Source organism: Condylostylus longicornis, unplaced genomic scaffold (genome assembly GCF_029603195.1).
Source record: "Condylostylus longicornis isolate FDR11 unplaced genomic scaffold, ASM2960319v2 ptg000043l, whole genome shotgun sequence".
In the NCBI taxonomy this organism is placed as follows: Eukaryota; Metazoa; Arthropoda; class Insecta; order Diptera; family Dolichopodidae; genus Condylostylus; species Condylostylus longicornis.
Window position 1 is genome coordinate 1 of NW_026578012.1, and position 510,000 is coordinate 510,000.

Here is a 510,000-nt window from a genome sequence, read left to right on the forward strand (position 1 = left end):
GACAAGGTAGTGGTCGTGCAAAATTTTAAAAAATTTTCAATTTTTTGACAAGGTAGGGGGTCGTGCAAAATTTTTAAAAAATTTTCAATTTTTTGACAAGGTAGGGGGTCGTGCAAAATTTTAAAAAATTTCGATTTTTTGACCAGGTAGGGGGGTCGTGCAAAATTTTAAAAAATTTTCGATTTTTTGACAAGGTAGGGGGTCGTGCAAAATTTTAAAAAATTTCGATTTTTTTGACAAGGTAGGGGGTCGTGCAAAATTTTAAAAAATTTTCGATTTTTTAACAAGGTAGGGGGTCGTGCAAAATTTTAAAAAATTTTCAATTTTTTGACAAGGTAGGGGGTCGTGCAAAATTTTAAAAAATTTCGATTTTTTTGACAAGGTAGGGGGTCGTGCAAAATTTTAAAAAATTTTCGATTTTTTAACAAGGTAGTCGGTCGTGCAAAATTTTAAAAAATTTTCAATTTTTTGACAAGGTAGGGGGTCGTGCAAAATTTTAAAAAATTTTCGATTTTTTGACAAGGTAGGGGGTCGTGCAAAATTTTAAAAAATTTTCGATTTTTTGACAAGGTAGGAGGTCGTGCAAAATTTTAAAAAATTTCGATTTTTTGACAAGGTAGGGGGTCGTGCAAAATTTTAAAAAATTTTCGATTTTTTGACAAGGTAGGGGGTCGTGCAAAATTTTAAAAAATTTCGATTTTTTGACAAGGTAGGGGGTCGTGCAAAATTTTAAAAAATTTCGATTTTTTGACAAGGTAGGGGGTCGTGCAAAATTTTAAAAAATTTTCAATTTTTTGACAAGGTAGGGGGTAAAATTTTTTAAAATTTTGCACGACCCCCTACCTTGTCAAAAAATCGAAAATTTTTTAAAATTTTGCACGACCCCTACCTTGTCAAAAAATCGAAAATTTTTTAAAATTTTGCACGACCTTGTCAAAAAATCGAAAATTTTTTAAAATTTTGCACGACCCCCTACCTTGTCAAAAAATCGAAAATTTGCAAAATTTTAAAAAATTTTCGATTTTTTGACAAGGTAGGGGGTCGTGCAAAATTTTAAAAAATTTTCAATTTTTTGACAAGGTAGGGGGTCGTGCAAAATTTTAAAAAATTTTCGATTTTTTGACAAGGTAGGGGGTCGTGCAAAATTTTAAAAAATTTTAAATTTTTTGACAAGGTAGGGGGTCGTGCAAAATTTTAAAAAATTTCGATTTTTTGACAAGGTAGAGGGTCGTGCAAAATTTTAAAAAATTTTCGATTTTTTGACAAGGTAGGCGTCGTGCAAAATTTTAAGAAATTTCGATTTTTTTGACAAGGTAGGGGGGTCGTGCAAAATTTTAAAAAATTTTCGATTTTTTGACAAGGTAGGGGGTCGTGCAAAATTTTAAAAAATTTCGATTTTTTGACAAGGTAGGGGGTCGTGCAAAATTTTAAAAAATTTTCGATTTTTTGACAAGGTAGGGGTCGTGCAAAATTTTAAAAAATTTTCGATTTTTTGACAAGGTAGGGGGTCGTGCAAAATTTTAAAAAATTTTCAATTTTTTGACAAGGTAGGGGGTCGTGCAAAATTTTAAAAAATTTTCAATTTTTTGACAAGGTAGGGGGTCGTGCAAAATTTTAAAAAATTTGCGATTTTTTGACAAGGTAGGGGGTCGTGCAAAATTTTAAAAAATTTTCGATTTTTTGACAAGGTAGGGGTCGTGCAAAATTTTAAAAAATTTCGATTTTTTGACAAGGTAGGGGGTCGTGCAAAATTTTAAAAAAATTTCGATTTTTGACAAGGTAGGGGTCGTGCAAAATTTTAAAAAATTTCGATTTTTTGACAAGGTAGGGGGTCGTGCAAAATTTTAAAAAATTTTCGATTTTTTGACAAGGTAGGGGGTCGTGCAAAATTTTAAAAAATTTTCGATTTTTTGACAAGGAGGGGGGTCGTGCATTTTAAAAAATTTTCGATTTTTTGACAAGGTAGGGGGTCGTGCAAAATTTTAAAAAATTTCGATTTTTTGACAAGGTAGGGGTCGTGCAAAATTTTAAAAAATTTTCAATTTTTTGATAAGGTAGGGGGTCGTGCAAAATTTTAAAAAATTTTTGATTTTTTGACAAGGTAGGAGGTCGTGCAAAATTTTAAAAAATTTTCGATTTTTTGACAAGGTGCAAAATTTTAAAAAATTTTCGATTTTTTGACAAGGTAGGAGGTCGTGCAAAATTTTAAAAAATTTTCGATTTTTTGACAAGGTAGGGGTCGTGCAAAATTTTAAAAAATTTCGATTTTTTGACAAGGTAGGGGTCGTGCAAAATTTTAAAAAATTTTCGATTTTTTGACAAGGTAGGGGGTCGTGCAAAATTTTAAAAAATTTTCGATTTTTTGACAAGGTAGGAGGTCGTGCAAAATTTTAAAAAATTTTCGATTTTTTGACAAGGTAGGGGTCGTGCAAAATTTTAAAAAATTTCGATTTTTTGACAAGGTAGGGGGTCGTGCAAAATTTTAAAAAATTTCGATTTTTTGACAAGGTAGGGGTCGTGCAAAATTTTAAAAAATTTTCAATTTTTTGATAAGGTAGGGGGTCGTGCAAAATTTTAAAAAATTTTCGATTTTTTGACAAGGTAGGGGGTCGTGCAAAATTTTAAAAAATTTTCGATTTTTTGACAAGGTAGGAGGTCGCGCAAAATTTTAAAAAATTTTCGATTTTTTGACAAGGTGCAAAATTTTAAAAAATTTTCGATTTTTTGACAAGGTAGGAGGTCGTGCAAAATTTTAAAAAATTTTCGATTTTTTGACAAGGTAGGGGTCGTGCAAAATTTTAAAAAATTTCGATTTTTTGACAAGGTAGAGGTCGTGCAAAATTTTAAAAAATTTTCGATTTTTTGACAAGGTAGGGGGTCGTGCAAAATTTTAAAAAATTTTCGATTTTTTGACAAGGTAGGGGGTCGTGCAAAATTTTAAAAAATTTTCGATTTTTTGACAAGGTAGGGGGTCGTGCAAAATTTTAAAAAATTTCGATTTTTTGATAAGGTAGGGGGTCGTGAAAAATTTTAAAAAATTTTCGATTTTTTGACAAGGTAGGGGGTCGTGCAAAATTTTAAAAAATTTTCGATTTTTTGACAAGGTGGGGGGTCGTGCAAAATTTTAAAAAATTTTCGATTTTTTGACGAGCTAGGGGGTCGTGCAAAATTTTAAAAAATTTCGATTTTTTGACAAGGTAGGGGGTCGTGCAAAATTTTAAAAAATTTGCGATTTTTTGACAAGGTAGGGGGTCGTGCAAAATTTTAAAAAATTTTCGATTTTTTGACAAGGTAGGGGGTCGTGCAAAATTTTAAAAAATTTTCGATTTTTTGACAAGGTCGTGCAAAATTTTAAAAAATTTTCGATTTTTTGACAAGGTAGGAGGTCGTGCAAAATTTTAAAAAATTTTCGATTTTTTGACAAGGTCGTGCAAAATTTTAAAAAATTTTCGATTTTTTGACAAGGTAGGGGTCGTGCAAAATTTTAAAAAATTTCGATTTTTTGACAAGGTAGGGGGTCGTGCAAAATTTTAAAAAATTTTCGATTTTTTGACAAGGTAGGGGGTCGTGCAAAATTTTAAAAAATTTCGATTTTTTGACAAGGTAGGGGGTCGTGCAAAATTTTAAAAAATTTTCGATTTTTTAACAAGGTAGGGGGTCGTGCAAAATTTTAAAAAATTTTCGATTTTTTGACAAGGTAGGGGGTCGTGCAAAATTTTAAAAAAATTCGATTTTTTGACAAGGTAGGGGGTCGTGCAAAATTTTAAAAAATTTTCGATTTTTTGACAAGGTAGGGGGTCGTGCAAAATTTTAAAAAATTTTCGATTTTTTGACAAGGTGGGGGGTCGTGCAAAATTTTAAAAAATTTTCGATTTTTTGACAAGGTAGGGGGTCGTGCAAAATTTTAAAAAATTTTCGATTTTTTGACAAGGTAGGGGGTCGTGCAAAATTTTAAAAAATTTTCAATTTTTTGACAAGGTAGGGGGTCGTGCAAAATTTTAAAAAATTTTCAATTTTTTGACAAGGTAGGGGGTCGTGCAAAATTTTAAAAAATTTCGATTTTTTGACAAGGTAGGGGGTCGTGCAAAATTTTAAAAAATTTTCGATTTTTTGACAAGGTAGGGGGTCGTGCAAAATTTTAAAAAATTTTCGATTTTTTGACAAGGTAGGGGGTCGTGCAAAATTTTAAAAAAGTTTCGATTTTTTGACAAGGTAGGGGTCGTGCAAAATTTTAAAAAATTTCGATTTTTTGACAAGGTCGTGCAAAATTTTAAAAAATTTTCAATTTTTTGACAAGGTCGTACAAAATTTTAAAAAATTTTCAATTTTTTGACAAGGTAGGGGGTCGTGCAAAATTTTAAAAAATTTTCGATTTTTTGAAAAGGTCGTGCAAAATTTTAAAAAATTTTCGATTTTTTGACAAGGTAGGGGTCGTGCAAAATTTTAAAAAATTTCGATTTTTTGACAAGGTAGGGGGTCGTGCAAAATTTTAAAAAATTTTCGATTTTTTGACAAGGTAGGGGGTCGTGCAAAATTTTAAAAAATTTCGATTTTTTGACAAGGTAGGGGGTCGTGCAAAATTTTAAAAAATTTTCGATTTTTTGACAAGGTAGGGGGTCGTGCAAAATTTTAAAAAATTTTCGATTTTTTGACAAGGTAGGGGGTCGTGCAAAATTTTAAAAAATTTTCGATTTTTTGACAAGGTACGGTGTCGTGCAAAATTTTAAAAAATTTCGATTTTTTGACAAGGTAGGGGGTCGTGCAAAATTTTAAAAAATTTTCGATTTTTTGACAAGGTAGGGGGTCGTGCAAAATTTTAAAAAATTTTCGATTTTTTGACAAGGTAGGGGGTCGTGCAAAATTTTAAAAAATTTTCGATTTTTTGACAAGGTAGGGGGTCGTGCAAAATTTTAAAAAAATTTCGATTTTTTGACAAGGTAGGGGTCGTGCAAAATTTTAAAAAATTTCGATTTTTTGACAAGGAAGGGGGTCGTGCAAAATTTTAAAAAATTTCGATTTTTTGGCAAGGTAGGGGGTCGTGCAAAATTTTAAAAAATTTTCGATTTTTTGACAAGGTAGGGGGTCGTGCAAAATTTTAAAAAATTTTCGATTTTTTGACAAGGTAGGGGGTCGTGCAAAATTTTAAAAAATTTCGATTTTTTGACAAGGTAGGGGGTCGTGCAAAATTTTAAAAAATTTTCGATTTTTTGACAAGGTAGGGGTCGTGCAAAATTTTAAAAAATTTCGATTTTTTAACAAGGTAGGGGTCGTGCAAAATTTTAAAAAAGTTTCGATTTTTTGACGAGGTACTGGTCGTGCAAAATTTTAAAAAATTTCGATTTTTTGACAAGGTAGGGGGTCGTGCAAAATTTTAAAAAAATTTCGATTTTTTGACAAGGTAGGGGCCGTGCAAAATTTTAAAAAATTTCGATTTTTTGACAAGGTAGGGGGTCGTGCAAAATTTTAAAAAATTTTCGATTTTTTGACAAGGTAGGGGGTCGTGCAAAATTTTAAAAAATTTTCGATTTTTTGACAAGGTAGGGGGTCGTGCAAAATTTTAAAAAATTTTCGATTTTTTGACAAGGTAGGGGGTCGTGCAAAATTTTAAAAAATTTTTGATTTTTTGACAAGGTAGGGGGTCGTGCAAAATTTTAAAAAATTTTCGATTTTTTGACAAGGTAGGGGGTCGTGCAAAATTTTAAAAAATTTTCGATTTTTTGACAAGGTAGGGGTCGTGCAAAATTTCAAAAAATTTCGATTTTTTGACAAGGTAGGGGGTCGTGCAAAATTTTAAAAAATTTTCGATTTTTTGACAAGGTAGGGGGTCGTGCAAAATTTTAAAAAATTTTCGATTTTTTGACAAAGTAGGGGGTCGTGCAAAATTTTAAAAAATTTCGATTTTTTGACAAGGTAGGGGGCGTGCAAAATTTTAAAAAATTTTCGATTTTTTGACAAGGTCGTGCAAAATTTTAAAAAATTTTCGATTTTTTGACAAGGTAAGGGGTCGTGCAAAATTTTAAAAAATTTTCGATTTTTTGACAAGGTCGTGCAAAATTTTAAAAAATTTTCGATTTTTTGACAAGGTAGGGGGTCGTGCAAAATTTTAAAAAATTTCGATTTTTTGACAAGGTAGGGGGTCGTGCAAAATTTTAAAAAATTTTCGATTTTTTGACAAGGTAGGGGTCGTGCAAAATTTTAAAAAATTTCGATTTTTTAACAAGGTAGGGGGCGTGCAAAATTTTAAAAAATTTTCGATTTTTTGACAAGGTCGTGCAAAATTTTAAAAAATTTTTGATTTTTTGACAAGGTAGGGGGTCGTGCAAAATTTTAAAAAATTTTCGATTTTTTGACAAGGTAGGGGGTCGTGCAAAATTTTAAAAAATTTTCGATTTTTTGACAAGGTAGGGGTCGTGCAAAATTTCAAAAAATTTCGATTTTTTGACAAGGTAGGGGGTCGTGCAAAATTTTAAAAAATTTTCGATTTTTTGACAAGGTAGGGGGTCGTGCAAAATTTTAAAAAATTTTCGATTTTTTGACAAAGTAGGGGGTCGTGCAAAATTTTAAAAAATTTCGATTTTTTGACAAGGTAGGGGGTCGTGCAAAATTTTAAAAAATTTTCGATTTTTTGACAAGGTAGGGGTCGTGCAAAATTTCAAAAATTTTCGATTTTTTGACAAGGTAGGGGTCGTGCAAAATTTTAAAAAATTTCGATTTTTTGACAAGGTCGTGCAAAATTTTAAAAAATTCTCGATTTTTTGACAAGGTAGGGTGTCGTGCAAAATTTTAAAAAATTTTCGATTTTTTGACAAGGTCGTGCAAAATTTTAAAAAATTTTCGATTTTTTGACAAGGTAGGGGGTCGTGCAAAATTTTAAAAAATTTTCGATTTTTTGACAAGGTAGGGGGTCGTGCAAAATTTTAAAAAATTTTCGATTTTTTGACAAGGTAGGGCTCGTGCAAAATTTTAAAAAATTTCGATTTTTTGACAAGGTAGGGGGTCGTGCAAAATTTTAAAAAATTTTCGATTTTTTGACAAGGTCGTGCAAAATTTTAAAAAATTTTCGATTTTTTGACAAGGTCGTGCAAAATTTTAAAAAATTTTCGATTTTTTGACAAGGTAGGGGGTCGTGCAAAGTTTCAAAAAATTTCGATTTTTTGACAAGGTAGGGGGTCGTGCAAAATTTTAAAAAATTTTCGATTTTTTGACAAGGTAGGGGGTCGTGCAAAATTTTAAAAAATTTTCGATTTTTTGACAAAGTAGGGGGTCGTGCAAAATTTAAAAAAATTTCGATTTTTTGACAAGGTAGGGGGTCGTGCAATATTTTAAAAAATTTTCGATTTTTTGACAAGGTCGTGCAAAATTTTAAAAAATTATCGATTTTTTGACAAGGTAGGGGGTCGTGCAAAATTTTAAAAAATTTTCGATTTTTTGACAAGGTCGTGCAAAATTTAAAAAAATTCTCGATTTTTTGACAAGGTAGGGGGTCGTGCAAAATTTTAAAAAATTTTCGATTTTTTGACAAGGTAGGGGGTCGTGCAAAATTTTAAAAAATTTTCAATTTTTTGACAAGGTAGGGGGTCGTGCAAAATTTTAAAAAATTTTCAATTTTTTGACAAGGTAGGGGGTCGTGCAAAATTTTAAAAAAATTTCGATTTTTTGACAAGGTAGGGGTCGTGCAAAATTTTAAAAAATTTTCGATTTTTTGACAAGGTAGGGGGTCGTGCAAAATTTTAAAAAATTTTCGATTTTTTGACAAGGTAGGGGGTCGTGCAAAATTTTAAAAAATTTTCGATTTTTTGACAAGGTAGGGGGTCGTGCAAAATTTTAAAAAATTTTCGATTTTTTGACAAGGTAGGGGGTCGTGCAAAATTTTAAAAAATTTTTGATTTTTTGACAAGGTAGGGGGTCGTGCAAAATTTTAAAAAATTTTCGATTTTTTGACAAGGTAGGGGGTCGTGCAAAATTTTAAAAAATTTTCGATTTTTTGACAAGGTAGGGGGTCGTGCAAAATTTCAAAAAATTTCGATTTTTTGACAAGGTAGGGGGTCGTGCAAAATTTTAAAAAATTTTCGATTTTTTGACAAGGTAGGGGGTCGTGCAAAATTTTAAAAAATTTTCGATTTTTTGACAAGGTCGTGCAAAATTTTAAAAAATTTTCGATTTTTTGACAAGGTAGGGGGTCGTGCAAAATTTTAAAAAATTTTCGATTTTTTGACAAGGTCGTGCAAAATTTTAAAAAATTTCGATTTTTTGACAAGGTAGGGGGTCGTGCAAAATTTTAAAAAATTTTCGATTTTTTGACAAGGTAGGGGGTCGTGCAAAATTTTAAAAAATTTCGATTTTTTGACAAGGTAGGGGGTCGTGCAAAATTTTAAAAAATTTTCGATTTTTTGACAAAAATTTTAAAAAATTTTCGATTTTTTGACAAGGTAGGGGGTCGTGCAAAATTTTAAAAAATTTTCGATTTTTTGACAAGGTAGGGGTCGTGCAAAATTTTAAAAAATTTCGATTTTTTGACAAGGTAGGGGGTCGTGCAAAATTTTAAAAAATTTTCGATTTTTTGACAAGGTGGGGGGTCGTGCAAAATTTTAAAAAATTTTCGATTTTTTGACAAGGTAGGGGGTCGTGCAAAATTTTAAAAAATTTTCGATTTTTTGACAAGGTAGGGGGTCGTGCAAAATTTTAAAAAATTTCGATTTTTTGACAAGGTAGGGGGTCGTGCAAAATTTTAAAAAATTTTCGATTTTTTGACAAGGTAGGGGGTCGTGCAAAATTTTAAAAAATTTTCGATTTTTTGACAAGGTAGGGGGTCGTGCAAAATTTTAAAAAATTTTCGATTTTTTGACAAGGTAGGGGGTCGTGCAAAATTTTAAAAAATTTCGATTTTTTGACAAGGTAGGAGTCGTGCAAAATTTTAAAAAATTTCGATTTTTTGACAAGGTAGGGGGTCGTGCAAAATTTTAAAAAATTTTCGATTTTTTGACAAGGTAGGGGGTCGTGCAAAATTTTAAAAAATTTTCGATTTTTTGACAAGGTAGGGGGTCGTGCAAAATTTTAAAAAATTTTCGATTTTTTGACAAGGTAGGGGGTCGTGCAAAATTTTAAAAAATTTTCGATTTTTTGACAAGGTAGGGGGTCGTGCAAAATTTTAAAAAATTTCGATTTTTTGACAAGGTAGGAGGTCGTGCAAAATTTTAAAAAATTTTCGATTTTTTGACAAGGTAGGGGTCGTGCAAAATTTTAAAAAATTTTCAATTTTTTGACAAGGTAGGGGGTCGTGCAAAATTTTAAAAAATTTTCGATTTTTTGACAAGGTAGGGGGTCGTGCAAAATTTTAAAAAATTTTCGATTTTTTGACAAGGTAGGGGGTCGTGCAAAATTTTAAAAAATTTTCGATTTTTTGACAAGGTAGGGGGTCGTGGAAAATTTTAAAAAATTTCGATTTTTTGACAAGGTAGGGGGTCGTGCAAAATTGATTTTTTGACAAGGTAGGGGGTCGTTGAAAATTTTAAAAAATTTTCGATTTTTTGACAAGGTATGGGGTCGTGCAAAATTTTAAAAAATTTTCGATTTTTTTCGAAGGTAGGGGGTCGTGCAAAACTTTAAAAAATTTTCGAAAAATTTTGAATTTTTCGCCAAGTCGGGGGTCATGCAAAATTTTAAAAAATTTTATAATATAACTATAATTTGTTTCAAATACTAAATATTCACAATTATGTTGTCATATACATAAGGGTTAAACATCCATACGAGTTCTTACAAATAAAAATTGTGTTTAAAAAAAAAAACAACAAAAACAAAAATGTTCTAGATTTTATTTCCTAAATAAATGCTTTTTTTTGTTATTTCTTGTTTAAAGATTTGAATTTTATAGAAGAACGAATATCTAGATTTGTTTTACTTAATTGAGCTAAAGATATCCTTTTTTTTTATTATTTTTGTTTGATTTGTTTTCTTCTCACTCACCATCCTTAATATTCAAATTTCTTTGATAATTTTTTTGAAACAATCAAAAGCTAAAGAAAATGGGATGAAAATAAATTCAATTCTGAGTAAAATATTTTTTTTTTGTTGAAAAGAAAATGAATTTAAATGGAAAACACACTAATATTTTGAAGATAAAGGATTTAATCCAGTTTTCTTATAAAACAGATTATTTATTAATTAAATTTCTAAGAATTTTATTTTTAATAATGTATTGTGGATTCTAAATCTCTTAAGTGCTTGCGTGTATGTTTTATAAAAAAAAGTGAAAAAAGTTATGGTTCTCCTTTTTTTCTATTTTATGAAAAATCTTAACGCTTTCAAGAATTTTTTGTTTACAAAAATAAAAAAAAAGACATAAATTTTTGACCAAAATTAAGTTTAACAGTGGAGGCACACTTTGCAAAGAATGAAAAGTTTAAATTTGGTTGGATGTTTTCGAATTAATAGAAATTTTCTTTTTCACCTTATTTTTTTGTTGGAAATCTCGTTAATATTAAATGAAATTATAAGTCATACTTCAATTAGAATATTTAAGTAATTAAAATTAATTAATAATAATATTAAAATTGCAAAATCAACAGAAAATCATAAGGAGTAGCTGCTGTGCATATATTGAATGAAAACTAATTTTGAATATTTACGATTACGGTTTGAGTTCGAGTCCTTGAACTAAATTAGGCTAATACGAACATATTGTTTACTCTACATATATTAGAATTGAATTATGCGATTAAATTCATAACAGTTTCTGTTCAATTTTATTCCCGTTTTACATAGTTTACTCAAAATCGTTTTTCGAGGGTTTAAAATTAGTTTTTAATAAAAAATACCAGGGGCATTTCAAAATGTAAAAAATTCAATTATGAATTTTACTAATACAACATCATAGTTGCCGAATTAATAAGAATGTGCTTATTACACTACTAATTTATCTTAATAGAAATTTCTTCATGCAACTGCAGAACAGAATTCAGTTTTTAAACAAGTTTTCTTAACTCGTATTCTTTGACATTCGAATAAATTTTTAATGCTTGAAACATAGCTGTTTTAAAACTTACTAAATTTGCAAAAACTTTTTCAGAAATAGCAAAGATAAGTAAAAAATAAGTAGTTGTTAGCTGAAGAATACAAAAACAGGCAAATTAGGCATTCTTTTTGCGACACTGTATTAATTTTTTTCGCCATACGATATATTTTGTAAACCATACGATAATCAATAGTGGCAGTTGGTTCGTCACCTATGTTAACTCAGTTTTTATAATATATGCAGAAGGCAACAACACTTACCAAGAGAACTAGCAATATCAGACATAAACCCAAAAAAACTCATCTGCAAAAATTTTATATCGTAAAATTGATTAAGTCGAATTTGTTATTTAAAATTCCATAGACAGATTGAACGACGTTTTAATCTCTCTCTAATATGGAAAAATGCTATTATATTGAAAACATTCACATTTCAATCACAAGACCTCCCTTATTTTATGCAATGCGGTTGGTAAAAATATTCTAATATTTACATATAATATTTAAGCTTTTAGGCGTATATATATGTACATAGCGTATGTGTACATTATTATTAACTCACATGTGTACAAAAATGATATTAAAAAATTTTTTTCAAAAGAAAAAAATTACCAAAAACAAAAATGGTATTTGAAAACTTTAAGACCACCTGTTATTTAATTATTCTCTATACATTTATATAGTGTGTTTATAAGTAAGTGTTCTTCCTCACTATACTCGGTTCGTTCCTGTTATAAGATATACATAAGATATAACATATTCATGCACGTGGATATTTATGGAATATGCTATGTACAAACGTGTGTGAAAATAATTTTTCAACCATAAAAACAGATTTATTTTTAAAAAGATTAAAAAAAAAAATTTAATTTTCTTGGAAAATTTTATAAATTTTTTTTTTTTCATTTTGGGTTTAATATTGTGTTTTTTTTTTCATTTCATTGCGTATAGAATACTTTAGTATAGAATGTACAGTTTTATAGTTATGTGCATTGTATGTGCATACGTATGTAAGAACGTATGTGATTATACTGTTAAAATCGGTGTTCGTTTATGAAATATTCTCTTTGCATAACTATTAAATTATAATTATTTTATAAAGTGTTGCAATTATCACATTTTCTGTTAAAATTCACAAATTCAAAGCCAATTTATATTGCTTTTTTTTAATGTAACAGATAATATAACAGATAACAAGTCATTGTTTTTAAGAATGATATAAAATAAGATTAAATTTTTGAAAGAAACTGTTATATGCTGTATATTCTTTTATACAAAACTTCGTGGAATTATCTGACTCGATTAGAGAATTTGAATACTGAAAATTAAAAATTTTAAAACTTGTTAAATGAAAATTATGTGGTTACAGCATTATTTTCATCTCTTATTTGGGAATTATTAGAAAATTTAAGTGAAATACCGTTTAATATTTTGTCTGTCATAATAAATTTTCACAATATCTTTATTTACATATAATCGAATGATATTTTTATGTAGAAGATGATTTATCCACACTATCTATAACCTTAAAATGTTAAACGGAAGAGAAGTGGAGTCAATAAAATAATTTTCCAATATAAGCAATTCAGTTAATTATAATTAATAGTTAGGTATTTATAATTATAAACGGTGCTATTGGAAAAAGTTTAAGAATATTTTTATGTTTAATTCTATGATGCAAGTTAGCTGGTAATTCGAGCAATACTTCCAGAAAATTGCAATTGAATGGATATCCGTATAATACATAGGCATGTATGTATATAGTATATACATATATACATATTCTTGTAATGAGTGTATTTCCAGGAAGATATTCCTAGGTGTGTGTATAATGGTTTTGTTTTATACAAATGAAATATTGTAGTTTTATCTCTATTTAAGAACTTTCCAGTTTTATCTGTAAATATGATAAATCAAGAATTCAATTTAAAAATTCATTTTCATCTCTTATATAGGCTGATTTAAAATTTATTATTTTTTGCATTTCGTCAAATAAGCGTCAAACTGTTGTTGCAGGGCCTTGAAATTTTATATAACAATATAGAATAAATTTTTCAGCAACAAGTTCACATTATATGCAGTTATTATTTACGATGAATTCTTTTATAAATATTTTATTATTCGTTTGACAAAATCAATTAATTTTTTTTAATATTCGAACCCCAACAAAAAATGATTAAATGCCAGATTTTGGCTATATTCCATATAAGTCTGATATATGCATACAATATATGAATTCTGTAGCGGCATTCATAAAATATTATCCATATAGATTTATGTATGTGAAAAATAATAATTTTCAATTATAAAAATTTTCATTATACACAGTGTGGCACCGATTTGTAGCCTGAACTGCCAGCTGTCTCAGACTTCGCTTGTGCAATTAAAAAATAAAAATTTTATGTGCCACTTTTTTTATAAGTATGTTATTGATAACCATTTCATAAATTTTTAATAGAAATAATTTAGGACACTTAAATTTAAGGAATTGAATTTTTAGCAAAAAATTAGTTTTGGATTATTCCGCATTAAATTCGGAATTCCGGTATAATGTCTCAATTATTGCAAAAGAAAAAAAAAAATTCAAAAGATAGAATTAATTTTTAAAATATTTTAAATTAAATAAAACCTTATTTCTATTTAAAAATTTTGGTAAAACTATATATAAATTCAATGTGAACACTTAAATGTTGTAATACTTATATAAAAATATTTTTATTTAATTCCGAATTTTTAAATATCTTCTTAACATACACAAAATATCCAATATCAGTATCATTCAAAATTTGCCAGATTTTTCTTCAAAATTTTCCAATGGTACAAAAAACTCTATAGGCTAATTTTTGGAGCAATACCTAACAGATTATTGTATACATTTTCCAAAATTTGTTAGAATTTTCGAACAATTTGTTAGGGAAAAAAAAACAATGGATATGGAAATCCGAATAATCGGAAATTCGATTTATTTGAATTTCGGAATTTCAAATTTCATAAAAACGAATGAGTTTTGAAATTCTCGAATTCCGAAATACCAATTTGGATTCCGTACTTTTAATAAATGAATTTCATATAACACAGCTATAACATTCAGCTAGAAAACGTTGTTCTACGTAAATTTTTAATGTGGTACCTTATTAAAGAATAAACACTATTTACATACAAATATGGAACTGCTAATTAATAGGATGTTTTTTGCACTTGAAAATGTTTTTTATTCTTTTACAAGAATTTTATTAGACTGAAACCTTTAATCCGGTACTGATTCTTATTTTTTTAAAGGACGTCGGTTTTAAATATTTTCCAAGGGATTCAAACAATGTACTTGTAAAAAAACGAAAGCAAAGAATGCACTATCTATATGTATGGTATGCGTATAAAGAGGAAATTGTCTTAAAAATTCTATGTATATGTATTTCTTCAATATAAAAGATATTATATTACCTATTGTATATAGACATCGTCTTATTATTATCTTGATTTCGTATAAAATTTTATTGTTATACAACCGCAATTGTATTAAAGATAAATAAAAAAAAAAGAAAGGAAGCCATTAAGATTTAAGTGAATTCTCAACAAAAAAAAAAAAACCTTATGTATCTATGTACATATGTACGTGTAATTTTTATTATAAACGCATGTTGTAAATAGAAAAATCAATTCCGAAAAAAAGAAAAAGATTTGAGTAAATGAGATATAAAAAAAACTTTTCCTGTAATAGGAAAATATATTTGTCACATAAACCATATACAGTACGTGTTAAATAAATATTGCATATCTTTCAAAATATACAATCGGTCTCAAACCTATATAGATACAATTATAATGTATGTATATTTAATTTTATTGAATAACAAGTTATACATTATACAATATTACATAATAGGTGCTTATTATTATAGAGGCACTTATGTAAAGTAAAGTAATATGCAATATTCTGTTTTAGTGTGCGATAGAAGTTAGAAAAAAAAAAAATACGATATTGAATTTTTATATTAAATTTTAAAGTTCCCTTCTTAAAATTTCATAAATTTATACAAGGTTCTGATAAAAGAATTATTAAAATTTTTAATTTTTAAAGTTAAGTTAAATTCAAAATTATAGTTTGTTTGGTTACTTTCAAGAGTGCAGAAGCATCTTATCCATTATAATACAATTGCAACTGAATCAAGAAGCAAATGGGTTAGCCAAGGTTATAAGTAACTATATACATACATACATGTTTTACAAGTCCAAACAAGTACTCATAAAAAATTTCTAGAAAAAAAAATTCAAAATTTTATTTCTATACAATGCAATCATAAGATCAAAGCACTTAACTATAACATATTCGAATTTTTCAAAAGTTACTGTCATTGTCATAATATCAACTAGTAGATGAATTTTTGAGTGCAATAAAACTTTTAATATTACATAAATTTTTTATTGGAAGAACACATACGTATACAAAAATACATAACATGCGCTCCCAATCATGTCTGATGGCGCACCAATTTTTGGTTTGGAAAATTTTTAAAAATTGTTAATTTGATATTCGAAAATTTTTTTTTTTTTTAATAACGAAAGTTTGCTCCATGGATCGGAGAAGAGAGCTGATCTCGTTGAGTCGTACAGACTTGAGATTGATGTTTGGTGTTCTCACTTGACGTTGTCTCACCATGGTTCATCTGAAAAGTATGATTTTATTATGCGAGTGCAAGGCATTGGCCCGGCTATTCTTTCGAAGGACTTACGGCTCCAGGTAAACGTAATAATAAGAATCGCCAGGGGTATAGAAATAGTGCTCATGTAACTGGATAGCGAATTACAAAAAATCCCTTAGATCGAGATGAGAAGAACCACGGTGTCCGGTCCCCCTTCTTATTTTCAATTATTTTCAAATTCTTAATATGAATTTCGAATATAGATATTTGCTTATAATGTTATAACCATTGAAATGGGAACTAATATTTTCGTATACACCAAAATTTTTCAAAAGTTGGAAATTTCACTTGTTCTGATTTCACTTTTGATTTTTAATATTTGCTATTATAACATCTTGTTTAATAACTTTGTACGCTGACAAGATTTCTGTATAATTTTAGGGTTCAGTTTGCATGACATCGATTTGAATAATATAACATGAATAAATGCTCTTGATCTTTTTTCTATATAAATTGAATTTATTAATAGGCTTATTGCAATCTTAAATCATTGCCCCGTTAAAATCATAAAATTTGCAAATATGCAGCCCCTCATCCTCCACAACAACCAAATTCAATAAGTTTAGCGTTTTAATGACGTAGTCTTGTAGATGAACAAATTGATTTTCGTCAAAAATATGGTTCGGTACATTTCTTTTTTCTTATGAAAGAATGTGACCAAGTGATCCGTTTAATTTTCCAAACGCAATGTAATGTAGTCATTTTAAATGTAATGAATTGCGAGCCAAATTTTAACGTTTTCTTGTGTATAAAAGGAATATTTAGCGGGCGACCCAGTTGTAGTTGCTACCCTCAAAAATTTTCGATATTAACATAGCAAGTTTTATAAATTTTGATTGAGAATTTCTCAAATTCTCTTTTTTTTCTCTTGTTTTTTTAAATTTATGTACATATATAAAAAATTTGTTTCGAAACAAAAAAATTTTAATACTTTTAAAAGAAAAGAAAACTTACTTAAAATTATGAATATAAAGTAAAAAAAAAAAAAAACAGAAAAAAAATAAAGTGTGTGTACTTTTAAAATCAAGTCAAAACTTTCTGAAATTCTGGTTGCATATTGTGTGTTCTTCTACTATAGCTTCAAAGTTTCCAAAGACTTATGCAATTTAAGAAAAAATAAATTACAAGAGCAAAATATGGAATTTTTTTTTTCATTTCTTTAAAGTTAGTTAAAGTTAATTTTCAAACAAAAATTGCATAAGAAGTAATTTTTGTTTTTTTTTTAAATTTGTCATTTTACATAAATTTAAAATTGAGAGATTGAAATTTTTACTATATAAGATTACTATGGCACTTAACAACTTAGATACTACTATTATCCTTTTTATATTATTTGAAAATAGCAAAATTTTTTTTTGTATTTAAAAAACATGAAGGAAAAAAACAACGTCATTATTGAAGAAAAGAATTTTATTGCCATCAATAATATGAAATTGTTAAGCAATAACAACCCTTTTTACCGACCGTATTGTGTAAACAATAGGTAGGTTATGTGATGGCAACAAATTTTGCATATCGAGTTTTCGGTGGGAACGTACTTCTCCATAGTAGGGAAGTGTAAATAAACTATTTTTAGCAACCTGTCGGTCTGTCGGTCTGTCGGTCTGTCGGTCTGTCGGTCTGTCGGTCTGTCGGTCTGTCGGTCTGTGTGTGCACGCGTGTATCTCAAGTTCGGCTGAACCGATTTTGATGAAATTTTATATGTAAGTTTATTTCCACCATGGCACGGATCGATCAACTTTTGGTATATATCAGGCCTCGGGAACTGCACTTTTTAGCGGGCCTGTTTTACATTTTTCAGCATATTGAAGAACATATTCAACCGATTTACTTGAAATTTCATATATAAGTTTTGCTCTACCGGCGATAAAACCTCCTAACTTTTGGAAGAAATCAGGCGTCAGCAACTGGACGTTTACTACGGGCCAAATATACATTTTTGTGTATATAAAGAGAAATAATCAACCGATTTCATTGAAATTTAATATTTGAATTCCTTGTATTAAAACAATGAACATGTAAATTTTTTGGAAAGATCAGGGCTCGAAAACTGATCTGCGGGCCGATTTTACATTTTTCACCATATCTACGGAACGAATTGATGGAATTTCTTGAAATTTGATATTTGAGTTCTGATTGTTACCGAAACTAAATGGCGAGCATTTCAGGGAATTCGGGTAGCACAAAGCGAAACTCTACTAAGAGCCAAATTTACATTTTTCTAGGTATGCTAACCATAAGCTTACTAATGTCCTAAAAATTGGAAAGAAGTATTTAAAAGCCATTTTTATAATATTCTGTAACACTTTCACTTAACTAGACAATACACATTGCGGTCGGTTATGTGCTGACCACATCAGATTTTTTTTTATTATTATTAAATTTATTGTACATGATCCCCTTTATAAAAGATTTACAGATTATTTATTGCTATGCTTAAAATGTTCTATAAGGATATACGCGAACACACTCACATTACTTAAAGATTAATTTGAACATTATTTGTATATAATTTTTGATATTAGATTAGGAAAACGTTTCTATTAAACTTATTATATACGAGGTGTGACTACTTATAATAGGAAATAAATAAAGTGTTGTGCAGACAAGTCTTCGGTCAAATTGTAATGCTTCGAATTTTTGATAATTTAATTAAGGTAATGGAAGATTGTCAAAATTTAAAGCCTGCCTGCATATGGCTACAAAATCACTTTTCAGGAAATAAAAGGTAAAATGTAATTTCTGCACCTAAATGGAAGTCGAATGTGGCCTCTATAAAAACAAATGCATGTTTTCCATGCGATTAACTTTTGGTATGCCACGACAGCAATGCGAAATTTTTGACCATTCCATGTTTGATGCCAACCCCAATCAAGTATAGAATTTTTATAAGCATAAACAGCTTTACAGAAGAATAAGAAATTTGTTAAATTTTGGCGACTTATATTTCTAATTCTCCTCTTTTAATTGCATCGTCTCTGATGTCCGTAAACAAATTGTTGTTTAGCCATAACAGCATATTGCTTATTTATTTTAACCTAAACGTGTAATAATAACTAAATTTCCTATATTTAAAATGAGTAGTTATAGAAGTCACACCTCGTATTTAATTGTATCCGCTAAATAATTTTTTGTCAATCATGCATAAATTTTTCATGGAAAATTCACCAAATTTTCACTTGATTTAATTTATGATTCGATCATCAATAAACGAATTAAAGGAAAATGTTTGTATTTAAAAAATAAAAAATTTAAGTATACGAGATCGGAATGAGTGGTTTGTTGTTGATATTTCAATGTTGACCAGGAACCTGAAATTTAAAGTAGATATTATTGGAAAATGAAAATTTTTTGAACGGTAAGCTGGCTTTATTATTTCCTGCAGCTTCTAAAGAACTCATTCCCGCTGTATATTTTTGTATAGTTCAAATTTTCTCTAATTTCCAATTCATTGTCGTTCAGAATTCTCATAATTGGGCTTAATTGTTGTACAAGAACAACAGAATTTTTAATTTTCAAATTATTCATTAAATCTAATTAAATATAAGTTATAAGATTTTTTAAAGAAAAACTAAAAAATGTCCTTCAAGTCTGTTAATATCAATGTACTAATATTTTTTTGGATATACATTGATAATTTAACCCCCAAGTTCCATTCTTTTTTTTTATATACTTAAATTTAATTACAAAATATCCACCTTAAATATTTTATAATTAAAATTTATTTTATTTATATGTAGCAAATATTGTCAAGGCCAATTTGCTCATTTTGTATAGGTGCATTACTTTGTGTACTATGAAAACTATAAAAACAATTTTCATTGCCATATCGTATATAAAAAATATTGTCTATAATTGATTTATGTGATTGGTCGTCACTTAAAGACTTTTTTTATTGACCTAAATTTTTATCTTAGAAAAATATATGCACGTTAATTTGTTACTTCATTTATACAATTAGAAAATCATCCTAAATTAACCTTGGTGTCTGAAACTATTTTTTATATAAGAATTAATTTAAAGAATTAGTGTTTCTTATATAATTCCATATACAATACACAAGCAAATAATCTATAGAGTTTTACCAAAAATTAGGGTAAAGGTATTTTTTCAAAGTTGCAAACCTTTACAGATCGGTATTGGAAATTATTACCGCACTGGAATGGGAAGGCATAATAACTCGGTAGATTTATAAAAAAATCCGCCAAATGCGGTCATATCCGCATCTAATTGAAAATATCTTCGAAATCTATGCAATTTTTGTTCGTCAAGATCTCAGGTTTTTTAAATAAACTAGACTAATATAGTTGTGCCACAATAAAGTTTTTATAGTTAAGGTAAAGTTGACGTAAAATAGGCGAGTATTCAAATTAAGAAAGACTATACACTCAAAGAAAGACTCAAGTTAGCTTTCTTAATTGTGTTTTTTATATTTGCTTAATTGTATACAGTTTTGTAGTAGAGTGACCATTTCATTCACATCGAACCGTAACTTTACAATTGAAGTTTTCTTAAAATTTGCAGTTGATTTGCGTAATATCGCACAAATTCAATTTTGCTGTAAAATATTAAAACATTTAACGTCTGATTTAATGTACACTCGAATAAGTATTTTAACAGTTGTACATTGAACTGCTGGATAGTTTCTGTTAATTTTCAATATTTTCCACTTTTACTTAACAAAATAATAGACGAGTCAAGTGCCAACACATTCTAAAAGCAAACTATTGTCTTACAATTAGAATTTTTAGACTTGTGGTAAGTTTTTTTTTTTAGCAAAATTCATTGAAAACTTTATAACCATTCCAATTACATTACTTTTGTTATTTTTTTTTGATTTGCACATTATTTAGAAAAAATGAACAATGGTTTTCAATTTTCTTTACGATAATTGACAACATATTTACCTATACTTCCATATAAATCTATTTTTATTGTTCTATTCTAATAATTGTACATGTATGTGTGCTTGTATAAATGTACAATTCAATATTGGTTAGCCAATTGTATAAATAAAGAGTGTATTTTTATTGTAAGGAAAATGCAATTACTTGAAAACTGTCCGCCTTTCAATTTTCATTTTTTTTTTGAAAATAAAAAAAAAAAATTTTTTTTTAATTCATTTAATTTTCTCATTTTTCCTTTTTTACTAACACTTGAGATGACCTTGAAATCCAATATATTATATAGTACCTATATTGTGTCTATCCAACAAGTTGTATGTGCTTTCTATTATTTTTCATCAATTGACTTTTAACATGTTGATCTAATTGAAATAAATCGAAGATTGGAAAGTTGCACATGTCTATATTATGGTACATATGGGATATTGTATTGCATATGGATTCTACAAACAACATTTAAGAAATTTTTTCATATTAAAACTTTGAATCAGGAGCAGGTAACCTTTTCTTTTTGGTGGAGAATTCAAATCAAATGATATTTATAGCGTTTACATTAAGAAGATCAGCTTGGTTAATATGTTAATATTAGAGAACTGTTAAGTTTTTAAATTTGTATAGCCTGGTCTATTGTAAAAAAATTTAATTTAAACATTATTTTCGCAATCAATGACTGTCCGGATGTTCAAGTTGCGCGAGTAGAAATATCTGAATATTCAATAGTCAACCTGTTTTTGCTAAATTTAAATTTCCATTCCCAAAATACTTGCTCATATGCGTATATTGTGACCGAAATATAGAGAAAATAGCACAGCCACAGAGAAGAGCTTCTTAATTGGGAATGTTGTTGATTTTAATGTAGTGAGAAAGTGATAAATTTTTGTTTTTGATAAAATTTTCAAGCAACCTTTTTCAAAGTATTAGTGTAAAATGTTAAAATTTGTCTCAAATTACTTATTTTTTTTTTTTGCAAATTTTCTGTGTCAGGCCTATACCTATATCTCCAAAAACAAATCTAAGTGGAATATAAGCGGTGACTATGTGAGTATGCTCGAGATCGCAACCATATTAGTCTAGTATAGTATCAATTGGCAATTGAATTAAAGTGGCTAATTGAACTAAAGTACTGATGAGCCGCGGGTCATAGATCCCTTGTATATTTTTATATTAATAACATTAAATAAATTCTTCATATATAGTTTTTCAACTTCTATATATTTTACAAGTTTTCTGTAATTGGAAGGAATTCAAGTAACATGTACTGAAGTGGACTAAAACTATATAAGATATAGGTATAGTTAATTCCTTTCTATTTATATATTTTTCGTATTTATAATAATGTATACAAGTACCAATGTTCATGTAAGGCAAACGATAAAAAATTCTCTTTTAATATTCATATAGAGAAAAATTCTTCCGATTAAATGAACACATGAGTGCCTAACCTACCTACCTAACTATATTGTATATTCGAATATAATTGGATATATGTTTTTGCATATCTTTAGGATCAAAGTTAAATAACTTATTAGTAGAATTTCTAAGTCAAATATGATTTACTTTTAATTATATTATTATTAATAATTATTATGAAAAATCTTTTGAACTTACCATAAAAGTAATTTTATGAAAATTATTTATTTTATGTTTAATAAAGCTTAAATTGATAATTGAAATACTTATATAGGGATTGTTAGACTATTAAATTTTTTCATCTTATAACTTTCATGTCGGAGATTTTTTTTTAATGCTAATATCTTGTAGGATTAAGTAAGATTGAAACAGGTAAGATTATTAGAAATTTTTTGCAAAGTACATCTAAATATGGATACCATATTATACTTGTATATGTTTTATAAATTAGTTATATGGAGAACCCTTCTAAAATAATTTCTTTTTGATGTTACGTGAAAACTAAGTATATTAAAAAAATTCTAAATGTAAAAGAAAAATACCTTTGAATAACAAAAGGATGAAGATAAATTTATTATTTTAAAATCATTCACTAAGATATTTCGAAGAGATTTAATTATTTATATAAAAATATGTATTGGGTTCTGTGATATCTGTGGAAAATTTTGCAAGGAATTATAAATTTTATATGAAGCGCATGGATTCATATTCCAGATATCAGAACCTCAAAGTTTTTTTCGTGGTCTGAGTCAAAAACTAAATAAAATTCTTATATAAAGGAATTCGAGAGAGATGTGAGGGTTAGAGCCGGATTCGGAGTTGTTTTCGGAATCAAAAATTTAAAACAGAATCAGATTCGGAGTTGTAGTCGGATTTGTAATTTTAGTCGGATTGGGAGCTTAAATCGTAGTTGTATTCGGAGTTATAGTCGGGGTAGGAGTCGGATTCGGAGTTAGAGAACGAGCAGGAGTTAGTGTCGGAGTTCAAATTTGGTTTCGATTATATGTTATATAGTAAATTTATTAATAGTAGTTAAAGTACATCCTCGCGGTGACAAAAACATCATATAACAATATGATCCTAGTTTTGTTTATTAATTTGGACTTGCAACTCACATAAAACCTTTTCATATAAACTCATATGATAATATAAAAACTTCAAGGTCATATTTAATCATATATCTTTTCTAATTAAAGGTACAAAATTCTTTAAATTTTCTAGGGTAAAACCCTTAAGTTTTTAAAAGTCCTTGACTGAGACTTAATTTAACATTTAGGATTAAAATATACAACATAATAAATAGATTTTTTTTTGTATAGAACTGCTTTGTTACATAAAGAACATAATTTAAAGTGCCTTTTTAAAATTATTTAACTAAGTACAGACACACATATACAAATATAGATACACATAAAACGAATATAGTGATGTGAGCATTACTATAAAAAAGCAAAGTTGCAGAAAAAAAATTCGAAATCGTCAAGAAAATAAAATTATAATAAATCATCAAGATGCTAGAAATTCAAAACACGAGAACAAAAACCATGAATAAATGACATAGAAGCAAGTTACAGAATGTTAAGCTTTTATTGAAATACACACACTTAATAAAGTTTTGACGGATTGCCTCAATAAAATTTAACACAATTTTTTTAAATTTTCAAAACCATTTAAAATTCTGTTAAAATTATTTTGTGATAAAAGAAAATTTAATTGAAAAATTTTTCAATGATTCATAAAATTTTACTTAATTAATTTAAAACTGGAAAGATGTGGAGCAAGAAGGATTTCACGTTCTCACTCACTCAATACCAACAAAAATTCTAAATACTTGATTGTTCACACAAGTTTTAGTTTTAAGGAAATATTTTGGGGGACAAAAGTTGGCATGGGTCCTAGTCATTCTCACATTTTCCTAACATGTGAAGCTGAAAATGCTAGGAAATGCCCTCTGCAAACATCAGCTCTCAATCCGACTCTCACCTCCTAGAAGGTAGGTAACATAGTTATCTGCCGGGTGTCTCCTGGGCAACTTACTTAGTAAGGCTGACGAGAGCGGGTGAAAGCGAGTACTCGGCGCTTAATCCGGGTTTCGTTGGTTAGGAAGCGTGCGGGAGGAAAATCCAGAAGCGTTTGAGCTAGAATAGGCGGCTCCCTGGTCTGCGTCTGATCCCTGTATAAGGAAATATTTATTTTATTTTATTCATATACCTTTTCCCTCTATTTTTGAAGGTTTTCCAAAAACCCCAAATTCGGGAAAATATTATTATTTGCATTTATTTGCTTTTTAAGAACCACAAATAGCTTTAATTTTTATTTCTAAATTAGAACAAGAAACAAATATAAGAAAATATTTATTTTAATTCAAAGGTTAAGATTTTCTATTAGAAATTGTGATTAATTAAAAACGGTTGGATTCAATTGTATTACTAAGAATATGGTAAAAATAAAAAAAGACTTTAATAAATTTGTATGGCAAAATTTTTTGGGAGTCTGCTCAATGTTATCACGTGGGTCATTCAACTAAAATTGTTTGGTGATCTTTGTATCTTCGCTCGAATATAAGCTTCAATATAAAGACTCAATACCGAAACATGCCTCATAAAATAAACATTAAGCATAAAATGAAAAAAATGTCCTTTAAAATATCCTTGCCATATTTGAATTTTCAGAAAATGCTTTCAAAACTTTTCAAATAATTTTATACAAGTTTTTCATGTTCCATCTCGATTCAAATGGTCAAAGTGTTTGGGGTTGCAGGTAAGTCTAAGTATAAATCAACAAAATATTGTATTAACGGTTGAACGCAAAAAAAATTAACAGTATAAACGGGATACGTTCCGGTGGCGACAAAAAAATAAACATAACCATTTACTCTCGTTTTTCAATTTCCAGTTCATAGTTTTTATAGATTTTTTAGATTTATTTTTTTTTTTTTTCAACTGAGAGAGCTTTTAGCTTATTTTTTTATTGTAAAAAATTTTTATCCTTTTCATTTGCAAAAATTTAACTACAAAATATAAAAAGCTCAAAATATTTTAATAAAGAGTAACAGAATGAACGAAAAAGGATAATAGAGTAAATATATAGAGAAAATAATAGATGGTAGAAAAAATGTAAGCAACGGGAGCTTTTAAATATCCTTTAACTACATATAGTCAGAAAATAAACAACTTCCCTATACCAAGAATTCATTTTAAATGAATTCTCTTATCTACTTTAGTATTAAGAGGCATTTTTGAAGGTTCTGTTAAAAAGGCGGTTATTTTTTGTTTTTTTTTATTTTTTTGTTTTTTTTTGATTTTAATGTTTTGTTGTTTTATTTTTTATAAAATATTTTCAAGGTTATTTTAGTTAAACATAACCTATATTGAGTCAAAAAAAACAAAAAGTAGAAAAGACCATAAAAAAAAATAATAATAAAAAACGGTAAGCAAACATAGAATCTATAAAATCCTTTTTTTTTTTTTGTATGTTTTCCTCTTCTTCTACTGTTTTGTTATTTATTTTTATTTTTGTTATTTTTTTTTTTTTCAAAAATGTTATGTAAACATTTATGCTAGTAGGTCCTTTTTCTATTTTTGTTACTCTCCATATATGTGCATATATACATATATTTTAACAATTTTAACCATTATTTGGAGACTTGTATAATATATGTGGGTATGTATGTATGTATATATTTATACATTACGAAAAGAAAAAGTAAAAATTCTTTAAGGATAATAGCAATAATAGTTATAAGAATATTTTCCGTAACAGAATATAATTGTTAATTTATAATACATAATGTGTATATACATACATACATACATATGTATGTATATTTATGTAAATATATATAATGGACTCATGAACATTATAATGTTCTATATATTATGTAAATGTTTTATTTTTAAAAAAATAAAATTTTCATCTTTAAATTTTAATATGTATGTATACAAATAATTGTAAATATATATGAAGACCTACATATTACGAGTATGTATATAAATGAGTTCAGTACTTAATTAAATACTCTAAGTTATGTATACATACTCGTATATATATATTTATTTACATAATATTAAAATTTATATATGAAGAGGAGAGGAAAATTAGAGGAATATATTAAAAAGTGGGTTATTTGATTCTAGTGCACGTGTATATAACAATGATGATGATTGATGATGCTGATCATGATTAAGAAATGGTGATGGTGATGAAGAAGAAAAGAATTCTAAATTGTAAATTAAAAAGAAAATTTATTTTATTATTGTTTTTTTTTTTCATTATTTTTCTTTTATAATTCCATTATTCTTCTATATACGATTACCTTTTGTTTTGAGTGCCGCCGTCTTTAAGAAAATAATACAAGAAATATTTGCATATTTAAAAATATTATATAATAAGAAAAACAAAAACAAAGAATAAATGGAAAACAATAGAGAAGAAGCTAAATATGGCATATTTTTTGAGAGAGAAAATAATGAGATTTTTATGACATTTAAAACAATCATCACCTACTTATTTCAATTTTTAAAAAATATGTGTATGTAAAATATGAAAGCGATCTTATAATTGAGTTTTTTTTTTGTGGCAAAGGTAGAAATTGAGGTAAAAGAGGTTTATTTTTTTTTTTTTATAAATTTTTATAGTAATGAATGTTTTAGATATTTGATTAATTTAAATTTATGTAGTGCTGAAGAAAAATTTAAAAAATTGTAACAAAAAAATCGCAATGAAATCCATTGTACCCTTGAACACTAATTAAGGGTTAAAAACTGATCTTATTTTACGTATATAACTATGTAATTACATGCATGTGTGTATCGAATTATATAATTTTTTACTCTTAAGAGAAAAAATTAACAATTGAGAAATTAGAAAATTAATTATGGAGATTCTGCAGTGCTTGTATACGAATGTGGTTAATATGACAGTTGTACATCATATACCATTAAATTATCATTTCTGTGAAAATTGAATGTTTTAATACTTGAGTAAATTTGGTCCGACCATAATTTTAGAATAAGTAAACAATTAGAAATTAATAAGATTGTGAACACTTCTAGACTAAAATTTAAGTATAAAACTAGTTTGAGTGATATGATTAGCTTAATTCTTTCCTTAAACGAAACAGAATCATAAGTATAATTTCAATTTTCAATACAATCAATGACATTTCATTGTAAGAGTGACCCAAACTACATCTCCATTTAAAATGAATTGGAATTTTAGTATTTCTCGAAATATAATCAATTTAAAGCACTTTTGTGTTCCAATAGCTTGGTTTCATCAAATCCAAATTAACTTTAGAGTTTCAGCGATAATTTCAAATAATTTTAATCTAAAAAAAGGCTTCTGGGCGCTATTATACGAATAATTGTAGATAAAGGTATATTAAAATCAAATAAAATTTAATTTTCTGCAACAAATTTTGTAATAAATTCATTAAGATGGAATTGTAATGCAATTTTATATTTTATAAAATTTTAAAATTTCTTATATTATAATTTATGTAAAGTTATAAAGAAATAATAATTTAATAAAATAATATTTACTTTTATTTTCCTGAAAAGAAATTATTTTAATAATTTATCATAAATATTTTTAATGGACACACTATACAAATAATTTGAGCGTCATTTGAGCATCATAAAACAAAATGTCACTATATTTTTTTATAAGTAAATTCTTGATCTAATTTTGGATTTTAAATAAAATTTATTGCTATAGTTTCTTTGTTCATTTACAATTGTAGCCAACTAATTTACACTAAAAGACTTTGAATTATTGGCAATAAATTTTTATTACCTTATTATATAAATATTACCGTAAATAAAAAATCGCTCTCATATTACTTAATATGATAGCGATTTACGTAGTCTACACTCTACGTCACAATTTTACTATTATTATAAGCCTATATGTATGCAATATTCAAACTAATTTAGGTAAATAACACATAATAAAATTAATAATACGAAATATTAAAATAATGAACAATTTACACCCACCTTAATAGCAGTTAAAAACTCAATTTAAAAAAAAGAACTGTTCATACTCATATTGTCCATATAAGTAGATAAATCTCAATCTTATTGTCTTATATTTAATATCTATAACTAATATATTTTAGTAAGTTTCATCATCTTTAGAAACGTGACGTTACGTAACAAAGACGTTTTCACTCAGTGTTGAATTTTCAGTAGAATTTTTTTCAAGTTCATCTATTCGCTTGTTTATTTGTTTGCTAGGTTCTCCAAATTTTTAAGCGTCGCTTGAATAACTAATGGAAATTCTTTCATACAAGTGCAAAACTGATGGATGACGTAATCAAATAAAATTTTTCCACCTTGAACTGGACTCGTACCAACGTCCTACCGCTTTCTAGGCGGATGCTATACCAACTGAGATGCAAGAGAACCATTTGTTTGTAATTTCTTCGTACCTCGGTAGTTCTCTTGGTAGAGCCTCCGACTAGAAAGCGGTTTTTGAGACTTTGAGGAGATTGGTAATTAGTAATATCGTTGCTTGAATTTTATTCACTTAGTACATGACGAGATTTCGGCAAAATATATTATTCAAATTGAACCCAGAAAAGTTAACCATTAAATCCATTTACACAAAAAAATTTGCCATTGTCGATTTTTTGGGTAGTGTTGTCATAAAATTCCTAAAAGCATTTGTGTTGGTATCATTTGCTGCTTTTAAATAATTTAAAGAAGTTACTTTCCTCTTTATTATTCTGTGATGAACACTATTATGCCACTTTCTTAGTTTAAAACAAAAAATATATGTGTGCCAATAAAATGACTACATTAATGTATTACGTACATGAATATTCAAGGTTATTATATTTTTATATTAAAATGATATGGTTTTTATCATTTACTTAATATATACATGCATACACAATTATTATATAGTTTCTATATAACATTTTAAGAATTATAATAGTAATGATGATAAAACAAAAATTGTCAGAATAATAGGAGTAATAAACTGGGAAAAAAATGCTTCAACCTTGTATTGTATTGTGAACGAACACCATTGAATTCATATATAAATTATAATACGAACAATTTTACGACATAATATTGTGGTTTTATAAATTATTGTAAAATATAGTATATGAAAACTTGAACAAATGTACATTTTATAACACTTACAACAATATTATTAAATAGGTTTTTAATAGTCCACTATATAGAAATTGGTATCTTTTGTTCTATATATTGTTCTCGGTTGTATATTATACAGCACGTACACTAATTGTAGAATATATGGAAGAAGATTATAAAATTGTAATTTAAAGATCATGTTGTGCAAGCTGTTCGAATTATTTTGTACAATCAAAGGACTGGATTTATTTTAAATATAAAAATATTTAAAAAGAGATTGTAAGAGATTAATTTGGTTTAATTTAATATTATAAAAAGTATTGTAATATAACCGTACTAAATCTTATATACAGATAAGGTCAAATTTAATTTATAAGCCTCTCTCGGAACCCCGAACTATATATAAAACCGAATACACAAATAAAACTTGTAAAATTTCTTCAGTATCTTCCTTTACTATAACCCATACTCCTATTGTCTACAGTTTATCTTTCATGTACTTCTTAAAGCATTTTCGGGTTCTGGGTCCTTGGAAAATGAATTGTTAAAAAAACAGCTGAACAAATATTTTAGAATTTTTTCAAAAAATTTTCACCAGACTCCATATGGTTTTCATATTATTTTCTGGGAAAAGGATGTGGCCTGTGGGTATGTAATTAATAAGAAAATAGTTGGGACCTTTAGTTTTTATTCTAAAAATTCATATTTTATTTTTCTTAAATTTTTTAATTTTATCAAAAATATTTTAGAAATGCAATTTTTAATTCACTTAAATTTAAAAAATTCATTATATAAAATGTCCTTGAAACACCTTATTATTCCACAATAATTTTTCACTACCACTTCAATTTTATATTCAACAGAATATTTTTTTTATATTGCAAAATTCTGTAATCTCAATGTCAAGGAAGGTTTACACATAAAAAGAGTACAAAAATTTTTTTTTAAATAGTTTTTGTTTTTATAACGATTGAAAAACAAAAAGAAAAATTCACTTTTCATTATGCATCTAAGGATATTTTCATTATTAAATTCTTTATGCAAATATGAAAATCTGCTCTTTATACATTTTCACATATTGTGTTATACATATAACATTATGCGAATACATGGTTACCTTATTAATGCGAAATTTTGTTTTAACAACTTTTTTAATTTCAAAAAAAAAAATTCAAAAGAATTTCAAAGCACATACAAGTATAGTGGATTAATTGAGAAGAAAAAAAAAATTTAAATTTATTTTCAAAAAAAAAAATTATTTTAAAGAAATTTTTCATCTTTAATTAGAAGTTCATTATATAAACAAAAATTTCAAAATAATAATTTTTATAAGTATGTAGTAGGGTTTCGAATATATTCGAGGGTATGGTGCAAAAAATCTAATTTTGAAATTTAGAATATGATTTCACCGAAATTGTGTTTTTTAGCTTATAAAGTTCGAGGTGTAACTATTGCAACTCTCTCCCAACTTCACCAGTAAGCGTATTACGCTTGATAACATAATTAACACTATAAGTAAGAGAGTTTAAAACAGTATGAAGGTACAAAAGAGAATATGAAAGTGTGAGGGAGAAATATAAGGTGATTACGAAAGAAAAACCGAAAGGTAATTAAATTTTACTACAATCTCGTCGGTTAAAGGTTAATAAAATAAATATTGAATTCATATGATGACAATATTTAAATAGGAACAATTCAGTCCAATGTTAAGTCGTAAATTAAATTTCATTAAATACCAATACTTTATAATGCATACATATGAAAATTTAAAAATTTGGAATTGAACTTGGATCCGATAAAACGAAATATGAATTAATTTAAGAGCTTATGTACGCTCTTTAGAAATAATAAAATTGAAACAAGCCCAAATTATTTTAAATAAGCTGCTTAAATTTTTAAGTACTACAAATAGCCTTTCCAAAGCTGGAAATATACCCAAATTTAATTTTACTAGATTTCATTGTGTATATACATATACAATTATTTCAGAATAATAAATAAAAGAATTTATTTTTTTTTCAAATGAAATAGAAAAATTAAAAGCTTTTTTTCACAAACATATGATTTCATTCAGTAAAAAAATTTTTCTTTTTTTTGCCTATGCGCAGAGCAATTCAATAGCATCCTTATTTCCTTTCTCCCCGCCATATATACTATATATATTTTCAAAAATTTTATATTTATTAATTTTATGAAATTATAAAAGTAATGATTGTGAATTTCTTTATTAAATAAATTATTTTGAATATACTCGTATATATTTATTATTTCTGCAAAATATTCACAATAATTCAAAAATCTCATTAAATTTTTATAACAATTTTTTTCTTCTCTCTTTAATTTAAAAAAAAAAAACATTGTTTTACATGCCCTTACGTAATGTATTAATTATTTTAACTCAATTTATATAGACACTATATTGTGTTTACTATTAAAACAAAAAATTCATTCAAAATAAATTAGAGATGATGAACATTTTTCAGAGTTCATTTTCTCTTGAAAATTCATTATTTTTATGTTCATTTTAATCTGTATACATAAATACAGAATATTTTCTACAGTTTTTCATCTCAAGAGATAAAAAATGAACACATTAAATTTTGTAAGTGTATGCTGAGTAATATATATATATATATATGTACATATATACAAACTTTATTTAAAGCTTTTATTAAAATATAAAAAAAAAACATTTAATTTACTATACACATTCATGCAAAATACAAATTAACAAATACATTTGCACATTTATATAAAATTTCATATTAAAATATTTACCGCTATTTATATTAGATTAAAAGAAAAGTACCGTTACTATAAAATTTATTTAATAGTATATGTAGTAATAACAAAAATAACAGAATAATATTGATAACCGGAAAAAAAAGTTATAGCTGAATTAAATAAAAAAAAATTTAAATTTTAATTACAGAATTTATTAAATTACAAAAACAACAAATTATTAATTTATTTAAATTAATTTTTTAAAATTATAAAATTTTAATTTTCTAGTAGATTTTAAATGAATTTATTTGTAAATATTACGTAATAATATGAAAACATGTAAAGTAAAAACATATACAATAACAAGTAATTTATTTCGTAATACAAGCATATATTTAGGCGCCTTTAATTTTAAATTTACTTTTGAATATAAATTTAGGAGTCATTTTATTTTTATTTTTTTTTATTTTTTATATTAAAATTTATTTGGAATTTTTATTTTTTTTTAATTTCATATGAAATTGGAAAAAAAATTATTATTATTAATATTCAAAATTCTTATAAAAATTTCAAAACATTTACTCCTGTGTTTATGCAATTATTTATGTGTATTCATTGAATGTATGAATGTATGTATATGTGTATGTATTAGAATTAAAGTTTTCTTTTTTATCCGTTATTATACACTTGGAATTTTTTTTTTTTTCTTTTCTGTCTGTTTCTTTTTCTATGTATTATGATTATGAATTTGAGAAAACTTTCACATTCATTTCTGTATGAAATATTTTCTTTTTTTTTTGTTGTTGTTGTTGTTGTTATATTCATATTATAAAAAAAAAAATAAGCAATCAACAGAAAAGAAAAAAGTTTTATTTCAAATGAACAGATCCCGTTATTTGAAAATCTTGAATATATTAATTTTTTTTTTTTTTATGTTTTGCGAAAATATTTTTTAGTCTTTCGACGGTCGCCTCTGAGATAAGTTCGGCGGGAAAAAATTATTACATGCTGTTTGTAATTATATATCATACATATATATATACATATATTATATTAAATATATTTAATATTATTAATTATATTTATATATATTTGTATATATGTGCATAATATATTATAACATTTCTTATAATTGGAATATGAAAAATACAAAATTTAAAATTAAAAATAATTAAAAAATTTAATTTATTAAATTAAATGCAAATATTTAAAATTAATAATTAAATTTATCAGAAAAAAAAATTCTCGAATGATTTTTGGAAAAAAAAAATATTTAAAACAAAAAAAATTATATTTTTTTGGTTTCCCGTTTTTCTTTTACCGTTATTATAAAATTATATTTTTTTTGTTTTTTCGAAAAAAAAAAATTATAAATATTTTTTTTTGTCTTTTTATATTATTAGTGCCGTTATATAAATTATATATCTATACATAATATACTTTTTTTTTTTTTGAAAAAATTTTAAAAATAAAAAAAAAAAATTTTATTTCAATTTTAAAACTAAAACTAAAACCTTGTAAAAATTCATAACACTTTTAAATTCAAAAATATTTTTGTGAAGAAATGATGAGAAAAACAAAATGAATGCAAAAAATATAAAAATTAAAATAAAAAATAATATTTGTACTAGTAAAAAAAAAAATTATATAAAAATTAATTTTGTAAGTTAAATAAAAAATTAAATAAAAATATTCAAAAATATTATATAAAAATATATAAAAATATATAAGATTATAATTTATTCTAATAAAATTTAATTTATTATTAATGTATAAAGAAAATTGAAATTGAAGAAAAATATTTTCAAATAATAAAAAATCTAATAGTAATCATATTTAAATAATATTTGTGAAATATTGAAAATATTGAATTGTGGAAAAATATCAAAAAATTGTTATATAAAAATAATTCTAACAACATGAATAAAAAATAAAGAAAACAATATCGAAAATATTTAAATAATTATTAAATATTGAAAAAATTTTTGAAAAAGAGAAAAAATAATTAAAATATTAGAAAACAAACAGAGAAAATAATTAAATAAACTGCAAGAAAAGAGAATTTTTGTTTGTTTCAGCCTGAAAGTATGTAAAATGAAGTCATAAAAAACATAAGAAGTTGATTTTTTTAAGCCTAAATTTATGCAATTTCAAATTTTTTGTTTATTTTCTTAAATGTAGAGTTTATATTTAAAGGTGATTGCTGGAAAAAATTAAAAAAAGAAGAATAAAAAATATAGCAAAAAAATTTTAAATGATTTTCTTATTATTCTGTTTGTCTTAATTAAATTTTTTTAATTGACGAAGGAGATTTCATACATTTAAGAAAAAGAAAAAAAAAAACAAAAATTATAACAGAATCAAATTTTGTTTTTTTTTTTTTTTTTAATTAATATTAATAGTATAAAAATTAAAAAAATAAAATTGTTACTATTTTTAATTTTTAAGTGCACATTATGTGAAAAAAGAGTGGTTAGAAAATTATTAATAACAGGAAGAAGAAAAGCAAAGAATTTTTTTAAGAAAGAAAAAAGGAAAAATATATTAAGTATAAAAGGTGTGTGATTGTATTTGTGTATTTTCTAAAATAATATTAGTATATTGAAAAGAAACAAAAAGAAAAAAAAAAATTATTATATCATTATAAATATTGTATATAAATAGGTACCTCGTATATACATACACACGCATTAAATATATATGTAAACCTGTATATAAATACTTGTATAATGTATATATCAAGTTTATATGCGTATATTATGCGTGTGTATACTTAAAATTTGTTGTATGTAATAAATTAAGCTACTTAACCTATCTATATATATATATATATATTATATATAGATTTCAATTTCAATAAGTATGTGTGTCAGTATATTTTTGTTATAAACAAAATGAAAATATCTAAAAAATTTTATCTTAATATTTTTTTCGCTTTTAACATTACATATTATATACGTCATATTCCTTCTGTATATATGTATGAAAGTAAATACATACATACATATTACTTATATTGTATATTATTGTTGTTTATTTTCCCTGTTATTGCCATCTCTATTTCCTTTCAATTTATGTTGGTTTATTATGAATTTCCGTTATTATTATATTATAATATGTATATATAAATTGAAATGAAACTGTTATAAGAATTATTTCAGTTGTAAGCATATATACATATATATATATACATATATGTTAGTTTACTGTTAAAGCATAAAAATTAAGTAGATGTATGATAGAAAAGAATAATAAAAATGAAAAACAAAAAAAAAATAATAATAGGAGAAGAATAAAAGTCAAAATTGAATGAAAATAGAAAACAAAAAATTGTGTAACTGTAAAAATTCTATTTCTTTTTCTCTTATAATCTTATTTCTCTATATACTTATATGTATTATGTATGTGTATTGGATATAGGCTTGAAATCTTAGAAAAATTTTCAGTTTCAGTTTTTTTTATTCAAGATTTTGTCACTCTCTGTATAAACTTTGTATAGCTGACGCTTATCATCAATATTATAGCTTTGTGTTTAGAGAGAATTAATTTTTGTTTTTTTTTTTTTTTATTTTTTATATTTTTCTTTCTTAATTTTGTTTTGTTTTTTAAATCGTGTAATATTTTTCTTGTTATCCTATTGTATCGTTTCGGTTTTATTGAAATTTTGTCTACATTTTGCCTATTTTATCATTTTATTTTCTGTTATTTTTGCAAAAAATTTTATTTTTTTTTGTGTACGGGAAGTAAAAACAGAAAGAAAAAATCTTTTATGTAATCACTTAAATAAAGTGCAAAAAAAAAAAAACGAAAGAAAAAAGAAAAATTAAAAAGTAAAATTAAAGGAAAAGAACGAGAAAAAAAAAATTGAAAATCAAGTGTGAGAAAAAGTTACGAAAAAAATATGAGAAAAAAAAATTGTTAAATAACGGGAACATGAAATCAAGGATTAAACAGGGGTTATTGTTGTTTTTATTTATTTTTTCTTCTATTGTTGTTGTTGTTATTTTTTTTTTCAAAGTGATTGTGATTTTTTATTGCAGTTTATTCTGTTCTTATTGCAAAGACAAAAATTTTAAATTGTAATTGAATTATTACAATAATTTGCAATTTATTTATTAAGAAAATTTATGAAATTGTGTGCATTGGAAAATAAAAGAAAATTGAGAATTAATTAAAATTTTAAGTTTCTTCCTCTTATACAGCCTATTAAAATGATTTTTTTCTTTTAAATATTCAGAATTTTGATTCGATACTTAGTTACTGTAGTTTTAAAGAAAAATTTATTGGAATACTGATATGTCCTACTTATTGCTGAAAATACCTAAAAATTTTGTTACGAAAAAATTAAGCTCATAACGTAAATTTTATATTATAGAAAAAGTTCTGAACAGCTCTACAGATTTTATGGTGAATCCGGTTAAAAAATGGCCCTACAAAGTTTTCGGTCTCGAAAAGGATCTAAAACACGATTATTCGGCAAGGTCAAGCGACTTTTTTTAGAAAATATGTTGAAAAGCAATATCCAGTTTTATTGCAGAACTTATTACAGATTTGGTTTAAAGATATCGATGAATTATAGTCATTGGTGCACATGGTAGAAAAAAATTTCATAATTCTATAAATGCATTCTGTAAGGTCATAGGTATCAAAAAAACAAAATTAAGAAACGGAAAAAAGATTTTTAATTAAATTAAATTTTTTCATTTTTTGCAAAAATAATGTTATACATAGAAGAAAACTCTTTTCAAAAATATAAAATTCTTTAAATTTAATTTAATACTTTAAATATGTGCCAAATTATAAAAATAATAAATTCAATTGGTTTAGGTGCATAGTCTCTTTTAATTTAAAAATTTTTGGAGGTTAATAAAAATTTACATTTTTTAATATCCATAGGCGACATGAAATTGTAATAAATTCTTATAGAAAGAGGGAATAAAAAAGAAAGCTGTTTATTTCGAAATATTTCTTCGTTTAAGATTTTAAAGTTAAATTTTGAGTAAAGAATTATAAATTTCTTAAATTTAATCGATTCAGATTTAGTAATTCAGATTTCTTTTTTCAATCTCTTTAATTTAATATAGAATAATAAAAATGTTTCACTTATTTCGTTAAAATTAAAAAAATCTTGTTATTTCATTATAAATTTTTAGGTGCCTCTTAGGTGCTCTCCTAAGAAATTTTTCAAACTATTTTAATTATAGACTTAGAAATCTAAGAGTATTTGTTTGTGCACCGTTTAGGTTGAAGATGGCTGATGGAATAGTCGTCTTTAATAATTGACTTGGAAGAAGTGCGAAAATTTTAAACATTTTTGTGTTTTTCAAATAGATTTGGGAAAATTTTTTAAAATTTTAATAATAATTATTCTGCTCTAAATTTAAGAAGAAAACAATAAAATATTTAATATAAAAAACAAACACATATTCAATTCATTTAACATGAGCCTTTTCAATAATAAGCCTACATTTTTGAATGAGTGTATTTTTTAAGATTTTGTGTAAGAGCTTACGTTTATCCAATATAAGCAAGGTCCATTAAAAATATTTTAATTTACAAAAATCCTTATTTTTTTTTTTTTTCAATTTTTTTTTAAGATAAAAATATATTATGTAATAATTATTTTGAAGGATTTCATTTAAGCTCAATAGAAAATGCACCTTGAATATGAATCAGATGTACGTACGTATACAAAATATTTTAATAAAATGGGTTGTTCAAGTTAAATTGCCTTTCATATATTGTCAATAATGGAATACAAAAGTCAAGGGACTTTTTTTACTCTCGAGACTATCGAACAAGAAGAATAAAACAATTGTATGAAAGTATATAAATTCATTAGAGATTGATTAACTCATTTAAGTATTATTGGATTATTCAAGGATTTTCTCACTCCGTAAACAACGATAAGAATTTTTTATAAGAAAAATGGAAATTATACAATATAAAAGGATATATATAAATAATTACATTATAAAAGGATATATATAAATATGTAAATTTTCTGTTCTATAATACAAAAAAAATAAATTTATGAAATTTAAAATGATACAAAATGGCTCAAATGAAACAAAAGTTGGCTCTAACTTTCGATGTTAGTGTGTTCTAATAAATTGACCTAAGAATACAATTTTCCAAAAAATCAGGGAATATTTTAAATAACTTTTCCTTTTTATAGTTTGTATGCTCAATATTATATAGAGTTACGAAACTTTAATATAGGAGAATCTTGCAATGCTCATAGTACTAAGTGTCAGCTCAACAATACTGCTACAATGAATCAGCTCAATTCACTGTTTGCTCAGAAAAAATTAGTCAATCTAATACTCATCAGGAAATCAAGTGATCTGCCGTAGTGTTAATTGTTAAAAGCACTGAGTTTAATATCTAACTGCTTTAAGCTCAATGCAGTGCAATAGCAGAATATGCTCCACTATCTCACCTTCAACATTGCCAAATCTACACAAAATCGTTCAATAGTCAGTTGCAGTTTCGTAATTTGCTCAAGCAGTCATGAATTGCGAAGTGATCCAGAAATGAATAGTATTTTTCATTTCACTCCCAAATTGAGTCTCCTACTGCTACAATTGAGACGATTCAATTGAGTCTCCTACTGCTACATAGCTTGTTCAGCTTTTTTTAGCGATTAATGGTAATTCAAATCTATTTAATTTATTTTATTTTGAAATTTTAAGCCGTTCAATACACATTAAAAAGAAATGAGGACCATTCAAGATTTTTCTGTTTTTATAGTATAATGTGTATGAAAATCATATCGGTTTTGTAGAATATCCAGTACGAAAATTATCTTACAAGTGCCGGACGTTTTCAGAAATAAACTCATGAAATAAATATTAATACTATAAACTGAATCATCTTTTATATTTTATTTATAAATTAAATAAAATAATTATATACAATGCGGAATATTAAACGGCGTTTTCTCTCTTTTGTGATTTTCCGCATTTTCCACACTTTCCGAACTTTTCTTTTTATTTGTTTTCATATACAAAAATAATGAAAAATTATGAAAAAAAAAAATTTTAAAGGAAATGAATGATATAATTAAAAAAGATAAAGAAATAAATGCAAAAAAAAAAAACGTAAAATAAAATTAGATTTAATTAGTGATATACTTGCACACAGAAACGTACCTACATACACACGTGGAATTTTTTAATTTTATATACAAATTAAATGATAAACATTATGTGTATATTTTCGACTATGTATATAAAATGTACCCACAAATATAATAATTGCTGAAACAGAAATTAAATAATTACTTAAGGTAACCATACCATAATAACAATATTATAAACACATACAATTACATAAAATGCTGTGTGTATGTTTAATTGTTACAGAAATATTTATAAAAATATATTCCATATATTGTTTGTAAATTTAATTTGAATGTGAAAACAAAAATGTAACTGGGGTTGATAATTTATCGTAAGTCATTTTGTAGTCATCCATCAGAAAATTAAAAATTTTCATTCAATGATTAAAATATGACAAAAAAGGGTATTCATTTCTTGAATAATATGAGCTCTACAGTAGGGTTTTTTAAACTTCAGAGTAGCTCCTATCAGAAACATTGAATTTTGAACATAAAATTTTATTCTATGAAAACAAAAAATTGAAATTTTTTTCCTATAGTTAAAGGAATAAATGGTAAGGGAAGAAATCACATTAAAATTTAATAAGGATTAATATTTTCATTTATTTGAAAATAATATTAATTTTTATTAATATTTATTTTGAATCGGTTTGCTTTATCCTTGTATTCGAAAATATTTGAATAAAATTTAAATTCTATTTTTTTAATTAATTCTTTAAAAATCTCATTTTGTTTATTATTTTTTATGTTTGTTTCTTTGTTTGTTTTTTTTTTTTTGCGTTAAATAATTTTTAATTTTCACCACACATTTATGTTTTTTTTTTTATTATTTACATAAATTTAGTTTTAATTTTATATATAGAGAATCTGCGAGAATTTACGTAATACCCACATTTTAGAATAAATTAATTCGCATTAAAGGAAAACAGAAATATATATATATAGCTATATAAAATATATTTTTGGATATACAGGGTTAACCTGTAGATTGTAGATTCTAGATTTTTAAGGAAACCGAGAGAGGCAGGACTTATTGTAGCCCCTCCATTCTCCCACCTATAATATCCCCATTCCCAGCATAAAGATAGAGATATTATCTGTCAACGCCGAACAGCCAGTACCGGGCAGTCGCAAAAAATGTGCACAGTGGTTTCATCACCGTTCCCACAAAACCTGAGGAGAGTGAACCTGTAACGTAGTAAAATCTCTCGAGGAAGAAAGGTGGGTCAATTTCAATAAAAAAAAATCGTTACTTGAATGTGCTGCTCAATTTTTATTTTTCATAAGTTTAAAGATTTTTAAGTTGGTCTCTTAACAATTTTTTTTTGTCCGATGACCCGTTTCCGAAATAAATTTAAGCTGTAAACTCTATGTTTTCCAGAAAGAATCGTTGCTTTACTCTAGATAAAAATTCCATAAACTAAGTGTAATCTTTAATAACGTTTTTGCCGAAACCAAAAGTTTCGATTTTCAGTTAGGTTTTTGGTGGTTAAATATTCATTTGCAGTACCTCCCAGGAACGAGTTTTTTTTCATAAAATTATGCCACTCTTCTACCGCCGAAGCATTATGCCACGTTACAGGTTCACCCTGTTTATAAAATTTAAATGAAAATTATGAATTTTATTAAGCGATTTATTAATATATTGAGTTTAATAATTTAATGATATGTTAATATTTGCAAATATTTTTAATTTACTTACATATTATATACATATAATAAATGTATTGAAAAATTCTGTGGTTGTAAGTTAAAATCATTTAAAAATTAAATTTGTAATATATAAACGAGTTATGCATATTGACAGTACTTGTCTAACTCTTTAATTTTAACTTGAATTTTCGAAAATTTTCTATTTTAGAAAAAAAAAAAATTACATATTTATTGTGTTGGATTAATTCCTTTGCAGCCTTGATCTGAACTATTTATTTTTTGGTTTAAGGATTTGATATTTGGTACATAATTTATTTAAATTAAAATTTGTACGTCCGCCATTCACAGCATTTTTAAAATCTTACAATTGTTTTAAATTAAAATTTTTTTCTACAACTGAAATTTTATGTAAATCCTGTAAATATTATGCATTTTAATATTACATATGCCATTTTTACAAAAAAAATCAGATTGTTTTTTTGTATGTAATTTGTTTTTCCATTAATAATTAGCATAACACCTGGAAAATATTGTATGAATAACTTATAGAAATATATAACAATGCAGATTGGCATAGATATAAAAGTTGTTGTAATTAAATTATTGAATAATCAGCGATCTGCAAGAAATACAATAAAATTTCCACGAAATTGCAGTAGCAAATCTGTAATGAGAAAGAAATGTTTACAAATACTATTTTTCCATTAATATTTCGTATATATAACTCAAAGAACTTATAATTTAAATTTATATTAGTTCTTGACATCTCAAATTTTTTTAATAAAATGCAGGGCTCTCTTCAATATACATATATTATGTGTAGATGTTATGTTAGTAAAATTACAGACTAATTATTTAAAAATTAAATATCGATTAAATAGTCCTTGAAGTATTTACGTTGAGGCTAATTCTCATTAATCCAATTGGATTTGAATGAAAGTATATAATGCTAAAATATATGGAAATTTGCATCGAATTTTAAATACTAAATTGAAAAATATTTTTTATTGAGCGCAATGCACTATTGAAATTAAATAATTTAATGAGTTTATTGAAAATGCTTATGTTAATTTTCAAATTAAAAATATATGTAATTAATTGACGTGGGACTAGCATTTTAATTGGTGGTGGCTATGCGAACTTTGAATTTATTTTGAACTCCTGCAAAAAATTTTAACCTATATCATCTCTTTTTATTTGTTCTCATATATATTCCAATTTATTCTTGTTAAAAATTGGCTCAGTTCAATATTTGAGTCTCTAATGAGTAGTTAGCACTTTATCCTAATTTATGCTAACTATTCTGTTTTCGAATTAAACACAAATATTTCTTGAATTCTTTCTTTTGAAAATATATAATTTTGATTCCTTCCAGTTGGAATTTTATATAGTCTTATTTTGATTTTTGTACAAGTCCCGATTCTGGAATTAATTTTAATTTAAATTTAATTAATTCCAGAATTCAAACATTTATATAGTAATACCAATGTAATTCGCAACCTAATTATCAATTGGTTGAGTTCTTTACTCAATATAATTATTAAAATTTACAATTCCAAATAATAATTAAAAACCAAAAAATTTAAAATTAGGTTAAAACTAAACTTTAATTTACGAAAAAAAGAAAAAATAATTAAAATCTATTTAATTAACTAATAATTTTTTCTTCCTATAGTTAAACTAATTGAAATTTTCTAACAAAACCAGAAATAATTATTCTAATTTAAATGTAAATTATGTTTTATTAGAAAATTATAATGTGTTTACTCTACATACATACATACATATAATGTATGCATTCCATGTTCTATATTTTCATTTTGGGATTTAATTGAAAAGGTATATATATGTATATATTATTAAAGTGAAAAAATGTAAAACAAAACGAGATTATTTTGAAAAATTTTTTCTCCCCATTTGGGTTTTATTCACAGTTGACTGCACCCCTATACAATTAAAACTTTCACATTTTTATAAAATTTTAAATAAAAAGTTTAAATTTATTATTTTTAGTATAGGTTTATTGTAAATGATAAAAAATACTTTATTTTGTGGAATAAAGTGTTTGGGTATTGTGCAGCTCCTAAAAATATTGTTAATTTGGTAGAAGTATGACAACAACTTAATGAAAATAATTATGGATTTAAAATATTTTAAATTAAAATAAAATAAGGTTTTCAGTGAAAACTTTTAGGAATATCGCAATTAATTGTACAAAATCTTATCACCTTAAGGTTACTTTTGATTAGAATTGAAACAGAACATTGAATTTGAAAAATTTTCTTATTCCTGTTCTACTACTTTATTTAGAAATAAATCATGAAATTCTTTTATGACTAAACAATCACTATGACGACTTGGACGTTGAAATAAAGTGTGTATTCCAGTTTTGTTGAGGTTTTGAACTACAATAGCTTCATCAGTTTATTATGTTATATCGTGATCACGAGGCCATCTTTGAGCCTACGACTACAGATGCGTCATTTAAGCCACCCGGTTTTCTTGAAGAATCTATTTAAATCCTCGATTCTAATTTTTAATATCTCATTCAGTCGCGCCACACAAGCTATGCCCCACGAGACAAGTCTGGCCAGCTCAGAACCGAACACTCGCAAAGATGGTAAAAAATGGTCTCTTTCTTGTCCATTTCCCGGCAGCTGCGACACGTTTTGTTGAAGGTATGATATGAAACCCCAGTCTTGCCATATGTTCCCTGACAGTTATTTTCCCTAGAATAAAAATCTCAATTATGTCTAAAACATTATCTCTTGTTCTTATAATAAAATTATATTAAACTAGAAATTCAGAATGGCAAAAATATTCTGAAAAAAATATTTGAAATTTTTTTTCAGTATGCATTGTACATACATATGTATATGTACATATATGTATTATAAATTGTTGAAAATATTTTTATTTTAATGATTCAAGTCACCAGAACCATATTGTTAATAATATTAGACGCTATTTATACAGAATGTAATAGTGAAAAAAAGTAAGCGTAAACACAAATTTACATCCTGGTGGCACGTGTTTAATATCCGTTCACAGATCAATAAAATTTTTATATAATATATACTTATATATACATACATATATAAATACAATAATAAATTTAAATAAAATTTAATATTATGACTAAAAGTTTATTTTCAAATGCAATAATAATATCGTAAATTCATTCCATATTTTTATACCCGTACGAACGTATGTTCGAAGGGTATACTAAATTTGCCTTACCGTTTGTAACGCTAAGAAATAACGGTGTTAGATATAGACTCAAGTGTATGTTTTTGATCAGCGTCAAATTCTGAGTTGATTTAGCTTTGTCTGTCCGTCCGTCCGTCCGTCCGTCCGTCCGTCCGTCCGAACGATAACTCAAAAACTAATTGAGCTAAGTTCACCAAATTTTCACAAATGATTTATTGTAGTAAGTGCCAGAACCCTATTTAAATTGGACATGATCGGGATACCGGTTCGGGTAGCTGCCATACAACTTCAAAATTTATTTGGCTATATCTCAGAAACTATAAAAGTTATGATATTGAAATTTCACACAAACGAATATATTAGTAGGGCCCATATGCCCCATAAAAGTCGTTGAAATTACTTGGCTCCTTCTGGTACCTGCCATACAACTTCAAAAGTTATTTGGCTATATCTCAGAAACCATAAAAGCTGTGATATTGAGATTTCACACAAGTGAATATATTAGTAGGGCCGATGTGTCTGGTAAAAGTCGTTGAAATTACTTGGCTCCTTCTGGTACCTGCCATACAACTTCAAAAGTTATTTGACTATATTTCAGAAACTATTAAAGCTATGGTATTGAAATTTCACACAAACGAATATATTAGTAGGGCTAATTTGTCTCATAAAAGTCGTTGAAATTACTTGGTTCCTTCTGGTACCTGCCATACAACTTCAAAAGTTATTTGACTATATCTCAGAAACTATAAAAGCTGTGATATTGAGATTTCACACAAGTGAGTATATTAGTGGGGCCGATGTGCTTGATAAAATTCGTTAAAATTGCTTGGCTCTTTCTGGTAGCTGCCATACAACTTCAATAGCAGTTTGCCACACACAGTATTTTGAAATTTTGCACAGCAGTGAAATTTTGCATAAATTAATATGGTAATACGGCAACTTAAAGTCATAGTCTGCCCCATAATTAGTTATGGCACATTAGTTATTCGCACATAGGATAACAAATTCGTACGGGTATCACAGAGTTGACAAGGTCAACTCTATTTTTTTTCTCGTTTTTTTTTGTTTTTTTTTTAAAGGAGGGAAGGTGAGGGAGGAGGGAAATATTATGACTATTTATAGGTTTAAATATATGCAAAATTGAAGAAATATGAAGAAAAATTCCAATAAATTATGAAAAATAATGTTTATTGCAAAAAAAAAAAAAATTTTTTTTTGGGTGAAGAAAATTAAAAAAAAAAAATATACCACAAAAATATTGATTATTCGTTTCGATTCGCTTCATAAAATTCGATAAAGTTTGAAAGGAAAAAATTTAAATATTTTTCAATATTTTCTTTTTTTTTCTGTTTTCTTCAATCGATACAAAGTTTATTAAACTCCTTATATATACCAACACACCATGTACACTGTATAGAGTAGCGATTATTTAAAAATAATATTAAAATGAATTGTAAATTATTCAAATGTAAAATAGTCATTATATGAGTATAATAAAAATTGAATATTAAAAAATTGTAAAAAAAAAATTTCTTTGCTTTACAATATTTATTTATTGTTACTACTACATTATTTACTTATTGTTGGATTGTTTAAATATAAAGTGTGTACTCTTTCAGAAATTGTATTTATTGAAAATTTGAAATTTTCCCGATATTATCCAATATTTTATATTGATTTTAGTTTTTATACAAAGTTATTCGTATTATCGGACCAGGAATTCATACTAACTAAAAGCGTACCCAACACTTTTCCACTGGTGTACCAAGAATTTTTCCATTAGTTCCGATATTGTATGATAATTTTACCTTTTGAAATACGCACCTTGTTACAAAAACGTGTTAATTAATGTGAAATAATTATCGTAAATTGAATTTAAATAAAAATTTCTTGATTTAAACGAAAAAAATGATTGATTTAAATGAAAGTCGGGTCTTGAAATTGGAACCATATTTTTTTTAGGAATTAATTATGAAGAAGAAATTTGGAAAGTTAAATTTGGAATTAATTTTAGAAATTTTTTTTAGGATTTTTAATTCACAAAAATGTAAAATGGTTCACGATTTATTCGGATCAATTACGTCTTATATCGTAAAACACGATTTATCGTCTTTTACGATAAAATTTAAAAAATCTTATCGTAATAATGTAAGTTTGAGCATATTTATCAATATTATATCTAAGCAATTGATGAAGTAATATGGGAACTTTTTGTAGTTGTATAAAATTATCGCAATATTAAGTCCAATATCAGAATGATGATACGAATTACGCACAATTTAAAGACCCTTTAGAAAAAGTTTAATTCTAAGATGTTTAAATTTGTAAGATGTTCGAATTTCTAAGATGCCTGAATATTACTTTTAAATTTTTAAGAATTTTTATTTTTAATTTATTTAAATTTTTGTGCTAAATAAATTGAGACGCCAAAACTGAATTTGAGAACAAATCGAGACGAAAAAGTAATAAATCTATTTTATGATTATATTTGTAATCATAAATAAAACCAAAACGGAAATGAAATCAATAAAAAAAGAATATTGATGTTAACAATTTTTTTTTTTTATGATTTAGTCAAAATAATTTATTTAGTATTTAGTTAAATTTAAAATGTTAATAGCACTTATTTATAATATTCAAAAAAATAAAATTTTAAATGTTTAGGTAGCCACCACATTTTTGAAAGACCCATTGAACATAAAAATTTTTCAATTACTCAACAAAATGACTGACTATTATGTTATAACTTGGTCAAGAACAACTTACTGATAATTCGATTTATTACCGAAAATTGTATTTCTTTTTTTGTTTTTGATTAAATTTGGGGCAATGAGTATGAGACATTAAATTAAATGTAATAAATGAGGCAATATATATTTTTTTGGGTTATAAAATTTCAAAGGAACACTATTTTTAACGAGATGTTGGTCATTTAGGTGAATCAATTTGTGAACTTTCAATGCGGCTACCCCCCTATTGAGACAATTATGGTATGAAAATTTATGCAAATGAAGTATAATTTGTTTAAAATAGATCTGAAGTTAGATCTAACTGATCTTTACTTACGAAATACTTAGTTACTCGTAACTTAACTTTATAGTAATACTCGTAATTACAAATAGAATTAACACATTTCTCCATTCAGTCTCAGTTAAGTCTCAGTTCAATTTTCTTGGAGACTGACGTAATAATTTTTTTATGTAGACAAAATCTTTATATTTTGTTTTCACTTTTCAAGACTTGAATATTGTGTATTTAGCTCTGATATTGTGAAATTTTGTGACAATCATCAAAAATTTGTTTGATGGTTATGCTGTCACTACATTCACAAGCGAATGCAGAAATTTTATTTTAAAAAGAAATTTATATACAATATTGGAATTTCCTCTTCTTAGCCTTGTTTATTTAACTAATTGTTTTCTCGATAAATAATTTCATTCAGTTAGATTTGATTTAATATTTCTTAGTTTGCTATTTCGTATATTCAGCCATTCTTCGTTCCAGGAATTTTTAATTGCTTTGTTTATTAATTGCCTGTATGTCATTTGAGTAAACGGATATGTGAGTCCTATCTATTGGTTTTGTTAAATCATCTACTTCATCATGTTCATGAATACCAATGTGATTTTGGATCTAAATGAAAAGTAAATTTCTGTTTTAAATTCAAATATAATATATTTTTCAAACTAAATTTTAATATTATTTAAAGTTTGCATTTAAACAGGAAAAATCTCATTACAAAAAGTCAACAAATCGAGAATATTTACGCAATATATTATTTTTTTATATTCTATATATTTTAAGTCCTAAGGTTTATTATTAACATTTTATTGAAATTCTATTTAAAATAAAATATTAAAAAAATAATAATAATACAATATACAGTTACCATGATAAGTGCAGTTACAATTGTTTTTCATACCCGTATGAACGTATTTTCGAAGGGTATTATAAATTTGCCTTAACCTTTTTTAACACAAACAGATAATGGTATGGGGTATAAACTTAAATGTATTTTTTTTGGATCAGCGTTCAATTCTGAGTTTATGTATTAACAATGTACGTCCATCTGTTCGTTCGTCTCAACGATAACTCAAAAAGTAATTCTCTTAACAAATTTTCACAAATGATTTATACAGTAGTAATTTCCTGAACCCTATTTAAATTGAATGTGATCGAGGCTGTTGGTTGGGTATCTGCACTACACCTTCAAAAGTTATTTGGATCGATCTCAGAAATTATGACAGAAGTATATAATTTATTAGAGCTTTTATGTTATCAATTGTAACAATACACCTTCGAATGTGAAACAGTGTGGCAATAAACATGCAGCACCTAAAATTAGTCATTCGTACTGGTGTCATAGAGTTGATACGGTCAACTCTACCTATTCTTGTTTTATATAAGAATTTATTTTATGAGTTTTCTATATACAAAAATTCCAAAGGATTCATGAAAAACAATATTATCCAATATTTTTATTATTGTTTATTTTTTTGGTTTTTTTGTTTTTTCAAAAATTACACTTTAAAAATTGTGAACAGAATAAGGATATTGAAAATGAAATATAAAATAATAGTAAAAAAAAATTCTTTTATATTTTTTTCAATTATAACACATAATAAAATATCAATAAATTCCTTGTATACACACACAAACATCTATAAATAGTTTAATAAATAATTTTAAAAAAGTTTTTTTATTTTTTTTTATTTTTTTTTTGTATTACATAAGTTTGAAAATTTGTTATGGTTCATAAAATGAATACAATATTGCTGTTTTATTTACTTGTATTTTGTAACTGGTAATGGGGTAAAAATGAAAATAAAATATTTTATTCATCTATATTTGTAGCTATAAGTATAGTGTTTGTTAAAAAGGATAATAAAGTTCAGGAATTGTAAACTATGTAATTACGAGTATATTCCACATATATATATTTATATATATATATATATAGTTGTAAATTTTATTATTATACTGTTGCAATATTTACCGACGTCAACAAAAAATTGTAATACTGACCCAATTAGAATAAAAATATATATATATATATATATATATTTTTGTATAAAATTTTATTGGAAAATTTTTTTTTTGATGAAAACTTTATTTTTTAGGCTAATTACTTTTTGTAAATAAAACTTATTTTATAATATTGGAATTGAATAGTCTTCTATGTAATATATGTATATACACATATATCATTACATTTAATAATATATTATACAAAAATTTTTAATATTGTGTGTGCAATTATAAAAATATTCTCTATTTTTGAGCTCATAAATTACAAAATGATTGAGTTGAATATAAAAATTATTACAAAAGAAGAAAATTTTGAGCATAAATAATTTGACATTTGAGTTATGAATGAGAGAGAATCGAATAATTATTATAAATGCTCAAATTTTATAAATTTATCTTAAATTTTATTATTTCATACAATATTGAATAATGATATCTAAACAGAAAGTGTCAAATATAAAAAAAATTTACGAACCGAAATTCCTAATTTAAAAACTACTTCTATAACGCTTATATGAAATTAAAAAATTGCGATATTTTGACAGGAATTGCAGATTACTAGTAGAAATTTTTTAAAAAATTCTCTTAAATGCCAGTATCGCAGTATGCTGGAAAGCTCTTGAAATTTGGCTCGTTGTACTTTAAGGTATACCTTTCTGATTTACCCTGTACGCAATTCTCATTTAAAATTACAAAAAATTCCATATGAAAAATACAATGTTTGAACAGGAGAGTACTTGAGAAAATTTGATTCTTTTTACAATACCTACCATATTGCGTTCGGCAAAAGAAAATAAAATTGATGTTTCGATAAAGTTTTTTTTTTTTATTTTTTTTCTTTTAATTTATTGACAACTTTCTTACAAAATTTTTCGTGAATATTTTCACGAATTTTATATACAGTAAAACACGGTTAAGTGGATCACGCTTAAGTGGATTTCACGCTTAATTGCATCAAATTTTCGTGGCTTGTACTTTTTTCGATTTTTTCATGATTTCGATTTCAAGTGCACAACACGCTTATCTGCACATATATTTTTTCCCTCATGTAATACTTAATATGTAAATTTATTCGGTTAACTGCACATCCCTGTTTTTATTTAGCATAAATGTCAAAAATGAAAAACTACACTCTCAACTACAAAATAAGAAAAGCAACACTATGTAGCTACACAAAATATTTTAGTTTCTGTCATTGTCAAATTTTGAGTGTTGAAAAATTAAAGTTATAATATTATAGTCGAATTCGTATAAGTGGAAAACACGCTTTAGTGGACAAAATTTTCTTGGCTGATCGATTTCCACTTAACCGTGTTTTACTGTACTATAGTTTCAGAAAACTTTGTCATTTCAAAAAATTTTAAAGTTTTGTAAAGAAAATATTAAAATTCAAAGAGGAACATAAAAAATAAAATTAAAAAATTTTCTCCAACTAGCTTTATATAACATTAAAAAAAGAAAAAAATTACTCTACTTTATTTAAATTTTTATAATAAAATTTTGATAATTTTAAAAACTTGGAAAGTTTTCACCAAAATTTGGTTGTGAAATAGTTAAATATTGTGTCTGTCTGATATTTTGATAACAAAGTGAAGTTTTTATAATTTAAAAAAAAAAATTAATTTTTAATTTTTATTTCAAAATATTAAAGTGTCATAGAAATGTTTAACTTTAATGCCTTGCATTTGAGAGCTAATTTAATGAATTTGACCTAAATTATCTAAGAAGCGTGAATTCTAATAAAAATACCGCTCATACATTAACTGTTTTATTGTCAATATCCTCAGTGTGCACTTGCAGAGCTTTATGCGTTTGCATTTTCCTGTTTGTTGTGTAAAGATCTTGAAACTAATTTCTTATACAAATCACAATTGCTCAATAAAAATTTTCAGATCTCTAATTAAGGTTCATAAATTTAATTCATTTGTAAAAATTGAGAACGGACACTTTTGATTTAGATCCTATATTCCGGTACGATATGGTTATATATTGAATCTATTATCTTCCCACAACATTCTTACAGGTCTATTATATTGTTTAAAAAAATCAACTTAAACTATAGAAGTTTTAATTATTGTATTTTATTAATTTAATAAAATAAATAAAATTTTTAATATGTGTTTAAAATTTAAATCGAAACTTATTCTTTCCTCTTTTTATATTATTTAAAATTTCACATTCCCCGCAAATTAATGGGATTTTCGGAAAATACTAGTATCAACCTATATAAATGTTCTAATTTACAATGTATCTACCTACACATACATAGATTTTCCTTTTATGCTTTATATAAAAAGTCATACCTGAAGCTCTTTCACTTGTTCAGTTAAAATTTCTAATCCTGGTAAACAAAATATTTAAAACATAAATAACTCAACCCTAAGATAATTTTGTTCTGGAAATTTGTACCAAATGTGAGTATACATTATTATGAAGCACGTGCAACAATGTGTACCATAAATGATTTGAAAAAAATTATTTCCAAAAAAATGGGTGTGTAAGTTATGACTTTAATATTTTACTATATTAAAATATCTAATCTAATATTAAATATCTATGTATATTTAATTTTTCTAATTTCTTCAATTCGAACTGAAATCGGGACAGATTTAGAAACATTATTTTTAACAGTAAGTCCTGTCAAAATATAATAACTTTTTGAATTAATTTTTCCTTAATTTTTCGAAAATTTCATTTGTTTGTGCTTACTTAATACAAAAAATACACCTGATTCCTACTATTTCAGTCTGTATACAAGATAGAATCTAAAATGTAAAGCAAAAAATAAATGAAAACCATAAAATAAAATAATTAAGGTTAAAGAAATACCATATCGTTGCTACAATAATCATTTACGGAAAGTTATTTAAGAAAATAAGAATTCGGCAGAAACATCCAAAAACATCCAAAAGAAATTTCCGACTTTCATACAGTTTTTGATAGTTTGATAGTTAAAATGTCAAATATGAAATTACCAAATTCTTGCTCATGTTGTTCTTGCTTTTGTTTGTATTAAACCTTTGATCAGGCACTCCCTGTACCACTGGGTTACGCTGAATTTATACGTATTTGTATATAGAAGAAAAAAGAATAATGAAACCATTTTGTATGCTCACTTTTTTCATTTTTGTGGCTTCTATCTTTCTCTAACTCTTCTCTCTTAATTTTTGCTATTGTTTGTTTTTTTTTTAACTCGCATTCATTTGAACTATTCTAAACCGGCATTGTCACATGAAACACACACACACGAAATAAAAGGTATTTGAAAATTTTATTTTATATGAAGGTATTCATAAATTTTAGTATTTATACGATTAAAATATAAAGTATGCAAAAAATAATAGAAAAAGAAAAAGAAAATAGAATAAAAAAACCGTTATAGTTTTATTATTGTACCGTTATTTTAATATTATGCACATATGACTTACTTTATTATTTGTATGCTTGTACGATTAAATTATTATTATGCTCTGTGTGCGTGTGTGTGTGTGTGTGCTATAACAATATCAGTGAGTGTATTAAAAGATTTTCTCTCCTTTAAAATTTTTTATAAAATTTATATTGTAGAATTCTATGTTTTTTTTTTTTTTTTTTAAAAAAAAGACTTTTAAAAGAACAATATACTTGAAAAGTACCAGCATTAAAAACCACTTTAATTCCAATTCAGAAGTGAATTCTTTATTTTTACTCTTAAAACAACAATATCCAAAATACAATATAGAAAGAAAATATATATATACTCGTATTAAGAGAATATAGGAGGTATAAATTTTTCAAAAAAATGAAAAATATAGAGTATAAAAGTTCAAAAGGACATTGTAATGTGAATTGCATACAAAATTTTCTTGCTATAAAAAATTTTTATCGTAATTTTAACGTCGTCATTACTTTAAACTCAATATGAGTCAAAATGAGTGAATTTTTTTAAATTACTTACATAGTTACAAGATTTTTTTTTATTATAAAAACAAATAAGAGTTTCTTGAACCATTATGAATATTAAATTGTTGAATATTGTGTTTAATATTGAGGAATTTATGAGATTGTAGCACAAAAATGATAACCACAAAATTGGTGATTAAATTGTCGACAGGATGATGAGTAAAAAATTTTCCTTTTGCGATTTTTATTATTAAGGTAATAAGACTGAAAAAAAATGTCAAAGAATTTTTTGTTAAATTATTGTGGAAACTTTTTCAAAAATTCCAAAATAATTTTCAATTGAAATTTCACAAATCTGGTATGTCTGGGAAAGGTTTTATAATTGTTACATAAACAAGTTTTCCATAAGATTTAAATATTTTGAACTCCAATCAATCTGATCGATGTTATGTTACTGTCCAATAGACAATAGTAACAAATTTTAAGAATTTTAGGCATATTCGGTTTAAAATTTTGTTAAATAAGTGCTTCTGCGTATTCAATCTCATATGACCGTTTCCTATTTACTTCACTTTAGTTTTATAATAAGAAAATTTTGATTTTAATTCTTCCCTTAAGGAGAGGATCGTGATAAACCGTGAAAATATTTTGAATTAATAAAAAAAACAAAAAATAAGGAAAAATATGATTGTAATATTCTTCATAAATTAAAAAAAAAAAATAGCTAGACAGACACGTTATCATAAACATACCGAGAAATTAATGAATTATTTTTGAATTATGATTTATGTATTATATAACAATTTGCCGAAAATTACATATTTTATTAAAGGAATATAGGAATAAAAGTAATAAAATTAAAAAAAAAATAAAAGAAAGAGAAATGTTAACAATAGAAATGTTATAGGATAACTATCTCATACTCAATTTGTACGTTATTAAGTTCATATTGTATATGAGCAAAAGGATCATCTTTTGGGGATATGTTTCTAATATTTAAACAAGAAAAGAAGCAAAAAAAAAAAATGTAAAATCTATGTAGTACAGTATATAATGTAAGTATTTATATTTTACGATAATATAGAGAAAAGAATAAACACATAATATAAAATGTTAAAAAATAAGAATGAGTAGATGGGGGAAAAAAAGGCATAATATGTCAAAAACATGAAAATTATATGGTAAAATTTCCTTCCATTAATCATTAATAAAAATGTCATCTTTCAAAAATACATATATTTATATATATATACTTATACCTTAAGTTTCTATACTCATATGCCTGTGCCTATACCTTTTAATTCATGCTCGTATTTTACTAAGAAGAGAAGAAGAAAAATTAAAAAATTGAGCAGTAAGAGCAATAAAAATCTCAAAAATGATGATAGCATTTTAATAGACTTTCTTATACTCTTCTTAGGGTTTTGAAACTTTTCTCTTTATACTTTTCTCTCTCTTTTTCTATATTATATTGATAATTTATTATTTAATAAGAACTAAGAATCCTATATGTGAGATCGTTATATAATTTTACAGGGTCTGTAATTAAAATAAAAATCAATATAGTTGTGTTATAAAATTAAGCAAGTAGAAACTAGTGACAGAGATTCACCACCTTGAAAATACATCATATTTTTAATACAGTACATAAAGTTTTTCACATGCTTTTTTAATCGTAAAACAAATTACATATTTCCATAGATCTTTGCTAACATTTCACTGTCTTCACTTAGTTACAAATATAGTTGTGTAATTTAACTCTTAAATTAGTCTTTTTAGCTTAACATCCATGCTAGAATAGCCGTTTTCTGATCACTTATTATGAAAATGTCATATAGCGGATAAATTCAATTTTTCATTACACAAGTGACACCTAGAAGAAAACATTCGGGGCTCACTAAAGCGTATTGAGCATATTCTGGCTCAAGATATAATTTTGAGTTTGTTAGAGCATTTGACTGTTGTTGAGGGGTTCGTTTGAGACTTTCTATATAGTACAGATATATATTCTTATATGTATCTGTAATTTTTGGAATTGATACCGCCTGCATGACTCCGCCTAAAGATTTTAAAAAATTTTATTAAATATAGTGAAACGCCATATTGTTGAGAGGTCCTAAGGTAAATTCTTGAGTTAAAATAAAATCTACTCTTCTTAAAGTTTCCGCCTAATATCACTTTATAAGCAAATAATTTTAATGAGACTTCTGTTTTTGATTGTTAGCATTTTAAGTTTTAAAGGACAGTGTCAGTTTTTCAATTTGCTTCTACACAAACAATTTATTCTTGTAAGAATTTTTCAAATTTTCGTTTTAGGAATTTTATTAAATTTATAAAATTCTTATTATTTAAAGTTGTTTTATTGCTTTAAATTACAAAACATGTTATATAAGTTCCATGATGGTATGAAATATACCGTTTGATAATATTTCTAAAAATAATTTTTTATACTCATTTTAGTGTTATCAATCAATTTTTATAATTTAACAGTTTCGGATCATTTTTCCGTGATTAGATTAATGAGTAGATTTTATAAATCCGTATAAAATACAAATATTTATAATAAGTAGAGAAAAAAAAAGTCAAAATTTTTTCTAATATATTACTCTTCTTTGTAATTTCATACATTATAAATAGTCTTTTTTCGGTATTTATGGATTTAAATGGTCATTGAAGTTATTTGAAGTATATATATGGTGTATTGATGAATTGCTTGAGATCAAATAAAGTATAGGCACGCATAAGATTGAAAATAGAAAAGCAGAAATAATCATAAATAAATATTTATCATGTTCATATGCTCCTATAGTAGTTTATATAGTATAGTTGCTAAAATAATAACGAGAGTATGTTATGTAATATTATGGGTTTTTTTCAAGGAGTTCTTAAAAGTAAAAAAAAAAAATTGTTAATCACACCTAAAGAATAACACTGACGTGAAATATAGCAAAAAATTGTAAGACGAACGGGTATTTGAAATAGTATTGTGATTTTAATTGTTTCTTATATGATATTAGAAAGACTTTTTTTGGGCAAAATAATTAACACGTTGTGATCGCAAAGCTTAGGAGTAGGTACGCAATTTTTGTTATAGTTTTTTTTTCGAACAAGCATTCTTACTAGATTTTTTCGGGCAAAAGTAAGCCTGAAAGGTAAAATTAAATAGATTTTTGAAAGTAGGTACATACGTCATTATCTTTTAAACAAATTTGACCCTTAAGGTTAAACTGAAAGTCAATTGTAAAATTGAAAAGTGCTCCATATGAATTAAAAATATCTTTGCCGTTGCGAAGTTGTTCTTGAGAACAGGTTTTTTAACAGTATTTTTTGTACAATAACAATTGTTCTTTATTAAAAATACCGAAATTTAGTTTTCGGAAAAAGTATTTTTCCCTACATACAGTGAAAATATTACAGTGAAAACTGTTATGTAACTCTGTATTTGTATAATTCTTTTATCACAGTCTTATTACTAATACAATAGAAGAAAAACACTATAGGGCTTTAATTAGTCTTATTAGTAATCACATCGTAGACTTTGCTCTCTTTCGTTGATCGAAAGTCCTTATTTTCCAAACATTCCGGTTTTTTCTCCCTCAATGTTACTAATTTTCTAAAAATCATGGAAATATTACAAATGTATTAGAAAAAAATTTGATATTTGATAATTCTGTAATTTAAATTTTAGTATAAAAGCATTATTGTGACAGTATTATGCTATGGGTGCGATATTTTTAAATATAAGCAAAACTAATGGCAAAAAATAAAATAAAATGTACACATAATATGTATAGTATGTAGTTATTTATACATTATGTAATATCAAAAAATTTTTAACATGATGATTGGTCCTTTATTTTTATTTTTTTTTTAGCTCCTAAAAATAAAATAAATTGCTTGTTCATTTTAAGAGAATAAAAAGATAAAAAAATAAAAAATAGAAAAGAATAAAAATTAAATCAGGACTTCACTTTAAATGGCATGAAAAATGTTTTTTTTTTTTTTTTTAGAAATTATGAAAATTTTAATATCGTATTGCAAATATGCTATTTATTAAAGAAATACGAAATATGCTTTAGAAGCAAAGGAAATTTAATTTGTTTTTTTTTTTATTAAAGTTAAATTTTAACGGGAAGATCGACAAAGAATTTATGAATTTATTGAAATAAAATTTTATAAATTTTAAATAAATTTAAAATAAGAAGCTAGTGTACAAACCTTAAATTACGAAATTTCGATAGATTTTATAATATTGTAAATTTTAACATATAAAAGACGTTTAAGATTTTTTTAGCGTTAATTAAAATTAATTGAATATTTGAACTAAATAAGTGAATTTCTTTAAAGAAATAAATTAGATGACCTGAGAATCGTAGATATTTCTATGAGAAATTGAGAATTACTAGATTTCTCATTTTGCGATCATTTCCGAAATTATAATGAAGCATTGGCTAATTTTTTGTTTGGAAGCGTTTAGGTTGGGCTGTAAGCAATTTACGGGATGAAGTATGAATATGAATTTCTATATAAATATTTATACGAATTGCTGACTAGGACATGTTTTTAATAAAAAATAAGTGATTCCGTTCTATTCTTCAATTAGTTACCGACACTTTGTAAAATTTCCAAAAACAAAAATGGAAATCTTTTTTTTTTCATTATGTTACAGCAATTTTTTAATATGAAAATTACCGAAGCAAAAGTTAGTGTCTGCAGTAAGCTCTTTTTAAAATTCAATGTGAGTGCATGTTGCCTGGAAGGTTTAGCCAGTTTATTTCTTTGGCTAATCTACGAATAATTGCTTTTTTTACTGTAAAATCTTAGTCATTTAAGTGAGTTCATATGCAATCAAAATGAATTTCAATTAGGACGAAAAAATAAATTTTTTAAAAATTTTTTTTCAAAATTTTCTAAAACATTTTTACAAAAATAATTTTATAATAAATTTTTTTATGTAAGTAAATAAGTAAATATTTTTCTTTTATACTCTTAACATTTAAATTTTATTGTATAAGGATTTTCAAGAAAATATAGGGAAGATTTTTGTTTTTTCTTCTTTTTTTTTGGCAATTCATCCTTTGCATATCTATTTTTCTGGTTTATTTATCATCTCATTCCAAAATTTTACATAAAATATAAAAGTAAGAAAGTTAGCTTTAAATTTGTTTACATTTGATTTTATTTTTCTAGTCAAAAATTGCTTTTAATCTTTCCTAAAATTAAATTTAACATTTTGTATTTTTTGATTTTCTTTTTTATTTTAATGTTATATGAAAAGTTATTTTTAATTCAATGTTTCATACACATACATATATACATAGGTATATTTTAATGTTGCTGATTCACATTTTAATTTTTATGACTAAATTTTCATGTCCTTTTTGTTTTGAGCAAAAAAAAAAAAAATCTGATGTGGTCAGCACATAACCGACCGCATTGTGTATTGTCTAGTTAAATGAAAGTGTTACAGAATATTATAAAAATGTCTGTTAAATACTTCTTTCCAATTTTTAGGACATTAGTAAGCTTATAGTTAACATACTTAGAAAAATGTAAATTTGGCTCTTAGTAGAGTTTCGCTTTGTGCTACCCGAATTCCCTGAAATGCTCGCCAGTTAGTTTCGGTAACAACCAGAACTCAAATATCAAATTTCAAGAAATTACATCAATTTGTTCTGTGGATATGGTGAAAAATGTAAAATCGGCCCGCAAATCAGTTTTCGAGCCCTGATCTTTCCAAAAAAAGTTATATGTTAATTGCTTTAATATGAGGAATTCATATATGAAATTTCAATGAAATCGGTTGATTATTTCTCTTTATATATACAAAAGTGTATGTTTGGCCCGTAGTAAACGTCTAGTTGCCGATGCCTGATCTTTCCTAAAAATTTATATGTTCATTGTTTTAATACGAGGAGTTCATATATTAAATTTCAATGAAATCGGTTGATTATTTCTCTTTATATACACAAAAATGTATATTTGGCCCGTAGTAAACGTCTAGTTGCCGATGCCTGATTTCTTCCAAAACATACGAATTTTTGCGGACGGTCGAGCTGAGCTTATATATAAAATTTCAAGTAAATCGGTTGAATATTTTCTTCAAAATGTTCAAAAATGTAAAACAGGCCCGCTAAAAAGTGCAGTTCCCGAGGCCTGATATATACCAAAAGTTGATCGATCCGTGCCATGGTGGAAACAAACTTACATATAAAATTTCATCAAAATCGGTTCAGCCGAACTTGAGATACACGCGTGCACACACAGACCGACAGACCGACAGACCGACAGACCGACAGACCGACAGACGGACAGACCGACAGACCGACAGACCGACAGACCGACAGACCGACAGGTTGCTAAAAATAGTTTATTTACACTTCCCTACTATGGAGAAGTACGTTCCCACCGAAAACTTGATATGCAAAATTTGTTGCCATCACATAACCTACCTATTGTTTACACAATACGGTCGGTAAAAATTGGGGTATAAAATCTGTAAGTAAATATAGAGGCCAAATAAATATTTTTAATATGAATTTTTTTTTTTTTATAAATTTATTGATAAATCCGAACATTAAAATTTTTAATGTAATTTTAATTTGAAATATTTTAAATTAGGATTTTAAAAATTAATTGGAAAATTAAGCTACATGATTTTTGTTTGGGCTACATGATGTAAAATTTGTATTTATTGCTGTGAGATTGTATTTGCTTTAAATAAATGTGCAACAATTGTAAATTTATTATTCAAGAGGATTTTGTGTATTTGTCTAAGAAAGATTTTTTATTTGTTTAGTCAAAATTTAGTCAAAAATCAGTAAAAATTTGTTGATTTAATGATATAATAAATTTATTTATTAATTTTAAAGCACATTACTTTGATTATTTTTGTCCTTCTGTTTCCCGAAACCTAAATTTGTATGTATCTCTTTCTCCTACAAGTTATAGCTCTTCAAATACCAGATTGGAAATGCGTAAATATTAAATTGTTAATTAAACATTTTAAATTAATTGTTATATTTCAGAAAACAAGAGAATAATTAAAATTATTTTGAATTATTAATTAAGAAAATGTCCGTCTGTCCCAGTTAACAACTCAAAAATTTTTACTAATTATTTATAATAGCTATAGTACGAACCCTATTTAATTTGAGTACTATTAAAGCAACGATTCGAGAAGCTACCATATATGTAACTTAAGAAATAATTTAACCTTACCACACCTTAAAAACCGTGAAGTATAAAGTTTGTCAAATTAAAGTCAAATTTTGCATAAACGAGTTTCCTAACAAGGCTAATAATTTTATAAAATTTGGTTGCTACTGTATAGGTGAGTTCTTACAATATCTATCATAAAACTTCGAAAATAATGTGATTATATATTGGAAAGTTTAAAGTCATACAATATTAAAATTTTACATTTGTAAATTGTTGAAGTATAATAAGCCGATATCCTGATAAAATTTGAGATCACGCATCGAGCTTTAATAATAATTTGGCAATATTTCGCAAAATATAAAATTTAGAGTGATCAAAATTTTGCGTGTATAAGTATTTATAGCAGCCCAAATATTTTAATAAGACTTGTTCTTAGTAACTGCACTAGCGGTGTACAAGAATATTAACGAAGGTAAAAACTAAGTAAGAAAATATTCAACGGAATTAACAGAGCTCCAACTCTAAGCTTTCTAGTTTCTTTTAACTCTACGCTGTGAATACTAAAATAGTAGTGTAAATAAGCTAATAAATTTCAGAAATAATCAGAAATCACAATTCAAACAGATGATGAAAAAAATCATAGAAAGAGGGGGAGGAAAAATGCGCGTGTTAGAATTTTGTCAGAGAAAAGCAGACACTCTTTTTTGTTTTCTTAAAAAAAATTTGTTCTTTTAATTAATTTTTAATATAAAAATGTGAAAAATTTTTTTAATTATAACATGAGTTTGTTATTTTTAATAAAAATTTTCTTCTCTACATTATTTTTCGAATTCTCGTCCTTCATTTTATTAAAAATTTTCGTTTTCTGAAATTGTAAAAGAAAGGACATTTTTTTTTACTTTGTCTTCATTTGTATTACTTGTAGAATATTTAATAACTTTACTTGAATTTATAGGGGGAAACAAAAAGAAAGAAAAACAAAAAAATAAAAAATATTGATAAGCAGTAATTGGATTTGTTGTTTTTCTTGTAATGTAATAAAAATTTATTACACTTTTTTCTCCATTTTCTTATTATTATTATTTTTTTGGAGATAAAGGGAAAAAAATTTCCTTAAAGGCAAAAATGTCTATATCAATATTTTTTCTTTCTTTCGTTTTAGTTGTTATCGTTATTTTTTATATTTTATTTATTTAAATATTGCCATTGGGTATTTTGTTGTGGTGTTCACATTAAATACAAATAAAAATTTAAGTTTTTAATAAATTTTAAGTTATAAGAGGACCTGTATAGCTGTAATACATATAAGAGATGAGAGAAAAAAAAAATTTCAATGGTTTTATAAAAGTATAAAAAATTTTGGACAAAAAATTTTATAAAATATTGAAGTCATGTTCATTAACACCTACATATACATAGATTTTATGAAAATTTATAATTATTAATAAATCTTTAATGAAATGTACAAAACATTGTTTGTAAAGTAGCACTTTTTCCTTCAACAAGTCCAAGTACAATCTAGCTTTTAAAATTCTAGTTAAAGCAATTTAGCTTTTACGTCATTTAAATTACTTTCATTCATATTTCAAGGATTGCATACATTTAGGATGAGGCAAAAAAAATCGAAAAAGGCGTTAACATAATGGAATGTCACTTACCGTTAATTTCCTGTATTATTAGAAATTTGGAAAAGTTCGCAGTTTCGGATATTTAAGGTGCAAAAAATTTAAATTTTACGAATTTCTAGAGGTAATTATTCGTAAGGGGCTGCAGGTGAGAAAAAATTTTCTTTTAACGAAATAAACTTTTTATTAGTATCGAAAAGATGCTAAAATTTCAGACTCATTCAACTTGCAGTCTCGAAGAAAAAAGATATTAAAAGTTTGAAAAAAACTGATTTTACTTTTCTGAGTTTGTAGATTTTAAAAAATATTTGTAGTTTTGCTATAATAATTGCTTAAGAAATAAAATTTTTACGACTTTGAGAAACGATAATTTTTAGACGGGAGAGATAGGTAAATTTTATTTCTTTTGAAATTAGTTTCTAGTGAAGATCTATTTCAAAAGGTCTAGAAGTTTTGTAAAAGGATCTACGAACAGACGAACTGATGGACAGAGTCGAAGTAAAAAAGACATTTTTTCAAATTTTTTTTTGAAAAAATGCGTAAAAAACGATCAATACTATTTTATTTTATCGTCTATCCAAAAATAGAATCCATTTAAGTTAATATAAAATTCAATATAAAATTCTTTTTAATTTATAAAAGTCTAACTTTTTCAACACTTCATCAAACTTTCATAAAAAAAAAAAATATTTTATTTTAATCAATTTGCACAAATTTAATATTTCAATTTTTCAGTTTGAGAGAATGATTGTGTACACTTATTACCTTCATGCTCTTGCGGTCCTATGAATTTAAAATATAATTTAGGTTGGAATGCAATATTTGGTTTGGTAAGATTTTCTGTCTGTACCTTAACTATTTGATTGATGGTAAATTTTATAATTGATGGTGAATTTATTATGAATTACGTAGGTTTAATAAAAATTTATTGTCGTAAATTTTAATCTTTATAAAGTTTGAAATTTAAGTGATTTTTAAAATAATGTACGTATGTAGGTACATAAATGTTAGGTACACATAACATTTATGTTATTAATTTTAAATTATGTCAAATAATTTATGATTTTAAAATTCAAGTTAATTTCAAGGTCTTTTTATTAATTTTATTAAGTTGCTTTTAAAAATAATGTAAATTATATAAAATAAATTTTGGTTTTTAAATTAAATCTTTAAAAAAAAATTATAATTAGTATATTAAATGCTTGATATTCAACTTGGGTTATTATGTGGTTGCTTTTGATTAGAAAATTATATAAAAATTGTCATATTTGGAAAAATAAAATCACGAACAACCATTATAGGGGTTAAAATATTGGAATTCCCATGTTCTAAGATAAAGCACTTGAAAAGAGTTCAGAGATGTTAATTTATGTGCTGTTTTAAGGTGGTTGGAAAACAGAGGTACTTGTTTAAACTATAGACAACTCGGGATTTTTTTTGTAATAGGAAGCTCAAAATCTAAATTTTTTATCCATTTCCACGAAATCTATAAAGTAGTGAAAATTGAATTTTTTTTTAATTGAAAAATTTTTGAATTCTGCATTGAGTTTTTGTAAAGAAAATTGAGTTTAAATTTTCAAATACAATTTTATTTAAATATTAATATTTAAATTTTTAATAGTTAAATTTCTTTCTCTTCATCTTTCATTATTATTTGTTTTATTAAATGCAAGATCTACAATAGTTATGACCTTTATTTTCAATATTTATGTAACATGAAAATGTATTTACTCTTAAATTTGCTTTGCGAAACTCAATTGTGGTGTGATCAATATATCCGGGCAACCGACAAAAAATGTCATTGCCGGTTCTGCCATATTTAGCTTAATTTACACTAATATCTATTTAAACATTATGATGAATAAGTAGCATAGTCAAGAAAAAAATATTAAGCAGCGCTTTTGCGTCAAAAAGCTAAATTAGAAATAAATAACGCTGTAAAAATGTAGAGAGTAAACGCTTTAACATTAAAAGAGTAATTGCAATTCGAGAGAATCCAGAAGTCAGGATCTGAATATTGTGAAATTCTGAATATTTTATGATTTCTTTGGGATTTCACCTGAAAATCATTATTGGTTGCATATAATATTAGGCGTGCCGTTTTACTTACCATATCGTAATTTTGTTACCATATCGTAAATTTTGTATTTTAGTTATTTTGAATTTTAAGTTTTATTAACTTTAACTTTTCAATTTTATATTTTCTCCAGCTACTATGATTTAAAATTAATTTTATTTTCATTTTTGAAGTAATTTCCATATGTAAAAATTCAATATTTAGATTTTGAAATCCATTAAAAATTACCATTATTGGAATTTTTGACCATAATGAATAAATACACAAATGAAAACACAAAATAAGAAAATAACATATAAATTTTATTATTGGTAAATCGAATAGGGTGTTTGTTTTTAACACAAAATTGTAACGATACATTGATTCTGGCTCTGGATCCTTTTGTTTCTTTTCCATTACAGGAATGTCAATATTTAACTAAAATTCTGATTGTAACACAAAAATCAAAAAATCGAAATTTTATAGAAAGAAAAAGCAACGAAACGAAAACGTTGTGTAACGAAAAAAAATGAAATTTTTTTTTTGTATTGTACATAGAAACACACCCATTTGAAGAATAAAGATATAAGATACTTTCAAAATAGATGATAAAAAAAGTTTAAAGAAAAGAAAAACTGAAAAAGAAAAAATAATTTTTCTTCTTCTTACATTTTTGTTAACATTACATAATCAGTTTGAAAGGATCATAAATCAACCGCATATATGTACATTAGGCATAGAAAAAACAAGTTTTATTATGAGGGCAACATATACATATATGTATTAAGGTATATATGTACATATGAATGCCCTCAAACTGAATGCTCGAAAACAAAAAGTATGACTTACACTAGAAAATACTTTATAAAGGATCAAATGGGTGGATTTTTTTTTTATATTATGTTGTATGCTTTTTTTTTAGAAAAATTGGTATGACTCATAGAATCGAATCATAGAATTGAATGGTGTTATACTGACATATGTCAGTTAATATGTTACTGTTCATATAATAACAATGGTTTGAAATCATTTAAACCGATTGATTTTCGCTATTATGATGCAAAATTTCAGATATTATAACTGTAATTGGAATTGGAACTCTTGAAGCAAGAAAGCAAAATGAGATCTGTTAAATATTTTAATAATTACTATATCATAAGAATAAATGCTACTGCGGCGAAAATGTTACGTTCTGTATCAGTCTTTGTGTTTTGGCTCAAGAATGAGGCTTTCTAGAAATGTGAATGTGTCGTGAGTTTATTTCTTACCTTTACTCCTATTTATGATTTTTGTCATGAATGTAATACATACGATTTTCCCTCTTATTATTTCACTCTCACCAAATTTCATATTTTTCTTTTTCTCACCCTGTTAAATCTGTCAAATAAATATCTTCATTTTTGTCAAATAAATTTCATAATTTACTAGTATAATTTACTATCTGCTTAGGAGTGGGGTTGTTTATTTGGGAAATTATGTTTGTATTGCAAAAATTCCCAATGGCTTGTGACCAATAACATATATCATTTATCCTTTCGCGTCATTGTCTCGTAAATACGAATATAAATTATGAATTTTTAAAGTTTTTGACTTCTTTCAAAGACGTCAAAGAATAAATTTTCCTATTTTAAAGCGTATCATATGCAAAACAAAAAAAAAATTAATGCGGGGACATTTTTATTTCTCCAATGCACTTACATACATGTTACATTGTATACAAACATATTTGAAATTTTTTATTGTTCTCTTTATTTGTATGTATGATGATATTGTATTTTGAACTTTACAGACAATTGTTGTTGTTGTATGAATTAATGCCCAATAATTCTTTTGTATTTTAATCCTCCTTCCTCTAAGAGCAATTTTATTTTTTATTACTTATAAGTATTTTTTTATGAATTATAAAACTAAATATAGAAATAAATTCGAATAAAAAAAAAGCCTATATAAAAAAAAAAACACAAATAGAGAATGAGATGCTAAAAAAATTTTTTCGTTTTTTTTTTTTTTACAAATGAAATGACAAGAAAACATTTACGTCTTACATAAAGATTTGCAAATATAAATGAAATTGAGGCGAAGCAGATTACAAAGTATGAAAATTGCTTAATCGGAAAAGTCATATAATCTACATTCTCTCTTTACTACTCTCTTCTTTTGTTCTTTCTTTAAATGTCTCCCCCACCATTTGTTTCCCCCTCCCCCCTCCCCCCCCCCCCCCCCCCAATTAATTTTTTTCTTTCGTAAATTGGAAATGGAAGTGAAAAAAAAATCCAAGAAAATAACAAAAAAGTCTTAGAAAAGAAACTAATGAGAAAAGTTTTTTTTTTTTCGAAAACTTTTATTTGTAACTTGGAAAGAAAAAAAAACGAAAAGGACATTTTTTCAAATTTTATTATTATTCCTTTTTTCTTCGAAACTGAATGTAAAAATGTTAATTTCTGATTTAGAAACGTAAAAAAATTAAGAAAAAGAAAAATGTGAATATCTTAAGCTTTATATGAAAAAAAAAAAGTAAAGAAGATTTTCTATATATTTTTGTGTGTATGCGTGCGTATAGAAGAATCTGATATAAATGAAAGATTTCAAATTAATTCTAAGAAAAATGTCCCAAAGTTTTCGATACCATTGATGGGTTTTTGAATACTATGACGTCATACGTATACCAGAAAGGAACAGATAAAAGAAAGGGAATTTTAGTTTTTCTTTAAGGAATGGTGTCCATGAAAAATATGCAAGTGTAACATTCATTAAATTAATGAATTGCTATTAAAATTAATTAGTAAAATATTTTTCATATTATGCTCTAAAAATTAAAGAAAATTTTGATGGGTTTGCATAACCGACATCTGACCATTGGTGCAGTGGTTATGGCACCGGCCCTTTAACTGAAGGGTCTCGGGTTCAAACCCCGGTCAGGTCACTATAAAAATTATATTCAATATTATATAACTTAATATGCAATACTAATAAATATTATACAAGTAATTTTCAAATATTCATAATATTCGATACTAAAGACTAAGAAAAATAAACAGTAAATATTAATAACCTCAAATAATTAATATAAATAAAACTACGGCAGGCTAGTCACCTACCTAGTTAAACTCTATGTTGCTATGAAACTAGTGCATGAGAAATCATGCACTAGCCCTATGCTCCTTCTAGGAGTGTAGAAGGAAAAAAAAAATGCATAACCGACACCAAAGACTTCGATTTATTCAATCTCTTGAATTCATACCAAAAAAAAAAAAATTAAATTTTGTTCTTAGTAGAGTTTTAGTCTATCGGAGTCAGTTATCTCGAAGGGCATGTTAGTTCCATTGTCAAATTTTAACAAGTTTCGCGTGTTGTTGTTAATTTTTCTAGTTTTGCGTTTTGTTTAATCATACCAGTTTGATGTTGTTTGATCATACAAATTTATTTTTCTTCAATGACATCATTTTATTTGTTTGATCATACTGTAAAATTTATTTTGTTCGTTTATATTTAAAATTGACTTGAATTTTTAACACAGTTGGATGAAATTTACGATTGTCTTTTTAGAAAATTACCTTTGTATGGAAGCAACCATTTGTATTGTGTGATCTTGTATGGTAGTCAATCTAGCAAATTTCATGATTTTGTGCCTTTTTTTATTGCATGATTCTCAAAATTTTGATGATGAAAAAGAGAAGGATGAGTATATAAAAAGAGAAAATATTTTTACCGCAATATCGTAAAAATTATATTTACGGTATTAAATTAATTTAATTTTTGTTTTAATATCTTTAATTTATTTAGGAAAATAAAATCAATATTTTATAATAAATTTGTAAAAATATAATCGATTTTTTTTTTAAAATATGCACTAAATAAAAATTTAAAATATGCCAAAAAAAATTTTTTTTTTTTACCTTCAACTTTTGTAAATTTTCTTTTTTACTCTTTTAACTTTTAATTTTATTTACCTTGAAATTATTCCAATTTTTTTTTAATGTTGATTTTGTGTATAAAAAATTCAAAAATTATAGATTCTGTCAGATTTTTATTCAACTACTTTTTTTGGAGTAAAATTTCGAATCGGAGTGGAAGAGAACTACTTGTACATGCATATATGCAATTGGGGTGTAAAATTAGTCTGCTTCAACATACCAAAATGTTTTTGGTTGAATAATATTTTGATGTTAAATTGTGTATTGCATATAGTAAATCAAACACTTATGCATGGCATGCTTGCGAAAATCTATAGAATTCATAATTTACAGTAGCACAGAATTCCTTTGGAATCAGAAAAAGCTCTGCATATCATTCTTCTATTACTGTTTAGCTAATTTTTTCCCAATATTTATTGGAGAATTTCATTAGATCAGTTTATAATGCAATTGTAAGAAATCCAAATTTTTGATAACCTGTATGCTTTAAGTAACCTGAATAACATAAAATAAATTATTTCAAATTTTATACCATGTTTTTAAAAATTATTTATTTGAACCGAAATCGTTGAATGGCACTTGATATAATTATTTTTGCTTTTAATACTTTTACATTTATTTTAACATTTATTTATTTTAAGGAATTTTTTAAATTTTAGATGTTTTCCTTGATGTTTGTGTTTAACATTCTTATTCAACATCCTTATTTCTTATGTACATATGTCCTTGTAAATTAAAAATATTTTTTGTACAATATTTTTTTATTTCTCTAAAATAACATGAATTACCTCTGACAAAAAAAAATATATTTAAAATTATTTGGAATATTGTGTTTCCTATGTTAAATAAGAGAAAAAAAGCTTTTTATTTCGTTTGTATAGAGAATTTGTAATTGTAGTGACAATATAATCTACTCCTATATCAATTGTAACTTAATATGTATCAAAATCTTCTGTACTTCAAAAGCAATTGTATATAATACCATTGTAGATTGTAGTATCATTGCAGAATATTCGAAAGGATCATTATGTAGGTAAAATATTCAAAATTCTAATACTCAAAGGAGTTTTTCCTTTTTTAAACACACAAAATATAAAATAACATTTATTTCTGTAAAATATTTTGTTTTTAAAATGTTTTAAAAAAATTAATACCAAATAATTCCAATAAAAATGTAATTTAATTTTTTTATTCTTTAAAAATTTCATTTAGTCTATGTGTTTTAAAATAATACAGAAAACAGTTGAATTAATTTTATTTTTTGGTTGTTGATTTTATTTAAATAAAATAATTTGAGAAATAAAAATACAAGAAAATAAATTGGAATTTACAACATTATTGTAGGGATCTAGGGCGATAAAGCAAAATAATTTAATTTTGCTGGTTACATTAAAATTCCTATTCTACTTTTTGCAAGATCCTACATTTATTTGACTTATATGCTAAGAAAATTTCATTATCTGACGAATTAATCTTGAAATTAATTGCTTTATATGCATCGAAAGCTTTTATAATACGTTCATACCTCATATATCGTACTGGATTTTAATTACAATATGTTCCTACCTCCAAAAATAGTTGAAACAATCAAGCAAACACCAAGGATATTTACTCGTGCATGGCTTAATTGCTTTAAGGGCTAAAATTTTCGAGTGTTACATAATTATATTTAAAATAATTTATTGTATGCAAAATTTTTTAATAAAGCAAAAATTTTAGTTAAATTTTGCTTTTCAACACTTTTTTTTCCAATTTTGTTTGGAATGTGCTACAAAAATTATAATTTGGTTGAATGTACTTGAATTATGCGGGTATGCAGTGAATGAATTGATATATGCGGTGTCGCGTTTTCGAAGGTAGTACTAAACAAAATGTAAAATGTGTTTCTCAGGGTTTAGTTTTTCTAAATTAAAGGACAGCGGAGCGCTTAAATACGATTATAATGTTCAGAAAGCGCAATAAATTTAAGTAGAGCTAAGATGACTAAATTTTGAATTTTAAATTTTTCAGAAAATTTTTGTACCTTAATTGGTTTTGAGAGATGCGTCATTTGTCTTCTTAATTTTTTCATTTTTAATAAAAATGACCAACAAATTTTGAAAAATTTTCTACGTCCATTGCAGGAAAAATATACATTTTTAATATGCAATTTTTTTATTTTTATTTTTTTAAATTTGTATTCAAGGTTAGCCCTATATTTTATACATACTATGGGTCATTTTTACATTTAAGCATTTTTATTGCCAATTTCGTTCTCTTAAAAATTTGTTTGCATCATAATTTGTGGTTTATCTGGGTAAGTGAATAGGTTTTTGAAGGTTGAAAATTTTGTAATGTTTTTTTGGGAAAAAACAAAAATTGAGATGAAAAATCAAATAAAAAAAAATAAAATGTTATAAAATCTGGTTTTTATTGATTTTTTTATGTGAAATTTTATGAAAACTATAAGATTTTTATTTTTTTTGATTGTATTGAAAAATATTAAAAATAGAAAAATTATAATTTTTTTTAATGTTTACTTATTGGCGCCGCTATCGAAAATTAAAGTAAGAAAACGACCTTGAAGAATTTTTTTGTAACAACTACACCTTCCATATAAATTGGCAAAAACAAAAATCATTTTGTGGTTAGAAAAAAAAAATTTTTGAAAATATTTGGGAAGGTAAAAGTGGAAACGGTTGTAATAAAATTTTTATTTGAACTCTTTGACAAAGTTACAGGTACGGAGTACAGGGTTGTTTGCATAAGGTGATAAATAATTTCAGGGGTGATTCAGGGGTGGGGGGAGAGGGGTTGAATATATACTCGTATTAGAGCTATTGCGCATATATACTCGTCCTAGAGTTATTGTCTTTTGAAAAAAAAAGTAGCAGGTATAACTTTGAAACTCCACGCGACATAGAGTTGTAGTCAGGTAATGAATTGAAATAATTGTCATATTCACTGAATTTCTTCTCCCGAATATTCTCTGAGATATAAAATTCGTTTCTCCCATCTATGTGCTTAATATGAAATTTATATTGAAATATATTATTCAAGTCTAAAGTAAATCTAACACCAGTCAGAGTATAAAATTTCAATTCTAAATTTATTCTAGTTAATTAAAATATATTATATTAATTATTGGGTTTCGTTGAGCCTATATTCCGCTATATAAGTTTTCATAGCCATTAAAAATTTATTGGCTTATTATTAAATATTCAATATCTAATTTTTTCAACATTTTATGACAGTTTATATAAACCACTTTATCACAATCACCGCAATCACTTTATTTGAATTTTGTTGTTTGTTCACTTTATTGTTAATACAATTATAATATTATTATTACTTACACTTCGGTATTATGTTCATAATTAAATTTATTTGACTAATTGAATAAAAATTGTTTAAATCTAATTTGACATGGTCAATAAATTAAAAAGTAAAGCTTTATTTTATTCCAATACATTGCCCTTTTTCACTTTTCAATTACACATACTTATATTTTTTGTACATTAATTGTAAAGCAAAATTCACTCATTTATTATTTATGAATATTTATTTGTACAAAAACGCACTTACACAAGTTTGTATTTATTATTTTTGTTTTCATTTACCTGCAATGAATCAATCAATCAAGTGGTTGGTTGTTCTTTCATTATAATATTTTTTTACAGACAAGACAGTGAAGACTATTGAATATGATGCCGATACAAAAACAATTTTTTTTACTCTCTTAATTTTTTTTTTGTCTCTTAAATGATTAACGAGTTTTGTCACTGTTGTAATGTCAATAAAATTTATTGTGATATTTTTATTGAATCTTCATTAATACTATATATGTATAAAGAGAAAAAATATTACAAAATGGCGTCAAAGAGATTTTTATAAATACTCGTACTTATGTAATTAAAACAGAAACACGAAGGATTTCTGTTTAAACTCTGAAAAGTACTTTAGGATATTTTTCGTAGTGACTAGAATTTTTTTATGAGTGGTTTAAATTTTTTTAAGTGATTTTTTGAGAAATAATCATACAATTAACCGGTTTTTAATAGAATTTTTAATTAGACTTATTTTTTCTTTAATGCGGGTGTTAAAAATCATCAAATGACAAAGATAGGCAGATCCAAATTGTCATCAGGCCTATCAATAGAAGTGAACTTTAACCCAACATAAAACGCCCCTAATAAACTACCAAAACTAGTCAAACTGACTAACCGTTAGTTTTACTACATCGTATTTTTGTCTCTACATTCCGTGAAGGAAAGCTGTGACTGTACTTTAGGTTAAATTGAGAGGTCTTGTTCGCTTCAGTCTTTTTATTCGAACCCCTCTACCCTATAAGTGGAGAGGCCTCGACATTTACCTCCTATTCCAAACGAACTTTATGCTTTTATGGCACTGTTTCTGATTTATTTACTTACCTGGGGGACATTCAGATATAAATGTGACTATTGCGCACATACCAGGCAGCACTCACCACCATATCATGAAAGACTTTGTTCTGGAAAGTTTGTATTTGTTTAAAGTGTGTTTGCTTGGTACAACCCCATGGTTGCAAGCCATACGTCCATATAGGTTTTTCTATTTGATTATATATGAACACTTTGTATGTTGCCAATCTAGACCTACGATTTAGAAGCTAATAATTTTCCCTATAATTTTACTTTATGGAAAATTCTTAATGTAATATGAAAAATGTTATAGTTTTTATGTTCGAGTTCTTAAACTGAAAGTAATCTTATTGTTTTAAATAAATTTAATTGAATCCAGTTAGTTTTGTGAAGTATTATCATATTTTCCAAAAAAATTCATCGAAAATTTTTAAAGAAAATTAAATGGTACACTTTGGACTATTGAAAAAAATTTTTGATACGTGTTGGACCGATACAAAAAATTTTAATTTTTATTGGAATTGTAGGAAAAACCTTCTTTTGAATATCTAAGATAATAATAACTTTTTGGAAAATTGTAAACAAGTTTATAATACTTAATTTCCTTAATCACTGTTAATCTCAAGTAATTTTTACTTATATAATATAGGACTTGTCTAATTAAATAATTAGTAAACTTTAAAGAATCCTCCAACTTAGTCATTGTAAATTGTATATTAATAAATAAAGTGCCTACTTTATTTTGCTATTTTTATTTATAAGGATAATTAATTGTGTATAACAGGTACATCATAAGTACCACTCAAATATGAGACTGGGTAACATTAATTTGATATTTCTTGGAATTTATTTTTTTCCCCATTGTTTTTGTAGGATGGGGCATGGGGATTTCTTTTCCGTCTAATTAAATATCTATTATATTTTCATATGAATTTCAAATGACCGAAATAAAACATAAACAAGGTATGGAACAATTATGGGATGTAGAGTGAAAATAATATTTTTTTTTTTTCAAATTTTTTCATCAACATGATGATGATTATCATTAACATCATGTAAAAATCATTATCAATATCATTTATATAGGGTCATAATATTAAATTTTATGAAAAAAAAATATTTTATAAGCCTTATGGATTTAATTCATTATTTATGAAGACGTCCTTTTGCATAATTTTTTGTTTTTTAATAGAATAATATGTTTTTAATAATTTATATTGCTTGTATGTTATGATTTATAAATAAAATTGAAAAAGAAATAAAAATTATTCGAATATAAAAAATAAAAATCTTTGTGAATTTCAAATGATGGTTAAAGCAATTGTTTTTTTCTTATTTTAAAAAAAAATGTCGAAATAAAAAAAATATGAAGGACCAAAATTAAAATGCTTTCTTTTTATAGAAAGATCCTTTTTGTGTTGTTTTTACAATTTTCACATTGAAATTCAAAAGTTTCAATTTATTTTTTACTCCTCTTTTTTTTTGTAATTTTTCATATTTAATATTCCAAAACATTAACCAAATATCATTCCACTCAAAGCAGCTCAAATGAAATCCCAATGGTCAAAGCGAAAATGAAAAAATTAAAATTTTATTTTCACACTTGAGCTCAAATTCTTTTTTAACATTTTCTTATCCTGTTTGTTACTTTTTAATATTATACAAAGTAACGGTATATTGTGCAGTAATCTTTTGTATACGATAAAAAATTTGGTCTTGTATTTTTGCTAAATAAAATTACGATTATAATAAAAACTATAATGAAAAAAAAATGAAACCATTCCAAAAATGGGAAAAAAAGAAAAAGTATTCAACCATTCCGACAATGTTTTTTTATCAACTTATGTGCTTAAAAAATCAGTAGGGGCGGGATTCTGTGAAAATACGAGATATATTTGTAGGATAAATAACAAGAGTTAGATTACAGCGGGAGTCGATCTCAATTGAATTGGGAGTTTTATGATTTTTAAAGTATATAGAAGACGTTTGCTTTACTTCCTCTCAGTTTTAAGTCCGATTTATCGAAGTCTGGGTAAGTGGGATAGAATAATGCCGAATTTAAAATGTAATTTTTGAAAAAAATTTTTGAATTTCAATAGCTATAGATCGGCTTTCAAACTACGCTTATTTCGTTCTTGCTATTAGCTTGCGTTGATAATACCACAAATCATTCACCTAAGAATAAGTTAAAAAATTTAATTTCCTCCATATTCAAACATAAAATTTGTTAATCTTAAGATTTTGGAATTTATTAATAAAAAAAACCTTTAAAACTATAATTCAAATGACTCACAAGTTCTTATTCTCACATAATTCTTTTAATTGAATTATTTAAGGACACTTTGTACAACATTTGATTTTATTTCATTCGCATACACAAAATGTTATTCTGAAATATAACAAAAAAAAAAAAAAAAATATGAATGAATGAGAATATAGGCAACAAAATGAGAGGAAAAAAGAAAGGGAAAAAGACACAACAGATATTTATGGTCATTTGAATTTCGTGTTATGTCCGCTGTTAAATAAAATCATCAAAAGGCTCCTTGATGTCCTTATGGCCCCCGATTAAGATTTTCTTTAGATTTTCAAAATAAAAAAAGAAAAATTTTCACAAATATTTTGTGTATATTTATTCAAATGAATAAAATAATCAGTGTTGACATTGTCAAGTAATATTTTAATTAAAACAAAAATACGTGATGCCGTTATGAATGAAAAATTCGGATTTTTTAATTCGATTGTGGAAAAAATTATTTATTTTTAAAAAAACTTGTTCTATAGGACCAGAAAAAAACAAAATTTAAGTAATCAATCGGATTCTTATCAGAATTCTCAGTTGTCATAGAATAAACTGAAAGATGAAGTTGCCATAAATTTCCTTACATTAAATTTCTTTTTTTTTGAAGTAACTTACAATATTTTTCTATTGCTATATTAAACTTGAATGTAATTTCCTATATTTGCTCTATACTACAATCCTTTATTAACCATTTACAAAAATAAAGTCAGTAAATTCCAATTTTACTCTAACATCATACTTAGACACCAACGCACAACATATTGTTTTAATATTGCGACAATAATAAAAAAATTTGATGTGGTCATCACATTTTCGACCGCATCGTTTTGATTTTTTTTTGGATAAAATTTTCACATTCGAATGGGATGTCTTTTTCCATCCTTTCATTGAAAACTATAATTTTTCATAATTTCTAAGATTGTTTTTTTAGAAATGATAGCAAATGTACAAGAGTGATCATTGGTAAAAGCGAAATTGATGGTCAATTGGATACCAAAAGAGAAAAATTGAGATAACCAAAACTGAAATAAAGGACCGTACCAACTGTTTGATATCTTGCTATAATTAGTATTATTTCGAACTTTTCCAACACAGAACTCAGTATTTTCATTGAAAATTTGATTTTTATGATATTTGCTGTGAAAAGTATACCTACCTCCATTATTGTAAATAAGAGCTTCGGTAAGTACGAGTAGAAATTGAATTAATAATTTTTGAAAATTACATTTGGTACTCATCTTTTTCCAAATACAATTAAGCAAACGAAGTTAAGAAAAGGATAATAATGACTGTGAAAGACAGACTAGAATGGAAATGACATGAAACAAAAACATTTTTCTTTCTCCATGGTTTATTTTAAATGTTTTCATGGTAAATAATTCTTTTTTTTTTTGGCCCTTTCCGGACTTTAACACAAATTAGCTTGAATATAAGTGTATAGATAATTCAGAAATATATTACACACAACAATGAACTTGTGATGAAATTTTCTATTAATGTTGGATACGATGTGATTTGCAACTGTTCGTTTGTTTGTTTAAAAATCGGATGTCATTTTATATTTACGTTTCCCCTGTTATTTATTTAAATAATAATATGTCCTTTCTTTACAATGTTCTAGAATCCGTACTGGAAAAATTTCTCTACAATGTACATAGAAAAGTATATGGTTGGTTTTGTATTTTATGGGCACCTAAAGAACTGAGATTTTGATGAAAAGTTATTCATGTTGTCAAAAGTTTTGTACAATTTTTCTTTTCTTTTCATAGGAGATTTTTTTTAAGATTATATTTTTCATCATGTCTTTTTTAAAATAGGGAAAAAAAATCTTGCTCGGATCTTCTTATATATGAATGTCACCCAAAAAGAAGAAACGCAAAAAATAATAAAACTAAGGAAAAGGACTCTATCCTGAAAGGAATGAGAACAAAATAATTTTATTAGAAAATAAGATAAAGTAAAGAAAAACCAAAAAAAAAACAAAAAAAAATGTACAGGAATAGAAAATTTCCTCTCCTTTCCCAAACAAAAACAAAAACCCAAAAAAAAACATAATCTAAAATGGCACAATTTAATAAAATATGAACATCGCTAAGATGGAGAAGAACAAGAACAACAAAAATGGCAAAAAGAGAAAAAAAAAATGGAATTTATAGCTGGGAGGAAAATTATTAATGCTGCCCCATTTAAGATAGTTTTGACAACAATTTAAGAAAACTCGGAAATTGATGACAACTTATTTAATATGGAGGAATTTGTTTTTTTGTTTCTCATGTAAACGAAAGAGCAAATATAAATGATGTCGTTATAACAAGTAACCTTAAGGTACAAATGTCTGATTTGGGTTTCGAATTTCATGAAATAAGTAAGAGTTGCCTACAAGTTGTCAGTTTCGATTTCCAAAACCATTCGATATGATGATTAAGAGCGGGGCTCCTCATGTAAATATTTAACCTGTAAGAAAATTATGTGCCACTCCAACTGCATTGTTGCCACAATTTCAAAATTAAAACCTAATTTATCAAAGTTCATTATTAACCAAAAGGTTTTGTGGAAATTTTTATAATCTTTACCACTTTAAAAATTTAATCACATAAATATATTTACGTATATGTATGAAATTCGTATCCTCTAGCATTGTCTGACAAATTTATTATGCCCTCCTCTACTTTGTTCATTGTGAATTGGAATAAAAAAAACAACAAAAAAATTTATTTCATTTTATATAGTAAGATCTTAAAATAAAATGCTGTTCTGCAATTTAGTTTATGTACTATATAGGATCTACATACATTGTAGCGAGACATGATGGTCTTCTTAAAATTAAGAAAATAATAACAAAGGTATAAAGTATGCGACACTAATAAAAAAATCTGATGTGGTCAGCACATAACCGACCGCATTGTGTATTTCTAGTTGAATGAAAGTGTTACAGAATATTATAAAAATGTCTGTTAAATACTTCTTTCCAATTTTTTGGACATTAGTAAGCTTATAGTTAACATACTTGGAAAAATGTAAATTTGGCTCTTAGTAGAGTTTCGCTTTGTGCTACCCGAATTCCCTGAAATGCTCGCCAGTTAGTTTCGGTAACAACCAGAACTCAAATATCAAATTTCAAGAAATTCCATCAATTTGTTCTGTGGATATGGTGAAAAATGTAAAATCGGCCCGCAAATCCGTTCTCGAGCCCTGATCTTTCCAAAAAAGTTATATGTTGATTGCTTTAATATGAGGAATTCATATATTAAATTTCAATGAAATCGGTTGATTATTTCTCTTTATATACACAAAAATGTATATTTGGCCCGTAGTAAACGCCCAGTTGCTGATGCCTGATTTCTTCCAAAAGTTAGGAATTTTTGCGTATGATCGAGCAAAGCTTATATATGAAATTTCAAGTAAATCGGTTGAATACTTTCTTCAAAATGGTGAAAAATGTAAAATCGGCCCGCAAATCCGTTTTCGAGCCCTGATCTTTCCAAAAAATTTATATGTTCATTGTTTTAATACGAGGAGTTCATATATTAAATTTCAATGAAATCGGTTGATTATTTCTCTTTATATACACAAAAATGTATATTTGGCCCGTAGTAAACGTCTAGTTGCCGATACCTGATTTCTTCCAAAACACACGAATTTTTGCGGACGGTCGAGCTGAGCTTATATATAAAATTTCAAGTAAATCGGTTGAATATTTTCTTCAAAATGTTCAAAAATGTAAAACAGGCCCGCTAAAAAGTGCAGTTCCCGAGGCCTGATATATACCAAAAGTTGATCGATCCGTGCCATGGTGGAAACAAACTTACATATAAAATTTCATCAAAATCGGTTCAGCCGAACTTGAGATACACGTGTGCACACACAGACCGACAGACCGACAGACCGACAGACCGACAGACGGACAGACCGACAGACCGACAGACCGACAGACCGACAGACCGACAGGTTACTAAAAATAGTTTATTTACACTTCCCTACTATGGAGAAGTACGTTCCCACCGAAAACTCGATATGCAAAATTTGTTGCCATCACATAACCTACCTATTGTTTACACAATACGGTCGGTAAAAAGGAATGTAAAAACGAAAAATTATTATAGAAGTAGAAGAAAGTAAAATTTATGAATGGTATAGGGTTTTTTATTTACAGGTCAGGATAGTATTCCATTAATATTCATATTATATGCTGTAAGCATAATATAGACATAAAAAATAAGTTTATTGTCAGTATACTTGTATAAAGACTTAAAGATTTTTAAAAAATTTTTCTTGCAAAAATCTTGTTTATTTAAATTTATATGAAGGTTTATATAAATGCAATGTTACAAGATGGGCGAGTGTGTGTTTTAACATTTTAAATTTAGATAAGTTTGAGTTTATATAAGTGAGCTGCGCCAAAAGTAATAGCATTTATTGAAAGACGTGAAAAGTTAAAAGATGTAATTGGTAAACTGAAAAGGCCAGGCTGTATATTCTATCATAATAAACCAGTTGCAACACAAAACAGAACTTAGTTACAGTTTTTAAATAAAATTTCAATTGTTTCCTTTTTAACTAAGAAATGGTTTTGACCTTTTGAATTTAGGAAACACGGTTTTACAAAAAAAAACTTTCAAAATGAAGTACTGTAGTTAAATTTCCTAAAATCCTCCGCGGCAGCTATCTTGAGATATACAATAAATTAGGCGGGCGCAACTTTCCTGAATGTCAGGCTATGGGGCATAAAATGAAACATAATAAAATAAATTAAACAGACAAGGTCTTTTTTGGGAATAAGGAAAGAAATAAGAGAACGCTGGTCGGAGCACTGGAGAAATCTTTTGGAACTGAGGCAGACCAAGGAGCTTCTAAGAAAGTGGGGACACTCAGTACGCTTTTTGGGGGAGTGTGATTCTCTCGCTCATAACAGAGCTGTGGGGCATTGCCACTGGTTATACAAAACTACAAAATCTACATTGTTTCAATAAGCATGACCATATATGTCCGTGAGACTAGTTATCTCATGTTTAAAGTTCTCTCAATTGAAAATTCATTTTTTTTTTCAAATTCTCTTGGGAGCAACCTGATTGCAACCTTTTCGAGATTTATCATACTCTCTTTGTTGCTATCGGTTCAAATACGAGTATATTTTGGATTAAAATAAAATTTAAAACGTATTGACATTTGTGTTAAGATTTGCTAGGTTAATTTTATGCTTAGCTGACAACACAGTACGATTTTGGTTCCTTGAAGTTTTTTAAATTTCAAAACCATTTATGTTCCAGAAACATTTTTGTTTTATCATAGAATTGGCCAATCTTTTTTAATTGAATTTAAAAACAGAAAATTCATTTTATTCAATTTAATTTCAATTTTAAATAAAAGATTGTTGAATTGAAGGTAGACTTTTAACATGCAAACACTATAATAAAAAATTTTTATTTGTAGCATGTTCCAATTTTTAAGGCTAGAAAATTTAATGCATACAAAAAACTTTGTACTTGTATTATGAATTGGTGAATCAAACATAAAATAAAGTTTGTACTAGATTTTTCTAGTTCAAAAATCATTGACACACATGAACTAAATAAGAATTTTAAACAAAAGATATAGGCACTTTTCAATATTTTAAAATATCGATTTAACCTATATTGTGTGTACGTGTATATTATGTTTATTTACCTATGTGTGTGTACAAGCAAACAATAACTATTTGAAACTAAATGTACTAAATTCAACACATCCAACACATAGGCTATAACATTATATTTTTGTAGTTTGGGTATAACAATACCACAGTATATACTCATAAAAACCAATTGGGTATTGTTTTGTTTAAAATTTTTTGGGAAAATGGATAAAGTTTAAGAAATTATTATTCAAAAAATCTTTTCTATTCATAAAAATATAATAATTTACAAAAACGTATAGGTAATAAAGTTTATACTGTATAATGCCTTTGCTTATTGTATAATAAATTATGGTTAATAAAATATGGAAAATTTTCAGATTTACATTTATACATAATGCCGAAAACTTTATTAAATTTTTTATTTGTGTAGTGATTTAAAGATTTAAATTATATGTATACATACGCAATATCGTAGAAATTCTATATTTCATTTTATATAGGCATAAAAGAGTTAAAAAAAATAATGATGATGTAACAATTCCTATGTGCTTTCACGAGTTTGTTTAATTTACCAATAGAAAACCAACCTAATAATTTGCACAGTCTTTAGAACACAGCCAGCAGTTATTACACAGTGTTCTAATAGTTCACACAGCACACCAATAATTCATACAGTGGCTCATTCTACTTGACAATTTAAGGTCTTATATTGCCTATCACAGGGTAAAGTCAAAGAATATTTTCTTGTAGAGCTTATAGTTTCAAAGAACTGACGGAATTTTTTATTAATTTTCAGGAGGAGAAGAAAAAATTACAAAGTTTTGGTTGCATCGATTCGATTTTCGATTTTTCAAATCTCGATTTTTTTTAATTTTTTGAGCGCGTAATTCTTGGATTCCTCTGATTTTCTGCCAAAAATTTATTCTTAACACTATATTAATTATCAAGCTTTATACATAAATTAATAAAACCTTAAAATCGTGCAAATTAAATTGAATATTATACCTTTAAAATATTAAAATATTTAAAAATTGGATTGCAGTTACGATTATATCATTTGTTGCCATTACATGTCTTAAAGTACACGAATTGTATCTGAATTGTATTTACAATGTTACAGCAGACTATAGATTGTTTGGTTAAATTTAAAGGTCCTTAAATGTAATTTTTAAAAAATACAAAAATTTTTAAAATCTTGGAACCACATTTAACTTAAAATCCGAGAAAGTTAAAAAATTTACACATGCTATATGCAATATTTTATCTAATTAAGAAAAATTTATTTTTTATTATAATAGTTTTCGTGAATAGTTTTACGGAATATCTCGCACAAACAGTATACTTATTCATTACATAGATTACACTCGTACGTATGTGTGTTCAAAGGGTATATTAAATTTGATTTACCATTTGTAACTCTAAGATATAATGGTTAAAGATACAGACATAGGAGTATGTTTTTGATCAACGTCGAATTCTGAGTCGATTTAACTTAAGACCTAATTAGGCGATAACTTAAGACCTAAGAAGCTAAGTTCAACAATTTTTCGCAAATAATTTATAGTAGTAAATTCCGGAATCCTATTAAAATTATATATGATCGAAGGATTAATTCGGGTAGATATCATACAACTTCTAAATTTATTTGGCTATATCTTAAATATTATAGAAGTTAGGATACTGAAGTTTCCCACACACGAATATATTATTGTGTTTGATTAAAGTCGTTGAAATTGCTGTTGGTTTCTTTTGGTAGCTGCTACACATCTTGAAAAGTTATTTGGTCATATCTCAGAAATGGCCAAATCGCATATAGCTTTGAAAATTTGAACAAACAAATATATTTTTAACAAAAATCGTTTAAATTTTTCAATTGCTAGTAGTAGCGAGTGACTCTTTTAGATTTAATGTGTTTAAATGGTAACTACATGTAATATGTACAAAATAGCACAATAGACATGTAAAAACCAAGAGTTTCTATGAAACTGTATGTCAATTATCTCCGACATTTACAGTCATTTATTCGTACAGGTATCATAGAGTTGACACAGTCAACGATATCTATTCTTGGTTTTTTTTTTTAACTCCTTCACTCTTTAAAATTTCACATCCTTTATTCATTGCTTTTCTGTTTTGTTAGCTTCCTCTGATGTGTTCTTAATTTAATAAGATTCAAAGTTTAACCATTATAGCACGATAACCATTTCTAAAATTCGTTAGATTTAATATTCTTTTTCTTTTTTTTTTTCTATTCTATATATTTTGTGTATATCCTTTTAATGGTTTTATTTATTGTATAATACAAGTTGTATAACAACGTAGTGTACACGGTTGTATGTATCAAGAATGAATTCAATGTTTCAATCTTTAGAAAAAGATTATGGAGGAGCAATAACAATGTAACATGCATAAAATATGAAAATTTACCAAATAGCTATTTTAGCTTTTTAGTATGAGGGAAATTTTTGTGATACGATAAAGTTTTATCTGTACTCTAAAACAAAAAAGAAGGAAAAACAAAGTATTAGAAACAAAATTTACTTGTGTTTAAGAGGTGAAAAAATGCAACCAAAAAAAATGGTGGATTTTGAAAACGCGATTTTTTATTTTCCGAAATTTTTCTCAGGTATACATAAAATGTGTGTACTTGTACACTGGTATATGCGAGTTGCAAAAACTCTAAAAGTATCCTTTATTTTTTTGTTTTATTTTAAGGCTATAAATTAGAAATAAAAACAAAAATAAAAAGGAAAATTATAACAAAATTTTTGTTATTTTTTTTCTATTTTTTTTCAGGAATAGAAAACTGTTTTTGTTTCTGCCGATTATGTTGCAAAATTTTGTGTTTTCCTTGTGGTATTTTTAAGAAGTTTTTGTTTGTTTGTTTGGTTTTTTCTTCTTGTTTTCTTTAATGTTAGATGAAAATTCACAACATACAACGAGATTTTAAGAAAAAGAGAAGAAAAAGAGATTTTTTTGATTCCCTCAACTTTTCTCTTATATTTTTGTTATTTTAACATCTAACATTATATGAGTATGTAAAGACAAGTTGTAGTTGATGAGGACCCTATTGTGTGTATACTTTAGGCTTATTTTCTTTAATATTTTCATGTAAAGAAAAAAAAAAACCTCAAAAACCACTGTAAATGTTTTTAAAGTTCAGTACTTTGGTTACTTTTTTTCCTACTTTTTGTTTTGTTCCTTTGAATAATAATGATAGCTCAGGTGATGGTTATGTTTTACCCTACAAACTCATATAATCTTTATACGTATTATTGATTTTCATTGAAAGTTTTCTAACTTATGCGGTCCTTAAATATAAATGTATTCAAAAATACAAAATATAAATAAGGTAAAACAGATTTTGTAGGGAGTAAAATAAGGAAGACTTGAAGACTCAACACTATAAAATTAAGAAAAAACAGAAAAATTACACAAAATAAAAATACTCTAAAGATCCGTTTTAATAAAAAGGTGAGATAATGTATCAAAGTCATGAAGGATAATGTGTACCAAAAAAAATTCTTAAGAATGAATTTTATAGGCTGCTATTTTTTTTGTTTGTCTATTTTTTTTTTTTTTTTTCACCTTTTATAGAAAATTATAGTGAAAACATTTTTAAAAGGACGTTCTTTGCTTTGTTTTGCTCCTTAGTTTTTTACAAATGAAAAATCATTTTTTACTTCTTTTTTCTTGTTTTTTGAGAAAAGGATAAACTCAAGGTTTTTATGACAAGATTCTGTTGTGTTTGTTTCTCTGTTTGGGCGCTAATCTTAATTACAGTGGAAATGAGAGAATAAATGTATGAATGTTTTAAATATCATAAGAATTTTATGAATTAAATTAAATTGAATGGAAAAGAATTAAATGTATATGATTGAATTGTAAAAAAAATTGTGATTTTAAAGGGTTTAGTTAGGAAAAACGGAAATCATAATATATTATGGAAAATTTAACAAACTGATTGAATAGAAAATTGTATATTGGGGAGAGCGGAAAGAATTGAAAGTGTACAATTATACTAACGATTATTACGGTATGAGTGCAAAAAATTTACCAAACAAGTTGTATGAGTAAGAATATATAGAGGATTTGTTAAAAAAATAATTAATCAGCTGGATTTACATTCTCTCGAATTTTAAAGTCATGTGATTTCAAAATCTGGAAATGTGGTAGCTAACTAATTACTTTCAGTCATGCGACTATACATGGAAAGACTTGTACTTAAAATTTTAAAGAATTTTAAAGACTATCAGCTGTGAACATTGCCTTTATATAAAAATTTTGTCTAATTGTGAGGATGTCTATACAACGATATATAACAGTCCACTTAAGCACAATACACTCTATATATTGCAAAAATTAACTGCCTTTATTATCGAATTAAACTTATTCAAAATTGTTTTTGTGAGTGTATGTTATTTATCTTTCAATTAAATTTTTCAAAGTCTTAGAACTTTATGATATGCAATGAACGAAATTCCAATAAATTCCAATTCTAAGATTTTTGAAGAACTTTTCTTTCATATAATCCTCTCCTTTTTGTTCTTTCTATAGGACTACGTCCTGTTTTAGTTTCATATGATGAGTTTACTTATTCGTTGCATACACTGAGCGTTGCATACACTGAGAAAATTTCATCACGCATAATTAACAATATTTTTAATTCTAATTATAAGAATTTAATAAAATTCAAGAATAACACAATAATACTTTAAAATATAAATTAGTATTTTGTATAATAAATCGAAAACCTGTTTGGTATTTAAAATAATTTGTTTTAAACATATTTTCAAAATTGACTAAATAAATTTCTTTAAATATTTTGTAATTTGTCTTCGAAAAATGTAAAATTCAGCATATTTTCATGATATTTTTAATTTTATGGAAATTCTAAAATAAATGAAGTAATAAATTTGAGAAATGTTAAAGAATTTAAAAACCCCAGGTGATAATAAATTTTCCCTTTGGTATACGTATTTTTTATAAGTATAATAATATGTTAGCAATATACATTTAAATTTGAATAGGTATATATACATAGTAATATGAAAATGAAAACGATTAAGTGCATAAAATGGATTAATGAAAATTATTTTCAAAGTCATTTTTCTACATTCACACATAGACGTATTAACTTTTATATAAACTTGGGGATCTCAATTGTTATAAAAAATTAATAGCTGTGTGTATAGAAAATATAAAAGATATAAACAAGTGATTATGACTGTAACTCAAAACAGCAATTATTATTTTCTAGAAGATTATTTAGAATAAGATTCAAATGGTGAACAAAAAAAAATTTATTATATATGTGTATAACAGAGATAATATAATTTTTTATGATTAATTGTATACACGAAAATTACAATTTTGAATGAATGCATTTTATGTTCTCGCATATACTTATACAATAAATTCATAAAATTGGCCTTGAATTGATTGAGTTGTCATTGAATAAGAGAAACCAATATTTAACATTAACCTCAAATGGGCCTCTTGTGCTTGTGATTTAATTTAGTTTGTAAAATATCCCATCTCGTTCTGTTTATTTAAGAAATTGTCAATAAATTTTATGTCAAACGCTGGTCAAATCTTGATCTTTTCATGCATTATCTTGTTATCTATATCACTTGTGTTATTTTCCTAAAATTGCATTTTGTCTGTGCTATATTCAGCTTTTCGTGACTACTCATGATCACTTTCCTTTTCAACAGTATATCGATCAAAACTTTTATATGCTAATTTGTGATAAGGACCTTAAAACTTTTGTCATATTTTCAACCAAATTGTGATCGTTGGATTGCTACCAATTCGGCAACTTTATTATTTGTAGCCATTTTTCTATTTCAATCAAAATTATTTTTATTTTCAGAATGTATTTGTACTTGTATTTTAACACTGATTTAATTCTAAATCAAGGCAAATTGAAATGAGAGAAAAATTGTTTCAGCTTTTGGACTGTAAGACGTCTATTTTCAATGTGTTCTCTCTCATGTTATAATTCAACTCTCTATAGTCAATTTAATTTTATTTTTCAAATATTTAAGGCTGGAAAATTTTAGTACCGACAACAATATATTTTTGTACTTAAGTGTTTTGACATTTCAATAATGCTTTCAATTTTTAAATTTGAACTTTGGTTTAAACAAAAAAATTTTTGAAGGAATTTTTTTCCTCTCGAAACATAAAATTTTTAATTTTCACCTGATACATAGAGTTTTGTATTTGTTTGAATGCTGAATATAACTGAGAATAATGTTCTTTTCAATTTTTTACAAAGAAAATAACAAAATAAAAAAACTGTGGTAAGAAAAACTGACAATGGCAAAACAAATTTTTCAAATGTATGCGTTTGTTATGAAAGAGAAATGAAAAATAAGCAAATGAAAACTTTACAATAGAAAAATTTTTGGCTATTACTCAATATTTTATTCCAAAACACAACACACACATACTTAAATTTGAAGATAACTAAATACAATAGAAAAAAAAAATATTTTAACCCTGTCGTAAAACAAAAAAAAAAACAAGAGAAAAAAAATTGCTGTTTTTGTTTTTCTTATTAATTTTTTCTATTTCTCTTTTGCCACTCCCTCCCCCCCCCCCCGCTCAGGGTTCTCTTTTTTTATTTACCTATATAATAAAATTCATTTATTTCTTGCTCTCTCTCTCTCTGTCTCTCTCTCTTTATAATCTTTTCAAATTCCCGAAAAAAAACCCTAATTCCATTTGTATCCTTGCGATTTTAATTTTTTTCTCTGTGTTTTTTATTTATTGTTATTGTTGTTATTGTATTTTGTTTTTCTCTCTTTTTCAAATACACAAATTGAATGAAGGCACAAAATTTAATATGTTGTTGTTTCCGCCCGCCTATGCTTCACCTTTTTACTTTTTGCTTCTGTTTTTTGTTGTTGTTTTTGTTTTGTATATTTTAGATGGGTTTAATTAGAGCTTTAAATTTTCCTGTTGTCTTCACTTTTTATAATAATACGCTGTGGCTGTTTTTTTTCTTTTATTTTGTTATTAAAAAAACACCCATGAGGTTTTAACATTGTTATTACCTTTTTACTTGTTTATATTTTTTGAATTTGTTGTTTTTTTTTTGTTTTTTTAATTTTTTGGGAGTACTGAATATTTATTAGGAAGGTAGACAAGGACTGACATTAGAAAATCGTTTTTACCAGGATAAAAAAAAAAATTTTTTTTTGTTTTTAATACGAAGCAAAACACCAAATATGAAAAGCCATTGGATCAGCAAAGTAGAATGGCTTTTTAAATAAATTTCCCCCAAAAAAAAAAGGTAAAGAGAAATAAAAAGAAAAAAAATTTTTGTTTTTTATTTTGCTTTTTGCTAGTTGAACTGTTTGACCACAATTTAGTGGTCTGTCGGTGACAATGAAAACATAAAAATTAGAGAAAAATATAAAAAAAAAAACTTGAAAATTTTGAAAAAGGATTTTTGAATCAAAATGTTAAAATAATAAAGTTTCTATGTTATGTACAAGTACGTATATAAATTAGTAGGTTCTTATCGAGAGCTCAACAGATTTTTGATTAATAAAACTGTGGTCCAAAAAAAAAAATAAAACGTGCAATAAAAGTAAAAGTGAGTTTTATTTTTCTGTTTAACAAAACCACGACATGATTTTGAAAATTGGCATGATTGCAAATAATTTTTGCTGATAATTTCAAAGATTTTGAAAACTTTTTACCTTCGGGCAGTAAAATTTTAATTGTTTTAAATAAAAAACGATTGTTCAATATTAATTACAGATGCTGAAGCGTCTTTGGTATTATTGGATTCAATGACGCTGTGCAATTGCTGCTTCTATTGTGCTCCAGTAGTTTTAAATTTTTGTAGAAGAAATCTTATTATATTTTCGTTCTATTCATAAGAAATCAATGGCAGTGTCTGAAAACCTACTTATACCTAAAATATTGTGCAAAATCACGTAAAGTTTTCAATATAACAGTTCTATGTATAACAAAGAATACAATGAAAATGATAATTTATATAAGTTGTAAAAAATTTATAAAGTATACAATAAGAAGGTTCTATTGTTTAAATTTCGGATATTGACTATTGACTTTACCATAAAATTTTTTACTTGATAATTTTTATGATTTGTTTGTGAAAAAGCACACATATAAATCAACTTAAAAATTATGCTAAAGTAATAATAAAAGAGTTTTTATTATAGCTTTTTGTTTTGTTTTTTTTTTTATTATTTAAGGATACATTTATAACATAACAATAATAAAGATAAAAAATTATAAAATAAAGTCATAAAACCAGAAAAAAGAAAAAAAAAAGAAATAATAAATTCGAAAAAATAGCGACAATGAAAGCGAATTTTATTTTTTTTTTTGCTTTTTAATATTTTCAAAGATTAATTGGTTGAGAAGTATATTAAAGCCTAAATTTATGCAATAATATTTTCATACATAAAGTGACTGAATAATATATTCATAAAATTTGAGAACTAATGAAAAAAAGAAAAGAGAGAGAGAGAGAGAGAGTTACTACACATGGATTTATACTGCTCTTTTCTGGTCTGATGAAAAAGAGGGAAAAAAACAAGAATTTAGAATTCTGTGGTTTTAGTGAAAAACTTGATAAATAGAAAAATTGTATTTTAAATAAATAAGATTAAATTTTTCGAAAATTTTCATATTTTCATGCACAAATTGTACAGTTAAAACTTACATATTACCTAAGCAAATGGTGATAAAATATTATGGGAAGAACCTTGAAGTGAATGCTAATATTAGATGAAATTTAAACCTGCAAAAATTGGCTTTAACACGTGTTGCTTGTAGCCACAGAATTGTCTTGCAGATAGTGATAAATTAAAACATTTTGTAATTTAAAAACCTTTTTTATTTTCGCATTTTAAATTTGAATACGTTTTGCGCTTTTCGTGTTTATATTTTTCATTTTCCATGCATGGTTCATTTTCTGTGCTTGGTTAACAGACCCTATATAGAACACGCAAATAAGAACATATAAGAAAAGGCCTAAAATTGATATTTTCCAAAATTTTATGGAACACGAAATAAAGAATTAGAAATAGAATGACAGAATATAGCATTCAAATAAATATAGCGGACATGAAGTTATTAGAAAGGTAATCAGTTAGTCTGTTAATTAAGTATGCAATACAATCGAGGTTTTATGGCCAAAATGAAAATTGTATTTATAATGATCTTACTATGGGGGTATTTCAACCTATTTGGCAATTTTTTGAAATGTTTTTAAAAATTTTTTTAAAATTTTTAAATTAATTTCAGTAACGTCATATTTAATTATCATAGAACTTGTTAATCATAGAATAAATTAATTATAAAAAAATTTTAAATATCGTCCTTTTAATCTTCAAGTTTTCTCATTACAAAGTATTGGAACCCCATCATGTTTAATTATTATAAATGTAGAATATTAAAACAGAAAAATTTTATTACTGTAGAAAAAAAAATAATTATAAATTTTATTGATGGGGACTTTGAAAATAAGATTTAGTTTTGTGTTATTATGAAAAATTCATCAACCAAAATTTAATTGAGTATTGCAATGATTAAGTATTTAATTTATATTAATGAAATTTAGAAACGAATTTAATCAGAAATCATTTAAAAAAAAAAATCAATTTAAAAAACACCCACACATAGCTGGGCTTACTAAACAAATTTTTGCAATCAATCGCAAATTAATTGAATTTTTCTTCATTAGTTTAAAAATGTATTAAAATTTATTAAATAATTTTTTTACTTAATATCGAAAATTTGGAATTTGAAATAAAATCATAAAGTGAAAAATTCGACTTAAGCAATTCTTACTTGTAACTATAGGCTTTATAAAAGAAGAATTTTAGGGGGGATATGAGAGGGGATAATATTATAAGTCCTTATTATCGATTTTAATTCATCAATTTATCGACTTCATAATTTTATGTCGAATAGAAAAGAAAAATCGGTATTATATGAAATAGTTTCGAAATGTTACCATTATGAAATTCTGAAATATTTAGCCAATATTTAAAAAAATTAACCTTTGTCAACAATAAATTGGAGCCGAATAAAAGTTTCGTTTTAAGTAATAAAGCAAGTAATAAAGCTAAAATTGTACTGATGCATAACTTTAGAATTGGAATTTAATTTCAAAATAATTAGACATTTTAATAAAGAGAAAAAATTTAAAAAATTTGTAAAACATATGTACATTGTAAAGCAATGCATATTGTCTATAGTTTAATGAAAATTTTACTGAATATTATGAAAATGCCTTTTATAGAATTCTTTCCAATTTTAATAATTCTTTCCAATTTTAGTTAATACTAGGATCAAGAAACATGTAAATTTAGCTCTTAGTAGAGTTTCCTTTTGTATGTCCGAATTCTCTGAACAATTCGTAGTGCAATCAGAACGCTAGTATTAAATTCCATCAATTTGTATCAGATATGGTGAAAAATGTAAAATTGATCCTCACTTCAATATCCGGGCTCTGATCATTCTAGAATAGAGAAGTAGGCACCCATCGAAAATTCGATATCCAAAATTTTGTGCCATCACATAACCTCCCTTATTGTATGCAATATGTTCGGTAAAACACCATCTAAAAATCGATTAGAATTTCAAATTTATTGAAGGCATTTTGGGTTCTCATTTTAAAAAACTATTTTTATTAAAATGAGTACAATTCATTATATAATTGACGTAAGGTACTGCGACTACATGACCACTAATCCTACTCCTAATTTACTCTACAATTTCTACATTTTAATATTATATATTTATGTATATGTGTAATAAATTATACTATATAAAATTTAAATGCTATTTCATATGAAATTTCTTTATCAAGGGATTTGAATTAAAAAAAACGAAAAATATTTACTAAATAAAATTCATAAAATAGGCGTTTCATAAATGTGTTTATTAAAAAAAAAAATTTTTTTTTTTTTACATTATTAAATTGTTGGTGTAGAATTTCAAAAGAAGCGTAACCGCAAAAAAGAAAAGAAAAATATTACACATATATCGGCATAAAAAGTATAAGGATTATAAGTGTATCCTTTATTTTTTTTTTTGTTTTTCTCTTATTTTTATTATGATTATTATTTTTGTGCGGTGTGAAATAGGTAGCTAATCTTGATTATATCTCATATTTCATGGAATAAATTTAAAATGAAAAAAAAGGAAGAAAAATGCTAAAAAAAAAAACATAAAGATAAAAATATGTAGGCATTTATAAATTTCTAACGCTCGTTTAATTCTACAGAGATCCTTGTTTTGTTTTTTTTTTTTATAAACTTTGGTAGGTTTTACTTCAGTACGTTTCAATTTCAGAAATTATGTGTTTTCGTTTTTTCTCGTGCTTTAAATGTAACGTGTAATAAAGACTTTTCTGGTCTGGTTATTTTTATTTTTAAAAGTATACAAAGCGAGAACAGTGGAGAGAGAAGAAGTTTGATTGGGAAATGAAATAATCTTTAGATCTAATTTTTTTTTTTAATATCTTGTAATTCTATTTTCATAGAATAAACATAAATCACTAGAAATCTCTCTCGTTTTCTTGTTTTTCTTCTACTAAAATGGATTTTAAAGGTCTTATCAAAATGAAATGAACCATTCAAGGTTAAAAAAAAAAAACATGAAAAATGTAAATTGAAGGTTAATTTCACTTTAGTATATTAAAAAAAAAATTATATATATATACATGTAATAAGGTTGTTTAAACCAGTTTAGACGTGAGATAATTTTAATATTAAATTACAATATAAAAAAGTTGAAAAAAAAAATTATCTTTGAAAAAATGAGAGAAATAAAGATTTAAAAACAAAATATAAATAAATTTGCATATATTTAGGGGCAATATAATTTTACCTTGTAATAGTATTATGATTTTGTCTTCTAATGCTTCTTGTGGAACTATAATTAAGCCGTATATAGTTTTCTAATGAATGTTTTCTAATGAATAATCTATAATGTTCAATAATATTGAATTGGTTATAAAGTTAGAAATGGCAGTTTATCAGAAGCGTTTTTAAGTATTTCTTTTTTTTATTCGTAATATGTTAATTTTTTAGATAGATAATTGTTTATTATTTTCAAATCCAAGAAAATCACATCCGTTTCTGAATTTTTAGAAACCATTATATTAAGTCTAAGTGGCACATGGGACTGTTACATGACATTACAAGAGAGAGTCATTTATTTTAGTTTTGTTAGTCAGCCCATTAAGTAGACTGTTGAGTAACCTGCCTTATCAATTTTGCAATAAATAGGCTTGAAAATATTTGAAAATAATGATTTCATTGAAATTGAGGCGTAGTAAAATTATGAAATTTTAAATTAATTCGTCATTATTTTTTCAAATTAATTCAAGATTTCAAGAATGCTTTTAGTTAGAATTACGTATATGGATTGAATGGATTTTATGATAATTGCATTGTAATTTATTTTTGATAATCTAATATTTGTTAATGAGGAATAATTAGATAATGTAAAAAAAGATTTTAGAAATCAAAATTATTTGAAATTATTTGATTTTGCCGAAAAGCAACCAATATACGCTGAATCAATACCATTGCTTAATCCTAAAACAAATTCTATATTGCTTATTGTATAATTTATTTAAAATATATATATATATATATTAAGGTTCTTATTTAAGCTATCAAAGTTTGGATATTACATTTAACTTTAAATTGATTGGAAAATTTAAGTAATTGTAAAATGACAAACTTTTTGAATAAATTACTTGTGTTGTACTCAAATAAAATTATTCTTACATATTATTGAAACTTCCCATATTAGGCATTATAAATGTAGACATTTTCAAACTCTCAATTAATTTTTTGTTAATTTTCATTTCAGTTTTTAATAAAAAATCTCAATATCTTTTATTTAACACAAACAATTCAATTTTAATTTATTATAAGTATATAAAATTTTAAATAAAATTTATTTATTGTGATTTATTCAAATAAATTAAAATTAAAAGAAATAAATTTTAACATTCCATTGTATTAGGAAGACATATTTCCGACCTTCGTTGTAGTCGGAAATATAAACTCAATATTATATGCATAAATGCTACTATTTTTGCCTAGGAACAAATAAGGATAATAGAAAATTCAAATATGTTAACATACTATGTAACATTATTCTCAGCACTATAAAATTTATTTATTTTATTTGCAAATTTTATTATAATTTGTTGTTGCTGTTTTTGTATATATTTTAATTGTATCATTTAAATTTTATACATACATAAATAATTTGAATGTTTTTCAAAAATATATTGTACCCCTAAAAGTATGCTAACGAAATTTTTAATTAATTTTGAAAGATTAATTTTATGTAATATTAGATCTGAATTATGGAGTGATTTTTAATTAGATTAAACCTTAAATCGGCAGAGAGTGTCTTCAATCAATTTCAAAATTGGGAATCATAGATTATATTTTCAATATACAATTTATGTAGGGTTAGTGTTGCTTTAAAATCAACTAATAGAAGCAGATATTCGGTGTTCGGTCAAAAGCTGTGCAAAAGCTGACGTACGTATATTAAGTGTATTTGAATTTCAATTAAAATGTGATTGTATGCGGTCTTGTGAGACCTTTATTATATTGCTAATGATGATTGATGAAATTTTAATTAGCGATTGTTGGTTTTTGGAATAAATAACTTGAAGAAGTCTCTTTTCGTATGACAGAATATCCTTTTTAAATCTTTAAGAAAATTTCATCGTTTTAGAAAACATTCGCAAAATGTTTGTTCTTCTTCAATATTGAGCCCAGCTCTTCAATTATTAAATTCAATCAAATTAAGATCTTAAAGTAAAACTAAAATTCTTCTTGACAAATCCAGCAGTACTCCACTAAAAATTTTTGATTGAAATCAAAATTTTTCTTATAAATATAATAGCATACTTTTAGGGATGCTATAAGCCTAAAATGTTTTAATATAATGGTTTCTAATTATTTAATATGTTGTGTTTTAAATTTAAAATAAAAATAATTGAGTTTCATAAATTTAAATATTAATTATAATTTTATCTTTGCCTTAAGGTGTTTTCATATTGCGGTTTTGAATATTTTTTATCTTCTTGTTTACGAAAGAAAAGAATGCATATCATATGTTGTGAAACTTTTCCAGATTGTTTTAGATTTACATTAAAAGTTTTATTTTATTTCGTTTTAAAATTAATTCAAATTAATTCACATATGCCTCTTGCGTACTCCAAATTTTTTTTTGTATATAAGATAAAAATGTTTATTTTGCTTTTTAAATATAAGTTTGGAAATGAATATTTCAATGGGATGAAAAAGAAAAACAAAGTTGAAAATTTGCAAAATTTAAAAAAAAAAAAAAAGGAATACTTTTAGGCGTTGTTTTTTTTTGCAATGTGTAAATATTTATTTTGTGATTTTTTTTTACGTAATGTTAGAATATTTACCTAGTATATTTACAATTAATTATCCTTTAATGTTAAACATTTTTGGATGCGGTTTTTCTTCTTCTATTGAAAAAAAAAAAAAGAGTTTTTTTTCCCAAAAGTAATCTTACATTTGTGGTTTAGTCTAAAACATACAAAGGGAATTGAAGTTAACACATGCGTTTGTTTTTTCTTCAGTAAAGATAATCAAAAGAAGAAAGGTCGTTTTCATTTTAAAATGCTCGGTGTTTTATTAGAAGTTCTGTATCCTTTATTCGTCTTAGAGACAAAAGTTGTAGAATAATGATCGTTGCAAAATCCTAACTTCTGCATGAGATAGTTGAATTTGCCTTACGCTTAGATGGGGCAATAATGAAAGACTAACCAACAGAATCTTAGTGAAAAAAAGCTACGTGATACTCCTGAACTATTTTGCTTAGAAAATTAATTGAATGAATATGTTTTTTACACATGAATCCAGTCGTATAAATCCAACGAATTCTTAAGTCTTAACATTTCATTTTATGTTTTATAAATAATATTAACGAGGAAGTCATTTATTTGTTACTTTGGCAATTATTCATAACTTGGCTTTTAAATCAAAATATTTAATAAAAGAGAATCAAGATAATTAAAGATGTTGATAATCTGTTCATCATTATGTCTGATTTGAAAATTTAATTTGATTAATATGACATTAAAAACACTACATATTTAACTACACAGTATATGTGGGATTGTTAAGAATGAATAAATTAAAAGCAATGATTTCTTATCAATCAGTTGAAGTTTTTTTTTTTCTCCTTTCTTGCCTCTTCCAAATCATTTCTTATTAAAATTAGAATCGAATAAAATAATGAGTGCATATTTAATTGAGTAGGTGCCTTTATCATGCACATATGCGTATGTCTTTAAGTAAGTGCTTAGTTTTACAGTATCTTTATAATTAATTTTTACCTTGCTTACGTAATCAGGAAAAGAGAAGAAGATCTCAATGTATTCCTAATAATTATCACTTTTATTATCAATAAACTTGCAGCATTGCATTTATTTTGCTGCTCTGTTCTTATGAATTCTAATTTTCTCTTTTCATTTGTAGTTTCTCTTTGCATATATTTTTTCTCATTTTGATTTTCTTCTTCTTTTCTTTAAGTTTAATCAAGCTTAATTATGAATCTATATTAAGAAAAACAAATAAGAAGCTTTAAGTAAACAGTAAAAAAGAAGAGAGAGAACGGAAAGAGAAAAGAGAGTATGATTTTTGATACATATGACTTTTTTTGAATAGAAGGAGTACAAGAGAAGAGCATAAAATTTTCTGTTCGCTTGTTTTTCTTTATTCTACATTCAGTTTAATTTTAATTTTAATCATCTGTTGTTTATAAAAGAGGTCGTCGCTTCGGTATATAATTTGCATCACAATTTCTTTTACTTATACTTACATTCTTACTGTTATAACGTTGTCGAAATCACCTCGTATAAATGCCATCGTCTTTTTTTTTTTTTTTTGAAATTTGAAACTATTAAAAAAATAAAATGGAAGAATAAGAAAAAATAAAAAATAAAATAAGAAAGTAAATTAACTTAAATGGAAGCTAATGTAAACTCATTAGATACGGAAAAAAAAGGAATAAAGTAAAAAGGAATGACATAATGACACAAAGAGAGAAGGAAAAAAAAATTATCATAACAAGAACAACAACAACAACAAGAATAATAAAGAAATATGGCTCCTACATTTCAACGTCAACTTTTTGTTTTGTTTGTGTTCATACTTTTTTGTTTTTTTGTTATTTTTTTCGTATTATTAGCAAAAGTTATTGTTTTCTGTTTTAGATTATTCTCGTAATCCCCATTATTCTAGTTAAAGGTACATATAGAATATATATATGTAAATAATATTGTTGACGTTAAGGTATTAAAGTTGTTTTGTGATTACGACAATAGAAAAATGTTGAATTCCATTTAAATTAAAAAAAAAAAAAATTGGGAAATGAGAAAATGAATGAGAAATGTGGGGAACTGTTGTTAAAATATAAGTAGTGAGAAGAATTTGAATTGACTTATTTTTAAAAATGTAGTTAATTTTCATAAAATAGGCGTTTTAATTAGAAATTTAAAAAAAAAATTAATTAAAATAGTTTTAAGGCTGTTTGGGAATAAAATTTTTTCAAGATTATTAACATAAATAGTTAAGAACTAGTAAAATCTTAGTGCAAGCTATAGAAAATTATCAAGTTGGATTATAACGTAAAATACAATTTATTTGAATTCTATAATAAAGAATGTTAGTTATATTTTATTTTCATTATATTAGAAGAAACAAAAATGATTTTCCAAATTTATAGAAAGTCAAAATTTGTAAGAGTAAATTAAGTTTACTCTCTTAAAAAAGCAAGTTGAAGATAGCTTACAAACATAGGTTGTCAGAGTAAGATACATACAAAATTTTGTTAACAATAATTTAGGGCAATAGATTTCTTAAGGTTACTTTCCTGATACTGCTCTGTACATAAGAAATAATGTGACTATCTTTGGGAAGCCTATATATACATTATAAGCCCATTTATCGTATACAAAACACGCGTGGCGCAATCTGGGCTTTCCTCAAGAAAAGTAGAATCCTTGCTAAACTAATACAAATTATAATGATGCTTGATCAGGAAAACAGGAGGATTCAGACAAGGATGTCCACTGCTTCTGTTGTTGTTCATCACGGTGTTAGATAAATGTATAAGAGAAACAGTGTCATTGCGCAGTGAAATTACCTGGCAACTTGCACATAAATTGCAAAGCTTGGAATATGCCGACTACGTTAGATTACTAGCTCACTTGACAGCAGATATGCACTTCGTCATAAATAAATTGGCTGAAAATTTGAAAATACTTAAATTTTTCACATTATACAAAATTCACAGCTATAGTAATTTTTATATAACTGAATTCGGTATGGTGTCATAAATTATTTTCTTATTTTTTTTTTAAATTTTATTATACTCCGAGGATTTCGTATATAATAATATACTCTAACCTTAATACAATTACTTACATGTTGGTATACGCTGTACCGGTCAGGAAAATATAAACTTTACTGTCTTATCATTGTGTATTCGTTGTTGTATTTTTCTTATGGTATTGGAGCATGTCACTACTTTAAAAAATAAATTTTTCTTAGTGACATGCTTAAATTTTCTAAATATTCATTTGTAATACTTGCGAACATTTACTTTTTAAAATTAAAATTTCCTTAGATTTACTTTATCAATTATTTCTAAAAATCTGGTTAAAGTTGAAAATTCAAATTTACGCATTTTATGTGCCCTCAATTTGAATATCTGCGTATATAAGAATTATAAAATTAAAAAAAAAAGTCCTTACTATATAATAATTATCTTTATAAAATCGTTATTCCATAAAAAAATATTAAAAATCTAAAAATAATATAAAAGGATAATTTTCTCTCCTTTGAATACAGAATAAAAAAATTAAAAAAAATCTGTTATACACCATAGGTATATGTGAATATTATTTCTTTATCTCTTTTACCACCTCTCTAAATAAATGCATTTCCGGTGTGTTTTTTTTCTCCATTTTTAATATTTATTTCACCATATTATTTATAATAGGGAATTTTTTCTCCTTTCATATATTTTTAAGCAACACATGGGGTGTGTTCTCAACCTATAATATTTAATACACTTAAGTATATTTTTTATGTACCTAAGAATATAATTGTATAAGAAAACATCAAAAGATAATTTAAATTTTCTTATGCTAAAATTAAAGAAAAAAAATTGTGTTATATAAAATATAAGTGGATAATTTTAATATTTTTAGAAAATATGAAAATGGAAAATGGAAAATGGAGAATATTTTTTAATTCAAATAGTTTAAATGTAAAGAAATTTATTATGCATCAAATAAAATTTATATTTCTTATTTTTAAAAGTTCTTTTGATTATGTTGAAAATATTAAAGAAACTATTATATTTTTTTTTATTTCAGCCTTAATTTATGCAATTAAATAGATAATAAATTCATAATTCAAATTAAATAGCAAAAAAAATTTAAATTAAATGTAGGTAAACATTTTGCTATAAAATTTGGAGTGTGTTTTTATGAAATTTTAAAAAAGTTTTTTTTAATTTTAATTTTAATTGAATCTGAAATTAAAATCTTATTGTAGCGCTGTTTTCATTTACTCAGGAAGCTTATATAATGAAATAGTTTGTGTAGATCAATGATTGTCATAAGAAGTTCAGTTCTCAATGAATTCTTTTCAGTATGTCTCTTTTGCTCGGCGGAATTGTTAGTCAGAAATGTTGGTTACAACCTTTCTGGACACTCTAGATGACAAATTGATTTTTATATGGAATATATACTTTTATTCAACATAAAATTCAGCTTTGATTTAGAAGTTTTCACTTGCCCGTTCGTCTTTCTTTTAATTTTTAAATAATTGCACATTAAATAATTTGAGCAACACATGGGTTGTAATGTTTATGAATATGTCAAGGACGACTGTTATTTTATTTAAATCAATTTAAAAAATAGGTTAATTACCATTAAACTGTTAAGAGCTGATTTTGAATATTTAAAAAACTGGGTTTTATAATGGTATTTTCAAGGTGTACGGTATAATGCAGTCGGCTCTATTGGTCCAATGGAAAAATCTACTAGTTTGTTGATGTTTTATGGCAGCTATTTCGTATTGTTGTCCTGATAAAATCTTCTGCTGTTTTGGTAGGTTTCTGATTTCTAGAACTGATGATTTATGTGAATACCGTTAAAAGCAAAGAATAGAGTAATAATTGAATGATTCCATTGAGAAACAATTCATATTTTTTATGTATTCAGAAAATTTTTTCACGTACTTTTAATGAGACAACACATTTATCACAATTGTCTTAAATTTACTTTATGGTTTAATAGAAAATTTAAATATTATTTAAACATCTTATAAAACTTACATAACCCTTAACATAAAGAATAGAGAAATACCAAATTTACGGATTTTTCTTTTGAGATTTTTCGTACAATAATATGAAAATTCTCCTATTATTCCATACTTTACAACGCGAAATGCTTATTTAACCTTTCACAAATTAAGTTGGTGTAGGTGTTTTAAAAAACATTCTATAATATTCTTTACATTTTCCAAAAATTCAAGTAAATTTAAAAGGTTTTTAAAGTAGAAAATAAATATTAAAAATATTTTGTAGGCATAAGAATATTTCGTATGTTATGCTTATTTTTCAACAACTTTAATTGTTTATATACTGAAAATGTGCTAAAATGTCAAAGAGTATTTTATTTCTATTAAATTCACGTATTATATATATTAAAAACAATGTACATATTTTATATATATTTTTTTTCTAAAATAACCATATAGCTAGCTAATAACATAAAATACAAAATAAAATCCTTATAAATTACAAAACAAATAACATAAAATACATAAAATTTAAAATCAGTAAATATTTTACAAAGAAAAAAAGGATATGCATGTGTTACAATAATATATTACATATATTTACATTATACATATGTATTTGCATATTTTTAGGCATTTAAACTTTAAAATAAGTTTCTGTTTATGGTTGAAATCCGAAATATTTATTGTGATGGCAATATGAATTTATACTTTTGGAATATTTTAAATTCTTTTCTTCTTATTTTATGATTTTTTTTTGTTTTTCACTAAATTGATGTACTTTTTATACAGTACACTGTCATGGGAATTTACAATATAATGTTATATTAATGCATATATTTTGAACACACACATTCATAGATAAATTTGAAAATAAAGAGAAGAATACAAAAGTCTGTAGGTATGTGTTTTAAGCCTTTTATATTTATTTTTTTTGTATTGCCTTTGAGAAAATAATTGAGATGAAGAAAAGGAAATTTTTAAAAAAATGAAAATAATAGCATTTAGTGAATCCTTTTTCTTTTGCATATATGGTTTTCTTTTTCCTCTTCAATTCTTAAGAATGGAAAAATACCATTAAAATAAAACAAAAAAGAAAAAGAGTAGATCTTTTCTTGAATATTCACAATAAACAGAAGAAAATTTAAGAAAAAAAAAAAATATAACATTGGAAGAAGAAATGTAAAAAAAAAGGTGAAAAATTTATGTTGGGAATAAAAATGAAAAATTTTTTGTAAGAAAATGAGCAAAGTAAAAATCGTTCTAAAAAGTAAACAATTTGCAACAAAATAAGATGGAAAAGCAAAAACAAAAATCAAATGAATTTTCTTCAGAAAAAGAAGGAAAAAATTGTAAAGTGCTCCTTTTTTTTTAAAAGAGCGAATCCTTTTTTCTCTTTCTACTTTTGGTTTTTGTCTGTGACTACAAATTTTTTCAGTTAGTCCATTCTAAAGTAATAAAAATGTAAAATTAATATTTCATTTTTTGTTCATTTTTTTACTTATATTGTAAAATTTTTTATATTAATTTGTCTATCTATAGCCCTTTATTATGTTGGTAACAATTGAAGTGCACAAAAGAAATTATTGTTGGTGAAAATGAATGGTGTATGAGTTTAAATATAACCATTCCTAAATTAGTAATTTCGTTGGAATTGTAAAACCATTTGTGATCAAAAGTCTCTTAAACCATGATATTTTTAATTAGAACCGAGGGAGATTTTAAACACAACGAGAAAGCCGGCTAAGTACTAGAATAGAGAAATATAGAAAAACAGAAACCATACAGAAAATTTCGATGTGTTTCTGTTAAATTATGAAATTTTACATAAAATTTGGAATTTAGACGTCTTAATACAATTGAAATTGCAATAATAGCATAATTTAATAAAAGAATTATGGTTTACTATGCTTATTTTTAATAAGAATTAGATTTTTAAATTTAAATTTCAATATGATTAATATCGATTTATTCTATATAATAAAAGTACTAAACATTACGATACTATTAAGGATTTTTAAACTTAATTGATAATACGGGATATTCTCTTAATTGAAACGACTAAAAATTATTATACTGTTCTGAAATTTTGAAAAATTTATAAGCATATGATAATTTTCCAGAAATTCCATGTAGTGCCACTACACCGTACTTTTGTATTATTAAAATCACTTAAACTCGTTAAAATTATTTCATATTGAAATTTTATTACTTTCCTTGGGCTGAACCTAAATGAATAACACTTTAATCTAAATACTACACCAATATTGTCTCACCAATAAAATAATATTTCATATAATAATAAAATTTAGGTACCTCTCAATTACAGGTTCAACTAGCTATGTAACGTATACTTATATCGTAAAAATTTTGATGAAGATTTTAATGAATTGTTAATAAAATTTCCAAAAATTTTAATAAATTGAAAGCAAAAAAAAAATTTCATCAAAAACTCTTATTACATAAGAAAATAAAAATAAAAAAAATGAAGTCAACCAATATAATAAAATTATAATTTTTATGAAAATATTAAAAAATTGCATACCGGTAGGCGTCACTTATTTTAAATATTATTTAAGAAAAAGAAAAGTATGGTACTTTTATTGTAATAGCTGTTGTAAATGAAAAAACCAAAAAAAAAAAGAAGAAAAATATCAATAATTTTATTTACTCTTTATACTTTGAGAGTATGTTTACTTTTTTATGTGAAAAAAAAAGAAACAAGCCCTGAGGATTTTTTTTATTTTTATTATCATTTTTTTTTTGATAAAAAAGAGAAATAAGAGAAATAAGAAATATTAAATAAAGAGAAAACTGTAGCTGTAATAAAATAATGGTGGGGAAAAAAAGAAGAAACCTTTATGACGATATTTTACCTTTTCTCATAATACGAAATGTTAAGAAGAGCACAAGAGTACGAGGAGTACAAAAGGAGATAAAATAAGAAAATAAAAATTTAAGACATACTTAAGCATACAAAGATGAGATTATTAAAGGGAGAAAATAAGAAAATAAAATGTTTTTAATGTTTCAAGTTTTATTTTTTTTTCTTTTCTCTCTTTCATTTTTATTATATTTTGTTTCTCTTGTTTTTGTGTATAATTTGTGTATAAAAATAACAAAGTAATTTTTTTTTTTGTAAAAGAAATTTTTTTTTTTTTAATGGGAAAACATCAGGAAAGGAATCGGAGTATCATTTTCCAAATTATCGTATAATAATTATGTAATTTGGAATTTAATTTTTTTGTTTTTTTGCATATTGCCTTTATTCAGTAATTTATTTGAATGGAAATTATTGATTTTCGAAAAAAAAAAAAATAATAAATTGTAATATGAAAATCTTTGTAGATTTCGAACAAACCCTAAATTTGTTTGAAAATGAAGAAAGTAAATCAAGAATTTCTTTAGGGTTATTTACATCTCTGATATAAAATTCAAATTATTTCTGTATAAAAGAAAATATGGAAGATATTTTTAAAAGACTGAGATTCTACTTTGTTTAGTAAAATACTGTAAGAAGATGTTAAACGTTTCTGCGATATTTTTGTTGAATATATTAAAATTATTTAAAAAATTTTATTGTTAGAGCCTCGTCGTCTATCTCGTTATTTTATTCGGCAAGTGAGATGAAAGTGAGTAATAACTATACTATATTTGTGTATAATGTAATTTTCGAGTGAGAAGAATTCTTCCATATTGTGTATCACGTTTGTTTGTTTTTTAAAATCTATTCAAAATTTATTTGCTATATTTTTGAAAGTGAAAAGTTCAGTCAATTCTAATGGTCCTTTTCAGAAAAATGAAAAGGACCATTAGAAAAACGTAGAATTCTGATTTGAATGTGAATAAAAAGTGAGTAAAACAAAAGAGATACACGATTATGTTGTCAATTATAATAAATTTCGAATTCATTAAGCGCATTGCATTAAACTAAAAAAAAAATTTTCACATAAATGACAATGATAGCTCACGTAATTATTCAATTTAAAATTAAATATTTTGAAAATTTTAAATTTATTAAAATTATTTAATTTAAATTCTCTTAATTTATATTATGCAATTCATATGAAATTCTCTTAATTTTATTAATGCTGTCTGCATCCCAATTATGCTCTTATACCTATATATAAAAAATTTATTCTAAAAAATTTACTAAAATGTTAAGTGTTTAATTATCAAGCATACATAAAAAGTTTCGAAAAAAAAAAAATATTCGAAAAGTTTCGAAAAAAAAAAAAAAACTTTTATTTCTAATTTCAAAATGAAAACTAAAAAGTGTGCATCATAAAGAATGGTAAAGAATTTTTTTTCCTAAAAAAATAACCATTTTTTTTCATTCTGAAATTTGTTTTAATTCCTAAAAACAATTTGAAATGCGAATTAAAAAGAAAAAAAAGTTTTTATTTTAAGCTGCAGGTCATCAAAAGTTTTTATTTTTAAGTGCACAAGTTCCCAATTTGCTCTTTTTTTTTCTGTTTTTTCTTTTAATTAATAATGCAGTTTTCAGTTTTCAGTTTTCGATGACCATTTTCTGTATACATGCAATGATGATGATGATGACGATGATGATGATAAAAATAAAAATACATAAAGGTGTTGAAATTTAAATCTGAAATGAAAAATCATAAAAGACCGAAAAACAAAAACCAAAATAATTTGTAAAATTCAATTAAGGTTACATTGCATACAAATTGTATAGAGCACACCACCACCGTCATGCAATGGTTGACTCGTTCAAAGACCTTTCGGAAACAAATTTTTTTTTTTTTGTTAACAATAATTATTCAAAAAATATCGCGTGCCAGTAATAAAAAAACAAAAGAAATTTGATACATTTGGTAGAAAATCCTTTTATGACAAATGCTTTTAAAATTATGGTATCATCGTTTAAAGTGTCTATATGCCCTATACAATTTTATTAATTATTCGATTTTCATATTTTTGTCATATATAATTGAGAATAAGAAATATAATTAAATGGAAAAATGTTAAGAATGAAAGGATAAAAAAAAGCAATTAATTTGAACAATTTAATTTTCGTAAAAATGAAAATGAAAAATTTCGGCACAAATAATTTAATTTATATTCTTGTTTGAAATCTCTTTTAAATGCTATTATAATAATTGTGATGACAGTAATTTACTGGCTTAAATATAGTTAATAGAGCTGCTTATTTTTTATTGACTTCGAATAGCAAACTAAAATTGAAAGTTATTACGTGATTGAATTTAAAAGTTAAAGTTGCTTCTCTGCCAGGAGAATGGGCCGCCCTGCGAATGGTCTTTGCAAGATTTGCTGTAGCATAGGAGATGCTTGTTCTTCTATGCTTGTTTCCTGCTCTGACAAGAATAAACGGAGATGGCTTAGTTTATTTCTGTTTTAACGCACTACGATTCTGGCGAGTGTAAATGTCGCGGATCTCAACCGATTTTTAAAAAGCTCGCGCTGATTCTTGGGAAGACGCTATCACAACGGGCCTATCTGGCCTATGTGTTCCTTACGATGGCTGCCTTAATCTAACCTTAACTTAACTTATGTTGACTCTCTCATCATTTTTCTCAACTTAAATTTGTTCTACTTCAGTTGTTTTCATTTCAAGATCATTTCACTAAAATCAATGCTATCTAAATGCATCCTCCAAAAATAATTATTGGTTTCAATTAGTTCGAGAACAAATGTTAAGTAATCTTTACTAAATTTTAAATTTAGCGAATTTTTTTCCATCACTATTAAAGATTTTCGGTTTACTGTCGGTTTAACTGCATTGTATACTTAGTTTAAATCAATTTGTTACGGCTTATGTGTTACGTATTTACTGCGTGGGACACTTCAAATAACAAACAAGTCATTGTATACAATTGAAAAATTAAAACTATTATAAATTTTCAAGGTCGTCAAAGTCATTGTCACAAAGTTACACCATTATTTTATTTAATAAAATATTCGAATTATTTCTAGAATTTGTACATTAGGCGTTTTATAATTCGCTGAGTGAAAAAACCGTAAACCTCTTAAAAACAATTTGAATTACTGATTACAAAAAAAATTTGCTTTATTTAAATTTATTCTCTATATAAGTTTTTTTTTCATTATTTTGCCTACACGAGTGTTCCTTAATAATATTAAATTATTTTTCCTTATTATTTTTCATTTCAGGTGAAAAGAAATTTTCCACATGAAGATTATTAATATTTTGCATGTACATGTGTATGTATAAACATTTGGTAATAAAGTGCAATATTGTAGTAGGAATTGTTTTGGGTAGTTGGCGAAAATTGGTATATGGCTCATAAATATTACCACATCAGTATGTAAGTAAAGTAAAATGCAATTAATAATGGGGATCATTGTTATGAATATAGAAGCGAATTAATATGGAAAACTAGGAAAAATTTGTTGTGCCATGTGTAAAAAGTTTTTAGTTCTTAAAACTTGCAATGCAACTTATTTATATATAGAAAAGAGTTCTAAGAAATTAAGCAAGTTTAATTTGAATTTCATTTTAATATGAAAAGTATTAATGTTTTCGGAAGTTCGTTATGCATAATTTCAACATTAAATAGTGTAGCTGAAATTTTTGAATTAAGTTAAAAATAAATTGTATAGGAATAATTTAATTAAAATATTACTTTTAAATAGACGGGATTCCGTGATTAGATTAAAAATTATTCTGAATTCTTACCTTCAATTCAAAAAATTCCAAATTTCAAATTTTCCAATTTTAATTTTACTTGTACTTCTGGTCAAAATAAAAAGTTGGTAAATTCAACACCTTAACACGATTATAAATAGGGCGAATACTAAATTAGGCTTCGTTATGAGATGGGCAAAGGAGTTTGTTAACCCCTACGCTGAGAAGCTTAATTATTTATAATATGTTAGGCTCGTTTTAGAGTACGCGGATCAGGTTTGGGTGCCTATTGATTTTTCTAAAATCGATTCCGTTCAAAAAAAGATTTCTTCGTTTCGCATTATGCGGTATAAATTGGTTCGATTCTCTCAGGTTGGCGCCGAGAGAATTCAACTAATCGTTGCTCTCTCGTAGAATAATCGCTGATGTGGTTTTTATTCATCAACTTAATTTAGGAAATGTTGTTTCGCCGTTTTTGTTGGAGCAAGTGTCTTTTAGGCAGAATTCAAACAATTTGAGGTTGATGGAGCTTTTCAATGTTCGTCATCACATCACAGATTATGGGAGGAATGAGCCGATGACTAGAATATTGCATGCCGCTAATTCTAACTCTGGTTATTTTGATCTTGTAATTGGAAATTGTGCGTTGAGGTTTATATTATCTAGGAATTTGTGTTCAACTGTGGGTTAGATATCAGTAGTATTGTGATTGAACTCTTTTTTATTTGTAGTTTTACGGGACTTAATCCAAAACAGTTTTTTTGTGTCTCTCATACTAATGAATTCTAACCCTTACTAACACTCTACCATTTCTCTTCAATTTCGATTCTCATGAAATGCATACGATTTTACTAGGCAATCTGATAGCTGCATTTTTGTGCTTCTAAATGATAATTGTTTTAGATCTTTCGTGCAATATTAATTTGCAATACAATTGATGCTTGGCCTAAGCAGTCTATCTGATCAAAGATATTTAAAATTCTAGAAAATATAATGTGCTTTAATATCAAAAGCTCTTTAAGTTTTACATAAAATAAACTAGTTCGAAATCAAAACTAGGTTAGCAGAATGATGATAAAAAAATTAATTAATTGACATCTTAATTTAAAAACACTCTGTAATGTTAATGTACTTGAAAATATTTTTAAAATTAATGATTTTCACGGAAAAAAATAAAACGCAAAATATCTGTGTTATATGCAAATGTATATGTATGTTAATATGTCTAATATAGTTTATTCGTATGTTATGAACAATGAATGAATATATACACATGTAATCAGTGCCATAGGCATTTTGACACAAATATAATATATAACAGAAATGTGAAACAAATATAAGGTTAAGTATGTTAGCGGTATAAAGAGCATTATTTTCTCAATTCTGAAATTAGAAAATTATTGTGCCTTAAGCACATATAAACACACAAATATATTATTTCAAATTGTAAATGTATAAAATAAGACGATATAAAGCAAGTATTCACAATAAAGAGTAATTAAAATCGGGTAGGTACATAAAACAAATTATTATGCACGGTGCGGTACATATTGTGTTCAAATAAGTGACACTGAAAGAAATTTTTTTGAAATGTTTCGTATATAAATTATTACTCGTATTATGAAGGTGGTGAAAAACTAAAAATTATTGCTATCGGATGTATTAGAATCGATTGATAGTATTAATTTAGTATTACCATAGAATTTGAAAAAATTCTATTGCTTTTAAATCGCAATGTATAGCTACTGTGTCACTATTAATTTCAGTAAGTAATTAGTTTACTGGTATGACAATAATTTAATTGGTTTACTGGTATGAATAGAAATTTTTCAATTATAAGAAATTATTTTAGAAATAAACGCGGTTCCGAATCAGCATTTCAGAATATTTAAGTAGTCTAGCTTCACATTAATTATATGGAAAACTATTTTAAGAAAATCATGTAGTGTTACCATGTTTCACTCAACAAAATTATAAAGTTATATAACTAGCTATGTATTAATTCTGCTTTTTATTTCATGTCACATTCACTCATATTCTAATATTTAAAAAACCTATCTACATACATATATACATAGAAGTGTACATGAATTTAAAAAAATTTTGTTATTTTTATACTTTAGTAAAATTTATACCAGAAATATCCTTGAAACTTTCATATATACATGATGTATGGACATAAATTTTGTTTTTATTTAATTTATTAAATTTTTAATTTGATTCCGGATGAGTTTTATAAAATTTCCCAAGATTGCATAATTGAATTTTAAAAATAGAATCACGAATGTAATTTAATGTCATATGCATAGATATACTTGCTATGCATTACGTATAATGTACACTTTTAAAAAATAAAATAAATTGCAATATTTTTAATTTAATTTTATATACTTACTTAAATAGGGAATACATTAAGGATTGTTGCTGCTACAAAAACCAGATATGAAATAGAAAAAATTGTTGATTTATTTTAAATATTTAAGTTATTTTAAATTTCAGGCACACATGAACATTTGCAACTAATACAAGTATATTCTAGATTTCATGAAGATTTTCGTCTTGAAATTTAACATTTTCTAGCTTGTTTAGAAATTTTGTTGTATAGTACTTTTAATAAAATCATATTTATGTCATTTTATTGCCGAAGTTTTTATCATTATCTGAACTGAACATTATATAGATTCACTCATCACATTTACGCCATTCATACTCTACTCACTGTTTGTAGGTTAATATTTTGTGTACCTACTACGAGTACATTTCATATTTAAAGCCATTAATACTCATATGAATGTCTTTACAGACACATAAATCTAAATCGGAATATGATTTTTGATGTAAGCTTCGAAATTTTAATAAATATTTATGATGCAACAATTTTGATTTCACGCATAGATATGAGGTTTTAAGATATTTGTGTTATATAAGCGCATCTACAGTTTGTAAATTTAAAAACTTACACGATGAAAAACTTAAATTAAAACTTTATTAAAAATTCTTGTGAAAACTTGAGGGAAAATAAAACTCAAATTGACAATGGGAAATATACTGCAAATTTTTTGTTGCACTTTTGGAAAATTTACGAACTTTTCGAAAAAAAAAAAAAAACAAAAAATTTGTGCATCGCGTGCTATTCTGGGAGATTTTCGGTTTGCCAGGAGTGGAATCGAATGGTTTTATTTTATACTGTTATGCTGTATACATAAATAAACTTTAAATAACAGAGGTGTGAGAAATTTTTGTTTGCTTTTTGTATTGCTATTGTTGTTTCTCAGTTTTAAATTAGAAAAATATTGTAAAGGTGATTTGTTTTTTATTTTTTCAAAAATCTTACACCATCGCACAGGAATTGAATGAAAAAAGAGTAAACAAAAATAGTAAATCATGCATTGTATATGAGTGTATAACACAACACATATGACATAACATTAGCAATAAGCAAAAGAGTGTTTGAGCAGAAAGAATATTGTTGAGTCAGTAGAGAGTGTTTGGTGTGATTGAATCGTTCGAATTTATGATTTCTTTTAACACCATAACAGCAAAAATTATGACGAAAGTGGTGAGTGAAAAAGAAAAACTTTTTTTGTTGTTAAGAATTATGATTGGAATTTTTATAGTTGATCTTCTTTTCTCTTCTTATTTTATGAGCATACTTGAGTGAGAAACGAATTTTTTTCGCACTTGGGAATTTTTATTCTTTTATTTTGGTTTTTTCTTCCTCGAGAATAAGTTTGTTTTCTGTTTCTTAGTTTTATTTTATCTGAGGTTTTCTTTGATAAATGTTATGGTTTATTTTTTTTTGTTGGTTTTTTTTTTGCTTTGCACATTTAATGCTCTCTTATTTTGTTTTGAAGATATTAGGAACGTCAGTACGTGACAATTTTTATATTTATGTTTATGCTCTACGTTTTATGTATATGTGTAGGTTTTTCTCTTTTCATATATATTGTATTTTTTGGTATTTTCATAAACATACATGGAAATATCTAACTTTCGTTTCAACGACAATTAATAATAATTTCATTATTCTCTAATTAATTGCTCTCTATAAATAAAGAGTAAAAATTTTTAAGCTATTAAACACTTCTCTTCAATCAAATTTCCTTCAAAAATCAACATAAGACCAAAATATTAATATTTTCCAAAAAGAAGGGGCTTTTCTAACAAAATTATTATTAATTTTGTTAGAAAAACAATTTTTAATTTCTGTAATTAAATTTAAAATAAGGAAAATTCAAACTACATAGAAAATAAAACCTTTTCTCAGAATGGTCAAAAATAATTTTATTATCAAATAAAAAATTATTTCATAATTTTTAATGTACGAAAAGGACAGACACCATTCTATAATAAAATTTTTATATTTTTTTGAATTAATCACATTAAATTTATTTCAAAATTTCGCTATATTTACATTCAAATATTTATTTCTTAATAAAATTAACAAATTATGCACCATTAATTTTATTATATTTGTAAAAAATTTTTCTTAGAACAAAATGGAAGATCAGGAATGGAAAAAATATAGATACATACGTAGAAAAATGTGACCCAATAAAAATGCTTTAAAATGTTTTTTTTTTTAAAAACCTAGGAAAACAAAATTAATAATATTAAAAGAACAGAAATAGAATAATGAATGAATGTGGTTAATTTGTTAAAAGATCTAATATACTTGCAGAATAAAGTTGGAACGAACCACTGATTTGTAAAGAAGCACTTTTCCGTACTTGAACAAAGAAAAATACTTATTTTTTTTATAAAAAAAACTATTACCTAGCTATTTGAATGAATTTATTAACACACCAAAATTATACTCTAAGAAAAAATAATATTGCATACTTTTTGGGGCATTTTTTTGATTAAATAACTCAGTTTCTTTTTCTCTTATTTCTTTTGTAAAAATTTGGAAAATGTTAAAGTTTCTCTAACAAAAGGAGTCGTATACTTTTGAAATTTGATGTATTTTAAGGGACGACAATTTGGAATCATAAGTAGGTAGAAGAAATAGTTCGTACAACTTACCATCTAAGAGAAAAATCAAGATAAAATTTTTGAAAAAGTGGCCTAAGATAACTTTTAATTTTCTGGGCTTGATTTTATGCTATTTTTAAGATTTAGGGTGGTAACAACCTCTAAAGGATTAATTTCGAATAAGTTTCTTGCAAAGATCTCCCAAAGATCAGAAAATATTCGTATATTAGAAACACGGACAGATATATTGAAACATTTCTGTCACATTTTGTTGGGAAATTGCTTAAAACGAAGCAGATATCGGTCACTGCTTGTCTTCTTATCTTTGAAAATTTTCTAATTTATTGAACTATTATTAGACATGTTATGTGATTTTGAACAGTAATCTATTATGAATATTTTGAACAGTAATCTATTGTGAACTCATTGTTGATATTAAAATTAATTTTGCGTTAAGAAACTTTAACAGCTTCCAAATACAGTTATTCATTAAAACTTTCATTATTAACGGTTCTGAGGCGTGATTTTCTTTATTTAATATCACTATATCACAATATTGCCGGGATTTTATTGGTTTTTTGTAGGATTACATAGATTAGGCAGCGATAGGTCTGTTTGCTATAGATTTAACTATAAAATCTCGATTTTAAATTTCATTAAAATTTTGATTATTAGTTCAGTTTGTCAGGAATTGATTTACTTTTAGGACTTGTTGAGTCTCAGGAATTAGACCTTTACTGCAAGCTGTCTTTTTAATTTTTGATCATTTTAAAAAAAATTTTTACATATTAATTTGAACTTATATTATATAAATCACATCTGACTATATAACAGGTCTCCTTTTTACATTTCAATGAAATTAAGTGTTACGGACTTTTACCACAGGCCCAATTTACATTTTTTTGCAATATACAGAGTAATAATCAACTAACTTCCTTGAAATTTAATATTTTAACTAGGGGTGCTAAAACAATCAATTAATAAATTTTTGGGAATAGCTTCTAGCTTGTTAACGTCCTTAAAATTTAAATGAATTATTTGAAGGGCAGGTTATTTTTATAATATTGGGATAAGCTTTCGCGATTACACTTTGCGATTGTTTGTGGATCACACCAAATTTTCTTTTTCCAATGATTCATTTTTATCTTAAAATCACAAATTACTTATTTCTTTCACTTGTTTTTTTTTTTCTCTTTCTGCCATACAAATAATAAAATTAACCGTTAAAATTGCTCCAGGGAGTCCGTAATTTTCTTTTTTTTTTCGTTTTCTATTGTTTCGTTGTTATTTTTTTTTTGTTGTGTACATTCATTTATTCATTTCTGTTTTTATTCTGCTCTTATAATTTCTAATACTTTACTTCCTCTTATAAAAATATGATTTACCACACTTCCTCCTTAATTTTCTTTTTTTTTGTTATTTTTGTTAAAAATGAAAAAAAAAATGTGTCCTTATTCCTTTTTTTTTTCTTTGTTGTTTGTTACTGTTTTTAATAAAAAATGAAGAGTAAAGAAACAAAAATAACGTGAAGTATCATACAAAAAAAAGAAAAATACATTGTACATTGTATAAATTGAAAAACATTCTTTTTACCCTATATATTTAGAGTTAGATAGAAAATATATTATGCACATAGATGTATGTATATGTTAAGGAACAATATTTATAAAAATTTTAATATTACAAAGAAGAAAAACTGTTATATTGTTATATAATATGATGACATGAAAGTATAAATGAGCATTACATGTTTGTACCAACTTATATTAAAAAAAATTTTTTTTTTTGTTAAAATTGAACGTCCTACCAAAATCAGGTATAATATTATAGTTGTCAGTCATTGTTACAAAATGTAGTGTTAAAATATATCACCTACTGGTAGAATATTATACATATATACATAGAAACGAATGACTATATACATAATATAGAAAGAGATAACATAGTCTTTTCATTCAAATTTAATTTAGAGTTGCAACATATTCGAAATTTTCGAAAATGTTTTGATATTCGACCGGATTTCAGAAATATTAAATTTTTTAAAATAGTAAAAATAGAGAACTTGAGAATATTGTTTCATCAGTTGGGCACTTATTTTGTGACATAAGGAGTAAACGTATTATGGTAAATGTACATTATAAATTCAATTATTGTCATCCATTATTAAAAATATTCGAAATACTCCTTACCCGGTCATTTTCTGAAGCATTTAAAGTTGTAAATAATTGATAGGAGTGTTACTATTTTAAATATTTCAAAAAGTAATAGAGATATTAATATCAAATTTCGGAATGGCTGTAGTGGTTCGGGTAGCTGCCATATAATTCCGAAAGTTAATTTTAAATATATTGGAAAAATAATAAAGTTAAATTCATTAAACTCGGCAGTCGTGTGTCCACTTACAGGTCAGACATAAAATCCTTGAAGTTTCTTTTGAATGATTTCATAGGTTCAAGTAACTGTCATTTAGCAATCAAAGTTATTTCTAAATATTTCAAAAACAAATTTTTAAATTCAAATTGTCAAAGTGCAGGGTATTATTCAGTCGGTTTATACCTATTGAAACGGTTTTACTTGTTCTTACGCTTTATTTCACATCACTTTTTTCAAACTCAAGAGGAGAGAACGTATTATTTATCGGGAGAACATATAAATGATGTAAAATTTAAAGATTCCCGTAAATACATTGAATAATCAAAGACAACAGATTGAGTTGAATTTCTTCAATTAAAGGAATAATTATGAAAATATAAGGATGGTAACCCTAGAAAAGACGAAAACATATCTTCATTAAAATATGGATAGCATACTTACGTATATATTTATTACTGTCATACAACTACGTGTATATATGTACATTATATACATGGTGTTAGTTCCTACTTTATAATTGTTGTAATATTAAGTGCTCATAAAAATGTTTTTTGATTTTCTTCTTCTTATTCATTCCGTTTTCTCTCTTTTTTTTTTATTCCATTTTTGTTTTTATCTGTGTAAAAAAGAAAAAAAAATTGAGTTTTTCGGTTACATCACCCATAAAATCATAAGAATATTTGTAAAAAACAGCAAAAACAACAACTGCTATAAAAGTAAAAACAATATGAAAATAAGAACAAGAATTCACAAAAAAAAAAGAAAAAACAAAATCAGACGACATTTTATTCTCATCATAATGTAATTTAGTGGTAGCAAAGAAAAAATTAATATCAAAAAACACAAAATAAATGAAAAATAACAAAAAAAATAAAAAAAAAATTCTTTCTCCTAATGCATGTACATTGTACACACATTGAAAGCATAGTATAAAAATACAACAAAAATTAAAAAAAAAAAATATTTCTTGTCTAAAAGACAAAAAGAGAAAGAAATATTAAAAAATTAGGTAGGTAAAAAACATGCCATTAAAATAAAAAATACAAACCAATTGAAAATATGTTATGAAAGTCCAATGACAGTGTTATGCTACTGTTACCTTTTCTTATTAAAAAATGAAGAGAAAAGAAAGAGAACAAAAAAAATAAAATTTTTTTTTTCCAAGCTAAACACTGTAAAACTGTACAATTTTATATTTACACTTTCATTTCCACATTTCATTTCATTTTATATACCATTTCTCTCAATTTTTTTCCTCCTATATATATGCAATTCTCCTGATCTCATTTCTCTTATTGTTATTTGAAGTTTTTGTAAATCTATGTATAAACTAGAAGAAGAAATGAGAAAAGAATAATAAGAGTAAAAATAATAAAACAAAGTTCTACAACCTACGACAATGTGGACTACGACAATGATATTATTATAGAAATGCACAAAAATAATATGGGTGATAAAAAAAGGATGAAATAACATTAACAATTGGAAAATAAAGGACCAAAAATGTAATAGTAATAAAAATATAATATGAGAAAATCAGAAAAATAGCAGTAATGTATAAAGTAAAGCAAGATAAATATAATGTTATAAAATGAAAACTGTATAACTATATATAGAGTTGTTATATAATAAAATAAAATCTGACTCCATTTTTTCCTTTTTATATTTTAAGAAATAAATAAGTTGAAAAATATATTATAGAATTTGTAAGAATAGTAAAAAAAAAAAAAGGAACTTAATGCTAGTTATCTAGGAAATTCTTTAACATTCATTGAAATTTATCTTCTTTTCTATTCATTTACAGTTATATTGTTATTAATATTATTATACTATGGTTAAATTTTAGATTTATATTTGTATCGCATATATGCATATAATATATGTATATAGGTATACAATTATGTTGGCTATTTCCTTTTGGAATGGGAGTAATGATAACAAAATAAGGAAATAACTGAGTAAATGCAAATTATTTTCATGTTATCTTGTAATTTTTTTTTTTTGTATCACAGTGAATATACAGTTGGGTACTCAATTAATTTTGTTGGAAATATAACTAATCGCAAAGAAGGAAAAAACGAACAAAACACATATATCCCTACACCCTATAAGTGCAGAACAAATAAAATTACAACGGAGTGTGAGGCTTAAAACCTATTCGAGAGTTCGAAATTTTAAAAGTTTGCTCTCTTTTTAAAACTTTATTTTCTGTTCGTATTTTATATTTTTATCGTTTTCTACTTATCTCAATGGTTTTCTCACTTTTTATTCTCCCTTCCGTGATAATTTTTCCGTCATGTTATTCGGGATTGCAGTACATATTTTGTTATATTATATTTTTCTGTTAAGTTGTCCGGTATTTTTTATAAATTAGATGCCAAATACACTGGATAGTTCCGTAATATTATGTAAAATAGTTGATATTCTCGTTCAGAAGTAGGTTTATTAAAAATTTTTAAGGCTTCAATAAAAATTACGTTTACGTTTTGTTTTCTTCTATGTTGCAGAAGTTAGACAATATATAATGTATTTCGGTAGGTTTAATTCAGCAGCATATACTCAATGTTTTTTGTTAAATTTTCAAGCACCAAATAGTGTTAGAATCTCTTACTGGTTATCTGTCTTTTATTTTGTTTGAAATAACCATAATTGTTTTTTTTTTATCATTAAATCAAATTTTCCTAAATTATAATAATAAATATTTTATTATTACATATACATATAACTATTATACACATCTAACTATTACATATAACATATATAGGCATATATTTTTCATGCTTACTCGCATAAAGTGTTATACGGACCCGGTTTTTATTTTTTATATAGTATATAGGAATCTCTAAATTATTTCATTTAAAAACTAATATAATAATTTTGTAATAAAGTGATAATGCAAATATAATAATATGTTAATTACATTCATTTACTAACATATACATATATATATATATATATATATATATAAATATGAAAATCTAATTTTATGCGAGTAAAATATTAACGAAAATAGGGAACCTTAAATGAAATCTTGATAAGAAAAATTAATTTTTATTATCATAAATTTAATGAAATTTATAAATATACGCATATTATATACGTACATAATAGTTAATATATAATATTATATATTTTGCACAGCAAAGATAGAAAATCAAAATTTATGAACAGAAAATGTTAATATGAAATAAATGTTAATGGACGGGGTGTAAAAATTTCATCATTATTTTAATATCTTTTGAAAACTAAAATTTACTCTCAAATTTCTGAGAAAATTAATAATAAAATAAATAAGTTATTTTTTTTTAATATCGCTGTAATTTCAATTTAATTCTATTATTACATTTATTTTAAAATTAATTTACAACTTGGAAATAATATTCTCCATTTTCTTAGAGAGTAATAATTACAGACTCCATATTTTATGACATAAGTAAGCCAAGCCAATAGACTTAATATTCTGTTGGAAACTCTCATTACTCTTGCCTTCTCTCAAAATTTGCGAAAAATTATGTTATTCATGTATTAGTAAATAATTGTATAATTTTGTATTTGTAAAGAAATCACGAATTCTTTGCCGATTTTTTATACTCTTTGTTACTTCTTTTTACTGAGCGTATTGTGAATACAATAAGGTAGGTTATGTGATGGCAACAAATTTTACAAATCGAGTTTTCGGTGGGAATGCAATTGTCCATGGTAAGGAATTGTAAATAAACTATTTTTAGTGACCTGTCGGTCTATGTGTACACGAGTGTATCTCAAGTTCGGTACAACAGAACATCCGATTTTTTTTCTCTTTGCTTTAATACGTAATTCTTTTACAAAATCAAATTTAAAATCGAAAATTGTGCTTCCTATACTTTACAATCTTAATCAGTGAATCGTCACACAATACAAAAATTCTGTTCGATTAATTTGAAACCGCGACGCGATAACTGTTATATTTTGACTTATCCTTTTCTCTTCAAAACCTCAATATGGTTTTCTCATTGTTTATTTTTATATTCATTATTTAAATTTTTGGTTTTCTCTTCTCTTTGTTATCTTTCTTTTTATTTCAATTTGCATTATAGCTTTTATTTATTTTCACTTTAAATAAAAACAAAAAGAAAAACAAGAAATTATTTTCATTTCTATAAAAATTATTTGAAAAAAAGAAAAACAATAAGAGAAAAAATTGCTTTCCGATTCCGGAAGAGAACACTTGAAAAGATTTATTTTCAATAAAAATGCAAAAAAAAAATATTGTGTTGTTGTCAAATACCTTTTTATTTTAAAAGAAAACCTTTTTTTTTTGCTAAAAGACTATAGGAAGTGGGTCAAAAAATTGTTCACTTTTATTCAAAAAACAAATGAAAAACAAAATATTTTAATCCTTAAAAAATTTTTAAATAATCCTTTGGCAGCGGATTTTTAATTTATTTTCATTTTAATAAAAACACAATCTTAAATAATTTCTTATTTTGCATTATTTTTTAATTTATTTTACGATTAAGAGCGAGAAGAATCGGATTTGAAGCTTATAATGCATGCATAAATTATATTTATGAATATTATGGAATTCAGAAGTGTAGACCTATAGAGATAAAATTAAGAAAATAGCTATTATTTAAGAGAAATATAGAAAAGATTTCGAATTCAAGTCATTGATAAATTTGAATTTTACAGTCGAAATTGACATCTAAATCTAAGACGAACAATTAAAATATTCCTAAAATTTGTAAAAATTGCTCTTTGAAACTCTTAACTATAAAATTTTTTAATTTAAGGTGAGATAGTCTTGATGTAAGGCCGTCACAGTGTGTGACCTAAACATCCTCATTTTTTCTTTCTTATTACTCTTTCAATACACTTTTGTTGAGTTAAAGTCCAGAAGTTTGTTTTAGTCACAAATTGGGGCCAAGATGAATGTTTCGTATGTTTCCATTGATCGATATATGTATTTTCCCATTTATCGATATTTATGTGTTGAATATTCCTAAATTTGTATTTCTGGACAAGTGTACCAGATGGCCTATGATTTGCTGAATGCCGCCTTAGGCAACTTCAACATATTTTCTATGTTGTTTTTGACATCTTCGGTTGGTGATATTATACTGACGAGATAATTGAATTGTTCGACATCTTGTATTGGGTTGGAAAATTTTTAAATTCTATCAAACAAATTAGATATCCATAAAATTTCATAATAAGTTTTTGGCATATTTTATAAAATTTCATTAAATATTCTTGTATAACAGATTTTATATTATTCAATTAGATTTTATTGAAATATTTCTAATTTAATTAAAATTATATAATTTTATTTTCATTATTATAAAAATTTAAATAATTTAGAAAACATTAATTGTTTTTTGTTATAACAGATATTAGTTGTATAATAGAATTTTAATTTAATATTTTCTGATATATTTGTTTTAAATATTAAATTATATTAATTTTAAATTCTATTGTTTATTTTTAATTCAATTCAGTTTTTTGGTAAAAATGTGATAAAATTTTTAGCATAATAATTCGTAATACATTTGTAGTCTTGAATTAATTTTAAAGCTTCTAGCAAATACATAAACATTTTGATTTAAGTATGAATGAGAAGATCATCCAGAAAATTCTCAAGTTCTGTTAGCACTGATGTTATACCCAAATTCGAACAAAATGATATCTCTAAACTTTCCTTTAAAATAATTCGAAATTCTTAAATGAAAATTACAAAATTTTAGTAGAAATCGTAGTATAACAGTTATCACGACATCAAAATTTTAAAACTTGAATTTTAATTTTATTTGTATTTGTACAGCAGAAATAAACCCCAAAAAAAAATTTTGAATAAATATAATAGAGTCTTATCATTTTTGAAGGTTTTGCTCTCATAAATTTTGTTATACAAATTAAGAATTAATATAAAAAAAATAATTGCACTTTAGCTAAAATTTTATATTCCGACTCATCACTCTCAAACACTTGCACCATCAATAATAATCATAAATATTCTCCATCAATATTAATCTACGTGCATGACAATAGGCTTATATAATATTATAATGTTGTATATAAATATATATTAGTACAATATGCACATAATATAATAAAAAAAGTACTTTTGCTATTAAGTGAATTACATTAATACATAATTGATTAATATTCAAGGTTGTCTGGCACGTTTATTTCACTTTTAAAAGGATTTTTAACAAGCATATGTACAATAATAATAGTAATTGACTTGCATATTAAATGCTGTTATAACAGTATCGTATATTATTATTTTTATTAAATATTCAATGTTATATAAATTAATTTAGATATTCTTGAGAAACAATATTATTATGTACATACAAGATAATTAATTACAGTAATAATAATAGGATAAATGAACCTTATCAATTCATTTTGTTGGTGCTAATGAACCAAAATTGTAGAATACGTATATATACACGTACATATTTATACATATTTAATAAATTGTATGTAAAATCTCAGATTTTGTTGAAATTGTTATTAAGAATTAACTTTTGAAATATAATATAAAATTTATCATTTTCGAGAATTGCAATTTAATTGGGTACATGGTAAGTCTCGACCTTTTTCGACCTTTTGTTTTCTTAAAATTATTTTCAAATATCATTTGTTTTATAGAAAGTGCGTGCTTCCTAAATTACCGTCTATGACTACATTTTGTTTACATTTTTTATACTGGATTCTAAAATATGGTACATGTATCAAAACCATTTTGACCTTTGTAATATACACAAAATATAATGAGGGCTGAAAGCAAAATAATAAGGAAGCCTCAATTTTAAAGAATTTAAAGTTTTAAATATGAAGTGTTGTATTAATATTACATACCAAATTTAATTTCAAATTCTTGCATGACAACTCTTTCAAAATATAATACGGTAAACTAAAAACAGTCAACCCAAAATATCGTGGTTGACTGTATTTTAGTTTACCGAACTGAATAAAAAATTTTTTCCTCAAAAATTTTTGGTAATTTTCCAAGAAAATATTTTTCTTCTCCCACTTATTTTGTCTTGCAATTCAAAGAATTGCATTTTTGTTGGCATGATAGCCATTATATTTACAAATATGTGTGTGTAGCCAGATTTGCACTAAAACTTTATACAAATAAATTGTAATACAAAATTTTTATTGGGTAGCAGGTAAATACTCCCCTTAAAATTATTTAGAATACAAAAGTAAAAAGAGAATTATTGGAATTCAAATCGTTTTGATTTGAAATATTAAAATGAAGTAAAGTAGCGGGTTAGAGGTGGGCAAAAACAAAATGGGATGAGAGTGAATGCAAGCAAAAAAAAAATTGAAATCCGTTGAGAGATAAAAAGTCGCAAAAAAAAAACATTTTTTGGCATTAAATTATATTTTTCATTTTTCAAAAATAACCAAATTAAGCGTATACGGGGGGCGGGGGCGGGGATGGTTCTGGAATTAAGTATTTTTCTTTAATATCAATTTTTTTTAAAAAAGAATTTTCACCTCATAAAGATTTATGACCGCTCAGAAAAAGATTCATATTATGCACGAAATCATTTATGTGTCTGTGTGTGTGTGTGGGTGTTTGTGTGGCACACGAAATTCACTTTTGATATATTGTAAAACTGTTTTTTTTTTTTCTTGTTTTCTCATTTATTTACTTTTTTTTTCTCTTTCTAGTTTCCTGTTTTCTAAAAAAAATTTTAATCTATATCTTTACCTCATAACTTTTCTTTCATTCTTCATTTTAAAGGATATTTTATTTTTGGGGAAAATTAGATGGCGGAGTGGCAGGGGGGGGGGGGGAGATTATAAATTCAAGAAAAAGATGAGAAAACATTTTCCGTATATATTATGAAAATTTATTATTTTATTTTGGTCTAATGTAATTTCATAATGGTTGACATCTAAAAGATTAGATTAAATTTTTAATACAAGGATATTATAAAAATAAGGATATATGAAAAATAAAGAAAACTTAAGGTTTTTAATATTTGGCTTTACTGGTTTCTAAATGTAATTTCGGAATGTAGAGGATGGTGAAAAACTGAATTTAAAAATAAATTTTTACCGACATTGGCTTCCAAATGCGTGTAGTTAGAATACACTTAAATACACTAATATTATTAAATCCTTTAATAAGTTTAAAATTTGAATAAGATTAAATTGTTTTTCGTAGTTTTATGAATTGTTACGCTATATTTATACTTATCTTAATGAAATCGTGGTCCTTCAAATTTAATTAAGGTCTAATTTACTTTTCTAAATAAATTCCAAAAAGAAAAAAAAATCTGATTTCATATATGCATTTTTGGCAAGGATATAAGGACATTAAAAAAATTTACTCTAAAAAATTTTATCCCAGGCCGAAGGTCATTCAAAGTCATTACCTTTTTTCTTTAACTTTTTTTCGTTTTCAATTTGTTCTCAATTTTTTCTCTTAATTTTAAGTGATTACAAATGTCCAAAAGGATATTATTAACAAAAACAGAAGAAAAAAATGCAAAACAAAAATGTTAAAATTGTGAATTAAATTAAGAAACCTTTCATATATGCATACATGTAGCTGGACAGAATATTTAAAATGAAATTAAAATTTTCTGCCATTGCTTGTAATCAATTCGATATTCTTACCATTTAATATCGTCAACTTTCTCATCGTATATTACCAATATTATTCTTTAATACCAAAATAATTAAACAATTGAATGTTTTTAAAAATTTTACCATTTAACAAAATCTGAATGAATTGATTCCATTTACAGCTTCCAAGGATTTTTTTTAAAGAAAAGATACTCATAATAGGAATTAGGTTTGAGATCTTTGATACAAAAATAAGTGTTCTGAATTAGATTTAGAAATTTATTTTATAGTAATTGTGGAAATTAAGATTTTCCTTTTCATATTCAAAATTTTCCAAAATTTTATCAAAAGTTTTTATTTAAATTCTAGTTCAATTTCTAGATGTGGTGCAGTCCGATCCGGCTTGCCTTTTTACAATAAACAAATGTAAAATTTATGTAGACACTGGTGAATTCTTTTTCATAACTCACCACTATAGTGTTATGTTAATATTTTTTAATTTTAATAAGTGAATTTTACCACTGAATTTTACAAAAAAAGGCACATTTTGTGCACCATTTGTAATTTACTATATAATTACTATGACTATCCTACATTCATGTTATGTGTGAGTAAACCTAAATCTAATTCACTAATGTAGAGTTTTATAATAAATTATTAAATTGATGAAATTACTAAATTTTTTATATAGTTAAAAACCAACAAAATAAAATAATTTTAAATTTTATATTTAAATTTTAAATCTTTTTAAAAAATTTTAATGACCTGGAAATTTTCTAAATGATTTGTGAAAATATGCATTTAGTGGGCTCTAAAATATAATAATATTAAAAAAATAAAATATTCTTATAAATTTTGTTAGTAAATTTGTGGTAATTTGAGGTCATATAGAATTTTATAGTGTTTGTATAGTGTCATAACATTTTGAACTTTAAAATTATTCATATAGGAAACTAACAAAAAAAAAAAAAAAAAAAACAAATTAATGGTGTGAAAATTTTTAATTTTAAATTACAAAATTTAATAAATTTTATAAAAAGTTTAATTTTCCATAAGGTTGGCTGGTTGGCACAAAACATAATACGAAAATGTTTATTAAAAATTTTATACCGGAAATTTTCCTCTTATTGAAAATAAAATCAATTTTAAAAATTAATTTAATGAATTTTCCTTGTTTTTTTTTAGTTTTTTATTTATAAAATTTTTTGTTAGATAATGTAGGCTAAAATTATTATCTATAATTAAATTTTAAAGGCAAAACTGTTAGTTCAATATTTTTTACAATTTTATTTAGTCACAAAAGTTTCCTCATGTAAATAAATTAAAAACTTCTCATTGAACTCATAATATGCCTAAAGTTCTAAGCATTGTTCGTATTGTTCTTAAAGTTGGGTCAAATGTTTTAGAATGTCATAATTTTATAGCAGTAAGAGATGGTTGATGATACCGCCATGTTATTTTATTGACAACAATTTCAATAATTTTAAATTATTTTATTTGAAATCAATTATTAATTTAATTATAATTTTTTTCATTTTACAAATTTATGTTGGACATTAAATTATTTAATTATAAAGTCATTTATTTCACTGTTGCACTAATAAAGAGAGTGTAGAAAGGGAAGCATGTTGCTAGGAGAACATAACCTTATGATATTATTTTAGTTATAATAATGACCGCTACAAATTTATTATGCAGGTTGAGCCTGTAACTTGGTATAATCTTTCGCAGGCAGAAAGGTTGGACAATTTTACGTTTATGGGTATTTTACTCTATAGTTAAGATTTAGATTTATTACATAAGCCTAATAAATTAAATCAAAGATAAAGTGTAATCTGTAACAACGATTTTTCCTGGAAACAGTCCAGTTTGGAAACAGGACATGCTACAAAACAAAATTATCAAGAAGTAATTTACACTTAATAATTTACTTAGTAATTTACAAGAAATTGAATTGTGAAAATTTTTTAGTAATTGATCACTTTGCGAAAAATTTTACATGCTTTTTCTTCTTTCTTAATGATTTTTTAAATAATGCTTCAAATGACACATTGTTTCGATTCAAGCAAAGAGAGCTACGTAATTAATGGGCCTAAATTATAGTCATTTAAAACGATACACCTTTTTGTCGAAACCAAAAATTTTCAAATGGGATTTCGTGAGTTAAATATCTATTTGAGCCCCACCACCACCCTCTAATATTTATAACAAGTTTTAAGTTTCATACTCAATATTATAATTAAATAATTACACAGAAATATTGCTCAATCATTATTATTTAAATTATTTTGCACGAAATTTTTATATTAAACAGAGCTACTAACAGAATTTTTCCAAATTTTTAAAGTTTTCCATTTAAATTTGTCCTAATGTATTGAAAAGAAAATGGGAAAATTTTTAAGATAAAAGGTCAACAACAAACACCTACGGATGTATCTTTAAACATTGAAATCATGAAAACATCCTATCATAAGTTAATCGATTAGAAAATTCTATAGATCATTAAATTTTGAGAATTATAAAAAGTTTTTTTTTAAGAGAATGTCTTCATTTTCCGGTGTTTACGTAATAGAAATTTAGTATTGAAATACAAAATGGGCCTTTTTCAAATTGCCTTGTTTACTTTGAACTTTTTAACTTCCATAAGAACTTTTATTTACTTCCATAAGAAATAGTGTAATTCATTTCATTTGTTAAGATTTCAAAAAACAAACGAAGAAATCGTTGGACCATCAAATTCAGACCCGTTCACTTGCGTAAAACCGTCAAAACATCAATTTGAATTCGAATGTGTACAGTGTACTTATGTACTACCTGAAAATTATCCATAGAAACTATGAAGTTGTTGAAATTAAGAGCAATGTACTGCTGGTGACGTCTTTTCCCAATTTCTAGTTACATAACGGTAAGGTATTTAGTTGAAGAAAAAGTAAAACCAAACAATATTTATTTTAAAAGAGAGGACAAAAATGACTTTCAATACAATCGAAATCATTTTTTAATTTTTGAAATGAAATTTGAGGACTTTCACATATATCGAAATTCTTGTATACAGCTGGCTAAATTCTTAACGGATTTTTCATTTTCTGTCCTCCATGTTCTCTTTATTTTCCCTTCCTTTACTCTAATTATATTCAGATGCACAGAATTCTAACGTACAAACACAAACATACACATATTTTCTTTTTTCTACCTTCTTAAATATGTCAAAGAATTTACGATACTTTGATTATTGTTGTATGTGTTTTTGTGTAATATGAGCATTACTTAAAGGATAACTATGTGACAGAGAAATATTTTGATCCTTAACATAAGAATTTATTTTGATGCTTCTTAAAATATTCTGTCATAATATTTTGTGGAATTATCAAAGATAATAATATTATGTTGTATATGAAAAAATTACTTAAGCTGTCTTTTTCATAATATACACACATTTACTGTAAAAATTCACGGATATACTGTTTGCCTATAGGATGTATGAATTCAAGTATGTATATAAATATATTTACGTGTTATTTATATAGAGTGATTCTGAAAGGTATACAACAACATTTACCATTCGTTAGAGGACCAAAAACAGGTAAAACATTTGTTCCGGACTTGGTGCCTAATCGCAAGGGACTCCGATTTCCGAGGATTTCAACGAATTTTCATGAAATTTTTTCACGAAATGTTTCAAAAAATTTCCTACGAAATTATCTAGTTAGAAAAAACTGAAAAAATAAAACAGGGGAAAAAATTGATTTTCCCTAAAGTTCGAATGCTTGATATTCCGAAGGTACAAAAAATACAGAATTAAGCAGCATGTCTATTTTAATCCCTTTACTAGGCCTTTCAGAAACTGGTTGTTTGAAGTCCCTATTTTTTTTCAGAACGGAAGTTATAATCAAAAAAACTTGGATAAGTAAAAATTTCGTGAAAATTCGTTAAAATCCCTGTAACTCGGAAACCCTTGAGATTTGGCACCCAGTTCGGAACGAATGTTTTACGCGTTTTCAATACTCTAACCAATGGATTATGTTGTTGTATACCTTTCAGAATCACCCTGTATATCCAATAATTATTAGTATTAAAATAAAAGAAAAATTTTTTATAATTAAAAACATACAATAAGGGAGATTATACTATGGCACAAAATTTCACATTGAGTCAACTTCGAGGATGGGACAGTTTGATCAACTTTTAGTGATACGTCAGATTTCAGAAATCGAGCTTTTAAATTTCTTATAATTTTTTAAGAAAATCTCAAACCGATTGAGATTGTACGAGAAGCCACCCAAATTTTCGCGAAAATTTAGTGCCTTCTAAAATTTTCTAACTTTAACAATAAGGTAAGGCAATTAAACTATTAACCAAGTTTATAAGTGCGGATTATGACATTTAATATAGAGATTTTACGACCAATTGAAATTTTAATAACATAATCATAGACTTCAATATTTTTTCTTTCTAAATTATGCGATTTCCTTTTTCATTAATTAAAGTGATTGATTTTGAATGCCTTATTTTTATTATTTAAATACATGCAGATTTTTGATTAACAGAGCATTAAGAGTAATTAACGGAAGAGTATTCATGGTACAGAAATTTTATTTACATATAATAAAAAATATTTGTACTTGTCTATGACATTTAGAAACTAGGTCACACATTTGTTCTCATTTGAGAAATACTCGTACTCGTATATTAATATAGATAGTACTTATGTAATCATTCATAAATTCCTGTTTAAAATTATTGATTTTAATGACTCGGTTTTTAAAGGTTTCACATTAAAGTTTTAGGTAAAAATTGTGCTGAATTTAAATTTTCCATGGTAAAAGATCAACAATATTGTAGTATTGGAAAATATTTTTTTATTTTATTAATATTCGCTAAATAAAAATCAAAAGTAAATTATTTTGCTATTAGAATTTGAAAATTTGAAAGAAAGGAGGCATTACAGTGTCCTTTATTTCAATTATTGCCATTTAAGTATTAACCAAATTATAACAAGTTTTTGAGTTATTTTGGTATGAAAATGCATGCAATACGAAAATTCTTAATTTCGTGAACTTAACTTTCATTCTACTCTTAATTCATAGATTTTGTTTTAAAATATTGTTGTATTATGTATAACACTAAAATTTATATTATTTACACACACAATAATTGCTCCCATACTTAATATTTTATTATCAATAATAATTTCACACTTAATTTCCTTTCAAATTTTATGTTCAACTATATTATATAGAAATTAATTTATTACATAAAATGTTATAGCATTCTTAACATGAAAGAAAATCTGTTATACACAATGTAATGTCATTTGTCCGAAATTGATGGTAAAATAATTAAAAAACGATTAAAATGAGTAATAAATGGTAGTGGCATATAAAATTCAACGCATTGAGAAACAGCACAATATAATGTATTGTTTAGTTAGTGTGACCATATAAAGAGAGAAAATATCACAGAGAGAATATTATTGTATAAGACATGGATGGCAATTAAAGGGCACGCGTGCCAAACTTGGCACGGAAAAAAAATTTGATGGCACGTTATAGTTGTGCCTCGACAAATTTTTATATAGATTTTTTTTCTAATAAAAAATGTAAAAACTCGTTGAAAAATTGATTGAATGAAAAATTTCCTAAAAATGATAATTTCCTAATAGCGAAATGACAAATATTCAAAACCAAACATATTCAAATGTTATATTCTTTTTATTTTTGTTTTTTTTTCACTTCACTAAGTAAAGTATTGAAAAAAAATTGAAAACGAAAAAAAATTCAAACCGCTTTGAAAATGCATTGAGTATTCAAAAATTTCAAAAAAGAAAAAACATAGTAAACTTTGAAGTTTTCCTTTTAAAACAAAAAAGTTGTGGTTTTTAGGGTATGAAAAATTATCCATATTTCATTTGGAGCGAAGTTAGCAAGAGTGAAATTATTAATTACCCAGATTTATTTGATATGCAAGATTGTGACAATAACCTCCTTAATTGGATGCGATTAGATAATTTAGAAATGCAAATTATTGATCTGCAATCCAATCCAATTTGGGTAAATAAATTTGTGAATATGCGGAAGCTTGTTGAAGATTTAGAAAGCCATCGATCCCAAAATGTGGAATCAGAATGTTTCATGGAAAGTAAAATTTTAGAAGCTTGGAATAGTATGCCAGATACCTTTTATTCTGTCAAAAAATTAGCAATCTCGTTGTTAACGATTTTCTCTTCCACTTACTCTTGCGAAAGTCTTTTTTCCGTTTTGAATCATGTACATTCAAAGACTAGAAACAGATTAACAGAGGAAGATTCGGCAGCATGTATTACTCTGCAGTCAACAATGTACCAGCCCGACATAAAAACTCTTGCAAGTAATATGAAACAAAAAGTTTCTGATAAAAAATTTAATTAATATTTTTTCTATCTGTATTTATTAATTTTTATACCTTGAACTATAATATGTATAAATAAATATTATTACAACTTGTCATAATATTGTATTTACCTAACCATACCTGTACTTGGTACTGTGCTGGCAAGGGAAAAAGTGTGACAATAAATTTCCCCAAATTTTGGCACTTTGATCAAACCCTATTTGCCATCCCTGGTATAAGTCATTAAAGTGGTGAGAAACATTATTATAATAATGTAAATTTATAGCTCTTAAACTTTATATTGACAACATTTTATGTTATAATAGTAAGAGTGTTAATTGATAACATATTGGATTTTCTCTTATTAAAAAAATATTGATAATAGCTATTAAATACCTACTTAAATTTATGATGAAAATTTCCGATAATTTAGAGATTATAAATAATTGTCTATTATTAATTAATTATCATTTAATTTTTAGATGACTTTAATTGTCAATGTTGTCAGGTTTATGGTTATATTTTTCAATTAATATTATTATTATTGTTTAAATGACTATACAATTGGTAAAATTCTTAAGTGTAAGAATGTACATAATGTACAGGATAACTAAAATTTTTCTATTAATTATTGGATTTTATGAAGGTTATTAATAAATTAAAATTTAGAATTCTTCTTGATTAACAATTTTATTACTAGCGGCGTGCGAATGCTCGTAATATTCTAAATTTGTCGCCAAAAAAAAAATTAGGAGTGCCTAGTAACGAATAAAAAGTAACGGGAATTGATTAATGAGTAACGAGTTTTCATAAACACCATCAAGTAACTGGTTTGCACATCCCTATTTGTTACCGCATTCAAATTAAATTGGGGAGTAATATAGCTAATACCTTTAGTTAGAGAGAGCTTAAAATTTTTACAATTTCCTGTATGTAATTAGGGCTTGAATAGTACGATATAAAAATCAATGATTCACAAGTGGTATGTATTTTGCCTCCTTGATCTTTCAAGAACATGTTTACCAAATTCTTGGTTATAAAAATTGTTTGATTTTGTTCCAAATATTTTTGAATTAAAACTTGTCAAATAAAATTTTTTAACAATATAAAAATATATTAAACAACTTCAACTAAATTACTCCCCACAATTCTAAATAATCAACTTGTAAAATTCAAAATTGCATTCATTCACCCTCAGAATAATTAATATTATTTATATAGGTTCATTATCTGAAAAGAACTGATTTACACTTAATTAAAACTTTTTTTTTTTTTTGGAATTTTCAAATTTTAATTAAAATTTGTTTTTGTTGCATTTTGCACTAGCATGGTAAATTAAAATAATATACTTTATATTCTATACAATAATGTTAATCATGACATGTGATGTGTAAATAAATAGTATCCCAAATATTTTATAATATTAAAATATTTCGGAACGCTTTTCAAATTTAAATACATATACGTATGTGTGTATGTACACTTAAATAAAATATATTCTCTTTAGAGTCTTAAAACTGATTTAGATAATTTATATTTGTGCAATGTTTAAGAGAAAAATAATCGAAATAAATATATTTTATGTTACATTATATTTTACACACATACACACATATGTGCATAATATTATACTATACCTTAATGCATAATACTCGACAATACATAGTAGATATACATTAAATTTACTTCTATTATATACAAAATATAAGATCTCTTGAGAATTCAAAATTCTACATACAAACTGTATACAAATAACTTGATGATAATCTTAACATTAAAATCAAGAAACAAAGTATGTTTGTAATGTTAAAAAAAAAAAACGTATAGAGAAAAATTGTACGTTTATTCTTCCCTTAATCTTGAAAAATTCCCCATGTTAGCAATTTTAGTTTTTCATTTTTCTTTTATATGTACACAACGTGTATTAAATCCTTGAAAAAGTAAAATATTTTTGTGTCTTATCCTTATAAAATACAGCATATAAGAATTTTTTATAGATCCGTTTAGAAATTTTACTTAAGCGATCATATGAATAACAAAATGTTTTAAGTAATATACGGTGATAAATAAAAAAAAAAACCTTGCAAAACAAAAAGCAATTTCGAAAGCAATAATTATTTTAGAGATATAAAAGAGTGATCTTGCAATTTTGATGCTGCATTTGGTGATACTGTACGATATTATGGAATTTAAGTAGAAAAGAATTTGATTTTTGAAATTTGTAATTGAAAATTCGAAATTTTAAATACTGTGAAGAGAAAGATATAGTTGAGGTAGATGTTATAGATCAATGTACTTGGGCTTAAGACGGCTGCATTTAAGACACATTTCGTAGGTTTTAGGTCGCAGAAAATGCTATAAATTGATTGCTAAGGCGAATTAATCATGTAGAAAGGGGGGATAAAAGACAATTTTACTGAAATTGTTTTGAAATTGAGGTGGCAAATTTCTTAATCTTATAATATGAATATAAGCATATAGGTACTTAAATTTAATATAATTAGAAACTATTCTTAAGAAAATAATAATTTGAATAAAGTTGCAGATGGACCTACCTTAAATTATTTTTAGAATTCAAATACATACTTTGTAATTTGGTTATACAGCCATCTATTATAGATAAACAGAATAAAACGGAAAGGATAAAGGAGAGGAAAGAATATATGAAAATGAAGCATAAAAATGCATGTTAATCCTAATTTATATACACTTAAACTTATATAAATTTCATCTGGATAAAACAGAAAATTCCATTGCAGGGAAAATGGAGCAGGGAAAAATTTACCCAAATTTCCCTTTACAAATTATTACCCGTACATGGTGCTTACAATGTGAAATATTGATTGACACTACAATACGCCACGATAAACTTTATAGCTTGGGAAAGCGCGGTGAATGAGAAACTAATATAAGTTGAAAAAAAATTCTACCTCTTGAAATTCCATTTATCCAGATTCAACTGTTTATGTGATGCAAGTGATTTTCGATGAAAATTATTGATATGCAAGTATTTTATACATTCATGCTGTTATTTATAATCTTATGTGATTGTTTATATTGCATGCATTTTTGTTTCGTGTGCTTGTGTAATATGAAAATTTATTGGGATATTATATCCTACAAGTATACATACATACATACACATATAATACGTTAACATACATTCTATATGAACAATATTTAGTTTTTCAAATCAACACTTTAATGCCCTCTAGAGTACATTTTTAAGTATTAACTCTTAAAGGAGTAAAAAGAAAATAGAAAAGAACGAATAAAATAAAAACAGAAAATAAAAAGGAAAGTAATAAAATACAATCGAACCAATATAAAAATGTTATCCTAACGATAATAACAGAGAAAAATATAAAATATCATTTTTTCTATTTTTCATTTCTTTCTTTTAAGAGTACAAATATTGGCAGAAGTTATATTGATGTGGTTTTTGGTATTATGGGTAAAAAAAAAAAAATTTCCATTTTCAGCTTTGTTGCAATACAAAAATATTTGATTTTATTTGGTTTTTTTTTTTATTTTGAATTTTCCCGCACTTTTTCCTGCAATTTTCTTTTTTCTAAATTTTTAAGTTTTAGAATGCACGCCATAAGAGTTTTAGTTTTGATATGTGAATTTTTCCCTTTAATAAAACTGTTAAATAAGTATTAAATTTTTATTATTGAATACGTGATTGTATAGAGCATTGTGTTCATTTTTCAACTAAAATTGAAGTATAGTTCGAATATATAGTTTCAGAAAAGTCGTAAGTTGAAATTCGTTTAAATTAATTGTAACCAATTCCGAAAATTCAATTCAATAAAATTTTAAAGTCAATTTAGCAAAATTTTACGATACGATATTAATTGATATAATTTCCCAAAATTTATTCATTATAGCTTCTACTCAATCATATTGGTTTTGAATTTTTTGTTTGAAATTTTACAAGCTTGGTTTGAAAAATACGTGGATCCCCCGCTAAAGAATGACATTGTCGTATAATAAAAATTGACGTTAGTAGATTTGTAAATTCGAAATTGACTTATTTTCTTACGATATTAAAAAACTTCTATAATTTGAATTGAGACTGTTTATCACTATTATATATGTATTCGTTTTTCGATTATCTTTATATATATATAGAGAAATAATATAGATGAAGACTGAAATAATTTAAAAGAATTATTAAAGGGCGTTAAATTTCAGGGCGAATTGTAGTTTTTCTTGAAATAACACAAATTCTATAAAAAATTAATTGGAAATTTTTTTCACAAAATCCAAAAAAATTCTAGTCAAAACTCATTTGAGCTAGCTCACAATAGCCAATTAAGTTTCTGGTGTATGACCGTATAGTTTTATGGAATTCGAAATAATATGACAGTGCAGTTATAAACATTATTTGGGGTCTGGATGGCTAATATATATATAATTATTTCTGCGATTATTTTTCATCACAATATGTGAATTCTAAATAGTTTGTCCCATCAAGAAATCCACATGAATTCTACATAAATTATATTATGAATTTATAGCAATATTATACTTAATTCTTTATATTTTGAAATGAATCTAATGAAAAAATTCTTAAATCGTGAATTTCCAATCTCTGTACTTTATTCACAATAATTTTATGATATGACATACCTATGTATATTGTGCACAAGTTTTAAGCAATATAAATTCCATTCATATTTTTTTAATACATTCACATAACTGTAAATCCACTGAACGTATATACACCGATATGTATGTATGTATGTCCTATATTGTGTGTCCTATAAGGGTTCAAATAAAATATTTAAAATGATTGTAATATACGCGAGAGTTCAATATAACATTCATTACAATTTTTTTTTTTTTTAAATGTTAAAATATAAACTATCAGGGATAAAGAACCTAACATCAATAAGATTAAAATCAGTATAAGAATATAATAGTAACTGTATAAAATATAAAAAAAAATAATGACAAGTTTACTAATGGCAATAACATTGTAAAAAATTCCATAAAAAAAGAGAGGGAAAAATAATGCAAATATCTCAAGTGTTACATTAAAAATAAAACCAGTTATAACATTTTCTTATATTTCTTCTCCATTTTAACTGGGTTTTTTCTTTCAGTTTTCTTTTATTGAACACTGTTATACTTATTATTATCGTCATTATCGTATTCTAACTGTATTTATTCTCACAAATGTAAAAAATATTATGTAAATATTAAAGACTTAACATAATAATTTGAATAATATAATAAATATAGATTTGATATGAATTATTGCATATATTAAGGAGAATATATTTATAATTTTATTGATACATACACAATATAAATATATTGGAATCAAATGAATGCAAGATAGCACATTTCCCAAATCAAAATACTTTTAAATAAATCTACAAGTAATATATTTACAATGTTCTTCCAATAAAATCATTCTTTGTTTCAGAATTATTGCATACTTTTAGGTGAACAATAAAAAAATTTTAAAAAAAGGTTGATGAATCATATGGATTAATTAAAATAATTATATTTTCTGATAATATTACAGTTGGTTATTTCGGTATCAGAAAATCCATAATATATTTTGTTAATATTTGGTGAGAATTTAACTGAAATGAGGGGAGGAAGATGAAAAAATACTTGTATTATTTACCAATGATTTGGAAGCTGATTAAACTTCAAATTAGTGTAGTTTAACGCCTGAGAAGGAAGTGGTGTTAAAAAGTTAATAAGAAAAATTAAATGCAAAATGCTGCAAAATTAAATGTTATCGGGAGTAGATAATAATTTTTATCTGGAAAAACTGGTAAGAGCCACATATGTATGTAATATTGCAACTTTTTTCTTAGAATGGTGTAGAACTGTTGTAAGAGAAAGCATGAACAACTAACGATAAAGTAATTAGTAGAACATTTTTTTCCATTATTATTGGAAATTTACTTAGAAAATATCTGAACTTTTATTCTTATTTAAAAATTTTATATCGGAGGTGATTAAAATCTTAGAGAAGTTGCATAATATTATGATATTTCCAAGTTTATTTAAATTTAGAATACAAATTATTGTTTATTGAATATTCATTTAATGTGTTAGGTCAAAGTAATTTCTCTATCTATACTAAATTATTTATTTATGATTATGATTTTATGCAAAAAAAAAAGAAAAAAAAAGAGAAATTTCCAGATAAATTAAGAGAATTTGTTAAAGAATCATTATTTTTTTTTAGAAGACAGACAATAATTATAAAAAATTAATTTATACAGTTAGAGATCATTGTACTTTTATGAATTTTAGTTTACATATATGCTGTGGTTTTAAGGGAAAATCTACTAAAAGGTTAGAATACATTTATGGGGTAGAAATAAAGTTGAAAGTTTTAATTGGTGTTACTGGAGAGCCAATTGAGAGAAATTGAATGGATAAAATCAAGAAACGAAGTATTGGACTCAATTAACGCAGCTTTTACTAACAGAATAAAATGAAACAATCCTCACTTTCCAGTGAAATTATGTTACAAAAATTGGTTTTCAATCACAATACAAAATTTTGCATTCTTAGAGTTGTTTTAAATCTGGTAGCCTATAAGGATTCAAATTAAAGATTCTGAAAAGTAAAAATCAACAAGTTTACCTGCATGACATTATGAATGAGTGTATAACAGCTTCATTTTACATCATTCAAGTTGAAAAGTTAAAACTTCCTAAATCAAAATTCTTTTAGAATAGGTTTCTGATTTTCACACATTAAATCCATATAATTAAGCGTGGAAAACTTACTTTGCACGTGTTCCTTATGCGATTCATTTATTTTCTAAAATTGATCGAAAATTTTATTATATTTTTATTTTTTTTTTATTTTCTATTTTGTCCTTTATAAAATTTGCCTTTCTTTAAATTTTCTTTTAAAAATTTTCTTTTTCTTTTTTTTTTTGGTTTTTTATTGGATCACTTAAGTCCTCAGACATCCTTGACAACCTAATGAATGATTTAATACTACCTAATATTTACAAGAAAAACAATAAAACAAAAAAAAAATATAAGAGAGCAATCCTCCTTTTAAAAATTTTTTGAACTTTTTCTCTTTTGTGTCCTTTTTTCTTTTTAGTCCTTAATTTTTTTTTTTTTTCTTTAACATTTGCAACACATATATGTACGCGTTTTAATGTTTGTAGCTAAATTATATGTGAATAGCTTTGTGTATGCTTGTTTATATGTACATACATAAGTTTATTACATAAAGGACCAAAACGTAAACAATGCATATATCATTGTACACACATACACGACATACACATATGTGTAATAGTATAACGGATGAAAAACAATTGAATTTTGATTGTTAAGTTTCGACTCCATTGTTTCAATTAACTTTCTATACTCGTACATGTTTTTAAAGGATGTAATAATTTTTTTTTTTTGTATTTTATTATTGCTGATGATTCATTGTGTCTATTTGTATATACAATCTACTATTATGGAGTAAATTATGTGGTTTTAAGGGAGAGTGTGGTAAATCGAAAAAAATGTGTTTTAAATTACTTGAGATTTTGGAATAAATTTTTTTTGAAAAACTTTTTTTGTTTTTATAACTAGACTCGAACTAGTGACTTGCTTCTTTGTAAGTAGACGCTCTACCACTCGAAATTTCCATTAGTTGTTCTTATAAAAACAATGAATTTAAACTATTGCACGGTGTATTTGTTATTACTAATATCATTAGCGTAATAGGCTCAATACCAATAATAATAATAAATATTGTGTTCTTGTGATTGTGTGTTTCAAATAGAAGATTTGTAGTATTTTATGTAAACAATACTTGGTAATCATGTAAAATATAATATAAAGTAATGTGAAGAACAATTTGCTGGAAATTTCTAGAAAAATTTGCCGGAATACCTCTGTAGCTAGAGCGGTGAAGCGTCCGCCTAGAAAGAAAGGTACGTCACTGGTTCAAGTTTAGTTCCATAAGAAAACATTTTTCTGTCTTGACTCGTTTCTTTGAGTATGTCATTTATTTGTTCTGCAATTGTGTACAGAAATTTCCTTTAGTTTATCGATATTTTGAAAAAATTTTGAATTTTTACACTTTTATATTAGAAACTTCGCAACAGATTAAGGTAAAATTATAAAATTTTTGCAAAATATTGAATCATATTGAATTCGAAATGAAACGAAAAATACTGAAATCTACTTAATGAATTGTTCCTAGTAGCCACAGGAAGATGTTCTTCAATTTTCGCGCAAATATTTTATGTGTACGTACGTGTGTTTTAATTATTTGTGTAAAGAAAAAAATTATTTTTTATATCCTTTGAATTAATTATTTCACAATTCAATAAAAAAAAATATTTATATATGTGGTTGTGTGAATACATGCATACATATCAAACTAAAAATAAAAGAGATTCGCCCTTCTAGTAATATTTTCTGCTTTTATGAATTTTTATTTTTGGTTTCAAAAAGAAATACAAAAACAAAAACCTTCAATAAAAATTTTATTTTAGGTTTCTTCTGTTTTTTTTTTTTTGGTTTAATCAAATCAAAGTATCCTTTTTAAATGAATTATTTTTAATATGTCCATACACATACATACTCGAACACATATCTAGTTTATTCTATATTAAAAGTTGATATTTTATTATTAAATCTGGATCTATAATAAAATGATGCTAATGGAAGAGGAGTGAGATTAAAAAGGATATTGTATTTATTACAACAAATAAACATATTTTTAATTCTTAATCAAATTCCGGTTTGATATGTTATGTGAATATTGTTAAGAGTAGTACATGGTGACCATATAAAACTTTAGATTTCTCATAAAAATGTGTATTATAACAATAACTAGCCTGAATGTGTAATCCTTGATCGAATGCTATGCCTTATAAATATTTTATATTCAGTAAAATTTCTGAACTCTTTCAGACCTTTCTGGTTATACACAATATATGGTTAGATTTATTGAATTTTTTTTTAAATATATTTGAACACGCTACATTCTGAAAAAAATTCTCCGAACAAAGATTGATTAGCATTTTGAGTGTAATAATTTGTAACATTTTGCTCCACCGTTGAAGCTTTCATTGCTATGTTTATTGTCATAACAATTATTAATAATTTATTTATTACCTTTCACATATGCAATTACGTAAATAAATTTAATCATTTTTATGAACACTCTGTACACCGTGCTTTAATATAAGATTTAAATAAAAAAATTAAATAAAGAAGAAAGTAATAAAGTTTAAGAGGTGACTGGATAATAAATTATCCTTCGGATTTTTAGTTAATTTTTCCTCCTTTCATTTTATTATAACAAAGTTATATTTGTAATTTTTTTATATTTAGATCTTTCTGAAACAAGAAAAAATGTTCTGTGTTACATATATCATATATGAGTAAAAGGACAAATTTCATAAATAAGGAAGAAAAATATATAGATTTTGTTTTCATAAGAACTTATGTGGCATTTTCTCTGCCTTCACACACGTAATACAACATGATTTTTCAACTTTCATGTTAGGTTTTTAGCAAAAAACAAAAATTATTGAAATTAATAGTGACTGAAGAAAGTTGAAGTTATACTGCTTTTACATATTTGGAGGCGTACAAGGAAATCAATGGTTAGATAATATGATGAAGGAAATTTATGGCAAAATAATAGACATGCTAGGTTATTATACATGTTCATTAACCCAGTAAGGGCTACTGTATGTCAATTCCATATGAAATTCAAAATCTTTAAAAAATCTTAATACGAAGAATTTGATTATATGTTATTCATCCAACGCTTTTGTCGATCACATTGCTTAGTAAGGCAGCTCGTAAAACGGTACGAAATTGAATTTCGCGTTTTCGGTGAATTTTCGGCAGAAACTGGAAAACACTTGGTGATCTTGCATAACACTATTCTTCTTCTATTATCATGTTGAACTTGAAACTGAATATTGAAATTATATTTAGAAATTTTATATTGAACACATCATAGTGAGTTATTGTAGCTATAATGAATAATTCAGTGATCGTTATGGAAATGTAGCGAAAATTCAATACGCATATGTAAAGTATGCATATGCATTTTCAAATATTTTGATATAAAGACAGTTAATTTCTTTATAGAATAGCAGAGCAAATTGAGGACGAAAATTTTAGAGCGAATTAGAAATTATAGAAATTAAAGCAATTCAACCTCACATATTCCTTCAAGCCTCCTAATAGGTTAACAATAACTCATACATCTTTCAATTTATCTTCTCTTTTATTTTGTTCTAGAAAATAAATTGACAAGACGCTTCAACTTGACAGCAATATATTTGAAATTTAATTTATCAAAATAATATTGGGAAAATTTTTGTAATATTGGGAAAACTACAAATATTTTTTCTCATTTTCAGTTTAGTTTTTTTTTTCTTTTGATTATTGGAACAAGAACAGCTATAAAAATCATTATTCAAAACAATCATTAGTTATTAATGATTGTTGAGTGAAAATTACATATAGTTGATGATCTTTAAGGTACTTACATACCATCTCCTATACATAGGCTCATATCAAAATTTAATTGTGTTTACCGTTTTTCATTTATTAATAAACAAGGATGTACATAATACTCGTACATAAGAATCAGATAATAATCATGTACAACAATAAATTATTAATAAAATATTTAATTCAATTGAATTAAGCCATTAATCTTTTAAAACAAAGAATCAACATGAGGGCAATGAATTCCTTAATTTTCATAAGGTTTATTGTTGAATAAATTACAACGCAGCGCTATTAAAAGAAGCGTTATTAAATTTTGAAAAAAAAAAAATTTTTTCTCAGAATATTTGTAGATTGTAGATTGTGCAGACGGGATAACAGTGCACCGCGGCTACTAGGTGTTAGACACGCTCCTAAAACACCTCCTCGACACTCACCTTTCTGATGAATTCAATCTATCTGGAAAGGTCTTTGAATTTTGATTTTTCTTGTCATGATAGTGTCCCTGCAAATACTATGCTTATGTTTAATATTACATTGACTCTGATCATAAGAATTGTATTAATAGACGTCAATCTACTTGTTATAAAGTTAATTTAATTAGAATCAAATATTGTAGACAAAGACAGGAGTAAATTTTTAAAGGAGAGAATATTTCAATGTTTGTATTATCTCACCTCACTATTAAACCCTGGCATGTTAACATATCTTTTATTTGTCCTAGCTGCTTTTCTCAAGTTGAAATGGCAATGGCAATCTTAAAAAAATAAAATATTTTTTCCGGAGAATATTTTACTGCTACATTACTACAGAGAACAAAATGATCTTATTTTCTCTTAATTTTTTAAAGCTAAATTGTGTGTAGCATAAAGTGAGATTACAAAAGAAGCGAACAGCTTTAAAGCAATTTATAACATCCCGATTTTAATTTATTGAATTTTTTTTATCAGCTTTTTTTTTTGTTTCTCTTCTTTGAAAATAGTTTTATTGAATAAAAAAGAAAAATAGCAACAATAACAACAAAGAGAAAATTTTTGAAGCAAAAATTGATTTAAGAGTTTCTCTTATCTTCTAAAAATAAAACTAAATCATTCCAATATTTTATAAAAGTAAGCAATAAAAAATCCTTGCAATTAATATTTTTTCCATTTTTCTTCTTGTTTTTGAATTATTTATTTATAAATCGGAGTGTATATTATGTAAGGATGTGTGGGCATTATTCATATGAACATTTGCACATATCATATACAGACAATATGTACAAAATCTTCATATATATAGGAAAAAAGGATATTAATTAAATGGTATCGAATAAATCTGAAATAGAAAAATTGAAAAAAAATAATTTAGGACAAAAATAAAAGATAAATAACAAGAAAACTTTAATAGAAAAAGTTTTGTGCGTAATCGTCATGTCCAATACCAGAAAATTAAAGAAAACTAGAGAAGAAAAGAAATAGCATTTAGCTTTATTATTGTTTGTTTGTTTTGCTTTTTTAGTTTTGTTCTTATTATTTTGTAATTAATGTGTCGAAGTAATTAATTTCTCTAACCAACCATTTTAATTTTTATATTTTCAGATTTATATGAAGAAAAATCATTTAAGAACAAATAATTTTGTTTTTTTTTTCGAACTTTTTCGAAAATATTATTGATAAGGAACTATATCATTATAATAAAGAGAATGGAAATGGCAGGAAACAACTGTCACAAACAAAAAGGTAACTAATTAATATTTTATTTATTATATATGTAATTTAATGTTCACAACCATTCGCAATTATTTACAACGGCATACATAAATAAGTTCAGGGTAAGTTTTGACTTATTCTACGCCCTATACGGTTTCCGAAAAGTGCGCTTAACTTCCACCGCTTTCAAGGCAATGAACAAAATACAATAAACATTACACATTGCAGGTAATCAATCACATTTTTGAATCTTTATTATGTTGAATAAAAGATTAGTCATAGAATTAAAGCTTGCTTAGTTCTATAACTGAAAACCTAAAATTTAGTTCTATTTTTTCAATAGTGCCCTGCTTTCCGATGCTCATTTACGTATATGGTCGATCCAGCGCTGCATATCTTAAAGTTTTGCTTTCATAATTAATTTTCACTAATGTTATTGAAATTTGAAGTCATGCATTTTTGCAATCCTTATTGCCTTAGTTTTTTACGAATACGAAGAGGCTATTAGTCCAGCTTAGTTTTCACATTGTTTAAGAAATTCCATTAGGTCACCTGAAAGGGAAGACTTTCCACTTTAACTATAATTTTTCTGAATATTTTAAATTATCTATAAATTAATGCCGGCAAAATAATTCCTGTATAATCCATAGTCCTGTATAATGTTGGAGCAATAGAGTTTCATACATAATATTAATACAAAATTAATATTTCTATTCATCTTAATTTTTTAATATAAACATACACATATTTCGAGCATCAAAAAATTAATCAACAAGCTCCTCCGACATATTTGAATATCCTTTGCCCATATATGATATCATTCAAAATATTCGAAAGAAAGTTCATTTTAATTGTATATTGGGTTAAATATTTTATATAGGTTAATAAAAAGTAACAAATAATCAATTTTGGAAAGTCCCCAAGCAGAAGTATGAAAATTAAAAGGTACGTCATCCAAATATATAAAAGAAAATTTTTGTTTTATTCATATAGCACGTAGGTGGTGTGTAAACATCACCTATTAATGCTCAGAGGTGTAAAATGTTAATTAAAAACAGTGAATGAAAGAAAATAATTTAAAAAAAATCTGATGTGGTCAGCACATAACCGACCGCATTGTGCATTGTCTAGTTAAATGAAAGGGTTACAGAATATTATAAAAATGTCTGTTAAATACTTCTTTCCAATTTTTAGGACATTAGTAAGCTTATAGTTAACATACTTAGAAAAATGTAAATTTGGCTCTTAGTAGAGTTTCGCTTTGTGCTACCCGAATTCCCTGAAATGCTCGCCAGTTAGTTTCGGTAACAACCAGAACTCAAATATCAAATTTCAAGAAATTCCATCAATTTGTTCTGTGGATATGGTGAAAAATGTAAAATCGGCCCGCAAATCAGTTCTCGAGCCCTGATCTTTCCAAAAAAGTTATATGTTCATTGTTTTAATATGAGGAATTCATATATTAAATTTCAATGAAATCGGTTGATTATTTCTCTCTATATACACAAAAATGTATATTTGGCCCGTAGTAAACGTCTAGTTGCCGATGCCTGATTTCTTCCAAAACATACGAATTTTTGCGGACGGTCGAGCTGAGCTTATATATAAAATTTCAAGTAAATCGGTTGAATATTTTCTTCAAAATGTTCAAAAATGTAAAACAGGCCCGCTAAAAAGTGCAGTTCCCGAGGCCTGATATATGCCAAAAGTTGATCGATCCGTGCCATGGTGGAAACAAACTTACATATAAAATTTCATCAAAATCGGTTCAGCCGAACTTGAGATACACGCGTGCACACACAGACCGACAGACCGACAGGTTGCTAAAAATAGTTTATTTACACTTCCCTACTATGGAGAAGTACGTTCCCACCGAAAACTCGATATGCAAAATTTGTTGCCATCACATAACCTACCTATTGTTTACACAATACGGTCGGTAATAATATCTGTTAGGAGTGTGATTCTGAATGTTGCAAAGCAAATATTAAATAATATCAAATTAAATGTGAATTCATATGAGAATTCATTAAAATTTTTTCGAAATTCTTTAATATCACCATTGGTAATTTAAAATTTTCAAAATAAATTCATTAAACTAGAAAATATATTCATGTAGGTGGCGTCATAAACATTCTGAAAATTAAAATTTTTTCAACAAAAATAACATTAATTGTCTTTCTAAATTGTCTAGAATGTATGAATTATGGACGATTTAATTTTTGGGCTTTAATAAAATTATAATATTGTAAAAAATATTTTCAATCTTAAATTAAAATGAGAGGTTAATGAATTAATCATGCAATTTATTTAAGATTCTTTAAGGTATCTGAAGTCAAATGATAAAAACTTTAAAAATTTGTCAAATCTAGCCGATTTCATTAAAGTTTAATAGATTTTTTTAAAGCAATTACTGAGTATATTTTACATTGCAGTACAAATTAACATCTTGTATCAAAATTATGACTCTCTTTGCCTGCTGAATTTAAAGCAATAATGTTAAACGCAGCATAAAATTTTTCTCAATCTCTCATTATTTTTAGAAGCAAAATCTCTCACTATTTGCATAATAGTAATATTAGTTCTCATCGGTATTCAAAGTGCTTGTTGCGAGTATTTTACATTTAAGACAATTGAATGCTAATGTTAAATCAGGTTATGAATATTATCTGTTATTTGTCTCTGCCTGTTATTTGTTTAATGATTAAAAGAATTTTAATAGATTATGACCTTAAAAAATTTTTTTTAATTCTTAACAAGTTCGAATTCCAACAATTACGATGTCAAATATTTAAATACATACATATAAGCAAATATAATTATTTACACATTAAAAAATTTTTCCAAAGATATTTTCAATTACAAAGAATTTGTGTTACTTTATTTCCGTTTAAAGTTGGCACACACTAGGAGATACACTTAAAATTCTCTTTATCATGCCCCATCATAGAGAAATAAAAATATTATCAAGTAATATGATGAAAAGTGAAAACTTCTTTCTAAATTTTAATAAGAAAATTTTTCACTTTTTATAAAATTTTTACTAGAAATTTAAAAGTTTTCTTTGATAATAATTAAAATTTGAAGAAATAAAAGAAAAACTTTTCAAAAATTAAATAAAAAATTCTTTTACAAAGTCTACAAAGGACTTTTATATAAGAACTTCTGGATATTTTCTAAATATTTTAAATATTCTTCAATGGAAAGTTCAAGGAAATTCAAGGTAAAAATATTTTTATCTTAAATTACAAATATATTTTCTTAGTTCGTATGTAGTTTTGTAAGTCAAAAGTAAAAAAAACAAGCAAAAGAATGAATTCTGACAAGTTATAAAAATAAGTTCTAAATATTTGTAAGACTGAAAATAGTGGTACATGTCCGAAAAAATTTTTTAGAAATTTGGTCGAATTTTTATTTAGTTATTTAATTTTAGAAGAAAAGCATAGTATGTGCAACATTTGCTTTACACAAGTGTCCTAAAAATTTCAAGAAATCCTGTTTTTCTGCAAGTTTTTAATCTATTTTCTTTGTTTAAGTTAAACTCGGTCTTACAATGAATGATTTATATAAGTCTAAGTAATTTGAGAATTACCATTTTCAACAGACACATCTGACACATTTTTGATTTGCCTCGCATTTGCTGAATTATATCGACATTTTTACAGTCGAGCGAGGATCTTGTTGTTGTTTTTAACAGTAAATTTGACTGGCATGATCATATAAATTTAATGACATCTAAAATCTTTCTTAAACTCAGAACTCATTGGAGATTTTTTTCGGTTTTTCTTCAGGTGACTAGGATTAAGTTGATACAAATTCTATAGTTCTGCACTTTTTCCATTCTAATATCATTTTCAGTGTCTGTACCAAATTTACCGCCAATAGATGAAAATTTGACAAGATCTCAGATGGAAAATTAAATTTTTGCCCAATTGCTGCTTCGTTGAATATCTAAATTTGAGATGTGAAATTTACTAAACTATTTAACAGGATTCTTGATGATGATTGTTCGAAATATCTTCGTAACAAAATCAGGAGGGGTAGGTTGATTAGGTTATAATTTGCGAAATACCTAGGCATACTGGACATCGTAGATATCTGCCATTTTCTGTGAAAATTGTCTTCTCTATGAAATAGTCTCTTCGTACTAGTTAAGAGAGTGAAGAATTCTCGAGTATATAATAGGTTGTGCAAGCAATATTTTGTTAGCATCAACTAAGACAGTTATCATTAAATATTAAGCTTTCATATTCTATAAAATTTAAAAATTTTATTTTACAATCTTCTTAATTATATTTTTTTCTTTTATATTTAGTTTTAAGATTAACTTAATTTGTAATTAAGGTATTAGACCAACTTTTGATCAAATAATTCTGTGTGGTATAGCTGACAAGTACATACAGCGTCGGATCATTCATATATGCAAAGTAAGCATATGCAATGAGCGCCAGAAAATATGGGCGCAGTTATTATATGCAATATTTAATATTTATTGCATATTGTTTATTACACAGGAAACCACAGCTCAGATCCGAGCCTGAGTACATACATTGTTGTTCACAAGGTATTTGATATTAGATAGAGGTTGAAGAAAAAATTAGAATGCCATGGAATTTATTTTGAATAAGTCAATGCGGCCTCAACTGTTTCATTCCATAATGCATTCTGAATCCTTCCACAATATTTTACTCCATTACTTAAATTAATTTGCTCCATAAAATTGCTTTCAAAATTTAAAAATCTATTAAAACATACTTAAGGAAATTAAATAAGGATAATATATATTTTAATTGTTGCACCAACAATAATAAAAAAAAAACAAAAAGAATTTTTTATAATAAAATAAGGTGAAGTAGACTTTTTTTGCTAATTAACAGGAAGTTGGAATTTTTTTTTATTATTTCCAACTTATTTTCTATATTATAGTTATTTATTATAGTTTCCACCTCTCATAGTTTATATAGAATTTAAAAATATAAGAATGCGAAACTTTCCTTTCTTTTAAAAATAGTTTCTTGCTTTTTTTTTTAATTGAAAATTACAAAAGAAATTCTTTCAATTGTTCTAAAGAAGAAAAATAAATAAAAAAATAAATTAAAACATTTAAATAATAAAAAAAAAAAAAACAAAAGTGTAAAAATTTTTTTGCATATAAGACCTATTCAGTTTCCTATACAACAATTTCTGAGTCAATTCACATACATTATACAATTGCTGGTTTTATTGCAAAAGGTTATCAAATAAGTTCTTTATAAAATTTTAAATTTTAAAAATTTAGCTGGAAATTTGTGGGTTGCTCACAAAAATACTAAAAATAATACAGAGAATTTTAGTTTTTAGATCGTAGTAAAATAAAAATATTACAACAATTGTTTATTTTTCAGCGGAATGAATCGATTAAAGAGTTGTTCCCAAAGAAGTTCTATAACAAAAACCAGTTACGGTCCCAGTTACGGTCTTTCTGTTCTCACAAGTTGCTTGAGTTCATCAGGAGCTTGGGTCTCTAGTGTGTGTTGTATGGCATGTCTTGCACTCGGGGATGGGGGGGGAGGCCCACAATAACTTCTTATACGTGGTAGCGAAGCACTGTCGCCTCCATCATACCAAAAAGCATATCAAAAAGTCTCCCAAATTTCCGCTTAGAACACATTTGCTCCTAATTTATTTAAAGGAAGTGTATAATCTGACCCAAATATCGGAAAGAGTTGCTATATTCAATGTCGTTTAATTTTTCTAATGCAAGTAATCATTTAAAGCTACCTAAGAAAGATAACGTTGTGCTATCGTCAGTTGAGATCAAAACTATTCTTTATCATTAGATTTTAGTCTACTACATAGATTACAACTTGTGTTTGTGTTCTAAAATATGTAAATCAAAGATAATCCTGTTTATGGCTATATCTGTTAAATCCATATCTACAAAACATCTCTTTTGTGTTTGAGCAGAAATATTCTATTTGCCATGGATATTATACTTGTGCATAGGAAATTTGTTTTCAATAACTGGAATAGATAAGTTTCTATTCTCTTTCTTATATTATTTTATCGCTCTCCTATAATACGTTAAGAATGTGACTTATGACACTTTTCATCTAACGTAACCTTACTGTGAGTAAAATATCACCGAAATAACGCATAATTTTAAAGAGAATTCATTTATTTTTATATTCTGTTGAATTCTCTTAAAAATTATTTTATTCTTACAACTACAAATATGAAGTTTATCCTTTACACAATCATTGTGTGTACAGTTGAATTTTATTAAATTCATTCATTGTTGTACCGTGATTTCTATAAAATATTTTCAATATCAAATACTTTTGTCAACACTCATCCTATAACTAAATTAAATATTTATGCACGTATAGATATTATCTTTACACATTTTGCTCAAATTTCCAATTACTAATAATATTTAACTTCTTCTGTTTGCCAAAGTAATTAAATATAACAGAATTTATTCTGCTCAGACTTAAACGGTCCAATATCCTACAAAGAAGAAACTATTAAATACAGCTTTAATAACTCTTTTTCATTCACAATACAAAAATTTATATGGGGGTGTAATTAAATGTTATTATTTGAAAATGAATTATGTATTTAGAATGAATACACAACAACAAAAAAATTGTTAATGGAACTGAGCAGAAAAACAAAAAAATAAAAAAAAAATTATCCTTGTTGTTAACTACATTTTGTTATGTAACTGTATATAGGTTTTTGTTGTTATCAATTCTTATATAGACATTTTATTTTATTTTTTGTTTTCTGTATGCTTTGTTGATAATTACAATAAAAAATTATTTAATAATAGTAATGAGAAAGACGTGTTTTGAAATTATAAAAAATAATGTAGAAATGAATTTGTTCTATAGCTGCTACGTACATATACAAGGAGGCATAAGAATTGAAATTCTTTTTTACCGACCGTATTGTGTAAACAATAGGTAGGTTATGTGATGGCAACAAATTTTGCATATCGAGTTTTCGGTGGGAACGTACTTCTCCATAGTAGGGAAGTGTAAATAAACTATTTTTAGCAACCTGTCGGTCTGTCGGTCTGTCGGTCTGTCGGTCTGTCGGTCTATCGGTCTGTCGGTCTGTCGGTCTGTCCGTCTGTCGGTCTGTGTGTGCACGCGTGTATCTCAAGTTCGGCTGAACCGATTTTGATGAAATTTTATATGTAAGTTTGTTTCCACCATGGCACGGATCGATCAACTTTTGGTATATATCAGGCCTCGGGAACTGCATTTTTTGGCGGGCCTGTTTTACATTTTTGAACATTTTGAAGAAAATATTCAACCGATTTACTTGAAATTTTATATATAAGCTCAGCTCGACCGTCCGCAAAAATTCGTATGTTTTGGAAGAAATCAGGCATCGGCAACTAGACGTTTACTACGGGCCAAATATACATTTTTGTGTATATAAAGAGAAATAATCAACCGATTTCATTGAAATTAAATATATGAACTCCTCGTATTAAAACAATGAACATAAAAATTTTTTGGAAAGATCAGGGCTCGAAAACGGATTTGCGGGCCGATTTTACATTTTTCACCATTTTAAAGTAAGTATTCAACCGATTTACTTAAAATTTCATATATAAGCTTTGCTCAATCATACGCAAAAATTCCTAACTTTTGGAAAGATCAGGCATCGGCAACTAGACGTTTACTACGGGCCAAATATACACTTTTGTGTATATAAAGAGAAATAATCAACCGATTTCATTGAAATTTAATATATGAATTTCTCATATTAAAGCAATGAACATATAACTCTTTTGGAAAGATCAGGGCTCGAGAACTGATTTGCGGGCCGATTTTACATTTTTCACCATATCCACAGAACAAATTGATGGAATTTCTTGAAATTTGATATTTGAGTTCTGGTTGTTACCGAAACTAACTGGCGAGCATTTCAGGGAATTCGGGTAGCACAAAGCGAAACTCTACTAAGAGCCAAATTTACATTTTTCTAAGTATGTTAACTATAGGCTTACTAATGTCCTAAAAATTGGAAAGAAGTATTTAACAGACATTTTTATAATATTCTGCAACACTTTCATTTAACTAGACAATACACAATGCGGTCGGTTATGTGCTGACCACATCAGATTTTTTTTTAATTATATACAATTCAGCATACAATTTTTACAATATATTGTAAAAAAATTGTTAAAAAAAAGAATGTGGTAAAATTAATATGTACAAGTATGTAATTAGAATTTTGATCAGACCACCTAAAAATTTCAGTAAAATCTTAATAAAATTATATTGCCTCACAATACACGTGAAGAGCTGTAACATGAGTATATGAAATATATAATTATAATTTATGATTTAGATTTTGATAAATGAAAATAATTTCATAGTAAGAAATAAGATAATTAAATATAAAATTAAAATATTCACTAATAGATTGCCATAACTTTTCTAAGATATCTTTAATTGTTATACATAATTATTTTAAAAAACAATAAACTTTATGCAATGTGATAATTGAATTCATAATAGTTATAAGTGGTTAAGTCTAAGTTAAACGTAGAACTAATTAGAAGGTAATAAACTCATGAGTGTATTCAAATTATATTAAGAAATTATTTTTTGTATAGATTAAAATTGAAATTAGAATTATTGGAAGATTATTCAATAGTATATGCTTACCTTTAGCTCTTATTAAAATTTTAGTTTATAAATTATTAAACGCTAATTGTAAATAAAGATAAATAGGGCCAACGTTTTGTAAAGTGGCACTTTTCTTTTGAACAAGCGAAAATCTTCGTTTTCAATAATGACCTAGGTATTACATTATTGTTGAGTTATTTTCATTATAATACCAAAATATTTCAAATCATTGCATACATTTAGGATGAGCAAAATAAAAGATGAAAAGAAACGTTAATATAATTACTAAATTGGACGGCTAAGTTATTGACTTAATGAAAAATAATTAAATTTGATGGCATAGCATATTTCGTTAACTTCTTGCTGTTATAGAAATTTGGAAAAGCTTGCAGTTTCCAAAGTAAAAGGCGCTGAAAATTCAAATTTTAAATTCAACTCCTTCAACTTACCGTCATTTTGTCATTTCAAATATTGTCTGTAATTTATTGGTGCTGAGACCTAACGGGCAATATGATATCATGCATGTGTATCAGCATTTTTACGGATAAGTCAGGTAACGATAAGTGCACTGGAAGCAAAGAGTTTTACTTTTAAAACGGTCCAGAATTGCAGGTGATTTCGAAATTGGCTTAATCTGGAGCTCCAGGTTATAACGGAATGAGCAGATGGAAGAGCTCGAAATTTATGGAGTTATTTCCTACCTGAAAGGGAGGACCTAGAATGCCTCTGAAAACAGAATAATAAATTTCATTACCTTCGCCATACATATTAATTCAAATTTATAATTGAATAAAAACTAAAAAATAAAATTTTGCAACAAATTTTTCTATTTTTATTTTAAAAAATTAATTATTTTCAATTAGTGAAGAACCATATTGTGGCACATTATAAACAATTTTCTATAATAAGTACCAGAAGTTAGGGAAATTAGACTGCAATGAATTGAAAATTTGAAGAAAAAAATTAGTTTTATTTTGAAACATCTGATCTTTTATTAATAATTATTAATTGTTATATTGTACATAGATACAAGCATTCTTCGAAGAAATTTTTTCCTATAATGTTCTTAAAATTAAAATTTTGAAGATTTTTAATATTAAACACAACACATGTGCTGCAAGAAATTCAATTTTGAATTTATAGTTCTACAATATTTCTTCTTTTTATTGAAATTCTCAAAATTCGCGAAATGATTGCATATTAAATCTTTGCATAAATGGTTCTGCGTTTAAAAAGTAATAGCGATTTTCATCATGAAGATTGTTTCTTTGATGAACGTACGGATATGAAAAATAAATTCAGTACCTATGATAAATGATGCTTTCAATTCAAGAGTTTTATATGTTTTGTGTGAGATATGTGAATATTTTCCAATAATTTCAGATATGAACTTTAAAAAAATTTCATTTTAAATTTGTGATTCATTTTACCGTAATCACATTTTCAAATTAAATAGCATTTTAAATGAAAGAGTAATATAACTTGGGTCTATTTGAAATTAATATGAAATTACGTTCCCGCAACAATACTTATAGGCGAAAGTAAAATGCATTGTCAAAGGACCTCAATGAATAAGCAGATCCATATTAAAATATACTTGATTTTTTTAATTAAATCAGACGAATACTAACAATACTAGAATTCAATTGTATTAGGAAGAGTGCGATCACAGTCATTTTCAGTTTATTAATTAAGAGAATTTAATGAGTAATTGAACCGAAAGCCCTTATGTTATATTACGAATATTGAATATGAATTTACTCTCATTCCTCAACTTTATTTACAAACTAATATAAAAACCCTCTTGTTCATTACGAACAACAAATAATTAAAGATTTTTAATTAAATTAAATTTTATTGGATCAATTGTATTTACTTACTGTCTTAATTTCCTCTATAATTACTTTTTTTTTTGCAATATCATTTAATTACAAAAAACAAAAAAAAACAAACAGTAAAAGTTAGTAAGATGACCTTAATTTTCACTTTTATTTCCATTTTAAATTAAAAATTAAATAAACTTTAGACTCACCTAGTTGTCATCAATTATTATATTATGGTAAACGTAAGAGGCAAGGACATATTTATACATATATCTACTTACATTTACATTATATGACATCATACATAATGTATGAATACAAAAATTAAAATACTTACAATGTAGCAGAAATTATTATTGAAAATTAAACAATTCGAAGTAATAACACTGCAATCATAGGATATATTACTGGAATTATAACACTTGTTTAATTAATATGAGAGGAACTTGAATTTTATATGAAAAGAAACTCTAATTATTAAAAATTTTAAAATTTTAAGTCCCTATAGTAAATTAAATCGGGTCTCTTTGCAAAGAAACTACCTCTGAAATGGTCCTTCATAAATCATATGTCAATAACTAATGAGATCATACGAAATATTCTAACAATATTGAAAATTTATTGAATTTCTTTTTCCAATATCGAAGGACTGATTCACAGGAAAGTAGAATTAAGTTTTATTCGGCCAAAAAAATCAAATTTGCTTGCGAAGTATTAGTAACGACAAGACTATTTCATAACACTATTACGAATTCTTAAATATATTTATAAAAAAATATGAACACGTAATCAAAACAAAAGTTAATTTTTCCTTTTTTTCTTCTCCTCCTTCTCTCTCTCTTTTACTCTCTTCTTTACCATTTATTAACATTCACCTTCTCTGTTATTCTCATTTGATTTCTCCTATTAGTCTGTAATTTGTTATTAAGCAATATACAATAAATTTAATGGATAATGTCCAAGTGGGATATTATTTATTTGAAGAATATCTTGCTGAGGCAGGATAATTAATAATACTTTAGACTTCCTATGTGAATTAATTAAAAATATTGTGTTGTTACTTGCATGAAATTCCTTGCATTACATAAAAACAATAATCCAATTTAAGAGTATTTTGTGAATTTTTACGAGAATAATGTGTACGTTAATACACACACATATATGTATACATAGAATGGTATAACAAATTAATTAATGTAATTAAAACAATATAAAAAAGAGCTTAAAGTTTTTTTTATTGTTTTTTTAGCTTGCTTCAACGCCTATATTCTTTCTTTGTTTTCAGTTAAAAAATTGAATTGGTAAAGGATACAAAATAAAATTATGGAAAGAAAATTCTGATAATTAATAACAGTTTTCATGTATGTACGAATGAGTTCATAAAGGTAGATGGAATTATTGAAATTTTTTTCTTAAAGTTGAAATTAAATCTGATCCTTTTAATTTTTGGTAATCTTCGGTCATTTGCTCAGAAATATTTCATTGTTGTATTTAAGGAATATTAAATTTTACAGATGGAAAAAATATTTTGAATTTACTTGCGTCAGAAGATTACATGGTCGACAATTTTGGAAAAACTTATTCGCTTATTCGAATTCCTCTTCTCCGAAGCTATTCGAAAAAAAAAATATTTTTAACTTTTGTGACTCACTTTGCATGTTGGCAGGATGATGATAAACATGGATTTAACAGAATAATTTTTACAAATTTGACGCCGTTCATTTCTAAGATTATTTCTTCTTTGGAATGAACAAGTTGATACAATTATTTCTTTGAAAATATTCAATAAATTCTATATCAACATCCAAACAGCCTGCGGGTTTTTCACTTTACTCTGGCTCATTTTTCATCGGACAAATCGTTGCAGTTGCTATACTATGAAATACTAAGAAGTCATGTTCTTCTAATTTAATTATGAGTACAGAACCTTTAGCGTGAACAGGAGAGCCAACAAATCGCTTCAGGTACTCGATGTGCTGCCTCGTGTTAATGATTCCATATACGAATATTATATACGAACAAAATATGATAGCATATATACGAACCAACAAATATAGCTTAAAAACAATTATATTTAAACTCGAGACTGGCAAAACTGTCGTTCATCAGATTGACATCAGATTGGCAAGTCATAAATTGTATATTAGGGTGGATATTCAAAATTTAGTACACTACTAACTTAAAACCTCAACAACCGTACAGCGAAACTATTTGTTTTTGAGTTATTCTTATGTCTTTATGAGTATCATTACCCATCGTACATTCACCGAGATCATAGGCTATAATTTATAAATACTCAACAATCTTTTACTTTAATTCTGTTACGCATAAATTTTCACTATAACCCAATAATCCTTACATAATTTTTTAAAAATTTTTAACGCATATAAAGAAAGTCACAATTTTTAATGGATGAAATCTTTCCAACACCATTGAATAAACATTAAGGAATTTTTTTGATTTTCACAGGAAACAAAATTAAAAAAAAAATCAATAAATTTGGAAAACAAAAAAAAGTCCTGTTTTCTTTTTTTTTGTTTCAAGATGACGGAATCAAATGACGAATGCATCATTCTGTCGAACATGCTATCAATAACATTTGAATTTCTGAAGCATTAGTCATGTAAATCCCAATTTTTGTTCTTATGTTTTTTTGTTTTCCTGATTGTCTTCAACAAAACAATTTTTTTTTTGTTTTCTCTTTTTTCCGGCTTTTATTTATTTATTTTTCTTTTTTGATTAAAATCCATTCAGAATCCATTAAGAATCATCAGAAAAACAAAAAACATTTTTTTTTATTTTTTGGTATTGTCTTTGAGCTTTTTTACCTTGACATTTCATTCACAAATATGATGAATGAAGATTAGCTTTAGGGTGTTAGCAAAGAACAACAAACGAATAAAATGGAAGCAAGAGGAAAAAAAAAACCAAAAATTTCAGATCAAAATATTCAAGATGATGCGTTAAAGAAATTTCATCATGATGTCCCAAAAATTTGTGAGTTGTTTACGTGTACAGGCACCATAAAATATGAATTTCATTTTTGAATATTTTTTTTGATACTCGCATGCTCTGTCGTTTGTGTGTGTAGATTATTTTTATTTTTATTCCCATATAAATCAAGAATCCTTATAAGATCTTTTTATTTTAATGCCGTCTCGTATTAAAGGATTTTGATTTTTTGTTATTTTTTTTTTTTTGTTCACTTACTTATTTTTTTCTGTTAAGAATTTTTTGGGAATGTGTAAATAATATTATAATAATGAGAAGACAAGTTCATTTTTAAGATTATTTTATGATGATATGGTTTGAAAAATTAGAATTTGATCGAATTATGATTTGAACTGTAAATCCTTGTTGTATTTGCTTAAAAATATAATAATGTGAATGTTATGTTGACTGTTATGCATAATAATGATGTTGTGTCAAGAACAATATTATTTTTCATTTTTTATAATTAAAATTTCTTCGAATACCAAGATTGTGTAGAACATATAAACAAATAGAATTTTATAAACTCCATGATCGTAAAATTAATTTCGATTTTCCATGTTTTATTTTGGGAATAAAGACACTTTTATATTGATTTATTTTTAAAATTATTGTTACTAATTTTGGAATATTTCGGGTTTTGTTAATTAAATTTAGCTTAATGGGTATTTTAGAAATGAAATTAATAAAAACTTAATCCACGGGATCTCCCGTCGTTAATGCATTTGAATTTGCAAGAGGGTTAGTCAATTTAGTTTTTTGGCTATCTCAAAAAACTAATTAAACAAACATTACTCTGAAAAATTAATCTAAGATCGAGTATAAAACTGTAGGATATAGACAATTGGTATCAGCAAATAGCGTCACGCTTATTTGGGTGCTTAGCCACAATGTCCATGTGGGTAACGAGGTTGCCGATAGGCTGTAACGGAAGAAATCTGGAGTTAACTTTATACGTCCGCTGCCTTTCTGTGAATTGCCTTTTTCTGCCATGAAATCTAGGCTTATCTGCTTGCTTGGGGCGGAATGCCGTCATGCGAAGGTATTTCTTCCATTCTCCCCTCTTGCGCAGATTTTATGGCCTCGGTGACAAAACTTGCGTTCACATTCTTTGCAACAATCCAGTCCGGCGCCTCAATTGCCTTGTGCAGGGTTTTTTGGGTGTTCGATAGCTGCAGTCGAATTCACTTAGGGATATCTTCAATTTTATAATTGGAACAGGGGTATTGCAGGTGAGAGCGTAGGACACTACAACAAGTCACGAATGGCTGCGGTGACCTAGTAAAATATTTCGAATTTATTGCAGTATAACAACTTGTATGTCAAACCAAATCTTTATTGTAAAATTAATTTTTAATCTGTTACTAAGTCGTTATTATTATAAGCATTTACATTTTTCTAAAATTTATTAATATAACTCAAATAAATCAAGCCAGTTTATGAATCTATAAAAGTTTAAGGTAATGTTAACTTGAGAAATTTTATGCTTAAAATAAGTCGCATACTTTATGCTCATATTGAAATTTATTATTCAATTTTCTCGTTGAAATCAAAACTAATAAAGCATTTACTTTATTTCACTTTATTCATTTAACTTACTCTTTCAACACATAAATATTATGGTACTTTCTCTTATAACAGCAATTTTATAAATTTTTATATAAGAAACAAGAGAACTTGGAATAGCTTTAAAACAAAAATTTAATTCTACTTTTGTTCTAAAAAAAACATTTTTTTTGTATGTTCTGAATCCAAAATATTGAAGAAAACAATTTAAGGATCATGTAATCTGATTACATAATATTTTAAAGTATCATTTGTATTCATGAAATTTGTTCTTTACTGTTCTCCCTATATACTTTGACATTCACATTTTTTTCTCCATGTTATCTATCCTTTTTCTTTCATAATCTTTTAAATAATTGTTATACATGATTTTTATATTTTAGAAAAAGAAACAAAATCATTTTAAAATCTTTGAAAATCTGTAATGTAACCATAACTGAAATGATTAACATTAAGTAAAATATAAAATGCAGATATACACACATTCATACACACATATAATTTTAACTTTTGTTCATAGAATCATTGGTATACCGTTATAAAGGGTTCCTTATAACCATAAAATCATTTTTGTTTTTTTATTATTTTGATTTTTTTTTTTTCTTTCTTTCCATATACCCAATTGTATTAAATTCCAAAGTCACCGTAACAATAATGATAATGAAAATTACAATAATAAGAGTAATATGACATTTAGTATTCAAAAAAAAAAAAAATTGGTAACACAAATAGAACAAAGTGTATTAAGTGTTAACATACACACATACATAGATTCATATTATATAAACAAAAAAATTATACTCTCGATTCTTTAAAGAATTAAAAAGTTAACAAGAAAATTGCAAGTCATTTAAGAAAAAATTCCAGTGAGAATTTTTATTTTCTCGATTATCAATGGAAAGTAGAAATAAATATTGACACAATTTTTTATACAAAATAATTAAAGGAAAATTGCAGTAATTATTTTGATAGAACGTCGGTTATTCAACAAGCAAATGTAAAACCCAATCTTTAAAGATTTCCCACGAAATTACCCACGAAATTACCCACGAAATTTGATACTGAATATTAGGATATTAGAATAATCTTAAACAACAATTCTAGTCGAACCCATGCATAAAGAAAATTATTGGGTAGGTAAACACAATCAAATCATTTAATAAATTTGCATAATTTTAGGCTAACAAATATTAATATCAGCTTAAAATAAATTTTTCAACAAAATTACAGATTATAATTAAAATATACCCTTCGAAATCGAATAATTTAGATTATAGAATTAATCTTAAAATTCAGCATATTCTAATAATGCGATGACCAGAAAAATAAAACTACCCTTTTTAGCTTTACTAATCCTGAATTTCTAAGAAATATTTTTACATAACTTAAGAATTGAGTCGAGAAATTTACGTTGAATATGGTTTTAATACCAAATTCAATTCACTGGAATACACCTTTTATGCAAAACAAGAAAAAAAAAAAATTATTACTAAAAAATAATCAAAATTTTTTAACCTTTGGTCCCTTATCAAAAAGTCAATATTAAAATTAATATATGCAAAAAAAAAAGAAAAGGTTGAACAAAATTATAATATTAATAGGGATACGCTATGGAATTTACTTATATACATAATATATTAAATCTTTAAGTCTACTCACATATACACTCACATATTAGAGAATAGAGTTTTAGTAATTAATACAATTCTTAAATATCTTTAACCCTTATTGTTAAAAAAACAAAGGAAATGGCAGTAGAATTTTTGCATTCATCTAACATAACATATAAGTTAAACCACTTTATTAATTAGGAACGTGTTAATGTTATTATAAATTTTTTTTTTTGCTATTTAAATATTGAGGAAATTGTATATAAACGATAAGAATATTTTTTGGTTTCCTGCTTGGGAATAATTTTTTTTTCTTTACGTGATTATAATATTATGTACAACTACGTTATTATATAAGGAAGATTATCAAGAATGTTTAAATAAAGGTTTAAGGATTAAAATAATGTGTTAAGTAACTAAAATAATTAAAAATGGATAATAAAATTGTAATGAAATTGAAAGAGGGGGGGGGGGGGGGGGTGGGATCTATAGTGGTTTATAATAACAAAAAAATATTTTGATAATTTTACGAAAATTACCTAAGTATATAAAGATATCTTTGAATATTACTTGTATATGAATACATAATTGAAGTTTCCAGCTCTAAAGTAAAATCCCATAGAAATAGTTGGGTTAGAAAGAAAAAAATTTTTAAGCTATAAAATGAATTTTTAATATTCTATAGGTAGAAATTTTAGCTAAGGACTTTCATATTTCTTTTGTATTGAAATATAACAAAAGTTAAGTCAGAATTTGTAAGTAGCTACTATAGAAGTAAATTTGGACACGTACAAAAGGATATTTAAATTGTTATTTCAAAATCATAAAAACATTAAAATGATGAAAAAATAAAACCAAATAGCTAGTTGTGTTGTGAATTTAATTAATAAAGATTTAAAAATTTTCTAGCGAAAATACAAATTTGCTTACTAAATTGGCACTAATCCTAAAGTAAATAAAATTTGGACCAAATCAATGATTTGTAAATCTGAAAAAATAATTTTTAAAACACAATCTTCTATTTTAAATATTTTTATTAGTATATAAAAATTATTTTATGCAATATAAAAATATTGCATATTTTTGGGGGAGAAAAAAAAATTTTAAGGAAAATTTAACATTCCGTCGAATTAAACGATTAATTTCGAAAGTTTGAATATATAATTATATTTTGTGTTGGAAAGACATTTACTGTTTGCTTTCTGCCTTTATAGAAATTCGGAAAACCCTTGCCGTTTTCGAAATATAAAATACCGACGATTAAAATTTTACTAAGTGAGGCGATAAAATTTTAAAAAGGAAAGAAGGTGCAAAAAACAATTTTCTTGTAATAAACTTAATCATTCATTAGTGTCCGTATGAAATGAATAAGGCTTAGTTTAGCTAAGGATTAAGTCATGTCCGATTCTTTTGAATTAATTAATACGCAAACCTAACCAATATAAAGTGTTAATCCAATTTTAAATTTTCAATTTAATTTTCATATAGTTATTTTATTATTTGCTTTTAAATTCAACACTTTTTTCTAAAAACAGTAGGTACATACCATAAAGGATTTAAAGAAGGAAAAAAACCCCAAAGGAATTTTTATTATATAGAATATAAAAAGAAAAATTCTATGATCCCTTTAAGGATAAAACCCGATTACTTTATAAAGTAGAGAAGAAAATTTTTTTCCTTTTGATTTGAATTTAATATTTAAATTATATTATTCAATTTTTAATAATATATTTACTGCTACAATACTGAATTTGAGTATATTTTTGTCCATTTAATGCAAGTTTAAATTTTTTCATGCAATTTTTTTTACCATATTATTCTAGAGTCACATACAAATACCAGTTACAGAAATATATAGATAACATTTCCTTTCATGTTGTTGCAGTAAATTTTTCTATTCTTTCTATGCGCTCTTGTACATCATATATACACACATCGGAAAATATAACTTGACTTTAATACTCACTGTATACTAAATGTAACTCTATGTTGCAGTATTCTTGAATCTTTAATAAATAGTTTTGGAGTTTTTCCAAAATGAAGTGAATTGAAAATAACAAAACAAAAAAAAAAGGAAATAAATGCAACTAGAAAACACGCTATCAAAAAGGAAAATATTAAAGGATCAACATTGTAACACATGTTAACAAACACTTCGAACCAAAAGTACAAAATAAAAAACAAAAACACGAAACACTAAAAATGTAATGAGTAAGTGAAACAAAGCATAATAACAATAACGAAAAAAAAAAATATTTTAAAATAATAAGAGTAATAAGGCACACAAACAGATTTCAGAAACCGGAAACCATTAAGTGTAGACAAATAATATGCAATATTGTCCTGTCACCAAGTAGGTTTAACCCTCGTAATAACAATAATAATTTTTTATTGTTTTTATGGACCACAATATGCTCAATTTCATTATAAGTTCTTTCCACATTCATGAATAACACAGGCGTTTATACACGGAGAGAGAAAATATACAAAACAGGCTAAAAGGAAAAAAAATTTTATTATAAATAATTTTATTATTTAGTAAAAAGGAAAAATAAAAACTTTTTGAATTAAGATTTCTTGTCGCACACAAAGGCACATCCATATGTACCCTTTGGTATAGAAAAGGCTCTGGAAATAGTTGAAAAACTTTATAATGGAAAATGAAAACTTTTTTTAAAAAAAAAAAAGGATAACAATTATTATTTGAGTATTAAAGATTTTTCTTTACTAAAATTTTCTCTACAACCCTTAGTTACTTAAGTTAATTTTTTATTTTTTAATTAATTATATTTGCTATAGAGAAATACCGAAAATACTGCAACATTTTAATTCAAACAATGTGTTTGTTGTCATAAGAATTGAGAAATATTCGCTTTCACAACACAAAAAATTTTCTCTCCCCTATACTCCTGATAATAACTTGAATGCGCGCTCAAAAGTAGAGAGAATTTTATTATTTAATTATAAGTGTCATGTTAGTGTAGCATTTTATTATTATTATTATTATTATTATTTCTCTTTAACATGTCTTCCCAACATATTTTGAATCTCTCTTATTAAAACTCATTTGAGCTTAACAAAAAAAATAAAATTTAAATTAACATTACTTAACATTATAGAGTGTTGTACTTGAGACTGTCAAAACTATGTATATGTGTATGCATACTCTGTTAAAGTTACATACAAAAAAATTGCAATAGAATATTTAAGTATAAGTTGTCTTGTCTTTTTGCAATTTAGATTGATTTAAGAAGTTCAAGTGTCAAATAAAATAAATTTAATTACAAAAACGTAGAGAGTTTTTAAAACTAAAATTCATTACTTTTTATTTTGAACTTGTCGGGCGGTTAAGTAGTCCTAATATACGAAACTTTTTCTTAAATTCGAAGAGTTTATATTTTTTCCAACTAAGACAGTTTTGAAATTTAATTTTTCAATAAAATTTGGAAGACTATGTTGATAATGTTTAAATCTTAAAAATAATAAAAGAAGCATGAAGTTGTTTAAATAAGTGGAAGCCAATCGTATCTTTAATTCCTTGGAATAAGGACCGCAATTTACTATTATTATTATTAATAATTATAATTTACCGCAACTTAGACTTAAAAAGCTGATAGTATACTATAGCCAAAATAAGCGAGGACAATACAAATTTAGATGATTTAATCGCCAAACAACTTTCTTCAAGTATAGCATTTCAAATCACACAAATGCCTGTGATGTGACTTCAATTGAGCCTCGAATCCAAGTGTCCACACGCTCAATATCAAAACAATTGTCTTCACAATCAATATCAGCATTAAAAATCTGGTACTGATACTTTACATCCACCTTAAGTTTTGAGACTAATTGGTAAATAATATCGATTACTAATTTATTTTTCCTGAACATAATTCCCTTTCTAATATAATTCATGTTAGCGAATAAGAAACATCATTATTTGAGCAAATTATTGACCAACATCATTATTTGAGCAAATTTTGCCCAAAAAGTTTTGACAAAAAATTGAATTAATATTATAATGAAAATAAAGTTGGCCCATAATGTCTACGAGTCATTCATAATCTAAATTTTGTAAGAGAATTATTAAAAATTAACATAATATAATGTTAAAATTAACATCAATTAAAATTTCCGTAAACAAAAAAAAATTGTAACAGTTTTACTCTCACTTTTAATTTAAATTATTTTTATATTTAGAAAATTTTGAAGGATTTTAAGGATAATTAAGATTTTGTTTTTTCCTTGAATAAGGTGTGAGCTTAAAATTCCTGAAAATGATGGCAATCACGGATATTTTTAGAATTTAGCGTTTTGTTTTCATACAAAAACAAAAAAAAATTAATCAGGATAATTTCTTTAATTTACTAAGCACAACAGGATGAAAATTATTTCAAAGAGATTTTAATTATTTTATATTAAAAATTAATTATTATTAAAATTCACATTTAAAAAATAAATTTAATTATTTATTTTATTTGTTTAAGAATTAAAGTAGAATTTCAGGTTTGAATTATTTTTGAATTACAATGGTAAATTGAAGTTAATTACTTACATTGAATCTTAAAAGGTTGATCTTAATTTTGTAAAATCATAATTAAATCGAATTGATGTTGAAATAAATGGAAGAAACAAAATACTCTACTTGTATAATTTCCCTCATATAATTTACAATATTTCTGCATGTTCCCATTTTTTTTTTACTTTTTGTTTCTACTTTTTTCATGCTCTATTTAGAAATTTTTTAATCTTGCTCTTATTATTTTGTATTTTAATAGAATTCCGTAAAACAATTAGAATACATATAGAGAAAAAGAGATAAAAATATTGATTTTACCATTTGAAAACTCAAGATTTTGTTTAGAAAAACTCTAATATTACTTGAATATGGTAGGCCTTCCGAATATTTATGTGGTAACGCAGCATTTTGTCATAAAATGATTAACGTTGTTCGGCGGCATATAATCATACAGAAATTATATAAAAAAAAATAATTTACTTTCATAGGAAAATTACATAAAATTCCACTATTAGAGGATTTCTAAAACACTTTGTAATTTAGCGTACCGGTACGATTGTTGATCCGAATATTTTAAAATTTCTTCAAAATAAGAAAAATATTTAAAATTTGAATAACTTCTACTTGTAGTTTTCCATAACTACATTTAAATATTATCAAAAAATCATCAGGAATCTGGATTAATTGAAATCTGGATTATTTCCCACGGTATCTAATAATTACGAAGCTAATTCGTAATTATACTATTATGCAATTTTTCAGTGACAAGCATTAATCGGATCATAGAATGAAATTTTACCATTTTGCACACAGATTTGTTATCATTAATAATCATTGTGATTTATCCAAACGACAACAATTCTTCAACATGTAGCATTTTTACATTCCTTTAGATTTATAAATACTAACTGCATACAATGCTCTTTATCAGCGTTAATAAATTAATTTTCAAATAAATCATTAAGAATTTAACTGCTCTCAATGATCTATTTAGAAAAGGAAATTTCCAATATACAAAAACATATAAATTTTTTTTTTGTTTTCAAGTTTATCATTAAATGCATAAAAGTTTTTGTGTTAAAAAATAAGAGCTTAACAATTTAATCTACTCTCTTTTCTATTATTCTTATTTGAATCCTGTTTTACATCCTGTTCACATTTCCTATTGTTTCCCTATTATTGTTATTTCTATGCATATTTTATTTTTTAAAAATCCAAACTTTTATTTTTTTTTTTTTTTGAAAATTTTTCCAGAAAGATTAACTTTTCTCATGAAGTAGTCCAGGATATTTAACGAAACAATGAACAGAAAAAGTAAAAGAAAAAAAAAATTAAATAATTTTTGTTCATTTTGTTTTTTTTTTTATTTTTCATTTTGTTAATAAATTTTCCTTGAAATCTTATTTTCCATCCGATTTTGTTACCTGAGTAATGTTTTACTGAAAAAAATTTATTTTAGAAAAGTTAAATGGAGAATATATAGATTATTTTTAATGGGGGAGCAGATCATTTGTAACACTATAAAAAGAAATATGAGAAGTGGTTAGTCACTTTTAGTTATTTTGTTTTATTTTCAAGTCTCATGTCAAATAGTAAAGGATTTTCCTATATTAAATAAGGTAGGTACAAATAATATGCAAGATTGGAATTGTTTTAACAAGTGTCTGTTAAATTTTTTGTTAAGAAACTATTTTATCCTCTTAAGTTATTTGAACATATGGAAATGAAATTATATATTTTCGGCTATTGAAGCAAAATTTAATTTGCTAAAATTTTATCGAAATTTTAGTGCATCCAAACACTCTTTGAGAAATGCAAAAATAATTTGATTTTACATAAATTTTTCCACCAAAAATTTTTTTTTAAATTTTAATTAATTTGATAATGAAAACTCCAACATCACTTAATAACAGTAGACTGGAAGCAGTCAAGGCTCTTGCAAGTTGACGGAAGTATGCATTCACGGTTGTGGTACACTTTTATGGGCCATTATAATATAGCAGTAAATAAACGGACAGATGAGATGGCTAGAGGTGGCTCAGTCACAGATTTTTCCATAATGAAACGGCTTCATATTCCCATCAATACGGACATTATCTATTATGCGCCGATGGCAGGTGCAAAGCCTTACACGTTACACAACGAACAATTTGATGGAATGTACGGTTAGACTATTGGAAATAGACAAGAAAGGGACTATTTTTCACTTTCTCTACGAATATTCCAGTCTAACTGGGATCAGAGAATGGTCACTTGGGGTAAAGCAAGTTCAGTAGATTTGGAAGAGACATCGAAAATTAGCATTGGGAATTTGGTTAGATTCTTCAAGAGAACTTAGTTATTTAAATATTAAACCTGCAATCGTACAGCCAATAACAGGTAACCGTAGGGTAATGGTAGCAAAACGGCACATTTATTATGTTAACCAAACAGATTCCTTTTATCCTCTTCAGATTTTCTTAGTGAATCAATTTCTTTCACATTTCGTTTTTACTTAATTATTGTACATAAAGAAAGCACTAAAATCCTTAAAATAAATTCCATTTAAGACAAAACAAAAAACGAATAATCAAATAAATTTTATTTTTCACTGAAATCCGTTGAAATTCGGAAACGAGTGAAATGACAAAGAAATTAAAGAATTTAGAGAATAAATGAAAATTTGAAATCCGCATGCAATTTTCCTTATCATTTCCTTCAAATTTGTTTTTTTTTTTTCAGTTTTTATTTATTTTCCATGTTTTTTGCCTTTTCGTCTTTTCTTAAAATTTTCGCGAAGAAAAAAAACAAAATTATAATAAAAATCTTTATTTTTTGTATTAAAGGATAATTTTAAGGATCACTACTGGTTTCATTTTTTGATTTTTCATAGCAGCGCTTTCATTTTACTCCTTAATTACTTTGTTTCTTAGGCATTTTTAATTTTTTTGTTTTTTGAAGTTGACGCTACTTGCTTTTCATTTAATATCATTTTCTTTAATTTTTTTTTATAAAACTGTAAAAATATTTTCCTGTTTTCCTTCGTTTTTTTTTTTTGTTTTCTTATTAAAGGATAAAATCCGAAAAGATTTAACTGTGTTGCTTTTTATTTATTATGAACGTTTTTCTTGTTTTTCCTGTTTTTCTTGTTTTTTTTTTGTAAATTTAATTTAATGAGTAAATATTTTTAGTGAATAATTGGTTTGTTTTTGTATACCCATAAGAAAATGTTGTTTATTTTTTTGTGTGTTGAAAGCCCTCTAAGAGATTTTCTAAAACGGTGATGATAATCCTTTTTTTTTTCCAATTTAATTCTTAAATAAATTTTGTTATTCCCTTTTTTTTTGTGTTTTTGAAGAAGAAGAATTTAGAGAAATTTTGAGGTTATCCTTATTTAATATAACAGAAATTAAATAATCGAATTTTAACAACAACTGATTATAATAAAAGAATATTGTTAAATTCGGTTGTATGAATTAAAAATTTTGACCGAAAATGAAAATAGGGAAAGGAAATTTAATCAGTGAGTAATGAAAAACTTGATTACTAGCTAAATATTTAATTTTGATTTTAAAGAATACCAATTGTAGTATACTATGTAAGGGGGTTTTCAATTTTATTTGAAATTAATTAAAATTAGATCGCCAAAAGATTATTTACAATTAAATATAAAATTGATTTAATTGAGCCCAAAAATTATAATTGAAATTATTTACTAAGATTTTCAAGTTATGTACTCGTAGTTGTCTCAATAGAATCAACTGAAATTCCAGGAATATGACTAAAATTTATTAAGTTTATATATATTGAAAATTTTTATAACAAAGACATCATTTTCAACAATGCACTCAATTGGAAGTTTTTGAAATTTGTTTCTGAAGATTAAAGAAGAAAAATTGAAAATTAATGATTTCCTTGAATTGTAACTCTTTTCTAATTATGATTTTTAAATACTATAGCCAAATATTTCATGGAGTAAATTAGAAATTTAAAGTTCCAAATCTAATTTTAGAAAAAAATATACAGCTAAATTTACATAAGACACAATCAAATGACTTATTTTTAGTTGTCCCATATTTTTCAAAGAGAAATTTTTGTTCTAAGTTGCTCATATCAGAAATATGAATGAAGAGAAATAGGAAAATGCATAACAAGACCAGTATTCCATCCATCTTGTGTCAAAATTTTAAAACAAAAAATATTTTTGCGATTTTTGACATTTTTTTCTGACCTTATTTTCTAATATCAAAAACAAAATATCGCGTATCAAAAAAAAACGATTGTCCTTACAATATTTTAATGTCCTTCCAAATCCTAAACAAAAAAAAAATTATAAATTTTTGATTTCTCTGCTGTAACAGTTTGTCTTTTCCAGTTATTTTCATTTTGTGAAAAATTTTTTCCCCATCATATACACACTTTAAGATCTCAAAACTTCAAAACATTTCGTTAAATCCTCCTATAAAATTATGAAAATTTATTAAAGAATTTCTTAAGTATTTAATTGCTTATAACTTTTTTCAAAGTGAAATTTATTTTTAATTTAAAACTTCTTCTTCTTCTTCTTCTTCTTCAACTTCCTCAAGTTCTTCATTTTAAATACGAGAAATTAAATTTTTTGAAATTACTTGTGTTTTTCTTCTTAATAAATATGGTCTTAAAACACTATTCAAATTAAATTTAAATTAAAATATTTTTCTTAAATAAAAATTAGAAATTAAATTTAAATAAGATAAAACCGCAAAAACAAAATTATATATATATATTATATATATATATTCTTATTTAATTTTCGAATAAAATATATTTGTATTTCAAGGATTTTTAATTATATGTAAATGTTGTATAAGAAGGACGAAGGCTTTATTTGAATGAAATTCTCGAGAAATTTTGATAAAAAAATAAAAATAAACTTTTTAGTTTAAGATTGTGGTAAAATAAAATAATTAAGATTATTGATTACATCTTGACGTTCTTGCAATTATTTTGATTAATATTTACTTTTTTAAGTGAAATGGAAAATTATTCGAAATGAATAGTAGTTGTAACAAATATTCATTAGTAGTAAAATTTAATTTGACAAAAATATTACAATGCAATTATGAAGTATTTTAAAAAATCCGACTGCATTTTTTTTCGATCAACACTATTTTAGTATCAGAAATTTTAAAAGGCATTTTAATTTTTATTGTCTATGTTAGGCCTTTTCAGGCATCAGAGCATCACAGAGCTGTGTTGAAGGTGAGTTTAAAAAAAAAAATATTTTAAACTCAAATCATTTTTTTATGGGTAGCTATCAGTCATTATCACACTTGATATTTATCTCTTAATATATTAACTTCTCGCAGTTTATAACAGCTTTTCTTCTTCATTTATCATAAAAATCATCCATACTAGACTATAACATCAGTAAAATGTTTATGTATTTATCGGAATACCTTTTGTGCCAAATATTTTTTTCAGCACAATTTAAGATTAAAAAAATGTTTGCAGAAAAAATTAGAACTTGAAAAAAACTTTCAATAATTTGTGACATAGCACTGTTAGTTTCATTTTGAAGAGCAACGGGATATTATAAACTATTTTTGGCTACTACTGGTGTTTTGAACTAATTGCCAAAATAGCACGGTTTTCGAAAATTTACTTTTATTTCTGAATTACGACTACAACACGACAGAAATAAATTTACCAAATTTTTTACATTTTCTGGCAACAACAATATAAAATTTGTGAGATGGTTGTGAAAACATTGTTGAAAAGTATTTCGTAATCGAATCGAAAAAACTCACATTTATGCAATTTAATAGCATTAATTTAATTTTAACTAAACACAATAAAATATAATTTTTTTTATTTTTCAGATATACAATAGAACCTAAAAATATGCTGAAATTTGAATACAAGAGCAAATATACTAGAGAAACGAATTAATATTTCTATAATATTTTTAAAAAATAAAATAAAATTAATAATGGAAAATATTTTAAAATTTTATAAAAAAATTTAATTTCAAATGATAAAAATTTTATATTTAAATAGTAAAAATGATAACTTTAATAGAAAACGGCTGAATAAATTTTAATATTAATTCTTATTTAAATAATTATTTCAATAAAAATAAATAAAATAAAAGTGTTTAATAAAAATTAATTTTTTACGTTCTTATTTATTATTTAGTGTTTTTTGGTTTTTCAAGAAATTATGAATAAAATAATTTAGCATTTTTGACAAGAACAACTGCATACCGCGCCAAAGTTAACTTTTTTACAATACTAAAATTTATAAAATTAATTTTAAATAAATTGCTTTTTTTTTCTAAATTTTAAGAAATAAAATATTACAAAATCTAATATTGAAATTTTAGCAAAAACTTAGTCAAAGTCAAAGTTAACAGAAATAGAAAAGATTAAATTGAATTAAAATTTAATATTTCTTTTTATTTTGTAATTAAATAATTTTGTAAATTACGAGTATTAATAAAAAAAAACTACTTATAAACCCGTGAAATAGTTGAATTATTTCGATTTCTTTAAAATTTATTTTGTACATTATTTTTTTGAAATTATTACAAATTTGTGGTAACACTTAATGTTAACAGTCTAGTGGAAAACAAATCTACTACATAAAAATATTAAAATTTTCTTTTTTTTTAAATGCCAAAATTATAACCTCAAAAATTTCATTTAATGAAAAAATATTGTAATATTACAGTTATAAATAAATATAAAATGCTTATTAAAAATAAAAATTTTATTTAAGAGAAAAAGAGAAGAGAGAGAGAGAGAGAGAAACGGAACGATAAAAGTGAAAATTAAAATTAAAAAAAATTTTGCTTACATTAGCGTCAGCTGTCAAATACGAAAATTGACGCAATGGACATTAATAAAAATTTTGGTAGATGACCAAAAATTTTTATCATTTAAATTCAGAAACAAAAAAAAAATTAAATTTAAAAAAAATAATAATATTTGAAATAATTAAATAAAATTAAAATAAAAATCAGAAAAATGGTTTAAAAAATTAGAAAAAAAAAAATTAAATAAATAAATATCAAATAAATAATTAATTAATAAATAAAATTTAAAATTAAAAAAAAAAAAATATTAAAGAAAAAAAATAAGATTTCAAAAGCTACCATTAAATGAAAAATGTTCTCCAATGGAAACTTTTTAATTATTCTTCTTGTTTTAAATCAAACGAGTTTAATACTATTATCAATAGCTGAACCTAGTACAAATAGTTCTTTATTATTTATAAATAAAGAGAGAAATCAACAAAATTTTTCTTATTTACAACAAGAGAATAAACAAGATCAGCAACAACAACAATTAAAATTAAAACAGTACCAAAAATACTCTAATTATAAAAATGATATTAAAAAATCAAATTTATCATCAACAACGGCTAATACTACAGCTACAACTACAAATTCACCTATATTATTATCATCATCAATATCTTTATCATCAACATTCTCATCATTATCACCATCATTATCATCATCAACAACAACAACAACAACAACAACAGATAAAAGAGAAATTATAAATAAAGTTTTTTCAAAAAATATTTTAAAAGAAAATCATAATAATAATAATAGTAATTTTAATAATAATAATAAAAATGTCATCAATAATATTCAACATACTAATACAACGAGAAAATCAACAACAACAACAATATCACCATCTACTGTTAAACAACAGAAATATAATGATGATGATATTTCAGTGGAAAAAACTATTGAAGATTTATCAAGTATTGAAACTTTGTCTTTTGAAAAAAGGGGTGATTCAAAATCAAAATTATCAAAATTATCTTTAGAATCAGTACCATTACCATCTTTAACATCATCATCAAATTCTGAATCATCATCATCATCATTACCATCAGAATTGCCTGGATCATCAATAAAATTATCAAGGCAATTACATCATCAAGATAGAAAATTATTACGTAATCAACAATTACCATCACCACAATTATCAAATATTAATGAATTACCAATATTTCCGGAACGTAGTGATGCTGTTTATTTTATTGTTGCAATAATGGGTGGTGCAAAAACATGGAGTCGTATTATGGCAAGAACATTATTAGAAATGGGACCACCATTTGGTAGTCCAATGGGTCCACCATTAAGACCATTATATGTTGATTTACCAGCTAGTGGAGGGTAAGTTTAGAAATTTTTTTTTTTTTCATATTGTATAAATTATATAATTCTATTATCATTAATTTGAGTAAGAAGAAAATTAAAAGATCCATGATTATTTCAATTTTAACAATTATAATAACTTTTATTTTATAATCGGCCCGGTATTAAGACATTCCTTAATAAACCAATTTAACATAAGTGAAATTTAAAAAATTAATTCGAGAAATTCAAAAAGAGAAAATTACTTTCACATGTAGGCACTTTAATTAACAAATTCGCTTCCTTAAATACACTCTTATATTAATTCAGATACCCTTGCGTGTATAACACAAATTTTAAGAACAAAACCTCTTAAAATCTCAATTTTACAATATTTTCTACCTTTAACAAAATTTCATGTCCATGCAATTTATTGTTATAAAACAAGTATAAGGAAAAATTAAAAAAAAAATTTCTGATACACGTGCAAATATTTGCAGTGTATTCCAATAAATTTTGTATAATTTTCAATGGATTATGGAATTTTTGTGTCGCATGTTAATACAAATGTGTTTATGTTATGTATCCGCGCTGAAATTGGTTAAGGAAACAGAAATGAATTTCTTTTTAGCACTTTTCCAAAAAATTTTTTGAAAAAAGTGCTTATTAGTTTCACTCTGTCCGTCCGTCCGTCCGTCCGTCCGTCCGTCCGTCCGTCCGTCTGTCCGTGTGTCTGTTTACAAAACTTCTACACCTTTGAAGATAGAAAGCTGAAATTTAATACGTACATAGATCTTCACTAGAAACTTATTTCCGTAGAACAAAATTTTTACCTATCTCCCCCCCTCTAGAAGTTATACCCCCCCAAAACCCTAAAAATGGCCTTTTTTAAATATTTGTTGCAATGAAACCATAAGCATTTTTGAAATTTTGCAAACGCAGAAAGGCAGTGGCTTGCTTCCCCTTGCGCGGTATACTATAGTTCAACTTAAGAAAAACAAAATGGCCGCTCAAATTTACCGTTATTTAAAGTCCTTTTTTTCCAAATTTTTGATGTCGTTTTTCTTCTAGACCCCAGACTGTAGAAGCTTGAACTTTTAGGAGCTTTTAGATATTAATAAATAATTCATTTTGTTGGAAGAAAATTTTTTTCCATCTCCACCCCCTCTCAAGTTATTACCTCTTGAAATTCGTAAAATTTGAATTTTTGACACCTTATATTTCCGAAACCGCAAGCTTTTCCAAATTTTTATAAACGCAAAAAGCTAACGGTAAATTCCGTAAAATTAAAAAATATAATTATTTTTCTTAACTCACACAATTAACCCTTAAAATCGAGCATTATATTAACCCCTTTTTATATTAATTTTTGCTTTATTTCAAAGACTGCATACATGCGTCATCCTAAATATATGCAATCCTAGAAATAGTTTTGTATATGAATGAAAATAATTTTAATAGTGTGATAGCTATACATAGACTGTATTTAAAAGCAGAATTTTCACTTGTTGAAGGGAAAAGTGCTACAATACAAACCATTGGTTTGACCCAACTTTATTTATTTTGTTTCTGCTCTCATTTCCGCTTTGTTAATTTTAATTATGTTTTTCGGTTACCTTATTTCACTGGTATGTTGTTTTTCTTGTTGATTTTTAATCATTCAGTAATTTTTTTTCTTTTTTTTTGGAATATGTAAACATTCTGTAGCAGTATAAGTCAGAGTGTAACTATTCGGTAAATTGAAAAACGAAATCAATTGTTTTTTACCCGGTTTTATGGAGAATGACATTATTTATTATTTAAAAGATTACATGTAAAATTTCGTGTTCATTGGTATATTGAGTACTACATAAATATTGGAGCTTGTACTTTCATTTGTCTTAAATTTTAAATGATAATGTTCGATGGAGGAAATTTTGAAAAGAAAAAATAAAGGAATGAAATTTACATGTCCTTTTTTTAAAATTATATTTTTTTTTCTCTGATTTTTAAGGCAAATAATTTACGTAAATAATTATTTATCTATCTGTAAATACAACTATGTTATTCTAAAGTTCTATTCAAAACAGTATTGTTGGTCAACAGCTTCGAAGCTATTATGGATATTTGTCAGGCAGAATTTAATTTTCTATAATCATGCAATACTATTCTTAATGGTCCGAGTTCTCCCTCCTTCTTTCACGAATTGTTTCCTTCTAAAAAAAACTCTAAGGAATCAGTTTCGAGGAGCTTAAAAGTAGTTCTGACCCACCCAGTATAGTCGAAATTTTGCTTTATGTTGAAAGTACAATCTTTTACTGCGAGTAATGTAAATAAATTGTCATTAAAAGACTATTTAAATGTGAAAATTGAAACAAATTATTTTCTTATTATTAAAAAATTCTATGCAGATGATATAGAAAAGGTAGTCCCACCAGTATCCTATCGAATGAACAAATTCTCATTAAAATTCTTGGAAATTAATGTTATTTCAGTTTTCATTCGAATTTAGAAATTAAAATTCCGATATTTTTTTCTATAAAATAATTATCTAGTCCCATTGAAATCAAATACAGTGCTGCTTAATTAAACTTTTCACTTTTATTATTTCCAGTGTTTCACTGTGAACATTTTTTGTATCAGCATTCTATATTTCTTATTCTACAATAGAGTCATCATCGAATTGTTCAATAACGAAAAAACAAAGTTTTTTACTTCAATTATTATTTGCATTCCAGGTGAATGAATTGCAATGAAAAAATTTTTATTTGTTGTTCCTTGTCTTTTTATTATTACCAAAAGGAAAATTATGAAAATTTTATAATATGGAAAATATATAAGCAAGTATAAATATTGTGTTACGTCCGTATGCGAAAAATCAAATGAAATTTACGTATTCTTGAGCAAACACTTGCGGATTATTATATAATTTCGGAGTGTGTCAATAAATATACTAAATACATTTTCATACACAGTAATAGTGTTTTGTACATCAAAAAGAAAAGAAAATGAAAAGTGAGACAATAAGGCTTACATATATTGAATGCTAAGGATATTTTATCCTTTAATTTATTAATCATAAAGAATTTATTTTTAAATTGAAATTAATAAATTTTTTGCAAAAGTATTTATTGAATGTTTTTAAGCCAAAAATTATTTTTTACTTTTTTAATAAGGACCATTTTTTCTACCGTTTTAATTTAATCCTTGAAAATTAAAACTTCATACAATAAGAATAGAAATATGAATATAAAAGCACAATGAATATGAAATAAAAATTAGTACGTGTTTTTACCTTTTTTTCACTCTTTCGTAAATAATTTCGTAAGACTTAAGTTTTGTGTCATAAAACAGAGGCAGCGAAGCAGTTCGACATGATACAAATACGATTTAATAACAATTGCTTCCTTTCGTTCAATTTTGTCATGTTTCATTGAAAATTTGCGATAAACAAAATTTCAATCACCCTGTGTATCGTGCATCATATATTTTTGTGTATATCTACTGGAGAATTAATCAAAAAATAAAAAGAAATTAGGGAAAAAAAAGTTTATGTTAAAATCATTTTGGCAGGAGCATTCAGAAGCGTTTAGGGAAATCCAGGGGATTATTTTGCATTAAAATTTTTCTTTTTCATCATCAAAATATTTTTCAAATTTTCTGTTCTGAGAACTTTAAGTACCAATAATATTAAAAATTTAAAACTTTTAACAATTTTTTGATTTTTAATTTTATCAAAGATTGTCTTTGATTAAACACATTTTAACAAAAAAAAAATCCACAAAAGAAAATTTTAGAACCCTCACGGTGCCTTAATAAATTTTTAAATATTTTATAGTTAACATTTTAAAAATTTATTTTCTTAAATTTATTTTTCAATTTTTAATTAATATTTACAGATTTTACCACGACTTATAAAATCCTTTTTGCCTTAAAAAAGGCAATCCAAAAGAATTTTTAATTTTAATTATAATTTTTGGCCCAAAATCACAACATTCATTTTTTAAGCTTTTGTGTACTTTGATACCTGAAATTTTTAATAAGAGAAAAGAAACCTTAAAAAGATCTGAAGAGTAAACATCAATTTTAATAACTACAATTAAAAAAGAAAACAAGGGAAGAACCAATCCTTGAATTTAAGGTTTAACGAATTTTAGACTTGAAAATATTGAATTAATTCCCTTAAATGATAAAACATTCCGTTTTTTGGCAATCAAAATTATTATATAGACAGAGATCAAATGAAACAAAACAACATTACATCAAAAATTATCCTATTATTAATATGTACCATTGCCTACTTTTAGGAACCAAATAAGAACCAATGGTATATTTAAGTATAATAAGAAGTGTTATAAGATCCAATGGTTATGTAAGATGAAAAAACGGAATTAATAGAAGTAATTACGATTTTTTTCGCTGAAGAAAAATTAAGAACAAATTCTGAAAATTAAAAATTCTCAGATGTTTATAAGAAAATTTGTTTAATAATCTAAAAGAAACCATGAAGCGTTTAATCTTAAGGTATCAGCTACATTTATAGATTGTAGATTCCAAGGGAACTGAGTGGGGCAGAGATAACCCACTCGGGTACAGCGCGAATCCGGCTACTGTTTACCCATATCAACTATGCGGAGAATCCGCTAGTGCACGCCGAAAGAAGCACCTCCGAATGATGGCACCCTTTCGTGCCCCACCAGTGAAGACCCCATTCTGTGGTATCAGCTAACAATTTATAAATTCAATAGTAAAATAAATTGTTCATCGAACGCTTACTAAATTAATATTTATTAAATGTGTTAACTATGTGTTAAGTACTTGGGAGAGTTTGTAGTCTTAAAAACAAAATTCTTAAAAATTTGTATGTAATTTTTCAAAGTGTGATTCTTTAGCCCACTTAAATATTGTAAAAATATTACACTGGGTGGTCTTAAATTAAAACATGAAAAATCGAAAAGCTCAATTTACAATTCTGTACTCTTAATCACAGTATGTGAAAGAGTGAATTATTCTAGTAAATTTTTTAGGGCATTTAGATGCCCAGTTGTTATTTTGCACAATAATAAACTCAACATTTTCTTTAAATTCAAATAATTCAAAATTTTCACTTTAAAAATTTAATATTTTTGTTTACAATGTAATATTTCTAATTGAAATAGTAACCCTTCCCTTATTAAATAAAGGAGATTAAATAAGAAAACCTAACAAAGAAATGAAAAACAAGGAAAAAATAATTTTTAACAAAAAAACTGAAAAATATTTTCATCTGGTTTAATGCCAGATTCGTAAATTTCGTATACATTCTAAGTAGTTGTACATGAATTCTATGAGTTTGTATATATTGTGGGTTATTTTTGTAACATTTTATAATTTTTTGAGTTAAAATTACTGGTTCAACTCACACTGGTGGGTTGGTTTTGCTAAAAATTTTCTTGTGTTTTTTACCAGTCTTTTGCTGGTTTTTCTTTAATTGTTATTTAATGGTACAATAATTTTACGAGAATTTTTTTTGTTTCTGGTTTTTGCTTTGTTTTTTTTATTTTTTTGTTTTTATATGATTGATATAGAATAATTTTTGGGTATATTTTTTTGGCCGGACAAAAATAACCGGATGAAAATTTCAATATTTTTTATTTGTTATTGTTTTTGTAGTTATTATCCTTGTTATAAATACTGAAAAAAAAAACACAATTCTTTTCAGTAACGTAAAATGAAAAATAATTTAATGTGGTCAGCACATTATCGACCGCAAATAGTGTTGTATTTTTCAATTAGCGATCAGGTGTTGTACAAGATTATGAAAATGTATTTTAAACACTTCTTTCTAGCTTTAAGGAATTTAGTTAGCTTTCATCAGATAATTCACCCAGAAAAATGGAAATTTGATTTTAAGAAAGGATGCATAATGCTAGTTGAATTCCCTAAAAAATTCCAAAGTTAGGTTCCGGTGTTAAAGCAGAACTCAAATGTTTAAATTAAAAAAATTACTTAATTTAAAAAAATTACTTCAACTATAATTTCTTAGATATGGTGAAAAATGTGAAAATAACCCCTAAAATGGAAGTTAGATATCCGAGTCTTGATATTCCCAAAAAAAAAATTTATTAGTTCGATATTTTAATATCAAAAATTTGAAATATTAATACCGGTTTAAAGAATATCAAGAATTGAAATATTGATTGATTATTTCTCTATATTTGATGAGCACAAATGTAAATTCAATCTGTAGTAAAAGTTCAGTTGTTGATCCCTGATTTCTGCAAAAATCATGTATGTCAGATGACGCTTACATATGAAATGTTTTACCCAATATTTTCAAAAATGTAAAATCATCTCATCGTAAAGGTGAAGTTTTTGAGAAACCAACAGACTAATATCACACTAACAATAGTTTGTTTATGCGCTTCTCTACCATAGAGAAGTGGATTTCTCGCCATTTGAAATTTGATGCTGTCACACGACTTCTCTTATTACTCGTATATGCAATACGGTTAGTAATTCCATTATAATTTTCATCTGTTCTAAATAAGTAATTCGTTTTTTGTTTGTTTCATTTGAAAAGAAAGAAAGTTGAAAATTTGTAATTAAAGTTGACGATGCAAAAATTCTGTTCTTTTTTTTTTGTTTTGGTTTAAACTTACCAACAATGCTTTATTTTCTTCTTTTATAATACAAAATGAAATTTAGAATACAATTATAACTGAATTACATTATCAAAATGAATACAAGAGAAAAAAAAAAATGAAATTAAATTTTTCGAAGAATTGATTTTCAAAGTTGATTAAATTTCATGAATAATATACTTGAAATGGTAGTCCTAATTAGATTCTTCTCGAATATAAAATGAAAAAAAAACAGAACCATTGAATACAATGTTGTATTGAGTGGTGAAAATTTATTTATGTTAAGAAGGATTTAATTGTCCAATATAAATTTGTAAAATTTTTGAGTTAATTTTTGTTTTTGCTTTTTTTATAGGGGAATAGCAATTGAAATTTACGTAATTTTGAAAAAAGGATATACGGAAAAAAATTATTATCTTGTGTTGTATAAGTAAATTTTGTAATGCAAAACTGAGTTCCTGTATCTGTTATGGGTACGATTTTTAAAAGAATTGTGTAATGAACTTATTCATGGAAAGATTATTATATAAGATTTTTAATTTAAACGCCTACACTATTTTGAGGGAAATTGAAAATTTGCTTGATTCTAAAAATATGTAAAAGCGATTTTAGATTTATAGATTGTAATATTTAAGATAGAACTAATAATGTACAAAGTTGAATCTATTAAAAATAAACTAAATTATAACAAAAGCAATTATATTGAAAATTTTGCATACTGTAGTGAGCTTTAGGATTATGAGAGTTTTAATGAAATTCAATAAAAAATACACAGCATAAACTCAAAATTATATTTGAAATCAAAGACGCAAACCAGTAAAAATATTTTTCAAAATTGCTTTTATTATCTTTGTTATAAATACAGAAAAACACAATATTGTTTTCAGTAATGCAATGGCAAATAGTGTCGATTTTCTGGTTTGGCATATTCAATAGATTTCTTTTCTCTTTCGACATTTTGTTTACAAATATGCTCTTTAATTTTAATAATTTGAAAAGTAAAAATTTTGTTTCGAAAAATTAAAACTACAATAACAAATTATTAATTAAGTTAAAAAAATTTCAGCCATTTTATTCTAATATTTCTATATGATTTGTCTATTCTTTTAAAATTCAAATATTTTTCGGAATAAAATGGTTGTTTACAAATATTCGCGCACAATTTATTTCAGTAAATGGTCAGATTTAGATTCAATATATTGAATCTTCAATATATATAAAACTTCAATATATTGTAAAAGATTTTAATATTTAAATATAATTTGTTTTAATTCTTTCTACATTAACAAGTTCCTAATGATAATTTTTAATAAGCTGAACCAAGGAAAGACTAATTTAATTTCATTTCTACTAATAATTAACTTTAACTTTTAATTTGGTTGATAAAAATTCAAATTAGAAACAACAGGAGTTCTCAATTTTATTTTGTGGTTTTAAACTAAATTTTATTGAAAAGGAATTTTTTTTTTTAAATTTAAATTGCATATTTCATTGTTTTTTTTTTTACATGTTTACGATAATGTTATATTATTTTACCTTAATTACATTAAAATGGTTTAAAAATTGGTTAAATTTAGGAATAAAAAATAAAAATGGTTTTGTATTTTTTTTATTGAATTTCACATATCTAAAACAAACCAAATTGAAAACCTTAAAAGCCTCAAATACGGTAAAAAAAAAATTAAATCTAAAAACCTAACAGTTTTTATTATTGCGGTTTTCGATAACAACTCTTTTACAAAAAAAAAAAAATTTTTATGAAAAATTGGAAGTGTTTTTTGTTTTTCAATAAAAATAAATTATGGAAAATCCAATTTGATAAAATTGTGTAAATTTGAATCAAATAAAATTAATTTGGGAATATCCTGGCAATCTGGCAATAAAGTGAATTACTAAATTTGAAAATTATTTATACGATATTGTTAAATTTTATTACGAGATTAACATTAAATATATCTAAATTTGTATCATCAATACCTAACTAATTTGTGAGATCTAATATTTACTTACCTATATATTAAAAGAATTTTAAGAGTTCTGTGTCAATGCTGGTAAACATTGAGATATCCAATAAAATGCCTACCAGGTTCATTGAATCTTATATAAAATTTTTTTTAAAATTTTTCTTTACTAAACAATATTCTTTCTTTTAATCCTATTTAAATCCTCTTTGTCCAAAATTCGGAATATTTTCCTCTATTATAGTTATGTTGTTCATAAAGTTCATGTACGCAATCACTATCAATTAAATTCTCTTGAAAACTAGCTAATGAAATCTAAAAAGAATTTTCATAAAAAAAAAATATCGAGAATTCCCAAAAGTTTTTCCTATTTTATGTTTTTGGTTTGAAATCCGGAATTAGAGCTTACCATAGGATTAAAATTTCCATGAGCTGTATTATAAATGTTTAAAGGTAAATAGCATAAAAAGTATTTAAAATGGATAACCTAATAAATAATTCTGTCATCAGAAAATTTTGACACAAAACAAAGCAAAAAAAATCTGAAAAATTTGAAAATTCTCGTTCCTCTTCAGAAAATTTAATCCTTTTTTTTGTTCAAAATTTTTAAATACAGTCAAATTTTATTCCAGAATTTGGAATTTTTTTTTTTTATGGTTTTCATTTTATTTAAACATTTAAATTTAATTTCGAGTCCATTATGAAAAGTTTTAAATTTTTTTTTTTAATTTTTTTTCTTCTTTTGTTTGTTTTAAAAATATTTTCGGAGTTTTTTGTTCAATATTTTACCCTTTTAATAATTTTTTTTCATTATTCAAATACCCGTCTTTTCATTCTATTTGTCTTTGAGAAATGGGTCCCATATTTATTATATTTCCACGAACACAGTTTCTTAATTATAAAATGAGTGTGAAAATGAAGAAAACTAAGAAAATTAAAAATGTACTTTTGATATTTTGAAATATTTTTGAAATTTTTTTCAAGAATATTTTTTATGCTCAATTTGCCTTTTTATACGAGTATTAACTTGGATTGATTTGATTAATCTGAAATATTTTTTTATGTTTTCAGTACCACATTCAATGAATTTTATTTCTCTATGCAATTAATTGGGAATTCAAATTATTTAATTGATATTTTCACTATAAAAAGTTTACAGAATGGAAAATAAGCACTTTATATAATTCATTTTATATACCATTGGTTATTAATGTAGCTGGAAATAAATTTTTGATTTTAGCTAACAGATTGCATCTTAAACAACTGACACATTATATGACATGAATTTACACACTGGAAATACAAAAAATATTTGAGAATTTAAGAATTTTTTTTATAAATTAAGTTAAAACTGAGGGTTTTTTTAATCACAAGAACTGATATTCAATTACAAATTAAATTGTTAACGCGAAAATGAAATTTAACCCATAGAATAACCGTATCTATATATGCTAATTAATTATAGTCTAGTTTAACTGAATTTCTTCCTTTATTCTCTTACAAAACAATTTTTTGACCCAATTTTTTTTTTGAATTGTTTCAATTTGAAATACGATTCCATTTTGACCTTTATTCTCAGAAATAACAAAAAAATAATAAAGACAAAGAAAAAAAAGAAACCACTTTTGTCAACAAAAAAATTAAACCAATATTATATATAAACTTCTATTTCATGGGGAAAAGTAAAAAAACTCTTTGTGTATGGTTTTGTGGTTGAACGCTTATTTATATAATTTTAGGCAATTTCAACTGAACAATGATTTCAAAAAGAAAATAGCTAAATTTCTATATAGACATTTTTATCGTTTATATATAAAAGCCGTAAACAAAAAAATAAAAATTTTGTAATTGATCCTGGAAATCATGAGAATTTGAATCGAAAACATTTTCGAGAAAACCATAAATGTTTCTCTTTGTTTCTGTAAGATTGTCTAATTTTCCCACATGATTTTCATAAAATTTTAAAATTGTAAAAAAAATTGCATACTTTTAGGGATCTATAATAAATAAAAGTAATATTTACTTGATAGATGGAATTAATTTGGTAGGAGTCAACACATATATGAAAGAGTGTCCAAATGTTTCCGTATCTATGAAACTAATTGAGATAGGAAAAAACGGATCATACATATATTTTACGTTTCGGAAACCTATATTGAAGTATAATATAGAAGTGTTCTTAAGTTAAATATCATTACATTGGCAGGCTGATCAATATTGTATTGAGGCGACGAGCTCTTACTTATAAACAATATATATTTTTTTTTTAATTTAACAAATTGATTTTTTCACAATTATTATGTAAAGTATGTATCTGAGTCCTTGTCTCTTTATCAAATATAAATTTTACCATAATTAATTACCTCAAATCAATGGAGCAGATCAAATTAAAAATTTTTCAATTAAATTACGAAAAAAATAATTAAGCTCTGCGTTTGTTTCCAACCTTCCTATCTTAAAATTACAACCCGTTATCATTTATGTAGCAAGCAATTTTCCACAAAATTAAAGAATTTTAAAAATAAACGCTTAGTGTGACCTATAACACCGGCCCATTCAATTAAACATTTACAAAATGAAATTAAGAAAAAAAAAAAACGAATTTCTAAAGCTATTCTAGCTAGCTGAAAATTTCATTTTGTTGATTTTATAAAGTAAACATTAAAGAAAACGAAAGTAAAAGAAAAAAAAAAGAAAGCTACAAATTTTAATAACAAACTGCCAAAAAAACTGACAAAATATTAAAAAGTCTTTTTTTTTCACAAAAAAAAAAAAACATCTATAATAACTGAAATTTTTTTTTAAAGTACAGAAAAAAAAACAAGTCCTTAAATTACTAAATACCGTAGGTCTTAAAAAACATTTAAAAAGAAGAAAAAAATTTGAGAAACCTTAAGAAAATATTTGACAAAAAAATAAACACCGTACTTCACAAGTAAACACATCTATATACTTAATTTCTATGTCGTTTGTATGTTTAAGGACTGGAATATAATACAGTTCATGTTCGCATAGAGAATGCCTAGAAAAATTTAATGTTTATTTAAAAAATTTTTGGGTTGAAATAAGAATAATAAAAAAGAAATCCTGGAATCCTACACGACTATAGGCAATTTTTGTTTGTTTTAAAAATGAATCATGCAGAAATTTTTTTTTTTAAATATTTTTCATAAAAATAACCAAATTAATTACCTTTCTTTTATGTATTAGAAAAAAATTTAATATTTAATATATCGGGTTTTGACACGTTTCAAAAACAAAAATCTTTTTTTCAAAAAAAATTTATTTTTACTCAAATTTTGAAAAATGTCGATTTTCAGCTTGTTTTCCTATTTCTATTACAGCCATATCAAAAAATCATCAAACTTTTACAAAAGTATTTTAAAATTGATAAACAGTTCGCTGAACTTTAATAATTTTTTTGAAGGCATGCTTATCAAAAATTTTCTAAAGTTGCGCATAAGGATTGCTTTTACAATAAAACATGAAAAAATTTCAAATTTTTATTTATTCACCACACTGAAAATTTTATTCACCACAAATTAAAATTTAAATATTCACCACGATCATTTAAATATTCACCACGATTACAGACTGTTATGTAAAATTCAAAATTTTCAAGAACTTATTCACATCTTATTACGTCATGGAATGCGCCAGTCTGGTTTCAAGTTTTATGTTTCAACTCAGGAATCATTCTTACTTCATTAGACTGCTTATTCTGAGTTCTTTTTTTTAAAAAGTAAATTGTAAAAATGTGAATAAGCCAAAAGCAATTAACTAGACTTGGACAGAAGAGTTGCAATGCTCTTTGTTTTAATATAAATATAAAGAAATTATTGGATTATAGAGCAGAAATTTTTGAAACTACCATTACGTTTTCATAGTATTTGTATTTTGGAGGTTAGGTTTCTAAAAATGAAGGGGACCTTTTATTATAGTTATTTAGTACAGTTTAGCAAAATTTGTAATTGCCTTAGTAATTTTCTAAAGATCTAGTTTTTATAATTAAAAGAAAAAATTAAATATTCCAAAATTTCAAATTTATTTTATTCTAAACAGGGATTTTTCAAATATTAAACACGCGTCTATTGCATAACCTCGACGATATGCTATAAAATTTTTTAAATTTTTATTTAAAAATCAAAAAATTACTGTTATACAATATTTTTAAAGTATAATGGTATTTTTTTCAAATCAAAAATTCGTCCAAAATTATTTCTTAAAATTTAATATTTTAATATAGCAACAAAATACTCACCAAAACATTCATTTCTCTTGCGAGATTTTCTATAAAATTCGTGAGCATTATCGCGTTGACATTTTTTCCAATATTTTTTATTTACTCTCATTTTTGATTCAAACATAACGTTTGTTTATCTAATATCATTTTAAATCCCATTTTTATATAGAACGGGATTATGCTAATAAATGCAGAATAAATACGATGAGTTACCGTTATTATATATAAACGTGAAAATTATTATCCATTGTCATACTTGTCATTCCTAGTTTTTGAAAATTTCTCTATCTCTTCTATTATTTATTTACATATTTTTATTTTGATTTTACTGAATACGAAATTCGAAAGAAAAGAAAAGAAATTTATCTTTTTTCGAGGTGAAAATAATTTTTTTCATATGTGTGTGTGTGTTAGAGGGAAGAAAGGGGGGAAGTATATACTATTAATGTATAACTATAATGAAAGAGATAGGGCAATTAAATTCATCATAAAAATAGGAATGTTAGATTTTTTGTTTTTCACCATTTTCTTTTTGTTTTTTGTCAAAAAGCAGTCAAAAGAAAAGTCAGATTATCCTTGAAATGTGAAGGTGAATTTTTTTTTTTGTATTGTTTTGTGTTATTACTTTTATTTCATAGAAATCACAAATAAAAACAAAATATGAATGAAAACAAAACCAAACAACACAAACAAAATACATGAGATATAAATCTTCTTTTGTATACAAATATGTTAAGTATATGTAGATGTTTATGAAAAGGAAGAAAGGATTTTTCAAATTCTTTAGGTTATTTATATTTTTGTTATTTTTATTCTTGTTGTTGTTTTTGTTTTCACAATTTTATGCTCGCATATGTAGAAATGTTGATTTTGTTTTCTTGAAGGCTTTAACTATAAGCCCTAAATGTTACATTTTAAAGGTAATATTGTGTGGTAAAATAAAATTTATTTACATATAAGAATATTATATGTGTTTATTATTGTAAATATAATATTATGTGTACATCTACTATGTACATTATGGTAAAGCCTAAATATGTACTTACTTATATGTGAATTTAAATTCCCTGTGAAATATTTTTTAACATATTATGTTTATATAGAAATTCCCAGTTAGTTTATTTCCCATATTATGCTGTGAGTAAATTAATATTATTTTATATAATATGACGTTTATTTGTCTGACGACTATTTGAAGCTATGAACCGAATTCTAGAGGGAAGAGGGCAACTATTATATGAGAGACTGCCACATAATTTTTATGGCATATTTCTAAGAATTATTATTTGAATATTATCAGATTCGTATTAAATTCTTAACATTTTTCAATCGCGATTGATTATGTCCAGTTGAATGTAAGTATTTAATTATTTCGACTACTTGCGAGCTTGGTTAATTGAAAGGGCATGTTTTCCATTTTATTTATAATAAATGTGCTTTGATAAGTTTTCATAGGAAGATCCCAATGTTATTTGAAGATGTTGAAAAGCATTAGTCATGAAGTAAGCATATAAAACAATTAATAGAAATTATACAAATTGGATGTAAATAGCTAGGATGACTCCTCATACTATTATTATTATTATAGTTATTTAGCAACAAGTTCCACTTAAATGCAAATTTATATATAACAAATGAAAATTTTCTTACATGTAAATAAAAATCTTAAATTTACTATTTTATACTGAGCGAAATTTCATATAAGAAAAAAATGTCTCAAGCAATATAAAATACAATACTGTTCAAAAAACGATAACTAAGAGTCAGTAAAAAATAATTTATTTCTTAAAAGTCCAATTGGGAAAATTGTTAAGGATTTATGTGAAATACAGAAGTTTATATTTTCCCTTCATATTAAATCTACTATGTGCAGTTGTAAATATAAGGATATATGACACACATTTATATACTTTGCTTTTTATTCCCTGGTTTTTTGTACATTAATATATTTGATATGGCACCTTGCATGTACGTATATAATATAATATACAGACTTATATTCTCTTATATATGTTTAAGTAAAAACACTTGATATTAACCTTGTTGTTTCTTTTTTTTTTTTTGCCGGATTCTCCTTCAAATAAAATATTCTTTAAGATTGAATAGAATTTGTAAAATGTAAAGAATTTATTTTACTGAATAGAATTCATTTTATTTCAAAATTTCTCATATATTTAAATATATGTATTTAAAATAATTAAGGTATTTTTCATTTCTACTTTAAAATTTTACATAATGATGCTAAGAAAGAACAGTGATAAAATGTAAATAAGCTCAAAGAAATTATTTTTTAATTTGTTATCAAAGTTTTCAAAGCTGACATTTCTCGTTACTTTTATAAGTACATTTTTTTTTCTTTGAAATATTTTAAAATTATTTTTATATTTTCCTTGAATTCATCGTACATCCTTTATTAGGTGAACAATTAATGTTTATTTCTACATATAAATTTAAATTAAGATTTGAAAAAAAAAAAATTTAAAGTTCATGGTCCCTCTTTTCGCTTTTGGGGCATTTTTCCTCACTTATAAAATGAATTCATTATTCTTAGTGGAATTAATTATCCTGAGGTATAAAAAAAGATATACAAAAGGAAAATTGTTGAATGAATGAATCGGGATATATGTATAACACCCATTTGCGAGCCGATTTTACATTTTTGCGTATATAGAGGGAAATAATAACTAATTTTTTTAAAATTTAATGATTGAATTCGGCCGATTTCACATTATTTCTCATATCTATATAATTAATTGATAGAGTTTCTTCAATTTTCTACTACGACAAAACAAAATTCTACTAAGCCAAGAGATGACAAGTGACAGCTGAAAAGTGACAGGCGACAGTTGACAGGTGACAGATCACAGTTGACAGATGAGAGGTGACAGTTGACAGGTGACAGATGACAAGTGACAGATGGCAGATGACAGTTGACACATGACAAATGACAGGTGACAGATGACAGGTGACAGTTGACAGATGACAAGTGGCACGTGACAGATAACAGTTAACAAGTGAAAGGTGACACTTGGCAGTTGACATTATTCAATAAATTTATTCATAAATTTTGTGCTTCAGGCCGATTAATTGCCACATCTAATTTCATTCATAAAAATTCTTATAGAAATTATCTTCGAAACAGACGAACGAGCAGAGTAAAATTAATTAGCACATTTATTCAATGAGCATATATATGTAATATTAATATAATGAGCAAAACTAACCAAAATCTTTGGTGTTCTTATCAAAAAAATCACTAATAATGTATCCATTTTCTCATAATAATAATATAGTATGAATATTTAATAAAGTTGGGTCAAACCTATGGTTTGTATTGCAACACATTTCCCTTCAACAAATCAAAATTATGCTTTTAAATACAGTCTATGTATATCTACCACACTATTAAAAATATTTTCATTCATATATGATACTATTTCTAGGATTGCATATATTCAGGATGAACTATTTATGTAGTCTTCGAAATGAAGCAAAAATAAATTTAAAAAGAGGTTAACAAAATGCTGGACTTTAAGAGTGAATTGTGTGAGTTAAGAAAAATAATTATCTTTTTAAATGTCATAGAATATACCGTTAGCTTTTGTGTTTATAGAAATTTAAAAAAACTTGTGGTTTCACTGTAAGAAATGATTAAAAAATATCACTTTTATAGTTTTGTGGGGGGGTATAACTTTTAGAGGAGGGGAGATAGGTAAAAATTTTGTTCTACGAAAATAAGTTTATAGTTAAGATCTATGTACATATTAAATTTCAGTTTTCTATCTTCAAGGGTGTGGAAGTGCCAGAGTGAAACTAAGAAAAACTTTTTTTCAAAAAAAGTGCTTAAAAATGAATTTTTGAAAATTATAAATAGATTAAAATAGGAATAGACCAAACAAACAATTAAACAATTAAGTAAACATTTATTACTTCATGTTTCACAATAATTCATTAGATTCGTAGATTCGTAGATTCCAAGGGATCCGAGTGGGGCAGGAGCATCCCCCCAAGCCACCGCAGCCATTTTTGACTTATTGTAGCCACCCCACTCCCCCGTCTATAATATCCCCGTCCCAATCACAAAGCCGGAGATATCCCTAAGGGAGTTGGACAACAGTTCCCGAACACTTGGGGACCCATGTCCAAGACAATTGCGGCGCCGAACAGCCAGTGCCGGACAGTCGCAGAGAATGTGTACGGCGGTTTCATCGCCATCCCCACAAAATCTGCAGAGGGGGGAGCCCGCCTTCCCCAGCCTATGCAGATGGTACTTCACCGGGCAGTGCCCCGTGAAGAAATTCGCAATAGTGCGAACCCGGCTCCTGTTCATGCCCAGTAACTCCGCGGCGAATTCGCTGGAGCACGCCGGAAGAAACACTTTCGCATGACGGCACCCTTTCGTGTCCCGCCAGTGGCGGCCACATTCCGCCGCGAGTAGGCAGGCAAGCCTGGCCCTCACCGCGGAAGAAGGCAGACCACAGAAAGGCAGCGGCTGCACAAAGGCAGCCCCAGATCCCCTCCGCGCCAGCTCATCGGCAACTTCGTTGCCCGCATGGCCACTATGGCCCGGCACCCAAATGAGCATTACTCTGTTCTCCGATGCCAATTCCATAAGTGCAGCAAGGCAGCTCCAGACCAGCTTGGATGTAACCTGAGCTGAACGGAGTGCCAGCAGTGCAGCCCTGCTGTCTGAGAACACATAGATGGTGCGGTTTCTATACCCCCTTTCCAAATTGATTCTCAGACAGATCTCTATTGCATGTATTTCGGCCTGGAACACTGTGCAATACGGGTCAAGGGTTGCACATATACGCGTGTCCGGGCGGACACCGTATACGCCCGAACCCACACCCGACTCCGTCTTGGACCCGTCCGCATACCACACGCTCGAACCAGACCTAAGTACCGGACCACCCCGATCCCACGTCCATCGGTCGGGAAACAGAACTCTGTACCTGTGGTCGAAGTTGTACCGCGGCAGACAGGTATCTGACATGGTTATTCTTAGAATCGGATCGCCCTCAATGAAGTCTCTGTGAGTCCTGTGGGCCAACTTTAGCCCTGCCCCGTCCTCGCCAGAGAGAAGTCGGTAAGTCACCAGCCGAGCTTCCTTCAATATATGGAGGTGCAGTGGCGGCAATCCGATCATCACCTCCAATGCAGCGGTGGGAGCCGTCCGCATCGCCCCGGTAACTCCCAGGCAGGCCAGCCTCTGTAGCTTTTCCAGCTTGGCCCGCACACCCGCCTGTTGAGCCTTACGGCACCATACAATCGACGCATAGGTGACGATGGGCCTAGCAAGGGCCGTATATAGCCACAGTGCTATTCTGGGACTAATTCCCCAGGTCCCCCCGATGAAGCTCCTACACGTCCACAAGGCCGCCGTAGCTCTCCCGATAACTCTATCGATATGGGTATTCCAAGAGAGACGATCATCCAGGGTTACCCCCAGATACTTCACCTCCCTCGAGTAACTAATACGTTCACCAAACAGAATTGGGCTCGTTAATCTGTCCCTGCTTCTGCGTCTGGTGAAGGCGACCAAAGTGCTCTTGCTTGGATTTATATTTAACTCAACGCCTTTGCACCACCTTTCCACAACACGTAAATTTTGCTGTAGAAGATCAGAAATAGTGCTCTCAAATTTTCCCCGCACGACGAAGGCCACATCGTCAGCGTATCCCCAGACACGCGCCCCGGAGCCCCTGAGAGCAGCGATTAGATCATCCACTACAATGGACCACAGGAGGGGCGAAAGAACCCCGCCCTGCGGACATCCTTTTGCAGCGGAGATGAAGAGTATATCGTCAGCTATGGTGGACTTAATAATCCTATCCTGTAGCATCCGATTAACCCATCTGCTAGTCGTCGCATCAATCCCTCGTTTGTGCAGCGACTCACAGATGACATGATATGGGGTGTTGTCAAAAGCTCCCTCTATATCAAGGAAGCAGCCAACTGCCACCTCCCGCACCTCCAGTGAGTTCTCAAGGACCCCCACCAGACTCTGCAGAGCGAGTACAGTAGACCTTCCCGACTGATAGGCGTACTGAGATTCATGCAAGGGATTGCTTCCCAGTGCACCGTCCCGTATAAATCTATCAATCACTTTTTCCATTGCTTTCAATAGAAAAGAAGTAAGGCTGATTGGACGGAAAGACCTTGGGTGGTTGCTTGGTCGCTTACCCACCTTCGGAATATACGTCACTTTAGCCACCCTCCATGCCTGAGGGATGTAACCCCACGCATAGCTGGCGCGAAAAATTTCCAACAGTGCCCCAGCGATATGTTGGAAACCCCTCTGCAAAAATGCAGGATATATCCCGTCATCACCTGGAGATTTGAAGGGCCTGAAAGAGAAAACAGCCCATCTAATCACGCCCATGGTGAAGACCAGACGGGATCGTTGCCAGTCATCCCTCCTGGGCCAGGATGCCCTCGGTTCGATGACTGCACTTGAGTGATTCCGAAGAATCTCCGAGTCAGGAAAGTGCGTTGACGCCATAAGCTCCAACGTCTGCTTTCCGTTCTCAGTCATGGAGCCATCAGGACGTTCCATCAGGCCCAACCCGCTAACATACTTTTTGGAAAGCACTCTGTGAAGACGCGCACTGCTGGGGAGTTCATCAATGCCCTTGCAGAACGCCCTCCACGAGATTCTCTTCGCTTTCCTAATTTCTTTATTGTATTTTGTGAGTGAGTCTCTATACTCTTCCCACGAACCTGACGTCTTGGCCTTATTGAATAGCTTCCTGGTCTTTAGTCTAAGCCTTGAAAGCTCTTCATTCCACCACGGGCACTTCCTATTACTCCGCCTCGGCTTAGCACGGCAGCTCCCGTGATAGGCATTAGTAATAGCCGCCGTCAGGGCCTCGCTGGCCAGTTCGATATCCATCACCGTTCTGACAGAAGCAGGAACGGATCTAATCCCATCCATGAGGAGCGTTTCGAATTGACTCCAATCTGTGGATTGGGGCACCCGATAAATTTCTTCTGCCAGGCCCCCGGAGACCATGATATCAAACCTAACCTGCCTATGATCGGACATGGATGTCTCATTTGAGACATGCCATCCACCAACCCTACTGCCGATAAATTCAGTGCAAAGGGTGATGTCAAGGACCTCTTCCCTAATTGCATTTATGAATGTCGGTCTATTGCCCTCATTCATAATCATTAATTTATTGCTATATATAAACTCAAGTAGGCACTCACCTCTTTTGTTTATATTGCTGCTTCCCCAGACTGTGTGGTGGGCATTGGCATCACTTCCTATTATAAGTTGGAAGTTCCTCCTTCCACAAAAGTCCACCAGATCCTTCAGTTGCTCGTCCGGGTGGGCACAGTCCCCCGGGAGGTAGGATGAGCACACAATGAACTCTGTCCAGCCCCCGCAGGACTTCACCTTCACCAACGCAGCTACTTGATCCTTGGAACAGTAATCTGGAATGGGAAAATACGTTAGCCTTTTACTAAACAAAATGCAAGCCCTAGGCCTGCCCTCAGTTGTATTATCATACAATAGCTCACCTGTCAGGCCCTTAACCTGATCCTTCACTATGTAAGGCTCTTGGATAAGGGCGATATCGAGGTGATCCTTCATAAATCTATGAGCTAGAACATCAGTAGATGCCCTAGCATGCTGTAGATTTATTTGGATGCACCTCACAGCCATATTATTTTCTACGTCTCTTGTCTATGGGCTTTGACCCTTTAGACAAAGGCTTTACATGAGCCTTACCACCCATTGTCGCCTTTTTACACATCTTGGTGGGCGCCTGCCCTGCCACAGCCTCTTTTGCTGCCCCAGGTGCCATGCTAGCCCCTCCAACAGCAAACACCGAAGCAGTTCCGGGCTTCCCAATGGGCTTAAGCCCTTTTGGTTCCCCCGGGACGCTTGTATTTGGCGTGCTGGTCGATGGTCCTTCCGTTTCCCTCGCCGCCATTTTCGGAGCGACGTCAGACTTTCCAATGAGTTTTGGCTCTTTTGGTTGGCCTGAAGTGCTCGTCGTTGTCGCGGTGGGCACTGGTTTTTTATTTTGTCCTGCCCTGCCGCCAGCACCTTGAAAGGATTTTCTTCCCTTAACCCGAACGGTAACACGGAAGAAATTCAGGAAAAGTCGGAACTCCGCTTTCCGTAGATCTTCCAATCCGGAATCATCCACGGAAAAGGTGATGGAGCAGCCCCCGTCCTTTTCCTTATCCATCCTGAGCACCCTCCAGGAACTTATCTTGAGGCTGGGATTTTGCTTCCCTATCCTACTGAGAAATTTGTCCCTGGAGAGAGTGACGGTTGTCTCGTCCTTTGGTACGTAGGTGACGCAAACATGCTGTTTGGGCATGTCGTCGCCATCCAGTACCACGACATCGCAACCGTCCCAAGGCTTTATCTTCCTGCAGACACTGGTTATCCACTCCCTGGTGTTTTGATTGTTGCATGTTACGGATATCCATCCGTCCCTTTGCAACGCTGCAGTGAATTGTGGATGACAGTCCACAACCCTATCCATTTCATCCATGATGGCTACTTTGATTTTCCCCATCTGGACTTCGGATAGCCTTTTCTCTGGATGCAGTCTATGAGTGATGGCCACCTTGACCTGTGCTACTGCATCTCGATAAGAAGTCATTTTCGGGTTTTGTTGAGGAATGTTCCCAGGGACCTTTTCCTCAACATTGCCCTTCATCGACCTCTTCTTTGAGGGCCCTGCATCAGGGGTGTTGCTTTCCGACCTTTCCCTCTTTTGGGGATGGTCGGCCACAACAACCGATCCGCAGGCCTTCAGCTTTTCCAGCCTTTCCTTCTCATATCTGCGAGCTTCCTCTGGGGACATGCCATCCCTGATATAAGCCGCGATACGCCGCTTGGATGCACCAGAGAAATATTGTTTTTTTCCCCTGATGTCCAACCCCTTCAGGTCCTCCTCAGTTTTTTGGATAATAGGTCCAAGAGGATCCTGATTATCCGTCTCCATCGGAGGCGCCGCCTTTTCCTCTACTGGCGTGAGAAGGAGTTCCTCCTCTGCGTCAGTCAAGAGAAGCTCTGGTTCCGAAGACCCTTGAGCACTAAGTGGTTGTATGTAATTGTCACTGTTGTTATTGTTGTTATCCATTACTGGTCCCACGAATAGCGCGGGAAAGTAAAGTCACCCATGGCAGAGCCCGGCATACCATGGGAAGGCTTGTTTAAACTGGAGGGCGCCTGGTATCCAGAGTCCGCATACTAACGACTAAGCTCCCCCTTAGCCACGCAGTCATCGGCATATGCTGTTCCACCTTGACTTGGGACGCCTGTCGTCAGCTGACGTATAGATATAGGGCTGAAACTCACAAAGCAAGAAGCTCGCCGCGAGACATGACCACGACACGAACGTAACTTTGATCGTTTCAATCACCCCTTTATCCTCCGCCATTACCGGGGCCCACCACTAGGAGGTGACAGTGCGGTTTTGGGCCCCCAATAATTCATTAAGAAATTATAGAATTTTTCTTATATTTCAAATTTTCTTATATTCTTGGAATTAAAGTTATATATCACTTATATTTTGATACCATTTAACATAATTCTCTTAATTAAACTTAATTCAAAAAATTATTTCAACAAAATATTGTGAAAATATTTCCGAATGGTTATGGTACATAAATTTGAATAATTTTAATTAACTTTTCTAATAGTATGCCCCTTAAATTTTTTCCCAAATACTAAAAACAAAAATTGAATAAAAATACTATAAAAAAAAAATTCTAGAGAAAAATTTTGGTATTCCGCATATTAAAAAAAATTATTTAATTAGCTTTATGGAATAATTACACAGAACAAGTCAATATTCTGCTAGAAGCAGGAAAAACAAATTTAAATTTGTTAATTTTAATTTTCTAAATTAAAAAATATAAAAAATTCTTGTACACCACTAAAATATTCAATTTAGAAATTAACAAAATTTAAAAGTGGGGTTGATGAACAAATAAGGAAATAAAAACTTTAAATTAAAACCATAATAAAGAGAAATGTGGTTTCCAATAAAAAAAATTTAGATAAAATTTTTTTAATAACTATACAAGCATGCTGTGAAATAAATAGTAGTTTTTAATTAACAAAATTTTTTAATAAGCACTGAGATGCAAATTTTATTTTATTTTCACTGTAGCCTGGCCTAATAAAAAAGATATGACTGCGAAAAAAAATTCAGTGATGAGCTTAGAATTAATTTTTTGAGTTATCAGTATATAGGACTAAATTGGATGAACAGGTTAACAGATATGGTTAACTCAACGTAACATCATAACAAGATTATTTGTATTTGTGTGCATTTTTCAATTGTAATACTATTGAGTTGAAAAATCAACACTACGCTCTACTATTGAGATCACTATTGTACTATTGAGATGAAAAATCAACATATGTCTAAGAGGTTTTAATCTCATAAACTATAAGTACTTAAAATTTTTAATTGAAAACTGTTATACTTTTAATATTTTGCTGCAAAATCGTTTACTTACCTTAATTAATTACCAATGTGGATTTCGTATAATTTCTCATCATTTTACTTTCTGAACCTCTTGGTATTCAAATATATTAATTAATAAAAATTTTCAATTTTATTTTAAAAATGCAAATTTTTAATGTAATTACTTTTAACAATTTACCATTATTTAGTATAAACCTTTTAATATTCTAACTTTCCTTATCCTTTCTATACATTACTTTGTTTTCATTCTAAATGATATTTTGTTTATAATTTTTGTAAAATCATTATGAGATTCAAATGCAATCAAGGTATAAGTAAATCTCGTATTTATTTAAGAACATAAGGAATAAACAGACACAAAAAATATTTTCTAATATATTTGAAAATCATTCATAGAATCATTTATAAAACAATCTGAAAATTATAAATCATTCTTTCAAAGAAAAAATAAAATCAAAGAATTGAAATTCATTGAATTCTACTTTTTTCAGATTTGTAATTCTCTTCAACTTCAAAACACTATTACTAAAAGAGAAAATCAAAAATTTTCATTTATTTAAAAAGGACATAAAAGAAAATATAATCATTACTAATTTTCTTCAAGATTTCAAATGTACTTTTTGTATAAATTGCAAATTTATACTTCACTATACTGCACAATTTTTAATTTTATACACATCATTATAATGGTGTCTATTTGAAATCCTCTTTAATCTACAAATTACTTCTTAAAAGTTTTATATCGGTATTTTTCCAATAACTGGTTTACACACTTGCACACCAAATATACTTTCAATATTATTCATTGAAAAAAGTTCATATTATTTGAAATATTGAAAATGCAACGTTTTCACTATTTTATAACAATATCTTTTCAAATATACTTAAAAAATCTCTATAATAAAGTGTTATATTAGAGATTTTGCCATACGTATTTAAACGTTTATGTTATACAATACTTGCACACTTTAAAATGAACTCAAAATATCTTCATTATTATTATTATATGAAAAAGAAAGAAAAAATTCAATTGTCATAATGACACAATACCGTAATAATTATACAATACCGTAATAATCATAAAAACATATTAGACAATTTTAACAAAAATAACCTATTAAATTTTGTGATAAAAGGAAACTATGATCATTTTACATTATTCCTTTATAATGGCATACAATTATACAAAACATATTATATAAATATACATAATATATGTATGTGTGTGTGTTTAACACTATTTATAACTTTCAATTCGAATACTTTATAAACGATGACCTTAAGATAGCAGTTTTTGTTTTTTTTTTCTCGATTATTGTAAAATTGCTTTAAAAGTAATTTGAAAAGTTTTTTAAAAAACTTTTTTTTTTTTGTTAAATTTTGTGCTTATGAACACTAGAAAAAAAATCTAGTCCTCCAGTAACTATTTTGCGCATAAGGATAGAAAACAAAATTTCATAATTCTTTAGGAAAAAAATATTTCAAATATATACAGTGGAAGAAATTTTAAAGAACACGACCAAAAAATTTGGAACTGTAGAAATGCTCGCATATAAGAACCTATTGTACCTTCCGTCAAGGTATAGCATGAACCACTACAAGACTCCCCGAAACCCACCCCGTTGATGGATCCCAGTAACTTAAGATAGGTTTAGCTAACCGTACCTCCACCGGTATAAGTACATAATACCCCAGTATTTCCCTTCTCTTACAGGTGAAGGTCCTATAATCTCTCGGAAAGTGCACCAAGCCTTCCTTATTCTCTCTCCAATTTTATCATACAATGATTTTCACTTCTAAAATAACGTAACGAAAGAACGTTAACTTGTGTAGGAGAGAAAGTAAGAGAAAAACTTAGTATTCTTTCGTTTATAAAAACAAATATAATCTTATATTTGAATTTTAATACTCTCAAATTAATAACACTTCCACCTACACAGTTTCATTGCTATTGTAAAGAAAAGCGAAAAGAATAAATAAAAGCTGTCATTTAATTTTGTAATAAATTTTTGCCACAAACTTTTTTAAAAAAAAATTCACCTTTTTTTATCGGATTTAAGTTTTTTCCATTAAAAAAAAATTAATTTTAGTATTCACCATAAGAAGAAGATAAGAGCAAAATCATTATTTAGAATACATCAAAAACCAAAGCTTTTACCTGTAACGGGTTATGAAAATAGCTTATGCCATTTATCTTTCCACAAATACGCTCAATACTTCACTGTATATACTTTCTTTATTAAATTGGAAAATATGGGTTAAACTTTTCTCAAAAAAAAAAAAAATTTTTTTAAAAAAAAGTTTGTCAGCTGTAATGCAATTTTACTTACAATTGAGTTTAAAAATATTTTTATAGTAAACGATTGAGACATAAAAATAAAAAACAAAAAAAAATTGTAGAAAAAGGGTAAGAAGTGAACAAAGAAAAAATTAAAAACTATGAGTAATTTTTCTTCTTTTTTTTTTAATATTTTGTTTTCGTGAATGAGAAATTAATTTTTACTTCATACTTCTTTTCTAAAAAAAAATCTCTTGAGAAAACTTTCATTTATAAAAACTTAAAAAATTTTTTATATGCTTCACCTTTCACCATTTTGTAAATGAAAACTTCTTCAACGAAAAAATTTTCTTTGACAATAACGAAAATATTAAAGACACATAAGCAAAAAAGCAGTATAAATTTAAAAGTCCCCATTGAATTTTTAAAATTCTAAATATTTTTCCAGATAAAACGTAAACAGGTTAAAAATAAAGAAAAAAAAATGAGTTTTCCTTCTATTTTTAGTTTATTTACGACTATGAATTTTCTCCATTTATTATGGGATAAACTCAAAAATATCTAGTTATACGAGTAGAAGAAAATAATTTTAATTCCTAAAAATTTTTGAATTTTTCACAAAATACCTAAAAAATTTAACTTACGGCAAACTTGAGTTTAAGAGTAAACAACTATAGCTTTTTTATAGCGTTGATTGCGCGCCGTCATGACACGAGAACTATAGAAAATTCAAATACATTTTTATCTACTTAGATTACAATCGCTAGAATATCAGGGAGAGAAAAATATAAACAAATTCCAAAACAAAAACATTAAAGATCTATAAATAAAACCGTACCATAACTAATTTCTTTTTAAAAAAAATTTAATGGACTGAAACCATCATTGCCAAAAAAAAAAAAAAAAGAAAACTGAAATGAAGAAAACAAAAGGGGCAAATATACTCGTAATGTGCTAAAAATCCGAGAAACTTGTATTAATTATTTACATTCACTCATACTATTTACCCTATTCATATAAGAAAAGCAATTATTTCTATTTTTAAATGACAGTGTTTCTAAAACTTTCAAAATAATTTGAGACTATTCATTTTTATTTCAAATTTAATTTTCGAATTTCAAAAAATTATTTAATTTTATTGTACTTTTTCCAAAATTTCTGTAAAATCTCTTGAAAAAAAATTCAAATTAGAATGGAATTATTGACTCAAACCTAGTCATCGAACAGATTGCTAACTATTAAATTCAAATACTCTGAACAGTCAACATATTTTTTCCTAAATATTTTTAGAAAACAGAATATTTGGGAAAGAAAAAGACAATATAATTTACACCGAACATTGGCAGGCTTTTGTGAGTTATGGACAAATATATAATATATGAGTACGAGTAGGTTCCAATCGTATTTTTTACAGAAAAATGTACCTATATCTATAAACTGTAATTGAGTTAATAAAATTTTTATTTGAAAAATTTTAATAGTCCCCATCGAATATATATTTTTTTTTTGCAAGTAGAATGATGGACCGCATTTTTCCGACAGCTGATTTATACTATTAATATTATCTATGCATAAAATCTTGAATTGTATTTAATAGTTACCAAATTTAAAGAAAAACACTCAACATTACAAATTTATATGTATGTAATTTTTATAAAAATCCACAAATTAATAGTTACCTATAACTTTAACTTTTGTTCTTCTGACACATTTTTCTATGCATTTTTATGTAAATTATTCGTTCAATGTTGTTTTTCAAAGGTACAATTAATTTTGGATGATCGATATAATATCAACAAAATGTATGATTTCAACAACAATAGCGACTCATCAATGACATAACATTTATTAAATTTTAATAATTTGAATAAAATATTGTTCGGGCGCCAATCTCTCTATATTATAGAGAAATTGACAAACCAAAGTATGTTGATTTGACATTATCAAATGTAATGAATAACGTGTGAATTTATTAAAATAAAAAAACAAAAATGCAAAAAAACTTAACTGTTATACATTTTACGACATTTTACTACAACCTAATGTAACGACAAACAGTTTGAGAAGCAGTGCTGTACTAATAAATTAATGTGAAAGTTTTGAAACAAAAATTTATTTTCAAGTTAAAATTCTATTTAAAAATTTTTTTTTTTTTTGCTTTGTTTTTTTTTTAATGCACCATTAGGAAAGATATGAGCCTTTTCATATACGTACGGTTTTAGTTTAAGAGAAAAATAACGCTAAAAATTTAACAGAATCTTTAAAACAAAATTTATATTATGCGCGTCTCATATAAAAACTATTATAAAAATTTTATAGTCTTGCATTATTGTTGTGTTAAATTTAGTAGATGTGTGAGTACAATGACATTTTACTGATGCTCATATACTATGTTCTATAAAGCTAAAGAAGAAACTGTGATCTTTAATTAATTTTTCCTTTTGCGACAGTATTGTGACAATTCTCGAAATAAATCTCTTGTTAACCGTAGAAGAATCAAAAATATCATTGATTGGAGAACAAGTTTAATCCTTCTATAACATAAACTTCAAATTTAGTATATAAACATAAATTAGACTATCTAATTAAAACATTATATCAAAATTTGTTATTCTTAATCCTTAGTACATTTGCAACAAATTTCCATATAGAATTCATGCAAGTAAAAATGGACGTATTCTTAAATAATTTTAATTTCTTTCTACACAATTAATTTAGTTAAATTTAATAAATTATTTGTAAAGAATAATACGAGTATTATACAAAAAGCTTTAATATGGTGAATAATATATTTCGAAATAAATAGAGTAATAAAAAAAAAATCATATTATTGAATTTGATATTTATCTAATGGAAATATATTATACAAAATGTTTAATCATAGAATTAACATTAATGGTGATCTTATATACTTAGGAAAATATAGTTGATGCCACGTTTTGCTGATCCAACGAAAATTATTGAAATTTCCTTAAAATAATCTATATAGTAAATTATAAGATTATTACGCTTCCTTATATAAGACTCTTATTCATTGTTTAACAATTTGCTGTGATAAAAATTTCAGTGGTCTCAAAAAATACAATTTTAATGTCATGTTTATTTTCGTTTAGCACCAAGTTAATTCAAAGTTTATATAAAAAATCATAGTAAATAATTGTTCATTGTTTTAATTTGAAATTTTGACAATAATCGACCAGAAATCGAAAACACGACATTTAAGTTAAAATGTTTAACTATTTATAAACTGATTACCTTTGAATTGAACTTGTTAACTCTGGTCTAGTACCCACGTAAATTTACCCTACTCACCTTAAAAAATAAAAAAATATAATTTAAATTGTTATTTAGAGAATACATAGAAAATAGTTTTCCGATAGCGGCATATTCATCAACATGGAATATATAATTTTGTATAACAGTTGATATAAATCAGTTGATTTTGTCTTCAAGTTCGTTTCCAAACTATCCTATTTTGTTCTATTTACTCATAAGGGGCTATTTTCTTAAAATAATTTTAATAATAAGTGACAAAATATTTTCTTAATAGAAATTTTATAACAATTTTTGTCTTGCTTTTAAATAAATTTTTAAAATAATCTCCTACGGGACCCTTAACTCTTATATGTACATAATATTGTATCGTTTCACTATAAGAACAATTTCATTATATATATATTTTTATATTATAATGTAAATCTACATTTAAACTTTCTTTCTAAAGCATTCAGTTAATTAAGAATGATTTTTATTTTATAGCTTATTATAATAATTTTCAGATTATTCTAATTAAATTCTATACCATCTCATTCTTATACTAAAAAAAAAAAAACCAATTTTAATAAAATTTCAGATTTTCAGCAAAAGTATTAACATCACTTTGTCAGCAAATTGAAAATATACCTTTAGCTGGTGTTGTTGTTATAGGTGATGGTCAATCAGCACGTGCAATAGCTTTATCTGGTAATGCTATGCAAGTACCTGTATTATGGGCTAGAGGTGGAACAGCAAATATTCATGGTATTCAAAGAGAGGTAATCAATATTGATCGTTTTTATATTAAATACACAAAAAAAAACCAAATAGTTGAAAATATAGGTTGAATTTCATTTTCAAAGGATAACTTGTATATTATAAGAATATATATATATATATGTATATATATATATATATATATATATTGTATAAAGAGTATAATAGTTCCCAATATTGAATAAAAATATATTATAATCATAGAAATTTAAATAAAAATCTAATATTATGAAAAAAACCATATTGAAAATGAAAAGTTTTCCATTTTTTTTCTTCTATGTCCTAATTTTCGATTCCTTATATCAGATGTTCAAAGAACACTTAACTTGACATGATTATTATGAATATATAATAAATGTAGGAATATACAAGAAACCCGAAAAAGGTTTTTTTTTTTTATTGTATATATATACAAAAACATTACAATAAATTAAAAATGAAATTCTTATATTTTCTCAAAAAAATTTTTTTAGTGAGTGTTTTTCTTTGAAAATATTAAAGAAAATATTTTATTTAACAAGTATTACAAGTTGTTTGATTAAATTTCTTGCAAAATGTGTCATGGGGCTCTTTGTACTTTATATTTTTGAGAATATTGCAAATAACAAAAAATACCCCTATGTATGTAGTGTCGCACATTGTGGCAGTCATTCGTCATTATTCTCTGTTAACAAATTATTTTTCTTCAAAATCCTATAAATATGCAATTTTTACTAATAATTTATAATTTAGTTTGCTGATTCTAAGAATCTCCAAATTTAATATGAAATTAAAATTTAAATTAATTTTTTTTATAAAAAACACAAACTCATTAAATTTATTAATTGTTCCACTTTTTGTTTAGTTGCAATTTAATTAATTGTTAATCAATTAAATCCGAACACGTTTTCATTATATTTTTTTCATATTCTCATTTTATTCTACTAAATATTGCATACTAATTTAACATATATTAATACGTACATGATATTATTTTCACAATAATATCACCCTGTCTTATAATCATTGAATAAAAATGTTGAATAATTTATATGTTAACACTATAACCAAACCTACAAAAAGAAAAAATTACAAAGCAACAAAAAAAAAAGACCAAATAAAATAAATAAAAACAAATTAAATGAATATTTTATTCTACATAATATGTATGTATATATATACATATGTATTCTATTTTCATTATCATATAAAATATACCTATACATATACTATATTTTCTTTTATATTTAATATAGGCTCAATCCGCACTACAATCTATGTTACAACCATCAGCTAGAGAAATTTTGAAAGCAATACGAGCATTATTTTTACAAGTAAGTACCATTCATAACACTTATACAATGATGTAAGTACATATATACATACAATATATATTACATATAGTTACATATACATATATAAGTTTATATTATAGTATATATAAGTTTATATTATTGTTTAATGATGTTCCTTGTAAATATTCATGTTGATTTTGTATTATTTTGACACATGTCCATATTTACAAGTACATATAGTATATAATATACTATATAAATATTATAGTTATATAATATAATATTATATAGAACAATATAATTCTTTAAAAACAAGTGGCTAAGGATAACAATAATTGTCTAACGTCAGGACAAGAGACTTAAACTTAATACATGTGTGTATGTCTGTCTATATAGAAAAATAGTATCAAAATGTTTGCAAATACTTGAATACATATATATATATATACATATATAACACATAACCATATATATAATATAGTAAATATTATATACGATATTTTGTATGGTGTCATCATAAATAATGAAACGGAGTGAGGGGTTAATTGTATCGTTGAATTAATGATTGTTCTATGTGGTCAAATAAAATGAGATAGGAAATAAAAATTTTTATATAGAATAAGTAATATAATATGTACTTCTATGTTTGTATATATATATATACTGTAAATAATAATATAAATTGTTATAAATTTATATTTATTTGAAATAATAATAAAAATAAATGCATGAATATTATGTTGTATATATAAGAGAATATAAGAAATTAATAAAGAAATGGGGGAAAACAAAATCGAAATGAAAGCCTTTAAGAGAAGTTATTTTTTGACCACTTTCTCTTACAAATTCCATTTTATCCTCCTTTTAATTAAGAAAAAAGAAACTCTGACAAGATTCTATATTTTTTCTCTTTAAGTTGTTTCTCATTCTCAGATAATTTTTACATTATGTAAAAAGGGTAATGTTTTAATAAGAATAAAATATTTTTCTTTTCCTCTTATATTTCGTTAGAATTTCCATTTTTTTCATTAGTACATTGTCCTTTGTTAATTTTATAAATTTTTTCATAAAGGTTATACAACTATAGTATTGATTTTCTGGGGTAAAATAAAAATGTCTCTTTTATTTTTTCTTGTGCATGGTTTGAATATACAATTGAATGCTTAATATCAGTATATGGAGGCGTATTATGTCTTCTTTAATTAGAATTTATTTCAACTATTATAATATAGATTTTACATTGAATCAACATATACATATATGTATAATTATATTTCAAACCTATAATATTTGCAAATAATAAGGAAGGTAAAAACGTAAGTGTAGCAAATAAAAAAAAAAATTGTTATTCCAAGAATTCATTTAAAAATCTTTCTATTCGACATAAAAATTTTGTTATAAAAAATTAATTTTTATTATTATTGTTATACATTTAGTATATGAATTTCATTAAAAGTATATTTTTATTCCTATATTAAAATTATGATTTTAATACAAAAATTAAATTGACCTATAAAATATAGCAATTATATATTAAGGATTCTTTCCATATTATTGCGTTTAATATAAGCAATTAAAAATTGTATATAAAAAAAAATTATACAAAACTAGCCATAACAATTCGGAAATGAAATTTTCATTTTATCTTAAAATCCTTATAATTTTTATTCTATTACGACATCGTAGATCCAAAATTTTATAATTTCCTAAAAATGGAAGGAAAACAAAATTAAATCTATGATGAAAATCACTTATATAAAAAAATTACGGTTGAAGAACAATTTGCGCAGTATTTGATTCGTATTGCTTTTAATTTTATAAAATATTAAAATGAACACGCAAATTTTTCCTCAATATAATTAGTTAATTCTATATTCAGTATTCTGTTTTCGAATGCTATACTTTATTTACTACTACTGAATACAATATACTTAAAGAATTCATAATATACTGAAAACAGCTTTTGAAAATAATGACTCTTACGGCTTTTTGAATTTAATATATTTTTTTCTGAATAAGAATTGACAATTTTCAGAATTTATATTTTAATGGAATTTAATGAATGAGTAAGATAATAAGTTGACAACACTATGAGTGAAATGAGAGGAATTTGAAATGAATAGGTCACATATGAAAGAAATATTAATATAATTCCTAATTTGATATCTGCTATATTAAAAGTATGAAATTACTTAAATAATATTACATAAAATTTAAGTTTGCGCAAATGCCTTTGAATTATTTATAAACGATTTTATTAAAAAATTATGGAAAATTTGAATTTTTAAAATAATTTTCATTGCCTATTAAATTATCATGGATCATAAGATCCAAAGAATACAATTTTATTAAGAAAATTCTAAAACACACCATCAACAACTACTAAACACGTCATAATATTATTTAAGAATTAAGATTTACAGTTCACGATCCCAACTAGTACTTTAATTGGACTTTATTTTAATAATTCTTCATGAATATTTGAGTTTTATTCAAAATAGAGAATTCATTTCAAAAACTCATGGCAGAATTCAAATATTATTTAAAATTTAAAATTAAAAATATTGCAAATTATATCTTTCATCTTGAATGTGTGATGCACGTAGGAATAGACACTAATATTAATATAAATATTGTAAAGTAAATCGCCTGAAATAATGTACATTTCTATAGAATGCCAAGAATATTTACAAAACTTTATTTAAATTACTCGATTTTCTGTTGATATTTAATAAAAATTTCTCCTAAAACTTAATTATATTCATATAGAATAAGGAAAAAAAAAATTGAAAAATATGGCATAATATTCTATATTTTTAATCTATTTCCCTACGGGTTCAAAAATATAAGCATACAATGAATTTATTTACGAAATACTCATTTCATTTTTAGTAATATTTATAGTTTTATATTTATATATAATTTTTTATACTATATATATAAATGTGTATGTAAATACATTATTTTTACTATATTATTATTGGAGTAGAATAATGTTTAATTATTTTTAAATGATCATTTGTTACAATAGCATATTATAATTATTCTCAACGGTCCTGATTGATTCTCTCTCTCTCTCTCTTTATAACTGAATATTTTTCTATTTCTTATATTATACAACTATACAAAAAATAATATTTTATTCTATAAAATTTGAAAATAATATAAATTGTATATGGTATATATATTATATTTAATTTCTAAGAAATCCTTGAATTTATGCTGATTATAACAATATTATAATATAATGAAAATTATATACATATACAGATTTACTTGTGTTTATTTTTTATTTACATATACGTAAATTTATCTTAATAGGTTAAATATATAAAAATAATAATAAAGAGTAAAAGAAAAAGAAAATATAACATACACTCAATATTATTATTCTATAAGTATGCTATATAGAAAGTAAAACAAAAAACAGAACGGAAAATAGAAAATGAAAAATCAAAATGAAGAGATATCCTTACTGTTATGTAACGATTTAAGGATTTTCTTGAAGTATGTCATATAAATAAAATACGTTATTAATGATAAAAATGAAGAACAAAAAATAATAAAAAGAAAGTAGATTTTTCCTCTTACTTATTTATTATTATTATTATTTGCTATTTTACTTGTTTTTCTTCTTCTTTTTTTTCTTGTTTGTAATATAATATAGAAACGAAAAAGAAGGATAAAACTATATGTTCTTTATATGTAAAGTATGAAGTATTTATTTATTTATTTTTTGTTTTTTTATTTTCTGTCTTGCAAAAAAAACAAAATATATCTAGACTTTGTCATTAAATTAAAAAATGCCAATATAGAAGACAAAAAAAGAAAATTCCAATAATAAGCATACAATCTACGTCCTTGTTAGCCTGAATACAGAGAGCATGTTAATTAATTTGCTATTACGCTAACAAAAACCTTAAAAAAAATATTAAATAATTTCCTGTAAACTAAATTTTAAATATAATTCTCTTAGCAATATACTCTAATATTTAATTTCGTATTTAATACTCGTAAGTATTGGTGGGGAGCAAGTTTTAAATGGAAAAATAAATTAAATAACAATAATTTAAAAATAATTTTAGTCTAAAGAATAATTAAAGACCAACTAGCTATTTCAAATGACTCTTTTTTTTTTTATTTGAAGAAAATTTTTAAAGTAAAATATTTAAATTCACAAAAATAATAATATGTTTTTGGAATGTTTGATTTTTGAAGCGAACATGTTCGATGCAACATTTTTATTAAGATATATGTTTGAATTTGAACCATCCAATATAAATAGTATGATGATCTGTTAATATTGATAATCGTTGTGATATACAGCACCTTATTGTTATGTTTTAATTCGAAATTTAAATAATTTATTATCACTCCCGTATTTATTATATAAGATTCAAGGTAAATCATAAAAAATTACTTAAAATTCCAAGAAAACAAAGATAATATGAAACTTACAATTGTTATGAATATGTTCTTCTAATAATTAATAACATATAATGCTAAAAATCTGTGGCAACAATCAGTGAAATCAGTCAGAAAATAAAAGTCCTATACGGATTTTTAATATTTTTCCTAATTTAACACTAGTACGTTTTGTATAATGAATTTTGTATAATTTTAGCAAAATTCCTAATTCTAAATAGTTCTTTAATTCCATATTTTCAAAATTACATTTTGCATGGCTTCATGCATCTCATTTCCAACTCAGTTATTTTTGACTGAAACAAAGTTTAATTAAATAAAATTTTTTATTACACAGTCTTCGAATTCAGAAGATAGTATGAGCTGAATTTTTATGTCGAATTAAAATTAAATTTTCGAACCCATTCAAGTTGTAAGAGTTAAACATAATAAATTACAAAGTGTAGACCTCATTTCTTTTAAAAAAATTTCTGATATTCTTTATTCTGAAACATTGTAGTTTCTGGCCCGTATATTCAAAATATATGTGTATATAAACATGGTATATGTATAATAAAAATGATGATAATGTAAAAGAAATTCATGAATAAAAAAGAGAAGAAAAAAAAAAGAAAAAAAACTATAATATGTAAAAAAAATTTACTTACATGTTATATATAAAAGAATTTTCTTTCATTCTTTCTTAAGCACGTGTTGCAAATTAATTCCAAGATATAGATCAAAAATTTTCTGCTCTTTAGTAAAACACACATAATGATATTATATACATATACTTTGTTATATATACGTACATTGATACATATTTTATGTCATCATATCTTATATACTTATTTGTCATCTTTAAAATTTCAAAAGATTTATGAATTTCATAAAATAAAAGTATAAATTTATTTTTCATATAAAAATAAAATGTTTGATAAAATTGGATTTAAATGAAAAGATTTTTCAATGTAAACGAGCTATTTTTTGATATGAAAACTTCAAAATAAAAAAAAACGAGAAAAAAAATAGAGTTGACCTTGTCAACTCTGTGATACCCGTACGAATTTGTTATCCTATGTGCGAATAACTAATGTGCCATAACTAACTATGGGGCAGACTATGACTTTAAGTTGCCGTATTACCATATTAATTTATGCAAAATTTCAGTACTATGTGTTATTCAAAATACTGGTTGTGCCAAACTACTATTGATGTTGTATGGCAGCTACCAGAAAGAGCCAAGAAATTTTAGCGAATTTTATCAAGCACATCGGCCCTACTAATATATTCACTTGTGTGAAATCTCAATATCACAGCTTTTATAGTTTCTGAGATATAGTCAAATAACTTTTGAAGTTGTATGGCAGGTACCAGAAGGAGCCAAGTAATTTCAACGACTTTTATGAGACACATTGGCCCTACTAATATATTCGTTTGTGTGAAATTTCAATACCATAGCTTTAATAGTTTCTCAAATATAGTCAAATAACTTTTGAAGTTGTATGGCAGGTACCAGAAGGAGCCAAGTAATTTCAACGACTTTTATGAGACACATTGGCCCTACTAATATATTCGTTTGTGTGAAATTTCAATACCATAGCTTTAATAGTTTCTCAAATATAGTCAAATAACTTTTGAAGTTGTATGGCAGGTACCAGAAGGAGCCAAGTAATTTCACTTGGCTCCTTCTGGTACCACATCGGCCTTACGAGACACATCGGCCCTACTAATATATTCACTTGTGTGAAATCTCAATATCACAGCTTTTATAGTTTCTGAGATATAGCCAAATAACTTTTGAAGTTGTATGGCAGGTACCAGAAGGAGCCAAGTAATTTCAACGACTTTTATGTGACACATTGGCCCTACTAATATATTCGTTTGTGTGAAATTTCATTACCATAGCTTTACTAGTTTCTGAAATATAGCCAAATAATTTTGGAAGTTGTATGGCAGGTACCAGAAGGAGCCAAGTAATTTCAACGACTTTTATGTGACACATTGGCCCTACTAATATATTCGTTTGTGCGAAATTTCAATACCATAACTTTTATAGTTTCTGAGATATAGCCAAATAAATTTTGAAGTTGTATGGCAGCTACCCGAACCGGTACCCCGATCATGTCCAATTTAAATAGGGTTCTGGCACTTACTACAATAAATCATTTGTGAAAATTTGGTGAACTTAGCTCAATTAGTTTTTGAGTTATCGTTCGGACGGACGGACGGACGGACGGACGGACGGACAGACAAAGCTAAATCAACTCAGAATTTGTCGCTGATCAAAAACATACACTTGAGTCTATATCTAACACCGTTATTTCTTAGCGTTACAAACGGTAAGGCAAATTTAGTATACCCTTCGAACATACGTTCGTACGGGTATAAAAACAGAGAACGAGAATAAAAAGAAAGTAATTCATTATAGTGTAAAAAAATTTCATGTTCAGAAGATTTTTTTTCAAAGTAGACATTTAAAATATGTAAGAAATTTTAATGCTTTTGATCAAAAGTTAATGCAGCAGCTAAGATAGAATAATCCAAGATAATAAAATACACAGGTCGTTTGCCTTCCAATTTCTATATATATCCTTACATAAACCATTATGAATAGATCAAAATTTCATTGCGTTAATGTCAGCTGCTCAATAGATTTCACTAACATTAAAGCTGCTTACATATTTCAAAACACTGCGCATTAAGAATCACTTTCAATTTTCCTTAATTTGTAGTCTTTTTCAGCAAATTTGAAATTACAATTTTATTATAAAGCAAAAAGCATTGATTAATTTTTATTAATTTTTAAATATTTTTGTTTTTTTTAATATTCAATTTCAGACACATTGGCATTCTTTTTTTGTTTTGGCTGATGTTGATGCAGCAATGGTATTAGCTGGTAATGATGGACGTACATTAAAAGATCCACCATTGCTGCCAACAATACTTCCTTTGCCAGCTGGTGATGGTGATGTGTTCAGGTATGAAATGAATAAAAAAAAAATTCAATTTTTTTTTTTTTTTAAATTATTTTGATTATGGGGTCAAAGGAAACACATTTTGAGTATTATTGAATTTCAAATTTTAATATTTTTCAAATTATTTTATTTTTGAATTTCTTGTTGCAAGCAATAGTCCCTATGTTGTCTTGATTAGCAATTAAATGCGGAAATCAAGTAACATTATTTCTCTTAACTAAGTTCTCATAACAGTGTCATTCATCAGGTTTATCCCCCAATATTTCCAATTGATAAAAAATTTTTTAGTAATTTTTTTAATTTTATAGAATAAAGTAACAAAATCGCTCTTCCAATCATAATTTATTTTGTGGTTTCTCTTAAAAACCATGAAACGCGCAAATAAAATAAAATATGTTTTAAAAATCTTCCAAACGATTTAGTGTTGCCCTCTCCAGCAGGATGTTTTCTTCTGATCACAAAATTAAAAGTTATCCAATCATTTTTTTTAACTTTTTTTTGTTTTTGTTTTAATCGTTTTTGTTTGTTCCCTTAACAAAAAATTAGACGATATTATAAACACCATTTCCATGTAATGAGAAATAAAATTAAATTTAGTTTTGATTATATACGTTCTGCTTGTTACCCTCGTCGTTTTCCTTGCCATTGCTTTAAAGAAAAAAAAAAATGAAAAGAAAAAAAGGCAAATTAACAAATCACTGCAATGTACAAAGGGAAATCTCTGATGTGAACTTTTAAAAGTACATGAAAAATAAGAAGGGAAAATTCGACAAGGAAAAGCTGTTTAAAATCAAAAAGGCAAAATGAAAAAAAAAAATATCCTCATCGATAAATAATTGAGCAGTTTATTCATGTTAAAATTGGCAATTTGAACGAGAATAAGCTGCTCAACATCCCTCCACCCCCCCCCCCCTACCCCTCCCTTTCCTCCTGTTCTCCACAATTTTTTTTTACACTGGAATCTTATTCCATTACAATACGTCATGTTAGTCTCTTATATTCTCCACAAAAATTTTTTGCAAATTTTGTTTTGAAAAAAATTTCCACTCTTAATCCTATGGAAAATTCAGTCAATTTACTAAACGCCTTACCAATTTATAAAAAGATTTTTATCTGTTTTCACTCGCAATTACTTTTAAAGAAGCAAAACAAGTGAGACCAAAAGAAAACAAAAAATTTTTGTATGCATAAGAAGATTGAAAATCTTCAAATCGCTTTATAGAAAATTAGTGGCCTCTGATATAAGAAGAAGAATAGAATATTGAGAAAGCAAATATTTTCTTTCGTCTTTAAATTTTAAATTTTAAAATATGAAAATGTCTATAGAGCACGGAATGAGAATAACAAGTAAGTATTGAATACATATTACATATTTAAGTGGCATATATACATTATATGTTTATACGTTCTTCTCAGATATCGTATATAATTTGTGATCTTAGAGAAAAACAACAATAAAAATATAAAGAAAGAGAATGAAACTTAAACTATTGTCACATTTTTCAATAAATTTTTATTAAAATGAAAATGAAGAGAAGACAAATTATTGCTGCAATTTAAAAGAAAAGAAGAAAAAAAAGTTTTAATAAATTTTTTGTGATGCAGGAAATCATTGATGATTTATGACTGAAACGTGAAAGATTGCTCTTAAAGTGTCAAACATTTATAAAACCAATTCCCTTCTACATAAACAGTAATTTGTCTTGAAGAATTTATGAATCTTTATAATTTTGTTTTTTGTTTTTTTATTCTCCACATATTAAAAAATTATGTTATAGGTTCTTTATGAAATGAGAATTCCTTGTAAAGAACAAAACAGCTGCAGGAAAACTTAGAATCATCTTTTTAATCTTGGGATTTCAAGTAATGTAATGAATAGATAAAAAAGCCACGGGATTAAGTTTCAATGATCTGTATATCATTTTTATTTACATCGGGTGAAAAGAAAGGAAATGAGTGAATCATAAAAATGGGGCTTACTTTGAGTCCCTAAGTGGTGAATCATAATTTCCGTATAAAGTTCGATATTATTATTTTGAGCACGAACCAGTTCATACATTCAGATTGATGTCTATTATAAAGTTTTTGAAACTTTTACGATAAATATCAGTATAGCTAAGTGATTCGATACTCAGAATAAGCTAAAATATTTAATATATGTTAAGATATATATCGTAAAAAATTTTGAAAATTTATTATAGACACAAATCATTTATACAAATTGGTTTGTTCTTACAATAATATCTGATATTTTAACTTTCTTTAAAACTATCACTTAATGATAAGCTGGTCAGATCTAAACGAAATATAAATTTCAAGTAAAAAGAAAATTCTGTGGTTTTTTTTATTTCGCCCTTAAAAAATTGTTAGCTTTTTTAAAAGAAGTCAAATTTAAGTAAACGTTACTTGATACACTCACAGTATATCTTGCTCAAAATAAACAATAAATAAAATTGTCGGAGACAAAAATAAATTCTATGTAAATAACAATAATTTTATTTTCCCCACAAAACTTTTTATACAACAAAAATTTAAAAATTCAAACCAATATTCAATTCATTACCGTTAATTAATCACCATGATATGAGCATTACAATTCCTTTTGTTCACATTAAATCACATTAAATTTCGGTCCCATTGTATTGAAGGGACAACAAAATCATTACTAAACTGCGGTTGAATGATTTTAATGATTGCAATTTAAAATTTGCCGCTAAATATAGAAATAGCGATAAATGTAACAACACAAAAAAATACTAATCGTTACAGGAACATGCCATTTATGTAAAAGAGGCTTTTTATACCCGTACGAACGTATGTTCGAAGGGTATACTAAATTTGCCTTACCGTTTGTAACGCTAAGAAATAACGGTGTTAGATATAGACTCAAGTGTATGTTTTTGATCAGCGTCAAATTCTGAGTTGATTTAGCTTTGTCTGTCCGTCCGTCCGTCCGTCCGTCCGTCCGTCCGTCCGTCCGTCCGTCCGTCCGAACGATAACTCAAAAACTAATTGAGCTAAGTTCATCAACTTTTCACAAATGATTTATTGTAGTAAGTGCCAGAACCCTATTTAAATTGGACGTGATCGGGGTACCGGTTCGGGTAGCTGCCATACAACTTCAAAATTTATTTGGCTATATCTCAGAAACTATAAAAGTTGTGGTATTGAAATTTCACACAAACGAATATATTAATAGGGCCAATGTGTCTCATAAAAGTCGTTGAAATTACTTGGCTCCTTCTGGTACCTGCCATACAACTTCAAAATTTATTTGGCCATATCTCAGAAACTATAAAAGTTGTATTGAAATTTCACACAAACGAATATATTAATAGGGCCAATGTGTCTCATAAAAGTCGTTGAAATTACTTGGCTCCTTCTGGTACCTGCCATACAACTTCAAAAGTTATTTGACTATATTTCAGAAACTATTAAAGCTATGGCATTGAAATTTCACACAAACGAATATATTAATAGGACCAATGTGTCTCATAAAAGTCGTTGAAATTACTTGGCTCCTTCTGGTACCTGCCATACAACTTCAAAAGTTATTTGGCTATATCTCAGAAACTATAAAAGCTGTGATATTGAGATTTCGCACAAATGAATATATTAGTAGGGCCGATGTGCTTGATAAAATTCGCTAAAATTTCTTGGCTCTTTCTGGTAGCTGCCATACAACTTCAATAGTAGTTTGGCACAACCAGTATTTTGAAAAACACATAGAACTGAAATTTTGCATAAATTAATATGGTAATACGGCAACTTAAAGTCATAGTCTGCCCCATAGTTAGTTATGGCACATTAGTTATTCGCACATAGGATAACAAATTCGTACGGGTATCACAGAGTTGACAAGGTCAACTCTACTTTTTTTCTCGTTTTATTTTAAATTTTTATTATCGTATTCCTCTTTGATACGACAACTTACTTTGGTAGATATTAGAAAAAAAAATCCTTAAAAATTGTGGGTTTTAATGTGAATTTGAATTGAACCTTTTTAAAAAAAATTAAAGAGAAAATATAAGAGGAGACTAAAAATTTCCCATAATACTTTTAAAAGGATTCTTTTTTTGTTGATTTTTAATGATTTTCAAAATACTGGTTAAATTATTATTACCTAGCGTTGCTCTTTCGCTATTCTTTTCTTCGTATTTTAGCGAGAAACAACTTAATTGACTTGTTTTTTGCGATTTTTTAACAACCAAAGACCGATAAAAATTAAAAATTATTTTCGCTCACAATACAAAATTGACAATAATAGAAAAGTTTCCAATTTCAAAAAACCATTTATAATTTTTTTTTAATTTTTAATGTGTGCAAATGCAATGAGTTTTTCAGGTTTTAATTTTCTCTCTTCTCTGTTACAATATACTCTATTTATTGGGCAATAATAGGACACAGCGAAAATAAAAAAAAATTGCAAAATTTCAGCGAATTATTGTGAAATTTTTGTTCTTCACCAAATTTCTTCCCGTTATTGTTCATTTTTTGTTGATTTGGATTTTATTTTTTTTTTGGTTTTGCTTTTAATTGAAGGAAAAAGAAGGACAAAGAATCCATATTTGTTGATAATAAAATATATAGACGTAATAATAATTCGTACATAAAAAAAACGCTGTTGTAAAATTTTATTTCCAATCAATTTACTTCATTCGGGAACATAAAAAGAAAAAAACAAAAACAGTACACAGAAAAAAAAACTCCAAAATAAAATCAATAAACAATATTAAAGTCATAAAAAGAAAATGTTTTCATTTTAATTTTGAATTTTTTTTTTATTTCTTTACAAAACACAACAGGATTTGTGTTTTCAGCACAGGATGTTTTCAAGGAAATAAAAGCAACGTTAGGTATACGTGCTAAAAATTCCGTGGCCTCACTAGGCCTTAAAATAAAATTTTAGCGAATCTGTTATTATTTCGTTTGTTTTTGCATGTTTTTTCATCCATCTTCCTGTTGAACTGGGGCACCTTGTGGGGCTCGGAAGGCCGAAATTCTGCAGCCGTGAAAGTGAAACAACCTAGTATTTCCCTTTTCCTATTAAGGAGAGCATCAGACTCCTTCAGAAGGGGTACTGAGGTCCAAAATTCCAGGCCTGTACTACTGAAGTGCTCTTTAAGTTCGCACTCTCTCTGACAAGATCCCGGTCAGAATTCCCAATTGATTCTTGTCCAACCTTGCAATCTTCATAAATCGCTTCTCATAATATCCCAGAAGCTTTTTGGAATGCCGTAGCTCCGAAAAACCTCTCCAGCGTTCCTCTCTCTGATTCCTTCCTTATAGTTCCCAACAAAAATTATGAAATTTATCTTGTACTAAATTTTATTACTACCTAACATATACTTCTAAAACTTTTATTTTTATTCTGAAAAAGTTCTTTGCTTCATGAGAGTAAATCTTAAATTGTCATGAGACTGCTTATATTTTGGGTCGCAGGCGAATGCTTTTGACAAATGGCCAAAGTCGACATTTCACAGCATTCACAATAGCAAATGCTATAAATACATAGTTCCACCCTTGATCACCATATGCATTAAATGCATTTATTTTTGTGAAATTTCAAAATGAGCCTGTACTCTGGTTATAGGTGATTGCGTTATTTTACTTGTATAACTTTCAATATTGTCATTATTACATTTCGTTTCTCTTAGTTTAATTTCTTTTTTTTTTTCAAGGACAAAAAAATAAGATTTTATTGTTTAAGTTTTTTTGTTCAGCAGCTCTAAGGAATCATTGATATTGATAATTATTATCGGAAAGTTTTAAAAGAATTAAAATTGAAATAATTTTTTTTTTGCTTTTCTGTCGCTCTCTTTCTCCCTCTCCGAATGCCTTTCATATAAAAGCAAGTGAAAATTTCATTTAAAATTAAATAAAAGTTTTTTAATTAATAAAATTGTATCGGATCGAATTATCACAATAAAAATTTTAATCGATTAATTGTATTTGTTCGTTTGTTTGTTTGTTTTTTTTTACACAATATACGTTTAATCGATTAAAAGTTTTTTTTTTTACAATATTGATAATGAATAATAATAAGGATTTTAAGGATTTTAGTTGAAAATTTATTTTGTATTTGTTTTTCTTTATGCTCATTATGTTCATTAATTTTAAGTATAGTTTAATGTTTTTTGTAGAAAATTTGATTTAATTGGAAAATAAAATTTTAAATACAGGGGTTTGATCCTTGTCTTTCTGATTACATGAATAATTTCATGTTAAATAAGGTAGTAAAAGAGCAATAGCCATGAAGATTTTAGAAATTATAAGCGTGCTTTAGTTCGGAGTCATTGTACTTTAAAATATTGGGAAAAACAATTCATAAATTTTGAGTATATGCATAATAAGAAAATTTGCAGACGAAAGATTTTCGATTGTCTTTCTTGTATGCTTACATACAATTACATTCGTTACTGATTCTTAATTCCGTTCAAAGAAGACGAACAACCAAGTTTTACATATTGTGGATGAATCCTCAACAATTACTTTCTTCAGTACCCTGTAATCAAAATTTTTATTGACAATTTTTCTTTTTACAAAAAACACATGAAAAATTGTAAAGCAATAAAAAAAAAAGTTTTCTATTTCTATGTTACTTTTTCCTATCAATTTCGCACCCTAAATTCAGTCTCTTTTTTCCTATAAAATATGAAATAACAAACAACTTATCATCTGGTGTTATAGATTGGAATGGTTTTTCTTCCGAAAGATTTTTACTGGTTCTTGAATGTGTTTTCTTACCATTATTATTTTTTATGTATAACCTCATTGATAATTTTATTTATTTTTATCTATTTATCTTCTTCTTTTTTTATTATTATCTTCTCTGTACTTTTTTACATTTATTGTCATCTACATCATATATTTAACAACTCATCAATCTAGGCAACTAGCCATAATATCTCGTTCAACTCGAGGTATCGTACTGCTTCTTTGTAATTTAATTTCTGCTAGAAAAATAATGTCAGAAGCAAAACGCCTTAATATGGCCGGTGGTCATTATATTTGGTTATGGGCCGATACAAGTAGTACAACTGAATTTTTTGATTTAAATCATCATAAATCTACAACATTGGATGAAACAATGTTAGAATATCCAGAGGCTGTGAAAGAATTTACTGTTGTATCATCATCTTCATCATCTATACCGTTATCGGTATCTTCATCGTCATCATCATCATCACAATCTTCGTCCTCTTCTTCTTCAAATTTATATCGTCAATCAATACCATCATCATCATCAATATCATCACCATCTTCAACTATTCTCTCATCATCTGAAGTGTCACCATTGCCTGACTATGATGAAGATAATATTTCAAATATGAAAAATAAAAATTTTCATCATAAAATAAATAATATAGGTATAAATGGTATGAATCTAAATGGTGATGGTATTAGTAATGAAAATGGTTTCTATAATGGTGACATTAAACCAAAATCATTTGATGAATCAATAGATGTGGTTAAAGGAACGACGACTGGTAGTACAATAAATTTTTTTAATAATATCGATAAGGAAAAGGAAGTTATAAATATGAAAAAACAAAAACAGCACGAATCCAGGAAGAATATACAACGTCAAGGAGAAACTCAGAGATTGCCATTTCAGCAGAATAGATTTGAATCAAAAAAATTTCAACAAGATTCTTATGAAGATGCTGATGATGCTATTGCTACTGCTACTGTTACAACTACTTCTAATAAAGATTATAATACTGGTGAAAAAGATATTATAGAAGAAGAAAATGATAATACTGAGAATATTGATGATGATGTTAATGACGAAAAAAATTTAAGTAGTAATGGTAATGATGACGATGATAATGATGATGAAAATTTAAAAAAACGTCAAGGATATAGTCAAGGACCAGGTCGATATGTTATTGGTTTATATGATGATGATAATATTGATATGTCATTAGAATTAAAAAAAAATAAAGCCAATCGAAGATATAGACAACATACCGATGATTATTATATCGATGATGATAACAATAAAGATAGGATGATTCAGAGTAAAAGTGACAGCAATAGTAATAGTTATTTTAATATTAATAATAATAATAAAAATAGGAATAGTAATAGTAAAATATCAGATAAATATTATCCAACTGAAAATCCTTACCTCAGTTTAAAAAATTATAATTCAATGGAAATGAATGAAAATTTTGATCAATATGACGATGATGATGATGATTTAATTGATACAAGTATGGAAGAATGGTTTGAATTACCTGGAAATAATTGGGCACAAATCAATAATGATACAACATCAAATTTATCACCAACTATATTAGATAATATAGATGAAACATCTGATTTAAAATTATCATATGATAGTGTTGAAAATAAAAATATTAATAATAATCAAAATGATAACAACAATAATAATAAAAATATTAATGATAATAGTAATAATAACAGTGGTGCTACACCTATATCCAATTCAAATAATAAAAAAATTAAAAATATTAATAATAACAATAATAGCAATAACAGTAATAATAATAATAATAATAATAGTAATCAAAAATTAAAACCAAAACGTACATCATTTAGTGAAGCGTCACACTATATTAAAAATTTAACACGTTCATCAGATGTTTTATTTCATTATTTTAAAGATTTTCCAGTTGGTTTATTAGCATTACGTCCAGTTAAAATGCCAGTTGATCGTAATTTTGTACGTTCAACAATACGTTTATTTGCATCAACATGGGCAAGAATAACATTTGATAATAATCTACATAATAATATTAATTTAAGTATTAATAATTATCAAAAAAATTATATAAATAATATTAATAAAAATCAAAATTTTCGCCAATATGGCACTAATATATATGACAATTATAATTGGTTTGCATCGGTAAATAGCCGTGAATTAATACGTGATCGTTTAAGAAATTTTTTTCATACCGAATATAAACGCAAACGATTGCGTCGTAATATATTAATTCGTTCAAATTTCATTAAATTTAATAATTTAAATTCAAATCATATTAATAATAATAATAATAACAATAATAAACAAATTATTAATAATAATTATAACAGTAATAATAATAATCATTATAGTAATAATAATAATAAAAATCGTTATATTCGTGAAATAAATTTTAATGAAATTGAAACAGTTAACAAAACTATAAATAATAATAATAATAATAACAAAAAAAATATAAAAAATAATGATAATGATGAAAATTTAAAATTTGATAATTATAAATTAATAGAAATTAGTAGTGATAATGAAAATATTAATAGAATAAATTTAAAAAATAATAGTATAAAATTTATTATTAAGAATAGTAGAAATAATAATAGTAATCATAGTAGTAATAATAATAATATTAATGTTAATAATATAGAAAATTTAAAAAATAAAACAAATTACTTAATAAAGAATAATAGTGGTGATCATTATTTAAACGATAATTATTTTAATATAACTATAAATAATAATAAAACAAAAAATAGTGATCTTAATGAAAATATAAATAAACAATTAATTAATTCTATTAATATAATAAATAATTTAAATAAAACAAATAATATAAATAATAATGATAATAGTGAATTAATAATTGATGATAATAGAAATAAATTAAAATATAAATATAATAGTTCTTATAATCAAAATTTAAGTGGCTTAAATAATTCGCAAAAAACTATAATAAATAAAAAAAAATTACAAAAAAATATTAATTTTGAAAGCAATATTAAAAATAATAATAAAATAACAAATAATAATAATAATTCAAATTTAATACTAGATCATGATAATAATAATAATAAAAATAAATTAAATGAATTAAATAATAATAATAATTTTGATAATCAGCATGTTGTTAATTTTATTCAAAAAAAACAAAAACGACAAAATAATAATTGGTGGTTACCATCAACAGCAAAAGATGCTGCATATAGATTTCGATCACAACAACAACAACAATTACAACATCAATATCAATATCAACAGCAACAACAAAATCAACAATTATATCAACAGCAACAATTACAGCAATTACATCAACAATTGCAACAACAGCAACAACAACAAATGCAAAAATATCAAAATTTACCAAATTTAAATTTAATAACAAGAAATAGAGCGTCTCATTATAGAGGTGGATGTTTTGGTACATCAAATAAAGATGATCTTAAAAGATCTGAAATATTTGCCAAGTAAGTATAGAAATTTTTTTTTTTTGTATTTATATTTTATTGTAGATCATTGTATTAATAATTGAATTAATATTCAATTTAGAAGACTTATTCCATTATTATAAAAAATTAATAAATTTTTTTTGTAAATTTTAAAATTTAATTAAAATGTGCCGTCAGATTTTATTTGATTCCAAGTTGGCTATATGATCAATATTTATTTTTATAATAGTTCGTACTTGCAAATGAAAAATCACTTAAAAATATCACTTAAAACAATAACTTACCGCTTATAATTTTTTTGGAACTTTAACTCAATAGAATAAAATTGTCAATCAATACAACAATGTATGAAAAGCGCCGAAATATTGCTTATCCTGTGCTACAATACTCTTTTAATTTGTCTGATTTATGTTATTCTCCTAAAATATACATGAAAACGGAGTTTTGCTTGAAAGGAAATAAAACCGGTTTTAACATTACGAATGAAAATATTTGATCTAATCAATCAATAATTCTCTGAAAAACCTCTTAAATGGGAACTAGAATTTTAAATATTTCACAAAATATTTATTTAAATTTTAATCCCTACTTTTAATCCAATTTTTATAAAATCTCTAAAAAATTTAAAATTTTATATTCAAATAAAATTTTAATGATCTTTTTTAAATAACCCACTCTTAGTATATGTAGACGAAACATTAATATCGACCACAAACAACATATTATACTTTAAGTGCAATTATTATCCTTTATCAAATACTATCCTTTAACCATATAAATAACCATTATCCTTACTATGTAAATCTCATAAATTTGTAAAAATCACATAATACGTTTAATATTTAAACAGCAAAAATGCTCCGTATATTGCATAAAAGTTATTCTTCTGCAAATATGCTTTCCGTTTTCATTGCTACGAGTATTGTAATTTTTATAGCTTTTTACTTATTACTATTATCAGGGAAACTAAAATAAAGGAGTAATTATTATAATATATTGTGTTTCAATGTTAAGCAAGCTAAGCATAAAGAATGCAAAGTAAATTTTACAATCACTTTTTAAGACTGTTAAATCGTTTTTGAGATCAAGCCAAACACCATAAACCACTAGAAATTATATAATAAATCTGTTTTCTGGACTAACACAGTGTCCGTTAATTCAACGACATACTTTTTGTATGTATTTTTAAGAGTGTATACGTGTGTGTTACTGTAATTATATTTTCTTAAAATTATTTAATCTAGGATTTAATTTCAACTACATCAACTAGTTCAACGTTTTATGGAAACAAAATCGAATAAAATCTATAGAAAATTAATTGAGAGCTTAACGTAAAATTCATCAATCTTCACGATCTGAATCAGTTTATTAATTATCTACACCCGCATACTATCCCTACATCCTAAAAATATTGTTTTCCTTCCGATTCGGAAATAGACGTTTAATAATTCCCTTTTTTTTTAAATTTCCAATTTCCCATTTCACTTGACAAATCTTTTTTAATTTCCACTTTTTTTCTAACAGCTCACGTAATAATTCAATTGAATTGATTCCAATATTTTCAAAAAAAAAAAAAACATAAGGTCAGACTTGAAACATATTAAATCATGTAACAATAACGCATTTCTGCTACCGTATGCATTCGGAAAATAATTAATGGTTTTTTGTGTTAAAGAGCAGTTGGTAAAAAAAAAAACAAATAATTGGGAAACCGATTACACGAAGCACAAAAAATTATTACTAGAAATATTTTTTTGAAAAAAAAAAAAATGCTGCCAAACACGCGATTTTTCTATTTTATTTCTTTTCTTTTATTTTTTATATCTGAAACTCGAAATTAAATAAATGCAAGTTGAAAATGTTGTAAAATTATTGAAATGCAATATTTCACGCTATCATGTACTTTTTTTTTTTTACAAAATTTTGTGACCAAAAAATTCTCTTTTATAAATATATTAAAAAAATCGGATGTGATTACCACATAACCGACCGCAAGTTTAGTTGCTTAGTTTAGCGAAAATTTTACACAAGATTTTAAAAATAGCCTGTAAAAACCTCTTCAAACTACTTCTGTAGTTTACATACCCAGAAAATCGTTAATTTGGTGCTATGTATAGATTAACTTTATGCCATCCAAGTTCCGTGAAAATTTCGTTGGCCACTTCCAGTGGAAAACAGAACTCAAATATTGAATTTTAAGAAATTCTGTTAATTTGTTCCTTAGATATGGAAAAAAATGTGTAATCGGCTCCTAGTATATCAGTTGATTATTTCTCTTTATATATACAAAAATACAAATTTGGTCGGAATAAACATCAAGGTGCTGGCACATAATTTCTTCTTAAAGATAGGTGGTTTCTCGTACTGTCAGTTTTTAGCTTATATATAAAATTTCAGAAAAATAAACAGATTATTTTCTTAGATATAGTCCTGAACGTAAAATCGATCCGTAATAAAGATCCCGAAATCTGATATATCACAAAAGTTAAACAAACCGTCTCATTCTTGAAATAAAATCTCAGTTATAAATTTTCGTAAAAATCGGTTCAGCCGAACTTGACATACTGATCTGCGCAGACAGACTGACAGACAGACAGGCCGACAAAAATATCTCTAAAAAATAGTTTAATAACGCTTTCCTAGCATGGAGCAGTGCATTCCCACCGACAACTCGATATGTAAAATTTGTTGCCATCACATAACTTCCCTTATTATATGCAATGCCGTTGGTAAAAAGGAATGTAGTGAAGCAAATAAAATATTGATCTGAACAAGGAAATGCGATACAGAATTTTTAATTTTACTCCTTAAATTGACTAAATTTTGAGTTGAATTTCTATTATAATTTTTCTATAAGGTTTTTCTATTATAATTTGCCCGAATAAATTTGTTATTGAAAAGTGAGTCACAAAATTACGTGTGTCTTTTATGAGAAAACTTTGAAAAAAATTAATTATTTTCAGGTGCATAAATTAAAATTAATTTTAGTGCCACCACGCCCTGAACAGGGTAAAAGGAAGCAGAGAGAGAGAGAAATTAAAATTTAAATTTGTTTGTAGAGGAATTCTCTTATAATCTATGATCTTCCTGAAATTGTAATTTTTCTGTATGATATTTTGAAAATTTTGAAGAAAAGTTTTCATTTCATTTAATCAATAGAAAGTTTTCTAACTAAATTAGCAACAAATATTTGATAATTTACGTTTTATTTCTCTTAATAACCAAAATTAAATTATAAGTTCTAAATTATCGCTAATAAATTGGACCCTTCATTGTAATGAATTAGATAAATATATATTTCAGATATGAAGATAATTTGTTAATTATTCCAGAACAGTGTTATCTATGCATAAACTTTGATTAGCAATAGTAAATTATCAAATTGAGAGCTATAAGAATATATAAAATATGTTAGGAATGAATACGTATTGAAAAATTTTCGATTACAGTTCGTTTGTCTTCTTCAAAATGCACTTGTACATACACACATACAAGATAATATTACTATGAATTCCATATCCACTAGAAAATATATCCCTCCCTCCCCCCCCTTCATTCTTGCATAAATAATATGGTATATACCTAACTATACATCGTACGATACTTAAAATACATAAAATGTGATTGACTTTTTTAAAATCTCTATCAAATTTTTGGCACTATACTATAAATTCTATTTAAATATTTTGTGTTTATAATAATCTGAAAAATAAATTCTGTCTAATGTTGTACAAATACACTTTAAATAAAAAACAAAAAATTAAAAAAAAAAATATTCAAATAAATTATTTTTTGTCTCCAAATTATGTTTCGTCTCATTATTCTACCATAAAATTTTCAAAAAAAAACGGATAGCAACTATAATTTTATTTATACAAATACAAAAAACAAATAATAAAAAAGCAGAAATAATTTCTGTCTCAGACTGTAGACGGAATGGGCGGACAATGTCCTCAAATATGTTAAGTACAAAAAATCCCCGTAAAAACCAAAGAAAAAAAAAATTTTACAAATTTTATAACCTTTAAAAAAAAAACCATTTATTTTGTATTTTTAAATCTTTGCTAAAGAAAAAAAAAAACCTGGGAATAGTAATTGCTTGTCTGGGCACAGTTCAAATCTTACTCTCTACATATACCTATTCGCATACATAAGTAGTTTTACATAACCATTTAATATTTTGACTATAAGATTTTGCATATGTTTGTATAATATTTTTTTATGTCCTTCATAGGATAATGAAAGAAAAAAAGAAGCGGTAAACAAATTGCAGATAAAAATCGATTTTTGCTTTTTTTTTTGCTATTTTTACATTTGCTTCCTGTTACTATTCAATTTATAAAATTTTTTTTTATATATTCACGTATGTGTGTATTTTATCTACAAAATGTTATACAAAACAATATTCATAAAATTTTATTAAATTTGCTAAAGATATTATTATTTTTTTTTTTTCAATTTTTACGATAATATTTCAATGATATCGAAAAAAAGAAAAAAAAATTTTCGAAAAAATCGGAAAAATCTTAACAACCAATGACATTAAGCAAATTCTTCTATGTTATTTGAAGCATCCTTTTTATAATATGATATTTATATAGAAAATGCATAAGGGAATTGTGCCTTAATATTGCACTCAAATCTAGACAAAACATTTAGTGTATTTTAATCCTGTACTATAAAAAATCTCTTTGCCACAAATTCTTATACCATAGAATTTATAAAAATTGAATTAAATTAAACCGCACTTCTGACAGCTCCAACCTGTTAAATTTTATAAAATCTGTGCTAAATTTTTAATACAATAATTATTTTTAAAGAAATATTTGAATTTTTCGTAAAAAAAAATTCATTTATTTCAATTTGCTGTAAATATTTATAACGGGCGACTCTTTTAGTGACATGCTTTGGTGACCTTAAGAATACAAGGTTTGAATTTAATTAAAATACTTAATTTAATTTAAATATGAAAACTTCGACAGCTTATAGCATTGCTGATACAATAAAGTATTTGAAGTCTGTATTCAATTTTATTTTATTCTCAATTCGTGTTTAAATTATTTAGGTAAAATTAAACCCTTATAAGATGAAAGCCTTATAATTGAATCAATTATTAAATTCAGAACAAAAATTCAAGAACTATAACAGATATATGCAGATTTCGTCCTTTAACTTATCCTGTTTTTGCATTTTAAAGTATGTACTCATTTTCTAGATAGAATCCTTAAACCCCGATTATCACATTCAATATAAGAATTTCAGAATGCCTATATCAATATTGTGGATCTAAGAATGTAAAAATACATTCGGAAAACTAAAAACAAATCAACAATCACAAGTCAAATTCAAAACACACATATCCTTTTTTATTCATAATCAAAATGAAGAATGCATACAGAGTTATTGTGAAAATATTATGAAAATTTTTTCCTTTGAAACTTAACTATGCATATAAATAATAAATTGAATAAGTGTTTGTAATCATTTTTCTTCTATACATTCTATATTTTATTTAAGGAAATATTTTCATAATAAATATTATGTATGTGTATCCTGTTTTACACAATAGTAATAAATAATAATATAAAATTTAAGGAAAGCTATTTGTCTTAAAGTATTCACATAACTTATGTACAGTCTTGAAAAAATTAAAATATACATTTACGATAAGATTTTCTTAACATCAGTACAAATATACTCGAATACACACATACGTTATGCAATCTTTTAATGTATGTCAGAGTGATATTGAAAAATGAGATGTATATTTTGTTATTGAAAACACAAGTAATATATACACACCTATATAAATATAATTTAGAATGTGTTTTTAAATTGTAAGGGGAATAAACGTGTTCTCTAACAAAATATTTTAATTTTTTTCAAAAATTTAAAAAAAAAAATTGACGAAATTTTTTTACGATTTTCAATGAAATTAATTTTTTATTCTAAACTATTATAACGTATGTATATGTGTGTAAATTATCTAACGTGATAAAAATAATTATTTTTAGTCATATTATCAGACATCCTTGACATTATGATAATATTTTTAAAATCAGCATGTATGTACACAACACTCAACTCAAGCTGATAAAACTTAAAAATATACCCTCGGCTATGTGTGAGATTTTTGTATACAAAAAATTATAAATTTTTAAGAATTTCGAAAGGAAAAGGAGATAATTTTGTAGATTTTATGGAAATTTGTTCTTAAATATTATGATTTTAAAAAAAATTCTGCAAATGAAACAATAATTAAACAAAGAATATCTGAAAACCAATTAAGCATTTCGTAAATGAAGAAAGTTTCGAATTTTAAAAATAAGTAGATGGGAAGGGCTTTCTGTTCTTTATTCTATATTCTATTCTATATTTATATTGAAAATATTTAGAACAAAAACTTGTTCAATAAGAAGACTTACTTTAATCTTTAATTAGAAAACCTACTTTAGCCAGTTAACTTGCAATGGAGGTCACAAAATGAAAAATATTCTCCAATATTTATTATTCATCTAACCGGATCTATCAATCCGCTTCCGAAATCTCTTAGAAAATTATTAAGCCTGTATAGATAAATTATTGTTTACTTACTTAAATTATTTGTAGTTTCTATCTTTATAAATAAATAAATTTTGCATACAAAACGCAAAATAAACAAAATTTCTGATTTTATATGAAAATTCTTGCAATATAACAAAAACAAGCCACGACTAATCTTAAAACTAGTTAAGATTTTTCACAATTTAACAACAACTTTTTTATTCCACAACATTGTTTATTTCACATATTACCCAAGATTACTAGCATAAAATCAAATAATTGTTTACAATAATATATGTATATAAATACAATATATTGTTCAACTCTATAATATTAGTGTAATATTTTAATAAAATAGCATTTTAACTACACACACACACACAAAACATAAAACTGTAACATAATCCGTAAAATTTAACCCCAATAAATACAATTAATTACAATATTTTAATATTAAAATTATTCAATATAATTTCTAAAACAATTAAATTTAAACAATAATTCTATTAGTCCCTTGTAAATGCTTACACATATATTCATACAAATTATAATTAATATACATGAATATTCTACAAAATATACTTTTACTTTAATTCTAAAGGATATTATTAAATGTAATCCCTTTTCTATTTTAATTATTATTTTAAATAACAATTAAATTTCACTTAATTTCTATTTATTTATTTTTTGATTTAATTTAATTTAATTTTTGTCCCCATGATCGTTATCATTAAAACAAAAAACCCAATTCAATTTAAATAAATTTTTGTTTTTTCTATTAAGGATGAAAACATCTTATATGTATGTATGTAATATAATCAAGTCGACGAATTAAATGTATGTGTAATAATTTAATATGAAAATATACATACATAACTACATGTAAGTAAATATTATGTGTACATGCACAACAATTAACATTAATATTAATGACACATTTTCTGTAAAATATTAAACTTAACAGATTTAATACGAAAAATATTGTGAACCACAAGATCCACAGAAAGAGGGAAAAAAAGGTAAAAATAATAGTACAAGTTGTTATTTTTTTTTTTTTTCATTTTTTCTTATTATTTTCTAAATTGTCTACACTTTAAAATTAACCAATCAAAATTTTTCTTTAATATTCTCCAAGAAATTTAATTCTTTAAAAAATTCAAAAGCTCTCTAATAAATCTAAATATTATATTACGTATTGTAGCTATACTCGTATAAGGTACAAAAAAAGGTTCAAGTGACAACAAAGGGACTAACATAGAACAATAACTGTTTTGTAATTTTACACAATATTTAATTTTTAGGGGAAAATTTCTTATAAATTTTAATAAACAAAATAACAAAATTAAAGAGAAATATTTTTTTGTTTGAACTAAGTACATAATATGCTGCTAGGGTGCAGCTCATTCTGAGCGGAACACGAAAATATAGGCACATATTTTACATAGTATTGCCAGGGACAATATCCAATCTAGTGTTTTAATAATTGTAGCAGTAACTAACGATAATTTTAGCTTAAATTCGAAAAAATTATTGCTTGGGTTCACTACACAAATTTCCCTTTATGTATATTTTTAATATTTTCGGAAACAAAAATTTTTCAAAAAACTTTAAAAACAAAAATTTTGTAAGCACATGGTAGCTACAATACAATTATAAATCAAATTTTTTTATTTCAAAGCAGTAATAACAAAACTTTTATTAGACACACACAATATACATGGCACTCATAGACTAACGTGTCATAAAATTCGTATATAGTGTTCTCTTTATGGAATCACATTGCATGTTTTACTTTTAATATAGCCGTATACGAACATAAGGGTATACTAAATTTGTCTTACCGTTTATAACGCTAAGAAGTAATTGTCTGATATAGAGGCACAAGAGTATATTTTTGACCAGTGTCGATTTCTGAGTTGATTTGATCATTTCTGTCCGTCTGTTCGTTCGTCACAGCGATAACTCAATAATTAATTAAGCTAAGCTAACCAAATTTTTGCAAATGATTTATTATTGTAAATGCCAGAACCCTATTTAAATTGCATATGATCTATGAAATCAGTGCGTATGGGGGTATCTGCCATACAACTTCAAAATTTATTTGGCTATATCTCAAAAATTATAGATGCTATGGTATTGAAATTTCGCACAAGCCGTTGAAATTTCTCGTCTGTTTGTGATAGCTGACACACAACTTCATTAGGAATTGTTCATAAAATCATGTATTCGTAAGGGTTGACAAGGTTAAATATATCTATTCCAGTTTTTTATTAAAAATTTTAAAGCACACATTTTTAAAACAAATTTTAAGAAAATAATGTCAAAATGTTTTTATTTTTTCATATCACTAACATTTCATAAGAACTCTTTAAAAGTGGATTTTTTTTTTAAAAGCAACTCTATATATAGCCTTACGTGACTATGAGAAAACTTGTTCTAATAAAGCTGAAGATGTTGACATAAAAATTCAATATAAAATTTTAAATTATCTAAAAATATGAGTATTTGAAATTAATTCCAAAAAAGTTTTAAATTTAGAAAATTTTCTTTCAGAGTATAAAAATTAATTCTGTTTTTAAATTGAAAATTGGTAATTTTAAGAAAATATCAATACTATTATAAAGATGACAATATAAAAGAGGAGTCTAAATTTAAATTTCTTAAACGAAATTCACAAAATTAGGGAAGACGAAGAAATTAAATTCTAATGAAAAGCCCGAATGCAAACTTAAACTATTCAGTTAATTTTAACTTTTAAAATTTATTAAAAATTTAGCCATAATTCTGTTTATTTTTTGGAACTTTTAAAAGCACTCAAATTTAATTATTCAATGCAGGAAAAAAATCAAATATCTGATTTAATTAAAAATTATAAGAAGAAGATAAAAATTTTATTTACAACTTTCCTATATTTTCTTAAAATATCAATTTTCCACAAACTATAAAGAAATTAAGGACCTCATGATGAGATACATTATAAGATACTTTTATTGTATAATACAATCAGATCCGGTTATGAATTTTTGAGCGCCGTACGCGATTTCTAAAATGTGTCTCCTTCCCAACCGCTTTCAAAGTAATGAAATCACTTTCAAATAGAAGATTTGCTATAGATTTAAAGCCTGGAATTAAATTTTCCGCTTTTCGTTAAAAAGAGCAATATTAAAAATTTTTTTTTTCAATTTTCAATGCTGCCCCTGTTTTCTGTGCCCATTGCAAATGCTTACTTTGTATATATGGTAGATCCGGCGCTGATTACAATAAAACTTCATTGAAAATTTTGTTTTTTTTTTTTTTCAATATCGGAAAAACAGTTTGAATTCAAGGCTAGAAAAGTTGAATCCAAAGCCCCGAATCCAAATTTCTATTATAAGTAAGAAACTTTTTTCTACTGATTAAAATGTTCATAATTTTATTCAATAACTGTAGTCTACTCTTCTCAACTTGAGCTTTAAAATTTTCAAAACTTAAATTATAATTAATAAAAACTAAACCTTTACTACTCTCATATGCAATCCAATTATTATATGTCCTGTAAAAGGACAAAATTTAAAATTAAAACACAAAAGGGAAATTTTAAAATTTCTAAAAGAATTTTAGACTATGGAATGTTGTTGACCAAAAAAAGTTTATAAAATTTCAAAAGTATTTTTGCTTGTAAATTTTAAATAAAATCTTTATTAGAGTAGAATACAGTCGAATCTCATTTAATAAAATAAAATGCAAAATTAAATATTTTTAATTCAATTCAAAAGAGTAATCATTCTATTATAATATCGGTCGTTTGATATCTCTTTTAATATTGTACAGCCTAATACAACTCACACGGAAAAGAAGCAATTATAAAGGATAGGATTAAAACACTTTTATTTTACTTTCGAATGCTAAAATAGTTTATTAAAACAGCACGCTACGATCGTTACTGCAAACTTACTTTACTGTTAAGAATATCAAATAATCCTTTTTTATCCTTGTATGCTCTAAAATTTCTATTTCCAAACTTTTACTTCCGGTTACAAACATATTATATTGTATGTATATAATATTATATATTAAGATTAAAATATCCTAAACAATATGGAATATTGCCAGTTTCTAGAGAAATATTTTGACCAAAATATTATCAAATACATTATGCATAAGCACAAGAAGATTTAATTAAAAATTTTCATTCTAAATTTTTGTAGAAATTGGAGTTTCAATCAAATATTCTTTGATTAAAACAAATTTTTTGTGCATTTTCTAAGAAAATATTATAACGTCTCGGATTTTGATATTTTTGATTGCATCCTCAATATTAATCAATGTAAAATAAAAATACTGAATATTGTTGGCAACTTCAACTCAAATTCTATTATAATAGAATAACACATGTACAATAATTTCTAGACCTGCTATTATTGAAATATTCAAAATTCTAGCATTTTCCATGGTCCCTTCCTCTTTTATAACTTATTATAATATTTATTCTTGTAAACTGATTCTTATAATCATATAAGATCAAATTTCAATCGAAAAGTCTACAAATTAATTAAAGAACACATAACGTAAACACTTATAAAATGGTAATTTATATACAAGGTTTTAAAGAGTATAAAGGCGATATTCTTTAATATGAAATTGTTTTTCGTCTTTTTACTTTCGGAATATATTGTATTAAACGACAGTACGTGTATAAACTGAAAAAATTTCTTTAATAAAATAAAAAATAGTTTAAAAATGTCTTGATACTTTTTCACATTTTTAATACTACTAAAATGGTATGTCTACACGTTTGAGTATTAGTAAAAAAAATATTCATATAAAAAATATTAAAATGGGTAAAATACATAAAATAAATATAGAATGAATATACGTACATTATGTAATATGGTATGATTCCTTTTGAAAAATAATAATATCCTATATTTTTCGGTAATATATTTATGGAACCTTTATACAATAGTGTTATTATATTCTTATAATATCTTATTTTTAATACATTAGCATAGAATATATGTGTGTATATATACACTTATTATATAAAACATGTGACTGTAATCAATTCTACAAAATGATAATAAAATAAAAAATACATACATTTATTCCCTTTAATACATAAAAATTGTTATACAGAGCCCTAATACAATAATATATGCATATAAAAATAGAAGTACAGAATAAGCGGACTTTTGCCACCTTTCATCAGATTATAGAACATTATGTAAATTTTACTACTTTTCCGCTGCTTAACTTTGATCTGCTGATATTACACCATTCTTTCTATACTTTGTATATTGTAAATGTATCTGTTTACATGTATGTTATAAAATGTTAATATGTAAAAATTTTTCCAGCTCTATTTATTTTTTTGCTTGTTTTTTTTTTTTTTTGTTTTGCCTTTCCTTCGATGTCATTTAATTCTTTTTCTTCAAAGAAAACATAAACTTTCAGAAAATTTTTCTCTTTATTTGTGTTTTAACAAAAATTTATTCTATAATGGAAGTTGGCATTTCTCCTTTTGTATATTCAAAGAACGTTTTAATAGCAATATATTACAACATTGTTCGTTTATATGAACAAAATAGTATATGTATATGTATGAAATATATTTAGCATATAATATGCATATTATCTTTATATATATGTGTATAAAAAGAAGATATTTTTGGTGACATTTACATAAATACAAGATCATTCAGTATGCGGTGTTTAACATAATTTGCAGTATATATGCATCTGGAATAAAACTATATAAAAGTTAGATAATCAGACGAGAGTACCAAATTAGAAACATATATAGCATTTTCGAGTAAAGAAAATTCAAAGACTTTGTCATTTTCAAGTCAATTTTGAAAGAAATTAAAAAATTTTCAATTCAAATTGTCCAAATTTTTTAAGAAATGTTTAAAAAATTTTAATATAATGGCCTCAGAAATTGATCGAAAATTTTTGCTGGAACATATGTAAATTTAAAACGATCTTATTGGCTTTAAATTTGAAAAAAATTTAAGTAATTTTGAAAATTATTTGGCGCTCATATTGAAATAAAACGAATTGTTTATAATTAAATTATTGCATTTTAATGAATTACGATTAACGAATTGAAATTTAAAATCTTTATCAATTAAAGAAGATCTTCAATATTTGATTATTTCGTATTTCTAACATAATTGTGTCATCAATATTGCAGCTAACAACCATTCTCATATTATTTGATATCAAAAGAAATGTAAGAATGTAAAAATACCTAAAGAAATGGGAACTTGTCCAGTTTTGTGTGTGTCAACCTAAAGTTACCTTAATTTAAGTAGCGCATTATACATTTATACAAAGATTAAATTCAAAATAGCGCTTCTAGCTTCTTAAAATTTATATTATTCATTCAATCATTTTCAAATATATTAGAAGACTATAATATTGTCTTTGTACACTCAAACGTGAAAATTTTTTTAAATAATTTCTTGGAATACGCATTCCCAATCGATATATTCATATATACTTTAATAATTCCTTTGAGAAATTTTTTTTTTTTTTTGTTTTTTCATTCTCAATCAGGAAATTTATATATTATGCTATTACTATCATACCATTTATTTTCTATAATATGCCTCGTAGCATATAAGAATACTTCGATCAATTACTCCGACATACCAATGTATGTACTTACTTATATTGTATGTATTATAAATGATACATGTGCTCTTTAGAGAATATTTTCAAAGTTATATAGATTAGATTGAATTGAGGCTAAAAATAAAGTCAAAGATAGCTATATGTGTACGAGTATAAAAAGAAAAATAATAGAAAAAATTCGATTTATTTAATTTTAATTTTTATGCATGAAAAACTAAATTTTGTTTAAATTTCAAAAAAAAAACAAAAAAAATATTCTTATCTCAACTACTGTTGAGAAAACTACAATATGCATATTACGGTTCCTAAAAGTTTTAATTTTGTTATACATTTTACTCGACATACATAGATACTAATACTTGCATAAAAAAAAAAATAAATATTTTGTATAATTTTATATTAAAATTTTTATACCACAAAATTCAATTCAAGAATAACAAATTCTTCTTCTAGAACAGAACGATATTATGGGAAAAAAAAAATAGAAATATGGAAGTGTGTGTATAGAATCGGAAAAAATGCGTAAATTTTCATTTAAAATTTTGACCTACTTTTTCTAATAAAACAAATTAAATTTCTAGTTTTTAAGTCAATTCTAGTAAAATATGAAAAAAAAAGAATAAATAAAAATGGAAATTACTTGGAAATAAATTGTAAAAATTTAAGAATAATATTTTTGAAAATGAAAATTAAAGTGCTTATCCCATAAGTATGCAATATTTTTCATACAATTTTTATTAAAATTGACATAAACAATTACTTAGGAGAAATAAAAGTTATTCATCTTAAATTTAAATTAAAAATTTCAATTGTAAAAACTAAAATCAATACTTTTTTTTTGAGTTTTGAAAGTAAATTTGTATTTGATTAATTCACATTTTTAATTAAAATTTTGTTGAACATGCAAATTCTAGTTACGTTAATTTAAGTTAGTTAAGTTTAAGATAAGTCTGCGTAATACTCTTATGTTAACACTCTTGTATAAACATCGGGAAACTCAGTAGCCATAAGCATTTAGGATGTAGGAATTTTGATCAAAATATCAACAAACAAAATTTTTGGTTGCACTTCCAATTAATTTGGGATTCTTTATACAATTTGTTCGGAGGTTATCAATTAAAAATTTAAAAAATTTAAAAAAAAAAAATCAAATTTAAACTTCAAGTGTAATTAATTCGGAAGAAAATTTTTCAGCTACAGAGTCTAATACTTTTTACTAATATGGTATTATACACACATATACAAATATACACTAAACTAAAATCTTATATGAGTAGGTAATTATATTTATTTTTCCTTTTTCATTCCTAGGAGTAGCATAGGGCTAGTGCATGATATCATGCCCTAGTTTCATATAGTCATAGAGTTAGTTAGGTAGGTGACTAGCCTACCGTAAGGTAATTAATTATTTAGATCATGATTATTCTGTTATGAAATTATTAAAAAATTTTGATATACGTGCAAATTTTCGATTTTCTAAAAATTTTTAAATGCTCATTAAAATTCGATTCAAATTCTAAAATCTCACTAAAGTCCAAAATTTTTAATTGTACTAAAAATTAAATCCAAATTTTATTTTCTTTATTTAATTTTCAAATTTTATCTAATAATCTAAATTTTAATATTTTGCATGAGTTTTTTAAATTCCTATTTAAAAAAAAATTTTTGATTTAAGACATTTTAGATTTTATTGAATCAATGTTGAGGACTTTATGGTTTTAGATATTAACTAATCTAAATATTTTATAATTATATAATCTATTAAATATTTTGCATATATGTATACATATTTATAGAATTCGAATAAATCGTTTAATGTGTTATAAATGACTAAAAATAAAATATTCAATGAAAATGTTTCCAATGCGTTAATAAACGAGTAGTTGTCGGTATTAAAATAAACTAGTACACTACTTTCAGCTTTGGAATTTAAAATTCACAAACACTCGTAAAAATATTAATTTTTAAATAATATTTTTTTTTATTAATAAAAAAATTAATTCTATAAATATATAGAATTTCTATTTATACCATCTGTGGGATAAAAAAAAAAGCAGTCCCACTTACTTTATAATTTCAGTGAAATTTTAAAAATTTCAACCTTCAGGGCAATATCATTTAAATTTTCTTTAAATTAGTGCTTGTAAATGGAAACAGAAAAAACAATTTGAATTATTATTTAAATTTAATTTTACTAAACTGTTATATAAATTTTCAAATAGCAACATTATAAGCTCTGAATTATAATATGCAGACATTTGTTCAAAAAACAATTTGATAGATTGTTGGAGAGCATTACTTAGATTCTATTTATATTCTGGTCGCGTGTCCTTTAACTATAACAATAGACGTTTCATATCACAAAAAGTCCCTTATATAAATATATTTTTTTTTTAAATATCAAAATGTTTCCATTTAAATTTTCTTTCGATTGTCATAATTAAAAAAAAAAATTTAATTATTAATTAAATTTAATTCATTATTTGTAATTTTCCTCAAATTATGCAATATGTGACAACACTTTTATAATTTATCACACACCATGTGACAACACTTTACACATTATATGTAAATATTCACGCATTATGGTGACTGACTACATTGTATCTTTTCCAACTCCATACAACACTTACATTAAAAAGTACTATTTTATTAAATTTGACGAATTTTTTTTTTTAAAGACTCACTACAATAGAAAACGTGCTTTGTTTTATATACTCATATAATTATTATTATAATACTTTCTCGTATGTGTGTGTGGCTGTGTGTGCATGTAAAAAAGGCGTCATGTTTATGCTATTAAAATTAAAAAAATAAATTTTATTTTCTATATTTTGTTTTTTCTTAAGGAGATTATTAATATACAAATAGTATATAAGAATACAATGTATTATAAAATAACATACAAAAAAAGCAGTATAACACTTAAAATATTTTACGATTATATGAAAATAAAATTTTATAATTTACAATTTTTAATATTACAATAGAATTTTTAAATAATTTCATGTTAATATTATAAAAGTACTACATATTTATGATTATATGCATAGATTTCATATAAAAGGAATATACAAAAGTACAGGGATATTGTGTTTTGGGGAAAAATAAGAAAATTTTTTTTAAGATTATTAAGAGTTTTTTTTAATTGTTAATGGCGGCTGTCCATTTTAAATTTAATATTCACATTTATATACATATATAATTTTTCCAATTTATATTCTTATATAGCTTTAATATTTGCTTTATTTCGTGCAAGCATATACGGTCTCTGTTTTTTTTTAAAATAATGAAAATTTCATACTTTAAACATTTCAAAGAAATTGCCAAAATATTGTTATCATTTCACTTACACACATACTTACATACCCCCCATCCTCCACCACCATGGAATATAAAATTTCTTAGTACATAATTCAATCTTGTAAATATTTTCATCTTTTGTAATACGTTTTATATTTATATACCTACATATTATTATGTTGAGGATCAAATTTTATATTCAAATCAGGAAAATTACAGATTTATATTACACAAGTTCATTGTATATAATACTTATATATTGTATTATATTTATAACAGAAATATTATTTTATGTAAATAAGAATAATAATCAAGATATTGTAATAATAAAAAAAAAAATAAAAAAAAATAATAATATTATGATAAAAGATAACTTTGATAACTGACTTTATTTACAATTTATATAAATCTGATGGAAAATACAAAAACATAAAAATCATAATATTTAATATTTCATTTATGTACAGGAAATGAAATTTAATCTGGAAGAATATTATATATAGCTAAATTTTTTATAATTTAATAATACAAAACAATTATACAATAAAATAATATACTTATACACACTAATATGTATATGTATATTTTATATTCAATCACAATTTTGTTTAAGAAATTTTAAATTGAATAAAGAACTTATACATACTGACTTTATTTATATACAACAATAATGTTCTTATATTTAAAATTAAATGTTCAATATATAACACTATACAACAGCACTACTATTTTAGAGTTCAGTAAACGATATATAAGAACAAATAAATAATATTTTTTAAATAACGAATTAATATAAATTTAGTTTAGGGCGATAAAGAATGATCAGATGTAACTATATCAAAGCAGAACATATGTGACGGAGCTGGAACGCGATATCAAAAAATAGTATCGAGGATTTAAATATATTCCTCAAGAGGACTTAGATGGCTTAGATAAGGCAATTGTAATTTTGTACGCTCAATGACGGTCTGGTGATCATGGAGCAAAACGGCTCATTTGTGCAAATTGCTGTTCGGTTGACCTTTTTCAACAACTATGTCCACAATTAAATGAATTTAAATACTAAATTACAATAAAATATGGCGACTTAATTTAATTTCAATTCCATCAATGTTTCGGTATACTGATCAATACAGAAAAAGAAATTTATACTAGAGTTTTAATTTTGAAATTTTAACACATAGAATTTTGAAATATTTCTGCTTATCTCATTTACCACATATTTATTTCAATTTCGGAAACACATGCAGGAAATAATTAAGGTGAATAAGATTCTAATCTAAAAGTATAAAACAAGCATATTATGAAACATTCTTGAAATGAAATAAAAAAATGTCTTAATTGTGAAAATTTCAATAGACTTTTAGTCAATAGAATTTTAAAATTATTTCAATATTTTTTTAAAACGTATTAAATTAGTCAATAATTTTATGTAATTTATTTACATACAACCTGATGTCACAATTAATTTTTGAATTGTTTCACTAAAATTTTATTATCTACATTATTTTTTGTAATATAAGAATTTTCCAACAATAAAGTATACAAAACCAAAAATATATAAAATTTTATATAAATTTTATATAATCATTTTAATAATGACAAAAGTTTAAAAATTTATTTAATTCAAATTACTTTTAATTTAATATAAAAAATTTTAACCTATTCAACCTTTTATTAAAAACATGATAACATTATTAAAGATTAAATTGATTAGAATTTTACACAAACAAACAACCTATATATGTACAAAATTATTGTATATAACAAGAATTTTTTAACACATTAAAATTTTATTAGAAAATTTTAACACCACAAAATGTAAAATCCTTTTTCTATGTACGTTTATGTCCTTTTTTTCGTTTTGTTGTTTTGTTCTGTTTTGAACCCTTTAATATTTGAAAACTTTGTCCCACAAAATGTATTCAAATTATGATATAATAATATTTTTTAATCTTTAAAATATAAAAAGGGTATTATAATTTTTAAGGTTTTTATATTATATGCAATCAATAATAATGATAAAATCATTATGGAAGAAAAAAAAACAATAACAACAAGAAAAAAGAATAGAGGAAATAAATTTGTCCTAGAAATAAAACCAAAAACACTGATGTTTCTCATTTTTGTTTTATCTGTTTTCTCTAAAAAATTTTTTTTTTCTAGGATATAATGATAATGTTTTCTTGTTTTTTTCTGTTGTTGTTGTTGTTATTCATGGAATATTTAACCAAATAAAGTCATTATAGTATCAGTATGTTGTCCTAAAATATCCTATAAATAAAAATTTTTTTTTTATTTTGTTTTGTTCTTTTTTTTTGTACAGATTAAATGAGAAATAATATATAAATAATAGAATACCCATTTGAATGGTTTATTTATCCATTTTAATATTTATCCTTAAAAACAAAAAAAGAAAAAAATGTTATGTATGTATAAATAAAATATTTAAATGCTTTAAAATTTATAAGCAAGCTTTAATACAGAAAAAAACGAGAAAAAATAGAGTTGACCTTGTCAACTCTGTGATACACATACGAATTTGTTATTCTATGTGCGCGAATAAATATACCATAACTGACTATTTGGGACAGACAATGACTTTAAGTTGCCATATTACCATATTAATTTATGCAAAATTTCAGTACAATGTGTTTTTCAAAATACTGTGTGTGCCAAACTACTATTGAAGTTGTATGGCAGCTACCAGAAAGAGTCAAGCAATTTTAACGAATTTTATCAAACTCACCGGCCCTACTAATATATTCGTTTGTGTGAAGTTTCAATACCATAGCTTTTACAGTTTCTGAGATATAGCCAAATAAATTTTGAAGTTGTATGGCAGCTACCCGAACCAGTACCCCAATCATGTCCAATTTAAATAAGCTATTTACTACAATAAATCATTTGCGAAAATTTGGTGAACTTAGTTTTTGAGTTATCGCTGGGACGGATGGACAGACGTACGGACAGACAGAGCTAAATCAACTTAGAATTCGACGATGATCAAAAACATACACTCGAGTTTATATCTCGGAACATTATTTCTTAGCGTTACAAACAGTAAGGCAAATTTAGTATACCTTCCGAACGTACATTCGTACGGGTATAAAAATATGAAAGGTACGGAGGCATTGGAAAAATATTATTTTCATCATAGACAAAAAATTATAAGGCATATGTGAGTATGTAGGGTTTTGACCAATTATATTAACAAATTAACATAAATTTATTGTACAAATAAAATTAAAAAAAAAAATTAATGTATGACAGATGTCATTTAGCAAAATAAAAAATGTCAACGTAGGGTGGTGCGTCAATAATTTTACACAATTTGTTTTGAAAATTATAATATTTAAAATGGTAGCAATAACTTCGTGTATAGATTAAAATTTCTTATAATACAAAATTTTGCACCTACATTACATAGAATAGCAGACCGGCCTTACTCTTATAATGAAAAAATTTGGACAAATATTCTTTCTGATTAATTTGTAATTAGTGTGACAATAAAATTAACATTCATACAAAGAAAGCTGAGCACAATTTATTACAAAATTGTAAAACATGATACCAGAGTGAATTCAAGATTTTAAGCTAATTTCAAGCTAATTCAATCACAATTATTGTTATATTGAATGTGTCATGAAAAAACGTGCCTGACCAAAATATAAGCAAGTATAATCTATCTAAACAGCATTATCTAACATAGCAATTATGCAATAGTCACAATTCTAATGATCTGAACCCTTTTCAGCTATTTAGACAAGTTATTGAACATTTCTGATATTGTTATAATGAAATTTTTATTGCAGCCTTATAGAAATGACATTTTGTAGTAATAAAAATCGTTATCTCTCTTACATTATTTTAAGTATAACAGTTTTGTAATATTATGAAAATTGTTGAGTGAGCTTTTAAATTAAAAACCCTATACCATGTATTTGTTTATATATTAACAATGTTATTCTGAAAATGCTTTGTGATTGCTTGTATTGTACTCTCGATGTACAAATTTTTTGTTTTAAAAGCCAACAAATAAAATATTATTGATTATAACAAATAATAATTATACATGAAATGTTGAAAAAGGCTCAATATAATCAACATTTATATTTAATGTTCAAATATTTTAATTTATTTATTTTAAAATTATTGTATCCTTTTATGAATACACTATGACGTATGGCATTATTGCTTTTAATAGTTGTTCAATATGAAAGATTTATTTAAGTAAATAAGTGTTATACAAATTTATGAAAAAAAATTCTATATGTATTATAAATTATTACCATATAGGTGATCTATTAACGACTGCCAAAAAACCAAAAAATTAAGTAATACCATGTTGAACATTTTCAAATTAATTTTAATAATATTTGTTAAGATTCTATTTTAAAAAAATTATAAAAGTTTTTATTCAAAAAGTTTAGCAATATTTTAATAATAAATTGATTAATTCATTCAAAATTTTCAAATGAATTAATAGAATTGGAATTCCCACTTAAGTTTATGAATTCAGTTTGAAGTTAAAACGACAAGAGGTAGAGTTGACCGTGTTAACTTTGCGATATTCGTACGAATGAATGACTTTATGTACGGTGTGCTGATTGCCATTCGTTTATGTAAAATTTTGGCACTGTAATTTCAATATTGTCCATAATTTATATCATTTCAAAGTTGTATGACAACTACTACCAGAAATCAAGTAATTTTAACTAGTTTTATCAAATATAAGAGCCCTTATAAAATATTTGCTTGCACAAGATTTTATGACTGCCGGTTCTATATTTTCTAGTCAAATAACTTTTGAAGTTATATGAAAGCTATCATAAACGGTTATGATAACTTAACAGCTTTTACCGGAAACAATTAGACTATTATCCTATTTATTTTTGTAAAATTATAGTACCACGGCTTTAACAATTTTTATGTTATCACCAAGTAATTTTTAAAATTGTATGACACCTATCACAAGAAGTCAAAAAATTTTAATGAATTTTATTACACATAACAGCCTCAATAACATTTATTTGTTTTTACGAAATTTTGATATTACAGCATTAAAAACTTCAGAGTATTAGGCAAATAGTTGCAGGGCGGCTACCCAAATCACTCTCTTACACTCAATTTAAATAGAGCTTGGGTTTTTATATTTTAAATCATTTGAGAAAATTTGATGAACTTAGTTCACCTAATTTTTATGTTATCGCTGAGACGGACGGACAGGACGGACTTATATCTCAAAATACAAATTCTATTCTATATTTGTCACAGGAATGCCACAAATTCTATTGCAAAATCATTTTATCATTCAATCATATTAAAAATTCGTGAACAAAAAAATAACCTATACCAACAAGAAAAAAAAAACTCAATAATATTTTTCATTTTCAATGTATAAACTTACCTTTAATATTTTCTTGTCCCAGTCCTAGAATTTAAAAATGCCAACATTAATAGCTCCTTCATATTTATTTTATTATATCTTAAGACAAAGTATTATCTAATTTAATATTTTTTTTTTCTGTTGTTTCCTTTACATTTATTTTTGTGATTTTCTTTTTCATTCATAATACAAAGTAAGGATCTAGCTATATATAAAATTATATTTATATTACCATTGCACCATTAGTGCTAAAATGTATATGTATATACTTACACATTGAAGATTAAAAGAGGATATTAATAAAATAAGATGTCCTTCCTTAATATATTATTATAATATAAAAACAAAAGAAAAATCAAAATAGAAAAGATAAACTTGTATAATAATTTTTATTATGTTATTTCCGTTATTCCTTTATTTCTTATCATTCATTTTTTCTTTCTGTTTTTCTTTTCGTATTTTTTTTTCATCCATTTATTTTCCTATTTATTTTTTCATTGCATTAATTGACAACATTTTTCATTTTCAAGGACAAACCATCGTTTTGAAGGATATTTTCATTTAATATGTATTTTTATTCCAATAAGGATAAGATTACAAGAGATGTCCTGTTTTATTTTCTTAATAAACGAATAAAATTCTGTTAGAGTCATATTTAAAGAAAATTTATTATTTTGTCAGGACATATTTACTTTTTGATAATAAAAAAAATAAAAACAGTAAAAAATGAAAAACGAAATTAACAAGTAAAACAAAAAAAAATAAAATAAAAGGATATTTAAAGAATGGAATACTCAAAATAATTTATTTCTTGTTATTGTCTTTTGTTTCTCCTTTTTTTTTAATCTGTGCGCAAAATGCTACTTAAGGACATTAAATTATAAGTGCTTTTAATTTTTTTTTTATTTCTGATATTTTTATTTTTTTAATTTTTTCTTGTTCATTTACTGACTTTTTTTTTAAATGAGCTTAAAATTCCATTCCTCCATAAAATGAAGGATAATATAAAAGATTATATAATTGGGTAGAAACCTATTCCACATTATTATTCTTTTATGAATTTTATTTTTAGTCTTTAAATTCTAAAAAATTTTAAAAGTAGAATTTGATTATCATAAAACTTGTTTCTGTCTAATTAACTCACTGGAAATTTTTTCATAAAAATGCAGAACAGATGGACGACGTAATCAAAATATAACGATAATAATGGAACACGCAGTAAACACATAAAGCGTCCACATAGAAAACGTTATTCCAATGGTTCAAGTCCAGTTTGAGGAGAAATGAAGAACCTGCCGATATGTAGGTTTCCTACTTATATGAGAACAAGATTTCTGTTCTTTAATCTCAATTAATTTAAACTCACTTTGATTTTTAATATTATTTTTTGTTATAAAGAACGTAGCAACGGCTCCAGCTGTTTTTAATAAAACATGAAATTAAAATAAATCGATTTCAAATAAATAAAGTCAAAATTATAGCTCGTTTTATTACGCAAAAACTTGTTTTAATAGAAACATAATATATTTATAATTTTAAGCTACAATGGTTGCTTTATCTAACTAATAGTGCAGTGTTTAATGGCACCAATTCTTTAACCGAAAGGCCTCGGGTTCAAACCCTAGTCAGGTCACTACAATATTATAAAATAAAATGTTGATATAAAAGTATATATAGTCATAATATTTGATATTGCATATTAACAAAAATAAACAATAAAATCAATAGCCTTCAATATTGAATACATAAAGAAAAAACTGCAACAGGCTGGCCACCACCTAATTAACAGAATAATCTATAAAACAAATGGCTATAACTGATGACTCTAAAGCCAAGTCCTAAGGCTCCTAACTGGAGTAAAGAAACAAAAATTACGGTTGCTTTATCACATTATTTATCAATTTCTCGTCTACGAGAATCAGTTAATATATCCATTATTCATTGTAGGCAGAGTTCATAATTTATTTGATTATAATGTTCCTAGATCAAATTGTAATTATGAAACCATAATTAAGTAATCTACTAAAAAACGAGAAAAACAAGCGTATTACATTAAGTACTAAAACAATGCAGCTATAAAAATTAAAAAATTTTCATTTAGCAACATTAAAATAAAATTTTGGAAATATTAAAATAAAAGCTTTAAAATCTAGTATAAACCTTTTAAGGCATAATTTTAGATATTTTTTTTTTTTACTAATAAATATAATATTACATTTAATAATAATTATTAAAATTACCGGAGGCAAAAGATTATTCACACAATTTTTAAAATCAAAAATTGATTTTTTCATTCATTTAAAGTGCTATATGAAATTGTATATGTATACATAAATTTCTGTCCATGTTACATACATTCATACATTTGTATATATGAATTGTCATATGTTTATATAATTTAATAGTAAAAACTGAATTATTACACTAGATCTACATAATTGTGCATTATGTATAAATATTTGTAAATAATAAAAATTTCACATGATTTATTTTTCACATATTATTTTACATCATATATGTGTGTATGTGAATAGGAATGTGTGTATATAGGAAACTCCGTCATTTTAATAAATAATAAATAATAATGCTTTTTAATATTAATTTTATGGTCCATTACATCATTCATTTTATTAATACCAACAATTATATGCAATACATTGTAGTTAATTAAATATTATTTAACAATTTAGTATAAATATTAAATATTTCATGAAAATTAATATTTTTAAACGATTTATCAACAATTAGTGCATACAAATAAAATTTTATTTAATTTAATTAATATTGTATATGTGAATTAATATTTTAAAAATATTAAAATAAAATTGTTTATTGGTTTATAACGTTCCTCTTCCATTCAAAGATTGAAGGAAAGCAGAAAAGATTGAATACCATTCCCATATCTAACTCTGTCACTTATCACTTAGCTATATTAAATGGTACATCAGGCCCCATTATACATATCTCTTCGCGAATTCCATCCAAATTCCGCTTAAAAAAAATTGTGGAAAATGTGAGAGTGTTTGCGCCAAGAACCAAATTCTTCGAACCTATATGGGAACGTTTTAGAGCGTGTTTCAATTGGACGCCATTGAATTGTGGTTTATAAATTTATATACTCTTTATAGTATGTTATTATAATCTCACTTGTGCTTTTCAAATCTATATTTTAAATTTTATTATTTATTTAAAATTTCATGTACATATACATAATTATTGTACATGATCTCATTATGTGCGGTGATTATCTGATATATCCCATTGTTCTATAAATTAATTTTTAAATTTAAAACATATTGTATACAATTCATTTGTAAACGTATTTATAAGGGAAATTGGAGAATTTATAATTTATATATTATCAAATATTTAAAACAATTAATATACATGTATACGTACATATTTATATGCTTCTTATTCTCATGTATGGATGCAAATAAACCGGCATTATTTTTATTAAATTAAATTAATGCTCTCATGATATTCATTCATTTAAAATTTTCAATTAATAAAATTGAAAAAATTTTATCTTATTACAATTTACAATATTTTTAATTTAATATTACATATTTAATTTAACAAGAAGATCAGAAAACAATAAATACCAAAGAAGAAGCAACGAGTAAATAAATGAAATCATAGGTGGAGAAGATATTGTAAGATTTGTAAAGACTCAAAGATTGAGATGGGTAGGTCACTTAACACGAATGCATGAGAACCGGGCTCTATTAAAAATTTTCAAAAATAGACTAGCTTACTATAGAGCAAGAGATAGGCCAAGGTTAAGGTGGAAGGACAAAATTGAAAATGATGCGAGGAAAATTGGCATCCAAAAATGGCAAACTACCGCACACAACCGTTCCGATGGGAGGAGAATTGTTGAGAAGACCAAGACTTACCCCGAGCTGTAGTGCCACAAGAAGAAGAAAATGATATTTAATTTTTAAACTGCAATATAAAATTTAATTATTGGCACAAAATCATGACATTTAAAGTTAAGTTTTCCAATTTACTTTATAAATTCTTTGACAAATGCATTAAAGAGTTTCATTCAAAGGTATTTATGATACTCTAAACACATTATAAGAAATTGCACCAACTACGCAAATTTATTCCGGTATTTATTCCGGATGGCCTTAAATTTTCGTATTATGGAAAAGAAGGCTTAAAACTTAAATTAATAATTTGATTTTAAGTTCTACATAATATATGTAAAGAGATTTCCATATAAAACACAGCATTTTATTTGCAGAACACTTTCAACCACTGGTACACACTAATTAATAGAATTTAAATTAATAAAAATTTTGGAAAACATTACCATTTCATATGTGTGAAGATACTTAAATAACACTTAAGTAACTGCTGCAATTCATAATAATGTTGACAAACGATTTTCGTGTTGTGTCCCGATTTTTATTGTTAATCGGAATGTATTTCTGTTACCAAATCATAATAAAGATTTTTAAGTGAATTCCATATTTCTATTTTACATAATAATTTCAATAGTGTTAATTATATTATATACAATTCTGATTAAGAACTGCAATATCGTATTAGAATTACTAAAAAAAAAAATTTATTTTTTAACACCTTTTGTAATACACAAATTTTCCACTTATATTCCTATAATTCCTATAATTATTATTACCTTTCATACATACAAACATACAAGTATATGTAAATAGAAATCAATTTTTAATCATGTAAGCTATATATGGCATTTATGTATAATTATAAACACAAATTTTTAATATGATTTTAACACTTAACAAATCCTATATAGTATTGTAATTTCCCTTTTTTAAAACATTTACATTTAATATGTTGCTATACACACATATATATTAAAATGGATTTATAAATAAATATATTTTCACATGCATGTGTATATGTTAATGGGTATAGTCGTACATAATGTTATCTTTTATTTGAAAATGTTAACAAAATAATAATAATCCTCATTATGCCTTAAATAAAATATTCGCTACAATATATTGAATGTATGGAAGCATATGTATATAACTTGGAATATAGTACTTATAATATGAGTAGTACAATTGTATATGCAGGGAAATATTTGGAAATTACGTATGTTTTATTTAATTTACATATTGAATTCATTAAAAATTTACAAATTTGTATTATCACATTAAATATTTTATTTTTTGTATTTCTATGTAAAATTTTTGTTTTAAAAATAAAGCTAATCATTAATAATATTTTAATTTTTAACACAATAAAAAAGTCTAGATTCCATTGGAATTAAATTAAATTCTATTACAATATTAGATTAAAAAAAACCATAGGAAACATTAAGTGTTACAATATAATTTGTGAATGGCATTGTGGTTAAAATTTTCTCTAATTCCAAAGGATTTTATTTTACGAGTGAATATGTTTTGAAAAGTTGATATTTGAATTTTGAACGGAAATTGTCGGAATGTCATGACAAAAAAATGTACGTTTTTCTGGTTTATTCAGTAATAATTCATTATACCTTTGCTATGACGTATACATTCTTGAAAAGTAAGAGGACTAATTAAATAATCTCTTTTATTTAGACTTTAGAAAATTTGCAATTTTTATCTCTCTATTTGCAAATCTATCACACTTTTTTCCTTAAAGCAATTCGTTAATATTTTCAGTTAATGTTACTTAGACACTTTAATTTCGAAATTTGTTGATGTCTCAGTTCTCATACCGCGTATATTTAAAATTGTTGCTTATTGTAGCCCTCCCATATTCCATGAAAATTACTCCCAGTAAATACCTGGAGATATCCCTCCGGGAGTGGGACGCGAGCCTCGCGAACATTAAGAAAGCCTCGCCCAAACCATTGGCACCTCCTGGCGGCCAGAGCAAAACAGTCATCCAGAGTATGTAATCGGACTTCCTTTTGTGTAGTAATCTAGGAAGTCCGATTTGTCCAGTTTGCCATATACCTTTTTTAATTCAAAAATATTTATAATTTAAATTTTATTATCCAATCACAGTTTTATTAAACACTAATTTTATAAAAATGCAATTCCATAACTACAATCAGCCCTTCAAAAATTTCAATTTACTTATAGTGAATCACCTTTAGTACTTTTCTTAATTTAAAATTTATTACAAATCACAGACAATCTTGGTTATCTTTCTCATATTATTTCCTCCCTCGAAATACTCAAATCATTTATTAAAGCCAATTATTACAAATAATGATTTATTAGTTAAAATTTAGCATAACAAATCACAACTATGAAGATTAATTTTTCATATTATATGAAATTTTGAAAAATATTTTCACTAATAAATTCATTCAGACGAAATATTTAAAAAAAAATATGCAAAATGCAAATTTTTAAATATTTAAAACTGCTATAAATCAAAAAAATATTCTGATAAATTTCTATAATATTTTCATAATGCAAGCCATTCTCTTCTATTGATAAGGAATAAGTATAGGGATTCTATATAATGAAATAAGTATAGGGAAGTTTTTAATAGATTAACAAAAATTTCATTTTCTTTATTATTTTGCAATCCCCTGCAATGCCACAGTAGAAGTAAAATTTTATGGTTGTATAATTCTAGACAGCGCGTAACTATGTATTGATAATTATTATTCAAAATGGTATATTATTAAAACTGTAAAAATTCAAAAAAATAAGAAAAAATAATCTTCTCTTTTTTTTAGTATTTGATGAAAATTTTAAGTTTCGTCTTTAATAAAGGGTGTTCCAATGATATTATGCGTTATATCGATTGCAAGGAATTCCACCTTTTGCTGGATTGAAAGTAATCATTTAGCATTTGCCAATATTTGTTCTTCGCATGCCAGATTACTATTATCAAAGTTGATATCACCAAGATTGTATATAAATTTATATTCCAACTGCGGTTTTTTAATTATTTTTAGATAACTTGGCACTCTACAATGAGGCGACGCTACGTGTTTCCTATAAATATATGGTCATATGTCATTAAAATTATTACCTTAAAATAAATTCTGCAAATTCTGTTAGTATCAATAAAGAAGTAGTAACATATTATTGAGTTACAAGGCAACGCAAAGTTTTAGAAAACCCTTTACTAATTAAAGTACAGCTTAGACACAAAATCTGAATACTCCAATTATTATACATTCTTTAATATATTAGTTGTACTTGCATTATTGTACACATTATATAACACATATCCGCATTACATTTACTAAATTAGAAATAAGAACAACAATAAACCAAAACAAATAGCAAATAATAATTTTTTAAATAGACTAGAATTTCTTTTTTTTCGTTGTCGTTCTTGTTATGTAATTTTGATAGTTTTTTTTTTAAATTATTTCAAAAATAAACATCCTTTTACAATTCTCTTTTATACTCAAAGGATATTATGTAATAAATCTTTTGAATCATACATGACTGCAAAATACTTTTAGTTCACATTGTAAATTTTCTAATAACTTTTCATAAAAAGAGGAAAAACACTAGTTAAAATATATAAGGGAGAGAAAGAAAAGAGAAACAATATTTTCTATTTATGAATTTTCGAAAGAATTATCTTTTCATTAGAACTACTGAAATCCGGGTTAAAAGGGTATTTCTATTCTACTACGATTTACTCTTCTATATATATATGTATATTCACATATTGCATACCATTATTCGGATTAGTTTTTTGTAATAGATTTCCAACCAAAAAAAAAAATTGAAAAAAAGCAGCAGGAAATGAAAATTGTCTACTAATTTTTTGTTACCTTCTATTATAGAAAATCTTTAAAAAAAAAATAATGTTTTCCATGCATCATATTCGAAAATATACACACGCATCTAAAAAAATAATTTATTATTATGTGTATAATTCGTATTTATATATATGTTAGTATATATGCATGTAAAATGTAACAGTTTTAACGAGTACATTAATTTCACTTCATGCATCCCTTATCTGTATTTATATTTATGTGAGGATACTATACTAAAGTTTTATAGAAGTGATAATAGAAATATACAACTTCCTCTAATAATGCTGTTAAAAATGATAAAAAAATATGAGGATAAAATTTCCAGACACAAAAAAGAAAATGTTTTAATATTGATCACAAATTCCTTTTTTAATTTAAATTCCAATTTTTTTTAATAAATATTTTAATATTTATATTGGAAATTTAAAACTATGGTAAATATTTTAATGTTGCTGAAAGAATTGTTCAAATAATAGAATTTGTTTTATATAACACCTTTACTAAAATAGTGAATAGTTTTTATTGTCATCCCAAATCTATGATTAACTCCAAACGAATGGAATATTTTAGAAACTGCAACTATGTAACATAATACGAGATTGCATTATGAAAAACCTTCAAATACTCTAAAAACATAAAATATTTCAAAACTAGAAAATTTACAAATTTCATTATATAGCTAGCTAACTACTTAATTTGATAAATAGAAAAATTATGCTATTACAATTTGTACCATAAAAAATCAATGAAAATTAAAAAAAATATTAACAAAAAATTGCATATTTCTAGGGGTACTTAAATATAAATTTCTACGCACTCGCTTACTTTTAATGAGTATCTGGAAATTTTAATAAATCTATGTGTAAGGGGAATAAAACAGAGTAGAGAAATTTTTATAAAAATCTGTAGAACGTGTTCGTCAAAAAATTTAGTAAATTTAAAGCCAAATTTAGCTATAAATAACATTTAAATAACTACAGCAAGGAAGCCTACAGCATAATAATTTTTTTTTCCATATTTTGGCACAAATATCGATCAATACCTCCATACAATGTCAAAGAATACACAATGTCTTTTCGAATTACATAATATTCTAAAATTCTCTTAACATTATCAACATTAAATTTTTTTTTAAATATTTTAATACAAAAATTTTGCTTTAAATATTTGATCAGTTTTTCAATTTTAAAGATTTAAAGTTAATTTTATTAAAATATTTATATAAATATAACTATAAATTCAATTTTCCTGAATCTCTATAACCATATAATTAGGGATTTCATAGAACTTCTCATATATATTATATATTTATATATAATGTCTACAAAAGTGTTGTCTACAAAAAAAAAATTTTTTTCTCAAACTCTTTATAGCTTTATCGGCTTTTATTATAATATTCGAAAGTATTATGTATGTGAAAACATAATGTGCTTCTGTTATACAAACATACTCATGTTTAATTCAAATGTAATGACACAGAACATAATAATAATAATGTATGAGTTCTTAAAAGAATAATATAAAAGTGCAAAATTTGATTTCCTGGCATTTCTGTAATAAGAAAACAAAAACAAAATAAATAAAAAATGTTATGGAAAATTAAAATAAAAGCAATCATAACTGCGATCTTAGGATATGATAAAAAAAAAAAAAACAAAAATTTAATTTGATTTTCAACACATAAAAGCAATTTTTTTTTTTCGAATCAAAAAACATACCACAACGTCATCATCATCATCATCATAAAAATCATCAATAATAGTCATCATTATCAATAATAAAATAACAAAGAAACATATTACAATCAGACATCAATAAAAATAAAAATACAAAAAAAAAACAACACAGGAACAAATTTCCATCGTGAAATTATTAACATTCTCAACAATAATGCGTATGGGGTTGCCCATCCGTTACAGATCACGACCTTCGCTATCTAAATTAAATATATTTTGCGCTTTTTGCCGTACGGTGTGTGTTTTTTTCATTGAACTGAACAGATGTCAATGTCAGCTTTTCAAGTTTAACTACAAAATCATAACAATTTTTGACCCTTTAATGGTTTTGGTAATATTATGGTAACTAAATTTTAGTTCATACATCTACATCTTGAATTCTCTAATCCTTGGAGGATTGGAAGTGGATCATATTCTTTTAATACTGAATTATACTTAAGTATACTTCAATGAACACCGCACAAAAAACTCTATAGACGAAACTTTTATTCAATTGATTTTTAAGGAAAAAGATGAAGAAAAGAATAGAATTAGAAAACAAATATATAGCGAAAACTATTGGCTCCTAGGTTGTAGGTCTAGATTCATAACATACAATAAGGTGTTGATATATAACAACATAATGAAGCCTATATAGCTTCCAGCTATAGGGTTTTGCCAAGCAAACACTCATCAAACACATGCAAACTTTCCAGAACAAGGTCGTTCGTAATATGGAGGGTGCTCTTTGATATATAAGCCCATGACCATGCCATGAAACATAGGGTAAATTGATGAATGCAGCATGAAAATGCTGTTTAGTTTGGGTTAAAGTCTCTCACTATTAACAGGTCTGATGATAGCTTGGGTACGCCTATCTTTGTTTTTAAATCTAAATTTAAAAAGAAACAAAATATTTTTTAAAATTTGCATCGAAACTGTTTAACGGAGTCATTCGAAATAAATTCAATTATAAAGAAAAGGACAAAATTCTTAATTCTTTAAATTACCTTATACAATACTTGAAATAACCCTGTAATTGATTTTGAGAATATTATTTTCAACTTCCTCACACAATAGCTTTCGGTAACCCTCTTATCCAATAAAATGAAGGTAATGAAGAGCAAAAAAAAAAAAAAAAAATTTTGAAACACATGAAATTTTTTTTATTTTTTTATTTTTTTCACACGGATATTTCATAAAATTCCATAATGAACATTATGTTTTATGGAATCTTTTTTTTATGATCACACATCATTGTTTTTATACATATTATTTATTCACATACATCCACACCACATAAAACTATTCGTATGTATTTAAAAAACACTAAATATTATGATAAAAGAAAAGGTAGAAAATGACGAAATATTCAGTAAATTTTCACAAAAAAAAGCAAAATAAAAATTAAATATTTTAGCTTTTTCCATTCTAATTGAATTTATTTCCCATTATCAGATTACTCTTCCATACACATACATACCTACATACCTTTATGCAGAGAAAATAATGGGTAAAAAAGGTTACAAAAAAAAATGATAAAAACAAAATGCTAGCGGAAATATTTGAGTTGAAAACAGGAAGTTAACAAACAAATACGTAGGAATGCCAAGCATTTCATACCTCCTATTGTTAACATTATACATTTCGACCTCTTTTGGATTTTTTGTTTCAAAATTTTTATTTAATTATCATAAATTACGACGAGCACTTTAATAAAAATGATCAAGAAGGCATTGGATTTTGGTATAGACTAAAACAATTTTTTTTTTTTGTTAATAAAATTACATAAGACTGCATTAAATATACGCTTGATTTTATTTTTTCTCATATTTGGCATTTTTCCATTAATTTAAAAAATGAAAATATTTTAAAAAATATTTAATGAAATAACTGAGGTGAAATTAATGTAATTATTTTTTTTTTCCCATGTATTTTTAGTATTTTCACACATTGCTAATTGCATAAAAATTTTTCGAATTCCAGTGAATTCGAGTAAAAATTCATCGACCTCAACAAAAAAAAAATATATTTTTTCTTTGATGTTATTGAACAGAGCAGCTATAGTAAGAATAAAAATAATTCAAATTTAAAAAAAAAAAAAAACAAAATATTTAAAATATTAAAAATTTTCTGGAAATTCCAAATTTCTAGTGGTTTGAATTGAAAATTTCCTTTGTAAAAATTTAAAAAAAAAAAAGAGCAATAGTAGAACTGAAGTAATATTCTATGTGTAGTGTACGGGTTATTTACTCATGGTAAAATATTTAAAGTACAATATATTAAAAAATATTAAAGATAAGGAGGGAATACGTTAAAAATTTGGGCTTAAAGTGAAAGTTTTAACGTTTCTATGTCTTCACGATGAAGAAGTTTTTAAAAGGCACTTGTGTTCCTTAAAAATTTTTGAATTTTCAACAATGTAACTTTAAGAATCTTTAAATAGAGTTTTTTACATAATCACCCATATTCTGGTAGCCGTATCGCACTCACGTATCGCATATACGTCTATGTATTGTACAACACATAACCAAAATATTTTTCATGTCATTCTGTTTTAAATTTTTTTGTAATATCACATCAGCTTTTAATGCTACTAACCTAGAAACATTTTTTATCGCCACCACAGACGAAACTACCAGTAAGATATATTTGAGGTGACGTAACGTTATAGAAATTTTTATCACGTTAATGACGACAGAATATGAGTGAATATTTTTATTATATTTCAAAAGAAGATTATTGAATTTTTGTCTTCGTATCATCGTTTTAAATAATGAACTTCTATATTTGTTATTTCTGAACGTTCTTTAAATTTTTCTTAATTTCAATTTATAAAATCGCATTTTTTTCTGACACACAATAACAAATTCTCTTTCAATTGCTTCAAAATTAAAGATTATAGTGTTAACCCATTTTTTCTTTGTTTTTTTAACATTTTATTGGATTAAAGTGACAGATTTATTATTTATTTTAGAAATTCACTTAATCAGTATTCATAGAGGAAAATTTAAACTATTTGTTTCTTCTCCATATTATCAATTTTAAAATTAAAAAATTTATCATAAATTATTTCTCCCAAATGAATTATTTCTCCCAAATGACTCCTTTACATATTCTCAGAGAATGAAAGAAATAAATAATAAGAAAAAATGTAACAATGTTGCCGCCTGTAAATTATTGCAACAAATATCATATTACGTGTAAAAATAAAAATTATGAATTCAATTTTTAGACTTAACAACATACTTATATAATTTTTGACATACTTATATAATTTTTATACTTATGTAATTTAAATGTTCACTGTAAACCAAAATTACATATATCATAAGCATAGCAGTACCAAATGCTAGTACCTTTGTAAATACAAGTACCTTCTGTGGAATTTTTCATTAATTTTATTTTTAACACGTTAACTGTTTCAGATTAAAATGTTTTTTAAGTATAATAAAATTTTACTTATTACTGTTCTATGAATTTTCATATTTAACTGTTATATTAACATGTTAATAATGTCTTTAAATAAAATTAATATTTGCCATAAAATGCTACAAAATTAATTGCTCCATTTTAGCACTTTTGTTGATCTCGCTTAAGAGTTTCAATTCATTGATCATGTTTTAATAAAATTTATATAACCTTTTAAAGATCTAATATGAAATCAATGCCTATACTGTATTTAAAATTATCTCATCAATAATAATGGAATGTATACCTTAATTTATAATATGCTCAGCATATTAGTAAAACATAGGCGAGTATGATTCCTCATTAACTAAAATTCATATCATTCTTGTTCTTTTTTTCTGCTTCAGAATCTATTTCGCATTTTATATAATCTTAAAACCAGTCTTGCAAATCATTATAGACTTATTATAATAATATCAATTCATATTTTATATAAAAAAAAAACCTTAAAAATAAAAATTTTAACCATTTTTCTATTGATTTTATCAATAACTCTGCCGCAAAGCAAAATTTTTTCATAAAAACCAAATAATACCAGAAAACACTCAAATATTCCATTTCGAATTTTCGGTTTCAAAAATTTTAAACAAAGAGTACATAGAGTAAAAAAAAATATGACAAAAAATTTTTAAAGTAAATTTTTTTTTGATATAAAAAATTTTATTTCAATTTTTGAAAAGAAAAAATTTTCAAAAGATTGACATTTATATATTTTGTTGTAAAACAAAACAAAAAAAAAAAAGGCATGCGACACCATCCATCTCCTGTTCTGAATTTTAATTTATTTCTCTTTATGGTTCAATTCAATTCAATTCGCATTCAATATTTTACAACGAAATGCCATAAAAGTTCGTGACATTGAAAAATTATTTTGACTTTAAATCAAATTTTTATGTAAATATATTGTAATTTATTACTCGTAGAAAAAAAAGAAAATCGAATTTAATTATGTATTTAGTCCTTGTTACATTTAGAATTGGTTTAAAAATTTTCTTAAGAAAAATATTAAATTTTCTTTTCACGATTTTGTACTAAAATTGAATTTTTCAGACTAGCTATATGCGAAAGATTTTATTTTTGGAAAATAATTAAAACTATCGATAAAAAAATTCTTTTGAATAGACCTTAAAAAAATTTTTTTTACACTCTAGTTTATAGAATTTAATGCAGATTATTTAATAATATCTAAAAATAAAATTTAAAATATGATATCCTAGAAGTATGCAATTTTTTTGTTTCATTTAAAGTAAGCTCGTTATCTATTTGATATTGTCAATAATAAAATTTAAATAATTAAAAATATTAATAGATTTCGGGGAATCAATTAAAAACTACAAAATTATCGCTAATTTATTTCTAATTCACTAATTCCATTAATATTAAATTTATTAAAGATTCTAGACTTAATATGTAACTCTATTTTCATAAGATATGAAAACCTTGTTCAAATATCATCTAACAAAAATTCTTAGAATCAATCTTATGTTTACAATGAATAAATCATATATACATAAAATTTTCCACACTACAGTACATCTTATTCAATTTTTTGAGTTTTGTGATTACCATATTATGATGTCAGACGCAATTTATTAAAATATTTCTATTTGATTTTCGATTTAAACCAAGATTATTTTTGATACTATTTATACTAGCATTAAAATATAATATCTAAATTCATAGAATCTTATTATTGAGAAATAACAAGTCAAATGAAATGAGAACTTTCAACTTATAAATTAGTCATAATCAAGTAGCAACAGATTAATGCCATTCTTCGTTTTCTGAAGGCGAAATCTTTGATTTCAGAAGAAAACTTAATTAACTGAAAAATTAAATAAAATATAAATTTCTACCGGAAAATAAAATTTCGCGTACTATAATTGTAGACTAATGAAATAGAAAATAATAACCATATTGAAAAGTTTTCAGGTAATTAATCCTGATAAATTATGAGTTTAGTACGTTTCGCTCTAGAAGATGCGAGATATATGCAATAAATTTAATTCCACAGCATGTGAACGCAAAAATGAATGAAAATGAGATTGAAAACATAACAGCGTGAAGAGAAATTTCTATGTACTTCATACAAAATAAGATATGGAATGAAAAACGAGGACGGATTTCAAAGTGTAATTTTCGAAATTCTGGCCAAAAAGATAATGGATAGCCTTACCATTAATTGCCTACTGAAAGAATATTCTTTAGCATTCAAATTGCGAGGTTTAAAAAGTTACGAGAGTACATCAATCAAAAATTGATGTTTTACATAATATCTAACATACAGAGACCTATCGAGAGGCACAATAGGTCTGTATTCGTCACATTAATACATACAATCTTCATAATTATTCATTCAATACATTTATATGAATTATTATTAAACTCGAAATCATAATCTAATTATACAAGATTTAAATTTAAAACACGTCATCCGAAACAAATTAATAATACTATAAATCAAATTTCTATTACCATATCACCCGACACTAAAATTAATCGGAAATTAACCTCAAATCTCAGTTAAATCTCAAAATTTAACTTATAATGATATTAGTATAAATATACATAACATAAGGCGGTAATTACTTTTATTATATTTGTGGTTTACCTACATTTAATTGTAGTTCAATGAACTAAATTATGTATGTAGGTAAACCACAAAGAATTAAATACATAATACATAATAGCATGTTGTATGTATGCAACGCTATTTATTGCGAATATTTTAAAGCTTTAATACCATTATATAGAATTTTCTTATGATGAAGTTACCTTAAATCTTATTCAAGATCATCATTACATAAATTTATTTATTTATAATTAATTGAAATGTTCATTTTCATTTACATTTAATATACAATACAATTTTTAGATATTATTTTTAGATATTGTAGCTATTCTCAATTTCATTTTCATTATTTCCAGTATTTTGTAATAAAAAACCTGCTATAGGTACTACTATATCGTATTGTTAAAGACATTAAAATTTTCATGGCGAAAAATAAGTCAAATTACGTAATAGCAAATTCATTTCTGGAAAAAAATTGAATTCATTAATAATTTTCAAATATATTCATTTAAATCTATAATAGCCCGTGTATTCTATGCATATAACAACATTATGCATATAGGTATAACATATACATACATATAAACAAAAGAAAATTATTTAAAAGTCAATCACATAAAAGAGCAAAATAATTGAAATAAAATTTGAAATGTAAATTATTTTATTATTGAATGTATGCATGTATGTATATACAAAAACAAAAGAGACTTTAATTGAACAGAAATCATTTAATTTCTTTAAAAAATATCAAAAATTATTGAAATTTATCACATTTAAATTAATTTATTAGACACTTTGTTTATTTAAAATTTCAAGATTTCGTATAAACAAAAGGAAAATAGAGAAAATTTTAGAAATTAGAGAATTGTGTAACATAATTTTATCTTTCAAATGCCCCTTATATAATTTATGAAAATGTATAGCTTCAAGAGCAGAATTTGTCCTTGTACCATTCATGCGAAATGCAAAGAAAGTTTACTAAACAGTTGTGTCGAATACGTCGAATACATCAGAACGGATTTTGTATAATGTATGTATAAAACATTCTGAGAAAAAATTTATTTATTATACTATTCGAATATTTACTTTAATATTATATTTGCAATATCAAAATACTAATTTAAATATTTTATTTAATTTAAGAAAAAATTAAATAAAATATTTAATACTTTTTTAAAATAAATTTTAAGAAATGTACTAGCAAATGTCTTTTAACAAATCTCTAGATCTCTAACAAAAACTGTGTATAGTAAACAATGGCACATGCTCTCTCTTAAATGCTGAGAGCATATCGTATTACTTCATATTTATACAGATTGAATTAGGAAGGTATACAACAACATAATATACCATTGGTTAGTGGGTCAAATATGTCAACTGATTTTTAGATAGACTGTTATGATCTAAAATTAGTAATAACTGGCACTTAAAGTAGACTTAAAATTAATAACCATGAAAAATAATTAAAATTTTTTGACTTTTTACATTTTATTAGGGCCTTTAAAATTTTGACACAGAAATTATTTTTGTTATATAAATTTTCCTACCATAAAATATTTTTTAAAGCTTAAAGTACACCTAGTTCTAGTTAAAGAACACCTAGTTCTAAACAAAAGTTTTACCCATTTGTAACTCTCCAACCAATGGTATATGTTGTTGCATACCTTTCAGAATCATCCTGTATAAATAGCATTAAATTTAAATTGCTTCTCTTAAATTACCTCTGCTAGTATGCTATTATGTACATAATTATTCTAAAATCGTGAATGAATTGGAAATAAAGGTTACCGCTCAAATTTTATTCAAAAAATTTCTAAAATAAATGCATGTATCTATTTTCCTTTAAAAAAAACTTGTTTCTAATATTTTCTGAGCTCATATTAAATTTTAATTGCATCTATTCCATGTAACTTGAGTAATACAAATAATTTATATTACTAAAATTTCTCTTTTGAAGCACATACATTTATTATTACAAAATTCAATTATTTATTCATATTGATTCTCTCAAGTTTTGGATGATTATAATTGAATATAACAATCTTGTTAATTACTCAATCAATTAAATTTTTTTGATTTATTATGATAATGCTTCTTTTAACAATTCTAATTTAATCTTAGATAAATTTATCAAAAGTAATTATTTTTATTATTTAAATTAATATACTTATTCAAGTTTATTAAATTTCTCTGTAATAATAACTGTAAAATTATTTATCGTAAAAAATATTGTATAATAAAAATGTAGGAGTGAAATATACGAGACTGTCAAAACAAAATTGTTTGATTAATGCACTATTTTGTTCGTAAAGCGCGCAAATATGAATTGTTATTAAAGTGAAAAAGTTCTTAAAAATTATTCAAAATTTCATAAAGCAAATAAAGAGTTCTTTGATTTATTTTAAATATACTATAATAATAGCCTTGTAGTACTAGCCTGTTCCGATTGAATTCAATTAAAAATTACATATTTTATTGTTTACAAATATTTGAGAATTTTTCTGTAATAAACATTCAAATAATGAACATAATTTTAGAAAAAATAAAAAAATCCGTATAAAAATTAATAAGTTTTACTTCTCTGGAACACTTAATTTAATCGAAATCTAATATGCAAATTCTATATACGCATATTAGGTCTAGCTTACATTGTACTTGTGAAATATTATAAACCTTTATAAAATTCTGAGATTATTTTGACCTTTTTTTGATTTAAATCTTAACAAAATTCTCAGATTTAGTTTTTTCTGTTGAAGGAAGAGTTAAAATTATGATATTTGATTTACAGTTCACATCAATGATAACCCTACAGCGGAGCTCCAAATTTTTTACATATTGGGCATCTTGTGACCTTTAAACATAAGAAATTTTTAAAAGTAAAACTAACTTTATGACTGAAATTTATTATTCGCTTCCTAAAATTAGATTTTTATGTTAACTTAACGAAAATATATAAGATTTAATAAACATAGAAAATTTAAATAGAAACATTAATACTATGGTTGGATAAATATGACGAAAAACTGAATTCTATTCAAAATATCACGCTTTAGTAGTAGATACTACAATTTTATCAAAGATGAAAAATTTCCACTATTTCTGCTATTCTTATCATTCTTTTTCCATTAATATTCTGCATATTTTTTTTGCAAAAACAAAAAAACATTACGTTTATACCATTATAGTACAGATTTTATCACAACGTGCAAAATTTTCAATTGAAAATCCTTCTTTTCTATACTCATTTTAGCTTTTTCCCATGTATACATACAAAAACCACGTCGAAATCACGTTTACTAACATTAAAATAAATTCAATTTAAATAATATAAAATAATTTGCAAAATTTTGAGATCAAATTTTTGTTTTTATTTTTTATTTTTGTTTTCTTCTACTTGAATAACAAATAATAAAGAATCCTTTATTTTTGACGCAGTAGAATATTAAAGAAAGAAACAAATACAAAGGAAGCATATATAGAAAAAGAAACAAAAAGGAAAAAAATTCTAGGAAAGCACGAAAAAATTCTTTGAATATTATGAAAAAAAAAATCCCGGAACAAAATAACATTTTATCCCTGTATAGAATCCTGCATTCTAGTGTATTTTTATTGATTGATGCATTATAGAACATTGCACCATTTTATTTACTATAACTTTCTATAATCGAACACAATATATATATATTTATATATATATATATATATATATATATGCACATAGGATACAAAGGTACATAGTATATATGATGGGTACATTATTGTAACCCCATATAATAGGTACTCACGTTTTTGTGTAATATTTTACTTATTCCATGTTATTCTAAAAGCTCATGTTATGTACTATGAGAATTATGTTAAAAACGTGTAGACATTAGACATAATTCTATATGTTATAAAAATAAAGCGTTTATAGTTTTGTGTGAATAACAAATTGTTATGATAAAATAGTGAAATTCAGGAATAAATTTTTTCAACTACAGCAATAATAATACAATTATCATATTTTATCAGGATCGTTTTATACGGAATTAATAAAATTTAAGCTCGAATTCAAAAAAATTTTAATCATTCATTTGGCGTTAGAGTATGAAAATTTTTTCATGTAAATAAAATTGGTAATGCAATTAATCAATCAATTTTTTTTCATTTGGGCAACATGGGCTTCTCTTCATATTCTAAAATCGGAAAAAGGTAGAATTTCTCTCAGAATTCATTTTGTAAAGACAAATAACTGTTTAATATTAGAAATTTTAACTTTACGTTTTAATAGAAATATCTGTAATAAAAAAACACCTCTTGGATTTTTCACTCAAAAAAAAAAAAAAAAATTCATCCAGACATAATCTATATTATATTTTACAAGATTTTTCCAGTTCATGAACAGGTATACATATAATCTAATAAATAACAAAAACAAAGAAATGAAAATAGCAAAAGAGAATACTGGGTACATACATTACTCAATTGATTATACATACTGTAAAACAAAAACAAAAAATGAAAAGCGAAAAGCGAAAGAGAGTAAAAAAAGAGTAGTAATATTTTTTTTGTTTTTTTGCTTTACTACCATAAACAAAAATAAAAAGCAAAAGGAAGCGAAATATTTTAAATGAGTTAAGTAAGAGTAAAATAATTTTTTGTTGTTGTATTTAACATGGAATGGAATTAAAAAAAATAAAACTAAAAATTGTGAGAGATATAAGAACACGAATAACGTTACGTTACGTACTTATCTAGATAACGTTGTTTAGAAGGAAATTTTTCGTTCTTAATTGTTAACTAATTCTTAATTTGAATTTTAATCATATCTATGTAATTAACAGTGACACATATTACATCTTAAAATTTATTAAATTAAAAATATTTCCATTACTTTTATTTATCATTAGTATTCAAACCAATATGATATTTATGCATATACAAGTATATACCTGCATATGTATGCCATAATATGTACAAATTTTTCTAAACTTATTTTAAAATTGATTGCCACAATCCTGTTTTTACAACAGATAATACTGCTTATAAGCAAACCACAGGGGCCCCTAGTTGTTCACTATTTTTATCGTGTTAATTATAATTTTCCTCCGTTAAAGTTTATTTACATTAATATTTAAATAAAAGAGAAGAAAACGAATCAGAAGCTTGCTTTCTCTCTCTTATTTAATTTCAAAGTTTAACTTAAAAATTTATTAAAAGGAAAAAAAAAATAATTTTCCTTCTTGACTGCTTTTCCCATAATTACATTGTACTCTTTCAGTTAATGTTGCTCTTTTCTTGTATTCTCTCCTTTTTATTTTATTCTGTTACAATTTTTACCTTTTGTAATTTCGTTGCCATTTTGTTACTTGAAACTCTCCTCTTCTCTTAACATTTGAGTACAACATTTATTATCTCATCTCTTATTTTGTACATTTTTTTTTATAAAATGATTCATGCTTTTTCCGAACATTCCCCCGTATCTTACTTATTTGGAATTTTTTTTTTGTTGAAGATTGTATAATTAAATTTTACAAAGTTTATACAATCTTTTCTTGTTTTATAAAATTAATTTTTGTATTAAAAAAAAAAAAAAAATCCGGTTACCAAAAGAAATTTGAGAAAGAAAAAGAGTTGCGTTTTGTTTGTGTTTTTGTTCTATTTTCGAAAATGAGATAATTGAGTTTAATTTAATTTGAATAAATTAAAAAAAAAATTCACCTGAAAGTATAAAAGAATAAGAAAAGAAAATATTAAAAATACAAAACTCTCAATTCAATGTAAAATACAAAAAATAAATGAGATAAATTTAAAATTATATAAGAAGTTTTTAAATTAAATGTGTACGTATACAAAAATTATGTAATTGTTATTTAAGAAAAATTAAAATTATGTCTGGTTCTGCCACTTATTCAAAAGTTTATATGAAACTTAATTAAAAATTTTTTTCAACAATTGATTATTGTTTTTTAAAACTGATAAGTTAAAGTTAATTATGAGTACGGTTTTAGTAGAAAGTAATCATGACACTAACAATATGGAATAGTCATAATGATGCAGTGCAAGTTCATATAAATGAAAATAACGGCACAGTAGAACCTGGATAAGACATAAATCTCTTTGAGTGAAATTCCGGCCCCTTGAATTTTTGTAACAAAATCTTCCTCCATAAGAGGAGTTCCCATGCATAGAATACTCTATAAGTACAATAAATTTTGTAAATTTTACGCACAATTTTAGTACATCTTTACCTCTACAAAAGGCATATTTTTATGATTAACTGTTTAAAGGCAATTTTTGTTTTTATTTAGGTTTATTTGTATTTGCTTAAAAATTGCTCTCGAAAAATGTTCTTGGGAGTTTTGTTTTATTCAACAAATAAAAAAAAACCAAGATATTAGAAGTATTGAGAGATAAAATGGCACCAGAATTTCACCCGATGCTAAGAATTGATGTAGAAACGCAAAAGTAAATAATAATGGTTTTTTTTTAAGTTGTGTTGATCGTTTTAAATTTGTCGAAGTACAGGGTTAAGGTGAAATTTTATTGGAATTCAGGAAAAAGCTCTTTAAGCCGAACAGTTTTGAAACAAAACCTGGATAAGTGAGAAATCTTCGGTTCCTAAAAAATTCCCCTTTTCCAGGTTTAAAAGTATATAGTCTCTGGTATATTATGAAAATGTAACAAACTTCTGTGATTCAATCAAGAATGATTTGTAAATTTTATAAATGCATTAAGGTGACATATTTCTTTTATTCTTAGTTTTTAATACAAGCACATTTCAACTTAATATACGAGTATTCATATTTTCGAAATTTTCTATACTAATATTGTTACCTGGAGTACAGCACAGTTCTGCCTGTTTACTAATTATAATACATAAATATAATTTTGCTTTAAAATTTTTAATAAGATTAAATTTTGTGCGACGCCTAATCGTAGTAAGTAAACAGTATATTTTTGTTGTGTGAGTTCTTGCACAGTTTTCAAGTTTATATTGTGATCAACAAAAATATTATATTTTAGCAATTTATGAAATATTTAAATTTTTTTAAGAATAGCTTATTACTTTCGATTTAAAATTTTTTTATTTATTATCAAATATTTGTAATTACGAGTAGGTCAACATCGTTAAATAAAATATTTAAATAAATTTTGAATGTATGTGTTCAATTTAAGTACATTTTTTTCAAATTATATTTTATCTACAAAACCTATAATACACACCCGTATTGAATATGTGTTTTGTTAATTAGACAAATTAGACCATATTATACACTAAAAATGATTCAAATTCCAAAAATTAACACATTGAATAAATAAAAAAAATTTTAAACTAAATATTTAAAAATTTAATTGCATACTTGAAAATAATTAGCATAATTAAGTACCTACCTTTTATTACATTTATATGCGATTATTTATAATAGAAAAATTTTTAAATTACTTTGAACTCATTAAAAACAAAAAGCAAAAAAAAAATTTATTTATTATTCCATTTAAAATTTATAATTGGTAATTGAATTTTAACAAAAAAAAAAAGTATAACTAACAAAACAAAAACTTGTTTTTCTATTTAAATTCCTCAAATCATTTTGCGTATACGTTTACGTTCTGCTCCGCAACCAATTATGAATAATTATTACTTATATTAAAGTGCTAACTAGTGCCATAAAATATTGAATACAAAAATTTTTTTCAAAAAATTTCACAAAAATTTGAAAATTCTTTTGAATTTTTTCTATTTTTGAGAATTTGAAAAAAATAATAAACATTTTTATTTATTTGTTAAATTGGGAACTGGTAAATGTCATTACCAAAAAAATTTCTCTATTAAATCTGAACTTTATAATCGGAGTGAAAGAAAAAAAAATAAATTTAACACTTTAAGTTATGCGATTCATACTCGTATGATTTCTCGTTTTTCTGGAATTCATAAAATTTCAAAAATTTTTGACAGATTTCAAAATTGTTTATTACAGCTAATCATTTTCATTGACTTTCAAAAACGACATGAAACGTTTATGTTTAAAAAATCTATTTATAATTTTTCTTTAATTTACTCACAGGCGCCTAATATAATCAAAAAACTATTAGAATTTTTTCAATCAATCATGTGCGCATTCAATTGGCATCAAGTTTCTAACATTATAGGCATTCATTTTGATATGTTTTTAAAATCTAAAATTAAAAAAAATAATATGAATACAAAAACTAATATAATTTTTCAGTATGACTTTCTTTTAGAAAATATTCACGCTACTTTAATCTTTTGAAAATGAGATGCCTGAAAAGCGGCAAAAAGTTGTTTTCAGATATGACAAAATTAATTGAAAAAATTTTAAATACACAAGAGGTCGAATATTGAAACAAATTTAACCAGATATATCAAAATTAATCTATTCAAAGCAAGCCATAATTGTAAATCATTGTTAAATCTCGTGATTACAAGTTGGGAAATGAATGTGTAGATGTATTTTCCGATTTACAGAGGGCTTGTAGAAACATTTTATTAGAAAAACTTCAAAAATATGTTCAATAGCTTCAAAATGCATGAAGTAGAATTTAAATGGTTCGAGTCATATTTGAGCAACAGAATCGAAAAACCAAAAGCTCAACTTCTGATTCGTTAAATTTTTCTGTTGGTTTAACACAGCGTAGCGTTCTTTAGATTCTCTTCTTTTTAATGTATGTTAATGATAAGGAAAAGATTGTTCAGCGTGTTGTGATAATATAATTGTCATTAATGATTACTTGGATAATCTACATTACTGGTTCAAAATAAATTACTTTAAATTAAAGATCAATAAAACTAAATATATGATTTTCAACAGTAATAATTTATTATTGTGTCACTGCAATTTAAATACGACTGTATATATGAAAGAGAAATTTCAAATTTAATTTAATAAATAATCATTTACAAAATATTTCAAATTTAATTGAAATTTTTTAATATTTTCAATAATTGATTCGATTACACTATACAAAATTTTTCTGTAATAAATCTGTAATACGTTCTGTAATAAGAAAAGCGCAATAAGTAAGTATTGTGCATTGAGTAAAATATTGAGCAAAATCATTGGACAAAATAAAATTTCCTAAATGCTCAATTTAATTGAAAATTTTGTCAAATTTTAATATTCTCAGTATTTTACAAAAGCATTTTCTCTCAGATTCGAATTTTATTCAGAAATTGGTAATTTTATGTCAAATTCGATTTTTACTTCAAATTTTGTTTGAAATCCAGATTTTATTGGAATTTTTTACAATTTTTTTTTTATTTAAACAAAACCATGAAAATAGCATTGTATAACATTTTTCATATTATGTTTTCTTTTTGGTTTTACATTTGATTTTCAATGATATAAGCTACACATTTATGTATATATATATGTATGAAAATTTCGATTTAAGGTATTTTTGATTCTTAATACTTTTAGGATTTTCAGTTAAACTAAAAATAATTTGCAAAAATTTTCGATTACAATTTTTTGAATCCTTTATAGCAATCGATAAATCTCAAATTTATATTACTTACCATATTTTTTATATAAATATATATGTTTGTATGTATTTGCATAGCAATATAAAATAAAAATTCAAATTCGTTTTTAAAAATCCCTTAACTTCTTTAAATCTTTTGGTTTTTTCTAAAATAATTTTATCCACAATATCCTGTTATATATAGGAATAAACGCACAATATCACTCTGTATGTATACATATACATTTATAATGTATGTATATGGAAATATTATGAAAATTTTCTTAGCTTCTTATTATTCAGTCAATATTTTTTACGTCCTTTCTATTTTTACTTTACTCTATCTAATATATATATATATATATATATATACTCGTATATGTAGATGTACACGTGTAATATTTGATGTCACGTTATTCATAAAAATAAAAGTGAATTTTTTTGCAAGGCGCTAACGACATCTGTTAGAGAAAAATGATCAAAATATTTTACATTTGTACTGTAAACTGTTATAATGTCTATGAAGGCATCTAAAAATGAACTATGTATTAAAAGGGTAACTATATAGCTTACATTTTGATATGTATGTAAATTGAATGACTAGATGTTGGTACTAATATAAAAGAGTTTAAAATTAAAGAACGATTTATTCAAATTTATTTGTGATCTAATTTACATTTGACTATTTCTGGTAAATAAATACAAACATACAAACATCTGTATTTTGGTCATAATTTAACCCAATTTTTTTCCATTGAAAATCTTAAAGGTGTGTTCCATGCGAATGATGATGATTCTTGTGGAATATTCTGCATGAATAAATTTTTGAAAAAAAAAATTTTTGTCTTCGAAAAAGGTTAGGCAAAAACAAAAAAAGAAAAGAATCCCAAAAAAAACATAATTCAAATTTAAATAAAGAACCAATTGTCTTGCATTTTGTTTATCCTTCATTTTAAGTTCTCTATATGTACACCTTTATAACTAAAACTTTCTATTCATTCAAAATTCTTTTATATTCGGTTTTTTTTAAATTTAAGTGATAAATAAGAGAAGATTTGATAATGTTGCAGATATTTTGAAAATATTTACCTCAATTTCCATTTTCTCAAAATCTTCCATTTAGAGATTTTATACACTCATATACTCGTATAATTTAAGTATTCAATTTGTATTAAAATTTCCAATTTAAAATCTAGTTTTCTTTTATAAAAATACAATATTTTTCATTCGAAAATCTTTTACTTAAAAAATACAAATTAAACAAAATTAACATCGTTTAGGTCTCTTACATACAAAAACAAATTTGGCCAGAATAAGAAATAGTTAGTGAACGTAGACAAAGTAAAAGAATTACCTTGTATTCTCTGCCATCATATATTTTTTGTCTTCCTATGATGTGTCATCCGAATGTTTGCCTTCCCGATTGCCTTTATTAACTAATTCACTGAAATCTGTAAACATATATTTAAGTTTTATGATAATCTTGAATTAATTCTGCAATACTATAATATAAAATTCATTTACTTTCTTAAAATTTCCACATTATTATTCAGTAAATAATTTTATTCAAATATTATTCAACTAAAATTATTACGTTCCCCATGGATTCGAATCAAAAACAAGTTTAAGCAGTTTTTTCCTTAATTTTTGTTCTTTAATTTTTAGAAAATACAAACCATTTTTAAATGCAAAATCATCATTTTAAAGGGCTTCATTTTACAAAAGAACGTTTTAAAATAGAAATTCTCTTACTAAAACCAAAACTTTATATCACAACTTTATTTTTTCTTCATAAAAATCTTTGAAAACAAAAACCCAAAACTAATTTCCGTATACTCACAGAAAGTATACCCTTGCATCTTAAAGTAAAACTTAATGGTATTTAAAATTTCTTCTCTATGGTTGCTATTACCAAAATCCATTAAAAAATAATATAAAACTAATACTTTAGTCCTTTTTATGATGACAAATAAAAAAAAAAAAACAAAAAAAAAAAAATTCCCATGCAAAAAAAAATTAAAATAAAATTTTTTGATTCCCTACTTTTTTTTTTCTTTTTTCACCTTATAAAATCGTTCCTTTCAAATTTTAGCATTATTATTATAATGGCGAGACAGTCCAGGTTAAACCAGGAAGCTTTTTAAATAACCACAATTTCTTAAACACTCAATTTTTTTAAAACATTTTATTATTATGGCGCAATATCGTTTATTTTACATTGTATTTGAATACATAGTATAAGTCAAAGTACAGCAAGAAAAAAAAATTCTAGGAAAGTAAAACTATATATATATATATAAACTATATGTATATCAACACCAAAATCCTTGTATATTACACGAAAAGAAAAAAAAACTCTCAAAATAAAATTTTATTACATGCTTTTAACTATTGAAAGTAAATATGCTTGAATAAGGATCATTACAATATAAAATGGGTATATAAAACAAGAATAAAAGGCTTAAAACTTTTATTAGCAATTTCTTTAATAGTGCATTTTAACTCATGGCAGAGTAAAGATTATTTACGACAAAGAAAAAGAGCAAAACAGAACCTTACAAAATTAAAAGAATAAAGAAAAATAAAATAAATTTAAGATTTTTATTTTATTAGATTTTGTTACCGATTATTAAGCAAAAACATTTCTGACAAAAAACAAGAAAGTGAGAAAATATCGTAAAAATTTGAAAAGATAAGAAAAAATTAAGCAAGGAAGCACTTTTCCCTTAAAAAAGTGGATATATATTCCTTGTAAAAGCAATCTATTGCATAATTTAAGTTATAGTTTCAGTATACATTAAATTACATACTATTGCATACATTTAGGATGATTGTTTTGCTCATGAACTGTCGAAAGAAGAAATAACACATTAATTGAATGTTACGGTTAATCAAGTGAATTAAGGAAAATAATTATAATATTTTTTAATAGCTTGATATTTACCGTTAGCGTTTTTCATTTATAGAAAATTGGAAATACTTGCATTTTCCGAAATATAAGATGCCGAAAATTCAAATTTTACAAATTTCTGTGGGCAATCTCTTGATTGGGGAGCGAGTTAAAAAAAAAATTTTCTTCTAGCAAAATAAATTGTTAAAAGTTGTTAAAATTTCAGGCTCCTATAGTTTATCAACTAGTAAACAAGCTATATAAAAAAATATGAAAAAAAAAAATTTCAATAACGGTTAATTTTAACGGCCATTTTGTTTTTTTAGAGGTTAAAAATCAATGTCGTATTCACTACCAGAACAAAGTTCACTACCAATTTTTTGGCCTTACAAAATTCCAAAAAAAAATGTTTGCAGTTTCGTTACAACAAATAACCAAAAATGGGATTTTTAGGACTTTGAAGGGTATTAACTTTTAAAAGAGGGGAAATAGATAAAAATTTTCTTCTACGAAAAAAATTTCTAATAAACACAAACTCATGTATAAAATTTCGGTTTTCTATCTTTAAGGGTATATGAGATGGACGGACAAACAGAGTACAACTAATAAGCAAATTTTTCCAATTTTTTTTTGGAAATGTACTAAAAAATGGGATAATACATAAGGACTTTATTTTAACATTTAATGTATACTTTTATTTTAAATATTTTTATTAAAATAACTTAAGTATGTTGAACTCTAGAAAATAAACGAGATGTTTATAGATTGTTAGAATTTTATACATACATATATATTGTTTGTTTCTTTCTTTTTAAACAATAAATTCTTTAATGTACTTAATATAGAGTTTACCGAGAAATTCCTAGAATTCTATTGAAAATTATTGTATTCTTAATTTTCTAAATAAACGAGATGTGATCAAAAAATTGATTTTAGTTTTAATGTGGCAACATTATTAATATATAGATTATACGAGTATATAGAGTTAATACATATATTGTCAAATTGTAAAGTAAGTTTGCTAGTCATATTTTCCAAAATAACATCCGCTGCTATGTAACCTATCAAAACTGATTCAAATGTGCAAATTATTATAAGGCTTCGCCATATGGAATTTTTTCATACAGAAATTCGTCAAAAAATTTGTAAAAATTACTGCAATTTTTTTGTAATGAAGAAATTTACATTCAAATATGTAAAAATACTTAAGATTAACATGTGGAGCAGGTGTAGGATTTTAAGATTGCATGATGTGTTAAAAACTCAAACATAAACATTTATAAAATGAAACTACACACAATTGCATAAGTTCACTCTGTAGAAAACAAAAACAAAAAAAATTTTATTTAGTTCTTACTCGTTTGCAACACCATATTGTTTGTCACTTGAATAAACGAAAAATCTATTAAAATTTTATTCAAAAAATTCCACAACATTGAAATTCCACAGAAATAATTCTTAAAGAGGTTCTCTAAAAACGACTCTATAGAAATGTAAAATGTTGTTTATAATTAAAGGAAATTTCTCAGAAGCAACTTTCACATTCCAGTCCTGAATTCATTCTCAATTCAAAACAAACTTATTTCAACTACGTCTTTAGAAATAATAAAAACTTCAGTATCCCATAACTTTTCTGGTTAAACCAAAAATAAAAATAAAAAATTTTTTTGTTTTGTCCCATAACCTTTAAAGCAAAAAAAGAAAAGATATTTCAAAGAGAAATAAATTATTACTGGAACAAAAAAAAGACAACCTCGAAGACAATTTTTAAGAAAAGCATGAAAAATTATGGTTTATATAACAGGATTTGTAAGGATTTTTACATTTACTAAAATGACCATCCCTTTAAAGTTTTTCTTTTTTATTTTTTTTTTTTATAAATGTCCTCAATGTCCTTTTTTCTGGTGTTGCCTTTTTTTTACATCTAATTTTTATTTTTCGATGTCTTTCAGTTTTGTATTCTAAATTTTTCATTACATTCACTATTTTTTTTTTTGCTACACACCAATATTATGACCAAGTTGTTTAAACATATATAATACTTCTTATATCGTAGGACAGATGAATAATGTTTAAGATGGTAAAATAGAGTTGTACCAAATAAGGGAACATCAACGGAACAACAAATTTTTTTAAATGAGATGTCCCTTTTTTGTCCCCTTATGTTTAAATCCAAATTGTAGCAGCTAAAATATACTAGAAAAAAAATTATAAAAAGAATGCGATGGAGAAGATCTTTGAACATTTTCTTCAAATGCAACCATTTATTTCAAGAAAAAATAGTGTGAATACGTAGATTTAGCCCAAAGTTTATGAGAAGGTAACACAGAAAATTGTTGGAATTATTCAACTTTTTCTCTTAAAGTCAAAATTATTGTTTATTATTAAAAATTTGGATATTTGGATTTAGAAATTGGTTTGGCATTCAAAGAATTAATATACCCTATGACGTAGAAGTCATTTCATAATTTTTTATACAGAAATTAGAGGCAGCACAGTTAAGATGATAAAGTAATTGAATTAATGATTTCTGATTTTCATATTTTAACATAAAAATTTGGCGAAAATACCTAATTTCATTAGAGAAATTTTAAAAATTTCCACAAAAAATAAATATTTATAAAATAGATGGACGAAATAAAGATCATTTCCTTTGAAAATTTTTTATACACTTTTTCATACTCCAGAAAAATGTGGGAAATTTTCTTATATCAATTTTTCTTTCTCATGTTCTTTACTTCTCTTATATGTTTTACTTTATTCTAAATTCTTTTTTATTTTTTTATTATTTCTGTTTTTTTCTTCTCATTTTTTTTTTTAAAGCTCAATGACAATCTATGGTTGAATGATTTCAAATTTAACAACCAAAAACATTTGCACGTGCTTTTGTCGCTTTTTTATGTAGTTCTTTGTTTAAAACAAAAATTATTAGATTTTTCTTCATATAACCCTACATACATACAAACATATATTTTTGTAAAGATATATGAGTTTGTACCATTTCTCTACTAAAAAATAATACAATCAAAACGCGCAACAAAAACAAAAAATAGCATAAACTTAAAGGACTCCTTTTAATGTTTTTATTATTTTTTATCCCTTTTATTTTTGATTTTCACTTCTTTCTTTTTCTTACATTACAAGAACAATATAAAAAGAACGTATACATAAAAACAGAAAAAAAAGTAGAAAAAAAATTTAAAAAAAAAATTATATGGGATAAGGATTACTAGGATAATAAAAATAAAAATATTTCATTTAATGAAATGAACTTTTGAATAGGAAAAAAAAAAGCGTAACAAAGAAAAACAATAAACACAATATAAAAAAAAAACAAAATTCATATTGTAAAAATAAGAAAAATGTTCTTAGAAGAAGAAGAAGAAGGAGAAAAAATATATTTCTACATATATTTGTATTGATTTTTATAAAGAGGAGATAAAAAAAGCTTTAAGCGATATTATTATAAGATTGAATGACTTACCGACACATAAAAATTACAAACCGATATTTGTATAACTATGCCGAATCTATCATTAAATAGCTATCTGTTCAAATTTCACTATTCTTGAAGTTAACACGTAATACACGAAAATTGCATATTTTCAGGGGCAAGTTTTTAATACATAGCTAATTATCACATATATATTTATGTTTAAAATTCATACAATGGATAAAACGAAAAATGAAAACTCCCGCCATGTTTAATCAAAATAGTCATGCATGTTGGATATACATTCTAATCATATATGTTGTTCATGCATGTTCGTCATACAAGTTGGTCATGTAAATTGTTCATGTCGACTATTCATTCAAGTTTTTATACATATTAGTTATGCGATCGGCACAATTGTTCGTGCATGATGGACATATAAATCGGTCATGCCGTTTATTAAAGTAAGCTGGTCGTGCTTATTTCTCATAAAGTGCCGTATTTTCAATTGCATTTGAAAATATATTCATTAATAATTCACGCCGATTATTTCTGCGGTTTCCAATTTGCAATTACGCACTTAAATTCTTATAGATCAATAAACAATACAATATATGTACATACGTACATATATTGTATTGTTTATCATATATTATACATGCGATTGATGCGTATAATTATTAAACTGAAAGCATGGATATCTGCCTGTGTGTTCTCCATTACACTGTTAATCCGATTATCAAGAGACTTTGCGAATAACCATACAAAAATCCGATTGATCCTGTTAATTATGTTTTAAAAGATTTGCAGGCAGAAACGCGCGACGGGTTTGCTAGTTATTTTATAAAAATTAAAAAAAAAAAACAAATTAAATTTTTTTTTCCTTTTTTAGGAACCTCTCACCATCTGATATTCGTCTTCAATAATTATTGATCAAATATCTAACTAAAATTAATGTTTAGTAAATGTAATTGCATACCAATACGAGATTCTCTTGCAAAAATAAAATCACATAGAATGCTGATGGGATTTTTTTTATTTTTTCCTAATGTACCAAAGGATGAGAAAAAAAATATTTGTTTTTTTTTTTAAAGGGAGGTGGTATCGTCGTAATGATTTGATTACTTTATTTTATTTTCCATGTAATATTAAATTTTAAACAGGAGGTGGTCTTGATCTTACAATAAAGTGGATATAAATTTATTTATATCAAATATTGTATAACATTATGCTTAGTATTTGTATATAGAGTAAGTGTAATATATCTATATAATATGCATATGAATACTAAATAAGCCTATTTAAATTTTGTGGCAAAATTTATTAAACATTTTTTTTTTCTCATTTTCAAAAAATTACTTTTAAATTTTAAATAGCATACTGTTAATAATACACACATACACAAAAATTTAAAAATTTTCAGTGGATTTCGACGTTGAAATAAAATATTTTATTTTTTATTTAAAATATATTTAGATTGTAAACATGGCATTAATAGTAATTTATTGTTTCTTGCGTTACTTTGCGCCGAAGTTTGTTTGTTGAAAGTGATAGAAAACAAAACTACTATACTATCAGAATAAAATTTAAAAGAAGGAAATTTTTAACTGTTAAAAAATGTTAATTATACAAACTTTATTGTTATTTATATGTGTGTCTGTCACATTTTAAAATAATAGATTTTTGAAGAGAAAGAAAATTAAATTTTCTTTTTAAATTTTAAAATATTTTAAATATTTTTTTGCCTTCAACTCTCGTATAACATTAAAAAATTCTTAATTTTGTATCTGATATCTAACTACTTTATCATATTAAATATATTATGTTCAGTAAATATTGCATACATCTAGGAGTAGAAGAAAAATTTAAAGAAATATTACGATAATTAAAGAATAACTAGGACACGATAGATAACGGAGCTCAGAGCACTATATTTTTCGACGGGAAAATGTTTATGCTTACTTCTTTTCTTTTACAAAACTTGGAATTTATATGAGTTTGCGGACAACGTATTTGTGGATTTGAGGCAATTGTCAATGTAAAAATGGCATTTCAGAATCTTAAAAGTTAAAGGCCTAAAGTTTCTTCTAGAAAAATATTCAAATTTCTCCGAATTTAAATTTGTACAAAAAATTATAATTTTCTATCTGTGATACAAAATTTTGGTGCCAGAGTGAGACAGAGAATGACGTCCCTTATTTAAAGGACTCAGTTTATTCTAATGACAGAAGAAAATTTTTAATTGGCTATTAATATAAAAGAATTATTTTTTACTCACAAAATACCAAAATATAAAATCTAAATCAAAGCTTATGAACTTCTCTTAATAATCGTTTTTTTGTATGCATAAATAGTTCTATAGTTCTTTATACTCGTACGTATTCAAATTTATTATAAATAATAAAAATTCTGTTTGCTACCCTATAAAAATTTTTTATATAGCTATATGGTAATTTTAGTTATCATAAAAACATTTTCATATATTTTTTGGGCAGTTCATATTTTTTCCTTTATAATTCTAATTTTTCTATAAAATTATTTTATATTTTAACAAATTTACTTTTACTTTCTAAGTTTTATAATATTTGGTACTTTATAATCATAGTACTACAATAATTTTGTCATAAAACAATGGTCATAGGAAAAGTTTATGTATAAACATATTAATTCGGACCGTAAACACACTACATCTTTGTGGGCCACACTATCAAACTTAAATGATTAAACAAGATTTTTAATGTAAACTGTATATAGGCATATACGAGTACAAGTACATATTTTGTAAATAATAGCAAATAAATGTTTACATAATAAAATATTTTCTTATTCAAAGAGCATTTTATTGAAATATAAAAGAATAAGATCATAACAGGATTACATTATATTTGTACATGTGCAAATATTATAATATTGTTAAAAATTTTTTCATTACTCTTAACTTAATCATATACGAGTAATAAAATTGCCTGCGTAAATGATTCTCTATAAAAAATTCAGTTTCCAACACAATTATTTTTGATGGGATATAGAAAGAAATTGTACATTACTCGTATATTGAAGTGAATGGCATAATCTTTTCGATTCTTTTTAATTTATAAATCACAACTAATTTTCATTTTTGTTCCGAAACTATGGTTCAGACTAAATATTCAATAAATCCCAAGTGAAGTGAATTTTATTCAAATAGCCCACAAGCAATATGCATATTTCAAATTGCTTTAAAATTTTTCAAATATTTTTAAATTATATTAGTGATACATAACTTTTTTTTTTTTGTACATTGTATAAACAACTTCATATCAAATACACAATTTGCAATAATTTCAAATTTTAAACTTTATTCGAGCATATCATAGTTGTTACTCGTTTATTATTGAAACTATTTCCGAATGACAGTGTAAATTGTTTTTTATTTCTAAAAATCTCGATTGTTAACAAAAACATTAATGGTTTAAAAAAGAAATTCACTTTTTTATTTTTAATTTCCGGAAATATTTTTTGTATTCACTAATTTACACAACGCGACCCTCGATACTGTTTTTTTTCACACAATAAAGCAAAAAAATATAACATGTTTTCTTTAGTCTCACAAACAGAACCATTATTTGCGAACAAAATAGTGTAAAAAAAAATTTGTTAAATTCTCTAATAATAAAAAAATTGAATATTTTATTAAATTGGAAAATAGTTCAATTTAAAATTCAAATATTATTGAATTTGAAATTGATAGCGATTAAAATGATCTCTTAATTACTGTTATACATTTTAAACATGGCAAATACATTTATACATACATAAATGTAAATAAATATTGAATTTTTTTTTCTAAATTTTTTGTATTCTTTAATCCTACACATGTGGAATTAAAAGGTAAAATCTGCATAAAATATTTATTCAAAATATCACAAGTGATAATTTGGATTTATTCGAACAAGTAATCTGATAAAAACTCTTATTTAAAAATTCAATGTAATTTTTTGGTAAATTCAATTTTAAAAACAATTTATTAATTCTAAACTAAATGAAATTTGAATTATGATTTATGGTACAATAATAGTTCATTTGGTCTCCTTAAAGTTTTAAATTAAAAATATTTTCCATATGAAATTAAATTTAATTTATTAAAAAAATAAAATTGCATATATCACAGGCGCAAAATTTAAAATTTTTTCTTTTTAAAGCAACAATATCGCATACATAAATAACACAGCTAGCTATTCTAAAAAATTTTATAAAATTTCTAAAGCAAAAGCTTTAAAATATAATCTTAAATAAAAAAATCTTAAATAAATTTAATAAATTATATAAATTGAAGAAGATTACAATAAAATTTTACTTATACATGATATTACATTGAAATATAATAGAATATACAATTTTGAATTTTATACAAATTCAAATGGTTAAGAAGATTTTTATTACAAAATAAAGAATATTCAATTCTTAAGTAAATAAAAATGAAAAGATTTTTAAATTACTAAAAATAATGGTATAAAATTTCAAAGAATCTCCTACATTTAAAAAATTTCACTTTAAGTAATTTTATCGGTATGGGTGGTATAAAAACATTGCCCAATAAACAAAATTGGTCTTTGTTAAAATTCTTTGAAAATTCTTGTAATGAATGAATTTAATAATGAATAGGATCCTGATATATTTTAGCTTAAATTTTTGTAGCCTTGTAAGATAATACACAAAATTATTCTGAAGTAACAATATTATAACTCAATGTATTGAGCTGACAATACTATTTAATGAATAAATATTTCAAAAGTGCTATCTAATATTTTAAATTAAATTATAAAAATAGAAAATTAATAAGAACAACACTGAAAAATTCATTCAGAACATTTTCTTTAATTTTCATGTTTAATAAATTTGTAGACGGGTTCTAAACACACACACAAACAAAACATCCATTATAATGTGCAAATTTTAACATTTCAAGTCTTTCTTTTTTTGTATTGCCTTCCACTTATACCATTTTATGTAAAAATATTGTCTCATGCCGGTAGTAAATTGAGAAAATCTAATTTATATAATTGAATAATATAAAAAAGAAAAGCAAAAAAAAAAATTAGCAACAACTACAATAACAAAAAAAAATAAGAAAAATAAAATATAAAAATTCAAAACCAAAAATATTCCCTTATGACTTGTCTCTTTACACCAAAAACCTTCTACTTTTTTTTTTTATCGCACAGTTTTTTACTTTCTTTTTCACATTATTGTTGATAAGCAGGCACATTGAAATTCTTTCATCAACACAAGAAAAATTACAATAAAAAAAATTCCTAAATAGTAGAAATGGGAAATCTCACCAAATATTGTCCTCATTAAATACAAGAGAACATAAAAAAAAAATAAAAATGAGTAAATGAGAAAAAAATTTCCGTTTTTCTCTTTTTTACTTAAATTTTTGTATATTCGCTTTATTACAATCGAATTTGTGCCTCCAAGTCAACATTTAATGTATGTGTTCGGATTTCTGAATATATGATGAAAAAGAGAAATTCTTAAATGAAAATATGACAAAAGTGTTGTAAAACAGCATCATCATTTAATAAAAATTCATGTTATTGGTCTTAGATTATATACATTATGTTGTCTGTATTGTATTTGCTCTTAAGAAGAATAAAATTAAGATAATATGAAAGAGCGAAGAGCGAAATAGATAGAGGGAATCATTTTTTCTGTTTTTTTTTTTTGTTTTTTTCTGTCGGGGAAAATAACATATTGTTTTTGAACCATTATTAGATTAAATATTTAATATGCCATACACATATATACACGTATACACATTTATATTTTTATTGACATAATAAGTACAAATATACATGTAAGATTTTATTTTCTCGGGAATTTGGAATTATCATATATGTAAGCATAATAAATTTACAATCGTAATCGTATATAATTTCATTTATTTGAGTTGCATTTTTGTTTTTTGTTTTGCGTACATGTTATTCACTTTAAATTTTTTGATTATCTTGGTTTCCCGTTAATAATGAGGATGATAATAATAAAAATAATTGTTTTATTTGATTTAGCAATTGAAAATGAACAATTGAGCTGAGATTTTTCATTGTAGCATTCGTGACTTTTAAAATTTATTTATAATTGTAGTTCCTAGAATTATATACCATTATACTAATATACAAATACACAAATTTTTCGGTGTAATAATTTTTAAACGATTTTAGTTTGGTGATTGAAAAATTATCAATATTCTTAAAAAGAGAAGCTATTCAAAATAAAATATTCAATTTTGAAAAAATCACTTATTTTTCAATTTGAAATTATTAATCTCCTCATTCTATTTGATTATATGAGAATTGTAATTGGAATCCATGCAAAACTTTCCATTTATCAAACTACATTCACTAATGAAGACATTTTCAAGCAATGCGATATATTTTATGAAAATCGTCATTTTTACCGAAGAAACACAAGGGTAAGTAAAATTTTACGTTAAAATTGTTCAGAATTTACACTAATCGAATTTTAAACTTTCTTAATTGGAATGTATCAACTTAACTTTAAAAATTATGTACTTTAAATTGGACATAAACTATTGAAACTATGTGTTAAATTTCAACATTTTCTATATGATTCCAATTCATAAAATTATAAACTTTGTTAAATTTTGAATTCTTAAATATCTGAAAATAAATTCCAATTTATTTGATATCAGTTGTCTGACACTAAGAAAATAGCTAGATTTAGATTTATTTTGGGTATAAATCATGAATATTTTTAAAAACACATCCAATGATTCATTAAATTTTGTAAATAATTTTGTACCTAAATAACACTAAAGACATAAAAAAAAATTAAAGTTTTTACTTGATTTATTAAGGTCATAGCGGTTACAGTGAAAACATTAACTTAATAAGTTTTCTGACAATTTTTTTAAAATGATCTAACCTTAACAAAAAATTAAAATAAAAAAAGCAGCAGACATAGAAACATAACCTCAATCAATGGTCAAGTATTCTATTTTCTTTTTCTCTCTTCTTTTTGTTACTCTAGTATTACTCTTAAATATTATGCTAATGAGAATTCAAACAAACTTTCTATTTTCTCATATACAATGTATACATATTTGCAGAATCATATAGAAAGAAACGTTATTATCGTAAATATTATACATTTAATAGAAAATTAAATAAATAAGTAAATAAATAAATAAGGATCTTTATACAAAAGGCTAAACTAAAAAGTCATAAATTTTCCTTAGATTTTTCTCAAATATCTGTATTTACGTATTTGTTTTACACATAAATAGCCTTAAACAGCATTAGATACATAAATATAAAATTAAATTCCTTGTTATATAGCTTTTAAGTTATAACATTAAAATGGAAATAGAAATATATTTATCTGTATATACAGATATTAAATTGTACACAATTTAAGGGAAAATTCTCTGAATTAATTTTTAAACATTCGTCATTATTGAAAGAGGATTCGTTTACGAGATTTACATTAGTATTCTGATGGTAACTATTTGCAGATTTCTTTAAAGATTTCTTTATCGTTTTCTATTTTTTTTTTTTATTTTAGATTTTCATTCTTTTCCCTTTTGTCTATACAAATATTTTTTCTTCTCAATCTATCAGATCATTCATTTTATTCTTGTTACACGATTCTTTTTCTTTAAATTTTTCTTTTCTAATTTGTCGATTTTATTTTTTTTATATCCTCAAATATAGCAAAAGAGATAGATTCGATTAAAAATGCCAACTTAAAAATGATACGTTCAGGTTCGTTCTTTTTCATGTTTTTGTGCCCTTTTTTTCCATATTCTATACTTATATCTGTGGGTCATGAATAGAAAATCTATTTTTAATTTCCACAAAAAGAGTGTTTATTTTATCATTTGTGTAGCATCTGTTGCAAATAATATAAGATTTAATAAAAAAAAAATATACAAGTCCGTTTTCAATCGGGTGCTAAAAAGTAAATGTGTCAGAAATAGGCAGCCAAAGAAACAAAAATTAAAAAAAAAAATAAAACAGGAGAAAAGAAAATTGGAAAGAAAGGAGAAAAAAAATATGTAAAAAATTTCGGGACCCGAAAAAATATTTTTCTCTTCACACTCTTGTTTGTTTTCTTGTGTTCATTATCAGGATCAAAAATTTTCGATTTCAAATAAATATTTCATAGTAACTTAAAGTGATCAATTCTCTTGAATCAAAATTTTAATATTGAATTTTTCAATGTCTATTAACTAATCTGGATAAAAACAAGATTTAACTAGCAAAAAAAATTAAATTTTTTTTTAAAAATAGTTATTAATAGTTGAAGAAAATAAATAGTTGAAGTTGAAGAAAATTATGAGTGAATACCAAGTTTGAATTAGTTTAAAAACTTATTCACAAATGACTTACCTTCTACCAAGGTGGTGTGTACCAACCAACAGCCATTCGCAATATCAGTATAGGAACCGAAGATCGCAATGACTTTACAGGAAATGAATAATTTTAGACTACAAATTAAATTATTTTTTTAGCACATTGCTCCTATACCCTTGAATATAAAAAGTTGAAATTTCATATGTACATAGACCTTACTAGAAATTTATTTTCGTAGAAAAAAAAATTTTTTACCTATCTCACCCCCTCTAAAAATTAAACCCGCCAAAACCCTAAAAATATCATTTTTTAAATAATTATTGTAGCGAAAACAGAAGCAATTTTCAAATTTTGAAAACGCTACAGACTTCTCTTAACGTATACGTTAAAAGAAATTTTACTGTCATCTAAAATCCGCTTTTTCCAAATTTTTGATATAGTTTTCTCCTAAGACCGAAGGTTGTAGGAGTCTGAAATTTGAGCAGATTTTAGATTAGACTAATAAATAATTCATATTTTTCGAAGAAAATTTTTTTTTCACTTCCATCGCCTCTTACGTTATAGCCTCTCGAAATTTTCAAAATTTGAATTTTCGGTATCTTATAATTCCGAAACTGCAGGCTCATAATAAATTCCTATAAATGCAGAAAATCTAATGGTAAATGCTATTCCATTAAAAAATATAATTGTTGTTTTTAACTTACGCAATTAATCCTTGAATTCACTATTATATGAACGTCTCTCTCAATTTTTTTTTCTTCCACCTAAATATATGCAATTTTTTAAAAATTTTTTGGTATATGAATGAAAATAGTTTATATAATGTAATAGATTGTCTTTAACAGCAGTATTTCAATTTTTGCTTTGCTGAAAGGAATAGTTCTACTTTACAAACCATTCCTTTTACCCAATTTCATTTCAAAATGTTTTCAAAGTATTTAATATGAATTACTATACAATCAAATTAAATTTAATAATGGGATATAGGATAATATTAATTAAAATTTTCTAAGGAATATGAATAATATAAATTTACTTAAATATCATTTAACAAATATGAAAGCACATATTATTGCAAATTGTCTTGAAAATTGTATCAGCAAATCCTGTTGTTTGTAATTAAAATGATAACGTACACCCCCACACAAAAGCTTACTATACAATGGGACACCAACGTTACTGTTCATTTTATAAATATTTTTGTGCACATAATTAAATTTCTTATTTTAATTTTGATTCTAATTACATTTTAATCGCGGATACTTAAAAAATGCAAAAATAAAAAACTAAAAATCTTTAAATGCAACTTCTGCAAATCTAATATACCATTAAGAATATTAATAATGATTAAATTTCTTTAAAAAACTCCAAGTAGTAAAAATAAAATTTATTTTTATCTCGACGCTATAATGTACAAAATGCCAACATATTATAATTTGCAATGGCGATAATAAAACCAAAAAAAAAAAAAATTTCCATTTATAATACAAAAATTAAAATGCTAAACCATAAAATCCTTTTTGAATAAAGTAAAATTTTTCCATTATCATTAAATGCATAATGATTGATTTAAATCGGCAAACCGTATAAAATAACTTTCAAAACGTATTATCAGAGAGAGAGAGAGAGTTGGGATCAAAATGACCCTTAATGTCTTTGACTTCTACATATACATATATGTAAAAAAAAACTCATATTATAAAAGAAGAATATTTCATCTTTTTTTTTTTGTAGACTATAAGCTTTAAAACCGACAAAAAGTAAATGAAATATCCTTTAAAAAATTACCTTTATCCCAGTTAAAAGAGAAAAACTTAGGTCAAACAAGAAAATAAAAAACAAGAGAAAAAGATGGTAGAACAGTCACTTAAAATTAGTTTTTTTTTTTGTTTTTATTTTATTAAAATAAGGACTCAAATATTATGTGTTTTTCTTTCTTCCATATATCCTTATTCAATTCGAGAACCTCATCATTATAAATATTTTCAACGTTCCATACATATATGACTTTGCAATAAGATCAAAAAATAACCTTTTTTTATCCATATGTATTTCCGCTTTACGAAATTTGTTTTTTTTTTTTACTTTCCGAGCCAAAATAACAAGAAAATTTTTAAAAGTTCTTATTTTCAAATATTATCATGGTACAGGGTATTTATTGATTTTAATGTACCGACCAATTTCAATAATTTGGATTTCTTTAAATAAATGTTAAAAATTTAGTTAAATTTTAAAGTTTTTAACTCAATATCAAAATCCAGAACAAAAATCACAACTAAAACAAGAAGAGCTAAAATGTTCGATTCAAATTTTCAGACTTTGTATTGTAAATATAATCGACCAATGGAAAAGTGAAATTCCACATTTTTCTCGCCTAGTTGCTGATCAAATTTTGAATGAAATGTGACTAAAATTTGAAAATTTTAAAAATTTTAGAACAAATCTCAATTGCATCTTTTATTACTAATAACAGACAAAAAAAAAATTTGAAACTATCAGATTAGCTTTGTTATAGATTTAAAACATTTTTGTCTTGGGAAGACTTTCTAGATCTATACCAATTCTACTGAACGACTAACTATTAGTTTACTGATTTGCACCCATTTGAGTGCAATAGTTTCGATTGAACAAATAATTAGCATTCTCGTGAATCAAAAACTATGTGAGACACAACTTAAACACATTAGATTAGATAAGATTAGTTTAGATATGGGGTAATAACCTATCGCAATTCAAAAAATGGAATGATTGTACCTGCTCCCACCTATCACGGTTAAACCATTCCTTCGGGACCTATCTTTCTGACAAATTCTGTTTTTTCTGCTACGAGGATACAACCACAAAGAAACAAACTTTCTGCGGCTGTGGATCAACGTTCCACACTAACAAAATAGGTGTATTGAAATCTCCTTCATTCCGTCACACAAAACTCATAGATTATGAAAAATTTGAAAAACAGGTGATCTTCGAATGCTTTTTCTCTGACGTTTTCATTAATAGCCTTCATTTAAATGAATCTATAACTTAACATAAGTTGAGGTTCAAATTTCTATTATATAATATGTGAACATATAAGTCATGACTGAAAACGATAATATTTAAATTAAAAAATGCAATATCTTCCAAGTGACCCTTTGGCTCATTTTAAAAACTCAAATATCTCGAAATGATTTACCTTAGATTTTATAGAATCGAGAAATTCTCATGGTACTCTAATTACATATCATGTGAATGTTAAGACAATGTTATACTGTTACACTCAGTAAATATTTTTATTACAAAATGTAGGTTTAATCTTTATAATCTAAATTTTTAAGGTAATTCTTGGAATTAATATTATTTAAATAAACCTGAAAACATGTCCAGGCTATTCACATTCCATAACTCAAAAAAATTTCTTTTTTTTTTTTTTCGGCTTTTTTTTACCATTTCCTTTTTTTCCATATAGAGATTTAAATACTTATGCCCAAAAATATACTTTTTTACATATATATTTTAAAATTTCATGATATTTAGATGAACTCAGCTTTTGGATCCTTTCCATATTTTTACTGTTTTAATAAATCATTTAGAATTAAAGATAAAAAGTAAATTTGAATTTTTTTTTCTCACATATATATTTTTCGAGATATGTAAATGTTTATGTATTATGAGTGTACATATATGCATATGAATATTGTCTACAATTATTTTGGTATTATACGGCAATATAGTTGATATAGTTTATTATAGAATTTGATTAAAGCAGTTTGTTAAATTTTCAGTTTGTTAAAATGATCGCAAGGATTATGTAAAAGCAATTGTTAATTCCACTACTTTAATTTGATAATGATAATCAAGTATATTCTATGTCAATATCCTCTATGAGAATTTTTATTTTTTGTACAATTTTAAAAAAAATTGATTACATACTTTTAACATTTTTTATCTACATTTTATTTATGGAATCGAAAAAAGGCTCTTTAGGAATCGAAAAAATGCTTATTCAATTCAAAATTAAAAAAAAAATGGACAATTTTAATAAGATATTTTTCTTTAATAAGATTCTGTCCTTATGATAATAATAATATGCTAAAAGAATTTTATATAATTTTCGGCAATAGATTTGATCAAAAAAATCTCATGTTAAATATGGCACTTAAGTAATGGATTTTGTTTTGTACAAAATGATCTCAGCTATGCTCGGATAAAAACATTGAAATTTTCACTATATTTTTATAAAACAAATTTTTTGCAATAAAAATTTCAGGACTATTGATTAGAATATGGGAGAATTACCCAAAAATTAATTAATGTGACTGAAATTAAAGCCTTTTACAAAAATGTATTAAATGAAATCCGGAATGGTTTAGAAAAGAGCACATGTTCTCTTAAGATTTTAAATGCTGACTTTAAATTGTATTTGTTGTAAATTTTAATTTTAATTAAATGTTTTATTCAAAAAAATTCTCTCAATACCATTTAATGTTGAGTAAGTAAATAAAGTAATAGAAAATTTTACTAGCTTCACTATTAAATTTGATTGTAAATTAATTTGGAGTAGATACTGAAGAGGGTTACATTTTTAGATAAAAACGAGAAAAAAAATAGAGTTGACCTTGTCAACTCTGTGATACCCGTACGAATTTGTTATCGTATGTGCGAATAACTAATGTGCCATAACTAAATATGGGGCAGACTATGACTTTAAGTTGCCGTATTACCATATTAATTTATGCAAAATTTCAGTACTATGTGTTATTCAAAATACTGGTTGCGCCAAACTACTATTGATGTTGTATGGCAGCTACCAGAAAGAGCCAAGAAATTTTAGCGAATTTTATCAAGCACATCGGCCCTACTAATATATTCACTTGTGTGAAATCTCAATATCACAGCTTTTATAGTTTCTGAGATATAGCCAAATAACTTTTGAAGTTGTATGGCAGGTACCAGAAGGAGCCAAGTAATTTCAACGACTTTTATGTGACATATTGGCCCTACTAATATATTCGTTTGTGTGAAATTTCAATACCATAACTTTTATAGTTTCTGAGATATAGCCAAATAAATTTTGAAGTTGTATGGCAGCTACCCGAACCGGTACCCCGATCATGTCCAATTTAAATAGGGTTCTGGTACTTACTACAATAAATCATTTGTGAAAATTTGGTGAACTTAGCTCAATTAGTTTTTCAGTTATCGTTGGGACGGACGGACGGACGGACGGACGGACGGACGGACGGACGGACGGACAGACAAAGCTAAATCAACTCAGAATTTGACGCTGATCAAAAACATACACTTGAGTCTATATCTAACACCGTTATTTCTTAGCGTTACAAACGGTAAGGCAAATTTAGTATACCCTTCGAACATACGTTCGTACGGGTATAAAAAACAATTAATGCGTTAGTAATTTTTTGTTTTATGACGGCTCGTTTACGTTTATAATGTCAAAGAAAGGTATTGAGGAAAATTTTCTAAAATTATAACGAGGTAGAGGAATTGAAAGAAGTACGATGCTTGTTAGCAATGGAATAGCATTCAATTTGTAGTTAAGCATAAATGAGACGACAATATCAAATAAATTACAATTTGTTTGTTGACCAAAACCCATAATAGATCTCACCAAACTAAAAGCAATTAATCCGCTTTCACTTAAAGCTATTCTGAAAATTTTTTACTATAAGTGCGAATTAAATGGCGAAGTACAATAATCAAAAACGAAAAAAATTTCATTTTCCTTTTTTTTTTTCTGTTTCCATTATCCTTTAGGTGATTTCAGATTTTATTAGTTTTCTTTTGAATAAAAAAAATTCTCATAAAAGGATAACATTTTAAAGTTTTTAAACTTTTAAGAAAATTATATAGTTGTTATACAGTAGTTTTTTAATTTAAATTTTATTTAACTTTAAGTGTAAGAAAGGAAAATATGTTTTAGCTTAAAGCGTTACTAAAAAAATTTTCCTAACTATATTGTGTTTTATATTTCACTTTTTTTTTTTTGTTTTTTTGTTTCTTAAATTTTCTATGATTAAAAAACAAAAAGAAAATTTTTCTATACCATCTATATAGCCATAAAGATGTTGATGCTCTTTCCCTATATAAGGAGAATATTACTTTTCTCTTATTATAGTTTGCATATACATCTTGCTTTTTTAGAATGTACCCAAGGGAATTTTCATTTTATTTAATTTCTAAATAAGAGAAAAAATTCATTTTAATTTTCATATACATTTTTCCCCTTCCCATAACTATTATATAGTATATTGTGTTTAAGTTCAAACCTTATATGCAAACCTTAAATAGTTTCTAAGAATTCAGAAAGAAGAAGAAAAAAAAACTAATAACCAAATTCAGTCAACTAAGAAAAATTGACTCTATTTAGGAAAACAAAAAATATATACATATATAAAAGTGAAGTTAAGAAATTAAATCGAGAAAAAAAATAAATAAATAAATAAAAGATAAAGAAAGCTTCAACAATACATTGGATATCTTAATTAGGTATCAAGTTATTATTTAACTTGATCAGTGGCACCGACTACTTAAAATAATTTTTAAAATAAAATTTAACTTATGGTTACCAACGATATTCCTTAGCTCATTGAGATACTAACAATGTGGTGTTATTTAGTAATTAAATTCAAAAGACAAATTTAAGAATCAATTTACACTCTTAAATAAAATAATTCTTGTCGCCTTACTATTCATTTATTATTTTCATAGTGCCTTATCTTAACCTTTAAAGTACGAGGTGAAATTTTTAATAGATTCGACGAGTTGGTATTAATTGTTACACCCCTTTCTTAATTTCTATATTAGTATTTTAAGCACTATAAGAAATTTGACACTGAGTATAAGAGAGCATAAAACAGTATAAAGGAACAGAAAATATGAAAGTAAGAGAGAAAAATATAAGCAATTAATTACAAAAAAAAAGTGGGTGGTGTATAATTTACTATTATCTTTCAAGGTGAAGTCGGTTAAGGGTTAAACTTTAATTTTTTCTCACGATTTTCTCTCTATTTTTTTATAAATACGAACATCAAATATTTTAACACTTAATATTCATACAAATGATATTAAATGTAAAGGAGGGTAGTTCGCATGAAAATATGGATCTGGAAACAGACAACAAGAGTTAAAACCAATGGTATAAATAACTAATAGTCGGAAGAAAATAAATATCATTAGAGAATTGGTGGATATTATTAATAATATCCCTGATAATTACACTGAATATTTGTTGATAAGTCAGTAATTCATGCACTTAAAATGAAAAATTATACTATTACATCTTCGAAAGCTTTACTTTTATTAGCCTTACTTTTACTTTTATTTTAGCCGGTTACTTTAACCCTGTTTTTGTCTGATTATATTGAGTACTTTCACAAAGTACTTTTATAAGAGTAAACTTAAAAAATCTGAATACACTGAAAAAAAAACCAAGAATCAAACAAAATATTCGCTACACTCGGATAAGAAATATTAAAAAATTTTCAATGGTTACGATTTTTAGAACTACTTTTAAAGTTAGTAACTAATAGTTGCCATAATTTAAACCACAATCATAAAATAATTGCCATACATATAAATTGAAACGAATAAAATATAATGAGAAAAAACAAAAAGAAAGAAAGATCCTTTTAAAAATTCAAAATCCTTTTCATAAAACGTTCTTTCTTTTATTTTATTTTAAGAAAATGGAATTTTTATTATTATTTTCATTTCATATATGTATATATGGAGAAGGATTATGTGATGATGTTGGACAATTGCTCATTGCTTTTCTTTTACACAATTTTCTCTCTCATTTCTTTTTCTTTTATTTCCAAACTAAAAATTTTAGTTTTTTTATGTGGTTTTATTTTTATTTTGGTTATCCTTTTTGGAAAATTTTATGGTGATAACAAAAAAAAAAAAAAATATTTCTATTTAAAATATAAAAATTAATTTATTTTTTTATTTTAACTTTTTCTTTTGTTTATTCCAAAAAAAAAATTGAAAATTTTGAATAAAAAAAAGAAAAATAAAAATTTTCTTTTTCAATAAATTTTTGATTTGATTTTGGTTTTTTTTTTGCATTTTTTGTTTTTGTCTTTTTAACAAATTTTCAATATGTTCAATTTTATATTGAAATTTATTTAACGCGGTAATTTTTTTCTTTTCAAAAAATTTAATGAAAATAAATGTGGTCATACAAATTTAAAAGAAATTTTGGTTTAACCGCATACTTACTTAGATAAATTATTTAAAAAAAGAAAAAAAAGAAATTACACAGACAATGGAGAAAATGTTATTGAACTTCAAAATAACCAAACAAAAGCCAATTTTTATAAAATAAATTTTATATAGCAATTAAAATAATCCCTCATGTGTGTGTGGTTCAATTTTAATTTTAAATTAAAGAAAAGGGTCCCAAAATTAATTGGATTGTTATAAGTGTAAAATAATTGTTCAAAAGTTCAAATTCAGAAAAATTTTTATTTGGAAAAGCTATTTTGAAGGACAATTCTTAAATATATTTATAAAAATTCTCAATATAATACTCAAATTATTCTTAAACTAAAAATATTAGCACATTTCTACCAAAAGTGAACAAAATGGGTATCAGTCATTGTTAATATTAAGTACACCAATCAGTTCGTTACAGAACTTCTCTACAATTCTTTAAGAATGAAAATGAAAATTTTATATAAAAATTGATTCTTCTCAGAAATCTACGTACACGAATTTCATTAACATTATTCTCATCCTGAATGTGTGCTACAATTTATTGTTGCATATTAATATACGATATTAGCAAAACGATAAAAATTCTCAATATAGAATATTACTTGTTAAAAGCAAAAATATTTTCAATTGCTCCATATAAAAATGTGCTCCTATATGATATCCGTTTGTCTTATACAATTTCACTCAATCCTTTGTTTATCACCTGTAATTTTAATTACCTAGAACTACAGCATATGTATGTATATTATGTATATATATAAATATAAAAATCAAAAATTATTTTATCATTAAATTAATAACTCTTTTTCATGATATTAAGTGCTCTCTACTCAATTAAAGGATCGTTTTCAAATAAAAATATATAAAATATTTTATATATAATATTATACATACAAATACACACATTAATACATAATATACTTGAATAATAAACTTTGAACAAAGAAAAAAACAACTTTTTCTAAAATTAACTGCCGCGACATTGTACCACTTATATAATGGTATATAAAGTTATATAATAATCAAAGTGTAAACATGAATAAGATAGTGAATTTTCTTTTTACAAAGAGTTTGAGTGGAAGGCAAATTTTTCCATTATCTATATGATAAGGTAAAATATTTATATAAAAAATTTTTGTATAACAGTGTATTTGTACATGTTATATAACATAAAGGTACGTAAATTTTAATTTAGCCTAAATTGAATGTGATGGAAGACGATACGAAGTAAATTAATTAAAGAACAAAAAACTTATAAAATTGTTTTCTGAATATTTTTTTTTTTTTTGTTTTTCACAAATTTAAAAAAGAGTTTTAGAATTTTTACCTTCTTCTTTGTCTTCTTAAACATTATTACAGTTTTTATAATGAACTTGAACATTATACATACCTATGTATACTTAAAGAACAAGTTTATATTTTATTTATTATACTTTTAATACTATTAATATTCACTTGCAAATTAATTATATAAAATAACAAAAAAAAAACAAAAGTGATAATAAAAATTATTGTCGCCAATTAGTTCCAAATACATAAATTAAAATTTATTTTTCAAGGCAGCACATTATAATTTTTTGTTTTCCCTAAAATTACATAATTGCTATAAAATATTCTTTGGTTTAATAAATTTCTTTTAAATTAAATGGAAATTATTAATAAATTTAAAATATTTTTATTGAATTGATTAAAAATGAAAAATTAAAATTTTCCATAATTAATAAGAAGATGAACATGGTATTATTTGTGATGGTTATTGGAATTATTGTGCAATGGAACTATTGCTTGCTCTATTCTGATTTGACGCTTTTGTCATATCTTTTACTTAATTGCAAATATACTTATTAGCGAGATTGTAATCAGTTGTTTATCGTGTTATAAATCCTGAAACGGCTTCCATTCGATTAATTTGTAACTATAAAGTCTCTGCTTCAAAAACCCAGAAGTTCTTTCCATGAACAGTTCAGTATTACTACTCAGTAAACGAAACTTCAACCAACTTTCTTTTTATATTATAATTTGAAGTATTTTCTTATATAATAATAATAATTGATATTTTAATTATTTTTATCTTTTATAATACCAATATTCATTCAAAAATTTAAAATTTGAACAATTTTTATCAAGTTTCACTAATAATATCACTAATATTGTTTATTTCTTTTCATATATAATTTATTTTAGAGCTTTACAAGAAGCAACACAACTTGCATTATCTGGAAAACGTTTAGAAGATGGCACTTTAGAGAAACCATTAACAACAAATTTTGAATTACTTAATTTAGTACCCGATGATAGTAATAGTAATGGCAATGGTGGCATTAATAATGTTGGTAGTGTCAGTAATAGTGGTAATGGTAATAATATTAATTTAATGTTTGGTGATGATATTGATCCAATTTTAACAAAAATAACAAAAAGACCAGAAAATCAATTAGCAAAATGGCGTCGTGTTGGTATTGTATCCGGTACTAATGTTCAATTGGATACAATTGTATGGCCGGGAGGTGATGTTGTAGTTTCAGGTAAAAACTTAATTTATATAAATCATATTTATTTTGAAAAATAATTATAAAAATTTATTTAGTATAGACGCTATTTCTTAAAAAAAAATATATATTTTTTTTGGCTTTTTTTTTAGGTCTCTCGGCAAGAGCTAGAACTACATTTCGTATTGTAACTGCCTTAGCACCACCATTTGTAATGGAATCAGAAATGGATGAAGATGGTTTATGTCTCAGAGGATTACCATGCCATAGATTATCACCAAATTCAGATCATAATTTAACATTAATGTTTAATGCTATCGAAACAATGTACCGTCTGAAAGAGGATGCTGTTGAACATGGAGTTAAACCACCAGATGGAATAGACGATGATAATTATGATCATAATTTGTATAAGTAAGTTTAATTTTATTAATTTTTTTAAATAATAGAATCTAAATATTTTCTTAATTTTATTGTATTAAAAAATTAAAAGTAATTTATTTTATAGCTTTTCTGTCTGAATTATTTAATATTTAATGAATGAATCCTTAAGTGATTTTATATATGTACTCGTATATAAAAACCTTATTGAAAATTACATAATGTATAAAGCATTAAATTATTCAATAATCTATTTAAGCAATGGTTTAATTTTCTTTATATAGAAATGAAAATTTTATTAGCAATCATTTAGCATTGCTTACAATCATTTTTTAGCGAAATGTCTAAATTCAATATTCAAATTATATGTACAAGACAATTCATATGTACATATCTATCAATATACATATACACATATTTATTGTGTATGGGCTAATTTGATTTTACGATGATTGCAAAATTAAAAACTTGAACTTTTATGTGATATGAATTGTAATGAGAATGAATGATTATTAGAAAATTCTCATTGGAAAAAACAACAAACGCATTTTAAAAAATTGAAATTCTAAGGAGAGAAATGAAAAGTATAAAGTTAACAAAAAAATCATAAAATTTTGTATACATTGAATTTTTAGTAGGCTATTTTGTAAAATTTATGCATTCAAGACCTTAATATACCTTTGAAATTTAAATTTAAGCCTTATATTTTGTTTTTTTTGTTTTCTGAAAGATAACACGATTTTGACGAAGACATTCATATATAAAAGGTCCTTGATTTCGGTTATTAAATTCAAAAAAAAAAAAAAAAGAAACAAAGAGTGGAGAAATAATAATTTGCGTCATGCTTTTATGCATAGAATAAAAATTTACAACGTCATCATTATAAAGAACCTTATTACCTTTTTCTTGGTTTCTGATTTGAATAACAATCAAGTACCTTTATAATATAAACAAATTATTATTAAAATTAGAACCATACCAAAAAAAAAATGTCGAATCTATGAGTAAATGAAAACAATGATTACCTATATTTAAAATATTCATGAGAAAACCACAATATTCAAAAATTTTACGAAATATTTGCAATAAAATTTAAAAAATTCCATGTTTATGTACTAATTGTTTTTTGATAATTCAAATAATTTTTCTTACCTATTTAATTGGGAATAATTATTAAATCATTTAAAGCTATAATTATGTACATTGAATCTTAAAACTACAATTGCCAACAAAAGTTTTATACAGGCACCTAATTAAATTTGCTCTACTATGCCGTGTAACTATGTTATGCTCTAGAATGCCAAATAGTTATTGCGAATCACTGAAATGAAAATCTTACTGCAAATAAATGGTAAAACACTCAGAGAACGAGTCAGAATCGCCGACATCAGAAAATAATATCACGTACAAGCTATAGTTCAAACGAGATAGAGAAAGCGTGGTTTGAGAGAAAATATACGAAAATACATAGTCCCTCTGAAGGTTCCGTTGAATGAATAGGACATAGTCCTATAAAAAGAAGAAGACCTAATTAAATCAATAAATTCTTGAACACAATCTATAATTGAAAACTTAAATTTTAAATTAAATTAAAATGACAAATGCCATTTTAAATTAAATATTCAGAAACCCTTTAAATTAATGGAACGAAATGCAACTATATGTATAAAATCCCTTCATTTCGCTTCAACAAAATAAAGTATTTTATTCAAATTACTTTACGTATATGTTCAGAATAGTAGACTAAAATTTAAAATCCAAAAACTTATATTCTAAATTACAATTCATTACGCAATTTAACTGTGATAAATCTTGATATTGCCAAACTAGATCTTCAGAACAAAAAATTTTTAATATTATTTAAAATTCTATTTTTACACTTATTCATTCAAATTATTTTTATTACATACTTTATTGTGAAAATTAAAAAAAAAAAAAAACTTTTTTATTATCAAATTAAAATGCAGCTATATTCCTTAACCGCAGAGAATCCTGTTTTTTTTTCTCTTGATATAATATGATGAAAGAGTCATTATCATTTTTAACCATAAACTTACATATAAATGTCATATATTAAAATAGTTTCCAATTGAATGAAATTCTTTTAATGATTAATGAAGTCTGTCAATGCAACCAGAATACCAACAATCAAGTATACATAAAATTCATTTCATAAATTATAATAAAATTTATTTTATACGAAATATCTATAAAAATATTCTCTCAAACATACATAAATATATATTTTATATTATTATTATTTTTTACCATCCTTTCTTTATCATCATATAATATTAAAATATAAAGAATATAATTTCAAACAAATCACAGGACATTGATTTCTTAGATGTCTCGACATGATATTCTCATTTCATGCACATAACATGTAAAAGGAAAATTTAATTATTCACTTGAATTTTGTATTTTATTATACACATACATACATACATGTTTGATTTCATATAATGTATAGTTAAATAATTGAATTTTAACCAAATTTGTATAAGACAATCAAAGTATAACCAAAATATAATAATTTACTTTATAATAAAACCAAAAATGAATTTGAAATTTTAATAAAATGATAATAAATTTTATATAGACTTGATTAAAAATTATTGCTATTAAATTTTATTCATAATGAGAAAAAATATAATATAGTTAAGCGTGTCAACAAGGAATACGTTCCATGAGTAATAAGATAGACAAAAAATTTATAAAACAGCTAATAATGTGTCTTTCAGTGGATAGATTCGGACTTTTTTGAGCATGTGCGTCTGATATTTGGTAATTGGAGTTTAAACAAGAATATAATAGTAGTTAGAATAAGGGGTTCTAGATATAATCTGTATGGGTGTTCTAGATATAAGCGTCATCCTAAACGAATGCAATAATGTATATGGGGGCTTTAGATATGTATCATCTGGTTGTTGTCTTCGATAAAAGTAGGCGGGAGTATCACCCTAAAAGTATGCAATGACGAAAATTGAAGTAGGCCTTTTGAAAATGGCACCATATTTAGAACCACCATATATGTACATTATTGCATCCGTTTAGAGTGACACTTATATCTAGAACCCCAATACACATTATATCTAGAACCCCCATATTATAACTACTTATAATTATTAACTTATTTTTGTTCGCTACCGTAATGACATTCATAATCGTGGATTTTTTCTTTTTCCAAATTGTTCCCATTTTTAGTAAATTGAAAAACCAGCCGCAATTAATGAGCCTTCATGCATTAAAATTCCAGAATGAACCAGTAACTTAAGGCTAAGTAAGGAGATTTTAGTGCCATTAAATCGGTAATCTTTGCTAATATTGAAAATTCTTGTAAGTTTTCCACTGATTACGATTATTTTTTTGAACCAGGATAATCTTGGGATTTCAAATATTACGGTATTAAAGATATCTTTATTTTGATGATTTTAAATAATTTTAAAGAATTTAATGAAAATTCCGTAAGCATTTTAAAAAATATAAATCAAAAGTTAATTTTTTTTTCCTTAAAGAAAAAAAAACAATACAAATCTATTTATTTTATAGGTACATACAAATAACATACAAATACCAAAGAATTCGTTTTTCCATATACCTTCTATACGGTATAAGAAAATTAAAACAAACAAAACAAGACAATCAAAATTTATTTGAACTTTTCCTCTTCAATTTCGACATTTATTAGAAATCTTTAAAAAAAAAATCAAATTCTACCATTTTCTAAAATGTAAAGTCCAATTAAGTCAAAATAAAAAAAAAAAACTCTAAATACTTAGAAATGAGAGAAGCAAAATTGAAAACAAATAAAAAAAAAATTGAATTTCGTTTTTGATTTACTGCAAACTTTTCTACAAGCGGGCAATTTTTTATACTGCCGCAATATTAAAAGTGATGAAAAAAATATTTTATTAAAAATCGATTTTTAGATTATCTTTCATTGATTAGCTTTACGAGATTTATCACATGTCTGGAAAATTCCATTGTTACGCTTATAAAATTTTGTGGCCGTTTCATTTGTAAATTCAAAGTAAAGATTACTTTTTGAATAAAACTGATTTGAGGCAGACTTTGAAATAGAAACAATTTTTCTTATAATATAGTCATACGAGTAATATATACTCAGACTATTAACGTATTCTCTTCCATCTACCGTCTAAACTGGGTCAGCAGATGGCGGTGGAATTATGCAATTAGACTGGGAACTGCGTTTTAATGGTCAAATAACTCTAGCGGACATGCTTCCATTTTTGCAGACTTATTCCTTTCCTCCTGTGCTCTTATTCACGAAGAACTTTCGGACTTCAATTCCGGCGAGCTAAACCCGGCTGAACAGTGCGAGAACCAGGGATGGTTCCGTCCATTTTTATAGGGCAGGTGAAGAAGTCTCTTCTGAGCAGATGGATGTTGAGTCCTTTTTCCGTTTACCGGATCACTACATTATCATATATGGAGGAGGAGGCAGTAAGGATTAGGGCTCTGACAATAGGATGTCGGTGCTGTAATAATGATTCTAACGGGCTTGGTTAGCAAAAAAATACCAGGACCTTGTATATTAGCTAACTTATAATGAGTTTTACTCTGCAACTAAAAGGTTAAAATGAAATTTTAAGTTATTATTCGAAAATCGAAACATATTACAAAATTCACCATTAAAGAAGTACTATAGCCTTAGACAAACAACAACAAATTTTTAAAAAGCCATTATGTAGTTTTTAATACAAAAATCAATTTTTGCTTATGAATAATGCACATGATTAGCTTATACAACTTTACTACTTAAATTTGTTTTACAAAATGAGATTGGTGTTGATTTGAAAAATTTCAATATTTAACAAGAAAGAAATCTTGTATATAAGTTTGTATTGCAATAAAAAACATAAGAAAGAAAAAAAAAGAAAAAACAAAACAAGCTACCAACCATTTCGTTAACAATTTATTTACTTTTTTTTTTCTCTCATACTCTTTCTCTATATAATATTAAACATTGGAAATGTTTCCATAAACTTTTCATATCCACGTGTTCTCCTTAAAAAATTTCTTGTTTAAATAAAAAACCAAACAAAACAAGAGAAGCAATAATAAAATCAAAACAGAAAACAAAAACATGAAAAACAATAATAAAAGTTAAAAAGTTTTTTTTTTTTATTTTCTCGTCTTTATTTCGCCTTGTCTCACTGGTTTTCTACACTATATGTACCTAGCCCAATACAATATGATGTAGGTGTTCTTCAACATAATACAATATTCCTTTAATAAGAAATTGAATTTAGATTTGTACATAAGAAGGAAAAAAGTTAAATTCAAAATGTGTTAGAGAAAAATTTTGTAGAAAAAGAAAAATCTTAAAAGTTCTAAAAGAAAAATAAGAAGAAGAAAATGAAAATGAAAAATATATCAGGTTAAGTTTTTCTTCCACAAAGTACATAAAGAAAGCTAAAATTTTTCACCTATAATGTATTTGGATTAATTGTATAGAAAAAATGAAAATTTAGAAGATAAACTTTTTAAACATTGTGTTTGGACAATTAAAAAACAAATTATTCAATTCATTTTCTGTCATTTACATATTGTGACATTTAATAAAACTTGTGAAACTTGCATTTTTCAATAGATGAATTTTAAACGCATTCTTTTAAGTTTTCGTATTATAGGTAGTTATTAAGAGAACAAGTATTAATTTTCAGCTACAAAGTTTAATCGCAACCATTTCTGAGTTTCTTTGCAACAGGATATACTAATTAGAGCCTAGACAATCATCTGATAGCACAATATTTATTTTATTCATTTACATTTGTCACATACATTTACATTAATTTTTTTTTTCTTTTTATATATTTTCAGTACAAAATGCTGTTATGGTCTATCTATGGATTTATTAGATAATATTGCAACTGAATTAGGATTTGAATTTCATTTGTATATTGTACGAGATGAATTATTTGGAACTAAATATAATAATTTAAATGATTTTTTCCCACCAACTGATAAAAAAATAAATCATAGAATAATTAATGATGATGAAAATATTCAAACAGATGCAAAAGCATTTAAACAACAACAACAACAGCAATATCAACAGCAACAAAAAGATCATTATACAAATCGAATTCATTATCCACCACCAGATAGTCGAAATTTTCAAAGCGGTAAAAAAAAAAAAATTATTTTAAATAGCTACATTTTAATTAAATTTTATATTAGCGAAAGTTTAACAAAAAAATTTAAATTTGCATATATTTAGGCGAACAGTATGCAAAAATTTGTTACTACATTTTAATCGCCTTAAAAAAAATTTTAAAATACTCTTAGAAACACACTTAAATATTGTATTTTAATATTAATATTTTTGCATCGTAGTATCTCTTAAGTTAATTTAACACTAATTATGTTAAATTAAATAAATTTATTATATTAATTGAGGTCTATACAAAAATTTTAATTTTAAATGTTCATTTTCTTCTTCATTTTTTAACATAAAATTTTCAATTTCAATGAATTTAAAACCTAGAACAGTCCCAATAAATAGAAAATCTCTCTTTAATAATATTTAATGATTTTGATAATCATATGTAAATACATATATAATTATGTATGTATATATATATAATGGAATTTATAACCAACCTCAAAATATGCATAAATTTTTAAAATATTGAATTTCAATTTTTTCAAAATTATGTTTTTTTTTCTCCAAATTTTTCCAGGGTTAACTTTATAAATAATTTAAGGAACCTATACTAACATTAATATATATATGTATGTTTACTATCTAAAATGGCTACATGCAGATATATATATATATATATATATATATATATATGTATACATGCATATATTTAACTGATTATAATAATCGATTTGAACCCTTTTATCTTTTGTAATTTTTCCTTTAACTTTATAACTCTCTTAAAGATTAAAACAAATTAGAAACTTTGCATATACACCCGAAAAATTTTTTGGGTGGAAAAAAAAAAGGATTCAAATTTCTTATTTTCATATTTTTTCTTTTTAGTTTTTTTCCTTTCCCATATTTATTTCTTTTTTGTTGGTTTTAATAATATTTTCCTACTTTTTTACTTTTCCGATTTAAATATTTTCTTTTTGCAAATATTTGTTTTTTATACGTGTACTGCTGGTTATATGCCGGAATAAGGAAACCAAACAAAAAATTCTTCTAGACAATTTAAATTTAAAAACTATAAAAGACCTTTATTTTTTCTTTTCTTTAATTTTTTTGTTATACTATTAAGTGCGTAGTTTCGAATTCCTTTACATCTCTTAGCTTCATTTAATAATTATTTTTAACAAGCTTTTAAAAGGCAAAGTATATATAGTTCTTTTATTTAAATATTCATAATAATATTTTTAATATTTAATATAATATTTTTTTTTTTCAATTTTGAACATTTTGTTCCAAAGACTAAACAAATATATAAAAGTACTAAAGACAAATATTTAATAGGTAAAATATGTAAAACATGTAAATGTTTTATGTAAATAAAATAAGTACGATGTTACTACCCTTACATTACAGACACACACACACACACACACAATTTAAAATAATATTTATAAATAATAACAACAAAATATTCTGATAAAAGTTTTATTTGTTTACAAAATTTAAAAATTTTATTTAAATTCCTAAAAAACCCATGTTACAAATTATTACGATATTTTGTTGTACAAGCAGATATTTTGTTTTCCGTCTACCTTAGAGTAAACGTACAGACGTAAAAATATATACACGTTAGCAAACTACATATGTGTTATTTACTTTTGTTCTTATCTAACAAAAACTTTTCTAAAATAATTAAAAATTATTTTAATATTTATTTTTAAAGAACTGATGAAAAGTTGCAATAAGATTTTCTTAAAATAATTATGGTGTTTATTTTTAATAAAAATAAAAAAAAAATAATTTGTAATTTTTTAAAAATTCGAATTTTATCAAAACAAATTAAAAAAAATTATTTTAAAAATTTCTAAAACTTATTTACGATATTGTTATTTAAATTCATTTTAGTTAAATTTTTCTATTGAAATTAATTTACTACACTTACTACAATATCGTAATATTAGGGCCTAATTGTTTATCTCGGTATTTTACTCGGCAAGTGAGAAGAAAGTGAGTAACTTTTATAATTTTTATAATTTAATTTTTGAGTGTGAAGAATTATTCGGCATTGCGTATCTCGTTTTTTTTTTCAAAAACGAAAAAATTTTTCATATTTTTGAAAGTTTTTAGAGGTGAGATGTTCAATCGATAATTTGAAAAAAAATATGCAAAAATCCAATTTAAAATATGAGTAATGTTTTTGGATTATTTCTAATTATAAATGCTCATTATTTTCTAATCCAAATAGAAAATAATGAGCATTTTGATTTGAAAGTGAATGAAAAGTGAGTAAAGAAGCGAAATATACGATTAGACTGTTAATCATAAATCCCATACAAAATGGTATACTCCAATATAGTTTTTAAAGCAATTTTTCTGAATTCCTGTTGGAATATTGCTAGAAATTCCATAAATTTCTTAACATTTCGAGTAACTTTTAAATTAGAACATTAGGTGATCTGATATCGCAAATTTACGAGAACCATGACATTAATCAAAATGAAGAATCGCAAACTTGCTTTTATTATACTTTTTCAGAAAATTTTAATTCAACATTTTTTAGCCTTCGATAGTAATTTACACTCGGCTATAAATACATTAAATTCCAGAAGTCGAAATAATATTTTTGAATTGTGTCGTTATTTTTTCTATTCCTGTCGTTAAATTTCTTATTGTGCAGTATGAGAACTCTTTCTTTTGAAATTTCCTAAAATAAATTTAAATCAAACCCTTGATTTGTAAAGTATTATTTTTGACATGCAAAAAATAAAAATTTTTTTTGTTTAAAACAAACTAGATGTTAACTCTTTAAATTACTTTAATTACATTCATCAAAATATATCAAATTATTGCATACATTCAGGATTAAATAAAGGCAAATTATTAAAAATTAGGGACTAAACTTTTCAAATAAAGAAAATTTTTAATAAAATTTAAATTATTTTTTAATGAGTCTATCACAAACTGAATTATAAAAATAATTGAGTGAAACTGAAAAATTATCATAAACAATTTGAAAATTTTAAAAATCATAAAATTTTCAAAATAATAAAATCTTATTTAATTTCACTTACGTGTCACCACAAGAAAGATATCATTTTATGCCAATTGTCAAAAACAATAATATGAATTTATTTAAAATGCAAATGCAATTGTCATAAAATTTTAATCACATTACAATTTATTTACCCTTCATACAAAGTATTAAAATAAAAAAAAATTAAATTGTGTTTTAAATACTTTAAAAAATTCACAAGAAGAACATAAACCTTATTGAATCGGTTTTTCTGGTTTTTGATTTCCTACATTATTTTACAATAAAATATAAGGCTTTTCTTTAATATTTTTTATTCAGACGATAATTTCTACTATGCTCTCTACAATGTTGTTCTTTATAATTTTTTTTTTAATATCTAATTATATTGTAGTTTCACAATTCATGAGCATGAAATAAATCGCTTCTTTTTTTGCCTTATAAATGTAAAAAAAAGAACAGGGAAGAAAATAAGAATGTAATTTTATGTTTCATGAAACAGGGATTTTTGTAACACTTCAAACCCCACTATAAGATATGAAATTTTATCGAGATAGAATTTTTTATATCTATCATTATTATAGTTTCTATAATAATACCAAATTTTATTTAATTCTAATATTTGAAAACTACCACTTTTTCATATTTGAGGCGTTGCAAGCTTGTTAAACAAAAGTGTATCCTATTACAAATTATATTGCAAGATCATCAATATAATATGAGTGACATTGCAGTTCTTTCTTAATTCTACGTTATACATGACTGTATTTTTATTAAACATTTTGTACAATAATGTTGCAGTAGGACAAATTTTGCACAATTTCGACATTCATATTCTCTTGCACACACTGAAAAAACTGGTCATTTGGTAGCCAAAAAACATAATTCCAACTTTATATCTGAAATTGCTAAAAAAAATTACAAAACTAACAATATTTCTGCCTCCATATTTATTGTTTAGTGACATACATAATTTTTGTGGCGTTATAAATTATAACTATTATTTTATGACTATATTTTCAATTGACCTTGTGAGATTTATCTCGTGTGCATGACAAACAAAATATTTCGAAAATTACTGCGTAACATTGAAATTTTAATTAAATATTATGGCTTTTTCTGCAACAGCACATAATCATTTACAACTCAACTCAAGTTACATAATAGTTTTGACGGAAATAAATAATTACTATAATTAATAGTAAATAATTTTATGCGGCATTGTCAATAATATATCGCTCTATTAGAAACGAAAACAACGTATAGAATTCTAAGATTCTAAGAATGTAATACTATAAAACATGACAGAAAATGTTATTTTTCCGTACTATCCCGATTTCTACCAGTTTTTATCACTATAGGAGCTTGCAAAACTATGCCAGATGTAGTAATATTTTTTTTTTGAGTGTAGGTAAAACAAAAAAGAAAAATGTAAAATATAACAATTTTCAGGTTAATTGAAACCTTTTCCACATTAAATTAAAGATTTTTCAAATTTAATATTTCGAACTATGTGCTGTGCTGTTGCAATCGAAAACAAAATTTAGGTACATTTTAAACATAAATTCCAAGCAAGTCTACATCAAATATTCGTGATACTGACGCCGTTCTATATTATTGTTCTATATATTTTCCATTTTAATAATAAACCCGAATGTTCTATAAATAGAATTTGAAGTATCAGAAATCTTAAATTGTTTCAAACATAAATCATCTTATATTTCACTTGAAAATAATACCGGCGTATATAAAAATCATTTAAATGAATTATCTGCGGAAATTTTATTACATAACCACTTTGAAACGCTTAAAATTTTATTTATAATATTCTATTTATATTATTTTTTATAATTTTATTCAAAAATGCTAAATAAAATTTTAAATATGAAAAAAAAAAAAATAAAAATAAACCAAATTCATGTTATGAGGCTACGCTTTGTACCCTAACAAAAGCAAAAGACAGAAAAACGTTATACACGTTCACAATGATAAAAAAAAAACTTAAAAAACTTAAAAATGAAAACGTACTTTCTTTGTAGTTCTCATATATAGTACGTCATCGGTCGTGGTTCAAAATATTTTCCATAAAAATTTTATATTTTATGGAAAATATTTTTCCTTCTCTCTCTTTTTCTATATATTTTTATTCTGACAGTGTACAAGTATAAGCAAGCACAAGATCCTTTATACAATATACAATTTTGTGTATATAAAAATAATTATTTTGTATAGAATGGTGTAAAAGTACGAAAGAATAAATGTTACAAAAATGGTTTTTAAGAAAAAAAAAAATTATAATAATAACAATAATGATAAAACAAAACAGAAGAACCCGGAAGTTATAAAAATTCAAAAGAAGTAGGTATACACTATTCGTTTTCATTTTTTTTTTCTGTTATACAAGTTAACTATATGTTTTCTGTAAGGATACAGTCTGAAAAATAGTAAAATTTTTGCTTTAAAAATACTGAGTAAAAAAAAAAAAAAACGAGATGATTGCATTTAAAAAGAAGAAAATTTAATTATGGAAATTGAAAACAATAATCATAATTGCCTAGAGGGCACAACAGGAAATAAATTCATACTGAATTGAGTGACTATACAAATACAAGAGAAAAGTATACAAAATGAACGAAAAGTTGAAGCAAAAAAAATTTTAATTTTGATTTTAAACCGTCATAAAAATAATATTAATTAACAACTATGCACGTTTTTGATTTACATCTTCTGTACAAGAGTAGAAAATCGTGAAATTAGAATATAGAGAATTAAATTACATTGGTATAGCCTGCCGTTATGAAATGTATCGAATTCACAGGCCGCTAATTGTGAAACCATAATAAATTCAGCATAATTTCATACATTCATAAATAGCTTTACAAATTCACTTAAATTTCATATATAAAATTAAAAATTTTTCTTCGAATTTATGAATTCTTAATTTCCTTACGAATATATTAAGGACAGTTTCATATACAATAGGAGCATAGGGCTGTTGGTTCACAGTAGATAATTGTGAATCAGTTTCTTGCGTCATTTAGTTTATTGAGACCTACCGTAAGGATATTTTCATAATAATACATAAATATCTATAAAACTTAATCATAAATGACAGAAAGCAGCTAGTACAGAATTACAATGGAATCCACCCAAAACCAACAATAATTTTTTAATAAATTACTTAAATTTCACCTTAACACTGAATAAAGAACATTGAAAGTATTCCAAATTATTTTGTGTTTATTTTTTAATTTTTTTTTTTTTAATTTTCATTTATGAAAAATTAACTGGATCGATAAAAGCGAAGTGGAATTTTACAAATGAAATTCATTCATGCGTATTGAACTGTTAAAATTCATATTGAATTCCATACGGTTTAAAAAATATTAAAATTCTTACATCTTATGAATATGGTAAATTTAAAGGAATGCAATTAAAGCAAGGACATAATTTCCATATTTAGTATTGAAATATTTAAGCGAATTCTGATTTAAAAAATTGTTAACTGTGGAATTGAAACAGAAAATCAATTCAATTTTCATATTTGAATTAGAATAAATTCCATGCTAAATGCTATGTTAACACTATATTTGAGAAATCAAGCTTCTTGGTGGATATTAAGCATTCCAATTACTCTATTTAAGTCCAACTATTTTTACAAATTAAATGCTTTAGAATATGACGGATTGTTCAAATATAACAGAACGTCTTTGAATGTTTACCCAACAAACCTTTAAATATAACATTGTTCCACCTTCCTGCTCCATATTTCATATAATTTTTCTTATTTTAGCAAAGCAACCTCACATTTCAAAGTATCCTTTTCGTTATAATTATCTTACTTTGCCTACAATTACATTTTGGTATCCTTTCCATATTTTTATTACACTTAAAAGTAAAATCTTATTAGTGTATGCTTATTAAGTTGTTTCAACTTTTGGCTAAGTTTTTTTTTATAATTTTAATGCTTATATAACAATTTTCCTTTTTGCCACCTCTTCTCAATTATAATACGGTACATACATATATATAATATATATTTAATGTACGTATACACATACAAAGTTCATTCAAACAAAAAAAAAATTTTATTTTATTTTTTTTTGTTCTAGGTAGCTTCGAGCGGAATAAAAATTTAAATCAAAACTATAATAAGGACGAAGATGATGTTATAGTTGAAGATGAAGATGATTATGAGGATAATATAAATAGAGCTAATAAAGATGAAAGAAAATATGATAAGCAAGATATCAGAAGAGAGAATTATTTTGATGCGATCAAAGGTTTTCAAAATGGTTATCGTCGATCTAAATTAAAAGGTAAAGAAAAATTTCATGATTTTTAAATTGTTACAAAAGTTAATGAAATGTGGTGCTTAATGTGTGCTCTAAGCAATATTCATAAAGTATACCTATGTAAAAAATAAAAATTTGATTTGAATTTTAAATACCATAATTTTTTTTACTAATTTTTTATTATTCATGAGAATTATTTATTAAAAATTTCTAGAAAAAATTTCACCCTTTTCAATGAAATTCTTAAAATTTTATCATTTTAACACGTCAAATTATAATTTGAGGTGTTCATAAAACTTATAACTGCAAAAACTATAAAAAAGCAAAAAATTCAGATTTTGACGAGCTTCGAAAACAATGGCTCAAATCTAATTGCTTATTAAGATCGATTGCAAAATATTTTAAAATAAAAACCAATCAATTATTATGTAAAACAGGTACCCGACAGTTACTCTGCATCGCGTAATTGCCAAGTTATAAGCCTTCATTTATTTGCAAGAAAAAGCTGGTACCTTTTTTCTTCAACAGGCTGTAACTCGAAAACGGATATATGTACACCCTCTACATACAATTTTTTGCTGGAAATTGAACAAAGAATCATTTTCAAAATTATTTGTCATCATATGCGAAACACTCTGTATAAATATGATTTCCTTAAAATAACTTCAAAGTTTATTAATAATTTTTATAATATAAAAAATTTTCAATTTCAGTTCATTGGAATGGAATTGTTGGAGATTTAATATCTGGCTCAGCTGATATGTCATTTGCACCTTTAACAATATCAAAGTAAGTACAGAATTTTAAATTTTTAGAAAATACCATAAAAAAATATTGTTTTTTTTTTTGTGATATTTATATTGAAACCTTATATACAAATTCACGAATATTCAAACTTTTGAAGCTTAGTTAAAGATTTATAACCGTAAATTTCGTACATTATATTTTAAAAGACAAAACCATGCATATGCGGCAATTTTTTTTCTATTGTATAAGGAAGAGATCTTAGGTACATAAAATTCGGCAAATTAAATTCAGCTTCTTAGTATAATTCTAAATATCTAAAGTTTCATTTTCGTGAAATATTCAAAAATTTACATATGTACATAAAAAATATTTCTGTATTAATAGTTTCATTGAAAAAACACGTCCAGAAACTTAATTTTCGTATAATTTGATATTACACTTTTTCATATTTAATTTCTAAATATTTTTTTATTACAGAAAAATCATTGTGTTAAAGGTACATATTTTATGTGAAGGAATTCAAAACTTAAAAATAAAATATTTCTTTTACCACAACAAATAATTTTTTGTTCAAATAAAATATAAAATTACATAGAACGTTTTCAGTTTTTCAAAAATTAAATTGAAAATGTCAGTGCAATTTTAACAAAATATGAAATAAGATTTGAATTTCAATGAGTTTTAAAATATAAAAATAAAATCTTCTCATTCATATTAAGCTCAAATACAGACAAAAATGGAATTTTTCTAAGTGTGGTTAGTCGTGCAAAAAATTCAAATATTCACAAAATTTGTTACGTTCTCATGTACAACTCTTTTTTTTTTTTTTTGAAAGTTAAATTGAATCCAGACGGGGAAAATATCACATATACTGAAAAATAAAAATGTGAAGATAATTGTAAACAATTCTTTTATTTCTTAACCAATAATTTAATTAAACAGAATAGTCGAAAATTTAAAACATCATAGCAATTATTGCAATAATCGCTATGTTCTTTGTTTTTTTAGTAATTGTAATGGTCGCTCATTTCATCTAAACGTACCTTAAAATATTAATATAAAAGTATTCACTTGCAAACTCAACTATATTCCAAACTAATTTTTGTAATTTATAATTTTATTTTTAATTTGAATATATTAATTTTGAATCTGCCCAAGACTCCAAGCATATGCGTTATTAATAAAAAAAATATTATAAAAATTTTCATTAATCACATTAAGCAAACCTTAAATTTTGACTTCTTAATGCTGTACTTAATTTAAATATTTCTACTTTAAAAATTGTTTTCATTTAATTTTTCCTAGAAAAATCTATTTATAAAAATTAAAACATAGCTGCCATATCTACCATAAAATATGAGAAAATTAAAAACATTTTCCATCTATAATCTTTTTAATAAATTAAATTTAAGCTTTCTCCTTAAATTTTTTAACTATAACTCAAAATATTTTTTAACATTTCCAAACAATTAACATTTTAATAACAAAAAAATAATCTTAATTTTCTTATCTTGAAAATTAAACTATTAAAAAAAAAAACAAAAATTTCCCATTTTAGAGAGATTTAAGTGAGCTAATCTCTTTTAAGGAAATTAAATTCTCCGCACCTTAAAAAACCAAGTCCCTAAAATAAAAATTATTTTAAATCCTTTATAACTCTATATACAATTTAACTGGTTTTTATATCGCAAAACTAGATCTTTTCTTGGAATAATAAAAATATCCTTATAATTATAAAAATATTTCTAGAATTATATAATTTTAAATATGAAATGAAAGTGACAATATCTTTATTTTTATAAAAAACAAAAAAATAAAGAAAAATAAAATTAAATGAAAAACAGAAAGAGCATCAACATTTTAATGATGTGACATAAAAATAAAAACATTAAATTGCCTCTTAATATATTTACAGTCCTTTCTAACTTTTAGCTTTTCTCTCTCTCTCTCTATATATATATATATATATATAGAAAATGAACCTAAAATTTTTTCTTATTTTTTGTTCTTATTTTCCTAAAAAAAAAAAAATATCCCTACAATGAAAATTTCAATGGATATCAGCTATATCAAATGATCTAATAACTACCAGAAACCATCATTAAAATAAAGCAAACCAACCACTAAAAAAAACAGAGGAAAATTTATATTGAGACATATATAAAATGAACTGTTATACTTTAATATATATCAGTATACTATCACAAAAAAATTCACAAGATACCATTATTTATATATTAAAACTTTAAAGAGAAGAGAGGCGAGCAATCATAATATTGGAGTGGATATAGAAAAACACTTTCTAATTAAAATCATAAGTTCTTTACCCACCTCATAAACATGTTTTAAAATAAGCACTCAAGGGAGCAAAAACAAGAAGTATAATGCAAGAAAAAAAAAAACACTATATTTGTTATCCTTTGTTTTATACAGGATATACCAATTCTGTTCACATAATATAGACATAAACACAGCATCATATTAGATATACGTATGTAGCAAGCATTTATTATACCTATAAGTATAGTAGAGGTCACGGTGCCTGTTTATTTTATTATTATTATTCTTTTTTGTATAAACACAAGGTAATAAATTGTGTTGAAGAAAATGAACAAGAAAAGAAAATAAAAATAACCAAAAATATTAAAATATACAAGGATTTAAAAATTTTTCTTCTCTCCTCTCGATAACTGAAGTCACAGTCAGCCAAAGCTTTTTCACATAAGAATTCAGAATTACCACTTGGGAAAGATATAGGAAAGTTACAAGAAAGCAAAAAAAAAAGAGAGAAAATTACGTTCCTAAAGCAAGTTCCTTTTTTTTTTTTTATTTGTATTGTAGATTTTCTTTTTTTCAAACCCAAACCAACAATTTAAAAACTTTCTTAATGTAATTAGAAGAATTTAGTACATTGTATATAAAATACGAGCATTACAAACAACAACAATAAAAAATATAATGTACTCAAAGGGCAAAAGTTTGAATATATTTTTTTTCTTCTTTATATTGAGCAACCTACCTCTATTCTTGACTACGAGTTGGAAGTTTTTGAAAAAATCTGCTCTTCTTGATTTCTTTCTTTTTTTTTTGTAACTTTTTTTATGTAACTGTGAACTTTCATTAAGAACACGTTTTAAAACAATTTTCATTTCTTCTCAACAATATTTTTTGTGTTTTTATTTAAAAAAAAAAAAAAGAAATGTTTTTTTTTTTTTCCTGGGTTACCAAATACAACAAATTTTTGCCATAATAAAAACAGGCAGAAAATTTTCGTATTTTTTTTTTTTTGTTTCCGTCCGTTTCTTGCAAATATTTATAAAGTCTTTAAAAAATTTGTGGTTTTGAAATTATTTGCTGCTTTAAGCAAAACTTGCCTAAGTGAAGTTTCTTAATCTTACAACAATTTCAAACTCTTCAAATTGTTTAGTTTATATCTCGAGAAAATTAAAGTTATTTAGCTAAGAAATTACGAATAAATTATGTAAAGTTTAGGCTAGATTTGCTCAAAACATGTTTTACTTCCAAGAATGCTATTTACAGCCAAAATACTAATAAAAGTAATGTTAAATAATTTTTTAAAACTTGAAATTTATTAATTGTTTTCAATTGTCGTATATTCAGCAGCAAGGACTAAGGAATTATATCGAATAAGAAATGATAGTTAGACAATGGTAAATTTCGATTTTGTAATTATATAAAATCCATTTCAGAGGGCTGAGTTTTAAATTATTGAAATTGGTTGTTAAATATTTTTTTTTTGGAGCAAATTGCCAACTTAAATTCAAAATTTTTCGAAAAATTTTTATTTTAATGGATGGCACCAATTTTTCATATTCGTCTTTAAAAATTGGACTCCGAAAGTCCAATGAATTTGATCATTGTTACACAGTTTTTATAAAACTTTACATAAACTAGTTCGTTTAAAATAAATTGTACAAATTACCATTTAATTTCTCATATTTTATTCTTATAATTACAACTTAATAGCTAAATAATGTCCACATGTCTTTTGTACTTAAGATGCAAGGACCATGAACTTTAATCTTTTCACTTGATCATGTAACATGTTATATTTATATTGTACTTGGTAGCTCCAATTAGTATAACATACCAAAAGTAAGCAAAAATTTTTTTATTCAAAATAAAGCGATCTATTACATAGAAAATTGAAAATGGAAAATGTTAAAATTAATTTTTATTTCCGCAATTATTTTTCTCTTAATGCCTTTCTATTTATTATTATTCCTTATATATGTATACACATACACACACACTATAATATATTTCTATTTTTCTTATATTAATTTTTTATTAAATTATTTTTCTTTACTTCTTTTTCATTTTCAGAGCACGTGCGGAAGTCATAGATTTTAGTGCACCATATTTTTATAGTGGAGTAACATTGTTAGCAGCACCACAAAGTAAATCGGAAATACCATTGCTAGCATTTTTATTACCTTTTTCACCGGAACTCTGGATTGCTATTTTTACATCATTAAATGTCACAGCAATTGCTGTAGCAATTTATGAATGGTTAAGTCCATTTGGTCTTAACCCATGGGGAAGACAACGTAGTAAAAACTTTAGTATGTCATCAGGTAATAAAAATTTAATGGTTAGATTTTCTTAAAATATACTTTTTTTTTTTGTTTTTATATTTTAATCAAATAATTGAAAATAATTGTTTTGTTTTGAATTTAATGTTATTGTATAAGTATTAAAAAAAAAATAATGATTCTATTACAGCTTCTTTTTTCTCGGAAACAAAAATATTAAGCATTTTAACCTGTACAGTGTAATATTATTATACAAAGTAAAAGCTATTGAAAGATATTGAGAAAAATTTTTAATAAAATCAACATTATTTTTAGAAAAACTTAAAAATTAATTGGCATTTAAATAATAATTAAAAAGTTAAGTGTTAATGAAACGATCAATGTTGTCACATTTAATTTTTTCCAAACGAAATTGGGTTTTATCCATTTTAATTCCATTTCGTTTCTTCTTGGCGTGACAAAATATTTTAACCTATGTAAAAATCTACAAATAAGAAAGAAACTAAATTTCGCCTGAACGTATGCAATTTTTTTAACTTTAATACTGCAACATCTGTGTTTTTTCCAAAAATAGTAGGAAAAAGCACCTTGAAAATTTACTTAATTTTCCCATATTACTAAACTCAAATCTTTTGCATTTTTGATTTTATACCAACTATATTTGTAATAGATCTAGCATCTTCCAGAAAAAAGCACTCACCATATGAGTATTAACGTAATATGGCATATATTTCTTCCACCTATGCTTGTATATAAAAATAATATTTGTTCAAATATACGTACATAGAATTCCAAATTTATTAAATTCAACAAACAAATAACTTTAAATCTATTATAATCTTTCAATAATTCCATAACATTATATAAAGTAAACCAGGACATGAATTGTAATTTTTTGATCCGATTTGTAGTAAATCCTTAATACTCGTATAAATCCCCAAATAACAATCAAACCATCAATAAAATAAAAAATTTTAAATTTATTTTTTTTTTTGTTTTCATCCCTTCAATCATTTTATTTTATATAATATTAAATAAATAAATAAAAAAGAAAAATATTTTAAAATTTAATAAATTATTTTTTTTATTTTCATTTTTTTTTCATTGATGTCAAAACAAAAAAAAGCACTCTGGGTAATGTGGGGTTTATTATGTGGACATTTGGTGGCTTTTAAAGCACCAAAATCATGGCCTAATAAATTTTTAATAAATGTTTGGGGTGGATTTTCTGTTATTTTTATTGCTTCATATACTGCCAATATTGCAGCCCTCATAGCTGGTTTATTTTTTCATAATGCCTCAAATCGCCGTTCAGGTGAGGTAAGTTAATTTCCATTTTTTTTAATAATTATTATTTTATAAAAAAAAAATTACATTTTTCATTCATAAATAAAATATGTTTTTGTGGTTTTTAATATTTAAAAAATTAATAATATTTTTTTAATTTAAATTTTATTAATATTGTAAAGCATTTTTCTGTAGTCAATTTTTACTTAAAATCGAATTTATCTTTTGAAGTTATTAAAAAATTTTCATAATAATGACAATAATATTTTTTTTTATGATTAAAATTAATGGAAATATTTCTATGGTAAATTAAATGGAATTTGTGGTTATAAATCCAAAAGAATTAAAAAAAATTCGACGAATATATTAATTTTACAATTTATTAAGCGGAAATTTTGAATAAAAATCCCCTTCAACAATTTATTTCTCAGCCTTATGTAAAAGCTTCCTAAAGTATAGAAATTACTTCTCAAACTGTGCTTTTACTGCATTCAGTCAAGGATTTTTGTTGTATAAAAGATTTACTGAACTAGTACAAACCTATTTTGTAAGCAAAATTATTGCAAAGAATATTGTAAAACTGTTGCCAGCGTTAATTTTAATGAATTTCATAAAAATATCAAATTATCTTTGTAGATATCATGAGGATATATCCTCGAGTAGGGCAAGACAAGGTAGCTTCGGGACAACCACAGCCATTCGCAAATAAATGTAGCCTCCCCACGCTCCCGCCTATAATATCCCTATTGTCAGTATAGAACTGGAAATATCCTCAAGGGAATTGGATAGAACTTTCCGAGAAACCTGGCCCAAGGCAATTGCAACTCCGGAAAACCTGTACGAAGCAGTCCCAGAGAATGTTCCTGGTGGTTTCCGCCACCGTCTCCACAAAATCTGCACTAAAGAGAGTACGATTTCCCTAGCTGCATTGCATGTATTTCGGCTTGAAACAGCGTGCAATACGGTTGTAGGCTCGCATATATACGCGTGTCCGGACGGATACCTTATACACCCGAGCGAACACCCGACTTTGTCCTGGACAGGTTTGCGTACGACACGCTTGAACCCGTCTCAAATACATCGATCGGATCAAAATATCATTTGAAATACTGATACATTCTAATTATTCAAATAAATTATCCATTAATTTTAGTTTTAAGATACATACATATTATACATAAGCAATACAAATAATTTAATAAAACCTGAACACTTTCACTCTTACAAAGATATTCTGCTATTATATAGTTATTTTAAACTTACTCACCTGTGCGTAAAAAACCTACGATTAAGTTAACTTGAACTTTAATTGGAAATCATATTTCAATTTTCCACGTTTCGTATTTTACAATGTGTTAACATACAATTCGTACATTAAAATATTTTTATTACATAACAAATAACACATTTTTATACCACATGTTAATGATTGTGTCAAAAATTGAATTAGAAAGCAATAAATCAATATAAAAAGCAGAATAATATTATTCACGTACATATCATCTATATTTTTGTATTCTATGTATACTACAAAATATCTCATACTTGACGCATATCTGAATACTGTGTTGTAAAAAAATTTTCTATAATATATTTGATATTAAATATTTATGAAAAAATATCTTAGTAAAATATGTGATGAGAATTTCATTGTCAAATCATTATTGGATTTTTAATAGTTTTGCTAAGTATATTTGTAAATAAATGTATATATAAAAATGTAAGGATATTGTGAATTGTAATGTTTGGCTCAATTTTTCTCTGAAATCTATTTTATCTATGGTTTGATAATTCAAACTGTAATCAAAGAGAAATTTGAATCATGAAAAAAATAAGTTAAACAAATTATTTTGGACTTTATGACGCCACTGAATGTGTCTCACCTCGAAGCAGATGCAATATTATTTATCAGGGATCTAGAAATTAATTTAAAATAACTATGGATATAATTGCTGAATGACTTCGTGGATCAATACGAAATGAGCCAACATCGACATGACAATATCTTAAATATTAAATGAGGGAATTTTATATAACAATATCCCAAAAACTAGCTGTTAAAAATCTCTTTTGAGACCGAAAAAATAAGATCATCCTACAAAAAAGCAAAATAATATAAGCCAAATTAGTGGAATAGAATAAAATAGAGAGCTGACAACAAATTGCTATTTACACATTATACATACATAAAATAATATAATTTTACAAAGAACAATCAAGTAAACTTCAAATAACCCATTTAACATTGTTAAAGGAATCAAAACAAGAAAAATAAAAATAATAAGGATTTTTCACTTTCAATTCTTTCAATAACTTCACTTCCTATATATTACTTTAAAGTAGTCCTTTTAACTTTGAAAAACAAAAAAGAAAGGGAAGAACAAAATAAATAAGGAAGGAAAAACTCTGAATATAAAAATAACTTGTCTTGTAATAAATTGTATAAAAGACAAATGTGTCTATAAAAATCATAAGAAAATAAAAGAAAAATTCGGAAAACACAAATTTTCCTTCAGCACTTTTTATTTATTTTAAATATTTTATTTCAACAATTTTTTTTTAAATGGTACCACAAAATCATTTCAATTTTATTCTCATATATATATAGGTACTTTTGGTACCAATAAATAATATACGATATTTAAATTTTAGAATTGTAAAATATGTCTCTGATGTCGTAAATTGAATAAAAGAGGAATAAAAAAAAATACTTTACTGTCATAGTATACACATAAATAGGGTGACTCAAGATTATTAGTTTGGAAAGTATTCGAACTCATATAATATAACAGTTAAAATAGTTTAAAATTATTTTAATATGAAAAAATCGAGTAATTCAGTTAGTGTACCTCCTAAAATTTTAAACTTAACAGAAAATCACCTGAATCACATTCAAAAACTATAACAATTTGTATTTATACAACCAATATTGTTCGAATATAACAACATTGAAGAATTGAATTACTTTTTAAATTCTTTGAATTCCTCAATTTAAATTTGTACTCAATTTTAAATTTGTTAGAAAATTTACTTGAAGAAAGTTAGTTATGAATCTTTTAACAATTTCAACAATTCCTTTTAATTTCTGTACAAAAATATACGAACAAATAATTTTTTTTAATATTAAGCATGTTATTCCTGTATATTGGAATTTGCACATAAAATTCTGAATATTCTTCGTATTGTGCTTATTGTCAAAATATAGAAATCTACTTGTTTTATATGAGTTTTGAGTTCTTATACTATATACTTAAATATTTTATGTACAAAATATATTCAATTTTTAAGTACAAGCGTATTGTACGCATATGTAGATCTTGAATTTTCCAAAATATAAATACTGTTTCAATATTTATGCTTTTATCTTATTTCACATCAAATATATATTCATTTTGTGTACACCAAATTCTCGCAAAACGCGAGTATTACATTCCTGATGAAAATTTGAGCAAATCCGTAACTAAGTTCTAAATAACAAATAATCGACCCTTCGCCAGGAGTTTTACCTAATGAGTATAATAAAAGGAGATGTTAATAAAAATGGGAAAAAACCAGATTATACAAGGGTTTTGCAAATTATGTAATTTATGTTTTAACAAAACCATATTTTAAGAGTATTTTGCACATTATATAACGGTTAGGTGTGCCTATATATGTATGTATAATTTATATAGCTATACAATCTTATTGTAATGGAAATAAATTCAATTTTTTTTTTTATGGATCAAACAAATGTTGTTTTGAAATTTCTTAAAGTACTTAAGAAAATTATTCAAAAAATCTTTTTGGATAAGAAAGAATAAATAAGTGGAACTCGTAATATTAAGTGTAATAATATTTCAAAGCGAAAGCAATATACAAATTCCTCTATATATATGTATATGTGTATATATATTTTTACGTATGCGTTTATGATTAAGTAAAGAAATTTTTTTAACTGTTAGATAATTTATTTTATAACAGTTATTGTATAACTGTTATACAAAAAATATAACTTATATATATAAATACCTTTATATATTGAAATTAAAATTTTTGAGATAATCATGGGCAATTGTGAAAATTTTTGAAAATCGAAAAATTTTAATTGTATTTACAAGCTAATTAGAAAATTAATATGCCACTTTAAAGGTGAGAAAGCTACTAAAATAGAAATTGAGCTACTGTTACATCTTTAAAAATATTAAAAATTTGTAGTTTTTTCAGACTAAATCTTTAATTAGCTTTAAAGGAATAAAATTTCAAACCTGTTTTGATTGATAATTTATTTCTCTGGACCATATTCACGCACACTTGTATCAAGTATTTTAAATGATAACTTCAATTTTAAAAAAAAAATATTAGAAACAAGCTAAATCTTAAATATTTTTAGAATTTTTACAAATTTTTGCATAATGCAAGGCGAAAACATTGAAATCGCTATGACAATGTTGACGAATATGATTTTGTTATACAATGCTTTATTCAGACACATTTAAATTCAAAAAAAACCAAGCCGAATTTTATTATTTTTCATAAAAATGGCAAACCATTTAAAGTTTTTACTCCAAGGAGCACAAATTGTTTCGGAAGAGATTACGAATTTATTATTAGCGCTAGTGGTTTACGTCCAATATGTTTTACTGAAATGGAAATTTGATTGTTAATTAATCCTGTTCATAAATTATTTTCCAAATTAACATTAATGTCCCTGTCTATACATTAAAAAAAAATTTATTTAAAATTTTAAAAATCCAAAAATTTTTATTTTTCTTTTCTTTTATTTTTTTGGATTTCCCAACTTCTTCTTATACTGCATAATATTAAAAACAAAAATTCATCTTCAGTTTCAGAAAAGTAAATATTAATTTTATATGCAAATTTTATTTTAAAATAGTTTTTTTTTCCTGACATAAAAACTTACGATAAAAAAAAGTGTTTTTTTTTTTTTTGTCATTCACTTACAAGATAAATACAACTGTTAGCTCCTTTTTCTTTTTCTGATGATGTCAGTAAAGATTCAAATGTAATTTTACATTATATTTTATTTCATACATATATTTTCCTGAAAATTTACATAAGATTGCATATTATGTAATTTCGATTTTTCGTATACATTAAATATATATGTATTTCATGATAGTTCTTTAAAAATTGTAAAAAGAAAAAATATTAAAACAGATTGCAAAGCAAAAGCAAATGCAAAAAGAAAAAATAAAGCAATATCGATCGTACGTCATTTTCAAAAAGAGAAAATTCTGAAAGAGAATTTTTTACAAGCAAATCTCTTACTTTTCATGTATATAAGTATTTTATAAGCAAAAACATAGAGTTCCTACATATTATGTAACATGTGCACATCTATGTAACTTATAGTACACACCTGTGCTATTTGCATAGAACAAAAATATTATTCACTATATGAAATCACTAAAATAGCATTAAAAAAATTATAAATATTTTGACAATTTTTCTCCTCTTTTTCAGATGACAAGTTATAAAATATATAGTTTTTTTTTTGGAATTGTTATATGAAAAATATTCTATTATATAAATGACAATTTCAATGCATATTTTTATTAATCTATATAATAAGAATACAAAATAATGAAATTTGATTAAAAATTTTTCAATATTCTTTTTATTAAAGATTCTTGAAAGAAAAATATAACATGTTGCACAGATAATTTCTTTTGATATAGCTGACTACTTTACACCCGGCTGACTTTGACATAGTCGTCATCAAACAACTTTTCTAAAATATTTAATTTAATTAAAACGAAAAATTCCATGTTATTTTCTGACTCTTGCGACCAAAAACTAAAATTATTAACAAATTTTTCCCTACCCAGAGAAATTTTCCCATATTTTTTCTTATACCCAGAAGTTTTCAATTTAATAGGATTTTTTCATTTTATTTATGGTTAATGAGCTAATACTTTATATTTTCAAAATTCTCACTTTTCAAAGAGTTTTAAAATTTTAAATATGATTTTTCAATAAAATTAGATCAGATTTCAAAATTGAATAAATCTTTTTCAATTATTATTTATAATTTCACTGATTTTTGTAAATATGCTAGTATAATGTTATGATACAATCAATATACAATTACAGGGACTACAGAAATTTTGGCAATATTTAAATTTCATAGTTTTCAAACCTAATTTATTACAGAATACATGTGACCTATAAAATTATAACAGCGTTATTGAGCCAAATTTTAATTTCCAATTTTCATCCCAAAAAAGAAAATTTATTTTACAAAAATTCAATATTCGAATTTCATTTATTCATAAAATTAAAACAAAAAAAAAATCATTTAAAAAGAAAAATAATTTTTCTTCAAAATCAAGGCTCAATTTAATTTAAAAACCGAAAAATATTGTTTCCGATTGCCTTTAATTCATAAACATTCATTTAATATCCTTTCAATTATTAAAGAGAAAAGTATAAAAATGTAAAATTTTATCGGGATGTTCCAATTAAAAACAAAAACAAACCAAAAACAACAACAATTATTTATTTTTTTTTTATTCTCATCGAATGCCACTCATATATTTAGTTTTTACCTCAAAAACAAAAATAAAAACATAAATTTGACCCAAAAAAGAAAAACAACAAAAATGTCAAAAACTCAATGTTCTAAAATTATACAAAAAAAAAAACCCTACAGAAGCAAACAATCAACTTTTTATACAATAGCAAGGAAACCCTTAATTACTTTTCGAATAAATTGATTGATGATAAACAACAAAAAAATTAAAAGAGAAAAAATTCTAAATAAAAATGATAAGATAGAAAAAAAAAATTTCCTTAAGCATAAATATATAACGATCATTTTAAATTACTTAAAAAAAAAGAATATTGAGAAGTTTATTTGAATTATAGTAGATTTACTATAAATTGTTCTTAAATTTAAAGTATTAAAAAATATTTCGATTTTAAAGAAATAAAAAATTAAATAAAGACTGCCTTTCAAAATTCCAGAAAGATGAATAAAAATTTTATTATTTTAACCATCAGTCGTGAATTTAAATATCAAAAACACCCTTAGTGACAGTATCCTTAAGTTTAAATCGAAAATATTTGCTTCCTGGGGAATAAGAAAAACCCTCCTGGGGAAACGTTTACAATTCATAAGTGATTTTGGGAGAACTTGTTAAATGTAATAATAAATTACCCTAGCTGGATAATTGGTTTAACACTGAAAATTTATTTTTTAATATAACACATTTCTTCTTTTGAAATAACCATCTATATCACGTTCAGTTGCCCTTAAATATTATAATCTGAGGCAAAAATTCTTATATAATAGAATTTTTTTATCCTAAAAAAAAAATATTAAATTACATTATCACAAAAGCTACCATTAATGATTGTTTTAAAATTCTTATGGAAAAACCAACCAGAAACACTTCTGCTCAGCCTTACCTTTCAATTAAATTTAAAATATTGTTTACCATAAATATTTTGTGCCTACATATATATAAATATATATATATATATATACGAAAACCTAATCCGATCAAATCAATCACTTAAATCTTTAACTATTTGAAACATATTCAAAGTGTAGTATAAAAAAAAAACAGTAACACTACTACTACAAATGCATTCAAATCATTATTTTTGTTTTGAGAAATTTGAAAATTATTTTCAATTTTTATTTTTAGAATACTTTCTTTCACAACACTCATCATGCTCTTCCCTAACCAATATGGAAATATTTAAAAAAAAATAAGAGCAAAAGCAAAAAAAAAACAAAACAAAAAATAATAAATATAAATTTTGAGGAAAAATAAACAATTTCAATAGCTATTTATCACCACAATACTTTATGGGGTCTTTAAGTTAAGATATCCTTATTCTCTTTTACCTCCCCTCTCTACTCATTTCTTATTCTCTAATATTATTCCAATGTTGTTTATTTATTCTTTTCATAGTTCTATTTTTAAGAGTAACAAACATAAAAATATAAACGCAAATTACAATCATCACAGTAAAAACTGCTAAGGTAAATATTTTCCTAAACAGCAAAAAGGGAAAATAAAGAAAAAAGGACGAAATAATAAAAGAAAAATAAAACAAAGAAAAAATATAATAAAAATTAAATTTTTAATGTATAATTTAAAAAAGAGGAAAAAAATATTAAAAACTTTAAAAAAATATTTTTTTTCTTCCATATTTATTGGGTTTTTTATTTTTTTTTGTTTTCAAAGAAATTATGAGTTTTAATTAAAAAATTATTATTATTATTTTTAAAAGAAAATGGAAAAAATATAAATTTTATTTAATAACTGCAACATTAAAAATTTTAATTATTATTTTTAAAGTGTGAATTGCATTTTTTAAATTAAAATTTTTTATGATATTCAAAGTTTTTAAATAAAAAATAATTTTATACTAGTTCTATTTAACTAGCATAGTCGTCTAATATAATAGAATAATTGAATTATTTGAAATGAAAATATTTACTAGTTGAAAAATAAAGGAAATTATGAGTTTAAAATAAAAAAAAAGCAATTAATACTAAAAGAACAAAAAAAAAACAAGAAGTACTAAAACAAAATTCAATTACAAGTAAAATTTTTCAATAATTTTACAAATATAAAAATATTCAATATTCAAGAACATTTGATCGTTAAAACTTTAATTATTCTTTTAAGATTTTTTTTCTTCCTTCTTCATACTCCCAGGAGTAGCATAGGGCTAGTGCATGATATAATATAGATAGTTATGCCCCAGTTTCATTGTGTCATAGAATTTTAACTAAGTAGGTTACTAGCCTGCCGTATTTTTTTCTTTATATTATATATTTAAGGTTATTAATATTTTTTGGTTTATTTTTCTTAGGTTTTTAATATAGAATATTAAGAAATATGAAAATTACTTGTATACTAATTTCATATTTTTTAAGTAATACAGTATACTTAAAAGCTACAAAATTGAAAATAATTTTTATAGTGACCTGGTTAAGGTTTGAACCCGAGACCCTTTGATTAAAGGACCAGTGCCATAAGCACTGCACCAATAGTCCGGTATTTTTTTTTTTTTAGAATAAAGTGTAATAAACTATACGTTTTTCATTAATTTATTAAATGAATAGATTAAAAATTTCTTGTTTGATTAAATGAATATCGTAATTTGTCAAAAAAAAATACTGGAAGTTATTTTGAAAAGCATTCCACCTACTATTTAGTGGGCTTTTTCTAAGAAGCTAATAGCTAATTAATAGTAATATTTAATAGTAATAGTAAGATATTCTTATTATAACTATTATAAAACCAAACCAGTTAATACAAATGATTCATGTCTATAATTAAAATTTATACTGATATTCGATTCAAAATAATCCCCAGCTCAGCTTCCTCGTCCGCCTGTCTAATTTCGAATATTTACAGTCTTGATTTATTATTTCAATAAGTTTTTTTTTCCAACAGATTTCAGTAACTAACAAAATTTTATAATGTATATAAAATTAGTAAGTTATCTAATATCGTAAAAACATTAGTGGATTTTCAAACCCGAAATATTTAATGGAAAATTTCTGGTATATAAAAATTTTATTGCTAAAGTCTGATAACAATATTAACATTAATTTATTTATTAGATTAGTGAATATAGCAAACAAAGTAAAATTATACGATTAATTTAAATATTAATTTTTATAATTACAAAATATTAAATTCCTTTATATTGTGTAAATACAAATCAAAGTGTAAAATATTTTTACTACAGCTTCTTGTTGTACTCTCACTATACAATCTATATTGATGACAGTAAAGCTCCCCTAATCTCTAATTAAATTAAGAAAACTATAATAAATTAACCTTTAAATTTTTTTTCGTTTCATTAAGAAAAATATGAATATATAGATTTTTTACTATAATATAAAATTCAAAAAAAAAAAAAAAATAACAAGGAAAAGTAGTAAAAAAATTCAAAATTTAATGCAAAATTTTTTGCGAAATAAAATTATCACCGTTGTTATTCTTCTGTTTTTCGTTAATCCTTAAAAAAAAATAAGTATAAAAGTTAAAAAAAAAATAAATAAAATTATAAATGATTCCGTTGAAAGTTATTACCCTCTATTTGAACTTTTGTGATATTACAAAAGTATAAAAAAAAATTCTTGTTTTTATTTTTTTTTTTTACTACTTTTCTCTTTTCGCTATAAGTCTATACTTTGTCATTGTTTAAAGTTGCAATATTTTGCTTTTACTGTTAATTCACAAATTATTTTTTTTTGTTTTGTTTTGTTTTCTTCAAATATAATTTTATATCTCGTTTTTCATTTCCATTTTTACACTCGTTTTGTTTTTCCACAACATTACAACAATGTTTTGCTTTTTTTTTTTTTTTTTTAATTTTCATTCTTATTTTTTTTCGCATTATGGTTTTTCTTTTTTAAATGAATAAAAATAAAAATTTCTCTGCATTATTGTACTTATTTTTTTTCCTGTTTAGAAATAAATAAAAATAAAAGAGAAAAACCGTATAAATTTTTTGCTCGTTTTTTTCTCTCTCTCTCTCTTTTCGCCATAATTTTTGTAATTGTATAACCTAGAACAACAAAAAATATATTTTGAAAAGCAAAAATACATTCATACCTACATACATATACAAAATAATAAATGACAAATAATGATAATAATAAAGCTTATGATGACGGCAAATATAAATATGTATATATTATGTCTAAGTTTTTTTAGTGTAAATAAAGAAGCAATGACGATAGTCGGCTACAGTTTAACGAATAATGATGACGATGTTCTTGGACGATGACGCGATGATTACGAGTGTTGACGGCGACAATGATATAACGACAATAAGACTTAACAAAATTACAATAGCAACTTTTTAGTTAAAATGCGATAGCTATGCACATACAAAAATTAAGAATAATATTATGAATGAGAACTATTTTAAGCTTCTTTAATTTGAAATTTGTCTTATACATAATATTCAGTACATACATACATATAAACACTTTATATTCATATAACAAAACACGTTTATCCGTTCGACATAAATGACATAGTGCAGTAGAAATTTAGATTTAATTTTTCTTTCACTATAAAATTACACAACTATACACATTTACATACAATATATGTATATCTATATTGCTCTAAAATTATATATTGGTGTAAAAATATTATGAATTTTTAATTTTCCTTAAAGAGCATTGAAAGGATTCAGAATATTCTTTTTTATCCTTAATTGGATTTCTTTTGTTTTTGAATTTTTGCATTTTTGCAAAAAAACTTTTGAATGAAAAATATTTTTCCCTTTAATTAAATGAAATTAGTTTGACCTCTTCAAGACTAAATTTTGGGAAAAAAAAATTTTTGCACGATGTCAAAAATGTAAAACTTTTGTTAAAAATTAACTTTTAAAAATTCCAATAATTTAAGACACTACTGAAATAAAATATAATTTGCCAAATATAACTTGTGATAACTTCATGACAACTAATCTCAACTTTACAATTCATTGGCAATTAAATAAATATTTACCATATTTACTAAAAAATTTCATACACTTTCTAATATAAATTAATTCAAAACCATTATTAGAACATCAAATGTTGAATATTACATGATATGTAAACAACGGATAATCTCTGGAATTGCAGCCATTAATAATAAAGCAGTACACTTGTTTTAGATAGTTAATTATAAATTTGTAGTCTTCAGACCCAATATCACTAACTATAAAATATTATCTATAATATTATTGCATAATGATATTCAAAAGATCGCATGTACTGATTTATACTACTCCAAATAACCCTGATCAGCCAAAGCATAACAGTCGCACAAAAAACGATACAAAATTCCGTACTACACAAAATCTACGGTTATAAATTGAATTTTCTATCGTATAAATATTAAAATGAAAAGATCATCTATATTTTAAATATAACACTATTATTGAAGATATTAAAGTTTCTATAACATTAAAATATTCTACCATTATAATTAAAGTATATATGCAATGATAATATGTCTACCTAATTTATATTTTATATTAACTGCAAATCCTGTTCCATATTTATATAAAATCTTCTACTAAACGTATATGATATATAAATTCATAGAGAAAATCCTCATCATTATCAATTAAACTTAGGCTATATAAATATAAATTCAAACAGTTTTTTTTAAATATTACCCTTTATAATACCTATATAACTATATATGCATATAAACATGCGTTTACTATTTAGATTTACTTATATATATCTAAAATTAACCTGGAATGGTTTAACTATTAAAATCTATATGGTAATTTTAATTATATTATAAGAAAGAAGGTTATCCTAATGCTAGTATTGTAAATATGTGTAATAATAATGATTATGATAGTAATGATGATGATTATACCACTTGATTTTTATTTGATTTTCATTCGACTATATAACATTTTATATGACATATAGGATTTTTCAATTAAAAATTATTTTTTTCGCAACTAATGCATTTTTTTTTCTTCGCTTTCTTTTTATATTTTAACTATATAATAATGCATAATGTAGCAAGTATATAAGTCGTCTTTCTAATGTAAACGACCTATAATTGACTTTTAAGTCAATATTTATATATTTGAAATGACTGAAAAGTTTATGGAAATAATTTCATTTTCCCCTTACACTTTCATTTTTTCAAGTATAATTTTCGAAAAAATTATTTTTTCAGTACGAGGAAAATAGAGAAAATGAAAATTAAAAAAAAAATAAACTCTTAAAGGATTTAATAAGGATTTTTTTTAACTGTATAATACAAACAATTAAAATTAACTAATTTAAAGAAAATAATGTTGGTTTCATTTAAAATATTAATTTTAAAGGTAAAAACATTGAATTGAATTTTTATCAAAAGAAAAATTAATAATTAGATGGTAATTAACATGGTGGCCCCTTATTGTATGCAATTTTTTTGTTTGAATAGCTTTGTGATTTAGAATTTTAAAATTAATTATTTTATTATACTAGCTAAGTCGTTCTTTCATGGAAATTAAAAATTAATTTGATTGGATATTGAAAGTTTCAAAATAGAAAAAAAAGGAATTAGAAAATTATTTGGTAAATAAGTCAATTGTTGAAAATTAACTTAATAAATTTCACTTATAATAAACAAAGAGTCTATTTAAAGAAACACGAAATTTTCTACATTAACATACTTTGATTATTGTGATCATAATTATGATCAAATTTGAAAATGTTTATATATTAAATAATTTAGCAAAACTAATGACAATTTTTATTTTAATCTCGCACTGGCACCCATTAAATCGATAAAAGAATGTCTAAAAAGTTATATTATCACAATTGAAACAACAAAAACCATCAAATAATTCCTTTATTTCTCGAATTTTCTAAAAAAATAAAATTAGTTTTGATTTTGCAAATGTTCAAAGAGTAAGAATTATAAAAGAAGCTCGTCTATACTACATTATATGATGCTTTGAAGTAAAATTTACAAAAATCAACAAGCACTGAGAAATTTAATGTGATTCAATACTTCAAATACATCTTTAAACTTGTACTTTATGCATGAAACTTTCACAAATAACACTTTATCATATACAAAAGCCTATTGGAATTTTCTTAAATCTGTTTGTGTAAGTATATACTTCTTAAATTTAAGTTAAAATTCAATTATGTATACATACGAGCATATATGTATGTGTATAAAAATTTTCTTTTTCCCAACATAATAATGTTCCTTTAAGAATTAAACAACCAATAAATTTGTAAAATTCTCATTTCATTTTAATAAAAAATTATCTATAAATCAAATTCAATCATTCATATTTTATGCAATCACCTACATACATAAAATATTATAATATATATATATATATATGTATATGTATATATATTAAATATATATTAAATAAAAAGGGCATACATTTCAAAAACAGAGAAATCCAATATGATTTTATCTGGTATAAAAAATATTTTCATATAATATGGTGAAAATTTTTCTGACAAATCTCTTAGGGTTACACAAAATACACAAAAAAAAATAAAAAAAAAAGAACAACAAATTTAAGAATTATCTTTAATAATCCAATTTCAATAGGAATTCCCTTTTTTGTTTTGTTTGTTTTTTTTTTCCATAAACATATCTTTCATTTCAAATGTCTTTCTATATTTGATTTGGGTTACTACTATACTAAATCAAAACCAAAAGAAAAATAATAATAGAACGAAACTTATGACATCAATACCATAAAATCTCAACTGTTATATAATAACTAAATTGTAATAATATTTTCTTTTAGAAAATCGAAAAAAAAAAAAAATAAATAAGTTATTAGAAAATCAAATCGTTTGTAATTGGCAAATTTTCATACTTTTTTTTAAATTTTATTTTATTTAAAATGAAGTGGTGATAGCTAGGTTAAAAGGGTAGTGATCACACTAATGCGTTCAAAATTTTTACTTACCTTAATATTTCACAAACTGGACATATCAGCGCTAAGACAGTCGATTCTGTATCATTGTTGTATTTGTACTTTTCTTTTATAAACTACAAAAAATGCTTTTTTCAAATTTTAGAAATTTCAATTAAATTAAAAATTAAAACTTATTTTAAGCTCAAACGAACTGGATTTAACTTTAATGAGGTAGACTAAATTTTTAGTCACCTAAAAACCTTCAGACTGAATTTTTAGTCAATAAAACCGTCATTTTAATTAGTTTCCAGTTAATACCATACTCGTAAATTTCTTGGTCCCTTATTCTTTAGTTTTCAAAATATTTCTTTTGAATTTACTTTGTATGCTTTCATATTTTTCAGTTTCTAATCAATACACCGTAATTTTAAATATGGTATAAACTATGCCATAATTTTTTAATTATAGTCCCACACATTCTTAAGAATATTTCCATCATGAACATCAATACGTTCCACAATATGCCAATAACATTATTGTAAAGTTTTATACAATTGAATCTAATCAAGTACCTAAATATAGAATTTAACTTGCATGCTGTGGAATAATAGTTCAAACTACAAAAATACAATGTTGAAATTTTTTAATATTAAATTTAGATTCACATTACTGCGTTAATAATGTTAATAATAAAGTATACATAGTATGAATTTGTTTAAAAATTTTGGTTAGTTGGAAAATATTGGTTAGTCTTATATAGAAGAGAATTTAGTATTTAGATAAATATATTCGTAAAATCACTTATTATATATAAATTTTATCAAATATCGAATTTTTCATCATTGAGAGCTTAATTACAAAATATTCAATTGAAAATTTAGTCTTTTCCTTATTCATACTAAGATAAAAATTTCATTTTTAATGAGCAACAAATTTAATTTTCCTTAGAAACTTAAATAAACTTTCCTGCTTCGTTTTTTCCTTCTTAATTTTTCTTAACAATTATATTATTTTTCTTCTTTTAAAATATTGTATTCCTTAATTACCCTTAGCACTGTAAAATTTACAACTATGATAAAACTCTAAATATGTGGTTTAAAATATTGGTTTCATTTTCCTTTTTCGTAAATATCTTAAGGCATTCCGAAATGGCAAACATTTCGCCCAAATAAAAAAAGGAAAATTATTTATAAATAGAATATATTGTAGAGCAAATAACAATACAATCCTTGTTTTTTTTAAATTATGTTAAAATTAAACGATGTTAAAATTCATCGTTGTCCTTAAAATAGGAACTAGTATGCATAAACATTAAGTATTTTTTTGACATCAATGAAAGTGACGCAAAAATTACAAAGATGATACTTATGTAAAATAATAGTTGGGAACAAACAGACTTTATGACACCGACAATAAATCATAATTTTTTTTTTGTCCTTTTAGAAATTTTCTTTCGTTTTCGTTTTATTTTTTTTGGATGGCAAAAAATAATATGCTAAAAAGGAAGATTTTTTTTTGAAAAAAAAAGTTTGATTTTTCCTTTCATTTCTAAAACAAATCTAAATATTATATTATGAATAGAAGGCTGACTATATGATATAATTGGTATATGACCTACAATTTAATATACATACGCATGTATGAATTATATAATAAAATAGTAAAACAAAAAAAATATCAAAAATCTCAAGGTTAAAAGGGAAACTCTTTTGAATAAAAAAAGAAATAAATTTTTTTTATTTTTTATTTATAGTTTTAAATTCATTCAATCATAATACAAACTTTAAGGATACACACATACTATATCATGTTTCCAATAATGTGTATAAAACTATATATATATATGTATATGGTATCCTTATCTTTCCCTGTTAACACAACCAACACAAAAGAAAACGGAACCAAAAGGAAAACACTACAAAAAATCTGTAACTTTTATCTTATAGTTGGTTGTGCTTTTCATTTTGCCCATACTAATAGCATATAGGGTTCGTTTTCGTTCTGGTTTATTTTTTTTTTTTTGTTGTGCCTATATGAGGTTGACTTCTACCCTAAAAATGTCAAAAACTTGTTTTTTTTTTTTTCTGTTTTGAGTTTTTATTTTGGAATAAGAGAATAAAGGATCAAACAACAAATACGACAACAGTTTAATTTTTTTTTTGACCTAATTTTCACAATGTTTTCGTAATAAGAGGGAAATTTATAGCACAAAGAATGAAAAACAAAAAAAAATTGTAAAAAATAATTTTTTGAAATAAAAAACTTTACATAAAATTTTTTACACAAAATATAAAATTACAAAAAAAAAAAAAATGTATTACAATTATAGTGTTGGAATTTAATGTATTTTTTTCTGGGTGAAAATTAGTTATAATTTAAAATTATGACACAGATGTATATGTATACAAAATTACTCTACATATTAACCAGATTCTGATCTGGCACTTGTGTAAATATTAATTATGTAATAATATATTCATACAATTTTATTTGAGCTCAGTATGAATAATAAAATGGGAAAATATTCAAATATTAAAATTTTATTTTAATTTCAAATAATTTACGAAATTATTTCGAAAAATAACTTTATAACCTAACAAATTATGGGGTCATATAACGAAGGTATTAAAGGTATGTTTGTACCGTTATTAAAGATAATTTTATCCAAAGACCCAAATTACACTATCGCAAAAACTTTTAAACAAATCCAACTTGAAATACATATATAGAGTTTTAATATTATTAAATGAAAAATATTGCATACTTTTAGGATTATTAATACAAATCATTTATAATATTGTTATTTAAGTTTCTTAGTTCCTATAATTTATTAATAAAAAATAATAATATTTTTTTCTAAATTCTAAATCTTAAAATTAATTAGTAAACATTAATTAACAGGATTGTCATTAAATTGTAATACAATTGCTTTTGAAACACAATTTTGGAAAAAATATTTTCTGACAAAAAATTTAATTAATAATTTTACTGACCTACTTCAAATTTTAATTATAATTTGAAATTTTGCTCATAATATTTTGAAATTTCTATTACTTTAATAATTACAATAAATTTGTACATTTTAAAATTAGATTTTGTAATAATGATGGCACCGATCATACAATCTCTTATCATGTAATCCTTCAAATATTTAATAGTCCAAAAAAAATATGGCTCGGAAATATGAAAAATAAATTGGATTTTATTATTTGATTTTCCTATTTCTCATAACATTATTAAATGAGAAATTGAAATTTTTATTATTTGAGGTTAAATTTTAACACCAAACTTGTTCGTACCATTCTTACACTTGAAATATTTTTACTTTCTTCTATAATTGATTATAGTCTTAAAGTATGGGAAAAATTATTTGTGGTGTCTATATAATTACATATAATTATACAAGTACTATACTTGTATTTTGTTAATATATGTGATTAGTTTCTTAATTAATCAAACCTAATGATTAATGATCTTTTACTATAAATGAAGTAAATTGTATAGAAAGATTTAATTTACAGAGAAAATCAAGTCAAAAAGTGGTATTGTTTTTTTTTTATTCTGTTTCGTTTATGAAAATGTTCTGAGCTACCATAATTAGCCTTATATTATCCCTTAATCTTAACAACTTAAATAAAGTTTTGTATAACTAAATTTCTAAATTTTACATGCTATCAACTATAAATAATCATAAATGAATAATTTTGAAATAAAATTTTTAAAATTAAAATTGTGTTCATTATATAACCAAAAGCTTTAGGGTGATTTTTTGTTTTTATTGCGGATTTTTGTGTTTCCGTTTTTTAAGGCGATCACGAGGACTTTTTTACAGTTTTTGTTCATTGTATAACAAATAAATGTAATTGAATTATTCATTCGGTAAGCAATAACATCGATTCTATCCTTGGAAAACAATACGGAACGTGTAATTGGAAAAAAATAACACGGTTCGAAATTGGCCTCTTAAAATAAACCGCTTGAATGTGGTTGTGGGTAACATATGCAAGAAATTATATTCTTTAAAAATATTTTTTTATATTTTTCTAAAAAAACTCCGCCTCAAACAAAAATCTCATCCAAATTTTTGCTAATTTTTTTGTGCTTTCAAAATTGTTTTAAAAAATCACTCTCTCAGAAACTCACTATTTTTTCTCAAATATTTTAAATTTTCAAATTTTTTTCTATTTAGCCTTCATGATATGTAGATGTACGTATATATAAGTTTTTTTTTTCTGTAAACATCATGTTAATAATGTCCTTTATAAACACTAATCCTTTATATACAAATTTAACTTTTCTTTGACTTTTATTCCTTTGAAATAAAAAATTACATAGCTATTTGTGTTATAAAATTTCAAAATAATTTATAACTTTTTGGAATTGAAAAGGGTCTAACTATATGCATATATATATATATATATATGTAAATATTGTATAACAGATTTTATTTTAACTTTTAATTCAAAACTAATATCTACTTTTCAAGTTTAAATTAAAGCATAAAAGTTGTTTGTTTTTTTTATAGAAAATATTTGTATTTATGGTTGACATAACAAACAAATTTTGTTAATTTATTACAATATTATTAGGAAAATTAAAATATGTATATAAGTATAAGAAAAATATTGAAAATTACTCAAATTATTTCCATAAGGACAGTGAAAATTCTAACACAATGTCGTGTATGATTCGGTAATCCTTGCTTTCTTCTTAAATATTGTATAATTTTTGCTCTTATTTTAAAATAATTCTTCAAAAAAAAATTTGTTTTTAATATTTCAAATAAATTTTTTAAAAATTTTTCCATTTTTAATTTAAAATTTTATGGGAAATATATTTTTAACAATATATAAGCAATATTTGAATTCACACTTTATTGTATGTTCAATAATATAAAGCTTAAAATAATTTCTAATTTTCTCTATTTACAGAATTAAATTTCTTCATATTCCATAGAATTACCATGCTAAATAAGCACACATCTAGTAGATATAGGAATATAGTTTGCTAGCATAGTACTTAATACTATCGAATGCCAATGACACAATATACGATCGTATATCTTTTGTATTTTGTATACTATACTGTGAAAATATTTTAAAATACTCTTTATTCTTTCAAATTATTCAATACTTTATTAATACCAAAGGAGCCTTATTATTAATATTTTCCCTTTTAAACAAGTTTATTCCATCTAACTATAATAACGATCTGCTATCATATATGAATACCTTAAAATTCATTATATATAAATTCATGTATATAAAACATTCATACATATGTATGCTCATATAATTTCCACTCCTTTTATTAAAATATTATATAAGTGTGTTGGAAAAAAAAAAAAAATAATTTGCGTTGAAAATTCATAGTCGCGAATTGAATAAATAAACAAAAAACGTACAGATTTTGATTTTTTTCTGATTTTCTTTTTACGAGTATACACACATTGTAAATTATTAAAAACGATTTGTTTTACAATGTAAAATTTAGAAAATAATTTAACAAGAAATAATTTATTTTCAAATTTATGTCATAATATCAGAATTAAGACTTGTTGACATTTTCATGTGGTGACAAAATCAAGTGTAAAAATATTTTCTAATATTTATAATAGTAAAATTTTAATGGTAAAATGAACTATGATATACGTATATAGGCACAGATCCTACACCAATATATCATGTAGATATTGCGAAGAGCTGCATTAATAATATACTAGAATTCTAAATTATACTATATGTATGTTTATCCTTACCAGCCATTACATATACATGAATATTTTTGCATATTACATTTACTTACATTACCGAAATATTATACGTGTGAAATATTGAGAACCTATTATAAATATTTAATCATACTAAATATTAAGTATATATACACTTAAAATATAAATTACACACTTCACTCATTTTAAGCTTATATTTTACACTATTCTACTATTCGTAAATATATACATACATAATGTTTATAGCCTATACCATGGAAATAATAAAGAATAAAGTGATTTTTATATTCGATATAGAATAAATTCGCATGAGTGCAGAAATATTCGCTTAACGTTTATTTTGCACCACTAATTCTAGCGTAATATGAATCCAACAATAAAGATTTAAACATTCAACTGTTGCAACTACTTATTTATTAAACCTTTATTTTGTTTTCACCTGAATTTACGGCTAAAATCCGGCTCGGCCTAACTTATGTAGTATCATCGGTCGAATTGGCTTTTAGTTTTAATTATAATCAAATTAATATCAGACAATTTTTGTTTTTCTTTTTTATATGACACCCTATACACAATGCTAATGTTATGAGGTGCGAAATAATATCTTTTAATACGTGTATTTGTAAACTATATAATATTGAATACATAAGGATAACAGAGATTCAAAACTTCCGTTTATTGATTTTATTTTAAGATAGTGGTTAAAATTGAATATCACTCGTATTTTATAGGCAATGTAGATAGATATTGGTTAGGAAAAATATGTTAAAAAATTGTATCTTTAGCATGTATCTTTAGCATATACGATATTGCTGAAATATTGGTATTATTTTTGCAGAAAAATAGAAAATGATAGGCATTCAAAAAAATATAATATTAAATTACGTTTTCTCTCTATAATGATTCTAGGAATACTGCTAGTGCTATATGTATATAGCATTAATAAAAATGGTTTTTAAATTTTATAAACTTAAATTAAGTCGTATATAAATTTTATGCATATATATGAACAAATTTAATTTTTTTTTTGTATCCTTCTTCACTCCTAAGGGGGAGTATAGGGCTAGTGCATGATATCATGCCCTAGTTTCATAGCGTCATAGAGTGAACTAGGTAGGTGACTAGCCTGTCGTAGTTTTTATTTATATTAAATATTTAAGTTTATTAATATTTAGTGATCTGACCGGGGTTTGAACCCGAGACCCTTCGGTTAAAGGACCGGGTCCATATATAATAATATATTATGTTATATAGTAATAAACCATAAAATAATTCTAAAACTTTAAAGGCTATCTTTCATAATTTCAATATTAATGTAAAAAATTATGCGCAAGTTTAGAATTAGATTGTATATACATGCATCTATTTGAGACTTAGAACTAATTTACTTACATATTCTTCAACTGTGAAGAGATAATTTTCATGATTTTTAGGTTATGAATCAAACTTAGATATTGAATTTCTTGCAAGCTATCTGTTCTTTTTCTTATTTTTGTAAGACTTAAGTACATGTTTCTTAAATAAAATCAAGAAATTTCTCAAAATAATTAAGTGAAAATTTTTGCAAAATTTTCTAAAGATTTCGAATGTTAGAATGACCCTCAGTTATAAGTTTCTAGTCCTATAAACTAAAAAAATAAAATATCTGTTATACATTATAATTTTTAATAAAATTTTGAAATAATTTTCATCTATGTATATAAATTCATTATTAATTGTCCACAAATCCAAATAACTATAAAAAATTTTTATGCTAAATTAACTCTTTAAATTTACATAATACTTTAAAAAAAATTATAAATTTTTTTCCATTTTTATAACATTTTTAATTATACTCGTATTTTGTTGAAAAACTTTTTAATAAATTTTTGCATAATCCATTTAAAAAATAAATAAAATAAAATAAAATTTATTTTTTTCATATAGTTGCAATATTTAATAGCAAATTAAATATTAATATTAGAATTTGTATTATAAAATTTTTTGTTTAGTACACAAACGTATTATTCGAATAGAATATTATGCAAGTGTTATAATTTACAAGAACTGGTAGAATTGAATATTTTTTTTAAAAACAGTATTATTAAAATTAAATAAAAGATATAAATAGAGGCTAAAACATCTTCCAACAATTTCTCGAAGATAAATTACTTCACAATATACTCGTTTGTGTAAAATTTCAGTATTATGGTTGGTTATTTGGTTGACTTGGCTGGTACAGCAAATCCACTTCACATCAATTGACACAAGTGTGCTCTTTTGCTATCACCACCCCGTAATTACTATAGGCCACGTTGGTCACGCATTATAGTCCAGCACTTTAGGAGATATGATGCTATTTTTCTAAAAGTTATATGCCGGCTTAATATACCATGTACACTATTAGGACTCTAATAGCCAAATTAATTAGGACTCTCAGACTTTTTAATGTAATTCGCTTCTAATAATTTATTTAATTGAATTGAATTAGTTTTTCTTTGCTGCTGCTGGGATAGACAAACATTAATAGTCTACGAGTATAGACTTAGAATTCAATGCATAATATTCTTATAAATTTTGTTGTAAATGAAAAATATAAATGGAATATACATACAGACATATACACAATGTGATAATTGTTTTATAAACAATATTTACGCAAGTACGTGATGTAATTAAACTTTAAAAACCTTATACAATTTACAGTAGTATCATATCTGAATGAAATATAAAACAACTATGATTTTTTAATTCAAATATTTAAATAAGTTTTAAGAGTAAAAGGAAATTTTCAAAAGGGAATTTTAAAATTCAATTCTCTATACAAAATGTGTATTTAATCTAAAGTTTTTGTAATACTGATAAAGATTATATTAAAAAATTTTTTAAATTAAATTTTATAAAATTACAAAATTTAATATAAAAGAAAATAATTTATGTTATACACTTAGATATTTTAAATTTAAAAATAATTCTTTTCTTATGATATTATGAAAGAATAAAATTGAAATTGAAAGTAAAAACTTTTTAAATAAACTTAAGAAAAATAAAAATGCTTAATATTTTTTTCTACTATTTCAAAAACTTAAAAAAATTTTTTGAAAAAAAAAATTAAATATTTTAGTTGAATGCGAATGAATAAAATAAAAATTTAAATTTTTCCAGGATAAAAGTTAAAAAATTTTTTTTTTTTTAAATAAATGTTAAGTTCCAAGTGTAAACTTCCTTGCATTTGATTGTGAACAATAACCTTTCGATTGTTATAGTAAGAATTTATAAAAAAAGAGGATAGGAAGAACTGATTGTGTCAACTTTGTGGTACCCGTATGAATGAATCATTTTAAGAATTACTTTACACATATGACAATTACCACATTATCTCATACCATGTGCGGATTTCGATATTATAGCTTCAATAATTTCTAGGATATAGCCAAAAAAAAATTTAAGTTGTTGGGCAGCTACCCCACTGGTTTATCGCTGGGATGGTCAGACGAATAGACAGACATGGTTGTATTGAGACAGAATTCAACGGTGATCAAAAGCATACACTTGGCTCTATATTTCATACCATTACTTCTTAGCGTTACAAACGGTACCCTTCGAACATGCGTTCTTATGGTTATAAAAAAATCTCGTGAACATTAAAAAGATATTTAAAAATTTTTAACTTTTCACTTTTCCAAAAATTTTTTGAAAAAAAGTGCTTTTTAGTTTCACTCTGTCCATCCGTCCGTCTGTCCGTGTGTCTGTTTACAAAACTTCTACACCCTTGAAGATTGAAAGCTGAAATATGTACATAGATCTTTACTAGAAACTTATTTCTGTAGAAGAAAATTTTTACCTATCTTCCCCCCTCTAGAAGTTATACACCCCCTAAACCCTAAAAATGGTATTTTTTAACTATTTGTTGCAAGTGAAGCCATAAGCATTTTTCAAATTTTGAAAACGCAGAAAGCTAGCGGCTTACTTCTCCTATCGCGGCATACTATAGTCAAACTTTACAAAAACAAAATGGCCATTCAAACTTACCGTTATCTAAAACCCGTTTTTTCCAAATTTTTGATGTCGTTTTAGAGACCCCAGGTTGGAGGAGACTAAAATTTTAGCAGCTGTTAGATACTATTAAATACTTTATTTCGTTAGAAGAACATTTTTTTTCAATTCCACCCCCTCCCAAGTTATCGCCTCTTGAAATTTGTAAAATTTGAATTTTTGAAACCTTATATTTCCAAAACCTCAAGCTTTTTTAAATTTCTATAAACGCAGAATGGTAACGGTAAACTCCATACCATTAAAAAATATAATTATTTTTTTTTAACTCACACAATTAACCCTTAAAATCGAGCATTATATTAATCCCTATTTAAATTAATTTTTGATTTATTTCAAAGACTGCATAAATCATTTATCCTAAAAATAATTTCGTATATGAATGAAAATAGTTTTAATAGTGTGGTAGGTATACATAGACTGTATTTAAAAGCAGTATTTTCTCTTGTTGAAGGAAAAAGTGCTACAATACAAACCATTGGTTTGACCCAACTTTATTTGATTCTACCATAGTTTTAACATTATTACGGACTTGATTTCAATTTAAAAACACTTTATTCCCCCTACAATGCTGTTGTGACAATTTCTTTCTGCTAATAAATCAGTTAGGCGACGATCATGAAACAATCAATCCACATGAAGATTTCAATTGATATTAAATTACTATTCAAATTTACTTTTAAAAATTTTAATTAAAAAAAAAATTTAATTGTATTATACCATGTGTTTAAATGTTTCTTCGTAACATTGAAAGAAATTTAAGCAAATTGGGTATGCCGCACAACACAATCCACATAGAGCTCGGCTCATAAATAGCATAAAAAAATATTTCTTTTCTCATCCTTTTTATTTTTTTTTTTACTATTAATGGGTACACGTTTAAGCTATTCGCATATAGGAGAAATAGAATAAGTTAAAGAATTATTATTTGTCAAAATTGTTTTGAGTCAAATTTTATGGTATGAGAGAAAAAAAAAGTAGATGAGAAACAAAGTATTAGTACGTACGTGTCATTTTTTTTGCGCTTCTCAATTCCTCATCTAAATTATCCTTTATTCAAACAGTTCCTTATATGCATGTATAATTAATCTTAATATGTTCATATGTATAGGGATGTGTATGTAATTATACTGTACATATAATGTCACACTATTTTTTCATATACTTAATTTTTTTATTATTATTATTACTATGCAGGATAGAGAATTTGTAAAGGTTTAATTTTTTATAATAAATTCTTTAATTTCATATAATATTTTTGCTGAGTCACGTATATGAGTGTACGACATGCTAATGATAGATGTCAACATTCTTTTTCTTTATTTTACTAATTATATTATTACATATAAGCATATTTTTAGCACTTTTCCAAAAATTTTTTGAAAAAAAGTGCTTATTAGTTTCACTCTGTCCGTCCGTCCGTCCGTCCGTCCGTCCGTCCGTCCGCCCGTGTGTCTGTTTACAAAACTTCTACATTCTTAAAGATCGAAAGCTGAAATTTAATACGTACATAGATCTTTACTAGATACTTATTTTCGTAGAACAAAATTTTTACCTATCTCCCCCCCTATAGAAGTTATACCCCCCTAAAGCACTAAAAATGGCCTATTTTAACTATTTATTGCAATGAAACCATAAGCATTTTTGAAATTTTTCAAACGCAGAAAGGCAGCGGCTTGCTTCCCCTAGCGCGGTATACTATAGCTAAACTTTAGAAAAACAAAATGGCCGTTCAAATTTACCGTTATCTGCAGTCCTTTTTTTCCAAATTTTTGATGTCGTTTTTCTTCTAGACCCCAGCCTGTAGAAGCTTGAAATTTTAAGAGCTTTTAGACATTAACAAGTAGTTCATTTCGTTAGAAGAAAATTTTTTTCTATCTCCACCCCCTCTCAAGTTATGGCCTCTTGAAATTTGTAAAATTTGCATTTTTGACACCTTATATTTTTGAAACCGCAAGCTTTTTCAAATTTCTATAAACGCAAAAAGTTAACGGTAAATTCCATGACACTAAAAAATATAATTATTTTTCTTAACTCACACAATTAACCCTTAAAATCGAGCATTATGTTAACCCCTGTTTATATTAATTTTTGCTTTATTTAAAAGACTGCATAAATGGTTCATCCTAAATATATGCAATCCTAGAAATAGTTTCGTTTATAAATGAAAATAAATTTTAATAGTGTGGTGGATATACATAGACTATTTTTAAAAGCAGTATTTTCACTTGTTGAAGGGAAAAGTGCTACAATACAAACCATTGGTTTGACCCAACTTTATTATTATATGATATAAAATATATATGTACTCGTATATAACAAAGGAATACATGATGATAGGTCTATAGACATGTATTATCTCTGAATTAATATTTAAAGTTCAACTATACAAGAAAGGATGTTAAAAATATAATATCTATAAATATAAATAAAAAATTTTCTTTTCTAAATTAGCATGTAAGTGCCGGATATTTTAAAAGAATGAGTGAAAATGCATTTTGAAATTGCAAATAGAATATTAAATATTTTTAAAGCTTTAAATTCAATATTTTATTCAGTATACAACAAGATGATTCAGAACTGAAATTGACTTGGATTTAACTAGACGGTGGTTAGCCTGTCGTAATTTTTCTTCTTACTAAATATTGAAGGTTATTGATATTTCTTGTTTATTTTTGTTGGTGTACAATATCGAATATTATTAGATATATTAGCAATTAATTTATATTACTATTTTATTTTATAATATTGTATATTAAGCTTTATTAAGTATAATTATTATAGTGATTTGGTCACGGTTTGAACCCATTAGATTTGGCCCTTCGGTTAGAAAGTCGGTACTATAACCAATGTACTATCATTGGTCAGATTGCATTAAAATGTTGATTTTTATGTATAAATTTTTGGTAGAGTAATAAATCGTATCGTAAGAACACAGAGCCCTATATGAACGACTTATAGCTATTTTATTTTATTTTTATACCCGTACGAACGTATGTTCGAAAGGTATACTAAATTTGCCTTATCGTTTGTAACGCTAAGAAATAATGCTGTGAGATATAGACTCAAGTGTATGTTTTTAAACAGCGTCGAATTCTGAGTTGATATAGCTTTGTCTGTCCGTCCGTCCGTTCGTTAGTCCGTCCCAGCGATAACTTAAAAATTAATTGAGCTAAGTTCACCAAATTTCCACAAATGATTTATTGTAGTAAGTGCCAGAACCCTATTTAAATTGGACATAATCGGGCTACTGGTTCGGGTAGCTACCATACAACTTCTTATTGGTTATATCTCAGATAGGCAATTTATCTTATTAAATTATAATTATATCTCAGAAACTATAAAAGCCATGGTGTTGAAATTTCACACAAGCAAATATATTAGTTGGACTAATGTTTTTGATAAAAGTCGTTGAAATTACTTGGCTCCTTCTGGTACCTGCCATACAACTTCAAAAGTTATTTGGCTATATCTCAGAAATTATAAAAGCTGTGATATTGAAATTTCACACAATCTAATATATTAGTAGGGCCAATGTGTTTGATAAAATTCGTTAAAATTGCTTGACTCTTTCTGGTAGCTGCCATACAACTTCAATAGCAGTTTGGCACACACACAGTATTTTGAAAAACACATTGTACTGAAATTTTGCATAAATTAATATGGTAATACGGCAGCTTAAAGTCATAGTCTGTTCCATAGTCAGTTATGGCAAATTTATTCGCACTTAGGATAACAAATTCGTACGGGTATCACAGAGTGACAGAGTGAAGAGAAATGACTCTTGAATCGCCTCTCTTTTTCGTTTAACTATCTCTATTATTCAAATGGAGTATTGAATTTGTTAGCTCAAAAGTTTAAAATTCTCGGGTATGTACTGAAGAATGTGCGTTTTCTCTTTCTAAATTTAAAGACATGCTCGTAGATTAAACGTAAAATTACTCTTAAATCCGACCAAAACAATTATTATCTATTTAGTTAAATTTTCAAATAACTACAACACTTTATCATTTCTTATAAGTCTTTTTTCATTAAATCATTCTCACTACTTAGCATTTAATAAAATTGAAATACATTTCAATATTGACATTCAGAAACAGGTAACAGAGTTAATAATAATTTTTTTTTGTATGCACGCATGACACCAACTGAATAATCTTTTATGATTTAAATATATGCAAAATTTTACTATTATTTAATATAATAGAAAAATAAATCTATGTTTTTATTATTGTTGATAAAATTATTATGGATTCACATTATCTTTAACTGTGAAAAATAAAAAAAAAAAAAAGAATTTATGAAATATTTTCTTTCTTTAAAATATAAATATGAAATAATCATTAATCCTTGTACTGAAAGAAAGAATCTCTCTTTTCGAAGCTCAAGTTATATTTCATATCTGCGTCTTTTTTTTCCATTCTTTAACAATAGTGTTTGATTCTCGTGTTTTTTTTTTTTGGTTTTATATATATAAATATATAATACATACATATTTAGTTAAGGAAACAAAAAAGGATATGATATTTTTTTTTTGTCTTCTTCCCTTCTTTAACATGCACCATACTTTGTACATTTATATGGAATATTGATTGTGGTTTTACAGGAAAAATTGCTTGTGTGTATATCTGTGTTTATTCAAGTACATATGACGTAAAAGTGTAAAATACAATATTTTTCTGTTAAAATATGAAAAAACGTATATAAAAATATAAATAAAATAATAATGAAAAAAAAAAAACTGAAAATTAATACTTGTTCTCTGATGCGATTTCAAGGACTTCAAACGTGATAATATAATAAATGAGCATTTAAGAAAAAAAAATGATATGCTATGGAAATAACATTTAATAATAAAAAAGAAAATAAGAAAAGAAAAAAAAAGAAAAGATTTATGTACAAAAGGATTAAATAAAAATACACACATTATTTTATACCCTTTTTTCTTCATCTCTTTTCTTTTACATAATTTGCTTCTTGCAATACACTCTTCATCTTTTTCTCTTTTCCGAATTTTGCTCATATAAGCATACAAGTTTAAGTGATTTATATAAATGATTAACATGAATTAAATAAGTATTTATTAAGTCTCTTATAAATTGTCAACAAAAAAAAATTATTAAAAGTTACAAATAAATTAATTGATTAAAGAGAGTTATAAAATATCGAAGGAGAAAATATTTAAAAAATTTAATTTATTTGAAAATTTAAAAATGAATTTTTGCTTTTGTACCATTTTTCATATATGTCAATTATTTACCATATTATCTCAATTAAAAATATTAAAATAAATTTTTTAATAAACAAATTTGTATAATTATATTGAAAACAAAATCTAATGTGGTCAGCACATAACCGACCACAAGGTATATTGTTTAGTTTAGCAAAAATATTGCACTTCTTTACAATTTTAAAGACACTAATAAGCTTTTAGTTAACATAGCTAGAAAAATTTAAATTTAGCCCTTAGTAAAATTTCGATTTGTGCTTTCCGAATTCTTTGAATTCATCAGTTACTTTAGGTACCAAACAAAACCCAAATATTAAATTTCAAAAGATTCTACCAATTAACTCCAATAAATATGGTAAAAATTTCAAAATCGGACCCTAGTAAATGTTCAGTTTCCAAGCACCCAAAAAACTGTAAATTCACTTTTATTTCATTTTGAATTCAAATATTAAATTTCAAGGATATTAATTTAGTATCTTCTTAAAAGTATAATTAAAAATTTGTAATCGGCCCGTATAATAAAGATCCTGTTCCCGAAATCTGCCATATCCTAAAAGTTTAGCAAACCGTTTCACCCTCAAAATAAAATCACATATATATAAAATTTCATCAAAATCGGTTAAGCCGAACTTGAATACTGATTTGAATAGACAAACTGACAGAAAGAGCGGCAGACAGATCGACAGATATCTCTCTAAAAATAGTTCATTTACGCTTCCCTATAGCATTCGGGAAGAACACATAACCTAGCTCAGGCATGGGGAACCTGCGGCCTTAAGGCCGCATGCGGCCTTTTAACTGTTTTTTAGTGGCCTTTGTCCTTAAAAAAATTTATTTCTTATATTTCTTAAAAATTAAAATTTTGCTGCCAAATTTTCGAAAACAAATCAAACATTTAGAAAAATAAACCGTGCACATAAACTTTCAAATTTGAAAACTAAAAATTGGAAAATTCAAAGCCATGAAATTTCTAACAACGTTTGAATTCAAAATTTACATACATATTTGTTTGAAAACAAACCCATATTAATATTTGAATCCTATGTCCGGGCTTCTTTCAGAATAATTGTATGCCACGCTAGTAAACTTTTTCAATAATATTCAATCACAGCAAAGTCATTGAAATAATGAACCATATTATTTTATTAATAATGTACATACTTACTTATCTATTTTTATTTATGAAATAAACTGTTTTATGTTATTTTTTATATTCTGACATAATTTTGTTTTCATCAACCTACACAAAGCAAAAATTTATAACCTTTGGACTTTTTTTAAACTTTGCGGCCTGATTGACTTTGCATTGACTAAAATTTGGCCTTATATAGAGAAAAGGTTCCCCATCCCTGACCTAGCTCATTGTATAATAAGTTCGGTTAAAAAAATATTAAAAAAATACTTTTATAATAAATTCATGGTTTTTTGAAATTTTCAATACAAATTTTTTTTTTAATATTTTTAAAAATTTTCGAAATTTACTCACTTTTTCACTCATCGAGTTAAAGGAAAATGAGTAAATTGATATCATAGCCGATATAATATTACTTTTAAGTGAGAATTTTTTCATGTTTTTGCAAAACTTACACAAAATTTTAGACACCATTTATTCACATTTTATTTTAAGATGAAAATTTCAAAAAGTTAAATAAGAAAAATTGAAAAAATTCAATTGTAAACCATAATTATGTAACCAACGCTCTTTGAAAACTAAACTTTCTTTTCTAAACCAGTTATTGAACACTTACAGATAAAGATTACAGAATATTTATGGAATATAAAAAAATAAAAACCGTAATTTAAATAATATTAACCTTAGTAATTTTTACAATTTAAAATTTTAATAACGCCAATTATATTTTCGAGAACACACTATACTGAATGTAGTCTTGAATTAAAATAATTGGCACTTAAGGACTAAAAATTTTTAAAATTTTACTGAAAATCTCTTAAATAAAATATTTTAAGTTCTCCTTTGTTGTTTAAATTATAAAATCTCAATAGAAAAAAATTTAAATCAGTATATATGTATGTACAAAAGTTATAAATTTTAATTATATAAAAGTGTAAATAGAAATAAAATGCATACTCAGAACTTTAAGTAGCTCTTAATAGCCTCCTATTGAAATTGATTTAAAAGAATTCAAAAGTGTACTACTCATAAATTATAGTTTCTAACAAAATACTATTATTTTTAAGCGTGAATAATCTATACTTATACAAGAACTTTTCAAAAAAAAAAATACTATATGAATAGTTTTTACTCATAACTCTTATATACACAAAAGCATTCTTTAAATAATTGGATTGAAAAAAAATTCTAAAGCAAAATTTACATCCTATACAGCCACATTGGAAAATAACTACGTTTCAACACTTATTCATCGTTTTAAAATAAAACTTTTATTTATAAGCGCCGAGTAAATTTTTAAGATAATTGAAAAGAGAAATCAATAAATTCAATTTAAAAAAGAACAACAACTTTATTTAAAGACATCAATAATGTATTTGGAATATTCGTTGGAACGTAACCTATACATCATTCCTGTAAAAAGAACTCAATTCATTTTTATTGATTTTCCCTTGCCTCTTTGTTTCTTTATTGTTATTTATCTACTAAAGAAATGGATATGTAGTAAGCAAATGAAATGAAAAAAAAAAAACAATATCAATTTTTTATTTAAATTCTAAACTATATATTGAGTTGATCCTGAAAGCTTTAAGTCATAAAAAATTATATTTGCTACTTCACATATATGTATATACGAATGCAAATCAAATTTTTGAATAAAATATTAAATAAATTTTATGAAAATCTTAAAATTATAAATGAAATTCAAAGTATAGATTTTATTAAAATGTCGAAGTTGTAAACGATAATTTAGTATTGAAAAAAAAAAAATTGTAAATTATTATTTAAGACACTGGTTGTGTTTCTCATTATATTACTCACCAAGTGAGTAGAAAGTGAGTAACTATCATATATTTGTATAATATGTAAATTTCGAGTGAGAAGAATTATTTTGTATTGCGTATCTCATATTTTACTAAAATGTATATAAAATTTAATTATTTTTTTTGATGAGGGTGAGGGTGAATTTGAGAAAAATGAAAAAATCCAATTAAAAAAAATGAGTATTCTTATTGAAAAAATGAAATATCCATTAGAACAATGTAAAATTTCGAATTGAAAGTGTATAAGAAATAAGATTTTGAAGACGAAATAGACAGAATTTGGCCCTTATTCTTCAAATATTTAATGTGAAGAAAATTGTTAAAATTTTATCGAAAAAACAAAAATTAAAATTCTTATAATATTTCTCGATTATTTATAATAAATTATGAAAAAAATTTTAATAACTTCAGCATCATTAAATTCCTGCCAGATCATCCCAATTTCCTTGGACTAACATAATGGAGAAAATCAAACATATTTCGTAAAATTAATTTTAAATGCTTTAAACAACATTTTTGTCAAAATGTATAATTAATAATAAAATACACCTATATACATTACGTATACCTTTACATATACAAATTAAATCGGTCTATTGTGATAATTTTATCAGTTGTAATAATTTTATTTATTATACAAGGTCAGACAAAATTAATTTTATAGATAGAAACTATTGAAAAATGAATTATATGATTCGTAATACTACATAATATACTATAATGTCCTTCTATTACATTTCTTTATTGATCATCTCTTTTATTTTGAAAATATATAATTTTTTTAAAAAAAAGTTTGAAATTTTAAATGAAGAATAGTCCCAATAATACCTCCTGATAATAATAACAAAAGAATAATATAATATTATACTATATAAAATGAAATAAACAATAAAATATAAAAATATTATATATAAAAATCACTATGAGTAAAATAAAAATAAAAAGGATATTATAATGTACTATATCCTTTTGTGAAATCCACCTTATATATTTTGTTTTTTATATATAGTATATTGTTATACAACAAAATAAATAATAAAATGGAAGGAATATAATAGTGGGTATATATAAGTATAAGAAGAATAAAAAGAAAGTAAATAATTTACAATTTTGTTATATAAATTGAAATAAAAACGGTGCTATTTTCTTTATGACCATAAAGTATATTGTATACATATATGAACATTTTTTAAGAAATTTATACATAAATATTCAAATATATATATATATGTATATTTAAAACAACACAATTTATTTCTTAATATAAATATATTTGCGCGTATAAAGTTAACCATTTGGGAAATTGTGACTTGTATATAATATAAGGAGCAGCAGGACGTAAATAATTGCTTAAGAATGAAATTTGCAATAATAATTATATAGATTGGGAGCAATTTTTTATACATACTAATCAAATGCTCCGCTAGAGCATCTATTGAATAGGACGCGTAATTTTATAATTGCACAATTGACACTTATGCAGGAGCCTTACTATTAAATTCGATTTTCGTGAAATAATTTTCGTACTTGAAGAAAATGGTAAGGTAGTACTAGCTTTCCATTTCTGCAAATATGAAAATCATTTTTCGAAAATCTAATTAAATAATAAAGTCCCAGGCTTCGTTTTTGCCAACTACCTTCGTTTCAATTTTATATAAAACATTAGTGCTAAATTTTTACATAATTTTAGTTTCATTTTTTAGTTTAAACTTTAATTGATTTCGGTAAAAATTCGAATAAATTTTAAAATTTACTAAGATTAAATATTAATTTTTAAAACTTACATCTAAAATTTATATTATTTAAAATCACCTTGATTACTAAAAAAATAGAATGTACTGAAGACACTGAAAAAGGAAAAATTACTCGAATTCATCAAAAGTGTGAGTCTCGAGGATGTGCTCCAGGTGGGACACTGTGGAGCACAATATATATTTTTAGGTGGCGGTGTATCATCGCCTCATTCTACAATCTACAAAGATCAAAATTATTTTAAATATGTTGTCTTAATATTGAATATACAATTCGAAAATAGGAATTCCCAAAAATTTTTCTTAAAGAAACTCCTATATAAATGAGACGATCCGACTAATATACGTATATAGTATTAATATAATTTCCCAGAACTGCATTCTAAGCAAATTCAAATAAGCATATTATGCTTTCATATAAACAAATATTGTATGTACATAAATATCAGGAATAATACAAAATAATATATTCACATAATATTTGTAACATATTTTTCTCTACATTATATACATATGTCTTTAATATAAAATATATTTATTTTTTTTTTTACGATCAAATACATAAATAAAAATTATAATCACAATACCAAGAAAATTTAAAAGAACAAATCATAAATTTTTTAAAAAAACATCTGTAACAAATGTACTACTACGTAGTAGATACTAGTATATAACACATGTTTGGATGTATATACAGATTGTAACTAATATTTCATATTACAAAAAAATTGAATTTTATTCATAAAATACTAGATAATTTTATTGTACTCGTATAACATTGCAACATTTGTAAAATATATGTACATAATTTTTGAAATATAAATATTATGATTATGATTAAATTATCCCCACAAAAATTGATTGACAGCAAATATATAAGAAAACGACCTAAAAATTTTAAAAATTCTTTATTCATAAATATTTTGACAATTTATTTATTAAATAATTTGAATCAAAAATTATAAAATATTAAAAATAACATTTATAATTATGTTATGTCTGCAAAAACATTATGAAAAACAATTTTAATAAATAAATTTAAATATATGTAAGTACATATAACATTCTTCTTTGTTATATAAGCAGAATTGGATGTGTGAAAATCATATATTTTTTAGTTTATAATGTGTTCGTCTATAATCAATATGCATATATGTATGATACGGTGACTAATTTTCTTCTGTTTACCAATAACATCTCGTTTTTGAGATAGCCATTATCCGTATATGGTATATCTACAATGCGTCTGCTCCTATCTAGTCCCATTTAAAAGCTGTAGCGCCTCAAATAATAATGTTTGTCAATATGCCTTCATTTCAAAGTCCTAAAAATGCTATTTTATTGACTATTTATTATATCAAAGACACAAATTTTGCAGAAAAGTAGAAATTTACCGCTGATTTTTCCTTAACACGATTAGTTGCATGATTCTGAAATTTTAGCTGTTTTTAGATATTAATAATCATTAGAAGAAATTTTTTTCCACCTCCCTTTCTTCCAAATTATTTAGTAAAATATGAAGTTTTGTTACCTTATATTCCCGAAAATGCAAGGTTTTACAAATTTCTATAAAAGTATATAAGTATACTAGCTCAACCGTGAAATTTGACAATTAATTATGTTATTGCCTCTTTCAGTTTTTTTTTTCATCCTAAAAATATGCAATAAATTAATATAAAAACATTTAGTTCTAAATACGTAGCCTTTTGGGAGTGATGTGATGGCTTTTGAAGCAATCGGATGTGCTTTATAGTGAATTGATAATTATAATCATTTCCACAAAATAATTTATATTTTACACAGAAACATTGAACCAAATTAGCTATATTAAATTTTAAAGTGCGAATATAAACTAATAATTAAAACAAAAAGAAAAAACAAAAAAAACCAAAAAAAAAAAGAAAAAAAAAGTGCAATAAAAAACAATCGACCGCATGGTCGGAGCGTCTATTAATGCTCTAAAACATGTGATTGATAAAAAAATCAAAACTAAAACTGATTTACATACTAAGATTACAACCATGTCTACGAAACTAGAAAATAGAACATCCAACACCAATTTACTGAAGAAGAATAGACAATTGAGGTTAGATAAAGCTGATCTAAAAAGAGAGTTGCAGCAAATGAAAAAAAAGGTGAATTCCTTATTAAAGCAAAATATAGATGCATCTGACAACAGCTTTAACATCCTTAATATGGAAACCGACACTGTAAACAATCCTGTGAACGAAGCAGAACCAATTCCAGGTACAACTATCAACAACGATGACGACTGGATACAAGTCTTGCGCAAAAGAAATAAAAATAGAAAAAATCTCCCTTTGGACGAAAATGTTGAAGCAACCACTACATCTGATAGTAATACAGCATTCAGTAACAACAATAAACAGAATTTCAAGTCACAAAAAAAGGTAAATAATTCACCGCAAATGAAAAAACAAAAAAATGCTCCACCAATTAAAATTAATGATAAAGACATAAATGCTATTGAAAAGTTATTAAAAGATCAACTAAAAATTGACAATTTTTTGATAAAATCTATAAGTAAATTTCGACATGTATTGTATTTACAAACCGATGTTCAACACAAAACCGTTTGCGATGCACTAAAGTCTGCAGAAGTAGAATGTTATACCTATACTCCAAAGCAAGAAAAACCAACTAATTATGTTTTAAAAGGTTTACATGGAGACTATGAGAGTGAAGAAATCTTTAACTTCCTAAGGAATCTTAATGTAGAAAATGTGTTCATAAATAAAGTTATTCGACTTACAACAAAAAAATCAACTCTTGAAAATAAAAAGTTACCATTCTTTATAGTTCAAGTAGGACCGCAAAGTGAAATTAACAATCTCCTAAAACTAAAATCTATTGACAACCAGATCATTAAGTGGGAAAAATTAAAAAAATCTCCTATAATTCAGTGTACTCGCTGCCAGAGATTTAATCATTCTGCATTTAATTGTAATATGACACCACGTTGTGTAAAATGTGGGAAGGATCATACAGCAAGCAACTGCAACTTAATCAAAAATGGTCCAGCAGAAAATTTATTTTGCATTTTATGTAAATCAGCTGGTCACCCTGCATCATACAAGCAATGCCCTGTTTACAAACAAAAATTCGAAATAATGACGTCAAATAAGCAAATGAGTAAGCAAAAACAACTAAATAAAATTAGTCAAGTCAGTAATTTTATAAATCCAAAAATATCATATTCCAGCGCCGTACTAGGTAATGCTACAAATAATTCTAACCCATTTAGCAATAATTATGATACTAACATTATTAACAATAACTATGTTAACACAGATCCTTCAGTAGATATGAATAATAATTTAGGTCGAATGATGAATTCACTGTCTGAACTCAATAAAAATGTAACATTGTTATGCCAGGGTCACAAAGAATTGGAAAATAAATTGTCAACTCAGGCTGAAAGAATCGATTTTTTATTTGAAACCTTACATGGGTGAACCAAATCAGCATAGAAATTTAAAATTCATATCAATAAATGTTAATTCATGCAGATCTATTGCAAAACAACTTTCCTTGCTCGATTTTTTAAATATCAATAAGCCTGACGTAATGGCACTATGCGAAACAAAATTAAGTAGTAAACAAAAAATTTTGTTTAATGATTACAGGATCGTAAGATTTGATAGGCCTGAAAATACTGTAGGCGGTGGCACTGCCGTGCTGATAAGAAAAAATATAAAATTTTCTACAATTAAGAGTAACATTATCGGCAACTTCAAGTGCCTTGAAGCTTGTGCGATAAAAATTTCTATTTCCAACGGAAAAAACCTTATTATAGCTTCTGTTTACGCATCTCAGCGTAACAGTTCCTTTTTTCAAAATGAATTTATTGACCTACTTAATTTGCTGAACGTTACTAGTTCTGAAAATTATTTTCTTATTGCTGGGGACTTGAATGCTAAACATGAGGCTTGGGGTAATACTAGCCACAATAGTAGAGGCCAATTTCTAAAAAATTTAATACAATATGATTCTGTTAGATACAAAATTGCACTATACGCGTCTAATGTGGCTTCATACACGAGACATAATTCTTTTTTAGATCTCATTTTAGCTGACCCAAGATTAGCACTCAAAACGGATGCCATAGGTAAATTAGAAACTCTCATTTATGATAGTGATCATTTGGCTATTAGTACGGATATAACTTTGGATAATGATGATTTGATAATTGAAGTATCTGACTCCATGGAGTCGGGATCATTCAATTATAAAAAGGCAAACTGGAAAAAATTTAAAAGCAGAATTTCAACATTGGTTAATGAGGATATTAATATACGTAACTTACCCAATAATAGAAATTTATCGAGAACCGAGATAGATAATGCCCTACACACAATTGAGAATATAATTCACACATCAATGCGATACTCCATACCTGTATATAATACCAATATTAATAGCTCTGAAATGTATAGTAATAATTTAATTAATAAATTAAGAAAATGTAAAAGTCAGATTCTATCCGCAAAATTTCAATTGTTAAAGCTCAGTGTTAGTAGCTGCGACCCTGTTATGCAAAGAACAAATGCATTATTAAACAATATTAACTCATTAATTAAGCAAAACTTACGCTTATCCACAAATAAATTTTGGGAAAATAGAATTAAAAATATTACACTGAAAAAAAATTTTAACGTTTTTGCTGAAATTAATAAAATGTACAGAAAAAAAACTACCAATAGGGCGGAAAAATATTTGATCCCTGCTTCGAATTCTCAACTTTTAAGAACGGCGGGCTTGAGTACTGTTAATTTGAGGCGTGTTAATAATAATTACGTAATTGAAAAGGAACAGGATATTTTAAATACAATGGCAGCGCATTTATTTCAAACAAATGAGTCTACTGTAAGTAGAATATCTCCAATAGAGCGTAATATTTCACAAACTATTAAAAATTTCAATACATTTATACAAAATAATGAGGAAAATAACATTACATTGCTAAAGTTTAGTAATCTAAATCGCTCCGATGGGCCAAATTTAGACCAAAGACTTGCGGGTTTTTTTGCAACTCCTAAAATTATTAAGGATATACTACACAATTTAAAAAATAAGTCTTCATCCGGTACTGATAATATTCCTACTTTAATTCTTAGAAAAATTCCAGACCTATTAATAGAAAAATATTGTATAATCTTTAACAATTGTTTAAATCTTTGTTACTTTCCGGAGGCTTGGAAGGAAGCCCAAGTTGTTATGATTAAAAAACCTGGTAAATGTGCATCAGAAATCAATAACTATAGACCCATTAGTTTACTACCAAACATTAGTAAAGTTTTTGAAGCATTCGTAAATCGTATTATTATTAGAGTAGTTGAGGATAAGTGTATCATACCGGATAATCAGTTTGGATTTCGATACATGCATAGTACCACGCATGCTATGACAAAACTTTCATCAGATATCTACAGATATATTAATAACAGGTGTTGTGTTGCAGCTTGCTTAGTGGATCTGGAGAGAGCATTTGATACCGTATGGCTTGATGGATTAATATATAAATTGCTAAGATATAAGTTCCCGTTGCACTTAGTTGCCTTAGTCAACGATATGATACGAAATAAGTCTTTTAGGGTTGTGGGTTTGGGAAACCATAGCTCCAAAAAATTTCGCATAACTAATGGCTTACAGCAAGGCACGGTTAATTCTCCTTTGCTTTTTATTATTTACATTAGCGAATTGCTTGATTGCCTAAACAAAGTGTTAGGTCCTAATCATAGCATTGCGTTCGCCGATGATTTAACCATCTATTCGGCCGATCCTGATCCAAAGATGGTTCAGTGCTTTCTTCAAACTCAATTTAATAAAATTTCGAGATATTGTAGATACTGGAAACTGAAAATTAATTATAGCAAGTGCGAAGTTATCTTATTTAGGGACACTATTAATAGGGTAAATCAGAATATCAAAAAGCACTGGAAAAATTTCGGGCTCAGGGCTGATGGGGGTTCGATTTCTTTACCACACAGTAATAGTGTTAGATACCTAGGTGTAACATACCATCATTTGATGAATTTCAAACTTCATGTTGAGAATCAAATAGGGAAGGCAAACAGAGCCTTTATGTCTCTGAGTAAATTATTTTACTCTAAAAATCTGGATTTTAAAGTCAAACTTCTATGCTATAAAACCTTAATTAGACCTATTCTAACATACGGCTGTCCAGTTTGGTATAATATAAGTGCTTCTACAATGGAAAAATTAAGGTTATTTGAAAGGAAATGCCTCAGAATCTGTACTAATCTCATGAGAAAACCTGAAACTAATTTTCTCCACTTCTATTCTAACAAGGCGGTATATGAGGCTTCTGATACTTTAAGAATCGATAGTTTCATAATTAGGCTGATTCGAAAACATATTCAAAGGAGTTGTACTGTTCATAATAATTCTTTGGTTGGCCACGCTTATTATGAGAGCGATGAATATATTCGCGATTCAATGACGACAGGTTTCATACCTCCTGAAGGATTTGTGTTTCTTGACAAAAATAATTATGTTGAAAATTCTAATTTCATTCCAATTTTGTATCACTTCAAAAGACATGCTAGTAATAAAACAATTCCACTAGACTTGAATACATACAATTTATCAAATGGTAACCTTTTTATATACGATACTAATATTATTCATAATAATAAACTATACAAATCTGAATCCTATTTTTGGAAAAATTAGTTTATAAGTTTTTTTTTATTTAGACTAAGTAAGTTTTTATTAGATTTTATTATTTTTTTTTTTTTTTTTTCTTTTTTTTTTTCAAGGAAATTATTTTTGTTTTTCTTTATCTTTTATTTAAATTTTTTTTAAGCTATAGGTTAAATATTTTATACTACTCCCAAAAAAAAAAAAGAAAACTGAATTTTTTTTCACTAAATTTTTTTCTCAGTGTAGTAAACATAAAATTATTATTATTTTACAATACTAATTTAAACATATTATCGTATTAAACTTGAAAAACATTATCGCAGGTAGAAAATGGCCTTAGCATTTAAATTTCGAGAAATAAATGAGAGAGCTAGAGCATTAGCCATGTGCATTTGTAAATAATTTAAGATTATTATTAGAAAGTTATTTTAGTTTTATTTGAACTTTTGTAAAAAACATATGTGACAGAATAAATAAAACATTAAAAAAAAAAAAAAAAAAAAAAAAAAACGTAGCCTTTTGAGTGCACACATGTTCAAATTTTTGTTTAGCAATATTTTAAAAATGAGATCGTTTGTAAATCTTCTAATTAGTTTACTTTCAACTCTCAAAAGCGAATGTAAAAAATTTGAGAATATAAGAAATTGTAAGTGCTTTTATTACACAGAGATATTCAAAAATCAAAAATTTAAGCTCATTTTTTTTTGCAAATTTAAGGACAAACAACATAAGTTGTACTTGTGTGCACTCAACGTCCAAAAAAAATAAGTGTATCCACTCAAAAGCCTAGGAAAAATATTGAACATTAAATTTTAAAATTAAATGCAATCTTCTCTAATTCAAAGTCTTGAATAAATTTAGTTAAAATTCACCAATAATTTTCAAATCACACGCTTTTTCTAATGAAATCTGTTGTTACCCCGAACCATAATTTAAAAATAGAGGAATTTATATTGGTATTTTGTCTACATTGATATAACACAAATGTATTTATAATAAATATAACATTTATTTCATATACATATGACAATTACATACATTTAAATTTACATAAACATTATCATATTACAAATTAAAGATTTTATTTTAATTATACAAACAACATTTAAAAGTTCAAATATTTGACTTTGACTACAAAAATATATTAATAAGTTAATAAAATTAAGAGGAAATTATCAAAAAAAAAAAGACAACTTTTATGAATTAACTTTATTAAATAAATTCGAAACAAAAAATTTTTACATACACACATATGTAATATTGTTATATGTATGATCTTTCAAAATTGATAGTTAATTATAATTATTATACATGAATATTGTGTGAATGTATTAAAATATTAAATTCAATTTATATTTTATGTAATTTTGTATTCATTTAAATAAATATAATTTATTTATAATTTTTTAACTCGTTTAATATGGAAACTTTGTTGTGTTATAATTATAAAAGTTTTATTTAACAAGCATTTATTATATTTTTCTTCCTATATGTTTATATAATACTAATATTATAATATATTTACACATTATGGATATAATGATGTGTCTTTAATATTTATCAATTTTGGTATCAGAAAGTAATTACAGTAGATTCGCAATTATATTATTAGTATAAACACAAATTTAATTCTAAATAATATTAAAAAAAAAAATGCTATGTTGTATACTGACTAAACTGTTATATGAAAAAATAAACATTTCTTTAAACAGAAAACAAATTTTAATATATTATACTAAAATATTTTTGTTGCAAAATTTTTAATAATAATATAAATGAATCTTAATGCCTCGACCATAATTAGTAGAAAACTAAATTAGAGTAAAATTGATATTAAATTTCAAATTAAAATAAATAAAAAAATTTTACAACGAAAATTACATATTCCATAAAAAAAAATAATATTGTTTCATAATCGAGTAAACTTATACTTGATCAAGGCAAATTTTACTCATATTTCGAATAACTTCATGAATTAATATAATTCTTTTTTTCGAATAAACTCAGTACTGATCAATGAATTTTCTTATTCTACTTAAAATTTATACTCTAATCGAATTCAATTAAATTCTCTACATTTATTTGAACAATCCAATTGTTTGAATTACATGCATTTAATTAGTTCATATTATTGTGATTCTACTGTTTTTATTTTCACTATATACGAGTACATATGTATAATATATAATTGCATGTAGTAATTATGATTCGATTGAATAAATGAAATATGATTTTCAGATTTTTGAATTAAATATAGAAATAACTATTATAGTATGTATATGGGTTGAGGTACATTGAATTCCTTAAAGTATAAAAGAAAGTTGAAATTTAAAACTTAAATTTTCGACACATTTAATTTATATTAATACATACGAGTATTCTGTTATTCTCACATTACTATAGTTATACTCGTACTTGTTAAAATGTACCAATAATTTTGTACTAATTTATGTCTAAGATAATTCGATTTTATTACGAATTTTAAACTGTATAATATTCATTTAGTGTAGTTAGAAAATTTGTATATAATAAAATATAACTACATATATTCAAATTATGAGAATCACATTTCAATATTTAAATCTACACATATAATATGTACATGTAGGAATATATTATGAACATTTTTATTATGTTAAGAAACTTAAAAAGAACAAATGCACATATAATATGAAAAATTTAAATAAAAAAAAAAAAACAAGCAAATTAAAATCTTGCATTTCATTAAAAAGACAAATCATTCTATTTTATAATTGAAAACTTTCTCTATGTTATCTATTTGTTTCTAGGTAATTGAACTTAATTTTATAAATAATTTCAATCTATAAATATAAAAATTTTATATTCAGAAAATTCTAATTGTCTGTAAAATGTATAAATCAGCAAAGTGATATATAGTTATACAGGATGTTTCGCATATGATGGCAAATAATTTCAGGGATGATTCTTTGATCAGTTTCCAGCAAAAATTGTTCGCTTATTTTTTAAATACATTAAACACATTTTTACTGGCAAAACTATGAAACATAAGGGAAAATGTTATATGGACTAACTTTTAGATCTCATCGTAATGCACCGAAAAAACAAATAGCAAAAGTTTTCGAGAAATTTCTGGTTTTGTAAAAAAAAATTTCAAAAAAAATAAAAAACAAAAATTCTAACTTTAACGACCGGTATCTCGAAAACTATGGCTAAAATTAAATTAATTGTAAAACCAAAAATAAAGAACAATCAATCGTCTGTGAAACAAAGTAACAATGATAACTCTATGTTGTACAGTTCCGAAGTTATAAGCATTTATTTATATGCAGGAAAAGTTCGGTATCTTTTTTTTTTCAAATGGCTGTAGCTCGAAAACGAATACATCTGCAACCCCCCCCCTCCCCATTCACCAATACAATTTTTTATTGGAAATTAATCAAAGAACTGTTCCTGAAAATATTACTGAAAATACCACCTTAAGCGAAACACTCTGTCTATAATTTTTTTCTACTTTTGTATTTATGTATGTTTGGACATATGTACATATGTACGTATGTTACAGTTTACATACATATGTGCAATTAAATAAGATAATTTGAATTTTATATTATTATTTCTTTTTTTATTTTACATTAGAAAATATTTTTCTATATTATTTTGTTCAAATATGTTATCTGTTTTTATCTAGTAATAATAAAATTGTTTACAATTGAAAATGAAAATATTAAATTTTATAATAATAAATTTTTTTATCTTTTAAATACCGAAAAATTTTTTTTATATTTTTATTTATATAAATTGATACACATAATATGATTTTACACGAATACATACATATTTACATACGAATTTCGAAAATTTTCTATTTAATATTTTTAATACCATATTGAAAAGTTTTAAATCTCTAGATGTTTAAAGAACATCAATAATAAAGAAATTTGCACCTGTATTCAATTGTAATTCAGTAATTTACACCTGATTTCATTGATTATATAACTAATATCTACAAAAAATATTATGATTTGTTAAGGTATTTATGTACATAATAATGTAGTATACAATTTCCTGTTTATAATTTTTTTTTTTTAAGATTGCATATTTTTAGGATATTTCGATTAGAGATTTATTTTCTTTATATTCTTTCAAATACTATTATAATAATATAAATTCAGTGTTCCCACTTCAAATCCATTTGAATACATTTTTGCCTTAAATTTAGCATACAAAGATACTTAAATCTACTAAAATGCCAAAACTGACTAGATTTGAAAATTTCACTGAAATCTGGATACATTTTCTTTCTGAATCACTATAAAATATCACCATACTGTCGAAATACTAAATTTTCAAATTAAAATTTTTTAGACTGTTCTTCGTATTGTGAATTATTGTGAATAAGGAAATATTAGTATAAGAATAAACTTTTATAAGTTTTCACTGCTTTCGGATTTAATTGAATAATGTTTATGTGCTAACAAAAAAAAAATCAAGGAGTAATATAATAATTCTACTTTACGAAACCGAATACATTTTGGGTACATTTTTTTCTCGAAATTAGACACATTTGCTTTTTACCTTGTGGAAGCACTGAATATAATTGTATTTCTCTTAAACACTCCTTTTATAGTCTAATATGATTGAGAATATCATGCATTTAGAGAATATTAATTCATACATTACATAAATTACATATACACACTAATAGAAATTCAAATTTAATTAAATTTTTTTAAATACTTTTAATTTGGGAGTTTATTTTTGAAATAAAATTTTCCTTTAATGATAGATGAATGTATGATAAGGATTTAAATTAATTTATATTCCATAATATTCGCCTATTATTAATTAAATATTTTATACAAATTTAAATTCTGTCACAAAAAAATTTATTTAGAATATTTTAAAATTTCTTTTAAATACAAAAATTAATCCATAAATTTTCATTAATAACTAATTTCAATTAAAATCACATCAATTTACAAAAACTTATTAAAAATATTAACTAATTTCTTATAATGTTTATCTACACTCTAGGTAATAATATTTCCATTTTGAATTGTAACTCTTTCATGAAAATAATTGAAAATATAACTGTTATACTAAGCATAAATTTGTCTGAAGTAAATAAAATTTTATTCTTATCAGAAAATTAAAAATATTGCATACTTTTCTTTTTCAACCAAATTTATTGATTGCCTTTTTAAACTATTGGTATATGTAAAATAAAAGGAGTATTTCTATACATAGTTCAAAAATACTATTTTTAATGGTTCAATGAATTAAAAATGGTCAATGTATCAAATTTCAATAATATTCTAAAAGATAGAATTCATAATGGTTCTTACAATATACGATAATAATAATATTATGTAAAATAAACTGAGAAAATTTTCAATTTTCTAATGGAATGAAAAATGCATATTATATATATATACATATACATATATTTTAATAAATTAAAGGTCTAGACTATACGATTAGAAAACGATGTATTTGTATATAAATAAAAATTTTTTGTAACGCATTTTCAATTTTCCCCAAATCAATTGTATTTATTCAATGAAATAGATTCACTTTTATAATTTCTCATTCAATATAGAATTTCAATAAATTCTATGTATTTAATGCACTTTTACTATGATTGTACTTATTAAACCGACAATTTTGAATTGATTTATTTGAATCCATGATTATTCGAGCAAATTACGAACAATTTTTGTATTTCGATTAGGTTAATCAACTTAAGCTATAAGAATATTAAATAAATGTATATAGAATAAACTAACTATATAATTGGAATTCGAGCACGAATTAAAAAATTAATAACAATTTTCACAAATTTTTCGGCATGAAATAAACAAGAGTATATAACCCAAGCTATCATAAAAACTTGTTAACAAGCATCACGATAATAAACCTAATATAATGAGTATTTATAAATTAAAATAAATTATTTATAAGATTATTTAGGATATTAATACATTTAAAGTTTCAAAAATATTAAATATTTGACTAATATGAAAGAGAAACTTCTCTAATAATTTCCAAATTTACGGAAATTAATGTAACAGAAAACATCATCTAAAAAAAAAGCAAAATTAAAAACTTTTACCTTACAGAAAATTTTTTACTTTTATTAAACTACCTTAAACAGAGTCATTATTATAATTGTAATACAATATGAGTTGTAAAGGAAGAACATAAATGATAAATTTCCATAGTATCGTCAAACTTTAATAGCGGTTAACCAAACTTATTAAAAAGTCTTCTTATATGAAAATTAAATTTATATTTTCTAGAAAATTTAAAAGTTTATGCATAATTAGTAAAAAGTAAATAAAAAGTTTTGTATAAATAATTAAGTTAATTATTGAAGCTATCAATGAAACAAAATGAACAGCGATTTGTAGTTAAAAAATTTTTACCTTAAATGTTTCATACTCTCAATATTTTAACCGTAGTAATTAATTACCTAAATAAGTAACAATTAAGGAAATTTTTAGTTCTATATTGCAGACTAAGCTGCATATGGTATTCGATGAAGATAGTTTTAAATTTTTCCATGAAATTGCATTCCCTAGTTGAACGGATAACATCAAGTCACTGCTGTCATACTACAAAACTATACAAATTGGTTTGAAACTTTAATAAAATTCACAAATATCTAATGCTAGCACCAGTTTCTTCCTTTGAAATGCTCTAAAATAACAGGAAATATTCTCACAAATAAAAAAACAAATTACTCCCTAATTAAATCCTTATTTTAAAACTACAGAAAAATGCGTTTATCATTTATTTTAAATATTTTCAAATTATATAATTAATTTATTTTGAATAAAATTATAATACAAAATTATCATTTTTGATAGCTACTGGAGCAGCGTATCGGAGCCCCAACTGCTTCAGCAGCCGAATCTTTTATGAAAGAATATCATCACCATATGTGGGAACATATGAAAAAATTTCCCCTCAAAAATATAGAAGAAGGAATTAAAGGCCTAAAGTAAATATTATAAAAAATAATATTTAAAAATTTTTCATTTACAAATCTTTAATTTATTTTAAATCAAATAATTCTTCTATATTTTAGGAATGGTACATTAGATTTATTGTTAGGAGATACAGCAATTTTAGATTATTATAGAGCAACTGATCATAAATGTTCATTACAAAAAGTCGGTGAACCTTATATTGAAGATGCATATGCTATTGGAATGAAAAAAGGGTAATATACAAGTGTTATATTGGAAATTTTTACTTATGTTATATTTTAAAATAATTAAATTCTATATAAAATAATTATGCATAACATATATATAAAATTATATTTAATCATATTTTTTTCAGATTTCCATTAAAAGATTCAATTTCAGCTTTAATTGCAAAATATTCTAGTAATGGTTATTTAGATATTTTAACAGAAAAATGGTATGGTGGACTGCCTTGTTATCAATTAGATAATGATATTGTGATGCCACGTCCTTTAGGTAATTTCAATATAATTAACATTAAACTTTAAATTCAAAATTTTATTTACACCTAAAAACTCTTAGACAACACAGTAGTTTATAGTTTTCAATACAATATTTTAATGCAATAATTTTAATCAAAATCATAAAGATAATATCAAAATCAAAGAAAAAAATTCTTATAAATTTTACAGGTGTTGAAGCTGTTGCTGGAGTTTTTCTTCTTCTCGGTTTAGGTGTAATATTAGGAGTTTTAATTCTAATATTTGAACATTTATTTTTCAAATATACTTTGCCATTACTACGACTTAAACCGAAAGGTTCTGTATGGCGAAGTCGTAATATTATGTTCTTTAGTCAAAAATTATATCGTTTTATAAATTGTGTTGAATTGGTTTCACCACATCATGCTGCTAGAGAGCTAGTGCATACATTAAGACAAGGACAAATTGCAAGTTTATTCCAAAAGAGTATCAAAAGGGTTCGTTCGTTTTATAAAATAAACAATATAAATATTAATATTTTAATTGTTGTTATTGCTGTTTTTGTAAAAATTTTTGAAAAAAAAAAAAAAAATTACAAGCACTTTAATATTTACTTCAAATTTTTTGTGTCAAGATATTTTCATAATATTTGAATATTTACTATTTTTTAAATCTTTTCTTTTATAATGTTTTTTTTTTTTTGAAATACAATTGAAAAAAATTTTTGTGCAAATCAAAATTTTGAAGTATACTTTTAAAAAAGTTTAGTTTAGGTGTTCTAAAAAATTTTAAAGGGCCGTATACATCCAATGTTCCGAGCCTGTCTTGGAATTTTTCTCGGCCGCGACGAGCACTTCTAAACATGTAGATTATCAGACCCGATTCAGAGCCTAGGGTCGGAGAAATTTGTATTTGTAATAAAAGTTGAAAAATTTTATGCCAGCCCTGAGCAGAGCCAACGTCCGATCTCGCGAGACAGAAACTTATATAGCACTTGAATGCACTGTAAGTAACACTTGAATGTTCTCACATAAGACTATGTACTATGTTGTTTCAACGTGATTTACTTCAATATAATACTGCGTGAGTAAAGTACAGACATATTCTAAAATTCGACAGTGACAATCTATTCAGTACCACTTTTAAAGCTTATTATGCTTTGTTCTACCTCTGAAAAGTCACATTTTTCTTTCGCGCCTTGTAAGCCTATTCCTCAGAAACTCTGTGCCGAAATTCCCCCCATTTCGTTATTTTTACCATTAGAAGGAGTTCGCTGCTGATCTAGAACATTTTCAACTGCCCCAATCACAAAAGTAAATGCCTTTCCTCCCCTTTAAAGGTAATAGTTCGCTTTGCCAAAGTCTTGTCTTTAAATACTTGTCCTCAAAATATCAATAACGGACGCCTGCCACATGAACTACAACTACCACCTGTGGCTCCTGAAGAGTATTTCTCAAAAATTTATTATTACTGCAAATTTACTTAGCTGCCAACACTTGCTAAGCTTAACTTCCCCTAAAAAAGCTAATACGTAAGCTATAATTGAACAACTGTTTATTCCTTTATAAAGAAAAATTTAAACACACAGCTCTTTAAAACACAGCTATTTTTAAGCTTTTTAAGATATAACTGTTAATTTTTAAATAAAATAAATATTTTTAATGTAAATATTTTTTCTATCAAATTTTTAATATTTAGTCTAAATTTTTTTTCTATTTTAAAAATTAAATGTCACTTTTTGCAAAATATTAAAGCTTATATTTAAAAAATATAATTGTATTTATATATTATGTAAAAGCAAAAATTTTTTACTTCTTGCACCATATACAATATATTTTTGCAAAATACATCAAAAACAACTTTTATTTACTAATCTTATTTAAATTTTATTCATTTATAATTTTGTGTGGTAAATTTGGCTTTTATCTTCTTGCTTTCTATCTTCTGTTTCAAAATTTTCTTCTTTAAAATATCATATTATCAAATTGAATATTCGGATTTTACGTAATCAAAAATTGTTCCAGAAGGAAGATGAACAGCGTCGCCGAAGAAGGAGTAAAGCGCAATTTTTCGAAATGATCCAGGAGATTAGAAGGTAATTTTATAATTTAATTAAAACTTTTATTAAAATATAAAAATTTATAATAAATAAAAATATTTATATTTGTATATTTAGAGTTCAACAAGCTGAAAAGATGAAACCAAAACTTGAAGTTGTATCAGAGTGTACTGAGACAACTGAAACTGCTTTAAATCCTGAAATACCAGAAATTATTGAACCATCATTATCACCTAAAGTATCACCAAAACCACGATTAAGTTTAAGTCCAAAACCACGTTCAAGTCCAATGCAGAAATTATTCCGTAATAATAATACAAGATCAAGATCTAATTCATCAACATTAAATGTTCGACGTTTTAGTACAGATAGCATATTAAGCGAACGTTTAGATACAATAGGACGACGTTTAAGTCGTGATTTAACAAATTCACCACCAGATTTCGGTAAACGTTATGAAGTTTTAGCAAATAAAATGAGTACATCAAATATAAGCGGTAGTAGTGGTGGTGTCAGTGATACATATAAAAAATATGATACAATGGGTAAAAAACATTTTTCAGATGAAAAATTAGAAGAAACAAAATTTAATTCATTAAATACAAAAAATAATATTAGTGAGAAAAATATATCAGCAACAATACCAAGTAAAAAACATCAATTACGTCGAACACCACTTAATTCTGATACATTTTCACCACAAATTGGAAAATCAATTTCAACATCAACATCCAAAGATGAATTAATGAAAAAAGATAGTAATACAACTAGTTCAACTGGTTCAATAAGTAAAAAAAATAAATCTGAATTACCTGTTGATTTATTACAACCATCAATAGGTAATGACGATAAAATTAAAACAAAAATTATACAACGAAGTAAAGAGAATTTATTATCAAAAAATAGTAATGATAGTATTAGTTGTACCGATGAAACTGAACAATCATCACAACAACAACCACTTTATACATCAATAAAAATAGTTGAAAAACGTCCAGTACATCGAAGCTCTTCAAGTCAAACATGTTCAATTGGATATCGTAGTAGTCGTCCAACAAAACGTTCAAATCAAAATTTACATCATCGTCAACGTAGTTTAGATAATTTAGATTCAAGACCACCAATGCCATTACCAATTGAAGCAACATCAGTATCAAGACCACAATCACGTGATAAAATCGATTATAATAAAGATGATAATAATATAAATGATAATAATGATGATGACGATGATGATGATGATGATGATATTCGAACAATATATATACGTCAAACTGATATAAATTTACCATTAAAAATAAGTCCATTAAGAAGAAATTTAAATGATAGTAATGAATTTAAAAAAATTTCATTAGATCGTCTTAGTCGAGAAGATTTACTTAAATTAAGTGAAACTTCTCAAACAGAAATTCATGAATATCTTAGTAAACCAAAACCAACAGATTATACAGATAAACCGCCTTGAAAATAATTTTTTTCAAAAAAAATTGATTTAAAAAAAAAAATGTATTTTTAATCAATATTAAAAACAAAAAAAAATTTTTCAATCAATATTAAATATTTTAGATATTATATAAAATCATCGTCCACATATAATTAATATGATGCATTGAAAATTTTAAGCTTTTTGGACAAATTCATAGAAGAGGAACGAAAAACAGCAGAAATAAAACAAAATTTTTTAGGAGGAAATCAAAAACAAAATAACAAAGCATAGAATTTAAAAAAGAATTTGCAATAGAATCAGGGCTATTAAATGGTCGATAAATAGAAAAATTTTCTTATTCAATTTTTATGTTTATCAAAACTAGTAAAATTAATATTATTTTTGTATTTCGTTTACCAATAATTTTAATCTTGTATCCTAATATACGGAATAATTTGCACTTTATACTTGAATTTTGTCAATAAATTAGGTCATTGCTACGAGTATTATACTACTATTAGGTCTTTAAATTCTTAATTTATATTTTCTCTTTTTCAATTTTTATGTATAACAAAAAATAATTCAAACCTTTTCAACGAAAGATTGACCGTCCGATAGACGTCTTGTGCCTGAAAGTTCTGATTCGAAAATTCTCAAAAGCCAAATCTTTTTTTCAAAAAGAAAATAATTGGATTAAAATTATTGTTTAGTAAAAACCAAAAGAAAAATATTTAAATAAAATTGATAAACTCATTTACATTCATAATTAAAATAAAATATAAATAATAATAAAAAAAAAATTTAAAAAAGAAAACAAATGAATAAATTTGAAAAATCGCACAATTAAAAATAGAAAAATAAAATTAATTTAAATATAAAAAAAAAAATAAAATAAAGGAAAAATATTTTAACAAAACAAATATTTTTTATTTTCAAAATATTATGCATAAATAATTTTCTATTTTTTTTTTTGTATAATAATAAATTAAATTGCATATTATGTTAATTATAATTATTTCGTACTATTTTTTGATTAGTTAAATCACTAATTATCTAATATGTAAATAGTTGTATGTAATTAACTTTCATACAACTTAAGTGGACGCGTACGCAACATAACAAAAAATAATGTCGAACAATTTATAATTTTAATAGGCAGACAAATTTTTAATTTATTTATATTTTTAAATTCTAAAATAAATCCTACTCTCTCATTCTATATATAATTTCTCTTAATCTCTCATTGTATATAATATAATTTTACTTAGGGCTTAGGCCAACATAGAATTTTTAATTTTATGCAACTGTTTGATTGCTTATTTGTATTCAATAGATTTATTGAATAGATTATTAAGCGCGCACACATACAACTATATAATCTCATGCAATTAAGCAATTTTTTGCAAAGTTATTGCAATTTTTAGTTAAAGTAATCGATTTAAACTAACGCAATTGTTTAGTTGCTTAGATGTGCGCACAACGATTATACAATTAAGCAGTTGTTGAAAAACATAAAAATTACATGTTTAGTTGAGCCCTTACTCTCTCTCATAAAATATTAGGTTTACTGTAAAATAAATTTTATTTTTATTTAGCAACATTTTAGGGAAATTATATACCTAAACTTTCAATCAGTTTAAGTTTTAAGATCAATGAAGTTTGATTTCAGTTCAATACCATTTATTTTGTATGAAATAATTATAAATTAATTAAAATTACATTATTTATTTATTTAAAATAATTTCAATTAAAAGCCAATTGTGGTATTTATATTTATTATATAATTTTTGTTAAATAATTTTTATATATTAAAAAAAAAACTATTAATAAATAAATACAATATTAAATTTAAATTATGTATTAAGTGATTTTAGTCAAATATATGACAGATATAATTAATATGATTTGTTATCAAACAATTTTAAAAATGTGAGTTCTGCCAGTAAATTTATTCAATAATATCAAATCATTATTATAAAGAACAATTAAAATATTAAATTTTTACTTTCGGTGTGTAAAATGTGTAAAATTTAACACAATTAAGAGCCGATTTTCTTTAACAATGCCATGACACTATTCATGAAAAAATACATTATGTATATTCTTCAGTGCAGCGTCCTACACGTACTAAAATCTTTCACAGAAAAGTGAAAATCTAGTCTCTTTCAGAAAATTAAATACAAAAATAAAAATTGCAAAAGTGTCTGTCTCTCTCTCTCTCTCTCTCTTTCTCTCTTGTACGCAGCCTCTTTCAAAAACATGGTAAAATATCAAAATAATGACTGTAGTTAAAGAAATTTATCAACTCATATATGAGGGTCTGGGAGCAGAGTGGCATAAATAAAAAAAAAATTTTTTTTTCTGCAATCGGTTATGTACATCTTCTAAAATCAATAATATTAGTTTTCAGTTTCGAAATAGCTTTTTCCTATTAGCTTTTATTTCTCATAAAAGTACTTTTGCTTTTGTAAACATTTTCTGATTTTGCAAAAGCAAAGTGGCATAACCGACATTGTGGCTTACGCAACTCTGCTTCTGAGTCCCTCATATATTGACAAACAAATCACTTTATATGTAATACCAAAAATAAATTTATGTTTTCATAACTAATAATACACTATAAAAAAAATAAATAATAATATTATTTTATGGCACTTATTAAAATAACAAAAAAACAAAAATCACATATGATTTTGTAAATATAGTTATATTTCTTAAAAACGCCTTCACAATAACATTAGAATACAAAAATTTACATATATATATATATATATATATATATATATATATAAAATATACTGTTTTAATAAAATAATATCATTATTTCTATACATATATTCACATACATATATGCATAATATATTATAATATTATTGTTACTACTATTATTATCTTCATTTTTATTATTTTTACTATTATTATATAATTTTAAATAAATTTATATTATATATATAGAATTAAAATTAAATGTAGAACAAAAAAAAAAAAATTCATTATAAAAAATAATAAGAAATCTTGTTTATATCAGAAAACAAACAAACAACAATTTCTATCACTAAAACATTTTATAAATTACCTACACATAAATATAAAATAAAATATGAAATATTGGAAAAAGTACTATACACAATGTATGACATTAAATTAAAATAATATGAAATTGAAACATATATATATATGTAAAGGTAAACATTAATATAGAATATTCATCAAAAATCATTATATGTAATTATATACATATATGTACAAAAAATATACATACATATTTTTTATTTATATTTATAAAACTCTATATTTTCAAATTTTCTGTTCGCATTTGTCTACTTGAAACTTTAAATTTTAGAACAAAAAAACTCGGAGACAAACATAATTATTTTTACTTGTCGCATTTGACATTTGATATTTTTTGTAATTCTTATTTCCATTCGTTTCTCATATTAATTTTTAATTCAAGCTCATAATTAATTAAACGTAAATGAATTTTCAAATATGTATTTGCTAAGTGCAAACAAAAAAAATGTTGGAAACTTGGGCCTGCAAGAGCTATAAGACATTGAAAAAAGATAAAATTTCCTAACAATATTCTTTTCCATAATTATCCGATTGTTACAATTAAAATAAATTAAAATTAAAAAATAAGAACTTTTATAATTAATTCACCATACAAGAAAATTATTTGTTACAATATTAGAGTTTTTAGGATTTAAAAATCTAAAATTTAGACTATGAAGTTTTCCGAAATTTCATTCAGATAATTTCGCTAATCGTGACTATTTTAAGCGAAAATTTCTTAATTCGATGAATTTTATGTTTTAAGTATATAAATAAAATTCAAATTTAATTTTTTTAAAAATTCATTTCTCATAATATAATATTCATCAAGATTTAACAAAATGTATCTTTTATACTTATATATTCATAATTTCGAAATTGATTGCGTTATAATAAGAAAATGTTGTCTAAATATAGATTAAACTATATACATATGTGCAGCTCTCAAATATATATTTGTAATTAAATGAAGAGCTATCGAAATCAATGTAAGCATTTTTTCCTTCTTACATATAGAATTTTTTTATACAAATTTTAACAATTAGTATTAAGCAATTCCATTCAATATCTTTAAATAGATTGAGTTACATATAGATTGCTAGATTTACACACAGAAACCTTGACATTTTTATTATCTTCAAGAGGTGTCATATAATACATACATATGTTAAGAAAGACCAAAATTTAAATTTTTCAAAAATATTATTCTCATTTAATATGTTTTAATTGTAACATGTCCTTAAACATTTTTACATTTATAATTATTTATGTATGTATATTTTCTATAAATAATATAATTTTCCACAGAAATCATAACATAAAATAATGTAATTTTAAATTCCATATATTTGTACATAACCATCGTATTTATATTATAATATTATTATATAAATAAAAATTAGCATAATATAAAATACATAAACTTTAGAAACAAAAGAAAAAAAAAAATACCTAGTTAACATATAAAATAAAAAAATATAATTTTAAAATAAATAAAATAAAATAAAAAATTTAATAATTTCCAAAAAAAAAAAATGAAAATATAAAATTCATCAAAACAAAAAAAAAAATATTAAAGATGAAAATTTTATATTATACATAAAAAATATTGTTAAACAACTGCCATTATTTGGAAGAATTTGGTAAAAAAAAATTACTTATTTTGGCATTAAAAAACAAAAATTAAAAAAAGAATAGCCATTTTCTTTTAAGAATTTAAAAAAAAAAATTCATTTTTTATTTTAGTAAGTGGACCATTTCATACATTGAAAAATAAATGAACAAAACATAAAAAACACAATTCGATAAATTCGAAAATATACTGCGAAATTCGATGAATTCTTTCAATCAGTAGAAGCCAGTTTTTCTTGTATAAAATATTAATTTATATAATATTAAATATAAAATTATTATACATGTATTATGTATATCTATATATACTTATTACACTTATGTATAAAGATTTAAGAAAAAAAAAATAAATTTTAAAATATTGACAGTAGAAATTTTACAATCTCATTGCTATATTTATTATTTTTCATATTATACAATTGAAAATACGCGAAAAAAAAGGAAAAAAAAATTAAAAACAATATACTGTGGTTTCCAATATATATGTAGCTATTTATATATATATATATATATGTATATATATATATATATATATATGTTAAAAACAAAACATAAATACAATTTATAATAAAAAACAAAAGTTAATTATGCATTAGTTTTTTTATATGCACATAATATAGAAACTCATACACTTACACGCTAATATAGTATCTTAAGTTTAATAACAAAAGAAAACAACATACAATACATTAAATATTAATATATAACAAAATAACAACAACAACAAAAGATTGTGTTTAATACACGCATATTTACAAACATAAAACATTTACAAACAATAAATTGAATATTTTTGCGTTTTATAATGACTCTCTTCTTTTTTTTCCAATTAATTTCAACTCCCAACAAATTAAACGAATAATAAATTCGAAATAATAAAAACAAAAAAAAAAAACAAATATTTTCATAAATTCTTATAACATTTTATTCGATAAGAATATTCACAAATTTTTATAATCATTTTTATTTTTATAATATTTTTCCTTTAAAAATTATAACCCTCCAAATATAACCCAACAATATCATTAAATTATTTTTATTTTGATAAAAAAAAATCTTAGTATTAATATACTACAGTTTCTAATTTCAGAATTTTAGCAATATTGTATTGCTACACAATATTGAGCATTTACAGCTCAATATTGTAGCTCAACATATGCTTATAGTAATTTAACTTTGATATTTAAATTACATTAATGTTTTAATTATACACATAAAAGCGTGTAATCGTGTATATGCGACATCTAGACCTTAATGTATGCAGCACCTCTTAATGCGTGACACTATCTAATTATGATAATATTTTCCGTTATTATACTGAATATTTGATTTCTACAATATAATGTATACTGTTATTTTGATCGTATCTTTTTAATATCGAATATCAAAATATCGAATATTAAAACTGAAACACATTAATTATATATCACGTATATATTAAATTATGAAGAGAAAAGCATATTTTGTATTCATATTTAAAAAATTAAAACAAATTAAAAAAATATAAAAAATTATTTAAATAATTTCGCTATTTATAATTAATTATCATTAAAAAATTGAGATTATAGAAATTGAAATTATAAAAAATATTTAATATTTTCATTTTTTCTACTTCTCTATATACTTAAAATTTCTTAGACTATAAAAATTTAGTTGGTATAGCTCTTTAAAATAAAATATCTACTGTCTGTAATGGTGATACATATAACTTAATTTTAGGTAGCAAAAAAAAAAAAAAATAGAAAAAAAAAAAAAAAAAAAAAAATTCATATTAAATAAAAATTACAAATTCAAATAAAAACAAAATGAAAACAAATAAAACATGAAAATCATAAATTAAAATGTTAAAAATAAATAAATAAAAAAAAAAATAATAAAACAAAAAACTAACGTCTTATGCATTATTATAATTATAATATTAAAAAAAAAATTTAAAAATAAAAAACACTAATCTTCTAAAAATCTTAAAAAAAAAAAAACACAAAAAAAAACTTAAATACAACTTTTATCTTAAATAAGAAAAATTAAATTGTAGAATTATAATTAAAATTATATAACAGTAAAAAACAACCAATTTAAATTATTAAATTTAAATTGAGAAGAAAATAATTATTATTTTACATTAATAAATTAATTAATAAAATAAAAAAACAATTTCTTAAACTTACCACACTCTTAATAAATAAATAAAAAACGAAAAGAACAAATTTTGTTAAATAATCAGAAAAATTATTGAATTAATTTTAAAATAAATAAATTATATTATATACTTATATACATACCCATGTATATAATAAAACTGAACGTATATAGAAATTTGACATAAACTTAGAAAAAAATAAAAACAAAAACAACAGAAACCAAAAACACATTTTTATAAATGAAACATTTATAATAATAATTAATTAATATTATTATATATTCAATTTAACGCTTTAAAACATAATTATTAAAGAAAAAGAAAAAACACAAAACAAAAATAAATAAATAAAAATAAAAAAAAAAAATAAAATTAATAAAATTTCCTAAATGATTTTTAATTTAATAATTATATCTATTATTAATTATTGATTATTAATTATTAATTATTATCAATTGTTGATTATTTAATATTTTAAGAAAATAATATATATATATATATAAAATAAAATATACAATTGAAATTTAAAATATAAAATTTTATTTTAATTTTTAATTGTTTTCATTTTAATTTGAATTAAACATTATATTAATACAAATATAATAAAATATTTCCATTAAATAAGAACTTTAAATTATAACCTATTTTAAATTCCACAATATAACAGTATATACGTAAAAGTCTACGTTTTGAAATACGTGTATATAATTCCGAAATTTATGTTAAATCGAATTATCAGAATATCGAATAATTGATTTCAAAAACCGCATATCAATGCAATATGTAAACTGAACATATTAATTATTTATATATTATAGTTTTTATATACATATATTTTACTTACTGATATAAACAGAGAACAATAATTATATATCATTATTTAAGGTCATCAAAAATATTGGTAAAACTTTTGTTTAGAACTAACTGTCAAATCTCAATACGTTATTAATTCAAAATTCATTAAAATCTATTATAAACGTCAAAATTTTTTAAAATCCCTGTATTTCGAATTGAGATTTGACAATAATTATGATTCCAAACATAAATTTTATTTATTTTCGATGCCCTAAATAATTATTTATAATATTGTATACTCTTTGCTGAATTACTCGCTTTGTATAATTTAAAATAAAAGTGAATTTAAAATATTCTAGAATTCACAAAAATTACAGTTTCAGATTCATCGTTATAGTCAGTTTTTTTCCGTTCTATAAGGCATGTGTCTGTCGCAGTAATCAAATATTGCAAATATTATAATTTATTTTTATCGGCATAAGATTTTCTTTCCAATTATTAAATATTATAAATTTATATTATACATATGTAAATTTCAATAATAAATTAATTATTATATATTATTTTCTTAAAATATTTTATTAAATAATATCTTAATTTATTTTTCTAAAAAATAAAAACATTTATACTTATTAACATAATTATAAATTAACATTAAAACAAATGAAAAATTGTTAGCGATTAAAAACACCAAATAATTAAAATGAAAAAAAAAAAAAAAAACTTTTTTTGAACAAAATTTATTACAAAAAAATTTAAAAAAACAAATAATAAATTTCAAAAAAAAAAAAAAATATTGAAAATTTCATAGAAATTTCATTAAATATAATATTAAAAGTATATAAATTAAAAACAACCTTAAAAAATAAACTTTATTACATTATTAATGGAATAAAGAGAAACAAAATTTGTATTTTTGTAATATCTTTCTTAAAAGATATTAAGGATTTATATATATATATATATATATATATATATATATATAAAATTATTATTATATTTAAATATAATGAAAAACTATTGAACAAGAAATTACTTAAGGAACATACACACAAAAACGAACAAATAAGTATTATCACAAAAAAAAAAAATATAACAAAAAAAAATTGGGAAAACTTAGCAAAATCTTTCATAACAATTATAAAATAAAAACCAAAAAAAAAAAAAATAGAAAAAAAAAATATTGTAAATAAATTAAATATTTTGAAAATATTTAAAATTAATTTGAAAATTTTATTAAAAACAAAAATGAAGAAAAAAAAAATTCTGTAAATATATTTTGAAAAAAACAAAAAAAAAAATTAGAAATTAAACGATTAAAAACTGTTAAAAAATTGAAAACTAGTTAATTAATTTTTTTTAATTATTTCTTACTTTCTTTTTTTTCAGTACTTTGAACGTTCAATCCCAAAAAACAAAATGAACTCTGACATCCATGACTTTAAAATATTTCTAAAATATCTAACCGACCAATTATGTCAATCAGTGTCATATACATAATCATTTGTATTTGCAAATGTCAATTAGACTCCCCATGCACCAATCACTTTTACTTATACTTTTGCTTTTACTTGTTTTATTAGAATAGTCTATTAGTGTTTTGAGTATTGGTGTAGTAGGAACTTTGGAAATTAATCAATTAAATAAAAAAAAAATGATGTAAAAATTAGTTACTACAATCAGGCCCAATTAAATAATTTCTTCAATAAACACATGCCAGATCACTTATGCATAATGCAGTTTTTAATTATGTCAAAGTATCTACGCCAAAAATTTGACGATCATGTCAACCACATTATTCGCTTGAGTTTTATAAATGGCAGTCATCTCCATTTAAGCAATATTTGCATATATAAAATAAAGAAATGCAAAAATAAAATAATAATAAATTGCGTTGGCAACGTATATTGGAATTTAACGGCAATTTAAAAATTTTAGAATTTCTAAGTTGAAAATACTAAATTTACAATATTTTCTCAAATCTTTAAATTACCTTCCCAAATATGAAATTTTTTCTATACTATTTATACGCTCATGTTGTTATATAGTAAACATTATAATTCTCATTGTGTACCACAAGCTTTCTATTGTTATAATTATTTTTGAACTAGATAAAAAATATAAAATAATAAAAAAAAAAATATTTCGTTATTTCATTTCAAAGTTTATGATTTGAACAACTGTTTTAAGCGCTAATATACATTCAGACATAGGTATGTACATATTTTTTTTTTTATAATTAAAATTTTTTTTTCGCTATTCGAATAATGAAATGTGGGTGTAATAAATTTTTTTCCATTTATAATTTCTAATTATTTGTAATTAAAATGAGATTTTTATTTTAATACTTCAATTTGAAAAATATTATAAAATTGAATTTTTTTTTACGTAAAATATTTCAATTCTTTTACAAAACATGACACGCAATAGTTATTTATTAAATTTTTAACAAAAAGAAAAAAAAGACGACAATAAATATTCTAAATTAGTATACAACAGAGAAGTGGTAAGTAGGTACCTTAATTATAAACAAAAATTGATAAATATTGCAAAAAATACACAAAAACTAGTATACTCTTTATTATATTAAGATGTTTTCATATTTATCTCAAAGTGTCTAATTAATTTTTCATAAAAAAAATTTCGCAAATTTAATCTATTCGAGTATAATAAATATAAGAATGCTATATTTACATTTTTAATTTATTTTTTTCACAAAATATAAATTTTTATTTCTGTTGCTTTTCTATTATAAGTATATCAATTAAAAATATATAGTATATGGATATTTAAAAATATATACTTAAAATTAAACGTGTAGAAAAATAAAAATAAAAAAATAATTGTGTTAATGAAATATTAACACCTTGTATATCGGGCTGCGATCTTTTACGAAATTAGAAATATCAATATTATTTACGCAAGTGTTCTAATTTATAAGAAAAATTATTTTAATCATATTATGTATGTATAGTTAAAATATATACATAAACCTTTTATTTAGAATTTCTTTCAATTTTTAAACATCCATTATAGGATGTAGACATTCTATACCATTAGTACACAAAAAGCTAACAATAACATATTATGTATGTAAATCAGAAAACGAATATTTTTACAACAAATATTTAATAAATTCGAATAATTAAAACCTAATAATTTTAAATTATTAACTGGAGCATTTAAACATAACAACGCACAAATTGTTTCTTCTAGTCACAAAAATAAAAAAATATATACCTCCATTTAAAAAATTTGAAAATTTCTTTACACCGAACAGAATTCTATGAAAACAAATTAAAATAATGAAGTATCACTGTAAACTGAAAAAGAGTTATAGATTAAAATTGATTCACAGTAACAGTTAAAAATTATAATTAATTTTTACAGTTTAAGTAACAGTTAAAAAATTTAATTAAAAAAAACAAACACAAAAATTTACTTAAATCCTATTAAAATATTTTAGTATTCAGTTGGTACTTAACACTTAAATTATTAAATTATAAATTTATAAATTATGCATGGTTTGTTATATATACGAACACCTGTTATATTTGTTATTGAAATAGGCCTTCAAATTGTTAAATACATGTTACATACGTAAATAGCTATAAAATAAATATGCGCATGTATTTAAAAGAAAAACTACAGTGAAAGAAGAAAGTTACATACGTAATTGAATGTAATTTATTATTTTACAGTTGATTGCATCAAAAAATGCCCAGTAAATTTCTAATTTACGACAAACTAAAAACTAGAATACCAAAAATAAAATAATTATATTTTACAGTAATGAAGCATAAAATTATTTTCATTAATACTGAAATAAAATGTTGTCAAGATAAAAAAAAAAAATTTAATATGAGATCTTCTTAATTATAGTACAAAATAAATTTGTTCTATATAGTAAATCGAGCTTTTTTTTTCTTCCATTATAAAAAAGGTGTATGTTATGCTGTTATACTCAAATAATTTCCAACTTTTAGTTTAGTATAACGAAATTATTAATTAAAAAAAATTTTTGTCATAAAATTATTTATGACAGAATAAACAAGAAACAAATATAACATTAAAGTCTAAATGTTAACGACTCTTAATATAACAAAATATTTTGTTATTATAACAGTGCAAACGTACATCTACGAAACTTTTGAAAGTATCAGAATTAGAAATCTTAATTCATTTCATTTAAAATATCGTTTGCATACATAAATAAAATTTATTTTAATTATTTTGTATTTTTTATGCAAAAGCAATTTTACAATTTTAAATAATTATCAAATAAAGCTTACCTATACCTTTAATTTAATACAATTTTTTTTTATTGTTATACACCATTTATTTGTTTTTTAAATTTATTTCAAGATATTTGCATTTAAATAAATTAGAACATCTGATGCTATTATATATATAAAAGAAAATTGTAATGCAATTTTTAAAATATAAATCGTGTGCAGCAGGAATTTAAAATGAAGAATTATTGTAAAAAAATTTTTTGTATATTTATTATCGGACTATTTTATTTGGTAAATAAAAATACATTTTATTGAATTTATTTTTCCTCTTTTCAAATATAATGAATTTAACATTGTAACTAGTTTCTTTTACTTTTAGATTAATACTGGAAATTCTTATGATTTTTCAACAATTCAAATTGATCAACAAATTTATGATATGGAAATAAATATTAAAAAAGAATCTGATGCTGCTTATAATTCAAATATTAATTCATATGGAATATGTTCATATGGACGTTCATCATTAAAAGATTTACCATATAAAGCGAAACGTCTTGCAAAAGAATGTATTGAAGATGGTATAAATAATGAAGAAATAATTGATGAAAATTTTATAAGAAATTGTATTCAATATACTGAAAGTATTGCATATACTGTAATTAATCAATTTTTATATTGTGAACAAAGTCATAATGTTTATTTATAATAATCTTAAATTATCAAATTTTATATAAGCAAAAAAAAAAATATTGTTAAATAACAATATTAATTTCATTTACATAAAACAAATGCGTTAATAATGAAATTGTATTATTAAATTTGTGTTAAAATAGTGATAAACAAAAATATCAAAATTATAATATTATAATAAGTATATACTAGTATAATATTATGCATTCAAATAATTTGATTGTTTTAAATAAAAATTAAATATAATAAAATATAATTATCGAAGAAAAATATGTATCATAAAATGTTAAAGAGGCTAAAATGAAAAAAATTATTGTTGTTAGAATATTTTTTTTTAATTTTGTTTAAATATTGTATAACAGATTTAAAATTATATACTTATTTATAATAGATAAATAATATAAATTAAAAAAATTTAACAAAAAAATATGTTTATAAATTTTATTTAATATTATTATTTTGGAAAAGCAAAACTTTCTTATAAACAGATAGCTAAAAAAAATAATTGGAACAGTGTTTTAAAAAAGTGAATCGAAATTTTTTAGCATTCTGTTAGTCGAACTAGATGTGATCAAAATACTCTTTAATAATATCCCATCACCTCAGATAATATGACTATATTAGAATATGGTCTATTAGGCATTACTGAAAACTAAAAATTTTGTTACTTATTTACCATGCATTGTGATTTTTCTTCAATTCGAAAAAATTGCCTTTCATTCACGTTATTAATGATAATTCAGATATGCACTTGAAATCGTAACTTAAATTTTAAAAATAATTTTTCACATCACCACAGATCTGCAGGAACTAACTAGTTTAGTTTTTCAGATTTTTAATACTCGTATCTTATATTTTTTTTTTTTATGATTTTTTTCAAAATTAAAATATTTTTTGCAACATTTAAAAAAAAAAACCTCAAAAACTTATAACAACTTCAAGCATGCTACAATTTTCCAACGTACTTTTATTTTTGTGAAAATTTTCAACCAATTCAATTTTGTCAAAAATTCAACCTTTTTAGTTTGGATTTATCGAATCTGGTATTACAAGACCTAAATTAGAATTGAATTTTCGAGTATTTACCAAAAACGTTTCATAAAAAAGAAGCAAACATAAAGTCATCTTTTTTTTTTTTTTTAAATATGAAAGTATTTTTTAACATTTACAGCTTTAATAAACAAAATTTTAATTTTGGAATAAATAATTTTCATAATTCTCCTATTAAAATTATGGAAAATCTTAAATGAAGGTTTTTAAGAGTAAGTATTATATAATATTCATAGTTTTCATCAGTTTGTCATGATTATTAGTTCTAATAGTAAATGATATACTATTGCAAATAAGAATATGTATTGAAATTTTCTGATTAACTTTATTATAACTTATCACAAGTAGATTTTTCAAAATATTTTTTTTACTATATCTCTGTTAAAAATTCTATTACTAATTGAATAGAGTCATGACATTTTGATGAACTTGGTATTTTTGTTTCATGGTGTTCCATGACCAATTAATCAATTTTGCTTTATGGTGATCATTACTAATTCAACTAGAATCTACAATAATAAAATATTTTGTTATATTATTATATTGAATAAAAATACATAAATAATTTGTCTAAACATTTTATTCATTTTCATTTTTTTTTTTTATAATTCAGACAAATCTTACATTTTCTGACTGCCCATATATATATATATATATATATAATAGTTTTGTTTTCATTTAATAATTATAATAATTGTAATAAGAATATGTAATGTAGCATTTTTTTAAACTTTAATATATTTTTCTTTAAATATAATAATTATAATTATTTTTAAATGTATATTTACTTCTTTTTTTTAAATAAGTTTTATTTCTTTCTTAACTTTTCATTGTTTTTTTTTTTAATTTGATAATATTGTAGATAGCGGTAGAGAATATTTTTTTTAAATTGATAATGTTATTTGAATAACATTTATAATTAAGAATTTTTTTTTTGATCTTTGCTTTAAAATTTTAAAACATAAAAAAAAAAATGTAGAAATTACTGAAAAAAATAAAAGACAAAAATTTATATTTCATTTTCTACAAAGTATTCATTATTTTTTTTTGAATACAAATTTTTTGAAAAGAATATGATTTTGTTTTTTTTTTTTTTTTTGTAACTACTGACGAATTAAGATTTTATTTCGAAATGTTAAGAAAACATTTATATTCAAAATTTTTTAATATTAAAAATGTTGGTATTACTTTAATTTTTACAATCATTTTTTTATTGCAAATTTTAAGTTACCGTCAATTTTATTTTTATATTATATATTTACTACCAAAAAATAAAAATTAATATAAATAAAAAATTTTATTTATAAAAACATATTACATACATTATATAAGTAATGTTACATTATAATTTAAATTATAATATATACAAATTGAATATAATATTATAATATAAAATTTTATACAATTTTATAATATTTATTTATAAAATTAAAATGTGAATATATTTAAAGCAAAAATTAATTGCGTATGTTATTTAATAATAAACTTAATATATTTTATATTAATTAATAATTTTATAGATTTTTTACAATTTAATTAAGACAAGATGCTAAGAGTAATTGAAACTAAAAAAGCAAGAAAACTAATAGCTTGCTAGTCATTTTAATTACTTTTATGTATAAATATTATGTTAAAAATCGTCAGTAGAGTAAATTAATTACAATCATATTCAAATATATTAATTTTTTAATTTGGCAATTTCTACATGTTTATTCTCCATTAACATTAAATTTTAAAATTTTTCGTTATGTTTGTTTTTTTTTTTTTTTGTATTTTGTATTTTGTGTATATTTTCCATAAATTTTTGTGGGATTACAAGTTTAACATGCCATTTAAAGTTAAAACAAAAATCTTTTTTAATGTATTTTTTTAATTTAATATATATTTTTGTAAATATTTCCTTCTGTTTTTGTTTTTTTATTTTGCTTTAATAACTATATACGTAAATACATATTTATTTTTAATAATAATAATTTTTTATTCATAATAATAATTATTGAATACAAAGAAAAATAAAATGATAATTAATATAAGATAATTATGTGATTTGTTTTTTTTTTTATTATTATTATTATTATTGAAATATTAAAGAGAAAAACAAAAATTAAAAAGAATGTAGATAATAAAGATTGGTTTTCATAATATTGATTTTTAAATGGGGTCTTTTAAACTGCGCATATTGCACATTTTTAATATGGATAAAAATACCAATTGTTGCAAAATTGTAAATTTAAAAAAAATTTCTTATGACAAAAATTGCAATATACATAATATGCCTGAGCATTTTTCCATTTCCATATTAAAATTCAATTTTAAATATCTTAATATTATTTAAATTACAGCAAAAATTTATATTTTATTAATAATATTAAGTTTTTAATTAAAATGAATAATCATTTGAGCAATGTTTGACCACATTTCAATTCGAAAAACTTAATTACTTAAATGAAAACCAATCATAAATAGAAAAAAAAAAAAAAAAAGTACATAGCTTTTCAAAATTTCCATATTAAATTTAAAGTTAAATAATATAATTTTTTTCTTTTATAATAAAATTATTATATATATATATTTTGTTTTGTTTTTGTATATTGTTTTTGATAATTTTACTTATGTATTTGTTTCATGCTAAAGCATTCTTGCTGTCCAACTATTCTTTTCTTAATATATGTATACTATTAAAGAAACAATTAAATATAAATATTTTTAATTAATTTTTTTTTTTTTTTTGTTTTTGCTATTTCTATTTTAAAACTGCAAACTGTGTGAAGAAAACATCATACTTGTTCTTTTATTTTAATAGAATTTATAATTTTACATATGTGCTGCTTTCCTACTTTAAAAAGGTAATTATTGTTAATATTTTTTTGTTTTAATGCGTATTTTGTAACATTTTTAAAGAGTAAATTTAATGATTACTTGCCTTTTATTTTATTTTATTTTTTAATTCATTTTCAAATTTTTTGTTTAATGTAATTATAATATATTTTTATAGTACAAATACTTTAAAAGCTAAAATAGAACTGAAAAAAAATTGTATATATATATTTATATATATATATATATTTATATATGTTGTTGTTTAATTGTAAATAACTATTATAAGGTTCATACAAGGATTAGAATATTACTTTTATTTTTTTTCAAAGTAATTTAAAATTTTCTGAATAATTGTAATCAAGGAATAAATATTTTTGGTGAAGCATTTTTTTTTAATTTGGTTTATAAATGTTATATTTTTTAATATTATTTTTAATATCTGCTAATTTAGTATTTTTTATATGAAAATGTTTAATTTTAGAAATTTGAAGAGGATATTTAAAAATTTTAAATTTGCGTAAAGTATAAATAAAAAAGAAATTTTTTTAATTTCTTATTTTCTCTTTTAAAGTAAAATTTTATCATTCATCATCAGTTACAGGGAAAATTTTATTTAAATATTCAAAACGAGAATTTTTTTTTTTCTAATTTTACTTTTACAGAATGTGCTTTTATTTAAGATCTGATATTATATAAAAATAAAAAATTTAAAATATACGTTTGTAGGAATTCGATTCCCTTTCGAATTGAAATTTATATAAAAAATTATATACTAGAGAAATGGAAGTCGTATAGCCTTTAATAAAGGTTACCGGTTTATAAGATTTTTATAAGAAATTGATAATTTGAAAATATTTCAAACAAAATTATAAAATTCAAATTAAAATCAAATTAATATAAATTACAATTGTAATTTAATTTGTAAAACACAATCGTGGAAATTTATGAATTTTTTGATAATAATGAGTGCTTGACACAAATTAACCGATATAAAAGAAAATGAATTTGACAAAATAAGTACTGTGCAGTAATATTAAATATAATAATTAAATAAAATTTAATTATAAACCAAATTTTAAAACGAACATTTTTTTGTTAATATTCCTGTTTTAATAAAAGAAAATTATACAATTATTATTACTATTATTTTTGATGTTCATCATTGAACGGTATAATTCTGTATAATAGTTAAGTTTTTACATGTATGTACATAACGTACATAATGAATAAAATTTTCTTAATTTCTTAATTTTAAAATTGAATAAAAAATTATATAGATATGAAGACAAAGAAAAAAAAAATCAATATATATTTTTATATATACATATATGCAAACCTATATATATATATATATGTATAAAAGTTTGTAAATTTTTAGATATTTATTAATGAAATTCTATATATTATTAAAAAAGACTATAAACATATTATATGAAAATAAAAAGGAAAAATAAAAGAAAAAAGTTATACACGACCTTCTTTTTTGAAACATTTAATATTACGAATATTAATTAATGTTAATAATTAAAAAAAAAAATAATATATATGTATATATGTGTAAAGATATAAGCTAAAAACAACATCTATTATATTTACTATAAAGTATAAAGTTTTTTTTTTTTTATTTTTTTGCATTTTTCTTTTGAATTATTGCAAAATTTCTTTTTTTGAAGTCTAGGTTTTATTTTAAAATTTTGAGGACAAAATGAAAATTTAAAATAAAAATTTAATATTTTCTTTTTATTTTTCTCTCTTTCTCTCTAACCATATTATAATAGTCAAAAATTTTCATAAATTTTAATTATAATTTAATTTTAATTTTTTATGAATATGAAAGTAAAGTATACATACATATTACTTTCGTAGCAATTTTTTCAATTATTAATGAAATCTGCAAATTTTCTTTTTTGTTTTTTTTTTTTCTTGAAATTTTCTTTAAATTATTTAATTATTTACTTTCTAGTATCATTTACTTTAAATAAAATTAAAAATCATTTTTAAAAATTAAATCTAACATTATATATTTATATAATAAGTAATTTTTTATGTTACATATTGATAAACATTTTTCTTTTTAATTAAAAATTAATAAATCAAAAACAAAAGAAAACAGAAAATAAAAAAAATTTTTCAATATTAGCGTAATTTAAAAATCGAAATATTTGATTAAATTTTTCTTTTAAGCTGTAATATTAGCTGTAAGGTTAATAATTAATTAATTGCGGGTTACCAACAAAAAAAAAAAATTATAGTGCATTCTAAAATTATTGCTAAACACATAATATTATTTTTTAACTGTAGGGATTATATTTACTTAAAAGTGTGCTTATTATTTTATAAGAAAGAATAATTTTTGCCAACAACAAAATATTTATTGATATAATTTTGTTTACTTTGTTGGTTTATATAAAAGTTATTTAAATTTTAAATAATGTAAAATAGGTATATGGCAGTCTACCAAAATGCAAATTTTACGTCAATTTAACTTATTTAAATTGTGTTGTTCAATAAATGAGATTTTAGATCTGCATTTTAGTAAATGCTGTATGTTTTCCGATACTTTAAAATTTGAAAATTATTTAATTTGTTTTTTTACAAGTTATTTCTTCAAACAATGATAATTTCTATTCTTATTAACATTTTTTTTTTTTTGTCTACTACCTTGTTTTTTTTTCTCTTAATTTTTTAATTTTTATGAGCTGAAAATAAAAGAGATCCAATCCATAGTGACATAGTTTAATTTACAAACATTATAATAAATCAAATAATTAATAATAAATTAAATCAAATATTTTGAAAAGCTCAACAAAAATAGGCAATTTTTTTTTATACTCTTTCGTTTTATTTCATTGAAACACTTTATATGCGCTCACTGCAAAAGGAAATTAAGAGTAATAAAAATTTATTATATATTAATTGTGTATGTATATTAAATTTTTAATAAAAATAATCGATAATATTGATATTATAAAATTAGTTCTCAACCTAAATAGACGTAAACCTTTACAATTATAGAAAAGATTTAACAATTTTAATTGTGCTTCTCAAAAAACTAACCGATAGTATTTCAAATAAATTTACAAAAAAAAAATTAATAAAAATAGAATTTTAGTTTTTTAGAAATTTATTCGCTTCCTCTTGAAAATGCCAAGTCGAATTGTATATTTTGTTAATAAAATGTGAATTTTAAACTAAAAATTATTAAAATTTAGAATTAATTTTTTTTTTTGAAACTCAAACTTTAAACAAAAAATATTGATTTTATAATTTTCTTAAATTATTTTCATTATATATATTGATCATTTTATGTGTTAGATTGGAAAAAATTTTAAAAAAAGAAAACTGAAATTTTCTATGATCATATTTATTTTTAGAATCTGTACAATATCACACCAAAATCAATAAAATTAAAATTGTTAATAAAACTCGTATTTTTTGTTTTCAATTCTTAAGATTGGAAATTAATATATTATTTTATAATAAAATCGTTTTATAAATCAATATAATGAAAATATGTGATTTGAAAATGAAAAGTTTCTTAAAAAAAAATTTATATTTTAACTGAATGTGATTAGAAAGAATATAATCTATTTTATCTTCTATTTCAAATTAATTGAAAAAAGAAAATATTGAAAATTTATACATATTATATTAGAACGCATAGTTCATTATTTATACCTTAAAATTGTGAATCAAACTTAAAATTTTAAATTGAAAATGTTTAAAAAAATGTTTTTCTCAATAATTATTATATTTTTTTTTTTTTGCTATTTTTTTAATAAAATAATCTTATATTGCAGAAATTTGTTTTCTTTAATTATTTTTTATTATGATAATTATGTTTTATCCAACCTTATAACTTAAAATTAAAAATTTATTATTTCTTTGCAACTTATTTATTTTTTAATTATTTTATTTAATTTTCAAGTTTAATCACCTAAAATATTTTTAAGGTTTTTTATGTAAATAATCATTTTGCTTTTTATTTGATTTTCGATATTATTATTAAATGTTATATATTATTTAAAAATTTAATTTTTCCAACTTTTTCAATTAGACTTTCTATTGCAAGATTATTTAAAATTTTTTGTCTTGTTTTCTGTTTTATTTTTCTTTTCTTTTTTTTAATATTTACTGGAAAGCTTAAAAAAAAAATTTATGTAATTTTTGTAAGGTAGTAAATAGTATATGATCCAGTTTTATATTTTTTCCAAACTAATTGAATACATTAAGTTTCCATATATTTACTTAATATAAAACCTATTATATTTAAAAATAGTTTAAATTTTTTTTTTTTTGTTTTGCTTCGAAATGTGTGATTTAACACAAGCAGCAAAAGAAATTTTGAAATTTTTTGTTTAACATTCATTTGTAAGTAATTAAATTTTTATTTATGTTTTTTTTTTCTTAATTTGCTCTTAATTCCAAATTGAAATATACATTACATTATTTTTTAATATTATTTTATATGATTTTTCGAACTTTCGAACTATATTTAGAGAAAAAAAAAATTGAAATTTTTGCAAATGTCGTTTTATTTGTTTCTTATTTTATTCTAAAAAATATACTTTGATTTAATTACAATCCTTTTATTTATAAATAAAAAAAAATGTTATTTTTTTTTCTTTAAATCTTCTCTTTGAAATTATTGCTACATTCTCTACGCAATTAAACTTTTTTATGGTAGCTAAAATTTGATTTAAGATTTTTAAATTTTTTTTTTTTTCATTTTGCGTTTTACTTTAACAAACATAATATTTATATGTTTTTGATGTACATAATTAATTATAAATGTGTATATAAGACAAAACTTGTTTTATTTTCTAAGTATTACACTGTATATATCTAACAATTATGTTTTTCTTTTAAGGAGAAAAATGTTACATTTAAAGTTAAGTATTTTAACATAAAAAAAAAAAAAAATTATTAGTAGTAATGATAATAAACAATTTAAAGAATAAATACATGAATTATTTATTTAATATACATTTTTATCATTTTATTATTTAAATTAAGCAACTCTTTTTTTTTTTAATTAAAAATTGAATAAAAAATTGGTTCACATATTGTTACAGTGATTTTTTCACATATTTTTACAGTGAATTTGTCTATTGCAATATAATTTGAATATCGATTTTACTCTTTTTTTTTTTTCCTTTTCAACAATAATATGAAAAATTAATACATACTTTTTAAAAAATAAATTTATTATTAAAATTAAAAATCTATGATATTCATTGTACAAAATCAATTCACTGTATATGTTTTATGTAAGTTCAAATTTAATTGATACTTATATATTTTTCATTTTTATTTTTAAACATTTTTTGTTGTTATAATGTATTTATATTGTTAATTTAATAAATTTTAAAAAAAAATTCAGTTTAATTAAATTTTATTAAGCATGAAATTATTGTTTTCCATTTGAAAATGTTTCTTTTTTGCTTTAATGATATAGTTTAAAAATTTTTTTTGTTTTTCTTTCTCTCTAGTCAAATTTCTTTAAGTGTTTTTTAGGGATTTAAAATTTGTAAAATTTCAATCATCACGTTTTCATCCAGTTTAAAATTATTATTTTTGCTGATTCTTTCATTTTTTTTTTTTCAATAATTGTATTTTCAACATCATATTTATTTTTTTATTTTTGAATTCTCCTTTTATTTTTATTTTTTTTTTTTTTGGGCAGATGCAGTCATTCCATGTTAAGATTCGATCTTATATTATACTTAACAATGTTTTTTTTGTTAAATATTTAATTATTTATTTTATTTATTTATATATTTATTTATTTGTTTATTTATTTATTTACCTTTTTTTTTTGTAATTTTAATCATTTATAATAGCGATGTTTTTCATTATTATGTAAAAGTTGTTTTTTTTTTTTTTTTATTGAAAATGTAAAAATAACGAACACATTTATTTAATCGAAAAATTATTTTTTAATTTGTTCTTAACAAATATTTTAGTATTTAAAAATCGAAAAAAAAAATTTTAAATTTTGAATATTGAATCAAATTAATAGGTTAAGAAAATTAAATAATGGTTTAACTAAAAATTATGCAATAATTGAATTGAAAAAGAAAAAAATTTTATACAAAAATTTTATAATATTAATTTGATAGCAATTATGGTAAGAAATTTCAACATATATGTAAATGAATTTTATTAAAGAAGCACAGTATACAAAATTAAAAATTATTTTATTTGAAATATGGTATTCAAGATCTAATGAATAAGACACGAAAAAATTTAAAACTATACGTTTTAAATTTACATTTTCGTTTTTCATATTTTAATAATAAATTCCCTTGTTCAGACAACTTTTACATAATTTAATGCTTGATTTATACATGTTTTAACAATATTATTAATAACAAATATATAAAAATATATTTATAACATCACAGACCATAAACATTTTTTTACTATATATATTTTTATATTAATATTATAAAATAAATAAAAAAATGTTTTCATAATAACTTTATATATTTTTAGAGCGTATTGTTAAATTTTTATTATTTTTTTTTTTTTTTGTTTTTAATTTCTTATATTTAGTTTTTTTTTTTATAATTTTATTTTATTTAACCCATCTTTGAGTTCATATCGATCTTAAATACTTCTACATTCTCTTACATAAAAGGGCACGCATGTTAATAACCATTTTATAAAATAAAAAAAAAATTATTTACTTTTATTTTATTTATATAAAAATAAACAATTTTTTTTTTCTTCTTTACATACTTTTATATGTTTCTTTTTTACAATAACTAGTTGTTTATTAATTTTGAATAACATGGAATAAATATGATCTCATTTTTATCGAGATAGAAATTTATGATAAACATTTTTTTTTGTTTGTTTTTTTTTAATTAATTTTATTTTAAATTTGTTATAAAATCACATTTAGAACACTTCTTGGTTGTTTGATGTTTATATAAATTTCATTATTTTTGAACATTTTTTTTTAATTTTCAGTCATTATCGGTTCAATTTTTTTTTATTTCTTTTTTTTTGTTGAAAAATCCTAGTTTTCGGAAGTAATATATTTCAATATATTTTAATTTTTACAATTGAAAAATATAAATTAAAAAATTGGTCACAAATTAATTAAGAGTTCAAATTTTAATAATAAGTGATTTTACACGAATAGATTCATTTCTGTTATAAAAAGTAATATACAAAAAATGAAATTTTTATGAAAAGAGAACAAAACAAAAAAAAAAAAAAAAAAAAAAAGTGATACAAAATAAGATTGTAAAGGTTGAAATACGATACTCCGATTATTTTGAAAAAGACACGTCATAGTAATTTTTTTATTTGTTATTGATGATGCAGTTGTTAAAAATTCTATAAATTTTTATTTCTTAAGGCATTTTCATTTTTAATGATTTGTTTTTTTGAATTATAAAATACAATATTATAAATTTTTTAATTAAAATTGTACAATTTTTGTTTCATTATTTTTTTTTTTCGTTTTCTTCCGTTCAAATCAGTGAGATTACGTTGTAATAAATATTTTTTTATTGATTTGATATTTTTATTTGTCTATTCATGGGTTTTACATATCATTTTTTTCTTAATAACTGCATGCTTATTTTCAATTTTCTAAAATTTTTTCTTGAATTTTATTTTAAATATATATTTTTTTTTCATTATCTTATAACTAAATAGTTCTAAAATTATAAAATAATTATAATAATTTTATCTTTTAATTTATTATGATTTATTATGAGTAATATATATTTTAGTATGAATATAATCATAACATCAATTACAAAAAAAAAATATATTATTTAGGAGAATATCTTAAAACTATAAAATAAAAAAAAAAATAAAAAAAAAACTCAAACTTTCAAAGGAAAATATGAAACAAAATTAATATAATACTAATATACATAAGTATACAATTATAATTAATGCATTTTGTTATTCCTTTTTAAGTTTATTTTAACTTTTGTATTATATTATAATTTATTTATTTTAGTCAAATAACGATAAAATTTAAATAATCTTATTGAAAATTGTTAAATAAAAAAAATAATTCAATTTTTATTATAAAGTAACATTATGAATGCAGATCTATTTAAAGAAATTGAAATAAAAACAACTGAAATATTGGTGACAAAAATAAACTTGTCTTTTAAATGATACAATTTCGGATTTGAGATAGAAAAAGTTTAAAATAAAAAAAAATTCTATGTAAATGTATATTAAAATACTAAATTAAAAAACCATTCAAAAATTCAAAATAAAACCAAAATAAAAAAAAAATTTGTCAAAATTTGAACAAATTATGTACTTTAATTACTAAATAATATGTACTTTAATTGCTATGCATTTTAATGTTACCTAAAATTATAATATTTTTTGAATACTTCTTTTTTTTATTTAATTATTCAATAACGAGTCAATTTAAACTTTAACGGGTACATCACCACCTCCGACGTCATCATTAGTTGAATTAGTTCCAGTACCATTTTTCTTAGTTTTAGATGATTTTTTAGAACTTGTTTGACTTCTGGTTAATCTTCTATTTGAATTACCATTGTTAATGGTATCGTCATTATCATTAGCTGAATTACTAGTGGCATCACCTGATCCACCAGTACTTTCAGATATTGATGTTTTAATACTTTCGGTTTTTGTTAGAATTTTTGTAGGTGTTATGGCTGATTTTGTTTTTATTTCATTTGAATCATTATCATCATCTTTGAGAATCTCATCACACATTGAATTTGCTAAATCAGATGCTAATACAATGGTACTAAAATAAACAAAAAAACAAAAAAAAATTTTAAAAATTATACAAAATTTTTAAATTATATTCTTTTTAATACCCATTCCGTATTTCCACTGCACAATTATTACCCAAAGATAAATCTTTTACTCCCTCTGAGACCTTATCAATTTCAGTCTTAATTTCATTTTTATTATCAGTCGTAGAATTATCAGACTTTTTGTCATCATTTGAAGAATTAGGTGTTGTAGCTTCATTGGAGGTTGTCGGAGATTCTGGTGCTTCACTTTCATTTTCTGTTTTATTTTCTTTTTTATCGGTCTTTTTATCAACGCTATTGGATTGTTTCTTTTTATTGTCCTTTCGCTTGCGATTACGTTTACCTGTTTGATTCATTTTGTTACCAAATGCTCGTGACATATTACGCCCTGTAAGATTATTTTTAATTGCATTACGTGGCAATCGAAAATTCATTCCAACATTATTTTTACCACGTGCAGCTGCCAAACGAGCTAATTGTCCTGGTGTTAGATCAAGTCCAGCAAATCGATCTCCAGGTGGCAATAATGATGCCGCTGCTGCTCTACCAGCTTGACCACTAGCTGCCCAAGAACCTGTAACTACGCCTAGAATTTGCAAAATTTTATCAAACAAAACAAGAAGCAAATACAAAGTTATTTGCAGCTTATATTTATATTAGTAAAAAGTAAACTTATGGAAAATTTGAAAAATTCAGAATTCAAAAAAAAAATTTTTATATAAGCTTTTCCGTTTATTCAAAACGAATACAAAAAAGTTGCTAACTTACCACCAACTTTCAATTGATAACCTTTTCTATTATTTGCATTGCGTTGCCCACTTCGATTATTGCGTCCAGAATTTAATGCATTCGCATTAACTCCTGCAAGGGATTCCCGTCCAAGTAAAGCTTGAGAGAGAGAAAAATAAGTTTGAGGATTATAAAATCCCCAAACTCCATTGGCGTTTCCAGCCCCGTTGGCGTTTGCAGCGGCTGTTAACGGATGAAGGGCATTAGCTGCAGCGGAAGCTGAACCAGCACCTTTTCCAAAGGCGGGTAATGGTAAAGTAGGCTGAGGTAAAAATCCTGGTCGGTACATCGGATCTTAGAATAAAATACCATTTTCAAAATTGAAATTAATATTTTATAAAATTACAAATTTATATATTAAAATTATAATTAGTTAGGCAGTTAATAAACCTAGTTTTTTATTACTGAATCACAAGCTTATTAGGAATAAATATTGATGAGAAAACATACGAGTACGATTTTAGAAATTTAACTCTTGACCCAAAACCTAAATTTTAATATCCTATTATTTTAATTACAATTAGATTATTATTAACAACCTATTTAATTATTATAAAAAGGAATGATTGAGATGTACTATTTAATTTTAATAAATTTTAGTTATTCTATTAAATAATATTCATTATTCTAATAATTTATAACGTTTCAAAAATTAAATTTGTTTTAAAACATCTAAAATATAAATTTAAGAATTTTTGAAAAACATCTAAAATATATCTTATTTTAATTTTGATTTAAAATAGATTTTAGTTTTACCTAAATGTGCTGCGGGAAGCAAAAAATGTTCGACGTCTTCTAAAATTGCTTTACGGAATCTTTCTATTTTTAAAACAATTTCGATATGATCATCGCAAAGTTCTCTCAACGTTGAAACATATGTGGACATTTTAAGTTTTAAATGAAATAGTTTTCCGTCAAAGAATAACCACGGATTTGTCATTGTCCACGGCAATGGCACGCCACAAGCATCATTTGCGAGGGAAGCTGTCTCAACACCTTGCATGAAAAGTGTTGCCAAATAAACTCCTCTAAGGTGAACACCCGGTAACTACAATAACACAATTGTATATTTTGACAGATTTTTTTAAATGTGAATACTTACCACTAACTCTTGTGTATATTCAACCATTGGTAATTGTGGAGAAAATGCTGCCGCCAAAAATGCATCGAGTTCCTGACGAGTTAAAATATTACGATCTGGGCTAGTAATAATATATCTTAAAACACAGGCCATGACAAGCATATGTTGGGGCACGTAGCCTCTATTTAGCATCAGTGGGGAATCAGATCGCATGATTGTTAGGAATGCTTTTATACGACGTTGTTTATCTTCGAAAGCCATTCCAAACCATAATCTTTGAATTGTTGGCACTGCCCATGGTAACTGGGTTGCGTTAACCATTTCAGCTTTTTTGTATTCATTCTGGGGAGTCCATATCCATTCGGCAATCTGAATTTCTGGTGGCTTGTGAACAATTGTTGGTGAATCCTTTTTGTCTCTCTTTTCCTTTTTATCATTGTTGCTGTTCCGTTTTGAACATAAATATTTTTGATGATATAAATTGAAAAGAATTGCATATATCATTTGCCGTGCTGGACGGTAAAACAGATGTACGGATGGAATTTCTCTGTATTGTTCATCTTCTAGTATTTGCGGTAAAATTATTTCCTTTTTAGTCAGTAATTGATAAATTCGAGGATCCATTATACCACGCTGATGCCTATTCAAAGATGTTTTTAATACTTCACCAGGTAAAGTATAATTCAATGATTGAATAATTTGCACAGGTTTAGCTTGTTCTTTTTCATTAGTTTTTGCTTTTTCTGTACTTTCTGAGGTAGTTTCTGGTGGAATAGTGCCCTCATCATCTACTAAACTACTTACTTCACTCAACATTTTCTTAGCAATTTCGTCATTATCATTTGTTTCAGACGCAAAAGGCGTGGATTCATTATTTGAAACATTTTTAGCAGCATCATTTCCAGCACCAGTACGTTTATTTTTTTGTTGAGATTGTTTCTTTGCAGAAAATTTTCCACGACGCTGATAATACTCAACAGATTCCTTAATTTCAGTTTCGAATTCAGGTAATTCCAAATGTTTTATAAACTCATCAATGTCAGTAGTTGGTGAATTTCGAACAATTTCCGCTATTTTACGAATTCGAGCTTCGAAGTCTAAACTAGAATCAATTTTTAAACGCTCATAAATAGCTTTCAATTTTGTTTCATCAATCAGCACGTATCCTCCTAAAAGAACGGCAACAAATGGTAAATGGTCTGCTGTTAATTTAAGTGATGTTAATAATTTTGAAACAACGTATTCTTTAGTTTCCAAAGCGCCTTTGTAAGATAAGCGAAGGTCATGAGATCCAAAATAACGTGATGTATTAGCAATTATAAAATCAGAATGAAGACCAAGTATAGCATCTAATTTGTGTTCATGAAAATATTCAATAATTTCCATATGATGATCGTTAACAGTTTGAGCCTAAAACAAAATTATGTACATAATTAATAACGCAAAATTTATATTAACATAATATTTTAGCTTACGACTTGAATGTTAACACTACGTAAAGCATTACGTAAAGTTGTTCTTATACCAGAAGGTGGTAACCACCAAATTTTAGGTGGTGGGGTACCAATCATTCGAATGTGCTTTAAGACAGAAGCAGTTTTTTGACGAAAGTCATTCCTTTCCATCGTCAATTTTTTATTCTTTTTTAAGGTACCATCAAAAAATGCTATAACTTCGATATGAGCATTTTTAAATGCTGTACCTAAAAGTTGAACGAATTGATACGCTCTGTTCCATTGTCCACCGCAAGCCCAATCTAAATTGAATATTTTGAAAATAAATTATGCGTACTTATACAATTATATTTCAATTCAATTTCAAATTTATTTATTATCAAAACAAAAATCGTAATAAATTACCGGAATAATAGCCACCATAAAATCGATCAAGACAATCTTCTATATCTAATGCAACTTTAAAATTTGCGCTATGTTTTGGATTTTTACCAGCAGCTGAAATATAACAATGAAAAATTTAAAATGAAAAAAAAATGCTGAATATTAAATTTTGTTCAGTTTATTATTATTCAATATATTATAATATAATTTTAAGTAATTTAACAACAGTGCCTATATTTCATTACAGGTTTATGCGTTGCTTATATTTTTTTTATAAATTTTAAGACATTTTAAAAATATATGTGTAGGTAAGTATACATTATGCAGGTAAGATTATATTATTGAAGATAGATCACCTATTCACTTATTTATATTATTATAAAATAATTTTAAGGAAATTTTAAACAGCCAAAATTGCCAAGTACAAGTTAATTAAGTTCAAATTTTAAACAAGTTGGTAGAACCAAGTCCGTTCCTACCTAACTACATTACCGTCCAGCAGGGCAAATTATATTTCATACAGGCATATACATATATATATATATATATATATATATATATACAGGTAAGTAGGCAGACATCTACATATCAAAGTAAATTTGAAACTAATTTATCATTGACCATAATTTACTTTTCCAAATTGACAAATAGCTACATTCTAAAATACATATTCGCAGATAACCACAAATTTATATCAAAATGATGTAAGAATTACTTAAATTACTTTTAAAGATATACTTAATATTTATTTATTTTATTCACAGCGTGGCTCCGACATTTATAATAAAAATTAAAGTAATGTGATTCTAACTTTAAAAAATGTTAGGGATTATTTTTTTTAACCAAATTATAAGATAATAAATAACATTAATTAAATAAACTTAATTAACTCACGAGTATTTTCTAGATGATGTTTTTGCCCAATTTTCAAAAGATCCACTGCTAAAGCTCCACCTTCAATTTTATTTATAAATGTTTGTAAATCAGCAGGATCAATCATTTTATCCATTTTTTAAACAAAAATGAATACAAAATCTATTAATATTAAAATTAAAGAAAAAAAAGGCTAATATATTTTTTTCTACTGCAAAATCGATAATGAACTATATAAAAAGTATGCTTTCTTTCTTCTCTTTTAATTAAATAATAAATTAAATTTTTTTTCTTTTCACTTTATAAAAAATTTTTAATATTGTATTTATTTGGTTAATTTTATTCAATTGTATTTTTTTTCGATTAAAAAATTTTTATAGTCACTCCGGAATGATAAGATGACTGAATTTTTAATTTAGATAAATTTTATTAAAAAAAAAACTACTTCAATTGAAGAAAAAAGCTAAGTATTATATATCTGTTTCACTCAATCTCGCTATGAACTCAGAATTACCGGCATGGCGGTCAACAATCAATTTTTTCTATTAAATTTTTTTTAATTTTTTTAATTTTTCAATTTTCACTATTTTAATTAATGGAAAAATATCTTAAATAATATTTATAACATAATTTAATTATTTTTTTTTTAAAGTTCTTTTTATATTGATTTATAAATTATAGAATCGTTTTAAGACATATGTCAACACCGAATCAGTCTGACAAAAAAAAAAATTTTTCTAGCTCAATTAATTAGAATACAGTTCGAAATTTTTTATTTATTTCAATTTAATGTAAACTTCAAATAATTTCTTATTAAAGCAATTATATTAAAAATGAGATTGAGAAATATTTTCGAATCAAATTTTTAATTAAAAAAAAAACTTTTTTTTTTTCTGTTTGAAGGATATGCGGCAGACCAAGTATACGTAACAACTAGATATATCAATAAAATACCAACAGGGTTGCACTATCTGGCTTTTTGTAAACGTTTTATAGATATCGAGAAATTGTAATCGATATATTATTTTTTTGTATCAAAAGATTAATATTTGAACTGTTTGCACACGGTTGTATGTCAATAAAAAAAACTGTCATATTTCTTTATATTTTTAGAGTGAAAATTTTCGTCTTTCAGCTTTATTTAGTTGAAGAGTTATATTTCATTAAACGCTCACGCATTACTTTATTTATTTGTTCAGATATTGTTTCAAGTATTGAACAAGTTGGCACTGCAATTTGTAACACTCCTTTAAAACGCTGACGTTTTTTGGTATTAGCTTCTTACTTTACTCATTTCTTTTTTTTAAAATTTATATTATTATTAAATTTGATTGACGACGTCAATAGTTATTAAATATTGTTTAAAAAGCTCTTGTACAAATAAATAATGGCTTCAAAATGTAATGAAAACTTTAATTTTTATGTTTTTGTAATTGTAATGTATCTTTAATATAAAATTAATCGAAATTAATGCTTAAAATTATAATATGTCGTTTGAATAACTCCAAATTTTTTTCTCATATAATTCGAAAGCAGCGTGTTTTGCAATATATAATACAATTATACTTCATACAATATGCTAACTTATTTAAATAACAAAAAGAAAATTTTTGCACTAACCTTTTAATTCTATATGAGGAAGGTCTTTTCTAACTTTTGTTAGAAGATCATTCTTAAGATTGCAAAAGAACTGCCAAGCAATTTCAGTCGTGTATGTGGCTTAAATAAATTAAAATAATTTATTAGAAAATAATTTAGTACAGACGCCTGGCCACTGAATTCGTATCAGCTTTTAGAATGATTGGAGAAAAAATAAATTCTATTTTTATATATTTTTTATTATATTTCCATCAAAATATTGCGTATATTGCAAAAGTATTACCTAATTATATATAATGAGCTAATGTCTAGTGCGTATGTAATTCGTCTATGGTATAAGTTAAGACTTCACACTATTCAGACATTGAAATTGTGACAGTCATAATTTTTAAAAATTTTCTAAACAATTGCGCTATTTTCCATTATTTAGCTTCGTATGTAATTTAATTTTATTGAGAATTTTGCTAAAAATTGAAATTTAAAAATGCCTTCAACATTAGAATTGTGTGAAAAATATTTTGGCACCCAAGACATATATGAAATTTTAAGTATTGAAAAAACTGTGTCCGACAAAGAAAGTAATTTTTATAATTTTTATAAAACAATTTTCCTATCGCCTAAATTTTAATTAATTTTTATTTTCAGTTAAAAAAGCTTATTATAGATTATCGTTAAAAGTTCATCCAGACAGAGTTCCAGAAGAAGAAAAGCAAATTGCTACAGAAAAATTTAAGGTGCTTTCCAAGTTAAATGAGGTTTTAACAGATAAAAATAAAAAGAGCTTGTATGACGAGAAAGGTATTATCGATGATGATGACGATGAAGGTAAATTAGGAACTTGGTTGGAACTTTGGAGGAAAATTTTTAAACCAATTACCAAGGAAGATATCGATAATTTCAAAAAGGAATATATTGGTAATTTAGGAGATAGCAGTTTTTATAGACTAAGAAAATAAGTACAAATTTTTATAAAAATTTTGTAGGCTCCGATTTAGAAAAAAGAGATATACTGAAAGCCTACACAAGTGGAAAAGGTTGTATAGATTATATGATGCAATGTGTACCATTCATGGACATTGAAGACGAGCCACGAATTAAGGATATAGTTTTACGTAAGTGTTTTGTAGAAAAAACTTTAAATCTTAATTTTTAATAATAATAATTAATGTAAAATATTTAGAAATGATCAAGAATAAAGAAGTCCCAGAATATAAAATATTTACTAATGAGCCGGAGTCGAAGAAAAAAAGAAGACATAAGAAATACACAAAGGAAAGAAAAGCTGCTGCAAAAGAAATTGAAAAAATTAACAAAAAAGAAAGTCTAGAACAACAAATCATGAAAAAACAGCAAGAAAGATCGAGTGCATTTTCATCACTTATAGATCGATTAAGCCAAAAATACGGAAATGAAGAAAACGAATCAGATGATCCAGAATTTGATATTTCCAACTTATATTCTAAAAAGAAAGCAGCTAAAGGGAAAAAATCGGAAAAAGCCAAAAAAGAAAGTAGTGCAAAGGCGAATGATCGAAGAGTGAAAAGAGGGAGGGTTACAAAAAAATAATAGAATATTACATTTATGCCACTGAAGCTTAGATTTCAGTATTTATTGATTCTCATTTTTATATGTTTGAAAATATTTTGTTAGAATAAAATCATTAAAACAAAAAATGCTGGATTTGCTTAAACTTAAAATGTTTTTTTCTTTTTAAGATTACATACAATTTTACAAATAATTTATACATAATTTTTATGTATATAAGTATTTTATTTTATTATGCCTGTATGCAATGTGCAGCTCTCAATATTATGATTTAAAACAGCAATTTAAATTGTAGAAAATTCAAATAATATAATAGAGGTTTTCTTTTCAATATTTATGTCCGTTTATATGTTGGTGCGACTCCATCATTACAGGGTTTAATATTGTTTGATTTGCATAAGATGTAATTATATATTCGAAGTTTTGAATTCTACAATTTTATTCTCAAATAACAATATAAAGAGCAAACGAACGAATATCGACTTTAAATTTGATTCTGAGAAAATGTATGAATGCACTACTAAGTTTCATCTATTAATGTCACATTGTATACACATTATCAATTAAAATATACATATATCTACATCCATTATAAACTATATAACAGATAGACAAAACAAAACAAATTTTACATTTTGGGAAAATTCAACGTTTTATTAAATATAAGCTTACAAACAAAAATTTTATGAAGGTTAAAATCATCTAATTGCTACGAAATAATTAAAAGTAATTAAAATAAAAAAAAAAAAAAATATTTTGTTTTTATGTTTTAACTCTACTATAAATGTTACATTCGAACATAAATTATTTAAAATTAAAACATAAGATTACAATATTATACGTATTTTCCATACATTGAAATTTTAATTAATTTTTTAGAATATATTTTAAATTCGTTAAATAAAATAATATAAGAATTATTTTCCAGTAAATCCTTTAATTTCTCAACGATTCCACATATATGTAATTATATTTAATTATTGATTTAATTTCTTTTTTTTTTTTTTTATTTAATAATTATTTTTATTAGAGTATAAAAAAACGTATAATATAGCTCTCAAAAGGCACATTTTTATTAGACTAAATTTATATTTTCAAATGTTAGATTCTTATATCTAATTATATAATTACATATTGTATATTATTATATAAACAAATTTTAATTCAAAATATCCAAAAAAAAAAAAATCCATTTGATTTGGAAGTTAATTTTTTTTTGTCTTTTCTATACCTACATATCGTGTATATTATAAAAATTTTGGGTCTCAAAATCTTTCTTATTTCAAGATCATTTCTGAACTAAAGTAGACACAATTTTATTTATTACCAATTATTTTATCTAATATAACTATGATAAAAAAAAATCCTTAAAATTTAATGATTAGCGGGGAAGACTAATTTTTTATTTAAATTGATGACCCTATACATAGTATTTGTGTAAAACAAATATAATTTTGGAAAATTATTTAAGTAATTTTATAATTATAAAAAAATAATAATAATACATTAATGATAAACAAATAGTGGTCAATATTTGTAATGATTATTATTCGATTATCAAATTAATTTTTTTCTTTAAATTTTAAGATGTGCCTACTTAAAAATCATTGTAATATTAGTTTTTTTTTTTTTTTTCAAATATTTACTTCAATTTTGTACATACGCAAAAGTAAATTATGCATTCATTTTTTATAAAATAAAATAAAAATTACAGAATAAAACTAATTTAAATCAAATACAAACGAAATAAATTGAGTATTAAAGAATTCTAGAATTCGCCCTGATTACACAAATTTTGTAAATATTAATTAAATTCTTAAATTATTTAGAATTAAAAATTACATATGTGTATAATTATGTAGTATACACTATTCCCTGAAATTATTCGTAAATATATAATAAAATGTCTAATATTAAGAAAAATAAAAATAAAAAAAATCGAAAGACATTAATAGCGGCACCTTTAACAATATTTTAAAATATTAATTAAAAAGATCGAGAAATTTAGAGTCCTTCTTATGTAAAATGAATTAATATATATTAAATGAAATTAAATGAAATAAAGTAAAATGAATTAATATATAATAAATAAATTTTCATCTGCATGTCTGTATCTTTAAAATTATTAAATTTAAATTATAATTTTCGCATTTATTCCATTTCGGCGTTTATCCATTCTATCCATGGAATAAATGCCGATTAGGAAAATATAAATTTTAGGAAATCAAAGCCCCTTTTCCAATAATCTTATTCAAATTAATGAATTCCATTGAATTATGAAATTGAAATATGAATGAAATTATGGTTTTTTTCGACTTGCAGAGTTTTAAATTTCATATTAATTTTTTCTCTAAATTTCTCAATCAACAAAGAAAAAAAAAAAACATTTATAACCCAAAAATATTAAAATAAGAAAAAAATATGATATTAGATTATTAGCAAGAATAAATTCTTATAAAATTTATAATATAAGGTTAATTGTAAATATAAAACTACTTTTAAGTTAAGGTTATAAAATTTTAGTAAAATCTATTAATGATATAATTTTCGTATAAAAAAATTTATTTTAATTCGAATATTATATAGCTTATATTCTATTCAATTAATTCAATTCGTCAGCTTTATTTATCATATTTATTAAAAAAAAAACAAAAAAATTTGTTAATAATGACACATAAAAAGATCAAAAAACAATATATTTGAAAGTTAGTTGATAATTAAAAACAGCTACTATCTTAAAATAAATTTAGAAAATACTGAATAAATAAAATTTTATACATATATTGTATTTACTTACGAGGGGGACGAAAGTTAGTTATAAATGCAAAATATCAATCAAATGTGTAATGTTATAGATTAAAGATTAAGAGTTATTAATTAATAAAATTAAAAAGATTAAGATAAGTTTTATAAAAAATTTATAAAACAATAATTAATTTGTTTTTATAATATAAATTGAGTATTTCTTAATATCATAATTTATTTTTTGTTTTTTAGAAAATATTGAATATGATATTTTGATGTTAATTTATCTTTGGAACATACTTATTTTTTAACATTCTACAAGTATATAAATATCAATTTTAAAATTGATAATTAATTGTGATTATGATGACCAATTAAATGTTTAAATCTTTCTTTAAATGTTTTCCCTTTTTTATTAATAATTTTTGAGTTTTTAACTATAGTTTCGATATTTTGTTTTGTTTTCGTTTTATTTTCACTTTTTTCAATTAAACGTGCTTCAAATAGATCATAAAAACTTTTTTCTTTATTATTAATATTACATTTATTTGTAATTGTATTATTACTATTAATATTGTTATTATTTGTATTATTATCATTTTTATTATCAAATTTATAAATACAAAAATGACGAAACATTGATGTTTCAACAAACCATTCTAAAAAGAATTTAACATTTTGTGATGTATGGCATTGAATGAATTCTTCTTTATGAAAATATTTTTGTCTATAATTACCAAATAATTCAACAAAAAAACGTAAAAATGCTTCACTTATTAATACAGCTGATAGCATTTTACCTTGATCAATTAAATCAACCATTTCCAATGACATTTGTAATGATTCAATTAATGAATCTGGTAATATTGTTTGTTCATCACCACAACTTTGTTTAATACATTTATTATCTAAATTAATAATAATACCATCTTCAATTTCAAAAGAAATATTTTCTAATGTTCCAACTAAAATTGGAAATGGTGCTTGACAAATCTCTGTTAAACTTTCTGGCAATATTGTAACAATTGTATATTGCCATTGAAATGGATATAATATTGTTTGTAATGCTAATATTGATTTTGATAATTTTGTTATATTTTCACTTTCTAATATTACTTTTCTTTCTAATAATAATGTTGAAAATACAATAACTAATAATTCTGGCCCTAAATTTATAAATAAATCACTTAATTCTGTATTTTCTAAACGTAAATCATTGGGACGTCTTATTAAAATTTCATCAAATTTTGGATCCCGCATTATTAAACTTCTATTAAATAATACAAAATCAAAATTGTTATGAGCTTTCTTTTCTTCGTATTCTTCTAACAAAGATTTTTGTCCATTATTTGCTTTTCGAAGTGATTTAGAATCATTACATTCTAAAAATAAAAAATAATTTAATTATTTTTAATAAAAATATATAAAAATTATTATTTTTAATGTTTAAAACATTAGTCAAATTATTATTTATTTATATGATACCAATAATAATAAATAGAAAAAATATTTACCTGCAAATTTTGATAAATTTTTTGCGGATTCTGTTAACCATTTTGGATTTGCTTCTAAACTTAAGCGTTTTGGTGAAATTTTATGATGTGATGAAAAAACTGTTTTTGGACGGATTGAAAGAGGTAGTTTAACATGCAAATATTTACCAGCTGTTGGTAATTTTACTTTTTGTAAACTTTTTAATAAAAAATTCATTTGTATATCAGTTTGACCATGACGGCTTTCAATTTCTTTTAATAATTTTTGATAGAAACCTAATGCTTTTGTTTCACTAATAATACAATAGCATAATGGTAAACATGTATCACAATTTTCAGGTAATATTCGCCTACAATAACCATAAATTTTATATCCATTATCATCAGTTAATATTAAACAATATTCCTGATTTGATTTATCTGTTTGAATTAATTTTTCAGATGGGAATATTAATTGTTCTATATTATCAGGTATTTGTACATGTTGAGGAAATTTATATTTTACGTATGCATTTTTTTCATTTAGATTATAGCCAACTAATATAAAAACTTCAAATAAATTTTCTTTTATTTTATTTTCATTATCTTTATATTGTAATGTTTCATTTAAATAGTCAACTTCAATAGCTTCATCGATCTCATCAATGTTATCATTATCATTATTAAAATTAATATCATTTTCTTCATTATTACATTTTCTAATTGAATTTTTATTTGTTTTTGGAAATAATAAATTATCACCTGTTTTATGTATATCATCAGTTTCAATTTCATTATCATTTTCAATATTTTTCATATCAATTGGCTTTTTCTGTCTCAATTTAATAACTGAGTCTGTAGTATCTGTACTATTTTGTATCAATTTTTTATAATTATCTATACGATCACTCAATGATAATATACCATCTGATGTATTATTCATATTCATTTTTGTGTTATCTACTTTATTATAACTATTATTTAAATTTTTATTATTTTCTTCTAAAGAAAATGTTCTAATAACTGGTGATTTAAATGTTCTATGCATAGTACCATAATTTTTTATTTGATTATCTGGTATTACAGCAATCCGTCGTACATAATCTTTACGTTTTTCTGTTAATGTACGCGATAAACGAACTGCTGAATTTTTTCCTTCAGAATTTTCTTTATGTAAATTTTCGTTTGATTTATTGGCTTTTTTCTGAAATGCAGCGTCAACAAGTATGGTTATCTGAAAAATAAAAAAGAATATCAAAATACTTTATGTATAACAATAAAAACAACGAAAATTTAAGATAAGAAAAAAAGAAATATTGAAATTTTATAAGTTATTTGCGATAGCTTTTTTATCTAAACCATCTAAAATTAGGATTTTTGATTTTTAGTTTGACTGTACATTTTAGTTTTACAATTACTGTGAACAATATTTTATTTATTATTACCTCATTATAGGTTTTGCCCAGCGTTAGCTTTTGATCTTTTTCAAGTGCAAGACAACCTTCATCCATATTATCATCAATTGGTGTGCACTGTTGAGAGATTATTATATGAATTTTTATATAATTAATATAATTTTTAATATAATACAAGCTTTTTTTTTTGTGTATTATATAAAATTTACCATAATTTAAACTTAAATAAAGTTCAAAATTTTTTTTGGAAGAATCACAATAAAACTTAAAGTACTTAATTTCTATTTAGCTTCCAAGTAGAACAAAAGTATGTTTTAAACTGAGAAAATTATAAAAGAACAGCCTTTTTTTACTATACTCTTATTTTATTATAATTTTAACTAGAATTCTGTAGCAATAATTACACATACAATACCTTCAAAGTATTTCAAAAAATTTTTTGTAGTTTATTATTGTAAAAAGCTTTAATGAATATTCCATAAGAGAATAATTTTATAGATTAAAATTTTTATCTGAATCCATTAAATACAAACTTAGTTAGAATTTCCATTATTTTTATTGTAAAAAAATTAACAATTACAATGATTCATTGTACTTATTTACAGAAAGATTTTTTTGCGAAAAAAAAAGCTTTTTTAATTAAATTTTTTTTTAAATTTTCCTTAATTAAACTATTAAATTGCTTTGTATACTTTTGAATATTATTTTTAATGTAACAAGCATAGCGATGCAGGTTTTCTATAAAATTTTTAAAAAAAAATGATGTAAATTATAAAGAAGTTTTTATATAAAGCTTAATTATATATTTACTAGTAAAGTTGTGATTTTAAATTTCATATAAACCTGCTTTAAAAAATAATAGTTGTTGCAAATCAATATTATGATTAATTCATGTAGAATTTTTTAATAATAGGTATACCAATTTAAAGCTACCAGAAAATTATAGCCTTCATTTAAAGTTTTTACTTAATTTAATTAATTAAATATTTTAATTACTATTCATAATTTTGTGTAGAATAAATTGTCATTTTAAATATGTATAGTATGTTCTTATTTATAAGAACTTTGCACTTTTAACCAAATAAGTTTTTTTTTTGATTGGAGAATATTCGACTTTACTGTATCGTAAAAAAAAAAACACAAAATAATAGAAAAACCAAAATTTCAAGGCTATTAAATTAGTTTATTAGATTAATATAATTTATTGGATTTAATTTATTCTGTATGTAGTTAAAGTTTCATTTCGTTGTCGAGTTGAACTCAAAGTAAATTATACTAATATTTAACAAATTTAACTACGTACCACAATTTTAATAAATAAAATTTAAATTTTTATTTATAGATTTCTATAAAAAGTTTACGTATTTGTATAAAAATTGTTTTTAAAGAAAAGCGAATCAAAAATTTTACTAAAGCTATAAATAGCTTCAAAATTAAATGAAAAAAAAACCAAATAAATATCATAAACGTACCATTTTCATATGGTGTAATATAAAGGTTTAAAATTATAGTAATTGGAACTGATACCTTTATCATACAAAAAAAAACAAATAAGTTACTTAATAGTTCAATACTTGCTTATTAAAAAAATTCAATTAGAAACTAAAGTCAAGGCTGGTCAAGCTTTAATACTTAATTATTGAAATTTCTCTAATAGTTCATATTTACTTTAATAGAATATCAATATGTATATATAAACCTAGAAAATATCTTACCAAATAATGTAAATCTTCCTTTAAATTATGATGTATTTCAGGACAACTACAAATGCTTTCACTAATACTATGTTCATTCATTGAATCTCCACTGGTTGATGCAGTTTCAGTTTTATTATCGATTTTTTTAATAAAGAAATTATTTGTATCATTTTTTAAATGACTAAATGGTTCCATATAAATAGGTTCAACTGGAGTAACACTATTTGAAAATCTTTTAATGAAATTATGTGAATTCATGTTAGTACTATTATTCTGTTGATGATGTTCACCCCCTAATATATTTTCAGTCTGTACAAATGGATCATAAATGGTAGAAACACTTTTTCGACATGAAAGGCAGTCTAAAAGCTTTGAGCCTTGTAAAACAAGTTCAGTCTTTGATTTAGTTAGAGCAATAGGTTTTTTATTATTATTAATATTATTTAAATGATCATTGTTTCTTATATTATTTTTTGAAAATAAAGTATTTTCTAAAATTTGAATTTTAGATTTTATTTCACTATTCTCATTTTTATTTTCATTTTTTTTATTTTCAATACTTTTTATTTGCTGGATTTGATGATCCTTAAATATTTCAACTGGGCTTAGATTTTTAACTGGTGAATCATCTTCACATCCTGTATCGTCACTGGTATATGCAAATGTTCTAGGTGGTTTTTTTGGTGGTGGTCCCGTTGGAAGAGGTTGTTTTAAAGCATATCTTATTGAATCAGTAAGACCAGGTTGCTGTAATTTATCTATATCAGAAGCACATTTTCTAACCAAAAAATATTCAAATTTTTTTGTATTGAATTCCTTTGGTGGTGATGTTGATGACATAGGAATTTTTTGATAAGTTTCTGTATTAACTGCCTTGTCTTTACAATTTGAAATATTTGTGTTATTCGTATTACTACTTGAAATACGAAAGGCTGGACTTCTTTTTATACTACTTCTTTTTATAGGGTCACTAGTTTGCCGTGATAGTCTTCCTGGTTCCTTTGATTCTTCAACAAGTTTTGCATATTTTGATTTGAGTGCTGAATTATCATCATTTTGTTTTAATTTCTCATTTTTGCTACTTGCACTCAATTTTTTTGATGATTTACTTGTTGAAATTTTGTTTGTTTCACTTTTGGCAAGTAAATCATGGGTGGTTTTTGATCTTTGAAAAAATCCTGGTTTTCTAAGTAGTTTCTTTTTTGGAACATTTGCATCTAAAAAGTCTAGACTTTTCAAATTTTCAAATTGATTTTTAATAGCATTTACTCGTCCACTGTAAAATTTAAAAAAAAAATAAAGCAATTAACTCTTTGTTTATGGATTTTTTTTTAATAAAATAAAACTAATTAGAAAAATACATACATATTAATGAAATAAAGAACACAAAACAAGTAATTCAGATTTATACAGAATGAATTAAAATTAAATGCATAAGATTATAGATTTATTGGGATCAATGCGCTTGGTAGAAGGTCAAATATAAATATGTGTTACATTAGACGCAATTTATTTGTCTACCATACGTTAGGTACAATAACAAATATAATTTTGTGACTATATTTTAATTTATTATTTGATGGAAAATCCTAAATAAATGCTCAAAATTAGGAACCAAAATTAAAAAAAAAAAAAATATTTATACAATTAATTTTATAACTTACCTAACAGGTGGTTCACTGCAGGACATATTGCATTAATACGATTTTCTTTTAATCATTTTTTGTAAATATTAAAATCAATTAAACAATCTTATATATTATATGTATACATTTTGACCTATGTCTCCTTTGATAACAACACTATAAAGTTTTTTAAATAATTTAATAAGGCACACTTTCATTACGTTTTGAGCTTAATTTAATTACGGTGTTGTGATTGTAGACTTTCACGACGCGATTTTTTTTTATCAATTTAATTTTAAACTTTATAGTAAATATCAAAACTTATATTGTTAATTTAAAGTAAAGTGTTAGTACGTTAGGAAAAGTGGTTACCCGAAAATTTTTTACTTATTAATTCCCAAAAACTAATAATTTAAAAATTTATTTATTATAATAAAGCAAATATTCAGACATTTTGACAACAGTTGAAGTCAAATAAACTGTCATAATATGCTGACGTATTGAAGAAAACCAGGTGCTACCTTCGTTTCCAAAAGCAAACTCAACCTACTTTGAAAAGTTTTTTATGCCTAACATAAGAGAGTTGTTGAAACATTTGCTTGACAGTTTGCATTTTCAAATACCTAATTGAAAATGAAATGTATATTCTTAATGAAACTTAAATGATAAATTTTCCCTTTTTATATAAAATAGCAACAACGAACTGTATCTATTGCTTGTTGAATTCCGCCTTTGTGCCACATATTTTCAGCAAATTTATTATTTTTCTAGGCCTATCACTTTGCTACTCAAATAAGTCATATACTAGTTACTAGTATATTGATTCTACATTAGAATGCTAAAATAGCTAATAAACATAATATAAGGAATCTGTAGAGAGATTAAACTTAAATTTTTCCGATTCCAAAACAAAATAAAAATGATTTTCCAAATGATTAATAGGAGAAATTTATTAATACAGAAGCTATTTGATTGGTTTTAAAAATGTTGATAAATGTTTTGGTTTTAATAATTGAAATCTTGTGGCAATAATATAAAGTATTTCCAAATATTCAATATTTACCTAATCCATTTAGTATTACGACTTTACATTAATGTCAATAATAAAGAAAAACTTTATCTTAAAATTTTTACAAATAGATTATAATTTTTTTTTTCTTTCATTTTTCCTTTAAAAATTCGTTCTATTTACAAAATTTTCAATCTCATCAAGAATATGGATAAACTTATTGTATATCTACTACTCGCCGTTAGGTAGCGCTAATTAAATATTATTTAATTTTCATATTTGACGTTTTATAATAGCGTTGCAAGTTAAATAATTGAAATGTCAAAATTAACGAAGCTTGAACGAAAAACTTGATGTTTTTTTGACATTTAAGATTTTAATAGAGGGAAACTCTTTCAGTTGTCATTAAAATTTCTGATGCAATAGTTTGAAAAAGGAAAAGTAATTTGTGCGTATTATTTGAAAATAAAAAAAAAAATAAAATTTTATAATTATTTCAAAAAAGTGAAAGCAAAATTCTTAAAAGTGGTCAAAAATTTTTAAACCAAATATTTTAAAAAATTGAAAATTTTTCTTGAAAAAAAAAGAAAAAAAAATTGAAGCATTGCCATATTTCTTGAAACTTAATAAAATTTTAATATAAAGGGCAATACGTAACAGAAGTGCTTTAAATTATGTAAAAAATTCTAATAAACAAGATCAAAATCTAGTGTAAAGTTTTCAAAATTTACATAAACTACTTTACAAGCAAAATGTGTTACAAAAGCAGCAAATTAGCAGATAAATTATATTGTGGAAGTGAAAAAATAGAATTGAAAGCAAATCAATTTTCTATTTACCATATTACTCGAAAAAGAAACATTCAAACCGTAAAATAAATTTAATTTAATTGAAAAATAATATATTTTATATATATAATATTTTTCAATCTATAAATAGAAATTATTTTACAAAATTTATTGTTGAAAATCTTGTAGAATACTTGAAATCCTTGATTTCCAAGAGTTGCTGAATAAAAGCTTGTTTTGACGTAAATATTTTTCGTTATGTTGATTAATACCAAACAGAAGTAAGTTCTTTATTAAAAATTTTTATATTTTTGGTATTCGTGGCAACAATAAAATTTGATAATAAATTAACCATATTAGTCGAATTAAAAAAAAACAGAATAAATACAAAAATGATGAATGGTAATTGCAGAAATAATTTACAAGGTTCGGATTGCAGATTTGGTATGCTTAATCCAACAAATTTTTTAACCCAAAGTATTGGGAATTTTATTCAGAATACAGCTAACATGCTGTGGAATCCCACTCAATATCAAAATCAGAACTGCAGGAAATTTAGTACGAACACAAACCATTTTGGTAGACCTCAGGAAACTCAATATACAACGATGGCACCGTATGCAACAGCTTTTGTAAATATCAATAATGCAATGGGTTTCAATCCAAATTCTAGACATTATAATAAATTTTCTGGCTTCAATCAACATATGGATGGTATGGGACATCGATTGGGTAGTAGTTTTAATAAAAATAATTTTAAATTTGGCTGTGATGATCATTTAGAAAATAATCATTTTAATCAACATCGTAACAATAAAAAATATCAAAAAATGAATCCATCTTATTGTAACAAAAATTGGAGAGATGGCTGCGTTAAACGCAACCATAAAACTTCTGAAAAACATAAATCTGTTCTTAATGAAACTCCAGAATCTAATTATACACAGGGCAAAAGTTACTGTAATCAAAGATACTTTAACAACAATAATAATAATAAAATCAATTATTTAAAATTAGAAAATAGACCTAACAGTAATCGCAATATGAATAATTGTAATGATAATAATAATAATAATAGATCAGCAGAAGTTTTAACTATATTTACATTAGATGATTTCCCGGAATTACCAGTACCGAAAAGACATAAGCAATGGTCGTTTAATTTTCCAAGTTCATGCAAGTCAAAAAATCGTATAACAGCTAAAATTAATTATAAAAATCAAAACGAATCATCACCAAAAATTAAATCTAATGATAATAATAATAGTTTCCATGAAATTACATCAAATAAAGAAAGAAATAAATGTAATAAGTCTAGTAAGCATGATTTTATTGAGGATAATTTCGTTATTATAATGGAAAGTCCAAATTCTCCAAAATTTAAACACAATACAAAAAGTACAGCTGGTTTTACGCCATTTAAACCAAGGCAACGACAAATATCAGAATGCAGTGATGATAGTTTTATTATTTGTTTTACAAATGATGCAGCTGATGGAGTTATTGAATTTGCAAATCTCTTGAGCTCTGAAAATAGTGATACTGATAATACAGATTCAGATGATGATGATGTTAGTGATGATGATGATGATGATGATGACAGTGATAATGATGATGTTTATAACAAATCGGGTCATATAAAAAATAAAAGCCAATTTAATCAAAATAACAACAATAAGAAAAGTAGTAAAAACAACGTCCCAAAAGAAAAGACTGAAAATAATAAGACTATAAGCAATAACTTGGAAACTTTATGTTTAGAAACAACAAGTCAACCAGATTCTGGATTTGATGATATTAAAGAGAAAAAGGTAATCTTAATTTATTTGTAAAATCATTAATTAGCTCTTTTTATTTCCATATTTTTACTTATGCTTGATTTCTATTAACACTTGAATAATATTGCAGCTTCGCTAAATATAATCACGATTTATTCACAAAGGCCAAAATTTGTTAGCTTAGGACAACTTTTGCAAATTAGTCAAATTAATATTTATGAAAATCTGTACATGATACTATATAAAACCAATTTAGGCAAGTACCTACCTGTCTTTTAATGCTCCTTTATATTTTTCTTAAAAGACTATTTTAAAAATGCAAAAAGAATTTTTTGAAAAACGTATACTTAATTTATTACGAGTATCTGCCAAGAGAAATCTTTTCAAATTTCAATACGTTTTACATTATTAATGAAGTGTAATAATTTTAGCAAAATTAAAAACTTAAAAATTAAAAATTATTTCCTAGAACTTTAATTTTCCAGGGATTTTCCCCATTTTGAATTTATAAGATTTCAGTAAAATCATTAATTTTTTTATGTAGATATTTTAATGTTCAAATTTGTTTGATTATTGAAACGCGTATTTGTTTACTTAAGTATATTTTTTTTTAATTTCCCAATCTTCTGAATTATTGACTTGAATGAATACTATTAATCAATTGAGCAATAAATTTTCGATATTTACTAGATTAGTTAAAATTGCAATAAATAAATTTCATAATAGGCAAATGGAAGTTTGAATACTTATATGTAATTGTGAGATTTGTAAAATTTTGTCAATGTCGAATAAATTAAAATTAGAATTTAAATATCATATATTGTGATGCCTGCCCTCATATTTCGTTCTTTAAAAAAAAAACTTAATTTGGGTTTATAACCATTTAAATTAACTATAGTTAATTAGTTATGTTTTATAGCTAAAAGATCAAAAAATATTGAAGGGTAATAGTCGACCTTGAAAAAGCTCATCAATTATGTATTTATATATATATAAATATGGTACTGAATGTATATATAATATTAAATGGTTAAAAAATTTATAGAAATATTTAAAAGCTTCCTAAAAATTTTAAAGTTTTATAAAATTCTTTTGGTATACATATTTTTTTTTAAATACATGCTCAAATAAAATTATGCTCACTTAACACATACTTAATATGCTTAATATACTTAAATATTTTTTACTTTAGCTAAGTATAAATATAATATATTAAGTATAAGTATGTGAAATGATTTTGAACAAAAAATAAATACTTTAAATAATTAGGTGTGTTTGTATATACACAGGTTGATTCAGTAACCATAATAATCATTATTACCAAAAGTTGAGAGTCATATACTATCGAGGAGACGATTGAAAATTAGTCAAATTTTTGTTTGTGACTTAGAGTCAATATCTGAACCGTTTCCGAATTAAAGGGGAAATTTCTTTTAGCCCTTTCAAAAATTGTTTCTTTTAAACTTCAATTTTTTTTTGGAACCAAAGTTATAAGCAAAAAAAACAAAATTTAGGTATTATATTAAAATTTTGCTGAATTTTAAAAATCCGTGCAACTCGGAAATGTTGCTATGTTCCGAACAAAAAATATTCTAATTTTCAGCTTCCTATGCGATAGTATATAGCAGCTAACTTGATTCTAAATAACTCTGTATATTTGAAATTATAATAATATATAGCTTTAAATTAAAATAAATTTTATGCATAAATTATTGAATATTTATTAATAATGTAAATTTTTTTTTTTATTCTTTCACACATTAGTTACTTAGTTATTTTTTCTTTCTTTTTGTCTTATATATAAAATAAAAATTTTCAATAGCTTAGCAACAAAATATAAAGAAAATTAAATATAAATAGTAGATAATAAATACTTAAATATAGAATAAGTATACACAAATATACTTTGTTATTTGTACACAGAATTGATAAGTTTTGATTAAATTGTAAATTTTAAAGATACTTAATATTTTGATTAAATTCATAATTTAAACGAGGGAAAGTAATTTATTCATTATTTCATGTATAAAGTACTCCCGTAAATGTTCACTTATTTGATAATATTAGTGAATATTGAATAGATTAAACCTGATTTTTTTTTCTAAATTACTTAGCTTGTTGAATTATGTAATCTATATTTATAGAATTAATTTACGCGAAATTAATGTTGTATGGAAAATGTGATATGAAACACATATAGGTACATAATTAAATTTTCTTCATAAATGCGTTGTGATTAAACAAAAATTTCATATGTACAACAATATTGCCATTGTTCTTCTAAATTTTCAATTAATTTTCTCTAACTCGGTAATTTTTGGTAACAAAAAAAACATTTTTGTTTTTTGCCATTGATTGTATTTTTACATACAGGCAACCCTCAATTTGTAACCATTTCATATTAAAAACATCGTAGCTGATATTATGTATGTACATATATTAAAAAAATGGGTTAATAAATTATTACTGAAATAAAATGTAAAATAGAATAAAATAAATAAATATGGAAAATAAATTTAAATAACGTGCAAAAAAAAAAAAATAAAACAAATGAAAATTTTTAATTTTTTTTTTTTTTTTTATAATCAAAAAACTTTTTATGGATGCGGTTTTGCAAATAAGATTTTGATAAGTAAATTTGGTTTTTCCTTACTTGTCTCTGTTGTGACAATACAATAAATCTTATCAGTTTTAATTGAATTAAAGAAGATATGGACAGGGTTCTTTCAATATTCATTTAGCATTCATTTAATTTTCATTTAGAAATAATTTATTAATTTTGTTGAAATTATAAAATTCATATTTAAAAGATACGGCCCATTTTGTCTCGTTAAATTCTGTAAAATATATTGAAATCCAAACTAATTTTATGTGAACTTTTAAGTGTTATGTTCTGCGATAACTATCATTCATAATTTTACACTTATTAACAACTCTGATTTTGATTTGAATTTAAAGTCATTAAAATATTTTAAGGTTTTACGAAATTGTTTTTTTACCTCCTTCCAAATTTGAATCTTTTGTTTTTCATTTTAAAATTATTTATATACAAAAAATTATTATTAAAGTTATATTTTTTGTACAATTCAAGTGATCTGTCTAAAATAAAAATAGTAGAAATATCACTTACTTAATTGCAATTTAATGAGCGTGAATTACAAAAAATGTTAACTTAACCCTTTCCACTCCAATGTCGAGTATCACTCGACACTGATTTTTTCCATTAGCTCCACTGTCGAGTGATACTTGACATGGTGTAATAACTGTCAAATGTAAAAATTTTATCGATACTACATAATAAAACTAGTTGTTATTGCACCGTTATATGTTCGAGTCGTAAACAACTTATCTCTGTGCTTCATCTGTTAGCGTGGACCTGGTGGAATAAAAACAAAAACAGCCTTGGAATGGAAAGGGTTAAGATTTGTTATAAGAAATATTTAGAAAACTCTTAAGAATTTGTATTTAAATTTATACATATGTACATAGATACCAACCTACTTATTGCAGAATTTTTATATTTATTTACAAAAGATTTTTTTTTAATTAAACCTTTACCTACACATAAAAACTGCTGTAATTTTAATTTATTTACATTTAAATTTCTTATCGGCGCATTTATAGGTCACATGTACATTAAATTTTTATAAATTCAAAACTTTTACAAAAGAAAAAAAATAAATTTAATACTCCAGCATATACAATAAAAAATAAACTTAATATATAATTACGTAATTATACCTATACATATAAATAAATTTAATGTTTTTATCTCATTTCATATGATAATAACAACAAGTATATATACGGGCATTGTTACACATTTACTACTTTTCTAAGAATTATCAATAAATATAGGTATAATAGTATGAGAGCTGTGTTGCAATTGTAGTGAAAAAATATTGATCAGCAAATAATCGGCATAAATTAATGCAAGCTTTCATATTTTGTAAGTATTTGCACTTACAAATGTACATACCTATTTAAGAATTGTATATTTAACAATTCAGTAATGCTTAAACATTTTTGTTTTGTAAAAAAAAACAAAACTTAAATTCTTAATTAAAATGTTAAAAATTTCTATATTACGAAATTTACAAAATAAAAGCTGATAATTGATTATTATTTGCTTTAGCTACAAACGTTGGTTCAAAGGTCATATCGAAGTTTTGAAAATAATATTACTCGTATAACATTTTACAATTTTAAAATTGGAATTGGTTAAAATTTGTAATTTTATTACTAAACTTACGGTCGTTCGTAAAAATCATTAAATTATTTTTGAAAGTGTGTGTTAGGTTCTACACGTTTCATCGTTCGGTATCGTATTTTCGTATCTATTGTGGTTCGTATCTAGAATCTAATATCGAGCACACTTATTTCGGCTATCAAGCAAACATTGAACAAATTTATTTAATTTCAGCTATAAAATAAAAGGTGGATATTTTTTCTTTGATTATATAAAAAATGTCTCTTATAAATGATAAATCAATGCATAGTGGAAATAATTGGCCTTAAATATGTATTCGAATATAAGTAGAACATTTTAACCTGAAAAATTCCGTTTTAATAATTTCTATATTTCTTCTAAATATGCAACATATAGATTTTTTTTTTTCAATGATAAATTGATAACCGTAAGGGTAGTAAATATGTTTTTTTTTGTAAACATCCCGGCGTTTCATTAATAAAATGTTTTGAATTTATTTAATTATGAAGGTTTATTCTAAATTGATTCATAAAATGTTCTTTAGAAATTCAGAATTCAATTATATGAGTCATCATTTGTTATTATTTATAAATATTTTTTTTTGGTTTTCTGGAATGTCAATGAAAATTGTTTTAGCTTTTGTAATTTAATAATCAAATTTTGTTGACTTCAATTTTAAGTGTATAAAAAAAAATTTATATAGAAAAATTTTTACACACGCACACGCTTATTCATATAATCTTATAGTATGATCAAGTTCAAATGACGTCATATGACGTCACTAATTGAAAAAATTTTTCGATTTTCCTAGTAATGTTATTTTTGTTTTGAGAATTTTTTTTTTTGGATATTAAAAATATATTCGCATTGCTTAGTACAGCCGTACCTATACTTATATTTATGAACATAATTATGTATGTGTGTATATTTGAATAAATAAAATTATTATTGTGTGAGTGTATTGTGTCATTCCCGAATATTGTTAGATTAAATTTTATAGAATATTTTTTATAAGTATTCAACTAAAATTATTCCATTGATGACGCATAAAGCTTTGTAGTAAATAGTAAATATAAAAATATTGATAATAAAGTGGGGGTGGAGTGGTAGGTACATAAATTTTAATAAACTATGTATGGTAAACATGTATACATTATTTTTGAGCTTAATAGAAAAATATAAGATAATTTTTTCCAAGTAGAATTTAACGGGTAATAAAATAGGAATTTCCATTTATAATTACAATTACAAATTTTGTCTTAAAATACTGAAAAAGGATTTAAAGAGTTTTAAAAGCGGATTTTTACTATATTTATTAATTAAGCAAAAAAAAAATGTCATAATATTTTGTAATTGAGATTAAGTACATTTTGTTGCTCTACAATATTTACTAATCAGTTTAATTTGGCAATCGAATTTAAACAAGTATGCATGTCATTTATGTGTGAAATACGTTAAACTCGAACTGTACATTAAGCATTAAAGTTGAATTGTTTGAATCGGAACTCTTTAAAAAAAAAAAAAAATTATTACTTATATTAAATTAAGATACTTCATGCGCTTTGAACCTGAAAACAAAATGGGAATATCTTTGTTATTGTAAAACAAAGATAGTCACAGATGACTTATTTTATATGCATGCATTCTATAAGAGAAATTTATTGTAGAGACGAATAAAGAGACACGCAAATATTTTAGTTACTAAATTAATTTCATAATTTCCTTTAAAATTTTAACAGAATTATTGTGCTAACAATTTTTTTTATTTATTTAAAATTTTAAACAATTATAAATATTTTTTTTACATGCATATACATACATAAAAAAATGTAAATGTGTAAGTGATTCAGTTACAATATTTTAATATAATTGAAATGAAAAGGTCAAATATGCGTTACAGATTGTCGTTAATAAATGAATGATTAATATAAAATAAAATATAAAAATTAATTTTATTTAGTTCATATACTTATTTATGTGCATGTGTATGTAATTACTTGAATACTTAAGTATTCTACCAGATACTATTGTACCGGATATATACATACATATGTATGTAGGTATTACGCCATTTATTTAAATATGTACAGCAAGAAATTAAATATGTTTGTTTATTTGTATCTGTAAAATAATAACCGTTAAGTACTATTATCACGTATTTTTTAGTAACGAAGTTCAATTTTATGTATATATGTATTTCTATATACACTGTACACAATTAAAATTGCATAAAAATTTCAAGAGTTCAAGTGATTATTCAATATAATAATAAGTAATAAGTAATTCAAGTAATAAATATAATAATAAGTAATTCAAGTAATAAAAATTAAAAAAAAAATCTAGTTGGCAACACTCATAACATAAATGATTACATGTAAATTCTATTATTTGCTTGTTTTTACCCTAAAAAAAAACATGTAACTATGCTATTTTTATTCGATCAACTCATTTTAATTGATAATTATGACATTAGTCTTTTTTTGGTACTTAATACTAATTTAGTGTCAAGTTTTGACTCGGTAATATTAATATAATTATATAGATTATAAAATATATTTTATTTATTTAAATGATCTACATAAATATTTTCATAATATTAAAAATATTTGCTTTTAAAATTGAAGAGAAATGTTCAATTTTTTGTTCAAAATTAGTTAGAAATCTTTTTACAAATCTTGACTTCTACTAGACTCTTTAAATTTACTGTCCGTTAAAGGTTTCTTAGTCTCTAAAATATCAAATTTCAAGGTTAAATATTAAAAAATTTTCTATTTAATAAATAATATTTTTAAAATATTTAATAAATAATTAAATTCGCTAATATTTAATAGGCTCTAATTTTACTTACTTGTATAATAAAATATTACTTGTATAAGTAAATTTATTATAGTTATTTCTAAAATTAAATAAATATTAATAGCGTAAATATTAAATATAGCTATTTTTAAATTTCTATAAAGTATACTTATATATATATACATATACATACATATGTATGTATAGAATTTTGTTTTTTACTATTTTCCATAGTACTTACTTTTATAAAAACAAAAAATTTATATTTATTCAACTGTTTTTCTCATTTTCATTTTCCTATTAAAATTAAATTCAAAAAAACACAATAAGTACTTACTTACTTATTAACTAATAAATTATGGAGAAAAAACAAATAATTATTTTACATAATATATTTTTATATTCGATTTATTTGTGTAACTAATGTTTTATATAGCCTATATGTTTTATATGCTAAAGCCCGAGATGGGCCTTGACCTGTTGTACAATCATCCTTCAAAGATTTCTGTCGGCTACACAGCTTCTCCAGTTGGTAACGTTATCTCTATCTGAGCCTAGGTTTGCGTCTGCTGCGAGTGTTCATAATTGTAGCCTTCATTGATTTTGGTAGTTTTTCTTCTTGCGTTCTAAGTATATACAATACCCGGCTCGATTGATTCTTTGACTTTTGACAAAGGGTACAATATCTTGACCCTTAATTAGTTCTGCGTTTTACCTTATATATAATGTGTCACCCTGATTGGATGATCCTGGAAACAATTACATAACATCCTCCTTTGGTCCACAATTTTTCCTTAGAATTTTGCTTTAAAACATGCGTAATAAATTTTTATTCGTTACATTTTTTAATATGCGTACAAATTTTCATTCATTACATTTAAATGAAATTTCTTCTTCATTTAATTTCTAGTATGGGTGTTATAATAATTTCGAAGATTCCGAAAATTTCAATGTCATATATATACATAATTAGAATTATTTAATAAATATTCTTATATTAAAAATGTCAAGATATCAAGATAATTTATCGTGCAATGTTTACATTAAGATAACAGAATTAGAATGAACTAATAATTGTTATATGTAGTTTAATAAACCGCATGTTTATTATAGACTTAGCAGTTTTTAATATATAAACTAAGTTTGCAATATATTATTTTGCACATATTATACTTATATGAATGTATATATGAATGTATTCATTTTATACATTCCAAAAATTTATAAATATATTAATGGAATCCCCACTAAATTCATTTAGTAAATGGCCTTTTTTAATAATATTTAAATCAAAAGAAGATAAGAATATTTTGTATATCAATAAATTATTCATTTCATTGTAAATATATGTATATATATATACAGAGTGTGTCGTATCTAAGTGCACTGATATCTATCATTACAATTTGATACACAAAACTTTTGTGCGGAGACAATGTTCATAACTCAATAGGTTCCGACTTACAGATACTCAAAGTCAATCTCGACAACCGTTTTTACTTTTTGAAATTTTAATTATAATGCCGGGTCTGTGTCACATAAATGCATTATCAAGTATGTTTTGGAAACTTCAGAAAGAGAACTTTCTTACAAAATAGTACCTACATAAGTTTTAAGTTCTGTTAAAATTTCAGCCCTACATGGCTCTAAAAGTTAAAAAATTTTCAATTATATCTTACGTAAAAATAGAATTTTTTTTTAATTTTCACATCCAGCAGCCTGGTTAACTAAGTTTTAATTTAATATTTAACTCATTTTCCTACCAGCTTAACAGTTATTGAGTAAAATAAACTACTGCAAATATTTTTCTTATATACGATCATTTTGTCTCTCTTCTCTTATGCAAATATTTTAACAATAGAATTATTTGAATTAAAATATATTTTAAATGCTGTCGCTGGCTTGAATTATAGTACAAACTTTCTTTTACATTTACAAAACTTAATGAGCCGAAGAATATCAGAAATATGAGATACTCTGTATAAATACGAATAAAAATATCAAAAAAGTCAGATGCTTAAATATCAATCGTTCAAAAATTTTGTAAATAAGTAACCTGAATTCATAATGAATTTTTAATTGACTGAACTTTTTATTGCATTTACTGAATATTACTAAAAGAAAATCATATTACTCTTTTGAAAATAAAAATGGTACTCAATTTCTCATCTCTTTTTCTTTTCTCTAACTACAGCTATTTTTAAAAGAAATTTTTTAACCTTAAATGTAAATGCTATTGTGGTAAAAATTTTTATTATTCTCTAAAATATGACATTAAATGTTTTCATCTCTCATCTAAGTGTATTTTATATTTACTCTCTTACTAAAGACTGTTTATTTTGTACCACATTTATATTTTGCTGTTAAGACTGTAATTTCATGTTGATTTTGTTGTTTTAAAAAATGTGGCTTTATAAAGGCAAAAAATTTTTATTACATTTTTTTCATCAATAAATTAGGTCATTAATCTCAAAACTTTTTAGACCGGGTCATAGAAAAATTATTTTTAATTTTTATTTTAATTATTATTATTGTAAATAAAATTTTAATTATAATTTCAAAATTTCAAGATTTTAAAGTAATTTTTACGAAATTAAAAAATTTTATTTTCAGAATGTGTTCATTTTGAAAGCATAAGTACATTATGCTTTCATGTATACTTACTTACATTTGTTCTTAAATAAAACATAGGTATACAGTAATAATGTTTATACAACTTATTATAAGAATTATTAAAATGCTCATATATATATATGCATAACTGTATTTATATATAAACTTATCCCAGTTTTCTTTATTTACGTAACTGGTTTTTATTAAAAACAGAAAGTCAAATATTTTTTTTTTTTCATTTTGCCGCAATCGCATTGTATAAAATAATGGTGGTACGAGTATTGTGTTGATACCAAATTTCGCACGTCAAGCTTGTGTTCAAATGTATTTTTCATTCGATTATGATGGGAATCGTGTATCGACAGAACCGATTTAAATGAAAATTTATCATTCGTTATTAAATAGCATTTAATTCTTCGCTAAAGGCTATCTATTTTAATTAGATAGCCTTTAGTATTATTATATTAATATTTTTATGAAAATTTAGAATAGATTTTCTTGAAATTTTATACATATACATGTATAAGCTCCATATGGCAATATGACGGGTCATTAAGCTTTTCGAAGAAATCATGTGTGCCAACATAAATATAAAGAATATAAAAATTTTTTTTTCAAAAATCATTTCCACTCTACGAATTAAAACCAATGATCGAATAAATTTTTAGATATTACCAGATTTAGGAAATCAAATTTTGATTGCGGCAGTCGATTTTGCGAATGCTATAGAAAATTAATCTTTACAAAGAACCAAATTTAAATTTTTCTATTAAATTAATTTGAAAATTATTAGTTTTTTTATATAAGTAGTTTAAAATGAAGTTAGCAAATTTTAAGCTAACCATGAGCTAAAGTAAAGATAACAAATTTTTTTTTCAAGTTAAGTTATGAGCTGACCATATCAGATTTCTTTTTGAAAATATATTTTAAATACTGTCGCTGGCTTGAATTATAGTACAAATTTTCTTCATAAATTGAATTAAGATTACTCTCGGCTTGAATTTGATGAAATAACATAAGAAATTTTTTTACTTACATTGAAATTATCTTACTTACATTTAAATGCCATTTTCTCGCATTATTTATGGTTTGTTTCTGTAAATTTTTTTTTTTCGTAATCTAATCTTATATTATAAATTTCATAATATAAATGAAAAATTATTAAAGAAAAATCAATTCCGTATTTTTCAATTTAAAATGCTTATTACTTTTAAAGTTTTAATATTTCCTGTTTTATATTTGAATATATTCAATGACATTTTATCTTAGTATGTATTTGAAATTTTTTTACAACTACAAATTTATAAAGATGATAAGTTGTTTGTAAATAATACACTTTTAAGAGTAAAGCTATCAACATTGATACTTTAGTGAAAAAGTTCTTGTTTTTTGGTTTTTCTGTTTTAAGATTAAAAATATAGTTATTTAATTCTTGCTTTAACAAAATTGATGACTAGTGCGTTAATTTTTAAGGTTTCTTATAAACTCATTATTACCCTAAATCATCTATTTATGTTTATAGACAAAATAATTAAATATGTTGTCATATGACTGTAATTTCGACTTGATTCTTGAAATTTCTTGTCAATTCAAATTTTTTTTCATTTTAAGGTTAAATATTTAATAAAATTTACTGTTGCGTATAATACTTTGACACGTCAAACTTAAATTTTGTTTGAATCATTTGGAACATTGCAGACTCATACAATTGTGTATGATATACAACGTGGCTGTATATGTGATATAAAATCTTCATTACTTAATGTAATTTACTGAAAAAGATTGTACAACTTTAGTTTGATATTATGAAATTTCTGTATTAAATTTATTTTTTTATTTTTGTCAGAAGTCTATAAGCTGCATTTTTCTATTTTAATTTTATTTTTAAGATAGTATGATTTTTATGAAATTAAAATGATGAAATTTTTTTTTATTCTTGTCAAAATAATATAAAATAACACGTCATATTAAATATATTTGTTTCATGCGTTCTATTATTCATTTAACGCTAAATGGGAACAAAAAGAAAAAAACTGAAAATGCTCACTGATTTAATATCTTTATATTTAAACAAAAGAAATTTTGAAATAAATGAGGAAATAAGTATGACAATATTCCGTATTGTTAAAAACAAAGTTTTGAAGCCGCCTTTAAACGATATTTAAATCCAAAAACCAAATAAATACAATGAAAATTACAAAATTTTAAAAAATTATTCAGATTACTTTTGGAATGCATAATATTGCAAAATTTTTTTAAGACACAATGCGGAACATTATTCACTTGCAAAGTTTTTGGCTTTTTTTTTTTTTAAAAATACGGAATACAGCCTATTTATTATAAACAATTAAAAAACAACACTAGAATTAATTAAGTAATCTAAAAAATTTTTAAACTACCCTTGTTTAGCATTAATAACACAACATAATGTACGTACTTTTATAAATTGTGTATATTGATATAGTAATAATGTTTTGTTAATATATTCAATATCTTATTTAAATTATCTGTGTTCGATTATAAGAAATTCATAAATATTTACTTATTAGCTCATCTTTTTTTTCATATTTACATATATATATATATAATTATTTTAATAACATAATATTTGACAATTTCATTAAATAATATTTTTAATTTTAAAATATAATTATTTTATTAAAATAAATTATTTAATATATTGACATATTCATTTTATATAAACAGTTGATTACAAAACTGATGAAAATCGGAATGTGATTCGAAATTTATTCATAATGTAAAATAAGTATCAAAAGAATACGTTCATTTCATTTTTGTAATTCACTGTATATGATTAATAATTTTTTATTCATGTAATATACTTTTGTAATACACTTGATAATAATTTTTGATGTTTTTTTTTGTATTTTTCTAATTTTAGGTTCGTTTTAATTTAGAGCCAGAAGTTCATGTTATGCATACATGGGATTATGCGTATAGGGCGGCCAGAAAAGGTGAATGGGAAAGTTATGCACGAGATAGATGTAGATTTAAAAATCGAATTGATAAAGTAGGTCCTGCAATTACAGCAATTTTAGAAGAACAACATCGTAGAAAAATTTTTAATGAAAGATTTTCAAATTAAATTTAAAAAAAAAAAAAAAATTTAATACCTATGTAAATAATATTTCTAATTATGTATTTAAAAACGAAATAAATAAGAAATTGAAAATGTAAAAAAAAAATAAATAAATAAAAATTAATTTTGAACATAAAAATTTTGTTATTAAAAAATTATTATTTTATATATTGTAAATATGAAAAAAAAATTTTTTTTTTGAGAATAATGTTTAATATGTTACTCAAGTGATTTTTTAGTTAATTTAAAAAAAAAAAAGGAAAAGAAAAAATAAATATTTAATTTCATCTAGTATTTAATATGTACAAGAGGACAAATTTTGTGAATCCAAAAAGTTATCCCCATTAAAAATAAGATTTATTTTAAAATTTTTGAATGTGGAACAAATTTTTAATTTTTCTTATATAATATTTTATACACTTTCTTCGACATTCAAATATCTGAAAAATAAAATTTATTTTTAATAATAAAAAAAATTTCACTATTTATTTTATTTATGAAATTTGTTCTCTAAAATTTTTTTTTTTTACCTTATAGAAAGTTCGAAACTAGAATATTTAACTATGGATCTATTTGTTTTTTTTTTCTAATAAAAATGTATTTGTAATTTGCAGCAATATATTTTAATAAAAAAATCAAACTGTTGATTTCAAAAAATAAAAAAAAAATCCTTAGCTTTTATAATTGAAATTTTCATCATCCATTTTAAAATCAAAAATCTAAAATGCTTAAATTCCATTAAAAAAAAAAATTGAAAAAAACAAAAGAAAATTTTAAATTTTAGAGTAACATAAGAGTAGTAAATTTACAAATAATTATAGCAATATTGTATTTTCAATTAAGGGCTTTCAGCTTTATTAGTGCCTTTATTTTAAAAGATTTTAATTTTTTCCGCTAAAAGTTAATTATTTTCTTTTAAATTTTATTTTAATTTTAAAAATTGTTAAGAAATTATTAGCGGTTTATTTTATACTTTTATTTTCTATTTTGTAAAGTTTTAAATATTTTCTTATGTTCAAATAATTTTTACTTTGAGATTAAAAATTAATTTTTCTATTTTTTTGATATAGTCCTTAAACGAAAACACATTCATACTATATAAGAGCACTTAGTTCATTATATTACATTGATATACATGATTTTTTTAATTCATTGTTTTAATAAAATCATATGAACATTAAATATTTTAAATTTTTACTTTGAGATTAAAAATTAATTTTTCTATTTTTTTGATATAGTCCTTAAACGAAAACACATTCATACTATATAAGAGCACTTAGTTCATTATATTACATTGATATACATGATTTTTTTAATTCATTGTTTTAATAAAATCATATGAACATTAAATATTTTAAATGGAATGAATTATTTTTATAAAAAGTTTGCATATGTAATTAAATAGGTTTTTTTTTGTTTAGAAACTATTCATATTCTTTTGTTACTTTTTTGAAAGAAACATTAGGTATGAAAATTAAACTTTTTTTATAAAACAAAAAGTTGTGCACTTATACATTATATTTACATTTTTAAAAGAATAGTTTTGATTTAATAAGAGATATGTATTTGCATCAATAAAAATTTCAAAATTTTCTATATTTAAAAATAATTTTCAAAAAAAAAATATTTGAAAAATTCGTTTATAATAGCAAATATTAGACAACTTTAATTTTTAATTAAAAACATGAAAAGAAAAACTAAATTTTATAAAACTGGAGGTTTTTCAATAACAAAAAAATTTGAATTATAAATTGAAATAATAAAAAATTATAATATTACAGATACATAAATTTGACCAGAATCTGGATATTTGAAGAATTTTATAATTTATTTTAACATTTTGTAATAATTTCAACTTTTGAAATTTTATATGAATATAAATCATAAATATAATTATTAATTATATTTTAAATTTTTTTAACAAAATATTCAATATGTATATGTTTTGTATTGTTTCATATTTTTTTAAAATTTTAATAAATTTATTGCTATTTTTAATAACAATTAAAAAATAAAAAGTCTAATGTTGACTATTAACTAGAAAAAATTAATTTTTAAAAATTATTTAGAATACAACAGAATATTATTACTTGGAACTTTAATTTTTTAACGTAAACAATTTCCTCAAATATTATATTCAGTAAATTAATATATTATTATCTATTAAATATACTTTACTTTATCTTAAATTTTCGAGAAAACCTTAAGAAAACTTACAAATAAAATTAAAATTATTTTTTTCTTTTCGCATTGGAACATTTGCTTTCTATTCAAGTATACTTTTACTTTCATAAAAGTTATGTGATTTCAGACAAAATATTATTAATATTTTCATTAAGAAAGCCAAATATTAATCAGTATAAAAAATAAAAAAGATAATCGGTGTAAATAACAATCAAATTATGATATTATTTTCAAAAATTCAAACTTTGTGTTATACAAAAAGAAAATTTATATTTAAAATATTTTTTTTTTTTTTTTGTATACATATCTTAAATAAAGAAAATTAAATATTAATAATTATGAAATTAATTTTGTTAAATTAAAAATATTTGTTGTTAGCAAAATTATGTAGATAACGTATGTCATTAATTTATATAATTTGGTGTGAAGTTAAAAAAAAATAATTCTGTAAATATATTCAACTTTTAATTATTTGTAAATTATAAAAAACATTATTTCGCGAAAAAAAAATAAAAATAAATAGCAATGTAAGGATTTATTAGAAAAGCAGAAAAAAAAAATATTAATATTAATCAAAAATAAAGAAAAACATTAATTTTTAAAATAAAAAATTTTGTTATTTAATTTTTAGTTTGATAAATTACAATATTACTTAAATTTAATAGACATTTTGAACTTAAACTGAAAATACCTTGTTAATTATGGAATATTATTGTTAACACAATGGAAAAAAAATGGAGATGAAAGTCTAAATTAAATTTTCATTAAAGATAAACATATTAATTTTATAACAATCCATTCACTTTACAGAATAATATTACTATGATAAAAAATGAGAATCTGGAGTAATATTCCAGTATTAACTCCAATATTTACTGATCATTTGAATAAAATAAATGTAAGTTATTATAAAACAAATATAAGGAAGTAAAATGAATCATCTCAATTTTTTAGAATGCAGCAAAACCATCGTTCAGATTCATTTTGTATGTTCAATAAACGATCTCTTAAATCTTGTAGAAATATGCTTATAATTTTCCAATTTTTTAATATTCATACATTGAAATTTTTTTATTTGCACATTCTATTATCAAATGTATTTAATAAATCAAATTTTCACAAAATTTAATATTCTTAATATTCCACATGCATGATTTCGCACTATATCTTATCAGAATAAAATTCTAAATTTCTACAATGTAAAAAATAAATATTGTTTTAAATCCTTTTTAAATTATCAAAGAATAACAGATATTAAATTGAAAACTAAAATTTTGCTGAATAATGAAATTAAATAGCCATTGTACACAAGTTTTGTTTTTCTTTTCTTTAAAACCATAATTTGAATTCAAGAAAAACAAAAATCACGGATATTATATACAAAATATTAAAACAAAAATATACAATAGAACGCTTAAACAAATGAATAAACTAAATGTGTAAGCTCATTCAATAACATAACAATAATAATATGATGTTTTGCTTTACTGCTGTTAAAATTTTCAAATTGAATAATTCAAAGTTGTCTTCTTTTTCTGATTCCTGGTGTTTTTCATTCTGTTATTTTTTGCATTCATTGCAATTATTGCAAATACAATAGAAAATTTCCAACATACTCTTACACTTTTATATAATTTATGTACAAAAACATACATACATATATGTGTAGGTTATGTATGTATCATATATTTCAAATCGTGTTCGTATCTTAGAAATCGTAACAGAACTCGAGAACATTACAGTTATTTCATTAAAGTAGATATAACTTTTATATCGTTTTTGTTTGCGAAGTAAAAAAGGGATTAATTAACAGGCGAGTCAAAATATGAGGAACATTTAAAATAATTTGATTTACAAAGTCAGGTACGAGTATAAAAACAAAATTTATAAAACAAATTTTTTAAGGGAAAGGATTATTTACGAAACAATAGCTTTAAAACCGTTATTATGTGATCAAGTTATTTGTTATTCCGTCATTTTTTTCTAAATTTATAAAATAAAATGATTTAACTAAATACGATATGAATAATTTAATTTATTTATTATAAATGATAATTTAATTTATTTTTTTCAATTCAAAATTAGAGTTGCTACTTGAAATCCATAAAATCCATAAAGTAATATAAAGAAAAAAAAAAGATTTTAGTGAGGTCCAAATACGAACACATAAAAACATCAAAAACTGATTTTAAAATTACAAAATGGACCTAGTTTTCTCCATTGGGATCAATATGGCAGCATTTAATTAAATCAAATTAATATGTCATAAACTTCAAAGTTTATTATAAGACCTACTTTAATAAAACGAGATTTTTTAAGATTTTGCTTAAAAAAATTTGCAATTTTTCTAAATAAGGCCCGCTGTTAGAGGTTATGGTTGTCAAACCGTCTTATTAAGCTGAAATATTTTAATAAATGTTCAATACTTTTTTTGAAATGAATTCATTTTATCGAAGTTTTAAAGTTATTCAAACAAACTTCATAAAATTTTTAAGAGAAACTTAAAAAAAAATCTCCCTTTTGTCGATAAAGTATATACAAACATATGTATATAGAAATGAAAAAAAAAAAGAAAGCTTGCAATATAAAAATATTATTCTCACTCAGTGTATTTAGTGATTTCTTTCAAATAGGACATAAACCTGTTGTCAAATTTTTTTTGTCAAATTTATTATTCTTAAACTAAAAAAAAAAAAAACTAAATCTTTTTCGAAAATAGAGAAGGAATTATAATGTCTTTTGTTGCTGTTGGACCAAACTCAACCCGGCTCATATGTCCTGTATGTAATGCTCATGTTTCAACAACAATTGAACGTAAAGCAACTTCGAGGACTCATACTGCAGCATTACTTTTATGTCTATTTTGGTGGGTTTTTCTAATATACATATTATGTAAATTATTTTAAATGATAGAGCATAATAGCATATATATATTTATTTATCTAAACTATTTTTATTATTCTTAATAAATTTACCTGCTGGTTATGTTTTTGTATACCGTATTGTATGAATTCATGCCGAAATACAAATCATTACTGTCCTAATTGTGGTACATTCCTCGGAGTTTATAATCAATAATAATAAACCAGCATTTAATCAAGAAGCAGTGAAGCACATGACCGGAATATCAAAACAAAATCCTATACATATATTAAAATATAAAGTTGTATTTTATATTGTAATTAAAAAAAAAATTAATAGTTTGTAGTCTTATAGAATTTATTATAGAATGATTCGAATTGTGGCAAATATTCAGATTGAGAATGAATAACATGAGAGAGAAATCTATGTAGACAAAACTTATTTCTATCAATTCGGCTATTAAAAATAATATTTACAGGTAATATAAATGTATGTAAATAAAATAATATTTGCGATAAATTATCTTCAATCTAATAAAGTTACTTTTTCATTTCACTCGTACTTAAGATAAGTTTGCAAAAAAAAAAAAAAACCGGTTATATCACTAGATAACGGAATATCAGTATATAACTAGTATCTGGTATTAAATATAGTAGATACTAGAATATCAGTATAATATGAATAATAATATTTAATTTGAATAATTTAGGAAATATTTTAAAAATTTTAGATTAATTCATTCTAAATAAATGCAAATAAATTCTCATTTCGAAAATAAAACAATTGCTAATCCTGCCAAAATTTTCTAAAAATATTTTATTACAATAATTATTACAATTTCTGTGTAATGAAAAACCAAATTATAGAAAAATTATTTAAATAGCAATTTAATTAATATAATTAAATATTATTAGATATAAGAGTTTTTCGAAACTATACAAATGCTTTATAAATTGAAGGAAACTAAAAATATATTTGTTATAAGAGAGCAATTATTTAATACAAAAATTTTATTAACTAATTTAAATTTTGTATATGTGTATACTTGACTATATTTTTATCTATTATATTTTTTACTGATTAATTGTAAATTTTCAAAATCTGAATCAGATATAATTATTATATAAATAAAAGTATGCAGTAGGTAGAAACTCATGCACGCGAAGTAAACAGTTACGAGTATATCAAAAATAAAAAATTGTTATTTTTGATAGCTTTTATCGGGTTATGGAATAAATCTGAATTTTTATACAAATAATACTTACAGTCGTAATATCAATTTTCATTTGCGACAGTAAACCAAAACTATTCCCCTACAATTATTGTTGGTTATACGAGTATAAAGAAAAAGCATTTTAAGTTTAGTAAGGAAATGTATGAGTTTACGCAAATATAAGTAATATGTTCGTCATTAAATTTTCATCATTAAAATTCCCCGAGAATTCGTTAAAATTTATAAAAATTTGTTATATTCACAGACTGTCATAAAAGGATGAGTAGGGTGGAGTGGGGAGGGGGTATTATGGTGTGATTATTCTTTTGCTGATTGATAAAAGTGAAACTTTAAAATTTTTTTTTTACATATAGGTATACAAACTTTTTTTTTTTTGCAAACGTGCTAAACACTAGGGCAAAAGCTCTATGTTAAAACTCACCTCACTGATCAACACTGATCTAGCTTGAATTATTGAATAAAAATAATCCGCATTTTTAGCGGGAGAAACTAATTTATACACTCTAATTAACACCATAATTACACATGATTGTATATATTTATATATGTGTGTATGAATATAAATAATACATATGTGTTTGCTTTTATAATATAAACAATCTGTGTTGAATGATAAAAAAGTTGAAAAACTAAATAAACGTTTTATTAAAAAAGTTCTACAGTCTGCAGTTTTTTTATCAGGAAAAAAAAAAAAAATAAAAACCTAACAAAAATGCATTGATTTTTTTATGGTATGTAGAGTAGCTACTTTTATTTGTAAATTTTGATTATATAAAAGCTTTTTTTACTTATCGCAACTTCGTATTTTAACATATACACATTTATATATTGTTTTCATATCGGGATATTATATAAGGAAAGAGCAAATTTTAAATGATTTTACTTGATATCGGAATAGCACTAAATATTTTATATAATTTAGAAATAATCACTTACGAGCTATGATGTTTGTAGCTTATTATTTGAACGATATACACTAATGCCATGCTGCTTTGCGACGTTTCACTTTCCGACATTTCATATATTGCGTCGCAGAAAAAAATTTTGATTAATTTTACTTTGCGACTTAAAGAATTTTGACGAAATTGACATTACGATGAGAAAAATATTTGCGAATTTTTCTTTTTTTGTTTGCTCTCACAATATGTACATTGTATGTATTGAATGCTGTGTGTATAGTATTAACATTGTAAATACGTTAAAGGTAATTATAAAAAGAGAAATTATATATATTTTGCTATACAAGTTCTTAGAACCAAAAGTGACTTTTTAAAAGTTTTTTATAGGTACCAAAAATAAAATTAAAGCAAAAATTTTTGTATAAATAAATAAATTTATAAAAAAAACTTAAAAATGTTTTGATTAAGAAATGGAACGTATCTTTAATAATATTTAGAGTGCAATTCCATACAAAAAATTTTCTCGAATTGTGACGTTTTGATTGCGACGAATTTTTTTGGGAACTAATTATTGTCGGAAAGCGAGATATTGGTGTACACTATTCCTGAAGAATGTCAAGTTCACGTAAGGTTTAACTTTATGAAGTCGCATATATTTAAGTTTTTTACAAAATAATATATTCGTATTTTATATACTTTATAACGTAAAAAAATTAAGGTGTTTACCAAATCACAAAATTAGACTTCAACTTGTCTTTTTTGAATTAAGTATGTTACTTTTTGCAGAAAATATAGATAATTTAGTAGTATTTAGCAAAAATGTCAAAGTAAATTAAAATTTAATTTGATAGATTTCTACTGAATTAATTAATTATAGCATGCGATCAATTTGAAGTCACGTTAACAAATTACGTTAATCATGCTTACAAGAAGAAAAAGATTATTGTTACTTTGTTTTATCAAGAATGCAAATTTTTGGTTTTTAAAGTGTGATTAGTATAAAAATAATTATTAGCATAAAATATTAAAATTATTCAATAACCTAGGTTTTGATTAATTTTAATATTTTTACAGAAAATGTCAATGATGTAATGAAAGATGATATAGACGTATATATAGATCAGAAATCCGTCTGTGCTGCATTATAAAATCAAATGGAAAAAAATTATATTAAAACATGGAACGTATTTTTTAGTATTTTAAGTATAATTATACAAATAAACTGTAAATAAAATAAAAGTACAGACAATATTTTCCAATAGTAATTGCTATACGCATAAATACAATATTAAATTTAGTATACATAGGTAAATGAATCATAAATTTATGAGTCAAATTTCTTTGTAATCATAATATTTAATAAAGATATATGTATGTACATATGTTCTTATCGTGTGCTATCAGGATGATTAAATTGATAAAAAACAAAACAAACCAAAAAACCAGGTTGAAAAAGCTTTAGAAAATTTTTAGTTTTTTTTTTTTTTTTTAAATTACCTATTTAAAAGTAAGTATAATAGATTTTGTAAATCAGTTTATTGGTTTCTTTAAAAAAAGAACTCCGTTAAAAAATATTTTTAATTTATATTATTAAATTTTTAATTTATTAAAAAAAAATGTCTGCTGTCGGTCCAAATCCAAGTCGTGTTAGATGTCCATCTTGTCATGCTGAAATTACAACAAATGTAAAACATGAAGCAACAACAAAAACACACATAATGGCATTATTATTATGCCTATTCCTGTAAGTACATAGTATATTAATAATATTATGTAGTATATTAAAAAAAAAAAAAATAAATTATTTATATTAATTTAAATTTAGTTTTTCTAATTTCTAATAATTTAATTTACTATTATATAGATGTTGGCCATGCGTTTGTGTACCATATTGTATGGATTCATGTCAGAATGCTAATCATTATTGTCCAAATTGTAATGCATTTATCGGAGCTTATAGTTCATAAAAAATATTATATAACAAAACAAAAAAAAATATAATTTAATAATTTAATTTAATTTAATAATATTTTAAATTGTTAAATTTATATGTGTCATATATATATACATTATCTATAGTGTTTTTATTAAATAGAATAATTTGAATATTAAGTGTATATGTAAATTAAAAATATGAATAAAAATTAAAATATGGACACGTATGCCATATTTTAAGTGATTTAAAATTCAAAAAACTGTTTAATCTTTTAACATGACTTTATCTATATTAGATCAATCAATCATTTAAAAAGTATAAACTGCGTTGTTAAAAAAAAAAAAAAAAAACACCTTAAATTTGTCGTTTATTTATGGTATCGCGAACAAGATAAGATTTTAAAAGCTCCTTATTTATTTGTTCAAAACAATTCTATTATACAAAGTTTAGTTATTTATTCGCTATAAATTATTAAAAATAAATAAGAACGTACATAAGAACTTACTTTAATTGATATGGAAAAAAAAATTTTATAATTAAAGTGAAACGATCCTATAGGTGCATTGACAATTCTTTTTTTCAATTTGGCAACGTTGTATCTACAACAAATAATGTTGTGATAATAGATCTGTCTGGTATAAGGATTAAAACTTGAAAAAACTTTAAAAAAAGAAAATAGTGACGTAATTTCTCGCAAAGGAAATAAAAAATATCTGATTTAAAAAAAAAAAAAAAAATTAACCAAATGGAAAATTTGAAAAAACTCATTCAAAAACTTTATAAAATACGTAATAAATGTCAAATTTCAAAATATTTATCAAATATAAACAATACACACATAAAGAAGAACACATGTTTTGACAGCGAAAAATTTTTAATATACTAAATTTTACTTTATAAAATATTGGGAAAACTTTAAACATTGAGAAAATGAAGACGTCATCATTTTCTCTATTTTGTTTTTTCCAAAAAATATTATATCAGATGCCGTGCATACTAAAACTTTATAAAGTTTTTACAAACATACATATACCAGACACACCTAATATTTTAAGGGACACCAAAATATAACTAAATGTATGTATGTACGTATATATGTACATATATCACGTGAAAATTTGAATAGAACAGAGAGAAAATTTGAATAGAATTTTTTCATAATTTTGGTTTAATTAATATAAAATATTCATTATTAAGTTAATCAATATATAACTTATTTTTGAATTTTTTCTTTATCAAAAGTAATTCTTATAAAAGATAAAGTATAACCATATTTTTAAGGTTTACGTTAAAAAATGGCACAATTGGGAAATGGTTTACGTGTACTCACATTTCGGAACCTTTTGAAATACATAATTATGTACATTTTAAATTAAACACATTTTTGAATTAAATGAAGATTATTACTATAACGTATGTACTTAACGTATAACATGTTAACATGGAATTTAAAGAAATTTTTTTTATGTATGTACCAATTGGCTTTTGAGTGTAAAATAAATTTATGACATAATTATATAAACCCAATTTATACCGGTATACGAACGGTTATGACAAAACTTTCCGAATTCTGAGAAATGATTTATTATACTAGCTAATTTCAAGACCTTTGAACATCTACAACACTCGACTTTAATATTTAACACTCGATGTTTAATAACTTATTGAATTTACTTAATTATATAGAAATAAAGTAGCATAAAATCCATCGCCCTTTCTTTTAACTTTTCCTAACATGATTTGCATTTAGTATATAATTAAATTATTATTTTAAGTACACATATTTTTATAGAATAAGTGCTATAGTGATATTTTTAATGGTTCCGGAAATTTTGCATCAAAAACCATCAAGTTCTAATTTTTGTTTTTTTTTTTTTAATGATATGAGAAATTTTGTGTCACATCTTTAATATATTAATGTTATAGATTGGAAATTTGCATAATTATTATTATTGGAAAATAATGCAACTTATTAAAAATATCTTGCTCAAATTTTTTTTTGATTTTATTGAATATTTGTTACAAAAACGCAAATTATTGGATATCCGTATATCTATAAAATTAAAGAAATATTGGTTAAGAATATTGTAGTTATAAAAATTTAAACAAATATTTCTACAGGCAAAAATGATTTTTTGAAATATGTAATTTTTTTTCCAAATTTTATAATAAATTCATATTGATCATTTTATTTTAAATAAAATTCAATTGTATTTGATTCATCTTTAGTAAAATTTTATTTAGTGAAAACTACTCAATATCTGCAACCTGATGTTTTATTTAATAAATCTTGTGAAGCAGAAGAGTTTTGTTATTTTGTCAATTCGAAAATTGATAATTTTTCGCGTTCCTTATCTTGCCCGGAATACTTTAAAAAACGCTTTTCTTCATTCAGAATCTTGATATGTTCTTCTGTTGTTACTTTTGTCGACCATCTCTCAGGCATTTGAATATAAATTGATTTTCCATCGTTTTCAGGGTCTTTAATTTTGCATATAACTTCTTTGTTAGTATCATCTTTAAAATAAAATTCTTCTACTTCATATTTTTGATCTATTGTAAGATCTTTAAGTTTTTTGTACCAGTTTCCGGTCCTAGAAGTCTCATTAAGACTTGCCAAAAATTTATCACGATCCTGAAATGAAAAGTCCAATTTTAATTTTATTTTATATGCTGATATTATTAACTTACCATTCTTAATAAGAAATTGTTAAAAACGTTATTTTTTTTTTAATTTATATTGCTTATTATTTCGTTCCAGCTTAAAGAGAAATAAAAATGCATTTCGGTATTTCATATTTATATATGTATGTACATGTTCTAACAATAATTAAGTATCCAGATTATTTTACTAAGTGTCCAGATAAACAAACTTAAGGGTTAGATATTAATTTATCTTTAGTTTTGTTATTGTACTGTAATAGTTTAGCACTTCAGGTTTTTGCATTATAATATTATACTGCACATGCATTACATTTTATATACAAATTATGACAAACAAGTATTGACAAACAATTAATTGATTTTCAATTTACCAACTTTATATATAATAATCGTATATTGTAAGTACCTATATACATACATAACGTATATGAATTCAATAGTATATATATAATTCATATTAATTGTTAATTATTTTGTAATAAAAAAATTATTTTTATTGATTTATTTATCAAATGATAATAGCATTTGATTTATTTAGTTCTTTTTTGTTTTGGAAAACCCTATACATTCACTTTATTCGTAAAACTTATTAAATCATCGATTTAATTTGAAGTGATAGTTTCCTCAATTTTGTTTCTTTGTAGTGAAAAATATTTTTAAATAAATAAATATAATTTTTCGATAATATCAAAAGTTTAAGGGCAGTATTAATTCAATTAAAGTAATAAAATAATTCCCATTTTCTATTAATTGTTTGCATTAAAAACTTGCTATTTACATTTTACTTTTATATTTAGAACGAAAGAGAAATTTTATTCAATTAGTTTTCAAAGGAAAATAGGAATTGAATATTATTTTGATATTAATAGAAATTATTCATACTCTTATCCACTGCATGCTAATGGTTAAATTATGCAATGTTGATAACAAGAAAATTTAATAAACTTTTATTGTGAGATAAGATTACTTTTTGATAATTCCATTTAATATTTTTTTTAAGTGTTTCTGGACTGTTGAAATTTTTTTTTGTTTTTTTATACAAGGATTTTATGTTCATAATATTTACATAATATGTATATACTTGCATACGTAATCTTATTGTGAAGTAAAGTACTTTAACATTTTTTTAAAATTATTAGTTATATGTTCTTTTTTAACTTCACTATCTTATGATATTATTATTTATTGAATATTTTATTTGATAAAAATTTGTTATTCTAAGAAATATGCACCTATATGTATGTATTAGATTGAAGCTAGAGTGTACATAAAATTAGTATTTTAAATATACTTTTCATTTTTATAAAATTTTGGAATGGAAGAAGATTTTTACCGTTAAGGAAAATTTTCATTTTAATTTTTTAACAATGAAATTTTCTTATACTGAATTAAGAATCAAAATTATTATTTATACATAATTAACGTATGTATATTATATATATTAAAATATTTATTACTTCAAATTTTAGTTTTCTAAACAGATAATCCTATATAATACCAGCGATACTATATTAAGTATAAGCGAAATATTCATTCACGTCACACAATACATAATATATGCAATCAGAACCATAAACCATAAAGATTAAAAAGAAAATTAAAAAAAAAATGAAAAACGTTTTCTGTGAAAAAATAACAAATAAGAAAATAAAATAAAAAAATATAATTATATACGATGTATTTTTTAATACTAGTAGAATTTTAAACAAAATAATGGAAAAAAATATAAAGAAAATAAAAATTAAAATACTTATGTTTGTATGTACATATAGAAAAAGTGAAAACATTTAAAATAATTGTTCCTATTATTAGACCGGATTAAATAAGTAAATTACGGTGTAAACGTCATTTTGAAAATTTTATTATTATACTATGTACATATATACTTTAATTTTAATTTTATTTTCTATTTAGTATATAAGAGTTGCGGTCATTAACTTCTACTCATGACCTCTGATTAATTTTGACCTTCTATTTTATATTTAAATTATTTTATGTTACCCATCGTTATATTTATAATTGTTTTTTTTTTTTTTTTTTGTTTTAGATATAGAATTAAATTTCTATTTATCATTTATAGATATTCTATACAAACAATGTACATACATAATTATACATAGCGTGTAATTAAATTTGTAATTTCCTAAAAATAATCATTTGATTTATTTAGTTTTCGCTAAATTATTGTACAAATATGATTTAAAATTTTGAAAACATTCTACAAAAAAATCAATTCGCTTAGAAAAAATAATTAATATTTACATTATATTATAAATTTTAATTGAAAAATTATTTCAACATAAAAACAGAAATAATTTCTAAATATGTTTTTGAATATAAATATAACGATGATCTAAATGTTTTTATAATTACTAGAATCATGCATCAAAATGAATGCAAAACATTTGTTATTCTATTAATAAAAAAAAAAATTTATAAGGAAAATTTCCATGCCTATGAAAAATTAAACATCTTTAGAAATTGAAATAAGATTTCTTTTTTTAGTTATGAGTAGGCGTCCACCATTTCATCTTATCATGTAAAAGAAAATGGATTATTGCCAGAAATATAATTTGGAAATCAAAAAAATATATTTTATGTATAAGTATTTCGTTTTTGTTAGTTTAGTAAATAATCCAATTAAGTAAAAAAAATTACTGTATTTCATATTAGTAAAAAAAATTCTTATTTTAAAACGTTCACAACTTTTTTAACAAATAAAAATTCTAATAATTTATTTTTGTATGAAAAAATTGCGCATATAAATTTATTTATTTTTCTTTTGTATCTTTTTGTTTTTGTTTTATAATGACATAAAATTTTAGCAGAACAAGTCCATAATTAGGACACATAATACAATAAATACATTTTTATTTTTATTAAAAAATTAAATTTTTTATTCTTCATCGATTTCCCAAATTTTGGTATTACAATCTTGACCAGTAGATACAATTGTTCTATCGTTCAACCAAACCAATCCAGTAATTTGAGATTGAGGATGAGCGTTCTTCAATATTGTATGTTTACTCGGATTATTAACATACCATACAATAATATTTGTATCCAATGATCCACTTGCAACCATTGTTGAATTTGGTGACCATGCAACACGATTTACTTTGGCATTATGCAGACCCCATTCTTTATTATGAGCCAATTTATATTCACTAACTTCATATAATATTACTTTCCTGTTTGCATCGCATGCAACTAAATATTTATTATCTGGTGAATACTGACAATCAGTTAATGCACCTAAATGCTCAAGTTCAAGTTTCTGTTCTAAAGTTGTATCATTTAATCCATAAATTCTTAATTTTTGATCATCAGCACCAACTGCTACTTCCAATGTCTCTGAATTGATTGAAATACAATTTGATTCAAATTTACAAGGCAATGTGGATGCAACTTGGTTATTTTTTACAACAACAATGTGCTTTTGACATGCAAGAACAATTATATTTTGTGATTTAAGAACTGCCAAACCACGAGGTTGAGAGGCAAGTTTTACAGATACATCAGTATATGTGTTTGTTTCCACATCAATTTGCCTTAATGAATCATCAATACCGCACGTGTATATGAAATTATCAAAAGAAGCTATACCGTTCAATTGATTACCATGACCGTTTCCACCAACTTTTTCATTAACTCCAGTTTCAGGATGCCAAAATATAACAATACCATCATGACTTGCTGTATAAATGGAACTTTTATCTTCGTTTAAACCTAAGACGGTTATAGGTTTATTATGACCCTTTACAATGCGAAGTGGTTTCTCAGGATTAGTGACATCTAAATAATTTATTTTACCAGATAATGAAATAGAAATCAAATGTTCACCTTGCCACAAGCAGCTTACTTGCTGATCTTCGACATCTTTACCCATAATAAATTCCGTTACTAATTCCTTTGTTTCTACGTTCCACAATTTACAAGTTTTATCTCCAGAACATGTTAATAATTGACTGCCATCTGGTTTCCACGCAACACCATAAATGCCGCCTTTATGAGCCGGACTACCTATTTCACCAACTAATTCTGATGAGGTTCCGTCATATAAGAACACTTTACCATCAAAACCACCTGAAGCGAATAAATTACCGCTTGGTGAATATTTTATAGCCTGTACATATCTTGTGTGATCTGTTTTGGTCATCTTAAATTTGAACGGTGGACCTTCAAAAACTCCAATAGTATTATCTTCACTGCCTGTTACAATTCTAAATGGCCTAGAAGGTCTATAATCTACACTATTTATCGCTTTTGATTGACCACTTATTTCGCCAACTGAAGTACCAGTATCAGCAAGGAAAACGTGCCCAAATCGTTCTCTACCTTCTCCAACAACTACAATTCTTTGACTGTCTGGTGACCAAGCAATATCCTTTATTGGACCACCAAGTGGTTGGAATTCATTTTTTAATAAATGCTCCTTATTTACTGTGTCCCATATGCGAATTTTACCAGATTGATCCCCTGATGCAATATAAAAACCACTTGGTGAATATTTTGCAACATTTACTGCACAAGAATGTTCCGTATACACGTCTGATATTGCTGGATTATCAATATTACGGATAATAACAGAATTTCCGTTAGCATACAAAAAATTTTTGCCTTTTGGATCTGTTCCAAGTACTATAGGTTGACCTCTTTGAGTTCTTGGTAGACTAGCAAAAATATACTTATTAGAAACTGGCATTGTTATTTCTTAATATAGTTAGATGTTCAACGAAAATGACTTTATTTATTTGTTTAACCTCTGATTAGCATAAACCGGGCGACACCCAAATATGGTTACAAAAAAAGCTTGGTGCCTAAAATCACAATTAATTTAATATAAACATTTTCTTTTAGAACTTATCAATTAGAGAAAATTTTATTTTTACTTACAAATTTTCTAAATAACACTTTAAACTTAATAATTAATCAAGCGTTGTAAATAGGTAATTTTATTGCTCTCGTATCTTAATTTCTCATAAGTGGTATTTTCATGACCATATATGTACAATAAATACAAATATACGAACAATCACTCAACTACTATACTTCTACTACTATACGCAGTCTGACTAAAGGTTTTTTTTATTCATTTTTTCATCATTTTCATTTTCGTTTGACAAATATGTCAAAGATGTCAGGGTTGTAACGAAAAAACAAAAATTTATTTTTTGTTTTTTATATTTTCCTCTTTGCAATTGTATCGAAGCCTAATATATTTACTAACCCAGCATTTACACATACAAGTTACTTGCATGCAAGTTTGTATAATATTAATTGTCAATTAGTTTTTCGAAATGTCAAATTACTTGCTATTATGACGTAGGCGTTTAGCAAGTTAATTTTTGAAAATGTCTTTGAGAAGAAAACAACTAGCTAAGTTTGCTAAATTTAATTTTTTCAAAACAAAATTCAAAAATTTTAAATTAAAAAAAAAAAAAAAAATCAAAGCAACAAATTTTTTTTTGTGAATTTCTCAATATGTCAAATTACTTGCTCAAATTACTGGCAGCAAAATTTTCTTGCAAGTTGAACTGCAAGTAAACAAGCCAGTAGAAATATTTCAATGGGTTAGTAAAATTTTTGTATGTATTGCAACTTTCTTGCAAGTAACTTGCACGTGTAAATGCTGGGTAAGATCAGGGAACAAAAAATAATGCGAAACAATTTCCAAATTTGTATCAAAATTACAAGGAATGTTAGAAGTTATTACATAATAATTTCAACTCAGTTGATTCTACATATTATTTGAATATGTACGCACTTCAATAATATTTCTTTTTTTAATTAGGAAAAATAAAACAGAAGAGAAATAATGGTGGTCGTTAACTTTATTTTTTTTACTAAAATAATGTAAATCAATTTTGACTTTTTCGAATCAAAAATATTTCTCCCTTATGACGTCACATATTGGTAAAAATTTTATTTATTCAAGTGTCATCAAAGAATGTCATATTGAAAATCAAATTTTATTTTTGATGTTATTAAAATTTTTAATTTTTAATGGAAACATAAAGAGGCACAAACTAATGTAATTTTTATTTGGATTGGAATGTCATAGATGGTAATAGAATTTTAAATAATAAATTTAAATGTATTTTTTGTTTTACTTAACTGAAAATAAATATTGACAGTAATAATAAATTTGAACTTAATATATTCATATGGATGTAATGTCGATGTATGAAAATTTTCAAAAAAACAAAAACATATTAAAATTTTTAAATATATTTTTCATCACAACTAAAGTTTCTTAAAATCATAACGATGACCAAGCAGTCGAAATTTAAAGTTTAAAAAGCTTCATGTCAAATTTAAAATGTCGAGCTTTTGAAATCTTGTTATTCTAACGTTAAAATACTGCATTTTCAAAATGATCTCAGTAAAAAAGAATATTTCTTTAGAATAAAATTTTTAATTAAGTACTTTCCGGTGAAGTTAGGCTTTTCAAAAGTCCTAAAAACGCAAGCAAGCTTTTTTGCACTTGAGTTATATTAATTTTAGTGATAACAATAAGTAATATGTACACAAATCTTTTATGTAACCAAAAATTAAGAGTACCTACATATGTACTTGTTAAAAATAAGTTGTGATAATTATGATTGTTATAAAAATTAAATAGGCAAAATTAATGTGTTCGTGTAATTGTATTTAGTGATAAAATACTTCACTTGAATTTAACGAATGAATAAATAATTTTCAGTGTCATTTTAAGTATGGTAATGTACTTATTATACCTATATATGTTTAATATAACAGTTAGGTTTTTATTTGTTTTATTGTTATTTAAACAATTATTGTATTTATTATCTTATCTTTTTAATTTTTGTATAGATTTTTTAACAAAATTCCATTTTATCTATATTTTATAGTAAACGATATTATTCATTAAAATATAATGAAATTGTTTCTCTTTTACAAAGTTGGTCTTTTAAAAAAAAACAAAATAATGTATAATTTTGTTCTATTTTATTAAAAAATTAATATTTTTCAATAAGTACTCTGTACATAGTTGTGTACTTACTCTTCAATTCAATTACATTCAATGTGTATAAGTATAACATTAATATAGTTACACTTGTTTCATATTTTAATTACATATTTACCTAAAAATATATGAAAAATTTGTATTTACAATAATATAACATTAAAAAAAAAAAATAAAAAAAATGTGTTTTTGACAAATTAAATTTTACACAGTTAGAATTTTTTTTTTTAAATAGCTTAAGTAGCATTTAAACAGTTTTAGCCTAGGTAATTGTTATGTCTATTACTAAAAATTTCATTTAATTTTTAATAGCTATAAAATTCCAAATTTTTTCCAAAGCTCAACATTAATTATTTATAATAGTTTTCTTTTATATGTTTCAACAAAGTTAATTGTTTTAACAACCATCTTTGTCATATGCTCCAAGATATGCGTTACAATTTGGACAATAATGATTAGCACTCTGGCACGAATCCATACAATATGGTAAACATACGCATGGCCAACAACTGCAAAATGAAAGTAAAAATTTATATAAAAATTATATAAAACATCAATTAAAAAATACAATCTATATAATTTTAAAGCTGCGTACTTACATAAAACAACATAAAATTAATGCCATAATATGAGTTTTTGTATTAGGCTCATATTTAACATTAGTTAAAATTGTAGCATGACACGAAGGACATGTTATTTGTGATGGTGATGGACCAAGTGCAGGACCTGGTTGCGTAATAATTACAGTAGCTGGTGGTTGACCTCCCATTGTTTGATTATAATTTGGTGGTTGTTGAAAACCAACATTTTGTCCTGGTGGATATCCTGGTTGATAACCCGGTTGATATCCTGGTTGTGGTGGATAACCTGATTTATTTTCCATTTTTCTTTACTTTAGTGTATACGTATATACTTTAAATGTATAATGGTATAAAAGTAATTTTCGTTAAGATATTGTTGTTCTATATTAATGAAATGATGTTTTCGTATTGAATGTTCGTTGTTAACTGAATGTACGAAAAATGTAATCTATAGAGTTGGGGAAAAAAATTATAAATAAATAATTTAATTTTAATATGGGAAAGCTTATCGTAATTATATTGATAAAAAGTGTATGACTAATCATCATATAGGTCTTTTCATATATACCTGTGTGTTTTCTTATCATTTAGATATTATTGTTATATTTATTACTCGTATGTGTTTAGAATACCTTTATTACATTTATATGTATTACAATTAGAATTGGTTATATGAATGTTTTTTTGTTATATTTTGTATATAATGCTAGAACGGATGTGTATACATATGTGTTTATTATAATTTTATAAGAAAATATTAGATTAAAGTTCTCGGGAATATCTAAACTCGTTGTTTGCAATTGAAAATTTTTTCTATATAAAAATTTTTCAAACAGATCAATCGTTTAATAGAAATTTAATGTTTGCAACTGCTATTCAACTACACCTTGCTTGAAGACTCATAAAAGGAACGCAAATAACTTGATTATCAAATTCACCCATTTTACGATTTACGATTTTTATACTATACATATACTTACAAGTTTTATACACATACAATTAAATTTATTTTATCTGTTATATTTTTGTTAGAAAAAGCAACCTTGACATATCCAATAAAATTTGAATAAGATGGTGATAAAAGAAAAATTTTCCTTCAGTTTATTTTGAGATCGTCTGGACTTATGTTTCTTCGAGAAGTTCATCCATAGTCTCGAATATCCTATATATGTTTAAATATTTATTATGTTAAAAAAATATATTTGCAATATATTAAACCTACATACACGCACATCATCTTAGTTCCTTACCTTTATATACAAAATATAAATTAGTTATTTTATTAAATATTTCATTAATAGATTAGATTTTGTTTACACAAGTGATGTATTCTAAACAACTCGGCGGACTCGGAATAAAATATTCAAAACATTTAAAGTTTTAAGTTAAAAGCTTAATTCAGGTTAAATATATGTAGGGTTTTGTATTTTCTAAATGTTTTGGTAATTTTCTAGCACATTATTCCTTGTTTATTTAATACTATACTCGTACAAATAGTACAAAAATAAAATTTCAAGATATTCCATTTCTGTTTGTTAACTTGAAGTACGAATTGATATATTTTAATTTTATTCAATTATGTTTTCTTATAATTTATGAAATCTTTATAATTTATATTTTATGGTTACATAATTTAAATTTTATGATTTCATATTTACTTATTGTGTTCCATTTAAGGGTATACAATAATCTAAAAGTATAACACTCCAAAAGCATAATACTCCCAATTGTATTAATTCAATTATAATTCCATTTTTCCTCCTACAAATGGTATTAAATTTTCACTTTTTTATATGGAATGCCTGAAGGAATAAATACAATGTATATCAATGTATACCATTGAATTATTACACTTGAGTACTTAATTATGATGGCAGCAATGGTATAATTTAGAGATACATAAAACTAGTTTTATATGGTACATATTGCACATATAAGAATTGGGACGAAAATTATATTTAAACGAATTAATGACCGCAAAATCAAATATTTTTCACATGGAATTTCCAAATTACTTCAAAAGAAATTAAAGGAGTTGGATGTTTCTTATCAGTATTGGCTTATCAATTTTGCAAAAAATTTTTTTATTATTTGACAAAAATTTTAAATAAAATATCGCAGTGCTGACAACAATTTGTTTTTTTCTATTACATACGTTGTATAGTAATATTTTTAACCCCAATTAATTAATAATTTTTAAAACTTTCTCATATTGTTAAAATATTGATAAGATTAAGCTTTTATTAATTTGTATAACAATATTTTATTTTTATTATATTGTCTATATGTGCAGTACTTATTTATTACTATTTCAAAAAAATTTAAAAAAAATTTCTTTTGAAAAATGAATACCTGTCTCTAGATTAGTCATGTTGAATTATAAAACAGTTTATGAGCAATGAATGGTTATGGTTTTATAAACAATTAACTTATTACCCATACGTACATACATGATTGTGTGTGAGTATATAATGTCTTGTAATGCGTCTGCATTATACGTTTATTTCTTGCGGCATTCAAATAAAATTTACATATTAAAATGTGGAATATGAAAATTAATGTACAAGTGTTTATAAGAAAAATTTAGTATAATAATTTTAATAATTTCATTTTTGTTATGATATTATTTTTAAAATTAATTTTTAAGTAATCACTTTTGAAATGAAAGTCATTTTCTCATTGAGAATCATTTCAAGCAAAAATGAATTCTCTCAAACGATTCTCGCTTGAAATTCTTTTGATTTTATACAGTAGAAAAATTACTGCAATTCAAAAAATGTTCCAAACGTGTAAAAGTGCTACATAATTGAGAAAAACTTCACTAATATTGGCAATTTTACCGGCATATTTTAATTAGATTGATATTCAATGACAGTATTTTTTTATTCTATATTTTTTAAAGTTACTGTTATCACAATTGAAATTATACTTTCTATTTAGTTTAATCATATGCTGTTATGTATATTATTTATTTATACCTCAAATTTATCATTATTGGGAGTTCCCAGTGATATTTTATTTATAATATCATAAAAAATATTTATCGTTCAATTTAATTTATTAGCATTTAATTAAATTACGCTTGTAAGTATTTGTATTCTCACATCATAAAGAAAAACAAAAATAACAATATTTTAAATAACAAATTAAAAAATTACAGGAACGGAAATACAAAATTTAATTGAAATGTCAATATTTTTAACTATACCTACCTACATTACTGGTAATTTAAATTTGATGTAATAAGTTAATTGATTATTTAGTTATGCATATATGGGAGTAAGTCCAAAAAAGTCATTGTGACCATATTTTATAGAATTTTTATTTCATTTTTGGCATAAAAGCTTTGACGGCTTTTCGGGTTTCTTCGAATGATTTTTTGATGTGGTTTCTCAATGATATAGCTTTACATCTTTCATCAGTTACGTAATTTCAATAACATTTTTGGAAAATGTTATTGAAATTACGTAACTCTTTGCAGGTATCTGCCGTACAATTTTAGTTCAAAATTTTTTTAGCTATACATCTGAGAAATAATCCAAACAATATTATCGAAATATAGTGCAAACGAATATGGCAATATGACTATTATTTTCAATAAAAGCTTCTCAGATGTTATCAGCACTTTAGGTAGCTGGCAAAGAACTTCAAAAGAACTTTTTTAATTATATTAAATTTTCAACTTATAGTTTAATAGTTAAGCACAAACTTTAATGAATAACTATAACTCATTATTTGAAAAAAAACCCAAGCATTCTACACCGACTATAGTATACTCTACCTGCACACTTTACTAATGCGCATAGCTTTGAAAAATTACTAAACATAATATGATACAATTACTTGTTGCGTTACTTAACCCAAACAAACATTCATATATAATTTTCAATAGATTTTAGTAGTTCCGTGTACATAATATATCCAGTACATATGCCTAAGATTGTGATACATGCACTTATACATAAATAAATATTCTATAACCATAAAGTACGCAATGTGTTTTCATTAATTTCAATGGAACGAATATGAAAAATAATGTTATCTTTCTTATCTTACCCAATGACAGCATAAGTTATTGGTATTAAATTAAAAAATAGTTAAATAAACAGAAGAAATTTTATTGTATTTTTGTTTTTTGATTTTGCCAAAGCAATAATAATTTTTAAAAGTCAAGTACTATATTTATTTTTTATAATATAAACAAAGATTTATACATTGCAATTTGAACGATATTACCAAATCTTAACCTATCATTCTATAAATTATAAGTTCCCAAATAGGCTCGACAATTTGGGCAATAATGTCTTCCACTTTGACATGAATCCATGCAATATGGTAGACAAACGCAAGGCCATAATCTGAAAATGAAAAAAAAAAAAATAAAAGTAAATTTTTTGTTTTTGTAACTATAAACTTAATAATGGTAAATTATGTAAAAATACTTAGAATTATTATATTGTGTAATCTTACCCAAAAAGACAAAGTAATAAAGCAAATAAATGTGTTTTTGTTGAAGCTTCATATTCAACTTGAGTAATAATAGTTGCACGACATGACGAACATGTTACTTGAGATGGTCCTGGCCCTACTCCTGGTGTATTCACATATGTTGGTTGAATTGTAACGGTTGCTGATACACCTTGATTTGCATAATTTGGTGGTGGTTGAGAGTATGTAGCTGGAATTCCAGTTGTATTTGGAGGATAAGCTGGTTGTGAATATGTAGCTGGAATACCACCAGCTGGTGGTGGATAATTTTTATCGTCCATTTCAATTAATTATCTTATATAGCTACTTTAATACTTTTCAATTTGAAGTTAACTATAAAAGTGTAAATAATTAACTAAATTTATTCTAAAAATATCTTAATAAATATTGTAGATATTTCAATCGTTTTTAGTTATCAATATATCACTGTTATCAGCTCTTAACAATTTATCAGTTGATAAGAAAATAAAAATTGGTGAATCAATGAATTTAATATAATCATTTTTCAGTTTTTGTTTTTAAGTGTATTTAATTAATAATTGAATTTATATTTTGGTAAAAGTGAAAAATTTTCTTTTAAAAAATTACATATGTTAACAAAATAGATTTCATTTTCAATGTTACAATGAATTGAAGAATTTATAGAACATTTGTAAAATTATTCGTACTAATTAACTTAAAAAATATGTAACCGATTAAATTTATAGTTTATAGAGCACATTTAGCTTTAACAATTAAGTGTAGAGTATTGGTTTTACAAGTCCTTAATCTTAATATTGAAAATGTTCTAATATTTATAATAATTATTTTAATATAATAATTATTTTATCATCAGTATGAAATTTTGCATAAATTTAGGAGAAATTATAAAGAGATAATTTCAAAACAATTTTTAAGTAGGCATGTAGGTATGTGTAAAAATTGAATTGCATTGCTGAATAATAATTTAGTTAGAGCACAAGGACACTGTTGGAGTTTAAATGATCGAAATTTTCAAATATATATATAATAACCGTGGAGATAAAAGAGGACATTTTAACTTAATACAAGTGTTTATTAGATATTGTTTAAAAATTGCATTCCTTTTTATTTTTATACCCGTACGAACGTATGTTCGAAGGGTATACTAAATTTGCCTTACCGTTTGTAACGCTAAGAAATAACGGTGTTAGATATAGACTCAAGTGTATGTTTTTGATCAGCGTCAAATTCTGAGTTGATTTAGCTTTGTCTGTCCATCCGTCCGTCCGTCCGTCCCAACGATAACTCAAAAACTAATTGAGTTATGTTTACCAAATTTTCACAAATGATTTATTGTTGTAAGTGCCAGAACCCTATTTAAATTAGATATGATCTGGGTACGGGTTCGGGTAGCTGGCATACAACTTCAAAATTTATTTGGCTATATCTCAGAAACTATAAAAGTTGTGGTATTGAAATTTCACACAAACGAATATATTAGTAGGGCCAATGTGTCTGATAAAAATCGTTGAAATTACTTGGCTCCTTCTGGTACCTGCCATACAACTTCAAAAGTTATTTGACTATATTTCAGAAACTATTAAAGCTATGGTATTGAAATTTCACACAAACGAATATATTAGTAGGGCCAATGTGTCTCATAAAAGTCGTTGAAATTACTTGCCTGCTTCTGGTACCTGCCATACAACTTCAAAAGTTATTTGGCTGTATCTCAGAAACTATAAAAGCTGTGATATTGAAATTTCACACAAGTGAATATATTAGTAGGGCCAATCTGCTTGATAAAATTCGCTAAAATTTCTTGGCTCTTTCTGGTAGCTGCCATAAAACTTAAATAGTAGTTTGGCACAACCTGTATTTTGAAAAACACATAGTACTGAAATTTTGCATAAATTAATATGGGAATACGGCAACTTAAAGTCATAGTCGGCCCCATAGTTAGTTATGGCACATTAGTTATTCGCACATAGTATAACAAATTCGTACGGGTATCACAGATTTGACAAGGTCAACTCTATTTTTTTTCTCGTTTTCTATAAATCTATAGGCAAATATAAGTCTGAATATGTACTAACATTGAGTAACATTGAATGAAGTTCAAGCATAAGTAACATAATTACGTTATACATTTCCGCAAAATTAGTGATCTCTTCATTTCTGAATAATTTTTGGAAACTTGGAAAATAAATAGTACAGATACATATAAGTTTTTATAGGTACAAATGTACTATACATACACATTGAATAAATACTCGGAATTCTTAACAAAAAGAACTTGAAAAAATATTTGGAATTATTAACAAAAAATAGAAGTAAAATAAATGAGTTGGGGAAACCAGAAAATTAAAGAAAAAAAAAATTAGTATTTTATACCTTCTAAATAACCCATAATTTTTTATTTTTTTTGCTTATTCTTTTGGTGTTGTTTTAAGAATTATGTATGTGTGTGTGGTATATTTTAAGCCACTAATTTATACAGACCGGCTTATTGAAAGCTTAACTTTTTCTTACCAATCCTCCACCATACAAACTCATTTTTTATTTCTAATATTTTTGATATTAAGGAGGGTGTTATATATAAAATGTAAAGCTTTCAGTACGTTTAACGTGTATATATGTATATATGTACATATATGTACAAGTGTGTCTATGTATAATAATTAAAAATTAAGAATTTATTAAAATGAAGCGACATCAAAACTTTATTATGTCAACAATGTTGTTCAATTTTTTTTACAGTTTGATTGTCTATCGTATTAATATTAAAAAGTTTATGATATTAAAGAATTTGTGACGTATAATATTCCATATGAGAAGTGAAAATAATGGTGGTGATTTTGGATTATTTCAAAGTAATAAGAACGTGCGAAAACATAAAAAAAATTTTGTATGATTTTTGCATATATGTATATTATGTAGTTTCGTATAAATATATATGGAATAAATTCTATATTTTTAAATCATGAAAATTTTCAAGATATTTTAGGAAGAGAGCAAATATATCAGCTTCTAAATCATAAGTATATATGTAGGTATATATACATATGTACAAACTCAAACCTTTTATTGTTATTTGTATAATATGAATTTTTTATCAAAATTTGTTTAAAATATGCTCTCATATATAGATATTTAAAACCTATATAATTAACTATGTATTAAGTAACTTAATATACGCATATTAATGTAGTTGATTATACGCCAGTATTTAAAAGTAATTAAATGGGTGAGTCATATATTTAATATTTATTTTAAAATAACTGATGTTTGGTGTAAAATTTCATAAGATTATCAAAAAAAAAAAAGCTTTTGACGTACATTGTTTTTACAATATAATATGGGTATTTCATTAAAAAAAATAAATGAGGAATATTACTGGTTTTTTCATAGGACTCTAATGACGATATATTTTACACACTATTTAAAATAAACTTGACTTTGATCTACTATATATACGATTTTAAGATAAATATTTAAAATGTTTCTAAAACTGTTGTCAACAAATATGTGTTATACAAGTGTGGCATACACTTTTTTAAGTTTATTACAATTTACATTTGTATATTTACTCGTATTACAACAGCGAACATATTTTTATATATATGCACTACTTTTTCATTAAAAGTGAGCAAATATCAATTATTTTGTTTGCTCATATACATATGTACATACATATATACCTAAAGTTACAGATGTTGATAAAAAGAATTTATATGATACACAATTTAGTATTTATATTAGAATTCACGAATTTCTAATGAATTTTAATAGTGACCTTATGCTTTTTAGTGCGCATAGTAATTTTATTAATGCTTGTACACATAATGTGTACACATGCAAATGTGAATATATTTTGTACATATTAAATATATTTAAGTCAATCTTATAATAGTTTTTCATAGATTTTTTCAAATTAGTTTCGTATTTTATACAAATATCTCAAAGTTAATCAATTATAATATGTATATTTCACTTAGATCATTAAGTCTACAGTTTTACGAAATGTAAAAAGAAAGCTTAAGAAATAATATAAAATTATTAAATTTTTGTGAAAAATTTTTAATGCTTTTATACTCATATACATACATGTACTTGCATACATGTATAAATATAATATTTGTATGAATGTTTATGAAGGTATAATAAAAATTCTTACACACCTTTGCTAATTATATTTTATATATTAATTCTTATCTTAATGTCTTATTATTGTTATACATTTGTGTATATACATATATGAATATTATGTATTGCATATATACATATGTATGTATAATTAAAAATATACAAACACCTGTTTTCTTTTAGATATCTACATACATATATATTGCAGAAAGAAATTATAATTTCTTTTAAATACTCGTAAATTACAATATAATTAAAAAATATAAAAATATATGCTTACTCTATACCTTCACTCTTGCTTGTCTGGTTGTCTATTGCCAAAAATAAAATCAAATAATATATTATGTATGTACAATACATATGCACATAGTCAGAGTCCAATTCTTTAGAAATAGGAATAATATTCTTATAATTTGATATGGAAACGTGAAAAACATTAACAAAATCTCCCTGATAGCGAATGTATTAAGTAATTAAATAAGGTGCACAATTTCTTTTCAATGATGCTTACTGCGATGAGACGTTAAATACTTCATAAGTTAGTATGTAAATACCAGATTACATGGATATCATGGTATTACCAAATACTACAAAATTTAAATACTAACCACTAAGAGGAATATAATTGAAATTAACACTCTGAATGGTGCATTTTACCAAATGATTTTAAATGAGTAGTTTGATATTGATCCTAATTCATTGCATCCAATTAACAAAATTATAAATCCATTATAATATATCTATTACACATAATGTATATTGCACATTGCTCTGTACTGTATATACGAGTATAGTTGTATACAAAAATGTTATATGAAGAATATACAAAATACACGTCAGTAACGGCTGAGTAGTGAAATTAATGTTTTCTTTTTTGTTTTTATATACATTTTCGTTTTTAGATAAAATTAATGTAAATATATATACAAACAAACATATATAATTTATTTATATTTACGCACACATGCATACCTAAGAATGGCTGATAGCTGATTACTGTTTGTTAATCATGTTGATAACTTTAACAAATATTAAAAAAAAAAGAAAAAAAAAGAAAATTAAACAGAAAAAGAAGAAAAACAAAAATATAAAAACAACAACAAAACAATTTAATCGATGTTCGTAAATTAATTATTTTTATTCTGAATATATACTTATAAGTATATTTATCGTAAAGTAAAATGAGTCAACGAATTAGTTAGTTTTGAAATTTCAACAGATTCGTTTCGGTAAAATTTCATTCCTTTATTTTTTGCAAAATAAATTTTTAATATTTTAAAAAAATGAATAAAAATAATTCGTATCCATATGATCAACCACCACCGTATACACCGGGACCACAAGAAACAACTTATGTACACAATGTATTACATAATTCACCACAAGTTGTACATGTTAGACCAATACCACTTGGACCAAAATCACAAACAATTCTTTGTCCATCATGTCATGCAACAATTCAAACTGAACTTAGATATGAAACTTCATCAAAAACACATTTAATGGCTTTATTACTTTGCCTTCTATTGTAAGTACATTTATGATTTTATTTAATTAAATTATTATTATTTTTTTTTTTGAAAAAAAAAAATTAATTAATTTAATTAAATTAATAATTTATTTATTTACATATTTTAGTTGGCCAGTAGCTTGTATACCATATTGTATGGATTCATGTCAAAGTGCTAATCATTATTGTCCAAATTGTGGAGCATACATTGGAACATATGATAATAATTAATATAAACTCAATATTTGTATTTTTTTTTTGTTTGTGATTTTGTTTGTGTATAGAAAACAATTTATGATATACATATATACATGTATATATTTATATTTTTAATATAATATGTAAGCTTGTATATGTAATCAGATATTATATTTGATTTTAAAATTCGGTAATATTTTCATATGTACATACATATGTATGTATTACAAACATATTATATATAAAAAAAAAATTCTTATTTGCGTATTATTTCGTTTTAAGATAAGGCAAAAAATATTATGAAAAAAAAGTGATGTTATACAAAAAAAAAAAAAAATTAGAATAAAGCTTGAGGATTAGCTAGTAATCTGTATTTGTAATATTAAAATTGATAATTAATTACATATATACACATAATATAGATATTAATAAATTTAATATAATTTATTATAATGATATCATTTTTAATAATTGCTATTATAACATATACTCTGATATCGGAATTTTATTAATACCGCATTTATAAGATTAATTCTGCACTAATACGAGTATTCGGTATTATTGCATTTCTGATCTAAGGGTTAATTAGCTCTATATATACAATACAATAAATATATTATATACAATGAAAATATTAATAAATTTTTGTAAATGAATACAATTTACATATATATTTATGTATATATTATTCCTATATACGAGTATGTACAGTTTTGTATAATTATTTTAAAAATTTAAGAAAAAGTCAATAAACTTTAAATATTATAATTTTATAAACAAAAAAAAAAAATTTAAACATTATAGAATAACTTAAAAGATATTTTTATTTTATATAATAAATAATAAGTTAATAAATATTTAGTTAACATGTATATATATATACAAAATTATGTTATAAATATATAATAATTGCATTTATTTTTTTTTCTGCAATATTCGAATAAAAAATAATATTGTATTTTAAAATAAAATTGCATTTTATTAAACTTGTTTGTAGAAGAGTTAGAATAATAGGGCTGTATTAAAATAAATCAGTTAAAATTATGAAGGTTAACTGAGGCTTTTAAAATTGTTTTCTTCTCTATATAAACCTCTAAATCGCTATTATTCAAATTTGTGTATGAAAACCCACACAGTAATTGAAGTAAAACTTATTACTTTTTTAAAAGAAAGAAAAATATAAGATAAGAAAAAAAAAAAGTAGTTCAAATTGCATCCGGCAAAAATTATTTCCAAAAAGATGTAAGGGTATAAAGAAAAATTTTGTATATGCAACATCCATGTTTTTTTAATTTGTTTTCATATCTATGAAAATGAATTGTAAGAATTGAAAATTTTTTTTTTTTAAAACGAAAGTAATTGAAATGATATGCAAAGCATATTTTTATTTAATGGTTAAATAGTTTTAAATGCTATTTTATAGGACCTCAGATAGGTGGGAGGGGGGCGCGCAATGCCGAGTTACTATTTCAATTTACAATCTACTCTACTCTCATTCAAATATTACAATTTGCAAAATACATAACCAATTTAAAATATTGAAATATTCATTTATTGCTTGATCAAAATAGATCACTATATTGGATAGTGTTATGCTAGTTCATATTAAAAATTTTTTTTCTTCAAAATTAAATTTTAAATTAAATTAGAATTTTTTTTTTTTTTTCTAGAAATTTCTGTATTAACTATGAGTATTTTTTATTTGTGTTTCAAAATTAAGTAAATAAAAATATTCAGTGTTTGTTTAGCATTTTTTTTTTGTGTCAAGATAATTTAAATATTAATTTTCTTTTTTTTGTGTTTAGTATTTCAACAAAACTATGATAAGGGATTTAATTTACTTTATATTTTGTATATACATATATACATATATTATATATTTTTATATATGGTGCAAAAGTGTGTGAAAAATTATTTGGAAAATGTGAATAAAAATTTTTCACTTTTTATATTAGAATACAGAAAATGTGAGTTATGTAGGGTATATTTTACTTATAGGCCGGCTGTGAATTTGTTATTGTATTATAATGATTTATTAAAAATATTTCATTACAAATAAACATACATAAAGAAATAAAGTGATAATTTATTACGATATACAATACCTTATTAAATGGAAGGTATTTTAATATATAGTAATAAAAAAAGAATACATGCTTATCTTAAATTAAATATAATAAATTGAAAATTCTCCAAATTCTTTAAATCGTTAAAAAATTTTTATATAATTTTATAAAATATTATCAAATAACGATTATAATCCGAACAGTAATAAATACTAGAATTTTATATTATCGTAAATTCATCAATCCCGTTTTGATTAAATTCACTTATGATCTATATAGTATTTAGTTTTTTGTGTGGGAATTTAATTGGAATTTAATATTTTTATGTTTCCAAATATTTATTTTATAAAAAATAATTCTAGTTTCAATCTAATATAAAAATAAGTCGAACACAATTTATAATTAAAATTGATGAATTTTAATTTTTTTTTTTTGGCAGAGAATGCCATACCATATATTTTTTTAAAACCTAACAAGTATCTACATTATACTTGTTAAGAAATTTTGATAACTGTTATAAAAAAATTATTCATTAGCTTTAGATTAATTACTATAAAGAAAGAGAAATAATTCTTTAAAAATGAATTAAAAAAGCTTGTATCTTGTATTCTACAGTTTATAAACTAAAGCATTTCTCTTTACCCAATTGGGTTGAGAATTTCAACTATTAGGTTAAGAATTTGAATTTAAACATGTACACATATGTAAGTATATAGCTTTAAGTCTAAACCTTCTATTAAAATCATTCTATTATTACCATAATAATTTTGCATAATTTTAGGATAAATTTTGTACAGTAGTAATTTACAATAAATAAAATATAACTAATTTTATTAAACATTAGTAATAATTGTAAAGGGTATTATACTTTTATTTAGGAGGACGAACAATTTCTATAACATTTTCGCTTTTAAATATATCAAACTGAAAGTATATAATATAGATTAAAGTATTGGATATACAGGAAAATTTATATTTCATAAAATTGTGAGGAGTAATAATTTAAGAAAATTCCCACCTGCTTAATGAATTTCCTTTCAGTAAAACAAAATAGTGGTCGATATCCCGTAAACTATTAAAATCTCTGATTTATTTGATTTGCCGTATAAAAGAAATGATATAATAACAAAGTGAAAGTGAAACAATTTAAAATATTGATTTTTACTTATAATTTTCAATTTTTTTTGATAATTAAATTATCATTTAGTGCATAATTGATTAATAATATCATCACAACCATAATTAATACAAGCACATATTTATTAAGAAAAATTCTGCTTAATTTTTCCTTTTTCCACAACACGGATCATTAATACGCATGTGTATCTGTATATAATCTGTATATAATATAAATTTTATTATTATATATAGATACATAATAATTAAAATTCGCTTCATATAAAATAATCATAGAATTTTAGTTTGTTTCGAAAATTCATTGAAATATTTAGTAGATAAAGATTCTTGAATCGCATATTTCTTGAATTATTTACAAGAAAAAAAAAAACAATAAAGAAAATTATGTCTGATAAAAAAAGAGAACATAAATCGAATGTAGAAAATGGAGAAAAATCAAATTCTTTAATTCGAAAATCACCACCACCGTCATACAAACAAAGTACTACCAAAACTGTTTATATTCAACCAGTTGCCCTTGGATCAAAATCACAAAGTGTAATTTGCCCAGCATGTCGTGAAACTATTGTTACAATTATAGAATATGAAACTTCATCAAAAACTCATTATGCAGCTATAGCTCTATGTTGTTTTTTGTAATTTTAAATTTTTATATAGTATAAATTTTTTAGTTTTTATATTAAATTAAATTATTATTATTTTTTTTTTGTGTTTTTAGTTGGCCCATAGCATATTTACCATATTGTATAGATTCCTGTAAAAATGCAAATCATTATTGTCCAAATTGTGAATCATATATTGGAACATATGCAAATTAATTAAATGTTTTATGAATATTATGTGCTAATAGGTATCTATGTTTTAAATATATTTTATTTTCATGCTATTTTATACGAGTAAATTGGAGACGATACCTTAAAAATTAAGTTGAATTTAATATTATATTTTCAAATATACGTTTTCAATTATGAAAATATAATATTGTAAATTTTTTAATATATTATACATTTTATTACTATCTACTTAAAAATATAATATAAGTCTAGAATTCTAAAAAGAGAAAATCTTTGTAGTAAATTTTTCCAATTATTTTTATTATTAATGTTAAAGCATTTAAAAAATTTTAAAAATTTTGAGATTAATCTTAAAAATTGCATTGAAATTAGTAATAATATGATTAATAATATGAAAATAAATCTTGTCTTTTATTATGTTACCTCTTTCCAATAACATGTAAACTATATAATTTGATTAAAGTTACTATAGCGTACCGCAGAACGAAAAAAAGTTCTCAAATGTGTAACTTTTAAAATTTATTGCCTATAATTGTAATACGAATATATTGTGAATAAAATTGATAAAAATATAATAATATTTTTTAAAAGATATTTTTGAGTTTTAATATAATTAGATTTTGTATAAAAGTTAGACTTTGCCTCTAAAATTTTGTAATTTATCCTCTATTTTTACCATCAAAATCTATAATTTTTTGTTACAAAATAACAAAATTTGCCATATTAAATAATATTATGGAGCTATCATTAGTTTATTACGCACAAAACTAAGATGTATTTAAGATTAACTTATTACATAGCTATTAACTATATTGTACACACTATTTAATTTACAATATTAAATTTATATAAAATATCTAACTAGCTGTGATGTTTTTTAAATGTTGCAAAAAATATATGTTCGCGTTTACTTTAAATTAAATAATTGAATTAGCTACCATGTAGATTTTAGACGAATAATTAAGAAATCAACATTTTTTTCCAAGAAAGAACAATAGACGAGATCTAAAAATAGATTTTATTTAAAAATGTTTACATTTATGTATATAAAATTTATTTATTTTTTGCATATATATTAAAAAAATTATTTACTTAACAGGTATGTATATGAAGAGTTTTGTATGAATCTAAACGTTTGAATTTTATACATTGAATCTCTGGAAATAATAATAAATGTTTTTAGTATTTAGTTTAAAAGTTCCTGGAGGAATTTTTTTTTAAAGAAAAACATATAAATAAAAAACCTGATGTGGTCAGCACATAACTGACCTCAATGTATGTTGTCTAGCTTCTAAAAATGCGTTTTAAAAAAATCTTTACAATTTTCAGGTTACTACTAAACTTTAAGTTAACATATCTCGAAAAATGTAAAATTGGCTCTTAGTAGAGTTTGGCATTGTGTCATTCGAGTTCTTTGAAAAGTTCGCCAGTTATTTTTTGGTAGTAACTACAACTCAAATATTAAATTTCAAGAAATTTCATCAATTTGTTTGGTAGATATTTCAATTTGATTTGGGAGATGAAATTTAAAATCGGTTCCTAGTTCGGTTTTTCAGTTTTGATCTTTCTGAAAAATTTATAAGTTCATTTTACCAAGAACACCAAGAATTTAAATATTAAATTTTAGGAAAATTTGTTGATTATTTTCTTCATATGCGCAAAAATGTAAAATCGGGCCGAAAAAAGTCTAGTTCACGGGGTCTAACATATCCCAAAATTTGATTAATCGAGGACATAGTCAAAATAAGTTCATATAAAAAATTTCATTACAATCAGTTCAGTCGAACCTGAGACGCGCCTCACACACGAACAATAAATCGATAGACTGACATCTCTAAAAATATGTTATTTATGCTTCGCTACTAGATGGAGAAGTGCGTTTTCGTCAAAAACTCGACATCCGAAATTTGGTACCATCACATTACATCCCTTATTGTATGTAATGCGGTCGCTTAATTAACTTGTATATTATTGTCATAATTAATTGTAATTAGTCGCTTAATTAACTTTTGCGTATACAAAAAGTCATAAATAGAAAGCTTTATTAGAAAATTTTACATGAATGCTATTTTTAATTATAAAAAAAAATGAAACGAACTGAAAACAGTTTAAATAAAATCGTAAAAATGATTATAACCCATTGATTTCCTTAGAAGTATTAGACTTTCCCTAGAAATATGCAATTTATATGATCGCCGTGATTTGTTTTCAAATAAAATAAAGTTTAAGTCTCTTAATATTTTTTAAATTACTTTATTTATCGAAAACTTAAGAATATTTAATTTATACACTCCTAGTACTTGATATATGAGGTGAGTTGTAAAGGAAACAGTGAATTATGTCGGCAGTCTTAAATTGAGTGGTTATCCTGTTTCAATCTTATATTGGAGATTGAAATATAAATTCAAAAAACTATCATTTAGTAATGGACTAAATCTTTATGTATTTTTGAATAAACGCCCATTCATTTAAAAATCATAGCCTGTACGATCCTCAATGTTTTAAGGGTTGTTTCAAACGAAACTCTAAAATACAATAAATAAAGAATGATTGTAGCTATCGAAAGTATCTTAAATTATTTTCCATTAAATTTAAATACTGCCATGTACAATTCCTAATTCACTTAATTGGGAATCACCTTGTCTATATGATGTTGATAAAAAAGTATATAATAACAAAAAATCATAATGAAATTCAATTGATTTTTGGAAATTGAATGTTTAAAAAATTTAGTTTATATTAAAAATTCATTGAAATCATACGTCTGATAGAATTTTTCAAATAAAAAATTATAAAAATAAAAATGGATAGACCTGCAACAACTACACTACCAACATTTGTACCATCCACAGATAATACAATTTATGTTGAAGGTAAAAAATCAAGAAGAAAAATACGTGCTATACCTGTTTCTCTTGGTCCAAAACCACAAACAGTTGTTTGTCCATCATGTAAAGCTACCACTTTAACAGATCTTCGATATGAAGCATCAGAGAGTACTCATATTATGGTTTGCATACTTTGCCTTATATGGTAAGTATTTTTTTAAGAAAAAATATACAAGTATATCGCTGTACATTATGTCAAATTTTCTGTAGTGTTTTAGAGCGAAAACAATATTGTAAAATTTTAATAAATTTTGTTTGAATTACAGTTTTAACAGTACATTATTTTATTAATATAAGAATTTAAACGTATTTTTGAAAATTAGTATTGTTCTAGTTCATATATACGCAATATATTCATACACTCATGTGATTTTATTAACTAGCTATTTTTATTTTTTTTTAATATAATTTCAGCTGGCCATTTTCTTGTTTACCATATTGTATTAATTCATGTCAGAGTGCTAATCATTACTGTCCAGAATGCAATTTCTTAATTGGAACTTATAATAATAATTAAATTTCACTCAAAATTTTTATAAATATTAATATTTTTAGTCTTAAATTAGAACTTGATTAAAGCAATTCGATCGAGCAATTTATTTTTTACTCTGTGGACTGTACTCATAAATTCCATTAAGTATTGTTGTATATAGATCTATAGTTGTTAAAAAAATTTTTTTTTTGTATATCAGTTTAATAAATGTTGTAAATAATTATTCATAATTATAAATTTGAATAAAAATAAAATTTTTTATGTAAAGTATTTTCTTTAACTGATTTGTAAATAAAAATATTGAGATTCTATACTCGTACTTGTGATTTTTGAGATTCTACGTTGTGAATAGGAACTTGTTATATGGGTTTGCGGATTTTAAATATACACTATCAGAACAGCCATGTGGCAATCGCCATATATTCAAATATGAAATTCCAAGCAAACAACGTTGGAACGTCAAAAATAATTTAAATTACATTTGATATACAAACGTACGAGTAATTTTGATTAACACATATCTAGTCCAGTTCAGGACTTTCAAGTTTGTCACTTAGTCTGTGAGTACAAATGAAACCTGTTTCAAAGAATTTTAATGTTTGGTCGCATAGTTAAAAGTATTCAAAGGTAAGATTTTCTCTATAATTTTCAATTAAAAAAGAAAAAATTCCAAAATTTGATGCTAACAATTTCGCATGAGTATAACCATGTTCCCTTGAAAACAACTTGTGAGAACATTTATTTTATTTATTTATTTTCGTTTTTTCTTTTGTATTAATTTTATACTATAAATATTTAGAAAATAAAAACATTATTTTCTTAATATAAACAAAATGTAAAAGTTTTAAGAAATAGCAAGAGTGTAACTTTTTCAGTTTTTACAATAGAGCCATTAAGAGTTATATCCAGGAAAAAAAAAGTTCAATTTGATTTTGCGAAATTATATGTAAAAAATTATTGTTTTTTTTTTCGTAATTATCGATTTTATAGAAAAAGCTTTATACACCGATCAGCACAATTAAATTATAGCACAACACTTAATAAAATTATAGGGTGACTTCAAAAATTAGTGGTAAAAAGCTTTATATACAGTGCAAATATTGTTTCACTACCATTGTAAAGCTTTCATTGCTATGCAAACTTACAATAACTATGCAAAAATTACAGAAGCTTTTAAAAATTGTGTACACTTTTTAGCTTGTCTAAATTTTTACGTTAGATTTGTAGTTTTCAAAAAATAATTTTTTAAAATTTCAAACAAAAAGTGAATTTCATCAAATTTAAAAGGCAAATTTTGAAATACGAAAAGGTATTTTATAAAAATTATACTTAAACATAAAATACTTAACACTACAATTCTTATATTTATTGCATGTCTTTTGTACAGCACAAAAGTAGACTTAAATAGAAGTGACAATGAAATTTTTTTTCGAAATTATGTCTTTATGTAAAAACTATAATATATATATAATATATACATATATAATATGTGCAGATGTATGCGCAACACTGTACATATATGTATGTATGTGCATGTAATTTTAAATTGTTTGAATTTTAGCTTTCTCAATGATCATTTCTAATATGTTTTATTTAAAAGCTATATGAATATTTTAGCATAAATAAATATAGAAAAGCTCTGATTAAAAATAATTTTTCAAAGCTTTTATTTTACTCTTTGAATTTTTTTATTTTGTTGGAAAATTTTTTTTTTCATTTTTACCATTATTAAGAGCAAATTTTTAATTTTTTTGAATTTAACAAAAAAAAACAGAAAAAAAAATAGTAAAAATTAAATTATAATCACCGCGAATGTTGTAATAAATGCTTTGTAATTCAGGAAATTATTATCCAACTATGGCAGAAGAATTATATGAAGAAAATGATATTGTTAAAGGTAAAAATTTTAGTAAAATTTTATGAATTTGAAAAATTTTTTAATTTAGAAATTATTTTCTTTTTTTTTTGTTTTATTTCATTTTAGTTGAAATTCCAAAAATAATACCAGCAACTGATTTTCATCCAAAATTAACATATTATGGTGTTGGACCTGATAATCGTTCAATTAAATGTCCAGTATGTAAAGATGTTGCTGATACATATAAAGATTCACCAATAAATTTTAAAGATAATATTAATGCACTTTTATCATGTTTATCGATGTAAGTATTAAATTTCGAAATGTAAAAATATTCAATGTGTATGCGTATTTAATATATTTGATTTTATTTTAGATGTATTCCAATATTTTGGGCTTCATTCTTTATGTTATTGGCATCTGGCTTAACAAGACGTAGACGACAATTTTGTTCAAATTGTGGGGCTCATTTGGGTTTTTTCATTCGTCCATCATAAATCTTTTTTTTTAATTTATATTTTTAATTTTTAATATTCTTATGATAAAAAAACCAAAAAAAAAAAAAAATAATTAACTGTAGAACAAAAAAAAATAAATTATACAGATAAAAAGAAAATTATAGTTTCCTTTTCTAATTTTTCCATTTTATAATCTGTGGTGACAAAAAATAATTTGCTAAATTGAATTTTTATAGAAAAATTAAATACCATACTAAATAAATTTTTAAAATATCTATATAATTTATGATTTTCGGTCTTCTTTGTTATCCTGAATTCACGATAAAATGTAAAAAGGAAGCAGTTATTATTTCTTTCAATTTCAGACGATCAGCTAGACTGTCCATTCGCTCCGTCATCAATCTATTCGCCTGTTTGTCTGATCATTAGTCTATCTGTTTAACTAACCGTTTATTTACGAAGCCGGTGAATTACTTAGGCACGTAACTCTTAATTTAAGAAATTATATTTTTGTATTTATTTCTCTCCCTGTGATAGATTTGGAGGCCTTTCAAATTATTACGATTGACTTCAAGAAAAAAAGAAAATATGCAACTGTTCTTTTGAACCGTTTTCTTTAACTGCCTTATTTTAACAAAATTAATTAGCAATTGTTCAATTACTATTCTAACAGAGCAAATATTGAAATTCTCATATCTCAAAATTTTTCTATTTAATAAAAATTCGTGTCTCAAAAATTCTTCTTAAACATGTATAATATGATTATATAATAATAAAATGGTAATTTTGAAGTATTTGTCTAATTAATTTCTTGGGACCACAGAAATATTTAAAGAAAATGTGTTTTTTTTTTGTTTTTTAAGCTCTAAACATAAATACTCGTAATATGGAAACGAAAATAAAATAAATATAAGAGCTTTATTTTTCATATTCTCAAAATATAGAAGAGTGCTTAAGTTTTTTTTTTTTTTATTCTCTTAGAGCTCCTATAAAATTTCAATTTTTAAAATTATGCTATCATAAGTGATTTTAAACAATTCTAAATTAAATAATATACAATATTGTGTTTTGTAAAAAGTAAAAATTATTACTTTCAATTGAAATAATAAATTTATTAATATATAGAAGGGTTTTCAAATATTTTATACGAAAAAAAAAAAATTAAACACTAAAAGAAATAAAAGTAAAAATGACAGAATCAAAAAATACTGCAAAAGTGACCACACCAACTGGACAAAATAAAAAAATTGTATATTTTGCTGTCGGACCCAAATCAAATTCTGTTCATTGTCCATTTTGTGATAAAAATGGTGAAACAATTGTTAGTGAAAAAGTTGACTCTTGGGAAAGTGTTAACAGTTGTTTGCAATTAACATTATGGTAATTTTTTTTTATTATTTCATAAATTAATTAAAATAATTTTTAATTATTCTATTTTTTTCTCTCTTTGTAATTAGTTGTTGCCCTATAATATTTATTTCGGCTTTGGCATATTTAGTACCATGTTTTAAAATACGTCAACATTACTGTTCAAAATGTGGTGAATATTTAGGAACATACAGAAGACCAAAATTATAAAATAACAAAAAAAAAAATTTATTATAATTTTTTTAATATTAAAATACAAAAGAAAAACAAAAATAAGAAAAAACAAACTTAAAATAAAAAAAAAAAACAAAATTTATAAAATATTTATGAAAAATATTTGCAATTTTTATTTTTTTGATTTTACAAAAATTCATTTTAATGTAAAGAATAGATTATTAAAAACAGAAATATTGTCTGTATGTATGAATGTACGGGTGTTTATTCAAACATATTCATACCTACACATATTGAAATCGAAACTTTGGAAATATGAAAAAAAAGCTGTGGAAAATCATTTGAAATGTTTTTTTGTTTTTTGTGTCTTCAGTTCATTGGAAAATATTTTTAGAGTTGATCTAGTTCATGTTTTTTTTACATTTTTTTTTTATTTTTTTTTTTTTTGTGTTGCCTTAATTTACTTTAGAGCATCAAACTTAATATCTGTTTTATTTTATTCTACGGTTCGGGGTCTTTTTCCCTACAGTTAATTTCTGCAATAAACATTCACCATAGTATTAAAAAATTTTAAAAATGTTGGGAAATGCCTTAATTGTCAAAACTGTGATATATCTCAATTGTTATGTGTGAGAGTATACGTGACAATCATAGTTTCTTGCGGGAGAGTTTATGACTGAGATTTCGGTTTTTATTAAAATTTTGTAAGACATAAGCAAAACTATATAAAATTTTCTAATCCCTGACCTAACAAAGGGTGACTTCCATATTGTGAAAAAAAAAAGTTTTCAAACAATTTTTAAACCGTCTTTTAACTTGAGTTTTTAAGCTTTAAATATTCAATAAACAGAGAGATTTGAATAAATTTTGCAATCAGAGGCAGCACCGCTTAAACAAAATTTATAAAAAGCATCGGGAAATTTTTTGAGGGGCGTTTTGCTCTTTTCTGCGTGCTTAAGGCGTTTTTTAAAGAATTCGGAATTTATTGAATCATTTGAAAACAGAGTAACCCTAAACGTTATTACGAGTATGCGTGAAACATTGCATTGAAAACGTTTTTTCTATATAGAAGACCTTAGTGTTATGCTTCAGCAATGAAAACAGAGTAACCCTAATTATATAGTTATTAATTTAAATATTTAAAACAAGAAATCGAAAGATTTCTTTGATAGTTTTTTTGTTTTTGAAAATTTTGTGTTTCGAACAAAATATCTTTTTCATAATTTTCACATATTAATAGTTAATAATTTGTGTACTATGAGAGTTCAGTATTAAAAATCTTAGAATTTTGAAGGTCAATATACTAAAAGTGAGTTTTTATTTTAATTTGTTATTCTATTTCAAATGAAATTTTAGTTTCGTATTGTGAATTTTCTTTGAATAATTTATTATTTATTCTAAGAAAAATTATATAAAGGAAATCTTGTAAAATATACCGATTATAATTTGTAGCACTATAGGATGAGGGAATGTTGATATAAGGGAATAGTTTTTGTAAAGATAAAAAAATAATTTATTGGTTAATTTTGTTATCAATTTTTTTTTTTAATATTTTATTCTTTATATTGAAAATTTAAAAAAAAAAATTTATTTTAAATTTATAGAAAACAATATTTTCTTAAAAATTTAAGTATTTATACTTATCTACAAAAAAATCTAGTTCTGTAGCTCTGGCTATATGATTTCCGTTTGAACTTGGTTATATAAAATAGTTCAATATTATATGAAATTTTATAAAAAGAATATTTTAGGCACTGAAATTGAATATTTGAAATTTTACATTAGAAAATGTGGTATTCATTTATATTCAAGCTATAATAATCATATTGAATTTGACAAATTGGGATTTCAGATTTTAAAACTTAGAATTATTAGTAACTTGATGCAAATTTAGATCCTTATATCATGTATAGATTATTTTGTATATGGAATACGAGTAAAGTCTCGTATTAAATTCCGAAATGTATAAAAGTATTCCTATAATAAAAATTATTTATCAGTGTTGCAATATAAAAAATTTAGTAACTCGATCTAATTTAGAGTGAAGATTACCTGCTTATAAAGTTAAAATTTATTGTGAATTATCATAAAATGTTGAATAAAATTGTTTTTTAAAACTGGCCTATGGCATCAATTGTATGATCAATTATAATCTTTTAGTTCTAGATTCTATATAGCATAAAAGAAGAAGATCAAATTGAAAAATTAAGTAGTTCAATTTAATCATAGTGTGTGAAAATGGAGAATCTTAAAAATAGAATCAAACACATGTGAAAAATATTAACCAACAACAAGAAATTTAGAGAAAAAAAAAAGAAAATCATTTTGTTTGTTTTTCTTTCTCATTTTACATAAAATTTTTGGAGTAAAGAAAAAAATTTTATTTTAAAAGCTTTTTTCGAAACGCTAATAAAATCAAATATTAAAATTTCTTTATTAAATAAAAATTTTTAAAAATTATTAAAGTAAATTTCTCTTGTGTTATAAATTTACGCAAAATTTTTACTTTTTAAATATTAAAAACAAAAATATTGTGATTAATTTTCCTTTATTCAAGAAATTTTTTTTTTTTAACTCCATAGAATATGATTAGGAAAAAAGAATCAAATGTTAAAGATCTATCACATTTAACAAATTTTGTAACACCATTAGTTGGACATTATTTAAATTTACCAGATAGTCCAGCTATTGTTCAATGTCCAAGTTGTGGTGTTACAGCAGAAACAATTTATGAAATGGTATTTACACCATCAGCTGAACGTATCAATACAATATTTACATTCTTTTATATGTGAGTAAAATTATAATTATATAAAAAAAAAATATTTAAATTAATTTTATATATTTTAATTTATTTTATAGGTTATTCTGTTGTTGCCTTTGTTGCAGATATTGTTTTATCTCGAAAAAACAGGACGGAAATCATTATTGTTCGAATTGTGGATGTTTCTTTGGAAGATATTTACCAAAAAAGAAACGTATTGAAATAAAAAAATAATTTGTCAAAAGAATTTTATTTGAAAATTTAATAAAAAAAAACCAAAATATATACAAATATACATATTATATATTTAAATTAAAAAAAAAATAAAAAATTAATAAAAAGTGTAAAAAAAAAAAAATTAAAATAATCTTTTATAAAAAGAAAATGTAAAGTAATTTATTACTTTCTAAAGTACCAAGTGATCATTTGTAGCGGATCAGGTTAAAAAGTTTTAGTGACATTTTTTATGCGTGCATAAAATATAACATTTAAAACAGACTTTCATATCATATTTGGTGCTTGGCTGTTAATTAACAATTCCATTTAGTAAATGATGAATTATTTAGCGTCATTTTTGATGAATTATTTAGCATGTACTATAGCCTAAGAACTATTTATTAAGCCTAAAGTGCTCTTGAATTCTCTCTGAAATTTGAATATCTTGTTTGGGGTTCATTGTAATGTGAATTATCTATGCATATCCAAACCGGCTTGCTTGATCCAAGTGTGTATATGGACAATGAACTTAAAATAAATTACAATTTGATAAAACTGTGAAGGAGAAGATGCATGAAAGGAATCTAAGAAAGAAATTATAAACTTCTCATTTCTATTTTTCTGCCGGTAAATAAATAACTCTCTTAAAGAAAAAAACTAATTTCAGTAAAATTAAAACAAATTAATCATATTAATATAAATCTACAGCATAAATTTCTCTTTTTTTTCACTTCAAATACTTATTCTTTTTATACAAAGAATGCTTGAAATTTCCATCACATATTAAGTGCGTTGGAGTTCAAAATTTTTCGATCTTATTTCGTCTCTTAGTTCTCAATATTATGTATTTATTATTTCATGTCACATACAGTACAGCTTGCTTTTAAAATACCTCAACTTAGCTATTAGTTTTTGTTTTTACAAGTGAATATCACAAAAATAAATAGTTTTCGCGGTCTGTTTTTATTCTTCTTGGAGTTCGATGTGATTTCTACACTTTTGAACTATTTGGTATTAATCTAAAATGATACGTATATGAAAAATTGGTTGACAAGATAGAGACCATTTTTCTCTAGTCGAGGCCAGACTGATAACGTGGGGTAGAGCATGCATGACGGGGCTGAACGAGATATCGAAGATTAATATAATTAGATTCTTCGGGGATTAAGATAGATTCTTCAAGAGAATCGAGTGGCTTAGATAGCCGACTTGTAACCGTACACTCAATGACGACCTAGTGAGCCCGAGGTAGTGATAGCAAAATAAGAAATTTGTGCTAATTTGGGTGCGATGGACTTGCTGCAACCACGGTAACCAATCAATCGACCATGAAAAAGGGTTTACTTAAAGCGAGAACCTCTGTCATTTAAAGTTTATTATAAGTGGGTTATACTGTATTTGAGAAAAAACGTATAGCTTTTTTGTGAGGGGTTTTTTTTCAATTGGAAAAAAGCTTTTTTATTCCCTTAATAAATATGGAAAAATTATATTGGTGAACACTTACTGATCAGTGTTTTCCTGAAGTTAATAAAGTTAAGGAATTATTTCTCTTATTTTGAATTTTGTTTTTGAATTTTCTAGTATTACCCTTACTAGCTTTACTATAAAAGTTGGGTTAATATTATAAAAATTATTTATAAATTTTTCTATAACATATATATATGTATATTCATATTTAAATGGCAACAGGTGTTGTTAGCATTCCACCAAATAGTGTGCTTGGCACTGAACCTCAAGAAATTTTATGTCCATCATGTTTTAAAAATGGATTATCAATTACAAGAGTGGAAGCATCAACTTTTACTCAACGTATGATTTCATATTTTGAGAAATGTTGCTGGTAAGTAAAAAATAACAAATGAAAATAATAAAAAAATTCAAATCAAATGAACGCAATGTTTAACAATCATACATTCATAATATGTATGTATGTGTGTATACAGTGTCGGAAAATGTTAAATTTGCGTTAAATGTCAAAAAGTTTTGTTAGAATCATATGTCATTATTATATGTTTTATGAAAAGCTCTTTTAAAATATCAACTTAGTTCATTTGTAAATATTTTTATTTTTAAAAATCTATTTTTAGTTTTAAATGTACTTGGCGTTGTAGTAAGGACTTAAATCATTATTGTTGTCATTGCGGTTGCTTTATTGGACGTCATATTGAAGTTGGTTATTTTCAAGAGAAAACATTAAAGAAACATAAATCAAATTCAAAAATTGGAAGATTTAATAAAATGATTGAAATACCATCAAAGAAATCAAAACCATCGAAAACTAATGTAAATACAGAAACTGCTTTTTAAAAAAAAAAACAATAAAAAATAAAAATCAAATTTATTAAACATATAAGAAAATTCGAGTGACCCATTTAATTGAAATTTTTTTTTTTTATTTTATTTTTTGTTTTTTTTCCTTATTTTTGTTTTGAAAATTTTTTTTTTTTTTGCAAATTTAGGCTATATTAGTACTATAAAGAGAATACGAGTATAATGATTATTTTAGTGTAATTTTATAAAAATTTCAATAAAAAAAAAATAATAGAAAAATTAAATTTTGTTTGATTGATTCAGGTTTGAGTTTGATTGCGAATGTGGAATGTAAGAGTTCTGACAGACATGGAATTTTTAGTTTTCTAATTACAGTTTGATTGTAGATTAATTGCGTGCATACTTAAGCAACTAAACTTTTTGAAATAACTAAATTGAAATAAGTTTGCAAAAATATTACAAACGGTTTGATTGCATGCGATCATACAGTTGTATGTTGGCGTGCTTGAATGAAAACTCATGGAATAAGTAATCAAACAGTAGTAAAACTAAAAAATGATTGAATGCCAGAGCCTTATATATACTCATAGAGATAAATTAGAAATAAGAATAGCCGCAATAATTATATCAATTCAATTTAATATAATTGAATTCGTTCATTATATTTAATTATATTTATAAAATTTAATACGTTTAATTTCTTTAAAATATTAAAGAAATTCCAACAATTCAATTTTTTAAATATTTAAATAATTTCACTGCACAATACTAAATATTTGAATAATTTTAATGAAAAGGATAACAAAAAACTTACCAGTTAATAACGTAGTCTCTTTTATAATAAAACCACAACTGTTATATCTATTAATTTTATTATTTTACATAAAAATATTACAATTATTACTGTATTTAAGTATGTATATATTAAATTTTTTGAAAATTCGGATAAATACAATTAGTTTTATGATCATACATACCCAAATAATAATAACATACAGAGCAATAAAGATATTCTTTGGTATGTAATTTTTTTAAACATGGTAGAAAACATAATGGCCAACATGATAACATACATGTAATAATAAATGGATTTCTTGTTTCCTATAAAATACAGAATATTTAATATTAATAATTAATATCTAAAGTAAAATATATGAATAAAGTGGTGAGAAATTTATTTAAAATTTAATTCTAGAATGCAAAATAAAATTTTTTAATTCAATTTATACTTTTACTCACACTTATACGTTAATAGATGCTAAGATTTAATTAAAGGTTTGAATTTTGAACTGAAACAAAAAAACTACAGTTTCTACAAAGAGAAACTACCAAAATAGAAAATTTCGTAATATGCTTGAATTAAACATTAAAATTATGAGAATTTCTATTGCATAAGGAGAACTTACATTAAATATTGTAATAGCAACAGTAATTGATTGAACAGTAGAACAACAATACTATTAAATTCATTTAAATAGAAAAGAATTCATAATTTCTCTACTATCAAGATTAAGTTGTGTATTCTAGGGTTAAATATATTAATATTTACCTTATCAATTCTTTGTCTTATCGTTGGTATTATTAATTTACCACAGCATGGACAAAAAATTTTATTTTTACCAGGTCGCCATTTTTCCAAGGATGTTTTATATAATTTTTTTCTTTTACATTTTGTATTTGGAAATTTTTTTATTGAAATAGGTTTAAATGGATTTCTTATGACATATTTTCTTTTATATATTTCTTTACTAAATTTTTTATTAAGAGTTTTTAGATTTTGAAAATATGGGCTATAATTTTGTTCTTGTTGCTCTTTTTCTCCTTGTTTTTCTAGTATTACTAATTCAATTTTATTTGTCTGAGTTTCTTTATCAATCAATGTTATTTTATTATTTATAGATGATTTTGATTCAATATTATTATTTTTAGATAAATCTAATATTGTGTTATTTTTGGGAATTTTGGAATCAGCATTATTTTTAAAAGATTTTATTCCATTACCGTTTATAGTAGATTTTTCTAAATTTAGTTGTTGTGACGTTTTAAATTCATTGTTATTGTTAATGTTATCAATATTACATTTACATAAAAATTTTACATCCGTCATATCATTTGAAATATTTTCAATTTCAATAATTTTTGGTAAAATTTTATTAACATCTGAATTATTTGATTGTTTTTCTGATTTTATATTATTAGACTGGAAATATTGTGTTGAATTTAAATTTTCTTTATTCGATTGTTTTTCTCTTAATGATTTATTATTTGATGATAAACTGGTATTGCTACTTCGTATTTCCGATTTAGTTATTTTACGAAAATTTGAATTTGAACTACTTTTTTCCAATGTACTGATAGATGATTCCAAACTCTTAAGATTTGTACAAGGATGTTTGATTTTTAAATGTTCAATTAAATTTGATGTATCATAATTGTAACTATGTAAGATTTCATTACATAACAAACATCTAGCTATAATATTTCTCATTTAGGAAAAAAAATTCAAACATTAAAGCCAAAAAAAAAAATAAAATGGAATGTAAACGAAAAAATTTTTTGAAGTTTTTAAATTTTGTGTTTGATTTGAAACATTTAAAATGATTTTGACTGATAAAAAAATTTTATTTTTTATTAATAAATGAATGAAATATTCCGGAACTTGAACACATGTAAATTTAACAAAGACCAATATCAAAAATTTTAAATGTTGTAATGGTTTTCCATAGATTATATAGAATTATATGGCATTCAATAGCAAGGCGATATTATGAAACGAAAAGAAGATATTATATAAGAAAAAAACGAGAGACAACTTCCCAGGTTATACCAATTATTAAACTAAGCCGAGAAAGAATATTGATGACATGTCCAAATTGTTTAATGGTATGTTTACCAGAAAGTCATTACAAATATACATGGAAAACCTATACCATAATGTTATTATTATTTCCAGTATTTTTATGTTGGTTACCATTAATTTTTAAAAATATGAGATGTATAATTTTTTACTGTCCATTTTGTAAAATTTCTTTAGGCTTTAGTGAAGTATTTGACAAAGACGATGAAAATGAAAATAAATTTTGTGGTATTTGTTAAAAAAATTTTAAAATGCTATACTTATTATCTTGTGTTTAATGAATATTAGGCAAATTAAAGAAAGTGTAAGGGCTTATTGTTAAAATTTGTTTAAAAATTAACAATTATTATTATTGTATAGAATGCACAGAGATTAATGTCCTAAATAAAAAAATATTTTGCACAGAATTGGCTTTCTAAAAGAATTTTTCTTGGAGAACATTTTTTTTTTATAAAAATTTTCCAAAATTATAATTCTGTTATACACTCTTTATATATATACATATGTTTGCTCTAGCATCAACTTGCATGAAACTGTTATATAACAAATGTTAGTTATTGTATAAAAGAGAAAATCATTTCAAGTTTTTATCAAAGAGTTTAATTTTACAAAGTACATATTTCTCTTAAATTATTTTTAAAGAGATTTATAATTACAAGAGATAAATTAGCTATACTTACATATATACATTAAAATATACTATAATAATAGATATAATACACACGTATAACAGATTTTTTTTTGTTTTGCAGTTATTTGCCGGTCAGCGCATGTGTTATACAAAAAAATTAAATGTATTTTCATTCATAGAAAATAAAATTTGTTTTTGTTTCAGAACCTCATTTATTCGATTTTTTTTTCTATTTTCTTTTCAAAATATCGCCTTTGTAGGAGTTAGTGTGTATCCTGAAGTAGAATAAGATATACTACATTTTCTTTTATCTCATGATTCAATTGGTTTTTTTTTTTTCAACTTTCTGTATATTATTAACTTATTTTTGTTTGTCGTAGTCCTTAACAACAATAACAGTCATATGAAGAATAAAAAAGGAATTGCATATTTTTTGATTTTTTGGGTAACACACAAGTATGTACTCGTATGAAACGAATGAACAAAAAATAAAGTTAAGTGTTAGTAATATTATTTTTGCTGTTGTTTTGTTATACAAATTTTTGTATAACAGTTATTTAGATATCTTTCCTATAAGTAATTATAATATTTTCTTTGTTTTCCTTTCACTTTGAATAAAAAATCAAAAAGGATATCATCTCATATTATTATTATGAGTTGTTAAATAAATAAGAACATATCTGTGTTAAAAATAAGCAAATATACAAGTATATACAAGTACGTATATGTATTTATATATTTTATACGTAAATACATTTATATTTTACATATATAACTTCGATTTTCTTCTCATCTTAAAAAAGGCTTACATAACATTCAATCGATATTGAGGTTTTTGATAAAACGATTAAGTAAGAAAATAAAAATAAAAACTAACCGAAAATATTTTTACATACATATATGTATACAATAATATATGTACGTAGGTAAATATGTGTCCCTAAAGGATAATATTTTATTAATAATTGTTGTCATATTTATGACAGTGCGCTTAAAGAATTTTACAAAAAAAAAAATATTTTATTTTAAAATGCATTAATATCTGTTATATAAAAATAATGTGTTAATAGAAATAAGTATACAATGATTTCTTGTATATAATTATAATAATTGTAAAATAGCTAGGATATGTACGAAAATAAATTTAATATCATTATAAATTTTGAATTAATTTTATACAGTAAAATCTCTCTTTAAAATACATAAATTCATTTAAATTCATAATTTAAGTTTCTTAGAAACAAATTGTATGAAAAATATTAATTATATGAGGAAATAGTAAATCCGTTAGGACTCAATATTTTTCAGAAATATCCAGAATGATTTTCGATATATATATACAATCTTTATACATATATTTATTTCCTTACACGTATTTGTTATTTATTTGGGAATAGCAAGCGGTAATCGGTATCAATACTTTTATAATAAATAAATAAAAAATTTAATAATCTAGTTAAATATTCATGAAAAGATAATATTGTGTTGTATTATAGGCAAATAATACGATATTACCTCTAAACCTTATAAAACTACATTTAAAATATTTAAAATGGACTATAAACGCTAAGGAGAATTTTATTAAAATGTACATTTTATTTGAATCCTAAACGTGTATTGTAAACGTATAGAATTCATTACGCATATTATAATAATATAAACTGTTATACGTTGCCAGCTTTAATGTCCTAAAAATTGGAAAGAAATATTTAACAGTAATTTTTATAATATTCTGTAATACTTTCACTTAACTATTGACAATATACATTGCGGTCGGTTATGTGCTGACCACATCAGACTTTTTTTGGTTAATTTTTGGTTTGATTTTTGATCCTTATATACATTTAACTGTTAATTTTTTTTTTAAACACAAAAATTATTTCAAAAATTTTATTTTCATTATTAAATTGTGTGTATTGCCACATTTTAATTGCATTTGTTCGAACATAATAATATAAATTTTATAAGCGGATATTAAAGAATCACAGATATATCAAAGAGATAATTGAATGGAATTTAAAAAATAAAAAGAAAAATAGCAAAGGATATTATTGACGCTACATTGTTGAAAGTCTTTGTATTACAATAATTTTTAATTTCTTATTTATATTAAAATTATTAAATCAATATTGATTTATTATTATTTCGTAAAACGTTCAAGGGCTATCCATTTTGTTTATTTATTTTCATACGAGGAAGAACGTATGTTTTTGAGAACGTATATGTAACTGCCATACAATTTACAAAGCTACTTATAACTATAACGTAGAAATTATGAAAATTTAACAGTATCGAATTTTCGTGAATTTGTAAAGATGGCCAAAGAAATATAGGTACATTTTAAGAATATACGAACAACAAAAATAAAATTCGAAAAGGCTGTATTATATAGATTATCAAATATCATGCAAGTCTAACATGTATATCAATTATTTGTAGGAGTATAACAGAGTTTGCAAGCTCAACTCAACTTGCTCTCGTCAATTCAATAACTTTCAACAATTATCATTAGTATTTAAAAATGTTGGGTTTTTCTTTAAATATTGAATTTTATATTTTAATAAATTTATTATCTTGAATTTAAATCACAACTAAATAGATTTTTTTTTTAGAAAAATCTGGAAAACCTACTGTGTACGGCATATATTGAACATTTAATTAAAATATGGATGCATCTCCGGTATTTTTGACTTGAATAACGAATTGAATTTGTGTTGAATTTGAAAATTAATGAGATTGATGCGAATTTATATAGCTAAACTCAATTAATTTAATTTTATTTTTTAATATTAATTTTCAAAAATTTTTATTAAACAAAATTATTTTACTTTTTCTCATGATTTCTTCTTAATATATAGCTAAATTTATTGTTACAAAAAATTACAAATTTTACAAGTGTCATAAAATTAATTTAATCAGTAGAAATAATATCAGATCATTTAAATCCTATATACACAAATATTATGTTTTACATTAAGATTAAATGCACTATATATATTTACTTTATTCGTATATATACATAAACACTTATGTATATGGGAAAACTGGTATATGGTATTTGGAAATTAAATTATTTTAAATTTTGTTTAAATATTTATCACTTAGTATTTACTTTAAAGTAGACATCAATATTAAGTATATAAATCATTAAAATATAAGAAATACTTTTATAAATTTTAAAATTTTAGTTTAATGTTCTTTCGCACAGTATTTACGAGTATTATGTAATTTTCTTATTTATTTTTTATTATTAATGCCCTGAATATTTATAATATATTTATATTGTATATATAATATGCATATATTTAATATATGTAATAAAATCTTTCAACCCTTTTCATTAATTTTAAGGAAAAAGGAAATATAATATATACGATAATAAAATTTATTTACGCGTGAAAATCTCTTATATAATAATTTATTATATACTTGTATATTTTTCTTAACATTTTATTGCTTTTTTTTTCTAAATTTTAAAACTTGAATCAATTCTATTGCAGACATTTTAGTTACTGTCTAATGCGTTTTATTACTCTTACATTATAAAAAAAAAAATATTTTAATACTCTTGTTATAATTTAGATTAGAAAAGAATTTTTCAAATAAAAAATTATAATTTTGGGGGTGATGAAAATTTATTTATTCATGCAAATATAAAAAAAAATTAAGAACTTTAACAATTTTTAAAATTGCTATATTTTAATATTCAAAAAAACAAACTTAAATCAGTATAATAATTTTAATTATTTTTTTTTCTATAAATTTTTTGATTTTATATACAGAAATTATTGCTCAGCGTTCCCTTTTTCAAAAATAATATTTGTTTTTTATTTAAGATTTTTAAATTTTGTTCTATTGCATATAATGAATGAGAATTTTACTGGGAATTTGGCTTTATATAGCGTCAAATTCAAGTTTTTTTTTAATTCACTCTCGATTTCTGCTTAATTACTTCTTAAATAAGAAAACATTCAAAGTCTTTTCAATTTTCAAATAATTTAATATTTAAAATATTACACCAATTCTTTACAAATTAATTATTTAATATTATTGATATTATTTTTTATAGTTTTTGTTTTACTCAATACAACATAACCAAATACAACTATGACTGCTATGTAAACTTGTTCGGGTCCAAGCTGATGGGGTTCAAGTAATTGAGGTCCAAGGTATTAGGGTTCAAGTTAATGTTGTTCAAGTTATTTTTGTCCAATTTGATGAAAATCGGAAATATCATTCGAATTATATTCCAAATTGTACTCACATTTTCACAAAATAAAAATTTCATATCAAATTTTAATTAAATTAATAATATCAGAGTATGAAACATTCTGCCTGTCATTAATAAAGTAGTAAAAACAAATATAATTTGGTATTTTAAAAAGTTTTTATAACCAGAAAATTATATATATATGTAAGTTCATAAAAATTCTTTAATATACTTAGAATATGTGTACTTAAATATACCCAGAAGAGTATTATCTATAATAATATTTTATATTATTATATACACAATATGAAATTATTATTGTTATTTAGTTTTGCAATCTGCAAGTTTAGATAAGTAAATTTATTTTTTAAAACATTCTTTACGGGAAATTCAGTTGATAATATTATACAATAAAAAGTATGTTTTTCATATTATTTTAGTTTATTATGATGTCCTATAAATTTGAATTTTCGTGGTGTGTCGACTCATAATTTTCATTTGATTATTGAAATTTAAGTAAATTTAATTTTATGTGTATAACATACGTATTATGATTTTGAGAATGAAATTTTTATTGAAAAAAAAAATTCTTATTGGGCACTATACTATTATTTTCTTTAATATTATTGAATAACAGTCTACTCACTTTTATTTTAGTGAGTAACGGTACTAATATTATGTATAAATCCATTCGAAATAATTAATTTATACTTAATAAAGTAAGGTTTTTCTTGAATAAATCAAATAGGTTTTCGAAAATTAAATTTGTTATCGGGCACGATCGCTTTTTAGAGAAATTAAACTGTAAGTATAGGAGTTCCTTTAATTTAAAAATTGTCTGATTTTTGGTTTTAATATGTAATTATATTCAATACTAATTTTGTCAATTCAATACTAATTAATATCAATTCAATTGGTTATTATTATTTTGCTGCAAATTTGTATAACGGTTTCGTTAAAATTTTGCAGTTCTAAGTAAGAAATTCAGTTATATACGTAGCACGATATTTTTTCTATTATTATAAAAAGCAGTCCTTTTAATTTTCTTTTTGATTCTGCGAACATTCAACCTCAGAGCTTGCATAGTAAAAAAATTTTGTACATACTTCTTTGATGATAATTTTTTTGGTTTTGACATTTTTTGCAAGTAGGCTTTTTTTTATTGGTCCACTCATTCAAATTGGAATGAAGTGTAAAAGCAGGTGTCTGTTTTTAAAAACCTTAAATAAATTTTTTTGTAAATATAAAAATATTTTACGAATTTTTATTTTGTATTTAATTTTGCAATTTTATCAGGATTTACCGAAACATCGGGATTATGAGATTTTAACAACATAAACTGTTACCATAAAGACATTAATTTCTTTAATAACAATTTTGAAAATTTTATAACAAAATTAAAAAAAAAGAAATTTCGGTCAATATAGGCCAAATGTGAACAATTTTATTGAGATTTCTCTTTAAAAATTTTTTTCATTAACACCTACATAATTTGAAAAATAAGATTTATACAAAGGATAATAATAAAAATTAAAATGTGGATAGCAAAACTAAATTACTCGTATAAAATTAAATAACAATTAAATCAAAATTACAATATAATGTAAGAGAAGAGAGAAATAGGAGAGAAAAGTGAAATAAAAAAGTAAAATTTTTTATATTTCACCTGTTAATAGTTTTTTTTATGTAATAAATTGTATATTATATAGGTAGAAGGTTAATTGTTGCAAAAGGTTACCATTTTTATACACAAGAAATGAAGAGAAAATTGTTTTTATTTTATTTTTAATTTCGTTTTTCACATTTCCATTGAAGTTAAATAAAAATTTTTTTTTTAATTTATTTTTTTTTTTTTTATAATGAATTCCTGGTAAATTAAACTTCGCCATGTTATTGTAAAACAATGAATTACTTTATTTGAAATTACAAGTATAAAAGAAGAAACAAACAAAAACCAAAAAGCAATCTGTTACTTATATTTATTTATTTTTTTTTTTGTACAGGTGAGAGAAAATGTAATTAATTGCGAAATTGTATAATATCGTTTTAATTTTTTATATAGGTTAAGGTTTAATTTAATTTTCTTTTTTTTTTAATTTTTTATAATATAGAAAATTGAAAGGCATTGAATAAATGCATTGATTTGGAAAACTAAATAAGGAAAAATTATTTTAAACAATTTATTTTTTTATTATTTTATTATTGAAACAAAATAAAAATTTTGACCAACAATTAATTTTTATTTATTACAGACCGCATTTCATACAATATGGTTGGTGATATGATGGCACTAAATTTTGGATGCTGAGCTTTCGGTAGGAATGCATTCTCCTTATGTAAATAAAGAATTTTTAGAGAGAAGTCGATCTGCTGGTTGGTGTTTGTATGCACGTATCAATCGGATATGCAAAATCGGCTAAACAAATTCCTTTTTGAAATTTTGATTTTGTTGAAAATGTGAGTTTATTTTGGCTATGCCACGGATTGATCAACTTTAAGAATGTATCAGGACTGACGAACTGATCCTTTTTGCGGGTAGATTACACATTTAGGCGTATATATGTATAGAGAAATAACCAATTTCTTTGAAATTTAATATACAAATTCAGGATGTTAAAACAATGAACTTATATGTTTTTTGGGAAGATCTAGTCTTTGAAACTGAACTACCTTATATTTTTTATCATATGTACGGAACTAATTGATGGAATATCTAGAAATTTCATAGTTGAGTTCTAACTAGCGAGTTGTTTAGAGAATTCGGTTGGCGTAAAGCGAAATTCTACTTAGAACTAAATATACATTTTTCGAGGAATGTTAACTAAATGCTAACTGCCTTAAAATTTGGAAGAAGTGTTCAATGGCATTTACGCATTCTTTTGGTTTACTTTCGCTAAATCATATAATAGACATTGCAGTCGATTATGTGCTGATCACATCAGATTTTTTGCCCAATAATATTGTACTTGAAACTTTTCAGACATTTTTATGAAAACAAAAGTACAACTTTTGTTAGCATGCAACAAGAAATAAACGAGTATGGATTTTGTTTTTAAAATTGAAATTTTGCATAAAATATAAAAAGTTTTATATACAAAGATTAAAAAATTAATTCATTAAAAATATCATTTAGCCGCAACTGTAAAAATTTTACAACAAACTTTTAGAATAAACATGGAAGTGAAACAAAATGCTTTGTTTTTTCAAAAATGTTTAAATCGGTTTTTGTAAAATTACTTTGAAATAATATTGAATTTTAAACAATGTTATTATTGATTGTGTTCTTTTTAGTGACATACAATATGAATATTAATTATAACCTGTACCTTAGTGAAGGGTGTATTAACTTTGATGTGAAATTAGTAATCTCTTGAAGGAGTCCTCTACGGTATGAACATGAATATATATTCTTGGTTACCGTAAAATTTTAAATGAATAAAATAAACATTATCAAGCTTTTATAAATTGTTGTTTTTCTGCGAAGGACGGCCGTTATTGTAATTGGGTCCAGACAACGAGTTTGAACAAAAAGTTACATTATTGCTTTTCACAGTGTATAAATATGTGTGAACACTCCTTCCATACTCCCCCTAATAATTAGAAAAACATTCAATTTTTATTATATACTATCGAACATGTTAGAATACTATCAAACTTGTTAGAATAGTTATTGTGACAATTATCCAACAAAATTATGCAAGAAATTTTCAAATTTTGTTGCATAATCAAAAATGTAGTGTTTTAATATATTTTTGGTTTATTAAAAAAATGAACTGTTGATGATTAAAAATCTTGATGATCAATGGTAAAGAGAAAATTTAAAAAAAGAGAAATTAATCAGTGAAATTTTAAAAATTTCATTTCATTTTCTTAAGAGAGGGGTAGTATATTTCTTTTTTTCTCCATTTTAACCTTCAAAGTTTTAAGAGCTTTTTTCATTAATACTCTTTTCTTTTCTTTGTTATTCAATCACAATAATTTACTTTGAAACAATTCAGTATAGGAAGTAATACTCGTAAAAGTTAGAGAAAAAAATTCTTAATGCAGTAATAAAAAAAAAAAATTTATATTACATAATATAGAAATTCACTAAATCGAATTTTATATTTTCTAAAATATTAAAAATTTTGAATATATTTATTTTATATTTATAAAAAAAAAAAAAGAAATAAAAAATTTTAAGTGTAGCAATATAAATGAAATAAGAAAACAAAAAATATAAATTAAGTACTTAGCATTAAAAAAATTTTTATTTAGAAAACAAAAAAAATTTATTCCTATTGGCAACAATATTGCTAATGAGGTTATGTTTAGTCTCATTATTTTGAAAACAAATACAGATAAGATGAATAAAATATAAAATAGAAAATCTTTTGATTCCTTTAAAAAAATTTTGTTCTTTTATTTCTCTTGAAAATTTATAAAATATAGTTAATTTTTAATTTGGTTTTTTGTGCTTTGTCTATGTAGATGCTTTGTGTCCTTTACTCTTGTTAAGAGAAATACATTATACTCGTATGATTAAATTTAACCGCAAGATCAAGACGACCTTATGGTTATTATGATTAAATTTAACTGTAAAGTAATGACTTTTTGGGAAGCTTAGTAAGATTTGTGAAAAAAATTTGGCTTTCATGTCTGGCAATGCATTTTATGCAGATAATTTAATAACATACAATTATTTGGTATATAGGTGTTATTTTTCTATATGTTAAGGTTTCTTACTAAATTTTAAGATTGAGAATAGTTTAAATGTATGAAATCTAAAGATTTTCTATTAGCATGCATTTTTTTAGGTTCCTTAACAAAAAATATAGTGAGATGATGCTCAATTTGTTAGTCAGTTTTAAGTTTATAACAGATAATATATTAGCTGCAAGAAATCAGTACCCTAGCTCATGTTATTGACTGATTTGCCTATTAAGTTCTTGATTTCAGGTTCTTATTTATTTCATCTGAACATGCAGTGTAGAATATTTTAAAGAATTTTTCTTTTTCCTTATAATTAATTATAAATTGGGAAAATTTAGATTTCTAAATATACAAAAAATTGATTTGTAATCTTAAATTAACACACAATAGTCTTGAGCATCCTGTAAATTAATTTTCTATTTCTCAAATTCATATTTCCTGTTCCTATTTCATATTTTATTTCAGTATTTTAAAATAAAGTTAATAAAATTATATTTTTATTTTTTTTTACTATAAAAGAAAAGACGAAAAAAGTAAGACGAAAAAAGGAGCAGTAATAAAGATGAAAATTTGAAAGAAAATACAATTTTGTCTCTTTTTTTCAAAAAAAAAAATAAAATTAAGATAATGATAAGAATAATAAAATAAAAATCTTGTATTAAAACTAAAAAATAAAAAAATTAATAAAAGAAAATCTAAAAGTACAGAAATGGAATGATCTATGTATTCATAAATAAAATAATGTCAAAGCCAGTTATTACTTAAACTTAAGAATTTAAGGAATAGAAACAAATTTAAGGAGTATCAAAAAAAAATCTATAAATAAAATATAACTAAGGAAAGAAAATTAAATAACAAATAACGGTTCAAAAAGAATCCTTTTCTTCATTTTCCTTATATTCTTAAAATATTCACAAATGTTTGGTTTTAAAATAAAACAAAATTATACAAGTATTTTATATGTGAACTAAAAAGGTTTTGTTAAAAAAGATAATTTGTTCCTTATTTATATGTCTCCATAAATACACATACATATAATATGTATGTATGTACATAATTGCAAAAATTATGTATATATGGTTTTAGTATTCAGTTAAATAAAAATATAAAAAAAAAAACTTTTAATGTGTATAAAATTTTAGTGTCAAAAATATGCCATAATTTAAGCAAGAGGGTCAAAACAAGAGAGATTTGATAAAGTGTTAAATATAAGTCTAAATTATTTAAATTTGGGTCTACACAAATATATTTATAAATCTGTATGTATATGTATAGATAGTATTTTATGTATGAATGATGAAAACAAATAATTCAAAAATATTTTATATCTAAAGTTGGGTATTGTACATATTAAATTTAAAATTATTATATAAGTTTTTCCTGGGTATGAATCATCTTTTCCATAATATATGCTATACATATAGTTAAATTAATTATAAAGTAATTTAAAATGATAGTATTTTAATTTATCCTTTGAAATCATTTTGGAATTACCTGGTATCTTGTATGATATTATTATTGTTATAGGTTCATAAGAAAGAATGTGTATAAGGTTTACTTATAGTATATAATGTGGTATATAGGATAGTTATACTAGTTTTTTGTTTCATATATAATTTATTGTTTACTCCTGAATATGGAAATTAAATTTATTAAAAATGTTTAAGTTATTGTATAAATTAAATGAAACTATAAATTATTACAATTTTTTTAGGGAATATAGTTTCAAGCCTTATAAGTTTATTTTTTGTTAAAAAGTTGAAAAATCTATTACATATATTTGATAAAAATAACAGGTGTTAGGTTATAGGTTAGGTTGCACGGCCCCCCCTCGAAAAAACTAGGACCCAAGAAATCTTTGCCTGAAACCCGCCAACGCCCTACAGGAGCATAGCAAGTGGGCCACAGTTTCCTCTTCCTTCTCGTCACAGTAGCTCCTACAGAGATCGTTTTTGGGGAAACTTATTCTCCTGGCATAATCTCCAATCAGACAGTGTCCAGCTATAATATCTATCACAGCGCCAATGTCCTCTCGCCGGTGTGGTATGAGATCGCTTGTGTGACGCAAGTCTAGCTTTGGGTACAACTTACTTGTCTCGTTACATGTTGTTCCATTTGCCCATCTGAGGTTGGTACGTTCCAACGGATCATTGAGTAGCAGCAGGCCGTGGGTTATTAGAGACATGCCCAGGCTCCCCTTTCCAGGTAGAATCCTGGAGGTTGTTCTATGTTTCGCAAGCTCATCCGCTTCATAATCTGTCCGGGGACCCAAACCAAGTGTAATTCGAACTGCTTTGCCATCTCGTTAAGAGGCGACTGACACTCTAGGACTATTCTGGATGTACACGGGTTGGAACAATTAATTCTAAGTCAATTCTATTGTTATTCATGCTTGTAGATAGATCGGAATTAATAGTATATTAATAGTTCATATTAATTTTCGAATTGAAAGTCGAAATATTTGAAATATCAGTCTGCTTGATATTTCACAAGAAACTGTCACAAGGGAGCGTATCCTAACTAATATTTTTGAATAGGGCTAAACTTAAGACCTTTGGAGAAATTAAAAAATATTTATTGTAGTATTTAGTTAAAAATTTTCTAGAGAATTTAATTATACAAACTATAATATCTTTGAGACTTATTTAATTTTTAAATTTCTTAATTTTTATTTCTGAATCCTTATTACTATAATTTTATGCTTTGTATGATTTTATTTTACTCTTACAAAATATTATAAAATACTATTACAAATTTTTTTTATATTCAAAGGAAGATATTAAATGTCATTTTCAATATCTATAAATAAATATTTGATTTTTTTTTTTTTGCTTGCTATTTCACATAAGGAAGTCTTTAAAATTGTTTTATTTTTGCAATAATAATATTAAATTTCATTATTTTCTATATATATAAATTATAATTTTTCAGTTTTATCAAAGGAAATTCTCAATATTATAATACATAAGAGCTAAAGGATACAAAAATTTATAATATGAATGTAGGAAGTTTTAAAGTATGTATAGAAAGTTTTATATTGTTGAAGTAGATATATAGAAGGTTTTAATATGTTCTTTATGAAAAGCGTTTTATTGTTTGTGCTGTGTATAAACAAAATATTGTTAATAACTTCATTAAAATGTACAACTTCAGTCAGAAAGTCAAATACTGGATTTACATATGTATGTATGTGTATGACAAAATAAATAATTTAAATTTTTTGATTTTGCTATATATATGGCTATGTTGTGCTTGAATAATTGGATATAGAGCGACACCATCATTCCAGCATAGTCTTTGTACTTGAAAATGACTTTGCAAAAGAATTTTGTATACTACGCTTGAAAGACTGCCATTCGTTGCGTTCAGATTTCCGTCCACATTGCATCCAAATGGGTACCAAATTAGTTTCGGCTAGTATAAATTTTTAATAATACAGTCGTAGTATCACTGTAAAGTGGAATTGTTTTTAAGCTCCGAAAAAAAATACATCTATTTTTTTTGTTTAATTTTTAAAAAAATTCTAGACTCTTCACTTTTAATCTATTATAGGAGAAAATTTAGTGTTTGAATGTTAATTTTTTTATTTAACATTTTCGCTATGAAAACAAAAAATAATAATTTGTGTGAATAAGAACGAAAAATATGAGAAGGGAATGAGAACAAAAACAAAAATCTATTTGATTTAATAGAAGGCCTTTGGCATGGAAAATAATTTTCTTTGTATGTCGCATATATCCCATTTATGACATCCTTTTCCAGCATAAAAAAAAATCCTTTTATTTTTCTTTTTATATTTTAAATGGATAAAAGAAAAAAATAAATTGTCTTTTTTTTCGGGAATTTTTTTTTTTCATTTCGTTTTTTTTTCTTTTTGGTTAAACCGTGAATTTTTATTCAATTTTTTATTTTCATTAAAAAAAAAATGTCATATTTTTACTTTACTTCCTTTCTCTATTACATACGTTATGTATGTATAGGAACATGTTGTGTGTATACATCCATACTTATATAGAAATTTTTTTGTTAAAACTTTTTTTTTTACTGTTAAGATGACATTTAATTTAAGAGTATATACTAATTACCCTTATTTAAAGAAAATAAGAATGTCAAACGCACTCTAACTGCGTGAAATTTATTATAAGGATACACAAAACTTATGATAGAATTTATAATATTTTTTTTTTTTTTTTTGTTATATAAACTCTTATGTACTTCATTTTTTTTTTTAAATAAATTAAAAGTTTGTGGAATTTGATTTTAATATAGAAATGCGAAATTCTTTAAATTTTAAGTAAAAGTTTTAAATGTAAAGTTGATTTTGAAACGGGTTGCTTAATCATTATTATTGCATGTTGCATATTTCTCGGAGAATTTTTATTTAAGAAACTACAGAAACAAGTAAAAAAAAGTTTTAAATAAATAATTTGAAACAAATTATTTATCTGAGATTAAAGCTCCAATTTGATTATATTAATATTTTTTCAATGATGGTAGGATAAAATTTTTCGGAATCTTAATAAAATTAAAAATAAATTGACATGCAAATTATGAGAAATAGAGCATGATTATATTAAATACCGATATAATAGAATCTATCTACTTTCAAAATCACCCTCCACTTTCAAGCTTTTAATATTGGGGTTTTTTAGGAATTTTGATATAATTGTTTTTTTTTCCTTCATTGCTCCTAGGTGGTGTATAAGGCTAGTACATTATATAATCAGATTGTAATGCTTCAGTTTCATTACGTAATCGAGTTTCCTAGGTAGATGAATAATCTTTGGAATTATAATTGACATAAATTTCTTAGAACACAGCAACAAGAAATGAAAAATTAAGAGAATCTAATATGACTGACAAAATTTTAGTGAATTACCCTATAAGTTAGTAACGTATAGAAAAACTTATGAAATATTTTGAGAATTTCATAGCAAAATACGGCCTTGAAGTCATACACAAAATTTTCAGCTGCATATTATTATATTTATTTTAGTTTCAACCACGTATATCGTATATATACAAGAAAAAAAATAATTTAAAACTTTTAATTAAAAAAAAAAAATTGTGCATTAATCTTTAAAATAAATGAAAAATAAATCATCATTTAAATACAGTCAATTATAAAAATTTTATATAACAATAAAAAATAATTATTATTGGATTCTAAAGAGTTTTTGTTATTTTTGAATTAAAAAAAAATTTGTTTTGGAAGGAAAAACAAAGTAAATTTAAGATTGTTCACAAATGTCCTTGAAATTTTCGTTCCGTCTTTTTATTATTATTAATATTTTGTATATGCGCTGAGATGTTGAAAAATTATGAAAAAAAAAGAAAAAATAATAACCACATGGGATTATATTGTACTTATTATAAGGATAATGAAAACATTTATAAAAGAAAAATCGCATAAAAACGCAAAAATCACAAAACAAGCAAAGAAATCCAACTTTAAATTCTCATCTTCCCACAATTATGATTACATATATAGATTTTTTTTTTTAAAATTATAAATTGAAAAAAATCTTCAAAGTAATTTTAAATTGAAAAAAAAAAATAAGAAGAGAAAAATTTTAATTTTGTTATTATTTTTCTGTATTTCTTTTTTCTTATATTGGTTTTTAAGGATTTAAGATGATTAAAGAAACCATTTGGTAAACTTTTTAATATCCTTTTTTTGATTTTTTTATACATACGTGGTTATTAATATCTTAAAAGCTTTTCAATAAAATGTTGTTATCTAAACCACATAAAACAGAAAAAAAACCATAAAATTTTGTGATACAGAAATTTTTAAAAAAAATCGTCGTTTTTAGGAAAAACTCAAGTAATAAGAAAATTTGCCATTTTTTCAATTCTAGGCCTATTGCGGTCAGTTTGCTATTATTATCTTGTTCTTTTTGTCTTTCCAATGCTCTGTGTCAAAGTGAATAGAATGAGGTAGTGCATGAGCGAACTATAGTTCGCTCACGTATACGTGTATGTTGCGCGAAATTTGCGAAAATTAAGAATAAAGTAATTTTGTTAAATTAATGCAACCAGTTGAAAATATTTTTACAATCCAACCAGAATTTAAAATAACCTTTCAGTTAGAAAAGTCGGTGTCTAATTGGTAGTATGGAAAAAGCGTTTAAGCTAACAGAATTACAATTTTCTTTTCCATATAATTTTAAAATTTTTATAACATTTTAATTTTAAATAATATTTTGTATGAAATTTTAATATCTTAATGATTATCAATTAAAATTTTTACTCAAATAATTTTATTCAAATTTTCCATATGATAGAAAAAACGAAGAAAAGACAACTCTTACACAAATCTGTGAGCTTTTATATAGGAAATAGATACTAAAAAATTAAAGTAATAAAATGCAGAGTTTACCCTTTTTTAGTTTACCCTTTTTAGAATAAAATGAAAAAAAAAAAACAAACCAGTAAGAAAATAGTCAAGAAAACAAAATAAGAAAATATGCAAAAGCAACCCTTTTTTTTTTGCTCTCATGAATTCTTTACAGTTCTTTTGTTTAAAATTTTTTTTTTATTATTTTCATTTTAACTTTATATATTATCATTTATTATTTTAACATCGGTATATCGGCGCCCATCTGACAGTACCTTATTATGAATTTTTTTTTCTCAATATTAAGGTATATAACTATATTCTTTGTTTTGTCTATACTGTGGATACCTATGGCAATGAATGAACTCTAATACAAACACATATACATAATAATTTTGTATCATCAAAGAAAAATATGAAGAAAAAAAAAAAATAGGAACCGAAATTGTGAAAAATTCAAATTCCAACACTTAATAATGAACAACCTTTGAAAGTAAAACACAAGACTATTAATATTACAATTTTACTGTTCAGGGAACTCCTTAAAAAATCTAAGATAACCTTTAAAATTTGTGTTTTGGAAAAAAACAAAATCAAAAACAAAAGGAGTGTATTATCAAATATAAAAAAAAAACTTTTTTTATTTCAATAAAATAATAGGGTTTCCTTTATTGTATTGAAAGCGATATTAGAAAAAAAACCGAAAATGATTTTCAAAAAAGATTCATAAATATGCGATAAACGAGCCTAGCCTAGCATTAAAATCAAAGATTTGTGGAAATTGCAGTATTAAAATAATTTTCTTTTATTAAAATAAATTAATCATAATTGTGAATTTGTGAATATGTATTGTGAATTAAATTATCGTGAATAATAAAAAATTTGCGTATTTTATTTATTGCATACATTTTGGCGAAATTTAAAATGAAAATGGTGGCTGTTTATTTTAAAACAGTTATTTAGTTTTTCGTATAAAAATCATGTTTCATATAAAATTTATTTTGTTTATGTAAAATCGAATTTCTGTCATTATTAGACATCATAATAGTTTTTCGTTAGAAATCCGAACACTCCGTACCTCAATTTGTGATAATGTTAAGTATAAAAATTTCTTACATCTTTACAATTTTTCAATATAAAATTTTCTTTTAAAGATAATAGCGTAATTTTGTATTTTCACACTTTATTCACCGTTATGACAGATACATTCATGTCATCGTAATGTCAAATTTCCAGCAAAAGTACTCAAATTTACAATTTTCAAATTTCTTCTCAATATTTTACATAAAAATTTTGATTTATCGACTTGTTAAATACACCGAGTATGGTGAGAAAATTTTTTATATTGGTGAAAAAAGTATGATAATACGAAAAACATTATTCTAACTTGAAATTTAATTTGCTGTCATGAAATTAATCATTATGAATTTTTTAAAAGTTTTCTCATAAAACCAAACATTTGTACGCCATCAAATGTTACTGTAATTATTTTCAAAATTATTGTGTTTGAATAAAAATTGTTGTCAAATACTCTTTAACAGTAATAAAATGTTGTAGTACTCGTAGGTACAATTACAGTACCTATATAATATAGAAATATTTTTAAAGAGTAAATAAATCATTGAAACACTCAATTAAGAAATTATTATTTGACCATTATTTAATCATAGAATTTGCCTTTATTTTTTTTAGAAAATAAATGAATTGAAATGAGTAAAAATTAAAATTTGATTTAATTCGAAATTAATTGAATGTATTAATAAATATTGAATGTACAAACCTGTAATTTAAGAGTGATAGACTGATTGTAAACAAAATTTTAGTTCAAATTTAAAAAAAAATATTTTTATTTTAAATTTTCAAAAAAGAGATAATCTGAAAAAGAAAAAAAAAATGAATGAAATAAAAAACAAATAAAATTTCTTTACTATATAAGAAATCCTCTGGTCCATTACACCACTAGAATAAAAAAAAAGTATTTTTTTTTGGACATTAAATATCCATATTATAAAAAGGTCGGATACTTAATTTTTTGGTTTAAATGAAATATACAAACAAAATAAAGGATCATAAATGATTATTTTCAGAGAGAAACTATATACGCCTATATTTTATATACAATATTTAAGAAAATAGGGAAATTGAGTTCAATGAATAATAAAAAAAAAAAAAGTGAAATCATTTATGAAAGTCGGTAATCACAATGTGTCTAAATCTAAGCCTATACAGATAGAAAATAAAAAGGTCTACACGGGCCTCATTTATATATATGTATATATATGTGGTCTTATAATAAATTGTTATTTAAATAAGATAAAGGTGATTTGTTGTTTTTGAATTGTATTGGATTTAAAATGAAACTTGATCATTATTATGTAAAATGATAAAAAATTTAGAGAATTTTCACTCTTAAAATTTTATATTTTAATATTTAGAATTTTATTTCAAGATTTTTATATGTTATTATTAATTCTTTAGAACAATTGAATGTTTTATTTATTTATTTATTTTAATTTCAGAAAATTTTGTATAGAAATGTGTATAAGAAATTAAAATCTATACAAACTAATCTGTAGAACTAATTTTACTAAAACTTACGTTCATTTTTATTTCGCATACATTTAATTTTTAAATTCTTTAAATATTTTTTAAGTCCATTGTTGAAATAATTTAATTTTTTATAATTTTTTATTTCATTTGGTAATGTGTTGTCCATAAATGTTCATCTTTATTGCACTGCATTTTAATTCAATTTAATTTCATAGTTGAAATCGCTCTGGGCACCAATAAATGTTCTCTGTGTCTGGTTTTATAGCTATGCACAGGCCTTGTTGTGATTGATAACGATGATTTCATCTTCTTGTTTATAATCTTAAACACATATTTGCACTTCTCAAAATAGATGAGTTGACTTATATCTAGCACATTTGTTCTTATGTATAATTTCCTAGTTTTCAATCACTTATTAAAATTATATAGCGTTTTTAACGCTTTATTCATAACTATACATGGAACGTTTTGTACAACGTACAATTCTTTAGGCATTAGTTATTCAAATATGAGCATATCATTAACTCTGTATATATTACGCATTAATTCAATTGAACGTATTATAACAAAGAAACCTTGTTCAATTTCTTAAATTTAAGTATAATGTTATCATGATGAACAGCATAATTTTGCATATAACATTACAATTTTTAATATTAAATTGACAAGGTTGAAAAGGATATTCCATAAAAGGTTTGCTTTTACGTATACAAAATATACGAAATCAACATTAAAATTACAATTTATTGTTATTTTCTATTTAGCAACATTTTCTTTAATTGATATATATATATATATATATTTGAAATATTTTATATATGTATTCAGGTATTTGATATTTTATTAACATTTTCATTCATTTTAATTATCGTTCATTCTAATTATTACAATAACAATTATATTACCTTAAAAATTAATTAAGAATCTTTTCTTATATTCTCTATACATGCAGTGAATAATATTATTATTAAAAATATATGTATATATTATATAAAATTAATTATACAAATATATTTATGTATTTCATATTTCAAAATAATAATTATTTTTATATACATATGTAGGTACATTCATTTATTTTGAATTCAATTAAATTAACTTGAATATTTTGTTTACGTGACTTTTAACACGCTTGTTGCAATATTATATTATATCATTTCGAACGTATATGTACAGGGTATTTCGCGAAAAATATTGTAATTTTACTGGTTATGTATATAGAATGGTGTACATTAGTCAAAAATATTATTTACACAAATGTTATTTACGTTAAATACACGGATTTGAGAATAATATTTTTCAAGAATAATAGAACATTTTAATGTTGTATTTGTTTTAAATATTAATACATTCAAATAATATACCACCTGATATTGTTAGTTTTATATAATTTCGAAAATTAATTTTTTGTAATATTCGGATCAAAATTTCAATCAATTCAAAAATATAAAAATAGAATTGTTTAAAAAGTTATCATTTAATTTAAATATTTAATCACCATATAGCCGTGAGGTATTGCATTCAATTTACAAATTTAGCATATATAGGCCGAGAAAATATTTTGTAAGAAAATCACAAATTCAACTTTTATGATATTAAAGTACCAGAAAATGATTATACAAATAGAACAAAATTTCTATTTATTTGCCATTCTGAACTTGATTTATTATGCAAATAGGCTATTGATATTTGCCATATAGAATAAGCTTCGAACAATTAATAATTATTTTCCAGTGTTCTTCTGCTTTTAATAAAATTACGTTAACCCACAAATAAATCTTCTTCAATAATAAATATTTTAAACATAATAATTAATTTGTAATACATGATAATCACCTTGAATTGCACATCCTGTAAAAAATGAGTTAAGAAATAAACACGGTTAAAAAAAAAAATAAAATATTAAATACGTTCCATTCATTTATAAAATCTGTATTTTCAATTTACTAAATAGCAAATGTAATTAAAGATGATATTCAAGATAAAAAAAATGATAGAAATTGGACAAAGTCATGCAAAAATTCGAGAAATAAAAAAATATAAAAACTAAATTATAAATATTTGGAAGTACAAAAAAAAAACTGCAAAAAAAAAAACAAAAGATTCTAATTTGTATCCTTTATTTCATTAAACTCTCAATATAAATTTATTTGTAATATAAGTATACATATAGTAAAGAACAAAAAAAGAAAGAAAATAAAATATTAATTATTTTACCTTGAAATTGAAATGAAATTGCTACTAGTAACGGTAAATAAGCATTTAAAGAACAAATTAGAGATGAAAAAAAATGAAAAAACAAATGATTATAAAAAAAAAAAAACTAAAATTATTTTTTTTATTATTTTTAGTTTCTGTTTTGTTATTTTAATAGCTTCCCTCAGAAAATTTTCATTTCTTTTGTTTATTCATCTGTAAAATTCCATTTATATAATTATTTCAATTACTCATCTATCATATTATATACATATGTATATATACATTATATATACGCACATACTCAAATTAAATTTATTCCTTTTTAATTAAATTATTACAACGTGGACAATAATGTTTTAAATAGTTGTTAGATGTTGATGGTAAATATGGTATTGGTACTGGTATACAACTAAAATAGAGAGAGAAAAAAAAAATTGCATTAATTAATTATGTATGTAATATTTGTAATAATGAAATAATAAAGTTGGGTCAAACCAATGGTTTGTATTGTAGCACTTTTCCCTTCAACAAATGAAAATTTTGCTTTTAAATACAGTCTATGTAGTCTATGTACCTATCACACTATTAAAATTATTTTCATTCATATACAAAACTATTTCTAGGGTTGCATATATTTAGGATGAATGATTTATGCAGTCTTTGAAATAAAGCAAAAATTAATATAAAGTGGGGTTAACATAATGCTCGATTTTAAGGTTTAATTTTGTGAGTTAAGAAAAATAATTATATTTTTTAATTTCATGGAATTTACCGTTAACTTTTTGCGTTAATAGAAATTTGAAAAAGCTTGCGGTTTCGGAAATATAAGGTGTCAAAAATTCAAATTTTACAAATTTCAAGAGGCGATAACTTGAGAGGGGGTGGAGATGGAAAAAAATTTTCTTCTAGCGAAATGAACTATTTGATAATGTCTAAAAGCTCCTAAAATTTCAAGCTTCTACAGGCTGTAGTTTGGAAAAAAAACGACATAAAAAATTTGCAAAAAAAGGACTTTAGATAACGGTAAATTTGAACGGCCATTTTGTTTTTCTAAAGTTCAAATATAGTATGCCGCGCTAGGGGAAGCAAGCCGCTGCTTTTCTGCGTTTGCAAAATTTCAAAAATGCTTATGGTTTCATTGCAACAAATAGTTAAAAAAGGCCATTTTTAGGGTTTTGGGGGGGTATAACTTCTAGAGGGGAGGAGATAGGTAAAAATTTTGTTCTACAGAAATAAGTTTCTAGTAAAGATCTATGTACATATAAAATTTCAGCTTTCTATCTTCAAGGGTGTAGAAGTTTTGTAAACAGACACACGGACAGACGGACGGACGGACGGACGGACGGACGGACGGACGGACGGACGGACGGACGGACGGACAGAGTGAAACTAATAAGCACTTTTTTTCAAAAAATTTTTGGAAAAGTGCTAAAAACAAGGTGTTTTGTAAACATTGGGTTTCATTTTCTTCAAAAGTATTATATTGACTTGGTCTACAATAATAATATAGCTATAATTTCAAACTAAGATCCTTTGATATAAATTTATAATTACAATATTTAAATTACAAAATCATTTAAAATTTAATAAAAATAAATTAGTGATAAACTGCAAGATATTTGAGAAAAATTTTTTGGGGTATTAAAAAGGAAAAATATAGGGTATTCTCCTGCAGTTTAAAATTATAAGTAAAGCTAAATCTTCATCGGCTCGTCGGCTTAATTCTAATATCAAATAACTATTTTTAGCTATAATTTTTCTTAAAATTGTATAAGAAGAGGGAAAAAATGAGGGAAATCATATTATTCAAATTAACCATAAATCAAATTCTAATTCTCATTCTAATTTTTCATAAATCATTTTTTTAGATAAATATGAAAATGTAGGGTATATAAAGGTTATATTCTAATTGTAATTCCTTTAAATATTAAATTAAGTAAAAAAATGCATAAGCAACTACATCAGATGTTGTTAAAAAATAGGTTTTTTTTTTGCTCTCCTATAAAGTAGCGTAAAATGAATTATTTTCTATTAAAATTAAGCCAATATTTTGGTAATAATACTGACAATATAAATCTTAAATGAATAGCATAACTCCTACTACTTATTACTATTAAACTACTATTATTACCGACCGTATTGTGTAAACAATAGGTAGGTTATGTGATGGCAACAAATTTTGCATATCGAGTTTTCGGTGGGAACGTACTTCTCCATAGTAGGGAAGTGTAAATAAATTATTTTTAGCAACCTGTCGGTCTGTCGGTCTGTCGGTCTGTCGGTCTGTCGGTCTGTCCGTCTGTCGGTCTGTCGGTCTGTCGGTCTGTGTGTGCACGCGTGTATCTCAAGTTCGGCTGAACCGATTTTGATGAAATTTTATATGTAAGTTTGTTTCCACCATGGCACGGATCGATCAACTTTTGGTATATATCAGGCCTCGGGAACTGCACTTTTTAGCGGGCCTGTTTTACATTTTTGAACATTTTGAAGAAAGTATTCAACCGATTTACTTGAAATTTTATATATAAGCTCAGCTCGACCATCCGCAAAAATTCGTATGTTTTGGAAGAAATCAGGCATCGGCAACTAGACGTTTACTACGGGCCAAATATACACTTTTGTGTGTATAAAGAGAAATAATCAACCGATTTCATTGAAATTTAATATATGAATTCCTCATATTAAAGCAATGAACATATAACTTTTTTGGAAAGATCAGGGCTCGAGAACTGATTTGCGGGCCGATTTTACATTTTTCACCATATCCACAGAACAAATTGATGGAATTTCTTGAAATTTGATATTTGAGTTCTGGTTGTTACCGAAACTAACTGGTGAGCATTTCAAGGAATTCGGGTAGCACAAAGCGAAACTCTACTAAGAGCCAAATTTACATTTTTCTAGGTATGTTAACTATAGGCTTACTAATGTCCTAAAAATTGGAAAGAAGTATTTAACAGACATTTTTATAATATTCTGTAACACTTTCATTTAACTAGACAAAACACAATGCGGTCGGTTATGTGCTGACCACATCAGATTTTTTTTTATTTGAAAAAGTATTTTAATAGTCGATCAGTTGTATTAGAAAAGAATTTTTGTTTTTAAAATTTTTAATAGTATATTATTTTGCTCCCTTTCGAGCAACTGTAATTTGAACTCTCTTTTAAGTAATATACTATAAATGTACATGGCCAGAACTCTTATACTATTTACCTTAAATGTGTACACAGGCAATATTATAATAACAATCTTAATAGTGATATTTTAATAGTAATAAATTTTAAAAGCGAATGAAATTATAAAAAGAAAAATTAAAATTAAAATTAATTACCAACAAACATAGCATACACCACTTCGTTTTTTAGTTATTTCAACTTTTTTAACAATTGACATTACTTCAGTATTGCAATGTTTACATTTAAGTATCTTTGAACGTGACTTAAATTTTGATGATTTAACCATTTTAAAATATTTTTGTTTTTTTTTTTTTTTTTCAATACTTTCAGACACTTTCAGGGTATTATTTTCAGATACTTTAACAAAATAATATTCTTCAACGAATTAAAAATAAAGATGTTGTTAATATCATTAAATTATTGTTATTTTTATTGCAACAAATTTACACTATAAATTTTTTTTTTTTTTATTTTTCTTTTTCTTTATATAAGTAATTATTAGCGCAATAAATATTCCGTTAATTTAATATGAAAAGAAATTATTTAAAACTGAAAAATACCTGAATAATAATTTTATTTTATTTCTCGTTCTATTTGACAGAAAATTTTTCAATAATTTGCTAGTCTTGCTCTATTTATATATTATTATGTCGGTCTGTCTGGCGATTCTGAAAATATCATCGAAGGGATTGTTATTCTGTAAGTGATATTTAGTAATACCAGTGATAATTACAATAATTTTGAAAAATTTATCATAGACACAAATCATTGGTATGAAATGGTTTGTGTTTACAATAATAATGTATAGTCAGAATTAGGTTTTCACGAGAAATACAATTATACTATAAATATACTTAGTGATTTTTTGATTTCACAATAATCTCAAACTTGTTAAGACTGACAATCATATTTTAAAAATCTACTGGTCAAAATAATTTTCGCTGAGTTTTTTTGACAGTAAACTCTTAGATTTTAAATTATTTTGAAATTGTTATATTTCCGAAATTTTGAACAATTTATGTATTTTTCAAAAAAAAAAAATAGTCTGTCTCATTGCCACCTATACGCCTTTTTTCTATAAAATGCAAGGTAAAAATTTTACCAAACAGTTAATTTTCAATATACTTTTCAGATAAATGTGCTCTTCTGTTAATCATTACTTCCAATTTTAATTTCAGTTTGATATTATACAAAATGGAAAAACATTTTTGTTTTTGATTGTTAATGAAAAATGAGTTATTCATAATGAGTTGAATGGCTATAGAGGTTTTTTAAAAAAGATTTTCATTTTTGCATTAATTAGATTTCTTTTAATTTTTATTCTGTCATTTGTGCATAAAAATATTTTTTTTTTAAAAATTACAAGTTAATATGGAAAAAAAGGGTTGGTATTTGAAAAATTGTACTTTCGTTTGGAATTCATATAAATATCTATTCAATAAAATCGCTTAAACCATTGAGAAAACATTAAATTGTAAAAGATTAAATTTGAAAATTGGGCAGCAAGTATAGGTAGATAAAATTTGAGAAATGAGTAAATGAATTTTTCTACTTTAGTAGGTACAGTCAAAATTTAATTTGCATATGCAACATCTAGATATTTTATTCCGAATATTTGGATATTGTAATGGAGGATTTAAATATTTTAAAAAATAATGCAGAGAATGTTTTTTTTCTAAAGAGAAATATAAGAATTATTAAAAAAAACATAACTTATAAAAAAAACCCTTATAGTAGACATAAACAACATTGCAAACTTCAAGTATTTTTCAACAATAACTATTAATTTTTTTTTTCTTATTAATATTTTGGTCATGTAATTTTAAATGGTTTTGTATTGCTTACGATATAAATTATGATTTATTTTTTAAAATATTGTTTATTTTATCAATGTTTTTTATTTGGTATACATATGTACTAGTTCAACAATAGTCAATTATAATTATTATGGTATACAATTGTAACTACAAGAATATTGGTATTTGTATAATAAATATATTAAAAAGAGACAACGAGATAGACATTTTTTTATTATATAAAAATATGTGGTTTCAGTACGAGTATGATGTATACCTTCATATTTTAATGAACAATTCTACCCAGTTGAAGAGCAATTCAATTTAAATGTTAATAACTTTGAAGAATAGAAGTGAAAGAAGAAGACACTATTAAATTTGCCTAAGAATTTTTTTAAGTACAAAAGACATTATTAAATTAACAAGCAATTTTAATTTTTGATTTAATTTTGTAGTGGCAATGAACTACTTTGTAGGAATGTTATTGTAGGTATATATTTTAAAAAAATAATTATATAATTAATGAAATTTTAATTATAAAAAGGAATTTGTATTGTAATTGCAGGAAAACTATAAGAGTTATAGCATGTTGTTGTTTATCAGTTACTGTTTATAAATACTTTCCAAATAAATCGATTAAAAGAACTGATCAAAGGGATTAAAGCTTATATATTTACCAAAAATTTATTAGTATCATTAATTAAAATTTGTTAATTCTAACAATTTGCAAAACAAAATGAAAAAAAGATTTTAAAAATTGAACCACATGCAATTACTTAAAATTATAAAAATAATATTTGTTTTTAAAATAATAATTGTTTTTATTTCCGAAAACAAATCAAAAAATATGGGAACAATTTTTTGCTATTGAAATTTTTTTCTTTTTATTTTTGATATTTTTGATGACGCAGGGGTCTTCAATATCACTATTATTGCATATATAATTTTTGGCTTAGTGCTGTAATTTTCCGAAAATATATATATATATATATATATTTCTGTTCAACAAGTCTGTGGCAGTTGGTTTGATGAACAACTAATGCAATTACAAATAATGATATACCATTGCATCCCGAAAATTGAACTGTTTAGTTTATTGCATATCTAGGTAGGTGGTGTGTATCATTGTATTGGTGTTTTGGAAGACTCAATTTTGCAGTATATGGTTTTCGAAATCTTCTTCTTCTTCTGATCCAAAATATAACGGCTACGTTAACTGACATTTGGTTTCAATTGGAATTGCGCTACACATTTTGTTATACAACATCCAAAAAGATTATTAAAGACTTTAAAAAAATCTATGTTAGTAAATTTATTTTCTAAGCAAAATTTTAATCTATATTAGTTTGAGAAGGAACAAATTATATTTTAAACTGTTGACAATTTAAAGGTGAAAAAAAAAAATAAGAAAATAAATATTTTTCATAATTCCATAAAAATTAATGGCTTTTCAAAAATTTTTGTATTAAACTTTTTTTCATTATTTTATTTTCACCTCCACGTTAAAATTTCTGGAAATAATAGTTAAAAATTCATTTTTTGTTTTGGGAATTTTTTTATTGAAATTTATTATCGCGATTTATAAACAAATACTTACTACTCAAAATTTCGTTTAAATAAAATGATTTGGTTATGTTTTTTATTGTCATAAAATTTATTAATTTTAAAATTTCTTTAGTTTTATCTTGAAATGGAATTGTAATCAACAATTACGATAAAATGTTCTGTGCATTAGATACGCAATATTTTGTTAATTTGTTTGTTTATGAATGCGTTTGTAAAATATAATACATAAAAGCATATCGCACCTTCAGAAAAAAAAAAAGCCACTGTCACATTAGAAAATTTTACGGTATTTAAATTTTAAAACTTGCATGTTTATATTTTTACGATATCATAAAAATTAGATATTCTCATTTTCGAGATAAGGAAATTTATTATTGAAAAATATTTACGTTAAGATTCTCTTTCCATTATTAACTAAAAATTCGTATAATAGAATTTTATCGTATTTTCATAAAATAAATTGAGCAAAAATCTATTACCGTAAATTTCAAGCTTCATATAAGACTAAAATAACCGGAAATCGTATTTCATGTTATAAAATTATTTTACATTTTGCCATCTTTCATGATATTTCAGTCTTACTCTATGGGTGCAACGTTCTAATATCGCAATTTAAAGTAAATTTGACAAATTCATATTGTAACAACATGCATATCTGCGGAGAAAGAACAACAAAAACGAAAGTTTTAAGTTTTTTTTTTTGTAATTCCTGCTTTATGTTTTTTATTTCCATAAAGAAAATTTTTAATGGGTTTGAGTAATTACAATAACATAAATTTTATTTTTGTTTTGATTCCAGTATAAAAAAAAAAAAACAAAATTTAGAACGGAAAACGTAAAAAAATAATTTATTGAAAGAAAATTGAAAAACTTTGTGGCAACAACTCATAAAGATATTTGAAAAATAGAATTTTATTTTTACTTTTTTTTTTAAATATTTAAATAAACTGAAACTGAGATAAAAGTGAAAAGTCGAGTTTCCGTCTTTATACAGCAATTTGGTGCTTAAAGTGTAAAAGAGACATTCAGCTTGGATAAAATTTATTCATTAAATAAAAATTTTCAAAAAATACCGTGTGAGTGGAATAGGATTTAGTTTTACACTTACACATTAATTGATTCAATAGTAGCCATTAAAAAATTGTTGTAGCGCTATTATAATTTTTAAGGAAGAAGAGCTGAGTCGATTTTTTTGTAATGTGTGTGTTAATGATTTATTTTTAAAATACCAACATCCTTATTGTTATTTCTCATATTTTGAAAGCATAATATAAGTTAAAGCTTTGTTACAATGGAAATACATACATATAAGAAGTTAACCATGTGTCTTTATTGTAAACTTAGATTTTCAAATCATTATGTAATTAAATACTTAAACACTATTTCGAATGTAATAATGCCGTAAGATGATTGTATGGCCCAAGCTGTCATATAAAAAATGATGGTCACACTAAAAATTTCGCCATATAACCTCAATGTTTTAAGTATGTTTTGATTATATTTATCGTAAAAGTTTTGTTTTTGTTTTCTCTCTCTCAGACATACTTTAAAAATAATGTTATAAAAATATAATTCTTTCCTCTTTTTTTTGTTTTCTTTTAATATTAATTTCCATTTTTATTTAATTTTTTTTCTGTTTATTTTAACACATCCTAGAAAAATAACAAAGATTTTATCGTAAAATTTTCAGATGTCTGACAGTCCATGATATTTTGTTGTTATTTTATTGTAATGATCGTGATATAAGTTTGTATTTAGTTGTAAATAATTTTAAATAAAAAGGCTTATTTTAAATTCTAAATGAATTCGAAATGAATTTTAAAATCAACGCTATTTCTTTATTCTAATGTTTTTTGACAAGACATTTTTGTAAACGGCAATACTGTGCTTATAATAATTTGACAACAATCACGAATTTCAATCAAAAATTGTAATCCAATATTAAATTAATTTTAAATAAATGTTGCAAAAATTCTTATAATTAAAATTTTTTTAACATTATTTTGCAAGGTCAATTATATTTAAGTTTAAAAATTTTACTTTAAGGTTTGTTATTTGTTTTTTTTTTGTAGAAATGAATTAAATTTTAAAATTGTTTTTTTCCTGTATATCTTTCCAATATAAGCTATGTGTGTGAAATGTTTTTGAAACGCATTTCGCACGTACAACTGCAAAACAAAATATATTTATATTTACATTCTAATCACCATGATTTTATAGATACATCTCTATGTATACTGCCATAGGAAATACGAAGTCACAGAAAATATCAAATGAATAACATTACTAAAAAAAAAACAAGATTTTAAGAAGGTAATTGAGTTCGAGTAAAAGGAAGAAAAGTTTATTTTTCTTTTCAATTTAGATTTGAAAGAAATAAGAAGAAAAAGTCCTTAAAAATTTTCATAGAATAAAACTGAAATATAAAGGATATATAAAGGAAAAGAAGGCGAAAATTCAGTAAGGCAGCCTCTAAGAAAATTCAAAAATGTATTTGTATTTATTTGTATGTATTGGTATATGTATATATGGGTATTTCAAAAGAAACAGAAGAAATTTAAACAAATAGAAATCAATATTGAAAAGTGAGTTGAAGAACGAGAAATTAGAAAAAAAAAGAAAATAACAACAACAACTAAAAACACCAACAAAATAAAAAAAAATATGTAACACATAAGATATAATTGACAATTTAATAAAAAAAAAAAAACAAATAGAAAAAAAATTACAAAACAAAAATAACATTAAAATTGAAATATGAAAGAATGAGATGAAGCAATTGTGAAAGGAAAATCAAAGAAGAAAGAAAAGAAAAAAGGATAATTGCCACAATTAAAGAATTTCGAGAAGACATAGTTGAAAAAAAAAAATTGTTACTTTTAACAAAATTTTTTATTAAATTCAATTTAAACTTTTACAAGAAAAATCTAATAGAATATTTTCACATATACATACAAACATATACTGGGTAGATGCTGCCTATATTAACAAGAAATTTTTTCAATTTCTTTTTCTCCTGTTTTTATCAGAAGGAAATTACAATATGTAATATTTGTAATAATATTTAATAGTCGAAATATCAAAGCGAAAATTTTCTTTTCTTATTTTGGCAATTTCATTATATTATAATTTGTATTATTAACAAGGATTTCACTGTGATTTTGTATATAATATAAAATAAATTGAGTTATTGCACACATAGTATATGTTAATAGGACAATTTTATATGTCAACTGAAACAATGTTAAGATCATAATAAGAATTATTGTGCGTTATTACTAAAGAATTATTGTTACTATTTGTTAATGACTGGATTCACCAGAAATTCAAAACTAGTGTTGAGAAAAATATAATAGGTCAGTGACTTTTTAAAATTAGCAAGAAATTAAAGCTTGGATTATAAAATTTAATTGAGCAGCACAATTTTAAACATATTTAGCGTGAAAATTATTATATAATAATATTAAATTAAAATTCATAATTAATCTATTTATTATAATTGATAAGTGGTGTTAATATTAAAAGATTAATGAGCCCATGTATTCGGATAATAAAATCATTGAATTCCCTATACAGCTGGAGCTTCGTATTTAATTTTAATACTATTTATGTTTTGTATAGCTAACAAAAAAAAATTTTAAAGTTTACAAGAATTTCAATTAGTAGTTCTTTAAAAACTCTTTTCATATGCTCAAATATACTCTCATCTATAGTTTATTTATTATATACAAAGCTCATCTATGGTCTATCAAGGAAAAAAATACAGAATGAGTTTCAGATAAAAGTGATTGATAAGTACACAAAATTTAACAAAAAAACGAGAAAAAAAATAGAGTTGACCTTATTAACTCTGTGATACCCGTACGAATTTGTTATCCTATGTGCGAATAACGAATGTGCCATAACTAACTATGGGGCAGACTATGATTTTAAGTTGCCGTATTACCATATTAATTTATGCAAAATTTCAGTTCTATGTGTTTTTCAAAAAACTATGTGTTTTTGTGCCAAACTACTATTGAAGTTGTATGGCAGCTACCAGAAAGAGCCAAGAAATTTTAGCGAATTTTATCAAGAACATCGGCCCTGCTAATATATTCTCTTGGTTGAAATTACAATATCACAGCTTTTATAGTTTCTGAGATATAGCCAAATAACTTTTGAAGTTGTATGGCAGGTACCAGAAGGAGCCAAGTAATTTCAACGACTTTTATGAGACACATTGGACCTACTAATATATTTGTTTGTGTGAAATTTCAATACCATAACTTTTATAGTTTCTGAGATATAGTCAAATAAATTTTGAAGTTGTATGGCAGCTACCCGAACCAGTACCCTGATCATGTCCAATTTAAATAGGGTTCTGGCACTTACTACAATAAATCATTTGTGAAAATTTGGTGAACTTAGCTCAATTAGTTTTTGAGTTATCGTTGGGGCGGACGGACGGACGAACGGAAGGATGGACGGACAGACAAAGCTAAATCAACTCAGAATTTGACGCTGATCAAAAACATACACTTGAGTCTATATCTAACACCGTTATTTCTTAGCGTTACAAACGGTAAGGCAAATTTAGTATACCCTTCGAACATACGTTCGTACGAGTATAAAAACATTTTAATGAAAATCGGAAATTAAATTTCTTCTTTTCATCTTGATTTTGTTCCCTACATTCTATACTAATAAACATTATGACCTAAATTTTTTATATGTTATATTAAAAGTCTGTCAATTAATAAAATTACAGAAATACAAAAGTGAAAAATTGAATTTACTTTTGATTTAGCTGCCCAAAAATTTAGGAGGTCTCTTGAAAAATTTTTTTTTTTGGTAAAATTTTACAATAAGTAATTATTTTTCTAATAATTAACAAAAAAATGTAAAAGTTAAAAGGAAAAAAAATTTTATGGTAAAGCTTAAGACTGTTTGTAGTGGTCCATTGAGTATACAATGACAGAAGAGTGAGATTTATAAAGTAACACACTTCTTCCAATTAATTGATGTTATTTGAAAATTGTTTTTTTAATAAAGTTGGGTTAAACCAATTGTCTGTAAAGCAGGACTTTTCCTTTTAACAGGTGAAAATATTACTTTTAAAAACAGTCAATTATATTTTTCAAAATATTTAAAAAATATTGCATATATTTAGGATGATCATTGTAAAAAAAAAGTTAACGTAACGCTCGAATTCAAGGTTAATTGCGTCAGTTAAGAAAAAATAGTTATATTTTTTGTTGGCGCGGCATTGCTCGTTAGTTTTCTTTACACTATTAATTTTGTGGGTGATATTGAAGCATTTTAGTTTATTGAATTTCTTTACAACTCATACATGAATATAGACTTATAGTATTTGACATTGGAATGATAACATTTTCACACTATATACTTACTCTGTAGTTCTAATTATGTAGAATATATTCTTAGATATTACAATTTTAAAATAGTTATGCATTCTGTGTTATACAACTTGTGATAAGTTTTATACAATATGACCTAAATTGTAACAAAAAAACATTAAATTCTTTTGAACAGAATAACAATAATTTTCAGTTTAAAAAAATTTTCTTTTTTTTTTCTCAAATTTTTCAGCATTTTCCTGAAAGGAGGATGAAGAAAACCTAATGAAATTTTTATATGCTCTTAATGTAGAAATATACGAAAACATGAAATGAGAAATTAGCAATGTATTATGAATTTAACCGTGGAATTCCCAAGATTTCAATTTAAACGAGTTAACTAAAGTAATAATAATTTGACGCTGCAAGTGTATAAAGTATATGCATGCGGTCGTAGTTAGAACACATATTTATATTGTGCCATAGCAGTAACATGCATTTATGTAGGTATATGGAAACCGATACGTATACTGTTATACTATAATTTTACGTATTAAATGAAAATATAATAAATTAAAAATAAAAATGTTTTTTTCCCTTAAATTTTTCATTTGTCTTTGACTCCTTTTTTTTCTATTGTGCACATAATTTTTATAGATGCTCTACATTTATGTGTATGTATATTAAAATATTATTTAATTTTTATATTTATTAAAAAATTTACTTGAAACAAGAAAGAAAAAAACGGAACATTGGTAAATTAATGGGTTTAGTGGTTACATTAATTTTTATACTTTTTTTTTAACGATATAATTGTATAAGTAAGATTAAAAAGAGTAAGTTAATGAAAATATTTTTGGTTACCTCATAAAAAATGTCATCCAATTACAAAATGACATAATTGTGCTGTAGATATTTGCAGTAATTTAATTGTAATGAAGATTAAATACCATTTTGTAATTAAGTTTTTTATAAAATTTTTGTTATACAAAAGTTAAAATTCTTGCACGTATCTAAAAACGTTATAACATAATTAACAAAACTTAAAGTATGGAGTCTTTTCAACTGTTATATTCATCGGGATATTGATCGGTACTTTTCACTATGTACACTCTTTTGTGTTGAAATAACGAAAGTGTCGAATCATGAGATGCTTACGGTATCCCAGAATGTGATTCCTGAATGATGTAGTAAAATTCCTGTTTTGGAAGCTTTTAGAGGCTGAAAGCTTTTATTTTTCCAAGAATTACATTTAGTATAGCTAAAGTACTGCTATGACATGGTGTTAACTACAATTGTGACATAGATGGCACGTAGTATGAACTACAATTGAATTGAAAATATAAAATAAATAATGAGTAATAAAATTTGACAATCTTTATGAACTTAATTTAAAATTTAATTATATATAAAATATATAAATATATATATATATCTATATATATATACTCTTAAAAATATTATATATTTTTTTAATTAAAATTCCAGGTGTATTGAAAATAAAATTACAAATTACAAAGAACATTAATTTTCTATTTAATAAGCAACAAGTGATGCTTTCTTTTTCACTTTTCTAATATCTTGAATAATCTCCAGAATTTATGCCTTTTTATTACAAGATTTAATAATTATAATAAAATCTAATCGTTTAAGAGAAATATGTACATACCCGCACATATTACATGCATACAAAGGAAATAATTTTATAAAATTATTATTTTGCTCTTTAAATTTATTACTCTTTAAATTTATTGAATATTTCTTGTGTTATAATACTGCCTTAAATATAGATTTCATATACAATGAAAGATTTATTCATTAATATGATAAGAATACAAATATTTTCTTATTTAAACCACAATTTAATTTCAATTTAATTATTAATAAATATATGTATGTATTGTGTATAACGCTTACAATTTATACATTTGGTTTGCACAAGTAATTTCTTTTGGTTTTGAATTTAAGGTAGCATTTACAATTTGAAATAAAAACAATAATCCTAGAATTTAATACTAAAGGAGTTTGTTTATTTTAAATGGTATTTAATTTAAAATAGGGAAATCTATATGTACATCAAAAATTGCAAATTGAATTAACGAAATAAAGGATTTTGCGAATTTCATTAAATTTTTAATGTTCGAAAACATAATTTCAATAGACTACTGTGTTATAGAGAAAGAAAACAAGAATTGTACGACAATTTTTAACTCTTAAAATATCTGAACTCTTAAATTCTTACTCCTAAAAGTTAAAATTTTTCTTTAAAAATTGTGAAATGAGAGTAGTGCTTTTACATTAATTCGTATTTCTTAAGAAATCTTAAAAATCAATATTTTTCACTTTGCACGTACATATTTTCTTTTTTCTTTCATTTGAGTATGTATATGATGGAGAAAATATAGCAAATCGTAAAAAACAAAAATCTTTTTTATTTTCTTTCTTTTGACTTTGACGTATACAATTTTCCGGATGTTACTTCATTGTATTTTGTTTTATTTATTATCCTTTAAAATTGCAATTCAGATCCTGCAGAGAAATAAAGATTTTTTAAATAATAATTTTATTTTTGTACTTGCTATTTTTTTTATGCTACACTTTTTCCATCAACTTTTTCCATGTTTTCATAATAATTTTTGTCGTGGCCATCACTTTTTATTATAACTTAAAAATGAGTCCATATAAAATCTAAAATCTGAGATGAATTAAAAATTTTATCGTTGACTTCGCATTTAGAAATTTCCAAATACAAAAATATTCCTTTTTCTCGAGAGATTCTATAAGAAAGCATATTTTCCAAAAAAAATTTTACGAACTCTAAATAGCATTTACTTACGAGTTATTTTGTGAATATACTAGTAAATACAGCAGTTTGAGTTTTTAGCTTGATACGTCCATTTTAGCATATTTTTAGAAACCAGCACCATAAAATTCATCGTTACAAGCAAAACATATAATAGATTTATTCTATATATACAATATATAGAATAATACTATAATACAAAAATTAATAGAATTTGCTTAAGGACTCGAGAAAAACATGCCATTGTCCCAGAAATTTGTTAACTGAAAACAAATTGAAATATGATTACGTGGGTTATGTCAAGCAGGAAGCGTTAAAATTAAAAGGTGGAATTGTTTTAGAAAAAATATTAAATATTGACCAAATAAATTATCAACAATTCTACATTATAGATATCTTACATGTTAAATAGACTGTTAAAATTCATTACGAATTATTAATAAATTGCCGAAAAGGGTTTAATATCCCATTTATCATTTTCAAAAATTTTATCAAAAATAATTTTTTTTTTTTTATAAAATTCTATATAATATGTAGGGTGAAATGTGCAAATCTGTTAATCTTATAACATATTATTTATAAATAGAGAACATTTTAATTTTCCTTTTATTAAAAAGTTTTCAAAACAAATTAATCGAAATTTAATTTTAATACCGTCTAAATTGTATACTTTTAGATATTACATAAAATTTTGTCAAATTATTTTTCAACTCAATATAACACTTTCATTTGTATAAAGCAAAATAAATAGGCATATAATAATATTTTTCTATAGAATTTTGAAAAAGAAAAAAAAAATTATTCAAAGAACAAAAATAAAAAGAAAATATAAAAATAAGTTGATATAATGAATTTATCATATATTAGAAAAGTTGAAAATCTTTTTACTCTTAAAAGATTTCTACATATACATACATACATACACATGGTTATTTATGGATGTAATAGTACACATTCATCATTATTTTTATTATTTTTGAGATGAAAATTTTGTTTTTTCGTTCTTAAAATCTTACTCAAATACTTTTTATTGATTTATAATATACCTCTTGGGAAATGTATCCTTAAACATAATATATTTACATATAGAAATACGAACATTATAAAATAACTTATATAATAGCATTTGCATGAGCACGTATTACTTACTGTGTCAGTATACATAAGTGTTTAATTCCATTGAGTTTTGACTTTTTTATTTAATTATAAATCAAAAAAAAAAAAACACATTCAAAATATGTTATAAATGGCGAGTGTGTGGTGGAAATGTTCACATAAAAATGTTAAATTTTGTTATGTACTTGCTATCTTACATATACATATTTTAGAAATTTATGTTTTTATATATTTTTTAGGTATACCAAAACGAAAACTAAACATATTATACGAAATAGTATTATACTTAAGAATAGCCAATAATTAATATAAGCAATAGCCAATATTTGTACGTGACAACTTTTCAAAAAGGATAATATAAGATAATATGTATATCCTTTTGGAAAAAGATCAGAATAACAGCAAAAACTTTGGAATGGTGAAAAGGAACAAAAATTCATAAGAAATGAAAGAAAAAATAAATAAGTATTAAATGTCGGAAAATGATAAATGCTTCTTATATTATTATTATTGTGTATATGAGTATACACACATATACATATAAACAGTATAAATATATACCTAAATTCAAAGACTTTTATGCATATAAATATGTGAATAATGTTAAATATATGAATTGAATGCATAAAATTTTATATGTATTTATTAATATGTACATTTGTGATACTGTTATGTGTTATACACGATAAATTTTGGTTTACACTGCAGTTCAAAAGTTAAAAACAGTAAGATGAACGTATTTCTATAATAAAATATCAAAAAATTTGTATGATAAGTAGTCAAAGACGAAAAAAGATCATCCAGCTTAGTTGAGCAATTAAAGCTACAATCTGATCTCATCTGTATCGTACGTTTTGTTTTATCGAAATTGTTGGACAGGAACGTGAGAATTTCTATATGTCAGTTTCAAATTTTTTTAAAGCAGAGAACTCCTATACCTTATTATTTAAGTACCTTCATCTGATGAACTTATTTCAAAATTAAAATTTTAAGAAGCCCATTTTTAACATTTTTTTTTTTCAGATGAATGATAAACTGTAATACTAGCCAGTAATAGGAATTCACTTCAATGGCCTACAAATTCTTTGAGGAACGCATCAATTTGTTATACGAGTTGTGCATATCTTCATAAAATGAAAATTCGATACATAAAATTTAATATTACTGTAAATAATTCGAATATGTAAGTTGAAATAATAATCAAAGAAATTATAGGTTGTATTTAGTCTAATGAACTGTAATGTATAAAGGATAAAATATTCTGTTCATAAGAACGTAATTACTTATGCCTACGGCAAAAATAAATAGCAAAAAAAAAAAAAAACTTAATTCTAAGAAGCCATGATATTTTTTTTTTATAAGCGAAAATAAATTCTTATTGCATATTCGTTTCTAAACACACATATATTAATTATTATCCTTATATGGTATACCCTTATTATTATATTGTGTATTTGAATACTATAGTATGTAATATTATGGAACGAAAGATTATAATATGAAAATGAAAGGTTATATGTATAGCTTCAGAATTGTTATGATCATGTACATAATATACAAAATGTACATATACATATATTTATAACATGTTAATATGTTACATATGTCATATATAGGATATTTTTGTAAGATTATTATTAAAATCCTTTTTTTTTTTTGTTGCTGCATTCTAAATGTGTTTTGGTTATATAAGAAAGGTTAATGTGTATTAATTTCTTGGAAGAATTTAATGGCAATAAATTGTGATTAATTGAAATGGTTAAAAATTTTTGAGAATAAAATTACTTACCATTGTTACCATTAGACATTATATGATTTTAAATATGTTTTCAGTTTTGCTCTTAAACTGACATGAGATGAGAATTTTAAGCAATAGAGAATTTTAAATTTTAAAAGTAAAAATTTTTGATTAATTAGCATGACAGTGTGTTGAGATTAAAATAATATTGCTCTCATATTTTTATATTTATAATTGTTCTCTTTGATTCTATTGACCAATATAGTTATGATGGTCGGTCAACTCGAACAAAACTCCATATAGAAATTAATATTTCTTCTATCATAATAATAATAGTAACAGCTTGACTACAAATATAATAATAATAATAAAAGTTTATATAATTTTTATTTTTTTCAAAAAAAAAAACAAAACTTTTATTATTATTATACTTATACCATAACGAGAATCTTTTTTTCTTGTATATAGTTAAACTGTTTATGAATTACTAGGAGCATCATATTTTATTTATGTTTTTTTTTTTTTAAGAAAATTTTTTAATTTCTTTTCCGACAATATTATATAATTAAATTTTTGTATATGTATTTTAATTTGTTAAGAATAAACTTTAAATTGTATATAATTTTGATGTTTTTCTTCAAATTATTTCAATTGAATTTTTTATAAAAAGATTCTTCTCTCTTATATTCCAACGAATTGAATTGAGAAAATTTTCACATGTTACAGCTTCTATAGTTTTGTAATATAAGAGATTTAAATGTAAACAATATACTTAGTAATCATGCGGATTACAGTATAAAGTAATGTGAAGAACATTTCATTGGCAATTTCTTCATACCTCTGTAGCTTAGCTGGTCCTCCTAGAAAGCGGTATGTCACTGGTCCGAGTTCAGTTCGAGGAAAAAATTTTTTTAATTTTTCTTTGTATGAAAAAATTTTCTTTGTATGAAACGTTGTATGAAGAAATTTCCATTAAGTTAATATTATTAGTGTAATAGGCACAACACTTATTAATTAAACAAGTACACGTTGAATTAGTAATTCAAATTAAAATAGATTGTTTCTAAAGAGAGATTTTTAAATTTTAATTTCCTTTTTAAAATTAAAAGTTTAGCAGCTTAACAACCCTAATTGAAAAAATATTTGATTCAATTTAATTTCACAAGTCTATAAAATTGTAACTTTAATAAATTTGCACAAATTTCTAATGTTGTCAAATTTAATCAATTATGATTTGGTTGTCAATTTTTTATTTGAATTTTTATTGTCCTGTAGCGATTTCTCGTGTTTTTCTTAAAATCATGCTCAAAAAACTTTTCATGAACAAAAGGCGACCAAATAATTTCCAAAAAATAATCTTATTATTAGAGGCTTAATAAAACTTTTTCCATAATTTATAAGGTATTTAAAATTTTAAATGGGTCCTTATTCATACACATATGTTGCTTACAGTTCTAAAAAAAAATTATATTTTATATTTGAATATTTTAAAATATTTTAAATTGAATTTTAAAATTTTATAATAAACAAAAGAAACTTTTAAAATTGAATTGTTTTCATTCTTTTTACTCGTATTTTTGGAACAAAAAAATGAAAAAAGTTTGCCGAAACTTTTTTGAAATAAAATTTCTTAACATTATACTCAATTAACTTTTATTTTTATTAAATTTAATTTTTTCTTAAAAATAACTTAATTTCTTTGAATTTTAAGAAATTCTTTTAGGTGTTACTTACTAAAAAGAAAATTTAAGTTATTTTAAGAACTAAAAATAAAAGAAAGTTTAGATACTACCAATTAGAAATAAGAATAAAATTTAAAGTTCAGTGAAATTCTTAAAAATTTTTATTTAAACTTTATAAAATGCAGTTTATGGTACTCAATCACTTAAAATAACTTTTTTCTTTAGTATTTGCAATAGTTTGGCGTCTACATTTATAACTACCATCTTGAGATTGCAATTAGAATTTTCATTAAACCGCAGTACGAGTATTTTAGTATTACACTTACTTAAGACATATTTTGGTATTTCGATATTATTAGTAATTTTCGTTAAAATTTTTTAGTGTATTACTATTAACAATTCGAAATATTTTGGTAATTAATGGTAGTAGAAGTAGTAGGAATATAGTAGTAGTTAGTAGTTACTAAAAATTTGAACAGTTTTAGTATGAAAAAATTCTTATTGCTTAATATAATATAATAGTTGTTTTTGTATTTTGTGAAAAAGTCGTACGTCGTCTCCAGTTATAAATTCAACTACAACGAGTTGAATAGTTTTATACTAACTATACAAACATGTAAAATCATTAAAAATTTAATGGATTAAAATTTATGAGCGTTGGACAATACAAGATTAGTAAAATTAAATCGCTTTAAAATTAAAATACGTATTCTAATTTTGTAAAAACTTTGAATG

The 510,000-nt window shown here is 24.2% G+C and overlaps 18 protein-coding genes across 20 annotated transcripts; 12 read left to right on the forward strand and 6 right to left on the reverse strand.

Moving 5' to 3' along the window:
• The first annotated feature begins 34,318 nt into the window (after positions 1 to 34,318).
• Positions 34,319 to 217,708, forward strand: LOC129610038 (putative uncharacterized protein DDB_G0277255). The gene is made up of 9 exons (XM_055522355.1): positions 34,319 to 34,414; positions 105,343 to 105,497; positions 140,163 to 140,303; positions 167,253 to 169,567; positions 198,935 to 199,115; positions 200,349 to 200,426; positions 207,633 to 207,772; positions 214,661 to 216,991; positions 217,690 to 217,708. Exons 4-9 carry the CDS (start codon positions 168,540 to 168,542, stop codon positions 217,706 to 217,708), a joined length of 3,777 nt encoding a protein of 1,258 aa, XP_055378330.1. The 5' UTR covers positions 34,319 to 34,414; positions 105,343 to 105,497; positions 140,163 to 140,303; positions 167,253 to 168,539.
• Positions 217,471 to 363,648, forward strand: LOC129610081 (uncharacterized). Of its 2 annotated transcripts, none has more exons than XM_055522432.1 (14): positions 217,471 to 217,966; positions 289,835 to 290,175; positions 290,292 to 290,553; positions 296,368 to 296,672; positions 303,791 to 303,997; positions 304,687 to 304,762; positions 309,068 to 309,318; positions 310,403 to 310,596; positions 358,189 to 358,322; positions 358,410 to 358,544; positions 358,667 to 358,806; positions 358,983 to 359,269; positions 360,797 to 360,867; positions 360,949 to 363,648. In XM_055522432.1, the coding sequence occupies exons 1-14, from the start codon at positions 217,842 to 217,844 to the stop codon at positions 362,294 to 362,296; spliced, it is 3,876 nt and encodes a 1,291-aa protein (XP_055378407.1). In that variant the 5' UTR covers positions 217,471 to 217,841; the 3' UTR covers positions 362,297 to 363,648. The 2 variants fall into 2 exon arrangements, with proteins under 2 accessions (XP_055378407.1, XP_055378406.1); XM_055522431.1 differs by having other exon boundaries at positions 217,602 to 217,966; positions 360,800 to 360,867.
• A 10,614-nt stretch (positions 363,649 to 374,262) lies between these two features.
• On the forward strand, positions 374,263 to 374,844 carry LOC129610085 (uncharacterized). Its single transcript, XM_055522435.1, has 2 exons — positions 374,263 to 374,401; positions 374,490 to 374,844. The coding sequence occupies exons 1-2, from the start codon at positions 374,345 to 374,347 to the stop codon at positions 374,817 to 374,819; spliced, it is 387 nt and encodes a 128-aa protein (XP_055378410.1). The 5' UTR covers positions 374,263 to 374,344; the 3' UTR covers positions 374,820 to 374,844.
• Positions 374,845 to 386,732: 11,888 nt separating this feature from the next.
• LOC129610015 (constitutive coactivator of PPAR-gamma-like protein 1) lies at positions 386,733 to 392,882 on the reverse strand. 2 transcript variants are annotated; one of them, XM_055522320.1, is made up of 9 exons: positions 392,056 to 392,882; positions 391,183 to 391,275; positions 390,799 to 391,079; positions 389,345 to 390,733; positions 388,999 to 389,290; positions 388,222 to 388,536; positions 387,905 to 388,033; positions 387,514 to 387,841; positions 386,733 to 387,440 (listed from the first exon to the last, which is right to left on the reverse strand). In XM_055522320.1, the coding sequence occupies exons 1-9, from the start codon at positions 392,168 to 392,170 to the stop codon at positions 387,089 to 387,091; spliced, it is 3,294 nt and encodes a 1,097-aa protein (XP_055378295.1). In that variant the 5' UTR covers positions 392,171 to 392,882; the 3' UTR covers positions 386,733 to 387,088. The 2 variants fall into 2 exon arrangements, with proteins under 2 accessions (XP_055378295.1, XP_055378294.1); XM_055522319.1 differs by having other exon boundaries at positions 387,905 to 388,039; positions 392,056 to 392,881.
• A 1,126-nt stretch (positions 392,883 to 394,008) lies between these two features.
• Positions 394,009 to 395,330, forward strand: LOC129610061 (J domain-containing protein CG6693). Its single transcript, XM_055522388.1, has 4 exons — positions 394,009 to 394,211; positions 394,279 to 394,548; positions 394,617 to 394,745; positions 394,814 to 395,330. The coding sequence occupies exons 1-4, from the start codon at positions 394,118 to 394,120 to the stop codon at positions 395,197 to 395,199; spliced, it is 879 nt and encodes a 292-aa protein (XP_055378363.1). The 5' UTR covers positions 394,009 to 394,117; the 3' UTR covers positions 395,200 to 395,330.
• A 1,222-nt stretch (positions 395,331 to 396,552) lies between these two features.
• Positions 396,553 to 404,518, reverse strand: LOC129610039 (uncharacterized). Its single transcript, XM_055522356.1, has 6 exons — positions 404,172 to 404,518; positions 402,526 to 403,783; positions 400,841 to 400,927; positions 399,438 to 400,629; positions 398,531 to 399,305; positions 396,553 to 396,598 (listed from the first exon to the last, which is right to left on the reverse strand). Exons 1-6 carry the CDS (start codon positions 404,195 to 404,197, stop codon positions 396,553 to 396,555), a joined length of 3,384 nt encoding a protein of 1,127 aa, XP_055378331.1. The 5' UTR covers positions 404,198 to 404,518.
• A 1,044-nt stretch (positions 404,519 to 405,562) lies between these two features.
• Positions 405,563 to 420,541, forward strand: LOC129610035 (GATA zinc finger domain-containing protein 14-like). Its single transcript, XM_055522351.1, has 2 exons — positions 405,563 to 407,740; positions 420,229 to 420,541. The coding sequence occupies exons 1-2, from the start codon at positions 406,322 to 406,324 to the stop codon at positions 420,430 to 420,432; spliced, it is 1,623 nt and encodes a 540-aa protein (XP_055378326.1). The 5' UTR covers positions 405,563 to 406,321; the 3' UTR covers positions 420,433 to 420,541.
• An 8,566-nt stretch (positions 420,542 to 429,107) lies between these two features.
• Positions 429,108 to 429,779, forward strand: LOC129610055 (lipopolysaccharide-induced tumor necrosis factor-alpha factor homolog). Its single transcript, XM_055522375.1, has 2 exons — positions 429,108 to 429,349; positions 429,470 to 429,779. The coding sequence occupies exons 1-2, from the start codon at positions 429,222 to 429,224 to the stop codon at positions 429,570 to 429,572; spliced, it is 231 nt and encodes a 76-aa protein (XP_055378350.1). The 5' UTR covers positions 429,108 to 429,221; the 3' UTR covers positions 429,573 to 429,779.
• Positions 429,780 to 431,815: 2,036 nt separating this feature from the next.
• LOC129610082 (uncharacterized) lies at positions 431,816 to 432,388 on the reverse strand. The gene is made up of 2 exons (XM_055522433.1): positions 432,233 to 432,388; positions 431,816 to 432,176 (listed from the first exon to the last, which is right to left on the reverse strand). Exons 1-2 carry the CDS (start codon positions 432,233 to 432,235, stop codon positions 431,853 to 431,855), a joined length of 327 nt encoding a protein of 108 aa, XP_055378408.1. The 5' UTR covers positions 432,236 to 432,388; the 3' UTR covers positions 431,816 to 431,852.
• A 2,544-nt stretch (positions 432,389 to 434,932) lies between these two features.
• On the reverse strand, positions 434,933 to 437,262 carry LOC129610034 (actin-interacting protein 1). The gene is made up of 2 exons (XM_055522350.1): positions 437,102 to 437,262; positions 434,933 to 437,025 (listed from the first exon to the last, which is right to left on the reverse strand). The coding sequence occupies exon 2, from the start codon at positions 436,908 to 436,910 to the stop codon at positions 435,102 to 435,104; it is 1,809 nt and encodes a 602-aa protein (XP_055378325.1). The 5' UTR covers positions 436,911 to 437,025; positions 437,102 to 437,262; the 3' UTR covers positions 434,933 to 435,101.
• A 1,974-nt stretch (positions 437,263 to 439,236) lies between these two features.
• On the reverse strand, positions 439,237 to 440,225 carry LOC129610064 (lipopolysaccharide-induced tumor necrosis factor-alpha factor homolog). Its single transcript, XM_055522390.1, has 2 exons — positions 439,796 to 440,225; positions 439,237 to 439,705 (listed from the first exon to the last, which is right to left on the reverse strand). The coding sequence occupies exons 1-2, from the start codon at positions 440,077 to 440,079 to the stop codon at positions 439,594 to 439,596; spliced, it is 396 nt and encodes a 131-aa protein (XP_055378365.1). The 5' UTR covers positions 440,080 to 440,225; the 3' UTR covers positions 439,237 to 439,593.
• Positions 440,226 to 443,988: 3,763 nt separating this feature from the next.
• Positions 443,989 to 444,601, reverse strand: LOC129610073 (lipopolysaccharide-induced tumor necrosis factor-alpha factor-like). The gene is made up of 2 exons (XM_055522402.1): positions 444,248 to 444,601; positions 443,989 to 444,135 (listed from the first exon to the last, which is right to left on the reverse strand). The coding sequence occupies exons 1-2, from the start codon at positions 444,544 to 444,546 to the stop codon at positions 444,033 to 444,035; spliced, it is 402 nt and encodes a 133-aa protein (XP_055378377.1). The 5' UTR covers positions 444,547 to 444,601; the 3' UTR covers positions 443,989 to 444,032.
• A 4,974-nt stretch (positions 444,602 to 449,575) lies between these two features.
• Positions 449,576 to 450,834, forward strand: LOC129610074 (lipopolysaccharide-induced tumor necrosis factor-alpha factor homolog). The gene is made up of 2 exons (XM_055522403.1): positions 449,576 to 449,900; positions 450,011 to 450,834. The coding sequence occupies exons 1-2, from the start codon at positions 449,656 to 449,658 to the stop codon at positions 450,111 to 450,113; spliced, it is 348 nt and encodes a 115-aa protein (XP_055378378.1). The 5' UTR covers positions 449,576 to 449,655; the 3' UTR covers positions 450,114 to 450,834.
• A 2,819-nt stretch (positions 450,835 to 453,653) lies between these two features.
• LOC129610080 (lipopolysaccharide-induced tumor necrosis factor-alpha factor homolog) lies at positions 453,654 to 454,313 on the forward strand. Its single transcript, XM_055522430.1, has 2 exons — positions 453,654 to 453,918; positions 454,002 to 454,313. The coding sequence occupies exons 1-2, from the start codon at positions 453,668 to 453,670 to the stop codon at positions 454,099 to 454,101; spliced, it is 351 nt and encodes a 116-aa protein (XP_055378405.1). The 5' UTR covers positions 453,654 to 453,667; the 3' UTR covers positions 454,102 to 454,313.
• Positions 454,314 to 459,199: 4,886 nt separating this feature from the next.
• On the forward strand, positions 459,200 to 459,902 carry LOC129610086 (uncharacterized). Its single transcript, XM_055522436.1, has 3 exons — positions 459,200 to 459,355; positions 459,443 to 459,620; positions 459,693 to 459,902. Exons 1-3 carry the CDS (start codon positions 459,283 to 459,285, stop codon positions 459,811 to 459,813), a joined length of 372 nt encoding a protein of 123 aa, XP_055378411.1. The 5' UTR covers positions 459,200 to 459,282; the 3' UTR covers positions 459,814 to 459,902.
• Positions 459,903 to 460,836: 934 nt separating this feature from the next.
• Positions 460,837 to 461,352, forward strand: LOC129610084 (uncharacterized). The gene is made up of 2 exons (XM_055522434.1): positions 460,837 to 461,154; positions 461,232 to 461,352. Exons 1-2 carry the CDS (start codon positions 460,964 to 460,966, stop codon positions 461,350 to 461,352), a joined length of 312 nt encoding a protein of 103 aa, XP_055378409.1. The 5' UTR covers positions 460,837 to 460,963.
• A 2,213-nt stretch (positions 461,353 to 463,565) lies between these two features.
• LOC129610087 (uncharacterized) lies at positions 463,566 to 464,357 on the forward strand. Its single transcript, XM_055522438.1, has 3 exons — positions 463,566 to 463,681; positions 463,899 to 464,107; positions 464,179 to 464,357. The coding sequence occupies exons 2-3, from the start codon at positions 463,902 to 463,904 to the stop codon at positions 464,312 to 464,314; spliced, it is 342 nt and encodes a 113-aa protein (XP_055378413.1). The 5' UTR covers positions 463,566 to 463,681; positions 463,899 to 463,901; the 3' UTR covers positions 464,315 to 464,357.
• A 1,479-nt stretch (positions 464,358 to 465,836) lies between these two features.
• Positions 465,837 to 466,773, forward strand: LOC129610078 (uncharacterized). Its single transcript, XM_055522428.1, has 3 exons — positions 465,837 to 466,136; positions 466,384 to 466,579; positions 466,756 to 466,773. Exons 1-3 carry the CDS (start codon positions 465,976 to 465,978, stop codon positions 466,771 to 466,773), a joined length of 375 nt encoding a protein of 124 aa, XP_055378403.1. The 5' UTR covers positions 465,837 to 465,975.
• Positions 466,774 to 510,000: the final 43,227 nt, after the last annotated feature.

What these genes read in the sequence shown, in the direction of transcription:
- LOC129610038 (XM_055522355.1), top strand. Translation starts at nt 168,540, where the DNA reads ATGTTCTCCAATGGAAACTTTTTAATTATTCTTCTTGTTTTAAATCAA. An exon ending in GATTTACCAGCTAGTGGAGG is followed by an intron (nt 169,568 to 198,934) that starts GTAAGTTTAGAA and finishes ATAAAATTTCAG; the next exon opens with ATTTTCAGCAAAAGTATTAA. An exon ending in TACGAGCATTATTTTTACAA is followed by an intron (nt 200,427 to 207,632) that starts GTAAGTACCATT and finishes ATTCAATTTCAG; the next exon opens with ACACATTGGCATTCTTTTTT.
- LOC129610081 (XM_055522432.1), top strand. Translation starts at nt 217,842, where the DNA reads ATGCAAAAATATCAAAATTTACCAAATTTAAATTTAATAACAAGAAAT. An exon ending in TATGATCATAATTTGTATAA is followed by an intron (nt 290,554 to 296,367) that starts GTAAGTTTAATT and finishes ATATATTTTCAG; the next exon opens with TACAAAATGCTGTTATGGTC. An exon ending in TCGTCGATCTAAATTAAAAG is followed by an intron (nt 303,998 to 304,686) that starts GTAAAGAAAAAT and finishes TTTCAATTTCAG; the next exon opens with TTCATTGGAATGGAATTGTT.
- LOC129610085 (XM_055522435.1), top strand. Translation starts at nt 374,345, where the DNA reads ATGAAGAATTATTGTAAAAAAATTTTTTGTATATTTATTATCGGACTA. An exon ending in TTATCGGACTATTTTATTTG is followed by an intron (nt 374,402 to 374,489) that starts GTAAATAAAAAT and finishes TTTTACTTTTAG; the next exon opens with ATTAATACTGGAAATTCTTA.
- LOC129610015 (XM_055522319.1), bottom strand. Translation starts at nt 392,170, where the DNA reads ATGGATAAAATGATTGATCCTGCTGATTTACAAACATTTATAAATAAA. An exon ending in GTAGTGTTAACATTCAAGTC is followed by an intron (nt 390,734 to 390,798) that starts GTAAGCTAAAAT and finishes ATTTTGTTTTAG; the next exon opens with GCTCAAACTGTTAACGATCA. An exon ending in GCTTCCCGCAGCACATTTAG is followed by an intron (nt 388,537 to 388,998) that starts GTAAAACTAAAA and finishes TTTTATTCTAAG; the next exon opens with ATCCGATGTACCGACCAGGA.
- LOC129610061 (XM_055522388.1), top strand. Translation starts at nt 394,118, where the DNA reads ATGCCTTCAACATTAGAATTGTGTGAAAAATATTTTGGCACCCAAGAC. An exon ending in TTTCAAAAAGGAATATATTG is followed by an intron (nt 394,549 to 394,616) that starts GTAATTTAGGAG and finishes AAAATTTTGTAG; the next exon opens with GCTCCGATTTAGAAAAAAGA. An exon ending in AATTAAGGATATAGTTTTAC is followed by an intron (nt 394,746 to 394,813) that starts GTAAGTGTTTTG and finishes TAAAATATTTAG; the next exon opens with AAATGATCAAGAATAAAGAA.
- LOC129610039 (XM_055522356.1), bottom strand. Translation starts at nt 404,197, where the DNA reads ATGTCCTGCAGTGAACCACCTGTTAG. An exon ending in AGGAAGATTTACATTATTTG is followed by an intron (nt 400,928 to 402,525) that starts GTAAGATATTTT and finishes ATCTCTCAACAG; the next exon opens with TGCACACCAATTGATGATAA. An exon ending in AAATTTATCAAAATTTGCAG is followed by an intron (nt 399,306 to 399,437) that starts GTAAATATTTTT and finishes TTTTATTTTTAG; the next exon opens with AATGTAATGATTCTAAATCA.
- LOC129610035 (XM_055522351.1), top strand. Translation starts at nt 406,322, where the DNA reads ATGATGAATGGTAATTGCAGAAATAATTTACAAGGTTCGGATTGCAGA. An exon ending in ATGATATTAAAGAGAAAAAG is followed by an intron (nt 407,741 to 420,228) that starts GTAATCTTAATT and finishes TTCTAATTTTAG; the next exon opens with GTTCGTTTTAATTTAGAGCC.
- LOC129610055 (XM_055522375.1), top strand. Translation starts at nt 429,222, where the DNA reads ATGTCTGCTGTCGGTCCAAATCCAAGTCGTGTTAGATGTCCATCTTGT. An exon ending in TTATTATTATGCCTATTCCT is followed by an intron (nt 429,350 to 429,469) that starts GTAAGTACATAG and finishes ACTATTATATAG; the next exon opens with ATGTTGGCCATGCGTTTGTG.
- LOC129610034 (XM_055522350.1), bottom strand. Translation starts at nt 436,910, where the DNA reads ATGCCAGTTTCTAATAAGTATATTTTTGCTAGTCTACCAAGAACTCAA.
- LOC129610064 (XM_055522390.1), bottom strand. Translation starts at nt 440,079, where the DNA reads ATGGAAAATAAATCAGGTTATCCACCACAACCAGGATATCAACCGGGT. An exon ending in TTAATTTTATGTTGTTTTAT is followed by an intron (nt 439,706 to 439,795) that starts GTAAGTACGCAG and finishes TTCATTTTGCAG; the next exon opens with TTGTTGGCCATGCGTATGTT.
- LOC129610073 (XM_055522402.1), bottom strand. Translation starts at nt 444,546, where the DNA reads ATGGACGATAAAAATTATCCACCACCAGCTGGTGGTATTCCAGCTACA. An exon ending in TTATTACTTTGTCTTTTTGG is followed by an intron (nt 444,136 to 444,247) that starts GTAAGATTACAC and finishes TTTCATTTTCAG; the next exon opens with ATTATGGCCTTGCGTTTGTC.
- LOC129610074 (XM_055522403.1), top strand. Translation starts at nt 449,656, where the DNA reads ATGAATAAAAATAATTCGTATCCATATGATCAACCACCACCGTATACA. An exon ending in TTATTACTTTGCCTTCTATT is followed by an intron (nt 449,901 to 450,010) that starts GTAAGTACATTT and finishes TACATATTTTAG; the next exon opens with TTGGCCAGTAGCTTGTATAC.
- LOC129610080 (XM_055522430.1), top strand. Translation starts at nt 453,668, where the DNA reads ATGTCTGATAAAAAAAGAGAACATAAATCGAATGTAGAAAATGGAGAA. An exon ending in ATAGCTCTATGTTGTTTTTT is followed by an intron (nt 453,919 to 454,001) that starts GTAATTTTAAAT and finishes TTGTGTTTTTAG; the next exon opens with TTGGCCCATAGCATATTTAC.
- LOC129610086 (XM_055522436.1), top strand. Translation starts at nt 459,283, where the DNA reads ATGCTTTGTAATTCAGGAAATTATTATCCAACTATGGCAGAAGAATTA. An exon ending in AGAAAATGATATTGTTAAAG is followed by an intron (nt 459,356 to 459,442) that starts GTAAAAATTTTA and finishes ATTTCATTTTAG; the next exon opens with TTGAAATTCCAAAAATAATA. An exon ending in CTTTTATCATGTTTATCGAT is followed by an intron (nt 459,621 to 459,692) that starts GTAAGTATTAAA and finishes ATTTTATTTTAG; the next exon opens with ATGTATTCCAATATTTTGGG.
- LOC129610084 (XM_055522434.1), top strand. Translation starts at nt 460,964, where the DNA reads ATGACAGAATCAAAAAATACTGCAAAAGTGACCACACCAACTGGACAA. An exon ending in TGTTTGCAATTAACATTATG is followed by an intron (nt 461,155 to 461,231) that starts GTAATTTTTTTT and finishes CTTTGTAATTAG; the next exon opens with TTGTTGCCCTATAATATTTA.
- LOC129610087 (XM_055522438.1), top strand. Translation starts at nt 463,902, where the DNA reads ATGATTAGGAAAAAAGAATCAAATGTTAAAGATCTATCACATTTAACA. An exon ending in ATATTTACATTCTTTTATAT is followed by an intron (nt 464,108 to 464,178) that starts GTGAGTAAAATT and finishes TTTATTTTATAG; the next exon opens with GTTATTCTGTTGTTGCCTTT.
- LOC129610078 (XM_055522428.1), top strand. Translation starts at nt 465,976, where the DNA reads ATGGCAACAGGTGTTGTTAGCATTCCACCAAATAGTGTGCTTGGCACT. An exon ending in TATTTTGAGAAATGTTGCTG is followed by an intron (nt 466,137 to 466,383) that starts GTAAGTAAAAAA and finishes ATCTATTTTTAG; the next exon opens with TTTTAAATGTACTTGGCGTT.